The following is a 514,654-nucleotide window of genomic DNA, read 5'->3' as shown; positions in this document are numbered from 1 at the left end:
GATGTGCCCTGAAGAAAGCTGCAGCCCATGGACAGCCCTTGCTGGAGTAGGGTCCTCATAGGACCTGCGGCCCATGGAGAGGACCCCACATTGAAGCAGGGCTTCTGGCAGGACTTGTGACCTCACGGGGCACCTATGTTGGAGTAGTCTATTCCTGAAAGACTGCACCATGTAGAAAGGACCCATGCTGGAGCAGTTCATGAAAAGCTACAGCTCATGGGAAGGATCCATGTTGGAGAAGTTTGTGAAAGACTGTCTCCCATGGGTGGGACCCCATGCTGGAGCAGGGAAAGAGTGTGAGGAGGAAGGAATTGCAGAGGCAATACGTCATGAACTGAATGCAACCCCCATTCCCTATCCCCCTGTGCCACTGGGGTGGGATGAGGTAAAGAAGTATGGATTGAAGCTAAGTCTGGGAAGAAGGGAGGGGTGCGGGAAGGTGTTTTTAGGTTTGTTCTTATTTCTCATTATCCTCCTCCCTTTAATTGGCAATAAATTGCATTAATTTCTCCAAGCCAAGTCTGTTTTGCCCATGATGCTAACTGTAAGTGATCTCCCTGTCTTTATCACAACCCACGAGCCTTTCATCATATTTTCCTGCCTCTGTCCAGTTGAGGAGGCAGAGTGATAGAGCATCTTGACCGGCACCTGGTGGCCAGCCAAGGTCAGCCCACCGTAGTAGGCTCAGATTTCTTGGTGGTTTTTTGTTCAAAGTCAACGTAATTCTCAGTAGCACTGCGGGTCTCTTTAGCTCTGCACCAGGGTGAGAGGAGGAGCAGGAACTGGTTTACAAGTGAGATCAGGCTCACTCTGAAACTGACTTGCTGTCTTCCCAAACAAAAATCCCTGCAATTTATCCGCAGGGAAGATAGTCTCTTTGCACATGTTTGCTCCCTACTGTATTTGTCAACAGTTAAACACTGCGCAGTTGTTGTACATGTATCATGCTGACTCCGTACAATTCCCAGTCACCAGTGTACAGTGGTGGCGCTTTTGCAAAAGCAAGGAGAAACTTCCATGAGTGAACAAGTGTGGATTTTTTTCCAAATAAAATGCAGACCAAAGCAGCAAAACACTGATTTTTACATTCCTACACACCTTTTTTGTTTTGGTACTGATATTTTAAAGGATTACTCTCCCAGCCCCTGCATTACAGGTTAGGGGTTTTTTCAGCCTGTGCCCAGGCAGCAAGAATGGATGGTGTCCACTCCCAGCCTTGAAATGGGAGCAGGGCTTCCCTAGCAGGGGGGCTTAAAGGCAACTGCTTGGGTCGCCACTGCCTGCTCCCAGGTAGCTTCTCCTGGAGTGTGTGCCCTGAAGACCCGGACCTGGTTTATTATTAATTAGTTACAAATTAATTATTTTATACTGCAATAATACTTCACAGTTCCCATAGGGAACTGGGACTGCTATTCATTATGTTCTTAATGCATGCAAATGCAGAAAGCTAGCTGATATTGTAATTATAGTGGTCCTGGATAGATGTGTTGGAGATAAGTAACTTTCTCCTTGTAGAGTGTTGAAGGCAAGTTAAATGTTGTTCTGTAATAGCTGAGAAAAACAAAAAAAAGCCCTCCACACTGCATTGGTATCAATGAGAACTAAAACCTGTTTGACTTTGCAGAGAAAATGAGATATTTTACTTCATAATTGACATTTAGATAATCAAATCCAGCAATTTTGCACCAGCAAAATGGAGTATTTTTTTAAATTGTGTTCTTTTTCTTAAATTGCTTTCCAGAAAACCAACAAACAAACAAACAAAACAACCCCTCCAACTTTTCACCTGTATTTTTTCTTTTGCTGTAAAGGCTCTTCACAGGAAAAGGTAAAGAATGGATCAGTGCCACTTTTGGGTGGAATTGTGATCCCTAATGAGTTAGTAACAGCAAAGCGAAGTACCTGTGCGATGTGCTGAGCAAAGAAGGTAAGTGGGTCTAGTGGTTTAGGGAACTTAAGTCCTGATTTGCAAAAGGTCAGTGAAAGAGGTACAATCCATACGACTATCATATCCTCGAAGGAGACATACCCATGAAGTGTTTAGACACTGCTGCATGGCGAGTTACAAAACCTGAGTGCCAGCTCTCAGCCCAGCTGGAGCTGCACAGGAGGAGCAGGCTGCGGCTGCAGACTTCCTTGGGAGGTACCACCATAATTCATCTAGGGCCTCAAAGATTCTACAAGTGGAGCTGCAGCATTTTATAATCTTCTGGGATTTATCACAGAGGTGATGCTACCAGGGTGTCACACACTCAGCTGCTCCATATGATTCCCTTCACTGGGGAAAGAAACTCCAGCATTCATCATTATTTTTGGCCTGGGCAAGCAGCTTCTGAAATAGCTTTTCAGAACAAAAAAGAAAGACATGGTCTCCATGCTCCAGAAGGGGCTAGATGAAGTGTGATATATTGCCATGAGTGAGGAACGTGAGATGGAAAGCAGAACAACAATGTCAAGAACTTTCTGCATTTGGGCCCTGAAGTGCTTCCACTGCTTTTCAGCAAGGTCTGCCTTTTCATAAGGTATCAGCAGCACTGGCACAAGCACCACTGCCAGTGCCTGCATGGGCCCTTGGGGAGCTTGCAGAAATGAATCTTGCGAGAAGCTTGCTTCTCAAGCATTAAGGAGTTACGGGGGAAGTCAGCAGTATTACCTCCGTTTGATAGGCGCAGTGTTTCAAACCAGGGAAACTCAATGTGCTTGAGACCTGCAATAAGACAACAGCCTCTTCAGGCAGAGCTCACATATTTTGAATGTTTAACGTAACATAATGGTAAAAATATTTGTGCTGGTGGGCACAGGCATTAATGTAGCTGCCATCAGGACCGTGCTGCTAGTAGGTCACTGTTAAATACCATCATAATGACACAGTGAGAAGCTTGAACGTGTTCAAGTTGGTGCATCCTTTCAGTGTTCTGGAGACTGATTCCTTTTATGTCATCAACTCCTAACCCATGGGAATTGCTGCCACTGCATCCTAGGTTATGTGAGTGAAAAACAGCTCGCCAGCTCGTTATGGCCAGGAGGCAATGGTCATCTATACCCTTGGAAGAAAGGACAAATGTCTTTCTTAAACACTGGGTTTGTAGATAAAGTACATTTACTTGGAACCAGGGGACTCAGAGCATGATGATGGCCGCGTCCTTGGCCCTGCTGGCACAGCACAAAGCTAGCCCTTGCTGTGGTGGTGGCAAACCAAGAATTCAAGGATGAATTCAAGGATGAGGGTCCATCTCTAGAAAACCAAGGAAAGCAGCTCTGTGAGTGCAAAACTAGCAACGTGCTCCATAGTGCATGGTATTTCCAGCATTATCCAACAGAAGGGTTTGGTGGGGGAGGGAAGGGGCTATGTTACATTGACCTCCAAAGTAAGCCTAGCAACTGCTCCTACCTAGAACAGCCCAGACGTTGCCCTTCTTTCTGTCACCCTTACTAAAAGGCAAGCAAATCTTTCAGAACAGGTAGCAGGAGATAGTCAAGTCTGCCTTCTGGGCCCAAGATGTGTGCTAGATCTTTATCTAGCTGTATCTAGATTATTCCCAGTGGAGGTCTGCCTAACCTGCTCTTAAAGTCACCCCCTGACAGAGGTCCCACCACGCCTCCTACTGCCTCATTGCTGCAGGAAGGTTTCCCTTCAGGTCTAATCCAAGCTTCATTGCCACAGCTTGAACCCATCACCCCCCCAAGTTGTGAAGAATTATTCTCTTTCCTTCTCCTTCTGAAATATTAGAAACTTGCAGTCATGTTCACCTTGAATCTCTTCTACTCTCAACAGAGATAATCTTCCTCCCAGTCTGCCACTTTCTACATTTCTTATTTCCACTGTTGTGCTGTAGACTGGGAATGATTTCCAAAATGGCACACAGTACTGCTACCATCCAGTGGAGAAGGGAATTGCTTTGGGTGTGTTGTATATGAAAATCCTGTTTGCATATTACGAACTTGCTTTCTTTTTCTTCTTTTCCCCACAGCAGCACACCACTGCTGTCTCCTTCCAGCTTCTGCTTCACAAGGACTTCCTGATTCCTCGGTCCATCAGGTGACAGAAAGCCACCTCCACACTTTGCATGCAAGTCCGTCTGAACTTCAGTGCTTTTCAAAGGGTCCATTTTGAAGTGCAGCAGGGGTGAGTCCAAGCAGGGTGCTGAGCTGCCTTTGCAGCTGCCTACCTAGTTTTATGCTGAACAAGTATGGCTCCACTGGATAAGCAATTGCTTCTCTGTTTCAGTATGACATGCAAAACAGGCAAAAGATGACAACTTTGATTTATTTTTTTTTTAAACCAGGTTAAAAATTACATACATCCCGCTCAGCCTAGCCAGCGAGGAAGTGTGTGTGTGTGCTGATCTGCCATTAACAGCAAACAGAGCTGGACATAGGGTGAATCCCTTGATCTCTAGTATTACTTTTACCACCTGGAAAAAACTACATCAATTTATCTGGCAGATGTGACCTGAGGCCAGCTCACAGTCTCCAGGGAGCCCGCAGGTGGCTTGGGAAATACAATGACCCTGGCCTACTTGATATACCTGCCTTCTGTGTTTTGGAGTTTTTATGGTGCTTCCTGAAATTTCTCATGAATCCATGTGACTCTTGGCTCTAGTGACTTTCAAGAGAGTCCCAGATACCTCAGGTACTGCAAGTAGATACAAAGAAGTTAGCAAAAAAAATGGACCTTCTCCTAACTGTCAGGTGCATTTGAAAGATCTTTAAAACATTTTGGAATACATATGTTTCAGTGCAGTAACATTGTACACCTTTTGCCTCAGTCTAGGCAAGCCTTTAATGTTCCCACGACCCTAGCAGATATTCCACATCTGAGCAGAAAAAGGCCTCAGAAAGCTCCTCACCAACTTGCAGAACCCACTGTCCATATCCCTCATGGAAGAAATTTGCTTCTCTTTCTTAGTTCACTCAGCAAAACCTGAGTATTTACATTAGAAACAGATGCTAAAGAGAGAACGTAAGCTTTAGAAATGAGGGTTGCTGTTGTATGCCTACTCAGTGACTTGATTTTGTTGGGTTTTTCTTAACCACAGACATAAAAATATGCATCACAAAGAAAACAAGACAGAAGGGAGAGAAAGGAGAAGAAAGCTGGTTCTTTATATCTCCTGGGGTACAAAAGTGGTTATTTTTGTTCTGCAACATACTGCAGCGCAGTGCTGACTTCATCTACATGCTGTTGCTCCTGTGTTTTTGTTGCACTCATAGTTTGCCAACCTTTTTTGGTTTGAGTGGTGGGAAAGGTATGTTCCTACTACATACAGTCAGACACTGTGGAAAATGTGATAGCTCACAGAATAGACCTCTGCCAGTGGAAAAAAATGGCAGCGTAAACCCCATATTTTATTCTTTCTTTGACAAACTTACCTTTTAAGTTCTTGCTGCCCACTTTGATGCTTGGTTGAGGCTCCTTTCTCAAGCTTACTTCAAAGCTCTCACTTTGACAGCTTGTGCTAATGTGACCCATCTTTCCCTAATACAGCTGAACTACCCCGATGCAGCATACGAGCAGCAGACATGATGCAAGTATCCCCTGCTGGCACTGGATTAGAAGATTTAAGCATGAAGATAAAACCAAAGAAAAAGTCCAGTCACACTACTTCTGCAACAGTAACATCTCAAACCACAAGTAAGCTCAAGGCTCCACAGTGGCCGTAAGGTAGACAATAAATTCCTTTGTCGCTAGAGGCAATAGAAAGGGTGGCAGACAGTAGCTTACTGGTCTGGATGCAGGGCTGCATAATTAAAAGAACTTATAGTTAAGTACCTTGCTTAGTTTTACACTGGGGGGGGGTGGGGGGGGGGGGGGTGGGCAGGAGGGAGAGGACACAACAAAAAAGAGGCAGAGCCAGGAGCTTATCCTCCCAGGTGATTGCCAGACTCCTGCTCACTTGACCATACAGCTTTTTTCAAAGCCAAGGCCTCCATTTTTCATGTTGGTTTGACCAGCGTCAACCAACAAGATGTGCAATCAAAAAAACACAGAGTCACAGAACAGGCAGAGTTGGAAGGGACCTCTGGACATCATCTAGTCCAACTCCCTGCTAAAGCAGGTGTATCTAGAGCAGGTTGCACTGGAACACATCCATTCAGGTTTTTAATGTCTCCAGAGAAGGAGACTCCACAACCTCTCTGGGCAGCCTGTTCCAGGGCTCTGTCACCCTCAAAGTAAAGAAGTGTTTCCTCATATTCAGATGGAACTTCTTGTGTTTCAGTTTGTGCCCATTGCCCCTTGCCCTGTTACTGGGCACCACTTAAAAAAGCCTGGCCCCATCCCCTTGACACCAGCCCTTAAAGTATTTGTAGACATTGATAAGATCCCCCCTCAGTCTTCCCTTCTCCAGGCTAATCAGGCCCAGCTCTCTCAGCCTTTCCTCACAAGGGAGGTGCTCCAAACCCCTCATCATCTTTGTAGCTCTTCACTGGACCCTCTCCAATTGTCTCTCTTGACCTGGGGAGCCCAGCACTCAACACATGAGGTCCAGATGTGACCTCACCAGGGCAGAGCAGAGGGGAAGGATCATGCTCTTCCTAATGCCCCCCAGGATCCCACTGGCCTTCTTGGCCACCAGGGCACACGTGGGCCTCATGGTCAACTTGCTGTCCACCAGCACTCCCAGGTCCTCCTTCTCCACAGAGCTGCCCCCCTAGCAGGTCACCCCCAGCCTGTGCTGGTGCGTGGGGTTGTTGGTGCCCAGGTGCAGGACCTTACACTTGCCTTTGTGCATGAGGTCCCTCTCCACGCAGCTCTCTGGCCTGTCCAGGTCTCACTGAATGGCAGCGCAGCCTCTTTGTGTGTCAGCCACTGCTCCCAGTTTGTGTCACCAGCAAACTTGCTGAGGGTACACTCGGTCCCTTCATCCAGGTCACTGATGAGTAAGGTGAGCCAAACCGGACCCAGCACTGACCCCTGGGGAACACCCCAAGCTACAGGCCCCCAGCTAGACTCTGCACTGCGGGTCCCAACCCTCTGAGCTCTGCCATTCAGCCAGTTCCCAATCCACCTCACTGTCCACCACCCAACCCACACTGCCTGAGCTTACTTGTAAAAATGTTGCTGGAGACAGTGTCAAAAGCCTTGCTGAGGTCAAGGTAGACAACATCCACTGCTTTCCCCTTGTCTACCCAGCTGGACATTCCATCACAGAAGGTTATCAGGTTGGTCAGGGATGATTTACCCTTGGTGCATGTTGTAGTTTAACCCCAGCTGGCCACCAAGCACCACGCAGCCACTTTCTCACTCCCCCACAGTGGGCTGGGGGAGAGGATAAGAAGGTAAAAAGTGAGAAAACTTGTGGGCTGAAATAAAAACAGTTCAATAGGTAAAGCAAAAGCCACATGCACAAGCAAAGCAAAACAAGGAATTCATTTACCCCTTCCCATGGGCAGGCAGGTGTTCAGCCACCTCCAGGAAAGCAGGGCTTCATCACATGTAACAGTGACTTGGAAGACAAATGCCACCACTCTGAAGTCCCTCCCTTGGTTCTTCTTCCCCCAGCTTATATACTCAGCATGATGTTGTATGGTATGGAATATCCAATTGGCTAGTTTGGATCACCTGTCCTGGCTGTGTTCTCTCCCAGGTTCTTGTGCCCCCCCAGCCCTCTCACTGGTAGGGCCTGAGATAAACATATAACCTCACCCAGCATCAACCAAAACCACCAGTGTGCTGTCAGCGCTGTTCTCACACCAAATCCAAAACACAGTGCTGCACCAGCTACAAAGAAGAGAAATAACTGTCCTTGCTGAAACCAGGACAGTGAATTCATGTTGACTCCTCCTGATAACCTTCTTTTCTTCCACATGCTTAGAGATGATCTCCAGGAGGAGTTGTTCCATCACCTATCAAGGGATGGAGGTCACCCTGACTGTCCTGTACCTCCATCTTGCCCTTTTGAAGAATGGAGTGACATTGACTTTTCTCCAGTCCTCAGGTACCTCTCCTGTTCTCCATGACTTTTCAAAGATGATTGAGAGTGGCTTAGAAGACACACTTGGACATGCTTCAAAGTCATCAAAATATCTGATAGCTGTAAAAGATAAGCCAAAATCCTTGATGAACGCTGCAAGGGCAGGTCTGATTTTGACCTTTGTTATGGAGAAGAAAATCAAAGGTATTTTACCACGAACAGAACGAAATCATTTTGATGCATTAAAATAGGAAAGCACTGATAAAGTTCAGATGATTTCTGCAGCAAAGCACCAAAGACAGAGGACGAAAGGGTGTAATCTGGCATAATCCTGTTTGCTTGCTGGCATAAGCCAGGATCCACAGGGGCACCCTGCTGCCCTGGCCACCAGTTGGAGCTCATAATTTTCTTGCATGGGACTCGTTGATTCACGCCCTCCTGTCTGGAGGCACTTGACAGCCCACCTACAAACAACTACCATATCTGCTCATGCAGAGGCAACACGCTGGCTTGGACCGCTGCAGCTGCTTCCAGCGTGGAGCTGCCTCATGGCTTGATGAAGGCCACTGTCCCAGCCATCCCGCATACCAGCGCAAGGAGCCCTTTGCTTGCTGAGGGGGCTGGGAGGAGTCACCCAGGCTCCATAGGCACAGGGGTCAGGGCCCGCAAGCGACGGTAGGGGGACAGGCTCTGCCGGTACACTTCCCAATCAGCCTTGCCTGGCACTGTGCAAGGGCGCAGCGCTCGCCCCACCGTGACCTCTTCTCCTCACATGGTCTGTGTGGCATGGTGCCAGAGCTCAGGTGCGGTGCTGCTGCACTCCTCAGAGCACTCCAAGATTATTTAAAAAAATACAAAGAAAAAGAAAAAGGAGAAGAAAGGAAGAGGAAGAGGAAGAGGAAGAGGAAGAGGAAGAGGAAGAGGAAGAGGAAGAGGAAAAAGGAGAAGAAGAAGGAAAAGAAAAAGAAAAAGAAAAAGAAAAAGAAAAAGAAAAAGAAAAAGAAAAAGAAAAAGAAAAAGAAAAAGAAAAAGAAAAAGAAAAAGAAAAAGAAAAAAGAAAAAAGAAAAAAGAAAAATAAAAAGAAAAAAGAAAAATAAAAATCAGCTCTCTTTTCCGAGAATGGGATGGTGCCCAGCAGATGCAATGAAAAGAAATTAAATGGTGCTAATTTTTTTATCACTTACACTGCCATGAACATGTCTAATAGCAAATTTATAACCTGATTACACCCCAGCTGACAAATTACAGTGCTTGGAAGAGGAAAACCCCATAAAAATGCTGCCGTGTTATTTAACTGCTTTTTCACTGGTTATGACACACCTCCATGCCTATTTGTACAAGACACCTCTTTTCCTTTTCTGCTCCAGTTTAATGGGTGTCTGGTGCAGGAAAAGGAAAAGGAAATGAGGCAAACCTGGTGGAGGACAGAGGCAAAAAGGTGGGTGGAAGTGGGGCAGAGGGAAACCAAGACATCGTTTGAACAATGCTCAGGGTTGACACTTGAGGGGTTTAACATATGGCAAAGGCTCATCCACAGGAGCAAGGGTGGACCTTCAGGCCTCAGAAGAAAGATGATGTTGCAGGAAGCAGAGAGGAAGAGGCCAGTGTTCTGACTCTTCTATTTGTTCATCAGGCTGGAGGAAGTTAAGATTTCCTCATGTTAAAGGCCAGTAGTAATGAGTCCCCTTAGCAGCAGGGAAAAAGCAGCAGACAGGACTTGTTCCTTTGGTGTATCTCCGGGTATCAGACTGGCTGCTTTGGAGGTCAGGATGACTCCGACATGGTTTCTCTTTGAGGGCTGCAAAGTAAGCAGGCAGAAAGACAAAACCTCAAACCTAGCAACATTGCATCAATGAGGGGACAGCATCACTTTAAAGTTTCCCTTTTATTTTAAAAAGTTGAATATGATCTTTTAATACTACAGTGAATAAAAACAGAATAAGAAAGTGCCTAAATACAGCAAAGGGAATCAGTTACGGGAACTGTCTCAAATAGGGAGGAAAGCTTTTTATTGAACTTCCCACTGGGAGAAGTGGCAAGAGCATTACTCTTTCTTATCTGCATAAGCAATTCCAGCAATCAAATGGGAGGATCAGGAGGAACTCATGATTTCTGCCAGTAAGGATTTGGCTTGCTTGTAAATGGGACAGGAGAACACCAAAATTAATGACCTTCAGGACCAATCAGGGTTAAATACATACATATGTAAGGAGGTGTTGCTAATAGCCTGTAGTAAGAAAAAATGCTGAATTACACTGCCTGGGAGCAGATTGTTAGGGTCGTGAGCTTATTTTATTTTTCTCCACCTTTACTCCAGGGAAAAAAATTATCAGCTTTTTCCCCTATTCTGGTTCCTGCTCATTAGCTCCTTCTCTTCCAAGCTGGCTCCACTGAGCTGCCTGCAGCACTGGTGATCATGAAATCACATTTCTCTCCCCACTTCATCCTACTGTCTACAGAAGTGCCAGGTTCTGGCTGACAGGTTGCTCTGCCTGGGTACTTGTGAAACAGAGAGGCTATGCCAGGGAATAAGCAGTCTGTCTGAAAACTGAGCACACGGATCAGTGTTTGGCCCCAAATAAGGACATGAAATACATTATGATGTGTGAGTGTTAGAGCTGATCCAAGATTTCACATTCTGAAATCCTGAAGGGAATTAGTAATCTAATTTCAAGAAGAAATAAAAAAAAGCGGGAGGAACTGTTCTTCAAAAACGTTAACAATTTCTTACCCCTTTATGTGTACCCTGCTTAGCATGCTGTACAGATAAGGAGACTGGGGTGCTCTGCAAACTTCAGGCTGGGTCTGGATTAGGTGTAGGTGATGAATCTGGTGTTGGACTGAGACCAAAGCAAGACCAAGGGTCATGTTTACAGACACTGAGTTTTACAAGCTGCTCTCAGAAGCAGCTGCTGGCAGGAAGCTCTGAAGGCTGTTTGATCTCGTTAGGTTTTGTCTACCTGGTATGTTGGCAGTTCTGCAAGAGAACACTTTTCTAACCTCTTGGAAGACTTTCGGGAATTTCCACAGGAAAAAAAAGAAAAAACAAACAGGAGGCCAGGCCCCGGAGCTGCACTGCAGCAAAAATGACAGAGGCAAGTTTAGAGGATTCACATCTGGAATTCAGTGAGGTGTCCTGACAGCAGCAGTGCTGGCCTGCAGAGCTGATGTGGCTTTGTCTGCACTGCTCTGCGCAAGCCTTTTCCTCCTTGGGGAAGATGTGCTGGTGTAGGCTGTAAAGGTCTGTGTGTAGGAGCTGTCTCTTCCCAAGTGCTTGTGTAGCAACTGGCACCTGCTCTCGAGTAGCAAGTAGCTCTGTGGTTATTCTAACACCTATAACAAGGCTCTGGGGCAGAGCCCTGTCCTTTCCAGTTAGAGTTTGTTACCTTGTGTTAAGCTGCAGGAAAGAAGCCAAATTCTGGCTGAACTGGAAGGAGAGCTATTGAGGAGTTGCAAACCTAGCTGCTGGGTTTGCAATACCAACAAAAGGTAGACCTACAAGGGTACAAAGCTGAAAAGGGTATTGAGACAGTGGAGAGATCATTAAGACAGCCTCAGTATAAAAAAAAAACTTTCTGGAACTCCACAAAGGGTCCTTTGCCTAAACCTGCTATACTCAGCTGCTTCCGTTTTACAGCCACTGAAATGAAGAAATCCACTGCAAAAATAGCATGGCTAAACATCATGAGGAGGCTCAGGGTGAGGGGCTAGAATGAATTCTTTTGGAGCACAGTACATCCTATGAATGAGTCTCCTACCAAAAATAAGTACAGGACATCCAGTGCATGAGAACATCACCATACTGGGACCTCGGGGCATACGCATATCCCAGGACATTTGTTCCAGCCACTAGTGCCTATAAAGCTGGAAAGGCTCGTTGGTGGCATAGGCCAAGTAACTGTTAGCAACAAAGGAAACTGAAGTATGGTTTACATGGGAGGTGAGACAAAACAAGTCCAGTGGGGTTTTTTTGACATTGGCTTTCCATGGTGTGGATTTCATCAGAAGGTTTTGAGCAACTGTGCCACGATGGCTGAAAGAACAGTTTGAAGCTATCTCTCCTGAGCTGGAAGCTGCCATCTCACATCGAGCAGATGTGTCTGGTGCTCTGATTGCTCCTGCTCTGTGGCAGAGCTAGCTAGGAGTAAAATTCCTGCAAAATCTATATCAGTTGAGTGAGACATCCAGGTATTCACACACTAAGTGTGGCTTTATCAGACACAGCAGGGAATAATTTCTTACTTCAACTTTAGAATTAAGTGGGTAGTGTTTTGTGGAAAAAAGTAAACAAGTAGGAAAAGTAAAGAGTATAGTTAGGTGATCCCATGCTGGCTCATCTACATCCATTCTTTCAAGACTAAGGGGTCAAGACTCCAAAAATCTGAGGCCTGGCAGCTTCTGTTTTGACTTTAAGAAACCATGAGTGCCAGGGTGTAAAGCACAGGTGCTCTGTGTGTGTGCAAGATGGGGAAAGAGAGCTCTTACTAAGCAAGGGAAAGAGGCCTATGCATGGCACCACATTGATAGTTCTATTCCTTAGAGCCCTCTTCGTAGACAAATGGTGTACCAGATGCCTCCTTGTCCTCCCCGAAGAAAAGCATGCAGGAATCAGACACACAATAGCATGAGACCCACCTGGATGCTAAGCAACTCTCTTGTACTCCATCTTTATCCAGACCTTCAACAACTGTAGCTGTCTAAACAGGAGACATCTTTTTTTATGGTAAGCCAACTTTACTACATGCCAAACCAAATCCAGCAAAGATTCTAAAATCATGAAGATTTTCAGAATATGATTCTTTCTTCTTGGTTTTTTTTTTTTTTTTTTTTTTTTTAATGAAGGCTCATGAGATTTTCAACATTGTTCATACAATGGGTATCACACATCTGCTACTCTGCACCAGCTGTCAATATGTGTGCTCTTTCCACGGCATTTCACAGCAAATGAAATTGCTCACTTTTCTTCTGACATAGGGTACTTCGTATTACATTGCATTTACTGCAGGTAAATGGGTCCAAACAGACCATCAACACCATCAGCACAGAGCATGACAACTTGTGACCCTCTGGGAACCGGTGGCCTTGGAGTATTACACCACTGAGTAAATGGAAATTAATCTTAATTCCCTGTCTTAGGACATCTGGCAGGTGAAGCAAGCATTGGGGGTTTTGATTAATATCTCCTTCATGTCTTAGAGAATTTCTCCATAAGTGAAAGGGCTAAAATTTGATTTCTCTGCAGGAGGTTACTGCCCACATTACGGGGGGAGACCACAGCATATGTCTGTGCCTCTGCTGTTCTGTTCTCTGTCAGGGTTTTAGCTTTGCTTGCCATTGACACACTGGGCTGTGAATGGTGGCAGCTGAGAAAAAGACACATACCCCTCCTCCTGCCCCTTCCACAGAAGCAGAAAAACTGGTAGCAGGAGACTGAAAGTAAGCAGCAGCTCATCCCCTACCCGGTAAGGATGGAAAGGAGGCTGCAGTCAGAGCCCCAACAAACAGTTTCTGAATAAGAGACCAGCATCCGGCAAGAACAGCACAGAGGACTAGAGAAGAAATTGCAGGTCTTGGGTTTGATTATCCAGGTACTGCACTCTAAGCAAAGTCTATTGATGACCCATAGAGCCTGCTGACTTCCCCCACAGTGGTTTTGTACTTGTAAAAAGCAGCTGAATCTTCACTCCTGGCTACTGTTCAAGAATTTTTTTGCTCTAAATATACAATCTCTGATGACTATGAAAAGCTCTGCTGAATGTGTTACTTTGACAAATACTGTGAAATATGATTCTATTACCACTGACATGTGGTTACAAGGTACTACTACACAATCTATTCTGGGGTGCTTCAGCTTAATCTGCAGCTACGCTGTGCTAGACAGATGCAACTTCCAGGTTTGCACCTGCAGAAGTGGAACTAGAGTTCTGTCCAAGTCAGTCACTGAAACAGTTGTGCTGTGTAGTTAGACCTGCATTTGCTATCTGGTGAAACCAACATTTCAGTGCATTTCTGGATGCTGCAGAGTATGAAATTCTCCAATTCTAATGGAGAAGGACAGGATCAGATCCCAGAACATGCTATTTGCCCAATGTTGTTCTATTTAAAATATTTTATTATTATTATAGGAAAGAATACAGAATACATAGCAGGCAGAGAAGTCAGCAGGTCTTGGATCAGAATTACCACCAAAACAGCCTGATGTTTAGAAAACCAGTACCACCAGGTAGAAGCAGTTTTTTCTTTTCAGGTTGGGAATTCTGCCCTCTCCAAACTGCACAGCATGTTCAGAGATCTAGATAGGACTGTGTCTAAGATGTCATTACTTTTTGCTATCTGCTCACCTGGATGTCTGGTGGAGTATAAATAGACTTGCTGTCTCTGACGCTGAACAACCTCACTGTTGTGTCTCCCAAGGGGTAAAATGAAAGAAAAACTCCTGTCTGATTCAATGCTACTTCATAAGAAGAGCTGTCTGCCCTGCAGGACAAGACAGAAGCTGAGCTGTACCTAACCCTCATCAGCCTGACAAGAGTCACTGCTCTGTCATCAATGATTTCTAACGCTTCAAGCCATACAACTCTGGGACACTGGAATCAATTTTTACCACGTTGTAATATGTTATATCAGAAGAACAAGAGAATTCCCAATCAAAATGTTGCACCTTTGCTCTGAACTTAATTTCTTCGCTGCTTCATTTGGATGCAAACCACTTTCAACCAGTAAGTCTGGCAAGCGAAATGGCTCAAGTAAACATGCAGAATTTAGACAAGCCTGGAGGAAGTAAAACATTACTAGGGAAGAGGAAACCACAAAAGAAGCCTGCACGTACAGTGCAAATGAAGGATGCTGCCAAGAATTTCAGGTGGTAGGGCCCCTTGTTTTCTGCTGGGGCAGTTCTTTATTGGCTGCATTGATAGGACAATGCCCTCTGAAGGCACCACCTTCAACAGCAGTGTCCACACCCTTGTATACTGCACCAGCTCTGTCATCCAGGACAGGGGTTATCTGCAGGGATGTGCTGAGTCCCATCTTATTCCTGCCTGAAAGTTCATCTTCGTGCAACCTACAGGCCTTGCTTGTACTTCTCTGATGACTAGCTCAAGTAAAATGGGGTGTTGCTAATGAGGTTAGACTTCATATTACACTGTCCTTTGCAGTGCAAGACCACCCCAGCACAGTCCTTGCAACTTCCAACACATACATCTGCTTCTATGACCAGGCAAATAAAACAGCAAAATTACTGCATGGTGTCCTCAGTCCATGTTTGGGGAGATTTCCACTAGAGGTGTGAAATGCTGCTGTCAATCAAGGTATGTGGTGGCATGAACTGGGGCTTCTGCTGGTGGTTCATTTTATTGTCACCTTTATCCTTATGTTGTAGTTTAAGTGAGGAGAGAGAAAACACACACCTTAATTACTACATAGTAACAGGATGCAAATGAAGGAGTTTGAACGTTTATCACTTCAGTGAAACAGTGCTCGACAGTGCAGAGAATGCTACGGAGTTACATGTAGAAAGGCAGTTAATCGCTATGTCCCCATTCCCTGTGGACAGGAGCTGGGATTTACCGGTTGGGAGAAGGAGGATGCTAAACATGGTGTCTTTGGCCGTGTGAGCTTGGTCCCAGGCATCCCTGGAGGTCCTCTACAGCCACGTGTCCCACAAGGCACAGTTGTGATGCCCCCTACTTTGGACAGAGGTGGATTAGGTTCATAAGGAGGAGAGCATCTTCCAGGCTATTGGACTTTTACCAGCCCATGGACTGCTCCAGGCTGTTGCTCATTGATTTGCATAGCAAGACACTGGAAATATCCTCATTAAGTTTAGTTCCATTACTTCTATCAGTTACATCTTTTTTCATCACAGCTGCCCAATTGTCCTTCATCTAATAAAAACCTACATCCCTAACAACAACATAGCAACATATTAAAAGTAAAAATGTGGGCCTCCTTTACCTACCGACTACTTGACCAATGCCAACTCCATTGGCAAGGACACACCAGTATGGAAAGGAATACACAACCTGGTCAGAGGCACTGGCACAAATTTCCATGATTTATCTGTCCAGCTTTGCCTTTCTTGTCTGGGTGTTAACTATAATCTACTAAACAAGATCTCAGACCTCATACATTGCCAGTTTCCAGGAGCACTGAATTTTGCTCTGCTGATTCTTGTCTAGTATATCTGTTAGGGTACACCTTTCTCTTCAGTGTTTACTAGTTGTAATTTATTATGTTCCAGAGTTTTCAAATTCCACACATACTAGGCACTCTGTATGTGTAAAACAGATTTTTCACTGATTGTCTAGGTCATCACATCTGCAGATCTGACCTTTTAGGCTGACCATCTGAGTATTACCCTTCTAGCTCTATCTGATTGTTTCTTTCTAAAAACACTCCTGGGATAAACAAGATTATTTCATACTGGTAAGATGTGACTTTTCTATAACAGCAAAATTAAGAGGTGATATCTGATGAAATACAAGGCCGATATTTGCTACACGAGAACGATAACTATTTTAAATGTCAATTCATAACATCTTTACTATACATCCCTTGGACAACTGCAATGTCTTGGTTTTGTTCCTGTATAAAGGTCAAGGTGTCCAAATGAATAAAAGTCCTCTACAAATAGCGATGCTAATGCTAATACTCTGCATGACTAAATGCCTGATGGAGACAACACATCACTTACAGCAGATCTGGACATAGCAGCAGAGTTTATAAAAATCTTGGATCAGATTTTCTGATATGCCTGTCTGCAGGCAGCACACTTGAGGGGCAGCACAAGCGGCATAAATGACTTTTTCCTATCACCTCACACCATATCTTCCCCAAGGCTTTATCTCAGACCTCATCTTACCCGAAAAACAATAGCAGTTTTGACTTTAAAAGCATGTGCATTTCCATCTCAGTTTAGCCTTCAACTCCAAAATAGTTTTTTTTAAAAAAAAAATAATAGAAAGACTGTTGGATGGTCACACAAATGACAAAACAAAAAGAAAGGCCCTGTTTTGATCCCACATTTGCTTTAAACGTCACAAAATTCATGGTTCAGAAGAGACACAGGGGAAGTCAGAATAAGGATTATTGGGGTGCTCTCTGTTTTATCGCAGTATTTAGAACATTTTTATCAGGAAAGCTGGACAACAAATTCTATTGTAGAAAGCTTCCAAGAGTAACTTTTTGCTTTTAAGACTGTAAAAGGCAAAAATAAACTGCCTTTTTCTGTGTCATCAAAGACCCAGCATAAAAAGTGTCAGGAGGACTTTAAATGCCAGTTCCTGTACTCCCAATGTGCGTATCTTGGACTTCTTCCAGTATGGGAGCAAGATGGTCTTTTATTTTTATTTTCTTTTTAAATGGAAGAAAGCTGCCAAAATACATAAGAGGAAGTATTAGAGCCAGTTGCTTTTTGTTGGTTCTTGGGTGGGAACGTTGCCAGGCAAAGCCGTATGCTGAATTCCCAGGGAATTTCACTCTCAAAAGCCACCTTCTGGATTTCCCTTGTTTGGGAAGCTCTCACTGAAAGGGATATTCATATCTAGGAATCAGCTCAATGAAGAATTGTCATGCTAGCAAATTGGCTGTTGGTTATTCAAATGCTGCTTTGCATAGCAGCCTTTCCTGATTTTTTTTTCTCTAAGTTGGGATGACTGGTGAGCCAGGCATGTTTCAAAAGTAAGATTGCAGAGTACCCTGGATAATCCAAAGCGTACTCTTAAAAAAGCAGGAAGAGAGTGCTGCTCTTGGTATCAATAGCTGCTAACGCTGAATCTGCAGGGTCACTTGCCAAAGCTGAACAGTTGACCACAGACACATTATTTCTGTCTTCTTGAAGCCTGTAACGGTATTGCAGCTGTTCTCCTATAAAGAGACAGAGGGCTATCTCTTGCTACTAATCTACCTTGTGCCAGTCATTCTCACTGCCCTGTATCTCTCCTTTGCTTTGTGGTGGCCACATTAGTGGGGGAGAAAGGAATACTTCTAAAGGAAGCTGCACCTCCTGAAAATCTTCTTGCTGTCTCTGTAAAGAGAAGCAAAGGATGTGAAAAATCAGACAAAAGATGCAATTCTGAGAACTGTTTTGAGATGGCAGTGGTTTCATCAACTCAAAAAATAATCTTGGCAGGAATCACACTTCATATTTTTCATATGCCAAGGAGACATAAGAGATCTTAAGAGATTTCCTTGAGGCTTTGCAATGAAATTCTGTACCGTTGAAAGGCTAGACCCATGATTAAAGTATTAGACAGGGCCTCTGGATTTCTCTTCCCAGAAGTGTAACATATTTTTACATGTCTATGGATCACTCCATGCCTCTATTTTTCTGCTGGTAAAATGGGTGCAATAACACCTATGTACCATGGGTAAATTTCTGAACTGCTTTGAGACATTCAGAGTCTGCAATGACGAGAACAAAAAAAACCCCATAACCAAATCAACAAACAAAAAAAAGTGCTGAAAAATAACCATATATACTACAGAAAATCTAAGAAACGGAAATCTAAGCAACCTGTCAGACATTTCAGTTGGCTTCAGCAGACAGCAGAGAAACAAAGCAAGAGCATACATCATTAGCCAAGCACGAAAGCCACATAATTCACCTTTAACCTACAAACTTCTGTGATTTTGAAATAAATCATTTCTCTGTTCATTAGTACGAGACATTATTTAACTGTGTAATAAAGTCCAAATGTTCTTATTATTGCTGAACCCTCATGCTGAAATTTAGCTTTTTTAAAGTTAGCAGTAATGATTTGCAATACAGTAAGCAGATGGAGACCCCATCACAAATCAATGTCCCATTGTAATAGGTCCTGTGTGTCTAGACAGTCAGAGACAGTCCCAGCCTTTGAAAAGATTACAGCCTGAATAGACAAGAGAAACAAAAAATGTGGAGAAGAAGCCAGCAGACCACAAATGAAGTGTTGTGCTCAGGTTCCCAATGCCGGTCCCTGGCGAAACAGAGATGAGGATATGCCTGGGAGTGCTGCGGCTGAGTGCCTCGCACATTACCTCCCACTTAAGGCCCAAAGTAAGGACTGCAGAAGGGCTCCTGCTGCCAGTGAGAATAACAATGAAAGAAAGATAACAGGATCAGCAAGGGATTCTGTAGCTAAGGAGAGCTAACATGATATTTATCAGCTGTCTGCAGAAGGGAATCATATTTCTTTTGCACCGATGGATGTACGCATAATCAGCTTCTGAAGACACAAAACAAGAGTTTCTGATTCCCACCCAGGTTTACCTAGCTATTACATTAAATCCAAGGAAACTGCATCTGAATAATTATAATTAGCAAAATGAATTAGTGCATGCACACAGAAGTACCTGCAGGTGTAGTGGATCTGCTTTAACTAGGTCTTGTTAGGATTAAGCTTCTGTCAAAACAGTCTGTGTGACCTCCAAAACTGTTTGCCAGTTTCATCCAAACTTGGCAATGGTGTTCCCATAAGATCTGTGAAAATAAGTGCAATGACGGGGAAGACACAAACAGTGTCAGTATCTCTCCAGCTGCACAACTTATCCCACTGGATATTGGAGCTTCCATGCAGGCAAACACAATAGGAATTGGGGTTTCATTTGCCCATGGTATGATTTGTCTGTAAATGCACCCATTGTACCAATGTACCAATGTACAACATTTCAGTGCTTCCTTACTTAGCTTTCTTCTTTTCAAGGTCATTAGGATTAAACACTGGCTAAATCAAATTTGGGTTTTTTAATGTATGTTTTGACTGTAAAGCATTTTTTAATAGATACTGGGTTTTTTCTTAGCATCTTATCCTGAAGCCTTGAGAAAAAACCAAAGTCCAGAAACAGTCCTGGTAAAGTCACTTACGAACCAATCAAAATCAGTAATGATTTGAATGTACATGTATCTGAATGTCTCTGAAAATCTACAGTTTGGGCTTGCCTCACAGCTCCAGGACCTTCACAGTGTAATCATCTTGAGTACAGTCTGAAAAAATCTGTCCTCTGAACTGGGAACATTTCAGGGCAAGGTCCATGCCATTACATGCATGGGCAGTACCTATATGTTGCAGATACCAGAAGAATGATGAATGATAGCATCTTTTTCCTCATTAATCTGAACACAGAAGGTCTTCAATGATTCAGTTTTCTCATAAAGAGGACTTCGGTTTTATGAATCACTGCTTGGCTGTTTTCAATATTAAGGAATGTAGGAGGGACTAATTTCCTTGCACATTATCTATTTGATAGATCAGATCTATGCTCCAGCTGTAAAAGTCACATCAGTGCTGTTGCAAACTGTTCACAAACCAACATCTGCTGAAAGCCTTGCTTAACAGATTGTACTATAGGGACATCATGATTTCTTTTCTAAACAAGAGGTTCAACGATTGACATCCTTTCCTGATGTGCTCAGATGTGCTGGTTCAGACTGTAGATTAATTGTCCACAATATTTCAGTCCAAGACTTAAAAAAAAATATTTGATTTTATAACAGTTTCAACAGCTGAGTTACATAAATATTAAACTAAATACAGCATAGACATATTAGAAAGAGATTATGCTTTTTTTAGTGAGGCTTTTTGAAGGGTAACTTACAAATAGATAACAAATGTCTAAGTTCTGGGAGATTGATTTGGGGAAACAAACATTTCTTAAGAATCTATTTTCCTGAGCATATAACTTTGTTTTAAAGAGTATGCTTCAAGCCAGCTGGATTGTATACTAAGTAAGAGTTTTTTCTTAATTAGGAGAGAAGGCATAGTTCTTATAAGCAAGTTGGTTTTGCACTTGTCTTATTTGTGTGTTTGCATATGTGTGTGCAAAACAACCTGTTAACCAGTCTGCTTATAAGCTCTGATATTAGGGACTCTCTAAGTTATTCTACATCACATTGCAAATTCTGTTCTCATTGTTGTGCATGCTTGTATTCTCTGTGACCTTTCGCCTCCAGATTCAGCTGAAGTCCCCTGGGAGGTGATAGAAAGAAAAAAATCTTTAACTTGGCTAGATATAACAGTGGAGGGTCGTTAAATCCTGGTGATCAGCTATTCAATTACAATCCATTTAATCATACAGCAGCAAAATAATTGGCAACGGCTCAAGGCAAACTAATTGTTCCAACTGAAACTCGGCAGAGTGAGAAGTGAGCTGTAGGTGAGGTGGTAAGGGATTCTGAACATCTAACAGGTCTGATCTGGGAGGCTCCTGACAAGAAGACTACTGACAATCCAGTCTCTCTCCAGTCATGTCAAAACATGAGGAAAGACTGAGGGCAGAAAAACAGTTGCTGGAAGGAGAGAAAAGAGCAGTTTCAGAAGTAAAAGGTGAGAGGAAGAAGGACGGACTATTTAGAAGCCTCTAATCTAAATTTTAGCAATACTTCACAACAAGGGAACAGAGGCAGGCTAATGTGTACAGTTTGCCCTTTTTGTTGGTGGTTTTTCCTCCTCTATTTCTTGCATCAGCCAAAAGGTAATTAGGCTTGCTGGAACTCATGTGTATACTGGGAGAGCTAGGTGGTAAGGTCAGAGAGCTCCTGGGCTTGCAGCTGCAGGGAAGAATTAGCTGGAGCACACTGGGTATCAGCACCGGTCCTGGAGGCTAGCCTGTGCAACTCTTCCACAAAGGTTGTGGCATGTTCAAGAGACCAAGGCAGAGGCTGGAATCACATCAACATTGACTCAGCCCATTGGGACTCAAAACACAGTTGGATGAGTATCTGCAGGCTAGTGACAGCACAGCCCTTTCCCGTCTGGAAAGTAAGCACATTGGTGATGTCAGGTGAGACCACGACCAGCTACAGTATGCCTTAGAGAAGCAAATGTTGTTCACTACTGGAAAAACATAGAAGTTAGTTGGATATTCTTCTGGTTCACGCTGGAAATTCAGATGTTCCTCACTAAGACCTCAAAAGTCAGGAGGCATGCCAAAATGTTTGAGGGAGAGTTTTGAGGACAGAGATCTGGAACTGAGATACAAATGCTTTCCTCGCTCTTTCCATGTGGCAGCACAAAAGCTTTCCAAAATGCAGAGATGGATGTACCAAAACAACAGAGTGATAAAGTAAAAATTATTCAAGTGGGAGCTATGAAGAAGTTATCAGGTCTTGTTCTGTAAGGCATAACCTGGTGAGTAGCTGCAAATACCAGAAATTACAACAAAATTTTATCATTAAGAAAAGGTGTTTTTTCACTGACCCTGAGACAGAAGGCAATAGCTATTGCCAGAAGCCAAAGGCTGAACGTTATGAGCAAATCATTCAGGATAAAAATCTCAGTTGTCTGGGGAATAAAGGTTTCTCTTTACAGCATCTACTGTGGTCTTAGGTGGAGAGGCACAGGACTGGGAGGGATGCAAGAAAAAAGTGAAATAAAGTGTAAGCAGAAGGGACGATTATGTAAGTGTTTTTATTAAAGTGGTCGCTAAAGACGGAGGACAGTTTTGTAATGAGATCACTTGTTTCTCACTCGTTGTAATCCTGCTCCAGAAACCTGAGAGGAAAATAAAAAACAGAAAGGTCCAGGTTGGAAGGGGACTCCAGCCTTCTGTGGAAAGCAGTGCCTTGGACTAGGTTTTTCAGGCTCTTGTTGAACTGAGTCTTAAATACTTTCATCAAGGGAAAGTCTACCACTTTTCTGGTTACCATGACTAATTGCTGTCAGGGTGAATTTGTTTTTTCCTGTATCCAAACAGAATTTCCCCTGAAACTGGGGAAAGTGTTCAGTTTGTGGAGATGGCGCCTGATTCAACTTTCCTCCACAATTTGTCTTGTTTCTCAGTGTAGAGACTTGAAGGCTGATCTCACCCATGATGGCTGAGGCATAGAAGGCACTGAGTACTTTGATGTTTTCTGTGGGCATTTTTAATTAACCCTCCAGCCCCATTCAGCAGCATACCTACAGCTTCCTTGTACTTCCACTTGGTAACATACTGATAAAACCCTTTTTTGCGGTGTTTGTCACCTTTTGCTAGTTTGAGCTCTGGCTTAGTTTTTGCTTTCCTAACTACATTTCTGCTTGCAGGAGAAATATTTCCATATTTCTTCGTGGGATTCTCACCTTTTCCATCTCTCTCGTATTTTTCTTCTTCAGCTGAGCTCCCTCAGTATCTCACTTTTTAACCAGGCTGATTTTTGTTATGACTGTTCCTTTTTCTGATGAAGGCTGTAGACTGTACCTATGCTTTGAAAGGCTCTTTGGAAATCTCCTGGTACTCCTGAGCTCCTTTGTCCCCCAAAGTCTCCCATCTATGTTTCTTGGGTTCAGGTTCTTTCTTCTGCTACTTGTCTTCCTCAGGCTCCTTAGGACCTTACACTACACAAACCTTACAGTCACTGTAGGCAAAGCTGCCAAGAAGTCTTCGTTATTGGTAAAGAGCAGGCCCAAAAGAGCACCACTCCTAGTCAGTGCACACAGCAGTTGCCTTAGGACACGCTATGTCCTCAGCACAGAAATGTAGATTGATTGAGCACCGTTGTGTTGCTTTCCCAGCAAATATGAGGGTAGCTGAAGGATGGATAGCTTCCTGCATGTGCCACTTGAGCGAACTGCTGATAATCATATGAAGCTTCTTTTGACGAAGGGATGGGGATCTTGCAAAAGGCATGAGAACAAAGCCTGTCCTGGATGTCTGTGCAGGATTTGCTATGAGTCTCTATGCTATTTCTGTAGTAAGCTGAGGTAGACAGACAAAGAATGTCAGGTGTTTTTGAGAGCTGATCATTCATACCTAAGATAGACTTAATCCAAATTTACTGCTGCAGGTGAACACCCGAGACTTCAAAATGCACAGGAGAAAAAGATCTTTTTCATTAATAAGTAGGGTAGGAACAGAAGGACTCCAAACTAAAGCTACCAGCTGAAGAAACAGACAAGGCCTTTTAATTGTCATTTACTTTGTACAGCTGATGTTGAAAGAGGCAATGAAAGATGTCCGAACTGAACCCTGCCTTCTAAACTTAGTCATAGCCAAGCTGCACTGCCTCCATGACAAAGAAAGAAGCTGGGGACATCAGTACAATTTGGCTGCAGGCAAGCCTCACCTCTCTTTGACCCTCCCTACCATTTCACTGACTTTGACGATGGCGAAGAAAGAGCCTGCAGCTAAAATGTTCTCGTAAACTCAACTCGCTCTCCTGCAGCAGAATTGGCAATCTGGGTTTTACCACCCTTTATTTTGTAAAAATTGGAGCTTTAGGAGATTCATTTCAGCAGGAATTCTGCTGGAACAATAGAAAGCCCATTGTTATTTGTATTGCAGAAACAACTAAGGGCTCATATGGAACTAGCTGCCCATTCTCAGATGATAAAATCCACATCCCACCATCCAGAGTGAGCAAGCAGACTGTGACAGTGGTGTTGCGGAGTAGCTGCTCTACCACAGGGGCTCAAATACTTGGAGCTCTGAGAAGGTTTCAGACAGACCAGTGGCCCTGATCTGGGCTGCCTACAGTGAATGCAAGTGGTGAGACCTTGCCCAGCAGCCTGAACCAAAACCTGATTTTGATGGATGTCCCCCACCTGTCGATCCTTCTTTTTCAGAACTGCATGTTGTTCTGAGAATAAACCCTGGCTTCCAGTAGCAAACTACTAAGCCAGTCACATGATCACTTAAGCTGGTGATTTTCAGTAGTTACCAAATATTTGACAAGCAGCATTTCACATTGTTTTCTACAGATGTTTCATTTACCTCAACATTCTCAATGAAATTAAAAAGTCTGTTAAACGAGTGATTAAAAAATTTAAAATATTTTAGAAGTGTCTGGTGATAACAATGAGTATTATTTGTCTTTCTGGAAAAGATATGCAAATACACAACTATGTAAATATACATTAAAAGAATATTATTATCACCTGACATTATTTATTTGCTAAGAACATGACAAATTCTGTCATACTATATATTGAAAAAAACCCTATTGTCAACCAGCATGGGTAATCTCAGTGAAACAGAATTAGGCATAGAGAATTAGAATAAATATAAACAGTAGAGTTAAGAATGAACAATCACAGAGGAAGAAAGACACTTGAAGAATGTGCTGCATAACCTCTGCCCAAAACTTAAGCAATACTTCAAGAAATGCTTAACAAAATATGTTGATCAGAATGCATGCCACTGAGGGATATAAGTTGTTGATCCAGATGTTGAAGTTTTATGAACATCAGTAGACAGATTTATAATGGATAAACAAAGAACAGGCAAAAATGACTGTTTCAGTGTTGTTCCTTCAGACCAGCCCACAGGGTTTCACATTGCAATGAACTCCGTCCCATGCCTCTGCTCCGGCTTGGGCTTATCCACAGACAGCAGTCCCTTAGGGGTGCACCTGCTCCTAGTGGAGCCTCAGCTATAAACCACAGTCTCTCCAGGGGTATCCCTGCTGTGGCATAGACTCATCCACAGCCACAGTCACTTTCCTGTTCCAACATGGCCTTATCCATGGGCCATGACCATAGACCTGCTCCAGTGTCCCTTTAGAAGTAAATCTTTTCCAGCATGGCCTTATCCCTGGCTGAAATCCTTCCAGGGGTGTACCTGTTCTATCATGGGCTTATCCATGACCACACACTCCGAAGTGCGCCAGGATGACCTCATGCACAGCACAGATGCTTTGAGGTGTACCAGCTGCAGCATGGAATTATCCACAGCCACAGATGTTTCAAGGTGTACCTTCTCCAGCATGGTCTCGTCCTTGAGCCACAGTTGCTTCAGAGGTGTATCTGCTGCAGCATGGACATAACCATGGCCACAGATGCTCCAAGATATACCTATTTGGGCATGGACTTATTCACAGCCACAGGTGCTTTGGAGTGTCCTGCTCCCACATGGACTCATCCACAGGTCACAGTCCCTCTGACTCGAGTTCACACTGGAGTTCCAGCCTGTCCAGCACAGGTACATCACCATTGCTGTTACCAAAATGTTCCTGGGCATGGTACAGTGAGATGATAGGCAGTACTGCTGTACAGCAATCAGCAAAAGCACAAAGCAGCCACTAACAAGCGCTAGGCTCTAATACACAGCAAGGGAAGCAAGCCCCATGGCAAGCACAGAAACCTGCCCCTTAAGAGCTAAACAGCCATAACAGCTATACATTTGAACTAGCACATTCCAGTCAAATTCATCGTTATCTCCAAGCCTTCATGCCCCACAGTGGATGCCAAAAAGGGCTGTTGTGGTTTAACCCCAGCTGGCCACCAAGCACCATGCAGCTGCTCACTTACTCCTCCCACAGCGGGGTGGGGGAGAGAATCAGAAGATAAAAAGTGAGAAGACTTGTGGGTTGAGATAAAAACAGTTCAACAGGTAAAGCAAAAGCTGCGCACACAAGCAAAGCAAAACAAGGAATTCATTTACCACTTCCCATGGGCAGGCAGGTGTTCAGCCATCTCCAGGAGAACAGGGCTCCATCATGCCTAAGAGTGACTTGGGAAGATGAATGCCATCACTCTGAATGTCTCCCTCTTCCTTTTTCTTCCCCCAGCTTATATACTCAGCATGATGTTGTGTCACGTGGAATATCCCTTCGGCTAGTTCAGGTCAGCTGTCCTGGCTGTGTCCTCTCCCAGCTTCTTGTGCCCCTCCAGCCCTCTCACTGGCAGGGCCCAAGAAACTGAGAAGTCCTTGACTAAGTATAAACCTCACCCAGCAACAACCAAACCCATCAGTGTGCTGTCAGCGTCGTTCTCACACCAGGTTCAAAACACAGCACTGCACCAGCTACTGAGAAGAAAATTAACTCTGTCCCAGCTGACACCAGGGCAAACGTCTAGGTACTGCTTGAGCAACCTATGGTTAAGAAAGTCAGGTAAAATCCTGCTGCCAGAAAAAGTAGCTTGCTATCTTATTTATGGGGAAAATGGACTTCACTTAAACTTCTATTATCTACTTAATTGTTCATTGTTACTGTCAGGATGACATAAAAAGATATTTGAGCACCACAGACTTGTTTAAATAGCATGGGTGATTCAACATTAAGGTTGCCTCAAATCAAAGCGGAGCATATTTTACCTTTGAGTCTTCAGATTTGAAATTAAGGGATGAGCTATAATTGCCTATCAATGATTTAATCAGTACATGAGGATAAATAACTCAACACTCTTTTACTAAAGGAATATTTGAATTGCATATGCCAGGGTTCAGATAAAAATCCTCTACAAGACATTACTTCCATTGAACTTGAAATAATTATTTTGACCCTCCTCAAATGTAATTTTATATTCCTGTGGTTGGCAGCGTTACAATCATTTTGTTAAAAAGAACAACAGGAAAAAACACTAATTTAGTACTCTTTCTTGTTGCCTTGGCACCCATTAGAAGTGTTTGCTAGGAAAGAAACTGGAACAAGAGACTTACTATAAAGACTAGCATATGTGGGATTAGACACAGATAGCCAGCTGTCTATTGCCATCCTGGAAATGAAAGAGCAAGTGGGTTATACCTTACTTCTTCTAAGAACTGAAGCGATAATTACAAACTCCTTTCTCCTAACAAAGTATAGAAATTGGAATGAACTAAATAAATGTATGACTGTGCAACTGAATTTATTAGACCTCATATAGTTATAATAGGTTTTTGTATTAGCTTTTTTATTAATGCATGTAAGCAGTAGTTTTGAACTGAGTATTCATAAGTTATTGAATGCTCTACGTAAACTGGGCCACCAATGTGAAATCAAATTTAGAAGTAATATTATTTCAATGCATTTGATTAACATTTGCTATGTTAACTATGTCAGCATTTACAATAGCCAGAACACAGCATATATTTCAAGTACAAACATTAGTTTAATAATGAACTTGAGAAATCAGATTTAACTGGAAAAATAAAGCATAACCTCACTCGAAAGCAGTATGAGATAAACTCTTCCTAAATTTTCTGTAAGTACGCTGAAGAAGAAAATTAAAATTTTCCAGACTGTTAGGCATCAGGAGAAGATCAAAAACTTTAAAAAATATATACATATACTACCATCATAAGGTTTCGAAGTTAATATCAAACTAAATTGAGGTCTTCTAAAATAATCCCGTCGGCATCATTATCTTTTAAATCGAAAACCTCAAAGAATCTCTGCAGGACCCAACGAGTTGACAAAAGGATAAACTTTTCTAGAGCTCCGATGCCATCTGCTGGACGGGTAAAAGAATGCAACGAGCTTGGCACATCTACGTGGTACCTCTTCCACATGGAAATCTGAGGATAGTCTGTCCCCAGAACTGCTGATACGTAGCAAGGTAACTTCAGAATTAGGAAACAAATCCTTCTTGGGACTGGGCAGCTTTCCAGGGAACGGAAGAAAGATAAAAAAAAGATGTAAACCAGTAAACTGACATCTTGATTCCATGCAAAGAGGGAATAGCCATTTCAGGAAAAACGAAAGTGGACATCAACTTCACAGTTTCTGAAAAAGTTTCTCCAGCAAGGGTTCTTTCAAGACAATAACATCTCAGTTTGGGCCCTAAACTTAGCACTTGAATCTAGCTTTGTGCAAGAGAACTTACTCTTCAAAGATGAGAGGCTTAAGAAGAAACTATAACAAAGCTACAAGGACAGATGGTTTAAGATTTACATCTTAGTTGTAAACCACATATGACTGACAAATCAAATTCCAGGAATAAAAGATTCATGAAGGACTTAATGCCCTTTGAAGACTCACACAAATGCGATTTTTAGTCTATTTATCTGGACTCCTGATTTCTGCTCCGCAAGAAATCTTTTACACTTACAAGCTTTAAATACTGTAACATGTGCAAAACAGTAAGCCTTCTGGGATTCTCCCATTTCAGAAAGCAAATGGCAAATTCACTTGGGAGAGAAAAATAAGACAGTGTAGTAAGTGAGCAGTAAGATTTGGGAACCCTCTCCCTGAAGCAGCAACCATATGCTTGAGGAATATATATGTTGAGGCTGACCTAACTATTTCTCCAAACCCAATACAGTCAATATTTGTATATTAAGATTGATAAAATCATCACTACCATATTAAAATGACATTCTTACTGTAGGGATGATCAACATTGACTTTTATCATTGTTTTCAGTGGGGAATGCAGACATGTACCTTCTAGCTAAGCCAATGCATCTTCATTGCAGTCTTGGTTGTGGTGCTTTCTGGGTTTTTTGGATGGTCCTTTGCTCTCTCCTTTTTTTGCCAGCTGGAAATTAAGAGTGTCTTCTGCACTGCTGGAAGTCTCTGATGAGACCACAGTGTTGCTTGAGCCATGGTAACCAGCTGCAGCTATCATACATGGCTGCTGTGCCAAATAGCTGTGGCTAAAAATGGTTGGGCTTCCATGCACAGGGCACGTACTTTTCTCAGAAGGTGTAAGTGATTTGCTGCATCTTGAGTGCCTTGGGCAGCATGTATGCATGCAAAAGTGTGTAATTCATGTGAACTGTCTGTCTCTGGTGCCTCAGCTGGAAACATGAAAGCCCTGTCTCTCATAAGAAACAGCACACTGCTGAGGTTTACATTCAATTTTACTCTTCTGCCTTTCCATGTGAAATGCTATCGATCATGTATGAGTACCGCTCCACTATCAGCTTCACTGTGTTTACCCATACCACCCTTCCACTGCTCCTTTTTATAAGTGTGCACATCTACAGAAGCAGAATCCTTTCAGTCTCTCCTCTTACAGCAGCCACGCAACAGCAGTGAGCAGGAGAAAAAATAATTCATAACTCCCGTAATTTTCTTTTCAGTGCAGATTAACTCAGACAGCATGACCTCTCCGTTGCATCGCACAGAAGCTTGCTTAAAGTCTGCTTCCTTTGCCTGATTTGATGTTTGCCCTTTATGCTCAACTTGTATGAGTTTATGCTCACCTTTGCAGTTTTAAAGTCATTCTCATCTCAAACAAATTATCCCTTTCAGTCCTTTTGCATTCCTAACAATCTTACTTGTATGTGACAATTGTAGCAGAGATTGTTACCATAATCATCAACATTTGCAACCAGACGTGCAAGTGAATGCTGTATAGAACCTGAAATGGAATTGCTGCTTGTTTGGTCCTCTCCTTGATCTCAGAAAACACCATTTAGCCAAGAAAGTATGAAGACAAACCCAGCAATACCTATCTAATTTGATTTTCCCCTTCGCTGAACCTGTCTTCTGACAAACAATTTGTGGATGACTGTTATTCCTTGTTCTCACTGCTGGTAATTTCATTTGCTTCTTCATTTGAATTAAAAAAAAATATATATATTAAGCTAATTTTTAAGTCATTCCACTTTGCAGATCTATGAGTCCTCCCCACAGTGAGGACAGAAATGCATACAGCTAAAATCAAAATCATTAGATGATCAGTTACTTTGGGTAGGATTGGTAGGCATGCCTCCTTACACCCAGTCAGGCAGCCTACTCACTGCTCTGAACTACCTCTTAAACCTGCAGCTGCAAGCCTAGGAACACAGTGGTAAAGGAAAAAACAATTAGTTGGGAGTAAAGAAGCAAAATCATGCTATTAAATCCCAAGAAATTCAGGTCGCCATTTGGTGAAATCACACCAAACGTGGTATCCTCACATGTGTCACAATCCTTCACTACAGCAAATACAGAGCCAGAAAAGCTGTAATGGAAAGGGACATATGAATTAAGGGTGATATATCCCTGCTTCAGTTAGTACCAGAAAAGGTTTTAGCTGAGGTGTTCAGCAGTGACCCAACCCTAAATGTGAAGTAGACAGTTGAACTGGCAAGTCAATCAATAGACTTGATGGACACTGCAGAGTTCATTTTGGTAACAGCACCCTCAGACATGGTATTTTGCAAGCACCTCGTATTTGCAATAGCTACTGTGAGCACAGGAGTTCCAATAAGCTGGATATCAGAAATAGACAGCACGCACACTGAAGATTTGACACTGAAGTTTGCAGTGCAATCTCTTCCACTGGACTGTCATTCATGCCTTTGGGAGGGAGGGAAGGTCCCTTTGAGCTAAGAGAGTTTGCCATTATCTAGAAGCTGCATTTTTTCCCCCAAGCCTGGCAGGTGGAGGAAACAATCTGTTCAACATTTTACATTTCAGCCTTTCACAACTCTGTAATTATTCCTTGCACCCTAGTTGAATTGATTGCTGAACCTTGAAATTTGGATGGTAAGTACTGCTCAACTGGAATGTGTATTATAGCCAGCTAAGAATCTGTACAGATCTCTTCTAAAAGATAGCAGTCAGCATGGTTGTCAGTCACCTAATGAAGCAAGGCACCTTCCCAGTGAGCCTGCTGCCTCATTAGCATTCAAACACCTGCTGTGGCAGTCTCTGTGTGAGTAGCTGTGAATGCCTTGCTAAAAAATGACAATGAAAATCTACAAGGGAAGGTAGAAGAACAGACCAAGGGTGTATGTATGTCTCTCTGTGTGTGTACCCATGTGTGTGTTAGGGATTATCAAGAGACAACAGTGTAATTCATCCCAAGTCATCTCAAAAGCAATCTAAAACCTGTGCTTGCTAGCACGGTCTAGGCTGTACCACCTTCCATTATAGACATGCAAGAATAGCCCTGAGTGCCAAGACGCATTACAAAAATATTTGAATGTTCTGTTGACCCCTTTTGAACTGCAGAAATCTTGTCCCATACAAGTCCATCGGCCCTGATGGGATCTGTTGGAGGGTGTTGAGTGAGCTGGCTGATGTCACTGTGAGGCTGGTGTCCCTCACCTCTGAAAGGTCGTGGAGCCTGGGGAAGGCATCCAGGTCTAGAGTGCACCAAATGTGGCACACCATCTTTAAAAAAGATAAAAGGACGATCTAAGGAACTCCAAGAGAGTCATCCTTGCTTCTGTACCTGTGGAAATATGGAATTCTCTTGGTAGCCATTTCTGGGTGCTTGAGAAAGTAACATGGGGGCCAGGGGTTTCTCCAACATCAAACACACTGCTAGAAATGCCAGGACTATTTCTGCAGCTTTCATATATTTATTGTGCTATTTGATTATCAGAGCTAGACTAACCATGACAGTCTCGCATTCTACTTGGGGGCTGGTGGGTGCCCCAGCTGCTGGCCCGGCCCGGCTTTTGGCAGCTCCTGGGACCGGGCTCTAGCGCTGCCGCTGGTGTGGCCTCTTGCGGGGCTGGGAAGAGTCCTGGCAGCTGCCGGCCCTCCTCTTTGGGGCTCGCCGTGGCCCCCCAGAGGAGCGGACTCTGTCCCGGCTGGGAGCAGAGGGTCCTGCCACAGCCTGCCCCGGCTCCTCGTGCGGCTCTTCCAGCTCCCCATGGGTGGTAACGGGGGCATTGCGGGGGCTGCCGGGACCCCCGCGAAGAGCCGCACCTGAGGTGCTGGGGAGCTCCTCTTGGTCAGAACCCGCAGGACTGCTGGAGGGGGCTGGGCCAGGGGCAGGAGACCCCCCTCCAGAGGCAGCAGGCTCAGCAGCATGGCTGTCCTCGAGCTCCGGTGGGCCTCCCCGCTGCACTGTTGCATGGTGATGTGAATGAGGCGCTTCACAAACAGCCTTGCGGCCGTGCTCTCCACGTGCTGCGGTGGGCTGGGGCGAGCCGGGGATGGTGAGCAGCTCCCTCTCACTGGCGCTGCAGCAGCGGGTGTCACGCTAGAAAGGGAAGAGAGGCCACGGTCACTGGCTGGCCCGGGGAGGGGTGGAAGACATGCCCAGGCCCCCCCAGAAGGAAAGCCTCCCCGCTCCCCAGGGCGAGGTGTCCCCCGCCAGCTCACCTCTGCTGCTGCGAGCGCCCCTCCTGGGTGCCCCGGCTGCCTGAACCTGGCAGGGCCGGGGGAAACCCTCCGACGGCTCTGGGTCGGGCACCAAGAGCTGCACGGAACAGCTCCCTGAGCACGACACCAGCACCAAAGCCTCGCTCAGCACTCCACACCTCGCCAGCTCGCTCAGCTGGAGTCTGGGCATGAGCCGGCTGGGTGAGCCTCGGTGCCCACTTATAAGCAGCGAGGAAAGTGTGGTTGCAATGCATTGCTCGGGGATGTCATAGTCCAGGTGACATCACGTTCCATAGCCATGGTGCTCCTGCCTTGGCAGGGTACAACGCTAGGGTGATGCAGAGAGCAGCTCCACGTCATGACCCTGCATGGGATTTGATCCACTTTGAGAAACATACCATAAAAATGGTGTTTCATGGCATCAGTGGTCTGACAGAAAATCATTCACTGAAAGCTAGATTGTTCTTCTGACGCATGGTCTCAATCCATCACTCGGGGACATCCCAAAGGGTGATCCTCGTCCGCAGTGCTCGCCCCGCTACACGCGTCTGGGGTTACCGCAGCACCAGTGCCCCCTCCATCCCACCATCTCTTGTCTTGTGCTTGGCATGGCTGTTTCACACTAGGTACTGAGGCCTCGGCTGTGTCTTCCCAAAGCCCCATCAGGTCGCACTGGCTGAGGCAGGCACCTCCAGGCACAGGTGGCAAGAGGGTACCGCCTCGGTAACACCTCGTGCCTCCCTGGGCGGCTACAGGGCCAGGTCCCACAGGCTCTCCCCACACCCCAGCACTGCTGGCCAGCCCTCTGGGCTCCTCTGATTTCTCCCATGGGGTGTCATAGGCAGCACTTGGCTTAATCTCAGCGAGTTTCTCCTATTTTCTCACCTACTCTGGGTTGGGGGGAGATGGGCAGGGGTGATCCCCTCCGCTCAGCACCCCTGAGCCCTCATCCGGGAACTACGTCCTGTTTGGAGTCCCAGACAGGATTTACACTGACAACCCGAAATGGCTCAGGGAAGGCCACCGAGACTGTGCGACTGAATTACTCGCTCTGAGATGAGGGTCTGTGAGGCCACAGTGGCTCCACATGGAGTAGAGGAGGGTTTGGGGAACCTCACAGTACAACCCAGTGCCTATCAGAATGGGATCAAGTTGATGGGGATAGGGTCTTCCCAGCCGTCCCTGGCAGGAGGGCAACAGGCAGTGACATTAGCTGAAACTAGAGAGGTTCAGCATAGTAAGAAGGTGTAAAAAAAAAAGGAGGATAATTAAGCACTGTAGCAGGAGCCAGAGGGGCTGTGGGATCTCTGTCCTTGGAGGTTTTCAAAGTCTGAGCAGCAGGGTACGAATTCATTCTTGATCCCACTCTAAGTCTGGACTAGAAGCTATCCACTTCCCTTGCAAATTAGAATGCTTCTGTGGTCTCTGTGACCTAGGAGTTAGTATTGTTTTACACATGGCTTTACATGGACAGAGTAGCTGCATATACAAGTGAATTCCTGATGAATCCAGAGGACTCACACTCTCCAGCTGTCAGGTTACACATATGCTAGGAAAGGAATGTACTGCAGCAGCTACATTACTCCACAGCAGATGGCCTGTACAAGCTATGAACACTGTGACAAAAGCCTCAGAGCACAGCATATTGTTCTCTTTTATCTGGCAGTCAGGATAAAAAGCAAAGTGTTGGAAAATGCATGCTCCAAATCAGGTAACGCATAAATTCACAGTCAGGTCTCTACAGAAAGATCTGTTTAATTCCTCATATCACACTGGAAAAGATTAGTCTGTGTGGGGCAGTACAACCGAGACCAAATTTGTTTAAATGCATTTTAACTGCATTTTGATTAAATTAGAATACTTTCAGATAACCACAGCGATGACTGTAATATGATTAACGACTCATACAAAAATAAACTGATCTAATTTATTCATAGTAGGTCCAGTTAGACCTGTAGGATTTGATTCATTATTTTCCAGATAAATATTATTCTTGGAATCAATATTCCAGATTAATTGCTGCCAATTTCTGATGTAATTTCCCTAGGAGCTTTTCACAGTACACGCAGCAATCTATTCTGCAACTGCTCAGTCCAGCCCTGAAGTTGGGAAGACCCTTACTGTAACACTGTCAAATTGAAGAAATAGCAATGGGCTTCTCTGGCTGACCACATTATTTGCCATTTTAATGTGTCATGCAATAATTGGCCACGCTTTGGAAATATTCAGATGCCTGGCCTTTCCATAGCAGCTCTGCAGAACTACAGAAGGCCAATATGCAGCTTGCAGCTTACATTTGTGCTTGTTGTTATAGCACAGACAGGGCCAAAGAGAAGACAGAAGCTCGAACAAAGCCTATATATTAAAATAGTTGGCAAAGACTCTGCACTCTGAAACCCTGTAAAATCCCCCTGCATCAACAACAGCCCCTACTGCTAAAAGATCCAGCCATCAGATAACTGCCTTCAGAGATACACATTGGCAATTGTCAAATACAAATAATTTTTATTCCCTTCACTTTCAACTTCCCAGCACTCCAAAGAAACCAGAGATTAAATAATAAAACTTTTAATGGATAAAAATACTTGTGCATTTTAAAATAAACTCTCTTGAATTATACAGAACTCAGTACCTTTCTCTTGTCACTGACATGCAGTCTTCATGCATATATAGATTTAAGAGTTTAATTCTGATACCAAGTCAATAGCCTCTTCCAGGCATTGACATGGATGGGCTAAGCTTCCAGAGTCACTAGCTGTGACTGTCACAAGCCTGGAAGATAACATCTGCTTTAAAATACTTTGGGCAACATGCACTATGCAGCCTGGTATTCAACTGCAAGATCCCATACGGCCTTCCTTGGCAAACCTTATATCCCGAGGCAGCAAAATGACACTGATATGACAGCAAGAGAGCCTATAAACAAACAAACGAAAATACATATGAAGGGGTTAGATTCTAACTGCAGGTCCAACACTGGCATGAAGCTGGACTGTCAAAATCAATGCTCTAGAAATAGCTCTCAGTGGCAGCATGCCTTGCAGCCACTCCCTCAGCAGAGATTCCTCTCCCCACCCCTTGTCCCTTGCTTCCATAATAAACAGGGTAAAATGAATTATGACTTCAAATTAGAAAGTTCATATACTTACTATAGTTACTGACATAAATCTCTGTATAGGTGAAAAGAATGTAAAGTCAAAGGTTTTGCTACTGAATGAGAAAATTTTTGATACTTTTAAAGAAAATTTGCACATCAGAGTCAGCTGAGAAATCTTTTGTGTGTTTCCCCATGCCTGGTACTGATTTTACAGATGGGAAATATCATATAGATATTCCTAATGCAATTAATCCACCCACATAATTAGTGTAATAAATACATAAGCCTGTCACTATGATAGTCTAATGCACTTGCCACGCTGTTATGTTGTAGCGAGTTCCCGGTATTCTTGGCAGCTGTTTGAATGCCAATCAAGCTAAAAGATTAACAAAAAAAGCGCAATTGCTCTCAAAACAGAAGACCCCAACTGTGAATCCCTACTTAAAATATAATTTTGGTCCCCTTTTAGCACTAAAGGCTAAATTTTGATTTATTTCATTTTGATCTCATACAAACTTTTTGTCAGCGTGTATGAACTACAGGTGCTTCTGTACAGACCCCAGTGCTGACATCCGTCATGTCCAAGTGCTGATGGAAACTCTAATGGGAATGTCCACGCTTCTGGGTGTGGTGCTGGAAATACACACAATGATTTCCCTCATCCAAGGGAGTACCACTGCTTTCCACTGCTTTGGAGCAGGATTTCTCCAAGTCTGATGGCTCCAGTCCCTTTTGATGACATTTGTTCAGACCTTGAGGCATGCAGACCTAAGGGGTCACTGGTAAAGCCAATAAAAAGTAACATCCAGACCCTCTTCTGCCTGCAGCTGGTAGTGTCTGAAGTAGTTACAATTACCTTGCTGCACATTACTGCTTCTCCACGGTCACAGCCTAATACCTCATGGTCTAATAAGCTGATTAACCCGAGCAGCTGATCTTTGACAGATAGTGTGAAGCTGCTTCAGTTTTGTCTCGCACAGCAAATGAGAATGACTGTGGAAGGCTGGTAGCGGTTTCATACCTCAAGTAAACCTCTGAATTATTCCTATAGTGAAAGAAACAGTGCTGCCAATGGGAGACAAATAAACCTCCTGAGTGCACTGAGAATTAGATTAAGGGTGAATTAATTTACACTGTATCAATTACTGCAAACTGGAATCTAAGTACCTGTTTCACCTACTCTAGAGACATGCTTGCAGCTGGTTCAGCCTTCCTGAAAGGTGCACTTGTGTTCTCTGCTAATATATGTTACAGAGAAAGTGAATGGGAGCACTGCACAAAGGCATGTGGAACTGAGACCAGTCAACTCAATGGAAAATCTCACCCTAAAGGAAAGAAACCCACAACATCCTAGGACACCTCACACTAATTCATACCCATTTTATGTTAGCAGCCAGTGGAAAATGCCTGCTTTCAAAATTTTTCTGGGATAGGTCACTCGAGAAAGGTATAAATGCTGCCTTTCATTAAGGGTAAGGAGGGAGCTCTTCATGTTATCACCTGCCAGTCGGTCTGCTGCTTTCCCTCACCTCTCCGTTAGCAGTGTGTGTGTGTGCTTCATTTGATCCAAAGCTCCTCCAGAGCGTGCTGCCCTTCTGGAGCCCTTCTACCTGTCTGCCTAAGCAACAGCTCTTTGTAACCACCATCACAAGCTCAAAATCTTGCCTCTTCCTCCTGTATCTCTGCTGCTCATCTGCTGGTATCCAGCCTCACTCCAGCACCTTGGAGTGCTGCCCTCTGCATACCTCCCCCTGGTTCAACATAGCCAATACAAGACGCTTTCTCCACCTTCAGGGCCTTGGGCAGGCCACGCTAATGTTCCCGTCACTTCTCACTTGGTTTTGAAAAGTGAGCATTCACCTCCAAAAGGTCTGAAACATAACTTCTGCTAAGAATATGCTGCTTTCAGGCAAGAACCATTTAATTCCTTGCTTCCTTAGATTGTCAGTTCTTTGGGGTGAGAACCACCTTCATATTCTTTGTCTGCCATTGGTCCTAATATCTAGGTAGGAATTGTTATGGTTATGCTAATAACGATCGGCAGCCTTAATAACATACAGGTATGTAAGACAGTGGGATGACCCAGGCAACAGGGCGTAGGCACTAACTGCAAGTTAGTGTAGAGACTGAATGCAGTGACTTACCATGAGCACTGACTGATGCAAGTATTTCCCTTGATGTTTTCTAGAAAAATTGCAGAGCCTTTTATCAAGAGTTACTAGTCAAGCTGTAGTAACATACAATAGCGATTTCTGGGGGTTTGAAGAGGTGAAACACACATAATCTGAGGTGAGAACACACAGCCATGTACGCACTGATCTTGTTATGCACAGCCCTGGGCAATGCTGTTGGGTCTAAGGGTCAGTAACAGTCATGGTCCTTGCAGCCAGGAGTATGCTCACAGCTTTGAACCAGTATGTGTAGTGAGAAAATTTACTCTGTGGTGAGACCTTATCCTAAGATGTTTGACTCTCTAACCAGGGTCTTAGCCTCAGGTCTCTGCCTGATGGACTTCATGTATTGCAAGGCCTGAAGGTGTTACTTTCCCAGGTTGTCAGGCAACCTGTCTGTTATCCTGTCACTGAACATTTTTCTTGCTTAACTTCTTCCTCTTTTTTTCCATTTATGACACAGTTTTCTCAGGTTCCAAGGCTGTACTTCTTCCATGACCAGTAACTGACTACTAGTAAACTTTTTAGAGCCTTGGGGATGGTCTTGTAGCCCACACCCATGTTTTCATGGTATTTGCTATTACCTTATACTTCAGCTGCACATCATAACATGAGACACTGTTACAAGGCTTCTTTTCACAAAGTAAGCTCTCACAACATATCAACAAACAGAATAGACCCTGGTCATCTGGCCTCACAAAATTAGCATAAGGACTGTGATGTATTACCAACATCAATAAAACTGGTTTTACTGGGCCACCAGCAGCCGAGAGAATCAGGTCCTTGCACATTTGCTGTAAATAAGCAGGCTTCCATCAGACCTGTTCACTCTCAGCTGTCAGATCCTCCTTCCATTAAATGTAACATTACCAAGAGAGACTCCAGCAGCTAGCTACTGTGGGCTCCACAGGATGTATATACACACTGAGGATGTATATACACACTGATAAACTACCAGCAAGACCCTAAGTTTTGGACAACTCTTCCAGTCAGAAAGGGAACAGCACTGATTCATGTCCCTATCTCTTTATGGTTTAAATGTGCACATCTTTCCAACTTCCAGAAGCACTGATGTTATGTAAAGAAACATGGCTGCAGGGAAAGGTGCACCAGAGGCACAAGTACTTCCAAATTACCTTACCTACCATGTTTTACTTTCACTGTATTTTCCTCCCCCTCTGCAAAAGCCAGCTGTAATTAATGGCTTTGGCTAGTAACTTGTAAGACATGAAAACATACACCTGTATTTGGAAGACAGCAGTCACTGGGGAATCATGGACAATCAGAAAGAGCTGAGCAGGACAAAGCCATGGTGGTATGAAGTTGGAATAAGTGCATCAGAGATATCAAGTTACTTGGAAACAAAAATCTAGGCATCCTGAAAACCGAAAGTAATCACTGCAAGCATTTGCTGTAAAAATGTCTTTCTAACATTTGGGCTTCATTTCACATCTCTTTTCAAATGAATGTAAGTTTTTCTTTTTGCATAGAAGAGGTTTTTGTGCTCACTGAGTCAGCGTACAAACTGTAAGTACAAAAGTAAGTGTGATACCTCAGTCTGAACACAGGGCGATTTCCCAAAGTACTTCAGACACAAAATGAAAAAAAACCCCAAGCACTGGCTGTCAAGGAAAGCACTATGAAACTAAAAGATAAGAGTACTTTGGGAAAAAAAACCCAAAGCAATCCCCAATTCTGCAACTGCTGGGAAGCAGCCTCCAGAAAGACCTGGAGAGTCAAGCTCTGCCACAACCAATCTTATGGACCAGAAGAGGCTGAGCTACAGGAAACACCAAGAACGGGTTTCCTTAATTTAGACACCATATAGTGAGTCACCTTAAGCTGCTGTACCACTCAGCTGGGGGGTGAGGGGGAGGTGGGGGTGGAAATCACAGCTTTTCTTTCTTATTCTATTTGCTCAGAGTTCAAATAAATGGCCAGGAAAACTTCATCTATAGCAGTTCACAGCTTTTGGAGATGATTCCCAGTTATGATGAGGCTTTTACAAGCCCTCACAATAGGGCTAAACTGCCACCAAGTAAACGAACCCTCACCCCACCACAAACGTGGTATAACTGTTTCGTACTATAACCAGCAACCACAAAAATCAGAACACGTGTTTTACATTTAATACATTCTAAGCAGAAAAGAGTAGAGAAACTGACACAACCCTGCAGCACAAGGTACTTTCATTTGCATGTGAAACTCAGCACCTACATTATGCTGGACTACTGAATGAAAAGTTTAAAAAACCATCCTTTTATCTGTGAAGTACAGAATTAGAATTAGTACCAGGCAATGGTTAAAGTGAATAAGCAGCATATTTTAACTTTTAACCACCCATGTAAAAAATAGCAAGTGATATTTTATCTCACGCCTCTCTCTTATTTTTTTTTTTTTAATGGCTCTCAACACAATGCAAACAAGTTATTCTGTGCTGCCAAGGATGCTGGATTCCTGCTAGCAACAGTCAGCAGCTTCTTTTTGGTTGCAAAAGCCCTAAGAGGCTTTTGCTGTCTAGCAGCTGTGTGTCAGAGCCTGAGGTGGATGATGACAGAAGCAGCACCACCAGCTGCGCGTGCAACATGTACACATTTGTACACTCCTGCAGGAAGAGGTGTCTCCCACTTTCCCTTTGTATTGCAACACAGCTTGCTGGCCCCTGCTGCACTGAGCTGCCGGTAAGAAATTGTTATGAAGCCACCTTTACTGTAATAATGAGATAAAAGATGTTTTTTTGTTACAAACACTATGTTGACAATGTGGATGAGTAGAACTTCTCAAGGCATTGCACAACACTAAGACATTTAGGGTATAATTTCATTACAGTATTAAGTTAGCCTAACATTAGCATCCTCTTTTGCAGAAAGACAGCCTTGGTTACAAAGAATACGTATGCATTGGGAGATCCCACACCCGCTGATGGAGGAGGTTATAAGGAGCTGTAGCAGGGATCTCTTAGCAGCATAGCTGGCTCAACTTTAAAGGTTATTTGTAGCAGGGCTGTCTCTTCACTGCCAAAGGAGTATGAGGGGAAACAGAGGTTAGTAACTCATGAAAGCTAAGTGCTGTTGAAAGCAGCACTGATGAAATTGGGACACATTGTCCCATCCACTGCACCAGCTTCTGTGGTAAGCAAGTAGCCTCCTGGGGTGTCCATTTGTATGCACAGGATCGAAATGAAGTGGAAATGGTAACGCAGAAAAGATGATACAGACTTTAGGAAAAGCAGACACCTTATAAAAGTTAAGTTATAAAGTTTGGGATTACTACCACAGAGAACTAGTCTAAACTTCCACAGCATGTGCATCTTAAGGCTTGTCATGATCTAGAAGACATTTGGCCTTCATGCAGTTTGTCCTACATGTAACAATACATCATTTTTTAACAACTTGGGGGAAATCTTTCGCTGTGCTTAACTGGAGATTTGCTCTGGTGACAGGAAAACCTCCTCTCCTGACATGTCATCTGAGTTCTCCCCGCATCAGCCAACACCAGTAGCAAACTGCACCCATGTCATGTCGAATGGGCCCACCGCCTCACAGCATCGTGGCCTTCAGGCCCCCGCGCCCCCTATAAATTCATGTGTACGTACGAACAAAGGGTTAACAGCAACATACACGTTTATGTAACTTATATACCGTGTGTACGTACGAACAAAGGTGTTAACCGTAAACTTATACTTGTATATAACTTATAGAACAGTAACTTATACACACAGTCACACCCCCCCCCTTCCCGGGAACTGCCCGCTCCGCCTCGCTCAGACCCACCCCGCCCCACACCGTGCCTGCGCGGTGAGTCCGGCACCGGCCGCGCCGCTCCCCGCGCCTGCGCGTTACGGGCGTCTCGGTCGGGGCGAAGGCGGGGCGGAGGCGGGGCCGAGGCGGGGCGGCGGCGGGGCCGAGGCGGGGCGGCGGCGGAGCGGAGGCGGGGCGGAGGTGCGCACCCGCCTCTGCTCCGCCTACCGCCGCGCCGTGAGTGTGACTGGCAGCCCGGGGCCGCGCGGTACTGGTCGAGCTGTTGCTCCGCCTCCTCTGCCGCTTCTTCTTCAGCGCCTTCCCCGGTCACTGCCCCCCCCGCCGTTCTCTTCCGTCGCTTCTCGTAGCTGACCCGTCCAGCTGCGCCGCGGGGGCCGGAGGGGCAAGCAGCTGCAGCCGCCATGAAGATCATACTGAAAACGCTGCAGCAGCAGACCTTCCAAATCGACATCGACGTCGAGGAGACGGTGTGGGCCCGCGCAGGGGCGGCAGGCGGTGGGGGGCCGCGCTCCTTCCCCACCGGGCCCAAGCCTTCCCCCTTCCCAGAGGAGGCAGAGCGGTCCGGGCCCTGGTGCTGGGAGCTTTGCCCTGCCCAGGGGCAATGGGCGAGAGGGGAAAGGGTGGGGGGGGGGGGGCGCTTGCGCTGGGGAAAGGGCGGGCAGCCTGTGCCGGGGGGAGCGGTCGTTGGACCCTCATGTGAGGGCCGGTGTTTTGAGGGCGTGATGTAGTGGTCGCCCAGGAAGAGTTTGGGAGGGGAGTGGGGCCGGCTGGGCGTTGGGAGCTCCGCCGTGGGGGAGAGGGCCGGGGCCCCTCGGCGGGGGAGGGGCGGACCCCTTTCGGAGGGCCCGACCTGTCGTGGGGTGACCCCTCTTAGTGGGAGCGCAGAGGGTCTTCTGCTGGTTGAGAGCGACCTTTCACAGCCGGAGGAGAGGGGCCGTTGTGGCCTGTCCCCCGACGAATGGAGATCCCTCCTTCTGGGGAAGGATGACCAGAGGGGGGAAGGGAGGGTAACTCACGTTGTGCGCTGGAGCAGAGGAGCAAGAGGATTGTAGAGCAATAAAATTTTTCTTTCGGAAAGATACGTGCCCGCCGCACCCATGGTTTAGTGGGTAACGGGATAAAGCAGTAATCTGTGCTGTTTTAAATGGGGAGTCCTGGGAGTGGGTCATGTCCTCTTGGGGGGGGGGGGGGGGGGGGGGCGTGCAGCAGAAGGAAAATGTGGTGCTTGCTCCCTACAGATTCCCCCCGAGGAAGGAACTGTCGGGAGGGTTGCACGGCTCTTCTCTGCAGGAGCGTGTAGCGGAGAGGAGCTGGCGAGCGTTTGCTCTTACATGCGCGTCTGTGTACACTTAGGGAGGCGTATACTGTTGTGTGATGAAGGTGGGTGATTTTGGGAAGACTGTTGTTTTGCCTACAGTGTGAGCTGCAGTGATTAATCTGTGCTTACGAGGTGAGGGAGTGCATGTGAGATTTTTGGTAGCGGCTGCAGGGTGAATGAATGTTGGTGTCTCCTGCAGAGCAGGTGTTCGGGTGTGTGGTGAGGTTTATGAGAGTTAGTCTGCCTTACTGCCAGGTCGCAGTGTCTGTGTGTCTCTGTACTTCTGAGACAGGGAGGGGACATATTTTGGTTGTGGGTGAATGTTTTCTGTTCGGCACGTTAGAGTCTGCTGGAAAATCCTCAGGGAAAGAGAGTGTTCTGAGATGGGAGGAAGGGCCTTAAGTGAGTTTGCAGGTTAGAAGTTCCCTTGTCTCTTGCTTGAAGATAGATGGTTGCCTCTGATAGCCAAGTCCAAACATCCTTGTGGCTTTATTTTGAAAGATTTGAGGACTTCAGTGTCTGAAGGTATGTCTGCAGCATACATACTTTCACTGGCCAGATGTCATGTGAAACTTCTGGGAACTAGGGAACATTGCATCTGCTTTTATAAAGTCTGTTGGTTTACCCTCTTCCACTTCCATCTTAAGAAAAGTAAAGGATGACAGGTAAAAGTCAGACTAAGGGTCCGTTTGGTTGAACGGTATGGCAGAGGGAGATGGCAAATTTGTAGCAGAAGCATGTGTTAGAAACCTTGCAAGTATTTAAAACTTTGGTCTTGTTACTGAGAAAAGCCCTGTTTCCATCTTTTTTTCCAGTTCTTATTACTCAGTAAGGTCCTGGGAAATAAAATCAAGGAGAGGACTGAAGGAATGTTGCCAGTCAAAAACACCCCCTTAGCAGCTTTTGAAGACAGCAAAATACATTACCTAGGAATTGAATTATGGGAAATTAGACTGCACTTTCTGTTTATAAATGTAGTTGCTACAGTAGTGGCTCAGTAACTGAAACAAGAATGCTTCTCACGAGCATAATCCTTCAGTTCTTATCTAGGAATGGGTGGTAAGATAGAGGAAATGTGGGTAGGACTTGAGGAAGCTGTTTTAAAGTGAGCAGGGTGAAGCCTTGAATTTATTAGCTGTAGAGGTGTGGAGGTGAAGAATGTATTTAAATGTCCTTGGTCTATTTAGACCAAAATAATTTTTAGAAAATTATTAAGAAGTCCTTGTTGAAAGTTATAAATTGTAGAACTTAATAAGGAGAATACTTGAGCCTTCAGTTAGAAACCAAATTGGTCAAAATTGGAAAATGCTTGAAAATGTAATCTGTTAAGTGTTTCACAAGTATATGTTTGAAAGATCTCAGTATGATTTTTAAAAATCTTAATTTTAGCTAAATAAGCATTGGTTTCTTAGGTTAATTTCCTAACATCTTGAAACAAATGTGTTTGTTCTGCAAAGTTCAGTAAACACTGCTTTTTAGTCTTTGTGCTATATCTGTGTATGTGTGTGTTTCTCTGCTAGAGGTAGGCTTGTTTACTTGGATCTGTGCCCTGTACTGTGACAAGGCCAAAAAATATCTAGTTGTGATAGGCCCAGGAAACTTGTTCTAAAATTGTTTTCTGGTTCTAGCACTTTCTCCCCTTATTCTCAATAGGAAACTGAATCTGAAGAGACTTGATGTTATAGTGCAAGGTAGTATTCTAACAACAGTTCAAGCTTGTAACTGAAAGCTGTCATTAATGGTAAAGAATATTTAAACCTTCCAGTGAGAATTTGAAGTAACGTACTTTGTGACAAGTAGTTAGACTTGTTACAGCTTTTACACAAGCGACTGATTCTTTTTTTGCTGCTTAATCAGACAGTTAAAGTTCAGAACATGCTTTTAATAATGTGACTTCAGTTTTAGTTTAGTTGTGGTTTAAAGTAATGGCCATCTGGGTATTGTGACTGAATGAAAATTAGACTTGAAGCATTAGTAGTCTTGCTTGTGGAAGTCCTAGGTGAAGACTGTGAAATGTTTTGGCTGACTTAAGAAAAGATTTAGCTTCAGGCCCTATTATTTGAGAAAGCTTATTATCAAATGAAGAAATCTTTGCAGGCATGGCTGTCTTAAGTTCTGGGGAAAAATACCTCTGGAGTGCATGGGAATGAAGTGTCGTGCTCATCATGCTCTGTAGAGGAGTGGATTTACTCATGTCTAGTGTTCTGAGCTGTGAGTGAGGCAGTTCTGTACTTGAGCATTCAGACTTCCCCAGGATAAATGAAAGCATGCATTTATATGCACAACCTGTTTCTTGTGTTTGTTGGCTGACTGTGAGAGAGTAAATATATTAGACATTGTGTTAGGAGCAAATAATGAGCTCTGTCTGAAATTGATGCAGACCTGTGTAGCCACATCTGTCTGAGGTGGTGGTGACACTGTAAGCTTCTAAATCTAGTGCTTCTGTTGTAGTTATCACTATGTACATGTGAAATAAGCTTTTAAAAAATCTCAACAGCCATTCTTCATTTTCTTTGGGAGTGAAATACCAGTTGAAAGTAAGTCTGTCTTGTTCCATTTTCAGCTTCCCTGTGCTGATAACCTAAAAACCTAATTGTCGAGAGGCAGAGAAGTGCAAGGAATATTCAGGATGTCAGTAGCCTTTTGGCTGCAGTCTGTGTGTCACCTAATACAGTCTTCCACATTCCTCTATGTCACTACGACTTTGAACACCCAGGAAAGGCCTGCTTGTTTAACACCCTGTCAACAGGACACTTAGTTGTGAAAGTTTGAACTTGTGTATGTTCTGGTACATCCTTAATATGTTTATACTTTATTGTTAAATGTGTGTATGGGGATTTTTGAATGCTAACGTTATGCCCCTTTGGTACTGGAAGCTCCTGAGTTTTAAGCTTAGACATTTAGGCTAGATACTTGCTGAAGCTGTATTAAGTGTGTGGGGAGTATGCTTCAGCAAAAATGAAACAGGATCCAAAGGGTATGTAGTAAAGAAAAAATAATTCATGTTTCCACATAAAACAGGTATACTGCAGGGAAAAAGAGGTGCTACTTATCATTTTTCAAAAGACAATGTCTTAGAAAAGAACTTGTATTTTCTGATATGTAAGAGGTATAAAAAATATTCTGACTTTGTAACAACAAGGAGGTGGTACATGTAAGGGAGGCACTTTTTAATATTTACGTGGGTGCATCAGATAAAATGACAAGCTGCTCTCATTCTCTTCAGGGAGTGCAGTGATAAAATTCTCAATGAGGGTAGACTGTTGTCTGAATGGGCAGAGTATGTTTTATGAACCCATATGAAAGCAAATACTGTTTGTGAACCCACAAATTTTTAATTGGTTACGTTTGTATCTGTTGGGTATATTGACAGCTATACTAAATCAGCTAATACAAAAAGGAGATTAGTATTGAAAGCCTATGGAATTTTAAAGCATACTTTGCATTATCAAGTGTTATTCTGACTGAGGCTAGGGAAGATACATGGAAACAAATAATGGGTTGTTGTAAAAAGTATCCAATATATTTCTCAGAGCTCTCCTAGGAAACTGGGCTTCTGTTAGAAAAACACCCGATCTAGAAGTGTGAGTGAAGAATAAGGTTTTAACACAATCCAATATGTAAGTGAATGAATTGTAAGTAGCAGTACATGTATCTCATTAGAAAGTGTGTTTTTCTTTTTTTGTGAAGATACAAATATCACAGATTTAGTTTTGGTCATTGTAGTTTTGCTCAATGTGTACTTTCTTGCATTTGTTAGAAGAATTAACTTAAAACAATCCTGTAAGAGCTAGATGACCTCCTTCCTACATGTGTTTCAGTGTAGATTAATCCTGCAGCACTTGCTGCTAAAAAGATTGTTTTTACATTTCTCTGAGAGTTTATAATCTTAGTGTTTAGAGAAGTGCCCTCATGATCCTGTTCAAAATCCAGAAATAGCCTTCTAGTTGTCTTTATGTCTAAAGTCCTGATATTTTTCTCTAATTCTTCTTTGGTTTTACAGCAGGTGTCTTACTGTTCTTCTAGAGCATTCTTATGTTGCTCTTGTATCTCCTAGGATTTTACTGGCGTGTATATGTGCTTTTGCAGTCATAGGAGGTGTGAATTTGAAGGGCCTGTACTTTCTGCTTGAGGATTGATAGATGACTGCAAAAATTGTAGCTTCGGAGACTACCAGACTAAGAGTGTCAGGGAGTATTTACATTGTTTTTTCATTATTTTTATACTTCGCAGACTGTAGCATTTTCAGGTTATGTTCTGTGAAAATTCATGTTTATTTTATTAACTGTCGGGGGGGGGAGGTTAATAGTGCTTTTCTTCTGTAGCTATTCTTTTTCCCTGTTTACTGGCTAGAGTTAGAATTTTCAAGCATGGGAGGTTCTAATTCTTGCCTGAACAAGGAATATTCAGGAATATTTTCCTTAAATCTTAGTGAGTGTTCTAACATAAATTGCAAAGGACTTTGGGGGGGTGACACATATTCATTAAAATTTAATAAAAGAAAGGTTAATACAGTATAAATTATGAATACAAATAATTTTATTCATATTGGAATTTTACGGGTTAGCCATTTCTCAAATGCATTGGCTCTTTGACCATCATTTCAGAAGTGTTTTATTCGGAATGTTCTTATCCAGTTTATCTGTTGGCAAAAGTTAAATTTGTACTCCTAATAATTTATCAGTATTATAATTGTATTATGAGATTATATTTCTCAACAATCCAAACTTCCCTGGACCACCATTCCCAAGGTGGCCAGTAAACTGAGCAGTGTATTGGTTGTATGCACTTATGGATAGCTCTGTACATAATTGTGTCTTACATTTAAAGTCTGTTTTGCAGGTATGATTGGTGAGTGAAGATATCTGTCTTTGATATGGATAACAACAACAGACTGGAAGGTGATCCCTTTGGAACTTAAGGAGAACAGAGAGTGCATGATGAATAAAGCAGAGTATGAGCAGATGACCATGCTACTGTCTGCAGTCTCATTACTCTTCTTGTGTGTACAAGGGTGTATGTACTGGCAAACCTTCTGAAAGTATTTTCCCTGTATTTCTGAAACACAGGAAAATACTTTCCTGAAGGTACATTTATAGGGCTATGTAAACTTATAGGTATGGAGGAAATGGCTGCCAGTGTCTTCTTCCACCAAGATTTGTATCTTTGACCACTGTTCCAGGCAGGATACGTGGATGGAGTAGACTCACCGAGACAAATTACCTTTTATTTTACAGGATATAGTCAGGTGCAGCATGTCTTATCTGGGCCTGTAAGGGCCAGACAGGAGGCCTCAGTGGCTCTCCTCTGCATGTTACCCTACAGGGAACGCCAAATAAGCATTAAAAGAAGAGGAAAGGGCTTGTGACTGCTGTAAGCATACTGAGTTGGAATATGGTCTACAGGCTAACTGACTCTAGTTCTCCCTGTCTCTGTTGTTCCCTCTGGTTTTGTACCAGAGGCATGTTAAGATCAGGGAAGGGAAGAACTGGGGCTGAAATTCTTACCCCCATCCCCCCAGCTTGAATATCTGTGTTTCACACCTTGTATTTCTAACTTGTTTTTTATTTTGTTATCTAAGTGAAAGGCACTAATGCATATCAAAATAAAACTTGTTCTACCCCTCCAACTGGTCTGTCAGTAAGCAGTATTGGGGAAGGTTTTTTATGTGTCTTTTTGCAATTACAGAAAATGTCTTGTCAAGTTTGTTAATACTCAAACCACTATATTGCTTTTACACTTACTATAAATCAGTGGAGTGTATCTGTGTTGTAAAAATGGTATGCTTAGAGGTACTGGAGGGTTGTTTATGCTAATCAACATGACGATGCAAGAGTCACCACTCAGAGAATGTAGGCTTGCTCCTTAAAACAAACCCTTGTGGGTTCATAGGGAGCACTCAAAACTGTCAATAGCTGCATCTTTCTGCCTTTTTTTTTTTTTTTGAAAGGCGCAGGTAGCTGAGGGGTTTTTTTTCCTGTTGCTTAAAGCTCTGCTTTATGTTGAAATCTGTGTTCATGTAGTTAGTAAAAAGCAGTGTGCGTGCTGCTCTTTTAGTCACTATTTAGCATCAGAAACTGGCCCTGGTGTATCCTGTTTTAAACAGGGCTTAGATCAATTTTGAAATGAAGGGTAGAAATGTTTAGAGGCCAACTTTGAGATCAGAAACAAATTGCCCAGAGATCAACAAAATGAATAACAGCAACAACTAGACTGATAAACTTCACCTAAGTGTAGATGAGCTCAGGTTTGGAGAGGAAATTAGAAAGGCAGAGGTAATTGCTCAGGAAGTAAATGTCAGAGCTAAATCTGGATTTGTACCTTGCCAGTTCCAGACTACCTTCCAAGCAATGCTGCTGCTTTATGTGTATACAAACTTCAGCAGAGTAATTGCAAATAGTAAATATAGAAGTTTATGAATACTTTATACTGTCTGTGAGGCTGTTTTCAAATATTGGAATAATTTTAAATGCCTTGTTCATTTGAGTAAAAATGTTTATTTTTCCAGTCACACACTAATGTCGTAAACCTGACTGGTTCTTCACAATTGTGGCATCTGTCCTGCCTTTGGGACACAAAGTAGGGCAGCTGTCTCTTCATGCAACCACCGTGGTGGGCTTTTGACTAAATATGAGCATCTTGTTTAGGAAGACAGTGTAAGAGATTACTGTTAAGTGTAGGTTTGTGCCAGCAAAATCTGCTTTTATTATTTGTAGGGAGAAGTAGCTAGAACCAAATGTGTTCTTATCGCTAAAGCTACTATAAAGCATTTACTTAGGAGTCAAGTAGTTTATTATCCTTTGGACATTTCAGTAGCAGGCACAACATGTGCCATTAATCTGTTGCTGATCATGGGATTCGACTAAGGGTAATAAAGACTGTTGCACTAGTCAGTTTGTTGCTTCATTAGCTGGTTTATTGTTGGATACAACTCATTGGTCTCACGTGATTTTGAGCAATGTCTTGTGTGGCAGTTACTATACCACGTTATTGTGTGGTAAATATGTTTTCAAAGGCATTGGGAGGGAAAACTCAGGAATGAAAACTTCCATCTTTGTCTAAATGATGACTTTCCCCAGAGTGAGGGAGAAACCTATTTAGTCTGTTAAAGAAAAGACGGGGATTGGTGGAGAATTACAAGATTTAAAAACCCTTCTGCTCAGTTTCTTCTCAAAGAGAAACAGTAATTTTCATAGTCCTTTTATTAATTTGATGATTTAGAGTAAAAGTCGGTAGAAACATGATGGAATTGAAGAACACAAAGCTTAATGTTTGGACTCAGCTGCCTGATTGACAGTCTGTCTTTTGGCGCTGGGTGTCAAATGAGCAGCATAGATTAATGAGTTGAATTCACTAAAAAATGGAACCCTGGAGCTCATAGATCCTGGAACTTCGAGTAAGAGTGGTAATGCTGCTCTACTATGTATGCTGGCCACCTACCTGTTCCCAAGGGAAATGACTTTCCACCAGAGCAGGTGGAGGAAAGAGGTGCTAGTAGGGTAAGGAAGACTGAAGAGAAAGATTTAATAAGCTGTATAAATATTTTATAGCGTTAAGCACCATGGGAGGTGGGAAGGCTATTCATGCTTGAATTATACTCATTTCTTCTTATGCTGATGTTATTAATAGTCTGTGTATTAATTTGGTCTGGAAATTGGGAAAAGGCTTCCAAGATCAGAATAAACTTTGTAGGAGCCTTGCGGTAGAAGTAACAGCAAATGATCATACTTGTTTTTAGGTACAGGTGAATTGGATTCCTCATGAAGACAGATTGTGGTGTTGAAGGCGGAAATGTGGCTTGATGTTGAAAGCAGCCCTTCTTAGTTTTATATTTATTTTCTGTAGAGACCTCAAATTCAGAAATTTATCTTGCCTGTGTAATTACAAATTAAAATTGATTGGAAGTATAGTGTTCACTTTAGTAGGAATTATAAAATATATCTTTGAATCAACTGACACTTTTTCTTTTCTGTTTTAGCTTAGTATATAAGGTAGGAGGAATGGAAATTGATCTGTGAGAGGGAAGGGAAGGAGTTTGCTCAATGTACTGAGCTATGGGAGCTACTTGCCTAGATGGAACCCAGCATGCCCTGTTTGGCTGGCTTCAGTAACTGTAGGGAACAACTAGGCAACTTAGCACTACAAGTTCACGTAACATGTTTCTAGGATGCCCAGCTGGGATGCAGTTAGGGACTGGTATCTCTCTGGAAGACCTCATTTTTACCACTTAGGAGTCAGTGAGCTCTGACTCTCTTAAAGAAATGTCAGGGCATCTATTCTTGAGGACACTGTGTTCAGTACAATCTCTGAACAGTAAAAAGTTTCACATCTAAATGGATAGGGGGCAGAAGAAAATTGTCTTAAGTTAGCCTCTGTGGCATAAGTGTGCTGTTTCTGAATATTTAAGGTCTTTGGAGATTAATCGATGCTCATTCTTAAAGGTGGTGTCATAAAGTGTGGGTTCCCTTTATTCTGCTGCAAAATTTATTAGGGCAGAAGAAGAATAGGTTTCTTTGAGGACTGAAATATGTTTTGAACTCTGATGAGGTAGAATAAAGCTAAGTAGCCTGGAGGTGTGGTTTATGGATTTGTATTTTTGAGAAAAATATCATAATGTTATGGATGCCAAGGTTGACTATCTTAAACCTGCTTTCTAAGTTTGACAGATAACGTGCTGGATGTGCTTTCCCAAAATTAATTTTCACTTACTAACCTTGAACTGATGGTGATGCTGATGTCTAGATTCTGAGTGACCTAATTTGCTAGAGGCAAAGTTTAGACTGTTGTTCTTTTCAGCAGCTCACTGTACCACTAGCTGTGCGATGCAACTGGCTTTCTGAAGAGCAGTGAGAGGGCTTCTGCCTTCCTGAAAAAGCAGCATTTCCAGTTTCAGTCTAAACGAAGGTGTTTCAGGCTACTGTGTTTGACATACAGATTGTGTAGGGAACTTGGTCTTTTGTTTTGGCAGAACTGAAGGCATGAGTATCTTTTCGTTAGTGGGTGCTGAGTCATCAGTCATTCTAGTTAGAAGTACAGGAAGAAATTTTATGCCACTAGCATGTTACTGTAAAATTGGATGTATTTGCTGTTATCTATTCCTTTTTTTATTATGAGAGTTAGTGTTGTATCCTCTGCAAATGAAGTGTTTCTGGCCACTTAGGCTAGGCAGTGATGAAAGCCAAAAGAAGAGGCAGGCACTATTTATAAAAACTTATTTTAGCCTAAGTGTTTCTTGAATTTCTGCCTGAAACAGGAAAATGCTGACATCTGCAGCTGACTGCATTCTCTTGCAGATTCAAGTGGTTAAGAGCTGCCTTAAGTACAAGTCCATTCATTTGTTCCTTTCAATGGGTATGACCACTTAGGTGAATTCATTTGAGTTATGACAGATTCGCTTATGTAAATTACTATTCTGTATAAACAGCTAAAAAATGTTCTGAAATGTATTTTCTGGAATTGACTGTTTTGTACACTTCCTCTTTTACAGGAATAATCTGAACTATGTTACAGAATTTTTAGTTATTTGGAATTTCTTATGTGTTAAGTTACTGTCAGTCTCCATAGCACAGTAGATACCTTTTGAATGGCAAAAGTTTACAGAGTGAACGTCCATTTAAAGGAGGCCTATGTTAGTAATCTTTGCCTTTGCAAATGGCAGTGTGTTTATGGATGTAGTTAGCAAAATACTGTAAGTCAGCCGAGCTATGTTAAGCCTAAACTTAGTTTAGATTTTTGTAAACTGTCACCTGGAGATATGTGTAGGAACTGAAGTAGTTTGTGTTTGAATTTAGTATATGATCTCATAAACTGATAGACATATATTGCAGAACCTGAGGGTTCATGCAATGAAAGCATAGCTCTAGACAGAAGGTTTTGGAAGAGGGCAGCGTGCCAGGTCACTTGCAGTACATCAATCACACTGTAGTATGGGGAAGCACCACATGTGAGGTGCACAGCAAAGGCAAATGAATAGCTGTAACTTGCTGTCAGTATTTTACTATAGTAAATATCTTCTTTGCATGTATCCAGTTACTGTATAGTAATTAACATGTGTGTTTAATGTGTGCTCACCTGCACTATGACATTTAGCTGTTCAGACATTCTTGAGAGAACAGATTTTGGTTTTGTCCCTTGTAGGAAATACTAGTCCAGAATAAAACTCAAACAATAAAACATGAGGAGAACAAAGTAGATGTTTGAAACCAGTAGCTTGAGTGCAGTGGACATGAAAGAAGCCTGAGATTTTTTCCCTCAAAATAATTATACCTGCTGTGACAAATAAGGTGACTGTGAAGGAAAGAAGAAGCTTAGAAACATCTTCAAGTGATTAATACAGGGGCATAAAATATTAATAGGTAAGCAGTGTGCTAAAAGGTAGGTGTTGGAAAACAGAACAGGCTTTTAGCATGATTTAGGGTTAATTTGCCCTAGTGGGTACAGGACGCTTAACTGGAGTTGCCAGAGGTATCTGATGCTTTAAAGGTCAGGAAAAACTGCTTAATGGCTTATCCATGACCTAAAGAGACTGTTCTGTTGTCAGGTGAGTGACTTCCAGCCTTAAATAATAATTGGGGCAGGAATTAACAAATTTTATATTTTTTTTTAGTTTTCAAGAGAATTTCAAGGAAATACTCTTTTAAAATAAATGTAAATCCAGAGATGGAACAGAACAAACTCTTGTAAGTGCATAAAAATGATGATGCCATCAGCAAATTATTATTAAAATGTGTAATAGTTCGACCCTGCCTGTGACAGTGAGCTGTGGTTAATTTTGCTGTGGAAGAGCAGCTGGCTGGCTGGGGACTGATCCTATAGCTTTTGACATGTGCTGGGGTGGCATGTGTAACAATCATTCCAAAAGCATCCTTCCTCCATCTGCTGAGGAAAGGAGTTGGCTTCCTATTTTAGTGTAGTCTTATAAGGGGGAAGGCATATGTTGTGTTCTGTATCCTTGTGGCTAGTGATATAAACACCTAAGGTGTAAGTTTAGAGAAGGGGGTTGATTCTGCAGGTCTCCTTTGTGGGGTCACGAAGCTCGATAAAACAAATGCTCTGTTTTATGTGTACTGCTGAGAAGATGCAGCTTCATTGTGAGTGTTAGTTTGGTTTGTTCCTTTTGGACCAGACATCCAAATTGAAAGGATTAGCCTGGTAAAGAGGCTGATGGGGAGAAGAAGCAAGGGGACCAATGAAGGAAAAGGAGAGAGGTAACACAAAGGTCTAAGACTATGTTAACAGAATAACAACGTGAAGCCAGGAAACACGACTGGCATGTGAAAGAGATGACAGATTTTAATTATACTGAGAATCACAAAGCTCAGCTTCTCAAAGTATTTCTGTTTAGCACCAGAAAATATGTTTCAGTGTATTTAGTACTCAGGCAACCCTAGTAGTGAGCTACAGCTTTAAAAATTAACAAAAAGTGGAAATACTACAGCTACCTGTGACACACATAGTTGCCAGTCTGTTAACTGTTAAGCTAAACATATTTTCACATGCTCAGTTGCTTAAATAGCTAGGTATATGCATCTCAATTACCAGGTTTCATAAAAAAAGCTTATGAATATTCAGAGAAGAAAAAAGACACTTCAGAAGATGGAGTTAGTTTGTAGTAACAAGTTCATGACAGATTGGTTGTCTTTGTTTTAAATATACTTGGAGTGTCTGTCAGGAAGCAAGAAGTATGAATGTATACTAGCAGTTTGTCTTAAAACATGATTTCACATGTATTGGTACAGAAGTGCTTCTACAGGAACATTGTTTATCTCCTCGGGATAGCATTATTTAGTCTTTCTGGAGAATACAGGCATTCTAATATGTGACAACTAACATCTTGTGAGCTAGTGTATGTGTTGCTCTGAAAGTGTGGACTGTGGCAGTGGTTTGTCTAAGTAAACAAGACAAAATGGTTTCTTATGTAGGCTTAAAATTGCTATGTAAAGCTCCAGAAATTTTGGGGGAGGGGAAAGAGTTACCTTACCAAAGAAATAGGCATTCTGTGAAGAGTCATCATGATGTAGTAAGCCATGAGCTGTGCGTAGAATGTGTGCCCCCAGCACTGAGGGCAAGAACAGGAGGGGGTAATGGGTCAGTAGATAAAAGCATTTTTTTTGTGCAGACTTCTCAATTTTTCACTCCATTAGAAACTTGGACTTAAGTAACATCTCCATGAGAAATCTTTTATCTAATTTGATTAAGCACAAGAGATTATTTGGTAAGGGAACATGTTGCTCTGCAAGTGGTTACAATGACATCTTTGGAAGACTGATGTACTTGACATAATCAAGATATGACTGAAAACTCCCTTTTGGTGTTTAAAACTTAGAATCAAGTGTACTTAATTAGGTTTGTACTGTGATTTTTTTTATTTTTTTTTAATGAAGACTGTTTCTGTCCTTCAGGTGAAGGCACTGAAAGAGAAGATTGAATCAGAAAAGGGGAAAGATGCTTTTCCAGTGGCTGGCCAAAAACTAATTTATGGAGGTAATGGATATTCTGATGATACTGTATGTGAATCTACCTTATTTTTCATGTTCTTTGATGTGAATGTTAAATCTTCTAAAGATTTTAAGTACTGAAATGCAAACAGGTTAAAAAAACCCCAATAGACCAAGCCAACAACAAACGTTGTCAAAGGGAATTCTTAATTTTGAATGAGAATTTGTCAGATTTATTTAATGTATGTGTGTCTGTTATCTTTGCTCTTTTGGTAAAAAATGCTAACAGCTTCAGGCCTGGGTGGGATATCCTAGGTGAAGAAGAAGAAACGCTGTTGTTAAAAGAAATCAGAATTTAAGCAGATAATGCTTCATATTATGGGTTAACATAAATTTGTTCAGTTTATGCTGTATATAGCTGAAGTGTTCCTGTGTATACCTCAGAGGATTAAAAATCAGATTATTTATTTTTGTATTAACAAAAGAAACCTACCACCAAATTCTTGCTATACAAAGATACTTTCAATACTTTTGAGCTCTGTCATTAGAGACATGTATTATGTGCTAACAAAAAGCAGACTAATGTCAGATAAAGACATGAAGTTACTTTATGTGAGCTGGCGTAGTTGGCATTTTTTTTGCCAATATTTAGGAGTTTTCTACCTGGCTGCTCCATTCTGGCACTAATACACAGGTCCTTTTTTTGTTTGTTTGTTCTCGTTTCATGTCAGAAGTTAAAAGTTTTATTCCAGTACTGCCTCTCAGGCATTTCCACCTCCAACTGTGCTTGAAAGAAACTTTGGTCTTACTGCTTCGGTGTACTGCTTTGTAAACAGTATTGGATTTCCACTTCTAGTAAGCTAAAGCCACTGATGACAATAGAAAGATGCCAATGGAAGAGAAACTGGGAGTCTTTTGTGTTTGTACAGGCTCCTCAGGACTATGTTTCTTATCAAGTTTTATGTCCCTTGTACTTAGTGAAGGGAATGCACATCAAGGACATGCAAGTCAAAGTTGCATGTATAATAAAGGAAGATGGGCAAGGCAGAAGGCCTTGTGCAATATACATATAATTGCATGACACAATATTATACTGCAGTGATTAAAAGAAATCAGGGGTTATATAAGAAGATATGATGGGACTTGAGTATTTTTCAGAAGTCAGAATTCATTGGTGGCATTGTACAATCCTCACAAGGAGCAGGAAATGTAGGAAATAAGTTTTAGAATAGAAGACAGTCTAAAGATTGATTGTAATTTTTTTACCTGGATGAGAGATACAAGGGTGTTTTGATGACATTTTTTACATTAAAATGAGCTTTTAAAATTTTCATAGTTTGGTAAAACAGGGTGGTATCCTAACTGAACCGATTATAACATTTGTTATTAAAAATACTTTGAAATTAAAAAAAAAGTTTTGCTAATTAGTGGTGTTAGATCCGTTATGTTGTCATCTGTATTAGGGTAAAGTCTAGAAACCCTGGAAAGGTGTGTCCTGAGAAGATAGGGCATCTGCATTTATACACTGTGCAAGCACCTTCTCCAAAGTGCCTATAAATCAGAAAATTGTAAGTAAACCTGTGCAGGTTCTGAGTAGATGCTGCAGTTATCTGTTACAGGTATTACTACTGCTACTACAGTACATATAACATGGTCTTCAGTATTTGACCTGCAAGACTGGAACCAGTAGAAAATAGAACACAAATGAGGTGGTACTGTCGTAAGTGCCATAATGCATATGCATTGCTTGACTTCCTTGCAATCATCAGGATAACTCATTAGCAGGACATATCCTTAAGTGGTGTATTCCACTAGCATTATGAAAATGTGTTTTTCCTTTAGTCCTTGGCACATCTTTGGAAAGTGAATAAATTCAAATAATGAAATATTTCCTGAAAATTCTGTAGTAGGAAGAGGTGCTATAAAACTCACTGGAATACAAACTTAATTTTGTGATTTGTGATACTGCCTCTAAATCAGCTTATCCTAAAAAAAAGTCTGTAGTTGAATATATTTCTGAGTTCTTGTCGCGTGAGGCAAATCTACTTTGCCACAGTACCATCTCTGCTTATGAAACATCCAAAGCAGTAGTATGGTGCACATTTCTAGCTTTGATCCTCCTTTTTTTTAATCCTCCTGTCAAGGCAGCAGGGTATGGAATGGTTCTAGCTTTTTCTAATGTTCAGCATTCTTTTAAGAACAAATTTTTAAAGTTGCGAAGTCGCTTACCTAATGCAGATAAATTTGGTCTGTGGGAGAGAGCTGTAGATGTCTGACTGCATCTGAAGGGCAGACAAAACATAAGCAGGCAGGAATTTTCTTGTTGTGTCTAGAGTGTGTCACGTAGGTCTAAGTTATTCGGTTAAGCTTATCGTATGCTAAAGCCTTTCCTCTATATTACTTGTATCTGTGCAAAAGGTGGTCCAATTAATCTTTTTCTAGATTTAGTGGTGCTGTTTTAAATGATCTGAAGCATCTTCAACACTGCTGGCAACAGCCTTCAAGCTAAGAAGTACTGTGGACATCATAGGAGGAAAATTACTGATAGCTGTACTGCCAAAGCTTAAGTGCTGAAACACTTTTTCCTGGGTTATTAATGGTTATATATTTGCATAAAACATGCTTTTATGGTTGCTTTGGGAACTGTGTTTATGTGAGGGAATCCCAAGATCTTCTAATGATCTGTTAAATAACTTAATTTATATCTGCTTAATTTGCCAGGTAAAATTCTTGATGATGACACTGCTCTTAAAGAATACAAAATAGATGAGAAGAGCTTTGTGGTTGTTATGGTGACAAAAGTGAGTAGTCATTATTTTTGAGAAGGAAACTGCATTCACTTCATTATTTTTCTCATTGTCATGACAGACTGTATATGCCTAACCTTAAAACCAGTGGAATGCGATCATGTGGAAGTTTTGATGGACAGTAAAAATAAATTATTGTGTGCATAGGTAGGAATTATTGATTTGCAGCCCTATTTTGCCTATGCTGAGTGTTTACATTCAGAGAAAAAACTTGTGAGTGGCTGATTTTACTGTTTCTTCATTTTCCCAGTGATACTGTTAAAAGGAACCTGGATAGTCTGTTGTTAAATCCTCTGTACAGAACCGTTCAGGTTTGCGATGTTGTTTTTCTGAACTCATGGTTGTTTATTTTGTCATGCTCAACAGCATAAATGGTAGAGAAAATATACACATTTCAATCAAACAAACCTATGAGTTTTGAATGACTGCAGTGGCAAATTAAAGGGGGTGATAGACATTTATTTGAAATACCTCTCCTCTTAAGCAGTTGCTTGATTGCTTCCAGGAATGAAGTCACTGATTTTCTAGGCATTCCAGACTGTTGGGGTATGAATAAAACTGGCTTCATCTCTGTCTTGAGATAATGAAGTTGGTTTTGTAGTTAGAGATCCGTCTTCTGACAAAGAAAACCTATATTCAGTTGGCCTCTGCTTCTGTCTGGTATTGGCTCACTAAATTCTCTGTTTGAATGTAACTGTTCCTTCTGAACAAACAGCATTCCAGCCTGTGGCTTGTGTGGAGGAGAGGTGTTTTTCTGTACAAGAAAACAGGTGCAGGTATGACTTCAGAGTACAGCTTTCATTTTGTTTATAGCAGAAGAAACACAGACCTTCATGAAGAACTGCTAGATGCAGTACTTTATATTAAAAGACCTGTGTTTTGGGATTGGGCATATCTTCAGTGTTAAGGTCTTTTTGCTAAGTCTGTAAGCTCAGTTTTTTGCTTCATCTTCTGGATCAGACATGCCTTGTCATGTAGGCACAACTGCTAACTTTGTCTGAAGCTCAGGCGTGTTGCAGTGAGGTTTTTTTTCTTTGAGTGATTCTTAAAATGTTCTTTATTGTGCCTGTGAAGTTGGCAGCTATTAATTCTCAACCGCCTGTCCTTTCAGACAAAAGGAGGAGGAAATATCCCCCCCTCCCCCAGTTCAAGCAAACTTGTCAAAAGTGATTTGCTTTGAATGAGTAGTTGGGTTTTGTTAAAGTTCAGCTATTTATCTGTGTAAGGCAGAGATGGTGGTCAGCCTTACCGATATTTGCAGGTAAGGGACAGCAGTAATTACAGCTTTCAAAAATGTAATTCTTTACCTTAGCAAGAAGTTACATGCATTCTGAAAAGTGTAATTTCTGTATAATGGGATTAATGGATTAGTATTGCATTCAATCCAAATTAATGTTTTGAATAGACTTGTAAAGATTAAATCAAAATTATATGCAAATATTAAGTACCCTTAAGTTTGTTGCTGCAGATATGGTAGTCCCTGATTCTGCTGGAGTTTTGGTACTCACTACAGAACTCAAGTTATGTGAAATACGTAATGCTTTGAATGTAAAGAGTGCATAAGTAAACCTTGTTGTGGGTTAAGTTTAAATTTTAGCATCTCATTTTCCAGCAAATAACATTCATAATGAAATGTGATTTCTGTCTTTATCACTATTCCAAATTTGAGTGGTGAGAAAAACTTACGCTTGTTGTGTTTGTCAGATGTCTTTTGACAACTGTTTTAGTTTCTTCTGAAAAATGTGCTTTTGTAAAACACAGGATTGTTTTCATGTTTAGAGTGTTGTGGTGTATAAATACTCTAGATCTTACCTTTGTATTTCACTTGTAACTCAAATAGTGTGACTGCTTAGGTGTATAAGTACTTTAGTGACACGATCAGTGGCCTGCTTAAACATAGTAAAAGGCATTATAGATTTAATGTTTTGAAATGCTTTAATGTTGTGCTTGATGTTGGGGCACTGGTGTCCTAACAGAACTTAATTAATAGAAAGCATGGGTTTAGGAGCTTTGTGCCGTGTCTGAATTTTGTTCTCTTACAGCCCAAAGCAGCAACTGGGGTGACTGGGCAGTTGAGTACTGTGGCTGATGCTTGTGTGGCAACAGAAATGCCCATACCAGTCACTGCACTGGTACCTGCTGCTGCCTCCGTGCTGGCTCCTGTCTCTCCTCCACTACCACATACAGTTGCTTCTGAATCTGCACTTGTGAGTGCTCCTGAAGAAGAGCAGCCAGAAGGAAAACCACCTGAGGTGCCAGCTGCTGCCAACCCACTGCTAACTGAAAGGTATGAATGAGCCTCCATAAACTGCTTCCTTGTCCGTTTCTGTTGCTTCTAGTTTTGATTTTTAATTGGAATTTTCCATCACAGTGTTAGTTCAATCATTTTCTTGGTCCTACATAAGTTTTCTTCTTAACTGTAATTTCAGTCTCTGGCTTGGGTATAACATTACTATTGTAAGAAGTGCCCCTCCTTGCTGCACCTTATCCTGTGGGAAGTGTGGTTTTGGGACTAGAACTATGGAGTGGAGAGTGAGATGACAGGATTGGTGCTTCCATATTAAGCATTTCAGAGTTACTGTGGCACAAGTTTGTTTTCAGACTAAGGATATTCACCTGTGTATGGATCTGCTGTCAACAAAGCTCTTAAAGACTTGGGAGCTTGTGTTCCTGTCCTGTTCATAGACCTCTGATGGTGTTTTGAATCATGCTGGTTAAGTTTGAACCGTAAGTTCTTTACTGCTGTGAGAATCTATTAATTTCTGGAAAGAGTTTTTTCTTCCAAAATGTAGGCTATTAATCTTAATTGTATAATGTCTTAAAGCTACAAGCTTATTTGTTCTAAATGTTCCTTGATCCATCTGCAGGTGGCTGTGGGAGTTGGGATAGCTTTTAACCTCAATTCTCTACTTCTAAGAAAATCAAATGCCAGTTAGAGGTTTCATCCCTGTTGTACACTGGCGTGATTTTGCTTGCTTTAAGTTGCTTAAGTATTGCATGGGATAAATGTGTTGCTAACTGATTTAATGGCCCTTGAAGTGCCGCATAGCATCAAGTCCTTGTTTTTTTATATGCTAGTTTTCAATATTTTGTGTTAAGTCAATACTGGTGCACAAGATACTAATTTTTGAAATGGTTGTATTTAAACACTGTCCAGTTCTGATTTGATGAGAAGGAAGCAACTTACAATTGTCTGATATCCTGAACATGTAATCAGAAATTTCTTGCGTTAACTGATGATGTAATTTTGGATTCTGAGAAATGAACATCTTTTTAAAATGAAATACAAGTGAAGCTTTATTTATCAGTCAAATAATTCAGGTCTTTTTTTAATGTTAAGGGGGGGGGGGTTTGCTGCTGTGTTTGTCCAGTAGGTGTAAAGACTAGATTGACTTTGATATTGAAACAGTGCTTTTCAGGTTTTTGATGTAGAGACTGCAGTTCTATACACTGAGGCTCCCTTACTGTATTTGTACATACTTAAGAGGAAGCAAGAGAATAATTTAACAATACATTGTAGTTACCACCTGCCTTGATTTCAGTGAGTACTGTTTGTTTCTGATTTGCTTTAGAAGTTAAATTACTAAGGCTGGTGAAGATTTATTGAGCTGTGGACAGGCAAGCTGGTATCCTGTTTCGCCTTTGATCTTTTTTAGTTGTAAATCTTACTGGTGATAAAGTGAGACATTCTTGTTGGAAATATATATATTTTTTTTTGCATTAAAAAAATGCATCTCTGTAAACACCTTGTTAGGTTATTCTTGGCATCTCCTGAAAACTGATTCAGATTAATCTGATCATCTTTCACTTCCTGATAGGAGTTGCAACTCTGGTAGCCTGATAGATGCAAGACTGCTGCAGCCCCATCTCTCCAGGTCTATCAAGCATCAAGATTGAACTGTATTCCCAGTACATACACAGAATATGTATATACCTATGTATATAGCTGGCCACGTAGCTTAACACAGGCAGGAAAACACCGGCACTCAAGCAACAATAAAACACCAGCAGTCACATCTGGCTTCCCCCTGGCTACTTGGTGCAAAACCCACTAGCGCAAAATATGTATGTACAGACATACAAACAATATGAAATTTCTCCAGTAGCTGGCCTCAGATAGTCTTTTGATAGTTTGCTCCCAGACCTCCCAGTCTCTTAAGTTTTTGATACCTGGGTGTGTGACTGCCTGAGCCCTGCTGGTACTCGGATTCCCTTTGCTTGCACATGCACACACAGGGGATCCATCCAGGAACTGGCTGTAGACATGCACTGAACCTGGTAGCTAGTGCCTAGATTGCCTGGCCTCCTAGTTGCCTCATTCATGGACACGTGAACAGATCTCCTCACTAGCTGGTTGAGGCCTATAATCTTACCAGTAGCTGACACCAAATGTTACAGTCTTCCCAGCAACTCCTATCTCAGACCCTCCGAGCTCTGCAGCAGCTGACTCTGTCTTGCAGCCATTCGATACCTGACTCTCAAGCGTCTTACCCTACTGACTGTAGTCAAGCTTGATGTTTGCTGGTGATTACACACATGCCAGTGTATGCATCCATACAGATTATGCATACACTATAGTCTCTTCAGTTGCTGACACCCCAGGCACATGGACCCCTTGTGGCCCCTTCTCCAGTTGCTGGCACCGAGACTTCCACAGTGTCTGGTTTCTGCAGTTGCTGGCTCCACAGATGTGTGGATCCTTCTGACCCATGGTTCCCTGTACAGTTGTGAGTGCTTAGACTTCCATACACACATGTGCATGTAGATTAGAGAGACACTTCCACCCCAGCACGAAGAATAGTTAGAAACATAATTTAATTAGAAGGCAGGATGGACTGGTGATGAGGTACAGGGCCTGGCCAGGCTAATGCTGTTCACATGTGACTGGCCCTTTTTCTCCTCTCTTTACCCATGGTTTTCATCTGCAGGGTGAACTGATGCTTCCCTTTCCCTGCCTTTGGTTGTTCCCCTAGATATCTCATAAGTCTTGTACAATCCCCAAACACTTTTTCCTGATGCCCCATGTTGAGCTGTACCACCCTGTAGGCAGTAATGCCTCTGATCTGTAAGGAGACCTACCTGGAGACCTGCTCCCATCCCTATCAGGGGTGTCACCCTGAGACCAAAGGGCTGATGCTTTGAGTTGCAGCCCTTGGAGGAGCCAGGAAAGGGGCATCCTTGGCTTTAAATTAATTCGGTGTTCATGGAGGTGAGCCTTTAATCCTGTAATTTAACAACTTTGATAATTTGAGGTGGAGTAATTGCAAATGCTAGCAGTTTATATTCCTGGGAAAGTAGGATACTGAGATTTTAATAAGTGCTTGCCACTGACTTCATTGGGTCCTCATTGAAGTCAAACTGGTGACTGTGGGGAAGAAGTTAGTGAGACTGCTGTGTACTTCTGAAAATTCACCTTGTTCTCCCACCCTTTAAAGCAATCAAGCAAGTAAACGGCTAATCCCTGAGCAGATGGGCAAGAGTCAAATGACTGGGGGGTAGGGGGGAACATTGGCCTTATGTTAAAAATGGTAGTATTGTAAGTTTGTAAAATCTGATCTCACCATAAGACCAAAAGAGAGCTCTTCAGAAAGCTTTGTTGGTTTTTTTAGAAACAAAAGGGGCTATTAGAGTTACAGCTGCTGCTGCTTTTTTGAAAAACAGGAAGTTTTCCAAAGTTTTGTAATTACCATTGCACTTGTCTTCATCTTACAGTACAACAGGTGATACATCTCGATCAAATCTTTTTGAGGATGCTATAAGTGCACTTGGTAAGTGGAGTGTTTTTTTAATGTAGACGTTATTTTGGTGCAGCAGAAACATGACGGATTAGCAGATGCTGACACTCTCTTCTGTATCTGTCATTGTTAAGGTAATAATCAAAGTACTCTTCTCTAAGACCTAAAGTTGGTATCTTAGAATCAGCATCAAGAACTTCTTTACTGAAGAATATTTCACTTCATATATTTTTATTGTGTAAAAGGAAGATCTTTGTCATTCCTGTTTTTTCCCCATTTGCCTTAATTTCTTTTCTAACTACTCAATTTGAAGTGGCTTGAATAGAAGACTGGACATAAACATGTATACTCTTTTCTTTTCACCTTTACTTCTCACTATGCAGGTCTGATAAAATGGCTGCCTTAATATTCACTTGTTCTAGCTTTGACAGTACTGTCTTTTGACACATTTAGATAAATTCAGCAGATCTGCTGCACTCTGCTGGCTCCATATACTTACAGTCAATTCACTTTTCTTTTGACAGTTTAAATATCTTTGTCTCCTAGTGGAATAAACAGGGTAAAAACAGTAGTAAGTTCTTCCCCTCACTTATGCAGATTCTGGTAGCTGGGAAATCACTAGGCAAACCCACAACTCCTTACTCCTACTTAATTTTTTTGGAGGTTTTTTTTTAGTGTAGCAAACAAAGACACAGAAATAAGGGAGAGGTGGGGGTTTTATTTTGTCTTATATCTGTAAAAATTAAGCTGCCGCTTGCTTCAAAAGTTAAACTAATTGAAGACTTTGATTTACATTTTTGTGTAGGGGTGTGTGGATATACTGGAGGCAGATCTTGTGATTAAGCAGTCCAAGGTGATTTAGGAGCAGTAGTAATGTTTTACATGTATCGGTGGTAGCCACCAGGTTTAGTCTATCTAACTGCAGCTTAGGTCTTAAGACGATCTGATTTTGACTGAAGAAATGTAGTAGCTACTGTTGGAGACAACCCATCAATTTCTGTTACTCTTTTAAAGTGACTGCTGCTACCAACGGTGCTGCAGGCTGCATTAACCATTAATTATACCTTAGTGGCAGAGATATGGTCATCACAAATACTCACGTTAACAATAATGATCAACAAGTTTAATTAAGCTGGTGGACTTGATTCAGTTATCTTTTAATTGGGGAGGAAAAAAAAACTTTCAGTGTAGCAGGAGAGCACCACCTCACTATTTTATGTGAAAGTTGTTGTATTGGTATGTGATATAGTAAACCCACACATCCCTAACAGTTCGGAAATAACAGGCATGGAGTGTAATTTCCTGGGTAAGCATACTGCAAGGTTTGTTATGCCAGCAGATTTTCAAGGACAGTTGGTATGAACTCTGTGGTTCTTATTCTTTAGAAACCGTTTTAAAAGGAATTTGCTTGCACAAATATATGTAGGCTGGTTTTACATTCTAAGAAGGATCCTAGGCGTGTTTCTACTGTGGTTTCTTGATTACGTTGTCTGAAGGTAATTGACTTCACATTAAAAACAGAGATTGGTTTCTACTGATTTACTTTTGTTTTCAGTTAGACATTCTGACTGAAAAACTATGTGGCTTTGTGTGCCACAGGAAGATATATATCCACATCTTGCAGTTCCTGTGCAACCATATCTTTCACTGGAGCAGCCTAAGCTTTCTTTTTAGGGCACGGGACAGGAATTAGTGTGGGGAGTGTGAACTGGATTTGAAAGCCAATCCAGCTTTTAATATGTTGTTTGAAAAATGGAAGCAAAGAGCAGAATCAGTTCAGCATTGACATCACAAATATTCCCAGTAGCTCTATGTAGAAATAAGCATGACTGTATCATTACATTGTGGCGTGGAATTCCTGAATTACTATTCTTGGTCTGCCTTCTTCACAACTTTGGTAAGTAGACTGTATATGGAGTACACAGAATCATAGAATCACTTAGGTTGGAAAAGACTTTTGAGATCATAAAGTCCAACTGTTAACCTAGAACTGCTATGTCCACTAAACCATGCCTCTGAGCACCATATCTACAAGTTGGGTTTTTTTAACTCTTCCAAGGGATGGTGATTCTACCATGTCCCTGGGCAGCCTGTTCCAATGTGTGACCACCCTTTCAGTGAAGTAGTTTTTCTTAATACCTAATCTAAACCTCCCCTGTCACAACTTGAGGCAGTTTCCTCTTGTCCTATTGCTTCTTATCTGGGAGAGGAGACCTACCCCCACCTGTCTATAACCTCCTCTCAGGTAGTTGTACATGTGCCTAAATTTGCAGTAATTCTCTTTCCTCCTTTGGCTTTTAATTATGACTTATGTAGTGGTCTGTCCAGAGCAAGTTGACTTTCTTGCATCTTTTTTTTCTGTACCAAATCTCTCATACTGTTCTAGTCTCTACTTAGCTTATATTGAAAGAGCACTACAGAAATGTTGTAGTAACTAATTAATAGATCAAAAGGTGTTCTGTCTGCTGTTTACCTTTCCTATTGCTAACAATCTATAGAGGTAAAGTAATGCTGTGTTAAGAACAAGCATGAGCAGTGAGTTTAACAAAATCACTATATTGGGACAATTGTTGGCTTGGCTTTCTTGCATCTCTGAAGATACATACAGACGTGTATCTTTAGAACAAAGTTTAGGTGATTTTTTTTTGTCTTTGAGAAAACTGAGGTATATGTAAAATGTTTGATCTAGTAGTTTTATATGAAGATGTGAACTTAGCATTCCTTAAACTCAGGTTGGCACTATTATTTTGAAGTCTGAGCAATAAATACTCAAATTAACCAAGGGTTGTAAATCTTTATTTATCTTTACAGATAACGCATAAGTATCCTTGGGCTAGGGTTTTTTTACTTGTTCTTGAGTATATTGCCCTTGGTTGTGCATTTACTGATTATTTAGAAGCATTCTTTAAAAATCAGGAAATATGATTGTGGTAATGTTAACTTGAGTTAAACACCTTCTCCCTAGGGGAATAAAACTTGATATTTTCTTTGACTCCTCTGATTGTGACTTGCTTGTCTTAACAGAGGAGCTCCAGCAGTATTTGTTTCCTCTACTTTTTTAATTTGTCGTTTATGGTGACTGTTAATAATTTAATTCTCTTGCCACTAATTTGCTATTGTTACAGAGTTGGTAAGGTTCCACTGGGATGAGTAATACCTTTATCCAAGGAAGGAAATGGTATTTTAATGTCTGGATTTAGGTTTTTTTTTCTGTCTTTGCATAAAAATCTTTAAGGAGTTGCTTAGTTACAATTTATAATAGAACAGTTAATTTTTTAATTAAGCCTGCTCTCTGCTTTTATGGAAGATAAATAAAACATATTATGAAAAGAAATAATAATTTTTCCCTACACTACCATTAGTGTAGTGAACAGTTGTCCTTAAATTGCTCGATATGTAGTATATGTTTTTGTCCTGATGGCTGCAGGTGTGGGCCAGTTTTAGTTCATTTCTTTTGTAAGAGGTGAGGGGATTTGATATGGTAGATGTCCAGTCAAATATACCTAAACTAAACGAGAACTTGTTCTCCTGAATCCTCATTGAAATCTTGAGTGACTTTCCTAGATGTAACTTTTACGTCTTCTGCCTGACTTGGGTTGGTTGATGTGAAGTTGATTAAATGACTTTGATCATCATCACCAGCATGTAGCAATATACAGTTGTAATGTGGTCATGGCTATTTGTCACCTGTTTAACCACATTATAGTATAAAATCTTTATTTGGAGAAACCTTAGTGGCTAACAGCAGACTTCTGCCTAGAAAGCTTAATTTCCAAACTTGCACTGCAGGAGATGTTTCTTGATTACATCAGGAATTAAATATTAGCTGTGAGGATGCCCTTGACCTTAGATGAAAGCATAGAGGGAATATTACTGCAATTATGAGTATAGAAGTATCATGAGTGCTGCTTTTTTCAATAGAAGTTTGCATTATGTTCATTACCCTCTACTATTCCAATTAAATACATAATGAAACCATCAGAATATATTTGGAATTAAAGCAACAGAACCATGGCAAGTTTAATATGAGCTATTCTTTACTCTTCAATTAATAACTCAAATTTGGGTAGAAATTAAATTTGTCCATTGAAACTTCTTTCTGCTTTTTTGCCTTATTCCCTTAAAATGGTGATCATGTTACCTCTAGTGACAGGTCAGTCCTATGAGAATATGGTGACTGAGATGATGTTAATGGGCTATGAACAAGACGAAGTAATTATGGCGCTGAGGGCCAGCTTCAACAATCCTGACAGAGCAGTGGAATACCTTTTAATGGTGAGCAGTTCATGTTACTACATCTTATTCTTTCACTTTTTATTTTGTCCTCACTAAAGACTAATTTTAATTTACTTGTGTTTTTGAATGTTATCCAGCCAGTGAGTAATGCACATCTGTAGGGAGAACAGTATCTAAGCAGGGCATCTGGAAGGCTGAGACTGGGGTTTTGAGGGTCATAGTGTGTTATAGGCAATACTGAAGTAATCTCTTAACTACCTCTATCACTACTTTGCTTTTATTCTTAGTTGAATTGCATGAGGATGTATGTAAAGTATGTCCAGTTACAGTGATAGTTTTAACTGCCAGTGGCTGGCTTAAGGAATGATTTTTGTGTCACACAGCAGTGACAGCATTACCTGTATTTTCGTATTGGTTTCTATAACAGCATAAAGACATTTTTTTTTAAGTTCCAGTTCATTGTTTTTACTAATTACAGACAGTGTTCTTAATATACTTTCCAAACAGAAAGTTTTGAGAGTTATTTGTGTTTAACTTAACTGGTGTGTTGTGGTGTTTCTTTCTTTTTATAAAGAAACAATTTCTCATTTGATAAATATGATTTGAAGGGTGACATTAACGTCACTGGTGTGAGAGGAAATAGAGTAGCTTCACTTTAATTGATCTTGTGAGTTGTTTCAGGAGCTTTTTGGGTTAGTTCTCATTGTATATCTTAATCTGACAGGTGAATTGTAAGCACCAGAGAATCTGTCTGGGGGCTTGTTGCTTAGTCAGTATTTCCGGTGCATTTAGTTTTCACTCTAGCATACCATTTTTTTTCAGTATGGTTTGTCCTTATTCTAAACTGAACTTTATTAAAATCTTGAAGCTAGATATCTTGAACCAGTCCTTGCAAAATAGAGATTGAATTTTTGACAGATTGATAAGAAAACTGTCATTTTCATCTCTAGTTACAAGACTTTTCTTTTGTTAATGAAGTTTTTCTTCAGTAGTTACAAGTCACTGGCATGCTTGCTGTTTATGTTAATGATCCCAAGACTTTAACCTGCAGTTTTTAAACAGACAACACGTGTTTTGAGTATGTGAATGTAAGACGTTTGGGTAGTATTAGGCCAACAAAAGGTAATAAATATTGTATTGCCCTAAGGGTGAACGCAGTAGCTCCTGTCTATCAGCCATAAGTCTGGAATCTCAAATGCATGGCATCTCAAAATGTTTGTTTTTCATGCCTTAAATGTTGTTTTTACTGTTCATTTAGTCTGTCCATACACCATAAATCCAGTGTGTCCTGCTAAGTGTTGGGCTTGTCATGCATGTGCCAGTCACGTAGAGTGCTTGTACGCTCAGTCTGGTATTTCCCTGCTCTTACATCTGTTCAGGAAGTCCTGAATAGAAATAGAACATGGCTACAATACAGTCTGACAAGTCTGAGCAGTTCATTTTTACTCCTTCAGTAGGTCCTGTGTTTAAAATGACTTCTTCTGTTATATAAGGTGGTCCCTTTCTGTCTTGTGTTGTTACCTCTTACTGAGAGTATCTTTTCTTTGTTGTTCCTCTTCCTGCTGGAAAAGGGAGTAGGGAGGATCAGTCTTGCTCTTAGAGACCATATTAGCTGGCAGACTTCTCTTGTCCTTCTAGAAGAATCCTGTTGCTGCAAATGATCTAACTGTTCTTGATCTGCTGAGGTCTAAACATGTTCCTTGCCATCCTGCTGCATCAAGAAAGCTTCTCTTTAGTTAATAGTGGTCCACTGATGACACTGTTCTCTGACCCTCTACTTCACTTGCCTCCAAATGATCAATGTTATTTTATGTATGCTGCAGGGTAGGATTAGGATGTTGAGAGCTCTTAAGTGTATACCACTGTCCTGGTTTAAAGAATCAGTACGCCAAAGGTACTTGTAAAGTGTTGAAAAAAATTTTGAGAGAGTGTCTACACTTAAAGCATAGCTGTTGCTTAAATAAACCCTGAAGATTCCACTTGTCCATGGTTCAGATGACAAGCTTTTTGGTTTTCATATCGTTGTGGCTGAGCTTCTAGATGTAGTCCTGTATCCTTGAGCTGTGGTTGTGAAAGGAGGTCTCCATTCCAGAAGGCAACTGTTTCTTTTTCTATGCTCCAGACTCATCTTTCAAGGAATTCAGATTCAGATTTCTTTTTGACCCAAGATTTTCTAACTCCTAATTAAGGAGTCCTGCCTCTTTCCTCCAACAACCAGACCACTGGTTGAAGCCTCTTTAGTTTGGAAATGTTTAGGAAACATTTCTTACTGTGAGGGTAGTCAAACACTGAACAGGCTTCCTAGAGAGGTCTTCAATGCCCTGTGCCTGTTGGTATTTGAGGCATTTGGATAATGCTCTTAATAATAGGCTTTAACTTCTGATCAGCACTGTAGTGGTCAGGCAGTTGGACTAGATGATCATTGTAGGTCCATTCCAACTGGAACTATTTTGTTATAGATGTGCATGTTCCTTGCACTGGACCTAATGTGATTATTACCCTGTGGAGGGCAATGTCAGCTAAAAACTGCCCTGGGGTTCAATTAAATATAAACAATTGTTTATTCCCCCTTAAGGCACAAACGGCCTTTTGCTGTCCGACCAATGTTTACATTCAAAATCAATTGCATGTGAATTGATATGCTTTATTCTGTTGGATAGCTGCATGAATGAGGTGCACGCACTTCACTAGTCTCATCTGATTACAATTGTACAGTCTAGTTTACTCAGAGTGATAACTTCAACTTATATTAAAGACTTCAGATGATCTTCAAGATGGCAAATGGTATCTTAAGTAAATTCCGTTGAACTAATTCCCATAGTCTTTCTATTCAATAGCAAACTTGAGGTTTAAACAAGCATATGGTGTTTGATTTGGGCACAGATTGCAGTAACAAAATAAGTCTATGAATAGGTGAAATCAACCGGTTATTTCATGAGATTTATCAAAGTTCCTACATCATACTTGGATTCCCAGAAATGACTGATCTAATGGGAAAAAGGTATTTAAGCAGTGCTCTGTAAGGCCCTAATCGGAGAGTTACTTCAGGGTTATGTCATGAATGGAATTTTCTTCTCCCTCTGTGGAGGGAGGGATGTATAGCAAGCTGACCAAGCCATATAATGGTAATGAAATACATGACAAGAAAAACTTGCATTAATTCCTGAGTGGCTTAAATATGGACTTGATTAGGTGATTTATACCTTTTTGTGCTGTTTTTCACAGGTGAGGAGGTGAAGTTTTGCCTGGAGTACTATCCAGTTCTCCATTTCTAGATGTGGCCTTTATATTGTGTATTTCTCCTTTTTATTCAGTTATAGTGATGAATGTACCACGTGAAGAACATGTTATAGTAGGATTTTTAACCTACATAACCATAGAAAATCACTGGTAGGTAGGTTTGCCAGACTTTTTCATTATCCAGTTACACTGAAGTTCTGTGATTACTTCCACCCACACTGCTTCTCATGTTTTGTGGTTCCCAAACTGAAGAGTGCCTTCTTCATTTGAGGCAGGTGAAATATGTTAGAGCCTTCTCAGACTTCTCTGGACTGAATGTGCTGTATGAATGACTGTAGAAAAACAGATATTTTTTTTTTTTTTTTGATGCCCTGGAAACTGAGTGTTGTGAGGTAGAGGATCTTATATAGTCTTGTCCCTTTGGGGTTGGGTTTAACATGGCTCCCCCCACTATTTCTCTTGTGTTTCAAGAGGTCTGCTGCTCTGAGTCTGCCTCTTGGGTTCCAGTTGGGCAACTTCCCTTGCCTATACCATCAAGGCTTGTAGTCCTACAGGAGCCTTTTTTGGTGTCTGCACCATGGCAAGCTGCCTAACTTTCTAGGCTCCATGGAGGAGGATGGAAAGGACAAACTTAGTGCAGGAGTTCAGTGACAGTAGGGGAAGCATGATTAGGGTGGGAAGTTTGAAGGATTCTCATGCAGGAGAAAGGTAATGTGGTAAGGTTTGTCTCTGTTGTATAACCCACATTCTAATTTAGATTTTTTCTTTAGATTGTTCTTTAGATTTTTTCATTTCATCCTCCTGAGCAATTAATTTCCTATGAAGTTGTTTGCACGTTAAAAATAAACGAAGTGCAAGTTAACTGTTTTTTTAACTGCTAAAATTTGGTAACATACAGCCCTCTTCACACTGCTCAATGTGACAGCACTACAACAGTCATTTACTGTATCTGAAAAGAGGTCCAAAGAGCCACGTTCTTATATCTCAATTTCTTGCCAGACTATATGGCATCTATAATCTTACTGTCAGCATTGTTTGCTACAATTGTGTTGCCGTAATGTAACTTCATTTGCATAACAGTATAACATATTGTAACAGTGTATTTAGTTTGACTCACGCATATCAGATATCTTAGGATTCAAAGCAAGTGTGTGTTTATGGAGTAAAATGTATTTTAAACTCATGCAGTGCATGCTTTATACCTCACTATACAAACCATATTTTTTGTGTCATAAAATTAAGCTTTTCACAGTGTTCTTTTCCAGTTGTAAATGTGGAAGCATTAGTGTTTTTTCCTTAGTTTTGCAAACTAAGTAATATACGCGTTAAGCAACCTTTTAGCATTCCGTAGGTAATTATGTGAACTGTGGCTTTAGGGTATACCTGGAGATGATCAGGCTGTGACTGAACCCCCTCAAGCAGCAAGTATTGGTGCCTCTCAGACTTCAGCAGAAGTGCCAGTAGAAACTACACTTACAACTAGTTCATTAAGAGGTAAGAAAGGTTGTATTTGAGAGCATGTGGTAAACTCACTTAAACGTTCTCTTCTTCAGTGAATTTTTAAGTTCTTGGTGCTTGTGAACTGATCAAAGTGAATTGCATAAGAGCTGTAACATGGAAATTCCAGGTGTGGTACTTGAAACAAATGGCTTGTTGGATATGACCATATCTGGAAAAAAGTATGAAATTCCTAAAAATGCTGGGAACTTGAACAATTCCTTTGATTCAGTGTTCTGGATTTAAATGTAAGACCACAAATGTTGAGAGGGTTGTGTTTTCTCTCAGTTAAAACAATGGTTTCCTACTTGTGCTAACTGCACTTTGACTGACTGTACTAATGCATTTACTACTTGGAAGTTGGAATATCAAGGAAGAAGCCTGCAATTACCTGCAATAAGGTAATAAAGTATAGCACCTGAGACCTTCCATGACTCCTCACTCAGCACTGCGGCACGTGGACGGTGTGATTGGTGCCTGCTGAAGAGAACTTTGTCTTAAAGGAAATAAATACACAAAAGAAGCATATCCAAGAAGTAGTAAAGGTCTGTCTTAAGCTGTGGCAGAGATGGTGTTCAAGACGTAAGCCTTAATAGAGGCCAGAGTGTTAAACATACAGGTAGTAGTGACAGGCATACATGACATCATCCATAAAGAAGGAATGGGGGGAATGGGACATTTCAGAGCGCTTCAGACAGTGCTATGTTCAAGGCAGTACCTGACAGTATAGGACAGGGGTCCTCACACTTTTTAACCAGGGGGCCGGCGGGGATGCAGTGGCAGGCAGCCATCTGCGGCTGCTTGGTTCCCCCCCAGCCCCGGCAGGGGGGTCCGTAAATACCGGGGGCCGGATTGAGGACCCTGGGGGGCCGTATCCAGCCCGCGGGCCGTAGTTTGAGGATAGGATAAAAATAGGAAGGCAAGACTCACTTAAGGACAGAACTGACCTATTGAAGGAGGTAGAGAACTCTTCTGTGGCCATAGAAAGAAGACAGAAGGCTCAGTAGGTGTCTCTGAATGAGGTTACTTGGAGACAAAGAGAAAAGTGCTGGAGATCAAGGACAGAAGGTGATTTTCTCTTCCCCCAGCCTTCTCTTAAGATCCAATGCATTGTTTAACCTTAGTGTAAAGAATTCTTGCTTAAAGCTAAGTAAACTAGTGTGAAGAAGCAAGCTCTTCAGTGAGGAGTGTGTTGCCACTTTTATGTCCTTTTTCTATCAACAGTTACAGTGTAGGTGTGTGTCTTGTTAAGAATCTTGGTAAATATTTAAAAAAACAGGTTATCACATTGTTTTTCAGGACATCCACTTGAGTTTTTACGAAATCAGCCTCAGTTCCAGCAGATGAGACAAATTATTCTGCAAAATCCTTCTCTGTTACCACCATTGCTACAGCAGATTGGACGGGAAAACCCTCAACTACTACAGGTGAACCTTAACAACAATAAAATAATGCTGCTAATTTTGACTTAGCTTTACAAGAAAGGGATGTGTTGATGTTAACTTCTATTGTTGGCTTTTCAGTAGTTGTTGCTGTACAAAATATATTTTCTATGACAGAAGTGAGTCCGAGTCTCTTTGTAAGAGATGTAAAGGGCATCAAGAAAAGGGAAGGGTCACTGCAATTGAACTGAAACATGAAAATGCATTTCTTACGGTTAGATTTAATAACTTTTCTCTATATACTATCTACACATTCTTTTTGCCTACTTAATTGACTGAAAATAAATATTCTTATTTGCCTGTTGGCAGGCTTAAACATGCTCTATTTCAATGTATTTCTTTATTCTCCTTTGTGTCACAGCAAATAAGTCAATATCAGGAGCAATTTGTTGTTATGTTGAATGAGCCATTTGTAGAGTCCTGCCAAGGTTCAAGTGACATTGATGATGATCCCATCATTGGAGCAGAAGGTGGAAGTGATCATACGAGCTACATTCAAGTAACACCTCAGGAAAAAGAAGCTATAGAAAGGGTGAGCCGTTCTTTGAAGTGTTGCTTTGATGTTCCTGGTGTTGACTCATGTGCATGCCTAAGACATGTCTTAACTTAAACTTTGTTTAGGCTCAGTACTTATGCGTAACTTCTGATATTTTATATTTGATACTTCATAGCTGCTGTAGTCTTTCAAATCACGCTCTTGCTTTATAGCAGTTGAGTCTAAAATCTTTTGAATCTTTCCTACTGAGAAGATGCAGTCTCTTAAGTGATCAGAGGTCATCTGTAATAACTGATGATTGAATGGGTTTTCCTGAGGAATGGGAACTTGGCAAAAGCTTCAGTACTGTTCCAGATCATGCTAAGATAGGTTTCTAGGTACAAAGGTGTGTCTGCATGAGCACTGTTTGCAAAGGACTTGGATAGTAAGAGCTCTCATAGTTAAGTAGGTTAGTTGAAGTTGCTACTTAACCTACTTATTTGGCTATCCATGAGAATTAGTTAATTTTAGCTTTCTAAAAATACGGGTAAGGTAAAGATATCTATAAAAATATATTTGAGGGTGGTACGTTGCATTCATAAATGTGTGTAACGCTGACTAAATACGTATTTGCATAGATGGCCGTGCCTCTGAGATTTTTTCTTAGAACAAATTGCAAAGACTTATCATACTGTGGTAGGGCTATTGTATATCAAAGACAGTGGTTTTTTTCAACTGGCAAAGCAAAAGGTTACATAAGGATCACCAGAAAAGAACAATTTTAATGTGTCAATTCTATAGATCTCAAAGAAACTTCTAATTTTTAAAACTGCTGGAGTAAAACTGCTTGTCCATTTACTTCACTGATTATCCTCTTTAGTCTGCTACATTTCCTTGTAAAACTATTTTATGCAGTAGAACATTACCTCCACAACATGTTCCAAAACCCAACAGATACTTGTATGCTTCTTCCCCTTTCCATGGAACACACACCTCAAAATTTAGGTGTCCTAGTAGTACACCTGACATGTTCGTGCTGTTTGTAAGCATGAAATTAAATCTAAAAGTGGTTGATAAGGGATAATAGGACATAGTTTCTTGCAGAGATTTGATCTGCCCTGTGTGTAAAATGCCTTGCAGGTGCTGTGAGGATTTTAAGAGAATATCCAAATAGTTGTATGTACTTGCCTTTGGCTAAAACAAAAATTGGTTTGCCAAATGTATTTTAAGTGAGGTGCAGGCTAAATGCATTTCCCTTGGCATGGTAATAAGCTATTCTCTAGTATCCTTATCCCCGTTGTTGTTTTGTCCCAGGCATTAATTAATTCCTTGACTTCTGAAAAACATTGCTCTCAACTTGTCACGGCTGCAATATGTAGTCATTTTCTCACTTTTTAAAAATAACTGAACGTATGGCTTAATGTGATGTGTTGGGTTACCTACTAGTGATCACTCTGGGAGCTGTTGTTCCAGGCAACTTTTGTTAAAAATTCTGAGTTCAGTATGATTAATTGTTTGAAATGGGCATTGCTTGAAGGTGTTTATTTTTTCTGCAGCAGTGCAATGTGCTGTTGCTTCCTGACACTACTGTCACCCAGGTCTGTTTTAGTGACTTACTGTGGCCGTGAAAGAAAAGTGACATGTTTTATGGTGCTTCATTACTTATTCATATCACTTTCTCAAGTGAGAATTCTGTTTACTAAAGACAGAGGCAACACCACCTTTGCTTGCTAAAGTCTGTATTGAGCTAGGCAGCAATGCTTGTTTCTGGAAGACAGTTAATTGTTTAAGTGGCATCTCAAGATCCTAGACATATAAAGAAGTTTAATATACAAAATGTACTTTCTAAATGTGTTTCTCTTCTTCAGTTAAAGGCATTGGGATTTCCTGAAGGACTTGTGATACAGGCGTATTTTGCTTGTGACAAGAATGAAAACTTGGCTGCCAACTTTCTTCTACAACAGAATTTTGATGAAGATTGAGAGACTCTTTTCGGTTTTGGTTTTTTTTGTTGTTTTTTTTTCCCCCCACACCTTGCACCAGTGCATTACACTAACTTTGTTCACTGGGTTGTTTGGGATATTTGAGCTTATATTCATAACACTTGGTGTATGGTATATGGAGGGGGTGGGTGGAGAAGAGAATGTAAGAAACAAAGCAAAGCAATCCAGCAAGTATGTCTGTTTAAAATTATCACACAGTGTAAAATAAAACGCAACCAAAAATCAGCTTCTGCAGATAATTTGTTCCTTCTGTAAACTGTAGGTTAACTTCTTCTGGGGTTTCACTCAACTCTGCTAGTTCCAGAAATGTGTAATGCCCTGCTTCATGTTCCTTTCTACTTAGTATTTGTATTGGAAGTAGCCTGTGCTACTTAGATTCTACAGTCAGTATTTCGTGGTAACAGGGGATAGCAGCTTTGTGAACCTTAAAAGATCTGAGGAAGTGTAAACCTGAATGCCAAAATATGGGTAGTTATTTTGCTTTTTCAGATGTGTTAAAGTAGTGCAAGGACACAGTATTTTGTTGCACTTTACTTCAAGAATGCACATGAAAATACACGTAAAAAAACAATAAGGTGGGAATGAAGAAAGAACATCTTAGTAACATTTTTGGTTTTTCTTTCTTGCCTAGTTTTGGACACCAACAAAGTGTTAAACACACGATCTTTTGAAAACATCAGTTTGAAACTTCAGTTACATGGTTATGAATCCACAAATTATAAAACTGACTTCACTTAACTATGCAGAAAAGTGGTCTTTCCACCTGTGATGAAACAATGTATGGGAATAATTTAACTGTTAGACTTCCACAAAATACATGACTGATCAGCATTGCTTAAGTTTGGAATTTATGGCTGCAAGCTGTAGCTGCTGCTGCTGATTTCTAATTGTAAAGTGCCTATGCTGTATTTATATATTTCCTCGTAGAATATATGACCTGTGAGGGGGGGAAAAAGGGATGTCAACCATCTTCATTGTTGTTAGCACTCAGCTTCTTTCCTCCATCCTGATAGTGAGAAATGCTCATTGCCTGGGCAAAAAAACCCCAACAAAACAACCACACAACTTAACTCCCCTTCTAATCAAAGCACTCTGGCATTTCCTGTCGAGACTGTAGTGAAATTAAGAGACACGTGCATATTGTTCAGTAATAGTAGTAGTACGGAAAACTAGTAGTAGACTCTGAAGATACTTAGCCCTACTTCATCCTTTTGCTTTGGCATTTTCCTCAGTGAACTTTTTTGTTGTTTTAATTTAAAAAAACACAACTGTATCCACTATATGCTTTCATTTGCTGAAAATCTAGTGCTGAAATAGTACTGAAGTGAAGGTTTTGTGTAGACCTATGCAGCTGCGCCTAGAGACCTAGAACGAAAAATTACTTTTGCTTTCAAAATTGGTACCTTTTTATTTTGATATGGCTCAGCACATTAATGCTAGTACTGTGTGCTACAGAGGACAGGGAGCAACATCCGTGAAATTCTTGCCTGAGATAGTGGATTTTATATGCGATACACTAGGAGTAACCAGATATTCCAGCAATCAGCTCTTTCATCCCAGGGGAAGAATTCACTGCTGTCCTTGTAACATGAAGCATTTGACTCTAAATGCACAGCAACCAAAGACCAAAAAAATGGCACAGTGTTTTCCGAGTGCCTGTGTGGATGTATCTGTAGAATTGGTCAAAATCTTGTAAGTTCAGGTACATATTTTTAATTATATATTTGAAATAAGCATGAACCTTCCCTCCCCCAACCTCTTGTCTTTAGTCTAAATCTCCTGTATTTTTTCTTTCTGTCTTACTGTTGGAGAAAGTATGGAAGCTGCAAAAGGTGTGCTATCAGCTCCTGTTAGAGAATAGAACAACAAGGTTTCAGAGGCAGAATTAGTGCTGTCGAATAAGGAAATGGTCAGTCTTCTGGATGGGTTATGGAATAAACTGTGAGTGCTGAGAGTGTGGGATAGAGACTTCCTCTGTAGAAAGGTTAGGTTGAAGTGAGGAATCTCCACCTGGAAGAAGCAGTGGTGTTTGTGAAAAGTCATGCCTGAAGGAGTTAAACAGTATGTTAAAGGCTGAGAGGAATGGAGTGGTATGGCAGGACTGAATAGAGTGAGCTAATGAGCAAACTTTTGGTGGGACTTTGCATGTATAAGTAAGAATTGAATTGATTGAAGCCTCCTTGAATACAGATGTTCATCTTGTTCCTAACTTCTCAAAGACAAAGAAATGATGGGTTCCTTTTCAGCCAATAGCTCTTTGTGTAGGACTTTCCTTCCAAAACCAGCTTTAACTGCAATAAAAAGAAACAAACCAGTTTGTACCTTGGCATAAATCTCACAGACTTGAGATTTATGTAGTCTTGGGTAGTCTAACCACGCTGTGGTGCCCCTGCTTTAAAGGTGGAGAAAAAATGTCATTTTTATTTCTAACTACATGTTACACTGTTAAGACCTGATCTGCTCTTTTGAGTCTTTTCGGGAACCTTTGTTTTTTTGAAGTGAGAGAAATGAGTGATCCACCTAAACTGTGCTTTTCATAGTAATACTGCTGTTTGTTTGTGGTGGGTTGATCCTGGCTGGGCACCAGGTGCCCACCAAAGCTGCTCTGTCACTCCCATCCTCAGCTGGACAGGGGAGGGAAAATACAAGGAGTTCATGGGTTGAGATATGGACAGGAGGATCACTTGGCAGTTACAGTCATGGGCAAAGTAGATTCTGCTTTGGGAAATCAGCTTATTACTATTCAGATTGGGGTAGGATAATGAGAAATAAAACCAACACTTAAAAACACTTTCCCCCTACCCCTCCTTTCTTCCTGGGATTAACTTCACTCCTGATTTCTCTACCTTCTCCTTCCCCAGTGGTGCACGGGGATGGGGAGTTGGGGTTGTGGTCAGTTCATCGCATGTTGTCTCTGCTGCTCCTTCCTCCTTTGGGGGAGGACTCCTTCCCCTGCTCCAGCATGAGGTCCTTCCCATGGGTGACGGTCTTCCATGAACTTCTCCAATGTGAGTTCCTCCCACAGGCTGTTCTTCACAAAATGTTCAAGCTTGGGTCCCTTCCATAGGGAACAGACCTTCAGGAACAGACTGCTCCAGCATAGGTCCACCACACGGTCACAAGTCTGGCCTGAAGACCTGCTCCAGTGTGGGCCCCTCTCTCCACAGGTCCTGTGAGGAGCCTGTTTCAGTGTGGGCTTCCCATGGGGTCACGGCCTCCTTCAGGCACCCACCTGCTCCAGCATGGGGTCCTCCACAGGCTGCAGGTGGGTATCTGCTCCACTGTTAACTGCCATGGGCTGCAGGGGAACAGCCTGCCTCACCACAGGCTGCAGTGGAATCTCTGCCTCAGCATCTGGAGCACCTCTTCTTCTTCACTGACCTCTGTGTCTGCAGAGTTGTACCTCTTAGGTACTCTTACTTCTTTCCCTGGATGGATGGCATCTTGGAGCCAGCTGGCATTTGCTTTATTGGATGTAGGGGCAGCTTCTCACAGAAGCCACTCCTGTAGCACCCCAATACCGAAACCTTGCCATGCATACCAAATACGTTGCTTTATTTGTATTTCCATGTAAAATACAATGGTTTGAATTATGCAGTGTACCAGTGGAGCAATGCTGCAAAGTTCATTTGGGACAACTTCTAATGGGATTATGCCTCTTGAGTGTGAACGTAATTCATGATCCATGAGTATGTATCTGAATTATAAACTGTAACCTGTTGGAAGCTGCCACAGCAAGTGGCAATACTCATCAATCTCAGAGAAGCAGCAAGGTTAAGATGAGCTCTCAATATATGAAATACAGCTATAAATCAACAGAGCCATTTTTTTCCCAGCTGCATTAAAAAATGAAATTGTGGTTAAATGAGTATATAGCTGTATTGTTTGTCACATTTCTCAAATATGAACTATCTAGCTCATTGGTACACAAATACTGAGGCGGTAGAATACACAAAAGACCATTTTCTGTACCTGATTAAAGCATGCACGCAGTGCCTAGTTCACTGTTCAAAACTGGTGGCAAATTAATGTTCCTAAAAACACTGAACCTTAGTTTGCTGTGAACAGAAGTGATGATTTTGTTTGTATGCAGGATAGCAGAATGGAGAGCTGTTATTGCTGAATACAACTGTTTGGCATGATCATCTGTGGGAGAGGCATGTAAATAGCATTTAATAATGGCTCTGTTGGCTGCTGCTAGCAATGAGGTTAGCCTTGTGTTCTGAGTTCAGTTCAAGAATTTTCTTTCCTTCAGAGTTGTTGGAAAGGATCTGTTGCTTTGCAAGCTTGTTAGAGAGTCAACTTTGTCATTTGTGAATTGTATATCCTACACTGCTTAGAGAGGAGGCTAGTTGAAAGCTAGGAATGCAAGTGAAAAACAGAAAGTCACTTTTCAAGCATTAAGACCTTAGCCTTTTTTGGGGAAGAGTCACATTACTTAAGCATGTTGATGCAAAGTGAGGCTGAAGTTGAAGTCATGCATCTGATGCGTTGTATCTGGTGTTCATGACATCAAGCAGAGACAAAGTGGTGTTTTTAATGAGAGAGAAATGCCCTGTTGAAAGCTATTGTGGCAAGGAAAGTAAGTTTGATGGGGTTGCTTCTAGTGCTTAGGCAGAATTCTGCCATCTGTTATTTAGATCTTGAAATTGAGGACACTGATGCTGCAGTTCCTTCTCATTGCTGCACTCACTGCTGGAGTTTGCGGTGTCTTTAGAATGCTGTATTATGCCTTAATAGGCCTTAACGTGCCTTAATAATACCTTTTGAATATCTTGTATCTAAATGATTAAGCCTGTGCTTACATAAGTAGGTGTCTTGGTGGTAAGATGTTATTTGCGTGATTGTGGTTTGTAAGTGGAGAAACTGCAAGCTTGTCATCATATTACCCATTCCAGGTGAAAAAATTGTCTCTGCTTGGCTGTCACATTATCGTAATAGCCTGCATGGAACGATTAGTGTATATGACAAGTGTCTAGAAGATTGGGGTTTGTCCCTCTTATGTAGCTTCTCCTTGGAGTTTCACTTTACGGCAAGAAGAAAGCAAGTAATTTAGAACACTCAGACAAATGATATAGTTTTCTCTGCACTTACCTTTTACAAGATTCTGCTCATCTCCTCCAGTTTTCTGTGTTTGTAGACATTCCAGTGCCCTGAAAAGGTCTGCAGTTTTTTTCTTTAATAGAAACACTAGCAGGGTCATCATTATACAGTGACCTTAATCAGATGGAAGTGTATGTTGCTTAACTTTAATCTTGATCTCCCTTCACCTCTCACCGAAGCCATAGTTTCTTGTCTTCATGTTAATGCTTAGATTTTGTAATTGTTGATTGAACTACGCTTGGGAAATGAAAGTGAAGAATGAACAGTTCAGCTGTGGAATTAAATTAGCAGCTACAGAAGTGTAGACAGAGGTCACACGATGCTGACCAGACACCTTGTACAGCTGGCTTAAAGGGTAGCTGTGAGGGGAGGGGAGAAAGGGACAAGTTGATTGATTTTGCATTTGGGGCAGGAGAAGGGAAACTTACTGGTTTCTATATGGTTACTATATCAGTCTGTATGTTTTGCTGGGACTATAGAGTTTTAAGTCCTAGGTTAGAGTCTTAACAGGCTGATGATGTAGCTAGAGAGGGTAGATACCTGAAGACACCTGTCTTGCTAATGAGAGCGTTTTTATAGACATATAATAGTCTATGCAGCTTGCAGTATCAGGGTTGGACTTAAGTTGTTATTTCTACTTAAAATTGCATCACTTTTGTCATGCGAACTGGGTGTAACCTCACAATGCCAGACTGTGTGCTGCTGCTTAATGGAGTCTGCTATCCCAAATCTGAATATGTAAGTCTGAGAGCAAATGAAACTTCAGAGAGCTTGAGTGCAGAGGTGGGAAACAGTCGTTTGAGTTTGTCTGAGAGAATAGACTAGAGTTTGGTCCTGTGCTTAACCGGAATACTAAATAAAGAGGCTATCTGGCAGATCTGAGCAGCTTAAATAGTATAAAGGACTAACAATTACACTTAGGAAAAGTAATGATAATGAAGGAGGCGGTTTTGGAAATATTTGCAATTCTGGGACTTTTTAGAAAGCTAATTTCGCTAACTGAAACTGATTTACATCCTCTAAGATCCTCTGATCAGTTTGTTTTCTAACTTTCTGGCTTTAGGCAATCTGGAAGGAAACTTTTGGTGCTTGGTGTCTGGTTTTGACTACCTTTTGTAGATAAAGAACTCTGCTGTTTTGGAAAATAATACTGGGAGTAAGAGGAATGCATAGGTTTTTTTCAAATTCATTTCACGGAGCAGAGGTACTAGATATCTAGTTGTTCTTGGAAGTGGTCTTACCCCTCCACCGCCATCTATGTGCTTGGAGCTGGAAAGAGGAAAACTAATGAGGGTTTTTTCTTTGGCTTTCAATGTTTGATGCCCAGGCAGAGTTTCTGTGATGCAGGAAGTCTGAAGTCTTGGCTATATCTATCCTGCCTGTGTCAATAAATTTGAAAGCTTGTACATAACTGTTTATGGACAGACCAGAAACGTCAACATGCTATCTGACCTATTCTGAATATGTTGATTTTACCATTCATGCACAGGCCACTTGTTTGTTGTAGGCATGGAAAGGTGGCTGTTCTTGACTGCTGTGAGAAGTCTGAGCACTTGAAATTTTTAGGCTTGAAGTCTGGACAGGACCAGTGGAGAGGAAGAGAGCAGCAGGAGTCAGGCTTTGGTTAAAAGAAGCAGAGTTTGAGCCACTTGAACTAAACCCAAAGTGAACGAGCCTATACTGTGCTGCTACAAGAACTTTCATTTGCAAGTATTTAAAACTTGAGCTCTCCATTGATGGCATTTTTATTAATTTCATTTTTTTCATCACTTTTTTTCTTCTTGCTTACATATTACTTTGAGATGTTCCATTTATGTTTGGCAGCACTTTGTGTGCCTGCTTGCAGATACTGTGCAGATCACAGGATGCAAGTCACAAAGCTATGGCGCATTCAGCTCTGGAAATGAGTCCTAAGAACCTGGAGCATTGCCTGTTGTCTGCTGTCAGCAAGTATCTGTGAAGGCTACTAACAGAATTGCTGTCATCTTGTTCTCGTTGCTATTCTGCTTGAAGGATAATATCCTATAACAGTTATAAGCTGCTGGTTTAGATGAAGTGGAAAGGCTGTGTAGTTTTGACCACCATCTGTGAACCACAAAGGGATGGAATTTCAGTCAGTTTTACATATGGATAACCTTATTTTATGGTCAGGTTGGCAGATGGACATGCTGTTGACACAGGATCATTTGTGTGTAAGATTATTAGAATGATGGAGCACACTGTTCTTAGTATAATAAGTAAGGTTCAAGTCAAAGGTTGGAACAGGTTGCCTGTACTAGTTGTATTGTCTCTGTCTTTGGAGATTTCCAAGCTCAGACTGGTTGAAGCCTTGACCATTCTGGTATGATCCTGTGGCTGACCCTGTTTTGAGCAGGAGGTTGAGCTAAGAATCTCCTGAGGTCCCTGACTGATCCAGTGTCTCAAATGTAAGAACTTTTGTCATGCAACCTTACCATTCTGGTGGGGATATAACTTACATGAAGGCTTATCCTCAGTTTCCGTATCTTGTCCTTTCTTTTGTTTGTTTTTGGTTTTTTTTTAAGTGTAGAGGCTGTCTAAAGAGCATTTGAATGCGCAGTTCTGCCACCTTCATCGTGGTCTCTTAATGTTTAAAGCAGACCTGTAGAAATTAACAAAGCAAGCTTGGCTGAGAGTGTTAGTTCTTTAAAAATTCATCAGTGATGTCAACACAAGTTAGCCTTAAATTTCTTAGGTTCTGATGTGTGAGGAAAACAAGTTGCAGAATCAGATAGACTTAGCTAACAGTTCCTGTCTGATGATGTGTGACATTACCATAAACTGGAAAAAGGATTTTGAATGGCATATAATATAAATGCTCTATGCATCTCGTATTATTTACTGTAAAATTGTCTGTCCTCCTTCACCTAGTATGGAAGCAACTGCCCATCTGTTTATTTTTAAAATCGTTGCTTCCACAGTGGTATTACTTTCCAATCTCTCTTCCTCTAGCTAAAAGCATGTTAGCGTTTGTGAAAAATCTTCTTTTCAAGAGGAAAAAGCCTTCCCCAGAAGCTTAATTATGTGGGTTTTTTTTTTAAAACAGATCATCCAGATGAGCAAGAATATGAATTTTCTAAAAGTGTGGACTGAAGTAATTTTAGAAAACGTTACTAAACTATTTTCAGATCAGTCATCGGTCTTGTTCACTCTGCCTAGGTTTGGAAGTAATTAGTAGAATAAATCATAAATATCATACAGATTTCAGTGACCTAGACTTCCAGGTTTTCCTTGAGGAGAAAACCAGTTGAATCCCTTGAGTTGGTTGTCAGAAGGCGGGAGAAATCGCATAGCAGAGTCCCTGTAGGCTGTGACAAGGAGTGCTTTAGAGACTGTGCCAGGGTTGTTCGGCTGGAAGGAAGAGGGTACTCTTTCACAGCGTGCCAGAGCTGGGTTTTCAGACCATTCTGGTGAGCATGGAACAAAGCAGATGCACAAGCCAGTGCTTGCTGTTTCTGTTTTCTGCTCTGGGTTGGTGTCTAGCTAGTTGTCATTTCCTTCGATATTCTCTGACTGTGGCACTGCCATGAGGGATTGCCAAGATGGGTACATTTGTTGGGATATCTTTAAGTTCAGCCAGTAGCATTGGTGATTAAGGGGGAAGTAGCACAGTGGCATTTCTAAACAGAATGAATTTTCTTTATCAACAAATCACTGCTTTGGGTGGAAGCTGGGGAGAGGTAGAAATCTGGCCTACTTCTTGTAACAGCTCATACTGAAAATTCACAATGAAAACCAGTTTGTCACCGTTTACCATTGTGCAGTGACTGCCTCTGTCATGTCTTCTCAGGTTTTTATGCTTTGTAACTTGCACATTCCAGCTGTCTACAATGGAAAATGAAGGCCTTGTTATACTGTCAGTCCATGAAGTGTGTTATGGTGTAAGTACTTTCAGGAGTCAGAAGGTCAAAGCTCCCTTTCATCCATGAAAGTAATGTGTTTGGTTCTGGGGAGATGCTTGCTAAAATGTCTCCTAATCCTTCAAGGTTGGAGTGCTTTGGTCTCCATGCCACTGAAGCACTTTGTTCAATAAAAGTGTCAATATGAAAAGGAACATCCATGTGGAAGGTTCTCAGAGGATTTGTCACCTGATGATCTCTGAACAATTAAGAGCAGATTGGGGCGGGAGGAGGAATTCCTGTTCTGGAATGACAGGGCATCAAATGAGGTGCTGTAACTGGCTGCCTACTATTTCACTTCAAAGGACCCCCCCTCATTATCAGTCCTGCAGTTACCTTGCGCCTTTCTAGCTGTGAGAAAATGGAGCAGAAGAAAGCATTTGCTTCTCAAGCCTACCTCTCTTGCTAATGCACACAGTCTGAGCTATCTCAAGCCTATAAATTCTCAAGCTTGTTCCTGCGTTCTAAAAGTGTCTTGACAAACCAATGAACAAGACTTTTAGCCATGGATGTGGAAAGAAATACTCGGGTTAAGTGAGTACTCTGCTGAATGAAGCTCTGCATTTTGAGTGCCAGCTTGCCCAGCCACTGTGAGAGGCTGGGGAGGAGGCAGCAACTGCAAGAAACCAGATGTACACTGGGTGGGTACTCAGTGCAAACAAAATAGCCATCTGTTGACCAGGCTGTATCATGTTGTATAGGGTTTTCTGACAGAAAACAAAGTGGTACGGTTGTTGTTTGAGAACAGTGTGCTTGTTGCTGTGAAGGATACCAGATAAACTCTGACAGTATAGGAATAAATCTTTCCTACCATAAGGTTACTACTTGATGCCAATCTGAGACCCTGAAAATAGTCTTGTCTGCTTTTTAGACTTTTAGACACTTACAAAGCAATGGCTTGTTTGCATGGCACCTGTTTTCTTTGTATCTCTTTGATTGCGTTAGCAAATTAAAAAAACTTGTAACTGCTTTCCCTTTTTTCTATCCTTTCTGGACCCAATGTTGGAGAGAACACCCGTGGAGCAATCACTCTGACGCTAAATGGAAACTCTGTGGTCTTGAAGGTGTACCTGTTGTAATGAGGGAAGAAGGAAGTTTTTCTCAACCTCCCTGTCCAAAATAACCCTGATGCCCCCCAAAATCACCTCTCTGTTGCATCTTGGTCTTGCCTTACAGAAAAGATGGTGGTGGCTAAATAAACACGGAAGGATGTTTTACATCAGTTAGCCCAAGGCTATAGTGCTACAGTATATGGTAAAGGACCCTGTTATTTTAGATCTTCTCTTGTCCCTGCAAGTCTCCCGTGATCATTGTGGAAATCTTGCTTACATCAGAGGCGAGGTGATCCATAGGTGATCCAGCCTTGTTTATGGCGGTTGTCAATCTAAGAGAGGATTACCTGTGTGATACCAAGCTAGGTGGGGCTCTGTATTAGGCAATGAAATTACACCTCAGCTTGAATGTAAGTTTATGGTTCATAGAAAGTGGAGGGATTTCAGTGCCCAAATGACAGCTCAGCCTTCGTGGCAATTTGGTAGGAGTTTGGTTTCTTCAGAAAGACTTCAGTTTCCTGGAAAGCTTTATTGAAAGTTTACTACATTTTTGGCAGCTGTGTCATTTGTCATCGCCTCAGCACCAGTGACTTCCATCATTCATGGCAAAAAGAAAAGTTAGAAAAAGTGTAATTAAAAATTAGCCTTATGGGAGACTTGGTAAGTAGAGCAAAGGACAAGATCATTTGTAAAGAACAGGTCAACTGACATGTAGCCCAATCTGTACTCCTGTAACTATGTTAGCCTGCATCATCATCTCTGCTTTCAGCTGAAGCACCTGGCAGTGCTGAAGTTGAGTGCTAGCCTGCTTTAGATTGGATGTAGGCTGATAATTACCCTTCTCAGAAGACACTACGGCCTGTTTTGAGACTGTTACGTGAATTTGAATGTGTCTGGTCTTCAAAAAGTTGGGCTGTCTTGTGATCTGGTAAGTTGCAGTAAAATAGTGAACTGAGGAGATAGATTTTACTTGTCCAAATAACAAAAAACAGAACAACCCGAACCAAGTAGTCCTTTCCCAGAAATAAAGCTTGGTTACATGTGGGTTTGTGGCTCTTGATATAAATTGAGCCATCATAGAACTCCTCCTTACGTTGAGATGTTTATAATTTTTCCTTTTGTGAATATTGCACATAGATGAGTTTGCGTGACAGTCTGGTTTTCCATAGCATGATGAGTTTGTCTTTGGCTGCATAACCTCCTAGGGATGCAAACCTCTGTCCCAGTCAGATTTGTTGAATAGGTTTGGGGGAGGATTGGAGATGCCTAAATGGACGGGTAATGACCACAAACAACACACTTGAATACATCAGTGTCATTGATACAACTTGGGAAACAAGGTTCTTTTCAGAAACCTGGCAAAATCCCCAAACCCTAGAAATAAACACTATATCCTTAGTGGCATATGAACTTGTCACCATCATTTCCCTGTGCGCTATTTTAGATATTTTCCTCCACATTGAATGCCTGAGCCCATCCAAAATTTTTGGATGAGCAGCCATTATTGGGCTGTTCTTTTATTTGCTGATGGATATCTCAGCTACTCCAGTTTTCCCAACTGCCCTTCCAAGTAGGGTTTTTTTAAGAGGCCTTTATTTTTGAAGTGACTAATAAAGATGCAGTGACCTTCAAGCTAAAGTATGGAATGATTTGTGTTGCATAATTACATGTCAGATTTTATTTTCGACTTTTCCAGGTCTTCCATTAATCCCTCTACAGGTTTTGTCAGCACCCCATAAAAGCACTATGTTACAAATGTTCCAGTCTTCTTCATAGCAGCATGCTGGCTGCTGTGTGAGTTTCAAATGATGCTGGTATTTTTCCAGACCCTTTGTAGAACAGAAGGAACTGAAACAAAGACTGTGAGGTTCCTTCCTGAACATTCCACTTCTCTTGGAGGCCTCTTTCCAAAGCCAGAGCGCTGTAAGGAAGGCTATGTGTAAATAAGAATCAGACACTGTTTAAGAGTGCAGAGGGCTGACAGAGCCATTTATTTATTTTTGCAGTAGGGCAACAAATGATAATTTGCTGATGTATGTTATTGTGGTTTTACTGGTCCGGGGATTCATATTCCTTCATCCCAGCTGGGAGTGTGTCACTGGGAGATCGTATGGTGATCTACACCGTCAACGTTGAGGGAGGCAAAAAAGCAACATTAAAAAAAGCAATCTGCTTGGGTCAATACATGGGGCATTAAAGGCCTACTTTAAAGCAAAGTGGAAGAAGCCTACACTTAATTTGGAAATGGGGTTCTAGTGACTGTTCATACAAGTAGTGTGATTGTATGGAGAGGTGGGTTTTGTTCATAAGCACTGGCTTTACAGGTGAAGTAATGCTAAGAAAGTGCTAATTAGTACCCTGCTCTTGCAAATGCTCAGGTATTCATATAAGTAGATCTTTAAACTTCAGAGGGGTTACTCACATGAGCAAAATGAAATGCAGAATGGTTATGTTTTCATTCTTTCTTCTAGGCTGGTGTTTTCTAGTGTAACTTCTGGTGTATCATTCTGAACATCAGGTGAAGGTCCTCTGGAAATTCCCAGTATAGTCTTGTTACCTGCTAATAAACAACTCTCTTATTTTTCTTTCCCTCTCCATTCATTGCTTTCTGGGTATTAATGAAAGGCTGAAATTAATTTCTGGCTGGTGACGCTCTTGCCAGAAAATGCAGTCTGGTCAGTCATCAGTCAAAGCTGCGACAGATGTATCACCTCATTCTGGGATAGACAACTTGTATGTGTGTAGGGGACATTCCTGGTCCCAGACAGTTGTCCGAAGAAGGCCAGGCTAACACAGCCAAGTTTCCAAGGGGCAGCGTGTCTCTCTGCTGCTGAATTTCTTAGGGATCTGCCTTTGCTGGTTTTCTCACAGTGATACTGCAGCACAGTTGCTTGGGGCCGGGTCAGGGGAGTGGAAGGAGGAGAGATCGGTACAATTGTCCCATGTGCTGACAGCTAACCAAACCTGTTTAACACACCTGGTTCTTAGTACGGCACATTTACCGGTGCCTTTTATATTCAGAGGACTCCAGTGACTTGGTTCACTGATAACAGCTCTGAGAGTAGGTACATGTGACCCAGCCAGGGGGCATTATAGCATGGCTAATTCCGCCTAATTAGTCCTGAATGCCCAATTCACTAGATTCCACCAAAGCTGTGAGATCCATGGTGCTTCCATTACTTCTCACTGCAGTTTTGTATGTAGCTATGCTCTGTTGGAGGTGTAGTGTGTTTGGTTTGTTGGTTGTTTTTTGTTTTTTTTTTTTTTTGTAACCAGATTAGAACTCCTGCTCTTGCCCCCTCTACCTGCAGTGAACCCCGCTTAGTTTGATTCTGACAGTTCCCAGGCCTGTCCTCAGGTTTGCGGCCATGCCTCTTGCTTCACAAAGGTAAACAAACAAATCCTTCATCTAACTGCTGTTAAGTCTCTTTTATATAAGAGTCTTTCGACTCACTTCAGTGGCAGTCAGAGTGAGTGGTTGGTTGCTCTGGGTCCCTTTTTGTTCTTGTTCCAGCCTTTGTCCCCATCATGTTTGAGCACCTCAGTCAGCAGTAGATCTGTCTTGTTCTGATAATCTTACTCTTTGCTGCATGGTGGGGCTGGGGTATAATAGTGTCTCCCATCATTTTGCACGTCCCCATCTTTGACTGAGGATAAGTGGCAAAGACGAAAGGCCAGAATTTCAAGATATGAATGATAGTCCGGTGTGATTTTTCAAAGGTATTTAGAAGCTTCAGAAACCACCACTTTGTTCCTGTTTCTCTAAGCCCCTAACTATCCTGAAAAGACCCAGCATTAAACAGTTTGAAAAAGGTCATGGGGAAAGTCTGTTGCAGAGGAACTGGAGAGGCATCAGTTCCACATCTGCTTCTGAAGCATGGACATCTCTCAGCCTTGAGCTTCACCATGCACTGGGTCTACAAGCAAAATGTCAGCAGCAAACACCTGAGAGGAACCCTGTATGGAAAAGCCAATCTTCTGCATTATGTGATATTGGCCATGGCCATATTTTAGCATTTGAGGGCTTCTCTCCCTTTTCTTAGTTGTCAGTTTCAAGGAGCTAGTTGCATGATTGAGAGAGATCTAAACAGACTGTGAGGTTTGAGCCTTGCAAATACCAGTGACCATTATGTGATTAGCAGTAAGCTTTCAGAGGTAAAGAGCAGCCCAGTGACCTGTTCCGTTCATAGAGGAATGATACAGGTGACACAGGAATGTGACAGATGAGAGACCTGCAAAAAACACTCATTCTTAGTCCTGCTCCCTGTTGATGTAAAACAGTGCAACCCTCCAGCTCTCAGCTTGCCTAGGAGATCTTGCCTGGTTTACGGCTGCTCTGAGGTACTCAGATATGTGTGCCATAGCAATTAGTTATGCTAGCAATTAGTTGCACCTCTAAAAATGGAGTCCCTTATTAAAGGCTGGCCCAAGATGTGAAGGTGTCACATTTCACCTGGAATCTTTGAAGTCTGGATATTGAAAGCCTAATAGTAATAATGATTATTATAGATAAACACATAAACAGTTTCCAAGTGTGTCACAACCACATGCAGGACAGACTAAAGCTTGTTGATAAGAATGCAAGAGGCAGCAGAAGTTTGAAGGTGCTGACTGCACATGTTCAAAATAAATGTCACTTTTAATAAAAGAAAAAATTGGTCAAAGGGACACATTTTCTCAGTTACACTGGTACACATTCAAAGGCCTTTGTAGCATAACTGAGTCACTGGGATTACAGAAGGGAGGACTGGTGTTTTTTGAGGTGACCATTTGACTAGTCAGTAGCGATAGCCATCATATGAAAGTGTTGCCGAAAAGTGTGAAAGGTTCATGTATCCTTACAACCTTGGCTGACAGGTAGGAGGAGATCATTAAAATACCTGAATTATGGCAATAACCAAGCTTTACTCCAGAAACTGCTGTGTTAGAGATTGAAGGTTTGAAAAACAGGAACTGCCATCATTGGTTAGGGAAGGCTTGTGGCCCATAAGCCTAAGAATATTTTGAGCCAACAGTATAAATGCTGGGAATCTTGCTTATTGAAAGACCTTTACCAGCTGACAGTGGAGAACTAATTCTTCCTGGGCCTTAATAAAGCCATCTGCAACAGCTTTGTCAAACAATACAGATGTGGCATTGTATAAGTTTTGAGCCTTCTCAAAGGAAACCCTTGGAGGCTACTGATCAGACACCCACAGGGACTGCTGGCTGCCTAATTTACTGTTTTAATAGACCTCTGTTGTGGTTTAATCCCAGACAGCAACTAAGTACCATGCAGTTGCTCACTTGCTCTCTCTGCCTGCCCTCCCCCTCCCCCGCCCCGGTGTGATGGGGGGAAGTAGAAAAAGGTAAAACTTGTGGGTTGAGATAAGAACAGTTTAATAATTGAAATAAAGTGTATATATATATATATTTAAAAACAACAGACAACAAAACCAACAATAACAATTGTAATGAAGTGGAGAGGGAGAGAGGAATAAACTCCATGGGGAAAAAAGCAAATGATCCCTAGTACAATTGCTGACCACCTGCTGACCAATGCCCAGTCAGTTCCTGAGCAGCAAGCAGCCCCTCCTGGCTAGCTTCCCCTGGTTTATATAATGAACATGAAGTTCTGTATGGTATGGAACATCCCCTTGGCTAGTCCAGGTCAGCTATCCTCACTTTTCTTACTGGCAGAGCATGGGAAACCAAAAAGTCCTTAACTTATGCTAAACATTACTTAACAACAACTAAAAACCAGTATGTTATAAAGATTATTCTCACACTAAATCCAAAATACAGCACTGTAACAGTTACTAGGAAGAAAATTCTATCCCAGCTGAAACCAGGACACCCTCTAAGATGGGGGCCATATTGTTGTTGTATAGGGCCAAGACCAAAATGACACTAACAACCTGTGGGAAGTAGCAGGGGCACGATTTTCTTTCTGCGTGCTTCTCGTTTGTTGGATTTGGTGGACAAGGAGGGTAGAGAGGAATGAGGGGAGAATAGGGCCTTGGTGCTAGATAACCAGGTGTTTGAAGAAAGAAAGATCAGAAAAGAGTTTTGATCAAAAAAAGGTTTTTTTCCCCCCACAAGAGCTCAGAAGCTGAGGGAACAAAGCATGCATGTGAACACAGTCTTGGTTGCTGTCTCCTGTGGCTTGTGCAGAGGATGGCAGGGTTCACTTCTGCTTCAGGTGCTGAAGTTGGGTGCTGAGTGCAGGAGCAGAGCACCAGCCTGCACCCTGCCGATGGGAGTCAGGATTAACCCCTCGCATGAACCTCCCTAGCGAGGCAGGCCTGGCGATCCTCACCCCCTCACAGATGTTGCCATACGTGAGATGAAGTGTCTCCATGCACTGATGGATGCTCAGCCCTTGGCTATTCCCTGAACCAGGTAACGAGCAAGACTCCTTTAGCGCATCATTGGAGTTTGAAACTAATCTGAGCATTCTGGCAGACACACAACGTTTGAGGAGCTGTTGGGTTCGGAAGGTAAGGTAACAGTTCAGTGCTGGGAAAGCATCAGTGCTTACCTTCACCTCTTATTTCCTGTGCATTTTGGGGTAAGTCCTTTGCCTTTTTAGCACAAGCACTGATGTTTTGTGCTTCCGAGCCTGGGGTAAATGCTTTTGAAGTGGAAAGCTGTGGTATTTTAGTTTAGTTGTTTGGGTGAGATACAATTCTCAGAAGAGTGAACAGCCCTGTGCTTACTGCCCAATGGCCATTAAGGTCTCAAAATAACGAGAAAACCATGTAGTGCTGAATAGAAAATGAAATCTGTGAGTTGTTTGTGTTCCAGAATTGAACCGATGAGACATTTGCAGGTGGCCTGAGATTTCTTTCCAATAGTCCATGCAATGCAGGGGGCCAGCCTGAGTGGCGTAATGAATTACTCTGACCACAAAAATCTGAGCATCTGTGACCTGTTTTCCACATGGAGGTTTTTGGGAGGATTGCACTTCCTATGGAAGTCTGAAAGCTTCTTTTCCAAAGAAGAGACATCCTAGATACATTAGTTTCCAATCCATAGTTGGGGGTTACAGTTTAAAACATGATGGGAAAAGGGGCAGCATTTTGCATGACGTGGAGTAAAGTCTGTAAGTAAGAATGTAGCGGGCTGCATTTTGAGGAAGGAGCACTGCATTTAGAAAAATTTTTGGATGGAATTTACCAGGAGGTACCAGGCACACTTCTGGAAAATATGAGGCCTTGCGTATTTAACTTCCTGGAAATGATGCACTACCTCTGAAAATTTAAGTCCTTAGGGCTTCTGGCTGTTCTGAATCCCCAGGTTGACCCAACTGTCCTGTCGCTCAGGCTCTGTTGCAAGATCTTCAGAGCTGGAAAACAGGAAAACTGATCAGCATTACAATAAAATACCTCCTGCTCTCCTGCCGAGAGTGTTAGGCTGAACAAAAGTATTACCCTTTTCAGGAGATTAAATTATGCCAAGCACAGAAGATGAAGTTCCAAGGACTTGATTTCTGAGACTTAGCTACATGATTCTTGTTGACAACCTGCAGGTAGTCTATTGCAGAGGTAAAACAGCCTGCCTGCTGTGCCTGTGCCGACCCGACCATCTGTAGGGGAGTAATTTCTACTTCACATTGATAAACAGTCTGAGGGGTTTTTTGTCTTCTCAAAGTGTAGTGGGAGCATGTTTCTTCTCAGCACCAATGTCTGTGCTTCCCCCACCTGAACTTGAGCACTAAACACTTCTTAAAAAATGGGGAGCTGTATGGGGAAAAAAGGAAATCTGTGGTGTTTTTCAGAATTCCAGGGTGAAATAGTCTGGTATTGATAGCTGCCAACATGCAAATCTGTATTCTGTATCTTAAGAATTGCCTAGTTTCAACTGCTAGCTGCATAAGCAGCTATCCTTGTTGGCAAGCATGAGATGTTGTCTAGCATCTGATGCATTTTCCATATGCCGGTATCTGGGCAGAGCTGTGTCTCAGTCGCAGTGGCTCCCAGCTTGCTCTGCACCGTTTTTTCATAATTTTTCTGTTACTCACAGGCCCTATTTGCTTACCTTCATCTTTCAGCCTCCTTGGAGTGGGGATGGACTGTGATTAGCTGTGAGGAGGCACAGGAGAGCATCTCACCCGGTTGGTATGACTTATGCTCTGTGCCCAGAGATGGTACCTAGTTTTTAGCTCTACAAAAATATGTCTTAGTTGCCTTGTGATTATTAACTGGTTGTTTCAGATCATTCTGTAAGGATGACCCATCCTCCTTAGGTTTTACTATCCTGTGGCCTCTTGAGTCATCCACGGAGTTTGCGTGCAAAGATTTGGTATTGTCTAGATAGCGGGTAGTCAGACAAAGTAGTATTGCAGCAAGGATTGTATCTGGAGGTGTTGGTAAAACAGACCCACACATTTCTCATGATCTCATTAGCAACCACAGAACTTGGAAGGCCTGTCACTGGAGAGGGTTTATTCTTATCATGTCTATTCTCAAAACTTCCATAATGCAAGATCTTATGACAGACTGTAAGGTAAATCACCTTTGAGAACTCAAGTACATCAAGTCAACACAGTAGTCTCATTGAAATAAAATGTTTATTTCATAAGGCATGTGGGCTGGTATTAATTACATCAGTTAGACTCTGTCACTGTATCCCAGAAGCAATTACCATTTTGCTCCCTGAAGGAGACATTAGGCTGAAGCTAGTGTACCAGAAATGAGGTGGCGCTTTATGTGCTGGCTGTTTGCAAATTCTTCCAGAACTAGAATATGTTTGTAATTCCTTGCAAGCACAAACAATGCTACACCAGGCACTCCTTTCTGCTGCAGACGTCCTTGGATCAGCTACAGTTAAGTGTGGGGAAAGGGTGTCCTGTTGTTACTCCCTCTGCAAACAGAAGATTCCACAGTCTGTTTGGCTGGAGATCACTGATGCCAGCACTGTATCAGCTCAGTCAGACCTCTTACGGCAGGGGTCCTCAAACTACGGCCCGCGCGCTGGATACGGCCCCCCAGGGTCCTCAATCCGGCCCCCGGTATTTACGGACCCCCCCGCCGGGGTTGGGGGGGAACCAAGCAGCCGCAGATGGCTGCCTGCCACTGCATCCGCGCCGGCCCCCTGGTTAAAAAGTGTGAGGACCCCTGTGACTTACGGCTCAAGCGCTAAGTGCTGCTTTAGTGAGAAGGGAGTTGGCATGTGTGTGCGTGCATGTGTGCGGATGGAGCGCGTAGGGGTATCTGAAAGGCTCTGTGGTTGTGAAGCTCTCCCCCGTGTGTCCTGAGGATGGCGAAGGGGGTGGCTAGGTAGCTGCCGTCTGCAGGCTTCTCACAGCTGGATGGATCTGCGTGTGTGTATGCAAGGTCACAGGAGGTGTTAAACCCTGCTTAATGCTGTCAGTGTTGCCACACTTAAAATTCACAGAACAAACTGACTTCAGGCTCCTCTGCTGCGTGTGTTGGATTGCCTTTGTGCTGCTTTGTTTTCCAGTTTCCTCAAACTGTAATTTTCTCTTGCTAGCTCTACTGTAGGGGGAAAAAGTTGAAATGCAATTCATAGCTAATGCTTACTGAACCTCTTTTAGAGTTCTGTGAGATATGTAAACATGACAAACATCAATTAGCCAAACTACAGAGGGAGAAATCTGCTATGCAATGTAAATGAGCATTTTGTGCAGACTTCCTTTACTCATAATGACCCTGTATCAAGAAGCAGGTGATGTAAAATACATAATTAAGGGCAAAGGTAGGTAGTGATACCTCAGGACTTCCAATATCTTCCTTCTGGCTGATTGCAGAGATCAGCGTTTTGCAGCACCTTGGGTCAAATTCTCCCAGGGGCTTAGCTCTTTGGAAAACCAAAGTACTTATTTAGATGCAAAGTTATTTTAAAACTGATTTCCTAAGGAAATCAGGGATTAGGCATTCCCCCTCCCTGTCCCTCTGTGACCATCTCTGTCTTTGAATGTTTATCCCTGAATAACTTCTGAATCCATTTCCTAACCACAGGTGACCCAGCAGCAAACAGCCTCAGAGCATGTGAACTCCATATCGTAACTGATTTTTCACATGAGGAGGTGGAAAGGCCAGTGAAACAGCCTCTTACCCACTGGCAAGTGAAGCAACATGCATGTTGTGAATCAGCTTCTGTTTGCCTAACCCGAGGCATAAAGGGGTGTACAAAAGGGTGTGGTTTCATAGCAAAGGAAGCTGGAGACAGAGAAAGGATCCAGGGACGCTTGGGGGGCTCAAAAAGGGGACATGAGATAAGTGGTTATGAAGTTGTAGGAAACCACTTCAGTGTGAGTGTTCCCATTGTGGCATCTTTGCTTGGGTTTCTCCTGCTGGGATGGCTCCATGAAGTGTGGTCCTGAGTTAACGTGTACCACAGAAACAGTTGAGCTGAGAGGGATGTTGCAGTAATCTCTTGTACTCCTGTGGGGTCTGGGTGATGAAAGGTGTAAGAAAATGGACTAAAATAGGTGGGGATCTTTTTCTTAGCAGGCACCCTCTTGATATGTACCAGCAGAGCATGTCACCATGGTCAGAAGCTTGCCATGAATACCAGTCCTGCCTCCTGCTGCCATGGCATGGGTGGGTTGCTGTGCTGCTCAAGTGTTTGCACCATCCACATTGCCACCTGAAGCAAGGGGGTGACAAGGTACTAGGATAATGAAGCAAGGACAGTGGTGGTGGCTGTCCTGGCACACGCTTGTTGGGGAGGGATGTCCTTAGGTCCCTGACTTGCTCCTTCTCATTCACAGTTGGGGCAGGAGTGAGCTTTGTCCGCAATGTAGTTTAGGAAGGGAAAATCATTATGTCATCTCAGTCCGCCTCCTCAGTCTGAGAACTGAATCTTTGGTCTGAGGCTAACTTGCTGGTAGGGATTCTTAACACCCTCAGCAGAGAGGAGAAGCTAGAGACACTAGTTTGCAATGGTAAAAGGATGTCTTTGGGACCCTTATATCTTCCCACGTGAAAATGCACATAGATCCTCATGCTGTGACACTGGAGTGTGGCCTGCACTGGGAGGAACACAAGGAAGCTGTATGGCATTGGTCAACACTGCTGCGAAGTCCTGCTCCCTGAAGTGAGATTACTACTGTCCAAAGACCTTAAGCACATATATGGTTAAAGTATGTATTTTAAGTTGAATAAACTTTATCCCACCCATATCTTTGTTACAGAAAGCAAGAATTTGGCCAAAGCTGTAAAAATACAAATTAACCCTTTTTTTGAATATCCAAAAAGCGAAACTGAGGAAAAGAAGATCTGAGTTCTGGTACCACAGCTGGTGCTTATGTGATGTTTTATGTGTTTAGTGGTAATAAGTCCGGAAATCCCCAAGGAGTGTCTTACTGTAACCCAGGCCTAGGATAGTGAGATAGCTTTACTCCAGTCCTCATAACACAGATCTACCATCTCGGCCTCTGCTTATTTCAGTACCATTACATTCCCTCTGCACCTTTCCCAAGCATCTGCTCCCATGTGATCCCAGGAGCACGCAGGGGACCAAATATGGTCACACAAAGGAAAGCCATCTGATGTCAGGGCCAGAGGGAATGTTGAAGGAAAGCTGTCCGAGCAGACGGATATGTTGGCTTGGAGACAATCGTAGTAGGTAATGTTTGGTGGCTGTGCCTGGGTCCGTGCCAGGGCACCCAGCTCACATCCCAGCAGCTCTGTCTGCATCTCCTCATCAGTACGGCCCACAGCCAGGTGCTTCCAGCAACCTCCAGCATTTGGCTGGATCATTGGTGAGCTGTAGGCTAAGTGCTCCCCCCGGGATGCAGCTTCTTCAGCCTTTGGCTCTGGCGGGTACAGCACATCCCAAACTGATGGTGTACTGTCAGCCTGCTTGTTCCCAAATTGAATGTGCCTGTCTGTACATGCTGGCTATTGAAAAGGCCAGCATAAATGTCAGTAATGCCGGGTGCGAGGGGGGCGTAAACCCTATGCGTAAAATCAAGGGCATTTTTAATGTCTCCTGAGGGGCAGGCTGCTTGTGCAGCGGGCTTGGGAATGTTGTGACGTGAGCAGGCAGTCTGCTCTACCTGCTGTACAAATAGCATCGCTTTAAATATTTTGCCACAAAAGAGCATTTCTTGACCCTATACTTTCTATGTGCTATCACAGATTCTGTCCCTGTGTCCCCACGCCAGCTTGAGTACTCCATCACTGACTTCCTTTGGAGTTGTGGCATGTGTGATCAATAGTAATATAAAGGTTGCCTTACTTGGCATCCCTGACAGAATCCCGGAACACTGCAAATGGGTTGGGACCTCTACAGGTCTCTAGTCCAACCTCCTATAATGGGCTCCATGTTCATGAAGAGTAATTTAGAAAAAAATACATATACATCTTCCTAGCATTCTATAGCAGCAATGCTACGACACAAACAGTACTCACTGGGGTAATAGGAAATAAAACTGCTGCTTTTTGGAGCCTTTAATTATGCTGAGGCTTTAATATAAGAGGAAGATTGAAAAGAAACACAGTAGAGGAAGAAGTTTATGATAAAGGGACAAAAGTTATATCTTTCAGGTCATTCACCCAAACAACGGGCCTGAGCAAGCTGTATTTCAAGCTGGGTGACCTTACGCTAGCAAGTGTGCACAGTGGTGGAAAAGGCAGCCCCCACTGTGTGCAGCTGTGAGTCTGAAATCACAGGGCTACCAGGGGAACTGGACAATGTGATTTGCACAAGTCACCTCACAGCCTTAATTGCAGTTTCAGTACAGGAGTTGTTCTCTTACCTCTGCAATGCCTCCGTCAGGTCTGCAGCCAAGTCAGAAATAGAGCCCCACCATTTGTGCTTTCCTCAATTTCAGCTGAGGTTGTGTGGTTAATGCCACCTTGCTCAGTGGTGGTGCATCTCACATCTGATCAACGATGTGTCTAGGATGAACATCATGTCATTAAATTATTGCTTGTGGCATTCAACTGCATCATGCTCCTTTCCAAAAAAAGCAACACAAAGGAAAAAAGAGGTCTTCAAAGCTCCTGTGTCAAAAAGCTACAGAACAGACTGCTGTATGCACTCATGGTTCATTGCTTCCTCTGTGGATGTCCTGTCAGGTGGGGTTTATGGTCTCATGCGTCACCTAAGCAGTCACCTAAGGCAGATGCTGGGAAATGATTGTTTCAAATCTTGCTGAAAAGTATATGTAGCAAATATGTTGCCTTTCTCTGTACTGATTTGCTTTTGCATGTCAGCTTGGTTTGCTAGATATTTGGGCTATGAAGAAAAGTCAGACTTCTCTGACAGTGCCTGACTGGGGAATATATCTCTTTTATGGCTTCACAAGGGACTTTCGCACTGAGGAGTTAACAGAGCGAAAGAACAAAGCCAAAGGAATAAATTCCTGTGTGGGACAAAAATTAAATGTCACAGCAGCCAGTTGTGCCTTTGCATGGTCGTAACAGCTGGAAGCATGATCCAAGAACTTGGTCCTGGTGGCGGCTGTCCCATTACTGATGTCTATGAAGGATCTGGACTAATTTTCTTCATAAATATGTGAGAGGCAAAAGGATATCCCCCCTGAGAAAGGATAGTGGAATTATTCTGTTGTTTCAATGCCAACAGACTGTTCTACTTCAATTAAGCTTCATATACCAGGATCACCAAGTGTGCACGCTCCAGTTCAGACTGCCAAATAGGGATCGTTGGTGGGAACACCTTACTTTACAGTGCTTGGGTCTGGGGGTGAACTGCACATCAGCGAGTTTTCCCTGTGCCATGCATAACCCAAGTGTTTCAAGGGGTTCTAAAATGTCTGCCCTGGATACATAAGTCCCACCTGCCTCCTAAAGACCACTAAGCCCAGCTCATCCAGTGACAGTGCTCACGCCTGTGAGCTGGTGGAGATCTCAGAAAAGTTTACTTTCTTCAACCGCACCATTAAAACTAGTGACAAAGTACACAGTTAGATGACACATTCTCACTGTCCACTTCACAAATGAGATTGCATGACAGCCAGCATGTTAGGACCTCCTAGCTTTCTGCTATACAGCTCTCCTGTGCTAGGCTGAGTTGCCACATGCAGTCTGTGCAGCTCTGGGGACAGGCACAGAAATCCTCACCCTGAGCTGCCTTGGAGACACACCGTACCTTCTGCACTGATGTGCACTGGTTTGCTGGCACTTAACACTCTTCATGCTTTGTCCAAGAGGGAAATAAAATTCAGGAAGTCTGTGATGAGAATCACACAGTTCTGGTGGGAATGGACCTCAGCACTCCTGAGGGCAGAGCTCATCCTGAGTCTCTGTTGAGGGAACAATGTTATGCGCAGGTCGAAGCAGTGGCATGTGCCACACACCACTCCCAGACCTTCTGAAGGCATGCCTGCTTCCTTTTCATGGACCATATGCACTACAAAAATCCCCAGTGCATTATATAGTTTGAGGATCCAAGTGAAAGGTAAACAGAAAAAGTAAGGAGGAAAGAGAGAGGATGTGCATTGAACAGAGACAACCATTTCACTGAATTTGAAACAGAGAACCAGCAGGTCTTCTGGTCCTGATCTTCATCACCAGCTATTATACAGCTGCCTATACGCTAAGATCAATAACTAGTTTTGACTTGCACACATCTTCCTAGCCTGACATAATGTGAAAGTGTCAAGGGGCAGTGACTTTCTGGCTTCCCTCTGCTGTTCGTAACAGCATCATCCAGCCTTCTCATTGAAAGTATAGCCCTCATTCCTAGTTTGAATTTGTCCACTTCCAGCTTTCAGCTCCTCTATACTTCCTCTTAAACCTTGCTTTGTTAGATGTTACAACCTGTATGATGTGTCATGCCCTTGTTTAAGAAATGAACTATTTCTGCATTGTGCTGTAGTGCAGAGATACCCAAAGACTCTAAATGAACAAAGTCAGGTTTCAGATAAGTCTCAATATAGCAACATATGCCTTTTTTTTTTAAGCAGATGGTGTTGGTCACAGTGGAAGGAAGCACATGGGGAATGACATGCGCTTTTGGGTTATTTATTCTTGTGTTGCTGGGTTGGCTCTTCCAATCACTGCCATGCAATGCAATTAATTAGTACTTTTCTCTGCCTCAGTGTCCTGCCTGTAGAGCTGGATTCAGTGATTTTACCTCAAAACACAGGAATGATGGGTCATCTCAGTGACATCCTTAACCCCTTTTGCTCTGTATTTCCAAAAATGTAACATAAAATGCTGTAGCTTGCCATCACAGCAGTGATCACCCTGAAGTGCTTTGTTGCCTTTCCTTTAAATTATCATTATACAATGTGAAATATATTGCTTGGCTTTCCTCAGATTTGCATGGCCCCGGTTCCCACACCCTGTGCCAGTTTTGAGGTGCTGTGACTCCATCACTGCTGTGGAGCTGATGTTACACATTGGGAGAACAAGCCTTGTTTCTGTCTGGCCCACTAGTGAAGTGCTGTCCATGAGAGTGTCTCTCCAGCTTTGTGTCCTGCACTGCAAAATAGAGCCTCCACGTCCCCTAAGAAATTTTTCTTATCTCCTGTTGCATTTGTGTGGTCTATACTCTGCAGCCTCTTGATGGCTTCCTGTACCATCCATACTGAGTATTTTGGTGATTGGGTCCTCTTGAAGATTTCCCACTCCTTCCAGGCATTGGATGGGTACAATATTTGTAGGAATTTAATTCAAGTCTGTGTGAAATTGCCTCTTTCAGTGAAGGGGGATCTACACAGAAACAGACACTCAGACATCTTCTAGTGGGCTGAGACTTGGGAAAATCAGCTTGGGCCATTTTCTTCTGCTATACTGGGGTGTCACGAACAAGCTCATCCCTGCAGCTTGGCCTCTAAGAGGGTGTAGGCACCACCTCTCTGTTAACTGTGGCTATGTCAGGGAGTGACGGCTTTACAGTAGCTTTGCATTAGGCCACAGCAGCAGTCCAGATCCACTGAGAGAGGCAAGTTTGAAGACAAACAAGACAGAAGCCCAGTGCTGCATCTCTTCCAAGCCAGAAGAGGAACAGAGAGTGTTACCAGCCCTGCTGGCCAGGTGGCCTTCCTTGGGGCTTGTGGCAGCACAGTCTTGACATCCAGGGAGGATGGAGGGGATAAGCCTGGTGAGCAGTTGCTCTGAGCTCCCTCTACAGTGACATTTCCCTCTAACCGCAAGCTGGAAGGGTGGGTGATCCAAGCCTGGGAAAATCAAGAGTTAATTCTATATAAATAAAACAGTTGTTTTAAAAAGCACATAAGAAACAAGTTCCTCTCCTCTTCCACTCAGCTTTCATAAGATGGATTAGAAGCAAAGCATGGTGTGCCACCCCTGTGAAGACTTAAAACACTGAATGCGATTTCAGTTCCGTGTGTCTGCATAGGCTTCCTTGAGCGGACTGGTATGTGTGAGGATATAATCAGTGTATGAATAACCACAGAACAAAGAACAGCAGTCAGCAGGGCTCCCTGCTCACCACTTAATGGTTATCTGCTTGCGTTTATCTATACCCGCACGCTGCATATCGCTGAGTCTCAACATACGTTAGCTTTGCTGCTCACGCTGGTTTAACACCCATCTGCCAGCCCTTACATGAGGGCAGCACTAGCAGCCCAAGCTCACATGGTCATATGCCATATTTATTGTGAAACACTCAGCTTTTTTGTTTATAGATCCTAGATACACATTTCAGATAAGTATGATGAAATAGTGGGTATGTTCTGTTTTGTTGTTCTTTTCCCATATGCTAAATACCACACTGAAACATGCTCAAACACCTACTAAAATGGAGCCATCTGGGAGGTATTTAGTTTCACAGCCAAATATGGACCTTTGTTGAGGCAAATTCTAGGATGCAGACATTTGGGATCAAATCTAGATCCAGAAGTTGAATTTCAAACTTTTGTAAGGTACATAGAAAGCAAAGAGCTGAAACCATTCACCACAATCATTGAGGAGTAATCCTTTAAAATTTCTGGGTTTTTTTGCAGAGCAGACAAAAGTCAGCCTGACTTAGGGCGATGCGTCCCATCTTTCCTGTCCTTGTCACACACAGCCATATTGCACTCAGAACAGAAAACACTGTGGCAGCAGCATGAGCATCCTGCTAAAGGAAGTGCTGGGGATCAGCAGCCAAGATGTAGTGCTGCTGGACTGTGCCTTGCAAAGAGCCTGGTAACAGGGCTGGGATCTGTTCCCAACCCTGTCATTAGTTTGGCAGGCACCCTGGGTGAGCTGCTCCATGTTCCATCCTTGGTCTTTTCTCTGTAAGTTCTTTAGATCAGCAGCAGAGTCTCCAAGCAGTGCTACGCACAGGGAAAGGTATCTCTGAGGCCACTTGGCCACAAGTCAGTTAGCGTGACAGTATGACACAGTGTTTATGTTTTACAGAGTTTCATCACGTCTTGATGTACCACACTGTGCAGCTGAGCGCACTCACCTGCCGGCCAGAGCTAACTGGCCCGCAGCTGGTCATCTTTGGGAGTGCACCTCATGCTAGGAATGCCCTTTGGGACGCCAGGAATGCCTTGGGTGTACACATGCTGCACTTCTGCTGTTAGACAGCACACGACTCAGACCAGCACTGCTGGAGGATGGGGTTTTCACTTGTTTCAGGGTGGAAGAACTGCTTCCCATCCACACTGCAAGGCAGAGAATGTCCTTCATGGCCCTAAATCGGTTTTTAATTTGTACTGAAATGGGAGACACCAGATGTGAGCACAAATCCTGTGCTGTGACACAGGATGCAGCAGAGGCAGGTGAGTGCATGTGCCAGGCTAATGTCAAAGTCATTCATCTGGGCCTTTGAGCCACAAACCGCTTCCAGTGCAAAGAGCAGTAGCATTTCAGGTGTTTCACATCTGGTGACTGCGATTTGGTGGTTGGTTGGGTTTTTCTTTTTCAAAGTGACAAATTGTGATTTGGTGGTTGGTTGGGTTTTTCTTTTTCAAAGTGACGAATTTGTTGCTGCATGAGACACATGCTGTAGCGGATGCCTTATGAAGCATATGTCTGCTTGCTTTCATCAGCATGTGCTACAGCCTCAACACTTGTTATTACTTAAGGGAGGGAAAGATTTGTGTGTAAACAAAGGTTTATGACGTGCATCAAAAAATATGTCACACGCAGTGTGAAGCACAAACCTCCTTGTAAATGCGGCAGTGCAACCCCAGATATTCTAAGCAGGGTTTCCACACTGACACTTCGGTTTTGGTTTGGCTGTAGTCTGGAGAGAAGAATTTATCTTTCAGCTCTGGTGTGTCATGTGCATTTCTAAGAGAGGGAGGATAAAAGGAGTATAAAATGGTTTAGCTGTTCTAGGAGGGGGCAGGAGCATTTATGTTTGGGGTCTCCTCTGGCTGGTATAAATAGAAAGGAAACTGTATAAAAGCAAAGACTGTTGGGAACAACAATCTGTAATGGCATTTTTCATTCGTACAAGGTGTGAATCTTCTTCCCATCATTTGAAGCAAAGCAGTAAAAGCAACAAGCTTACTCTTAAGGGAGGGTAAGTCACAGCTGCACAGCTGTTTTTCGCCTTCCTAGAACAAGCAGGGGTAGGAAGCTGGAAGGCAGAGGGTTCTTAGGTATCTCTCTCCTGGTTCGGTAGCTCAGCTAGTCATGCTGGTAATGAGAAGTATCAGACTGTCTTGTCCAGCAGCTAAGAAACTGAAGACACCTAAAATTATCTCTAAGTTGATGGACATTTATTCCTTGCACCAGAATATAAAAGCTGTTGATTCAAACAGCATGCGATTTGGAAATTTTGTTTGCTTGATCTTCTTGAAGCATCTCTTAAGAAGCAAGTGTAAGATTTGCTGATCTTTGCCACTCACCATGCTCTCACTGCTGCTGGCTGGGTGTCTGTTCCACATGCCAGAGAAGCATTTTCCAAAAGAGATGAAACTTCCAGGACATTTAGGCTCAGCAACTCTTCCTGGCATGCTTTTTGCCAAACGCATTTGCAAACCTCACCAGGGTCCTGGCAAGCCTGCCTGGATCAGGCATGTCCAATTATGCACACACAGCAGCATCCAAAACAGGCCACCCCTCCTGGCATGTGGCTCCGCAGCACCAAACGCACGCTGGAGCCGCTCCACTGCAGCCAGCAGACTAGCACTGATTTACTTTGATTAACAGCCCTCCTGTGGTTTTCCAACAGAAGTCTCTGCAGCAAGCAGGCATGAGGCGGTAATTTGGTGCAAGACCTCTGCTCTGGGCCATATTATGCATTAGCCTAACAGCTCTTTTGTAGAAGTGCTTTTGGATCACTGGATGATGCTTACAGTACATCATTTCTTGGCCAGCAGGTCTGTCCATGTTCCTGGAATAGCAAAGCATGCTCTGAAACAGCCACATTTCTAGCAGGGCTGCTGCTTTGAGGCCAGCTGCAAGGTGCCTGAGCCATTCCTGTCCTCCTGCACCTGCTGCTCCTGCACCCATCAACAGGTTATCACACTTTGATGAGAAGGTGCATTTTGCCTTCAAACCGGGTGGAGGTTCCCCAAGCAGGTGAGGTAACCCACCTATGGCTGGTTGCCTCCTTCAGAGCAGACGTGCCAGCTTGGCAGCTCTCTTGTCACTGAGGCTGTGATTTAACTAAGCTAGCAAGGCAAAGCAAAATGCGGATGCTTTCTCCTCATTAATTCCCTGTGTAATTATGACAGGCGGTGGCTAAGGCTCCTCCACTGCCCCAGAAGCCCCAATGCAATAAGAGGTTTTAGTGGTACCACCTGTACGGCTGACCAGGACACCGCTGTACACCGAGGTGCTGGTGATCCATGCAGCAGCTCTCTGGAGGAGGCGAAGGCCCGAGGTGGGCTGTGGGGCTGCAGGTGCAGCGTGGCCGTCTGGCTCTGCTGTGCTGCAGGCATCCCTCAGCCGTGGGGCAGCCTGCCAGCTCACTGGGATGGGGGAGCCTGTGGGCAGCTGCCGCTCGGTACCAGCAATTACACCAACTGCATGGCCTTGCCTTTACCTAAAAGTGCAGCAAGAAGATCTCATTTGAACATTGCCTTTGTTTGACAGTAGGAATGATCGACAGAGTTGTTTTCTTTTAAGGAAATCTATAATGTAGGCCAACCCTCCTGTAGGCTGGATCTGCACAGCATGCTGCACGTGGGGTTGGATCATTAAATACTGTACAGCTCAAGGTTGCCAGCATCTGAAGGGAGGTAACATTATCCACAGTTCTTTTTCTTTATAGTGTTAGCTTCAGTAAAAAGCATGTAAAATAATACTTAAAAAAATCAGAGTGGCTTCCTTGCAGGGAACACCACGGACCAGCACCTCCTGGTGCAAAAGCACCACCATGCAGGCAAGAGTTTATCACTGTAAACAAGTAAGAGATAGCTGGTCAGGATATGGAAGTTCATGTTGAAAACTGAACTCTGCAAAAAGGAAGCCAATTATGCTGAGGTGAGACTGTGCTGGACTATTTTAGATTAGGGTTTTTTTCATGATTGGCTCTAAATACCCTGTGGAAAGCCCAGACCCTTCAAACAAAATTCATGCATTTACAGGCAAACAAACAAACAAAAAAGGAATTAAAAAAACATCCCTAAATCATATCTGAAAGTGAATTTGAACACAAAGATATAATGATCAAAAGAGATCTGCTGTGGTTGGCATGGGTCTAAAGACAGCCTGTCTCAGAAGAAGTATTAGCAGCAGCCTCGGGTGTTTTGATTTCAGCTCTTGCAGTCAGACTGCTCATGTGCATTTCCAGATGCTCTACCACCAACTCTCTGAAGGTGGTAGTGTTCTCTTCTCCAAACTTGCCGCTCTCACTCCAAATGAAAAAGTTAAATGCCTGTCTGCTGCAGGGACCAGGAAGAGCCAAGTGGGTGGGAGAAAAGAAAGTCAACAGGGGGAAGCCCTTGCAGAAGTTAATCTGCACTGTCCTGGTGAGGTGAAAACTGTCCTGTTCATCTCAGTGAAGAAGGATCTGTGCAGTGCTGAGGGCTCTTTCTCTCAGGATGTTAATTCATTTGTCCCATTTTGGAGCAAGGTGAGGGAGGGACACAAAGATGTGCAGGACACTGGTCACTGGCTCATTCTGTTGCTCCAAGGAGCAGTGAAGAGAAGGAGACCCTTCTGCTTTGGCCTGACCGTGTTCCAGGGAGGGGAAACTGGAGAATAAAAGATGCAGTGGAAAGGTATTTAGACCTTATGCACTCTGTTCCCATTATAGTGACTTATGTAGGGACAGAAACACCATATTTTGTAGAGGGAATTGGAATGCATTCCACTTCTCTCTGCATTTGCAAATGCCAGGTCTTGTTCAGAATAATCTCTGCTGGATACAGTAGTATCCCACCAGCTGAGATGTGGCAACCCACGGTTATGAGTTCTGCAGTCTGCCTTGTCCCTTTAGTGTATTGGATGCAATTTAAAAAGAAAAAACAGACCAAAGAAAAAAAAACCCAGACTTTACTTGCAGGCCTATAGATAAGTAGGAAACCAACGGACTTAGGGAATCAAAGGTCCTAGTTTGTGGCAAGGCAGTACTTAAACTTGGCTTTCTTGGCTTTTGAGAATCTCAGTTTTTTATGTATCCTGTCAAACAGGAGGAAAATTTTTTGTGAGTTTTTAATACCCTGTGTGCAGTATTCTGTTGAGAAACATCCACAGTGACACTTGAAGGCCGTTTACCATGTTATGAAAACTAGCTTGTGATGTGTATGGCATGAGAGACTGTATCCATGCAGCAGCTGACCTGGGGTAACTCATAAAAAAGAATGAGGCACAGGACAGCTAAAGCCTTTAAATACCTGCTTGGTGGTTTGTGTCCGTAACTAGTCATGAAGCCACAAACAGGACCAGATCCATAATGCAGGCAGTAGTATGTGCTCCATGGTTGACGAACGCCTGGATACTCATGTTCTATGCTAATATTGGCAGAAAAAGTACTTAAAAGAGGAAGACTTTTCCAGATCTAACTTCTGCTTCTTCATCTGCACAGAATTTTCCTTAAACTTTCCTTCTGTTGCACAGCACATGAAGCTACTCCTTAGGCTTTACTAACAAGCCTCCCACTGTGCGTACTGGTCCTTGTTATCAACAGCTGGTCAGAGACATGGCGACAGCAACATCCCTTCAAAGCACATGGTTCTGTGGATACCAAGATGGCTAGTAAAAGCTGGGCTGCTGTCACTTGTGTTTTGAAGGAAGCAACAGGGCAGGAACAAAGTAACTTAATACTAAAGTCCTTCAAGCTACTTCAGATGGGGCAAGCATGGCTAAAGATATTTTGAAAACCCCTGCCCTTGTGATGAGATGTGGTCTGAAAGTTTACCAGTTGGAGTTTCCACTGCTAATTTTCCACCATTAAAGTACATTGGTTTGTCAAAGCACAGCAAGCATTGCAAGAAGAGGATATACTTTACTAACAATTATTCCCTTGTCATCTTAAATAAAAGAAGACAAAATACAAAATTTAGCTGGGACATGGGTTGTTGGGATAAGTCTAAGATATGACAGATATAAAACAGGTTTTTATGTCTTTGCTTACCAGCTCAGCCATTGATCTGAAACCTTGTGATGCTGGCCTCTTAAGTGCCTCTCCAGGAAGCAACCTGAGATGGAGACAGGCATTTAACTTAATCATAATCAAAAAAACAAAGAAGCAGAAATTACAGCATCACTGGAGTCACTGAAGTATTTTGAGCTGCCTTCTCAGAGTCTTAATAAAAGATGGATAAACAGGTTCCAAAAATATGTGAAACCACCACACCTAAAACCTAGCCCATTCCTAGCATTAAAATGTTAAATTAAACAAAATGTTTTCAAAGGCTTTGAAATGTTTGGTGGTTATTTATATGATGGCAGTGCCTTCAAACCCAGACAAAATCAAGGCCCAACTGACCATGCACAGCTTTTGCCACTTAAGCAGTCCAGGGCTGCCCTTCCAAAAAATACCGGTGTATTCCATCTTTTAAAACTGGGCTGCTGGCTGCAGTGACTTGAGAAAGCCTCAGAGGACCATCCTTAAGATGCTGACAGACTTTTAACTCTTTCCCCCATATTCTTCCATAACTCTTTCCCCCATATTCCCCACCCTGCTTTCTTTCTAAATGCATTTTTTCCTTAAGTTAAACGTGTTTCCAGGCCTGTGGTGGCACGGCAGGAGAGGGAGCAGTAGCGTGGGCTCTACTGCTTGGTCCTTTCTGTGGCTGCCAGCACTGCTGAGGTTCTGACACTGCTTCAGTGCCAAGGACAGCCTGGGGGTCATTTTGGCAGGTCCCTGGAGACTCTCCACTTCTAAGAACCACCCGTGATTACAGATAAAGATGGGTTATGTCTCCAGAGGCTGCAAGACCTCTGATCTGTTTCTAAAAAGCAAGCTATCACCATGTTCCCAAGACCTAGAAACCAAGGCTGAATTTTTTGCATGCTTATCCGAGCGCGCTGGGCTTGAAACCGAGTTTGACCCCCCTACAAGTGCTATCTGAAAGATAGTTTTCAGTTCATGCACCTCTGTCATCCATTTGTTGTGGGCTGCCTGTGAATTACCATGTTGCCAGGCTTTGCTAGCATGTTTACATGTAAAATGCTGTTGTCTGTGGGGGAAGGGAGTTGCACACATGCCGGAGTACCAGCTGATGAAATTTCAAGCTGTGCACTTCTGTGAGATGGTTCACGTAGGGATTTGCCAAGGTGGAGGAAGGCTGTTGCTGTTCTGCTTTGCGTGCCGTTCCGCAGTGGTCCCTCCCATGGCTGGCTGGCTACGGCAGCTACACAGGAGCAGAAGTGTGGCCCTGGCATCTCTATTGCCCCACAGCCAACAAATGCTGTGCTTTTTAAACCTCTACACATCATCTACCTGTCTGACTTTCTCCATGAAGATAACCTTGAAACCATATTAAATAACTAGTCCATGGGGAAATTTTGTGCATTCCCAGAAGTTTTCTAGATGCAGTAAGGGCAAAATAAATTGACTGATTAGATTCATTTTGCCCACTTAGCTCGAGTGTGGGGGCAAAGGTTATTTTACCACAAGTGTTTATCTTGCTGGTTATGACTCAGCTTGCCAACTGTTGCCATATGACGAGGACAAATTTATTCTCATAACTAGAGAAGCATTAATAACAATTTTATCAGTCAAATGTCTAAAAAAATCTCATTTGCTGTTCTAATGCATGTCCCCAGCATGGAGGATTGCTGAATTGAATGCCCTGTTTGCTTTCTGCTTCCCCTGTGGACTTTTTAGCTTCCTCTTCAGGAGAGCTAAGCAAACTGCTTGATGCATTTAATGCTGAAATCAAAAAACTAGTTCGGAGGGTGAGTAGTTTCCTAGATGTCCCAGAGGGCCTCAGTCATGCTCATCGTTAATGTTGGCTGTAACCGTCAGGTTGGAGCCATGCATATGTACTTGAGGCTTAAATAACCCAAGTCTCACCGAGGTTGTCTTTGATTACTGCTTTGCATATTCAGGTTGTAAGTGGAGGCAGCTCAGAAGTTGCTGCTGTGTGCCTGGCCGAGCCAAGCCACCACTGGCGCTGAACCAACCGTCCGGGCAAAAGGAGAACCAGGACCTGGAGGAAGGACTACAAATGCCTGACTTCAATCCAGTGCTCCTCATGGCAGCCTGTGGAGGTCTGGCCCTGCTGCCGGCACCTCGGCATACATCAGCCCTGGCACAAGTATCCTAGCGTGTCAGCATGAGCCAAGATCTATTTTCATGTCAAACAGTCCCAAGAAGTAAATAAATAAAACTTGAAAGAAAATGTCATCAGAAACCATCCTGAAACAGACAGTGAAAAGTTTTCTTCCTGATGCATGCAAAGTCAATTATCGTGTTCCTAATTACATGCCAGGAGACATCATCATAATAGGAACAATCAGGTCATTTGAATAGCCAAATATGCTTTTATGCTGTATTTGTTTACCTTGTAGAGCATATCCGCGATATGCACGTAAATGCCAAAGTCTATTCCTTGTTAAGTGTAGCAAACCCTCCTCCCCTCAGCTATCAGTGTGGTTCCTTGTTTGTACCTGTTAAGGGTTGCTGAAACTTACAACTGTTGGTTTAAGCAAATGCACAGTCCTTCACTAACAGGAATTTCCTGTTCCTAAGGTGCCAGTTATATAAACTTAGCTGTACACTGTCACAACAGACCACTCCATCAAAAAATAAAGAGGCATTACAAGTAAGGGAACTCCTTTCTAGAAACCTAACAATTTGTCTAGGCAGAAACACTGATTTTTCTCTGTCAGCGTGAACTGCGAATGATTAATTCCCAGTTACAGGCTGACAGTAGAAAAAGCCTCTCAGTGTGAAAGGCTGGTAAGGTATGACAGCATGCGAGCACAAATGAAGGCAGCCAAGTGTGAGGCCTCTGACAAGTAAGGTTCTCACCTGAGCTGCAGTTTATCAGGGGGACAGACCAGCACATAAGCATGGTCCCAGTCATTACACTCCGTCCTACGCCAGACTTCAGCCTAAGCATGCAAAGTGAGTGGGAACAGGGAAGCGATCTTTGTTGCTCTTCTAGGTGTAGGAAGCTGAAGCGCAGGCAAGTTCTGGCACTAATTCAGCAAGGTGCTTAAGCCTGTATTTAATTTTTAAGCTCTGAAGTGTGTGGGTGGGAGCTGGCTCCATCAAGTCAAAGGCAAAACTCACATGAAGTAGGATTTTGCCATCTTGACTATGAAAGTGTTTTGGGAGGGAAATAGCTGGCCTCAGGTCACACTCGGAGTCTGTGGCAGAGCTGGGAATTTATGCCAGGCCTCTGGAGTCCCAGACTAGTGCCTTAACCTGTTTTTAACTTACTGCATGCTTCCTCCCATAACATCATTGGATGTACTTGGTTGATACACCAGATATCCCTGACAATAAGCCTGTCACCTTTTTTTGGCCAGCTTTGGAGGGTAAGATGAAAAATACAGCTTTTAAGTCACCCTCTGAGTGATGTTTAAATAAGATACAAACAAACATGAATGCATGCTCACGGAGGACTTTGCTATGTGACGTACATTACTGCAGAATCTCTGCTTTTATGTCTCAGTGAAGTATACAGCTAAAAGCCAAGAACTATGGCATGGCATTGGCTTAGGTAACCTGTTGCTGTATTGGTCTTCTCCCCTAAGTACCTAAAGCTGAAGGCATGGCTGTGCTGGGGATGCTCTGAGATTTCCTCTAGCACTAGTTGCACCACTCAGCCAGTTCCATGCGTTGGGTTATTTGCTCAGATGGTTGGTCCTGACCTGAAGCGATGCTGCCAGCCTGCATGGCTGGCAAAGCTCCCCGCTCAAATAACCAGGCTGTGGTCAGCTGGGGCTGACGGTGCCAGCATCGGCAAAGGGAAAGGTGGAGATCCTCGTGTCAGTCTCCCAAATAATGAGAGGAAACTCCCTCAAGTTGTGCCAGGGGAGGTTTAGATGGGATATTAGGAAAAATTTCTTCACCAAAACAGTTGTCAAGCATTGGAAGAGGTTGCCCAGGGAAGTGGTTGAGTCACCAGCCCTAGAGGTAATTAAAAGATGTGTAGACGTGGCGCTTAGGGACACGGTTTAGTGTTGGACTTGGCAGTGTTAGGTTGAGGGCTGGACTCGATGATCTTAAGGCTCTTTTCCAACCTAAATGATCCGGTGACTCTGCCATTCTGTAAGGTGCTTTGGCATGGCCACCAGAGCTCTGTCTGGCCGCGGGGCTGCTGGTGGCGCTTGGGCAGGGGAGCAGAGCTCACGCCACCACGAAAACACACAGGCCGGGCCATCCCACCAGGAGCTACCGCTGGACAAGCGGCCCGAGCCCGCTCTGCGGGTGCGGGTGGGGCCCAGGGCCTGCCCCCGCAGCACGCCGCGGCCCCGCCGCCACCCGGCCGCCGCGGCTGGAGGGCCGGGCTCTGCCCTGCGGCGCGGACCGGCGGCCCCCGGCCAGCCCCCGCCCCGGCGCTGGACTGGAGCTGTCGCCTCCTGCCACCCCCGGCGCCTCCTGGCTGCCGCCTCGGCGTGAGCCACCGCCGCCCGCCGCCCCGGCAGCCCTCACGGGGGCACTAGAGAACAATTAATGCCGGGGGCAGCGGGGGGCCGCCGGGCCTCGCCCACGCTGCCTCTGCCCGCAGCCCCTGCCTCTGCCTCTGCCCCTGCCCCTGCCCCTGCCCCTGCCCCTGCCCCTTCCCCTGCCCCTGCCTCTGCCCCTGCCCCTGCCCCTGCCCCTGCCCCTGCCCCTGCCCTTGCCTCTGCCCCTGCCCCTGCCCCTGCCCCTGCCCCTTCCCCTGCCCCTGCCTCTGCCCCTGCCCCTGCCCCTGCCCTTGCCTCTGCCCCTGCCCCTGCCCCTTCCCCTGCCCCTGCCCCTTCCCCTGCCCCTGCCCCTGCCCCTGCCCCTGCCCCTGCCCCTGCCCCTGCCCCTGCCTCTGCCTCTGCCTCTGCCCCTGCCTCTGCCCCTGCCCCTGCCCCTGCCTCTGCCCCTGCCTCTGCCCCTGCCCCTGCCCTTGCCTCTGCCTCTGCCCCTGCCCCTGCCTCTGCCCCTGCCTCTGCCCGCAGCCCCTGCCCCTGCCTCTGCCCCTGCCCCTGCCTCTGCCCCTGCCCCTGCCCCTGCCTCTGCCTCTGCCCCTGCCCCTGCCCCTGCCCTTGCCTCTGCCTCTGCCTCTGCCCCTGCCCCTGCCCCTGCCCCTGCCCCTGCCCCTGCCCTTGCCTCTGCCCCTGCCCCTGCCCCTGCCTCTGCCTCTGCCCCTGCCCCTGCCCCTTCCCCTGCCCCTGCCTCTGCCTCTGCCCCTGCCCCTGCCCCTTCCCCTGCCCCTGCCTCTGCCTCTGCCCCTGCCCCTGCCCCTGCCCTTGCCTCTGCCCCTGCCCCTGCCCCTGCCTCTGCCTCTGCCTCTGCCCCTGCCTCTGCCCCTGCCCCTGCCCCTGCCTCTGCCCCTGCCTCTGCCCCTGCCCCTGCCCTTGCCTCTGCCTCTGCCCCTGCCCCTGCCTCTGCCCCTGCCCCTGCCCCTGCCCTTGCCTCTGCCCCTGCCCCTGCCCCTGCCCCTGCCCCTGCCTCTGCCTCTGCCTCTGCCCCTGCCTCTGCCCCTGCCCCTGCCCCTGCCCCTGCCCCTGCCTCTGCCCGCAGCCCCTGCCTCTGCCTCTGCCCCTGCCCCTGCCCCTTCCCCTGCCCCTGCCTCTGCCCCTGCCCCTGCCCCTGCCCCTGCCTCTGCCTCTGCCCCTGCCTCTGCCCCTGCCCCTGCCCCTGCCTCTGCCCCTGCCTCTGCCCCTGCCCCTGCCCTTGCCTCTGCCCCTGCCCCTGCCCCTGCCTCTGCCCCTGCCCCTGCCCCTGCCCTTGCCTCTGCCCCTGCCTCTGCCCCTGCCCCTGCCCCTGCCCCTGCCCCTGCCCCTGCCCCTGCCCCTGCCCTTGCCTCTGCCTCTGCCCCTGCCCCTGCCCCTTCCCCTGCCCCTGCCCCTGCCCCTGCCCCTGCCTCTGCCTCTGCCTCTGCCCCTGCCTCTGCCCCTGCCCCTGCCCCTGCCTCTGCCCCTGCCTCTGCCCCTGCCCCTGCCCCTGCCCCTGCCCCTGCCCTTGCCTCTGCCTCTGCCCCTGCCCCTGCCCCTTCCCCTGCCCCTGCCCCTGCCCCTGCCCCTGCCCCTGCCCCTGCCCTTGCCTCTGCCCCTGCCCCTGCCCCTGCCCCTGCCCCTGCCTCTGCCTCTGCCTCTGCCCCTGCCTCTGCCCCTGCCTCTGCCCCTGCCTCTGCCCCTGCCCCTGCCCTTGCCTCTGCCTCTGCCCCTGCCCGCAGCCCCTGCCCCTGCCCCTGCCTCTGCCCCTGCCCCTGCCCCTGCCTCTGCCCCTGCCCCTGCCCCTGCCCCTGCCTCTGCCCCTGCCCCTGCCCGCAGCCCCTGCCCCTGCCCCTGCCTCTGCCTCTGCCTCTGCCCCTGCCTCTGCCCCTGCCCCTGCCCCTGCCTCTGCCCCTGCCCCTGCCCCTGCCCCTGCCCCTGCCTCTGCCCCTGCCCCTGCCCGCAGCCCCTGCCCCTGCCCCTGCCTCTGCCTCTGCCCCTGCCCCTGCCTCTGCCCCTGCCCCTGCCCCTGCCTCTGCCCCTGCCCCTGCCCCTGCCCGCAGCCCCTGCCCCTGCCCCTGCCCCTGCCCCTGCCCCTGCCTCTGCCCCTGCCCCTGCCCCTGCCCCTGCCCCTGCCCCTGCCTCAGCCCCTGCCTCTGCCCATGGTCTCTGCCCCTGCCTCTGCCCACAGCCAGAGGCTTCGGGGGCAGCCTGCACGGCATCACACCCCACGCACACTTTGGAAATTCTTGCTGTTTCTAAGAAGCCAGACAGATGTGAATGCTGCCTGCTCTGTTAATGCATGTGAAAGGGCTTTCCTCCAGCCTGCAAGCACCTGGAAGTGGCGCCTCGCCTGGTATTAATGCCTTCTGTCTTGTTCTAGCAGCAATACTTACTTCACCTTGTTTGCCCCACATAAAACACTAGCATAAAAAGGTAAGAAAAAAAGCCAACAGCACACAGCCCAACAACTCAAGCATGGAAATGTGATTATTCTCAGCATTCAATTAGTATTGTGGTTATTCACCCCTGAAAATCAGCATATGCATTTTCCCACCTAGGAGAAAGGCAGTAACTGCCCGTTTGCTGCTGGGGCCTCAGCCCAGCCCAGTTCTGCTCACATGGCACTTAGAAACCTGGGACAGCTATGTCTCTGTAGGGCCTGATGCAGCCAGGTAATGAAACATGTGAGCGGCACCTGAGGGGTGACAGACCAACCCTGGGTGACATATGTGCCTGCCAAAAACAGTGTGAGGAGGAACACAAACACATCCAAAGGTTTTGACAAGTGACTAAGGCTGTTGGATGTCCTGGAGACTGAGGATGCTGCTGAGGAGGTGTGTGCAGTATGTGCGGTTATGAGGGCGGCTGATTGCCTTTGGGGATCCGGGGCTCTTTACGTCATGATCTTCAAACGTCAAAGCAGTGCAGCTATCGTTTCTTTCTGAAATGGGAAAAATGAACTGCTCACAAAAGGGAAAGGGCCAGATTTATTTCCTCCATGGGGAACATGTAACGTGTTCATCTTGGCTGCAGCTGGTGCTGCTGTGGGACTCCGACCACCACACATCCTCCAAATTCCTGCCTAAAAGGTAGACCAGTGGCTAGTCACCCATCAGCCCTGGGCAGGAGGCTGACTTCTCAGCTGAAGGGAGGCAGCCTTCAAGAGCCAGCTCTTGTTTCTAAACACCATCCCCATCTGAGTATGAATATGGCCTTGCAAGTACTGCCATGCAGGCACCACTGCGCTGGAAGTGCAGGTGCACTGAGCCAGGAAGCATCAGCAGGACCGGCATCTCAGCTGGTGCACAGTCTGCTCAGATCCGTTTGTGTATTTATATGAAACCAGAGTTTTCCTCACCTGTGCTTTGGAAGGCACCTGTGCCAGCCTGAGCCCTGTCAAATTCAGGCTCCCACTGGGACAGAGCTGACTGGTGTAGCTGGCAGACCTTTGCTCCTACTTCCAGCATAAATCTGTGCTTGGCCCATTGTCAGCTTGTCCTCACAGTCCTTCAGAGCAGCTCTGCAGGACACCCACAACCATAGTGCCAGATACCAGAAGGACATTTCACTGTGAAGTACTCCACAGACAAGAAAGGTAGACACCTTCCTTTAGAGGATGGGACACAAGTCACACAGGGAGGGGAGGTGACCAGACACAGCTCATGCTGCTGGTGCCTCAGACTGTCCCCAGCACTTGCTGCTTCTCCTTCTGCAAACCCTGGGCTGAAGGGATATGCTGGCCTTTCTAGGAGCCCTGGCCACAAAGATATAATAAAAATAGCAAGCTGACCTCTCTAGAAGACTCTCATGGGGACTCTGTACTTCCCCATTTGGGGTGTGTGTGGGGTGTTGTTAGTGCCCTTTCAGCCTACTGCTAGTTATGCAGGCAGTGCCTGGATGAGTGACAAACGCTGAAGCGTGCCTTGGTGTCCCTAGTCAGATGCCGATTCCAATCACCCCAAAAGTGCCCACTTCCCTGCCACCCATGCACTAGGCTGCGAGTCAGGTGCTGTGGCCCCACACACCAGGGAGCATATAGCCTTAACAAGACTGTGTATTTCCCCACTCACGTGTACATGGAAAGATACAGCATTGCAAAAGCAGTGTTTAATTGCAGGGCACAAATCCTTTCCAAAAGCAGAGCTTAACATTTTTTTTTTTCCTCTGCCAAGAACATATGTATTTTGTATAGATTTAATTACACGATACAAGAAAGGAAAGAAGATTTGCCCAGATACTATGGTGATGAGTGCCATAGAAATGCCTATAAATAAATAAAAACACTGAGCAAGACCAGACATCTGCAACAGTGTATGGGAAAAAAAACCCCAAACCCAAACCTAAACCAACCAACCACCCAACCAACCACCCAACCAACTAATAAAAACTGCCTGGGGTTTTCTGCACAGTCCCGCATTTTAAAGAAAAAAAAGCTCACCGCCGCATCTTTTGGACATAGGATGCAATGCTCATTTAGACTCACGCCTGTCACCTTCAAGAATCACAAGGTGGGCACATCTTTATTTGCATTCACCAGTCTCTCCTTCCTGCTGCTGCTGTGAATCCTCATCACCTGAGAACATGTTTGTGCGTACTAAATAATGAGGATCCGGAGTGCTGGGAACCTTGTGAACTTTTATGTCATTTGAATTTGAAGAAAAAATTGAGCTTTCACACACTCCCAAGTTGAAAATCCTGTCTGTGTTATAAGTTTTCTTCATTGCAACAAAGGAAATAAGATGAAGCCCTACAGGGACTTGAATGGTGATGTGTGGCTTGCTTTTTTATTGCATCCAATGCCAAGCTCTTGAGTAAGCGAGACCCCCTTGCCACTTGATTTCCGATTCCTTCCTTCCGATCCGAAGGTTTTGAGCCTTTCATCTCCATTCCTCTGTCCAGCAGTGTGTTTTGTCATTTCACTTAAGCCATGGGACTTCAAGGGCTGGGTGTCTGTGAACAGCACTGAGCCATGAAGTCAGAGCTCTGTCTCTCAAACTAAATGATTAGTTTGCCTCCACAGTACAGTAGCAAATTCTGCAGCACTAAATGAGTAAGGTTAAATGCTGTCATTGCAAAGCACAGAGTGAGGTGGTGGAGAGAGAGAAACAGGAAGAGAGAGAGGAAGAGAAGAAGAAAGAAAAAGAAAGAAAAAGGATGGAAGGAAGGAAGGAAGGGAGGAAGGGAGGGAGGGAAGAGAAAAAAAAAGAAAGAAAGAAAACAATGGAAGAAAGAAAGAAAGAAAGAAAGAAAGAAAACAATGGAAGAAATAAATAAAGAAAGAAAGAAAGAAAGGAAAAGAAGGAAGGAAAGAACGAATGAACAGAGAAGAGAGCTGGAACAACGGCAGACCTAGTGTACCTCAAAAAATTATCATCTGCTCCAGCTCAAACCAGCTTTGGTTTTGATTCATTTATATATGAAGGGGGAGGAAATCAGAACAGTTGTTCACTCTGTTAGTCCCTCTAGCATCGTTGATCCATTTCAGCTGTCTGAAAATTTTCTCCTACCAACCTCTTTCCTATTTTCACATCCCTGCCTCAGGAGTCATGCAGACAGCAGCGGAGAGCACCCAGAGTCCTGCCATGTCTCCAGCCACAAGCACCTTGCTGAGTGCTCACTGTCAGTCCTGCCTGGGCAAGGAGAGGCACCAGCACCCATGCAGCATGACTGCAATTTCTTCTGGGAGGGAGGTTTGTCTTCCTGCTGTCACCCTGCTCCCAGCAGCCAGCCAGTGCAAAGCAGCAGGCAGTGAAAGACTGAAAAATCTGCAGAGGGACTTCCCTGGGCTAGAGGAAATCATCAGGTTTTATATACAATGTGCATCTGCAGAGGAAGGATTTTTTGTGTCTTGTGCTCCCCAGTGGGATGCATTCATGGACAGCCAATATTTATTTAAATTACCAACCTGGGCAGAGCTATTAAATGTAGACTCTGGCACCTTAAATTTAGCACAACATAAAATGCTGGGAGAAGCCAGTCAGAGAAAACCTCTTAATTACCCCGTGGTTTGGGCAATACTTAAATTGCTCCTCTGCTCCATATTCTCCCATACCTCCACCCCCCCACCCCCCACCCCCTCCGCCTCCTTTGCCTCATTCACACACAGCTTCCAGTCCTGGACCCTGAAGATTCAGATCTTAAACTTTTTCAAAGTGCTACCTATTTTTATAATGCTTTGGATTTGCCTATGTGGTTCATTTGTGTAGCCCCAAATCAGCATAAACCCTAACCTCATTTTACCAAGGGGATTTACCTGTACCATCTGAATTTGGTTTGCTAATGAAGTAGTCAGATTCCCAGACAGCTAAGATGCACCTTGATCACTTCTTAGAAAGCAAATTCTCTCACCTGGAATGAATTTCAGTACCCAGTACAAAGGGACACTGTTTTTTTTAACACTTGCTCTTCAAAACCTGGGATACAACAACAGGGAAAGACGTGCAGAAAAAGTGTTTTGAAAGCGTAATCAAAGAGAAAAAGCTGGAGTTAATCTCTAAAAGGTTAGATATGGACCAATAAATAGTGCTGTAGTCAGTTTCCCTTTCCATGTAACAATAAACATAACAATAACAAATATGCAAACCATTAACAATGCCTTAGTAATAAATGTGTATGAATAAATAATGAGTAATTTCAACCCATGTGGAGTTTAGGTACATGAGGCAGAAAACATTTTAATCAACAGCGTTACATCTTGCTAAGATTCATGAATCTAAAGAAAATTCTGAAAAGTAGGGTTTTTTCTGTTTTGAGTAATAATGTGAAGGAACAACCATCCTTAAAAAAAACCCACTTTGATGGGTGAGGGCTTCTTCGATGTTATGGTGATTAAAAAAAACAGTAAGCCAAAACACCAATTCAATATTGACTGAAATGTCATACTATGCTATAATCTCCTGGCATTCTTCCAGTATACAGTAGACTAGATGAACTCATCCATATATTAAAAACGCACATATGTAAAAAGCTCGTATTTACTTTCTCTTCCCAAACTCATTAAAAACATACAGCCGAAGTTGAATTTTTCCAGCCTTTGGCAGTAAACAACAAAATCAAGGCTGATCTAGAGCTGGAGGTTAGATGCTTCCCTTCTCTGCAGCATGTAGGAAAGAGGAAACGGCAGGAATCTGGAAGGCAGCAGCCTCAGAAACTACAGAAAGGAAATACTTTCTTCTACTCTCCCCCCCTCTCTATTTTTAGGCAAGTTCATAATTAACCACGGAACTTCTTGCTCTGAAGCCAAAAGCTCAGAAAGGCACCAAAGAGGATCAAATGTTTATTGAGTAAGTAGAATCTGCAGAGCTACAGTGTAAAATAAACACAGGTTGGAAAGGCATCTGGGCTTCTTAAGCTTCTCAGCTTGAACAAACCTGTAATCATCAGGGCTTGGACGGGAGTTTTCCAGGGATGGTGAGGTGGAATCACTCCAGAGATGCCCATCACAGGGCTACTTGTGCCTTACAGTTATGTTTACAGTCAGTGGCTGAAGCAGAATACTGGTGGTCAGACTAAACTGGCCACCACTCTGCCCTGTGCTCCTCTGCTCCTCCATAGCAGAGTGAAAGGAAACTCAGTTGCCCCAACCATAACAAGTTGGTCTCTTTGCATATGAAGCCTTGCCAGTAAGTTTTACATTGTGAACATGGGAACTCTGTCAAAGCAAATGCTGGTTAGAAAGTGTTTACAGAAGGAAGGTAGCCAAACATCTTGTACAGGTGACAGCAGCATTATAATATTCTCTAAGGCTGAAGAGAGCACGAACAGTTACTAGGGAGGCAGGAAGGCTGAACGCAATGAAATATTTTGCTTTCCGCTGGAGAGCATTTTGATATTTTGAAATACAAATAATAATCTGTTGCACAGCCAACAAATTTAGCCATGCCTTGTCAGGCAGGGCAGCCTGTTGCTGACATAGTATGATGCAGGAATTGAGAAAGGACAGCCAAGCCTAGTACATCCCAGCACAAAGACAAACGTGTCCCTTTGGGTAGCCTCCTTGAGTAACCAACAGCATTATTGACTCAGTATGTTTGGAGCCTAAACACAGAATAAAACCTCCAGAGCTTAGAAAGTAAATTCCAGCATGCTTCAGTAATCACCGTTAATGTTGCCCCTAGTAGTTTATCAACATATTAATGTACAACATTCATTTTTATCAGAAAAGAGGAACATAACCATGATGGATGCTAAGCCCCCAGGGAGATCCCTCATGCTGGAAGACTCCAGCTGAGATCTGGACATCAAACATTGCTGACGCCATGGTGCCTTCCCAGAGGCCTGATGTGCAAATCAAGCTCATGCAGGAACCTTGAGAAACAGTTTTTTGTATGTGTGAGCAAAGCTCTCCCCGTAGTATTTGTACATGGCAGGAAGCACATGGTGGACTGAGGGAGGCCAGTGGCAAAAGCCTGGAGAGTCAAGTTTTTCCATGTGGCAACTGCAAGCTTGCTTCCCCAGGCCAGCAAAATCAGATAGCCTTCCCACACCTTTCTAGAGGGGGGAGGAAAAAGCAGACATGACACTTTGCTCCTGCCAGCCATGAAGGCACTGACACCAGGATGAGCACAGATGCTGAACACCGTTGAAGAGGCTCCCTGTAAATAAACGCCTGTATGCTGGTGATGCAATGTTGCCTGTCAGACCATTTCTAACTGCTGTGGCAGCAGGGGAAATATTTCTGAATAACTGTGGGATATCTGTTTCCAAAATTAAGGGTCTTCAGCCAACCAATACAGGGAAGCTGTATCATTTTGTTGAATAAAGCCTGGAAGTTTAATAGCAGAGAACTTGAATGGCAAGATTTAAGCAAGCCTTAGCTTGTGCTTGATAAACAAGCATGCTGTACCCAAAGCAAAACCATGCAAAACTTCACAGAGTTGCATCAAGATGGCTGCAGCGATAGCAGCACGTTATTGCCCTTCTGCTCCACCAAGCTTCAGAGTGAAAGGAGCTTGGCACATTCCCTAAAACTTCTTGTTAATAAGAGTGACACAACGCTGACCCCAAACAGACCAGGTCCATGTGAAAATCACCATATCTGTTAGAAAAGGAGTCACAGCTCCAAGAGTCCAAAAAGCATCACCGAAGGGAAAAGGTCCAGCTGCCTAATACCTCTTGTGAGCAGCTGCTAAGGCCACATGTCTTCTGCAAAAACTCTGGGCACATGCTCTAAATATAGAATAAACATTAATAAAGCATAAGCCACTTTTTCCCCTCCTGTGTTTCACACCATTAAGGTTCTAGCTTTGAGGGCTCACAGGTAAGCAACCAAAGTGAAAAGGAGACCAACAGATACCTATGTGCAGCCAGGCTGCAGAACCACCACCACCACCCGATTCCATGACAGAGTCAACTTCTGCACTTGGTGGCAATGCCCTCCACAGTAACGAAAACGTCTCCCGGTACGTCACAGCAGGAGCGAAGGGCAGACAAAACGTGAGTCATCCAGGCGTACAGCAGACACGGGAATGTGGGTGTGTCACCCTGTGGCTCCAAACTGATGTGACCTCAATTAAATTTCGGTGAATGATGGGTCTTCCCCTCTTTTATGTACATACTCATCTCCTTGGTCTCCAAAGATAAATCCATTGAGCCTACACACAGCTATTTAATCTGGGGAGCTCTCCTGGCAAGCACGAGTCTGTGTGCTGGTTTCCCTCTTCCTCTCTGTGTGACTTTTTCTCACTGTACCTTGGGTTTAATTCCTACCACTGACACTCCTACCACATCCAGACCTTTGCCAGAGCCCTATGGTGTAACTACTGGTCTGCCTGTCCACATTTGCAACCCATTCCTGTTCTCCTGCTGCCTTAGGGCACACAACCCTGTCACACTCAGGAAGGACAAAAGCCCAGGGAGGAACACAGCTTGCAACTGGGTTAATTTGGCAATTCTTGCACTTGAATGCCATTAAAGTGTTTGCCAGGGTCTTCAGTGGAAGCAGGCTAGCTCTAACATCTAGCATACTCCCATAGGAAACCTGTGTAAACTAATTTGATTGAACCGTTAGCACTCAGGTGATTAACCGCAGGAGTCTCTGATCTCCCCTTATTAAAGAGCAGAATGAAGTTCACTGATTCATATCAGCTTAATATAGATCCTTGTGAGATTCACAGCTGACTTCAGTAGTGGCAGGATTTGGTAACCTCCACAGAGAAGCGCAACTCTCTTGCAAGTACACCTTCATGTGACAGGGGGAAGCTCAAACTACGTGTACTGGATTACATCAACAACCAAGTCTGAAACGTGCAAAATTCCAGCCTGTGGTGCACAGCAGACGAGTGCAGAGAAGCACTGTGGCTCTGAGAAGATTTTTATTCCAATGCCACTTTTGAATACTTGGCACTTGGTAGGCAGACATGTGCCATCTTGTTTTAAACAGCTCCATCTTCACATGCTAAGTGTTCTCGAGAGAGATTTGGGCTAGGGGTGAGCAGGATTAAGGGTGGCTGCGGTTTGACTGCAGAGATCATTCTCTACCACGAGAGCTTTTCCCTTCAGTAGCTAAAATAGTGCTCTGGGGCAGATCTGGAAGGGCTCACCCCATGTCAGAGAGGCCACCCCTAATAACATCAAACTGTTTTTAGATCCCCCAGCCTGAGGAAAGTAGCACATCAATATAGCTTTAGCAACGCTAAACAAATCTTGTTTTTCAAGACACCCTTACAAGATTGCTTGGTGTTTTACATATGTTTTACGAGATACGCTTTTTGATACATGTATTGCTCCAACTGCATCTGTGTACGATCTTGCACTGAAGTGCAACTCCAGGACACTAGAGACAATGAAACAGGTGGCAAACACAAGGCGCTGTTTTTAGCCCTACCTAACTTACCAGAGTGCAACTGGTGCAACTGCTTATTTCAGTATTTCCCCCTAGTGACCTCCTTAAGAGCAAGGACTGCCTCTCACCGGCTGCATGCTGTATGGCAGAAACTGAACATGTGCTCCTGCCCCAAAACTATAGGGGTAGTGTTCTGGAAATGGTTCAAAGAACAGCAGCATCTCTTTTTAAATACCAAGCTACAACTGTACCCATTTAGGTCTCAAAGAAAGTCACACATGTGGACAGCTTGGTTAGGATTGGGGGCGGAAAAAAATAATCAAGTAGGAGAAGAGAAAAAAACCCTGTTTCAAGAATGCCATTGTTTGTGCAAGCAACTATAAACCTAGGGTCTATAAAAACCATCAAGCAGAAACTGAAGTTGGCTGAAGCAGATAATGCATTACTAAATGACAGCACATCTTATAAAATCCTTAAGGCTGTGTAATAACAGAGCGCTTGAAAAGCAAAAGAAACAAGTTTCTCAGATGAAATCTTCACATTTCCATACCTACAGATGTGTCAGGACACAGCCCTTGCACAGATGTAAAAGGTTCTGAATGGCAGCCACACAGAGAGGTGACGCTGCAGCTACCCAAGCATGCTCCAGTATTACCGAGATGGGACAGGCACACAATACATGCCAGTTGTAACATCGACCTTGGATCTCTCATCCAGAATCCACAGGCAGAGCAACAGAGGAGGTAAAAAAATGACTGGTTTAATTATAAAGTTTTCACATGAAAAAACCTTCAGATAAAGGATGACTCATAACTTTAATTTAGCTTTAAATACCTGCTATTTGCAAACCAAATAAGACATACCCTATTCCCCATGTTACCTATAAACCAAACTAACAAAGATAGCTTTCAGCTGAACAAAGCATGCCTAGGAGATAAGGGGTGAGAAATACTTTCTGCATAATTATGTTACTCACAGAGAGTTAAAAGGGGCACCAAGTCACTGCACAAAGTAAAATGTGAAATTTAATAGCATTCCTAAGACACATTTGGGAACAAAAAGTTGATATTGCCACTCTTGTTTTAACTACTGCAAAAACTGTGAATGGCTCTTGCCTGTAATTTGTTTTCCATGCTCAGCTTCATTCAATGTTACATATATCCAAATTCCCAGCTGACTGACATTTTAAACCAGTGGAAGAGTAACTTCTCTTTACAAAGAGTAGTGAGAAAAGGTCCCATTCATCAAGCATTCATGTTGAAATCATCTTATTGCTGCACATTTGTAAAGAAACTAGAGCAATGAGGTCCCCAAGGACAAATACAACAAAACCGGTAATGACCTCAGGCATGCAGCAGGCTCACTGCATTAACTGCAGCAGAACGAGCACAACCGAAGCTACACTGTGGACCTTGCAGCAAAGCATCTTGAATGTACAGCTATATGGTCTGTAGACTGCATGGTCAGCCTTCCCATGTTATGTATGCATACCAGATTCCTACAGGAATTTTGACACTTCAGATATGCCAATTTACTGAATTCCCAGGACAGAGCAGGCTTTTAAAAGAAACTCCATGTAGTCTATGCGTTTTATGCATGCACTCTTGATTCCTTGAATCAAGTTTATTCTTTGTGTTATTACTCAGTAGATTTTCCTTCATCAACATGAATGTGGTTATACTAGCTTATCTGAGAAGCCCAAGATGAAGCTAGAAAATTTAAGCTGAAAAGACCACAACAGAAAAAATTCAGGAGTTCATTATCCTTCAATATGCAAATTCTCATGTCCCCAACAGATGTTTCCTTTAACAAATAATCCAAACTGAATTACCTTAAAAATGGTAAATCACGGTTTCATTGTGCAAGTAAGGTAAGTGGCAATTAGACATTCACAGCAAAAATTTTCAGTACATCTTCTTCCCTAAAAGGACATGGTCACATCAGCATTTGACTTATACAGTAGTATCTTTCAGCATCTTGTGACTACAAGCTTACACACACACACACCCTTTGCCTTGGAAAACTCAACCACTAACAAAGACCTAATAAACTTTCTTTGGATATATCCATACACAGAAGAAAATAACGAGCAGCCATCCAGATAAAATATTATAGGTTTATTAAAACTTATTTTCCACTTGAATATGCAAAATACAAATTCCAACAAAATGCTCCTTTTTACTTCGTAGTTTACAAATATACAAAATAGAAGTTTGCTTAAATTTATATTACATATTTATTATGTAAAGAACTATATAGAAAACATTTGTTCTGCTTAAGGCATATTTGGGAACAAACCATTGTACAAACTATTGCACATTGAAACCACAGTGCATTACAGACTGTCTGCATAAAGTTATTGTCTTTAAAAAAGATAAACCAGGTTTATTACCTGATTTAGGTCATAACTGGTGATCGGAAGACAAAAATATTTCCTTGTCAGATATGCAGCAGTTTGAGAACTTTGGCTTCCTGGTTTTGGTACCTCTAGAACCAACAGTCACTAAGCACCATGAAATAGGCTTTTAAAATAGAATTCTGTACCTGAATTTTTCCTCCTCTTTTTACATCATAATGGCTTTTAGAAGGAAAAAAAAAGTAAAGTACAAGATGACATTTACATCTAATATTGCATTGAAAGAAAATTAAGGGAATGCCATTTCCCTGTGTAATATCCCCACCCTCCGAACTACACACAGTCTGTTTAACCCTGATATCCGTGACTTCCAGTCACTCCTTGGCATTTTGTAGTCCGGAAATAATTCAAGTTGGATTTACAAATGGAATGATAGAAGATCCAGTCATTTACCCCAACGTTTTTGGTTTCTTTTAAATGTATATATATATATAAGTTGCAATGTCTGTATGCAATTATCCCTCTTTTCCACTCTTTGCAAGACTTCACCTCGATTATCTGTAGTGCTTAAACTGTGTTCTCCCCATCTTGCAGAAGACAGTCCTTGTGCTGTAAATACTGAATCTCTACGGCAGTTGGGGAAACATCCACTGCTTCCAATTAAAAGTGCCTCTTCATGTGTAAGGCAAGGTGGTCTGACCTTGAAAATGCTCTGTCACACCGCTGGCACTGGAAAGGGCGGTGGCCTGTGTGTTTTCTGTAGTGACGAGTAAGTTCATCGGATCGGGCAAACTTCCATCCACAGCCTTCCCAGTCACAGTGATAAGGTTTCTCACCTTTAAAAAAACAAAACAAAACAGAAAATTAAACACATCAGGTTGGGTTTTTTTGTGGCTACCACTTCTAACATCTTTCCTTCAAGAAGCACTAACGCACGTTGTCCTGTGTAAGAAAAAGGGTGATGTCAAAGAAAATGCAACTAACTTCTTGAAGCAGCTGCAAGCAAACTACAAAGACGGCAGAGTAAGCCTGCCTTTTCAAGATGTACAGGTACTATAAAATGTTGGAGTCACTGAAATCTTCAGTAAAATGCACATTTCCACTGTTTGTCTTGCATACAAGGCTTCAGACAATACAAATAATAAAGTGTGGTTTTGCTGGCTAATCTTATACAATCAAATAGGAAACAGAAATAGCTCAGACATAATGTATTTAGATAACTGTAGGTCTCAAAAAATAAAAAAACAGCTGGAAACTGTTTTCATTAGCTCAACCTGATTAACACCACAGTATGGTTGAGTAAGAACTCAACCTTACTGTGTTCACTGTAACAAAACCACTGTTGACAGCAAGACTAGTTTCCCTGACAATTACAAACTCCTGGTCTACACATACCAGAGACAGTGTTAACCAGCTCGAAGCAAATGGGAAGTACAAGAGCTTGACCAATCTTTTGCTCCTGAAGATGCAGCCTAACTACCATACTATGAGCAGTTTCTCCCTTTCCTGTCTCCTCTTCAGGAGAAAGTTCTGAATCAAGTTCACAATGCAGGGATTAAATTATGCAAATTCCCAGGTTATTTAATCACTGTTATGGAATGCCTGCACCAGCGAAACCGTGCACGATGTACCTGATTTCACAAGCTCAGTTACTGCAACACCACATTCAGCTGCAAGCTTTAAGTTTGAACTCAGGCTCGGGTACATACTTTGGCACATTTCACCTCAAATTCTAACAGCAGCTAATCAGCTGTTAAACTCTGCCTCTTTGGTGCTACTACAGGGGAAGATGTGTCCCCACAGATGGGCAAGGCAGCCCATCTGTACTACCAAAACAGCTGAGAGCTCCACTTGCAAAAGGCCCATCGTAATTTTCTTAGATAGCGAACAGCAGCTTGCAGAGGTGCACAATCTCTTACATTAGAGCAAGTCAAGACAAGACGAGTATGTGCACAAAGCATTTAACCACAAGCAACGAAAGCAGTATCTTAAAGAAAGGTCTGCTCCCTTCTCAAAAGTGGGCCAACACCATCCAGAGCAACAAATCCCAGGTGACTTCCAACTACCTGCTAATTAGCTGGCCACATAGCAAGAGAAGAGCAACAAACTTTGCCTTGGCAAGAAACCCACCCGCTCCCATATCTGAGTCATTCTGAACCACTAAGCAAAACATCCAGCCAATAAGCAAAGACTGCACAAGACTTCATGCAGCCAAGGGTGGAGGTAAGAAAAGGAAAAAAAAAGGCGTCCGGAAACTGACCAGAGTTACCCCTTACTACTTTTAGCCCTCCTCCTGTGCTCCTGCCTTTTCACTGTCCAAGGGGGCTCACCCCATGCCCCTCTGGCCAGGGCATTCCACTGACCCCACGCTGGGACCAACCTGTGTGGGTTCTCAGATGTGCCTTGAGATGAGAGCTCTTGGTGTAGGTTTTGCCACAGCCTGCATAGTCACAGGTATGTGTGGCTGTCCTTTTCCTAGGCCATGACCGGCGTCCCCTCTTGGGCTTGGTCTCCTCAGGCAGGCAGCTCCCTGGTGGCATCAGTTCTAAAGGCAGAGAGGGAGGAGTGAGCATTGCCACAGGCAGCACCAAAGCAGACGCACCCACTGCCGAAGCACAGGGACTCACCTTGGTACTGGAGTGTGCTGGGCGGCAGCTGCTCAGGCAGAAAGGTGGGGTAACTGGGGGCCGGAGGGTACCCGGGGGGCAGCGGCAGTGGTGGGTGGCTCAGCCCCGGAGCAGTGGGGAGACAGTCTGCACCGCTCAGCATCTCCTCGGGCCCCACTGAAGGTGTAGTCCGGGCAGGCAGCGGGCGGCTCAGAGAGAAATCATGCTGGGGGGCTCCTCGGGGGCCGCTCCCATGTGGTGGCGGCAGTGGGGCCAGGGTGCACGGTGGCGCTGCCTCTTGCTTGATTTTGGGGCACATCCGCGGCAGGGGGCTGTAAGGGGCCCCGGGGCCCTCGGTGCCAGGCGGTGCGGCGGCAGCCGGGGGGCCGCTCTTGGGGCTGAGCCCCGGGTGGCTGTACTCGCCCACGGCCTTCACCACGAACTTGCCCTGCAGGCTGCCCAGGGGTGGCAGCGCCGCCGGTGCCGGGAGGTACACCGGGTCCAGGTCGGGCCGCATGAGCTCAGCCACAAAGCCTCCCGAAGGGGACACGTCGGTGATGTCGGCCAAGTTGAAGGGCGCGGCAGGGCTGGTAGCGGGGGCCCCGTCGCGGCTGCCGCCACCGCCGTAGAGAAGGCCGGCGGGCTCCGGCCGGGGCAGCGGGTAGGCGAAAGGCCCGGCAGAGCAGGGGCTGGCCGTGGGGGCTGGGGCGGCTGCGGGGGCCACCACCACGGCGGCGGCGGGCTCCTGGTGCATGAGGGAGTTGGAGAGGATGAAGTCGAAGTCCAGCAGCTCGTTGAACTCCTCAGCGTCACGGCGGGGCCCCAGGGCGGCGGCGGCCTCCAGCTCCGACGGCGGCGCCTCCACAGGCCGCGCTGCCAGCGCCGGCGGCGGCCGCTTCAGCTGCGACAGCTCCTCCCGCCACCGCTGCGGGGAGACGGGCACGGCTCAGACCACGGCCCGCCGCCGCGGCGCACCCGCCCCGGTCGGCCCCCGCCGCCCCCGTCCCGTCCCGTCCGGCCCGCGCCGCCGCGATGCCGCTACTCACGTTGCCGGGGCCCGCGGGCCGCGCCGCTTTCTCGCGGCCCGCGGCGCCCGCCGCGAAGGTGGCGATGGAGGGGAGGAGCGTGCCGCTGAGCGCCATCTCGCACTCGCCGGGGGGCTGCCTGCGGGTGGGGAGAGCACAGCGGCGTCAGGCGGCGGCGGCGGCGAGGGAGGGCGGGCCGGGGGCCGCGCCCGGCACCCACCGCATCCGCGCCGGGGCGTCACGCCGAGCTGCTGCCGCCGCCGTCGTCCCGAGCGCCGCCGAGGAGAAAAGAGAGGGGAGGTGGCACGGACGCGCTGTCCAGCCGCAGAGAGCCGGCCCAGAGCCGCCGAGGTGGCGCCGCGGGAGCGCCCTTCCTCGGCGCTTTACCGGAGACGAAGGTGAGCGGGACGCGGGACGCTAGCGGCGCCGCGGGGAGGCGACGGACGCCTGGTAGCGGGGCTTCACCACCGGCAGGGTGGCGGCGCGAGGTGCTTCCCAGGGAGCCGCAGCCATGGGGGAGCCGGGCGGGACGGACGGGGCGCGGTGGTGCCAGTGGGGAGGGAGGGGCCGGGCGGGCCCGCGCTCTGCTGGTGCTGCTGCCGGTGCTGCCCCCGCTCCTCCTCCTCCTCCGCCGCCGCCGCCGCGCCCCGCTCGGCACTGCCTGTCGCCCGCCGCCGCCGCCCTTCTTATAACCTCACCTCGCAACCGCCCCGCCCACCGTCGCCAGGGCGACGGCGAAAACAAACTGACACGTGGGGAGAGGGGGCGGTGCGCGCGCGCGACCGGTGGGGACGGGCGGGGGGGGGACGGGAAAGGGGGGGTGGTGCGCTCCCGCCCCGCCGCGCCCAGCCGCGCCTCGCCTCGCCCCGCCCCGCCCGCGCGATTCTTACGGCCGCGCGCCCCGCGTGACGCAGGAGGGTGCTGACGCCAGCGGGCGCGGGGGGAGGCGGGGCCGGGGGACCGGGACTGTCCGCGGCGGCCGGTGGCAGCCGTTGGCCGCCGGTGCGGGGCAAAGCGCGCTGGGGCGGCCTGAAACACACCGGCCCGGAGCCCCCCATCGGCTGGTGTCTCCTCTCCTCTCTTCTCGTCTCTTCTGCAGTTTTCTGTAATTGTTTGGCTTTTCTTGCTCTTTGCCCTTTTTTCTCCCTTTTCTTGGGAGCGCACCCCGACGGCGGGGCCTTGCCGCGCCTCGGTCTGTGCCGCTGACGGGCTGTCGGTGCTGAAGGGGCCTCCCCGTCGCGGGGAGACCGCCGGCCGGCCGGGGCGGTGGGGCGAGCGGCGGAAGGCGCCCGTGGGCCGGCGGCGCGGGGCCGGGGCTGCCGCCGGGTGCCGGCCGGACCCCTCAGGGGACGCGGCGGATGCGGGGGGAGGGGCTGCGCAGCGCTGCGGGCGCGGTGCTGGAAACCCGCCGGAAAAAAACTGGAGGAGCTGAAGAGAATGAAAAAAACCCGAGCCGAAAGCCAAGCAAAGCCCCGCAGAAACCGCAAGGAAAGGCCGGCGCTGGCCGGCGGGAGCGGCGGCGCGGCTCCTCCAGAGGGCAATGGCGAGCCGGCGCCACCCGGCCCGCGGGCAGAGCCAGCGGCTGTCCCCCGGTCCCCCGTGGCCGCCCCGCCAGCGAGCTGCCGCCGGCCGCCCCGGGGCCGGGCCGGGCCGGGCCGGGGGAGGGGAAGTCGTTGCCCTGCGGAACTGGCAAACACCACCCCGAGTAACTTACGATGACTAAATTAAACCCTCAAAAAAATAATAAAATGCCTGGCTTTATTTTAGCAAACTGGTTTTACAAGTTCAGTGTTACAAATGTTAATTATTAATAACTTTGGCACTAGAAAATGGTGTTGGGGTTTTGATTTTTTCCCCTGCGCAAGGTCCACGTCCTGACGAGATGTGCTGGAAGCCACTGGTACAAAAGGGGGCTAGTGTGGAGAGATGAAGGTGCAATACCAGGAGGATGCCTAAAGACTTCTTGTAAAGGAAAGGGAGGCACCTTCCCTACTCAGGTGCAGGGCTGGTGGTCTGAGCAGCTTCCTCACAGCCATGCTCACAACAGGCTGCCAGTTCCCAGATGTGTTTTTTATCCAGGGTTTATGCTTGGAGTCTCTTTGACAACCACTTCAGGAACTGGCATCCAAACCCAACAGCAATGGGTTTAGGTTTAAACCTCCTTTGTAGCTCTGGTCTTGGGAGAAAGCCCCCGATGTGGAAACTTGCAGGTCTCTGGACAGTTTTTCCACATGAGTTGTTTTCCTTTTGTTTCCTCACAAATGGTGTAAATGTTAATTTATGGATCTCCTAAGCAATGCAGTGTTTTCCAGGTCCAAATTTCAAGCTCAGAATTATTCGAGGCCAACATCTAAATTAAAATTGCATCCCTTATTAGGAATAGGAGAACAAGAAAGCTTCAAAAGAGGGTAAGTGATCTGATCTCTTTGAAATAAATTCCAGAACTTCACCAGTTCCAGGAAGAGAAGGGCTGAGTAACATGGGCGAAAATAATACAGGTTGCTTTCGCAATCTTTCATTAAAATAGACTTGGTTGCAGTGTTTCTGGGTAATTCAGAGGGACACATGCAAGGTATGTCTAAGTTCATGTTAAAAAGATGTGGTCCACATTCAGCTGAGTCTTGATTTTGAATTGTGTAAATGTTGGCAGGGTGCTTAAAAAAGTGTATGCAGGCGTCTGTAAGTTCAGTGCCACCTGCTTTTGAACATCCCACAAAAAGGTCAACACGTTCTTTTTCACTAGTTAAGTGCAAGGCAAAAGGTTTTATTTTCCTCCCTTAAATGAAAGGGAATGTGATTTAATGGTCATGAGTGTGGAAATTAAATGCATTACATTTGCAGCTGCTCACAGTCAATGTTTTCCCAGCCTACATAACAACCTAAACATTGTTTTCTTAAGACAGATTTGCTTTAATATGCCTTCTCTCGCCAGCCGACCGTTTCTCCAAGTCTCACTTTTCTCCAAATTTCCCAATTTTCTCTAAAACTTTCCTTCCACTAACTCAGAACACAGCATGTTTCTGTGCTGTTCAAAGCTGACTTTAGGGATTGCTTAATTCAGACACAAAATTGCACAGAATTTGTGTCCCTCTTGCCTTGGGATGTGCAATGACATTCTTCCAGATTATGCTGTGCTTGGACAGAAAGAAATCTGCTGCAGCGCTTGGTGTGCTGGACTGCTGTGGCCTCTGTGTGTTTCTCTCCTTCCCTGGGCAGAAGAAGGAGGTTTCTGCCCTATCTATCATTATCTTATTGCAACGGCAGGTTCGCCCTAGCCTTGCCATGGGTGCTGTTCATGGGAGAAGAAGAAGTCTTGCCCAATACTGACACTCATATCAATGGCCAAAGATGATTGCTTAATAGAGCTGATAATGAAGAAGCCTTAGTGGTTAGCCTAGGCCAGTGCTAAACTGATCACCTGGGAGTATAACCCCCAAAAGACCAAAAAAAAATAAATAAAGCCAAGGTGATGAAAAAGCACAGGTTTTTAGAGCAGAGGCAGTCATCAGGAAATGGCATTCCACATGAAAAACATTAATGTCAACAAGAAGAAAAAAACAGTGGAGCTGTTGGTGCCTGAAACAAAGACCAACCTGTTTATCTTGATATGTTTATTTTAAAACCTAAGTTTGGAACTCGATTTTCAACAAACTGCCTCTCAGGAACCACAGTGTGCAGTTTATCCCCTTTGATTTGGTTGTCTGTGACAGCAGCTGATGGAATCAGGGACTGCAGACTCTGGGAAAGATTGTGTCACAGCATGGTTGAGGTCTGACAAGAAGATGCTTTTCTGGCATTTTTGGGATTACACTTTGTTATCTTTGCAGCATGCTGCAGCAGATAGCCTGCAGGGCCAGGAGCTGCTTGGCTCCCTGCTCTGGTGCTGGCATAAAATAACAACAGGAGAACTGGGAAGAAACCCATAATGCTTGGTTATATCTAATAGCATCCTTGTTGCTACTTAAAATCAAAAGCAGTTATTCCATAATCCTTGGTGCTGTGCTGGGTTTTACCCTAACAGGGTTGCTGGAGAGCAGGTGGAGGCAGGTAGGCTCATAAAAGGAGACTTGGCATCTGGAGGGTTTCTTATGTCCCATGCAACCTGAATTATCTGACCTCAGCTGCGCCGTGGCCGAGAGTGGGGGGAAGCAGGAGAGGTCTTACAAGTGCCTGCTGTGCAAGGCGTGCTCTGGAGAGCTGCGATGCCACACTGAGGGTTCATCCTCCTGCTGCAGGACCTCTGCACACTCAGGAGGGTGAGACAGCCCAGAGCTACAGCCACCAAACTGCCAGGAAGACCTGCTTTTTGGGGATCTGCTTTCTACCATGTATTGTATTCTTAAAGTGCCGCTGAGCTCAAGTTCTACTTACCTGTCCTTGCGTGGGGTACTTTATTTTTGTTAAACCAAAGTAAACCCCCACTCAGTTGGTGGATATACTTGTGGATTATTAGTACAGTGCCAAGGATAGAAGTCTGAAGATGGCGGGCAATTCCAGGCAGGTTTCAAGTAGTAGCAAGCGCATACATACACAGATGGCACATGCAGACTTAAGGTCATAAGATGTTCATGCTGAGAATGTCAGCAGTGCCTGTGGCCAAATTTGTATTCACCTGCTTTTTGAAAGCTCGACAATATCCTGATGATAATTATTTTACCTTCCTACATGAGCAAGGTCAGAAAGACCCAGCGTTACATATTGTCACCATTCAAAAGCCTTGGAGTGGTTTAGGTCAAACACCTCATAGTGAGGTGCTGTGTGTCCTTTGGAGGAAGAGGTGTTGCTGAGGTTGTTATCAGTGGTGATGCCAGGAGGTTTCTGGACCACAAGCTGTTTTTTCTGCTGGGCAGCCAGCATGCTTTCACAGCCCCAAGGAAAGGGATCTGTGTGTGTGGGAGAGCCCTGGTGATGACTTTCACTGTACTTACAGCACATCAGCCCAATGTTTCTTCCTTGGGAGCCTGTAACTAAGCAGGGCTCAACCTCAGGGGTCTGATTCTCAACAAGAGTTCATGTTGTTGATTCCCACTGAATTTTCCCTGTGGCAGAAAACTGCAGCCTGAGATTCATGCACCTATTTCCAGACATGCTTGCTGATCCTCCTGTTGAGTACCATTCACTCAGGCTCAGCAGCCCCTGGCAGAGGCAGCCAGCATCTTCGCACAATTTAGCACCACCCAGGATGTCGTGCATGTAGCAGCTCTTCTACTTTCAAGCAACCCAAAAGTTGTTGTGTTTCTCTAAGAGGCAAAATACCTTGAATTGCTTATGGAAAGAGCTTTATACTTTTTTGTCAAGCTTAGGCATCCTTGCTTTAATGGGTTTGCCCCATCCATCATTGTTTTAATGGGTTTGCCCCATCTTTGAATTCAGATGTTCCCCAAACTTTAACAATGATTTATATAAGTGGATCCCACAGTGGAACTGGTGCAAACAAGAACTCCACAATAAGCATCCTTAAGCATCCTTTTTAAAGTCTTGCATGTAATGTGGGGACACTTGCACACAGTGAAGAGGATGAATTCTTGTTTGGTTTTTGTTTGTGATTTTTTGCATTCATAGGGCTGATTTATTGTATTTTTCCAGAGCCAGTGGAGGAGTTGCAGCAAAAATAGAGGAAACTTGAAAAATTACCCTCTTTTAGCTAACCAGAGGATGGTCTCCATTGATGGGTGATAGATTTGGTATATCCTGGAAGATGAAGGTAGATGTATGGGTGAGAAGACCAGGCTGCTCTGTGGACCTGGCTCTGAAGAAGCGGCCACGTGCTGGGATTACTATTAATTCACCTTCCTGCACCCTCCTCCTCCTTATCTGTGTTAAAACACTTAAGGCACTGCTGTCCAATAGCCTCTGGAAGGGAAAAGACATCTAAGTTCTCTGCCTTCCTGGAAGACTCTCTTTTCTGTTGCAAGAAGGGGTTTTATTCCATCTCCTGACCCCCTCAGTCACTGTGGAAAAAATATGTGGAAGACATCTCCCCTGTCGTCCCTATCTCAGGCTCTTCTTTTTCAGTTTTCTTTACAGTTTAATTAGTAATCTTTAACTAATAATCTTTGTTAATAAAAATTAAGCATCTTACTAAAGATTCAGCTTCCCAGAACATTCCCAAACAGTGTCAATGTGAAATCAATTTATTCCTCTCTTGTCTGCTGAATTCTGAAATGGAGAAATCTTAATAAGTGCCCTTGCTCATTTCGATTTTCTGATGGTTGCTGAAGCTGATGGCAGCACTGAGACTTTGGCAGGCCTGCCTGCAGACTCGGGAAGATGACACGTTGGCACCATTGTTTGGTATTTCTTTTGCATGTATAAGAGCTGGCAATATTTTGCTCATAAGGAAGCTCTAATACTGCAGCAATTCTTAACTAGGTCTCAACACCCACCAAGGAGAAGTCAGCTTTTACTGCTGGAGGATTTTTCAAGCCCTTTCTCCCTGGTTAAGCTCTGAGTTTCTTTTGTTTGAGTAGAAGTGGTGCTTCTAAGGAATGTAATCTGAACTGATAACATGCTTCCTAAAAAAACATACATTAAGGTGTAAGATATGAGAAAACTAGAAAATGCAAGGTAGCTGCTTCTAGTGTGCAATGCATTTGAATTTGCATGAGGGGAGAGCAAGAGTCAGTTTAGCAGTAAATCGCTCCTGACCTTAACCAGCAGTGTTTGAAATTAAATTTGTGCTAATGAGCTAGGTAATCACAGGACAGTAAACAACACCTCTGCCATCTTTCCATGGTGCCTCCCACGCAGTGTTGTGGATAAACTGAACTGAATAGCCGATTCACCCAAGATGTCTTTCTAAACTATTTGCCACGCTGAAGTCAAGAACATCTGCCTGCTCTGAGAATAAATACCAGGCTTCCACATTGTTTCCATAAATGTCTCCAGCTCTGCTTCAACATTAATGGACCAGCAGGAGCCCATTACTCTATGATAACAGCCCCCTGCTCTCTTAATGAGAGCAATATGGCAGCTGCTCTCAGATTTTTGACATAGGTGGTACGTAATGATGCTCCAATGGTATTGCTGAAGGCCAGTTTTGGTGGTTCTGTGGCTTCCAGGAAAGCCTTGCCACACACAGCAGGACAGCCAGGACTCTGCCTGGCAAGGGGCGCATGGACGGCTGGTGGCACAAAATGTTAGCTGCCCTAGGAAACACCTCACCATGGATGCCCCACACCAGCACAACAGTTTAGCTGCAATCATTGGTGAACAGGAGATCCACTTCACAGGCTGCTATGGAGCACATTGTGTTTGCAGGGCACTGAGATGTGTGGATGAGGAGTGCCATAGGAAATCAGTAATGAGGAAACATGAGGAAATTAATAATGCTGCATTCTGAGCAGGGATTGAATAGCATGCAGTAATTGAGGCCCGGGGCCACACTCTGCACAATGAGGAAGAAACAAAATAAGGAATAGCTGCTCATTAGGCTCCAGATTCAGCTGGTCTAAATTCCACCTAAGTCTTTGAGCCAAGTGTTTCCTACTGGCAGACGCAGGGCCTTCAGGGATGCTGAGCCAATGGGAAGCCCTAGGTGGAATTTAAATTAGGGCTACATCTGTCTGCCGATGAGCAACGTCTACCTTGGGTGACTGGTGAGGCAGAGCTGCTCTAGGAAGTAGCTTGTGATCTTATAATGTGAGAAAGGGGCCAAAAAATGACCACACAGGCAACTTTAACTCTGGCACATCCAGTTTGTGTTAGCACACAATGTTGTGTGCCTGATTTTGCAACATTAATGTTTTCACAACTTTTTTCTTTCTTTTTTTTTCTTTTCTTTTTTTTTTTTTTTTTAATGGGAGGCATAATACCATCCATTTGTGAAGAAATGATACAACTAAACTTTAAAAAAGAAGTGTTTCTTTCTGAACTCCTTTAAAGTTTCTTTGAGCAAGTTAGCTAAACTATTTGTAGCATGTAGCTTAGAAGTAGCAATGCAGCCAAGGTTATGAATAAATGCAGAAGTAACTAAGATATAGCAGGGCATTTATACCAGTTAATAATTTTGGATGCTGGCATCCTATGAGCAAAGACACAGTCATTGTAAGCTGAATCTGTGATTTTACCCTCAGAAGTCTGATTGCCAAGAAGTGTTTCTGTTCATAAAATCTACATTGCTTTATGATCCGTTGCCTTACACAATAGGAGGTAAAGTCTCAGTGGAGGACACCTGGGCTACCAGCTGAGTTAGGAGTGTAGATCTCTCTCGGAAGGGAGACCTATTTAAAGCAGTAGATCACCTCTGGGTTCAGACACCGTAGGGTGCGCTTAAGGAGGCCGGTGGGTTCAGGTGGGGACTAGAACAGTTTGCATGGCCATTCCCCAAACGGGAACTGGCCTGTGCTGCAGAGTGTATCACAGTACTGGTATCGCTGATCTTCAGTGTCAAGAAGTAATTTTAAAAGGTAAGCTAGATGTTGCTATGACTCTTCTCAAACAGACAGCAACACCTTCTCTGTGCCCAAATCCATGTGTACATAGCTGTGGCTCCATGTTTTGTCACCTAAAAAGGGGCTGGTCCTGCTCCGTATTTTTCTGTAACTTTGGCCATTGCAAAGGATGTCTGGTAAGTCCTGTGGCCCCTCCTATGAATGCTCACATTTTTGTCACAGAGATACAGTGAGATCCTAAAACTCCCACTCTGCTTTGCTCATGAACAAAGGGAGTATCATGAGGTGAATTTACTGTCAGGGAAAGGAGACATCTTTTAATATGATGGAGTCTTAATTCACTTGGTGAGGTCCTAGCAAGACCCATCATCTGGAAGTAAGAGCTATGTAAATTCAAATCAGATTTCTTTTTCTGAAGGTGAATAATCAGCTGTTGGACCTGCCGTGACGTCTGGGCAGTTCTCCATCACTGCAAGCCTGAGCAGAGATGGTGTGCCTAGGTGGGAAGCAGCAGGTGGGGGGCTTGTAGTGCAGGTCTGGGCCTCTCCGAGGCAGGAGATCAGACCTTCTGGGTGGTAGAGGTCCTTTGCAAGGTTTTGAAAGACTACAGTTCCTGGCTGCCTTTTTTTAAATGGGCGTGAGGTGCTGGCAAGTGGAGATCTCTTGGAAGTTAGTGTATGCAATGTATTTGTTATTAGAGAGACAAGAGATAAACTTAATCCCAGAGCCCCATCTTTAGGACCTTCCTCTGTAGGTAAGTGCTGCCAAATTGCAGAAACTTCATCATTGCAAATCTGTTACACACAATATTTACACTTTGTCTCTGAGGTTTTTCTCCAGGCTGCTTTCTTGGGCCTCTGAGCCTCCTGTGTACTGCAGATATTACTGACATTGTTTTCACTCTCCCAGCTTGTCCCAGGTCCACATTTTCTTTACTTCCCTGCTCCCCCCCTTACTTCCCTGCTCCCCCCCTCCCCTGTTTTGCTCCAGTTTCTTCCTCTTTTCGTAACCAAACATATGTATTTGAAGAAAGTGCTTCCTCTCCTGTATCTCAAAGCCTTCATACTTTGGGTGAGAGAAGCCTCCTTGACTGTCTGTTGAAGCTGTCGGTTGGGCAGAGGCCTGATGCCCTAACAAGTTACTCTGCCAAGTAATGCTGACTGAATTCACTCACATTTCCTTCCCTTTGGAAAAGACTGCTTTGACTCTCAGCCATCAGATTACCATGCACAGAAAATGAGTGGTAACATCATCTGTGCCCAAGTGTTTGGAAGCCAGGAGAAGTCCTACAGTATGACTACCAAGACAGACCAGGTGTGTTTCATGCATCCAGAAGGGTGCATGTGGTGTTTCTTAAGAGCAGCCTTGAGCACCATTGCATAGTCAGCTGTATTCTTGGTTATGGTGGAAGTGTGACTTGCAAAAAGACTGCAGAATAAAGAGGAGAGCATATGGGCCTCCCGATCCCAGTCCTTGGGTCTGTCTGCTTTACAGTGACTCGAAAGCTGTGGGTTGCTAGAATTTCCTTCAGCCTAATAAAGGACATGACAAAGAGGTGTATCCAGACAGTTATTCTGAACTCTTCTTGACTCAGTTTCTCCCTGCTGCTGTGTTATGTCTTTTGCACTGTTCCAGCCTACTCCTTTGTTATGGTTTTTGTTTTCACAGCCATCTGGCTGCTGCAGGTGTTTATCACAGCAGTTCTGTTACTGCTCGTTAGCATGACTACTCTGCCTCTGCTCATCACTGATGACCAGCTGCCATCAAAGGGACACAGACACAGGGCCCTACCAGGGTTGTGGAGCACCAGACCGCTATCAAAGTCTTTTAACTCATTTCTCTCCTAAGCAGCAGTGTTTCACAGAAGGTCTCAACCATCTGAGACTCGCTTCTGCACAGTCCACGTCAATATGGAAGATACCTAACTTATGCATCCCACAGCAAACACATGATCCTGAAGAACACATGTTTAGTTTTCTGGTCAGATACTTGGCAGCTGTCAAGGCCCCAGTGTGCTGGAAGCACCTGCAGCAGACAGCCTCAATATTTCACAACATCACACAGAAAATGTAAATAACGTGGCTGAAATATTTAACTTTTTATTTTATTTAAGGCAAGGGCTAGGTTAGTAATGTTTGGAAACAGTGGATGATTTTAGTTCTGCTACATTGGTTAAAATGTGGCTTGTATCAGTTCAGTACTAACTAATTTTGCTTGTTTTGTTAGTTTATGCCAAACTTGTGATAAGTTTGCTAGTACAAAAAGCATTTATTTAGCCATCAGGATCAGCCTATGTGCTGCTGGCGGGTTTATTCATCATCAATCTCTTTGTTTCAGGCCTGTGGTGCACAAGAGAGAGCAGCAAATCAGAGAAAACTGTCCAGTTTCTGCAGCTCTGTATGGTCCTTCCTGTCAGCTGCACAGGGAAGACTAGTTCCCATGTGCATTTACCGCTGTCCTGTGTTACAAAATGTCTGCTGATCTACCGCAATCTGCATTATTGTTCTGTTGTGGTCTTGAACTAAGTTTCCATGAAGGTGTTTTCTTTTTCCCTTTCGTGGTTAAGGCACACTGAAGACCACCATCTTAGCATGGCTTGATAGACAGGTGGTCCTTTACCAGCCTTTGGTGGGCTTGTTACTTCAGACATCATTTCTAAATCTTAATTTTCCCAGGACATGTTGTGCTAGCTGTAGTATTGTGAGGACAAGAAGCAAGCTTTCACTGTTGTGGGAAAGTGATTGCATGGCCCTGTCCAGAGCAATTTTAAATGTGAATAGACACAAGAGTGAAATAGACAACAAAGAATGCCTTACCTATGATGTGAATAAGTATTTTTCAGTTTAATCTGGAGGAAACTTTCCAGCATATCATGCAGCAGTCAAATCAGTGTTGAACCTGTGAGTCATAGTCATCTCTGTGTCAATAGGTGATGGAGCGAGCACGGACCTATGACTTCACTCCCAGGACTGAGCCGTTTGGGGAAGGGGGGAGCAAGCTTGCTCAGACGCCAGCTTCCAAAAGGGGCAGGGAAAGGCTAAGAAATGGGCTGTGAAGAAGGTCCAACTTCTTTCTTCACCCACACATATCCTGTCTTGGAAAGTCTTGTCAACATCCTATTCACAGCCTTACTCTCTCTTTTTTATTGGAGCTGTGTAGGAAATCCACAGGAACAGGGTTCAGCAAAAGAGATGGAAATGGGATGGTGCTTTACCTGGTGGATCTTTGGCTGAGATAATCTGAAATCAGTCAAGCTGTACCAATTAGCAAGAGATGGTCAGGCTGCTTGACACTGACTTGAATCATAGTGCTGTTTTTCTGCTGAGGACAGGGCAATGAAAAACAAGAAGAGCAGTTGCTTTTCCTTTCCTGCACCCTGCAGGAATCCTGCAAGTTCTGTCAGCCTTACCCCCATTCTGTGATAGACCTCCCTGCTCCCTCTGGGGATTGGCAGTGTGTGAAAACTGATGCTAGCGTGGGGCTTGTAATGTTTTGATTTCACACCTTACCCCTTCCAATGGAGTAACCAGTGCAAGAGTGAGTGTGAAGAGGTTATGTAATTAGGACTATACAGGAACAGAACTGTTACTCTGGTGGATGCTCCACTGCAATAATTTCTTAATGTTTATGGGGGACTGAGTAATGCATGTAAAATAAATGACATTGTAAGTGTTAAGTTTCAAAGAAATCTGAGTAGACTTTACAGTACAATTTCTAGATCTTGACTAGTAGGTAGTGTAGTTCACATGTGTGAGCTTCTTGATAGGTGAATTTTCCAACAACAGAAAACTGTGGAGCTGAAAGTGAATGGTAATGAAGTCTGGAGGAACAGAAGTCTAAACTGGACACTGTCCTTGTTTCACAGGGTGACTTCCTATGAAGTGCTTGTGCCTAGCAATTCCTCCCTCTTAAAAGGGGTTGTTGGTACTCAGGTACCTCCTAGTCCTCCTAGGGGCTGTTGCTTTGCGATGCAGTCTGTAGGTATCAGTAGGGCAACATTTTGTGCCAAATCTGGGTGGGAAACAGGCTGGAGATGCAAGCCCTGTGCAGAATCAAGAGCCACAGGATGTGTCAGTTCTGGGGTTGCCCCCCTGCCCTTCCCTTTCCCCTTCCCCTTCCCTCAAAGACTAACTTTGAAAGCTGGAATTTGGTTTTATGTTTCCTCAAAGTTGAAGCATGTTTTAAGCAGTGCCCTTTTTTGTTAATTTGCTACTGTATCTAATTATAAACCTTGAAAATAAGGCATCCTTCTAAATTCAACGCCTTGGCAATGCCCTCCTGAAATTGCTATAGCCAAGTTGGAATTTCTAGCCCATTACAGTGCAGTTGACCAAACAGATGGTCTCTGCTTTACAATTCTTCCCTGCCCCGCGCCCCACCCCCACCCCCACCCCCCCCCCCCAAGTTCTCTTACCAGCAGGCAGCTGAAAGCTTCTTTGTGGCTATTTGCTGTCTGAGAGAAAGAGGTCAACCCTCTTCCCTGTGTCTATAGGTGCTGCAGTACTTGGGGACATTGCAGCCATGCTTCAGTTACATCTGAATTATTTCTCACACCTTTCCCACTGAGATATTATTTTAACCCAGTTTAACAATGTGGTGTAACTCGCATAGAGTAAGAACATACTTTTTTTTTTCTTGGTTTGTTTTTTTTTACAGTAAATTGACTTTTCCCAGCCATTCATAGGATAGGTGTTTGCAAGATGAAGACCCTTTACTTGATGAAAAAGACACACCATACAAGTCTGATAATTTTTCAAGAACAGATAGTTCAGCCCTCATTAAATAAACTTTCCTGGCAGAGCATTTGTAGTCTTTTATTGAAAACTGATCAGCAAGCCAAGTTTCAGTTGTTAAATATCAGTGTGGATTGTTCAAGGATAAAAGAAAGTAATACTTTTTCTTGGCATGTGAGTGTTTCAGAAATATTCATCCTAAATGTAATCAGACATGAAACAAAGAGGGGGGGTGTGTGCGGAAATGAGCCTGCAGAAAAAAACAGACTTCCCTCACTTGAAGAAGAAACACAGCAAGTTCTGCCATCAAGGAATTAGCAGTTCCAAGTTTGTTAAAAATTAAAATAGTAGAAATGCTAATTCCAGGTGAAAGTTCTTGTGTTATTTTTAACTCTGCCATAAGCAGACTGATGTAGGATATGTTTAGTTAGGCTAGAGCCCTATTAAAATCAAAGTATTTGATGGGTAGCTGGGAGAGGCATTTCTTACTGTTTCGAAGAGCCTCTTCTGTGTTCACGCTTTGGTGGTTCCATATTGAGGTGTTAGCGAAAGAAATAAGGGCAACATGAACTTTTTTTTCCTTTCAATAGGCAGAGAGCTGCCTAAGTCTGGGGAACTCTGAAAGCAGCCTGTGGACACCTGCCCTCTGCTTCATGTTTCAGTTTGTTCCCAGGGCTTTGGATTCCCCTAGCAGACAGCAACACATGAGCACGCATCAGTCTCTGCAAGAAGATGGGCAGCCCAGCAGGACCATGATCATCCCCAGACCCACCACAGCAGTAAGAAAGGCAACTCACACAATTTGCTTCTCTGGCATTTAAGCTGAACTTCTCAATTCCTCGTGTTTACTTGCTGTGCTTTTGTTTTCCAGTCTTTGTGCCTATTCGTGCATTTAGCTGTGTTGGGATCAAATAAAAAATGTAGCTCCAAGTGCAGTTTTGCACCCTGAAAGTCCATAGCAGGCCACAGCAGATACAAAGCAAGACTGTAGAAACTGTCCTTTGATGCAGTTCCTCCAGGATTTTTTTGTAATTTCTTTACCTTGCATAAAATGGGACTGCTACAGCAGGCTATGAAGCCTTATACCTTGCATTAGAGCAGGGGTTTGCTTAACTCTTCACATTTAGCTTGGTTGTGGCTGGGTGTTTGTATCAGCCTGAGCTCCTCAGGTAGACACATGAATCAGTAACTAGCCTGTGGCTTTGACAGTGCAGCCCACCCAGGTTTCATCCAGACATTACCTCCCTTGCAGGACAAACACCTGGCACTGGTTTTGCTTCCTTGTGGACACACATGTTTGGCATTGCTGCCCATGTGTGGGCAGCAGTGCTGTTAATGGGTGATGTGTGTCCCTTGAGCCCAGGACAGATCTTAATGTGGACGCAGGGCTCCTGGTTATCTAGCTCTTATTTTGGCTTCTGTACCTGGCTTTTCTTCTTGTGGTAAACACAGGCACAACGTGTAAGGTGTGAGCCTGGTCTGGCCCTGCCACACAGTCAGGAGGCAGCTGGGGTTGTGCCTGGGAGCAGGGAAGCTGTTTAAACACAGATACCGTATCACTGCTAAATGCAAAGTCAATCTGTACAGCTTTACCCTCATGGCTGCCCATGTCCTGGAGATCAGGAGAAGCTGGTTGAAATTTCCCTCAGACAACAAAACCACAACCTGGTGTCTTTAAATGAGTAGGAGTGAGATGCTGAGGTGAGAAATGAGTTGTTTTTCTTGCTTGGCTGTAAATCTTTACAAATGCCAGCCAGACTTAGTTTTCTAATGTCTCCAGATTTCTCCTGCCAGACATGAGTATGCTGCTGTTTGGTACAGTAATGATCCTGTCTGGTATCTAGTGAACCATCATTAAAAAAACAAAAAGTAATAGTTTGGTGAAAGTGCAGAGTCGATAGTGCTGAGTAATGTATTTGCATACTGGCATACGCACTGTGGAAGTAAATAAGATTATGTCAAACTCATCTGGCAGAGAGTTAATTTAACATCCTGGCTGAAGTTATGCAGCCAGAGAGAGGCGGGAGTGCAGGGGGGTGGATGTAATAGACTGGATGATGAAGCCTGGGGGACAAAATGTCCTAGTGGAAATTGTATGTAGCACAAAAGAATGTAATATAAGAACCCAGCAAAACAGCACTGATTCAAGGCTGCTTATACACACACACAACTGTTTTTCTGTTAGTTTTGGGAATGCAGAGGACGAGAAAAGAAAAAAAAAAAAGTATCTGCAAGACAGATTAGCTGTCTCATTCGTACTGAGGTCTAAGTTGCTTCTTGGTCCTGATTCAGAAAAGCCCCTGCAGGACACACCAGGGCGTGAGCGTGCTTCAGTGCATTTGATGGATAAAGGCCAGTCTGTATTTTAAAGTGCAGGACTGAACAAATGCTCGGATTCTGTTTCCAAAAACTGACAGTGTTGCTACAGATGATCCCCCACCAAACATACCATGGGTTGAAAAGCTGCAGGATTTCAGGGGTGTTTGAATGTGGACCCAACCTTCACATTTGAGCTGTGATTTTTAAGAGTTTCTTTTAGGTTCTTGTTTTGAATGACTCCAAATTTTTTAGGCAGCTTTACTCTGGACTCTCCACAGAAACTTTGTGTAGTTCATGTTTATCTCTCATTATTATAGGCTTGGAGCTAACTTTGCTGTTGAGAAATGAATGTGTTTCTTGCAATAAGCAAAGCTGGAAATGACGATCAAACCCTTCCTTCTAGAGGTCTTTGCATGAGCTATTGCAGATCATAGCAGACAAAACTCTTTTCGTCTGTGCTGATAGTCACATGTCTCTAAATTAAATCTGACCCTGGACTCCTTACTAAGGAGTAAGTTAGTAAAGGCTGGAGTTTGAGAACAATTTCTCTTCCAAGAAAATCTAAGCATAAGCTTATCAATATATCAAAATTTGTGGACAGCTAGAGCAATGATACTATATCACAACATGGTGATGAAAGCATTTTTGTGCTGTTTGATTCATGTGCTGCATCAAACTACATGCACTGAAGGAAGCAACATCTTCAAGTGCAATTACAGTGCCAGGATTTGAACGTTTAGAATACAGGTAATGTTTACAGTAAGGCTGCCTTGGGCCTCACAGTGAGTATTGGTGGCAAATCTACCTCCAAGAACAATGGGCACAAGAAACTTGATGCTGTTTACTGATGTCACAAAATGCTCCTGCACGGTTAATTTTTTTGCATGTAATTGGGCAGAGGGCTCAGAAGCTTCCCGGTCTAAATCTTTACTCAGAAGCTCTGCAAAGGCTCTGAGCCTGCTTCTCAAGCTTTGGTGTAAGCAGTTGTTCCTGCAGGTATGTAACCATGTCAGTGCCAGATCTGGTTGAGGGGGAAAAAACAGAGTTGGCCTGTGCTCCAGGGGCAGATATTTGCATCTTCTTGCTCTGGGTTAGGCAGATTTGGGGGGCTTGCAGTCAACAGGGGAGACATGCTTCCAGGCAGTAGTGTAGACTTAATCCTTTTCACTGACTTCTCAGGGGGACCAGACTTAAAGTGTCAGCATCTGTCAGGCAGAAGGGAAATTAAGTTAAAGATTGTGGGAAACTTGCAAAACTGGAGGAACCCCAGGAGGAAAAAAGGCACATCACTATGAGGAAATGTAGCTGCAGCCAAGCTCAACAGAAAGGTAGCTGGAAGCACACATCTCAGGACTCAATTTTAAAGGTATGTACCAAAGAAAGTGGCAGACTCCTGTGAGGAATGGTACTAGGATGGCACATCTTTTGTGTTGTGAGGTTTGATTATGACTGAATTACCTCTTCCTGGGAGCAAGCTTTACCTTTTTGATGTGAGTTGTGTGCCGTCAGCTTTGGGACTTCAGTAACACTCTCCTGTCATTTATCTGGCACATGAAGCTTGAAGCCTGAAGGAAAGATAAAGATTTGGAGGACAAACTAGAGAAAATATATAATGTCCAGGGACATTTAACCAGACCTGAAACAGAAGTCTCTTGAGTCTGGAACAGGAATGCAACAGCAGCTGATGGAAGAGCTGGAGTCAATGCTAGGAAGGAGGGAACACCCACCTCAGCAGATGGGCACAATAAATAAAATAAAGCAGCATCTCCTTGAGGAAGGTTTCCACTTAAAAAAATGACCAGTTTGGACTGGACCAACACGTGGAATTCAAAGACCTGTGAGACTTCAGCCCAAAGACTGCATATCTGGGAATGCCTCTTACTCACTTTTTACTTCAGCTATTGGTGCCCAGATCCTTGTGCTTCTTTGGAGGCCCAGCAGTGGTTCTCTGTGAGGTGCTCAGCACTCTCCCCTGACGTCATGGCCTTCAGCCTTCTCTGTCCATCTTCTGTCCCCTTGTCCTCTGTCCTTGCATTCTCACAGGGTAGCCCTGAAACAATGAGAAACAGAGCAGCTTTGAGTGAAAAAGCTGCCTAGAAAATGACAAGTGAAGAATAAGAAATATATTCTGCTGGAGTATAATGTTTTTCCTGAGATTTTTTTGCAAATTCTCGCTAGTTTCTGAGAGTGTCTTGGATAGAGGCTGAAGCTGTTCTTTGATAAACTTTGTGAGCATTTTAATTACGTGACACCTAAAAGTCTCCAGCTGAATATTAACTGTGGAAGAAAATAGCCTCCAAGAAAAGAGGAGTCCTTTAGCGAACATAAGGTACTTCTGCATATTTCGCTGGTTACAAATGTGTTTCAGTTTGCTGATATCAATTTAAGCAGTTTGGGGATGCTGAGGTGCCCTGCTACTGTGCCCTGTTCTGTGCCTGCAACTGCACGGCTGGTTGTTCATGGTAGTGCAGGTGGTGACGCTTATGTCAGTATCATGGATGCCAGGTCATAGTAGCTTGTGACTAAACTTCCCCTTGTAACATGTCCCCACCACCTGCCCCTTCATCACTCGGTTCCCATGCGGGCTGCCTGTGCATTAGGCAGGTAGGCATTTATCTTCCTGAAATACTTCTGGGGTGAAAAAAACACTTCCCTCTGTACACATTCCTTACAGGGGGGGAAAGGGACGGAACAGATAGTTGGTTAAGCATCTAAGTCACAATTGCTTTAGGGGTAACGAGACATCTCAGTCACTCACTCATTAACCATGGTCAATGAATTTGTCCAGCTTCTGGAAGAAGCAGGAACTGAACTCGTATCTCCCCAATCTTTGTTCATTTCCTGAAGCAAGAACCAGCCTATCTGCCTTGTTGGTTTTTTTTTCCCCTCCTGACACAGCACCATATACACTTCCCTCAGCTATTTTTTCTTCCTAAACCAACACCCTTCTTTGGCTGCATCTATTTCCTGATTGTTTCTCTTTCTCTTTTGCCTCATTCTTTTTTGTTTTGTTTTACTTTCTCATCCTATTTTCTCTTTTGCCTGTTACTTTTTTCCCCCCACTTCTATATGGGCCCAAACAACCTGATCTCTAAGGGGAAAGCCATGAGACAAGCAGTGTAGTTGCACTGACAGATCTGTGCTGGGCCTGTTTGTCTTTTACAGAAAAGATTTTCAAATCCAGCTGTAACAGCCTTCAGTGCATTGGGCAATGCTGTTGCCTTTATGTGTTATTGTGGTCAGCAAGCCACAGGTCACTTAACTAAAAGCTTAGCAGTCTGTTAGGAAGGCCCTTAAGGACACACTTACTGTCAGGCACATGCTTAAGTCATGTTGACTTTGTGTGTCTATCCATTTTGATTCAGAAGAGTGCTTTTCTCACACAGGAAAAAGGATTCTTAAGCTTTACACTTGCAACTGCTGTGTGTGGCAAATTTGTAGTCAAAGGTTTAAAGGCTGGAAGAGACCATTGTGATAACCTTGAAAATCACCTGGAATGCCAGAGGGCAAAGAACCCCATTTCTTATTTGGTAGCCTTTTAACTGCTAGTGGAGACACAGTTAACTTTATTGTTGCCACTATCTTATCACCACTATATAAAATGCTCCCAGACCGGTGCATGTCTGTAATTATCTACCTGGCATATAAATAATATTTTCACAATGGCATGCTTGCTGCCATCATGGTATTCAGTTACAGGCATCATTTCGGTTAGTAATTGTGCTGTTGTCTTTACTGCAGCACTGTGCATGCGCTGATATTAGAGGACTGCAGGCATCTCTGCTCTGCATGGTCATCATCCTCCTGGTTGCAACAGGAGGAACAGCGGCACAGTGGCAGTGAAATGAGAGCTGGATCAAGGAAAGGAAGAGGCACTGCACTCACAGCTAGACCAGTGCTATAATGTCAGAGGCAGTGTGGCTTCATTTTATGGCACCCTTGAAGGAAGCTCAGCAGATTCTTATGCCATGGCTTACATAGGCTTAATTTCTGTGTTGCTCTGCTGTATGTATTTCCTATAATACTTAGAGGTAGAATGCTAGAGCTGCTGCTAAAGCTGTTTGAAGATGGCCTTAGTTCCTGCAATAGCTAGCTGAAGTCTGTATTTCTAATCCTGAATACAAGGTTGGCTGGGATTTTCAAAGGAGTCTCCAAGGTGACAGACCCTACTTCTCAGTGTCCTGGGTTTTTTTGACTGTGTTTTATCTAGATTCTCCTTTATTCTTTATACTCTCTGTTTTCCAGCAACGGAAATTTGAAATTGGAAGTCTTCCTTGCTCTGCCTTTGTCTCAATCAGTAAAGCAGATAATCAAGCTTCTGTGCTGCAAACTCTCATTCACTCTGGGGCAGCTTCCACATTTTTCTGCTAAAGCAAATGAAAAAATCACCTGCAGTCTTCATGGAAAGTCCTTCAGTGAGCTCTGGATCAAGCCAAGGGGATAGTTATTTTGCAAGTGCCAGCCTCACCCCCATTGCCAGCACCGTACCCTCTCATTCCTGATGCCCTCCAAGGATAGCTGAGGACCTCAGACACCAGGGAAAGGCAGCCCCTTAGCTCTTCTTTGGTGCTGAAGGCAGAGAGGGGAGTGCAAAATAGCTTTGTACCATAATCTGAACTACATGTACGTAGAGCAAGTGCCAGAGCAGCAACTTTTCATCCTGCCAAAAGACAAAAGAGTTGGTTTCCCTTTTGTCCCCAGTCTACAGTAGGGCTGATCATGACAGGACCACCTGAAGAGAAGGCAGAAGACCTTCCCCTTGGCTGCATAGTAGGTTGCCTGCCTCTTGAATTGGCAGTTCTCAGGCTCCCCAGCAGGTTTTTTCAGCCTTGTGTGTGGTGTTGCCCTGAGGTAGCCCTCCAGCCTCTGGTACTGAATTGTACCCCTGGCTGGAGCTGCACAGCACTAAGCAGCATTGCTGCAGACTGAATCTACTCTACTATTCAGTTTCCTGGGACACCATCTCCATTTACTACTGCAGCAAAACTAAAGTATTTTGAAAACTGGTCTTTGTCATAATTTTCTAGATTTCCATGTTGTGTTGAGGAAAAAAATACACATTATCTGCACGTGAGCCAGGCAGCACTGTGTGCATGCCAGATGCTGGAATGGTGATAGGAGGCCTGAAATCCAGGCAGAAATGCACTAGGTTCAGTGTATATATCTATGCTCAAATTGTGCATAGCACAGCAGAGAGATAGTCTAGCTTGCAGAGGAAAGTGTCTCTGTACGAGCTCTGAAAGCATAGATGTACTGAAGCTGTGAGCTGGCAGTCAGGTTTTTCATTTGATAGGATGCCAGTACCTGGTGTTTTGAAAAATCCTTGACTGGGCGATTTAGTGAGCAGCATAAACTTGCTGATGTGTGAACTTACCCTCCTTATGCCAATGCAGAGGGTTGGCTCGTCTGCCTGATCTTGGCTTTCACAGACATCCAGCTATCCTTGTACGCTTAGCAAAAGACTGTGTGCTCCTTCCATAATGCACTGACACATGGTCTTCTCTGCCTTAGTTACTAAGCAGTGTTATGACAGTTTATTACGTCTCGTGGTGGGTAGGCTTCAAAATGCTTGGCAATTCAGTGAATCACCTGAACCCTTTGATCCAAAATGATTCCTGGATAAGGAACTGTTATCTGAGCTGCTCTTGCAAAAACCTTGAGTGGTCTCCACTTGAAAAAAGAAGGCAAAATGTAAAATACACTATGAGTGCAGAGTTGGTATTCAGAAGCTTCTGCTGAATGCAGGGTCCTGCAATGCTAGGTGGTGGTCAAACATCTAGAAAAGGATTCTTCCTTCCCCAAAATGCCTGCCATATGGACAAAATAGGCAATCAATTGTGAGGATGCTTGTGGTGCACTGAGTTTGAGCCTCTCTTAGGCTAGAAGACCCCCCCATTATGGTCCAACCTATATCTTGTCTAACTTGCATAGATGTAGCAACAGCTCAAAATGAATTCAGTGAAGAAGGTGGCACCATGCATTAGTTACAGCAAGTATTTTATACCAGGGTAGAATTAGCTCTGACCAATGGTAAGTATCTGTATGTCTTGTTAATGTAAAAATGTAAACTCAGAACTCTTTTGAGGAAGAAACTAGGGTGAGGTCTGTTCAGTTCTTCCACTGGAGTCTCTGGTCCTGGGCCAGTTTGGCCCTGCTATGAGTTTGGCCCCAGTTAAACTCTCAGGTTGTGCTTCAGTGAGATGGACCGATCTACTGGAATTGCAAAGCACATGCATGTGTCATTCCCTGGAAAGTGTTAGGCACATATGCTTAATAAGACATACACGCCTTTGGTTTATTTGTTATAATGATTAAGTCCTTACTAATTACTCTCTGATAATTAATGGGTAGCCTAAAAATTAGTATTTCCCATGTTTTAAAATAAAAGAGTCATGTTTTGAAATGAAATTTTGAGGTACAAGGTAAATGGCAAATTATGTGTTTAGTTACATGTGGTAAGGCTGGCAAGATACATTTTCAAAAGCAGGAGTCTAAAATTAGGTCTTAAAGACACAGTTAAAAAGCTAAAGAAACAACTGGGCTTTTTTAGAGGCTGAACACCCATGAACTGCCTGGTGAGAGCACCAAATACAGATTGCAACATTTTGTATTGTTATTGAAAGACAGTACCAAATTACCTTGATTTTCCTCCCACCAAGAGTCTTAGCCTGAGCGTCCATGTTCACACAGCCAGGTACCACCAGGGTCTCTGAGTGCTGGCAAGGCTCTGCTGAAAGTGCAGAGCCAGTCTGATGGACAGAGGAGGCACTGGGACTCACGCAGGCTGGAAGCTGTATGCGTTTAGGCTAGGGAAACATATGTTTCTGCTCCTCATTTTAAAATCTTAATGCATTTAGATTTATTCTATAAGCAGTGCAATTTATAGCATCATTAGGGATTCACATGTTTGTTTTCACTTAAAGAGTTGGCCGTTGTTGGTGATGTTATCAGTAAGGAGCACGTTTGTTAGCTCATCCCCACACCAGTTACCCATTGGTGCTTGGGAATCAGTTTGCTGATCCAGGAACAGTGGATGAAGCTGGGGCTTTATGTTTATGCACTTTCTCTTTTTCCCACTGAAACACATGTGCGCCCCCACGTACGTGTATTCCTTCACTTCCAGGGCAGCCCTTCTCCTGCTTGCCAAGTCCATCATCTCAGTTCCCCTAGAGGAGGGTAGGATACTGATGCAAGATGCTGTATTAGATGGCCGTTCCCCTCCCTTGAACTGGAGTCTGATGACATGTCTGCTAAAATGCGTCAGATGGATGGGGAAAGAGAGAGTGAGAGTGACAGAGAGGGAAGTCTGGGTGGAGGGATTTGGTTTTAATTAAAACAAGTAAATCTGTGTTTTCCAAGCCCCAGATTGCATTCAAGTCTGGCAGAAGATGCTAGGCAAAAGTGAATTTTCAGGTGGCTTGGTTGTTTTCCAAGGGATGTTTGCGGGAAAGTCATGAGGACACATTTGGCCTGGGACTGGTGGGATGATCAGGCTGGAGGAGAGCACTGGAGGGGTCTGAGGTGGGACCAGACAGGGACTCAAAGCTTACAGCCCCAGAATGTTTCAGCTGCAAAGCAGAAAGGGTGTTTCCCTGGTTGGAAATGTGTTTTTTTCACTCCCTTTGGTCAAAAGGGTGAACACATAGGTCTGTTCCCTAGTCCTCACCAGCCCCTGGGAGGCCCTGAGAAGGTCCTATTTCTGCCACTGGCCATGTGGCAACATGTTTTCCTCCCCTGTGTGTCTCTTGTCCCTCCTACCCATGGACATGCCAGTAGAGAATTCAAGTTCCCCAGGCCAAAAACTTTCTCTTTGTGCATGTTTATGTGGTGTGTAGCACGGAGGGTCACCATCTCGTCGGAGCCCTCAGGCACTACCACGTTGTGTGAGTAAAACAGTAGATGTTACAGAGACTCCTGCGATCACCAACAGCTTTTTCTTCTCCTCATCCCTTCCCCAGCAGTAGCATGTTCCTCTTGCACAAGAGCTTGTATTGGGTGTGAGAGAAAGCTAGGAGGTTCAAATGGCTGTCTAAACCTGGTGGCTGAAGCTTTGCCTGCATGGGAAAATGCCAGTTTTGTGTCCAGGACCCTGTTTTTATTTAGAAGTGGGATCTGTGTATGAGACAGTGGTCCCCTTCTCAGGCATGCCCACATCTTCCTTGCTGGGTTACTTTCTCCCCGCCATCATTCTGGAGTTGCTGGAGATGGACAGTGCCATAAATTTGCCTTATGAGTCATAATCCTCATTGTGCTGTATAGTGCTCTGGAAGCCAACTCAAACCCTGTGGAGAAATTCTTACAGTACTCCAGTTCATCCACACCGGAAAAAACCTTCAGCTACCTCTAGAAAAAATACAAACAAACAAACAAACCAAACTGGGGAGCTTTTTGGCATTAGTTCCCAAAGATGCTTCAGGAAGAATGAAGAAAAGACCACTTTGAAACTTAGTTTTGCAGGATGGTGTCTGGAACCTTCTGAATCCCACGTTGTTGTGTCAGTGCCTGGTGTGGACCTGCATTTCTGGATTGGCTTTATATGAAGTGGCCAGATGAGGACGGGAGATAACTGTCACAGGCTGTTTCCACTGCTAAACATGGTAATAGGGCTGAACTTCTCTTAGTGGATGTGGGGTTTGATGCGGGAAATTAATGAAGCTGATTTCTTAAGATGTAGCATATTTTCTTGCTTTGTTTTTGCTTTGGTCAGAGATGCTGCAGCAGCGGCATCATTTAGGGACAAGGGGGAGTATCCTCCCTCTGTCCATTCATCAAGTCCGTTTGAAATCGGTCAGCTCATCTTTGCTTTTCTCCCTTGTCTCCTTGCAAAGTCCTGACATGATGTCCTGTGTCACATAGCCTGATTCATGTGTGTAAGGACTTGCTTGAAGGCCTTTACTGAGAACTTCTTCTTGGAGAAACTGTTGATTCACTGCAGATGGACCCAGGCTGTCTTTCAGAATCCAGGTTATGCTGGCAAGAAAAGGAGAAACCTTGCTGCCTATACTCTGAGCCTCAGTTTCCCAACTTCAGAGGGAAGATAGTACCAAGTCCACACCCCTGCAGGGGGATGTTGGAGGGATGACTGTCAGCAGTTGCGGTGGCACACGTGTCATGGACAGGCAGACTTGTGCTGCTCCCTCGTGCAGATGCCTTGAGCATGATGATGTTCCCATCCTGCCAACCACAGTGAAAACCCAACCCCCATGTGAAGAACAAACAATCATTTGTTTCCTTTTCCTTCAGTGCATGCCTGTCATTTGCCAGGGGGATTTAATGCACTGTTTAGATAAGATGGAGAACCGTTGCTTGAGCCAAGCCAAACATGCTCTTTCAAACAAAAGGAGGGATTTCAGCAAAGGGAGCTAATGGTGCAGGTCCAGGGAACTTTTCCAGTTGGAGCTTTTACAGTGAGGAGAGGCTCAAAGGTGCTTTTCCCTTGGGGAGAGTCCTGGAGAAAATGCGTGGGACCAGCTGATTCCCTTGGGTGCTGTGTCTCTCTGTCCCCAGGTGACCAGTGCACGTGATCTGCAGAGAAGCTGCAGAGAGCCGAGGCTCAGTTGGGCTGAGGGATGTTTCCCTGGGCAGGGTGGCCCTGGGCTTTACAGCTGCGGAAAAGCAAAGTGTTCCCTCTGGTTGTGTAATGCTTCTTCCTCATGCAGACCTCCTGAGGAGGCTGGGCCTCTCGTTGCCTGCCTCATCCCTGCCTTCCCTCTCTCTTGTTTCTTCTTGGCAGTTGGACAGCAAGGGAACTCCTTCATTAGCTCACCAAAGGCCCGGAGGTAAACTCCCTGCCGCACAGAAACCAGCACCAAGCTCATTACCTACCACACACAAAGCTTTCTCACATATGCAGAGCTACCTCTGTGATACGCACCGCGTGCACGTGTGCAAGTTAGTTAACACCAGCAAATCCCTGTTAATCTCCTGACTAGCTGCTGGTTTGTGTGCTGACATTTTCCTTGGGAATGATGTTACTAAAACACCAGTTTTCCTTCTTGGTTAGTATCACACTGCTGTTTATCTTAGAAAATCTCTATATGTTCTACTTGGTCTAGACCCGGTTCTTACAGAAATTAAAAACTTGTTTTTTTTTTCCTAGTCTAATGATTTTTGCACCTGCCAAGAAGCAACTTCGAAGTATGTTATGAAAGTATAGCTTTTCAAAGCTAATGGGAAGGGTATTTCAAGGGTCCACATGCCGTTTTCTCTCCTCATGTTCCGTACTGCCCATTTTCAGAAAGGAGATAAGGATCTAGGTGGATCCTGGGTCTGACCCACTTCTCATTTTCCATGCTCTTCTGTCTATTGCAGATGAAAAGATTATAGTACTTGCCAAAATGTCTTTGAATAAAGAGTAATTCCTTGTACTTACTGAAAAATACTCATTAGATCAGCTAGCTGACTATTTACCAGAGGAAAACCATTAGGACTATTAGGTGCCAAAGCATAAAGCCAAATTACAAAAGCTGGCCCAGGGAGTCTTAAGCCTACAAAATGAAGTGGTTCGTGGGCAGAGGAGTCAAAATGCCATTAATTGAACTTCACAGTACTGGCAGTTCCATGTTTGTAACACAACGTTCAAACAGAAACAGGGCTGAACATGATTTGCCCTTTGTACTCACGGTTAGGTTGGGGCTAGTTTAGCTAAATGGCTTGCTGACATCTACGCTATGTGAAATGACTTAGCTTTTCATGTTTAGCGCCTGCGCAGGAGAGGATAATGGTGGACTTTAATGCTCCCCTGCTAAGTGCCATAAAAAAGCCCAGTTCACCTTTTCAAGAGACAGTTTCTTGTGCAAAACTTCGTACTTTCTCCAACTACTGTGATATCTGAGCTTTCTCAGTGCAAAGCTTTTGTGGGAAATTCCACATCATTTGAGTCTTTAACATGCCAATTACTGTCAAGAGCTTTAGAAGTATTTTTTAGAAAAAGGATTATCTTTCAGATGGAGCAGAAGAGCCTAGATACAGAATAGATACAGAAATTCACCGTGTCTTTTTCCCCTTCTGGCACTACATCAACTTTGCCTACACTAATCTGAGTGTGTCCATGCTGCAGTTGTATGGAACAGCTATTAACCTGCCCTTCTAGTCAGCTGAGCTGGTGACCTCTTGCTGCCACTGTGACAGAGTAGTTTGAGATCATGGTTTACAAAGCAAAAGTTATGACTGAGCTCTAGCACATGAATGGTGATCAGTGAACTAAGAGTAACCCTGTGGTTAGACAGGCACAGCAGCAGCAGCAATTCTTCCTTGCAAACCTTCAAGCTGTACAACTGTCGAGAGATACCACCAAGATGGGGTCCCACAGCTTCCTTATTGATATAAGCCAGCTCTATTTCTATGGAGCAATGTATTTCTAACCTCTGAAGATTCAACCTTCAAGAGGAAAAACATATGAGGACGCTGGTATGACACCTCTTACAAGGTAGATCTTGTTTCTCTACTGCTGTACTCTGTAACATTAGTGCGAAGGGAGCCAGCTTACTCTCTTCACACACCTAAGTGCTGGGGTCAGACTCTTGAAAATCCATCTGAACATATGCTATCCTGACTGATTAATTCAACCTTGCTTGTATGACCTATGGGGATGTAGCAAAAGCTCTTTTTCCACTTATGCCGGGGTATAGACATATTAAATTCAACCCAATTCCCTCCTAGTCAGTGGGATGAGGGCAGATAGGGTTTGGGTCATACCTTGGAGTCAAAGTAAAAGCTGTTGCTCTGTCCTTAAGTCACCTTACTGCTGCTGGTTTATTACTGAAGGCTCACAGCTGAAGTCAAATGCTGAATGGTTGCCAAGTACAGCATGTCATTTTGAATATATGAAATTATGGGAGAACAACATTGCAAGCCTGTTCCTGCAGTTTTCCTTACACAAAACTTGGGAAGTCTCACAACAGTGAAAATCTCCGCCTCTGAGCTTGGTGGGTAGCACTCACAGCATGGCCAGTGGGACTAAAAGGCTAGAAACGCTGTCAATTTTCTTTGAAGATTGATTAAAACAGAGGCTTCCAAAGTGAAATATTGTAAATATTTTGTAAATTGTAAATGTAAAACCGCCTTTTTTTTTTTTTTTTTTTGGGGGGGAATAAACTAATTTAACTAATTTGCTTCTGCAGGGCTGTTCTTGAGTATAGCTACAGTGTTTCATAGAGAATGGCCTATCCTTAAGGCAGGGACTATTGTTTCTGAAATCTCCCTCCCCTCAGAAATAAAAGGGATTTTATTAACCAGTGTGTCATGACACCTTCTATGCCTACACTGTATTTCAGGTCCTCTCCCTGTGACCTTAATTTATGAATTAACTTTCATATTTCCAGAATTTTAGGTAGTGTGTAAATTAGCAGATCAACTCCTGTCATAAATGGAATATAGGTTACTGTGTATGCTAAAGTTATGTTTTCAAGAGGTGGTAATGTAAATGGGTTTAGGACATGGTGATAAAGAGTGCATTCATCTGCAGCAATGTAAAAGAATTGATTAATCTTGTAATAAAGACTTACTTTAATTTATTGTCTCTCCATAAATCAGAAACATGGCAGAGTTTGGTGCCGCTTTATATTGATACTAGAGGAAAATGAGGAAACAGAAATGTTAAAAAAGATTTGTGGTGTCATGTCCTTCATCTCAGGATGGGATGAAATGTCAGGACTGTATCTTTCTGGGTCAGATCCCAGTTTCAAACATGGTAAAGGCTGTGGGTAACATTTTAGAAAGAGGAAAGGTACCTTCATAATGAGATTGTTATTTTTCTTTTTTCCTCCTTTTTTCTTTTTCTTTTTATGGGGACTCAGGTGAGGGGAGAATTTGAGTTGAAATTGTTGCGTCAGGACTTGAAGCTCTTAGAGCCCTGGACCCAAATGGTAGACAGCATCTTCCTCACTGATAGCCCCGGTCAATCCTGGGCTTCCACTGGTGGGATGTACAAGCCGGAAGAGACCTGATGGTTTCTGTGGGGAACCCAAACTTTTCTGGGTTAGGAGGAAAGGTGGAATTCACATTGAACTTCTCTTATTTTAATCCATCTCCAGAACCAAAACTGATGCTGAGCCACACAGAGCACCCATCAATGACACCTATTGTGCAGGAGCCTGCCAGAGCTTATAGGGTCCATATAGACACCTGGTCTGTGGATAACTCAGCTTGACTGGTAAAGACCTGTTGCTGTATGCTTTTGTCACCACACTGTCTCCCCAACATCTAAGTTGCCAGGGTGCAGGCAAGTTAGGACTCCAGTGACTTCCCTGAGGTGCAAAGATTTTTATGATTTATCTGGAGGGATTTAAAAGTATGCTGCTGCAAATCCCTCAAGAGCATGTACTTCTTTAGTTCAGCCCTTGGATTCAATCTATATATTTGCTTCCTTGGGCCAAACCATTTTATTTGAAGATAAAAGAAATTTAAGTGTGCTTCCCAGAGGGGAGTTATGTGAGTAGAAGCGGGTTAAATGAGTTAAAATTGAGCAGCTCTTCTCTTGCCTATTCTTCTTACCCAAAAAATCATCATTCACATTGACAGCTTTTAATTCAGCTTGTCCTGTGTGCTTTTAATCTCTTGAGAAACCACAGACTGGTACTAATCCACATAACAGCCTAGAAATCAGTGATTTATGATCAAAACAATGCTGCTTCTTATGTAACAAAAAAATGGGGGAAAAGATTGAAAGTATGAAATTTTCTTCCACCCACCCCTGATTTGATTTGTCTCTCAATAACTGAAATAAGCGTCCAGGTGAAAAATACAGTATTCTTTTCCTTGGCATGCATACCTGATTCTTCTGCACCATACTGCTTGTTCTTTAGAGAGAAATCTTGGTGATGCTTTTCCTGTACTACAAAGGCTCTGACCTCGCCTACCACATAAAACAGGGCAATAAAAGTTGGGAACAAAATGTTTGAATAAACAACAGGCAATGCTATCCCCTGAGAAACCAAGGTTGGGCTGCAGCCGGCTGGGAACGCTACTGTATGTGGAGTCCTGTTCCCTCATTTGAAGGGAAAGTCTTCTCAGGATCATCCAGAAAAGCAGGCAGAGGGAGAGGCTGCTGGAACTGTGCATCCCTCTTGTCTTTGGAAACAGCGTATTTGTGAGAGAGTGGAACTGCTCTAAACACTGCCAGTCCTGGCCAGGAGGTAGGAGTAGCCAGGTTTCATGCAGCCTCTCCAACTGTTATGGCTTCTCTAGATGTCCATTTACAAAGCTAATAGTGATAAACTGGCCTCAGAAGACTGATAATAATCAAGGTGGTGAAGCAACAGCTGGCTAAATTGTTTCATTATTCATTATCCACAGCATGGCTAGGAGCCTTGGCATGGCTGGAAGCACAGCACCTGCCAGCATTGTAAGAGGAGCATGAGTCAATGTGAGAGACCTGCCTTACCCACCTCCGGCACAAGCAGAGCTGGTCTTTCACATCCAAGAAGGTAACATTGCCACATTTGGAAGTGTGGATGCCATGTTGCAATTCGTCCCGCTGTTTTTGCATGTCACAGTATTGGTATGGTCTCTGCCATTGCTCCTAGAAGCTCCTGTGTTGTGCCACATCTGTCTGCAACAAGTGGGAGCTCCTTATTCATTTCCGTGGGGGAAAATGAAAATGAGACCTGTTATTTTCAGTCTGAAGAGCCAGATGGTACATTGGTCTTTGGAAAACCTAACATCACATGCTGAAAATGGAAAGGTTCATTACAATGAGGATGTGTTAGCAGAAACATTCAGTGATGTTAGTTAGTTAGTTAGTTAGAAGACTGCTGTGAGAGGCTGTTAAACTTGTCACTTGGAGTTGCAATAAAATGCTTGACAAGAAGCCAACATTAGAGAAAGCAAGTTCAGCTCTGCCCCACTTTTCAGCCAGTGTAAACCAGTGCAGAATTGAAAGAGGTGACAGGAAAACAGTTTTTGCCTGTCTGATACTGGTGTAAGTCACAAGGCAAAACAAACATATGCAGACTCCTGCTTACAACTCATTTTATAGCAATAAGCATGCAGCTGCCTGGGAATGAGAAATGAACTCAGTCACCCCTGGGCAACTGTGCCGCACTGCTGAACGGAACAGGCTGGGAGTGCTCTCCTGCACCAAGACCAAGTGGTGACAATAGGCTGGTGCCTGCTGAGGGCTGCAGGGGTGATAAACAGGTGGAGTTCAGCTGTTTGAGAAGAGATGTCTGGCATCATTTGAGATACCTTAGGGTGTCCCATCTGGTCTCTAGGCTGCTTCTTCAGAAGGGGCTGTGTCTCCTTCACCCTGCATTCCCTGTGCCTGCATCCAGCCTGCAGAGTCTAAAACAACTCAAGAAACCATCCACTGAATGGCTTTTATTTCCACATTACATAGTGCTTGTGCCTAGCTTTCCTTCGGGCCCCATGTGATGCCCCATCTGCCCTGAGAGGCAGTCATCCTTTGGTGAGTGTTCCCTTGGCTTAGAAGTGTCTGAAGTAGTGAGAAGAGCCCATCAAAGTAGTGTTGTACAGCCTAGATATTGTACAGACACTGTTGCATGCTTAAGGGAACAATGGAAAGATAAGTAGCAAGGAAACACACAGGCTTCTTTCAGACTAAGACACTTTTCAGTAAAAGCACAAGTCTTGCATTATTTCAAAAGAAGTAACTTGGGTTATAGCTATGCGAGTCTAAGGCTGTAAATGAGGTGAGGTTTGTGGTGAGAGAATCCATTTTATTGGACTAAATTAGATGGAAAACTAGAAAAAAAATCAGATGCAGAAGCTGCTCTACAGGGCTGAAGCAGCAGAGTTCAGACTAAGTATGAGCTGATAACAGTAGTTCCAGATTTAATTCAATTACGGTAACTAGTTAGGCAATCAAGGGGAAGAGTGAGTTACTGCTTGTAAAGCAGAGGGGGATATCTGCAAGAGGAGAAATGATAAGGCATTTAGCTCCTGTAAGACAGAGAAATGTAATTATAAAGAATACATATTAAATTAATAAAAGCAGCTCTGAGGCAGGTTTTGATGCAGCAAATTCAGCTCCTTCCATTTCCTAGTATCAGATCAAAAGTGCTGGGGTTGTGTAATACAGTGTGTTGATCCAGCATAAACTGGATCATAAATCTGGATCAGATCTGTTGGGAAGGGTTGGTGGGTTGATGTTGTAGGCAGAGGCTTAAGGTAAGGTCTTTCCCATTGCACCAGATGCAGAACTATCAAAAAAGTTCAGGCTGGAGTTAAGTTTTCTGCTGGGTACATTGGCTACGTAGAGGCGTGACTGAGTGCAATGAAGTCTGATCCAGACTTACTTTGTGGTACTTGTTATCTGGTACTGATGACTATGGAACTATGGACTGGCCTTCTGGGCAACTTACAGATACATCTCACCACCAGGGAGTTAAAATTAACTTAAAGATGGGTCCTTTGAGGAAATTGCTGCTGGGCTTTTTTTTTCAGACTTGATAAAACTGATCTGTTTTATGACTGTTGCATTTTCACCAAACTCTTTTTGTTAAACTATACTTATTAGAAGATGCATTTATGTGGATGAACTTTGTTGTAAAACTACTTTTATGAATATAATTTAAGGTAATATCAAAGTCAAAAGACAGAGACATTTTCTTTTGGGTTAAGGGACAAGGGTGATAACTGAAACAAAAAGATGACAGCAAATTGGCTAATGTGCAGGTAGAAGAAAGGTCCTAACTTTGATCTAAGACAGCCAGCAGTCTAGCAGTAGCTTTGCTCAAGGCAGTCTATGTTCTTACTGAGAAGTCTTGGAATTTTTTCTTCCACTGAGCAAACATCACTAAGTGCCCTGTTAATCCGGGTGAGAACACACCACTGTCTTATACAGCCTGTAAAAAGAAACAGAGCGCTAGAGGCTGTAGGGTAATGATGCTACGAGATGGGTTACCTCTTCCCTGGGAGGGAAAAAACAGTATTTGGCTTCAGAAAAAAGGCTGGGAGTTTGCCTTAGTACAAGGTAGCACTATTACTGCAAGGTAGCTGGAATGTTTTCAGTCATCTCTGCTTGCAGCCAAGAAACACCTGCTTTTGAAATACTCCACACACAACCTGTGCTAGATATCTCTGCTTTGTGACTGTTTCTATGAAGAGTGCAGATGCCAGTCTGAAAGACACCAGGCAGGCTAACAGTATTGAGTATCCTGTTCACTTTCCTGGCATTTTTATGTCCCTGTGGAGATGCCATCTGGGAACTAGTAGGCAAGGGAATAACAACACTGACATCTCCCAACTCTGCAGGCATTGGAGGGACTCAAACATAAACACCTGTTGCCACAAACCATGCTTTACAGCCTCAGACCTGGTGCCACGGCCGATGAGCAATCAGTGCCAGTGCTGTAGCCAGGACTACATCCTGCCCCATGGTAAAGCCGTCTCCAGTCTAAGGATGTTCCTCAGGGTATCTACTTTGTGTCTTAGCTCCCTTGCACTAGCAAGCCCTGCATATTTTTTCAATAGGTGGAGGAATGACTGGAAAAAACTTATCAAAGACAAATGAACTTGCAGAACCCTGATCCATACATGTTCCCTGGGTAAAACTGGGCAAGCATTGCAAACCAGCTGCAGGATTTGCCTCCTAATGGCCCTGAGTAAAGACACCTTCCTGCCTCGCCCCAGGTGTACCCACTGGGATGCAGGCACCACAGCTCCACCGTGCTGGCTGAGAAGCTGCTGCTGGGAATGGAAGCAGGAGAGAGAGAGAAAAGGCTGTGTTTGCACAGTTTTGTCTCCAGAATGATTCACCTGCCTCCCATCCATGCCTGAGTACCTGTCTGACACAGGGAATTGACTGTCTGCATCTCTCTTGGGTGAGATAGACTGTGAGGAGCATCTTCCAACTTATGCCCGTACAAATGAACTCTTGATACAGTGTCATTGACAGTGCTGTTTTGGCAACAGCAGGTGCCAGAGCCCATTGATGTAATTTTACTGCTTTTCCCTTGCTCTCTCCCCAGCCACCACTGCTTTAACAGCAGAGGCAGTGAACAGTCTGAGTAGTTGCCCAGAGTCCTTACAAGCCAGAGGGAGAAGAGACCTCCCCTGATAAAATCCGCTAGTAGTCCTTTAGGACGGGAAGGGAGAAAGGAAGGACCTGGATTCAGGTCAAGCTTCAGAGCTGAGCAAATTGTTACCTGGGCTGTGGGTTGCTTGCATTGCCAAAGGATGCTCTTTCTACTGCCTTTACTCGTTTCAGGCTGCTTATGAAGTCTGCAGTCAAGGGATGTGGTGTAGAGAGGGGTGAAATATTGCAGCTGAGTGGAGATGAGCTTCATGAAAGTATCCATTTCTTCCCATACGCCATCACCTTTCTGGTTGCAGTGGGAGCATGTGCGGTCAGTCTTGAACAACAAGATTGGAGTTTGCTTACGCTGCTGAGAGACCCATAGCTGGCTCTGCTCAGCTCAGCTCCTTAGGTAGTTCCCAGAACTTTCTCACTTCAGTGCTGGGTTTTTTCTTGGCTATAATGGTGGTGAGAAAATAGTCATTCCCTGGGCACTGTTTGAATTATACTGGTGCCCATCAGGGGTAAGCAAGAGAAAGGCTAATCTTGTGTCAGGCTTGGGCACTTGAAAATAGTGTCAGGTCACATAACAAGACACAGGACACACAGTAAAGGTATATCCCCTATTTAGGGTTTTGTGCCCCGATTCAGAGATCAGAGCTGCCTGCCCTTGTGCAGTGGAAATGTGGAAACTCCGAGCCTGGGGCTCCTCCCAGGACCTGGTGATGCTTTGAAAATTCAGTGTCCCAGAGAAAGCCTGGGACAGTATCTGGGAGGCCAGAAAGGTCCTCTACCCCCATGACAATGGGACAGAGGGAGTGAAATAAGATGGCATGTTGCCACACTGATACAACTTAGTCAAACTCCTCTGTGCTTTCCAGCAGGGCTTCCTGCAGGAATTCCCCTGTAGGAATCTGGCTTCAGGAAGAGGTGGGAGGAAGCAGAGAAACCACCCATTTTCTGAGGAGGCGGTGAATTTTTTGAGGGGCCCAGCACAACTGGAGGAGAAAACTGGGGCATCACACACCTCAGAAGCCACTCATGTCCCCAGGCAGAGAGGCACACTCGTCCTGCCAGCTTGTTGCTGATTGCAGCTGGGTGAGCAAGAGAAGGGTCCATGCAGCAGCACCACTGCGTGCTGGCACTTACGCATCAGCAGTACTTCAGAGAGAGGCTGGGCAGTTTACAGCAGTCATTTGTAGGTTCGGTGTTGTCACTGGGGACTGGAGAAGGAGGCTTTCCACTGCACCAGCAGTCCAGTCCTGCCAGTGTGTTGGGGTGAGCCCAGCTGGCTGTCGGACACTGTGTGTCTTGGCAGTGACACACTTTCTAATTAGACTTAAAGGGCAAGGCTGTAAGGCTGTAATACTGTTAATGATACTGAGTTAATTTTTTTCCCTTCTTGCCATCTGGCACTAGGGATATAATACTAAAAGAAAATGTTTACTAAGCAAGGAAGCAAGGCAGGTAAGTTTAACCTGAGATCAGTGATGCATTTTAGGACACATGTGGACCGGTGGTGTTAAAGCTACTGAACAACTGCATGACAGGAGGTTGATCCTTTGGAGAGATCTCTGCATATGTCTTGGGATGGCGTCTGGGCAGGTATCCGACCCCACTGAAGTCAGTGATCAGAGGAAATCTGTGTGTGGGAGAGCAGTTGCTGATTTACACAAGCAGCTCCGACTGTATAAAAAAGGCTTTTAATGCCAGGGCAGGACTTGGGAGGAAAAGCGATGCCCCAGTCCAGCACTTGCTGCTAAAACTTTACCTTACTCTGCTGCTACCTGATTCTGAAGGCACCAACTCTCAGCGCATGCAGTGAAGGTTTTACCTCTGCTGTACCTAGAAGCACCCTCTCCTGAGCTGTAGGGAACTTGAATCAGGAAGACTTCGAAGATCTGAAAATCTCTATGTTCATCCCTCAAAGGTCTCAGACTGACCTGTATGTAGTCTTTTGCTGTAGCTAGCAAAGCCCTTAAGCTTGTGCCTAGGTCTTGCTTGACTTACTAGCACAGGTATGACATAAAAATGAGGTGCTGGTGGCTGGCTGTCCATGCAGCTCTGAATCCACCATGCTTCTGGAAGCAGCTGGTTATCCCACCCCTCTGTTGGCATTGCCCTCCAGCTGCTTTCCCAGTGCTTGGGGAAGGGGCTTTTCACCCGCTCTGCTCTGCAGTGACTGGCAAAATGAGGTGACACTGCAGGACACAGGGCGGAGAAAGTTTCCTCTGCTTATGGCAACATCTTAAAAGAAAAAAAGAAAAAAATTTTTTGCTGATCTCTAATGAGGGGAAATAAAATCTATATTGAGTCTCAATTCTTATTTTTAACAACTGAATTGTAGTTTCTTAATAACCTGTTGTTTCCTATCCTTAGGTACATTCTTAGGTTTCAAGTGAACCTCACCCCTTCCTTTAAGCTGCATATTTTCCATTTTAAGATTTCCTGTTCAAGCAAAAGGGCAAAGATCTTTTAAATATCAGCATGAAGCTGGGATTACTTGCAGTGTGTAAAAGGTAGCAGACTCCCAGCTCTTGGTCTGGCTGTTGCACTTTCTCCTTATCAGAGAAACTGAGGTCCCAAGTTCAATGTCTTTGACTTTCTAACTGATGTGTTGAACTGAAGTCCTGACCATGTGGGCAGCCGGGATGGAGACAGCACAGTAATCTGTGTCTGTGCTTGATGGCCATTGTTGTCATAATGATTGGCAGCATACACACAGACTTCTGTCTTCAGGGTGTTTCCTTTCTTTACTCTCTCTTTTATTTGCATGCATCCACTTAGCTTATTTTCTCTCTGACATCTACAACTGGGCATGAATGAGAGGAGGGACAGGGCAGCACTGAGGGGGAAGGAGAACATGCTGGCTTCATCCTCGTGTGTCTGCTTGTGTGGAAGCAGCACTCAAACCTTCATCTGTGCCCCAAATGTTGCAAAAGACCCAACCAAACAACCAAAATCGTAAGCCCGTGCCTCAAGTGGTGGTATTTGGCAGCAGCCATTCAATGACAGCTTCTCTGTTTGGCATTTGCTGGGGGCCTGGATGGATGTTGGCCAGGTAGGCAGGGGCAGCTGCTGCCTGATGCCAGTCACAGAGGCTCTGGCTGCAGGTCCAGGGCAAGCAGGAGCTGGGTGCCAGGGAAGGCAGGGCACGCCCCAGCCAGCCTCTGTGCGCAGCCAATGCTCTGCGGAGTGATGGACCCTCTTCCTCCCCTTCTCTTCCTTGCCCTGCCCTGCCATCAGGATGGTCCCCAGCACCAGCATCTGCCCAGAGCTGGGCCGCCAGCTCCAGGTTCAGCTGGATCCCAGGTGGGTGCCATGGTGGCTTCTGCACCAAGGGGCATCTCCCACCTTCCTCCCTGCGCAAGGGCTCAGCAAAGGCTCTCCTCCCCCTGAGCTCAGGCACCAGTTGTTCTCCTTGGGGTCTCTCTGGGCTTACCCTTACAAACAGCTGCCCCTAACCAGGTTAGGATTACATTCAGTGAAGCCAAATACGTGGGGGGAGGTGGGCAGTCTGTGGGGAGTTAATCCTGGAACAGGCAATGCTGCTACTGATACATGTCTGGCAAATATGGCTAAAAATACTGTGAGATGGGGAAGAAGATACTGAGATAAACATGGGTCACAGCTGGTGTAAACTGTTGACAGAAAGTGAAATTTTTCCTGTAACTGAAATTTCTTTTGGAGTACTTTCTCTTTTTTAAAAAGAAGTAAAATCCCTGTCCCTCTCCCAGTTAAAACTTATTTCAGCCATTACTGTTTTCTCTGTAGAAAGGTGAGAAAGAAGATGTGAGAGGAGAAGAAATCATGGGAAGAAGACAGAGAATTCCCTTCCAGTCTGCTCTCTGACCATCACCCGTCCTTGTGTACTTCTTGTGGTGCCAAGCACAGATGGAAGAAATCTGCAGGTACCACCAAAACATGGATAAAGCAAAGACAGAGTTATTACAAGCAGTAGCTGACTGGAAAAAGGCTTTTCTTTTCAACACAGACTTTCATGGGTGCCAGTGAACTGCTTATGCCTGTCTGGCTATAAAAAAGGCACTCTGCGTGCAGCCAAATTACAAGGAGCTGGGGCTCCTACAGCTGAAGAGGTGTAAACACCTAACCCTCCTCAGGTGTTACAGGATGCTGAAATGCCTGGGAAAATGTGACCTTGCAGCCTGCGATGTGTGCTGCTCCCTGTATCCAGAACTTGCTGTTCCCACTGCTTTCTGCGAAGGACAGATATTGCTGGACACAAAAGGAATCTTTTGGAATTCGGGGAGACACAGCTCAGCACTTTCTCTTCCCAGGCAGAGGGTGGGGAGGTGCAGGTGATCACAAATTTTGGAAGGATGGATTCCCACCTTGCCAGCCACTCTGGGCTTCACGTGGGGTTTGCTGGTTGAAATCCCTTATTGGTTTCTTGCTGGGAGCCAGACCCAGCAAATGCAGCTGTCTCCCCTGCTCCTGAGCTCTGGCGATTTACTGCCTTGTGCCTGGGACACCCAGACCATCTCCCCAGCTCTGACCCCAGCCTGGTGATGGAGACCTTACTCATAAAAGCAAAGCCAGGAGGCCCATGGGACCAGCGGAGAATAAGGGGCAGATGCTGCACTTACAGTGACTCAGTGTGTGATTCTGGGAAAAGCCTCACTGAAATCTGTGGGGCTCTTGGGGGTACAGTGTGTTTTGACATGGATGGGGTTTTGACATGGATGCGGGAGAAGGGCTTTGAGCCCTGCGTGAGTAAGCCTGCCATCTGCAGTGACTGCAGACACCCAGAATCTGTTCTTAGAATTTCTGGTTATCGTGGATATCCCCACGGAAGATAAACAACCCTGTCAGAGGGTTGTGCAATGCCTAAACAAGTGTAAGGTACATCACACAGCTGTGCCGGCAAGGTAAAGCAGATGTTCCAGACTACCAGCAACACTGTGGTGACTGAACACACAGTTGACTAGGGTTTTTAATTACTGCGTTGTTTCAGAAAGCTCCTTCTTCTCCTTTCTGACAAATTTTTCTTCTAAGGAAGGTACAGGACTTTTTTTTCTCTTTCTTGGTTTGTCATTTAGAAAGCAAGCACCTCTCTTCCTGATGCCTCTCTTTTAAAATTCCCATGCAGGTCTTCATGATCTCACATTTATGATTATTAATAGGGCTAACAGAAAAGGCTGGGTCATTTTTTGTTTCTCTTGAAATAAGAATATTTTTTAAATGTCTTGATTATAAGCCACTTCTTCCCTGGAAAAAGAAAGAAAAAAAATTCATTCTGGAAAATTTCCACAGGTATGCTTTTTAATTTTGAACATATTTTCTGAATTGTGATAGCAGTTGTTAGAATTAGCCTTTCTCAGGAAACTACAAAATAAGTTTTCCCCAATTCCAAATAAAATGAAAGCACATATCAAATACTTGAACCTCCAATATATTAGGAAGCCCATGTTTAGTTTAGCACAAGTTGCCAAGGAAATACAAGGGCTGTTCTTTCCCCCAATAATTGGTTTCAACAACTACCTGTCTGTCAAGGAGAAATAATTGCTCTATCTTGATAGGAAAAGCGGCCCCCTACGTCCTCTGGCTTGACTTCAAACACGTGCAAGCTGGAGGTCTAAAGCTCGTCCCATCCTGTCCCAGCAGTTTCCTTTTTGCGGTGGGTTTTCCCATTGCACTAGTGTTCCCTGACCAACTGCAGATGCTTGTGGCAGGATCAGCAGAGTTAGGGCCAGTGTGAGCATGTAAAGAGATTTTGGGTGACTCCTTGTACACCCCTGAGTTCCCAAGCCGTAAGTGCGAAGAGATGGGGCTTTTCCCAGGCGCTGCCCAGCAGACGTGGGGACCTGACTGATGAAACTCCCCCAGGACTGCTTCTTGGGAATGCAAACAAATGCTGGAGTGATTGAAAATGGAGGTAAGGCTGCAGCTCAGGAGGCAACAAGCAGAGAGAGATGGTTTTCTATGCTGGCCATGCTCTGCTAGGTATTGCAGAGCTAAAGCTGTCATCTGAAAATCAAGGTAAGGTCGGTGCAATGGCTGGAAATCCTGCAGTATGCTGTAAGCGTGGCAAAAGGAGCCTGTGGAAGGACAACAGACTTCCCTGATGCTGAGTATGCTAGAGGAAATAGATATGCAGAGGTAAATTGAGTTCTTTAGCAGACGCTAGGGAGGTGATAAGAAATGTCAGTAGATCATTTATTTTCATTTATGGCTCAAGTCTATCTAAGAGTGCTGATAAGGTCATTGTTTCCCTTGAGTCATTGTCGCCAAGCTATATTTGTACATTTATGCAGTGGAATCTGACTTTATCTTAATTTGTATTTTTATGGTTGTGTCTTCCTTGTATTTGTCTCTCTCTCTCTCTGTGCCCAGGAAACAGGGGAGCTGAAAGCTCTGATCAGCACTGTGATGACATCCTTAAGTGATTTACTCCAGGGCACACATGGAAACCTGCTGCAGAACCAGGATTTGAACAGACATATCCCAAATGCTAGCCTGGTGCTAAAAGGACAAAATCATTATTCCACCTCCTGACTGGTTAAAAAGATGCAGACATCCCACTTTCTCTTAAGATTTGACTTGCGCATGATTAGTGCATGATTAATGGACGTCATCAGCATATGACAGACATGCGTCTGGCTGTCTTGTACGGTTGCCTTGTGGAATGTTTTCTAGATGACTGTGTCAGGGCCATAAACATTTATTAGTCTGATGGAGTCCAGAACAATCAATTTTAGTCTTTATTAAAATCATTCATAAGAGGATTCTCCACGTAAAGCAGGACCAGCAAAGACTTGTCTTTCTCACCACCCCTGTCCACCTCTACCAATTGAGAGACTCTATTTCTGCATGCTTGGGCAAGCTGCTCTGAGTAATACTGTGGTTCTGGGTAAAGTTTGTCACTAATACCCTCTTACACATGTGGGAATAATGTGCATCTCCTGTGGTTTGGTTTGGTTTGGTTTGGTTTGGTTTGGTTTGGTTTGGTTTGGTTGTTCCCCCCTGCCCTCCCTTCCCCCCCCCCCCCCCCCCCCCTTTTTTTTTTTTTTCTGTTCTGTGAGTTTGGACTGGAACCAGTGATTTTTTTACAAGCTTTCTACTTTTGTTCATAACAGGTTCACATCAAAGAGGACTTTCCTCCTGGCATGGCTCAGTGAGGCAGCTCTGGTGATAACAGAGTAAACAAGTAAAATGACGTGACACTTTTTCTAAGTTACAGGACTGCTGAAGTTGTACGTAGGGCTCCCAGCTTGGGTAACAGTGAGGATAAAGGGTAATTTCAGTCTACCTGAGAACTGATGGCCAGATGGACTTTTTGCACGGTGCCTAAGACACATTGCCTTTTTGGCAGGGCACTGCTACTTACTGCCCCAGCAGCCGTTCCCATGCACATGCTGTAGCTCCCATTCCCTGGAGAAGGTGCTGTGATGAGCAGCAAGGCTGGGCTGCAGAGAGGAACAGTGGCTGGCCAGGATCTCCAGGACCTGTCCCCCTTCAGGTCACACCCCTTGCCCCCTAAAAGTATCTGCACTGCAGTGCAGATAGGAGGGCACCATGATCATCGGTTCAGAGGTGGCTGGGTAACTTCTTCTTCTTCTTACATGGCTGGGAATGTCAGGGTACACGGGGACATCCTGCTTCACCTGCTAAACCTCTCTGGTCCATGATGCTGCAGCAGTTTTGCCCTTTAATTTTGCGAGGAGGCAGAAAGGCAGACTCCTTAGAGTTAAGTTCACTTCATAAGCTGAGCGCTTGGGATGCAGCGGCTGCCAAAGGATTCCCTTCCTCTAGGATGTGGAGCCGAAAGCCAACAATTTGCTTGGAGCGCCTTTAGACCAAATCTTTGGGGCTAATTCAGACATCCAAGCTGATCTTACTCCACTTCTTCCCTTTATGTAAGTACTACAGTTTTTATTAGACAGTATTAGATAATCTGGTCTTGGGACCAGGTCTGCCTCAGGAAAAAGCCTCCTCAGCTGCTCATTGCTGGAACTTCTCTGTATGCAGCTTTTGGTGTCCTTTGAGATTTGCATCCTGATAGGTATTCTCCATCCTATCTTGAATCTGGGGAATGTTTCCTATACACATAACTGACCTTTATGAGGTGAGCAGTTACGAAAGTAGGCTTCAAAGAAACAGAGCTGAATAAAACCCAAGGGTTGTGGTTTGCCTTGTCACCAGGTCAGAGTTGTAGACAGAGGAGAGCTTGGTCTAATGACCTCTCTTCCCTACTCCTCCCACGCAGGCAGAAGTTTTGTTTTGTTTGTTTTCTCTAAAGTAATTTCATCTAGTAAATGAGGCGATTAAAAAAACGGCTGGGGAATGTTTCCTGGTAGAAACTAACAGAAAAAAGCGTGCCATTTTTAGTCAGCCTAGAGTGTTTTTAAGGATACAAGTGATTTTCAGCTAGGTCTACCAGGAAGGTTGTGGTGGTGGACTGAGGCAGGAGGCCACATAGGCGTCATGGGGTGAGAACCACCTGCAGGTCCCTGCTTTGCCCAGATGCAGTATTTCCCACCTCAGGTAATGGCACCATCAGGAGGAGCAGGGGTTCGATGCTAGGTCCCTCATCTGGGTGTAACTCCTGCGGAGCAAGCTGGAGGGGCTTCCCACCTCCCTGTACCCCATAGCATCTACTTTTCCTCATGCAAGCTTTTGGGTTTCATAGGGTGCCAAGAACATTCCCAGGGATGAGAATGGAACATAACATTCATGCACTGGGAGATTGTGGGCAGGACTATGATCACAAGGGCTGCTCTTCTCGTTGGGAAACACCAGCAAACACCCCCTTTCTGGGCACCCAGCCACCTGCGGGCGCCCAGGGCACCTCTTGGTGGGGGAAGCCCTAATGCCAGCCCTGGCCCTGGAGGAGTCTCGCTCCTCAGCGGAGCAGGGAGTTATTGTTTGGTACCTGCTGATTGCTAATTGCCAGCTTAATCCTGTGTTTGTGTCACTGCTGGGAGAGGGCCAACTGACACAGTGTTGCAAAAGAGACAGTGGTGTGTTTAACCGACTTAATGACTGTGTAATTACAAGTCTCCCTAAACGCTCTTCCACAATTAGAGCTCATCACGTCCTCACGACCTGACAGGATTTTAAAAATGTAATTAGAGGCTGGCAGCACCACTGGTGTTGATATTGAGGCAGGGGGGAGGAGGAGGTGAAATTGCTGTGGGCAGTGGGTGTCTAGCTCTTAGAAGTGTCTTATTAACCTCTCTGCAAACAGATCTGTGCAAAGGCTCTGGCTCTCACAACCGGGCTGCTCTGCCTGCCCGGGCTTCCCTGCTGCCGCCCTGTGCAAGCCAGGCACTGTGGCTGCAGGAAATCCCTCCTTGCCTGTCTTCAGCCTATAAGTCTGGCTGTCAAACACACCACACCAGGACCCAGTTTCTCCAGGGCAGTCTGTTTTCACTGGTGGATTCAGCCTTGCAGGTGCAGCAAAGCCTGTCCCTGTGCCCCGGTCGGATGCTTACAAGCAGCAACGCCATGAAATGGATTGACTTCTAGATGATAAACTCCTCATGAATAAAAGATTCTGCTTATGCTCATATATAATAAATAAATAAATAAATATTTTTATTTGATATATGCACACACATACATATATATATATTTCTGGTTGTTTCTGGTGGCTAAAAAATGTTTCATAAGTAACAGCTTGAATCATACATTCTCTTCTTCTGTTTTATTCATACTCCAACTTCCCTAGCTCTGTTTCAATGCTTTTTTCACTTACCTTTTCTTTTCCCTCAAATTCAGATTCATTTAATGATGGAATCACTTAAGCCTGTGAGTGTTACCCTCGTCCTTTCACTGGAGACATGTACAGCCACCACTCCCAACCTCATACAAGTAGTACTGCCTCACTGCTATCCAAAACAGTTTACTCCCATGGTGGAAAATTGTGAAACTCTTCACTAGAATTTTTCCTTTCAGGAGACCTGGGAGCTGCAGTCGCTCGTTACAGTTTACCATGCCTTTCAACTAGTTGTTCATCAATACCCAGCACAATACCACAGCACTGCCTATTGCTAATAGTTCCATATTTCTTCCTGCTCCTCTCTAACACAGCTCTTCCTTTTTTAACGTGGCAGGAAATTTCCAGTTGCTGTTAAAGGATCAGTTTCACCTTGGAAGCCCTGTGAGAGTCCTGTGTGTGAGATGATGTTACATCTAATTAAATGTCTGGGGGAAGTCAGCTATATATTTTTTTTTTTCCTCTCTCACATGCACAGGTATATGCCACAACTCTGGTATATTTATTATGCTTACTTAAAATGTGTAGCATTCACTGTATTTCTCATTCTTTTCATAATTGGATTGGGCATATGCTTATGTGGTATCCAGATAAGCAGGAAGTTAGGAAGCAACCACATTAAGTTAAATTCAGTGTAAATAAAATGCATCAGCACCTAATTTAGAACGATGCAAAGGTCCAGCAAGCATAGGCTGAACTTGAAGGGTACCTGCAGGTAGAGCTGGCTGAGTCGTTATTTTGGTGTTCATGGCTTGGCTGTAAACCAGCCCATGTGAGGTTGCATCAGAGGCATTATCCCTTGCTACCTCCTCCTCCTCAGCAGTTTTTGGACATCAGAGGCAGCTGCCTTAATGCTGCAAAGCTAGTGCGGGTGGAAGAAGCTATCCTCATTCTTAGCAACCTGTCAGCAGACCGTGTTTCCTAAGTATGGTATCAGTCCTTAACTGGAGGAAATCTGACTAAAGAGTGAAGAGGATGAGTGTCAAACAAGGTGCCTGTCGTCCCCCCATCCGCTGTTCCGTCCCGTCCATGTGTTGTCCTGTCCCCTCCTCCCCCTCCCACCTATTTTGCAGGTTTGAAACTGCATGAGAGTGAGAATCGCACCTGCAAGGGTACTTAATCATCTGAATACCATTGAGGTGCCTAATTCCCAGAGATTTCCACAGGAGATTGGGACCAGGGCACTCAGGAGGATGTTGCCCTGGGGGACGCTTTAAAGGTCACTGTGGAGCCTGTATTGGAGCTGGCTGATGAAGCCAAATCCCTGGAGGTACCATTCAGTGCTTAATTAAATAAGATCTCACTTGATCTGACCAACTCTTTGAGTCTGTCACCCAAGCCTACTAGAGAGTTGGGTGTTCTCTAGAAAGCAGGGTGTTCTTAATGCCCACGTCTTCACCAAAGCACAGCTCAGGGTAGGAGCAGCAACGATGGGAAAGGTCTAAAGCCTTAAGGCTGCTGGCGCCAGCAGAAAACCACTTGAAGCAGTTACCTCCACAGCAGCAGGGCTGCCAGGACAGCGGAGCTGAAAACAGGTTTGAGGAGGTCAGAAATCCCATGCTATGGATTTTGGTGTGGCTGTGGTAAGGAATTTTCCTTGGGGCTCTGGCAGCTGGTGCAGCGCCAAATGGCACTGCTGCCCTGGACTGCCACCTGCCTGGGCGAGCAACCTGGCTTTGCTGAGACCAACTCATACTTTCCATAAGGCATTTCCAAAAGGGGCTTTCCTTCCAGTCCACCCTCACCCTGGCCCCAAAGACTGTCCAGGGCATGTGGAGCCTCTCACAGGCAGGAAAGGAGCTTTCTGGAGGGCATGTGGCAGGGGTATTTCCCTTCCTAATTAGGCTCCTTGCAAGCTTCTCTCTCAGCACGGTTCCTCTCACACTGAATGGCATGGGTGAAACCTGTGAAGTCTTCTTCACCTTCAGCATATGCCCATGTGCCACTTGCAGGGAAGTTGTTTGCCTCCCATCTCATTTACTGCAGAAGGAGTCAGTGGTAAATGCCCTGCATTCAGTCAGCACAGTGTGAAACTGCACAAGGGATGGGAACACAGGGCGCTTAATGCTGATCCTGCATTTACTCCCACTGCATAAATTAAGCAAGTGAGAAACCCCTTCCAGGGCATTTTAGAGTAAACGCCAATTTCTAGCAACCCTGTCTGCATGCACAGGTGCTTTGGCAGTGCCTGGAGCTGGGATTAAAAAAAGCCTAGTGCATGCCAGCAAACAAACATTGGTCAAAATTCTACCGTTGTAGCCATATAGTATTGCTTGGGGAAAGAACCCCTACTGTTTAACTTAAAACCCTTTCTTGGCAATTTTAAGTACACATGAGGTAAACACTCTGGGTTATCCACCTTTGTAGTGTAAGAGGAAATGCACTTGAATATGTAAAAAATACTGTGACACAAAACTCATTCGAAATTTTGGGAATGGCAATCCGTTGCAAGAGGGAGCAAATGTGATCTGACATCATTATTGGTGCTGTTGAGACGATGGGCTTTGGCAGAGGTTGGCAATGTCACTGCTGTAACTCAGAGTGATCCCAGGGCTGCTCTAATACATGTCAGGCTTTTCTGAAACACAGTGCTCTCAGATGACCCCTGGCATGGACTGCTGCTCACCCTAAAGAAAGCTAAGGAGTCCCATTCCTGCACTGGGAAAATTTGTTACTTAACCCTTGTTAAATGAGCATTGGATATACCTTTGAAGGAACTACAAGGGTTGGACTGAGCATTGGGGAATGGGAACCCAAACCTAGTCTCTGCAGTTACAAAGGACAAGATTCCCTTTGTTCCTTTCTCCTTGGGAAGCAGGAACGTGGCTTTGCTCAATCTTACCCATGCCTTAACACTGCTGAACTGTTCCCTGTCCATTTTTATTGCTGAAACAAAACCTGGCTGGTCCCTTCAGGACGAGGAAGCCTTCTCCACAGCAACAAAGTCTTTTTCCCCAACCTCTGCTCCTCACCGTATCAGCCACTTGCTACATGGTTGCCAGGAATGTAAGTAATCAGCCATATTCTATAGCAGTAAGGGTCTTTTCAGTGTGACGAGGTGCTGGGCTCAGCTGTGAAAGGACCTGATAAAACAGAGGCTGACGTTTCTCCAAATCCTGCCCAGGGCTGTAAAAATAAAGCTTGTTCTAAGATTTCAGTAAAATTCCTCACTTCCTTACTTCTAGAAGTCTTGTTTGGGGCATACCTGGGCTGTGAAAATCCCTTGTTTACCCCTGCAGAAATCTACTAACAGCGGAGTCACGTTTAAGGTGACTAACTAGGAATTAGGCTTGTCTCTTTCATTTGCTGCTTTTTGTTGTATAATGAGAGCCTGACATCATAGTCGTCATCATCATTAGAATTAGGGTTTTTCTGCTTGCTTTGTTTATTTATTTATTTTTTTTAATCTTTAAGACATTAGGGACTGAAGGCTGACCTCCCCCTCCTCACACACACACACACTTTGTTGAAGGATCTTTGGAAGGTCTGAGGAATAATTACTGTGAGCTCTTAATGCTGTAATTGAAGGTGTTGAATCTTCCACAAAGCCTCATTTTATTAAACTTGTGAATTAGCCCTGATGTTAAATAGTTGTTAACAACAAACAAAAAGAGCTTCTTAAGTTTTTTTTAATTTTCGTTTATCTTTTTTTTTTTTCTTTTTTTTTTTTTCCTTGTTGTGTGAATCTGCTTACTCTCAAATGGCTTGGCCACTGCTCCTCTGCCTGGATCTGTGCTCTTCTGATTGCACACCAGCCAGCTCCAGGGCTGAGGAGAAGTGGCTGGGGGTAGTGGGGGTAGGGAGGGGGTGGGAATCAAAGGAAAGAAAAAAACCACAAGGGAAAGAAAGCCTCTCTCCCGGTCCCTTGGAAGCGGGACAGGGGCACTGTGCTGGAGAGAAGGTGCTGTCTGTGGAGATCTGTGTTGGTTGCTGGCGTAGCTACAGCTTCCTGTGTGAAGCTGAGCCACCGCTGCCGGGGAGTGTCTGTGCAGATGGCTCGAGGTGTGTGGCCAGGCTCCCGGTGCCAGCCCAGGGTGGCCAGCTCCAGAAACCATGTAGTCGTGTTGGATGCAAAGCTAATAGATCCAACTGAGAGATTTATTGTGTGTTGCAGGGAGAAAAGGTTTGGCTTGGCTCCCCTGTCTCCTGCCTTGCAGGGTCATGCCTGGGCCGTTGGGCTGGGTAGCCTTCCAAACTCACCTTGCCAGCTCCGAGGGGCATGGAGAAACCCTGGGACGCATGGTGGCACGCACATGCCTTCCACAGCATGTGGGCATAACGTATGGTTGGGCTGATGTGTCCGGACTGCCCGCCTGTGGTGATACGGTGGGGCCTGGAGAACAAAGTCTTTCTGGTCATTCCTGAGATTTCTGCCTGCAAGTGGCACAGAGACACTACTCCTGCCTCAGAGGAGAGAGGAAGCGTGTTACTGGGGCTACAGCAAAATTTAGGGAAAAAAAATAAAAATCAACAACAAAAAAGCCCCAACAACCCAACCCAGCTACATATTTAAAGAAGTCTTTGGGAGATGAATTTTAGTTCCAAAAATTAGACCTCTGCAGCTGGCTACTCCAGAATGTGAAACCTATGTCTGTTTTCAGCCTACGAGTGCACAAGCTTAAATGTTTTCCTCTTTTTAGTTTTTATTTATAAAATCCAGTTCATAACAAGATTCATCTGTTCCATCAGGCTTTTTTAGTAGCCAGAAGGGTTTTTTATTGTTGGCGAGCATGGTTTTACAAGGGTGGAGAATCATCTGGTTTTGTGGCCAGCTGTTGGCCATTGTTAGGGACTAGAAAAAATCTTTGTACATGTGCCCAAATATGTGTTTGAGGAGCATGCCATTAATCAGCTTCTAACTACAGGAATAATGATGAGATATCTAAGGAAGATTTTTCAAAATTATTAAAATAGCATTCAGGTGGGGAAAGTCATTCATTCTCCTGCATGGTGCCTCACAAGTCTCCAGAAATGATGTACTAACCAACTCCCCTGTCATCAACACTCATCCTAGTTCCATAACACATGATATTTTCCTTTTAAAAGTGTTAGCTGTGCATCATCTGTTGCAGCTCAGTTTCCTTGGGACTTCGGCTTCATGAGCTATCACGACTTGGCAGAGAATGGCGTGTCAGCAGAGCATGGTCTTAGATCTCCACAAAATTAGCTTGGTCTTTATGAAAGTATTTAGGTAACATCCTTCACCTCTCATTTGCTTCAGAGTATATGTGTGCATGCAGTCAACTGGAATGGAGTAGCTGGCTGAGATGCCGTAGCTTGGTTGCATAGCTAAACAATGAAGAAACACTGTTTTGTTGATTCTTCACCTATTCACATAGCCATTTCCTCTTCAAACGTATAGTGGACTCCACTGACTGGTTTTAGCATGGAGGTCCTCTGGCACCTGGCAAAGGCTTTCCCCTCATCTGCAAGGGTGATAGGTACTGTTTCTGGGAGGTACCACACTGGAGAAGTCCTCAAAGAGCATGTAACCTCTGAGATGTTTCTGCTTGCTGCCTGTCCTGGCTTTCAGCAGCAATTGGGATCTCCAGGAAGGGCCCAATTTACGTTTAGCAATAGAAGTCCTCCCACCACAACATACACTTCACTCTGACTCTGGCTGGTGTAAGCTTCCTTTAAGCCATGAAGAAGGCGCCCAGCTTCTACCGGAATTATCTTTTCTGCCACCAGCAGAGCGGCTTAAGTAGATCTGTGCTAGTGGTATCTGAATGAAATGTGTTAAAAAGCAAGTTCTCAGCAAATTCCAAGTTCCAGAACATGAGAGTGTTTCCAAAGTATGTTAAAAAATAAGGAGGTCAAGGGGGACACTTCCATGGCTGTGCTGCACGTTGTGAGATAGAAGTGACTGCACATGCCTTAGTGAATTCAGGTTGGAAATTGAAAACCCTAGGAACTGACTGGGTTAGAAATTGTCTGTAAAGCAGATCCAAAGAGGCTAGAAGATGGCATGAGAGCAGCAGCTGTGACCTCATGCATTTTGGCTTGCTGTGTTCAATGGTCATATCAAAACCCATGTTTACACTGGAGACTCTAAATGATGAGAACAGGTATTTTCACTATGGATTGCAGAGATGCTTTCTGAGCTGTTGAAGCTAGCCACACAAATAATGTGTAATTTGGGACTGTGCTAAAAGCTGGCATGCAGAATGAACAAAATTACTTTGAATGGGCTATGATGGTCTTATACTTTCACAAGTGACAGGAAAAGTACTCGTCTGCTGCACAGTAATATCTCCCAAGAGTCTGAAAGACTATCGGGTCATGTTATATGAACATAAGCAAAGGTCTCCTCCTGATTCTGCTTTAATGTTGTCAGCCCTGGGCTTTTAAAACTTACTAGTCAGGCTATCCTCAAAAAACATAAGATTGAGAAATCATGAGGTTTAAAAAAATGATAAATTGTGTGTTCTTTTTCTCAGCCTTGAGGGTTTATGTTCTCAGTCTTTTCGCTGCAACAATGCCAGCTAGAAACTTAGTTTTAAAACAGTGGAAGTAGGGAATGTTTGTGTAATCACATGACTCCAGGAACTGGGACCTTAGGAGGAAAAAACCAAAACAAACCCAGAACTGAAAAGTTGTGATAAAATCTCCAGGAGACTGTGATAAAATCTTCTGGAGATGAATTGTATAGATGAACAAAAATAAAACTTAAGCTGATAAAAAAAGCAGCTGTGTATTCCTATTTTCCATATTTGAATAGAAGTCATGTTCAGATTTTAACAAAAATAACAAGTGAGGAAAATACTCATATATAAGAATAAACACACAGACTTTACAATGTTTTGCCCTAAGCTGCCCATTTTTAACCCTGGCCATGCTTTTAAGCATTTTTGTTCCCCTGAAATGGAAGAAGGGAAATATTAAACTCTATGGCTAGACATTTATAAGGTGTAAATCAGTGCAGTTGCGTGGCAGTCAAGGACTTGGGTCACTGGACGGCCCAGTTTCATGAGCTGTTCCCTTTGGTTTTGTTCCTTTTCATTTCAGCTGCCACTGGGCAGACGGCGGCGTGAGCCCAGCGTCTGCAAGCTGTCCTCAGATGAACTCACAGAGCATCTTAGTAGCTGTTCGTGTCACCTACTCCAGATGTCCTCACCAACCAAGAGGCTGTCAAAGAAAATATCTTTATAGCTTGCACGGTCAGCAGAACCCAGCCCTTGTAGAGACTCTCCCGAAGAACAGAGGGGAGGCACGATTTTCCCCTTTATATTCAAATGCACGCTATTGTTCTGCCGTTACATAAGCCAGCCAGTCAGCGGGCAGGGGCAGCGTCATATGACTTATGTAACCGGCCGTTGCCCAATCCTGCAATGAGAGCTGTGTGGCCGGGCCCCCCCCATGCAAAGCCCCATTGAAGTCCAGACAAAGATCACTCCAGGGTTGGAACCCAACTTGGTAGAATTTATGACTATTTGCAACAAGCCACTCACGAACAAAACTGAGAATTAATCCCTGAAGAAACGGGTGAATCATTTTTTTTTTTTTTTTTTTTTTGATGAACAAATACATTCTATTCTGTTTGTAACAGCTTTGTGGATAATTCAAGATTCAGAAAAGAGGCAAAATCCATCAAAGCAAATAGACATTAATTTCTAATTATATATCCGGTTCTTCAAGAAGGGCCAATATCCTTGGGCAAAACAAAAAGAGGAGTCTGGAGAAAACAGTCTTCTGAGAAACAATTTTTTGGTTCTTGATAACTCAAAAATTAATCTGAGGTGCAACCACTGGTTGAAATGATGGAATTCAGCAAGCGTGTCCCCAGAAATCAGATGCTCTGGTCTGTGGTCAGATGCTTCCACAGCCCACAAATGGAGGTTTGTTTTAGTTTTCTGGTTCGCTGCACCCTGTCCTGTCTCAAATGCAAACAGTGAGAACTCTTTGTTGCTGTTGAAAAAACTTCATAGGACGCTGGAAAAATCCTGAATTACAGTCTTCTGAGGAGGATGAGAATAAACTGGATGGAAGACGGAAACATTGACAGGAATTATGAAACTGGGCAAAAGCCAAATCCCTTCTTGCCTTGTTTTCTGTTCTTGACCACAGCCCAAACCAGGCTCTTCCAAGGAAGAAGCCCCCAAACAGCGGATCCACATCACTGTACCCCTCACCTTCTTGAAGTTTAGTAGAAGACTGTCTAAACCTCTAGAATTCCTCCAGTGATGGGGGATTCTATAAAATGATTCAGATGCCACGCTGGTTGTGATGACCAGCTGGAAGCTTGCCTGGCCCTCCTAAAGCCTGCCTTTCATTGAAGAGGCTGACTGCCATTGTATGCCTGGATGCAGGTAGAAGTTAGGTTGGGGGTTAGACTGGGGTTAGGCTGCATGGAGCATAAAGTAATGTGGCAATGCAGCCACCAGACTGCAGCAAGTGGGACCTGCTCACGGGAAAAGCTACTTCTCAGCATGGTCCTTCAGCCTCCACAACCAGTCCCAGTGAGTGTGCAGTAGCTGCTAGCAATTCAGGGAGGTCTGCTGCTCCCTCTTGCCCTGCCTTCCTACGTCATTTCAGACCACCGTATGTAGAGTCGGTGTGCTTACTGCCACAGGACAACAAGATGCAGCCAGCCCTTGAGCTGAGTTGAACCGAACAGCTGAAGAGTTGGGATGAGGAATTATGATACATAAACACAATTCTTTCTATAGGGAATGTTATTCCAAACCTTTCAGAAGGCATCAATAACTGTATTGTATGTGTAAAGAGGCTTTTGACTTAAATGCTGTGCTTGGAAGATGCGGGAACAGCCAAAATACTGTACACAGATTTGCTTTCTACTCTGTGCTTAGCAAAATATTGGCAAGAAGCTTAAACATCTAATTAGCCCCTTTTATTACCTTGGCATCTGCTTGATTTGCATTTTAGGGTGAAGATCTGTTGCTTTTGAACTCAGTGGTGTTACTTTTGCAGATTATATTCTATATAAGACGTATTTGTCTACAGCCATTGCCCTTTGCCAAATATAACAGATAACTGGATAGTCTGGCTATCAGAAAAATACATGTGGTGGCTAGCATGTGATTTTTTCCCTGTAGGAAGTATGTAGAAATTGTTTTTTCATAATCTACTAATACAAGATCTACGGAGAGGCCATCCAGTTGAGACCAGTCCAGATGCCACAGTATCGTTGCCTACAATTCAGCAGTAGCCATGATCCTGAAACACAGCAGTTGAAAATAAACTCATTTAAGCCATCCTCACAGCTGTCTGGCCGACTTTGGTAACCAACGAACAGCAGTGCATATTTGCGGCCTCTCCAGATGACAGTGTTTTCCCTTGTTGATGGGGTGAATGAGAAGAAAACCTGCTATCAGTTGCCATGGCTCAAAGTTGCCTGTCTCTGAAAGCCCAGCACAGAAAAGCCTGACTGTAGTTGTGGGCCCCATCAACACACGTGCAAGACCATACACTCCTTATGTGAGGAGGAGGGCCAACCAAGCTGGTTGGCACTGGACACCTGCGCATGTGGCCAGGCGTCTGCAGCCACTGCTCATGGCTTCTTCGAAGGCAGTTTGGATCACTGCTGCACTGGAGCCAGCAGTTGTAACTCTCCCCCGTGATTTTGGGGGATGTACTTACCACGCGGTCTGGGATGGCAGCAAGGAGATAAGGCAGTGGTCCTACAAAGGATCATGTTTCTCATATGACATGTTTCTCAGCTTTGTTTTTTCATCAAGGAGATAACTCACAGTGCTCTTAGGCAGGCTGTGTCTACTCCATCTTTACTGTAGAAAGGCAATGCTTCCCTTCTTAGTATCTGCTGCTGGCAGGATCTTGTAAAGGACCAGTGTATTTGGTCCATTTGTTTACAGTTATTTCCACATCTCCACCATCATCCACATGTAAGACATTAATTCATCTAACTGTTTTTTTCCCCAATAGCTCTTAAAAGCCTGGTTCCTACAGAAAATGTGCCACTCAGCTTGCCTCTCCACAGCAAGATGGGAAAATGCTGGCTTGGACTGGGACCTACATGCCTAACACGGCTCACAAGAGGCGGGGTTTGGGGATCTTTTGGCAGTCAGCTGCCTCTTTCTATGTACTGTTCCCCACTGACCAAAAAGCACCATTGCCTCAGGCTAAAAAAGTGCTTGAAACAGGTATACAAGCAAGCCAGGAAGAAGCAGCTGAACCATGGAAGAATCTGCCTCCAGTTGCTTCCGCTTGTGAACTCCTCCCTAGCACCAGGGAGTAGAGGCAGGGGTAAAATTACTCATGTACGGTGGGCAGGATCAGACCATCTTAATAAATAGGCTATGGTAAGCTTGAAAGTCCCCAGCACACTGAAAGTTAGCATAAACGAGGCATCTGACTGATTGAACTGGGGAAGTTTTCCCAATTAAAAGCCAGAGGAACACTCAGGACCCCTCTGCAGAGCTACATGGTTCTTCCAGCATGGACACCACTCCTGCCTTCAGCCCAGCTTCTGCCTTCATCACATGGATTTCTTTATAGAAAAAGTTTTCAGTAATATCTGCCCCAACAAGTGCCTTTAAAAAAAAAAAAAAAGTTCTTCAGAATGAAATGGAGGTAGGTCCCAGTCCTGCTCACTCTCCATCACTCGTTTGCTCTCCATGCAAGGAGCTCATCACTGTCACTGGAGCTGGGAAATGATGGAAGAGTTTTCTGAAGGCCCCCAGTGCTGTCTGAGCTTTGTCCCAGTGAAATCGGTTTTAGGGCATAGAAGAACAGATGTGAACATCCCACCCAAAAAGGGACTGGTTTTTGTGGATCCGGATGACCCACCGCAACTGAATCTCGCCTGCAGATCTGCAGAAGCATTGTTTTTCTTGAGCAGTGAATGTTAACCTTAGAGAAAAGAGCCACAGACTTACCAAAGACACTGCCTGCAAATACATTTTTCTCCTTGTGTGTTCTGGGTCTGATCCTTTTCCCATGGAAAGGCTGCTTGCAGCTGGTGCTGCTGCATCTGTCTATACCAGTAAACCCAACGGAGCCCCAGCATGGGCTCGAGCACTTGTCGTGATCATCTATATTACTTAATTGCCAGCACATGTCCTGGCACGGTGTGGGCTTGCTGCCAGCTAGCCCTCTCCAGACAATGTCTGGGCACAGTTAGTCTGGAGGGGGCTTTCTGAGGGATGCAGGGATGAGGACGGTGTTGTGACTGGATATGTGGATGCGAGCTGTGGCTGGAGGGAAGGTCCCGGCCTCGCTAATTTACCACCACAGAGCTGGCAGTCAGGAGCAGGTTAAGATGTCTGAAGAAGCTGAACTATGAAACCTGTTCTGGCAGCAGGCTTGAGATGCGCAGCCCTCATAAATTTCAGGAAGAGGGGTGGATTAAAATCCCACCCACTCCCTGTTAGCATTCAGAAGCTCCATCACATATCCTGCCCTGGGGTTTTTGCTTGCCGAAATATTTGTTTCATCCCTGTTCCTTACTCCTGTTGCTGAAGTTCAGATTATCCCAGACCTCTGGCTGACAAGTGTTTGCAGCACAGCTTTTCCTCTGGCTTGCTGAGGAAAACAATCTCAAGTACTTTTTTTTTTTTTTTTTAAGTATCAGATGTGATCCACTACCCCCTTTTGAAAGCAATTGATCCTCCCTTGGATGTTTTCTTGTAGGGATCAAGCTTCTTCTGTCAGTACTGTCAGAAGCAAGTTTGCTTCGATGCCTAACCTGGGCTAGAGTTAAAATGTACGAACACTCAGGACCAATTGTAGTTCCTGTCCTGAAGACCCTTTGTTCTAATTACAAAAACTCCAGGAGGCTACAGCAGATCTGTCAGCTGAGGCTGGGAATACAAACTTTTTTTCTTTTTTTTTTTTTCCCTTCTTTCTCCTCCCCTCCCCCATTCTTCTCTAATAATCAGGGAGGTGGGGAGGTGGCAATCTCAGCAGGAACAGATTGAATACATTAAAATTTGGTTGGTTTTGTATTGTTCTTTAGTGAGACCGCAACTTATGAGGCTGTTTTAATAAATGTCTGGTCAGGGGCCAATCAAAAGCTGCCAAAATGGGTGTAGGGAAGCCTGTTTCCCACACAGTCTGCTCTTTCCCACCCTAATCACTGGAAATAAGGCGGCCTAATAACTAAATGCCTTCTTTTCCCTATTTACCTCCTCACTCTTGGGGATTTTGCAGCCCATCATTCCTAGACATGAGCAAACCTAACTCTCCCCTCCAACAGCTCCTCCCCCAAGGCAAACTGAGACCATCTTGTCGAACCGTAATGTAACATATGTTCAGGGCAGATGCTCATCTGGTGGAAATTATCCTAGCTCTGTCCAACTCTATGGAGCTCCAGTAATTGAGATCAGCTGAAGACCGTACCTTTGTTTTAGTTACGGTGATTGGAGGTAGGTCCTTATAGGCTACGGATGTGCAAGGGCTGGGAGTTTTCTCTGCTTGCTTGCCACCTTTTGGGGGGAACATTGAAATGGCTAGAAGTGTTGTCAGTCCGCCTTCAGCTGGAAAGTATTATGGGACACTGAGCACAGCAGCTCTTTTTCGTGCCAAAGAACATTTATTTCTCTAAAGGTGAGGTGCTAAGGAGGCTGGGCTCTGCCTTGAAGCATGAAGGGAGCAATAAAGGGAGAAATCACAGTGGTGTCAGTAGGGTAAACCAAACCTGGCTTCTCCAGGGTGCAGCTTCTTTGAAAAAGGCTGAGGGGGACCAGGGACTTACCCACTCTGTAACAAGGTGTGCTCCCTTATTCTGTCGGGCAGCCAACCTCAGAGCCAAACCATGGTGGCCAGCTGTGGCAACAGGAGGCCTGACATGGGATTTGACTCTCCTGTGGCAGCGCACAGCCAGAGTGAAAGAGACCATGAAGGAAGCCTGTCCCACAGAGTCTTCAGCCTGGATATGGTTGCAAACAAGGCCAAAGGCAAATCACAGAAGTTAAGTGTTATGAGTAAGGCCACACAGGTGATCAGTTGCACAGAAGCCAGGTATCCTGATTTTTACCACATCAGGGTAAATCAGGGTAAAAAGAAATGAGGAACCTGTTACACTGCCATTCACATTCGTATGTTTCAACAGCATCTGCTTTCATCTTTCAGCAGCAGACCAGGACACGTGATGAGAAGAAGAGAGGCCTGTCAACCTCCAGATAGGTGACTTTGATTTGCACTAGGCTGTAGCGCCTACTGGATGAAAAACAATGCCAGAAAAAGAAAACAATTTCATAGACTTGAGATTTAAAATCTGATTATAAAAACATGGCAAGCTGCATGTGAAAGAGAAGAGAAATGCCGTAAGAATTGGTGTTGGAGTTCGTGTTCACTTCGTAAAGGTGTGATGGGAGCACCAACTGGAAAATGTATCAGTGGGAAACAGTCAATGAGAAATAGGCTCTTTTTGAGCTGTTATAACTACTTACTAGTGTTAAAAATCTGGGGCCAATTAAGTTTGTGTGAAACTTTTGTTCCGAAACTCCAAAGCATGTGAAACTTGCCAGATTGTGTTTGCTGCAGAGGAGATTTGGCTGCATGACAGCACCCAAACACACATCCCTGCCTGCCATCCTCTTTGCAGGGCCATGGCAGCTCAGGACGAAACTGTTTCATGCTGAGTGGACCCATGTGCTGATACCATGGTAGGTGGGTTGTCCAAACAGCAGCAGATGGAAGTGTGCAGTGGCTCAAGGGCTGGGTGCCTCCTGATTTCTTTGTGCAGTACACTGTCACCTGCATGGACCCTGGGACAGGTAGATGCCATCTGCTGAATCTGCTGGGGCAATCTGGAATCCTCCAGGAAGGCTGAAACTTTTCAGTTCGTGAGTGGATGACTGCGAGGTGTGGGGATGCATACTACACTTTGTGCAGTTCCTGTCACCCTTGTGGCAGCAAGAAGGGAGGGGGCTTGGGGCTGGTGACAACTTAACTGTCTAAAGGAAGACTCACCAGGGGTTGTCTGCTAGACCGGAGGAGGATGACAGTGGTCCTAGTGGGCTAATGAGCTGGTGTTACATGGCCAGCCTTACTGCTCCTGCCCACCAGGGAAGCCAAGGAGTCATGGATTTCCCTGGCCATGTGTCCCGCTCCCCTGCAACCAACATCTGACGTGGCTGGAAGGAGCAAGCCCAAAGCATGGCTGTGGTCCCCAATAAGTCCCTGAATCCTTGGTGTTACTCCATGTGGTTGGACAAATCCAGATGTTTAACCAGTTTCCAGAAAAGCTGGGAATTGCTTCAGGATGTGGATGCCAGGGCAGGCATCCATAAATCCAGGTGGCTGCACTTGGCAGGTTGAATTACCCAGCTGCCTTCCATGGATTCTCCTAGCTGAAGAACAATTCAACCTGCTTCTCATGGAGGAAGAGTTGATACTGCTGTTGCGACTCCCCTCTAGGCAAATCAACAAGGAAGGAAGGAAGGAAGGAAGGAAAGAAGGAAGGAAGGAATCGGCTCCCATCCAGCAGATTTGTACTCAAGACATGTGAAAGTGACTCATGAGATGCTCCTCCAGTGCTGGGGAGGAGACTGACATGCAGCAGGGTAGGGCAATACCCTGGCTCTGCCACTTACACCCAGACATGTCAAAACAAAATTATTTTCCCAGTGAAACTGGAGAGACTTTAAGTGGATAATTGGGTATTGAGCCTTTGCTCTTCCTCCTGTGCAGCTCCATATTTAAATAAAGTGGGGATGATATTTCGCAGTGTAATGAAGGGTTTCTAAGATCAAAGTCCATTTGGCCTGAGAGGTTCTCAAATACTGTGTTGTTAAATATGAATGATTATGGAAGTATCTGCATAGGAGGGCTGCTTGTGAGGCTGAAAACCAAGGTTTTAACCATTCCTCTCTATAGTCTTTTTCTGTCTGGATTCAGTATTTCACTGAACTTGAAAGAATAAACCTAGAGCATACAACAGTAAAACCATGAGCACTTGCAAAACCAAACAGAAAGTCCAGGCAGGTGTAGTCCCTTACAAATGCCCTTACAAATGTCCCTCCCCCTGCCCTCCTTAATTCCTTGAAATAAACCCACATGATTGCATAAGCAATAAACAAAGCTTAAGTTTGTGCCCAGCAATTGTCACAACTTCTCTAAACTGGATTCTCGTTACACCGGGTCCTACAGATTGTGGAAGAGGAAATTCCAAGGTAAATCAAAGATAGTTGGTTTATTCTCTGGCTGACAGACCTCCACAGCAGAAACAGTCTCAGGACTGCCCCTCATTGAGGTTGACAACTGATTTCCCTCCATAAGAGAAAAGAAGGCCACTCATAATTTCAGGAAGGAACCATGAAACCTTGCATTTTATTATTAGAAGGTTCCCTGTGTATGCCAAGAAAACAGATTGCTCCTGTATTTTCTGTCTGCCCTGAATGGGTAGTTTCCCGGCCCTCGGGCAGAGTTTGCAGCAGGGCTGTGAGCCTCTGTGTTGCAGTGGGCGGGTAGCAGAGGCCATTTGGGCAAGCAAGTCCTTAGCAGCACACGAAGGAAGAATGGGGACTGGAAGGCACACAAGCTGCTAGACCCCCTTTGTTCCCAGCTGGTTAACCAGATGCTGTGCTCTTCCTTTTAAGTAGGAGCAGCTTTTGAAAAGCCATGGGGCTGTGTACCTGTGCCCGTGAAAATGCATGGGCTCCCCAAAGACCTCAACTCACAGCAGGTGAAACGGAAGCTGCTGGGACTGCTGTCATGTCCTCTGTTTTGCCCCAGTGCAGGGCGGCACTATGGGAAAAGTGTCCTCACTTTCTCTCTCTTTTCAGGCCCTTGTGACAATGCTGACTGAAGGAGAGGATAGATGTGATGTGTGCTGGTGTGGTGAGGAGGTTGTCCTCCAAAATACAGGAGTAACCAGACCATCAATGGTATGTTCTGCTTCTCACTTGCACTGTCTTTTGCTTCGGTGGGCAAAGGAAAGCTAACGCTGCACTGGTTTGCATGTCAGACTAGTTATAAAGAAGGGCTGGGACTGCCGTCCTTGCAATGTCAGCCTCTTCTCATCGCTGCAATTGAGGCAGACACTGTCCAGTATTACTCTTTGGGAAGTCTGGAGGTAGGGTATAGTGTGAAAACAAGTTTAACAGATAGGAAAAAAAATCACCTCCAAAGATTTCTGACAATTGTGACTCCCAAAAGAACCAAATATAAAACAGGCTGCCATTTCTGCTTGAGCCTTGTGGGCTGGCTGCTGTTTTAATTTAATTACTTTTAAGCAACAGACAAGATACGCGTTGTACTCAGCCACACTTGTGATTTGGAGAAAAGGCCCTGATAAGACTGCAGGAGAACATGGTGCTGTCCAAGCTTCTCCCCCTTTGGCGCTGAGTGTAGTTTCCTGCTGCTACCCACTACAAAACCCCGGGACAAAGGTGCGTTACATGGGCTTACACCCGAAACCGAGCAAGCCCCACAGAAGCCAGCCTGCTGAGGGTCGTGTACTCTCTATGGAAGCCCTCGCCCCTGTAGCAAGCACATGAAATACTGGGTGTAGCCACTGGCTTTATGAAAAATACCTGCTGTGCTAGAAACAGTGTGTTAAAAGAGAGGAAAAAGCTCTCCAGTTCTCGCCCTTTTATTTTTTTCTTTTTCTTTTCATTTTTTTCCCCTCTTCTGGGCCTCCCCAGGGTCTAACTGTTTCAGTGCTGCTGCCAGGCATATATTTGCAGTTGCATCATATGTAGCACATTACTCTGGTGCGCGTGTGCGCCCGCAGCCGAGCCGGTGGTGCTCAGCGGCTGACCAGGCTCACTCTGCCTGCGCTGGGATTCCACAGCCAGCCTTAAATATCCCGGTTATTTTTATCCTCCTACGTAATGCCATGAGAGGCCGTCCCACTGGTGGCAGGGCAACAGCTACACAATGTTTCCCTTTAGTTGAGAAGGGAAATGGAAAGAGGCCAGGCTTCCGGATCACATGGTGCCTGAAGTCAGTGCAGAAAATTAGGGGAAAAAAACCCTTCTCCCTCCCACTTTTTTTTTCTTTTTTCTTTTTTTTCTTTTTTCTTTTTCTTCTTTTGTAACAAGCTGGTCCAGCTTAACCCTTGGCACAAAACACATCTAAGAGAGAGCAGCCTGTTGGGACACAAGCCAGGAAAGCATTCGGGGGGTGGGTGGGTGGGGGAGTGGGGGTGGGGGGAAAAGCACAAAACCAGAACATAAACACAAGATTGCTGCAGTAATTGGTGGCTCTGAAAAACACTAAGGAAATGTGAGGCTTGTATGAAACATCAGCAGACAAGAAGCAGGGTGATGTCAGACGGCCTTCCAGGATTAGAAACCCTTAAAAGCTCCAGAGCTGCCTGCGAAAAACATAGCAGCTCTTTGGTGTGGAGGGAGCTGAGAGGGGTGCGTTTTGTTTAAAAAAGTAACTTAATGACTCCAGGTTCTCTGGTGGGAGAAGAAAAGAAAGTGGGGTAAAAAAACCACAAAACCTGTCCTTTAATTACATGATAGAATAATTTTTTCTTTTCCTCTAGCAATCATTTAAGAAGTTGAAACACCCAAAAAAGTGAAAGCATGCACAATCTGTACAGATTAGGGCGGCAGATTTTCAGCTGGCCTATGTCCACGTTGCTTCTCTGGCTAGTGAGCTTTCTGACAATCAGTTTTCTGTGTTTCCCAAAGTTCTGCATCTCTCTGTGAAATGCTTACAGAGAGATGAAGCATATAAATGCCTTGCTATTTATTAAACAGTAAGGATTGAGGAAACCATGTCCACTCTTCGAAGTAAAAATCTCTTGAAGCTACAGCACTATTCTGCACTCTCTTGTGTGGGGTGCAGGTTGGTGGGGTGCTAGGAAGGTTTGTTAGTTCCCCCCCTTTCCCCACACCAGATTTCTGGAAAAATGAAGAGATAAGATTACATTTTATTTTGTGAGATTAATGTGTGACTAATACAACTTGCTTTTGCTGCCTTGGGACAAGCTAATTTCAGAGAAAGGGGCTAAAGACCAGGTACTTTTGCTGGCTTAGGAAAAGCTCAAGTCCTTGTTGTCAGGTTATCATCTAACAGCAGCATACGGAGAGGCTGAGATGCATCTCACTTCGGCACCCCTCTGGGGAAAAAGCACTTTCCCAACCAGGGAAGCCCTGAGGCTGGGAAGGCAGTGAGCATGCAGAGTTGTTGCTTCAGTGTTTGCCAGCTAGCCTCAGCAGAAAACTCTGCTCCCAACTGTTTCTGATGCAGGATGGAAGCAGGTGAGCTCCTACCACCCCAGAGCCATTCTCCAGGGATTAGACTGCAGATGAGTGGGGATGCTGGGTTGCTTCTTTCCTCCCCTCCCTGGAACACCTCTTGGGCAGAGAGGTTCCCCAGAGCAGCAGCAGCATGGGTGTGCCTCCACCAGGACACAGCCCAGGGGGTTCAGCGCTCAGGGGATCCCCACTTGGGACCCCTCGGCCCCTCTGGTTCCAGTGGGGCACCTCCGGCAGGCTGAATGGGGGCTGCTGCTGTGTGTTTGCTGACAGGTAGGCTGTGTTTGCAGGAAGGCTGAAATACACGATCTGAAAATCATCTCTGGCACAGCCTCTGGGCACAAAGTGGCCTCTGCCATATTTGCCTCAAGCAAGAGAGAAAGGAAAAGATAACGCTTCACTTTTAATTTTTGAACAGATGGAGTATTTTTCCTTAGCAATCTCTCATCCATGGTTGGAAACCACATACCATAATAGTTTAAAAACATGTGGGAATCTGGGACAAGCAAGATGAATTTGCCACTAATAACAACAGCAATCAAAAAGTCTCCCCACTGCATGTTTTTTACCCCTCTCCCAAATAAATAGGTGGCTCTGTGCCAAGATGTCTGATGAGAGTACTTCACAAGGCAAACATGCTTCACAGCTAGTGTTTTCCCAGAGATGTCTCCTTAATTGCTACAGATGATTTGCTTAATTCTGTGGTAGGTTTTTTCAGAAGAATTAAGGGGGGAGGAGGGGAAGAAAAAGAGAGGAAGATAAAGAAAGGAAGTGGAAGAAAGGAAGGGAAAGAAGGAAAGAAGGAAGGAAATCAGGGGAAAGAGAAAAAAGAAAGGGAGTAAAAGAGAAGAAAAAAGAAATAATAAGAAAGAAGGAAAATCAAAGGAAAAGAATGAAAGGACAAAAAAGAAAAAAGAAAAGAAAAAATAATGTGAAAAGAGTAAGCATGACAGAATGACAGAAGAAAAGCAGCTCTTTTAGGATGCAAATATGAAAATATCAAGGGGTTCAACACAAACAAGCTCATTACTCTAAATTAAATCAATACATCTATAATAGAAAAAGAGATCAGAGAGAAGGGAATTGTAGTCGCAATAATGCTGGAGCCAAACAGAAAGAGGCTTTGAACAGAGGTACAAAACAAAACAAAACAAACAAAAAAAAGAAAAGAAAAGAAAAACACTCTCCCACACATTATTTGTTGTTCCTACTTCTTTTGGCTTCTTTCCTCGGGGGAAAATAGAAATACAATACCAGACGTGATATAGTTATTAAAAAAAAAAAAAAAAAAAAAAAAAAAAAGCAGGAGAGTTTTCTAGCAACTCCCTTAAAAAACAAATGGTGAGCGCAAGCACTACCCAGAGAAAACACAGTTTCTGAAGCAGCGCCGGGAGTGGACGGTGGGGCAGCGGGCTGCGGTAGGCACGGCCGCTCGGGGGCCTGCCGCCGTCGGGCGGCCGCGGCCGCAGGGAGGCAGCGGCCGGGGCCGGGGCTGGGGCCGGGGCTGGGGCCGGGGCCGGGGGCACCTGGCCGTGCTGCGGCGTGCAGGGACGTGCGGGCGGCGGGAGGGAGCGGGCGGCCGCCGGGCTGACAGCCCGCCGCACGCCCCGGCCGTCGCAGGGTATCAGGACGCTTCGCATGCATTAGTTGCATAAGCTTCCTAACTCCCCTGCGATGTAAATATTATTTCAACTGGAATAACAAAGGCGTGGAGCGGCTAAGTGACTGCGCCTGAAATTGCCCGGCGAATCGGTGTCGGAGCAGGAGTGAGAATATGGGTCTCCTAACTGCTCCAGACAGCGCTCTAACCGCAGAGCCGGTCCGCATTGTCCTCTGGGCTGTCTCTCGTCTCCTTTGGCTGGAATGCTGCAGATGTTTCCAAACGGCTTGCAAAAGCAAAACAGATGTCCCATGTCTCTGTCATTGCCCATCCTTGCGGGAGAGGCTCCCCAGATGTGGTGTCTGCCCAGTACATGGCCCTGCGTGCACGCAGGTGGAGGGAGGGCAGTGCAAAGCCTGCAGTGAGAACCGCCGACAGTACCCGGCACGGAGGCAAGGTTGCAGCGTCAAGCAGTTTAGGCCAGCGCAACGTGGGATGATGCTGGGAAGTCCTTCTTCTCTCTCCTCACAGGAGCATGTGCCTCCGCATCCCATATGGATGTCCCGCTTCTAGGAGCAGGTGAGACTGCAGTTGCACCAGGGAGACAGGTAAACTGTTCCTGAAGTGCAAGCCTGTAAGCCCACTTTCTTACTGAGTCCCTGGTGAGAGGAACAAGGGTATGAACAGGAGGGGAGGGGCAGAAATTGCACTGCAACCAGGACTGAAGAACCTACACGTATGGGTAGAGCTGGAGCCTAGGTGATTTGTGCAGGTCTTCCAGGGACAAGCTGGGGTTTGCCCAGGTGACAATGCCCTGGGCTAACACTGTGCCCATTTTTTCTCAGCGTTTTCCAGAGGAGGATTGCTCTTTGGGTTCTGCTGGCCTGGTGTTCTGCACCAGTGTGGAGGAAAAGCAGGTTCAAAAGAAAAACCAGCATAAGCTGCCTTTCACCCAGCCGTTGTGTGGGATAAATCTGTTTGCTGGGCACCAGTGGTTCAGTGAAGTTTCGTTGGTTCCTTTGTCTTCTGATCAGTTGTCTGCATTCAGCTGCGATGTGTCAGCAGCTATCCCTTAATATGCTTCAAACCCCCTAGCTCATCTGTTCCTTCATCCACTGAAGCTGGTGGGAATTTCAAATGCTGTTGTGAGGAGGTAACTAAACCAACATGGGGCAAACTGGGCATAAGAGCTGTGCTTCTTGTGGAGGCAGATACCAAAGCTCAGATGATTGCAGCGTAAGGAGGAAGGATGAGAAATTTAGCTCCACCTGTGATCATCTTAATGCTTAGCCTAAAGTCTGTGCCACAGGATGGTCACAGGAAGCTCTCAGTGCAGTTCTGTCAGTGTTTGGGGCAGCTGCCAGCAAGTCAGAGAATCCGTCCATTGCTGCCAATGAGAGATGGATTGAGCCCTCAGCAGAGTTAGTGAAATCTTGTCAAGAGTCTGCTGCCTGAAAACACACGCTGTGAGCTGATGCTGGAAAAGGAACTGCGCAATAGCTGTTCCAAGTTCAACTAACTCAAAGGCAGATATTTCAAAGAACAGCTCAGTGCTGGGCTCTGCTCCATTTGTCATCCAGGGAGAGATTTTGACACTTCCAGAGGACAACGTGGCCCACCCACAGTCTGAGGCAGTCTGAGAGCTGCATCCCTTTCTGCAGGCTGTAGAGCAACAGTCTTCAGTAAAATGGAACATACCTGCATGTTGCTGCTTTTTTACAAACCTGTACGAGGGAGCTATGCTGACACTGAGTGCCTCTGAAAGATCTACCCCAAGTTTCACAGCAAAATTTTGCAGTCAGCAAGACCGCTTTTACTTTTTTTTTTGCTGCTCTGAGAATCGTTCAAGGGCATGGAAGTAATAACTGCCGAAAGGCTACAGAAGACTGTTTCTACAATCTTTCCAAACTAATAGTGGCATAAAATTAAACATCTTTTGATGCTATCTTACAGTCTGCCAACAACCATCCATACTATAAGCAGGCCACCCAATTAAAATGAAAAGTAAATCCCTTCATGTGCTTTTATATGTATATATAAATTTTATGCATCCAGATGACCATTTTTATGCTGCTGTTACATTAGTTGAGGTTTTTACTTATATTTATCTGTGGCCTCTTCTTGTTATTGTTGCAATAAATATAGTAATTGAAGTCAGAGAGGTAGATAATTTCTTGTACCACAACACTGCCTTATAGTCAAGCCACTTTATGCCATGGCAAGGCTTGCCTGGCCACTTCCACAGGGAGCTACACCATTCCTTGTGCCTATCTTTCAGAGGAAGTATTGCTGATCTGATTTTTTTTTAAAAGGATGGTCAGGAACAGAGTGTATGTCCCAGTGGCAGGCATACTGCCCTCATCCTTCTCTGTATGGCTCCTTGGGCCAGGATGGTATGCTTATTCCTCCAGGAACCTGTCAGGGTGGAAAAGTCGCTCTTACAGTTCTATAAAACATCCCAGTAGCTTTGGAGGCATATGTTGTACCACATTTCTCACTCTGTGGGGACCGCCTTATGTAGTTCCAAATGTGTAGGGTAGCACTCAAATGTCTGGGTTTGGAGGGCCCAAGGAACCTATCTGCCCTTAAACCGATGACTGTAACACCATGATGATGTCTGACACAAGCCTCACTCACTGAAGTGGCTGTCCTCTGATTGATTTCGGCTGGCTTTGGTTCACCTCCAGATGCCAAAGGGGTTTTCCATGATGGAAGAGACTCATTTTTTTCATTCTTGTTTTGTCATACCTCATACTAAATTTATCTTTGGAAATGACCTCAGACTTCTGAATGGTATTCTCTTTGGCTTTCTAAACAACGTCTTCATTTTGCCAAAGGGAAAGAGACTTTTTGAACCAGCAGACTATCTCAGATAGATCTGAACTAATCATAAGTCAGCCCATCTAGTCACATCGACATCATTGTCTCTGATGCTGATCAATGGATCAGAGCTAACTTTAAACTGACACTTCCTGGTTTGCTTTTAAAGTCCTGTTTTAAATGGCTGCTATATTGCAGTTTCAACATGTCCCACTTATGAGAAGACTGAACCAAGGGGTGTTTTGGAAGCAGAGAGCTGGCTGCAAGCCTGTTATACCACACCAGCAGCTGAAGAGCTGGCCTGAAACTGCATTTGATCACCTGAAAGGGCTTCCACAGCACAGCCAATAGCAAAGTACGGTGAAGGAGTCAAAAAAATGAAATAAAAAAAAAAAATCACAGTGGATGTCATAATGACCCGGGTTTGTTTATGTAACGTAGGGGGCTGAATCATATCTCAGCCTTTCATCACCCAGCCCTGGAACAGTAGTACTTTAATAACATCTAATGACAAAAATATGGAAAAAATTAGAAGCCAGAGCAAATGAGGAGGAGTTTTTCTCTGATGCAGATTAAGTTCCCTAAATGCCAGTCATTGTTTATTTTTGTCCAAAGTTCCCCTTTCTTATTTATTTAACAGCTCAGACTCTTATTTCTCTTTACGGTTTGCAGTTTGAGAGGCCAATTTTTATTTTTTTATATATATATATAAAGGACATTTAATATTTTGCAATCGCTACATTTTTTTTGGCAGATAACTCTGGAGGAGTTCTTTCCAGTATACCTGCTGCTTTATTAAAACCATGGCTGGAACATGGTCATTAAAGTGCTCATTGCTCTCCTTTGAATACAGTGTGCCTCTCAGACCTCCCACCTAGACACCAACTCATTAGGAACATACAAGATCAAGAGCTTTAGAAACAAAATTGGTTGTTGAATACTGGTGGGATGTGACATTTCAAAGTCCTCTTTTGGCCCTGAAAAGGCAGAATTTTGTTTTCATGGATAATATTCCTGCAAGTTGGCTTCTTATGCCCACAGAACATCTGAGTCTATCAAAAGTGGAAGGACATTCTCGTTTATGTTCAGGGGGATGTGGATTCCCAGCAATTCTGAGTGACCCAGTCTTGCTTATGTCTTTGAGGATGTACCTTGCTGCAATATGACTGTGAAGCAGCTGGATGTGGATCATGAGGGCTGGGTGCTGTAAAGACATTTTCTAAGCATCATAGTGGCACAAGGCTTCTGGGTAGCCTGGCATCCATAAATCCTGGACATGATCATTGCATTTTAACCCAGAACATGAAAGTAGGCTTTTTGCATCCAGAGGTCTAGCTCTCCTGAATAACTGTTTGGATCATGCCTCCATCCTGATAGCCAACTGGAGGAAAGAAGGTGTGAGGAGGCTGGCTGAAAATGGTGAGCAACGGTCAGAGCTGGGCACAGGAGAACACAGCCTTCATTTCTGGTGACTTGTTCAGTGTCAGGCAAAGCAGTTGTAGCTCCTCTTTATAGGTGCAGAGCTGCAAGAGGAATCTTGCTCTGGCTGCGTTTTGAATGCTGCCCTCACAAGATTGGTACCTGTTACGCCGGGCTGTGATAATCTATCTGGACATGTGGTCAGAAAAGAGAAAGTACAGCTGGAAGGGACCTACAGAGGCCCAAAGATCCAACACAGGATCAGCTCTATGTGCATGTTTGTCTGCTCTCTTCTTCATGCCCTCCACTGATGGAAACTCCCTGATGATCTGTTCTACCCTGTGAGTACCCTTACCCATGAGAAAGATCCTTCAAGGCATGTTCCTTTTTGCAGTTTAAACCATAGGATCTCATAAAACTTACCACGGATATGGGGAATGCATTACTAAGTACCTCTCTGAATTTCTTTGGGAATGGTTGCTGTCCTACCCTCTTTGGAATCAGTATCCTGTGGCAGTGTCCACACTGCAGGAGGGATGTACTCTGTGTCCCTGACATGCACCCTGGTTTCATCCTGGGTTTCTCTTGAAAGAAACCCAAGAAAGGGATGTGGACAGAGAGCTTTCCAATAGATCTGTCACCATGGGTGCTCAAATGGACCAGACCTAAAAGCATAGCTACCCCGTGCAAATAATCTGAATGCAAAAGTATCCTTACATGCCCATGGCTTCAAGAGCTGGCATGCCCTAATCATGACACTGTGATGATTTTCTAGGCTACATTTATGAAAGCAAAGGGAAGAATGGCAGACCTCATGCCTGGACACAAGAGCTCAGTTACCCATGGTGTGAAGCTGGTGTGACTATCCAAGTCCCAGAATGACAAGCACTGAACTGTTTGTGTGCTTGATACAGGGTTTGGCCCAGGCCAGGGAGCTTAACGAGCAAGCAGCTTGGATTTGCAGAGAAGTCAGTATGTATATGTGATTAAAGGGTGCCAGTTGTCCTCAGGGCTGGAGAGCAGACCTGCTCGTTTCCATTGTATAAATGTACCCTTAGATTTTGGCAACCACTGCCTTTATATATCTAGTATCTTTATATATCTACTATTGATAGGACTGTCTGTGCTTGGGACAGTAGCACAAATGTGGTGTTACCACATTACCTCTTCTCCGTTTTACTTCCAGACTGCAATGCTGCTTTGGAAATGGGACTTTTTACAGCAGCAGCTGTGACACAGAAGAACATGAAGCATAGCCTGGTGCACCTGCAGGAGGTCAAGCAAAATTTGTGGGCCAATTTCAGTGTGTGGGGCTGGTATGGTGGAAACCAGAGAATGGTTAGGACACACATCTAGAAACTGACAGGTCTGTTTGTGAAACTGAGAATGAGTTTCCCTCCTGGGGACTGCTGCCAGCACGGAACTTTTCCAGGGTCACCAGCAAGCCAGAGACAGTGACCTCCTCAGAACCACATGCTTCTTCAAACATGCATTTGAATTTAAAAAAAAAGAAGAAGAAAAAAAAAAGATTTGTTTTTTTCCAATCAGGGCAATTTATTAAGTATGTTCAGGTCATGCAGAATATGACCTTGAGAAACCACCAGAGCTATAATCTTAATGGACAGTTGGCCTTTGTGTCTCCCAGTCACAGATGAAAACACTGTAGTGTTGCCAGTCTTGAAATGCTGGTGAGGCTTACAAATGACATGGAAATACAATATAAATATGAAGTTCTATTTGCTTGTCTGGTTCTGGAGCCCTGGGCCATGTTTTCAGGCTTTTCTTTGCAACTCTGAGAGCAAGAGAATTATTTCATATTGAAAAGAAACCCCCCAAAAAAACCCTTTGATACTGTTTTGTAACTGCTAGCTGACAGGAATTGGAGCTTTAAACCAAACATCAGATATTATGAAGCTTGAGATAAAAAGCTGTAAGAGCCTGCAGCTCTACACTGGAGCTCCACTTCCAGCACTGACTATTCCCTGCGGCAAGGAGCAGATTTCACAATGCCAAAGAAAAAAGAAACTGGTCAATGGCCAGAAGACAGAGTCTGTAAACATCGCTAACAAGCAAACCCCTCTCTGCTGCAACAAGTACTTCAGACACAGAGTGCTGTGGGGCTGAGGCAGAGAAAACCATTGCAGTGGCTGCTCCCAAAGGCAGCAGGTGCTTGAAGGTGAGGTTGTTGGTGGTAGTGGATTCCACCCTGGGACAATTTGTGCTTGAGTTGTCTTGGCCCCAACCAAATGGCCAACCTGATGAACCAAAGCCAATCATTAGTGCTGCTTCATGTTCTTGAGGGCTGTATACATATTAATACCACTTTGGTTGTTATCCTTTCCTTCTCACACAGGTGCCTAGCTCATCCACCTTGTCCAGCACAGGTGCCTGCACCACCCAGCTACCTGTTTCTCAGCAGGCATCTCACTGCAGCAGAGTTGCTGCAGCCCTGAGCCAGGTGCCATGGCAGATGGACCCAACATGTCCTGAGAGCCAATGCAGTGCCACAGAGAGGACTAGGGAAGGAGCAAGGGAGGAGATACGAAGGAGCTCTCTGGTTTTTGGGTCCTGCTATGGCATTTGCCTGTCAAAAGTATGCCTTGGTTGTAGCAGTAAGGGACTAGAGAGCTGGAGCAGAGCAGCTTGCAGGGTAGGGAAGCTAAGCAATTACCTGCTGTTCTTGGTCCTCCCACATCTCCATTGAGAAATGGGATGGTAGGGCAGGAAAACCTGCTAGGTTGCAGGTGCTTGTGTCCCCTTCACCCTCTTGAGGGTGGGCAGCCTGTCTGTCCCCTGGGGAAACAGCAGAATAATTCCCCAGAAGCCTTTCATATTCAGAGGGGATAACCCCAGTGCAGAGAAGGAAAGAACAAATGATTGGGGGTGGGGGGTGTGCGGTGGAGCGGGGAAGGACTTTTCACTTTGGGCAATGGAAATGAAACTTGTGACTTGGTTTCTGAGAGGCCATCTGCCAGAACAGCTGTGCCTGTTGCACAACCTGCTACTGTTAGCAGATAACTCACTCACCACAGCTAGACAGCACGTGGGACAGACCTAACCCTTTCCTCCAGGAGCTAGATATGGTCTTCAGGCAATCAAGCCATTTATATTTTCTCATTTGCTGGCTGTCTTTAGCAGCCAGATCTGCAAGTGGCTGCAGCCAGCCAGACACAACTGGTAACTGCCGGACAAGGCAGCAGCTGCGGCAGCTTACAATAATGGAAAGGAGCGGTTACTAGCCAGTTGCAGCAAAGCATAAGCAAACACTGCTGACTGTTACGGGAGGCTACTCATGATGTGATAAGGAAGTGTCCTTGGCCATAGTATTTTAATAAAGATTTTGTGAGCAATTGTTATTAAAAACTTCAAAGAGATTCCTCCATGAGTTATAAAAGGAAAAGGCTTCTGCAATATGTATGCACTATATGTGTGTGCATATGTAAATGTGACCATAGTCTCTTCCCTCGACTCTCTTTTCTCCCTCAGTCTAAAGCTAAGTAGTCTTGATTAACGAGCACAAGCAACGAGCTCCATCCCCTCCTGCTGAGGACGAAGCCCCATGCTCTTAAAAAATAGGAGTAATTTATTCTACTAGATCTCTAAGTCCTCAGCCTTTGTACCTGACTGAACACAAGCTGCCAGAAACATTATCTTTCCCAGCCCTTGACTGCTGTGGATGAACTGCCTCACCAGACAGGTTGCGCTCACTCTGTTCATTTTGCAGCTGGCTGGATTAACTGCATCATGCCATGATTTCCCAGGAACAAGGTGAATTCAACAACAAACAGTCTGATGTATGCACATTTCTTATTCCTTCTCCAAACTGTGAATTGCACTTTCCCAGTCTAGAGAAGCTTCCTTCCATTTCCAAAAAGTGTAGAACTGGTCCAAGCAGTATTTACAAAAACAGCTGCTTGCGCTTTTGGCACTCAAGTTCTGGGTCAAAGCTGTCGACACAGGTCTGTGTAGGGGTGGATATTCAGCCATGGAGAACAGTTAGGTTCATGTGTAGCAGAGACACCACTATGTGATTTCTTTTCATGAAGGCTCCATCCCCTGGCTCAGCAACAGGCAGGATTTATTCATCTCCCTCCTCCATCAGCTAAGCAACCTTCTCAATTTCACCCATCACCAGAAAGGTCTTGGTATCACAGAACAATTTTTATGACTCCTCAAATATTTCTGTGTCTTCAGATCTACCCTTAGACATCTGTGGGGAAATGTGGGCTTAAGTTCCTTTAGCAGAGGCTCCATTCTTTATTGATGAGCAAGGCAATTCATTGAGAGTTGTAAGGAGCAGAACTCCTTGGCACACCTGCATTCCCTTGAGTTTTGAGGGCTGGTATAAGACACAGCAATGGCTCTAGTATTTAGGTCCAGATTAGTTTTCCCTAGATGCTGGAGCATGTAGTTGTCTTAAGTGACTGCTCGGGAGATGCAGCTGGTGTAATAAATGTACAGTTTTTAGATAGGTCTTGCTTAGGTAGCCCTTGTCAGATGTCCTAGCTTGCTTGAAAGACAAAAGTCATTGGCATGCGGCTTGTCTTGCATTTCAAAAGAGGCTGAACATTTTCTGCCGTGTGAGTATCAGCATATTCTTCTGTCTGGACGTGTAAGATTCAGGGAATGGATCAGGTCTCTCCAATTCCCAGAGACTAATACTGGTGGAGCATCAGGTCTGACACCAAGGACAGTAAAAGCTACGGGGTGCTTGGATAACACTTGCCATTAAGAGATAAAGATGCAGCCTGTCTACAGGCTTGGGCACATACTGCGGCATTTGATGCATGTTCACGTTTTACTTTGCTACAACAGAGACAAGAAAATTTAAAAGGAAGAAAAAGAAAACAAAACCAAAATCATAGTTCCCATTAAGTTTGCAAGCTTATCCGTGATATTTCTTACTGAAGTCAGCCCAGATTTGGAATGATTTTGACTTTTTCTTCATAGAAGGTAGCACATTCGGTTCAGCTCCTGATGAAGTTCCAACTTGGGTAATTCAATTCTGTTGCTCAAAATTCCTCTTGCAGTTTCAATTAGATGCAATCATTTAATTTTCATTTCCTTTTCTGAACTGTTGAGTAATACTAGTGTGCATTGTTCAAACAGTTGCTCTCCATCATCACAGAGATGCTTGCCTTGTCCTGGTGGATAATGCAATGTGATCCTTGCGTATGGCTTGCATATCACTTTGCTGAATCTATGAAGTGTTTGGGGATAGTTGAATTGCATTTTGACAAGAATTATGTATAAATCCTTTATTATCAGGGTGGTACCCTATAGCAGTCAAAATCAATATACCTTCCAAAAAGTTAAAAAAAGTAAGAACGGAGTTTAGATCTCAGTCTGTGCAAAAATCCCACAGGCCTACAATACTGAAAAACTTGGCATATTCATTTGGTTTGGGAGATAAAAATGTATTGCATACTGTCACACAGAAAAATTATTTTTGGAGCCAGATGGGTGATCTTAAGCCCATTCATTGGTTTGTAGGTCATGACAGGTCCTCATTTCACACCTTGAGGTTTTCTCTGTTTTGAAGCGTGGGCCAGGTTTATGAGTACTGGTGAAGAATTTAGTTCCTCCTGTGGCAGTGTGAAAGATGGGGTTCTTCCTAAAAGAAGGCAGGTTTTTAAATTCAGGTATGAGTAACTGTGGGCCTTTGTGAACGTAAGTAGAAGTGGAAGATAATCAAGCAGAACTGAAAATTACAGGGTATAATAATCGTAAGGCCTTTACTTTACTGGACCTGTACAACAAGGTTTATTTTTTAGTTTTCAAACTATTTAGGGGAATTTTATCTTCTTTCATTCTGCTTACACATCTTCATTTCCAAAGTTGCTTGAGAGAATCAGTGGTAAATTTCCCAGACATGCAACTATATCAACTTGTTTATAGATTTCTTCGGTGAACAATCTTTGATGATTACTTTGTAAACAACCTTTTGTAGGCTTCTGTGATTTCAGTGATGGCACAGAGTGGCAGAACTTACTTCATTTGATAACTTACAGGAGCAACATGAAAAAGTTCTCTGTCCATGTGTCTTTGAGGCCAAAACTGCATTTTGGCCATTCTGTGCAGCCATACTTCATACTATAGTCCTATTTAAAGATGATTTTATAAGGGCCAATATACAGCCAATAGATGTCATTAGCCCATTAGAGACAGGATTTATAAGCACAGGAACAATAAAAACTTCCTGCAGTTCGTGTGAATAACTATTATTCTCTCCATGTAACACCCTATAAGTACTGAGCTGTTGAAACAGCCACAAACTCCTTACAACCTGCGATGCACCCAGTGACTAGTTTAACTAGAGGTCTGACTTGGTGGGGCTGTTAGGCACTGTGCTCTGAAAATGTCATTTTTTAAACAGGAATTTACCTGTCCATTCAGATGACTGCTCTTTTTTTCCTGTTTGCTCAGCTTTGACCAGGGCACTGGAGCTGTACTGTGTGGTTCTGTAACAGGCTCCAGTAGTAGCCTCAGCCTGAACTGTGAACTAGATTGGTTTTGTGGTGATACAAAGTAAGGATACCTCTGAATTCTTTCGGGATACTACCTTTGCCCTATCCTTTCTGATGGAGACTCAAGTCTAGAAAGGTGATGAAGGGTGCTCCATTACCTCCTGCAGTAGTGCCTTGGGAAAGCATGCTTCACCACGTAAAGCCAAGAGGCAAAAACTTATCTTACTCTGTGGAACAATGTTATCCTGATGAAAGCAGATCTTAGTTCCTCACTGTGAGTGCAGCTGTACAAACATACCTCTCCTCTACTGCCTGTTGGGGACAAAGGGTTTGCCCAAGACACTGTAATGGACCAGCAGCAAGGCAAAGATCAGATCAGAGCTCCTAATGCCTAAACTAACAGCTTACTCTCTTCTCCTGCCCCAGCCATTCAAAAGCACACCTGCAGTTCTTAAACATAGATTTTTTCCTTTGAGTGTATTGCTGGGCCAAGGTTTGAATAGAGAAGAACTAAATACATAATGCAAGGTAAATAACCTGGAGGTAAATAATGTGTTGCATAAATAATAGGCAACGTGTGCTTCCTGACATTTGCACCATTGGCACCTATTACAAAACATGCAAATGGTCTGGCGAGGGGGTGATTTTTCTGGATATGAATGGAAAACAAACAAGACATGAAAGGGGAAGAGAGGCAAATAGGCTGATAGATGATGCTCTTGCCTGAGAAACCCCTCATGAATGGTATCGTCTGCCAAAGAACTAAACCTTGTGTGAAGAGTGCAGTGACTTGCTGGCTCTAAAAAGAGGCAGGGAATAGGATAGGGACCAACAGACAAGAAAGGGAAAGAGATTTTCATGCGGGTGAGGAACCACTGGAGACCATCTGTCAACTCTATTTATCAGGGTTCTTTCAAACCTGGTAGAGGAGCCAGCTTTTGCTTTGTCTGTGATGCAAGTTTGGCAGTTTTCCCTCTTCTCTTTTCCTCCTGTCATGTGCTAGGATAACAGCATAACCAGACTGCCTCCGGGCACTGTAAAACATTAACACTTTCCCTTCTGCCCTTCACCTGTGAAAGCTCTGCCTCTGTCATTCTCCCAAGGCTTGGCTGACTATGAGGGCACATTTAGCTGGTATGGCAGCAGTGATGGGAGGCGGTGAAAGACCAGGAGTGGCATGTGGTCAAGTCCTCCACTGTTGCTGTTTTGTCCCACGTCATTTTCATCTTGGCTTGGACTCTCCAATTTGATCTGTCAGCACAAACACTGCTAACAACAGAGCCATGTTGAGGTGGGATTCCACCCCAGGCTTGTACAGGCACTGTGGCCTTGGGGTTTGAGGGTGTAAATCTCATGAGGAACTGGCTTTCTCTGCACAAATCCCCCAGCATACTTCATGTTGGGCTCTAGGACCTGGAATTGAGTTTGATCTTTGTTCCCAGTCCTCCACCACCTGTCCTGCTGCTTCTGGAAAGCCAGTGACCAGATGTGTGGATGAGAAGTGATCTGGATGAGCAGTGAGTGATTTTTTCCCCTTTTGTCATTTTCAGAGTTTCACCAAAAGATGAAGGTGGCCTTTGTGCCTGGCCTTCCTGATCTGGAGGGCTGCTGCAGTCACCTTCTGGGCCTGAAGTGCAGCTTGTGGCCACTGAGCTGTGCCGTGAAATTTTCTGCTGTGAATCCTTCCCTATGCAAAGTAATATAAAGCATACAGGAAACAGCTACGCCCAGTTAAGATGCCTAATGCTGTTTGCTGCTGTCATGTGCTGCTCAGACCACAGGTTCGAATTCTATCTCTTCATCCTGATTCATCCTTGTTTCTGAGCAACTGCAAAGTCTTTTAGCAGTTTAGACAAGAACAGCATCCCGTTCTGCATGAGTAGTGGTACTCAGACAAAGAAGTTTCTTTCAGCCTTAGACCTGGGCTTATAATGAAAGCCCAACACTAAGGGTTTGCAGTGGTTAGAGGAGAGGAAAGGGAGAAGTGACTTACTGCTGTGGTGAGAGAAAAGGAGGAAACTTGCAGCATATGAAGTAGCATTTGGCAGAGCTTTGGATAAGAAGTCCATAAAGCATCTCTGCAGCAAAGTGAATCGACTCATCTTGGTAGAAGGCTCTTTTGTTAAACCCTCTCCTCTGCACAATTCAGTGAGCTGTTAACCACCGGAGCATACGTTTTGCTTTCTTAGGCAGCAGGCTGCAACTAATTCCATACAGCTTTCTTCAGCTATATACTTAAGACAGACTCTTCTGGGTATATCCTCAGTTCACAGTCCTCACTGCATATGAACACCATCCCATAAAGATTATACACATGGACAGCACTCCCATCCTTATAGTTACTCCCATCCTTATAGTATACTTATAGTATAGTATTCACATCTTGCTGCCGGAGTGAGAGTATTAAACTTGGCTGAGGTACGTGGCTGCCTGTAGAAGGGGCAAAAAGTGGAGCCCAGCTTTCCTGAGAGCAAGTTTCTGCTCACCTTATATCTAGCACATGCTAGCAATCCAAGAGGATTTTGCAATTTCCCAGCTATTTTGCCAGGATGCACCACAGCTGAACCATGAGGTCCTGCCCTGAACTGTCTTCCTTCCCATGGGCAAGGACAGAGACTCTCTCCTGTTCCTGGGCACTGTTCACCAGCCGAGCTCTGCAACAGACCCTCAGTCTCCAAAGCAGGCCGTCAGGGAGTGGTGGATGAAGACATTTTACAAGAAATTATTAAGGCTAGTTCCAGGCAGTTGGCCCACAGAGCCTTTATTTTTAAGCTTTGTCTTTGCTATGTCTAGTTTGCTGCTTTTGGCAAAGCTGCAGGGCAACCAAGTACTGCTTAATTTGTGTTTCAGAATTTGATTCTAGGAAAACAACCTGCTTTGCCACATGGTAGCTCTGCCTGGCAAAACACTTATTGCAGGACTTGGCGATCCAGCCTGCTTTTAAGGAGAAGGTATTCTCCTGAAAGCTGCAGTGACTCTGAATTCAGTGTGCTGCGCTCAATACAGCTGTGTTGGTGCTACAGCGGTGGAAGGTGGCACTTCAATCCTTGCAGGAGAATACAGTCACAGAGGCTGCATTGCATCTTCTCCTCTTCCTCCACAAATACTGTCATGAAGGTCAGAGAGTGACACTGCACAGTCCAGTGGTTAATGATGGATGCAGTCATGCAAGGCAAGGCATGGACAAAACCAGCTAAGACACTAAAGATGTAGCAGTGATCCATAAAGGATGGGAAGGATGGTGTAAGGAACTCAGCCACCAGTGAAGGTATCAGCCTGGTCCTTTGTTGGAGGGACATATGCTTAGCTGTCACCTCCAACACCTCCATGATCACAAGTTCACCATTGCTTGTGAATGTAGGAATGGGGTCAGGAAAGCCAAAGCTCATGAGCAGTTCAAACCAGCAGGGAAGGTGAAGGATGACAGTGTCTTTGCACAAGAACATTGGCAGCAAAAGGAAGGTTAAGACTGTGGGCTCACTGCTTAGTGGGACAGAGACCTAGTGACGGGGGCATAGTAAAGGCATGGGTATTCAGTGCTGGTTTCACTGGTTCCAGATTCACTGGGACAGCTTCCTCTGCAGTCTGATCTAGTTAGATCCACTTTGAGCAGAAAGTAGGACAAGGTGACCTCTGGAACTCCCTTCTGACCTAAATTTGTCTGTGATTCTGTGACAAGAAACTCAGAACCTGTGTCTGGTTTTGGGTCTGACTTCCTCTGTGTAGCTGAAGATATTACTGGTGAAGCAAAAAACTTCTGGATACTCAGCTTCATGATTAAGCTTTCTACTCCGACTTTTTACCTGGGCCTGGAAAGGACAGCTAGACAACTAAGCAAATCTTCAGTCTTACACGTCTAGTGGAGCTATAATATCAAAAGGCCAAGTTTCTTCATGATTATTTTGTTGTAGTCATGAGAGATATATTGCACTGGTGTCCTGCATTAGAAACGTATCAAATTGCTTGTTGCGATCTCTGACTTCTGTCAAGCCATCAGTGAGGCATGGGGTCATTCTTCATCTGGGTGAAAGGATAAGGCAGCCCTGTGTCCTAAGGTAACTTAAGCAGCCAGTCAAGCTGCACCCTCATGATTGCTAGGCAGGCTAATTTTTTTAACATGGAACTTGTTTAAGTACTTATATTACGGTCAGTTTCCTTAGCGGTGGAGAAAGGTGGGTGTGTGGGAAGTGAGCTTTGAAACTGTATTGAAATTATTGAAATTGAAATCAAAATTGTAAGGTATGGCACCAGTTTCAGAAATGTAAAAAGCTTGGAATGAAGCCAGCACTCAAACTCACCTTTCCCAAACTCCAGGCCTCGGTCTCAGCTTTGCAGTTGACTTTTTTCTGCTGTATCTTCCTCTTCCTAGGTTAAAAAGTTCATGCCATAAGGCAATGTGTTTGCATACATTTGAGTTGCTTAGTATGTGTAATTTTTACATTCAGAGTTGTAAAGGTCCAGGCTAGTATAGCATGAGAAAGCCTGGCTTATCAACGTAGAAGCCAGGTCATTTTCAGCTTGGGTCAGATCTATCAGAGGGAGCACAGCTTGAGTTTATAACTCTGATTTTCTTTTCTTACTAAAAGAAAAGAGAACTAGTGCATTACATAGTATTGTTTATGCTGAGAAAAATTTCACTGTACCCAGGGTGTATTGCTGTTTCATTCCCTTTCATTTCAGTATAGCACTATTCATTCTGTCCAAGTTGCCATCAAACACATACTTATTTTCTCAGGGGTACCCAAATATTTCCAAGGTGGAGTGAGAAACAGAGAGTTTCACAGCTGATATGTGTTTCCCTCTTGGAATGACATCACTGTTTAATTCTTCCAGATATTTTGCTCTTTATACCATTTTGACAGAAGGAGAAAGCAATTGCTCTTTACATTAAGGCAGAGAGTTTTAAAGTGGCTGAAATTGAAGTGAATTAAGATCTTGATGCAAGAAATTAATCTCTGAACATAAAAACTGTGATTTATAATCTAACACATCAAGTAACATTCTTATTTATGGTAATTCCAGGAACTTCAGCAGAATCCCAGAAGAAAGAATTTTCATTCTTGGTCTTTTTAACACATGGAGAGGTGTTTGTGCCTAAGGGTCAGTTTTAACTGAATTTAAGTTTTAATTGCCTTAGTAATTGAACTTAATCCTAAATATACTCTTTCATGAAAAGTGAAAAAGGTGCAGTTTGTAAAAAAACAAAACAAAACAAAACAAACCCCAAAAGTTTTGTGTTCTCTTTTTCTACAATCACCATATGGCTGTAGAGACAGAAACTTATACAAAATGAATACAAAATGACTTATACAAAACGAGTACAACAAAAAGCCACCATACAGAACAGCAGCAAGTGTTGCTATTTCATGTAATGATGTCTTTCTTAACCAGTTATCATAGTTTTCAACTCATGAAAGAAAGGTCAGTGGTAGTGACACAGCAGAGATCTGTCCCCTTTAGTACAGTAACTCCAAAAGTCTGCATTGCAAAGCAAATAAAGAAGACCTTTTCCTGTGGGTAGTTAGAGATGAATCCCACTACAGGCAGAAAGTTTTGGCTACACCCCAGATCCTATCCATATTTGAAAATATAATCCATAAGGGAATTTAGGGTTGTTTCTGTGGATTAGATGGGGTGGAGCAGAAGCAGACCCTCCACTTGACCTGACTTAAGAGTTTCCCCCTGAAAGGTCTTGCAAATGCCTATCAGGGGCAGTTGGAAAAGAACTTTCTTCACTTCTGCATAAAATATAGCAGTGATCAATCATTTTCATTTTCAGTAAAACATTTTTCTTTTGCTAAAAACCCCCACATTTCCCCCAGTTTTTGGCTTTCACATGAAATATCACAATGATCTGAAGGAAGCACGCTGCAAAAAAAAAACCATTGATTGAATTCAATACCTAATTTTCCCATCCAAAAAGAAAAATAAAAATTTCCTTTCCAATAAGCCCTTGAATTTGTTATATCCCTTCTTTTTCCCTGAGTGGAATCAGGATATGAGTTAGAGATTAGTAGAAAATATAAGTAGAAGAACACCAACCAGGTTCAGCTAGCAAACTGATAGAAACTGATTTACAGAAGAAGAGACAGTGGTCGGAGCTCTTGAAGTCAATGGCAAACAAGTGCTTGACTTCCAGACAGGAGCAGGTTAGTAGAAATTCAGCAACAGCATGTATTAGGCGTGTGGTCCATGCAGGTCCAAGAAAGCATGGAAGAAAGAGATAGTCTGCACCTGAGGAAAACAAAACCATCCATATAGCTTTTTGTTGAATGAGTGAATCAACAAGTCAGCCAGCATCTGCCCTGCTCATTTTCTTGGCAAGAGTCATTGTGCCAAAAATGTCATATAAACTTTTCTTTGGAGAGACTTTGAATCAGCTAATTAGAAAAAAAGCTTAAAACAGTAAGTGCAGAAGAAGGGAAAAAACACATATGGCCCAGGATTTAGATTTTCAGTCAGACAGCCTATATAATGGAATAAGCAACAGAACATCCCCATAAGATTACTGCTTAAGTGATTCCCCAAGATGTTTATAAACACATCTACAAAATTCGTCTTTACCCATTATCGGGGATGGTGTCGGATACATTCCTCGAGGCACTTGTCATACTTTATGAACATTATGTGTCTTTAAATCATATGTCTGCTCTTATTAAACTCAAATGTCTTTCTTTGGCTTTCATTTTTACATTTCATTTAGGCTTCTCTTGTCTTGAAATGTTGTTAAAACTCTATAGCTACTTCAAGAGGCACAGGCATACTTCCTGATGCTCCTCTAGTTTTGGGTAGCATTTGTAAGGGCAACAAGCCTTGAGTTCATCACCTCTGGCAACAGCTGGTGATTTCAGGTGCCTGATCTGAAGCATATAAAAGGGCGAGATTTTCACACACAAGCAATCAATCGTTTGAAAATCACCAGATGTTTGCAAAGCTTGAATAAATGGTAAGGAGCATTACAGTAATAGTATGTGATTGTCTTCACAAGCCAGCCCATGCTCATGAGTGGTGGGCATCTCTGAAGGAAAAGAGGTGCAAAATCATGGTCAAAGAAATTTGAAAAGATGGTAGAGATAGGCGAATAATGTGGCTAACAGCGCAACATCTAAGCCATTTCTCCATGCTTTAGCAAAGATTCTGAGCACTGTATTTATTGTTCAGTGTGGATCCACTCCTGTTTGGAGGAAAGAATGGGCTGATCTGCCCTTTATGCCATTTCACCAGTTTCTACATCCTTTTGTGGTTGTGGTAGCTCTGGGTTAAGAAAGTGAGTGAAGCTTTAAAGTGTATGAATCTAACTTTTCAGTGGCATCACTTAGGAGAATAATCAACCTTGCTTTTGGAGCTCTGTGTCTGGTAATTCTGGGCATGGTAGCATCTCTCCTGTTCTGTCTGCCTTTCCCTTGCATTTAGGCTTCCTTAAAGGTGAGTCCAGGAAGGCAGAGGTGCTAGTAAGTGCTCCAAGAACATTGCCAATCACCTCCCAGCTTTTGCAATCTCCTTCTTTCTGGATTTTCCAAAAAGTGACAGTTCCCTCCATCAAAACTGCATTTCAATGCCAAAGAGCATTTTTCTTTCAGTGGGAAGCTGCACCTCATTTTAAAATGTCTGTAGAAGTAAAAATATTGACATGGGCATTTCCATAAAACTTCAGAAGATGTTTGCCTACAAGGAAAAGCAGACCCTTTAAAAATAAATAAATAAATTCTGCTTTTGAACTAGGTAAAATTGGTGACCTCCCTCTCCCTCCCCACCACCGCAGTCACATAAGCTTGTGTGTTGCTTTTTACTTCACAACATGAAAATTAACATAAAGTCTGTTATCTCTTATAACGCCCCAGCAGTTCATGGCACATCTGCACTGGATCAGCAACCAGAGAGGATAAGCAGAATCTAGTGTGGCACTGGGAGATGGTATTTGCTTAACAGAGGAACCTTGTGCAGGAGTGTGGCAGTTCAACATAGCCAGTGTTTCTGCTTGTTGTGGTTCCTGGGGAAAAGGGCACACACATATCTCTAACCAGCAATCCAGGGAATTAAAGTGGTTAATAGGCAGAAGTGTAGAGGTAGCATGTGAAGTATGAAGGAGACAGTGTCCCCTGCCTTCACGCACACACAAAAACAAGGCTGAGGTGTTCACAGAGTTGCATGCATATTTTTCGGTCTGTCAGACACTCCCTGTGTGTGGGCTATTGTTTGACTGCAAGTTCTAATAAATAAGAGCTGACATTCAATAGAAACCTCTTATTCCCCAGCTGCACAGGATGACACACCAACAGGGCCAAATTCCTGGAGGCGGTACGATGCCATGGTCTGGGGACTTCACCACAGCATAGGTGACAGCTTATTGTTTGTGGGGAATGTGTTGGCCACGCTCTGGTGTGTATCTGAGCAGCCCTTCACATCACATAGCTAAATGACAGAGGCAATTAGAAGCAGAGAAATGAAGACTTGCAGCCTTCAGAGGAGGGAGGTCTGGAACAGTTTGTGCTGAGAGGGAAATCTGGAGCCATGGGCAGCTCTTTGGTGGTGGAAAACCAAGACGGAGCTAAGAGCTGTCAGAGGAAGGAAGGTGGTTTTCTGGGAGAAAGGAGATGGTGTGTTCGGGGCACCGCTCCAGCTTCACTCCTTGTTTAGTGGGAGGCAGGCAACGCTAATGATTATGGGTCTCTAATGAAAAACATAGGTTATTCAACTTGTTGAAGAAATCAAGTGCAGAAATATAAAATATTCAAAAATCCTGCCTTTGGAGATTTATTGACAACAAAAAAATAAAAAAGAAAGGTCAACTGCATTTAGTATCATGTGGTATACTTGTATTAATAGCCTCTGTGAAAACCTAAGTGGAACACCCTTTCAAAGCTTTTCCTCTTTGTCCATTCTGTGGAGTTTTTTGGCTTTATATTTGTAAAAGATCAGCTATCCCCATTTTATAGGGCATATTCTCCCACCCTACACAACAAAACAGAAACCCCTACAAGCAGAAAACAAGACAAAACACATTCTTCCTGAAAATGCACCCCTTGTGCACCTGCCTCACAATTGTTTTTTTCAGCTGGGAAAGGATAAATTTGTGGCATTGTATAGTATTTTGAAATTGAATGAGGCCTATATGGAGCCTTGAGGATTTGGGGACTGGGCTTCCTTTGAGCGTTTGATTCCCATGGGTGCTATAGTCTCAGAGGGACAGGTCCCCTATCTGTGTCCTTCACCCCAGAGACTTCATGGAGGTGAGGTGAGGTAAGCAGGACAGAGTGACTGACCTGATGTCCTGAGCAGAGTGAGGAGGGGTTTCTCCCAGTCCCAGGCCAGTACACTGTGCCCACCACCTTCCCACAGTAGCCAGCAAAGAGGGTGTTAGAATACAGGCACTGCAGGGTCTTGGCACTTTTGGCTCTTGGTCTTTGACAGCCTACAGTTAGTTGTCAGCAGGGACCTGCATTCCCACCAGAACTGGGAAAGCAGCATCTGACATGCTGTTGGCAAGGGACCAAACGGGAGGCAGTGAGCATTAGCTGTCACAGGTTCATTCATGGCTAATGCCCAGGCACCGCTGGTGAGGTGGGAAGGAAGAGCAAAGATGTCTGAAAACCCCCTTCTGTCACCACAGTTAACACTATGTGCTGTGCCCAGTTTTCCTTTTTATCACCCAACCCTGGCTTAAGACCGCGCTGATCACAAGGTAGACAAACACACACAAACCTGTCTTCTGTGTGTAATGTTTAATGGCTACTCCACTCTTCTGAAGATTTTCATACTCCTAGCCCCCAGCTTCCAAGGGTGCTTAAAGATACATCTGAAGCAAAGCTCCACGTTCTTGAAGTGTTAGAGCAGGGGTATCTCCTTCCAGGCATTTTATCCAAAGACTGGTCTCACCGCTTCTGCATCATACTACTTCTAGGAAACTGATAGTGAGAGTGTCACAGTATCTCCTGCTGGAGAGACAAACAGGCTAAAACAAATGTGTGTGTGTCCCTCCAGGCTTTATCTACTTTTCAACACTGCCAGCTGACACTAAAGGTAAGAACAACAAACGTACCTCCCGCTCTGAGCATCCAGCTCTGCTCTTCATGGCTCCATGGGACTGTTGCTGCACATACATTGCAGAAGAAAGAGGCCCTCTGATCATCACGTACAAAATGGGGGCCAGAAATCTGAAAAAGCTGAAAAGTAATGTTTTCTTTTCCTGTAAAATTACCCGCTTTCCATAAAGTTTCTTCATTTTCTTATAATAAATCCCTGTCATAAAGAAAAGAGAAACAGATATCCCACGAGTGCCTACACCATCTTTCTGCCACAGGGCAATTCCCTTAAAGACTCTTTCAGGGAAAAGTATTTTTTTTTCCTGGTCCATTTTGCACTGCTGGAGAAAACTAGGAGAGCTTGGGTGGAGGTTCTGGCTCTCATATGAGTAATAGCCTTTAGCTTACTTAAAGTTTCCTCTGCTGCACATGCTGTTTTGCTTCCCTCCCTTCCTTAAATCCATGTGTTGTGGTGCTATACACTTCTAAATAGCAGCTGTGCTGTACCTCAGGAGAGACAAGGCATCTCTCAAGGATGAAAATGAACATGATTAGCCAACCCTTTTCTCACTGGTGCAGCCTGCATGTAGCAGACTGCTCAGCCCAACTGCATCTGACCCTGGTCCTACAGTTTCTCAGCAGGAGTTTTGGTGTGCATCATGTCTGTTTCAAATGAAGTGGGAGAAGGACATCTTTCTGCTGAGTCCCGTGGTCATTGTTGCAGTCCCTAGCAAGGGTTTTGCTGCAGTCCTCCTTTCAAGATGTGTGCGAGTCCTAGGAATGCCAACTGCAGTGCATCATAGCCTAGGTTCAATGGGATCATTTTTAAGCAGAGATGAAAAAATGCAGAGCAAACTGCATTCCATACTGACATGGGCTGTCAAGTCAGCTGTTTTATGGAACAGGCTGGAATAATAGGCTTGTGCTACCCTGAGGTTGGATAGATTTCTCTTTTGCATACTGTTAAGCCTTTTTGTTGCCCTCAGTTCAAGAGGCCATGCATGCTATTTCTAGAGGTTAAACATTATCTGGTGGAACAGAAGATGGGACAAAATGATAGTAAAACTAGCAGAATTGGGAGGCAGACGATGTTGGGGGTTTTTTTGTGTGTGTGTTTTTTTTTTTTTTTTTTTTTTTTTTTAATGGGACCTTCTTCCTTGTTGTGGAGGAGTTAGAGAAATTCTGCCTAGAAATATCCTCCTGAAGCTGGGAGTGGTACAGAGATATGTCAGGAAAAAAGCCTTGGCCAAAGAGACCTTTTCTTCCTTCTGTTCCTCTGTGCACAGGTCAAATGGACAGAAACACAGGCTGTGAGAAATCAGAAATGCAAAGAAGGAAAGTGACTTTCCAAAGGTGACTCCTAGGTCAGTGGCAGAGACAATTCTCAGTTTAGAGCTTAATTGATGTTTCTGCTTTGGTGGTTAATTTTGTTCTTATTCTTCAGCCTGTGCAGCCCCCACACATGTTGGAAGCACCCCAGGCAAGGCTCTTTTTCTCTCTTATCACTTGGTATGCTGTGAGAACCTCACTATCTCAGGACCTGGTTTTCTTCCTTTCTCTTGCTCTGTAAAGTCTGCAATTTCTTAAAATGCTGCCTGCATTTATGAGTGATTTCTCACTCCTCACAACTGGAGAGAGGGGAGATAATTGAAACCAAATGTTTCATTTGTGTTAATAATGAGTGTCATTTTATTTTATGTCATGCTGTTTCATGCAAGAGCACTTCAAAGTGCAGAGAAGAATAGAGGAGAAGAACATCATAAAAGCACTGGAGGCCACATAATGAGAACCGATCACAAAAGGATAAGCACTCTCAATCCAAACCTTGACCACAGCCTCACTAGAGGAAAGGATTTGAGGAGAGGAAAACACCATGCTGCAGGGCTGTACCTTTCAACAAGAGGGGCCATTGAGGTGCTCTGACATGCCCTGAAGCCTGACACCTTCAGGGTTGAGATAAAGAGCAAACATTCAGGCTTAGTCTCCATGGGATGACAATTCCTCCCTCCTGGCTACATAAAAGACCTTTCTTGGCATACCCTTGTTGGTATGGGCCAGGGAAATCAATCAGTGTGATGCTGATGAGGTTTGTACTCCAGGAGGGTGCTGTCCTCTCTCCCACCTTTAAGTGTGGGTGGAAATTACCCAGTACCTCCCTTGGGGGGTCGAAGGCATCTGTTATCTCCCTGTAAACACCGTCTCTGTGCATGCACGGATGAAGAGCCCGCTCCTTCAAAAGGGCCCTGGGCTGGGAAGCTGGAGGAGCTCAGGATAGGAAGCAAGCCAGCAGCAGCACAGCAGACCCAGCCTCAGGGCTCCCAGGCTTGGGTCACAGCTCCTGGGCAGATAGTGGTGGGTTATTTTTGCCTCCTGGTGCTCTGTGGCAGGTTGCTTATTGCTTGACTTCCTGCAGCTGGATTAAAAACACTCAGCAGTCATGCACTTCATCATCATGATTACCAGCTGCCCCTATAAAAGTTCAGTTGGGTAGCCATGCCTAATCCTGATCCATTTGCTGTGGTGGAAAGGGTAGTATGAAGGCCTGGTATTAACTGGCTGATGAACCACTGTCTGTAGTTTGGGCCAGCCTTAACTTAATATCATATCTTCATTTCAACACAGTTTTAATTACAAGTTTGTACTCTTCTGTGGGAAACTTAGTTGATTTTGTACATGGGACCATCTGCACTCATTTAATGAGACATTATCCAAACTTTTCTCCTCTTTACAGAGGGGAAACACGCCTCGTGCCATATTTATAGCACACAAACACCATCCAAAGAAGTGGTGCAAGTTTCCTCCATTTCCTGCTGCCCATGATTCATCGCAGCATCTGAGAATATCACATCTGGGTCTGTCCCCTCACTACAAGTGAAGAGCGGAGGAAGATACTATTGACAGAAAAGCACACCCAAGCTTTAAGTGTCAGGTCAGATGGGCAGGACTTGTTCTTTTCATCACCCTAAGCATTTGATAGCACAGCATGGAGTCAAAATATGTGGTACTGTGGAGTCTTCATTCCAACATCCGATGTGAGGGACAAAATAAGGACAGTGAATGAAGGAGGAGTGAGTTTTGCAGCCTCAGGCAGGCACTCAGTGGCAAAGGGCTCCTACAGCCACCTCCTTCATGACATTGAGGTTCTTCAGTCATGATATCCTATTAATGCGACCTGATTTTTTCCCTGCACACCCTCCAACAAAGGAAATGGAGCTGTGCATGCCATTTGACACTGTCATTCATTGCAATATTTGCATTTCATCTAGGTTTACTGCAGCTGATGACTGTTACAGCCTTCTTGCTATGTGCTTCTGCTCTTACATTCAGATAATAGAATCATAGAATCACTTAGATTGAAAAAGACCTTTAAGGTCATCAAGTCCAACCAACAACCTAGTGCTGCCAAATCCACTGCTACAGCAGTCCTGAGATTTATAGGACAAAATCTTGGCTCCACAAAATCTAATGGCAAAAGCTGACAGGTTTGCACTGTGTAGTATAGTGCAGCCCCGTTCTCTTCTTCATCGTAGCTATCAAACTATCAGCCACCCAGATTATCAGAGAAAAAGCTTCATCAACTGGAGCATTGCTGGAAAGCAGAACCCATAGTAAAATAATGTAACAGTACTTTTATTTATGCAGCTCGCCCAAAGCCAAGACACTATATAATGTAATGAAACACTTACACTGAAAAACAGAAGACCCCAAAGAATAAGACTCATAAATTCATTCTCCTGGATATTTTTTGCCTTTGGGCTAGGTTACACAGCCACAGCTCATGTTGATTGAAACCTGCTCAAAGAAGGAGCTGAATTCAAGAAGCCTTCAAAATGCCTCTTGTTAAAGGTGGGCAGGGGGGCCCTGTGGGTCATGCTTGCATGCAGCAAGAGCCTGCATTCAGACTGCTGCAAGCTGCTGTTTGGTTGTAGTGAGGTCATGTTTCCTCTGTGCAGGAAAACTGGAGCACAGGCTTTGCTTCACCAGCAGCATGTTTGAGGCTATGTGTGTCTGCAGCTGTACAGCAGAAGTCTGGTGGAGGCTGCCTTTAAAATAAAAGGACTCAGCTTTTTAAAGCCTTGGGTGGGAATTCTTCCCCACAAGCCAATGGGACTACGAAATTAGAAGTTGGTGTGCTGATATTGATGGAAGCTCTGAGTTCAGGTGCTATGAATGGTGAATGTTCCACCCGCCCTCCCTTTCCTGACCAGGGCCTGATGAACCATGCTTTGCAACTGGAGCAAAGCGTGTAAAATGTGGGGTGCCTGAGGGGCTCCCGTTGATCCCCACTTCCTTGTAGTCCAGCCCCAGGTGGCTCAGTCCATGTCTGCTCTGCTTGGTCTGCCTTCATCCCTTGCATCTTCCCAGCTGAAGGGCTCTCCTTTCTGGCCCAACACCAGAAAGAGCTGGCAAGTGCATAGAGGGGATGAGGGACACCAGATCCATCTCATGGGAAAGCCCAAGTGCTTCTTTCCACCCTGCCCACTGCTGTTTTCCCACAGCTCTCCCTGCCCTCCAAAGTCACCCCAGAGTCTAGTGGTGCCCAGGGGAAGCCTTCCCACAGGCAGTGTTGCAGGGTCCCCCCAGACATGGGGAGATAGCTCTGCCTTGGGAGATGCAAAGGCTCAGGAGCAAGAACTTTGTCAGGGTTGGGTGATGCAGCATTTCTGAACACATAGTATCCATTTATCTGGTATCTTTGAAGTGTCACTCTTCTCTCCCAGAGATTCTTACAGGTAGGCCCTTCAGAAAAAGGTGTTTTATTTTCAGCATGCCTCAGTGAAGAGGTTTGTTAAAAAGCCTTAGATACTGGAGCCAAAATTTGGTCTGCTAGTACCATTTACATTGCTATCCTAAGGGTTAATGATCAAACGGGAGTTTAACATCCTGCTTCCCTCTCAGATGGGTTCACATTAATTGAGCTGCCTTGCTATTATAAAATTTAATATCCCCTCTAAACAAAATTCTTCTACGTTATAACCCTTCCTACCTGAGATCTTGGCAATTGCTTTTTTCTTTTTTTTTTCTTTCTTTTTTTTTTTTTTTTTTTAAATCTCTCAAACTAACAGCACAGGTCTGGGGGATTTGCTGTCTACACCCTCCCAGGTCTTTCTGTTTTTGGTTCAGTGTGTTATGTGGACATAGACTGCAAGCCTGCAGGATCTGGTCTACAGCCTGTGTGTGTTGACGGGAAGTTTGCCATGAATTTTGAAGGGGCTTGGGGTCTGGCTGGTGGAGAAAGGAAGCACAGATGGGGAGATCAAGTGAGGGTGTATGCAGGTAGCCCCGTATTTTGCACATGTCCAAATCGCCGCATGGTGTATGGTGATTCCAGTTTGCTGCAGTTCTCATCACCCTGAATTTAGAGAAGCAACAAAGGTACATCATTACCACCACCTCAGCAGAACCTTCTCTAGCCAAAATATTTCTTCAGGAGCATTATTTCTTGGCTTAGAAAAATTCTCTTTTTTTGTGTTGTTTTGTTTTGAACAAGTGTTTCCCAAAAGTATTTCCCAACTGGATCATAAAAAATTATAAAAAATCTACTTTGCACTGAAAAGAATAATCAGTCCCTGCTGTTAAGCTCTTATATTCTGAAAGCAGAGTTAATGAAATGAATATTGTCTAATTAAAGAGACCTTCATAAATGTAGGATCAAACCTTCATATGGAAGTCATCAAGCTGTAATAGCATGAAGCTGTCAGCTCAGGCTGGATCTAACTGTCGAACCTGCATTCCCAAGAAAGACACTGGGGTCAGGAGACAGCTTTTTAATAAGAAACCCTAGCCTGACACTTGAGAAAACTGCTGGGCTGTGGAAACTCTTTGTCCTTAACAGGACTAAGAGCCGGCTGAAGTCTTGCCAAGCTCTTCACCATCTCCCCCTCCCACCAGTTGCAACATCTCTGCCTTCGGAGCACCACGATTGACAGCAGGCTCGATCACAGTTTAGAGCTGCCCTTTTGAAGCTTCGGCCGGCAGGCGCTGCGACTCTGACACTCTGCAGCCCTGGTTTTGCCAGAATGTAGAGGTATGGGCGGCCGTACCTGTGCTCCTTGGCTCCCTCACCTCCATGTCCTGCCACAAAGCCACTGTGAACCCATCTTAAGCAGTCAGCCTCTAAGCCAAGTTGATATCTACACCAATCGGAATAAAACCAGGAATCTTCCACAGTCTTTCACAAGTACAGAGTTTGCACTCTGGTATTTAACTCCATACAAATGTATAATTTTTAAAATTATTACTGCTATTGGATATTGGATAACATTAAAGGTTTTATTAAATGTGACCCACCAAATGTGAAGGAAAGGCATTTTCATCCCTCAGCAGGAGAAGAAGCACCACTAAGCCCTTGAAGAGAAGCCTGGCAACATTGTGAGACAAAAAGATTTTCCTACAGGATACTCTGTAGAAAGACACTGATTAAACTAAAGTCAGTGTTTTGCAGAAAAATGCTGGCTTCTTTAAATTCTGTAAGGAAGTTACTGTTTGAAAGGGTTAGAATGGCTAAAAATTAGCTGAACATCTCTAAAATTACATTTCACAAAAACTGTACTGAGTTGATGCTGATTTGGGAAAGGACTTTGGAAAAATAAATGGAAATCCAGGGAAAGAGAAATTCTGCTTTATAACCATCTGTAACCTCGATGTAGACAAAGCACTGTCTTAAAATAAATAATATATCTTCCTGACTTGAAGAAAAAAATTGTCTGAGACACATTCAGTACTCAGACGGCAGTGAAGATTTGTTTAAGCAGGGAGTATAGCATTCAGTTTCTACAATCTGAACAATAATAATTTTAGAGCTTAGAATATGTAGTTAACAAGCATTTGGAGGGCTGTTTTACTTTTTAAATATAAGCCCTCAATTGCTCAAGCAAAAATACACATTTTTATATGCAAGTGGTTAGTCAAGTGCCTATGCAATTCTGCAAGAATGAATTGCATGACATAAATAGTAATTTCATATTCAAAATCTGGATAATATATTTGTACTTACTATAGCACATGTGTAGCTCATGCTTGATGTGCAATTCACAACTCTTTCTTTAAAGAAAAGATGAATGATTGAATCTGAGCATTCTTAACAAACACAGAAGTGAGTATCTCTTTTGGGAAAAATGTCAGATCTGTGCTGGCTTTTCCTGTTTTGCCAGCACACAAAGGAGAAAAAGAAAAACTGAATTCTTGTCACTGAAGCATTTAAGAAATTGACGTCTATCTTTCATCAAATAATAATTTTTATTTGAATATTAGCACAGCTAATCAAAATAAAAATACATGTACACACAAAGAAGAAAGCATTACCAGTGTATGAAACACGGACAACTAGAAAAATTTGAACAATCCCAAATTAATAATTTCATTTTCCTGCAAGAACAAAACCTAGGTAAAAATGAAAGCAAAGAAATAAATACCTTCACTCCACATTTGCTGCATAGCCACAACCCCATTTTTTTCACAGCTGTGTCAGGACCAGGGCTCTTGCCTAAGCCACACGGACCTCCATGTGCATGGAGGAAGACCTTTTGCCAGGATAGGGATTACCAGCTGTGGTGTGGTGAGTTAACGTTGGCTGGCTGCCAGACCCCTACCAAGCTGCTCTCTCACCCCCCTACTCCAACAGGACAGGAGGATAAAATAAGACGAAAAATCTCACAGAGCCAATACACCTGCTGTCCTCAGACAAGCTGAATGCCTCCTGCTTTAAAAAGTTGGCAACGCTGGAGCGGTAAGCATGAAAAGTGAAAAAAGAAAGGACAGAGCAAAATCCTAACAGTCAAATGTTAACTTCCATGAGGGACACATAGAAATTACGTGGTGGTACTGGGCTCCCTAATGGCACTGGCTGAGGCGGGTGGTTAGGTCTCTGATATGTTTCTTAAGGAATGAGTTGAGGGAGCTGAAGTTAGGCTCCTGAAGGCATAAGTAGTCCCACAGGAGAGCTTTGTGTGGCATTGTTCTGAAACTTCTCTAGGAGTCTTTGCTCTGAAATGTTATCTGACACTTTTTTCAGCTGTCCACAGCAATAAGACAACCTTTCAGATCTGCAGAATAACTGTGGAGATCATGCTAATGGGCTCCCTGATGACATTGAGCAAGTTCTAGCCTGGGGCAAGTCACATCACAGCCACATAGTTTAGCATAGGTGTTAGGGGATTTGAGGGTGGGGAAAAGTTCTTCCACAAGGAGGATCATGGGTTAGGGCTACTCTTTGTGTCTTCTGTACATTACTAGAGATTGTCCTGTGGCATAGAGTTGGACTGTTTCTTGAATTCAGTGCTTTCCCTTCAACAGCTGAAGGGTTGAGCAACTCATTCAACAACTAGTGAAATCACTTTCCTCACTTTCCATCCTACTTTTTACTTCAAATGTTGGCTTTATAGGGGGATTAGAAAGTTTAAACCCCAATTCTGCCCTTTATAGCAGCACAGCTGTCTCTGAACCCATGGAAAGTTGTACTTGACCTATCTGAGTGTAGCATTTGACCAAGGGTTTTTATTCAGCCATTTCCAAGGAAGGCCAGTCACTGCCAAACATATGCCCTGCAGGAGAAGATGCTAGAATGTCAGTTGTTCTCTGTGAACCTGCTGGAAACCAGCAAGGACTACAGGGGTACAACCATGCTGTGGCAGAAATCATCCTGTGAGGGTTGCATTTTGGGCATGGCCATCAGGCTGGAATTGTTTCAGATGACCACAGCTGATGTGAGGGCTGCTTGGTGATCTGGACTGTAAGCTCTGAAAGGAACTGAGTCAGCAGGGGCAGAAGAAATTCACTGCTGGGTCACCCTGGGGCACAAGTGCCTATCCAGCCAGCCCAGCCCTTCTCCCTCATCCCTCTGGGAAGCCCATTGTAATGCCCTATCTGGGAATGACTCCCAGCTTGCTTCTGGCCCCTTGGCTTTCTGAAGTACAAGGTATATGTTTTGCAGCTCTTTACCATATGAAGGTTTCATGATTTGGCTCAAGATGGTCAGTATGGCCACCCCTCATAGCCTGAGAATGGTACTTTGAGGCTGGGGGCCCATTCGTTAGCTTGTGCAACAGCCAGCAGAGCTGCCTTGGAGATTTGATTAGACAGTCAATGGCTGGTACCCAAATTTGAGACACAAACCTTGCACTAGAACAGGCTGGATTCCTTGCAGTCAACAGCCTGATGAAAAAGCAACTCCCCTCTGAGAACATGCAAGCAGCCGCATTTCTACAGAAGTTCTTTTGTTACTGAAATTGGTTCTACAGATAGCTCATGTGGAAGTTGGGTGGGGAGGTCCAGTCACACCAGTTTCATGGATTGGTCTAGTGAAAGTTCTTCAGATTTTGGCTGGGGGTGGGGAGTGGGACGTGGGAAGAAGTGGATTCTCTCTTGTTGATGCTAAACTGGTCCATTGAAAAGGTGACATTTTCCCAGAGAAAAAAATGGAGGCATTTCTGATGTGGATAGAAGTACAGCTATTTTTATTGCAAACTTAATTTTTGCCTATTTCAGTGTCTCGGTGACTGTAGAAAGCAAATGGTACTACACCCAGCTTTATCCATATTTTCCTATGGTCCCTATCCAGAGTATCTTGTAAGTCTGGAAAAGAAATAAAGATCTTGAAGATGATCTTATCCCACTTCCTGGACACTCATGGACAACTATTGCCTTTCTAGCATGAACAGTGTGTTGCTGGGAATAGCAGGCGAGGAAGGGTTCCGATATTGAGTGCCCTGGGGATGCTGGCAGGTAAGCAAACATTTCCAATAGCAGGGATCGTGTGTGAGACATAGCTGTGTAGTCCGATTGGTCTCTTCCTGATGACTCCTTCCAAGACCCCAGTGGGTCACTGCCAGAGCTACTACTAACAAGCAACAAACCAAATCTGACCATCTCCCTGCCTCCCTGGTCAGGGATTCACATTGAAACTGCTCGTAATAAGAACTACACGAATGAAACCTGAATGATCCTTTCCCTGATGCACACCATTAGTGTCTCGAAGGATTGCCTCCTTGTTTTCCCTTCCCAGCGCTACTGATATTTATTGACAAGAGCTGACTCCATATGTCATGCGGGGCATTTTGAATCTGTTTGCTGTTTGGCAAAGTCCAAGCTGTAGCATAATAAGATGCAGCGGATTCCTAAATGTAGTTAGTGAAAGGTCCGACTTCATGTACTTCATGTATTTCAAGCCAGTAAATGCAGGCTGATTCATAAAACCACTCTGAACAAACAACTTGTTACCACTTGTGCAGTCCTAGAGGACACTGGAAAAAAGAAGGACAATTAAAAGGGGAAAGGTGCACTCTCTTGTGAAGCCTCATTGCTTGGAGATGCAATGAAGGAACACAGAGTCAGCAGTACTTTGGGTTAGGTGTTACGTGTTTTGCTCCCTTCCTTCCTTCCCTTTCTCCTCTGGGAGTTGCTCTGCATCACTGGACTTCTCCTGGGGCTTTTGGGATAAACTAGTTGTGACTGCATCGACAAAAACATGCTGAGCCTTGGGTGTCACCATGAAAGAGACTGACTTCCCAAAAGAGGTGGATAAGCTCTCATTATCTGTGTGAGGGTTCCAATCAAGATTAGAGTGTATTATTTATGTGGGAAGCATGTGGGGAAGACATGCTGAAGACACTGAATAACAGATGTTCAAAGGTATTTATAAACTTATTGGAGCTTAAATGTCTTTTGAAATTTGGAATAGGGAGATAAATAATGAAAGAATTGCCTAAAATCCCCATATGGAGGAGAATTAAGGAGCTAGTTGGGTATGTGACATACATGAAGTACCAAGGATCTAAAACCAGAGAGACAGTTTTAAAGATTTTTTTTAAAACCAGGAAAGTCCCACTGTGCTGAAAAGTACCTTGCAGTTTCTAGTTTGTAGTCTCCTGCCCCTGTGTGTACCTACATAATTAGAAAATCAGATAGTATTTCCACTTATGGAAATGCAGTTTAGGGTCCAAGTGATTTCTGAGTCTAAATGAGATGTTCAATATTATGGCAGAGTTTTGTGGGAGACAAGGCTGTGCATTAAACTGACCTCTTTCACTTCTCAGCTCAGTGGTTAAATGAGAACTTGCTGATTGTGAGTGGTATGAGCAGCAGTCACTCAAGACCAAGGCAACTGAAAACTCAAATTGAGTAGTACAGGTATTGACAAGATGTTATACTGGTGTAGCCCTCGGCCCTGGGACAAGCTGTGTCTGTTGCAGCCTTTGATGCAGAATTCCCTGGGAAGTGACAGTGGTATTCCTCAAGTCTTTCAATTAAGTAGGCAAATATCTAAGGAAAAAAAATAGGGAGAGGATAAACAGAGGGCAAAAATACATAGACATTTGTAATATGATAAATTTTTGGCTAGCTTTGTACTTAAGAAAATCGAAATCCAGGTTAATTGAAAGATATGATTTATCATTGATGATGTTTCCAGTATTGGGAGTGGCTGGAACATGAGTGTTTTCAAAGCTGCTTTGCCTCATACCATTGATGGTGCCTGCAAAGATTTTGCATATATGAGTTTTCATTTCTCTGTAGCTGCAGTTGGCTCTGACACTGGAACAGCACATTGCAGAATGTCATCCTGTAGGGATGCTGGGTGTGCAGGGCCTTCACGGTCCATCCTCTCCTCTCCTCTGAATGCATGCTGTCACTTCTCAGGTGGACGACTGGTTGAATTGCTGGTTTTCTCCACAGAAAAAGCCAGAGGCATGGAGGGAAGGGGAGGAGAAGCATAATCCAGCTCAAGGTGTCTTCTGCCAAATGAACTGCAGAGAGGTCAGGCACAGGATGTTGTCTCCAAAGAGGGCCTCTGCAAAATCCCTGACAAAATCCTTGTTGTATGGTAAATCCCCTGATGGAGTATCAAGTCTGATGCTCCTGTTCAGGATGAGTAATAACCTGCTTAGCCAGCACCAGCAATGTTCAAGAGCAAGCCCTGGCCAGCCCAGACTCCCACCATCTCCCTCGGGGCTGCGGCCAGGAGGAGCATCAGTGCAGCAGCGTGGGCAGACATCACTGGCCTGAGGATGCCTGGTTGGGTTTGCAGGCTGCTGGCAGCCTGGGGAGGTTCCAGTCTGGTGAGGAGGGAGCTTGGCTGGGAAGAAGGGTGCCTGCAGGACAACACTGTAGCTCCAGTGAAACTGGTGAGGAAATTCTCCTGCCTCTGCCTCTGCCTCCATAAAATGTGTTCCCACCTTTGCTGCCCCATACACACAAATCTCCTGCTTCCCCATCCCTGCTGATAAAAAGGTATCTGGGGCTGTTAAGACCTTTTATTTCTGTAACAGAAGCTGGCTAGTGAGCACAAATTTGGGCATGCCTCTGAGCAGTGCTGGGAACAGGTCGCCCAAGGGTCTGCTTGATCCAGCCTTGTCTGGAGGCTGTGCTGCAGGTCAGTATGCCTCGCACCAGGGTGACCCCATTCCTGTGGGATCCCATCCAGGCAGCCTGAAGTCCCTGAGGTGGTGACAGACAGCCCATGCCACTTTGTGCTGAAATGGGTGAGGGCAGTGTGGCCTTTGAGCTGCCATCGTGGCAGCACTCGGCCCTCTGTAATGCCCATACCTCAGTTTCCCTTGTGCAACGCAGGAGCATTGGCACTGACTCTTACTTAGAAAAGGGAGAAAAAAATCACATTTTGCATGCATTGAGGAGCTCGAGGTGTAAAGCTTTCCATTTAATAACATGTGGCAGTAAGAGGTTTCAAAACAAAATCAGGGAAAGGGAGGGAAGGGAAAAGTTTTGTCTATCAGCAGTTTGGATCTGTTTTGATATTCATGATCTGGACTTGCTTTTTCTTTCTTATTATCACTGGCATTATTTACTTCTATCTGATTTAATTAATGATGACCCTGTTGGCTCCTTATTGAAGCAGGTGTTCTGAGTCCTTCCCCTTGGCAGGCAGTACCTGTGCTCAGCTCCAGGCACAATGGCAGCCTCTTGGCCAACATTTTGTGAGGGTAATTAAGGGGTGCTGGGACTTCCTCTACTTCCCTGCAGGTGCACAGGCTGGCATATGGTTTCTGACCAGCTATATCCATTGCATATGTGTGGAGAAAAGGCACTATAGCAGTGAAAGGCACTGCAGGGGCAATGGTACCACTGTGTGAACAGCTGCTTTCTAATTCAGCTTTGTGAGGGATGCTTAGCTTCATGGCTGTTGCCTGACACTGTGGTTTCTTCCTGGCCATGAGCTGCGCCTTCTGCCCCATCCCAACAGCCTCCCAGGACCTTCCCCAGAGCAACTTCGCACAGCTCAGTGCCCATACTGGGGAGCTCTGAGAAAATGCTGCTGTTTTCTTAGGATTTTAAATCACAAGGAATTAACTTGATATTAAGGAAACACAGGGAAGAGAGGCAACCCCACCTCACCAACCCCCAGCCCACCTCAAAACCATGAAAGCATCTGTGAGGATATTGCACAAACCAGTGGCATTCACTCTGCGTGCAGCTGATCCTGCCAGGGAGCTGAAGGGAATAGCATATGGATTTCTGTTGGCTTTGGCAATGATGGCACAGACAGCAAGTGTTCAGACCTGTTCAGGAGCAGCGTGGAGATCCCACAAGTCTAGTGCATTGGCCAAAAGCATCTCTCAGAAATATTGGAAGGTATTTCCAAGAAGTGCTGTGTCTTGGGATGGTAGGACTTTGTGCAGCACATAAGTGTGTAGCTGCTGTGACCATGAGATGTGTACCCAAACAGCCAGGGGAATTTCAGAGGATTGAGGAAAAAAGGTAGAAATGGACAGTGGGACAAGACCACAGCAGATATGGATGAGAAACACAAGAGTGGAACGAGAATGAACATTTGCTAGGGTCTTATTGCTCTGTCAGCCAATACATGCACCTCATGGATGAGGAAGAATTCACTGAGGACATATTTCTGTAGTACAGGGAGAGGGGAACTGGTCTGAGGGCTCCTAGCTCACAAGCAAGGTACCTCTGATACTCACAGCATGACAAAGTTTTACAAATGCTACTGACAGCCATTGCCATTGTGCTCAGCTTTGCCCCATACCCCAAAACAGATGTACCTGCTGAGACCCCACAGCATTTACAAGCCTTTGTTTACATACTCCAGGCTTTAAGCACTTGCAATTTTGTGGCTTGCCCCACACACCCTAAAAACTTGTCTTTAACAGTTATCTCTGGATTTGAAACTCCTGTAAAAACAAAAACAACTGGTTTTGGCTGCTCTGCCAAAGAGTCTCTCTCCATAAAAAGGAGACTGATTTTTCTCTCTGGGTAAAGTAAAAGGTTACAACAATATTTAGTTTGAACTTTCTTGAGATCAGCCATTTATTTTCGCTCATTCTCTCAGCGTGTGTGTGTGTGTGTGTGTGTACATGGAAAGTACCTTGGAGTGAGTCAGCATTACTCAAAGTGAATCATTGGTCGCTGCTTCTCTGGGACGTTCATTCAGTGCCGCATGCAATTTTTCTCTGCCTTCCAAGCCAGGATGGGATTATTTGTGCTGCTTCCAGCCTGCCATAGGCATTAAGGCACTGGATTAGAACCAAACAAGGGACTATCTCATACCCACTGGTATCTTGAGGGAAGGCTTGATAATGGGCAACTACTGCAATAGTAGCGAGAGAAATGTTGTTTTAATCCCCTCCCCAAAACAAAAGGCTTGCCTCCATCTGGTTTAGTCTACAGTATCACTGAAAAGTGTGCTGCCTCGTGAAGCAGCAGTGTCTCTGCACAGAAGCAGCAGAAGTGTCAGAGCCCTTACCTCTCTTCCTGTCATTAGACCAGGCACTCTTTCAACTCCCAGGGCAATGTAGATTCTGAAGTGAATTTGGAGGGCACCTAAGAAACATAGAGCAAAGAGAAAGATCTGCATAGCAAGGGCTTTGGAGAAGCAGGTTTAATTTCTTATCTGCTGTATACTTCAGTTTCAATTCTCAGGGCATATCCCGGCAGGCAAGGATAAATTTCTGATACCATGGATAAATTGTCCTTGTCAGGAATGATTTCAAAGCATATATTTACTCTATAAGTTGCTTCACTGTATTCATTCCATGGACACAGGAGTTATTAGCCCTTTTTAACAACTGTCTGTAACACTGTGGGGAAGCTTTTTCTTCCCATTTCAAGAAGCTATCGCCTTTTCCTTCAATTAGATACCAGCTCCCACAATAACCTCCTGGTGAGGATCTTTGTCTCCTTTTTAGCAGTCTCCTCCCTCTCCAGCAAAGAGCGATGATATTGACCTGTCCCAGGCTTGCAAGAAGCAATGCCCCAGCATCCCTTCATCAGCCATTGTAGCCCCACTGCAACAGCCACGCTGTCCCTGCCAGCGCTACTTGAATGGGTGACGCCTTGGTGCTTTCCAGAGGAGGCCCAGCAAGATGCTTTGAGCATGGGAAAAGAAGGACACCATGTCTTGCCTCACCCATGAGGGTCCTGGCCCTCACAGGACCTGGCCTAAGTGGCAATTGCTCCCTGATGTTGATTCTCTGGTTCCTCATGACAGACTCCAACCCTTCTTCAGCTAATCTGTATTTCCTGCATGCATCAGATAATAACCAGTATTGTAATCTGCCTCCTCTGGATTTAGAGGGCATTCGTGATGGGAATGCTGGTCTTGGAGTGAGACTGTCTGGTACCCCCCACTATTTCCACTAAAACTGAAGTACAGAAGAAAACCCAAATTTGATTTACGTTGTCAGAAAAAAGGGACCCTATTTCATGGAGATCAGGTTAAAAGTATGAGCTTTTGTGTGTTTTTGATTTGTTCAAGCAGTTCCATATTCAATATGAATGCAAGAAAACACATTTATGGTCAATATATGCTGAGGGACAGAGATGTGTGTGGAACTGCTGGTCCAGGGAGCCAAGGCTGGTGCTGGGACAGAGGCCATGGGGTGTTTCATCCTGCTTGGTTCAGCCTCACTGTCTCCACAGCACTGCCCATCACTCCAAGATGCATGGGATAGATGGGCAATTCTAGCAGGGGGCAGGCTCCCAGATGGTGCCCCTCAGGAACCCTGAGCATTCCACTCCAATCACGTTCAGTCACTCACGTGGTTTTGAATCCTTCAAAAGATGGGTGCAGCTGAAGATGGAGCTGGCGGTTGAGAGGAGCATTTAGGAGTGAGGCCAGCTGAACCTGGCTGCGGGTGGGGAGGGGGGATCTCCCTTGCTAGCTGAGTTGTTTCTTTCCTCTCAGCCTCATGGGAGCTCACTCAGGAGCTGGAGGGCTGGAGTGGCTCCTGGTGCGATGTGCCTGTGGGAGAAGGAAAGGCACGGAAACCACTGGAGCTCAGTGGCATTGGCTGGAGGGAGGGTGACGAAAAGCCCTGATGGTGAGTGCTTGGGGAAAAAAAAGATGGGGTGGGGGTGGGGAAGTTAAAATAGGGACCAAAACGCTGGCATTTATGAATGACTTGGCATAGCTTCTGCTCTTGGACGTGGTAACTGACACAGAGTTTCCAGTGGCACGTGTCCGAGGGAGAGCGGCTAATATGCCCAAGATGCCTGTAGCTTTAGTCACCTCAGTTCTGGAGAAACGCTGCGGGGGATGGGGGGGGAACCATCCTTGACATAGATTTTTGATGTGTTTTTTTTAAAGAAATCAATTCTGTGTGGGCTGTGAAGAGACTACATTTACAGTAGTGATGTTCGAACAGCCTGTGTGTGTTGTATGGAGAAAGGCAGGGGGTGGAATGGAGCTTGTAGTCTTTAACCTTTGGAAATTTAGCATATGGCTGAGTTGCTGAAAAACAGGTATGCTGGATTTTGGAAGTGAGGCACTATCAGGCACTGTTTACTCTCTTACTTTACCAGGGATGAAGCCTGCTTTGTGCTTGTAAAACAGCTGAAAGCAACAGCAACCTCATCATAATGGGATCATCCTGGATATTATGTTTTCATATAATGAAATTGCATGGAATTTTTTCTTCAGCACACTGACTGCAAAATTCCTTGGATGCAAAGGCAGCCACAAACCTAAGAGTCAAGAGGCTTTGTCAGCTGAGGTTGTGAAAGCAGGAAAAGGCAGAAATTCAGGGGATCTTTAAAGACGGAGGCAGTGTGGGAGGAAACATAAGAAAGCCTCTGCTTGGTCCACCTGGGAATGGGTTTAAATTAAATTGAAGCACAACCCTGTAAGTAAACCTGAAAGCCAGGTACCTAAAACTCGTTTTCAATTAGGTTTTCTGATGACTGGGAAAGAGAGAGTAAGTGAAGGTAACCACAGAACCACAGCTTTTGGTGACCTTGGCTATGAAGAGGGCAAGGACTTAAGGGGAGAAAAAAAGAATGTTTCTGTTTCTTTTGGGTGTGTTGTGGCTGGCTGGGATTTATTCAAGCAAGACAGGTCTTGCAGGATGGGATGGGCAGATCAGGGGATGTAGAAGGACATCACTAAAAGTAGAATTAAGGTCAAACGCAGGACTACAAATGCTTGTGAGTCTCTTAAAGGAAAAGGTGAGGAGGGGATATTAATATTTCTGAGATACTCTGTACAACAAGCAAATAAATTCTGCCCAATCCAAAATGAAATTCTTCATTAAGAAATTTTATGCGGCTGCATTCTTCTCGGGGAGAAAGTTTTATAAACAGCTTGTAAAAGGGCCTTTTGATGTTTCAGTATCTTTACAATATGCCACCATAACAGACTGCTGTGCTAGTGACCCTGCATAGTTTTTCTAACCACATACCAAAGAATGGTAATTACATATCTCAATACCCCTTGAAACGGTGTTTTTCTTTTTCACATCCAGAATGTTGGGACCATAAAAAATAGTGACCTAACACATTTTTTCATGAGTAGCAGTATGAGTTCTCTATCTGAAGTGCCTATACTAAATTGAGTCAAGCATCCCAAATCTTTGTGGCACAAGATCCCATGTGGTCCTTGTCAGCCACCCAGGTTTGTACTATTTGAGGAGATGGGTTCAGAATTTAAAGTATATTAGACCCCCTACTGAAGGATACAGCTTTTTGCACATGTGAAATCCTGTAAAAAGTTAACTTACTGCTTTCTTGTCAACCTTTTTGATGATATACCATTAGATAAATTAAAAAATTATTTCAATTTTTAGCCAATAGTAGTGGCTAAACCATTTTTTTTACATTATCTTGCAGGTTTCATCCAGTAGCTAGAAAACAAGACAGACACTTGACCACGGACATTTTTTGCTACAAAATGTTACCAAATGGGGCTGCCAGATCACAAATCTTTATGTTCCTAAGTTCATCCTCACAAGGTCACACAACAATGGACCACCATTATGTTCTCCAGTGTTGCCACAATCCGTTTTTAAATGCAGTGAAAGCAATGAAATTCACACTCTCTCTCCTTAGGAGATCTCCCACAAGACTAATACATCATCAGAATGCTTTTTTTGATTGCTGTGGAGATGTATTTTTGTATTTGGGTATTGTATTTGAAGATTCTGATTGGGAATGCATATCTGGAACCGATGACAAATGTGGTTTGCTTTGCTTGGCACTGTTTCTGACTCTGTTTTTCCGGCTTCTCTCCAAAACCTTAATCCTACAGTATATGTGTTTTTCAGTTATGTTCAGAATGCAAAGCATTGGTGATACTGAGAAAGAACCAGCTGACTAAATGTTTTTTTCCATTGGACAAAAATATTGAAAACATTTTAAGCTTTCTCAAGATGATTATTTTCTTTTCCTCTCTTTCCTAATTTTGTATTTGAAAACAAACAAAAGAAAAAAGATTACATTCATTTTGTGCATGTTTCTGACAACTTAAAATCTTTGGAAATTTAGATAGAATCAACAAGTGTTACTGAAACACTTCTGGTTCTAGATGTCCTGCATACAGCACTAGGAAGAGGTAAGTGTTACTTTACCTTTTAAAAGGAAATTTTCTTGTAGACTTACATTTCCAGCGGGCCTGTTCAGATGGGTATAGGGTAGTACTGCAGTTGCCCAGCCAACAAAGTTCAAACACAACTACGAAATGCACATGGTATTAAGGTATGGGCAAACCACAGATTTACAGAGCAGCATAGCAATGTTATCTGTTTTGGTCCACATTCTTTCCTAGCAGTTCTTAATATTTGGTTTGTGTTTTTGGCTGCTGCCAAGCACTGAGCTGACAGTTTCATGAAACTACCTATCATTGCACCCAGGCCTCACTGTAATTCTTCACTGTTTTTCTTACTGCCTGGAGAAACTTTGTACTGCCAAGAATACTTTCTTGCTCACATCCCGTTTTCCAGGTCACTTATGAACATGTGGAAAAGCATGGGTCGCAGAGCACAGCTGTTGGTGGGTGACCTCCTTCCTGCAGGAACTGACTGTTACCCCAGGTCTTCTGGGTGGTTTTTTTTATGAACTCTGCATACCTGTCAAGGATATCCCTGCTGTACCGTGGATGCTTAGTGTCCTTAGAGGCCTCAGGTGAAGGGATCTGTCAAAAGCCGTAAGAAATCCAAGTAGACTATATCATGTAAATGACCCTTATGCAAATGTTTGTTCATCCCTTCAAAGACTTCTGAGAGGCTTGTAAGAAGGGACTTTACAGAAGCCATGCTAAAACTTTTCAATTAGATTTTATTTAACCAGGTGCCCTCTGGCTCTGCACTTCATTGTAGTCCTGCTTTTTGGTATTGTTAGACTAACAGGCTTGTAGTTTCCTGCAGTCTTTAAGGAAAAAAAAAAAAAATCTACCTTCAGTCCTCCAGTACTGAAGGTGTTTGGAATGAGAGATTACATATGCTGTTAATAATTCAGCTATGCCATTCTTTGGTTTGCTTGGTGAATGCACTCTGCTTTGTTGATTCATTACTGTTCGTTGTGTGAACCTGTATTGTAATTTCTTCTGCAGCACTTCAGTCTTGGAAAGGTGCTCTGGTGAGTTGCTCCTTGTATTCCTTCCTTTTTCCCCAAAAGAAAGAGTTCTTTTGTGGGCATCACCCCAGTTTCTCTGCAGCTCATGCTGGGGCACTGCATTCATTTAATCTCCCTGCCAACATTCTCCCCTACTCTCAGCCCTCCTCCCACACCCTGGTGTGCATTAAAACTCCCGACTCTGCTGAGCTTTTTTTGCTCTTCATGATGCAGAAAAATGATCTAATAAATAGGTTGAGTCCTTTTGCTGGCTCCTCCTCTTTTTCACCTGCATTTATGAATTTAATGCCACAGTTAATTTCCCCTTTACATGCTTTGCCTGGAAACAACTTCAGCTTTTTGGAATTCTTCATTTTTCTGTTTAACCATATTGGCTTCCTTAATCTCTTTAGTCTTCCAGAGGAATTCAGGTACAGCTGAATAAACCGATAAATGTGACTTGAGTCACACTGAAAGGGACTGGAACAAGCTCAGTCAGATAGGAGGAGGCTTGAAGGTAAGACATAAATGCCTGCTTATCTTTTGTTCTGCTTTCCCTTTACTTCCCCACTTCCCATCAAAAATAAACAAAAAAAGTTCTTTTTACCAGAAAAAATCATTTACAAGTATGGTGACCTCATTTCAACCAGATGCATTTCTGTACTTCAGCAGACAGGTGTCGGCTAAGGAGGAAAGGCCAGCCACAGCAAAGTGATGCTGATACGACAGGGTTGGAGACCTCCCCTTGAATTCTTCTCTGCTTTATGAATCTCACGTGTTTCTTGACTCTGATTCAGTGCTTCCCTTTTCTTCCATTTCCCCACTCCTTTCCCATAGTTTAACACACCGTAGGGTGTGAGCTGTGTGGCTTGCTCGGCAGCTGCTGCATGTCACTGATTGTCCTTACACAGGACTGCAGAGCCATTATGGTTTCTACTCATGCTGCCTGCATACATTTAAGCTGTGGCTGCTACTGTAAGAGGTGGAGAGATATGTGTATTCCTTCCTCCTCCTCACCCCCAGATCTGCATTATTTGCCAGAAGTCCTGTTCTCCATTAGATAGAAATTCTCTAAATCAAAGAACGACCTGAATAGCTTAATTGACTTTGGAGATGTGTTTACAATGGAAATGAGGGTGGTGAGAGAGGTACATAAGGATTTCTGCTTGAACAGAACAATTTTAAGGTTAAAATGCTAGCTGACAAAGAATATTGGACACCTAATTTTTTCATATACTTAATCTGCCATAAATACTCTTTTACTTTAGCTATCTCCACCGTGCTGATAAACTCCAGATTTCCTTCACTTACACATTGTCACTGTCTTTTTTTAATGGATGCATAAAAAATGCCTAATAAAAATGTAATTGCTATCCCAAAGCAATTTCCCACAGGAAAAAAAACAACTTAGCAAAATATATATTTTTTGTCATTTTTTTTTCTTTTTTATAGAGAAGTGGATTTATACCCCTTCTCTCCAAGTTTTTAAAACAAGATTTTTGAAAAAATCTGAAGTAAGTCATTATTTCTTTCCTTTTCCCCTTTAACTGCCTTTTTTTCCTTCAAAATTTTCTTTCCTTTTCCAGTAATATCCAGAAGGAGACAGGAAAGTTAGTTACAAAGAAATACCAAATTTAGTTTTCTTCCTGGAACTGTGAACGCAAGGTCACTAAACTCCTAAAGTCCTCATTTGGAGGGTATTTGTGGAATCTGTAGGGAAAATACTTCTCAGTTCTTGATCAGTACTTTAAATAAACGTTCATGCTGACTTTTTGCTGCCTAGGAAGATTGCAACTCAAAATGCACCTAGCTTTGCATCAGGTGGGTCTTGTTTTATCCCTTCAGCTTGGTTTCCTTTATGTTGGAGTATGGGCCTGTTGTTCTAGCAAAAGACCACTTGCCACGTAAGCTGCTGTCACTTTTTTTGTTCCTTTCTTTTTCTGTGAGTCTTTCCTCATGAAAGGTTGAATCCAGTGACACCTGTGGAGAAAGGCAATTATTTGATTATATTCACAGCATCATAGGCATTGAGGATGCTCATGGAAGAGAAGATGGATGCACAGCGGCAGTGAAAATCTAACTGTTCTTTAGGGCTGTGCTAGTGATATATAACCCATCCCAAATGGAGATACTAATACGTTCACATGCTACCTGTGTCCATTTCCCCATAGTGCAGGCAGTGGAGGTACCCTGGAGGAGGTCAGCCGTCACCTGGAAGGCATGAAGAGAGCAAAGTGACTCAAGATGCACTATGCAGTGGTGCAGGATGAGGATTCTCTGCCACAGACAGGTGAGACTTGAGATGCTTGGAGCTGAAAAGAGATGCTTGGTGCTCAGGACAGACTGTTCACCTTGGAGAGATGGTGGTGGTGTTTGGGTGATGCTGGGAGGGCCATGAAAACCATGAAAGCATCTCTCTGCATGGAGAGCAATGGAGGTGGTGGGTCTCTAGGAGAAGCCCTGTGCTGGCCAGGGTACTGACCCAAACCATCCTGTGGGCACTGAGATCAACAAACATTTTGTGGATTTACCCCAAGGCATGAGCCCCTTCACCCTTGGCACAAAGTACCCTGGTGTGACAGGTCCACTCCTGCCGGGTTAGAGGGACTGGAGGTCCCCAAAAGGCTGAGACATGTCCTGCTGCTGTCAGCAGGCTTGGCTCCCTGGAACGCCAGGCAGAGCTCTGCAGCACCAGGGACAATTGCTGCCACGTGACATCAGCTCCACCCTCACATTGCTGCTTAAACAACGGAGCTGGTTGGACCTGCCTTGATGAAGTGCAATATAGAGAAGAACTGGCCTCCTGCCCAGACCAAGACAATGCAGATTGAATCACTCTCACATTCCTCCCTGGCTTGACTTTGCATGTGCAAAACCACCCACCACAGGGGCTTAGCTATGTGCTCATGCCAAAACAGAGACCCCATGGATGAGCAAGACTCCTGAAATCTCCTGCATGTCTTGTGGTCAGGTCAGCTGTGGAGCTCTCTGTTGGCTACCAAAAACAGGTTCAGGAATGAATTTTTGTCACATTGTCTTTGAGTGGTGTGGGTGTGCTTTCTACATCACTGCGAGAAAAATTCCTCTTGGTTATGTGGTTGTCTGTCAGCTCCGTGGGCCTGCCCTCTGTCTAAGTCTTGCAGGTATCCTTTGTTCTACCAATTGTTTCTTGATCAATGAGCTATTTTGTAAGTAAGGACACTTTTGTACCACTTTCACATGATCTGCCTCAGGGGCCTGGACATTAGGACTGTCAGGTGCAACTGTGGTACGAAGAGCCAGGATGGGGTCTGTCTTCTGTTTTCTGGCCATTTGAAAGTGTCCAGCTAATGCATTATAAAGTCTATGGGTTTGCACTGGATAAGAAAAAGCAAATGCATTCAGAGAGTTTTTCTTATTTTGCCAATATTTTTGGCGAAGAGCTGTCTGTAGGACTTAGCTTCTGCATCAAGAGATAAGAGGTTTCCATAACCTCTGATGGTATTTTCTTCTATGAAATATCTCTGTCCCCCCCCTCCTTCATCTATTGTTTGAGGCTTTAAAAAGAAATGCAGTCTTTTTTATTTTCCCTTTTCATTATGAAAAGCCAAAGTCCAAATCTTCTCGTGACTTTGGCAGCTACATTGTTGTACAACGTGAGCAAAATGAAATGTAACAAAAGATAGTATAAAAGGTTTTGTTGAAAGGTGATGGAAGGGGAAACCTATGTGCAAGAGCAGGAAGTAATGACCTCTTGAATGAGGTTGTAAATCAGCAGTTAATTGCAGGTAGAGATTTTATAGGGACTGGGAGAGTCATGCTGCCCTCTGATAAACCTGAAACAAGTGATCAAGTCTGAGAGTCCTGCTTTTGCAAGAAATGTGTGCTGTGAAATGCATGCAGATTAATACTTCCATTGTTTGCAGCTGGCTCAGGACAGTGTTTGCAAGCAGGGCAGCATAGCCTAGCTCTAGCCGAAATGTGGGTGCACTTCAGACACTGTTTCTCATTCTGCACTGGGTGTAGGTTTCAGTTTGTTACATCTTCTGTACAACTGCCTGTATGGAAAATATCCTATGCCTTCAAAGCATTAAAAGACAGAATAAAATAATAATAATAATACAGACTCTCAGGTCATTTATTTGGAGAGCTATTCATAAACTAGATCAAATGTATTTTGTAGATTCCTCAAATTAAAAGGAATACTTAAGGGTGATCTAGGATGTCTGAAGTCTCCTAAGACCCACTTTGGTTCTGCTATTAATTTAACTTTTTTCCTCATTGAATTAAGATAAGCCCAAAGCAGAGGTCCAGCCATGTCATGCTAAAATTGTAAAGATATAAGGCAATACATTCCTGTGTAGAGCTTCAGCTGAACAGATGAGAGAGGAAAAACTAGGAAGGAAAGGGAGCAAGAAGTGAGAGAAGTTAAACGGGTCAGCAGCAGGATTTTTGCTCTTAGGTTTTGGGCTGCAGGCTGCTTTCCAGTTATATGGCCTGGACACAGTAAGTGTCAAATGAAGACTTCTTGTCTTTGTTCTGCTACACCCTGCTTATTAGTTATCAGGTTCTGGGGTCCCTAGATGTCACAGGGAAGCCAGTGATGATGATGCTTTAGTGTATCCATGATCTACAGTTACTCTTGGGGACCAGCAAGGCATGTGCTCTCTAAAAAGGAAAGTTGTCTTGGCCTGTCATTGGTGGTGGAGACCTTATTTCAAGGCATCGTTCGGATCGGAAAATGCTATATTTTGGAGGAGGAGGGGGAGATGGGGCAGTTCCTTAATTTTATTGTGGAGCTACAAGATACAGGTTTTGGCAGGTCGGTGCTGCTGCTGTTATACAGGACTGACCTCCTTTTTTTTTTCTTCCCCTCCTTCTTTTTCATCTTTTTTTTTTTAAAATGTTTTCTGTAAACTATTCAAAGTTTACATCAGAGCTTGTATCATCTTTCCCTGACTTGGCTGAGTCTGAAGCCCCTGTCATCTCTTAATTAAATTATTTTACAAGGGGGGGAGGGGGGTGGTGGGAGAACACATGGCACCACTGAAGCAGAGAAAATGTGTTGTGATTACTTGTCTCACTGATTCCTAGCGAGTTTTGTTTCTGATTTTTCTCTCTTTTCTCCCTAGTGTCTGCTAGAATCTACAGAGGGCAGCAGGTGCTGAGGGCCAAGCTGTGCTTGACGAAACAGCTCCACAGCACTTTTCCGTCTAGGAGAGGGTTTGGTTTCCATTTTCAGCTTCTCCAGTTCAGGTAGGCAGTGTGCAGCCTTGGGAGGAGCAGGGATGAGGGGGAGCCTCTCCAGTTCATGGTGGCAGTCTGACCCTGCTCTGATTTCATGCATGGCGCACAGCATACTGAACAGCCCTCTGTCTTTCTGACACACCTCCAAAGCCCTCTTCATTGCTGGGTGTTCAGTGTCGTCATCCTCCCAGCATGCCTGTAAAGCCAGTGCAAGCACATGCTTTAGTACCACTAACAATGGATTATCTTTGTGAACAATTATTTTTGTCAGCACTTGATGGAAGCTGGGCACTTCTCACGATTTGAGAAGAACATGTTTCAGCACCTGCACCTTTCCAACATCCATAACCTTTACCATTTTCTGCATGCTACTATATACTTTTCGGAACAGTTGGCTCTTCTTTATGATCAAAGTCCTTTTTATTATGTAATCACAAAGTTAGCTGACAATGAAAATCCCTGTTACATTAGGGTTGGTAGAAATGTGAATTAAGAAATGGTCCCTACCTTCTAGATGTTACAATTCCATCTGCAAGGATCCACTCAGAGGGACAATGAATTCCAGAGAGGCTGGCAGGTGGGGTCTGTGTGAGCGGGTGATCATGGACGTGCTTGGGTGCCCTGCTCGTGAGGAAGTAAGTACTGAGAAAGCTGTAGGAAACAGCACGCTCACAAGAGTTTATTGCTGCAGCGCTGGAGGAGTAAATCACATTGCTGAATGTGAATTTGTCCTAGTTGGTTTTTAAGGCAGAATACTTTCAAAGAATTGTAACACTTTCCCATAAATATGGGGCTGTAAATCCTTCACTTGAAAAGGGTTCCCATACCCATATTTCAACCCCAGGGGTGACGTTTTCTATGATATAAAGCTTTTCCTCCTCTATTGAGGTTCCCCATATGTCCCATTTGTTGCAAGTGGGATCACAGATCCCACTTGTTCACAGAGGATGCTTATGGCATTGTGGAAAGAAACTTTTCCCTGGGAATCATCCCTACTAACAGCAAAGGCTGTTCTGTGTTTGAATCTGCCTACCCTTGTAAGATGTGTCTGCCAAAGAGGAGATTTTATATGTGTAGAGGGAGCATTGGAGTTGTAACTTCCTGGCATTCAGCTTTGCAGGCAGTTCTAAGAAAACACATCCGTGTGCTTTCACATCGTGAAAGTGATGTGGAAAAACTTTGCAATCAATTTGGGTGTACAGAGAAAATGATTGTGATGGGAAAGTTGAAAAGCAGCAACCCCAGATGATCAGAAATGCTAAGTGGATATAGATAGAGGACTCATGGCCTGTTTCAGTTTTTGTCCGTTTTTTGTTTGTTTGTTTTTGGGTTTGGGTTTTTCTTTCTCTTTGAAGGGGCTGGAGGGGTTTATGCTTCTGGCAAAGAGAAAAATAGTATCATAAGGTTTGAATTATTTTGTGCACTTGGAAAAAAGGTTGTTCTTTTAGAGTTAGGGAAAGATATGAAGTGCAAGCAAATCTCTGCCTGTATTTACATATTTTGAAAACTAGAGCCAACTTTGATTAAGAGTCTGAATGAAACAGAACACTTGTCAGACTTTTTCTTTCTGCTGGGATTGAAAGTAGAAGGATAAGTGATTTGTTTCGAGATAATCAGGGCAATGTAATCAGAGATACAGTAGCACTGGGAGTCAAAGTGAAGATCAGGGTGTTTAAGATACTTTAGGAAGGCTCATCAAGATGGTCTTTGCACCAGGGAATGTGCAAAGGTGTGCACAGGATCTGGGGGAAGGATGAAGTTTTTACTATTTTAACTCCTCATTTCTTGTCAGAAGAGGCAATCTCTCTGCTAGTGGAGAAAAGAAAGCTCTGGTCGATCATCTGTCTAAGGACTGATAAAAGGTGGTGAGGAGAAAGGAGTCATCATAAAGACATAGTTCTTTATGCAAAAGTGAAAGACGCAAGCTCCTGTGAGTGCAGTGTCTGCCATTCCTGCGGACAGGGACTGCCCTTGCATGTTATGGCCATATTGCTGGTCTGGTCCTCTTTGTGTCAGAAGGGCCATTGTACTAAGAGGAGCCAACCTGCTTCTTCTCCCTGTGGAACAGCAAAGGACAGGCCCCTGCAGCTGTTTATCCAATTTATGCAGGAAATCACCTTTTTTTTTACAGGATTCCACTCCCCTTTAGTTTCCAATTGATGAAGTTTGGTACTGATTTCCCCTATGAATCCAGTGGTCCCTGATTTTTAATGGGAACTGAGCTAATGGCAGAATCAGCTGTTAATAAATGTCTGCTTTTCAGTTCAAATATTTGCATAAGCAGCAGATTTTACAATGCCATTCTTTGAGATGTTCTTTTTTCTGCATGGGTTAAGCAATCAACTTTTTGCTCTAGGCAAGCTGGAAATGCATGTACAATATATGCTCATCATACAGACAATTGATCTGCAATAATTTTAGAGGAATCTTCCACAGTTCTTGAAGGCAGCAGATATATTTCACAACACTTGTATTGTAATCATTAATTCACTTTACTAATATCTTGTTGTCTGCAAATGAAATTTCCAACAGGAGGCTAGACTATGTTTGGGTTGGCTCATTCAGAGGTCCAGCTTTTGCATCCAGTTGCAAGAGGAAGAGGCTTTAGTTACCTTTGCTTTTTGGGTGAAAAATGCCTTGTTGAGGGCCAGCTGCTAACCTGTTGTAAAATGACCTGACTCTGCTTTGAGCTTGGAGCAATGTAATAATATTTTTTTGTTGTTGTTTTCCACTCAGTAATGTTCTCCTGCTATCTTTTGCCAACCCAACCATCAGTAAAACAGTTGAACAGTGTCTTCTGGTGACTATAGGAAATTCTGTGTGATTATTATGTGGACAGATATGATTTACATGTGTGTGCACCTGTCTTGTTCAGAAAGAGGAGAAGTAAGGAGGAAGTTTCTGCTTAGGTTGAGCCTGTGACATCATCTTTTGGTGTGAGTATTTTTCCTTGCTTCTGGTATTAAAACACTGGAGAGAAAATGCATTGCATCCTTTCTTCTGAGGTTGGACAGCAAAAGGAGGACAGAAAATGACATGTTTTCATGACAAAAATAGTTTTGAATGATCTCATCCACTCTTATCCCAGAGACCAGTCCAATGGCATCAAGAAATGGTTGTTTAAAAATGAATTCCAACTGAAATGGAAACATGTGATGTACAATCAGGTCTTTATTTCTTAGCCACCCAGGAGGCATTAAAAGAATTATAAAACAGGTGACTTATTTCTGCCGCTGCCTTTGCTAGGGACAGGTGCAAGCTTTCTTGCTGCACTTGCAGGCCTTGCTTGGAAAACCAAAACCTGTTATTTTGCAGACCTGCCTTTCTGTGGTACCCTGTCTGTTGTCGTGGAAACAATGAAGGTGTTAAGGCAGTCCCTTACTCCACCTACATCACCAGGCTGCAATAAGGGTCAGATTGCATTGCAAATTGCGTGTGAAATGTGTTAAAGTGACTAAAAGCAAACACCCACAGAAATGCTGCCCTTTACATTGAAAAGATCAGATCAAAATTTCTCCCTTTAAAGGGCTTACAGAATGATGTATTTGTCACTGAGCTATAAACAGGCTTTGCTCTCCCTGCAAACAACATCTGTGAGCAATATAACCCCAAAAACCTGAATCTTATTTACATCAAGGACTTGCCCTTATCCAAGGCATTGCTGGTATTGTTAAATCTGCCAGGCCCCTTTAAGTGTGGATGAAACAATACTGGCGTAAAAACCCAAGGGTCGATGTAGTAAATCCTAATTTAGAAGACAAAAAACTTTCTTATCTGTGAAGGACACATTTTTATTGGCATCTGTCCAAGGATTGTTTTCTGTCATGACTGTTTAAGCAAAATGTGCCTTCCTATTTTCCCAGCCCCACTGATAAAGTTATAGTGGTACAACTTTAAATTTAGATCCTTCCTGTGGGCCACATATAACAATTCCCCTTTTTTAGGTTCCTCTGTGATGAAAGTGGTGCTAGGAGGGTTTCATGTCAAAGCATATCAATGCCAATCTTTTCAAGATCCAATTGCATTGACTATCTTTTCGTTTGTTTCCCTGCAGGAAGTTTTACCTGCCAAGGTACCTGACCTGTGAGCAGTGAGTTGTCAGCAGAAGAGATCTCAGGAGCTGATATGCCATGGTGGGAGTGGGAGGATCCCTTCTGAAGGATGCTACTGGGAGGGTTGCAGAAACTTTGAAAGGATCTCTAAAGCAAGAAGACACATTCCTTTTGGAAAGGGCAAGTAAGAAAAACAGATGAGCCTCAAGCTGCACAAGTGAATTAAACAGCAGCTGCAGAGAACAGAATGCCAAGGGCTTACACTGTGAGGTCCTACCTTACATGTCCCAGTGCCCAGATGCTTAGATTCATCTTAGTTCCCAGCACATATTTTTGCATAGGAGTGAACAAACAAGCCACTTGAAGGAAACTTAAGGGCATATTTGTAATTATTTTCCAATGCATGTGAAGCAAGTACAAATAAAGACAGTTGTTTTGTTTTTTTAACTCAACTATGAAGAAGAAATTTGCTATAAGAATCATGTTGTAGCTTTTATATTTAGCCCTAATTGTGGCCCCATATATAGAAAAATCATGAAACCACAGCACATCTTCCAAGTAATATAAATCATGAAATACAGGCTCCTGCTTGGTGCACTTTGAAGATTTTCTATTTTGTGTACGTATCTTCCACTTTCTGCTAAAAACAGCAAAATAGATGTCTATAAGTCAGATAAATCCTTAAAGTGAAGTTCAGGCTTCTATATTTTATTTAGATATCACCATTTGGGGTTGCATTTGTTTGCATCTGTGGAATAATTTATAGCAACAGTCCATCTTTAACACAATCCTGCCTAGTAGCATTGTGGTCATGGTTAATGATTTCAGTGCTCTGTGGAAAAGTTTTGGGGTAGTGGTGTTTGAAGCTTTCAGAGAAACCTGCCCAAATTACTTAGGATCCTGACACACAGAGAATTTTACACGGACTTGTTAAAAGGCAGATCATTCAAAAGCATGGAAGAGATGTAGGGAGCTAAGCGTAGTCACACTGATGATGTCCTTGCTTGTGTAATGCTGCCCTTGAGATCTGAAAGCTTTTCTGACTTCATGAAACTGACATTGTATTTTTGGATGTGTTGAAATAAAAGCTCCCTGAAGTAAAGATAAATCTAAAAATGTTACAAATAGTCTTAGCATAGCCCAGACTTGTATCATACTCAAACAGAGGACCTAAGTCTTTGCATAAAGGTGAACATATTTCATTAATATAGACCCCTGACTCCTTCTGATTGCAGCAACAGTGACCAAACTACAGACCTATGGGATTAATTTTTTTTCTTCCTAGAAGTTTAAAAATGCATGGAGAGTTTGTGTCAAGGTCCCCTGACTGATTTGTTAATATTTTTTCATTCTAAATATATAGTGGCCTTTTTTTTTTTTTTTCTTGCAAAGTTCCCAGCCATGTTATCCTCTTGGTCTTGTTCACTTTCTTTCCCTTTCTGCTTCAGCTTTGGAGCTCCAAGGCTTTCTTTTGGGTTTTATCAAATTACACACTAAAGAAAGGCATACATTTAAAAAACAGATGGATTTAATGTGCATGAAAATACATGCCTTTTAAAGAAACTAAATTAGTAGTTCCACTTCTACCCCTTTTTATTGAAGACAGAGCTCTGAAGAGATCTCTGGTCTAAAGCATAACTTTACAGACATCAGCAAAATGAGATTTATTTGCATGGAAATATAACAGAACATCAGAGAAACCATCAGCAACACCAAACCTGACAGTTCCTAGTAGACATGAAGGGAGCTGGGACAGTACTAATAAAAATATATTTTAAAAAAGGCTTCAATAATCCATAACCAGCAGACATTTCAAGACTTTTATTCACCATATATATTGAGTTCTTCTGCAGATTCACAGGCGCCCATGTCTGTAAACGTTTGTCTTACAATAAAATTAACTGGGAACAAGACGTTTCTTTTAGTGGCAAATTAGTGTTTATTCCCTTTTAAGGTGCGGTGTCCCTACTTATGAACCGAGAACCAAAAGTAAGAACAGATTTTTTTTGAAAGCACCTGGTTCCCACAGAAATGCATTACACAAAAAGGTGAAGCACAACATCTGCTCTGCTGCCCAGCCGTGTTTCACCAAGCGTTGCCTTTGCCTCGGTGCAGGGGGGCTGCTCTGTGCTCTGCCTGGGCTTGCAGTGCTGGATTTGAAAAGAGATGGGTAAAATTGCCATGGGAGGATGGGACAGAGGGAATTGTGAACATTTCCCATGGGACAGTGCATAGGACAAGTCCAAGTCTCCTGTAGACGTGACTGCTTAACTGTGTGGTTGTGTCTTAATCTGGAGACAAAACACTCTGTTGATAAAACTCTGAGTGACCTGACTGCAGGGTTCTTCGTGGTGTTTCTGGACCAGGCAAAGAAGGCAAAGGCAATATGCCAATAATGCTTTACATGTGCCCTCCCCTGGCCCTGCCCCTGCTGGATTGACCAGAGATTATTTAGACACTTGATTATCTCTACGATTCAGCAAGGCACTTAATTATATTCCTGACCATTAACATATCATCAAGTCCACTCTTTTTCTGCCTGCTTAAGTCTTTCCATGAACAGGATTCAATGGCTGAACAGGCTTGGAGCTGAACATATGCTTTGGGACTTTGCTGAGTCCGTGCCCAGCTAGTTGGGTTTGCAGAAGTGCTCAGCACCTCCCTGCTCCCTCTTTCCTGGAGGCTCTGATTTAGAAAGGAATTCTTTAAAGGAAGCACTTAGGTACATGGTTATGAGTTTCCCTGACCAATACCACATGGAGATTTGCCCAGAATTGTGCTTTATCAAAATAAGCTGCCTCCTCAATGGGAGATTTAAATCAGAGCATCAAAGAAGAAAAAAATAGTTGACATAAACATTAATTTTTTGTTACAGAAAGCAAATGTTTTCTCTTAGAAGTACGAGCTCTGTTAGCAATTGATGATCACCAAGCATGCGACATGTCAGTTCTAACCAGCAGCAAAAATCATGTGCTCAGCTGCGTTGTCTGATTTCCCTGATGCAGCAAAACTGGATGTATCACAAGAGTTAGTTTTCTTTGCCAATCCCTCTGCCAGTAAATGGCAATATTCCAAAAACTCATAGGCACAACCCCCAAGTTGAAATTAAATGCTAATTTACATTATGTTTTAGAGCCTTAATAAAGTTTTTTAGATCATCAGCTAATCTTCAAACTGAAAAGATTTTTTTAAAGTTGTCCTGAATTGGATCATCTGTCTCTGATATGTATTCCAATGATCTCAAGGACTGCCTGAATTCGGGGCCTTTTTTTTAATACTTCCTCTCTCAACTTGTGATTAGATGATTCAGTATTTTGAATGAATGCAGCTAATCCAGCCACATTTTACTACATGAAAGTGCAGAACTAGCAGTAATTTGCATTCTTTAATTTTACACAATGTTTTAAATAGAATATAGCTGAGAATTAATTGTTCCGGGTTTTGTTTGCAGCTATTACAACTCCACACTTCTCCCCCTTCAGGTCCACCATATGTGGTTCTGCAGTTTACCCCGGAATACATCAGAATCAGAGTGTTGACCTGCTGAAGGTGTCAGGGAATTTTTGTGATTCCTGGGCTGAAGACCAGAGTCCCAAAAGACTGGAAAAAAATTGTCACGATGAACCATGAACCAGTTACGTCCTCATTATAACCATAAATTTTGTTTAACTCTCTGTCAAATAACCTGGTTATCCATTACTTTACTGGTCCCAGACCCCTGGTGACTAATATAAACTTAATGTAAGCATACTCTTAGGCTCTTTTTTTTTTTAAATGAACCAACTAGTTCCTTTTGAGAGGTAAGCTGGGTGTGGAGTGGTGCATGATAGAGAGCGTTCATTGTAGCTATTACTAAGACACAGTGGATTTATCTCTCTTCGTTCCTGTGGTGCTTTGTTGTTAGCCCAGAGGGCTTTGTGCCACCTAACATATGCGTGCCCGTGGTATGCTATTAAAAATATTGTGGTGGGGCGAGATCTCCATAGTTAAACACGTTTGAGACTTAAAGATCATAAGGAAAGTATTATCTTAGTGCTGTGGGGGGAGGATGACGGTGAAATCTGTTGAGCTCCTCTGGGACAGGTAGAGATCCTGGTGCACTCTGCATGCTCACTTCTGGAGTACTGTGTGCTTTCACAGGGGAAGGGCTAAACACCACGGGAATGCTATACAAATTTACCAGGAGGAAGGCAAACAAAGAAGTCAAGAAATGTACATAGGTGATAACAAGGTAAATATTAGAAAAGTTGGCCTGTATTATACTAATATAATAGGATATCAGTAAGGAACAAATAGTTAGACATCCATGGCTGGTTAGGCTGAGAACAGTACCAGCCTGGCCTGATAACACTCCAGCTTGCTGTTGGTACAACTTGGACTGAAAGTGGGGCATTTAAAAACATATAGGATGTATAAGATGTCAAGATCTCTACAGTTCTTGCTTTCTCGGCTTGCGTGGGACAGATTTGACATTCATGGAGGAAAGGAGTGTGGCAGCAAGGGTGTTGTGTCAGCGCAAAGGCAAAGACCTCTCCATTTTCCCCTTTCCCATTAATTTAGAGAGCCTTCACCTTGAGGACATCACAGCTTAGTGAGCCAGGAAGCTACCAGGGTTGCATCACATATCTTTTACTTGTTCAGTGAAAAATCTGGCTTTCCTCATACCTGAGCTACGGTTGTTAATGGGCGTATCCACCAATTTCAATAAAATACATACTGGGCTCTGCTGTCGAAGTGGCCTAATTTTTGATATTTTATTCATAAATCACACTGCCTCATTCTCTTCTGCTCTGAAAGGGAAGCTGCTTTCAATCTCCATTCCCCTCAAATCTCTTTCGCCCCTGGATCAGTCTCTCATGTTGTGAACAAATATTGTCTTGCAGCCTTCCTTTCTGAACATCATATGATGACAAATTACATGAGACAGACATCCTTTTCCTGTGTTTTTCCTATGAACAATAACACACTTGAACGCCATGTCCAAGAGTAATAATTCGTCACTATTTTACACAGTAATGGATAATACTGTCTTTAAAATGTTATATTCCTAAACACATTATAGGAACAGAGCAGTTTAGCAGAACTGAAGGAAAAAACTAGGAAAGTGGCTGAAACATTGAATTATCAAGTAGTTTCCTTTGGGTGCCCATGCACTACGCATGTCGTGGCAAATCCCAGCATCGTACAGTGCCAGCACAGACAGCAGCTTTCCAGCTGCAAGACTGCAGCCTGAACTGGTGGGATGCAGTGTGTGGACATGGAACGCAGGCCTTAACAACATGAAGTGACATACCTAAGATGGTTTTCTTACTCGGTGCCTAAGCTGCAAATTCAGATCAGGGAGAAGTCCTACCTCTGTTGAAGTTAGTGAGGTGTTCGCTGTTGACTTCATCCTGCAATTCCAGAATCTCAGAAGAGTTGAAATTCCCTTGCCTTAAGTTGTCTTGGGTGCTCACTCGTATTTCAATGGAAAGAAAGCAGATACGTTTTAATAAACCTGTTTCACAAACCTTATGAAGATTAAAGTGTTGTTTTAAAATGTCGTACACTTCTGGAGTAAAAAAGTCTCCTTTAAAGTAAATATTACAGACAATTTTAATGTCACATTCCAAATAGTTCTCTTTACTTTTGCATTTTTTTCACTAATGAATATATTGCATGAGGACTGTAGAGGGGAGTTGATAAAATATTTTTGGACCAGATTGTGGATAATCTGCGTGGATTGGATTTCCTAGTTCTGTGTGCAGTATGATCAGTTTTATTTTGCTAACAAGACCAAGTGAGAAAATCAGATGATAATCTGCTTCCTGTTTGTGTTCCCATCTTAATGTGGACAAAAGAAATTATTTTTCTTAAAAATTTTGTAAGCGATTATATTTGTTCGAGTTTGTGTATTTTTGTGCATGTTTAACTACTTGATGAAAAGTGGGGGTTGTCTGTGCAGTTCCTGTATAATAGATGGCGATTTATCTTGTTTCCCCAAGATTTTATCTTGTAAGACCCCAAAGTCTTAAATATTTTTCTGCTGTGTTATACACTTCTGCACCAGATTTTTACAATATAAATTACTCTGGCTTTAGGGACAAGAGCTTTTCCTGGAGATGCAGAAGAATTCTACCTTGCACTATAGTGGCCTGTCTGTTAGACCTGTCTTTCCATTGATGGAAAGACAACATCTGCCTGTCTTGTAGAAGTCTAAGCTGCAGAGATGTGCAGAGTTAAATGTAGAAAGGAACCGGAGCAAGGGATAAATTCTGGTTCTGCAATGAGAGACGCGGAAGTGTTTCAGAGGCACATATGTAATTTCTTCTGTAGTTCATCCCGTGTTTATAAAGCGTTCATATGTCCCTCTTTTGTGAAGGGCTGACATATGGTGGCCTCTTAGTCCAGATTGCCCTGTGTCAACTAGAAGTCACTTTTTTTTTTGTTTTTTTTTTTTTTTTTTAATATAAAGTCAAAAAGCAAATCAGGCTATTCCCTGTTCTCTCTCAGAGCAGTTTATGAAGGACCAAGTCCCAGCATAAACCAAGAACAGAGATCCAGGAGAGATCCAGGTTTTCCCTTCAGAACTGGCATTTTTAAATGTTAGTGAACTCCTTGATCTTAATAAAGGTAGAAAATGGTTGTGGCTCAAGACCACTATAAAAAGTTATAGTAAGCTTGTTAGGGTTTTTTTTGTTTACTTTATATATATATTTATTTCTATATTTATTTATTTATTTATTAAATTTGTTTTTGGGACATAGTTGTTCTTGTTTGCTGGAACAGCAACTTTGAACAGCAAACGCTTCACAGAAAGTCTAACAGGAGCAGCTTTATCTTGCCTTTCCTGTTATGAAGCTAACTATCCAAACTGAATGTAATGTGAGATATCATCTTGCTTTTTCACTTGATAAGCAGCTTTGGAAAAAATGTGACCCTGTACTCTCTGTGCTTCAGCTTGTTTATCTGAGAAATCACCCATAAATGTAGAAAAAACTGTACCTCAGAGAAGCTGTGAGAAGCAAGTTTGCAAAGTGCCATGAAATGCTGGAGCGAAGCAAGCATGCTCAGGGAATACTGGTGCTCTTGAGCAACTCTTTTCAGGCTGCTAAGCGTGATGCTACCAAAAGGGAACAAGCTGTTTCTTTTGCTGTTTTGATAGCAACAATTGACATTAAGTAATGATTTTCTATTAGCAGCCATTCATTTGTTGTCTGAAACCCTTACTAACTCTAAGCAGTGTAAGTCTGCTTTGGATACTTCTGTGCTAGTATCCACACGCTTTTTTGACCAAACTCTACAAAAGATACTCTTTCATACCTACCTCATGTTCCTGTGGAGTGTAACAAATTCTGGGGATGAGGAAGCCAGAATTTTACAATCTTGAAATGGCAAGCAGGAAGAAAACTAAAGTAGACACATTACACAGAAAACATACTTTTTTTTTTTTATGACATATGACGAGATTTTTGTTAAGGAAATCAATTCAGTGAAATTTTCTGTAGCTGCAGCATTTGAGTGAAATATATGATTCAGATTGGGAAACTGCTTAAATTGACATGAAGCCTCAGTTAGCATGCAACACCTGGAATGGGAATATTTTTAATTCTTATTTAAAAAGAAGGCAGCAAAAAAGACAAGGGTAACTTTTATATTTTCCCCATCCTTCTGTATTCTTTCTGTGTTCCTTAGTGGAAACACAGGGAAACTAAAAATGTTTCAAACCACTTGAAAAACACTGAGTTGGAAAAATATATAAAATATGCAAAAATACAGAAAATATGTAACCTCAAATCTGAAGAATGATAGTTTCATCCATTTAATATGCTCAAAAAGCATTATGGTAATAGTTTGTTGTTGTTGATTTAATATTCCTTTTTCTTTCCAAAGGAAGAAAATGTGGCAGGTGAAATTGCCTGAAGTTTGGTTATGCCATTCTTGCTTGCGTTAGATATTTTTTCATTCTGGCAATATGAAATTTCTTAAAAGCTTATCACACAGCAGAATTTGTAGCTGACATAAATAACTACAAGGGTTTCTTTAACCCTTTATTGAGAATGATTTTCCAGAGAAAAGTGAAGACTAGAGGTCAGTGGGTATGTGCACAATGTCAGATAAGGTAAATCGAGAACTTTGAGTTTGCAACAGATATGTCTACAATAATGTACATGTAAAGCTGTGTTCTTGCTAAAGTAACTTTTTCTAAAGTAATCTTACTTTGCGCTATGGAAGTTCTGTATTTTTCACTGTTTTTCAGTAGCCAGAGAAATGAGATCCAAATTTTTCCCTTTGTGATGGTGTGATATGAGAGCACCAAAGCATTGGTTGTACATCAAAGGACTGTGGTTCAGTTTCTTTGTGTTCTGCCCCTCCTCATGGCCTGGACCCCCAGCCAGGCTGCCTCTGATCAGCTCAGCTGCCCAGGGCATCGTGAGGTCCCGAGGGATGGTGGTGGAGTTATTCAGCTGATGAAGGTGGCCTTATGGTCTTTTTCAAGGCACAAACTGCCTGAACTTTCTTCTGTTGAAATCCTGATCCAAAATTAGTTGCACTGTTGTGCTGAGTGCTCTGTTCTGGGATGGCAAATGGCAGTCTGGGAAGGAAGGGTGGGACACAAGTGTGGAGATTTTCAAACACACCTGGAAGTCAGTGGAAACTGGGTTTCAGAGTACCTTAAGTACTTTAAAAATCCCACCCGAATTGCAGTTGCAGTCTCTGGAGGTTGTATGCTTTTCTGTTACTAGGAGCAACATCTTTTATGTACAAAGCAATGACTAGTCCAAAAATGTCTTTTCACAATTACAGTGATTTCTTTTACATTTCATTTTCTTTACAAGCTTAATTCATTTCACTTCTGTGACCTGCTGAACCTGAATTCTTTAAAACTGGGAATTTCCCAGTGCACTGATACATTTGTAATGATGTAGATTTCCTACAGCAAAAGGGATATACAGAATCCTTTTTTGATTTCATTACCTTTCTGAATGTGTCAAACGTTCATGGAGCCATAAGACCAGGAAGGGCCTTTATAACTGCATAACAACGTGCTGTAAAACTTCCTCCAGTTCAGCTCTGTGATTTGAAATTGAACAAAGCTGAGCAAATTGAACTGTGCATGTATTTTTGACAGACAGCCCATTCTGATTTGGGGGCACTGGTGGCTGGACAATTATTTGCAATGTTGGATTACAGGCTGAGGACAATGACTTTCCCAACCACAGTACCCTGCCTTGCAGCCTTTTTCCTTTTGGTGTGTTTCTGGTGTCATTTACACCAACAGTGTTAGAGCTTAGCTATGCCTGGGAAATGGCTGATGGCATTTGCAAATGTCCATATGGCTGGTTCGGGCTCTAGAGGGCTGGTTCTGGGGGTCTTGCTGCATTTGTTAATGTATCATGTATTTGAGGCACAAACTGTATCTGGGCCTCAGCCCCTGTATGAGCAAGGTTTGTTTGCAGTAAGGCTACAGTACAACTGTACCATATACCTGGCTTTAAGGCTCCAAGAACATTGTTAGAAGTACTGTGATCCCAAGAGACACAGTCACTTGTTCTTTTGTATAAACTCACTCTTCTGGATTGAGGTGGAACAAACTGCTTTGACAGGCTGACTTTGTACCAGCAAGCTTTAGACCAGATGAGATATCATCTGTTACTCTGCAAGCTTTATGCCTAATCACTCCTAATGTCTCTTTTCATGGTCATCTTGAGGACAGCAAGACCTGTATGTTATGTACTGAGCTTATCCATCTGAAATGCGGTGTTCTTGTCCTTGCTGTTGGGTGAGGCTACAACAGGCGGAGGTAGTAAACCCATGCACCTGTGGGATCATTGCTTACAGGGCTGTGTTGGAAAGGTGGTAGGGCAGAGTCATACACTGCTTCATCTCTGTGGCAAAGTGTGTGTCTTGATCAGAACACTGGGACAGAAAACAGTTAACTAATGTCTAAAACTGCCATAGCTACTTCTTCCCTGAATGTGGCAGGTGATCCTACCTGTGGCTTTGGGAGATGCACAATACTGACCCATCCAAATTGGATTACATGTACTGTGTACACTTGTACAGAGCTTTGATTCACTCTTCTGTGATGTTTGACAATGAGCAGTCAATGCAAGAGGAGCAGCAGGACTGCTGAAGTTATGAAGCAGCGCTGTGGTGTTGCTCTGTTTCTGCAGAGTGGAAGTCTACAGAGAAGTAATTGACTTCTGGATAGGAAGTTCTGCCCTGTATGCTTTGCAGGTCTTTTGTTGCATGAACTGAAGATGTGAAAAGCTTAGAGAATGATAATTAGATTTTATCAATAGAACCAAAGTATAGATTCAACATCAAGGAGGTTTCACAGAGCAGCTGAGGTAGAAAAAAGCAATGTGTGACTGTAGAGAGAGACAACTCATGTCCCAACAAAATGAAGAGGAGTAGAGGAACAGGGAACAAGCAGCATAAACCACCTTATCCTTGTGTCTTCTGTTAACTAGCCATTTGATTCACTGATTCACGGTATGCCCTGGTGCTCAGGCTTCACATTTTATCTGTGAGAAAATGAGGACCTTTCCAGTCAGCACAACATGCCATCATAGGAGCAATTTTAAGAGTCATTATAAGTCTGAGAGATAAATTTGGAGAACAAATAAAGGAAAGAGGGAGCAGACAGGAGTCAAAGAAGTTTTCTATCTACAAAGTGTGCAAGAGCGGTTGGCTCGGTAGGAAAGTCATATCCTTTCAGTTCACCTCATATGGCATGTGACCACTTGATTTGTCACCTTGCTGTTGCTGAACAAAGCTTGGATGTCTGTCTTGAGACACTTGGAATTGCTGTTGGTTTTCAGCTAAGGGAAAGATCCTTCTGTCCCTCTTCAGGATATCTGATTACTTGTGCTGTGAATGCAGACGTTAGTTTATCATCTGTGTAGGTGGGCTGGCTCCTTAGGCAAGGGTCTGACCAATTGCAGTGTGTCCATGAGAATCAAGAAGTGTTACACTTTGAACCAAGGGTGAAAATATCTACAGACTCAGGTTTACATACATAAGTGTGTGTTGAAGGGTATGAGGAGTAAGTAGAAGATACTGCTTGAACGTTATGCAAAACTGTATTAAGGAAGCAATCCTTTCAGTTCAGTGGTTTTCTTTAGGGGGAACTTCTGAACATCCTCACAAAGGAAGTGTGAATTCAAAGAATTTCTCTGTACTGACACACTAATGTGTATTTAATTCATAAGGTAAATTAAATTCTTCTTTAAACTATTCTACCAAAAAACTTGGAAAACATACATGAAAATAATCTGGTTTTAATTCCCAGTGGACTGCAAATTCATAAGTACTTAATGCTTTAAGTTTCTTCTTATTTGTTAATCTATTGGGCCAACTCAGTCTAGTCCAATTTGTACCAAGAACACTGAAATGTAAAATTTTGGCATGGGTTTGCTATGACTTTTCCTTGAAACACAGTGGTTTTGACCAGGATGCCAAAGAAATTGAATTAATTCAAGTTTTGGAAGACTTAGTGGTGAAAAGAAAAACTAATAGAAAATATTTGCAAAGATTGGCCTTTCCCTCCTCTCCTTCTTGCCCACCAAAGAACTGTGAATCCCAGCTAGCCCTTTCAAAAGTGAACCGGCAGGACAAAATACCCCAAGCTAAATACCAGGCACTGCCACGTCCTTGCTTTCTGCCTGTAATAGAGCTCCAGTAAAGGAAGCTCTGAGTTTTCATACCATTTCCTCTTTTAAAATAAAACCAAGCATGCTAGATGGTTTCAAGGCCTCCCAGTGCCCCAAAATGATCACCCTATCTGATTCCTTCCAGTCCCCAAACTTCTGGTTTTTATTTTTAGAATGTGCTTACTTAATGACCTTCACACCCATCTTTCCCCTCCTGTCCTCCAGTTTGCTCTCAGAAAGTACTGTCTGGGCACTAAATCCAGCTACTGCAAATGGCTGGCAAGCTCCTATTTGGTGCCAGTCAGAGTGTGGATTGGTGCCATGGTGTGCCCAGGGCATATAGACAGGGGTTATCCTGCTTGGCAGCTCCATATTGCCTTTTCTAGATGAGAGCACAATGTACTTCTGGAGGTAGCAGTGAAAAGAGCTCACTGCAGAAACAGTATCGTATTGCTTTTTTCTAGCCAGCTGAAACAGGAGTTCCTATCATCTGCGTGTGGATGGAGAAGTGCTGAGGCTTACTGAGCATGTAGGAGGTTGTCTTTCCCCTTGGCTGTTGGTACCTGGTGGCGGCTCTCCGGCCATCCTGAAGAGAAGCAGGAATGTTTTCCAGCTTTTTGCATTTTAATAAGGGCTTTTTAGTAGAAAGACAGGGTGGAAAGGAAAAGCAGACTAAACCCATGACTCTGCAGAATCTTATGTGGGCTGTGGTGCTCCAGTGATTTTCTTGCTCTAACACTTCCTTTCCCTCCTGATGAAAAACATTGCAAAACCAGGATATGTGTGACAGAAAGCTTATCTTAAGCTGAAACAGGTAGTGCCTGGATCCAAATAATGAAAACACACCAGGGGGATATTGAAGTCAGTTGTGACTTTCTATGTTTGGATAACAGGCATGCAAGCATAAAAATAATTCCTGGGACTATTAAAGGAACTACGAAGTGGAGGTGAGCTGCATGGGAATCCAGCACCACTGTTGTGTGAGATGCTAATTAGCAGCACGCCTTAGGATGCTATGGGAGGTCCTTCTGTTGCCAGCTAGAATGAAGGTTGGTTGGAGAGAACAAAGGGCATTCTGGCAGTTAAAGCAAAGCGGGGGCTGAACCGTGGAGATCTATCTGGCTTTGATTCCTAGCACATTCACAGGTTTTCTGTGTGGCCTTAAATTGTGTAATTTCTTGGAATGTCAGCTCTCCATAAAAAATGACATTTTTTGCTGCTACCTACTGCCTGTACTGTCGGCTTAGAGTACAAATGCTTTGCGGTTGAGACCATTTTCCAAGCACACAGTGATATGTAGGCATCTCATGCCAGGGATCCCCTCAGGAGCTGATGCTGGCAAGAGAGCTGGGCAGCTAAAGGGATTTTTATTTCTGTGTTTGGGATCTGTCACAGAGCAGTTAACATCACTCTTGAAACTGCTACCTGATGAAAATGCTTTCTTGTCTAGAGCAAACCTTACTGTCAGTCAAAATATAAAGATCTGAACTATGCCTTACAGACCAAATCTTGAGGTCACCAGCTTCCAGGAGTTTTCTTTCTTTTTCATTTGTTCTTTCTTTCTGCTTGAGTGCCTTTTTGCCTTTTTTTTTGTACATTGGCAGAGTTCTGACTGTGCGGTAAATGCCAGAATTAATGACACAGTTTGATGATCCGCCCAGCTGGGTAAAACATGTTGGCTGAAACATACCATAAATGTGGTTTGGGTTTTTTTTTGTTGTTGTTTGTTTGTTTTGGGGTTGGTTTTTTTTTTTTGTTTGTTTGTTCAAAGACATTTTTTTGTAATTCCCAGCATGAAGGTTTGAAAACTGCAAGATCAAGAAGCCATAAACACGTCTTTGCTTAAACTTTCTATAGTGTGAGAAGGTACCCTGGCATTAAATTGGTTTTACATTCAGATTCAGAAATGGGCTAGCTCGCCTATCAGGAAATAAATTGCTCCCTTTTTAATTGCATTATCTTTCATGTAACTTTTAAAATGGCATAATTCTAGACTTAAGTAGTTTTATTCCTCATTTGCCAACAAAGTACGTGAGAGAAAGCTTAGGTTCAAGATGTTCCTGAGGAAATTTCACCTTATCGGTTCAACACGATACCTTGATTTCAAATGTAGTACAGCATTTTCCTGACTGCAATTCACATATTCTTAAAAGTATTGTTCCTGTCCTCAGACGACCCTTTGCAAGGGGGTGGGGGGAAAGAAGGTAGGGCTGCAGGAGAGATTTGCCACTAGACTAAAGTTTTCCCTTGGCATTTACTATCCTTTGTATTACTGGGACACAAATTTGTCTACACTGAAAGGTTTTGCTCCTTTCAGCCCCTCAGTAAGTTACAAATTGAGGTTATAGTGTTCTGGACTCAAAAAGGGTAAACTTTACACAGTCTTCTATATGCCCATGGCCTAAAGGAACCAAATGCTAGTCTATTGCCCTTAGGTCCAAAAACTACTTTGAGAAACAGATTCAACTTGGGCACAGCTGGGTGGCAAATGAAGCCTTTTGTATGCCATTCTTGTATGGAAGACCTTAAGAAAAAACATGTTGGCCTGCCCATACTGTTAAGGAAAATAGAAGTGGTGACTGACTTTCTGCACTAGGAAAGGAAAGGCCATGTTTCACAGTGGGGATGTAATGAAACATGGCCTGATGATGTTTGTGATAACAGAAGCTCTGGGAGTCTGGCCTGTGGCTTTGAGCAGTTTAACACCATGCACAATTGAAATTATACTAGTGTGGTTTAGACTATGTGCTCTTCATGTGGGGGTTCCTTTGTTTGCATGGTGTCAGAAGCCCTTACTGTACAACAAAAATCCTGTACTCTGCTTCCACTCCTTTTCTTTCAGATTTCAGGGCTTCAAGATTCAAGGCTTTTATGGGTATCTTTTTCCTTATAAATATTTATGAAACAGACAGTACTTTAAATGCCATTAAGACAAAATTGTTTGATCACACTGCCTATTAATTTTTTCATCTCCTCTTGTCCTTGGCTGAGGCCTCACTCTTTTGTCTGTATGCCCAGGTTCAGGGTGGGACAAGATTACTGTGAAATCAACACTGACATTTCAGGGCTGCTAAAGTGAATGTATTACAGACATCTGGCAGACATGGTAATGGTAGTTGGATTATTACTAATAATTTAAACCAGGTAGTCACATCTGCCAGCAGACCAAGTATAGCCTTATGATTTTTGATTTTTTTTTTTTTTAATTTGCTTCACCAAAGTAAAATACGAGGATTTCTAAGTTAAAACCTCATCCTTGCTTGACTGTGAGTCTAATGCTATACTGTGATAAGGACAGGTTAATATTGTTTCTGAGTAGCTTTAATGACTTTCCTCAAATGTCACTGAATCCAAAACAGTTTGGCACCAACTCTGCTTAGGAGCTAGTGAAATTCTACCTAAGTCTTCTGAAGTAAATATGCTTGAGAAAGCTTGCGTTTACCTAGTTAGAAGGAAAGAAGAGTTGTGGCTTGACACTTGCATAAAGCATGGTGACCTAGTTTTACAAGAGGACTGGGAGGCACGACTTCTGTCTGGCACCCTACAGATACATACTGCCCAGGAGGCAAATTAAAACCCCAAGGGTCCACACTGCTTGAAACGATACATGATTTGACTTGCAGATGCTTGATTTTCAGGAACACTAGGGTGGGTAACCTGGATGACGAGTCCCCAGAGACTTGTATGGGACATGTTGAAGGACTTATGAATACTTTTCAGGCTTTGGACCTGTCTTCTCCTTATTGTGTCATGTGAACACAAGGAAATTAGTTGGCTCTGACAGCACGTGATAGCAGTCCTGTGTTAATTTCTCTGTCTCCAAAGTTTTACATCCACAATGATTCTTCATCATAAGGAGCCTGCAACAAACCATAACCAGTGGGTGCTTCCATAGTCCCCAGTGATTTCACAAGCAGCATGAACAGCCTGGGAATGTACAGTGATAGCTCTCGACCGCTTTAGGATCCAGTTTCTGTCTCCAAGCTTATCTTCAGTACTGGTAAACATATTGCATATGTGTGCTTTCTTGGAGAGAAAACAAGCTGAAAATGTAGTTTTCCCATGGAGTATATTCACCAAGGTCAAGTTTTACTTAGATTCTGGGTTCTTCATTTCTCTGTTTTTATAAAACAGCTTTTTTAGCAGTCAAGACAAGCCTTTACATGCATAATCACCTCTTGCATGGGAGCTCGTTATGCTACTACTAACTATAGGTTGGAGCAACAGGCTGGGGTGAGCTCAGGACAGCACAGCAGGAGCTTGAGCCTGGAATGGCTTTTTTCTGCCAGGTTACAGTGGGAAATTACAGTAGGCTTCTGAGCATAAATCTATTGCTGCAGTTAATAGGGTGTTAATCGGGTTAGTGGAGCAGGAAGACAAGAACAGGGAGGTGGTATGTGGGAACTACTGAAGTTCATCTGTGTTCTGACCCACAGAAAACAACTTGAACGTATTTCTTGGAAGTCTGCACATTTATACTAATGACCTTTGGTTTTGATCATAATGAGAATTGGCTTTAACTTTTAAATCTTGCTCTTAGTTTGAAGTGGCATGTTTTCATTGCTCCTCACACCTATGGGGTCACGTTGTAGGTGTACTTGGTAAAGCAATATGGTAATTTCTTCTGGCATTACTGGTAAAATAAGCTATGTTAAATTTATAAAAGCACAGGTCCTGGAGTCCTGTGCCAATATATAGTGTGAGTGGTTTATTTTGAGAGGAAGTAATAACAATAATAAAAGCCTAGTGCTTGTTGTTTCAGCACCCTTGTTAAAACTATCCTTAAGGATGGTTTTTTAACTCATCTCTTTCTGAACCAGCATGTGCTACCACGACCTTCTCAGGCCTGTAACTAGCCAGAACTGGTCAGCTGCTCACATTGTTTAAACAGCACTTCTGCACAATAATCCAAAATAAAACAAACTGATGTGACAGAATAGAAGCATGCTGTAGCCATGAGCTGACTGTGAAGCAGACAATAGAGCAGGTGCAGCTGCATGAGCCTAGCCTGATCAGGAGTCTGGGTGGAGTCTGCAAGGAAGAGGTCTGGGATATGTGCATGGCAAGCTGGTTTCACCCTGGGAAAAAACCCACACCTGGGAGAACTAGAACAATGCAACATAAGTAAGGGAAAATTATGTAAAATTGGTTATTTTTACATGATAAAACACTAAAATACTGTCCACACTCAGAGTTGTATCAGTATTGCTCTACTCCAATAGAGAAGTAAGACAACCACCTGCCCATAGACACACACCCTAGATCTGAAGATATTACAGCAGGGGAAGAAAATTGTTTATACATAACCTGCAGGCATTTTTATTCTACTCTGGAGGTACAGAGTGTCTTCACATTGGGAGAAAAGGTAATTGATGCCCTCACAAGGCCATTTTTATTCCTTTAAAATGAATCAAGAAAGATCCTTAATTAGAAGACAGAAATGGACTTGCAATGCACACCAGCGCAGGACAAGTTTTGCACTCAAGAGCTTCCTGGCGGTGTTGGAGGGATAGGACTCTGGGCAGTCTTTCACACTAACTAAACAGCATTTCTGTGCGTATTGTTTGCATCTCATTTTTTATTTGGGAATAAAGTAATGGCATCATAACCTTGCAAGAACTTTTGGCAACAAAACCAAAGCTATTTAGTGTGTTAGTGTATCTGAGTATTCAGTATGGGGTTTGATGGGAAAGGAGTGCTGAAGAGGAGTGATCTCAGTTGTGCTCCTAAGCAGCAAGCTTCAGGGGCAAAAAGCTTACAAGCCTGCTAAGAAGATCCCTTGCATTCTAATTACCTTCGTTTTAAGCAGACTTATGGCCCTGAATGTCAAGTTTTTCTTGATCAGAATGGATACAATTTGGATGATCCATGCATAACCTCAAATTGATGCTGTGCTATTCCTGCCCCAGGTGTAAATGGCTATGCAGTGTTCAACCTCTGGCATCCTCTGCCTCAGCTGTGGCAGATATGTTTTCTCTGTGATCAGTAAGGATATTATTGCATGGCTCCATGTGTCAAAAATGGTAACTGGGAACCAGAAGTGCTATACTGGAAAACTATGTAATTATGAGTGCACTATAGAAGGGCCTGTCTAGAGAAACAGCTGTGATTTCCATATGCCCTACCAAGCCACACAGCTGGAACATGAGCCAAAATAATCCACATGTAGTCCCAGATAAAAAAAAAAAAAAGAAAGGCAGAGGCACATGAAATTGAATGAGATTAGAGGGGAAAGTCTCTCCAAACAGGTCTGAGCTTCAAAAAATGAAATAGAGGTTAAAAAGCTTCTGGGCCAAATTTGTTTGCATACTGGCTAAGAAGAATTGGTTGTGTTCTCATGCTTCCCTTGAAAATCACCTCCTGCTGTTATTGTCAGTGACTTTTTTGGCGTTTTGCAGGCCTTCAGTCTGTCATGCATGTTTCTTCAATGAGTCAGAAGGGCCATGTTCCACCCAAGCGAGGCTGAGACTTTCAGGTTGACATCAGACTTTTCAAAGTCCTTCAGCTTTTGTCATCTTGTAATAGTTTAATGCAAGAAGAAAAAAAAAAAAGAAAAAAGAAAGAAAATTGCAAGAATTTTCATAATACCTGGATATTCATCCAGAATGGACAGACAGACAGAAATGCATTCAAACAAGCTGACAGAGATACAATATCTGTGCATTATTAAGCAGTCTGAATATTTTTAGGAAGTAAAAGAGGAAGATGAGGTGAAAAAACTGTGAAAAAATTGAGTTTCTAGGCCGGCCTACATTACAGTTTCTCACTTCTTTCAGAGACAAGGTTTAAATATTATCATTCACAGGGAAATAAGAGTTTTTAATATAGAAACAGATAAATGTTTCTTTCTGGGAAGGCATTCTCATTCACAGAGCAAGTTTTTAACTGGACACCTCGATATTTTGCAGAAATTAATCCACTGTTTGAAAGTAGAATTAGACTCACTTCAGACAGGGAATATTGTATCATTTATTTGTTGGGGTTTGTATGCAGAGCTGGCGGTGGGATTTCTGGCTAACTAGAGGTAACTGTACCTATCACAGCTTCCTTTCAGCTGGCTTTCTGACCTGACCTCAAACCAGCTGGAAACATTAAGTGTAATCAAACTTCAGGCATTCTGTCTCATTTTTGTAATTAGTTGTTGGGTTAAACCATCTGTGGGTAAGGTTTCAAGCACTTCTGTTAAGGCATTGGGGTGTAGTGCCACTGCCTTTGGGTACTGCATTGGGTATTTACAGACAGGCCTATCTACGTCCATCAATGTTACTGGTTTTACCTCATAGAGCAGTAGCTGTAGCCATTACGCAAAGTAATGAAATACCCAACAAATAATAGTAACAGCCTTTTCCCTTTAATGCAAGACAGCGTCTATGAAGCTAGTCCTCAAATACAATGGGGGATTAATAATTTTAAAGGAAACGGATAAAAGAAAGATATTACATATTCTTTCAATGCTTTTACCAAAGAGGTTTAGGGTCTAGAGGCATGTTGAAAGTAAAGGTTTGAAAATAGGGAATTTTTTAGAAGGATGTCAGATGCTGAGCAAGTGTAAATTAGAAAAGCTGTATGTCTTTCAGCATGACTGTGCTCCTTTACACTCTTTTCACATATGCCTCCAAAAATTTCCAGAAGAAAAGCACTGGTCTCAGAGACATGCGCTTAATTTCAGTGACTTTTGCTTAACCTTAAACACTTCTCAAGTGTTGTCTTGTTTAGGAATGCTTTTTTCCCCAAAGTGAAGCTGCATTTTGTAAGGAAGATTTTGATGGTGGTACATTTCTATAATGTCAAATAAAACAAGCTTAAAAAAACCTGGAGATGTCAAACAGATATAACTGATACTTGATGTACTTAGAGCAAAGACCAATATTTTGACTCTGAATTTCAATTGAATCCTAAGTCAATGCTACCTTGTTTGCAGGGAATATTTCTTGGCAGGACATCTGATGCACCCATCACAGACGATAAGAGCAGATCTTTTGAACATCAGCACACCTGTGCTGCTCTCTGTTCTGCTGCTTAGCAGGGTTGTAAAGCATTTTGTTTTAACAATGAAATGCAAAGACAAAAAACATTCTTAGTATGAAATGCATGTGTGAAACACCAAAATATATTTAAAAGACAAAACTCCACAAATTAACATGGATGGAAGGCAACGCTTGACCTGATCAAGCTGGAAGATAGAAAAGACTTCTGAAGACAGGTAAAATCACAAAAAGTTGCTTGGTGAAAAGGGAATATTAAAGACAGAGTTTCCAGCAACAAGATAATTTTTCTCCCCCTCCTTCCTTTTTTCTTTGCTTTTTGATTACTCAGATCTTTGGAAAGCTTCAAGCTTTGGGCAGTTAGTTCATTTCAGCAGAGTAAGGATAATAGTGGAGCAGACGGAAGAGCTATCAACAAGGAGCTGGATGAGTGACAGTGCCCCTCCCCATCTCTGGATCAGGCAGAGATATTTCCATGGATTGCTTTTTCCAATAATAAGAATACTTTGCACTTCTGAGGGCCTTCTATTAGCTAACTGCCAAGGGTTCATGAATTCCCCAATTTGCCTTTGTGAATTCATATGGGGCTTTGTAAATGGGGCAGAAATGAGGGAAGATTAATTTTGGGATGGGGTGTGTGTGTGCTAATTCCTCCAGAACATCTTTGTCTATCTAACATAGCCCCTCCTCACAAAACCCTAGCTTCCCCATAAACTAAATTGTCAGAGCCCTTTATCACAACATACCTAAGAAGTGCAGACTTGTGCCCTTTGTTTTATTCATCACCCTTACCTGCAGACAGGCGAAGGGAAGGGAGGGGTGAGTGGACACCTGAGAAAGGGGCTTCCTTGCCAGTCAGTGCAGCTTTCTTGGTTGGGGAAGGGCTGAAACAGATCCTGCACGACACCTTCTTTTCTCCTGCTGGCTCAGGCTGGGCTATCACAGGACATTAGTCCTGCAGAGTCCTATTTTTGTTGCGAGGGTATTGCCAGAGAGCAAGCACAGTGCTCTGGCTGTGAGCCTGGCACTTCTCTGCTCAGACAAGTGGTGGGAGGGCAGGAAGGGAAGATGTGGAGATGGCTTGCAACCGAGGACCCCACCCACCATGGGGGCATCTGTCTGTCTGTGGCTCTCAAGCGAGGTTCCTGCAAGCTGTGCTGTAGCAGAGCTGCTCCAAGCATCTGGAGGGAGGAGGGCATGAGCCTGGGTTCCTGCCTCTGAGATTCATGTAGCAGTATTTGCACAATAGCACAAAGGCAGTGATTTGCGGCCACCACTGTATGTACCAGGGTCTGCTCTGAGACCTGGTCTCAGTAAACTCACCCTGCATTCCGCTCCCTCTGTGAAGAACCTTCAAAACCTTTACAGACCTCTCAAGGTCTTAAGAACACTTGTTTCAGGGGGCCAAGTGTCCCTCATTTGCACTGTGTGTCATCTGCACTGCTTTCACTGGCGCTAAGCCAGGCCTGAGGCAGGACAGGATTGATCTTTTAGTCAAAGGGAGATAAAAATAATCACATCTCCTAATCTGAAATTAAGAGGGTCAATAATAGGAGGTACTCTGTTGTCCTCCAGAGACTTTCCACCAAGCTGTGGATCTGAACTATCTGTTTCCAGAGTAAAAATGCTTGTTTCTCCAGTGTCAGATTTCCTTGAAAAATGAAAGATAAATGAGTTGTGGTCTCATTACGTGTGGCTCTGGAAATCAAAGAGGATTTCCACATGGCTAGGGCGAGGGAAAAGAGCTCAAAGATAAGCTGCAAGGCAGAGTAGTGGCCTGTTACAGCTCTTTAAATAAATCATCCTGTATAATTCCTACCACCCATCAGTTTGCTGAGATTAAAGAAGAGAGATATTGACAGTATGTTTAGAATAAGAGTCTCAGTGTCCAATAACGGATAACATTGCATACCCTGGTTGAAGCCAACTCTTTGTAAGCAGGACAAAAGTTATGCTTTGCACTTTTGTTTTAACATTTAGCTCTGGTTTTGGCTCCTTTTCTGATGGACGGTTCCATTGTCACATAGCTAATCTTACGATTTTTTATTCCCTTTTTTCTGCTAGAGTGAGTATCAGTCATTTCTAATCTGAACTCTCTGAAAGCAATGATCTCTGCTGCCTTTGATGGGTTTTGGACCAGGCTGACCAAAATGACCAGAATGTAACATAAGTATATACTCCCAAGAGTGTGTGTATCTAAGGCTAAAATCAAGCCCAATGTTTGTAGGTTCTCTAGGGAAAGTTTTAGACCTTTATGTTCAGTACACATAAGTTTTTGTGGGTAATTAGAGATGGGAGAATTCAGCGTAGTTTTGTGTTTCACTAACTCTTTTGAGTCTCTTAAAACAAAAAGTCCCAGACAAACAATTTTATTTTTTTTTTTTTTTTTTTGTCATGGAAAATCACCATTTAGATGAATGCAATAAATATGTTTTTCTGTTTTCTCTTATTAAAAAGAAGTCTGTAATATAGTTTCTGACAGTTGAAGGTAGTAACTTGCTTTCAAATATTAAAGCGTGCTCCAGCTGCTTTATGCAAAGAATTTTTTTAACCTTTTGTAGGGTCTCTTTTCTCAGCCTTGACTTCCCAGCAAAGACACTTTCACACATTCAAGATACTGCAGTAGGTTTGGTTTGGAGAACAGCTCTGTGTTCTATTTCCAGCTCCTGTTCTTGAGTCACTGTATTACCTTAGCATGGTGCTTAATCTCTAGATTTTCCTTCTTCAGACATTTATTGTGCTGTCAGTGTAAACTGTCTGCTGTAAACTCTGCAGTAAAAGGGCCATCCGTTAGCCTGTGGATGCAGACAGCCACACACAGTAGGGCTTCACTCTCAATCTCAGCTCCCCTTAGTGTAATACTAGTAGTAAATAGCACCATGATTCTGTCTGGTTGTGTACACTTTGTGGAAGACTAGATTTCAAAATGTATGCATTTTGCAACCATCTATTTATCCCAGTACTCTAGTGACATATAGTAACAAAATTTACTATGCTAATGTCAGCATCATAAATACAAGTTAGCTAATGTGCAAAGGACTTCCAGAGAAATGGAAGTATGGATGTGATCTCAAACACAGTTTACTCTGCCTTCCTGTGGGCTTCATAATGTGTCAAAAACAAGCAAAGAATCTGTGGCTATTAGAGGGCGTACCTTAGCCCCATCAATAGCTTTTAGTTGGTAATATGTATACCCATAGACATTGGATACGTTTACAGCTGTGTAATCTTGATATCACGCATAAACGAAGTGCCAGGAGTTACACACGCTGCACGTTTCCTGGGATGTCTGATTCCCACTTCACAGCCCACTGCTAGAGGAAGCTGCTTTTTTTTATTGCTTTTACTCCTGCAGAATAAAATTACATCCTTTTGTGTAGGCTGCTTCACTTACTACTTCAAGTTTGATATTGCAGCTTGTTTCACTTGCTCCTGCTCTTTCTGAGTGATAGAAATTATATGATACAATCTGGGTGGGGTGAGCTGGGTACGTTTCCCAGAGGAGCCAAGAGAATTCCCAAACAAGCGAGGTTACCCCAAGCTGACATGCCTTCACCAGAAACATGACGAAGAAACAAGAATTTTCACTTGTGGCTTACAGATCTCCAGGGCAGCGTTGGCTCATTCAGCAGGTGGAATCGCCTGCTCGCTTCCTGCCTGGAGCATGGCTGGAAAACTCTGCCACTCAGAAGCTACGTTCACAGACACAGTTTTTCTTTCCTTGTTCAGCTTTTTGAGTGGATCACTCTCAGTGGCCTATTCATGAAGCACTGCCTCCTAGGCACGGGTTTCTTCCTTTAGAACAGGATGATAAGAATGAAAAGCTTCCAGCATTTCCTGAACAGGTTTGGAAAAGGTGTTCCTCATGAACTATACAACGTTTTTATTTACTCCCTCCCCATTCCCCATTCTTTACTTTGATTAGTATTTGCTTGGTTGTTTCTACCCTTTGTTATTTCTACCACTGCTGCCTTCACCTGTTCCTCTTTTTTGATTTTTCTTCCTCTCAGAATGAAATGGAAAGAGACAGGAGTTAGAAAAGATGAGGGAAGGAAAACAAATTAAATACTTTTTTTTTTTTTTTTTGTCTTAATAAGTTTTCCTCTTTCCTTGAGCACCTGGAGGATTTCCCTTAATCTGTTTAGTGAAACTACTGTTAAAAAATAATTGCAAGGTGGCTTATGTGACCTCAGGCCTTTCTGAATGCACTGTTTATACTGCCTTTGCACCTCGGGCTCTTCTGTGGGGACTGGCTGAGGTAGGTGTGGTAGACCCACAAATGCCATGATCATGATCTTACTGAACTCCACTCCATTTGACTTTGATGTCATATAAAGACACCTTCACATGAGACAGTGAGTGAAATGCATTCATCCTGCTGAGGACCAACTCCATCACAGAACTTCCTCCCTTTGGGTTGAAGATGGAGTGGCGCGAAGGAATGCTTACTGGACAAATGCCTTATTTTGAAAACAAATCTTTGTGGGGGTGGATTGGTGTTGACAAGACTATTTTCACATCAAGAGTGGAATTCCTTGTCAGAAACGAAGCACAGCCTCCCCGGCTCTTGGAAACCCTTCATGGAACTTCATCTTGTCTTGTGCTAGAAGCCTGATTTTGAGCTAAATAAGCTTCACGTTCCTAATATTTAGCAAAGGGAACTAGGTGATTCAGAAGCAGGCAGCTGTCCTACAAGGATGTTGTCCCCCAGTAGTTCCTTCTTGGGTACCTGTGGATCGCCCAAGTCCAGGTGAACGTTTTTGTCACTTGATGCCTCATGGAAATGTCTGAAGGGTCTTAGGTTTGTTCTAATATGGAATGTGTTATTTCTAAGGGATAGGGAATTTTCCGAAATATAGAAAGTGACCTAATTCCATTGTGCCAAGACAAAAATAACAGTGTGACACAACAGGACAGGCAGTGAGGGTGTAAAAATAGGGGTAGCCTCCATTTGCAGCTGGGAAAATGAGGATTAGCAAGGGTTAGCAGGGACTGAAACCAGCAGGAAATGGGCAAGCAGTCTGGCATAAGCCAAAGCATAAGCACGGTATTCAACGGGGACTGCACCTTAGTATAGTCCTACAGAAATTCTGCCACAGCAGAGAGCTGAAATTGGCCAATAGCATGCATCTCCCCCACTTTGTACATTCAAAGCCACAGTTTTGGTTGTTGTGTTTTTGTTTTTTTTTTTTTTTTTTTTTTTAAATAATTGTTTTTAATTATCCAAAAGATTTGTTTGGGGTTTTTTTCCTAATTCGTTGCCTAGTTCTACCACAGAAATTTTGTTGCCATGCATCTATAAAAGTAATTGTTTCTAGGGATGGGTTTATCAGTTCTCAGTTGCTTTTGTGGTTAATCTGCAATTTTCCTGTAAAGCACACTTTAAATCTCACCTCTGGGAGATATTGCTCTGTGAAAATAAATACTTTAGAAACAGCAGGGAAACATTATTAAACATGCTGCACAGTTGATAAGAATGTGCCTCTGCTCTGGGAAGTGGCATAAAAATCTCTGTGAGGAATAGGGAAGAGAGAAGAGGGAAAAACTCCAGAAGACAGTGGTCACTAACAGGATGACTAAGTAGCTTTTCAGAGGTTTGCCACATGCTTTTTGTAAAACCCTAAAAAATGGCTTTGTGGTAAGGCTGGCTTGCAATCTAGTCAAAAAATAAAAGTGGTCACTCTTTCAAGGCTCTGTGTAACTCCAGCAGCTGCAGACAAACTTAAAACCAGACAGCAAAGAAGGGAAAAAATGTCCACTTCTTGTCCAGACTTTCTATATTTGGTTGAAGTTTTCCAACAAGGGACTTGGCAGATGGTGCATGTTCCACGAGCTTCCTGAGAGAGGCTGGGGAAAGGGAAGAGGCTCATTATGTTCATGCTGTCTGCCACGAACATGAGGAAAGATCACTAAGGCTTTCAAGTGTAAAGACAATCTTCAGAGCTAAGCATGAATGGAGAAAGGCCCATCAGGGCAACCTAACCTAGACGAAGCTGGAGGGTGCAAATCTGATGTATTAGTATTTGGAACGGGCTTCACCTGCTCCTGTAGTTTATTTGCAGGTGAATTTTTCACATATTGCATGCTCCATGGAAGTAGTTTACCACCTCAGCCCTCCTCCAGACCTTTTAGCCTGGTTTTGTACAATGTGGAAGAAATTAGGCATCGTTCAAAGAAAAGGTGGGATTCAGTGTCAGCTGTGATCCAGCTATGTCTACATCACTGTCAAACACAGCTGGTGGTCTGGACCTGGTCGAGTTTGGCCTGTCATTTGCTAAATGAATGGTCGACACTGGATGAATGATGATCTTCCTCTAGACACCTACTGTGGTCCTGTCTTCCTGAAAAGATTTATGCCATGTGCATCAATTAGTATCTATATGCCTGGTTGCCAAGGAGAGTTTTAAGAGAGTTCTGGGGACCAGTGGTGAGGGGCAGTCCCTCAGGAGGCTGGGACAAACTCATTCAACTCAGATGGCTGGAGGAAAATCTCTGCCTGCTAGACTGATGGAGGTTATTTCTTTTCTCATTAAGCCTCCTTCCCAAGCTGAATGTGTATTGCACCGTAGGGAAGGTATGCTGCATTTGGCTTCAGTTACATCCCCTGAGTTTCACAGCAAGTGGTGCTTTGTTTTTGCTTTGTTTTATTCTGTTATGCAGTACTGTTTTGTCATACACACACAGAGGAGAAGAGTGCATTCAGTGTGACAAAGCATAGCACATTAATGGAGTGTGCACTCATGCTATGGTGTTGGATATGGTATAAAAAATTTTATTCAGAATGAGTAAGCTTAAATTGTGTCTTTTCCTGAGTAGTTTTCATCTCCAAAATGCTTGGACTTTAAATATTCTGTTCATGAACCTGCTGAAGTCAGCATCAGCAATGAAATTGTCATTTACTTCAGGAACAGTGAAACCTGTCCAAGAGCACAACTGTCTGCAAGAATAATCTTACACCTGGATTTACAAGAATACTGAGCTGTGCTTTGAGACATTTCCTGTTATGGACACAAAGAGTATCAAGGTGAGTTGAAACAGTGAACAACATCATGGTGCCCCGTGAAAACTTAACAAGGACTGCATCTGGGCAAACCATTTTGGGGTTTCCCTGAGGGATATGCCCAGATATGTGTTTTTGGGAATGACAGGAGAGAAGGAACAGGGCTGTGATCACCTGCCATGAGAAGCAGACAGACAGTGATTTCTCATGTTAGATGGTATCCTTTATTTAGGACTGTATCATTTGTTTGGGATTGTCTTGCGACTGTATTATCTCAGATACGCTTTGTCCCATATTTCAGGCAAAGCTGTATGAATGACCCTGACCTTTGAATTGGGTGTTAGGGCTTATATCACACCACACTGGGAACAGACAGCTGTGAGTGAGTTATTCCCCTGAGCACTGGATGCTTTGCAGACCACCATGCTTTGTGCCCTGTTGCAATGGATATGGTTTATTGTGGTAGGATACTCGATATTTGCAGGATGACAGCAGTCCAGAGTCAACATGGGCAGGCCATTTTACGTTTATGGTTCCATGTTTGCAAAAATAATTTCACTTGTGTATGATTACACCATTAATTTCCATCATCAGTGGAAGAAGGTTGTTGTTTTTTTCAACATGGCTGACAAGTTCATGTTGTACATGTGTATTTTCCAGATTCCTTGTCAGCATGAAGGTGGGTGGGGAGAAAGAAGATGGCAACCATTTACCTCTTTGTACTGCTGTCTCTGAGACTCAGCTCTCTGTAGGTATACTACTAGAGAGTGCTTTAAAAAAGCACATAAACCTTTGGGCCAAATATTCAACCATGTGATCAAGGTCCTGACTGTTAAAAACTCATGTACATCCTGGACAAACCAAGTCCTGTGCTATATTTGAAAGGGAGAATATATATATATATATATATATATATATATTTGTTTTCTGCAGACCCAGATGCTTTAATTTACATGAAAAGTGTCTATTTCCAATTTCAAATCAAAGGTCTGTGTGGCTGACAGGTATTGAATCTGCAGCTGAAAACAGGAGCTTCTTAAGTCATCATTTGGCATTGCTTACAGCCAACAGCAGGACATGCTGTTCTTCAGCGTCCTAGATGATGCGATGGAAAATGAAAATGAAAAACTACTTCTGGAAGAGGTAGAATGGTGTGTTCGTGACCAATATGAATTCTTCTGTGGTAAAATAGGCAATTCCAAGCTGATTACTTTAGAAAATGCTTGGTATTCTCTTTAGGGAAAAAATAAGATGATGGTACTGACCTTAGCCTGTTGTACAAACCTTGCTTCTCCAGAAGTCAGATGAACAGGCTGACACTTGGAAATGATCTGAATTAACTGCTATCTGAACATTTAATTATCAGCACTATCGTGTGCTTTTGCACATGGTAATTAGAATGTGAAATCATAATTTTTTCCTCATAATTTAATTTCTATTATTTAAGTATATTTTCCAGGCTGACATTTAGTATACACAGATTTTCTGTCTGCATCTGTAATGTAGTGATATAAGACTGGATTACAGACAGACCTTATCCTATTGCCTACAATGCAGAAAATCCTTGAGACATAAAATGCGTGCTAGCAAATTGCCAAAAAGTATTGGGGAGATTAAGTATATGCCTAAATTTCTGCAGCACTAGATACAACCAAGTGATCTTTTCAACTTGAGTTTTCTCCTTAGGCATCCTTCCCAAACCCTTGGACAATATTGCTGCAATAATTTACTGTGACTAGGTCATCAAAAGGCAACTGTGTAGGGCAAGTTTACTTGCAAAGCTTTACCTTTTTGTTTTTAAAATAATAATTTTCAGAAAATGATTCTTATATGGTAATTTTGAGCAGCTCATTAAAGTGGCAAGTATTGTGAATGTCTTATATTTTCTTTGTACTGAAGAAAAATTGTGAAATTTGACTGATTAGTCAGTTCCTGGTTTCATTTTCCATAAGTCTATTATTTCAATTTCTTCTTCGAGGCTTTGTATGAATTGTATACATGTGCGTGCACACACACACACACACACACAGGTTTACGAACTGTTCATATTGAAATAGCCACCTCAAGTTGTCAGTCTGTGTCTGAAAATCTTGACAAGAAAACTCTGGTACTTTTTAAACCTGGATGTAGGGTGTTCAACCCACAGTCTGCCCTGGAGATCACTTCTGCTGCCTAAGGGTAAGACTGCAGAGCCCTCTCAGTAGCATACTTGTCCTCAGAGATAGCCGTTTGAGAGCAAACAAGTGACCTTAGGAGGGAAAGTCATCTTGGTGAGTGCCAACCAGCAAAAAGCTCACATAATCATTGGAAGCAACCTCCATCCACCATGGCCTGCTTTGATGCACACCCTAGTATCTGCACATAAGCAAAACTCTACAAAAGACACAGATAATGCGACTAGCCTGTCAGACCTTGCAAGCCTGAATTTTTCAGTCATGAGCTGTGGAACTGGTTTCTTCACGCAGGTGTTGCTTTTGAAGTCCAAGTTTGTCAAGATCTGGTACCCCACAGAATTTAGAAACACTGAACTCCAGGAAGCAAAACACATGAAAACTACATATGAACATTAGGCTTTTTATAGTGCTGCTTGCTGTGTGTCTGGGAGGGGAAAGCCTTCCTATGCACATATTCAAATATTTACCTTCACATGAGGCAATTAGTCATTGTTCAAGAAGCGGAAAAATATTGGTACATGCTGTAGATAAACAACTGTAGATATTTAAACTAAATCCTATGAAGGAGAAGCCTGGAATAGCTGTGCAGATAAGCTGCAAACAGGGCTTTGCCATGCTGACTCCAAGTTAGATTAGGACTGTCCAAACAGTCCAATTCAAATACACAGTCTCAGATGGCACTTTCTTTTCTTTTTGCTTTTATTTTTACTTTGGTTTTACTTTAGCATTGGTTGGAAACATCCCAGTTAGTCATATCTGAGTATCAGGTTTTTTATTAAAATCACTGCACAATGTATGCAGATTTCCAGCTTTGTCAGGGTGCAGAAAAGAAGAGGAAAATGGTTTTAATCAGAAAGGAAGGATGTGTTGCCTTAAAGCACTGCATGAGGCAATCTGGGTACAAGAAGACATCTCTGGCTGTCCCATCTGGTTGTGGCCAAACTGTGCAGTATCTTCTCTACAAAATCTGTATTATCTGACCTGGAGGATTAATTCAATTTTATTTATTTTATGGCTTGAGCCATCTGCATCCATGCTATCTGAGAAGCAGGGCTGGAGCTGAAATTACATCCTCCACTTGAAAAATATAATAAGTGGATCTAACACTTCCCTTGCCCTCTCCCAACTATCCAATTTCTTCTCATTTCAGTAGAGTTACTCCAAGTCTTGAGGTTTCTTCTCTGTCACTGCTGCATGATTCTTCATTCCCTGGATGAGTTCTCAGTTCCCTGTAGTTACTGGAAGTGCAATGTCTGGGCAAGCTTTTCTTGTGTCACTATGCTCCAGAGCTGAGAAGTTGGAATTTTGGGAGAAAGACACTTGGGTAGAATTACTTTTTGGTTAAGTGTCTCTCCAGCTAGCAAGAGCAGTGGGTATTTCCTGGCCATTTTGAGAGGTAGATCCTCTGTCCCTGCTGTTTCCCTCACTACACCCACACTGCCTCTGTTAGTCCATACCCCACGGTCTGAGAAAAGGCAGCAGTCATCTTAGTTCAAATGTCAATGCAACCTCATTTTTCCTAAATTGGCAGGGTGAGAAATGCAGCACAGGTCTCAGAAACTGCATCCAGAAGACAGATTTTTCAGCAGTGTCATGAAAAGAAGCATGACAGAAAACCTTTCCTGTGAAAGATGGAAAAGTCAAAATGTGTGGTGGAAGTTGTGCAAGAAAGAACTTTGAGAACCAAGCAAAAATATGTGTCCTAAACTAGACAGCTGCATAGACCAGAGAAGCAGACCCTGGGGCACAGACACCCACTTCAGGTGAAGAAGGTGGTGACAAGAGTGGAGTGAGAGGATGCCGAAGTCCATTTAGTTCAGCATCATGGGAGGCTGCTCCACTTCAGCTGCTACAGCTGTATGCTACTGGGCAGAGACCATCAGCTTGCTCTCAAACTGTGTCAGGCTTCTCCACCTCTGGGAAGGACATGATTCTGAATCACAGATCCCACGCTCGGGAGAGCCCTTGCTTCCACCTCTGCTAGACACAACTTAGCTGGGGTGGCTCTCTCTCAGTACATTCATATACACAGCAGCTTTTATAAATTCCACCCCCAAACATGTTCCATCAGGCAGTTGTTGGGCTTTGGGACCACAGTCCACCTTGATAAAAGTGACCATGCTTATAGCCAGCGGCAGTGAGGTGAGGCAGGGAGGGTCAGTGGGAGTTGTGGCTTTGGAAGCATGGAGCACCAGGCAAGATACAGCTCAGCAAAAGCATCCTGGGGTAAGCAGTGCAACAGGCCAGCTCAGGGCACAGACAAACGTGTGCTGAGTACGCTACAGACACACATGACGTTGCCAATGCTTGCAGCACAGTGACTAGCACTGTGCCTCGAGAGACAGTTGGAAGAGTCTGCTCAAAAAAAAACCTGATGGCAAACATCCCACTGTTGTGAGCCTGGGCCATGGAGCTGCCTGTAGACACGCCCCTTCAGCGTGAAGGGAAAGGCCCTTTATTTTGTCAAAGGCAGTACGAGATACCAGCACTCCTGTGAGAAATGCTGGGCAGGCTTTTCCAGGACACGGGCTTCCTGACCACTCACTGTGCACTGCGCATCTTCTTTCACAGAAAAGAAAAAGTAGGCGGGGTCATTGGGTTGCCTGCCACTCTGGAGCATGACATCTTTTGTCCTGGTAGGTTGGACACCTGGTACCTGGGGTGAAAAGTGTGAGTGTCTGACTGAGTGGCTAATGGTCTATAAGCTTTTCTTTGCAGTTGGTGGAAAGGAAGCATGTGTCATGAGACATCATAGGGGGGCTGCTCTCGCTGTGTCCCTCCCCTCAGCTGGGCTGTAAGAGTGTCAGCACTGTGACACAGGAGTTCAACATCAAATACAGCACCCAGAAAGGTCTAAAGGTGCCTCAGTCTTCCTACCTGAGGATATATCAGCAAGGTCTTTTGCAGGCAGATGGTTTTGCTCTGTTTGTGCTCAGGACAGGGACACAAGCCAGCATGCCCCTGCAGAGTATTTAATGCCACAGAACAGCATCCCACTAAGCACAGGCATATGGCTTCTGGTTCTGGCTTACTTCTGGCTAGCTCAGTTGTGTTGACAGTGTGTGCTTGTGCCTGTATGTGACATACTTTTAAGAATTAAGCTGTCACCCCAGTGAAGTGGTGATAAGGTGGAAGTCATCTCTCCTCTGTGGGCCGTGATATTGCTGAGGATGGAGGGACATGCACCAGCTCTCCCTTCTGCTTTGTGGGTAAAATCTGGCCTTCAAATTGTGCTCGTCCCAAACCTGTTAATGAAAAAGCTGATTGTCATCATGTGGCGTGTTGGTGAGGCCACAGAAACCAGGGCAGGGTGCTACCAAAGCTCACTCCCTTGCTGTCTGCACCGACAGTCATTAGCTCAGACCTGAGTCCAGGAGCAATGTTGCACTAGTGGGAAATCCCTGGTGAGTCATTCTCACAGGATAAATACTGTGATGCATCTATCTGTTCATGCAAGGGGTGAGTTACAGAAGAAACCTGTCCCCCCTTCATTTGACTTCTTGTGGATGGACAGAATGGCATGCAATTGCTTTTGGGCTGCCAGCTTTTCTTCCAGTCCTAGGATTCCACATAGAACAACCATTGCTGTTTGGAGGTAGGTGAAAGGAACAAAATACTTGTCTGCTTCATGCTTTTTAGCTGCTTGTTTCCAAGTCACATGAGGAGAGTAACGAATTTGTTCCTTAGCTGGTCTTTCCTCTAGTGTTATCTGGGTTGCTTACTGTTTGCAGTCCTCTGTGTGTGGAGAGGAGACGTAAACCTTGCTTGCTATTAACAGCCTGCCTTGTGCAATGGAAGGACATCACAAAGGTGCCCGAGAAAACTACTTCAGCCACTCTGGGTACTACAGCAGCATGCCATCTTGTGAGCAGCCTGTGCTGTCCTCAGGGCCACTCATGGGGAGTTTCTGGTGCTGACAAACCATACTTCTTCTCTCCATGATGCCCTTGGTGCTTGCCTGGTTTAGCGTGGAGAGATTCATAAGTCAAATGGAGCTGCACTTGCTTTAGGGCTCTGTCTTGTATCTCTACTGTCACTGGCATTTCCAGAATTCAGAACAATTCCTTGTGTGGACTTAAAAAATGTTTTATCCTGATCAGCCTGAGCCCAGTTTTGGTGTGCAAGTCTCCTGTGGGGGGATCTGAAGGGCGAATGTTGGAGAGATTTGAGGTGATCAGCATGGCTAGTGGAGAGCTAGTCCCCAGAAAGGTAGTGTATTCTGGCTCACCCTGCCTGTGTTGCCTTTTTTCTTCAGCGGTCTCATGCAAGGTTTTGTGTTCTGGAAACTACGTGACATCCCTCCCACACAATCACACCATGTTCCCTGCCTAATCCCTCAGCAAAATCATGGGCTTGATTTAAGTAACGAAGCAATTTTCAGGTACCCTTTTCTTGGGACTTTGCTTATGGTTCTTGACTTGGCCCCTCTCATTTCTGCAAGGAAAGCATAAACTGATAGAATTAGTTAACTAACAGGTTAAAGAGATAACCACAGTGATCCCACTGGACAGCAACAAAAAGAAGATGCTTCAGAAAGTCTCACTGCTTGACCTACTACCCTGGGTGCTGGTAGTTGAACCCAGATGAATTGAATGCTGTGGGCACTGAACACCCAGAAAATGCCCTGAAAAAAGCAAATGGCATTACAGACCGGAGAGTTATCTGAATCCTGGTTTTACTGTGACCTTTTTCTGCAACCAGTTAAGTATCACTACAAAGGAGGAAAGGTAATAAGAAATTGAAAAATAGATGTGAAAGTGGAGAGCAGAAGAGAATTCCTGCCCCAGGTTACATCTGAAATGGATGTAAAAGATTGGCAGGAAAAGCAATATCTGACAGCATGACAGGAAATAGAATTCCTATCACATGGAGGATTCTAATACGGGGTTTTTTTTGGTTTGTTTTATGAAAGAAATTACTTCCAAATTTAATGGTGCTTTGTTTTTTTCATTATCAAAATACTTTGTTTTGTCAAAACTGAAGCAGTGTTACTTTAGCCCATGTTACAGCATTTCAAAGCTAAACAGGGTAGTCAAAACTACTTGTAGTTGTGGAGCAAGGCGTGGAAAGATAAAGATGGAAAAATAAAAATACTTGTGTTGTTCTTTGAATCATTTCAAGGTTTTCTGACAGAAATTTACATGCATCAGTGAACTGCTTGACTCGTGCTGAAGCAGCATTAACTGACAGGCGTTCTGCTGAAAATTTTTCACCCAGGTTCAAAGTATGTTGCTTTGGCAAATGCAACTAGAGGCACAATAAGATTAAGATCTTTATTGGCCTAGCCTTGCTGTATTTATGATCTTGATTCAAGGCTTTAATAGTCACTTAATGTAACTTAAAGACACTGTGGCAGATTTAGCAAATTAGTGCAGATTCACTGTGTCTTAGTGCTCACAGCTACAAGACCAGGTCTACGTCCTGTTGCCCAGGCTTTTCCTCTTAATTTTCCCTAGCATCTTACCTCTTCTGCATCTGTTAATAACTTCTTTACTGTGATATATTGGTACAGCTGAGTATGAAACATGAGATTGGTAACAAGCTGTTGTGGTTTAACCGCAGCTGGTAACTAAGTACCACGCAACTGCTCACTCCACCCACCCACCTCTAGTGGGATGGGGAGGAGTATCAGAAAAAGGTGATACGGGTGTGTTTAAGATAAGAACAGTTTAATAATTGAAATAAAGTTAAATATTATAATAACAATAACAATAATGGTAGTAGAAATAGTAAATGTAATAGTTGCAATAATTGTAATGAAAACAAAAAAGAGAGAGAGGAATAAAACCCAAGAATAATGGTAGTAGAAATAGTAAATGTAATAGTTGTAATAATTGTAATGAAAACAAAAAAGAGAGAGAGGAATAAAACCCAAGAGATGCTCAATACAATTGCTTACTACCTGCTGACCAATCAGCCAGTCCCCAACAGGTGGCTCCCAGCCAACGGCCCCTAGTTTGCACACTAAGCACGATGTTTTGCAGTATGGAATATGCCTTTTATCTGTTCAGGTCAGATGTCAGCTGTCCTGGCCTTGTTCCCTCCCAGCTTCTTGTGCACCTTCTCAATGGCAGAGCATGGGAAACTGGAAAGTCTTTAACTTGGGGTAAGCCATACTTAGCAACAAGTAAAACATTGGCTTTAGTGTTACCAGCATTATTGTCATACTAAATCCAAAACACAACACTGTGGCTACTAGGAAGAAAATTAACTCCACCCCAGCTGAAATCAGGACACAAGCAAGAAGATGAAAAAATCCAGAAATGCAGGATCAAAAAAGTAATAAGCCTCTGAAATAAGAATAGGTGGGGGCAGCTGCTGTTTCTTAACTGAACTGCTGCTTTTTTCCAAGAGCAAAAAATCTTGAATACTGTGCATTTCTGTTCAGCTACATTACTTTTCACTTCTAAGGGTGGATGGGTGGCCTAACATAGCCTTCGTGGGAATGTTGTGGCTGGAGAAACCTGAAGCGTAGCCATCTGCCACATTTTCTATAATAGGCTTCTCATTTATATAGGTGATGGGACAATCATCTGCAAGGGCAAGTACCAGCAAATAAATATTTGGCAGTCCCTGAGATTTCAGAATTCCTACGTACACAGAGTTTCTCCACAGACTTAAAGGAGAGAAGGGTGGAGTGAGAAATGATCTCATTTCTTAGAGAACAGGCTAATGTTTTTCAGTGAATAAAATTTGGGCAGTGATGGCTGTTCCCTACCAGGATTTGTTCCCTACCCAGGTGACTTACTTTACCTTCTTATTTTTTCCGTTGTCTCTGTGTAGACTGTGGCATAAAAATGTTAAAAACACTGACCATTTGCAGGTTTAGGTATATTATTGAACAAGTAGGCAGCTGTAGATGTGCATAGTAACAACAGATACTTTCACTGGCAGTGAAAGTACCAGCCTAGTTAATGGACTCTTTCTTATGCTTTCTGGAGAAATGCTCCTGAACGAGTTAGTGTAAGTAAGTGTGCATGTCCTCGCATGTGTGTGCACATGTATACATGTTTAGGAATGTGCTTTTTCACCTAAAGAAATATTTCCTTTATCAGAAGTTTTTTCCATTTCTTTGAATATTGTGTGAGTCACCCCAGGTTTAGTTGATGGTATTTCCATTCATAGGGAAGCAAAACTTATAATAAGAATAATAACCGGCAGAAATGAAAGAAGCACTCAGGCACTATGAACTTGTGGAATGTAGTTGTTATTTAACTGTCTTTCAATAATCACTGAAAACTACTTCTGTCATGAGAAGATGTTTGTAGAAGGTGATTGGATGTCTCTCTGTGTTTGAGTAAGCAGACAGTCTTTTCTGAAGTCATATATAACTATGTGGCTTATGCAGTTTTGTAGGTATTAATCCATGGTAGCTAGAAATGTGGTAGTTTTACCATCAAAGAGCTGTTTATACAACCCCATCATAAAGACACATTACAACAAGCACAGCTTCCAGTGTACTGATAGGGAGCACCTGTGTATTGATATAGTTGATCTCCACTTCAGGCATTACTACTTGAATGACAGTGAAAATGTTCTGAGTGCAAACACAGCTTAATGAGGATCCTTGCAAAATACTTGATTTCTACCTACCAGATGCACTGCAAACCAAAGGTATAATTTACTCCAGTGCTCAAAGCCATTGTGAGTCCCACACATATATGAATGCTTGAAACTAGATTTTTAGCAGTGACTAAGGTAAGCTGCTCACAAACAGCATTTTGCTGTTATGAATCGTTACTGTATGTAAGAAAAACATGGAGGAAGGGGGAAGAAAGATGACATGGAGGAAATACACTTTTCCTTCAGTTCCAAAAAGCAAAACAAAGCAAAAATAAAAGCAGAAATGTCCTTGAAAGTCTAGTGAAGTATTTCACCTTAGAAAAATACTAAAAGGTTTATCGACACAAAAGTCCCATGAGATTGCTTTAATACATGCAAAGGATAAAGGTTGCAGCCTGTGGGTGAATTTCACTCTAAGTACTTGGAATACAGGCTGAATGTCTCAGAAGTACAAGAGAACTAGTATTAAACTATTTAACATATGATGGCTACCTGGAAAGGTTTCAAGAGCAAATCCATGTCTTATCAAGAAGAAGATGCTGCAAGGTGACCTAATTCTGGTTTACAAATACCTGAAAAAATCCCGTGAGGGTCTAGTTAGGAATTTCTGGGATTTATGCCACAGAAGCCAGACCTTAGGGCATGATCTTGGATTAATGAATGAGATGTTTGACTTGCACACACATGCATCAGTTGGCTTAGCAACAGGATGTGGGTTGACTTCCCAGTATGAACCACATGGAATGGAATGGCAGTAGGCTCTAGTGGAAAGCTATTCTTTATAGAGGAATAGGGAGAAGGCAGAGGTCCCACCTTCGTGTCTCTGAGGCTAGTTGTCCAGGGCAAATCTATTAATAGCTGTCTTTGTGCCTTAGTTCCCAGTGCACACTAACAGGGTTTCATGGGGATCAATTGCTTTATTTTTTGGCATATCCTCAGATACTACATGGCTAGGTGTGATGAGCTGGTTTAAAGGGTCTAGTGTATGCTATTATCCTGATGATATACTTCAGATAATTTAACCTTTTCACATGAGGAATGCCATACTAAATCAGACCAAGTTTTTTTCGGAGTTTGGATCTTTGTGTCCAGAAGCTATCAGTACCAGAAACTTAATGGAAACTCCCATGAAAAAAACATGAAGACATCCCGTTTCTGCTATGCTTTATCTTCTGTTGCGTTTAAGACATCAGAACCTGATATTACTGCCAGTTTGCCAGAGTTAATTGCCATTGATAAACTTATTCCTCATGAATTCGCATATTTCCTTTTGAATCATTTAAGATTTTTGGCCAGGGGCTTGAAACCAGCTACCTGAGAACTTTTTTCATTCATTCATTCATTCATGCATTCATTCATTCCTCCTTTTTAATGAAGTGGTAACTGGTTTATTCTGATTTACCCTCCTTTGGTGATTTTGTAGATCTCTATTTTAACAGTCTAGACAACAAAGACTTCAGACCAATGCAAAACTGGCATTTTGTAAATATCTCCCCAGATGGCATGTAAATTTATTAATCTAATCTGAAGGCAAAACCCTCTACACTCACATTGGAGTTAATGCAATTGTCAAGAGTGTTGCTTGTGGGGAAAGAGGAGCAGGATGCTCTCTTGAAAGCCATGTTGTCAACCATAAAGCTAATTCATATAATCACTGGAACTGAATGTACTGTTTTATAACATGTAGCTCTCTCATCCGGATACACTATGGCTATTTTGGCTATTTGCTCTATGACTGGCACTCCAAAACCAACTGAAATCATTAGCTGATGAATGCGGAGTAAGCTGTACTTGTTTCAAACATGGAAAAGTGATAAGCCCTTGTGAAAAATGTCTGGCACAGAAGTGATTCCTACACATGCCATCTTTGAGGCTTGGTGTGGGGAATATGAGATACATTTTTCTTTCCTAGTCAAGAACAACAGGAAATGTACAGTACAGCACAACTGAATTAGCTGGTCCCTGCAACTGTCAGTTTTGCAGTAATTAATTTAATGTTGCTGCAGTTGTAGGCTAATGTCTTTAGGTCCTAAAGTCAGCAAAGGCTTATACACATGCTGACTTCAAAGCATGTAAATCACTGCACTTTTGTTCTCAAAGGCTGAAATCAAGCAAGTGCTTAAATCAGTGGTGGATGAAGGCCTAGTTGGGTGCATTTTGATGAAGATGGATGCAGCAAAAAAATAGACTTGCATTTCTTTCAGTATGCTCAAGAGATGGAGTTTTCAGTCAAGGGCTGTATGGAGGATGTGGGAAAAGGAAGGAAATGGAAGATAGGAAGTGGGATTACTTTCACCAATTACAGGATTTATCAGTTTCTTAGCTTGGTGGGAAGTAATTTCTCTACTCAGCAGCACATGACTGACAGCCCTAAGCCCTTCCATGGGAGATGGAGAGGAAACCCTGAAAGGTCTCTTGTGATCCCTGGAGCCCCAGCTTACTGGGGTCACCTGTGTTGTTCCATGTTCTCATCATGGAAGGCAACAATCTGAATTTCTGAACCACAGAATGACTGTTGCCCAACACAAGGGACCTTGTCATTGCTCCATTGCTGTCCACACCCTTGGATGTCCACCTGCCAGTAACTGGAGCCATATCTAATGTTTATTGTTTGATTGAAACTGATAATTGCTGCCCAGTGGTACAGTCAACAGAACTACACCAAATGTGATGGGCATGCTTTTTAAGCTCTAAATCCAACAGTAATTCGCAATCTCTTCCATCTGCCTGGAGATGGATATTGGAGTTCAAAAGTGCTTAGATTTTAAAACTGGGAAGGAGAAAGGAAATGCAGCTTTGAAACAAACAAACAGTCAAAAATCTTCTGTGACGGGGATGAAATAAGTTTTAAAATCTTTTGTCTTCCACATTCCTGTAACTTTCCTCTCTTTGCATATTTCTAACTTTGGCATCTTTTCAACTGAAAGCAGAGGGCCACGGCACACGTGTGCTAGAAAATGGCAGTTCTGTGCACCTGACTGGTTTGCACATACACACACACAGAGGAAGCCTATGGTGGGCAGAGAAATGAGATGACGTTGCAAAGTGCTGTGTCTGTACTGTTCCACAAAGGCTCAGCCCTCTGTCATGCTGAGCTCTCCCCTGAAGCCCTGGGAGCCAGTTTGGGTGCAGCCTCAGATCCTTCAGCAGCACTGCACTGTGGTGCCTCCAGGGAACATGTAGCTTCACAGTGGTGTGACCTGAAATGAGCAGAAACTTGCCTTGTGCCATGACACCAGCATGAGCTGCCCTGTGTGATGGGCATCTGTTCCAGTTGGGCAGTCCTACATGTAAATCTAGCTTTCTGGGCATGCCATTGCTCTGGGAGCCTGTAGAAGTGTGGGAAGCTGCAGGGAACCTGGTGTCTCTGGTATGCCTAAATACAGGTGGGTCTGGGGCAGAAGAGAAAGGATAAGACAATTTTTAAGGTAAATGGTTAAAGAACCAGGCATGGGAAGTTTCAGCCAATGTGATTAGTCAGAGGACATCTGCAGGGGGATTTCATCCATTTAAATGCTTAGATTTGTCCTTTTCTGCAGGTTTGCTCAGTTTGGTGCCTGAGGCAGAGACTGAAGCTTCCTATTTTGAGACGTGTGCCTTTGGTTAGCTGCTGGGCTAGTCTCTCCACTGATGTAACTCCACTGAGGCTCACTGATTTGCAAAGCATTTGGCGTCCTGCTGCTGGTTTTCCTTTCTCCCTCTTGCCTCTCTGGCACTCCTTCTTTTCCTCTGGAGGGTGTAACCTGGCAAACCTCAGCTGTGCTTCCTTGATGAGGCTCTGGCCCTGAATTGCTCTGAATTCAACTGACCTTTCCAAACAGGTCTTTGGGGGCTTTGCTTTGTGCTTGTGTTTTTCATAGCCCATTTTTTCTGCATGAAGCACACATTGTTTTCTGCTTTCAATTCCAAAAAATTATTCTGCTTGTCTTTCTGTTATCCCACCTTGGATGGAGCTGGACCTCTACCTGGGCCTGGCACTTTGCCTTCCATCAGTCCTGATTCTCTGTTGTCACACTACTCCCTCCTTCCACCCCTAAGAGTTATGGACCTGAACCACAATAAGGTATGGGGATACTCTGGAAGCTGGCACTGAAGTAGCATATAATCAGATTAAAAAAAATTACAGCGAGGGAGATACATACGCAAACTTACACATTCTTTGGTGAGGATGATAACTCTGCTATGTGTTGACTATGCTCTTTTTGAATGTTTTCTCTATTCTTCTTGTTATATCTGATTTCCCTCCAGCCTGCTGGGGTCAAACAGTTTGGCTGGCAGTTGTGGGGAGAAGGGCGGAGAAGACAACCCTCCATGTCAATCTGTTATAAAAATGTGACTGATTTCACAGATATATTTTCAGTTTAATGAGTTAATAAAAGCATCAAGGGTAAAATTAAATGCTAGCTGAGCCAGAAGATAAATTCTTTAGTGTTTGGAAGGGCAATGGAGGGAAAAAAGAAGTGGATTGGTTTGGCTTAATTTGGATACGGTGTGATGCTGAAAGAAATAGCTATTTAGTACTGTTCCAAACCAGCATCTTCCATTTAAAAGCAGCCCAAATTGAAACAAAAATGCTAAATCAAAGTTCTCAAATTTGTTTAAAAATGTCCAAGAGTCATGGTATGGTTTTAGCAGATATTAATAACTGTCAAACAGTTATAAACCATTTGCCTCATTCCCACCTTGCCTCTGTCCCCAGTGCTGCTATGCTAATGTAGGCTGATAGGCTGAACTTATAGTACACGGACCCAGAATACACAGCTGTAGGACTCTAAAGATGTCTTCATTTCTTCTATTGTTTTACAGAGCCTCTCTCACAAAAAAAAAAAAAAAAAAACAAAAAAACAAAAAAACAAAAACAAACACCAAACCCCAAAAAAACACAAAACAAAAAAAAAAAACACAAAAAAACCCAACCACTCCTAGGTTTTAAGGCTATTGACTAATTTTGGGGGGAAGAGGAAGAGAGGGACACAAATCTGTTTTTTTTGGGACATGTAGACTTTGCAATGGAGCAAAGATTGCATCAAAGACCTGAATTACTCTTCAATCAAAAGAATGTTCTCATAAAGCCAACCACAGACCCATTCTTTGGAAAATCAGGCAGGCTCCTAAACATGAGTGAGGAACCTACAATTCATTGCCTTTATTTCTTTCTCAGTTCATGATTGCTGGGTTCATCTGGAGGCAGACTGAGCCACTTCCAGCCTGGTCTTGCAGATGGTGCAGGGGAAGGAGCTGGAAAATGCCTTCTAATGTGGAGGTAAGACTTGATGTCTTGGCTGGTCAGCAGCTCCCGAGTCCTGCTGAATTTTCATCTCACGTGTTCACTCTCTAATGTGGGAGATGTCAGCATGGCTTGGTGCGCTATTTGTGAAAGGTCACTGCCCTCTGTGGCTACATCATTCTACACAACACTCAAAACCTACTCATGCTCCTCCCTCTCCCCTTAGATGACTTGATTTTTGCAGTTTACATCTTAGTTTATAACTTGTAGCCACAAACATCTGAACAGACATGCTCTTAGTCAGATAGTTTTGTGGAGGGGCTTACTACAAGCTTGTAGTAGGTCCTGTTGGTCATGAGGCAGAGGGAACCTTATACTACAATTTCCCTGACTGTGGATAAACTTGAGAAAAAAAACTCAGATCAAGCCACTCCTTTTTTCTGCACATTTGCTGCTCATGCTGTGTCGAACCTGATTATTATCATTATCTCAGTTCTGTCACACTCTATAAATACATGTCTAAATAAACCACAAGTATGGCAATTTTTGTCAAGGGGGAAGTGTGAGGAAGGATCTCATTAGGGCTCTGCTGAGAATGTTTTGCAGAAACGGGGAGCAAGATAAGACCTCAGAGCCTCAGGTCTTACTATAGATTAAGAGATGTCTCCTGAGAGTAGCACCTCCTAGTAGAATGGTTTTCAGCTTGGCTTGGGGCAAGAGGAGAGAGGTCGCAGGTCTTACCTCCCCCAGATAAGTAGGATTTCTAACTCTGTCTGGATAGGATGAGATTGAATGAAAGCTCCAAGATAAAAGTCAGGCAAACAGTATATAACAGTGATTCTTAAACGACAGAAGTCCAGACTTTCAAAACCTTGCTCTAGCCTCGGGGTAATAACCCCATTGAAGCTGCATACAAAAGAGCTTGGATGAAAAAACACAAAGTGTTACTGAAACAAGCTACAGGCAAAGGAATTACTGTGTGTATGTAAAAGGAAACACAAGAGGGATATTTTAACCTACACCTTCAAGCTCCTCACTGTGGACTGGATCCAATGCCTACAAAAGTCAGTGGAAAGACTCTCATTGACTTCATGAGAACTGGATTGTGTCCCATGTGAGTTACACCTATTTTGGCTCCCTGCCATAGGTGGAGGTAGTCCTAAAAGAGAGAATGAGTGAAGGGAGTTTAATTTACATGATCTTCCAGTTCACTCTCAATTTACAGCTGCACATTCAGTCAAAAAGACACATCTCCAGCTTTGAGGAAGAGGAAAGTATAGTGTAGTCTGGACAGGTATTTTTTCATCTAATTTGTAAGGTAAGTCACTTGCAAACTTAAAGACTTTTTTGACACTTTGAAAATTGTACCTAAAACATTTTCAGACAACTTTTCCAAAGGTATCTGTGATTCTGAAGGCTTCTGTCCTCTTGCTTATGCAGTTGGTACACCATCTGCTCCAGCCAGCTTAAAGGGGAAATGGATCCAGGTTTTCTGAAAGTCAGGAAGCAAAGGATTTCTACTCCAGCAGCCAAAACAACACAGGCAGCCAAAATAAGAGATCGCATGAAGGAGATGGTCTAAACATGCCAGCTGCAAAGTGTGGCGACTCTAACATGTAATACCTGTTTTAAATTAGATAACGAATTACCTAATACAGAGTGAAATGACAGAGTGGAATTAAAAAACAAAAAAACGAACCACAATTTAAAACCTGTTGGTTGCCCCTGGCATGATTTAATTTTGTTTCTGCTCCCTTGGTTATTCACTGAGAGACTTACTAATACCTCATGGAAAACCTCACCAGTCTTTCCATGTTGAAGCATTTAGAGGAAATACGTTGTATCATGTAGTTTTGTGATCTGTTTCCTCCTTCCCCACCTTCTCCCACTGCAGAGATTTGCCTTAAAGTCAGAAACTGGGTTTCTGGCAGCTGTGAACAGGCCTATAAACAGGCACTATAGTGACTTTATTAATTAACTTCAGTAAAGGTGAGACCTCATAGCCATCCTGAACTGTAACTTTTCTTTGCATGTCAGTGCTTGTAAAACATCCTTGACTAATATGCCTCAAACAGATGACCTTGTTTCCAGGTTGATGAGACCTATTTCTTCATTGAGAGCTTCTTCCATGATACCTTGAAGCAAACGTCCTGCCAGCACACCCACATACAGCGTAATGTGCTCCATCTCCAAGGAACCTGCATCTCTGTACTCACCTGACCCTTTGCCTCCACACTGAAAGAAATATTAGGTGCGCTTTACAATACAAATCTGTTTAGGCAACAAGCTTAAGACTGTCCCACCTGTCCCCCATCTGCTAGTTTACTTCCTCGCTCTCTTTTGGGATGCCCCAGCTGAGTCCAGTGCAGGCACAAGGTTAGGATCCCTTTGCTTTATAAGGGTCTCATAATACCATTCCTGAAAGACTTATAACAACTCAAAAAACCTTTACATCAAAACTCATGTTATGCACACCCTTATAATTTGCTAGAAAAACACCACACCAGAGGGATGTAACCTGTCTCACATTGTTTCGGACTGTTTGAGCAGACAGAAGAGAAATGATACAAGTTATGCCAAGTGACAGCAAAAATGGCTGGGATCCAGAGGAGACCAAGTCTTGTGTAGTATGGCTATAGTCAGGTTTGCTGCAGAGGGAGGTGGCCCTGAAGCATGTGCATGTGACTTCACCTGTGGTACTTGTCCAGTCTTTTATTTAATGACACTGCTGTGCTCCCTTTATCTGTCAATTTGACTAGATGTAGGCTTCCCAAAGATGGGTAATAGACTTAGTGCAGTGCTTGGTGGGCTTGTGTCTGTTCAGGTTTGGACTAGTGAATTTAGACAGCCTAACCATGCTTAAATGTTACAAGCATCTAGTTACACAAAAATACAATGGAGTAAAAAATAAGTAATGAGCCAGTGTTTCTGCCATCATCCATCTCAAATCCCAGTATGGCTACAAGCTTTCCTTCTAAGGAAAAGCTATCCAGTGTGCACTGTGATAACACAATGAAGATATCCAGCATACATTGTTAAGAACTGTTGGTTTTGGTTGTAATCAAGTCTGGGATTCAGCCTTCCGGTGGGTGTTTTATTATCCTCTCTGGTGATAAATATCCTTGTGTGCATGGTGTAAGTTCTGTGGAAGTCACTTGCCAGGGGAAGGATGATCCTGTAGGAAAATTATTGGAATATTGGCTTGGACAATGGTGTTCTGGCTTCACTGCAGCTTTTCTATATAACTGGAGGCAAATAATTTGATTTTCTCCTTTTGTTCAGATTCTGCACTCTCTGTTCACACAATGAAAGCCTGACAGTCCTGTCTCAATTGCATGTAAGTGGAACAGGTGCAGGTTCTTACTGCCAGATATGCAGGACTTTTTCTGGTGTCTACATGGTTCTCTTCAGCTCTGCTGCGGAGCAGTTATGTAGGAAGTCATGTATGCATATGTCCTTAGAAGTATTATAATACATATCAAAAGTCAAAACTGTAGCAATTCCTGGTGTCAGATAATCAGCATAGAGCTCTGTCAGGAAGTGGTCACCTCCATGTTAAAATGACTGTGGAAAATAAAGTGATATAAATAGAATGATAGAATTATAGATTCATTTAGGCTAGAAAAGACCTTTGAGATCACCAAGTCCAACTGTTAACCCAGGACTGCCAAGTCCATCACATAGTAAAGCAGGGCACTATTCATACAAACTGAAGAACAAGAAATAATTTCTTCTTCGAACCAAGTCACAAAGAAGTGACTTGTCCATGGCTTGTGTTTCTGCTTACAAAGTTACAGCACCCACCTTAACACCCCTTAGTGACTGGAAGGGGCAGTACAGCTCCTGAGCTGATACCGTCAGCCCACTGAGAAGCACTAGTAGAAGTGCTAGCTCGCAATAAGCAGTCACCATGCCAGCACCTGCCAGGTTGAGTTGGCCTTCCCCAGTGCAAGACATACTGCTTAAGTACTGCACATGGGAAGGATTTATTGCTCCTAATATGCAAATCATGGACTCACTGAACTTTGTTCCTGGGGAGAGTAGCATCTTGATGGGGGTGACAGGTGAAAATGCATCAAGTGTATCTCTGAACATGAAATGCAAACTGAACCCTTGCTCATTTGCATGCCTGTGGCATAAAGCTGCTCAGGGTATTTTTGGAGCAAAAGCCACAGCTCAGCCACAGAAATGTTTTCCCATTGCTGCCTATTTGTCTTTTTAAGCATTATGCAACCTAGGGTGCATAAACGAACAGGAGACTGAACAACATAAGACTGAAATATGCCTCCAGGTCCTCAGGTCTGTCAGGAAGTCTTTTTTTGCCTGGCCTGAAACAGGTGTGATGGAAGTTCTGGAGTTGTTCTGAATGTCCTTGAAGCTTTACATGTGTAAGAAGCAAATGTTAGTTACAGGGAGGGGCTTAGTCTGGCTAAACAGGCTCTCTTCACTGTAGCAATGAAATCACCAGAATGAATGTTGAAGAGCAATGAAGAAAGCTGAGGACAGGAACACTGAGACCATTCCAGACTTTCTAGTCTAACCTCTGGAAACATGAGGGCCCATGAGGGCACAGAGTTTAGGGGCTCATAAATAACAACAAATTTGGCCATTACTGCTTCAGTACCTAGCCTTTTCAGCTTGTGTGGCATTGAGTGATGCGGTCTTTTCAGCTTATCTTCAGGCAAAATGGGATCTCTGCCCATTCTCCACTGGGCTGCATGGAGATGCCCTTCAAAAATAATACATCCATTTCTGAGTGAAAATTTTAATGAAGTCAGTGGGACTCCACAGTCAAAGCTCAAGTTGTTAATGGTGGTTAGGTCCCATTCCAGTTGGTGTTGTGAGCTTTGTGTTGCTTAGACTATTTCTGTTGCCAGAAACCTGGAAGCCTTTGACATCTTTCAATGAGAGTATGGGCCTTATATTATTAAAGACACGGGGGGGAGGGGAAGAGAAAAGGTGTGCAACTACATAGTAGCTCACACTCCCTGTTCATCCCATCTCTAGGTTTCTGGAAGGAATTTTGTGCATGGTAGTGAATTCATAAACAAGAGCAATGTCTATTGAGCAGGATATTGATGGATGCTTAGTTATAAGAATAAAATCGTAATGGTAACATCAAGCCAGTACCCTGTTTCTCTTTGCCTTTTCTGAGCTCAGGCACTTCTGTACCAAAGGTCCCAAAAGAAACACACAGCTCAAAAATAGAGCTGAATCAAGTGCAGGCAGCTGCAAGAGTGAACCCCACTGACTCATAGCTCAAAGCCAGAAATTACTTGGTAGGTTATCTGCAACTAGGTAAAGCTTGTAATTTGTGTGTTGCTGTAGTCAGATTTTGGGACAAACAGCTGCTCTATGCTACATATAGATTGGAATTTTGTGGCTTTTACAGAACTTGCCATTCAGTGGTAGAAAGGGAGATGTAAAAGAGAGGGAAGGAGTGGGACTCTGAACTCAAGGTCTATGGGCAAGCTCCTCTTCAGGATAAACCAGTATCTGATCTGCTGCCTTTTTAAGGATGGATTTGTAAAAAGAAGGAGTTATGTGGCTCTTCTGTTAGAGCAGAAGTAAAAACTTGCAGCACTTCTTAGACTTGGTGATGAGTCTGCAGCTTCCTCTTTTTCTCAGTGGCTTTCTCCAGCTACAGTTGAATGTGACAAAAATAGGAGAGATGTGAAACAAAGGAGAACTTCACAGCTAGAATGATAAAAACTCAAGAAAATGGTAAATGATTGTCCTCTTCCTCTTGTCACTCTGCAGCACTTTGCAACCTATTTGACAACTGATGAAGATATTTTTAAAGACTAGCTTTGAAAATAAGGAAGAGAACCTGGTAATGATATACTCTAATGATACAGCCTACAGTGGGGAGGATTATTGGAGAAGGAGTTAGATAGATTGCAAAATCTATGAGCAAGATTTCTCTGTTGAAATATTCTACATTTCTGATGTTTCCAATTTCAAAGCTTCAATTTAAAGAGCTGTATATTTCCACAAGGGAAAATATTCTGACCAGCTCTTGTACTAAAGAATATGCTTGATTTTCTACACGTTCTATAAGGGACAGGGTGAGAGTTTGTCAGCTTTACATTCTGAATTGCTTTATTTCCCTACTTTAGCCATATGCTTCCAGAAAAAGCTCATTGAGAATGGAAGTTTTGGCTACGTGGAGGGAAATGCCAGAGGGAAGTGCTAAAATTCACTCTTCCACAACATCTCTAGCTACTCAATAAAATCATCTCTATACCACTCTCCAGAAATACTACATGTAGCTTTGCCCAATTTTAGGTCCTGCAGATAGATCTCTACAATAATTTGACTAGATTACAGTTTAATTTCTGGAAGAATAACTAGACACTCACAGATTTCTGGAGTTTAAAACAAAACAAACCAAAACAATTACAGGAGAGCATATAAGTTTGATTCCTATAGTTCCATACTATTTAATTAACTTATCCCAAAGCCGAGTGCAGTAATTAGCATCAGAATAAGCCATACACCCAAGAAAATCATTCAGTCTCGATGTCTGCTTAGAAATGACAACAGGAGATGGCTGAGCCATTGCTGCTCTGACGGGACTGCACCAACTGCATCAGTGGTGTTGCTTCATTCTTCCATGATCTCACACCCTGGCGTCTTGTGTTCTCGTTCAAAGGTCACATCTTCTCCCAGTGAAATGAACGTTCAAGGAGGGAAAATATAAGTGTATTTCAATGGTTTAGGATCAAATCCTTGTCACAAAAGGACAGCAAGATTACCCTAAGTAGGTATGATGACACTGTGAAGAGTATTTATCCTGCTGTTTGTACATAAGTTCATAGTGCAACATTTCTCCCAGGCTGAAGCATTAGTTTTTGCCTTGATACTAGGGAAACTGTAGGCTGAAGGATATAAGGACATTTAGGTTCAATATGGTCCATGATTATTATCAGGCAGTGGGACCCGTCTTTTCAAGTCCTCGTGTGTGTGTTGGAGGTGAGAGGCATATCCCATTGCACAGTTGTGACTCAAGCATAGTGTCTGCCTCAGGTTTGTATGCATGTTAATTTCTAAATAAGAGCAATTTTGTGAAATAATGAAGAAGATTGGACTTGAGTGATGAAAAAAATGGACCATTAAGAAAGCAAATTTTTTAGAAAGGCCTGGCAGGAAGTGAGGTCTTACGTCCTAGTGCAAATCATCAGGATTTGGACATCTCATATCAAAATCAAATCAAAAAAGATTTATTGATCAGTAAGGAGGGACTACCCTCCTTCTTAATAAATGTTTGAGGGTTTCTGTGGTTGGTTATGCTGTGTAGAGTGAGAAGAAGGATTTTCTCTTCCTGACCTTACAGCTTTTCAGCAGTGAAGGCTGTAGCTAATCAGGGTATCCCTACAAGGCAGATATAAAAACCAGATTCCTTCCACAGTTTCTACTTTAGCAGATCTAATGCCCTTCGATGGATACAGATGAGGGGGAACTGGCAATATCTTATACCCAGTCTATCATGTTGATGCCTCTGCTGTAATCGTTGTGCTACTTTAATAACCCATCAGGCAGAAGATACAGAATAATGTTTATAAGCTAAGGCCAGCTGTCCCGCCCGTAACGAATTCCCAGACACTTGGGTTCAGGTTTAAATGGGGAGACAGAGGAGGGAACGGTGATGCTGTCACACTAAGTATAGCTGCCCATGGTATAGCCCACAAAGAATCTTTGCAAATGTACAAATCCTCCTTGAGAGACATGAACATAAAACCTAAAATGTGTTCCATATGTTCCAGTGTCCTGTTTCTGCTCTGATTCCAGCTGAAAGCATAAGACTTAGCAACCTTTGTATTGATGCTAAACACATTGCGTCACTCCTAACACTGATATGTTTTATGTTAATACAGTTAAACTTGCTTCAACATAATCCTGGTAAGATAAACACCATTGCTGTCATGATAAATATTGCAGCTATGTGTCTTTCAACAGTAAAATGGAAGAAAGACGTGTTATCCAAACCAAGATGAAGAGAATCTCCCTCTGCCATGCTCTGAGAATTTATCTTCTACTGTTTTTGCTGATGAATGTGGTGCAAAGTTGAATGTTGTTGCTCTGCATGCAAAAGCTGTTGCAGCTAATATTGTGTGCCTCCTACACGAAGTAACAATAACAAACTAAAAATCCCCCTCAGACTCCTTTGATAAAAAAAGGATTCTGTGGTTGAAGTATGCTTTCAGATTACACTTGCATCTTGTAAGCTACCTTTACAAATATAGACTGATGCTTTATGAGAAAAAGTCCTTTTCTTCCTAAGCCTGCTAATGTTCAGGGTTTTTTTGTAAAGGACCAGAACTGTGATATTTGAAGGATGAACTCAGATTTGCTGTGACAACTGAATGTTACTATCTTCTTCCAAACACTTCTCCACTTTTTTCACTAGGCGATTAGTGCCCTTAGCAAACAAAACATTGGACTGAAGACTTTCTGATTCACTGGCAAGGTAGCACTATGAGTGGTTGAGGAAAGTGGTTTTGCACATTTTGGGCAAACCAAACTGACATCATCACAGAGAAACAGGTGAGAGTGTGTAGGTAGGGAAAGGCTGGCTGAGAGGCAGCAGTATCTTAACAGTCTGCTCACTTGTGTGATAATTTCTGTTTCATGTCTAACGCCCTTTCAAGAGTCTGGTGGAGACATTTTTACAGTGGCTTGATCAGAGCATTTCAAGCTATATAAAAGCAAGATCTAATCACTTTCACAAAAAAACTGAGACAAAGCTGTACTTCAGCTATGTTCAACCTTTGTGTTCAAATGGGATAGAAAAGGATGAGCAAAGTGATGGACCAGCTCTGGCTCCAAATGTTTCCAACCAGCTACTAAAGTTCCTGTTGCCAAAACAGGGAAGCAGGAATGCAGGAGAAAGCAATCTGGCAGCCAGAAAGAATGTCTAGTAATGGGCACTAAGTTCCACTGACTACTTTATAACATTGAGGTCATGTGGCAACATGAAGAAACAAGATGATGGCATCCCAGCAGACCCAAAGAATGCTAACATATGTAGTATTTCTCACTGAAAGGTAGAAAATATCCTGTGTGAAGGAGTTAGGAGTAGAATTTACTCATAGTGAGATTGAGATCTGGACCAGGATTCACTTGGGTAACTATGGTCTAACACCCTGGAAAGGCACCAAACTATGGTGTCCCTCACAGACTGCTTTTGTGATCCTGAGCAAATGCTGCCAGGCACTTTGGTTCCCCACCTGTGATGTGGGGTACCACTATCCTTTAGAGCAGGAAGTCTTGCCACTGAGTATAAGTAAAGGAAAAGCTGGTGGGCAAGATTTTACCTGACATCCAAAACTGTCTATCTAAAATAGAGAAGAATTTATATTTTTGGTTAATAAGTAAATAGAGTTGGTAAGTCATGCCTACAGCATGAATAGGTCCCCATACTTTGAGTCCTGACAACTGGTTGTCAGGCACTGTGGTTCACTCTCATTGTGTTCAACCATGATTACTAAGAGTGCCACCCAGTGAAGCTTTACACTTCCAGAGCTCAGAAAAAAACAATAAACCTATTTACATAATTTGGCACTAATGGGTCTTTCGGGGTGTCTTACCAGCTTCAGATCTTTTGCTTTGTCTTTTTTTCAGAAGACCTTACCTGCAGCATTTCAGGAGTTAGAAGTCCAAAGCAACAGCCTGTCTTTTAAAAGGGTGGATGGCCATAAACAAATTGACAATGATTGTTTCCTCTGACTGGGAGAATCAAAGGAGTGGTTTTCAGTGTTTACATTATGAGGTGTGGGACTTTTAATTACAGGTTTACAGAGTGAACCCCCTCTCCCAGTCCTCACTGCTCCTTATGGTTATCTCTCTCAGATCTCACGCCTTCTGTGCAAAGCTCACCTGCCTGCCTCAGGTCTCTGAGTTTACCACGCTGGCAATTTGTAAGTCTTACCACTGGGGCCTCACACTGTCACCAGGTCTTTACCCTCATGGTTGCCTACTAGATCCTTGATCTGCTGAAGAGGTTTCCTGTGAGGCTGAGGCCCTGCGCTGGTTTTGCCTGGGGCAGAGTTAATTTTCTTCATGGAAGCTGGTATGGGGCTGTGTTTCAGATTTGTGCCGGAAACATGCTGATAACACAGGGATGTTCAGTCACTGCTGAGCAGCGCTTACACAGAGTCAGGGCCTTTTCTGCCCCTCGCCCCACCCCACCAGCGAGTGGGCTGGGGGTGCACAGGAACCTGGGAGGGGACACAGCCGGGACAGCTGACCCCAACTGACCAAGGGGGTAGTCCATACTGTATGGTGTCATGCTCAGCGTATAAATCTGGGGGAAGAAGAAGGAAGGGGGTGGACATTCAAAGTGATGGCATTTATCTTCCCAAGTCACTGTTACATGTGATGGAGCCCTGCTCTCCTGGCGATGGCTGAACACCTGCCTGCCGATGGGAAGTGGTGAATTAATTCCTTGCTTTGCTTTGCTTGTGCATGTGGCTTTTGCTTTACCTATTGAACTGTCTTTACCTCAACACATGAGTTTTATCACTTTTTCTCTTCCGATTCTTTCCCCCATCCCACTGGGGGGGGGAGTGAGAGAGTGGCTATGGGGTGTTATCCGTGGGTGGGGATTAAGCCACCACAGGAAGGAAGGAGGGTACAGCCACAGCCTGAGGATGCGCATCCCTCTCCAGCTGCACACCCTGCCATAGACTCCTCGCTGCCATGGATCCCAGGGGAAGAGGGGTTACTCCTGTGTTTCCCCAGCCTGGGTGGCATACTTATAACCATAGTTTTGCAGGACTCGTAGTCAGAGTAAATAGGCATCGAGCTAATTTCACTGGAGTTTTATGGGCTGCCTTGGGAAGCCAGGCCTTGGGCAGAGATCTTGTTACAACAGTGCATTACATTAATTGCCAAAATTTAAAAAAAAATCGGGCAGCAATTCATATGCTTATTACATGTGTTGTGGGCTTCTCATATAAGCTGATTCCTAGGTATTTACCCTTCTGGAAATACAGTTTAGAGACTTCTTTAATAAGCACTTTGAAAATTTGGATCTGTCTCCAAATGGTGGTATAGCATCTCTCTGTAACAAAGGCCTTCTCAAGAATTGTGCCGTTATTTTTATACAAGTAATTGTGAGCTTACAGAAGGTGTAAATAATTGCTTAGGTCACAACAGACCCTACCAGTCTTGCTGATGATAATTTGCTGGCTTGCACCTGCCACTTCTTGGGGATGCTGCACTCTGAGAAGCTCTGCTAGGAAAGGAGCTGCCCAGCAGCAAGTGGTGGTCCTCCCCTGTGACTGTTCCCTTCCTCTCCATGGTCACAAGCAGAGCTACCTTAGACACCAGTAGTGAAGAAAACTGGGATGTGGTTGACATCTCCAGGCCATCTCCTACAGCAAGCTCACCTGGACCATAGGGAAATGCACTGGAAGCAGAGGCTGCATTATGCACTCTTCTGACAGGTATGTCTCCATCCTTTATTGGGGTCTTTTGAAGTAGCAGGACCACGTTCCCAGGGACATCACAAGGCAGCAGGAGGAGCATGGGACACCTGCATTACATTCACATTTCCTGAACAAAAGCTGTCTTCACGAAGAGGCAAGGTAGACATGTGAGGTCTTGGGGAAGCTTTTGTTTTGGAAGGAGTAAGGTGAGATGTTGAGAAATCTCACTGAGGAAGATGTCTTCCTTCTTTGTACATTTCTTCCTTCTTTACACTTACACTGGAACAGAGTGAGAGGAAGGCACTGTGTATTTAAAACATCTTCAGCTGCACATAGTTAGCTCCAAAGGTTCAATAAACCCTTCCAAATCAGTACTGAGATGACCAGGATCCCCTTGCTCGCTCCAGGACAAGCTACTTGTCTTGTCTTGACAGGGTCTGGTTGCTCCCATTTGTGAAGTGGGGTTAACATTATTAATCTTCTTTCTTGCGTGATCAGAGACTAAGAGCACCAAGAGTCAAGTGGTCGTATTACAGTTCCTCACACAAATAAGAAGCTCACTGTCACCACTGATGTGGTTTTAGAGCCACAAGCTGGAGAAAATGCAACATGCCAACTCAGATGCATTTGAGTTCCTGTTCTGCCACTCCTCTGCCAAACAGCAACACATTTGCAATGTGTGACCATCTGATCCATTGACTGCCGAGGTGGTAATTGCCTTGGCCACCCAGCATGAAGCTGCATTGCACGAGCAAGTACAGCATGAGACTTATGTTCAGTGTCCCTCTCACCAACTTGTTACCCAAACTGAAATAATAACACAGGGTCTGGGTTGTGGGAAGCTCCTGTGGTGTTACTTTTTACCGAGTGGGATCCTGGAGGAGAGACATCTGTAGAGAGAAGTTTTGCCCCAGGTGAATGGTTTCAGTGCAAGGAGACACTGCCAGAGGGATGAGCCTTATCTTAGGAACCGGGCCCCAGTGCTAACAAGCTGCAAATATGTCTCGTCAGCTCTTCCCTGAGCAAATGAGAGAGAAGACTGGGAACAGGTCCAGACACAGGCAGATAAAAAGGTGTGTTACGGCTTTGTCTTCTTGTATCCATTTTCCAAATCTAGTAATTAGTTTCTTAACTTTGTCTTGTAGCTGGCTAAAACTTGTTTTACTTTTCACCCAATTCTTGCCTGCTGTGCAGACAGATTTCAGGGTGATACGGCAACTTTGGAGGTGCTCTGCTCTCCAGGGAGTAACGAGTGATGCACTTTAGGGTGGCCAACACCCAAGCCATGGATGGAAGTCTCCCAGGAGCATGTATGAGACAGGGCAGACACAGAGGGTGGTATGGAGAAGGTGCTGAGAGACAGCCTGGGGCATGGGGCTTGGGTCTTCCTAATCTCTCACTGTTCTCTGCAAAAGAGTTCTTGACAAACTGCCTCCTTAACTGTCCTTTCACACGTGTGCCTTTACTAAAGGGTTGATGGTAAAAATCAATGTACCTGTTTATAATTTGCCACATCCTCCCATAGTAATCTAGGTGCATGTTTCTTTCTAGTCTGTATGAAGAGCCTTGGGCAATTTTCTCAGAGATAGCTGTGTTGACATAGCTATAGGAATCCCACCATGCTATCACCTGACTAGCCTATGCCCTGTTTATCACAGTGGGGTTTTGTGTTCCAGGTCATAGAATCACAGGATATCTCAAGTTGGAAGGCACCCATAGGTGCCATCAAGTCCAACTCCCTGCTACTTGCAGAACTACCTGAAAATAAACCATATGCCTAAGAGCACCATCCAGATGCTCCCTGAGCTCTGAAAGCCTTGGTGCCATGGCCACTTCCACGGGGACCCTGTTCCAGTGACTGACCACACTCTTGGTGAAGAAAGGTTGAGCAGGTACAAAGGACACTTCAGTCTCCAGTGTCCCTTGCAGGACACCAAGGGTCCTTCAGCTTTGACTTGAGGCTCTGATTATGGAGAGTGAAGAGATGATGAAGTGTTCACTGCGGGGGTCTGAGACCCACAGGTGCAGGGAAGATGTAATCAAGGTTTACAGACCTCTCCCTGGTGAATGAAATAAACCACTACTTAGTAACAGACTAGCCAGAGGGACAAAGTAAGGTTCTGTGCAGGAGAAAAACCAAAGATGTTTTGTTGTCTATACACAGGCAACCTCTGGCACATCAGTATTACGTGATAAAATTCCTTTAAGATACTCATTACTTGACACCTGCAATATGATAGCCCTTAGAGAGGGACAAGGATGGAAATACACAAAATTTAAACACAGAGACACTGTTAGACAATAACATTACTGTAGCAGTGATGGTCTAACTCTGAAAAGGTGGCAAGGTCATGTTGTTAGTTATTTAATCAGACAGATGATGATACTGCCATGTGTAATGGTCAGGGGACTGCAGGTGCTAGTTCCTGTGACACAGACATAACGGCTCAGTGTGACTTCTCTAACCTTCTTGACTCCATATTCTGTCTTCATCACAAATGCTTGATGCCTTCCATTTGCCTGTAAGGCTGCCAGGATTAGTGTGATGATCAATCCTATGAATCCCCTTTGATTTCTGTTGGGAATGATGTCATCTTTTCATAGACCAATGGTTACGTGTTGATAGAATTATCTCTAACTATTAATTCACATCTGTAGAATGGTTGGGCTAATGGGCCTCAGTCTTTAGCACTACCCCAGTGAATGTAGTGATAATCAACAGTTGCTTCTTTCAGTCTGATAAATTCAACGGCCATGGACACATTCAGGTTTGGATGATTTTTTCTTACTGCTATCTGTGCTGCCTTAGGTAGAAAACCTGAACAAGGTGAAAAAAAAAAAAAAAAGAACTACAGCACTCCCTCCTTGGCATCCAAGCCTAAAATAACAGCAAAATGGGTCTTTTTCTTGTGGCACCTCATCCCAGAGCAATTTTTTTTTTAAAAAATATTTCTTCCCATTCCTGTTCCAAGCCAGGAAGTAAAGGGGTGTGTCAAAATGAAGCAATTACAGACAGGTTAACCAATACCTCTACCCTCCCTTTCCCCTCCACCACAAGCACAATGTGTGCAGTGGTATGCAGATCAAGCCAGAAGGGCCCCTGGCTGCTTTTTCCTGGACAGCTCAACATTGCTGGCTGAAGAAGAAGGCTCTTGGTTGCTTTCTAAGTGGTGTAAAGAGTCACCTTCTGTGCTGTTAAACCAAACAGGGCAGCATAATACAGCAATGTGAGCTGCTGACAAGGTGGATGAAATTCTGGGTTACTCTGCTTGATTTCAGGACTAATTCAAGAGACGTTCTTGTAAATGATAAATCCAGTGTTAATTTGGATTTTTTCACCTTCTTCAAGCATATGCTCTTGTATATGTGTCTGTGGTGTTGTCATGATTTAACCCCAGCCGGCAACGAAGCCCCACGCAACCACTTGCTCACTCCCCACTCGCCCAAGGGAATGGGGAGGAAAATCAGAAAGGAATGTAAAACTCGAGGGTTGAGATAAGAACAGTTTAATAGGTAAAGCAAAAGCTGTGCACGCAAGCAAAGCAAAACAAAGCAAGGAATTCACTCACTACTTCACACCGGCAGGCAGGGGTTCAGCCATCCCCAGGAAAGCAGGGGTCTAGCACGCATAACAGTTACTCAGGAAGACAAACGCCATAATGCCAAGTATCTCCACCTTCCTTCTTCCCCCAGTTTATATACTCAGCATGACATGCTGAGTATGGAATACTTCTTCAGCTACTTCAGGTCAGCTGTCCTGGCTGTGTCCTCTCCCAGTTTCTTTTGCCCCTCCAGCTCTCTCACTGGCAGGGCCCAAGGAACTGAGAAGTCCTTGACTGAGTATAAACCTCACCCAACAACAACCAAACCCATCAGTGTGCTGCCAGCGTTGTTCTCACACCAGATCCAAAACACAGCGCTGCACCAGCTACTAAAGAAGAAAATCAGCTCTATCCTAGCTGAAACCAGGACAGTTGTCTTACAGAAAGCAAGTACAATCTCTGTGTATATCTACAAATGTACAACCACTTGTCTGGCCTTCTTGGCAAAATAAAACTTTTATCCATTAAGAAGTGTAACCACAAAAGTAAGACTGATGAACAAAATTAACTCTTTTTACCATGATGCACAGTTAAGGTTGGAGCTCCTGCTACTAGACACTGGAAAGTCAGTAAAAAATGAGTTCAAAAAGGAATTAGAAAAAAATTCATGGAGGACAGATGCACTGATGTGCATTTAACATGGTATTGTGTATGCAGAAAGAATCCATAAGCCACAGTGGAAGCTAGAAGCATGAATTACAAAATATTTGTCTTGGTTTTTGTACAGACTTCCTGAACATGTGCCTCTGACCACTGCTGAGATGACCCTCTGGTTTAATCAAATACCAGAGTGTCTTACAAGCTTTACCAAATTTACACATACACAGCTTATCTGCTGCACCCTCTGCGTTCCTCTGATCGATATTAAACAGAATGCACTGTGAACCCAGACTATTAGGACTTTTGCTATCTTTGTATCCAGCTGAAATGAAATGCAAGGTTTCAGAGTAAAGTTATGCGTACTTTCTATTGAGCTCTTAACCAAGGAGTCAGCTCTTTGGAGAGTTTATAACTTCCCTTTACTATGAGACTATTTCTTTGCTTTTGCTTTCAGAACTTCTGTTTCTTCCCTTAGGCCAATTGAAGATGCTCCCAGGAGTGCCTCAAACACAGGCCAACAGAAATTAAGATGCACATGCATAGGGACAGATTCAGGAAAAAAGCTAGTAAGACTTTTAAAATGTTATGTGTATTACATGTCAGGAGACCTAGTCTCTGATTTCATCTCTGTAGCTTGGACCAGTACTTTACACTCTCTTGCCTTTTCAATATTTTGACTACAATCTGTGTAAATGGATTTTTTAAATGGTGGTATTTGTCTGTATAGACAGTAGCTCTTCAGTGATTTTTGTTGGCTGAAAATTATATCAGCACTTTGTAATTAAGAATAGACACAAACATCCTTCAGAGACCAGCCTCTGCAGAAAAGGAGGAATTTTCTCTTAAGTACAGCTCTTTTTCCTTACTGATTTTTACTGATTACTGTGGCAGCTTCCCCTGCTGAATCTGAGCATGAAATCCTTTCATAGTTCTGTTCTTTTAAAAAATCACACTCTTGTTGATGTTAAATTGTCTCTTTAGTCCTAGGTATTTGGTATTTCTAGTTTACAGTGCAGGTGAGATCATGGAAAGCATTTAAATTACCTTCTGCTGATTCAACGAAAGTAAGTAATTAGGGAATTACCCAGTCTTAAAATCAAATTGGAGGAATCAAACTAGTCCAGTTAATAAATGTGCTTTCTCTAGGAAAAGCATTGAATAACATCTGCTATTGTTTGTCTTATGAAGATATCTAGATGTCCAGCCCTAGATCCAGACTGTCATGCACAACAAGCTATACAAGGAGAGAACAAAAGTGTCAGTCCAGTTCCAAGCAGTTTAAACAGCATAGCTTACCTCTCTTTTGCTCTCCTTGCATGTGGCCTCCTCCATGAAGTGCTCCTGCTTGTTAAATGGGAACGTTTTAATGCCAGATTTGCAGACCCTTCATCTTTCCAATGAGATCTGCTATGGTTGAGGAGATCATCACTATAGCACCTTGACTAGGTTGTTGCTGAATCATGATAAAGCTACAGACCTTTCCTCTTGTGTGTTGCAAATAGAGATGGACACTCAGTTTTCAGCCTCGGGCTCTCAGAGGATAATGGCAAATCACGCAAACCTTCTGAGCGACACTGACAGGTTTGCCCTTTTCTGGGAAAAGATGAGGACTAGCAAATACAAACCAAAGACAGGGATTCACCTAGCAGGAGAGAGTTATAGCAATAGCAGGGGAAAGGAAGAAAACCACAGAAAGCATTAAATTTTGGGCTACCCAGCTGAGATATTGCAACAGCTGCCTAGAAGAATTATTGCCCGTCGAAGATTACTTCATGGTTTGTGGTGCCAATTCAAAACCTCCTATAGAAAATGGGTGCTAGGGGAGAGGAGCTGGGAAATTTTTCCAGTGATTGACAGGGTTTTTGACGTGGGTCTGATATGTCAGTATTGACAGTCACTATTTTGCAGAACAGGCTTGAGGGGATGTTAATCCATTTAACCTGTCACTTAAAGACTGTACAGTAATCTTAGTGTCTAAACATGACTAGCGTGTTTAGTCTCCAGCGCTGACAATGAAACAGAGACTGTTGCAATCCTTTCTCATATGAGAATTTCACAGAACAGTAGAGGTGTTGGTCTGGAGGTCTCAAGTCCAAACCACCTCTGGAAACAGGACTATAAACAATACTAGCTCAGGGCATCCCAGCTTTGTCTGAGTCTGGAAAGCCTTCTGGGACAGAGGTTTTACAGCTTTCCTGGATAAGCTGTTCCTGTGCTGCACCTTCTGCCTGGTGGAAAAGATCAGCTTTTGTCATGCAGATGATACGGCATCAGTTACAGATTGGGGGGTCGGGGGCACGTTTTCAGCCATAAACTGTTTCTGGCATTCTTACAAAAAATATAAAAAATCTTAAATTGAAATTTTATAGTTAAGCTTAACTTTATAGAGAAAAAAGTATATGTTGCCAAACATATTTATTGTAGTTTCCCATCACAGTAAGAAGCATTTCTAGACGCTCACAGATCTGCAGCACTTCTTGCCTGAACTAAGGGATCTGGGGGGATCTCTCTGCTCTGACAAGTTTAAATTTGAAATAACTTTGAAATAACCTTGGAACATGGATATACAGCTAGAAATCCATTTAGAGATGCAGTGATATAATCCCAATGATAAATCTCACTATATTATGTACAACACAAGGTCTGTCTCTGTTATCCACACAGAAGATCTCTACGGGATACATTACAACATTTATGATGGCAATAACTATTCTTCCAGAGCTTTCTGAAACTCCCCTGCATGGCTATGGAAATATTACAACCAGAGGAACAAAGATGAGGACAAAGCGCTGAAGCAAGTCAGACGTACAGACAGGAATAGAAAATTAATTTACATGGGCTCTGTGTGATTTCCATTGTAATAATGTGCCTATAGTTATTAGAAGTCCAGTTCTTATTTGCTCAATTATATTCAGCAGCTTCAACTCCATTGAACAAAGCTGGCAGCAATGTAAAGCCTCAGTGACTTTTCGCATCAGGTGAACGTTATTCCCATTTCAGTCTGAGAAAAAGGGAAGTTCTTACAGGATCCCAAATCTGGATGTATCTACCTTTTGTTTGTCTTGCGCCTTTAGCCAGGCTGTATCTCAGTACTTTTTCCCAGTTTTCTAATGGTCACTGGGCACCACCACAGATGTCCTTGCTCATGATGCACCCTGAGGATGCAAGCTAGTTGAAGAGTGCAGCTTATAAGCAAAAATGAGAACATAAGAATTCTGAATTACTATTTGCACTGAGCTGTGGAACAATGTTTTGTTGTGTCATTTTGGATGGAAGTGTTTCCAATTTTCAGCAAAAAGTAATAGATACACTTTCTTTCTTGACAAAATATCAGTGGTTTCCATGAAAAAGCATATAGTTTACAAAAACACATAGACTTGTGCCTTAAAAAAAATATTACTAAATATCCTGTTAAATATGTTGCAGTGTAGTATACCAGCCTGTACTTTTGCATAGTAAATCCATATACAAGTCTCTGGGTTACCTGGCCAGGCTTCTGGAGGGTGTGGAAGTCTGTTTCTGCTGATAATGCTTCCAAAAGCAATTGGTTCTTCAAAACTTCTGCAAATAAAACCAGTTTTATTTAGATATCTATAGTGAAATGGGTATAAGATATCACTTTTTAACACCCTAATGTGTGTGTTTTGTTCAATGGTTTTTAGAATGAACTTGCAAAACAGTACTGCTTGAGTCCAGAAAGGAAACAAAAGGAGGGAATAATCCAATATAAGTACACTGAGAAAAGAAAAGAAAAAAAAAAAAAAAAGAAAAAAGCTAAATAAACTAAAAAAACCCAAACCACAACAAACAAGAAAAAAACCCACCCTCAGAAAAAGAAATATATCTCTAGCATATCTCTAGCATAACCTTTTATCTGTCAGTTGAAATGCAAGTATGACCAAAGCCTAAATCGGAAGTCTTGAGCAGTGGAAGACATTTCAAAGCAATGATGCATTAGAACTCTCTCTGGAATAGCCAGACAGCCAAGAATTCCCCTCCTTTAGGAAACACCCTCATTCCAAAGCTTCAGACAACTATTTTGAATACATATAATTTATTGCCCCATCATCGTAATAACATTATTATTTATTTACCTAAGATGATAACAGTGAGTAAGGCCCTAGTTAGAATCAGAACTTGATTATACTTTACAGATATAAAATGGAAGATAATGCTTGTTTTAAAAAGTGTTTGGTGGGAAATAACAATAGCCTTAGTTACACCCAGCAATGGAAACAGATCAACAGCAAAGGTCTGGGTGGAAGACATGATTCCCCTGCAAGATCAAGAGAAAGAAAAAGTAATCATGCTCTTTAATCCATCAACATATCAGATGCGTATGTGCCTTGTTAGGTTGAGAAGTTGGAGTAACACTTTGGTGGAGGTGTTATTTTCTCGAATTAGAAAGTATCAGTGTCCTTAATATCAAGCAGAGATACAGACACATTGAGGCCTTTAGTTGAGCAACTTTTTTTTAAAGAACGTATGAAATACCATAACACGTAATGCAAAAATAGTTCTTTGAAGTTATTAAAGAAAGTTAATTTTGTGAATGAGCACAAAATCATAGCTCAGATCTGCAATACACGTACTATGCTCATGAGAGGAAAGAAATTTCCTCACGACCTACATTTTTACTGAAAATGTGTTGTGTGAGGTATAGCTACTAGAACATAACTGCTCATTTTTGAAGGGGCAGAATATTACCTGGTTTTTTACTTCTTCACTGAATTAAAGAGTAGCATATAGTTGTTTGTTGCATGTGTAAGGTCTGGGACCAATTCCCAACTCTATCGCCTGCTTTCATTGTGGACCTAAATACAAAACAAATTAACAGCAAATGGAGCACGTGAAAGGTCTACTCAGCCTGATATCCTGCCTGTCAGCCTAGGGGGGTGTGAAAGAAGCAGGTGATCATTTTCCAGGTGTCTATCAGTGAGTTCTTTTTTACAGAATAGGTAACTATCTATTTATATGAAAGAAATAGCTGTGCCTCTGGTGTTGTTTCAGTTCTTGGTGATTTCTCTCTTCTTCCACTAATTTAAGGCCCGCCCCCCCCCCCCAACAGTTTCAGATTTCAGTGTCTACACTACTTAGTGGCAAAGATTTCAGCAGTTTACTTTGAGGTTTTGTGGCAGAAATATCTCCCATTTGTCTTTGCAATGATGCCTACAAATGACAACTTTCAATGTTACCTACAAACATCATGTGGCCTCTCCAGCTGTTTGGGGAGAAAGGACAATCAGTCAGTTTCTAGGTATTCTTTCCACATCACTGGTGTTTTCTTACACCTGCTAGTTGCTTTTTTATGGGCTGAAGAATAAGCTTGTTGATCCGTTCAATAGGTGTCATTCTAAACCTTTGAACAAGACATTTGGGACTGATTAAAACTTCTTCTTCTCCCACATCACAGTGGCTGAAGTGGCTCTCTGACTCCAGTAACGCTTTCTACCACTGTGTGGTAGCCTTTCCAGGACTGCACATCCCTGTAACCTGTAAAGGCAGCAGGGTGGGAGAGGGAGGGAGCACCCAGAGCTCATGCAAGTATGCAGGAATTGCTTCTGATTTCATCTGCCCAACTTGGATCAAACCCCTTTCAGCAGAGACAGGCCTGGTGGGGTGGCAGGAGCTGTGACCACTCTTTCTTCTGCTGGTAGATCTAATGATGCTGGGTCCTCATGTGACCTGATCTGTAAAACAAGGAGGACAGTGCTTTGCCTGTGGTAAGAGTAGGCTCACTGTAGACTTTGAGGTGATTAGATTGCTACTATGCCAGCACCAGTTACCAAAGCAGATGTGTGCTTTGCAGCTGTGTCTGTAGCTTCAACTTACTGAAGGTGCATTCCAACACTGCTGGCACCATGCAGCATGGAGCTTTGGTGCAGGCAGCAAAACCTGCCTGCCAGCCTGCCTGCACATGTTGGGAGCTCATGCATGTTTCTTTCCCTGCTGCATAGCAGTGGCTGCTAGGAATATCCAACAGCCTGTAGTATCTTTGGTATATTGCTGCATGGTTGGTATATGACCATCAAAGAAGCAGGTGACACCCACTGCTCTTCTACAAAATTGTGTGAACTGAACACCTCAGGCTGCAAAAGACTTTCCTCTTCTCAGCCTACTTATGTTTTAATAAAGATATGCCATCAAGTTACTGAGTACCTATCTGTTTAACTGTCTTGATTTATACTGAGGGAACTTCTACCAGGATTGCAACCTAGGGGTTTTACTTCTAGCCAAACTCTTCCTCTGTTTTGATTTCCTGGAACAAGATTATGATGGTAGAGCAATATCTATAGATATAGTAGGCCCAAAATGAATTAGTTCTCTCAAAGTCACAAGGATTGAGACTTAACAAGATAAATGGCCCTCTGTTTTCTGACACTTTTTCATCTGTTCTCTCTTAAGCCAAATTGCAGCGGCTGTATGACATTTCTGTACTTGTTTACATTACAATTTTACTCCTCAAGGAATGGGTTTTAGTTCCTCAGTATAAACAGACTTTGCTTAGAGTATCCAGTCTTCACCTTTTCTGAAAGCTGTATTTCATTACCTGACAATAGCAACAGTTATTGTTGAATACCCTTTCTTGCAGCCAAAAATCAAGCCTTGGGGGCAGCTCTGAAGTTTGATGCTTAAAACCACCTCTGGTCTGATAACTGATTTGTCTTCTCTGCAGAGCCAGGGGTCAATCTTCAGTAAGATTCACTGGGACCAAATCCCTCCAGGAGTGTGTTGTGTGCTATTTTGGTGAGCTGTCCTTTCATCAAAGATCTGGGCATAAACCAATCAATCTCCCGCGTTGAGGGAGCTTGACTCAGAGATGGGACCTCTAAAGTGCTTGGTGTTGGTGTTGCAACACAAAGATAAGTGGTGCCACCCAAAATTTCCAGGCTCCAGAACCAATCTTCCTGTTATGGGTGTAAAGGGGAATCGCACAGGAACAGTGTCCAGAAAAAAGTGGTTTTCCACTGCTTCTGTAATGCACAAAGAAAATGGTGTGCTTCATTCCAGCCTAAAAAACTGTAACAAGTAGCAACAATCCATTTGCATTTTACTCAGTGTGCTAAATTCACAAAATAGAAACCCAATGTGCCTAGAGGGTAACCTAGAGGATTGTGAGATCATTCATATTTTTCTCTTTCAGGCAGTGTGTGAGTGACAGGAGATGGTATGGATGAAGCATGGATCTGCTTAGATAAGTTCACATTCGGCCTGTACCACTGGCCCTTTGATGCTGAGCTTTTAGACTGTTTTGTGTAGTAGCTGGGAATCTTAAGCAAACAAATGATTCTAAAGATACAGATGAACACTGCTGTCACAGTGAGAGATGGAAACGATGACTCAAGAAGTGCTGTAGACTGAGACTTGGCTTTGTACAGGTATTTGAAACTATATGCATTTCACCAGGTTTCTGTAACTATATGCATTTCACCAGGTTTCTGTAACTATATGCATTTCACCAGGTTTCTCTTTTCACTGCTGAGGTTTTGTTCAGCTCTGGCCTGCTGCTCCAGACAGGAGCTGTATCATTGTGCTGTTACAATGGGATCCATCATTGGATTGCAACAAAAAAGTTTTTTATCTCCATCCCCTTCACTTTTTTGTAGGCTAGCCAAACCGAGAAAAAAATGTTATGTTCTATTTGGTCTTTTAGAAACATGTATTGTTTGGAGCTCTGGTGGTGGTAACATGGCATTTCTGACTGTTCCAGCTTTTACCTCTGGGCAGGATTATTCATGTTTCTGCTTTTTTAGGAACAACCTTTATCCTCCACTCCGGGAAGATGTTCTGCTCCTTAATGAGCTGCTGATACGTGGCTTCAGATCTGCACTCTCAGTTCCTGGTCAAGAGGGAGTTTTGATTTACCATGGCTTTAGCTTTGGAAGTTCCTGTAAGTAGTACATGCTATAAAGATTCATAAGCCAAATAAATGTACTTTGCTTGGCTTGCTTGCTTCAAATTTTGTGAGCAGCTAATGGAAAATACAGAAACAAAATAGCTTTTTTAGTTGCTGTAGGGAGGGGAAGCTTTTTAATGATGGGGTACTTTAAGTATTGAGGATGTTTGTTTAAGACTGAATAGAAATGTTTGCCTACAGACCAAATTCCCATGGAGGAAACTCAGTTCTGGTAGGGTTTTTCAAATTGAGTTCTGCATCTGGGGATTGGGTGGTGAAGAAACCAGAAGGGAGAAGAGAAAGAGAAAGTGAAAAGGAGTCTAATTAAATAATTATTTCAATGAGGCCAGCATGGTAATGAGCTTCAGATGTTTGGGATTCCACGGACAGTCTCTGAACTGGAGAAGCAATGGTGGGTGTATATATGTTTGTTTACTTCTCCCACCCTAAGCCTGACTACTGCTTTCTTTACAAGCCAATGAAGAACAGGCCTCTCCTAAAATACTGCTTGGACTTCCCCCCTCTTCATGCCAGATTTTGATCTGAGTTTCTCTAGGCCAATGTAACCCACGAAGGCAGTGGCAATAATCCAGGTGTATTATGGCATAATTGAAAACACAGCTTGGCCCTCACCCTGCAAATAGCCTGTTCACAATGAAACAACAAAGGAGCTCATGAGCCTGTACTCACAGCTAGCTGCGGCCAGATTCTGATCTCTGAGTCGCTGTGGAACAGGTGAAAAACTGAAGCAGAACAAGGACATAGGGAAAATTATAGCGGATGTATCCCTCACTGACTAACAGATTTACTCAAGATGGACAACCATATGAATAACAAAGAAGTATGGCTTTGTACCTGACTATTTTTAAATTGCCCAGTTTAGAAATAAATACCTTCTGTAGCACCTCTGTGTCTGCTTTGATGACAGCCTTTGTAGGGTGTAGTCTGTTTAGATCTCTACCTTCCATTCTGCTACTTCAAGGGGACAAAAACCCCTGGGAGCTGTTAGTGGCTTATACAGAGTGAGAGAGGTAGTTCTAAATGCCATACTTCTCTCTTGGAAAACACCACTCTGTTGGGGGCAAAGTACTGTTGAAGAGAAGAACCTTTGAGAGCAGTGTCAGTATATCCAGATCTTCTTTTTAATTATTACTACTTTTCATGATTAAATGCTTAAACTCTGTTGTTTTATCTTTAGCACTAGAACAAATCACTTTGAGTGACAAGAAAAGTCTAATTTTTGTGAAGTTTCTTTTTTTGTGTGTTTGTTGTTGCTTTGGCCTGCAAAAAGCTCTCCTGCACTCCCTGCCTACAGTGGAATTTCCTTTGAAGCACAGTGATTTGTGCTGCCTTCTTTGGAAAACATTTTGTGTCAGTGGGTTTGTGGAGACTGGTAGCAATGTCGCTCTTGTGCAGCACCAAAACTTATTAAATACTCTGAGCTGCACTCAGTCTCACACAATGTTGTCTCTAAATCTCTACCATCTGGTTTCCAAGAAGCTGAATATCGTACACATTACATGACACTGGGCATCTATAATACCAGGCACATTTCTCATACTATATTGTTAACCTCAGTTCCTTTTAGGTACTTCCAGATGTTTCAGTAAGGGGAGAAAACAAAGTGGGAGACGTGATATGTGTGATTTGTCAAGCCACAAGGACAGTAAGCGATTAAGAGTATGAAACTGAGATTTCAGGCAGTAATTTAGCCACATCATAATGACAGCGTCCTCTGTGGACTTCTCCGGTTCTGGGTGTCATTTGGTTCTGTGGTTTTAGCCTTACTTTCTTTCCCCTGCTCCCACAACCTGCAAGAATGAAAGTGGTCCCTCTCTGACCAGCAGAAGGGTCCAGGCCCAAGAGTGTGACAGGCCGGAGGAGAGATAAACACCAACAATGTTTATTCCTGATGATATGCAGCCTGGAAGCCCTCCAAAATACCTCTGAAGCTAGTTGTCGTTTGCTAAGCTGAATACCAAGGAAAGGTGGCATAAACACCAACATTGCCAGCTGAACTGTGCTGTGCAATGATTCAACCCATTATTGCTTGATGCCTATTATTATTAGCATTGTCTGTGATGCAGCCAATGAATCCAGCCAAAAGGATGCACTGAAGGAAGCATTACTGCACTGTCAGGTGGAAAGACTAGTTTACTTTTTTCTCATCTTGAAATCATATGATTCTTTATCACCTTCCCCTTGGCCTCATTCAGGGTTTATGAGAGAGAATTTGGCCAGAGGTCTGTGAGTCTTTGCTGCTCTCAGCATTGCTGTCTACATCTATTTTCTAATCCTTTGCTGTTGCTGTGTAAATTAAGCACAAATTTATCCCATGCTAGAGGAAACTGCAATGAAAATTCTTTTTCCCTTTTCCTCTTTGTCCTGGCCATAATATGACCAAAAATATTTAGGATCTTAAATTCTTCCCCTTTTACTGTCTTACCGTGAAAGTAATTAAAAATAAAATGTATTTGGAAAATGCATTCACAGTACTATCTAAAAGGGCACAGGCAAGTCAGATCTTCATGGAGTATGCATTGTCATGGTTTCCACTATCATGGAAATACCAGCAGTCTACACCTGGAAATACTTTTCCTTCTTGTTGCTCCACTGTTCAAGTCACTGCACCTCTCCCTGCTTCTCCTGCTTTTGTTGTTATTCACTTACAAAAGAGAGTTTTTGTGGAAAAATGTGTTTTCTTCCTTTGAATTTGTGTAGAGGACTTTGGATTCAGTTAGGGTCTCTGGACACTGACTTATGTTGGCTATGTGCTTGTTATACTATGTTTGGGTAAGGAGATTTCCACCAGGAAGAGTCTTAGCCAGAAAATGTAGCTGCATGGCCTTGTCCTTTCTATTTCCCCAAACAGGCACCTGGACAGATGTATGCTTCCCCAGAGAAATGATACATGACCTGGGGACCCTGCAAGAGAAAAATTCTGAGGTGCCCTTCAGTGCTGAAGGTGTCAACAAGTCCCACAAATGGCAAAATGTGTGGTTTTTTTCTTCTTGATTTCAGCATGTTGTGGCCATCTCCCTGGAGCTGATGCCTTTCTCAGGCAGAAAATGGAGAAAGAAAAAACAAGCTTAGCAGAATGTTATATTTCTCATTTTGGGATTATCTTTTGTTAAAGTTTTAGTGGAAGAATGCAGATCTGTTGACTACTGCCTGTCTCATGGTCAGCAGATGGTTCCACTTGTGAGGCTGTCAAATGTGAAAAGGCAGGCATGGGCTTGTTATTATGTGCTGGAGATTTCCCAGGCTTATACTACTGCTATAAAGAATTTTACAAGAATGAGCTGGTAGCCCATGGTATCACTTTCTGGACATGGATTTTCCTTACATTAAGTCCGCTTCTCAGCAAGTTTTAGGTGCAGGTTATCAAGGTCCTAAGGACAGCAGGATGTGCCTCTAACTGGCTTTGGCTAGGTGAACCAATGTGCTTACTTTGCTTATGTCGAGAGGTTAACTGCTACCTCTATAAAGTAGTATAGGAGGCTGCAGTTGGCTGGAAAGTTCAGGTGGCTCTCCAGAGCTCTGCCAAGGTTCTGAGACTAGTCTTGCATCTAGGGGAAGAGACAAAAGACATCTTCTCACCTCGCTCTCCCGTTTTTGTGGCAGGGATCTGAGAGGATGGTGCACATGAAGGACAGTGGCAATGGGAAAAGAGAGGATTGAGAGGGTGGTAGGACAGGAGACACAACTCTTCCAAAACCCAACAGATTGCTCTCAACCCTCTCATGTCTTCTAGCTTTTCTCCTCTCCCTCACCCTTTCTACTCTTCCCTCATATCCCTAAACCTTCAGCTCCACTGAGCTGTCAAGCCCACTTGTCAGCCTTCCCACTTATCCCTTTGTCTCCACAGCCGATGCTTGCCTTTACTGTCATGCCGTTAGAGGTCTCAGTCCAGGGCTGTATGAGCTGTTTGCTCACAGAGCACTGTGCATCGATACGAGTTGGCTCTGGGGAGCTAAATAGCCATGTAAGCATGGCACCATGCCCGGGGTAATTAGCGCTGTATCTCAGGACTAACTGGGTTGGGTTATTAACTGGCGAGAGAAAGGTGAATGACTTCCATTACCCAGCACTTCGGTCTCTCTTCCCTTGCCTGTGCTGCAGATCCCCACTCCCTGTGGAGGCTGTTTAGAAAACTCACCTGATGTCAACAGAGAAGAAACCAGCAACAGTACTAGCTGCCCATAGCTATTTTTATCGTTGCAGAGCAAACACTTTTGAAAAATATAAACAGTAGAAGGTGTGAAGTAAGCAGTCGTGGTTTATTTTAGCTTGGCCTCAGAAACTTTTCAGAGGAAAGGCCTGGAAAGGAGAGGCAAGGCAACAGAAGAGTGGATGTCACAGAAGGGCAGACAGCCTCCTGCCCGGTTTTAGCACTGCTCCAAGGGTTTTACAAACAGGCTTTGAAAACAAGTAGGAGGGTGCTGCAGGCAAGATGCATTCATGGAAGTTATGAGAGAATTTGAAGGGAAGTAGATATACTTTGCGTTTATGTGAAAGAGCAAGTAGAAGGAGAAGGAATAGCTCGGAGTGGTCCCTAAGTGCTGGTAAGTTCACAGTGGTTTTCCTCAGGTGGAAAAGCAGAAGGCTTTATCCTGCCTTGGCTGTGTTCCTCAAGGCAAGGCCTGGTCTAGCTCCACTTGAAGTCAATGGAGAGAATCTCATTTACGTCACTGGGACTTGGGTTTGGGCCATAATTACTGGAAAGACCCACAGTCTAAATGGAGAAATGTCTGCAGCCATACATAGCTCCATTCCAGGTTAAAAATAAAAATGAAGACTATTTCCAAGTTTAACATCCCCATCACTCTAAATAGATGCCTCTTTCCCCTATCACAGATGCAGCACTGTTCAGATTGACTGTGGGTATCTTAGGCAGCCAAATGGCTTGAGTTTCTCCCCAAGGCATAGAAATAAACATGAATACTTCATAAAAAACAAAATAGAAGGGGGGGGGGGGGGGGGGGAGGGGGGGAGAAGAAGAAAACAAAGAAGAAGAAAACAAGAAAAAGAAACCCTTGTAACAAATGTTCCTGCTGCCCAGACAGCAAATTTACTGGAGTATTTCATGAGCCCTGGGCTTCAGAAAAACACAAAAACAAATACATCCTTTGTCTGTGAGAGATAGAAGTTTATTTCACGTTGGTTTTTTGAGAGCAAACAGCTGAAGGAGTAGCTGCTCATGGTCTGTACTCCTCCAAATGTAACATCTAAGAGGCAAGGGGCTGCAGCCCTTGCTCCCAAACCTTTCTTTGGCTCTTTCATGAAGCTAAGAACATCTAAAACCAGCAAGTGAGGATCAGCTCTTCTGTGTGCTGCTGTCTTGACAAGTGCTGCATGCCAACAGCCAGACCGTCAGCTGGGGCAAGTCACTAGCATTTCTGCACTCCTCCACTGTGCCTCTCCTCCTCACAGTTCCCCTACCAGACTTACACAGGCTCTTTCACCTGCTACCACTGGAAAACAAAAAACACTGCAGGTGCTGTCTCTTGATACATGAAGAATGTGGGCCCCAAATGAGAGACAGTAACCTTACATCATCCCATACCTTGTACTGAGGCAGGCCACGGAGTGATCTGAGTGAACAGACATAAATGGGAAGCTGCTGGGTTATACACGCTTACACTGAGCTGTCCCACGGGGAAAGCCCTGCCCTGCAATCACATCCTGGAAGGATATTTGCTGATGAAGCTAGCAAGTGGCTTCACATGGATTTGCTTGGGTTGCCTGGTGTCATTTTATTATGAAAAAGCAGGGATTAATGGCAAGATTGCTGCTGCTGCTTGAAGCCAGGGTCTGTTTGTTTTGGTTTGTAGCTCCATTCACTTGGCCAAACAGCTTGATCTGCTGATGCCTGTGGAGCTGTTTTGAATGTGTAACCACTAGTGTAACATCCTCTGGTTATTGTGAAACATCTGTGAAAACCGCTTTTATTAAACCATTTCTTAACAGGGAAACTGAAACACTCTTACTAATCATCTCATGGTCTCCTTTCCGACTGTCTGTGGAATATGTCTCCTGCAATTTCCTATCTAGCATGAACTCATCATGAGCCCCCTTGAAAGCGAAGGAGTTTTTCCTGTTGATTTTAGTAGGTTTAGGATCAGCCCCCCTGAGAACAATTCTGACATTTAAGCCTGGCAGGAAAAGTCAAAGAAAAAAGAAAGCAGGGTTTTTCTCTCTGTGCTGATTATTGGTGCATGTAGGCTGACGTCCATGTCAGACCTCAGAGGAAACTATAAGTACATGGGGCCAAATTCTTCCTTGCTCCACAGCCTGGGATATACCTTTTCTGCATGGTGCAAAGTGGATGTAAACGTAGTGCTGAATAAGAACAGCTTGCACACTGACCATAGTGGTGCTGATAGAATTGCCACACCTGTAGGTCTGGGGACAGTCACACTGAGGAAACGTGAATTATAAAAAAGCAACTTACTGCTGCCAATGCTTATTTCTGCTTGGTGCCTGCTTCCTTCCCAGACTTGCTCAGCTGGATAAGATAGAATGTCTGTCTTTTACAGGAAAGCTCTTGTTCTATTTCATATGAATACACTACATGATCCTTTCCCTGTGGATGCAGTAATCTTCCAGTTAGCGGTCTGGGGGCTTACCAAACCTGGAAATCTCTGGACCACCCCTGGAAATAATTTCTATGCACCTGTAAAAATCCTTTTTGAAATAATTTATCTTTTGAGTGTCTAATACATTGCATGGGAATGAATTCCACATTTCCTACCTTACAAGAGATAGGTAAGAACACATTTTCTGTTTTGGTCATTATTTTAAAATTGCAGTGGTGTACACTTTGTGGACTGCTTGAAGCCACTGTATGTCTTGCAATTCCTCCACTGTGTTATAGAGCAAATCCTTACCCTTTTAGCTTCATGCATTATCCATTATTTTATAGGTGTCTATCACGTCTCCTCTAAGTTCATGCTTTTCCAAGCTGTCCTACTCAGAATCTAAGTATATTTCAGGCTCTGAAACATCCTTTTGATTAGCCCTTTTAAGTCAGTTTCCACCTTCACAAAATAAAAATTGCATTAATTTTTCCACTGAAGGATGTCAGAGTGCTTAACAAACTCGGAAAAATCTGAATAGGTCTGATAAAGTAATCTTGTATGTGCTTTTATTAGTGTGGTTCCTGAGAAACTGCTATTACAACTGGATATGCATTGTTACTGACCCAATGGATGCCGGAATAGTGATTTGGAAATTTTCTGTCTGAGAAAAACTGAGGAATTTCTCTTATTCTTTCTCTCAGGCTTTATTTTAAGAAGCAATCAAAGTGCTCCCAGCTGGGTGGATCTCTTGTTTCCATCTTCCCTCTAATGCTAGGCTATTTTAGTTATGACTGTGTCCTGATAAAAGTTTTAAACTCATAAATTTTAGATAGCTTAGGAAAATCATGGTCATAACATTTGGACATACCTGGTTTGACCTAGTGGGACAAAGTTAATTTGAGAGAAACATCCAAAGTGCAGCTAGTTAGAGATGCTTTTAATACAGGAGAATGTGGGAAAGACATGATAGAAGTCAGTAGCTACAAATGAAAATTCAAGGAATATATGAATTTTGGAAATCAATTAGTCACGTGAAGCTTTATCTATTTCTTCACCATAGTGAGAAACAAACTTTTGTATTCCACCTCAGAAATTTGTAAAGTCAATAACTGCAAAACGAATGGCATCATTTAAAGCACTTCCCCTCTCCTCTGAGAAAACCAAAGGGGTTAACCGCACAGCTGATTTTGTTAAGTATTTTGTAATTGCACACTGGATTTGTGTCAAAAGAGCTCAACTTCTGTTAAAGCCCCCCCAAAAGGCAAACATTTCCTCATTTTGAAGAAGTCTTCTTTTTTGTGCTCTGTTTGATTTTGAAACCCTGGCTGTGCAGCCTAGCTGGAGCCTGTGGATACGGACTACTTTGAAATCCCAGCTCCTGACTCCCTGGGTTCCACCCTCCCCAAAGTCACAGCATTGAATGTTATAGCAGTAGATCCATCAGGACCTGGGAGACTCTGCTGTCAGGGAGACAGATTATGAAAAGTCAGTTCCTGAGAAGAATTATAAAATCACACCTTCCCTTTAGATCCTGGCAGGGCTTTTTTTTGTTTGTTTTTTGTTTTCTCCTTTGGTACCCACACACCTCATTTATCCAAACACCTCTGTTTATACAACAGCAGGATTTTTCCAATAGCTTTTGACCTATTTCTCTTTCCTCATCTGACACCATAGTTCCAAGGAAGTTACTTGGAAAGGATATATTTGAGGCTGACACAAGTCACGGTGACTCAGTATATTGAAAGGTCAGTGTCATTAAATCAGTTCTGTTTTCACTTAGCTGGGTATTACAGCACCTTCTGCAAACATATCCTAGCTTAAAAGTTATATGTATCAGAAAAAAAATGTACTAAAATCTGCATCTAATATGTATACTGTGATGTACTAGTACATGTATCTAATATCCTGATGGGACACACCCAGGGGTGCTAAGAGAGCTGGACAATGTAACTGCGACACCACTTGCAGTTATCATCAAAAGGTCTTGGCAACTGGGGCAGGTTCCTGAGGACGGAAAGAAAGTGAATGTCACCCAAGTCTTCAAGAGGGCCTAGAAGGAGAATCTGAGGAACTACAGGCTGGTCAGTCTTATACAGTTGAGGGAACAATCTTGGAAGCCTTTCCCAAACATATTAAGGACAAGAAGATGATGGAGAATAGTCACCGTCAATGTGTAGATTTACAAAGGGGAAACAATGCCTGAAGATTGCCTTCTAGGATGAGATGATTGGCTTGATGGATGAGGGAGAGCCACGATTGTTGTTTATCTTGACTTTGGCAAGACTTACAGCACTGCTTCAAGTAGCATCGTCATTGATGTGTGGGTGAAGTGTGGGTTAGACAAGTAGACAATGAGGTGGACTGAAAACACCAGGTTCACCAGCTGAATCTCAGTAAACTAGTAGCTTGATCTGTGTCTTACTGCTGTTCCTAAGTGCCTGGGATTTTGGCCCAGGGAGTGCTGCCCAGGGAAATCATTTGATAACAGAGCCTTTGAGAGCAGGATAGGGGATAGTAGAGCAGCTCTTTAGGCCACACTTGCTGGCTGAGCCTCCCACTGAAAACTACCTTCCTGAGGCTCCTTACCTGTCTAGCACTGATCCTCCTTCTCCCTATTCATCCACTCAGGCTTTGACTACAAAGTCCCAGACTCCATATGGCCTCTATGTCCCTCCCCTAGTTTTTGGACCCAGTGACAGTTGATGACATTTCATCTGCTGACAGACCAATCCTATAGCTGCACCATGGTAGTAAGTATGTGGTCTCTCTTCAGGGAAAGAACAACTTCACAAATGGGGGGAAATGTGACTGTGACAGCCTGACATCTTCCCTAGGACTACCCATCAGCTTCTGCCAGCAAAGACAACTGAGGATGAGACTCTTTGTGAGAGGAAAATTCAGGAGTGGAGATAAACACTCAGGTAACCCCACAAATCTATATCAGATCCTGAAGACCTTCAAGTGGAAACTGGGAAGTCCTGTGATAACACCATGAAAAAAACTGAAATCAGTTGTCTTCGTTAAAGAACCTCCATTGTTATAAATCCACCAGTTTCTTCTTCCCTTTAATTTGTTTTAAACACCACTGTCTCATGTGTTGTCACAAGAAACAAACAAACAAACAAACAAACAAACCAAAACATTAAAAACTTAGGCATCCGAAGTCACAAACATTGTTACAAAGAAGAAATTGCATGTTAACTATCTTTCTTTCAGAGGTTTTTTAATCCTTTCTCTCTTAGTTTTTTCCATCTACTTCTGTGCTACAGCTTCGTGCTTTCTCTTTCAGAGGTATTTAGATACCAGAAATCCAGAATGAAAAAAGACATAGAGACTTCACAGCGGTACCGTGCTGCAAGACATCTTCTCAGTTTTGTTATTAATGGATGTACACTGATTTCTGTTGTTCTTTCAATGAAAACCAGTAGTTGTGCTGAAAACAGTTCTATCTAGTCTTTGCTTTGAAGTCTAGAGACAAGGTAAGACCAGGGTTACAGTGGAAACAAAAGGCAATATAAATGTTTCTGAAACGTAATGAAGAAAACTGGCCATAGAACTCCTGTGAAATCTTAGTTGCCTGTTATTTTAGTTGTTGGGCAAAATCTTTTAAATGCATGAGTAAGACAGCAATGAAAACCATTACATCAGAACAAACTTCAGTCTGCAGACATTAAATAATAAATCATTGCAGAGGATGATAGCACTATATCACTGTCTGCGCTGGGCTCTCATTACTCATCCAGGATATACAAGAAGTGTTACTTTGGTTTTAATGTTCCAAGGTTACTCTGTTTTAGTTCATTCATCCATTGTTTTCAGCTTCCTCACTCCTTTGTGGGATACCAGAAAGAGGCAGCACATGTTCCATAGCACAGCAAAAAGTACAGTGTTAGCCTGTCTATACAATGAGATGCTGACACATATGCACGGCTAGACAGGAAGTTCTGAGGTGATAAGAATAAAACAGTGCTTAGTCTTCATAAAATCCCAACTCCCAAGTGGATCAGCAAGGTATGATTTCAGTCACCTGTCCCCCTTCCACCAGGGATGGCAGTCAGCACCTCCAAGACTGAGGTGAGTTGGACTCTGGTGTCGGACAGCTTGGAGCTGAGTGCTGACAGTGCCCGTCGCGTGGGATTGTCAATTACATCCTAACTACTGGTTGTGGAAGAGCTGAACAGAAAGAGAGGGGCAGCTGCTGCCTCTGGGTGCTGATGTCTCCACCTTGGTACAGGAGAGCAGCTGAACAGGGCTTGGGAGGGAGGGAGGGTCTGGTTTGACCAGAAGCTGAGTACAGCTTTGACTTAAGGCTTGAAAGCAGTTTCTTCTGGAGTCAAAGCGAGAGCTAGAGGAGTTAAATAAACAAAAGGGGTTGTAGTGTGTGCCCAGGTCCCCCTGGGCGTAGACCCAGTGTACTGTACTAGAAAGAATGATACCTTGATACCTGAATTGAGGTAACTGAATTGGATGCCCAGCTCACTGACTCACTCTCCATTAGCTCATCCTATAATCATGTGCCTTTCATGCCAAAGGTGGATAGTGATGGGAAAACACCCTCGTACCTCCATAGGAGTGTCAGGAAGGTCATCCCCGCTCCCATATTGGAGACACATGATGAAAACTGTGCACATGTGTAAATCTACCCCAGGGACTGTTTTCCTCAGCATAGATGTAGTGTCTGCTTTAGCAGCCTGGACACCATTGATCAAATCAGCCTCCTCACAGCATAAAGCACTTCAGGGTTTCTGTTAATCCTTCCCACACCTCCTCTCTGGGAGCCTGTGTAATTCCATGCACAGTTTAAACTGGCATCACTGCTGAAGGATGCCATTCCAGCTGTTTGTGTGCCGATGTGGTAAGCCAAACCAGGGAGTTAATGCTGCTCAAAATGAAATGTTTTTGTCATTGTTTTTGCTAGGTCAACTGACGGCCAGTGTGGGGCAACTTGCGGTGGAAGCAAGTGGGTTAGGGCACGAGGAGGGCCTGCCTCTTGCAAGAACAATGCTGGCTCCATCTCCAGTGGAACATAGCCTGATGTTTTATTCCGACTGCTGTAGTTGCAATTTTTTCTTCTGTTATGTATCATGTTACTTGTACAGCACTTTGCTCTTGTTCTATATTTAATCTGCATAAGGAATTTTTAGATGGAAAAATTGCCATGTGTGTATCTTCCTGGAGGTGCCTTTCTCTTGAGCCAGTATAAATGAAATTCGTTTCTAGGATAGGCCTCTTTTCCTCAAGTGTATTGTAGCTCTCTAAGAAATGCCAACTCCCTTCTCCTTGGCACAAACTTCTGCTTGTTACTCTCAGCATTATGCAGCCCTGTTTTTCCATAGAGCACTGAGCAAGAGTTACTGTGCAAGATCTGAAAACATCAAGGCTTAGGATCTGCCTGTATCTAATATCTGTAAAATACAGCTATTTATTCCAGAGAGTAACACTATATCATTGTTACTGCTCTGCCTCTGATGAAAGAGAAGAGAAACCAATAGTAATGAACTCACACAATCATCTTTGGTTTGGCAAGTGTCACTGTTTGAGATTTGATCAACTGTAATATTTATTCAACTCTCCCTTTTGAAATCACGGAAGGAAAAAATGAAAGAAATAATTTTTTTTTTCCCCCAGTAAAGCAGGGATCCCACCATGCTGGTCATAAAGTGCTACCCACCTGGGACCCAACCTCTGTACGAGCTTTTCTGCATACAACATTCCTTCACAGACAAAAGAGTTGGTTTTGGTCTTGTAATTGATTTAGTTTCATGAGTAAATATGATCTGGCATAACGTTTTGCAGATGGCCATTCTGACACAGGTTTTGGATGGTACTAGCTTATTGTGCCTCTTAAAAAATACAAAACACCTCACATCTGACTTATCTATCAGATAGAAAACAGAATAATACTCCCATTTACTTCTTTCTTCTGTCATTGTTGGAAGTGCAACGCTACACTTGCACAGTGGCAATTGCACAAGGATTCCCACGAGAGATGGGAGATGGCTTTATCTTCTCTCAGGAGGCTGATTTGGACATCAGCACCCAGACCATCAAAGCAGATTCTTTGTAAAGAATCAACATGCAGAAGATCCTTTTCCTGCCTCCTCTGTGGATATGACAGTGTCCTTTCTCCCCGCACTCCCCATTCAGCACAAATAGAGCCTGGCCATAACATGGGCTTACAGACATGGAGATAAGGAGTAGGAGGCTGGACTGAGCTGCCAAAATGTAGACAACTAGTGCTATTTTGGCCTTTCAAGGGATCAAAGACAGCCTCAAATGTCTGGTAGGTGTGATAGGCAAGGCTTTCCTGGATGGACAGCTGGAAGGCAGAGTAACATAACACAATCAAATGCCAGGTGTTGGATCCCTATCTTCACACCTCTGAATTTCATCCATGCAATCACATTAATTTCCAGCTTATGACACTGTAGGCAAATGATTTCCCACCTTTGCTTCTTGGCTCACCCTAACATGGGTTGAACATGTTAAATTGGAAAATATAGATTTGTCATAGCAGAACTCTCAAGACTGTCATCTGAGCTGGTGGCCTCTCATCTTTTCCAGCTAGACAGGGTATCAGTTACTTCAACTAACTTCCTTCCCACTGTGTGGAAGTGAAGTGTTTTGGTCTTAGATGGACAGAGCAGAGAACTAAAAAAAATATAGTTACAGGGGCTTTATGCTGTAAGCTCATTTGTTATGTCAAGACTTGTAAGTTACTGGTCTGGGTAATTAAATGCTGTTTATGTAAAGGTCCTACTTATAAAGGGGTTATGCCCATCTTGTTGAGCCCAAAAGCCAAAGTTTAGAGGGAAGACAAACAATGCCCTAACTAGTGGAAAACTGAGGAAATGTGAGGTAGATTGCCTTGAGTTTTGCACTGGACCTCCCACACTCCAGAATCAGCTGAAATTGCCCTCGCTTTCCTTCTCTACCTTCCCTTGGTGAAAAAGCAGAGGAACAGGGAAGTGGACACCCCTTTATCAGCTTGCACACACTGCTCCCTGAAGACCCAAGAGGAAACTGTCTCTGGCAGCACCCTGCCATGAGCAATGAGTTTCAAACTGTCTTCTTCAGAAGTCATAGTGCCGATTTGTTTCATTCAGACTCACAAGTAGCTGTTACTTCTGAGGCCAAGGAGGTGAGCTGTGGCCACAGAGATACCACATCTGGCATTTTTGTCCTAGGCAGCTGCCCTGTGTCCCTTGCAGAACCCACACAGTATACACCGGGGATTTTCAGACAACTACTTTACAATTACCGCTGCTCCCTTATGGAAGCATCACCCTCAAGCTAACAAGTGGGGAAGGGCACTTGGTCTCCTGACATTAGCCCTCTGCATTTCACCGCTTTGTTTTCCAAAGCATAAGTACAGCAAAGCAGTCTCTGCCTCAACCCAGAGACAGACAGCAGACAGTACAGCCAGGTCACTTGTTTATAAATAACCAAGTATCACCAGGAATAAAATTTCTCAGGGACTTTGAGCTCATGATGCAATCCTTTGCAAGGGCCATTGATGTGAGCATGATGGGATGTGAAGCCCTCATAAATAAATAATGTTAAACAGCAATTAGCAAATTCCTCACCCTTGTTTATTTATGCACAGAACACGTATTTTCTGTGTAGATGAGTGCTGCAATCATCCTTAAACCTGTTCAGTTTTGGTTTCTTTATTCCAAACAGTTTCCAGGGTGGGACTGATGCCCAACAGCACTTATTTGCAGGAGTGTGGGGCTGGTTCTTCTGAAGACTGCCGCAAACAACTTACAGCTTAGGCCTGCAGTATGGCAAAGCATAAGCTGTGGTTAGGAGTGAGGAAAGCAAGAACCCATGGTCTGGCAATCAGTGGAAAGCTAAAGGAGCTACAGTCAGGAATTTCTCAGTCAGGAACGAAGGTGAGAACATATGTGGACAATCTGGCCCTGTGATATGAATACTTGCATGTTTGCTTCATACATGTTTAGCACTGAGCTAAGTTCTCTTGGCCTCTGGGTTGAAACCCACAGCTTGTGTCCATATGGGTTGATGATGAGCAAACATAGGACAATGTGGACCTGTTCATGTGAGCAGGATTTCTGCTTTTACTGCTTGCACTGGTTTGACTCCCCCTGCTCCAGCCTTCACTTCAGGGGAATTATGCCTGAAAACAGATTGCATCCTTGCAGGAGGAAGGCCAGTTTGGGGGAATGAGGACATGTAGGATCTTGTTTAGTAATTACATCTAGCAGATCAAAACTGTTGCTCTAAAGTAAACCTATTTTGCAAGAGATAAATGTTAGTATTATTAATAATAATTAAGACAGTGCAGTTACCATTTAATAACATAATTGTGCCCTTTGATGGAACTGTATATCCAGGGATATGAAAGGGTTAGTGGTAATGAAGTTGGTGTTGCTGAACTCCAGGGACAAATGCAGAAACAGGCACAGGAAGTTTCTCAGTTCATCCTGACATATAGAGTGCGAAAGCCAGTAACAGGCAGACAGCCCATAGTTTTTTTGCCTCTGCACCTTCTGCCTTGAGCCACTGGTTGGGAATGTAAATGAGAGGAAAGGCTTCACTCTGTACTTCTCAGGGTGTCTGGACTTTCAGATGCACACAGGATGTTGGATTATGCTCATTTCTTTTCAAGGAGCTTACAAAGGGTTTCTGTGCCATAGATGTGCCTTGAGTGGTGCAGCCACAGGTTAAAAAAGATACAAGAAAACAAAATACTAACCTGAGTCTCATCTACAGATAATTGTTTCTTATTTATTGCACTATCACTGCTTATTACAATCATTCCCTGAAGCACCTGTGGAGGAAAAAGGACACTCCTTCTCCCAGGGTAACCCTGCCCCTTCATCTTACCCCTGGCACATAGTGTCTACTTCATCATAAATTGGTTTAACCCTAGATGATAACTAGTGTGTGTGACAAACAGCCATATGTCAGTGTGATCATTCTCTGCATGGAAGAGATTGAGAAAGGAGTTAGCAAGCAGTCTAAGTGCATATTGAATCAGATTTTTTTCCTGAACAGCTAAAGAGGTCTGTTTCAGGTCAAAGCTGGGGTCACTGACAGACCAGCCAAAATCAAGTTCCTGATGCAAAAACTCTTCATTCAGGGTATTGTCATCTCATTTCCTCCTTCTTTTATGTCCCATGGAGATACAGTCACCTTCCAGCCATAGAGTGAAAACCAACAGAAGCCAGAGGAGCAGTCTGCCTTCTGAAGCTACTTCACTCTTCTGGTTTGTTTCTGTTTCCTCCCCCACTCTTCAAAAGTTGCTCCTGCACAAGACAGAGCATTCATGCTCTGAATGAAATGAACTGTCCCAAGGACAATTTCATTCTCCTGCAACAGCTATTTCTCAAGTGACCTCATGAAAAGGTATTGCAGTGCCAAAATAAACAATATATTCTGATGATCAGTATCACTACTAGAGATCTAGAGCGAATTGGCCCTTTTTATTATTGTTTGTCTCTCTCTTTCTTAACCCCTCTATAAGGCTAGCAAAGCAGTTGCCTTCCTGAAAGTGTTTGGATCACCATGACTCACGGGTGAACTCAGTGCCTGAGTTGCGCCCACTGGGGCTGATGGAAGGGGCTGTCTGAGGAGGCAGAGGGCGTTCCGCTTGCTCAGACACTGATGCTCTGTGGTCAGTTGTTAACAGCATCCCCAAAATATTATATTAACCTGATGATGGGTTTCTTACTTGTTGGGGCTGAGACTCATGCTTCTAGCATCCTCACCCTGAGTTTTGTCACAATACCAAATATAGACACCACCTTAACATTTTGCCAGGGTGTTACCCATACTCTTTGTACAGCAAGTGTCACCTGCAGCCTCTGTTAGAGGTAAACATGAGAAATATCTTTGGGAATTTTTATTATCTTTTGTGGAGAAGGTGGGGCAACATCACTAGAAAGTAAAGTGAAAAATCTAGCAATGAGACCCAGCAGTTCTCAAGTATTCCCCATGGGTGCCTCTGGATGTGAATGGGAGGCATGTAGTGTGGACAGGGTTACCAAAAAACTGTATTTCTGATTCCTCCAAATCGCTGAGCCCGCAGAAGAACCAGGTGGGAGCAGGTGGAGCAGGCCACGAGGCTGAGGATTGACTAGCTCTCCCAGTCATTGGTGGATGGGATGACACTACTCAGACTGAAAAAAAGACCCTTCCACTTTGTATCTTGCATCCAACAATGGGTGCAGAGGGAAGAATATACATGGTAACACCCTGAATGTGCCACACCCATGGCCTGTTTGCAGCTCAGGATCTTCATGACCTGCCTGGTTTGGTTTCTTTGTGTTTAATAATCCTGAAAATCTTCTTTGTCTTCTAGGAGCCTGCCCAAATAGCCATGAACATTCTGTGGTGGAAGAAGACTGGGGAAGAAATCTGTAATGTAGAGGCAGGATTGTTACAGGCTAAAGCTTGCTGTTCCTAAGGTCCTCTGGGAAGGGAGCAAATGGTAGCTATGGGGGAGTGGTTCCTGACAGGTGGTGAGCAGCAGTGCTATTAAAGGAAGGCAACCTGCCAAGTCTCATCCTTCAGGGCTGGGATGGAGGGCAAAGAGATAAATACATAAACTATGGCAGAGCATCAAACTGTTCTTACAAATGCCTCTTCTTCCTTCTATCACTCCCCTTCATAACAAACTGGGTGGAGAAAGTAAACAACAATAATCTGAGACCTAGTATTGTGGGCGCTGACCAGAAATCAGAGGACAGTTTGTTCACATCTGGCAGACTACGAAAATGTTTATTATCAGGCTTATCTGAACCTCACAGCAATCGATTGGAGAAGTCTGCATGACGGACTGCAGCAAGACCAGTGCTTTACTACTTTGTGCTCTGGAACTGCTTGCAGTATCCTAAATATTTATTTACTGTGTTTATAATATTTTAATTTTTTTTTGTATGCATCCATTGTTTTGGTATGAAACTATTTGATATCTTCTCTTTGAATGCTGAAGCAATAAACAGCTAGTTATCAAGTTTTATGTGCACTGGTCTGAAGGTTTAACTCTGCAAATTCTCCCCAAAATGTTTAGGAGACATGAATTTTTGCGCTCTGGCAAAGGGTTTCTGTTAAGTTCAGAAAGAAACAGAGCACTCTGTATTATAGTTCCAGCATTACTCTTCCATCTATCACAGGTAGACTTTAGCCAGATTTGAAGCAGACTGTGGATTTTCACTGGCACTGTATTCCCTGTAGTCTTGAAGGGAAGTGTCCAACACTGTTGGTAGCCCATGTTCGACATACCAGCTTTGTCCTTAGAGAATGATTTTCAGAAAGCAGCAAACAAGAAAATAAAACCAGGCAGTAATTTGGCATGTTCCTACATTTGCTGCAATGAATTTCTGCTCTGAAACTGCCTCCAGGGCCCATGCTGTTCCAGTTACTGCCATCGCACAACACTTGCACAGCTTCAGTTTCACAACAGTCAGCAGGTGCAGTGACACAGAGCGCACTGCACTGTCAGCAAATCACATTTAAATGAAGTCTTAGTCCTGGAGTTAAAAGTAAAAAAACTCCAAACAGAGAAAAAAAACCACCCACCAGTAGTGGGAACGAATTTCTATGGCTCATTTTGCTCTTTAAGCCAAATTGTGCTCACCACACTTAAAGCACAGTCCTTTTTATTCCCGCTTTACCATGCTCCTTGGGTAATCACTTCATGTAGCAGCTTTTTTCATTTCCCTGACAGCATTTTTATGCTACAGTGAAGGGACCTTCAGGCACCTGTACCATTGTTTTACAGTAATAAGACCATAATAAAAAAGGTGGTATCTTTTTATTGGTGAAATTGCCTTTTAGTGGTGAAGAAGATGATAGAGGAAATGTGGCCTGATGGACACCACCTTTGAAAAGAAACTCGTGACAAGCTACATGGGATTGAGCTCTACCAGATGGCAAAGGTGAGCAAGATGAATCCCTTTCCATTTCACTATGAGGTGTGAGGAGAAGGTTGCATAGAATACTTCTAAAAACAAATAAAGAAGCAATCCCTGCCTACAGCCACCTGCTACACATAGGGTTCTCCAGATCCTCCACAGTCCTTTACAGACCTGAGGTGAGCCCTGGGATGGATAGGGCTGTTATTTCCAGCTTTGGAACATGTTAACTGGTTGTGCTTTCTGGACATTAATTCCTTAAAACCTCCCAAAGCTGCTAAAGAACTTTTTTTTTTTTTTTTTTTTTTTTCCTTGGAAATAGTGATGTGTGTTCGCTTCCAGCTTGCAAAAAGTAATAGCAGTGTCACAAGTCTCTTTAGACAGCAAAACCCAGTGAGTCCCAGGGACATTTCCTAGTGTTTTCAGGAACCACGCTCCTTTTCCTCCGCCCCCCCCCCCCCCCAAGGGAAGCACAAGGGTTGCCAAAGAACTGCGGAACCAGAACAGAAACTCGTGTGCTGGGTGCTGCCTGCTCAAGCCAGGGGTACAGGGGCTGGATGGGGAGGTGCAGGGAAAGGGCAGCACAGCTGGCTGCAGGGTGACCCTGTGGTCCTGACTGCAAGACTGGAGAGGGAGCCAGGAGACACCTGCTGCAGCCAAAAACTTTTTATTTCTTCTGTTGTGCCTGGGTGTAACTGAATGATCTCTGTTTGCTTGGCTCACTTGGTTGGTAGGGGCTCTCAGCTTCAGGTGTTCCTGGAGAATAAGGAAGTGTAAGAGCAGTGTGGCTTCCGAAGAGTAACGGGGCTGGGATAAATAGATAAATAAGGGATGTTTATGCACCTGTGAGGGAAATAGGGTTTTTTTTCTCAAAGGGGGCCTTTAAAACCTTGATGATTTAATACAATTAATAACAATGTCATACAAGGTAGCAGACTTCCTCCTGTTTTCCACATGCCTGGAAGCACTTTTTTAATGGATAATCTTTTCCAGAGCAGCTTAAACTTTCTCTCAGGTGGGTGTCAGGGACACAGATGTGGGGCTGAAGAGTCTGCAGCACTCAGCAGTGACTACAGTGACCACAGGTTCCTGACACACACATTTTATTCTTTAAAGCTTTGTGTTTTGTGTTCTCTGGGATTTACTGTATACATGGGGTGAAAAGCTATACCTCTGACTGTACATAGCCTGTTTTACTGGGGTAAAGTCCTCCTTGCAATCACCAGCTCTCAACAAGATGCAAAACTTGTTTTCCTTCTCTTTCTGTATGACATCACTGTAAACATGAAGTTGAATAGCTGTGAAACAGAAATGTGGACTGCTTCATGTCCTGTCTCTCCCTTTGTAATATTTTTCTTTTTCTTTTTTCCTTTGCTTGACTGCTTTGAATTACCTTTACTTTGGTCCTTGTCCTTAAAGACACATGATGCATAGTTTTGTTCAGTGGATCATCTGGTGTGAGAGCCCTCAGGACTACATGCTGGTGCCCCTGTTGTACTGGATGCACCACTATGCTCTGTGCTGCCCTTGCTGCCAAGTGATGCCACATTGCTGCAGTGCTAATAAGTGAGTCTGTCTTGCTCGAATTTGGAGATCCATGGTACAGCCACTCCAGCACAACAGCTATGTGGCTTTTCCTTTCACTGATGAAGAACCATGCAGTATGAAAGGCACAGCTTGGTTTTCAACTCGGCCTGTAGACACTGACCTTTACCTCTAGATAAGAAATGCTGTTCAGGACACTAAGACAAGGTCTACAGCCCTCCTGTGGTACTTTGCAATGCTGGGGCTCTTTAGCAATACCAGCAGCAACACCTTCACTCACCTGTTATCCCTTATTCTTCTCACAGCTGTTGTTTCCTTCTCTCTTTCCTCCTGTAGCTTTGACTTTTTATTTCTGTTTAAGTTTACAGCACTGAGGACAATGAGACCCACTGTTTCATGCTAGTAGTCTGTGTAAATGGAATAATAGCTTCTGAAGACATGTGGGCCAAATGAAGCTCTCAAAACCTCTCTGGGCAGAAGCAATGATCCTGTAGATTCTTGTATTCCAGGGTAAAGAAAGGCTCTTCTCTGGGGTGCTTTCTAATCAGTTATTTCCTATTTCTGTCACTACTAAAGACACCAGGGGAATTAATGCAGCCAAACACATTGTAACAAATTGAGGCTGGGCTGTCTTGGTCTGGCAAGAGGAACTGGATAGAAAAATTCCTGTGCATGTGAATTTGCTCCTGGCTCAAGCCCTGTTCGGTAAAGAGCTGATGCACGTGTGTGGTCCTGTTCCTGCTCTGCAGTGCCAGCTAAAGGTAAGCTATTGCATAATGGGGCGCTAGGTGCTGCACAAAAAACCATTAGCCCTGAAATGGCTAAACTTAGCTTACCTGGTTTTGTATCTGATGAAAGGAATGAGATGATAACTTTCTAGTTCATGAAGGTGTCAGGGGGGTAGGGTACCACTTGGCTTCAAATGGCTGTGAATATGTGTCACAGCATAAGGAATGATTTGGTTGGTGCCTGAGTGTCAGGATGCAGATTCTATTTCTCGCTGCAGTGTGTTAGCATTTCTGGAATAGCTGGAAGACTGGACAAGGTTTGATTCCTGTTGAACTAAGACAACTAGGTTTTTTGGTCCCTAATTTTCAATCTGTATAAGTAACCATGCAGCAAGCTTTAGTCAATCATGTATGGATGATTGAGTAAGTGCATGCATGTGATATGTTTTTTTAACAGTCCAAAGTCTGGCAGGTTTTTATTTTTACTGGAGATGAGACTTCTGGGGTCACATGTAACAAATATGAAACCTTGAACTCTCACAAATGAGTTCAGATACTAATTTTTTCCTGTACCTAGCTAATTGAAAGCTCTTGCTAGACAGGCTGCATTTATTACAATGAGTACAATTAAGGTGTTGTAATGTTCCCAGCTGTGCGCTCATGATCCAGCTTTTATAAAACCAGCATAATGAGCTTGGCAGTGGATTTTCAGTACTGTTAAAAAGTTGTGAAGGAGTTGCAGAAATGAAGGTGATAAAATGACACACTCCTTTATGCACTCTGAGGCTTAGTCTTGTCCCTTTGAACTAATTATGACTCAGGCCCTTAATGGACCACATACATTTTGGCTGCAAATATGTTATTCTTTCAACATGCTTGCGTATACATTTGTGGAGAGCCGTTTACTTCAGCAAGTACTACCAGAGGAGAAGCTTTTGTGTCTGGTGGGTCAATCTCACCGAAGCCAAAGGAGTCAGCCTAATTCTGAGATATCATTGTGCCTCTGCAAGTTGGTAGATAATGCATGGTCTAAAGCTGGGAACCCTAACAGGTGCATTCCCACACTCCTGGGTTAAATGGTTGGACTTGATGATCTTAAAGGACTTATCCAACATAAAAGATTCTATGATAGGCCAGTTCTTCAACTGCAGCAATTCAGCATAGTGTCAGTGATGCTGATTATACCCAAAATCTCAGTCTTAGATTTTGGCTGTTCAAAAAATATGAGGGACTCTTTTATCTGTTTTTCAAATGCTTCAATTCAATAACTAATTTTCAGTCTTCAATTATTTATTTATAAATAAAAGCCATGATTATGTATTTCATACTTTTGTTTACACCTAATAATCAATTTCTTTAATAATGGTCCCAACTCCAGTTTTGTTTTACTTTGCTGAAATGAAAGCGGCTATACACCCACCACACTTACATATAGGCTTTGTGTTGTCTTGAAAAGATGGAAGTCAGTAGAGATCTCCCATTGACCTCACTGTGGTCAGAATCAGCTCTAAAGCTCAGTCAAATAATTATTATCATTCTATAATGAAGGTTGTTAAGTGATTCCTTTGTGTTTTTGCCCCTGCCTTCTCTGTTTTCTCAGCACCACAGCCTTCAGGGAGGCTGACGGGCACACAGTTTGTGGCTATTATTCACAGGGACTCCAGGATTTGTGATTTCAGTGATAATTACGATGCTGTTCCCAGTTCAATCCCCAAATATGCAAAATGGGATCTCAGAAGAGTTCCTCCAGCTTGTGAAGCTGTCATGCTCATTTGTGTAAGAAAGGGAGTTGCAGGCCAAAAGCCATCATTAAAATATTAAGGACCAGAAATTGCCCTCAAGCACCTAAGTCTTCATAAGCAGAGATTCTATTCACCCCCTTCAAGTGTCACACAATCTTTCAGTTGGCAGGAGAATATTTCATGTCCAAAATTCCATGTAAGGAAATAAGATACTTCCTGCTGTAAGTGGAGAAATAAACAATGGAAATCAAGTTCACAGAGCTCCAAAGAGCTAGGGGTCTTGTTAAGCTCTGTCCTTTGGGGCCAGTTTTCAAATTCAGTATCTTACTGCTTACCAAAATCTCTGGCTTTTGTGTCTTGCTTTTCGCTGCAATGTTGGTAAAGTGTTTGAGTACAGGAATCATTTCACACATTGATAATACACAGCTGGAATGAAAAGTTTTGAGGTCTTCCCTCAAAGGGAAGTTGACATATGGATGTCAGCTGTGTGTCGTCTTTCACCTTTTTTTTCAGAGTAGACCACATAATGCTTTTGTGTATTTCTCTCAGTAGAAACTTTGATAGTAGACCATTTTGTTGAAATTATGGGCAGATTTTTAGTGGTTATAAACTGCTTTTCATTCAGATCATTCGTACAATTGCTATATGGCAATTTATGCCAGCTGAAGTTCTGTGCTTCAGTCTATGAGACCACATCAGCACACAATTTTCCTTAGTCATCTGATCCACGAGATGCAAGTGGAAACCTCTCTTTACAATAAAAGGATATTTGAGAGTCTTCTACTTCCATCAGCAAAATACTTGGTATAAGCTTAACTTACTGTTTGTGATCAGTGTAATAACAGCTGCTTCAGTGCTGTGCTGAATCAGTTCCTTCCTTCTTCTTTCAGCCCATCTTTCTCTTTGAAATGCAAACACTATCAGAGATTAAACTGCAGTAATGCAGATAGGCTTGTAAGATTTATTCAGCACAAATCATGCAAATGTTTTTGTAGTATTTGCCCAGATCTGGAGTTCATTTGCCTTCTCCAGTTGTGAAGCAATGGTAATTTCCAGTGATCCCTGCATTGTCCAGTTCCACTGGCAGCAGCTGCAGCTGCTCTGTGCTCTGCACTGTCATGTCAGGCATGATACAGTTTATGCAGGATGAGGATGCTGTTTATCACACCAGAAAGACAGGCTGCCACAAAACCACTGTGCAGAACCCTAACACAGGGACAATTAGATGAGTCAAGCAGAGATCTGACCACACTTTTCTCAACCAGGTTTCCACATGTGTTTCAGCTAATTTGAGACTGTGATGAATGAAGATTAAATGTAAGCTCCACAGCCAGTGCATATTACTTCCAGAGGACTCATTCTTCAAGAAGGAATGGTTCAGGCAAAGGTCTGCATGACCCAGAAAGGAATTTGATTAACATTTCCAAAAATTTCCCAATCTTTCTTGTCTCATGCTTTCCTGAAGTTCTGACCTCTGACTGATAATTGGTTGTTTTCACACTTTGTTTTGTTCTTCATCCTGTGGCTCAGCAAAGTCTGTGTGAAAACCACTTACTAAACTCAGCCACGAGAAGTGAAAAGATGTGTTGTGCTAAATTAGCAAGGTGCAATACTATGTAATTTTTGTAGCCATCATTAACTTTTATCATCAGCTATCCAATATTCCCAGAAAACTGCGCATCACCTTGTATTGGAAAACACAAACAATCTCACATTTCTCTCCCACACATACAAAGCTCAGTTAATTCAAATAAGAATCTTCATACAATCAGCCCTGAAGGACAGTCGCTGTGTGTACAGGCAATATTGCATCTTGCAAAGCACTGTTAGGGAAAACGAAGACAGATAGTTCTAGTTAATTTCCTAAGTCCTTTTTTAATTTTACAACGACCTGTTTTGTCAAGCTTAGTTCAGCTCCATTTCTTTCTGCTTGGATGTATCTCTTGTTGCAATACTACAATGAAACAATTAGCAGAAATGCACTTACACTTAGGAAGAATAAGATCTGATATGCTAGGTATTCATACCACACCAGCCAAGTAAAATACAGTTAAACTTTGTTAGGACTCTAGACAGGCACAGGCCAGGGACTGCTCTAAATAAAATATTAATTGCTTCCTACATGGCTGCTTAAGAAATATGTGCAAGCAACAAATAACTGTCACACTAATGTGCAGTGATTTAGATGCATGATGTTGCTGCTACAGTGCTTGGGACTTCCAGACTCTGAGGTAAAAAAAACATAATACTTTTGGAAATGAAGGGGAGCAGTTTTGCACTGACTTTAGCAAAGACAAACCTGGTGCAAGAACTTTTTTAGCATAATATAGAGTTGAATAGGCTTCTGCCTCTTTAACTTCATGGCTTTGAAAGACAGAGGAAGACCCATGGCTGTCAGAATAACAGCCAGGAGTTTTCACTTTGTAGCTGGATGGAAAAATAAGGGATTTTTTTCCCTGATGTCACAAATCAGTTGGATTTGCTCTGAATTCCATTTCTCTCTTATGCTTGTTTGCCTGCTGACACAGTGAAATCAATACTTTGAGGAGCCTGGCACAACAAAATCTTTAATTTCAGAAATGAGCAGAAGACAACAGGACCTGGAAACAATGCAATATTCTAGGAAAAAGCTTTTGTGAGTCCTCATTACAGCTAGGTAAGGTAGTACGGACATTGTAACAAACAGCTTCAGACTTTTCCAAATCTGCACTGAGTCCTTTTCAGAAGATCATTAATAACCCAATTTGTATTTTTTACAAAAATCATGCTAACAGAAAAAGATCTTTTTTACTTATGGCAGAGATGCCGGTTTAAAAGTTTGAAGGGCTTTCTCCTTCTTCGGTATCTTATCAAAACTAAACAAGTTTTGACTCAGTACTGCCAAATGGGACATTCTGTTCAAAATCAGCATTTCAAAGAGTCACAAACATTTTCTTGTTGTTGTTGGGTTTTTTGTTTGTTTGTTTGTTTTTTAATTAGATGTTTGCTTTGATTTTGAAGTAGTTGATTTTTAATGCTTCCTCTTGGAGATCTCAGGTGTCTTTTCTTTTTTCTTTCTGATTCCTCTCAGAACTTGCAGTCTAGTTTGAGAAATAGTTTAGCCCCTTTATGACGCTGTTGCGAGAAGCATGGGTGGCTGCATTTCATTTCAGGTTGAGTTTCCTCACTAGCACCTGACTGACTCAACCTGTGGTTTCAGTGCACACTGAACTCTCAGCCTCTGTTTATTGTTTTGCAATAAAGGAAGGGCTATGGCTGTTTCTAGAAGGCAAGGAAATCCCTTTCAAGCTAAGTAAAACAGTGGAGCTGGTACACACCCAGTATCACTAACACTTTTACCAATCACACCATACTCCTGTGGCTTGCACTACGCCAGGGAGTTGGCAACTTAGTGAGGAGTCACCTCCCTCTGCAACTGCTCACCGTGGTGGCTTTGCTTTCTGCCCCTCCAGCTGTGGAGGAGTCCTGCCTTGACTGTTTTCATAGAAAATGTCTTTGATAACCTCAAGATCATGCCCTTGAGTAGTCAAGGGGTGAGCACAAGTCTCACAGTAAGGGTTTATTTCAGTCACTTATTACATGAAGGAGTACAAGTGATTACAGCATTGTTCCAGATAAGGTCCTCTATAACTAGAGAAAGTAACAATGTGGATATTGCTAAATAGATATATATATCTAACTGGTCTGTGCCGGTCCACCATCTTCAATGGACTGAAAAGTTCATGGACAATATAAGGAATCAAGGGAATGAAAGCAGGGTACACAGATAAAACATCTGTTCAGCACAGTCTGTTGCAGTTCCTGCAGCTGTTTCTTTTCTTTCTTTCTTTTTCCTTTTCTTTTTCTTCTTTTTTTTTTTTTTTTGGTCATTTTCAGCACAGCTCTTTGCCATTTATCACTTGAAGTTTGTTTCTTCACACGGTTGTTTGGTTTTGTTTTTTTTCTTCAGGTTTCAAAGGGTATTTCAGTTAGACTTTGCAGGAGGCAATTTTGCAAACAAAATTTTGGGATTTCTATCCTCACTCTTGCTTTCCATGTTCCACTATGTAGAAGTGGCAGAAAAATAAAAGTGGAGAGGAAATTTTTTTCCATGGGGTGTTTAGATCAAGAAACTAAATCAATGACTTTGAATTGCCTCTGACAAGAATTCCTCCAACTCTTGTTTTTTGTACAGAGAGCTGGCATCTTAGTGGCAGCTGTGACTGATCACTAGGAATATCTTTCCCTCCCCCTCCTTTCGTTACAACTCAGAATGACATTTTTGTTTCAGGCTTTACACAACGCTCTCCAATTGTGCTTTTTTCTCCTTTCTTCTTCTATACCTTCTGAGAAACTCTAAGGGCTCCTGTCCCCATATTTTCATTTATTCTCTTCCTGATTTTTCTTTCTGCAGCTTTTCCAGAATTAGCAAATTTTGGGATCACACAACGGAAAATTTTCTGAAAGAAAGGCATGAACCCAAAAAGCTGAAAGCATTAGCTTTTTTCACTTCATTGTGAAGTAACATATCCCTTATCAACACTCCAGACAGGAAACACGTTAGTGAAGGAAAATGAAAGAGGGGAAGGATTGGCACGCAAAGCAGAGCTACTTATTATCTAAGCATCCAGTCCCTCTCCCCTACTAGACTAAATGAAACCTTTGATACTTTTTGGGGTTTGATCTCCATTAAAATGGACCCAATAGTGAAATGGAAGGGTTGTGAGTGCTGTGGTAGCTTATTTACCTGTCCAAATTCCCTCCCCTGCTCCGTTTAATCAGGAGGGAGGCAGTGGAAGAGAAGGTGAGCAGAAGAGGGAGGGAGCCCAGTGAGCTATGGAGGAAATGGAGCAATGGTCAGAGAGCAGAGGGAGAGGCAGGCGCAGGGTAGTGGCAGTGAGGCTCAGAGAGAGACACTGTGAAGAGGCAGCTCATCCAAGTCAAGCCAAGCATCACCTGGTCAAAGCTGTGGTCAACACCACTGATCACAAGCTTCCACCTCCTCTTTGCATTTACCACTGAAGTCAGCTAGAGGCTGGGCTGCAATGCACGACCAGTGCCTTGCAGGGGCTGGTCTCAGGGATGGGCCATGCTGGCGGGGACTCACGAGGAGCCAGGGCCACCCAGCCTGACCCTCCGCTCTGCTTGCTCACTCGCCTGGGCCACAGGGAGGGGCTCAGGGACTCTCTTCAAGCATCCCCTGAGCCTCTTGCCTTTTCCTCTTTTTCCCCTTCCTTTTTCTCTTTCTTTCTTTTTTTTTTTTTTTTTTTTTTTTTTGTTTTGTTTTTTTTTTTGTTTTTTTAATTCCAGGTTTCTTAAAGTTTAGCAAAACTGATGAAAAATGTAAACCTTTTTGGTTTTCCGCTTCTCCTAACCTTTGGCTTCTGAGGCTTAGACTGCGTTTTTGTAACCTTCCAACTGACGCTTACACTGATCTGTTTTCAGTGTCTGATGCTTTAAATATAATTGATTTTTCAGCCAAAACTGAATTATTAATTTTAATGAGACACTGAAATTCAGAGAAAATTCACCCAGCAGATGAACTCAAGGTGTGCTCACAAAGACCTTTCCAAGCCACCAGGACTTAAGTGGGTGCTTACACTGCAGGATTCATTCATTGGAGACGCAGCAGTGTCTCCAAGTCATTATGTTTCCATTGTACCATGTACTGTAAAATACAGGGGAAATAAAAGACCATCCCTAGGCAAAAATATTTTACAGACTACTTATATGACATGTACAGCATGCCTGAAGTCAGCACTGCTTATGAAACAGAGTTGCAAGTGAGATAAAGCCACTTAGACCTATTTACCATGGCATTTTCTTCTGTTCTGTGCTGTTCTTTGCACAAAATACCTTCCCTGCAGGTCACTGCACAATAGTTCATCTCACAGTGAATATTTCTGCACAGTGGTTATGGCCCATAACCCAGCTTGGATCTGTATCCCACAGGAGGGACTGTTCTTCATTGTTTTCTGCACTGCTTTTCTGCTCTTGATTGGAACAAGCTGCTGTCCCTGGGGTAATCCTTGGTCTGCTGCCCATCACTGTGAGTGATGTCAACACATTTTTGAATGTGTGGCTATTAGAACTCTTTCCAAACAGGTTTCAAAAAAACCTTCTTGCACTATATTGTGATTTGTTTGGTAGACGTTCCCTCTTCCTTGCCCCCCTTGCTATTGGACAGAGTGACTGAATTTTTTTGTAATTTAAACAAGCAAGCTATGTAAATTATTGCTTGCTGACCCCAATTAAGGCTTACAGCTGTTTGGAAGACCAGACAGTGCACTCCATTCTACTTAGTCAATAGCAGCAATTAGATGAAGATTTGCATGAAAGTCTAGATTTCCTCTTCAAGTGAAGGGTGGGTCTTGGTGGAGGGAGGCACGACAGATACATGCGCTGCTCCTTCTTGTGCTACCACAAGTGTAAGGTACTGCCAGAGTTGAGGGACTGCAAATTTCACCTTGGGAATTAAGTCATTGAATGAAGAAGGAAGAGTGGTTTGGCCCACTCTATGGGAAGACAGAGGATACTGGAGACCAGGCTCTGTTTACAGCGCCCCTTTGAGCCACTTCTTGATTTGGGGATTAGATAGCAACCGCCTCCGCTTTGGAAACTGGCCATAAAGACAGAGTGATGCCCTGTGGGTGTGCACGGGATGCCATCTCCCCTCCACTAACTTGGCTCCTCTGCCGAGGCAGCTGGGGGGAGCCGAGGGTACATTGCACTCCAGTAAGCACTGTGCAGCTGCGGTGTGGGGGCACTGGGTGTGGTGGAGGAGCAGTGCATAGCACCCCTGAAAAGTCAGGGAGCTGGGGAAGGTGAGAAAGGTGGTGGAAGAAATCACAAGCTAGGACTGCCTGCAACTGAATCCTCCTGGGGACTGAATGACATGAGCCAGCCCTGCTATCAGCAGAAACCTGCAAGAGACAACTGTTGCACTGTTCGGCATGATTGGCCTGCAAGGGTGGGGAGGCTTAATCAAGATTAAGCAACCTGCTTTAGAGTTGAAGGTGCTGTGCAAGTATAAAGTCAGTTCCCGTACTCTTTCCCATGTTCTCCTGTTCCATGCATGTGAATTGTGGAATAAATCAACCTCTGTTCTGTGTTTTACAGCTCCAAGTAGAGCTACAAAAGCCAGTTCAGACCAGTCCTACCTCCAAGTTTGTCACATACCTTACATTCTCACCTACTCAGTCCTGTACATACCCATGCATAGACATTTTTATTTGTGTATATACCCTTAATTAAGTGCTGAAACAAAATTCTGAAAGCTTTGGCAGTAAACTCCATAATTCTGCAGTAGCTGGATGATATTCTGTCACTTTTTAGGAATTTCTGATGGTGATAGCAATCATATATGCATTTTTATAGCACTTCAAACAAGATTTTAAGAATCACTTAGCTGGGCAACTGTTTGCTCAAGATAGAAGGTACATTTGGAAATGTGATCCCAAAGCACCAAACAATTCTCTAGTCATGAGTACTTACTGTGGAATAAACATGTTAGAGTATGCATGCTGCTGCTTCAAGAAGATAGAGCTAAGGCCAAGACATGAAATTGTTTCAGGTAAAAAATGTCAGCAAAAGTTTCCGGCAGACATAAAGGCCCAGGTTCTGAAATCTGGGCCTTGATGGTGTTCTGGTTTTACCTATCTGAGCCAGTCTGGTAAAATCTTGCCTCGAGTGTGTTTATGCACACACTAATCTTGCCTTCTGGTGTCAGTGGAGAGGAAGTCTCTGAAATTATTTTAAATGGTTTGGAGGAATGCTTTGCAAATAAGGAAAATACGTCTTCAGCTGAAATGGGGTTTGAATTCTGACTAGCTTACTTCTCTGCAAGTACCACCAGATCACCATGAACATCACCATATCTGAATGCCCACAACTAGCCGTGGCAGGTCTCCCACAGGGGAGGTTATGGTATGCAGTTGGAAGAAGAATAGATATTAGGGAAAAGGACAAAGAAATTGAAAGAAGCCATAAACTAGGTACATGTTGCCTTTTGAAATGGTTGGTGAGTTAAGGAAACATAAATTATGAACAATCCTGGATAGATTAATTCATACTTGTTAGCTTTCTTAGATATGTAACCGAGAGAGAGCAGCTGTCCAGCCACTCCATTCCTATGAAGCTTTCAGCTAGTCCCGGAGTCTGAGTGCAAACAAGGAACTTCTAACAAAAACTCTGCCGCTTTGAGTACTCTGACCATATACCAAATAGTGGTGTTCCCTAAAATATTTTTGCACAACAAAATAGAGATGTGAGTAAAATCTGAATAAAACCACTACTGTTAGTTTTAATCAAGCTGGTACAGGTGAAATAACTTCCAGTATAAGTTCTGGAGTTTGCCAATAACCAGTCCCAAACTGGAGCCCACAGGGACATTAATAGTCATGTTGTCAACAGATTATTACTGTCACACTTAGTAACAGTGGCTAAAAGAAATCACAGCTAGGTATGCCTGCCAGTAACATGGTCACACAGTTGTGTTGCCATATTCCTGGTGCAGCAGCATTTTTCCAAGCCCAAACAGAGTCATATCCACATGACAAACCAGTGTGTAAGCCCTCATGCTCTTACGCGAGGAAATGATGATGTAAGATTGTGGGAATGGCCATTCTTTTCACAACTACCAGTAATGTATCTATCTTCCCATCTCCTGTCTATCTACTATCTCACATAAAATGATGGTAGAACACGGTATAAGGTAAATTATGGCAGAAGGTTTGAACATTTTTATACCCTCTTGCAACCTTCCAACTTGAAATTTGATTTTCCTTAAAAATACTCAGAATCATTGAAATGGTACTTTTCATGCCATTTTTATAGTAGGTTTGTCCAAAGGAGCTATTACTTTGTCTCCATCTGTAAACACAGCATGAAGAAATAGGAACAGGTTAGAGTTAGCCATAAATGTAACTGGCAAAAGTAAGATTGTAAGATATTATGCTTCATTTTATGGAAGTTTTTCAAGATACTGTGTAAGAAAGTAAGAACTTTATGTAAGCTTCAGCTGAGATTTTTGGAGGAAAATTAATGTTTAAAAAGCATTTTTGTTTCTGTTTATTTAGGTTAACATTAATTGTAAGTTATCATCCATCATTAATTTCACAATTTGTACCATGGTGCTTAGCAAGTCACCTTCTTACAGGTTCCAATTCTAGAGATGGCAAAGTTATGAAAATAAAACCTTTGCTATGTGTTGTGCATACGACAACAATTCTGCTTCAAAAGAAAGCAGCAGATGTATGTTGCAACTTCCCTTATCTCTGATAGAGCGAGATTAGATACATCTGTCACTGTGCCTGTTATTTTTGAAGTTTTCCAGGTTGCTTTCCATCTTTCTACTGAACTAAAGTACATTCAGCTGTTCAAAGTATATGGAATGAACCTTTGCACTGGACTTCATTCTATTTTCCTGTATTTCAGTACAGGTATTGTTTCTTGCCATGTAGAGCTTTCAACATTGTCTTCAATTTGCTCAGAGCTGCATAAAAATGATTCATTAATATTTCACATAAGTCAAAATGGCACCTGAACTTTTTAAAAGAGTTAAAAAAAATAAAGATTTCTACTGATAAAGCAAAAACTCACTTCTAAAGAAATTTGTAAGGATGTTCTGATATTTGTCACTGTCTTTCTGTTATTTGAAACTCCGTGTACTTCCTTGCTATCAATTTAATTGTTAGGTCCTGTCTTTGTATTTTCCTTTCATACATAAATCTTAGCTAGGTGACATATAGAAGATTAATTTTTTAATAGTATGCAAAGAACTATTCCTATATGAAGAACATCTAAAGAAAGACTTTCAACAGACTTCTCTGTAGGTTTTGTCTTTGAGGAGTTTAGGTTAGAAGGCTCCTTTAATTTCATTGTTAGAGTCTTTTGGAAGAAAGGGAAGGGAAGGGATAGTGTTCTCCCAGTTATTGTAGGTACATTATTGTGTTTTTGTTATGCATGGTTTTAAGTATGATTAAGCATGATTAGTAGCTTTGGGGGAATTATGTTAGAGGAAGGGACTAAAAAATATGTGGATTAGTGCAGGCAATGAAAACGAACTTGAATTAGATTAGTGTCATTAAATTTTACATGAAGTTTTTCCAGGACAACTTGTATCCTTCCAGAAAACTGTTTTGTGAAAGGCTCAATGTTGAAGCATTATAAGGGATAAACACCTCTGATTTGAGGCACATATTTTACCCTTAGTGATTTAATGCACAAAAATTATTATAAGTCCATTAATTTTTGGAAGTCTAGAGTTTCATCAGCTTTCACAGAAAAAGGATGACTTTGTAAACAATCCACTGTTTCTCTTGGATAGTGCTCAAATACTTCATATAGTCATTGAAAAATAGGGCTGGAAAGGACTTCTAGATGTAAAGTAGTCCAGCTCCTATGCCAAAGTAAAATCGTCTATAACTGTGTCATTTCAGAAAGATATTTATTTAATCTGTTTTTTAAGATCTCAGGGGATGGAGATTGCATACATTACCTAGGAGATGCATTTTCTTGTTTCCTGAAAGGAGATCCTTATGTATGCTTTCTCATAACTCCCTCTTAATTTCTCTCTTTAGGCTAAACAACACCAGCTTTTGAATCTTTCCCTGTAGTTTTTGTTCCCTTTAGTTTTCTCTTTGTTTTTCATTCCTATTGCCCTCTTCTGCATTTTTAACAATTAATATACAGATTTCTTGAAATGCATACTGGTTAGGTATGTGTTGGGTAAAACAGAGGGTATGTTATTTTTCAGGCCTTGTGGGACAAAATTACACTCAGATTTTTCAGTGCTTTTTTTTTACCCTGGAGCTGTGACATTACTGGTTTGTGTTCGGCTTTTGAAAACACCCAACTCTGGTACGCAGGTTAAGAAAAGCTGCTGTGCCACTTGCTCCCCATCTTTCAACTCTGATTATCCCTGCCTGAGGAAAGAATATCACACTTCTTTTCATTAAACTTAGACCATTTTCAGAACCTTTTCTATGCTTTTTTCAAGGTTGTTTTGGTTCCTCTCTGCTTTGTCACCTACAGATTTTATAAACAAACTTCCTGGTTTTCCATCCTAGCTGTTTCTGGAGACATTGGGCAGGACCAGGCATAAAGTGGACATGTAAGGAGTGTTTTCACATCCTTTCTCTCATTCTGGCAATGAACTGTGCCTAACGGATTTCTGAGTGCTTTTTCCAAGCAGTTTTGCCCCCATTCCACAGTTCATGTTACTTTGCTGGGGAATGCCCAGAATGTAGCACAAAACTGTGTCAGAAGCCTTCTTTGGGTACAAGATACTTCATAACTATTACTTCTGCTCAATGCATCAAAGCCATTATTTTATCAAAAGAAAATTGATTATCTACAATGATTTCCACTTGACAAATGCATCTGTGTTATTTACTCATTTTATTTGGTTTCTTCTAGGCACTTATACATAACTTCATTATTTGTCCCAGAATTTTTTTGGAGATTGAAGTTAAATTTCATGGGCCCTGCATCCAAATAAATTCTCATTCCCCTCCTGACAGTATTTTGAGATGAGATTTTGTGTTCAACTTCCAGTCCTTTTGCTCTTGTTTTGATGGAGAAGAAAACAAGGAATGAAGACTAAGATGTTCTTGCACCCTGAATGAAGTGGTCAAAGGAACTTGGAAGGCAGTATGGAACAAGCACTTCATATACAGTTTAAGAGCCCGAGACTGCTTCAACCATTTATGCTACCAGGCTGAAGAGTACCAGAGGTTGCACCTAGGTGGTAGAACAATGTTATCTATACAGGTAAACCATGCAAGAATTTCACTCCATAGGTTTAGTCTGCACCAACTCCCAAACCATTTCTAGACATGCTTACAGAGTTAAGGCAAGACAATCAGTAGGTTCCAGGTGGCTGCCCAATTTTGGAAGATATGACAGTTTAGTATTATACTTGCTGTCAAATGACATGAGATAGTCCAGAAAATAAACTCTTGCACTTTCTAGTTTTCTTGTATAGAAGTAGATTTCTGTCTTGGAATGCAATTTATTAGTCCAGTCTGTCTGAGGCCTTTCCATACCAAGGATTTAACTCTTGGTGCTGATATGATGTTAAGTAGCTCTTCATATCTGATCTTTCATGAAACATTATGCAATAAAGGCATTAATTAAACACTTTGGTCTCTCCCTGACTCATAAAATTTGCAACCAGTTCCTTTTCATTGGGAAGAAATAGAACTAGAAGAGCTTCCCTCCAGATGCTTTCTCTGCATCAAAAACAAACAAAAAATATGAGCAATTTTTGAAGACTTAGTTGGACTGCCTTGCTACAAGAGATTATTTTCAGTGGTAAATGCGCACATGTGCTAGGTAACAAATTTGGTGACTTCTAAATGGATAAACAATATGTTCTTTTAGCATGCTGTGTGTGCTGCTAGCTGCAAGCTTTACTTTTAGAAATGTGCAGCCTAAACAGGTTTCCAGTGTGGTTTGTGATTTTTCTCCCTATAGAGGACTGATTTGATTCAACTCAGATTTCAAGCACTCTGAAATTCTGCTTGCTTTATGATCTAGTTCAGTGCAACAATATTTGTACCTTGAAATCTTAACATTCTTGCCTTTGCCTTTTTCCTTCACATTTTTGTTCCAAACTTTTTAATAGTCTTTTCAGTCCTTTTCAACATTTTGTGCCTTTAATGACACATCCTTACAAACTAACACCATATTTTTGATTGTTGTTCCATCATGTTCCATCTGGACTGACATTATACTGTTCCCTGCTGACCAATTAAATAGCACAGTGTTGCAATAAACCCAGAATACTAAATGCAAACCATCAAGAGCATAAATACCCACTGAAAGAAAAATATCAAAAGTAAAATGTATAGACACAATAAAGAACTTGGAGAGTATCTATCTTTGTCTTCATTGAAAACTCAAAATGATCAACCTTAATTATTTTTGTTCAATTTTTTTATCCAATATTCAACTATTTTTGTTCAATAAATATTGAATAAGTTGAAGTTAAATAGGAATGGTTAATATAATGAAGTAATATGTTAATGGATAAACATTTATTTTGTGCATGTGTGTTTATTTGTGTCCCACACTGCAAAAATAAAACAAAAGCATCACTAGAACAATCATTTTCCCATGACTTGAGATATGGTAACAGACTTTCTGGTCCACCTGAAAAGAAATATCATAGAGATGGAGTTGACAATGGCCAAACACAGAAGATAAAGTTCTCCCACTTTACTACTGGTACTGATAAAACAAATAGAGGCTTTTGTAAGTGAAGGACATGGTAAATGCCATTGGACCAGCTAGATCTTTCTACACGTAACAGTTTATTTCTGCGTTTGAGAATGACATTTCTTAGGTGGACTAAATCACCTTATGCCCAAGTGAAAAGAACTGTCTATCTCAGTTTGAATGAAACATGGTAGCTAAAAGCAAATTTGTGTGCATGTTTTAGTGTGGTTCCTTCACACATTTACCACAGATATGACTTTAATGAAAATTTGTGGCAGAATTGGTTTCCCTAAATGAAGTGTCCAAGTCCAGTTGTTTGATGTCTATGCAGGTAACCAGCAGTTATCTGGGACCAAACAAAAGATGATACAAAACATAAGTATACATCCTTTATTTAAATCCACAGGGAAACAGTGTTGTACTTAGATGTTTGTGGTTTATGATGCTAAGCCCATCGAGTCGTTCTGCCTTTGTTGACATTCAGGGTCAAAAAGTCCCATTAACATGCAAGTTATTGGTTTATATATTTAGAATTAAGCTGAGGTTTCAGTACTTAGATGGAGTGAGGTCTATTTTTATAATTTTTTCCTTTTGTGTGTTTCTTTTTCTCCTGTTCAACTCTCTTCTAAATACACTGAAGTCTGACCCAGCAGTGCCTCAGCTGAAGGGAAGCCCTCAAAGCTAAGTCATTCTAATGGTGAGGGAGGTATTCCCATTTCTTCCCCTGTGTGTGGGTGTTTGCGTAGTTGGGTGGAACAGGGAAACATTATTGTATAAGCCCTGTGACTTCCTTCATTGGTGTCTTTTTTTAGCTGAAACTAAGCACTTTCTCTGTGTTTTAGGGTTAATGTTCTTTCAATGCTCATGGTCTTTTAGGAAAAGCTCTAGTAAAAGTGGAATGATGACATGTTGGCTGTGAGGCAACACCGATCTATAGGTATGTGAAATAATAAATATTCCTAACATTTACTGGCTTCAAATGACGTACATACATGATAACTGCCTAATCCTGTCTCTGTCACGGGAGCTGCAACAAAAGCAACACTAGATATAATTGCTTGTGCATTCCTCACTAGACTGTCATTGGACTTGGCAGTTCTTATGTTTTTATTTGCATTTGCTCTTCCTGTCAATGGACATAGCCTTTCACACAATCAGTGTCTGAAGATGAGCATGTGCATAGGTCTTATGCAGGATCCAGACTCAAATTATTTATATCTTTTCATGCCCTCTCCATTTGTTCCAGCTCAGGAACTAGTTGAGATGCTCATTCGTCCTGTAAGCTGCACCTGGCAGGCAAGCCTCTGCTGCTCATTAGATCTGGAGGCATCTCCATGAGTCATTCCATTACCAAATGGTGATTCTGAGCTGTTTTGACAAAGTATGAAAGAATCCGGGACTAATACTGACAAAGACAAGAGCTCTTTGCTCCTAATGACTTTTCAGCTGGAATTCTGATAATTCACATAGGTATGATTCAGTGTATCAGAAAGGCATTTTTATGGCAAGCATGTGTAAGCATTAACAATCCTTCTGCTGGTGCTAATCCATACAGGGCAATCATCTTCTCCTGCTCTCAGCCAGACTGTTTAACCCTTCATTTCACACTGTGACAACCACTTGAAGGGAACTAAGACAGCTAAACCCTGTGATCAATTACTTTCCCTTCCCTTCCCTTCCCTTCCCTTCCCTTCCCTTCCCTTCCCTTCCCTTCCCTTCCCTTCCCTTCCCTTCCCTTCCCTTCCCTTCCCTTCCCTTCCCTTCCCTTCCCTTCCCTTCCCTTCCCTTCCCTTCCCTTCCCTTCCCTTCCCTTCCCTTCCCTTCCCTTCCCTTCCCTTCCCTTCCCTTCCCTTCCCTTCCCTTCCCTTCCCTTCCCTTCCCTTCCCTTCCCTTCCCTTCCCTTCCCTTCCCTTCCCTTCCCTTCCCTTCCCTTCCCTTCCCTTCTCGTGATTTTGCACAAAAATCAGATGAAGCATCACTGAGGGGAGGGCAGGTAAGAGGTCCTTCCTGCAAAGCTCCCCTTCTAGTGCTGCATTGACTCCTCTAATTTCTAGACCGTGTCTCTAAAGCCCGTACCAAGCCACACAAAACAGTGTTTTCTGCTCTTAGCAGATCAGATATGCTCTCAGGTTTCTCCAGTTTAGCTTTTAAATGCAATCTCATTCCATTTCAGATAAAAAACTGTTCCCTCTTTTTTCTGGTGTAGGCACTACTGGAGCACATTTCTCAAATCCATCTTATGTGGATGAGGCAAAGACACATGTGTCACCTCAGCCCACAGAAGAGAGAGGGCAGACACTTCTTCAGTTCAACAGGTTTATAACAGTCTCCAGAGGCTTTGCATGGAAATGCAAAAGTACTATTGGAATTTTCTCCCAGAACACAAAGTCTTAAATTTAGCCTAGAGAGGAAGAATGACCCAGGGTTCAGAGACTGAGTCCAGCACCCAGGAGAATCCCGATCTCTTTCTGGTTGTATTCTAACCATACTTTGAGAATCTTGGTAAATTCTGGAAGGTATTTTTACACCAAAGTATCTGTTGCGTAGTGTAGGGACATCAGCCAAAATGAGTTAGTCCAGATATTAGCAATCAGCTCCATTTGGTATCATAGAGCTCAGGAAAAAACAGATATCATTCAGGCTGAATAAAGGCAGCCATTTGCTTATGTGAGTCTGGGCACAACCATGTGTTCAAATACAACAGGCACTAACAGCTAGTGAGGCAGCTGAACTGGGGCAGGGGATTGGAAAAGAAAAAAAAGGAAAATACTGAAACGTACGAACACTTTCAGCCACAAAAAATGGGAAAATATTGCTCACTCTGTTCAGTAGGTGTACGATGCTTTGCCATGGTTAGTGAAGTTCAAGTAGAAGTGTGGAACAATCAGAAACAACCCAGGGAGAGCAGTGAGAAGTCACTTTAGCAAACACAGCTAATGAAGAAAACTTAGGAAGATTGAAGGCACTTAACCTAAGGAAGAAAACCCCTGTAGGGGAGGAAGAAGGCAGTGTTACTGCATACCTTAAAATGTGCAAAAGGCAAAGGAACAAATATAATACATTAAGTAATGATGCCTTTAATGATTTTTAAATCAGGATAAAACCAATAAAATATTTTATCTGTAACATCACATTATGACTCAATGGAAGTATACATGTATGAAGTGTATATACAGGTAAGTATATACACACACACACAAACACAAATACATATTTAAATATTATTTTATGTGCTATTTACTATCTCTGTGTGTAAACAAATAACAAATACTGTTAAAGTTGGGGGAAAAAATTTCAAAATTATGTTGCCATACACACTTTTTGTAAAAAAATACTTTTTGTTTCATTATATTTGCATGCTCATTTCCCATTTGAAATCACTAAAATTTAGAAAAAATATTTGCATCTTCAAAGTATTTCTAAGGCAAAAATTTGGCTAAACTTTTTGAAAAGTTTGTTTAGCTATGTCTATGGATTTAAGTGCAGCATTGAGAAAATACTGCTTTGTGGTACAGCTTGCATAAATACGTGACATATTCCCACTGCTACTGATGAGGCTTGGTGATTGATTTATGGGAGTGTAAAGTTATGGATGAATGCTGGATTAAAATCATTGTTTTGCAAGCTGTTTGGCTGGACAGCTGCAAGAAAGTATGCTAGTTCCCCCTCTTGCCATTTGCCAGCCAGCCAGCCACACTTTTTCCTTATCTGTAACATCAGTCCATCTTAGAATGAAATTGTGTTGATGTCTGTTTCCTGGGAAACACTGGGTTGCATTCATCTTTGGACTCTGTTGGCTTCTGTGGTCTGGCACAGGCCACAGCACAATTGTCAAATCCTCTGACAGAAGAGCAGATGATGCTTGAAACTGTTTTATCTCAAGGATCGTGTGCCCAGCCAGCTCTTCCTCAAACATAAGTGATGCCATCTTCCTTCAGATATTTGTGACATGCCTAATCTTCACACCTGTACAGGACCCATCATCTTGCTTTTAAGTCAGATCACTGTTTACATAAACATGCTGAAACAACATTGTTAAATAAAATGAAATTGAGTTCAGCATCCAGTGTTTTATCCAAGACTCTGGCTCATTCTTGTTCCATCAAAATGATGCACTAGGATTTGAGTTACTTTATCAGAAGCAAACCAAAGGGCTGATTTCTCTCCCACCTAAATTAAAGGCAAGATTTCTTTGATAAGGAATTACAGGAGGAAACCAGGGTATTTCTGTATGTACTGGGTGGTGGCTGGCTTCTGGCTTTCTGGCTTATATTCCATTCACATAAAAGGTTGCCAATGATCTTTCAACATTCACCATGTTTATTAGCATCATACATGGGTAACTTCCATGCGGACATGTCTGCATGCAGTCTGGATTTAACTCATATATTTTCTGCCTTAAGAGACATACCAGCACTCACTAATGAAGATCTCAAACCTGAAGAAATGGAAAGGTATTTAGACAGTGTAATGGTTTGAATTACAGGGATGGGATGACCATCTGCTATTGCACAGGGTAAAATGAGGTGGTAAGACCTTGTTTTTTATGACAGAGAAGAATCATAAAGAGAAATAGCTGAAACAAGGTGGGTGTGTGAACAGTGAGTACAGCACATTAATTAACACCTAATCGAATTAACCATAATGAAAATGCATCCATTAAGAATATTGGATAAGGATAAACATGTGTTTAATCTTAGTGTATTATTTTATTTCATTCAAAGTGCATAAGATAACATGTAACATTATAAATGTATAACATTTCTGACGGCTGAGTTTGGAAGGCATTGTCTCAATAGGGCTGAATGGAGACATCATCTGAGATCTCTGCTCTGACTTCAGTGGTATTTTACTGCTTGGTTCTTGGAATGGGCATAAGGAACTGCAGAGAGATGTCACTAGAGCAGGAGAGGGAAGCATGTGCCACCAGATTACACCTAAAACTGAGTTGTAGGTAAAGGGAGAATATTGTGTGCTGCTAAGTGTGGTGTCTTGTTCATTTGACAAAGCAGATCCGTGGACTGGAAGGTCTGGAGTTTATTTCTAGTTCTTTCTCTGACTTGGAACATAACTTTTTGTAGGTTATTTGAGTTTGCCCTAGTGTACTTTGTCCTTTTTCTCAGTGCATGGACATTCTCCATTTTACTTCCCCCCAAACAAACAAAAATTTAATACCTTTAAGAGATGGATCAGTTCACTTAGTCAGGACATATCCCACTAAGCCAGAAAACATTACAGTAGTAAAAATCTTTCTGTCTTTATGAGAACAACAGTAGAAAACCTCTGCTCCAACTGCACTATCCAAAAGGAGCTGTAAGAGTCCCTTTGGTTCAGGTTAGAATGAAGAAGCAAATCATCTGTGTAGCTTCGCACTTCTCCAGTGTGATTTGAGGGTATAATTTCAAAATAGATGTATTTGGGGAAAAAATCTTTTCTTCATAAGCAAATGAGTGTTTACAAGCACCCCTGAAGCCATTATTTTATGGAATTTTTTCTTGCTTTAATCACACTGTCGGAGAGAGAGATGATAGAATTTATTGCTTCTGATTTCATAAATATTTGAACAGAATTAAGCTTGGTTTTTTGTTCTTTTTTTACTAGAGGTTCACATTTTATATGCCACTTCTTTTCTCCAAACACTTCAAGACTGCTATTTTAAAATATCTGCTTTATCTTATATATTGCAAATGGTGCCAGAGACATTAAGTGTCCTTACTGAGACTTCAGACACAGTCTCCAGGGTCTGGAATATTTAAAGTAGTAAATAAATATTTTTATTTAAAATTAATTTATTTTATTATTTCATTTATTGAATTAATTAATTAATTTAAAATATTAAGTAAATAAATATAAATAAATTAAATATTAGATATTAAAGTATTTCAAAACTCCGCATGTCTGAAAATAAAATTCCTTTTTTAAACAACAAAAAAGTAACTACTAAAGCTATACTATGATTTCATTTTATGAAATATATTTGAGTAAAAAATGAAGGTATTTGTGCCTGTATATCTACACACATATATATGTATGCATGAAAACATGAATGTACATACATATACATAAAAACCATACAACATATAGCTTAATGTTTGCTTTGTACAGCAATGTCCAACAAGGTCTCTTTTAAATCTTGGCCTATTCTAATTTTAAGGATGCTCGTGTGATTAATTTTCCAGTACTCACTTTTCTTTCAAATGATGAAGAAAAAAATATCTTTGATTTTCCAGTTGCAGTTTCTTCATTATTTTCATTTCCCACCTAGCCTTTTGCTTCACAGTTTTACAGATGAGCTGGGCCTGTTGGGTTCTTTGTTAGTAAAGGGATTCTCACCCATGTTCATGTTTAAATAATCAAATATTGTAATGTGTTTTGAAAGTATACCCTAATTTATTACTCAGTCATCTGTGACAAGCTGTAACTACATGTGAGAAGAGGTATACGATGAACTGAAGATTTTCAGTAGCTGGCTTGATAATTCCCACACAGGCCACATTCTGTAACATCTTGAAGTACATTTTGAGAGTGCTGGTGCACAACAAAATATTAGGTCAAAATGGGATGGTGCCCTATCTGGTGATACGGATGGTGATGCAAGTTTTTACTCCTGGCCTGTGGGAACAGGCAGAGGTAAATTTAGAGCAGAACAGGGATGTGAAAAATGTACAGACGAACAGGAGAGGGAAGCAGTCTTCCCTAGCACAGCCTGGGTGGCAGTCAGCATCCTACAAGCTTGGAGTATTCCAGGTATCCAGCTGCAGTGGTCTTCCAAGCAGGAAGGCCGCACCTCCGGTTTCTTGACAAATTCCATTGCGGAGCGTGTAACACCTTTTTCCAAGAAGGCTATACAATTGATTTCTTAGACTTTTCTACAGATGGTCTGTGTTCAAAACTTTCCTCCTACTTTGGTGTGCATGACCACCCTAAAAAGTAGCTCCATGAAGAAAGGTTTGTATTGGTTATTTTTCAGTCATTTTCCATATGGTCATCTCGCAAACAAAGCTACACAGGGTTTGTAATTGCTCTGGTTTCCAAGCCAACTATTCAACAAGCCTTTCCTAGCTTCAGAAAGATTGTTTCAGTAGTAAAAATGGGAAAAAATGTTACTGAGACCCAGTAAGCATGTATTAAATTACAATCATAGCATCCACCAAATTTTCTCCTGCTTTGCTATGATCTGCTTTTCTTCTTCTTGCCGCACAGGTTTTTGCAAGTCACTAAGTACTGTTTCTCTGTATTTCTGTAGTGATTTCTGTTCAGCCAGTCATCTGTCAGGAGCATTATTTTAGGGTGCGAGCAAGAGTGGATGCTGCAGTTTGAGACCAGCATAACTAGTATTTCTCACTCTTCAATAGACCCATTGCACAGGAATTCTTGCCTGACAACTGCTAAGCACTACGAAGTAGCAAAGCTTTTCACGAGTGGGCATGTGTTAGTTGTCTTCACTGCCTCTTGCACACTGGAGAAACAGTTTCAATTACTACCTGCAATAAGACAGGATTATCCCACATTGCTGCATTTTCACCTGAAGGACATTGAGCACCCACATCCTCAGATGGCCCAGATCTGGGACTTGAAATCTTCTCTGCCAATGCCATTTGGGAGATGAGGAACTAAAGCCTTGAAGTCAGGATATCTCTTGGGGGAAAAACTTCTTCCATTGAAGTCAGTGTCCCAGGGAAGGCCAGTGGCACCTTAGGATGACAAACAGTGATGATTTTTGTGAATTAAATGTTCTCCTGCTACTTTTTATGAGGGATAGTTCAAGGTGGCAGAGGGGTTGTAGTGTCTTGTTGAAGGTCTAGTGGGGTGGAGTTCAGTCTTAACTCCAAAATCAGCAATATGAGAAAAAGCAGTGGTAAAGTCAGTGTGCTAGAACTCTCATTGTTACTGTCAGTAAATGTAGATACTAAGCACAAAGATAAGCTAGAAAGAGGTTTAGAGGTTTTAAATATGTGGCATTAAAATTGTAAACTAGGATTAGAACTGTTTTTCAAACATACGTTCTCATGCTCACAAGCCTACTCAGCAGTCCTGCTGTGGTCGGAAGACAGGAAAAAGCAAGATCAATGCTTCTTTCTCAGATCTTGTCCATATCATCTATTTTGGTTTTAGTCTGGCAAAAATTTTGAACTCATCTAGAACAAAAAATGTGATAATATCTGATAAAGTACCGGTGTATCTTTAAACAACAACTGAAGAATTAATGGGGGGAAAAAAAGAAAAGGAAAAAAAGGATAGAAACTTTTATTAAATATGACATTTTCCCTTAAATTTGCTTTTGACTCTGTTCCTTGTTTACAGGTGCTAGGAACAAATATGACAAGGAAATGCATATTTAACAGAAAATAAATGTTGGTGATTAATGTTGTTAGATCACAACAGCAACAAAAATTAAAAGCAAAATAAATCCTTCAAAAACCCTTAATGTGACAAGGAATTCTGGTGAGGAGAATTTAGCTGTGAAGGTCCACCTGACTTCTTTGGATTGACACACCCTTATGGTCAGTGCATATTTCCACACAGTCGAATGCAAGGACAAAAAATTGAAGAAAGAGTGGTATGTGGAATTTTAACATGGGCTGCTGAAACCTGGAAGTGAGTAACTACGAAAAATGCTGAGGTGTGGTGAGTAACACATATGAACGAGCATTCCCAGAATGATGCTGTAGTTGAGACAGCACATATGGTCTTTACTGACCATCAAATAAGCATGAAGATTTGGAATTAGGAGTGTAAGAGTAGGACCAGAGTATTGTGTTTAATCATGCAGTCCACCTCTACAATGGATTTTGGAAAATCCGAGTGGGTACAGAAAAGAGTTTCAAGGATGGTTTGAGGCTGGGAAAAATCTGCCTTACAGTGAGAAATTTTAAGAACCTAAATCTAGTTACTTCATCCAGAAACATTAAGACCTGATGTAATTATAACATACAAGTACCTACATGGGGAAGAGATTTCTGATACGAAACAGTCAAACAAGTAAATGGCAGAATGCAAGCCAACACTTGGAAGCCGGAGCTAGCCAGATTTAGACAAGTTATAAGGGTGTGTTTTTTTCATGTGTGTGTGTTTTGTGTTTTGGGGGTTTTGGGGGGGGGTTTGTTTTGGTTTGGGTTTTTTGGTGGGTTTTTTTTGGTTTTTTTTTAATGAAGGATAATTACCTATTAGAATAACTTACCTTAGGGGCATGGGGAATTCTCCAATCTTTAAACCAAGATTAATATCTTTTAAAATAAGATACAGTATAGCTCACACAGAAGTTCTATGCTCATGTAGAAATGGTTGGGTGAGGTTCTTGGCAAGATGATCTTGGACATCTCTTCTGACCTTGTTAAAAATATTAATGTTTGCATGCAGTGAACATATATCCTGCTGTATAGTACTAATTTCTAAGAAGCTGATGATTGTTCTCACTTTATAGTGTACTAATACAAACCTCAGAGCATTATGAAAACAGCACTCTTTGGATCACATTCTTAAATGTTGTGCTTATTTTGAACATCTTGACTTATTTTGGTTTGAAAATAATTGCCAAAGGAAGTTAATATAGTTAACCTAGGCTTAGTTAACCTAGGATGAGCCTCAGGAGTCCCTTCTCCGAGTTAGCTGTGAACACCATACATGCAGCAAAAGGACGTATTTCTGGTCCTTATTGCTTTGGGTATAGGGCAGAATTAAGGAGAAGTGGCTAAAGTGTACTTGTGCAAGAAGCAGCAAAGATAATACCCATCTTGTGTGTTTCAGATTGTTCCCTCACAAACCTTATTTTCCTTATGGTTCTCTTCAGAGAACAATACTTTCACTGGTTAGTACCTGAGAGGTGTCTTGAGCTCCAGAGCTGTAATTGTAGAGAGCAGAGGAACTACTGTGGGGCAGCACCTCACCTAGACTACCTGTTTATGAGAAACTGCATATGTGGGAAGGGAAATCTTGTCACATCAGGCAAAGAAGTAATAAAATGGCAAGTTCTTTCACAGGACAGTTTTATTTGTAAAGCCGTCAGGTCTTGGCATTTGATGGAGAGGTGGTGGTGCCGATAATTTAAAGAAGGATTCTGACACAAGGCATTCTCCAGGGCTGGAAGCCCTTTCTTTGGTCCTGTCGACAGATATGAAAGAAGCAGAAGGGAGGTATGAAAGTTTTATCCTGATTTCTCTAAGGGAGGCTGTGTCTTTCTGTTATCTTCTTCGACCTCTGTATTTGATAGTCAACCTGTCAACATGTCCTGCCAAGTTCACAGGGAGTACAGATTTTTTGTGACCCAGCAAGAGATAGAGGCTTATACCTGATGTTTTGTTGCTTACTTTACACTTCCAGCTAGGAAAACAAATAGTGTGTTTATTTGAAAACCAGGATCTAGGCAATGGTGTTAACCAGTGCTGACAGAACACAGTGGTTTTGTTCTTGTGGATTTGTAGATGTGTGCATTTTGTATACCTATGGGCCTCAAAAGCTGTTTCAGTGGTGTTCACGTTACCACACGGCTCCAAGCAGTGTCAGTCTGCTAGCTTTGGGAGACGCTCAGGAGCAGCAGGCTCATCATACAACTCTCATCTCTGCTGCAGAAACAAGCCCAGTAGGAGATGGGGTGGGAACTCGGTCCAGATTGTAGTGGTGCCAGCAATGATTGATGGCATCTGCTTTCAGGACAACTGGATTATGAGGAAGCCAGGTAAAAAAAATTAAAAAAAAATACATAAATAAAAAGGTTAGCTTAATTCTTTGTTATGAGATTGGACTGGAGTATTGCTGCAACAAGGCTTGACCATCGGTCAGATCAGATTCTACTGTCTTCCTGCTCCACCTGAGAGAGAGAGAGAGAGAGAGAGAATCAACCCACTGCCTTCATTCCTCTACAGAATATGAGTGGTCTTTCTTGAGGCTTGCCATCACAGCTTGTCAGGGTTTTGAGAAGCAGAAGAGCAGAAAGCCATGCACACAGCTAACCCTCCTGTGGGTGCCAGGCTGTGCATCTGTTTCTCAGCACACGGCTGGAGAGATGCTTTGCTTCTTCTCCTCCTTTGCAGCATGAAGGAACAGGGTAGGAGCAGGCCAACATATAACTGTATTCCCTCATTGAGCTTTTACTGTTCACCCTGCTGAGCTCGATGAAAAGCATGCTGTCTCATACTGCTTCACAGCAGCTATTGCCTCTGCAGTAATTAGATTCATGCTATTTGCTAAATGAGTATCAAGCTCTGGTGACTCATGATTGCTGGGACCTTGCTTGACCTCCCCTCCTCTCTGCTTTGCCTTCCCCCTTCCCACCCCCCCACCCCCACCCCCCCACCCCCCACCCCCCCAAATCTATAAAGCTGGAAAAAGGAGCCAGCAAGTGGTTTATGAACCCAGCCAGTTCTGAGTGGTCGAGCTCCTTCCTCTGCTACAGTTCTGCAGCTTTATCACCTCTGAGTGGGAAATCTTATCCCTGTGCCATGGCAGCAGGACACATTAGGCAGCAGGGTCTGCTTTGCTGTTTTTCACTAAGTTAGCATCATGGTGCTGCTTCAGGTGTCAGTGGAGCAACAAACATCCTTCATGCAAGCATTGAGACTTCTTGCATGATGAGATGCTGCTCTGCAGGAGGAAGGGAGACAGGACCTGTTCCCTGCTGGCTTTGTTTGTAATGGTGCTGGAAAGCCACTGCATTCCTACTCCACTACACTGAACAGTAACCAGTACAGGCACCACAAGCAAAATTTATCTAATGTTTAGACATGCTTTGGTATGGAAACATTATGGTGATTCACCAACCCTGCTGCTCAACCTGCCCCCTATTCCTGTCCAAGTCTGTTTTTCTCCCAGTACATGCTCGTTTTGTGACATGATCTTTCCTTCTGTTTCTTTGTGTGATGTGGTGTCAGCCCCTAGAGCCTGTGATTAAGACTATATTCCTGTCCTAGCAGGTGTTGCCATAGATGCAGGGGTTCCCACCTGGGAAACTCTGGACAGGCATGCAGTGGCAAGGGAAAACTGACACGCCTGTGGCAAAGGTGAGAGGCCAGCTCTTACAGTACGACCGAGAGGACTACAGCTTTGCTTTGGAGCCAGTGTTCAAACTGTCGGTACTGTGGGTCTGAGCCTTTCTGCTGATTCAGTCAGGGAAAGCTGGAAGCTAGGGAGGCAACTGCTTTCCTACTTTCTCTGCTGCTGAGGGACAGATTTAATTTGGCTGTGGTTTCTTCTTTCGGGTGCTAGCACTGCTCCACCTTCTGGTGGGAATCCAAGTCCACGCTGCTTACTCAGGCCACCCCATCACTCACAGTTTCCATTTCCAGTTCAGGTACTCCTGATTGCTCATTGCAGCAGCCCACCGGGAGGTGGGAGGAAAGTGGTGGTGGAGAAGCTGAGTTATGCTGGCCTCATGACCAGCCATGCAGAGTCCTCTGCAGAAGACTGGTACAGACTCAAGTGCCTTGGAGCACATCTCTTTAGTTCTCCATGGTGTGAAGGCTAACCAAATGTCCCATTGAGTACAGACCCTCTTTCCCCTTGGGAACTGGCAAGAACATCTGCAGATGAGAGGGGCTGGGTTTTGGGAGTACACAAAGACTGGCCAGCTCTGGCAAATCGCTCAGCAGCTCTCTGCCATGGGAGGAACTGACCCTGTGTTTGCGCTGTGTCGGCTAGCACCTCTGCCCTTGTTCTCCTCCTGCAAAGACTTTCCACTGAGGCAAGCTAGCTTGATGGGCTTGAAGCAATGTTTACCCAGCTTGTGGGAGCCACTTTCACCGAGTCCACTGTATTAGATGTTTGTGCACAAGAAGAGCGCTTGGGAAAGCTGGGGGCTCACTGCTGACCATCAGTAAAGCCATCAGTAAAGGTCTCAGGCTGGTGAGGAAACAGCTCTGCAAGCTTCTGAAGGTGAGCAGTGTTACTCGTGCTCAGAGCAGCATCCAGATATTTCCAAAGCATTGGATACCTTCCACTGCTGTTTAAGTCACTTTCACAATGAATGCGGTGGAGGAAATCAGCCCACTACCACTAAATGTTTTGAAAATTTCTCTTTTTGGTCTTTTATTACTCTGAGGTGTGTGAAATAGCAGAGGGAAGTCCTCATTCCACCTGATACTCTCCATCAGTGAAAGCACTTGCTTGTGGCTGTAGCCTAGGTTTTCAGCTGTTTTCCAAACACAGCTAAATTAGTAGTACTGAAGGTGAGAAGGTTTAAGCTGAAAAAGAACAAACACAACTGAATTCCAGAAAGATCAAGATCCCAGGTTTGACTCTTACCCTAAAATCTTGCTGATGCTTTACAGCACACTACACTGTTCCATGACTAGTGCTACAAATCCAGGGTTTATGATCATGCAGAGTTTACAGTCCTAGACAAGGCCAAACCCTTGCCGAACACCAAAGTTGACAGACATTCCTGAGCAAAGCCGTACACGTGTCCCAGCCAATTCCAGCCAGTGAAACCCTGTGCTCAGTTTGGTGGCTTGGTTTTTTTTTTCATTTCTGGATCTTTACTTAAAGTTTCCACATCTCCCATGGGAGTTCAGAGCAGCTCTGTGAGATGTTGCGACAAAATTCCAAAGCATTGAAATGGTCCAGTGACACTTCTCAGAATGTTTCTGGCTTTGATCAGTAGCATGTGCATCCTTACTGTGAACACGAGGAGTCCGGTACTATATATCTATGACTTGGATGAAATACAAGTCTGGGTTTTCTATTCATACCCAACCTCACTACCATTTTGAGGTCTTTTTCACTGCAAAAACTACAGTCCTCAAAATGAAAGTGGATGCCTGTTACATAATTTTCACAGGCTCTAGTTTGTTTCTTAGAAGCAAAAGTAGTTACTTTCATTCTTCAGATACTAACAAAACTGCTGATGATATATTGGAGATTGGGTCACGTTGAGCTGTTTTATCTGCTATGATTCAGTCCCACAATCTTGTTCTGTGCTTTAGCAGAGATCGTGGCAGAATCACATTTGTCATCATGACAACAGTGTTACAGGAAATAAAGGGAGAAAAATTATAGATAGATTGGGTAGCTGATGACGTTTTTGGATTTGCATATTTCTAAATATTTATTTTAAAAGTCTGTTTCTAATTCTTTCAGAACTTTCAACTGGATGCACTCACTATTTGAACTAATATAAATGCCAATTTGGCAACATTCAGCATGATATAAATCTGCAAAGACGACCTAAGCAATACAATTTAAGTGAAAACATACTCTTTTTTTTTTTTTTTTTTTTTTTTTTTTCTGATCAGATATTTGCTGTCCATTTGGATGTACAAAATTTGATTCAAACAGATTTTGTCAGAACTGGCAAAATGAGCAACAAATGTTTCCAACTCCAGATGCCAAAGAGCCTGATCCAGTGCTTAGTGATGTCATTTGGAGTCGTTAGGTTGACTTCAAGAGACTTTGGAGAAACATCTTGATGTTAATTTTCTGTTAAGTAGCATTCATGGGCAGTGCAGAATATGACTGGGTGGGTTCAAAAGATATTGTAGAGCTATGCAAATCTGTTACTAATTGCCTTGTCCCTCTTTCCTTCCCATACCTTCCTTCTTATTCTCCAAAACTACAATTTCCTAGTAATAACATTTATGACATTGGATGAAACCAAGAGAAGTGTTTGGGTGTGGAGGGTTTGTGTGGGAGTAAGGTTAATCAGGAAAATCAAAATGTTTTCTTTGATACTTCTGTGATAAAACTCTGTAGGTTTGTGGGAAGGTTTTGTTGTGGGTTTTTTAACTTCGAAGAGAGTGAGGCTAGATTTGCCAAATGCAATTTTTTATTTCCTGGAATTTAACAAAATGTTTATTAGGTAAAGAATGTTTTTGGCAGGTTTTCATTTGAAGGAAAGAATTTATTTATTTTTTTAATTTGGATCAAGCTGATCTTTGTTTTTATGCTCTTTTTTCTCTGGACACTGAACTGGAAAAAAGAACTCCTCATGGAGCACTATTTTTTAATACTCTGAGCAAAGGAAAACTTGAATTTTGTAAAAAACCCAACCGATTAAAAAAGACCTTGGTTTTTAATGAACATTTCAGTTTTTAAAATAAAATATTATTTTCAAAATACTTCAGTCTAGGAACAAATTAATTTGACAGACAAGTAAATTGGTTCTTGGAAGGTTATGAGAGTGCCTCATGGGATTTATGGCAGGAGTACTTCATCATCCTAGTTTCTCTTCTTGGCTGAATTGTATACCCCATCATGCACTGTATATCCCATTATGGACCACGATCTTCCCTTTTAAAAAAAGAAAGCTATGTTGCCTCAAAGAGGATAAAATCTGTTTGGAAAGACAGACAGATTTCTGTTTATGGAAAGTAACATTGGTATGTAGCAGATTCAAAAGACTATAGCATTGTGCTGCAGTTTTTCAACATGCAAACTGAACAAAAACAGCTTTATAAAAACTCATCTTTCTATCAAAAGCAGTTTTGATGGAAACCTATTGGTTTTGGAAGGGTTGGTCGTGTCCATTGCTGCTTCCACGATAACACTCGGGCAACCTATTTCACACTGTATGGACATCTCTTCTTAGAGGAATGATCTTCATGTTCCTACTTTTTTTTTATGGAAGTCTTGCTCCTCTGTTGAGTATGGAAACAGAAATACCTTGTGACCAGTTAATATCAGGAATGACTGAAGAAGAGTGGAAAACAGGTGAAACAAATAGTTTGCATATAGGGCACCAAATGAATCTCATCTTTGAAAAAGTTCATAATGATTAATGTATCTATTAAAATTGAAGTTGTCTTGACTGTCCTATTCACAGAAGAAAACAAACGGCTTAATTAGCAGATAAATTACTGACTGCAAGGAACTACTTACCTTCCACACTGACTTAATTGTGTTCAGAAAAGATGTTAAGTTAGTTCAGAAACTAGAGTTAGCATTTAATTTCCAAGTGCCACCAATTCATAAAGGTTAAGGAAACCTTTCTCTCTTGCTATGTATTCCATGACATGGATGAGTTTTGCAGGTGTGGTTTAAGGGCATATAGTTTGCCAGTTCTGAGAGAGGACACTCATAAAATGATGCCCAAATAGAGGTAAAGCATAGTGAGCACATTTTGCTCCTTTCAAACAAATAGTACTTGAGGTATTAACATGTTTTAGCATCCGTTTTTCCAGCAGAAAGTTGTGGGCAACAAGAGAAGAATCATGTTCTATCATCCGCTGAGAATTTTTGGGCTTTGGCAGTCTCAAAATTATCCTTTATTTACTTATTTATGTTTAACTGCAGAAGAGTTCTAGAACAAGGTTTCTTTTTTTAGCTGAAAATTCTGTTTTTAAAACCCAATTAGTCATAAGTCAAAGTATTTGATTTTTAAATTTGCAGATGGCTTTTTTATGCTCAGAATAGTTCTGAAGCTGTAATTTTTTTGTTTCATTTTACCGTAATTTTCTGAATGATTCAAAATGTTGGTGCCTATATGAAGTTGCCATCTTGAGCTCAGTGTCAGAGGAAACACAATTTTCTAAACAGTGTAAAATAATTTCACACCAAAGAAGAATGCTGGCTATGCCATCTTTTCTTATGAGGAAAATTAAAAAGAAATATCAGTCCTGTAATAGTGAACAATATTTTTTGTGTGGCTTCCTGGGAGTCCAAAAGCTGAAAAATGGGTTAATGAAGGGTGAATACTATACATCTGAGAAGCAGAGAAGGAGCTTACTACTAGTTCCTTGAGAAGTCATGTACAAACAATGCTGAAGAACTGGGTTTGGCTGTATGCTATGGAGGTTTCTCTTCACTTGGTTGATAATTTTCCCAGCAGAAGAAACCTCTGTGTGCAAAATGTGAGTTGACTTTTAGGTAGAACCAGAAATTACAATACTTATTTGTTCCAGCTTGTGTGGACTGAGAAGAGGAGGTGGAAAGATCCTTTTGGTGCATCTAGTGTTTGGAAGGTTTACTCTGGCTTTTGGAATGAAGTGAAGCCTGGAGCCTCTAGCTGTGTTTCACACTCATTAGAATTAAGTGGGGGATGATTATGTCTTCAGCATGAAGAATGTAGAGGAAAACAAGTGTGCCTTCATTTTTCCTTCCAACATATTTTTTTGCTAACCAAATCACTTCTGATCTTAATTTTTAGAAATTTAAATATATTTATGAAAATCTTTCCTGCAGAAAACGTTTTCTCCCATCAGGGAAACTATCCAGAAGTTTGACTAACTCTCTTTATAGTGTGGTTGAATCGATTAAGATATATTTCAAACCAACCTAGTCAGAATGTGAGAGGGTCTCAGCTCATTCCTGAGCAACATTTTGCCATTCATCAGTAACATTTATAAAACTCACTGTTTAAATGGTAAATGAGGTAGTATATGAGGTAGTTCCTGAGAGCCTCGGACAAATGCATTTTCTTAATTCTAGTAATAGTTTCTACTCCCAGGAATCTTCTTTGATGTGTATTGTTTCTTGTAATTAAGCCCCACATAGGTAAACAAAAAAGCATCTTACCTATTTTCCTTTTATTGCAAACTCTTACTGGATTTCAGGCAATTTTACATAAGTAAGTGTATTCGTACATGTGTGTGTATATATGTGTTTTAAACACCATATTACGCTGATAGAAAATAGTGGCAAGATCTTAGCCTGAAGGTAAGATCCCAGAATAGCAAACCAGGTGTTTCTATATGTTTCTGGCAATAACTGTGTGTAAGAGAGATTGATTGCAGTGATCAAACATATTGTACTTTCAGTTTTACAGGGCTTGTATAAAATATGAGTGAAAAGGGATTTTTAAAGTTATGAAAGCTATTTTGCCTGCATCTTATCAAAGTAAAGGGAATGGTAACATCCAAAGAAACATGTGTAAATGCTTCCACAACATTTATTTCAATTGTTATGCAATGAAATAACTCTTCCACAATATCATTTGCTCTCCATGCCAACATGCTGCATTTCAAGGCAAAAGATTTATAATCTCACAGGTATTCTGTTTTAACTAAGTGCTATACAGAGCTCATTTTATGGCCTAATATTCTGAGTTAAACTTGGATAACCACCTTTTCTTGGCTTTGAATGTTCTTTGCCTGAATATTACTCTTCAGTATTATAGGCTCAATACTCAAGCTGTTGAGTTCAGGCCTTTTCAGATCCAGCACCTGGCACAGAGCCACCCCTCAATGCAAATTAGAATAGCTACAGGGCTGCTTTATCTTGTGCCAGTTGGAAGTGCTCCTGCAGGACAGCTCGTACAGTACTGGCTTCTCAGCATGCAGCACATCTTGCCACGGCTCTGCTTGCTTTGGAGTCTCCTCTTCGGCTGAGGTAGGGAGAGCTCTGTGCTCACCAGCACACCAACAGATGCTAATTCAGGCAACTCTAAATCCATGTGGCACCACCGAGGTGCCCCAAAACAACACTTAGGGTCAGGCTTTGATCTGGCACTGGGTTTTCCGTGCTGTGCACTGCAACGACACGATCTCTCCTGATGAGAGATGCCATTGAGTGTAACTGTTTGTGGCACTCAAGAAAATTGTACTCTTATCTCAGCATCGTGGAATCTTGGTTTTCATTTACTCTCTAGTGCAACAAGTTGATGCTGCTGTTAATCTTTTAATGAAACATCAAGGTTCATAATTCTCATTGCATCCTCAGGCAACATGGAAACTGAATAAGGTACAGATCAAATCTTACAGACATTTTCCTTTTTGAATGCTGTGGGCCCCTGACCAAGGCAAAAAATAATGTTGATGCTATACTGTTTTTGTTCTGGATGAATTTAATTTTTGTTTTCATCTTCATGAAAATTCAATTCTGTAAAATTTTGGCTGAAGTCTTCAGAGCAGGAAATATTACTGGGATACCTCACAGGAACTGCAGTAGGACCAGACTACCTGGTTGGGCTGCATCTCTGAAAACAGGGACACTTTGCCTTGATTTTTTTTTCCTTCTATGCAAAGCTCAGATCTTTAGAAGGTTTAAACTGGAATCTTTCAGGTAGGGTCAGTAAAGCTAGGTCAGTTTAGAACTGCAGGCCTATCTGACAAATTGCATCCTACTGTAACTTTTTCAGTTCTGTGGGGGTAGATAATTACTTTTAATAGAAACCTAAGCTTAACAGTGAAAAGCAAATAATTCACTTGTTTATTTGGTGCACGGAAGTCTTCAGGCAGCAACGGCTTCATTTCTTACATCTCTTGCGTGATGCAGTTACCCACATTTTTTTCCTGTTCTAAACATTAATGAAAATGTCTGACTTCAGTAATGAATAAGCTCTTACCAGTGGGTCTAAAAAGCTTTTTCATCATACAGTTGCATTACTATTATAATGCTGCAAATTATAGGTTGCTTAAAGCTGTTGTGACTTGTATATATCCCAGTAGACTGTGTTCTGCAACATAATTACGAAGGCACCAGAAAACTACATGATCAGGAATTTCAGACGGCCTTCCCAAGCTTTATGTCCCACTGCTGCTTAAACTGTGTCTATATCCTCCATGTTCTTCTTGACAAAGGCCAAAAAATAATGCCAGTGTAGTCCTTATCTCTTGCCTTTGCTGTAATTTCTTTGGTTTTATGCACAAACGTTCCTCCTTCTTGTTTGCTTTTTCATTCACCACATACACCATCCCTGCAATTTTTACTGGCTGCATAGAGAAACTCATATGGTTCCCATTTTTGCAAAATATTACTTTACTTTAAAACATTTTGCAAATGAGTAGATGGGGGAGAGACTGATGTCAAATCTAAATGGCAAATTGTAAAACAATTTATGCCAGCGGTACAGCTGGACAGGGGTATAGTTTTAAAATAGGAAGGTGCTGCTGGAAGGACAAATCAAAATAATTAGTATAAAGTTGGTTTTAGTTTCTATAATGCTGATAGGAAAGCAAGTTAGTAGACTATAAAGATTCAGGATACTTGGGTTTAACAGGCCATTTCACTTTCTTGTGACTCTACTGTGAAGGTGAAACAACATTTCAGTGTGGAAAGGAAGCATTTATAGGAGAATAAACAGTATAGGATGACTGTACGTTAAAAAGCAGACTGTTACGTCCACATCTAAATAAAGTCATAGCATCTTTATATGACTATGGACTTCATTACAGAAATAAAATTTCTCCTTCCTTTAATGCTCAAGAAAGTAGCTAGTTCAGTTATTAAAATCATTTATTTACCTGTGCAACAGGCATATCATGCCACAAACAAGTAAACATGCTTCGGTTGCCTTAAAAATACACATCATTATGACCTCCTGGGGACCATTTGGAAGAGTCATGAAAACTCAGATTTAAATTTATTTCAGTTTCAAACAATTACAACAGGTTTCCTCTTCTTACAGGCAGATAATTCTGTGTCTTTAGAAAAGAATACAAAACCACAGATTCAGTGCTGCAATGTTTGTGTGGAGCCTGTTGTGACACCTAAAAATCTGCACTCAGATTTCTAAAAATATTTTGCCCCAGGTAACTATCCTTAGTCCAAGGCCCTGGGCAGGAAACCTTCTGTAATGAGACCTTCACATGACCACTGGTACAGTGGGGTTTTCTTGCTCGATGCGTCGATGGCTGGACACAGTGGTAGATTCAGCCTAAGAAGCACAGAGAAAAATATTCTGCGGCTAGCAGGAGAAGGAAGAGGAGATACAACTGCTCCTTTGGATCTTATCTTGCTGGATCTTTGGCTTTGGCTTCAACATTGCAAGTGTTCACTGTGTATAATGTCTGAGTGGAGAGTTTGTTGCCTGCAAGTCCCCCAGACAGGCAGAACTGTCCTCTGCAGATGCAAAAGAAATCCTGGAAGAAATTTAATAGCCCTGTTGGTAGAGGAAGGTGAGCAATAGCAGCAAAATCTTGCCTTAGGCAAGAGGTTCTTCAGAGGCAACAGATTTTGTTGCGCCAGCATAAACCAGGTGCTCCTCTGATGACACTGAGACTGGTCTCTCTTCTTACTGAGGGACTGGAGTTCAAGCCAACTGTTCCTGCTTTGCTGATGGTGAAATAATTGCACCACCACATGTGGGGAGGTTGCTGCGAGCTCCATCTCCATGACAGCCCAGCAGGACTTGCTTCAAAAGGTTTTCCAGCATGCTCGGTGCAGGTTTCACACCTCTCCTAGCCTCCTTTCCAAACAGGCAGTATTAGGATGACAGCTATAATCCTAGTCACCTTTGATATCCTAGGCATCTTTTCCACTTCATTCACAGAGAAACAAAGATGAACTATGTTTTCCTCACTCTTGCACTAAGGAGTTGCTCAAGATTTAGTCCATATTTAGCTGCATAAAGATGGAACTTTCTTTATGCATAAATACTACTTTCTCTGTGTGTGTGTGTGTGTGTGTGTGTGTGTGTATGCACATAATATGGGAGAAGGTTTTTTTTACTAGTGCCAGGAGATGTAAACCAAGACATTTTACACATGGGCTGGTATAGATGAAAGCAGAAGAGAGAAGTTATGGACTTCCATGTAGAAAGCATATCACAGATAGAGATTACCAATGACTAGTTTTGATCTAAGCAGTAGAATTAAGATTCAGATTTCAAGCCCTCAACCTTTTAGTGCAATTGTGATGTGTTGTTGTTTTTGTTGTTGTTGTTTTTGTTTTTGTTTTTAATTTAGATGCGGGGACTGCAGCATCACTGAAGAGTGGTTTGGTTTGACCTACCTCCTTGTAGATACATTACCTGTGCAAAATCAGCAGAAAGTAATGTCAAAGGCAACTAGAAAGCTGTAGAAACACAGATTTAAATGATCCCTTCTTATCCTTCTGTGTTCTGGAGAAATTACTCCTCAAAGGTATGTCAGTGTAGTGCATGACAAACATACCTGTGGACAACATAATTACATTTGATGGTAGTTAAATCAATGAGCATTCTCTAAAGAATGCAAAGGATTAGTGGCATCATTTAGTGCTTCCAGAAAGACAAGCGCACATCACAGGAGCTTTCACCACTGCACAGATTAAAGAAATAAGATTTCATTGCTTCTTGTTAATTGTTTTTCTATAACAAACAATGTCATATTTGGGAGTTGGGTTAGGAAGGCTGTTGCAGTCTGTTTTCTGCATTTGCTTACACATCACGATTCTGAGGAAAGCAAGGCAGCTCTTAAAATAAATCACCACTTACTGATATTTCGTAAAATTAAATGAAAGCAGATTAACTAATGGAAGGGAAGCTTATTAAAGATTTACTGCAACTGCTATGACTGTGGAGACTAAACTGTGACCACTGAATCGCACGCTTTCTTTCTTCATGTCTTTCATTAGCCAAGAAATATCCTTATCTAGTGTAAATCAAAAATAGCACTTACAGCTTCACTGAAGCCTCCACTGCCATTTCACATTGATATGATCTAGTAGTCTCTTCAAAGCTCAAATGATGCACTGAACTGCAAGCCCACTATGTGAAATACTGAAATTCATAGACATGAAACTCATAGACATGAAATACATAGACAATTAATTTCCTTGGTCAGCTTTTTTTGCATAAAGAAAAATATTTTTGGAAGCAGCCTCAGAACTGACAAAGGAGTCACTTAGGTTGTCCTCTTACAACTCACCACATTAGTTCAGTGGTGAAAAAGAGTTCTATCCCTAGTCTCCACCTCATAGCATGTCTATCCTCTATGCCAGTCCCACATTATTGTAGCTGTAATGGGTCTACATGTCTCCTTTGGTCTCAGCTGTACATCTGGTACCCAATTACAATACCAGCTGGTACACGCTTACTGCACTGCCAGCATGCTTTTTGCTTGGGTGCCCTGAATGTGAAGAGGTAACTCTGGTAGACCTTCATGTGGGATGCTGCTCATGGGCTCTCCGAGTTGTGTCATCTTTCTTTGCTGAGTCAGTTAGAACCCTAAAGGCAGCTGCTACACCCAAATTCATATGGGGAGCCACTGTCTGGAATTAACTAAGTGTTTTTATTAACACATTGCCTGTTGAAAGAACAGCAGCCCTTGTAGAAATTAATTTCTGTTATCTGTGCTGAGAGGTACAGCCTGTAGGTTTAGAAGAGTATCTTTCCTGTTTTTGCTGGCTACCTCATAGCCACAGTCAATGTCCTGGATTTCAGAGGGTAGGTTTGCTTTTGGATTTGTTTCGAATGTGTTTTTACTTGCTCCAGTGTATTTGTTTTAGCCCAGCTCAGGAACGGGAACATTCTGAACATAGTCTTGTTTGCTCTTCTGCTCCCTGAGGACTCTGGAGAGGCTGACTCAAAACCAAGTGAGATAATGTTCTTCTTTTTTCTGGTCTCTCTTTTGGGTTTGGTTTTGTTTTCCTCAAAAATGATTGCTCTGGAAAAGAGACAGGTTGAAAAAAGCATGAACTGAAGCCTTCTGTTTATGGAATTGGTAGAGTATGATGAGAAAACCTTCTCTTCCTGAGACCCTTTTGAGATCTAGAGACTGCTGATGACTGCAGGACCTTATAGCACCATGTCTATCTGATGTGTGGGCACCATGCCATGTATTTAGATAAGGGAACTACATTTGAAGAATTTAATGGAAGCTACAAAATGGCAAAATATACATCAAGAAGATTGATCTTGACTTCCTTAGACCAGCAGAGCCAGACTTGTGGCTGGTGCACACCAGTCTGCCTCCAAAGGAAAAACAGCAGAGCAGAGCAGAAACAGCATTTCCACTTTTCAGGCTCATTATGGGAAGATTATGTCTGCAGCTGGAAACCATGGAGTAGTGACATGTAAAGCTAAGGTCTCAAGGATTTCAGCCTCCCCTGAGAAAATACATTGTAATTAGTTGCCTAGCCTTTTTATCATGTTCTGTTGCTGGAGATGGAGACTGAAGCTTTCACATATCTCCATTAACCTAATGCCACATGAAGGAAGAGATGAGGAAAGCATTAAGAGACAGCATTTTAAGAGGCAGCATTTTCCCTTGCTGCAACAGTTGTGCTGCAAGGGTCCCACTCACAGATGTATGCTCTAACTCACAAAACGCAGGGAAACGAGATAAGGGGGCAGACAGTCTGGTGGTTTGAGTGGACAAGGATCAAATTGCAGATGGAGATGGAGATGCAGGATAATTGGTACACACAGCTGGGGGGAAGCTGGGCACATGAGATTGAGGAGTTAAGCATTGCTATGCAAGCAATAGGTTGTTGCAAGAGATGGCAATTTATCAGATTTTTCCATAGAAGAGAAAGGCATGGGTAACATTTGAGGGTGATGTCAAAACCAATATGTTGAATTTGTCGTTAGAGTAAGCAAAAACCACTGCAATACTTGCACATGCCAGGCTCTCTTGGATGCACAGGAATGCAGTGGCGCTAGGGTGTAGCAACATAAAAAGCTATAAAGAGACAGGAAACAAAGCATGTCATCCAAAAGGTTCAAGCTCTGACTCTTGGGGGTCTTTTGCTCTCTTCAGGGTACTTAACTGGTGCTTTCAGGCCCCTAGAGTGACACTTGGCAGAGCCATCCCACTGAAAAGCCATCTCCATGTCCCAAGTAACCCACCTCGTTTTCCCTTCAGTGACAGTGCCACCATCAGGCTCCAGCACTGTTCCACCAAACTGCAAAGCAAATGCCGTGCAAAAAACCAGAATCTTGGGAAATAAGAAGGGACAATAAATATAAATACAACAATCAGGGCAAGTCTGAGGAAATAGTTGTCCAGAAAAGCCATTGAATCCTGTGGAAACCAAACATGCATGTAGAGCTTTCTTCTGGAAAGACAGGGGTTGAAAACAAACAAACCAACAATCAGAAAGCTGACTTTAGCATCATTCAAAGCAAGTGTGGAGGTGTGTTGGGTTAAATGTTTTTACCTCATCTAAATGTCTGACTTTAAAAAAAAAAAATATTCCACAATAAGTGCAGAGCATATTGCACCTGTTAGGCTCTCAATGCTTTGCATTTCACTAATTTAACCTCTAGATTTGTTAAACAGAAAGCAAGCCATGAAAATCATAAAATCATGGGAGTTTTTCTCAGCTGACCAGAAAAGGCTGTCCTCACAGGAGAGAGAACAGCATAACAGCTCTTAGTTGCAACTGACAAATGAAAAAGGCTACTTCTTCCTCAGGTTTTGTTAATTATTGTTTTTCATCTGAGATGTCTTGTTCCTGCATCAGATTCCAGAAAAGGAAATTAGATCAGAAAAGGCATGGAAAAATTTACAAGGAAATTAGTTCAATCTAAATGAACATAAAGCTTAAGTTAATTTCATAATTTTTTTTTAAGAAATCACATGATTATTCATTAAACACATTGTTTTCCATTTCTAATTGTGGTGGAATATACAGGTTGTTTCCATTGGTGCTTGAAGCTGGAGGGGGAGGTGGTGAATTAAGTCTGAATTCGCCCCTGGATGCTAACTTCATCATAAAGACTTGTTGAATTTGATCTGCTATATATGCCATGGTATTGTTTTTAAGGCTGCGTAATTTCTTTTACTTCACACTGTCATCCCAGAGATCAGAATGGGACTCAGCTCCTTCATGTTTGCTAATTCAAAAGATGGCATTAATTGCTTAATTTTCTGTCCCTCAGCTGTTGTGAACACGACACAGAGTTCATCAGATGTGATTTTCCAGTACTGCACACTCAGTATTGTCAGTTACACCTGTGCAGAACAGGCATAAAATCCTAGGACTACAGAGTTAAAATCACATCACACCAGTTGAAATGACAAGGTTATTCTGAGGCTGGAAAATTAACTTTGGAAAAGATTTTCAGATTTTAATTTAAAAAAACAAACAAAAACACTGTAAAAGTTCAGGAATTCTCAGAAATGGCTGAAAACTGGGGTTAAACATAATACCCAGAAACTTAGGCTTGTAAAACACTTCTTATATTTAAATAGTTTAAGTGATACTGTCACACAGTGCAGGTCAGATACCCAGCACAACTCTGGCATTGGTGAACTTGGGCTTTTTTCCAAAGACATAGACGTACAGATGGCAAGTACAGAGAGCAGGAACCCTGAACTGCAACTGCAAATACCTTGAACGAACATTTCCTTTGCTAATTTAGGTTGAATAAGGAACCGAAGGGCAGGGTGTACAATAACTCTTTTGCCAGTGCCATGTGATACTTCTAAGGCATGGTGCTGTTTTTGGCAGGTATCTATAGCAATGTGCTTCCCACCCACACCCACCGACTCAAAAAAGAAAGAGAGGGAGAAGGATATGCAGAAGAAAGGTACTGTCTCTTTGCACCCAAAGAAATGCCAAAAAAAAAAAAAAAAAAAAAAAAAGACCACTCATCCTGTGGTTCGCAGCAGCATACCTCTGAGTGATTAATGATTTTTTTTCAGCATAACAGCCAGAACAAAATAGTTGGGAGGTTGTGGCTTGCCTTGACTCACAGCTGAATATGATTTATTTTTTTTTGGCAAAACAACAAAAAATGTTTTGTGTTGACTCAAAACATTACATCAAATTGAAATGAAAGTCCTGCCCTCTCCATTTCTCTTGCAGTGTAAAAAGTGATGAGACTAATTTGAAATGCATCTTGTTTATGAAGACACTAAACCCAAAGTATGCCTGGCTGTTAAAAAACCTCAGTGGCAGACACAGAACTAAAAATTAAATTTTATGCATCTGAGCTCCAAGCCAAGGGACTGGGCAAGTTTCAATAGCTCCTCATCAACTAAATTTTAAAGTACTGTAGCAAATATGAAACATTACAGAGAAGTTACTTTTATTACCCCCTTCAATTTTTCTATGAAAACAGTAAAACAATCTAATAAAGTTTGGAAGGGCTTGATTTTGAAGGGGAAAAGCAGACTGAGTGCTCTACTAATTCTTACATCCACTTTTTCTACCCTCTGCAGCAACACAGCCAGATATCTGGACCAATCTCTCTTTACTTTGTCAAACACATGAAAAAAAAAATAAATTAAAAATCCTGTAATATATACGCTAGCCACCTTGCAAGGAAAAAGACAGGGATTTGCTCTTCTGTGTAAGATTGTTACAGCCTGTGTTACCTAATCAGTCCACAGGGCTATATGGACTTCAGATGCTGATGGTGTTAGGTCATTTCCAGCTGAGAAGCACGAAACAGTTTTATTTCCTCGGGATCAAAGTGGTTTTGTTTAGACACACGCACACACACCCCCACACACCGCAGTGATAGACAGGAGGGAAAGACAGATGGTGAAAAATTATTTTCAACTAATTTGAAGGAGCTGTGGAAAACAATAGCACTTGATGAATCTAAAGAGTGCAGGTGAGGTGTTTCATTTGCTTTTTCTTACTTTCTAGCTGCTCTCATTTCAGTGCCAATTTCAGTTCTTGCAGTGATAATCATGATTAGAGGACTGGATAATCTCTGTGGACCAATGCATGTTTTAGAGACATTGTGAAAGGAAAACTATGTTCTACCAGGAATAACAGGGTTGACTACACCTGGGCATAATATTTATTTTTCTTAAAGCTATGGAATAGTATTCTTTTTTCTATTTTATTAAGAACTTCAGATTTCTGAAATAACTGTATTTTTACTGCCCTAAATATATTCTATCTCAATTATACAAGATATCATTTGGCATTTATTTAAAAAAATAAATAAATCTTTTACCCACACCCAGCTTTTACTTATAATCCATATATATATATATATATATATATATATCTTTACTATTAATCCTATAAGTATTTAAGTGTCATCTACAGAGGAAAAAAATCTCAACTTTAAAAACAGAAAGAAGCCAAATGCCCCATTTTGGATGCTTTCAGATTGTATTTTAGACACAGCATCCAGACTTTATCATGACCTGTTTTGATGTCACTCAGTCTTCTATTTCTGGAAATAAAAGTTTTTGCTTAAAAACTTAAGTCCTGGTCAACTTTGAGTATTTCATAGAATTGCATCATTGAACAGTTTCATTGGAAGGAATCTTAAAGATCATCTAGATTCAACCCCCCTGCCATGGGTAGGGACACCTTCCACTAGACCAGGCTGCTCAAAGCCCCATCCAACCTGACCTTGAACACTTCTAGGGATGGGGAAGCCACAGCTGCTCTGGGCAACCTGTTCTGGTGTCTCACCAGCCTCGTAGTGAAGAATTTCTTCTTAATATCTGATCTAAATATACACTCTTTCAGTTTAAAACCATTCTCCCTTGTCCTATCATTACATGCCCTTGTAAAAAGTCCTTCTCCAATTTTTTGGTAGAATGTTTTAGTCTCTGCATGTAAACTCTTCAGAAATTGTCCTGTGTTTCTTTCTGTCAGTGTATAGATCAAGCTTAAGTATTCTTTCTGAAGTTTGAAACACAAGGAACGTGGCTCCTGCTGTGCAATGTGACAAGGAAGCCAACTCTGTTGCAAGTTGGAGCTTGAAAGCAAAGTGATGGGCAAGAAGCCAGAGCCTTCTCCATTGCAAACTGCTTTTGTGTGCATGCACATGAGCATATCCATGCTGTAGTGGTCACTTCTAGCTCTGCACACTTGTAGCTGAGTGTTTGTCATTCCTCAAAGCAGGCTGGTTTTCTTAGAAGCAGTAAGCTCTTGCCTGCTGTAAAACATGTCCCTTTGTGCTGCCTAAGTTTATGCACCCAAAGCTGAGATTTTAGCCTTCCCTGCTATTCACCTTAGAATACTTTGGCCCAAATCCTTGCACCTAGGAAGTTCCCATAGAACAAGGCAGGCACAGTGGCACCGGAGGAGGTAAATTGCCAAGTGGAATTGCATTGCTTTGACAGTCAGATGGGCAGTCCCTGAGGAACTGTAACGTTTCTTGCTAATGGGCCATTCCCAAAATATGGATGATATTGGGAAGCATCAGTTTTATGATGTACCAGAGGAGCTGAAGAGGCAGTGTTTCATTCTGGGTCAAATTTTCAAAAGCAATCAGAAATTGCTTAATTCTACTCCAACTGATACTTTTCTGGAATGCAATAACTGTTCTGACAACAGCACAAATTCAGAAGTGAATGCTTCTGAAAAATCTCATACACTTTTCTTTAATAAGACACAAATTCTGCATCACTGGAGAAGTAGCAAACAAAACAGGAAATGTTAAAGTAACAGATGTGTTCATTCTTCTCAAAACATATGTGTTCTCAAGCCTGAACCAGGAAAAATGTACACCACTTTCTACAGTATAATAATGAATATTATTTTTGATAATAAGCCAATCAGCATAAAATAAGTATATTGGGCCAGTTGGTTGATCTTACAAAGAGAAGATCTTATCTGTTTAACAGTATATAACAATTCCTCTGATACGTGGTAATTTGTTCTGTAAAACTGCAGATGGCTTACTGAAAATAAGACAAATCCTGTGTGTGGTTTCTTCCTAAATTAATTTGTGAAATGCATGATTCTCACCATATCTTCTGTAAAAGCTGGTATAAGAAAATTGTCTCTTGGGCTTGGTTGGTTGTTTTTTTTATTATTTTAAGCTATGGAAATATGTTCTCCATAAAACCTGTTAACTAAAAGGAAAAAGAAAAAACAAACAACTATTGTGGATGTATGTTAAAAACAAGTCAGTTCTGAGCAAACACCTGCTTGTTTTAAACTGAGCCCAGTTTGGCTGGGAGCTGCATATGCCATGTGTTGGATGTGTTTTGCAAAATATGGATGTAAAGTCAGATGAAACACAGAAGTGTCAATTAAATTCTAGATACTTCTCATTTTAAATGCATATACTTGTGGTCTGCAGACTACCATTGGTATCCACGGACACAGTCAACATAACAACACTGGCTTCTTACTGCTTTTAATTAATATTTGACTGGAAGTATGAGGGTTGTTCAGTGAGCACCCTGCTGGGTGACAGTGGTTTGTGGTGCCGGAAGTTTGAGGACTGCTAGTTTAATTCCGTATCTTTTGACTGTTTATTCGTAATGAAGTCAACACATCTTTGTGATGCCAAAGACTAAGCAGAGTTTTGGCATGAATGCTGGAGAGGAAAACAGTTGTTAGTGTTGCTAAGTTTGGCTTCCAACAGGCAAAAAAAATACAAAGATGTGGAGATGGTGAAGGCAAATACAATTAACAACAGCATAATTTAGAGAGGAGAAATCTGGGTTTGGGAGGTGGTCTGTGTTCACTCTTTCATACAAGTCATTAACCTCAGCCTCAGACCAGAAATTTTCCAGTTGTGATTTTGCAAACTTGTACTGCAAGATCAAAACAGTAAAAAATAGGAGCTTCAGAATTTTTAGGGGCATCACACATGATTTACTCACAGTTGTAGACCAAAGAAAGAGAAAAGAGCAGCTGTGGGACCTAGACACAGCCTCTTCCAGATAGCTGGGGCTGATAAAATCAAGCATTTAAAACCGAGCCTATGGACCTAGCACAAAGTCTTTTGTTGTGGTGGCTTACTGCACAATGCTATGGAAAAAAATGTGTGATTATGTGCACAAGGCCAAGTATCAGATTTACCGCTACCAAAGCCTTTCTAGTTAAATACAGGAGCAAACTGTAGTTTCTCCAGTATTGGAGACCCTGCAGATCAGGGTAGGAAAACAACTGTGTGCTTAGCTATAGCTGATTCTGCCTCTGGGCAGGGCAAGTAAAGAGGTCACCTGTGATGTTACAGCTTGGCTGTTCACTGTTCTAACAATTTTTGATAGGTCTGAATCAGGCTTTTTCTGTGGAAGACCTCTTAGGAAAATAAAAACCAAAACTAGCCAGACAGGGAGAGGAAGGGAAAACATTTTCTTCACTTTTTTTTTTTCTTTTCTTTTTTTTTTTTAAATTTTTGTGGGGAGGAAAAATAAGGTAAATGTAAAAGAAAGAAAAATAGACTTGGAGAAAACCAAATCTCTTAAGAGCAAATCCTCTGCCAGAACTGTGCTTTAAAACACCTGGACCATCTTTATTTTCCCAATATGATTACATGATTTTTTTTCATTTCCAGTTAACTCTGACAGTGGATATACCTTGGTGAAGTCAGATGGACTGCCACAGGATGTTCCTCATCATTCCTATGATAAAGACCCCTCCGTTTCTGTCACACACTGTTTGAATTGGCAGCTGGCTATACCCACATAAACCAATCCGCAGGGGTATTCTAACATGTGCATGACACTGTTCATAGTGAATAAGATAAAATCCCCAGCATGAAAGACTTTGCCAGAAACACGATGATAAAAACCATGTGTTTTCTCAAGTGTTACTTCAGTGAGCGTACTTACCAAAAGCATTGAATATTCCTTCTCTGATAGAGGTGTATTGAATGGTGCAATGAGGGATTTTGTGTCTTGGTGGAGATATAAGTAAACTAATACATGTTATAATGTGCACAAGAACCTGGTGGGAAGGTGTAAAGAAGACAGAGCCAGATCCTCCTCAGTGATGTCTGGCGAAGGATAAGGAGCAATGGGCACAAATCAAAATACAGAAAATTCCACTTAAATATAAAAAAGCCTCACCATCCATTTGGACACTGGAACAGTTTGCCCAGAGAGGTCATGGAGCCTCTGTTCATGGAGATACTGAAAAGCCAATCAAACATGACAGAGCAGCTTGCTGTACTGACACTGCTTGGGCAGGTGTGTTGGACTAGATGATCTCCAGAGGTCCGTTCCAGTCTCATCCATGCACTGGTTCTCTGAAATATGCAGCTAGGATAACATTTTCAAAAGCTTTGAGTGCTCTGCAGGTTTCTTTGAAAACAACAGAAACTGTTCCCAGCTTGGTTTTAAATCTGGTTCTGAGAGTTCTGGATGTAAAATCAACATCTCTGAAATAGAGCTGTAATGGTCAGTTTCTTTTCTGTTTTTAAACTACTTGTCTTTAGATTTCAGATTATTCCAGATGCTTTCATTGCCAGAATCAAGCACTGCCCCACCAGATATTCTGTTTACATTCTTCTTCCTTTCTGAAAACATCAAGACTTAACAGCACAGGCACAGTAATCATATCTGTGGAATGCATTACTATTAGTATTTTATCAAGCACACTGCTTAACAGTAGTATTCTTCTGTAGTCTTCCCCTCTTTTTTGTTTAGAGGCAGGTTATAAAGGAATGCCACAGAAATACATATATCATTTGTTAGACAGGGAAAAAATTCAAATGTCAGTATACCATTGCAATTGTTTTTTGGACAGTATTCCATTTTCATATAAGTATCTGTTATTAAAAAAGGCAGTAAATACCAGTTTAAAATGTGTATTAATAATCTGAACGTGGTTATAGGTTCTTCCATTAATATCAGCTATTTAGAACAGTAAAAGCTTACCAAAGGTGAGGACATAACACCAGTCAGCATGAAGTTAGGTCTGAGTAACTAGAAGCCTGATTCTGTTACCTGATTTCTCCTTTTTTCCCCTTTTTTTTCTATTTCTACCAAGTTTTATGATTTTGGAGAGGTACATCTGCAGAGGTACTGGCAGAAAACCCAGCTTCCAAATGTTTGAAACCTGTAAATAACATCTGAAAAAATGGCTTGTTATCTCAGATGAACCTACACACATTTTTGAGGCTAAGACAACACCTATCAACTGTAAGGAAGTGTTTTGGCAGGCACTGAAGCCTGTTTCATGAACCGTGAAATAATTTCAACATGAACAGGTATTTACTAGATTTCATGTGCTAAGGAAGGTTTTCTCATTCAGAGCAATAGATTTTCTTTAGCAGTTTACCTCGTTGCTACATTTCTCAAGCTGACTTCATATTTTCAAGCCAACAGCTCTCACCAGCTATTTCACATAAAGTCAAGCTTTCCAGCAAGCATAGCATCCTACCGGTTTAAAAATGTTTCAAGACAAACTGACCCACTCACAAAGATACTGGTGCCAAGGCAGCCTTGGACCTCTGAACAGTCTGGATGACCCCCACATGTATCCAAGTGAGCTGACAGGTGCATTCCCCACGCAAACAGTACAAAACGGGAAGATATGACTAATCCCATCCTTGCCTTGGCACTGGTGGCCTTCCATGGGAACAATCATACGATTACAGCTGCTAGAAAAAAAAACTAATTCTTTTATGTCCGCTGGAAATTAAGCTGCAAATTTGTGGGGTTTTTGTATTATTTCCTATAGGGCAGCGTGTAAAGACTGCTAAGAATTTTTTCTTTGCTAGAAGATTCAAGTCAGCTTTATCACAGAGTGCAAAACAGAAATCATTATGATTTCAGCTGGACTGAAAGTTTTTTTGGATACTAATATTCTAAAATGTCTAAATCTAACATGATTTATTGCTGGGTAGTGGTTCAGGTACTCTTTGTTTGAGAATCTCCATAAGAAACAAAGGAACTAAAGTTTTGATACTAGCCCGGGAATATGCAACTCCCAGGCTGTAATGCTGGGCACATTAGGAAGTCACTGCTTTCTGGCAAGTCATTTATTAGCTTTTTGGCAAATTTCTCATAGGCGTGCATTGCAGGCAAACTAGAGGTCTGGTCTATGGGAGCAGGAGAGTTAATTCATGACTACCTTCCATTCACTTTGTGAGGAGCAGAACTTGCCCCAGGCTGAAGAGTTAGCAGCCAGTTGCTCATTTTTGAGTCTCCTCAATAGCAATGGAAAGCAGACCAATTACAGACATAAGACATCAAGACACGTTACTAGTGTTACTCATTTTGCCCAGTGCTATGGTGATGTAAATCACTCTGTTGATGTAAATTATTATTTATTCTTCAAATAATTTGTTGCTTATGAATAACTAATACTATGTTCATCAATCTGATTTCAACAATTTCTCTTGCTATTCCCTCTACCTCCTTCACAAATCCCAGCCAAAGTGTGCACACTGCTTTCTTATTTACATGGTACTTCTCTGGCTAGGACCTCTTGTGTCCTACAGCTGCATAACAGAAGGATTCAATACTGGCCACAGAGTTGTGCTCTAGCATGTAACCTTTCTTATAAAAGTTACTATACAAAATCAAATGCTTTCCTTCCTTGGCTAAAAAAAAGAAGCTGGCGGAGCATAACCTAAACTTAAACATGCAATGTGGTTTTCACTGAATGTGTGAAGAACCTCTCTTTTAAGAAATCACAGATGAGAGAGAAGACTGGATTAATTTCCATTTCTTCTAGTGAGATTCTTATAATTGTTAAATATGAGACAACAGTGTGACTACTTGCTTTTCAGTATTATGGCAGCTGGCTTGTGCACCCTTGGCAGAAAATTTTGCCTGAGTCACCTGACATAGAGAAACCTCTGAAGCTTTCCTGGAACCCTAACACACAACCAAACAGCCTGCCTCCATCTCTCCCTTTTATCGTTTCCCTCTTTCCTGCCCTGCATCCCTCCCCATGCACACTCCCCACCCCACCCCCCACCTCCCTCTACACTCCAGCTGTGAATCACATACAGATTCTGTTTTCCAAGTAGGTTTTGATACATGTTGCATAACGTAGTTGACAAAGTAATAGGTATGGTAATTGAATTATGAGATGGATGGTGGATGACATCTGAGATTACCACATCCAGTGACATCACCTGTCTGGATTAGGTGGAGCCTTAGACTTGCTCTTACAAAATATTGTGATTATCTGATTTGTGACACAAGGTAAATAACTGGAGTACAAACAGTAGTAACTAGCAGACCTAGAAAAGAAATCATGCTGAAACAGTCTTCTGAGACAGGGTTTCATTTTAGATTTCAGACTGAACACACTTTTTACAAAAAAAGGGTTTTTTCCATTGTTGTTTCTTCTCTCTTGTAAGAAACATCAAAATCATGCCCACAAACAAGGAAATTTTCCTTCCAGGTTTGGGGGTTTGGGATGTGTATATATGTGTGCTGGGTTTTTTTCTGTTTTGGACATTTTTGGCCAAAACAAAGACCTTGATTACTTAAATAAAATAAGCTATTTTTGCCCTTGGTCCTGCTGCCATGCCTTACTCGTTGCCTGCTTTCCTACAGGCCTGCCACTTTCCCTCAGGGCTGGGCTCCCCCACTGGGCTTTGTGTAGAGAGCTTTGTGGTAGGTGCTGGAGGCCAAGATGCCTGTGAAGGACCTTGAAGGCTAAAGAAGAAAGAAAGTAACATAAGGTTGGCTGAATGCCTGGAAGAAAAACGGGATATGAAGCGAGGCTGGAGAGGATGTGTGATGCCACATCGGAGCTGGCTGAGAACATGAAACTCACAGAGCTAAGAAAGAAGAGAGGAAAAAAAGTGCAAGATGTTCAGTGTGTTTGTAGCTTAGTATTTAACCAATTATATGTACCCAAGAAGTGTGTGAACAGTATTGATTAACCAATGATATTTCAGTACGTTGCACGTGAACAACAAACGAGGACATATAAGCATGGGTTTTAGACTAAGAAAGGGTCTTCTGGCCAAATTCAGGAGTCTGTGCCTCAATCTCCTCAGCTTTGCTTTCCAGATGTGCTGTAGCAAGAGCATGAAGTGAGTGACACCCTCATCTCTCACCAGCAGACTGTACCATGGAGGTCCTCACCCCAGCCTGCAGCCTGGAGGGGAGAGGGGAGCCGAAGGAGGCTGGGTACAGCTCTCAGGAGACATCACAGCCACATTCTCAGCCAAAATATTTCTGCATTGGCCAAAACAGTCGTGCTCTGGGCTGCTCTGCAGCAAGTCAGAGACTTTCTAGGCAGAGAATCAGCAGCCCGGATGCAACCTCACTGTTACATGTGTGCTTCACTTTATGCACAACAGCATGTCCATAAACCTAAGGGGTTGAAATTAATTATGTGCAAACTTGTTTGTATTTGGGAGGATTTAGATTGTCATGATGGGAAAAATTAACTGTAGATAGCAGAAGCCTTAGAAACTTCCAGATCCACCCATATGGTAACAAATCACAGACATTAGCTATGAATTTTCAATGTCATTACAGCAATAAGAGAAGACGTTGTTCAGATTGTGGTCACTCAATAAATCATGCCAGAGCTTTCAATAATGCTAAGTGTCTGTCCAGAGACTATCATTACGGTAAACAGTACAAAACTGGACAGCTACAACCCTTCATTCCTTTCCTATGTCACAGTCACTTAGTCCTTGCCAATGAATGTGTTTTCTTTTTTCATAATCCTATATTGCTTAGCCTCGAACTGGAAGCCTCTTCTCCACATTATTTCAGCATGTAGAATTTATATCATCAGATAATTCCATGAGCTGGCCAAGCCTGATGCATTTCAGGTATTGCAAAGCCTGATGGGCCCTCGGGGAGAAAGAATAGCTTGCCAGGTATCAGAGAGAGTCAAGAGACAGAGGGAAGGAAAAGCTCCTAAAAGGAGGGGCTAGCTTTTGCAGACCTGTTAAATCACCCAATGTCACTTCACCTATCTCCATACTTCCTGGTCCTTGCCAGGTTAAGAAACAAGAAGCACAAAAATTCCTCCCACCTTTGTTTCCTGTGTTTTGGGATCAAAGCAACATTCTGAATCAATTGTGTCTCTTGAGTGAGGAAGACTCCTGGTCTACTCAGATTAAAGGAGAGGACCTGAGTTCAGTTCTCAGTCAAAAGTAGTTTCCTCAATCTTTTTAGTTCCTCTTTAACTCCAAAATGAGCTGAGATTTTCATCAGTGAGGCAGTGCTGACTATTGATGAAATGAAAAAAAAAAAAAAAAAGAAAACAAAACCAAACTCAAAACTTAAAGCACTTGCACATTTTCATAAAAAGTGACAGCACTTTGTTTGCTGCCACATGCTGCCTCGTCCTGTCCTCCATTTCCCGCTGCTAGAGGAGCTGTTCTTCACAGCCTTGAAAGGCTATGCTAACACCTTTCATAACTTCCACTTAACTTTGGAAGTGGAAGAAAAATGGTTAGTTATCTGATCCACTGAGGAAACAGCTATTTGAATCTTCCCCATGTGATCAGTTACATGTCAACAATGACAAATATCAAATAAATTAGGTGCAAGGCCCAAAATCTAGTGCTAGGTTGAAAGTGTTCATCCAAATACGGAACTGAATTTGAAGTATTGAGTCAAGGTACTTGTAGTCAATATCTTTAAAATATAGGATTCAATCTGAAAAAGGAGCTATCTATGGAGCACAGAAACAGGTGCAATCATTTTCTTTCTCAGTTGATATAAGAGAAAAAAATTATCTTCATTGAAAGAGGTGAAAAATCAGCAAAGCATAGAGAACAGATAGATTAGCTGCAACGAGTTTGTCTTGCAGTGGATTGATGATTTCAACAAGGACTGAACTTGCTAATGATTATTTTGTGTAAGGGATAATCCCTCATATTTTAATTCCATGATTCTTTGCGGTGCAAGGTCTGTTTAATCTCACACTTGCTGTTATCAGGACAAAACTTAAAAGACTTGGAGATAAAGATATGAAAAGTTTTGCCAGAACAGAGGAAGAAGGACATATTCATCAAATATGTGCATGAAACTTAAACATCTGTAGGTGTATATAGATATAGTAAAGTCACACACACTGGGCTTGATCCACGCTCCTTTGTTTTCTATACATTTGCATTTAATGCATAGGTTCTTCACTAAGTAAATCAGAACATAATGTTATCCACTAGAAAGCAACAATAAAGCTGCTAGTAATTTTAGTACTTCAAAACCATGGATGCAATTTTGCTGTATGTATAAAAGCTAAAAACCTTTTGCATTAATTGCCTGTCCAAATGAGCTTCTCTGACTCTTTGTGTGTGTTAGGTCAGAGCCACAGTCTTGAAGCTAAGGGGGGGGATTCCCAAATTTATTTCATGTCATCCTTTACAGGGCAGAGCTCTGGGCTTGCACCTTCAGCCTCACTAAACCAAGGAAACTAAACTCTCCCAAGAGGATGCTAGTGCAGCTGTTCTGCTATTGCCAGATACTGACACCCAGCTGGCAAGGCCAGCCTCTGCCGGATCTGACTCTGCTTCTGTTTGCAGCTTCAGGCGTTCAAGGCTCACAGAGCATCACCAGCAGAAGTGAGTGAATCCATAAATGCACCAGGGGAATGTGACTTTGTCTTCCACCTCTGCAAAATCCCAGAGGAGAACATAATTCTACCTATGCATTGCTTGTAGTAAAGACTTGGAAAACATTTCCAATATTTCTCCTTTTTCTGGCAGGATTAATTTACAAGACAAAATGCAATCTTTTTCCCTCCATTGTGATCAACCAGTCATGGCTGATGGCATTGTCTTTCTGTGCAAGGTGCAAACCTAACAGGCCTGGGTTGAGGAAAGCAATTATCAAATTGAAGGGTCAGATTTTTCCAATGTCCAGCAATTTTTGCAGTTATCAATGAAACCACAATATGGGGCAAAGTCATGACTAATTCTTTTGAGTATTATTTTCATGCAGTCTGAATGTGCTTGTATTTCTGTCAGCAATATCTTAGCAAGTAATGATAGCAGTTAGCAGAGATCTTTGCAAAGCAGCAATTTCTATTTCACAGAAGATCCATGGTTGTGAGGAAAAATAGTGGGATATTGAATATACTAAGAAAAATTACTTCCCAAGTTTTATTTTTAGGAAGATCCCAGTTTCAAAAAAAAAAAAAAAAAAAAAAAAAAAGTTACAAATGGTCACAACAATCTCTCTAGAAATATAATTACAAAATTATTAAATGTGTCTGGAAATGAAATAGAATTTCTAAGGCTGAGAGTGAAATATTTCTAGAAACCAACAATATCTATGTAAAATGAGTTTAACCGAGGTGAAAACCAGTATGTCATCAGGATCTATTTTTAGGTATTATTAAACTGCATGCAGGCTTAAGTGTGACCTTATAAAAACTTCCATGCCTTCTGCAACTGCAAAGCTAATCTGCATGAGTGTATATGGAAAGTGAACACCCAAGGCACATGAAAAATGACAAAGTAAATTTTCTGGGAAGAATATAAATAAGAAATAGTGTCCTATTAAATTTCTTGATCAGGGAAATTAAGAGAAGTTTTGGTAATTTCTGTCAATTTTGTGTATTTTCATGGCTGAAAATCCAAAGACTGGTATAAAGGAGTGAATGACTGTATCTTGACAGTCATATTTTAGTGGTCAGAATTGTTCTTGGTTTCTTTTTCAAGGTCTTTCAAAGATTCAAGTAGAGTAACTGTGATGCCGGGAAAAGTCGACACAGGTAAATTACAGTGCACTTTAATCACATCATCACTATAACAAATTGAATCTGACAGGTCATGATCACACAAGACTGAAGTCCTTCCTTTCCTTTAAATGCAGCTGAACTCACCCCTGCAGAAGTTTTGAAGGAGCAATAAATCTGCACTGCTTACTGTGCCATGTCCCAGACGCATCCCCGTTCCACAGTGTGGTTAATCCTCCCCAGCACTGGCACGCTGCACTGGCTTGGCAATGGAGGCAGGACGGGAGATGGCTGTGTGAGGCGGGGGGGCTGACTGTTCACCTGTCAAGGGTATTTTCATTTCATAATCCTTGAGTTATGCAGAGAGGAGGACTTCCCTGAAAAACCTGCCACTGCCAGCATAGACGCAATGCAAACTGGTCCTGACCGATACGATCAAAGAGAATTGAAAGAAAACTGAACCTGACAACTCAAGCAAGTGCCTGGGTACCCCAGCAATGCAACATCCAATAAGGGGTGATTAATAATTACACTGGCTGGGAATTATTTATTTTTTTTAACATTTGAATGAAAATTGAATAAACCCCTTAAACCTTCTGAAAAAGAAACCAGTGGTCTCTTCAAGCAAATTGTTTCCACATTGCTTTCCCCTCTTTTGAAAGTCTGTATGGACAGATAAACTAAGAATAGAACAACCACATCTAACTTAAAGCCCAACATACAAATTATTACCACTGCGATCATCTCATTTCCCCTGGACTAGTATTAGGCCAGGAGCCAGACACTTTGAAAACTCCGTTTAAGTTACAGACTGAACCTGGTCAGAGAAGAAACCAACCCTGGAATGCTGTGTGTCTGAAATAGTAAATATAGGGGTATATATAAACTTCCAATTCATGACGTCTTGGGCACTGTTAGTGTTTAGATTTTGCTGTGGCTTGAGGTCTGGAATAAAATCAAGTCCTCATATTATTGCATACAGAGCATGAAAAGATTGATAGCTGTTTCTTGTCTGGAGAACAAGTGAATTCAATAAAGAATGAGCAGGAAGGGAAAAAAACTGACTTTCCTCAAGGACATGTTGATGGTGTTGGGAAAGTAAGCCATGTGGCATGCATCCTGGCACCTGAGCAGCAGAAATCTTCTGGAATACAGCCTAAAAGCTTTTTTCTTTGGCCTTTTTCATGCAGACAAGAAGAAATTTGGCTGGAGGACTTCTGTGTACTGCCTGTAGCTTTGGAGAGCGCACAGACCAAGCCTGTTATGGAGGCTGGGGTTCAGGAACCCAAGAGAAGGGATGAAAGAGCATTTTAGATGGGAAGCTTCAAATGTAGCAGGACTCCCAGTCACAGGAGGAATTAATCTCTCAGGATCTCTAGTAATGCTTCCTCTCCAATGCAAACATATCTCTGCAGTAAAGGCAAGGACAAATGCTAAGTATATATGAGAAGAAGGTAAAAAATACTGGGAGGAAACTGAGATGTTCCAAGAAATAAAGCAAATGCATTTATTTCACCTGAAAGTAATTGCATACCTCTGTATCTCTCTGCTTCACTGTAAACTTCTCCTCCACCTGTTTTTAGTGTTAAATCCATAAAGATAACAAAGGCCAGACTTTCAGCTCTTCCATACCACAGGACCACACACAACCACAGGACTTCATTAGCTGATGAACTATTTTATCTTTCTGAAACAGTTTAGTTTTGGTTTGTGGAAGCAGCCATGTGACTACTGTCATCACCTTTGAGAGGGAATGAGTCCTTTGGAGGGTACCATGTAAAATATAACCCAAAGTTAGGATTTATCAACGAGAAAAGTTGTCAACTCATAAGGATTTCTGCACAGGCCACAGACCAAATCAGGGATTTTTGTAGCACATGATCTCAAGAAGTAGAGGTATTTTTTATTAAATTGTTATCCTGATATCTATATCAATTTTGTAGAAAGAAGGAACAACCTTAGTTTTTTTACAATGTGTGGAATATAGTTTAATAAATAATAATAATAAAAAAAAGAATAAAAAAAATAACACTAGAAAGAAGTAAGAATAAGTGAAGGCAGTCAAATCCTCATCCTCTGTTAGGTCCAATTGCTGTGAGAAAAATCAGTTGCTTGTTGTAGCTGATTATAACAGCTTGTGAATACACTGCTTGCTTGTTTTGGCAAAGAGTCTGTGAGTGCAGACTTCAGAGTGCAGTTATTCTCTTGTCCTTTGAGAAGCTGCAATGAGACAGGCTCCTGACATAAGATCCAAGGCTGCAAAGGAGGGGGTGGGGGGTGGGGTGGGGGGGAAAGAGCTAAAGCAAGTGATGTGTTCTTATCATCCTCAGGTGAATATTTCTCTAGAAAGCTGTAGCTAGAAGAACTCTATCTTTTCATTTGTTTTCAAAAGGTCATGTATTTCATTCAAACAACTTTTCCTTTTTTGGGTTTGGAATTTATTTGTAAACTGTCCTGATATTTAATATCTAGCCTGTACCGTGTGAGTTGCTTTGATGGAAATATGTATAATCACATGATATATATCTGTTCTGAAATGAGCTGAGGCAGGCTCCCAGAATCTGCTTTCTCAGAAGAGTGTTTCTGGATGTGGACTGGAACCTGGTGTTTTGCTGAAACTCCACACAACTGGCTTTGAATTTGACATTGGGGTCGATGCTCCTGTCAGCAATGCTGCTCAGTGAAAGATTCACAGAAAGACAAACTAAAAGGGTGTGAACATACAGAAAGCACACTCATTTGAAAGTGTGAATGGGTATTAACAAACCCTGAGGCAGCCTTTCCACAGATCTCTGAGCCTGCAGACCAGGATGGACTTCCACTTTCACACTGTCGCTACCTTAAAAGCACGTTGTATTCCCTTTGAAAACATGCAAACCCCAGCAAAATACATGCTACTTCCATTTCTGCTAAAATTCCAGTGGTCAGCATTCAGGAAACTTCTTTTCTGGCCTAGCCCAGTTCCAGATTTTTATTCATTATACATTTATCACTGCAGACAAGTCTGAAACAGTTACCCAATGCAATAATAATTCAATTTTTTTCCATAAGAAATTAAAGGATATTAATCTTTGCTCATAAAATAAATATTTCTGAAGCCTCTTGTTGAGAAACATTCCTTTTCCTGAACAACCCCATCTGTTGTTCATTTCTGTTGTCCTGCCTGTTTGGGATCGCCCCTGACTTGTGCTAGCAGAGCAGATGTGCTCCAAGGGTTGTGAAATCGGTTGCTGCAAATTGAAACGCCAACCACCCTTGCAAAGCCCAGGCTTGACAGTCAGCGACTGTGAGCACACCCCAGAGCGTGTGGGGGCTGGCACCTGCAGAGCATGCACAGTCGGTGCAAAAACAGCATCCGCAGGGATGTTGGGGATTGCCACTCTCCAGGAAGGTGTCAGGAGGTGTGCACACATACTGCTCTGCTGGGGAGGGATTGGCTACAGCTAACAAATCGTTACTTACCTTTAATAACGAGCCTGCTTAATTTGCTTAAAGGGCTTTGGAGGCTTCCCTCTCACAAAGGCATTGGACATTGGAGAAGGGACTTTAGAAAGGCTAATTAATACCTTCTGAAGGGATACCTCCTGGCTTTTAAAGATATCCCAGGTAGCTCTGGAAAGACTTGTGTTAATTATACAGCAATAATTCACCAGCTCTCTGCCTCTCTGAATATCATGCCTTAACCTCTGTGCAAAGCTTCCTTCCAGCTCCTGTGCAATTACGATTGTTGCTGCGCAGGTAGTTGCTGCGTAGATTGCATCAGTCAAAATGCTCCATCTATATCTAATTATTCTTCTTCCTTATCACCAATCAGGAATGCCAATTAGTATAAGGGGTAGAAAATGAAGAGATAAGATCTCTGAGTGAGCAGTTTCCCAGCAATTAATAGCAGGCAAATTGCCATCTGTCAAGCACCTGTTTGTTTCCTGGTAATAATTTAAGGAATATCTGATACGTGGCAAAGGAACAGAGAAATAAAACGGTAAAACAGAGGGAATATGCATGTGGGTCATGTCCCAACATGGAAGAGAGTTTTAAGGGGCAAAATGAAATTAACTTTTCAGGCCTGGAACCTGGGGAGTTCCAGAAAGCTCTGGGTAGTTTGGCCTGACACATAGGTTTTCTTGTTTTCATGCACTGCATGAATTTGAAATGATTGAGCCTGTGTCAAAGGTTTGGATTATTTGGATTAAACTTGTACTTACCCATGTACAGGCAAGGCTGGTATCACAGATGGGACCTGTCATATTGCTGAATCACAGTGTCCAACAAAAATATTTACTTCGCAAAGGAGGCATTTATAGATGTATTCTGGCATTTCATCAGGGCCTGCTGCTGTCAAACCAAAAGGTTTGCCAATGAGCAGTAACAAGACAGCCAAGCGATTCAGACCCACTGCTATCTGCCCTTCAAAAAAGCCCATACCCCAGTGATCGTTTAACCGAAAATGTGTTGCCTTTGACTCTTGAGCTCAGCAGGCCAGGTATGGAACAGAGCATCAGTTTGCCTTTTTTGCCTGACTTTGTCCTTGAGGGACCACCTGGCCCATGATGGCTACCATAGTAAGATAAGGTAAGACTACCCTATGTTTGGCAGCTATGAACTGAGGGATCAGCCCTTACAGCAAGACAAGAGGGTGAAGGTTATGTGGGCTTATCCTTGTTACCTTTGTTTGCTTTTTTTGTTAGGGTTGGTTGTTGGTTTGGTTTTTTTTTTGCTTTCTTTCAAGTTCTCTCTCAGCCACCAGTGACTGGAGAAAACTGCTGGTGACTTCACTCACCCACCTTAACCACTTATCCTGTATGTATCTTTTTGACACTGCTTTTGAGGTGCTTTCTCATTAGGAACTTGTCCAACATTTCCCTAACCCAGCTATGGCTCTCTTTTAAGCAAGCATAAGTCAGTTTCTGACAATAAGTTACTGCCTGACTCTGGCTGCACTCAGAATTGACTAGGGATCTTGTGTGGGGTATGAAGCAGGAGTATCTCACATTCATATGCTCATAGATAGACAGCAAAATGCTCCTGGCCAGTGATTGATGAGTACTCTGAGCTAAGGTCTGTAGCTCCGGTGGGTGACTCTTTAACATAACACTGACTCAGCTATCAATCACATAGTGATTGATATCAATCACAAGTGCTTGTGAAGGAGGGGCAGGTATCTGTGCCCTTCTTTGAGGACTCATCTATCCACTTTAGCAACACCAAGGCTTAACCAGAACATGTGAAACAGGTCTCACTTTACAACCCAAGCCTCTTAAAGAAATACTTACTGCTAAAAGGTGATTCACTACATTCTGCTCTAGAAATTGCTGAATAATGATCACAAATAGCTCTCACTGCACTGGCAAAAATGAAGCGTAAGTACTTGAAAGATAGGTATTATCCAAACGAAGCAGGCAAAGTTACAGAGCCATTGTAAACAACAGGTTAACAGCAGCAACAGTTTCCAACCAACTGGGAAAGCCCATTTGACTTTCTTTTGCCCAGCACTTTTTGTATATCAGGTGTCAAACATCATTGGTCTGCATTAAGGAGGCAGCAACACCCAGACTTGTCTTTGTTTGCTGAGATACTACAGCCAGCAGTAGCTTCTGGTCGTGTGGTAGGCCGCAGATGAAAAAGAGGGGATATGCCTCCATCTGCTCCTCACACCACAATCCTCTGCTAAACTCAGACCATGAAACTGCATCAGCATTTCCTGGCTATGAGAAACTGTCCATCTGTTCCACACATTTTCCCTTCTACCTTGGGAATCTACTTAACACCCCTCCTCCCCTCTGCCTCATCTTCTTGCTTATCAGCTAATATTTCTTGTCCTAGAGCCTAATTAGGAGGTAAGCAATGAAAAGTGCCCCAAATGGTCCACTCAAAGCTGTAGAGGAATGCTTGCTTGAAGTCTGTTGCTATGCTTCACAAAAATTTAAGCTAGTGGATAAAAAATAGTCTCCTGCCTTTCCTAGAAACTCGTGTCTTTTCAAAGGTAGCAAATACTGTCACTTCTCGGGGTTTTACTACTCTTCCTATAAAAACACTTTCTGATAAAATAAATCCTTTATGAATTGGTTTTCTAACCGTAAGCTACATGGATACCATATTGAGTGGGAGGTAAGGTCTTGTTTCAGCCAGATTTTGTAATAAGTTGTTACTTTCCCTCACTCTGATGCAAGCTACTAATTACTAAACTTGTACTTGTTTTCCTTGTGATAGGGAGCTGCAGTAGCAAGCTACTATGAAATTTGTTAAGCTTGTGTAGCTGTAAGAACTATAAAAAGATGAAAAGGAAATAGATACAGAATAAAGATGAGCTAAAAGGTGAATGACAATTCACATGGAGATAGAGATAAGCAAAGTTGAAAAGGAAATTTGTCTCCCCACCTTATGCAAATTCACAAGATTTTGAAACATATATTTTTCACCATTCCAAAGACTGGAATCAAAATCTCAAAAACATTTGCAAGTTGCAAATCAGCAGAAGTTATTATCTACACCAAATCAGTTTAATTTATGTGATACAAAATTTACTAAAGCAATTATCTAAATCAACATACATTTTTGCACAAAAACCTTTGCATATCTGTAACAAATTTTCTATGAGTACCCAAGCATGTTTCTCAACATGCATTTCATCCAAGTAGTAAACATAAGCTATTGCCTTTATTTTACAGAAAAGAAAACTTCAGTACTGGAAAACTTTTCAGTGCGCATACCTGAAATGACATTTTTTGTACCATATGTGGCCTTATAAATCATAGAATCATAGAGGCTGGAAAAGACTCTTGAGATCATCAAGCCCCACCATTAACCCAGTACTGCCAAGTCCATCATTAAACCATGTCTCTAAGCACTGCATCTACGTGTTTTTTAAATACCTCCAGGGATGGTGATTCCACCGCCTCTCTGGGCAACCTCTTCTGATGCTTAAACACCCTTTCAGTGAAGAAATTTTTCCTGATATCCAATATAAATCTCCCCAAGCATAACTTGAGGCCATTTCTTCTTGTCCTTTTACTTGTTATCTGGAAGAAGAGACCGACCCCCACCTGCCTACAATGTCCTTTCAGGCAGTTGCAGAGAGCAATAAGGTCTCCCCTGAGCCTTCTCCAGACAAAATAGCCCCAGTTCTCTCAGCTGCTTATCAGAAGACTTGTTCTCTAGACCCTTCACCAGCTTCGTTGCCCGTCTCTGGACACGCTCCGGCACCTCTACATCCCTCTTGACAAGAGTGACCCAAAACTGAACACAGTAAAAGTGAGAAATCTCTGGATGTTCCCATTACTTCAGCATACTGAAAATTCAATGTTATGGACCCATTATGATCAGTTTTCCCCTAGGCTAGTTCCCTTGAAGGAGGTAATAACACAGTGAAATAAATTAATCACATGGACTTCAGGGACTGAAGTCAGCTATCAAGCTATAGTGCTATTCTAGGCAGCAAGAAGTTTGGCTAAGAACCTAGGAGTTAATACCTCTTTCCTCAGTATTAATCATCTCAGCCTGGTAGTTTTCCAAGTACTTCATCCAGTACTTGCACACATTTGTTCATCAGATGAGGTGGCTGGGCAGGATTATGTCTACCCTCATTTTTTTAAAAAGAAATATCCAGATTTTAGCAAAGTGCAATATACTAACATGTGAGTTTCTGTAATAATTTTGAATGCCTTTGGATTTTTGGCTGTATAAAACCATACTGATTTTGAGTAAACAGCCTGTTAGTTAAAATACAGATTTAGCTAGATTTGTAGCTAGTTACCTTTTCAGGGGTTGAACCACTTGGGATGTAGGTGACAAAAGTACAACAGCAGATACAAGCTATGGCAATGACACAATAAAAGGACTTTTAAGGCAGCGGAATTGATTCGAGAGACAGGATAGGAAAAAATTACAATGTACATTTTTTTGCTCAAGTGACCAGAGTTATTTGTACATATTGATATAGATGTTGTCTTTCCTTATGTTTGTGATACATCACAAATGTGAAACCTGTGACTTTTTAACATTGAAAAATAATGTGCTAACATCTTAAGCCTTTTATAAAACTGACTCACAGAGGCTTGGTGACATCAAGGGACTGTGAAAGTGGCAAAACTTCTCAGTGCAGGATTTTTGCTGCAGGAGATATGGCCAGGGAAGAAAAGGGACATGGCAAAGCTCCATTGGATTTGGGAAATGGACCTCATGTTCACTTTGAAGTCCTGGGAGATAGGGGGGTGGAAGATCAAGCACTAAAACTTCCGACACTCAGTTTCACCTGAGACTTGGAATCTTCAGTGATAATTTAATCAGAGAGGAATGTTAATTAAGGCTTCAGGCCCTACTTATAGATGCTAATTAATTACATGTGTTGATTAGCATTTTGCTGTATTGAACATGGAACAGCCTGGTTAAATCTTACCTGGAAAAGCCACGTGTAAGATAATTTGGGTCTGTTGTATGCAGGGCTGTGGATGGGCATTACAGCGGCTCTGATTTAAATAAGCTGGTTCTGCTCCCTAGGAGCCAGACCCGGATGAGCACACTTATTCCTGGCACATGTGCTGCACGCTAGGAAACAGGGTTGGCAGATAAAAAGAAAGTAAGCCCACAGGAGGGTGAAAGGAACAGTTGGATTCTAACTGTCCCTTAGCAAAGAACACAAGTTGGTTTTCACTTCTTGGCAGGTGTAGTTAAAACTCTCCCTGTGGGTATTTTTGTGGTTGAAAGATGGAGCTAAAGCTACCTAAAGGTCTGATATTGCTGAAAATCGTGCTCCTGTGCCCTGCCTGCCCCTGACTATGTGCTTATATCGTGTCCTGCCAGCCACTGTTGGTCCTAGTGCCAGGAGGGCCATCAGCAGCAAATGACACCCTTCTTTCTTTAGGACTCAAGTTCTGCCGACTTAGTGTTTCAAGACACCTTGCAGCTGCATGAGACAACATGTCCACATCAGCCCATGGGTAAGTGGGCAAAAGAAGGAGCTCTGGCCATTTTGGAGGCAGCCAGCTGCTGGATTGGCTGCATTGTCCATCTGCACTCGTACATTTACCCTGACCTGCTACTGTGTGTATGTTGGTAGATTCATCACAATTTAATTAACTGTTCAAGTATTGGGTGGAGACTGGTGAGAACAGAGATTAAGTTGTGATTCCCAGCTCTGGATGTAGCAGCTGCCACACTGCAGCTAGTTTGTTTTGTTGGGGATACATCCGTTTTTTTCCTGGAGAGGTAAGAGGTTCTAGGGACAATGTCTGTCTTCTTAACATTGTCTTGCAGAAGAGTATCATAACCACCAATTTCTTGGCTCTTAATAAAATCATTTGGCTTCTTAAGGTGTATCAGGAATAAGTCTTGCCAAGATTCAGACACACTAACATTGCTGTTGACTTCCAGGGAATTACTGAAGTGTAGGAACTTCAAAGTGCTCTCAGGAACCGGCAGCGTTTACAACTGAACTAAAGATATCAAAGCTCAATTCTCTAAAAACCTTTACCAAAGCCATAAAGAAACACAAAAGCTTGCCTAAAGTGAACTAAAGTTGAATCATTAATTTCAGGAGAAATAAAAGTCACCATGGATCCTTTCCTCCAGTATCAAACAAATAATAAGCCTGTGACATTAGAGAAATCTGGTTATGTTTATGATTAGTTTATGTCAGTCCCATGGGCCACAACCTATTAACAGTTTGGGAAACCATCAGAAGGAACATAACATTAATAAACACCTCTAGCACTCCCTTTGTGAATTACAACAATTAAATAAAACAAACTAGTCTAATGATAGTATTTCTTGTGCTTGATTAAAAAAGCACTAGTAATGCCATGAACATCAGTGATCCCATGACCTTCCCAATCTTATGACAAAACCAGGGGAGTTCAGCCGTAGAAGAGCTGACAAACTTCCAGATGGTCAGTGCAAGCCAGTTTGTAAGATCTTGGGATTTCCTTGTTGTTGATTGAAGCCACTAGTAGATTCTTTAGCTGCAAACAGATTATCTGCATTTCTCAAGTTTGCCTATAGCAAGGGTTGGTTTTTTACCACCCACACATTGCTTTGCTTACGTGAAACAAAAATCTGACAAGCTTTCAAAAGGCTCCACCTCTGATTCTCTTGCTGTTAATCTCGTCATTGTTAACACAAAACGGCTGCTTGCCGAAGCCAACAACTTTCTGTATTTCACTTTGTTCTGGGCCACACCTGCTTAACCACTAGTAAAACAACTAGTTAAAAAATAATAAAAAGCTATTAAGTACATGTTTCATATGTGGTGATAGATACAGAAGGACAGGTTCACCTTTTTTTCCCCATTCCCGTTTCTGAAAGGTGAAAATTTCAACATTTTATTTGCAAATGTTGTCATACGTAAAATTTCACATCTCTGTTTTTTTCCAGTTCAATTTTTTTTTTTCCAGTGGAAATGTGGATTGATTGAGAGTTTTAGGGGGAAACTGACCACAAATAAGTCATTAAAGTGTATGGAGCTACATGAAGGAGAACTTCCAGAAATTTCTTACATGAAAATATGAATCAAGATTATCTTCCTGTCTGTGGACCACCATTAGTACTCAATATCCATTCCTTTACTTTTCCCCACTATTTTATCTGTTAGTCCAGAATTTTGAAGCACCTTCATTACATTTCAACCCCTATGGGAAGTATGTATTTCCACCCTCCTGATGCAGAGTAAAAACTGTGCAGGGATAAAGAAGTACACTATAAGTAGGTAAAAAAACACTCAGACAATACTAGCTATAAAGAACAAGACATTTCTCAAGGCTAGAGGGTGACTTTCATTTCCAGTAAAGTTTAATTGGGTTCTAAGTGAAACACGTCACAGCTTTGAGAAAATGCTGTGTATTCATTTTTCCGTTCCAGAAATGCCAATGTGTGGTATCTGGTGATGATGTAGAGTTCACAACTTGTAAAGGACTTTAGTGGAGTAAATAAAAGTCTTAGCAGTTTTTTACCAGCCAGGCATCAAAATCACCAACATACATGTGTGTCTACTAGTGATCTCATTCAGTTACTAAAACATGTGACTATATGGTAGTTTTTAAAAAAATTTTTAGAAGGGTTCTGACTGGCTTTTTCTGTACTAATTTGCTTCCCTCCTTCCTCCAGCTGTCTACTGCAAAACACAGCTGCTGAATTCCACCTTCATTTCTCCTGGTGCAATTTACAAGTAAGAAAGTTGAAAAGATTTTGGGAGGTGTTGAGGAAATAAGTTGTTGTTTAGTACGTGGAAAATATAGGAGCAGGTAGAGCAAGTGATATGTTCCAGATCAGGCTCATATCTCTGTGGGAACTGAGCTGGCAGATTTTCTGTGCTTATTCCTAGGAACATTATCCAAACACATGCTATAATCCTGCCAAATAGAAAGACTACGTGGAGCTCTCATGTATACGCAGCAAGACAGATGAAGGTTAGCTAACACATTGATATGATGTGGGATTAAGTCATTAGCTGGAAAAGTCTTGTTAATCACTGTCACATAGTCATGCTGCTGAACTGCACAGGCATTGTGCTGGCTGCAGGTCTGTGGGTTTGTCCCTTCCTCCCTCTCCGCCGGTCACTGGAGCTCTGCCGTGCCAGAGGCAGCCGCATGGTGTTAGCTATGCCCTCAGCACATACACACAGTAAGCTAGAGGTTGTGCTTGTCTTCCCCATGCTCAAAGCCAGTAGCAAGAACAGTTTGATGCCCATAGCAGTACTGGTGCCCCTGGAAAGGTAGCATAATATGCTCAGGATTTTTCTGCACTTGAAAAAAGGGCAGTGAGGGACTGAAATAGTTGGCTCACACATCTTGTTGAAGCACCTGATGCACTGGAGAGCAGCCACCCCCTAAAAAAGGTGTCCTTTGGAGTGTTTAAAATGGAAGTTGATGTGGAGGAAAGGAGCAGCTTTAGCATGTAGCCAAGATGCATTTTTCTGGTAAAATAATACACAGAGCTGTAGAAAGCTGAGATGTTAGTGCTCACTTTTAATCATTTCTATCATATTATTGTGAATGGGAGGTCTGAATGGCCTGAAGTTCTTTACTAGCTCACAATCCATCACCAGGACAGACACAACAGAGATGCAGGGAGTGAGGGAATAGGATGTGGTTTGCAAATATCACATAAATTATGGAGGAGAGTTGAGGAAAGAAAGGAGGTTTTAACTGGAGTGGGGAGTATCAATAAACGTTTCTCTAAAAGTATAAATGAGGAGAAACACAGCAGAAAAAAGGCAGTCAGCTATGGAAGGAAGGTTTGAAGGGAATACAGGTCTGGGAGTGGAAGGAACAAGTGGAGAAGGCGGTGTGGAAGGAAAGGAGCCAAATAGGCAAAGGGTAGAGAAAGCCTTATTTGTAGGTTGTAGGTATATTCCCTGTAACTTCAGAGCTGCTCCAAGTCTTCTCCAGGTATTCTGAGCTCTGATTGCTGGGCAAACATTTCCCATTACCTTATACCAGAGAAGCTGAATGGTGTCAAAGACTTTACTAAAGTCTAGGTAGACAACAACCACAGCCTTTTCCTCATTTCCTAAGCAGGTCATCTGTCATAGAAGGAGATCAGGTTAGTCAAGCAGGACCTGCCTTTCATAAACCCATACTGACTGCGTCTGATCACTTGGTTGTACATGCCATGTGATGGCACTCAAGATGACCTGCTCCATAACCTTCCCCATCACTGAGGTTAGGCTGACAGGTCTGTAATTCCCTAGATCTTCCTTCCTGCCCTTCTGATAGCTGGACATTACATTTGCCAACTTCCAGTCCACTGGGACCTCCCTGCTTAGCCAGGACTGCTGATAAATGATGGAAAGGGGCATGGTGAGCACTTCTGCCAGCTCCCTTAGTACCCTCGGGTGGATCCCATCTGGTCCCATAGATTTCTGCGTGTGTCCAAGTGGTGCATCACTCAAAAATGACTTGGGAAGCTACATGTTCACCGTTCAGAATTTGGTGCGCTTTAAAAAATATTCTGTTTGGTAGGTGCTGGAAGTAAAATTAGACAGTTTGGGACTTTTCATTTTTTTGTCAGTTTACATTGCCTGACATGCAGATGGAGGTTGTTACATGATGCAATTTATAGCTGGGTGCAAAGCCAGTGGAAATAAGCTGAAGGCACTGCAGATCGTTGAGTGCCTTGCAGAGGTACAGAGCAGCAACTGACTTTACAACAGCAACTGACTGGAGACTGATGCCCTTAGAAGCCTAAAGGAGTCACTAATTGCACTCTACTGGGGAGACAGTTTAACATGCTAAGCCACTTATCTTTTCTAATTATTCTTGATCTGTTTGCTCATTATAAAAAAAGCATGTCTCTACAAGTGAGTGTTACTTTGCTTCTGTTTCTGCTCCATCTTGTTCAAAAGCATGCAAATGCGTTTGTCCTGTGGGACCTGCAGCCATGGTGTCTGCAGCTATGTTTTTGCTGCAACTCTTGGGCTTTTGTCTATGGCAGCTCAGGGTGCATGCTGCCTCAGGGTGGCAGCTGTCCTTTGGTTAGAGACCGTATCATCACTGTGCACACAAGCTTATCCTCTGTGCTATTCAACAAAAATTTTTATTCTATTCTTTGTCTCTTCCCTTCCTGTAAGGTAAGTCTTTTCAGACCAATTTGGCAACGCTAATTCTTTCTGGATGGAAATACATGGCAACTCATTCTACATATGAGCAAAGTGGTCAGGTAGGAAAGAAGGTATAAAAAGAACTTTCTTCAAAGCATTTCTTGGGAGACAGAGGCTATTTGCAGACTGCACATTTCATTGAAAAGAAGGGCAAGTTTATATGAGATTTGCAACCTAAAGAGTGTAGTTCAGCTATGTGACTCAGCCTTTTGAATACTTCTTCAAATTGAACCAGCTCTGAGTCACCTATATTAGTGCTGTACACATGTTCGGCAGGCCCAGATCATTTGTAGTAGTTGAGGACACAGTTCATGGGATCTGTAAGGAGCTGGGTGCACAGATGTTTCCAGACCTATTTCCTGCCTCTGCCTATGACAGCGTGAAAGACTCCCAGCAGAGCTGGTAAAACTTTGCTTTCCCCCTACATCCCCCCAAATACTGTTATCTGATGGAAACACTATGTTTATAAGAAGATGTAGCATGAGTAATGTCTGGTTTGGTGAAATTTTAAGATTTTTTCAAACCTAAAAATAGTGTATTTTAAACTAATACTTGTGTTTAGGGCTATCTAACTACTCTCAATGTAGATTTTTTCCGTAGAAGTAAACAACCAAAAGAATCATTCTACATTTCATTCTATTAATAAAGCTGCTTCTTGGATGTACTTTCAAATCAATGATTGTAGTTGGCTCAAAGGTGTAACCTGATTGTTTATGGAGTGAAAAGCATACAGCTCATGAGTACCTTATCAGCAGCAACTGCAGCCTCTTGAAGATGATGTAATGTAGTCTATGGAAAAAGTTTGCAAACAATTTTTTTAGTGGAAGCCAAAGCTATTGTGCTATGTGAAGTTTTGAGATGTTTCAGCACATTTGTGAAGGAGTTTTATGGTAGCCTTATTGCTGCGAGATTATAGACGAGTTCTTCCATCTGAACACATGAGGTTATTTAGGGTATTGACCGTCTTTCCATTTCAGATTGTACAGTATAACCTCATCTTTAAAATCTTCTCTTTCTTTCTCATTATGAAGTTCATCTGACAAAAACTAAATTCAAAAGTTAGGGGAAAAATATATGGAATAAACGCCAAAACAATAAAATACACTTCTAACATTTTAATAGTTGAGGAAAAATTTAGTTAGTACTTCAGTGTGCTTTTTACTACCGATTACTATGGGCTTCCAAAATAAAAAATGTTGCAATTATATTTTAGATCTTTATTGTCTCGGAAAAGAAAGGCCTTGGTTGAAAATTTAAAATCCTTTTACACATTTTTTTGACATTTTAGAACATGAAATTATGATAGAAACACTTTTAATACTTGCTACCTTCTTTTAAATCAAGACATATACATAATGTAAAATTATGCAAGACTAGTCAAGATGAATAGCAGAGACTTTTCGTTGAAATGAATCTATTTTTTTAGAAGATGCTCATTGGTAGAGTATTACAGTGAACTGAGGTATTCTCTGTGAATGCATACATTTTTTTAATGTAAATCTAGCCAGCTGCTATTAGGTGCTCATTATTTGATCTAAACCACCACTGCAAATGGCAGTAAATCAACCATTAACAGGAGAAAGCAAATATAAACAAAAATAATCAGAGCTCTGGCCTTTGCAAGGGAGCCTTCAAAATAAGTCGGTATGAAAACTGGTTTCTGTTTTCCACTGTCTATACCAAAAGCCTCAGGTTATCAAGGTATTAAGCATGAGGTAGCTTGGAGATAAGCAGAACCTTTTCCTTTCCTTGCAAAAATAATGGTTGTAGACTCCAGCAAACAGACAGCGAAGAGCAAAGACGTTGTGCAGAGTGTGGTGGGGAAGAGTGCTGCCCAGCACAGGGCACGCCTGCACAGCCTGGACCGCAACTCTCTGCGAGGCAGGTTCTGGCTCCTGGAGGGAAAGGCAGGGGCTTATTCTGATTTCTGAACTGGAAGCCGGCTGGTTCATGAACTTTGTGTTACATCTAGCTTTAGTGAGTTGGGCAGATGCTCAGCGCTCACTGCTTTTTAACCTCTATCCTGCACATTCTCAAAAGGCACATATCTGGCTCATTAAATTCCCTGTGAAATGTGGAGTATAGCACGGGGCGTCTGCAGACAGGAAAGTGTCCCCCACTCCTGCTGCAGAAATGAGCAAAAAGGGCTTCAGTGATTCTGAGAATAAATTATTGTGCTTTTCTTTTTATGACATTTTCTTTCTTTTTGACATGTCATAAGCAGCAGGAGAAAGTAAAGCATTTTTTCCACTTTTTTTTTTTTTTCGTTTCACATAAAATTGCTTGGTCTCAGCTTTCTGCATATATTCATATCTGAATTTTCAGGAGGAAAATACAAAAGAAAATCAGTGTAGGAAAGGAGAGAAAAAAAAGAAGAAAGGAGAAGAAAAACAGACACCCTCAAACCAACTCCACATATAGCCGTAACAGAATAATATTAACAATCATCTCTGCTGTAAGATGGGAAATCAGCTCTGGCATTAACACAGTTGTCTTTGAAGGAAGTCTCGGACTGTGATTCTGTGAAGTGGCACTGGGGAGGGAGACACTGGGAACTCAATGTGGCAGGTCTGCAGCAGAGCTCTGCTGAGAGCCAGGTGCCACAAGGGGAGATGTTATCACATATGGCTCCAAGAAGCTGCTGTACATTGCATGGAGGCCACAGGGACTGCCTAGTTTTTCTCTGGAGACACTGCGTTTGAAGGAGCAGTTATGTGGTGTACAGCATGCTTTCGCTGCAGATCTCTTGAATTGTTTGGTGCTACACCAACAGGAATGATCCTGGCTTCTTCCAACAGACATTGATGCACTAGTCTTATTTGCTTGTACATATCTAAACCAAAACAAAACACCCTCCCACACCCCCCCAAAAAATCCCCAAGCAGCTGCTTTACAAAACAACTTACTTTTTTAATCTGTGCCTCTAAAGGAGAATTGGCAGAAATATTGCTGTCTTTCATTGCTTGTAAGATTTTTGGCTAAGTAAGATACAAATTTGGGCATCTAAATCCTTACTAAAATACCCAAATAAACAGACAATTTTCCTAACGGTGTTAAGTAATCAGTGATGATGACTACAGGTCAGCAGGGATAACCAGCTGCTTATCAGCACACATTTGAAATCAGGTTAAAGTCTTTTGAAGCTTGAAGTTGAGAAACTGTTAATATCTTCTGAGGAGGAAGACATTCTGAGTAATGACAAGATTAAAGAAATAAAAACTGCAATAATAATTAGCCAGTAATTGCAAGCTTTGACCAAATTCTTCCTCCACTTGGTCAGAGAAGATAAAAGACGTGTTTTGAATTCTACAACTATAATTACACTTCTGGCTTGGACATGGTTGCTCATGGGAAGCAAATCCACGAGTGGTAGCTATGGGGGAATGCTCACTGATGGTGAAAAAAGCTCAATTGAGCTGAGTCAAGTAAAGCTGCACCTAGAAAGTACTGTATTTATTGAAAGTTGGAAAATCTCCAGCGATGACCCAAGAAACTGTTAAGTTTTCCTCCATTACACACAGTAAACATTTCTGTTGTGTTTAATAAGTTTGACTGATTAGGTAAAACAATGTCCATTTGCAGAATCATTGCTCCCAGATGGAGACTTTCTGTGTTTACTTCATAAACCTTTTTATTAATCGTTTTTCCACAAAGATTTATAACTAAATTATAAAATCAATTTGGGAAGAATTTTGGTTGATTGATTTTTGGCCCCAGCAAAAAATAACACAGGATTTACTATTATCAGCTGCAGTATGCACTTTCCAATAGATTGAAATGATATCCCCTTGGAATCACAGACAATCCACATGAGATAAAGAGGATGTTAAAGTAATAGTTCTTCATGTCACTTCCATTGCCAATGCAGGATTATTCCCTGCAGTTTATATTTAAGAAAATGAAATTTAAGAAACAATTAGAAGGGGAGGATAAGTTAGTGGTCTAATCATCATAGTCAAAATATTTAGATTCCACCACTTGACTGTCTTGACAAGGTTATGTCAAGCTGTAACCTATCTTAGATAGATAAACAGACTGCAACACATATTGAATTTGGTCAGCTGGTGAAAGTCCACAGAATTCACAATCTGGTCTTCTACCATTTTTTTGGAGTGAATTTAAAATAGTGTACTAGGCTGGTAAGGTGGTTGTGGTCTGAAAATTATTCTGGTGATACTGAGGATAAAAACAGTCTACATATCACCGGTATATAGCAGTTTCTCTCTTTTCATCGCTTAAAAATGTAGTTCAAGGCATGTTGTATGTTAAGCAAAATAAACTTCTAAAATATATTGTTACTGTGGTCTGACAACCTTTTTTAAAAAATCAAACAATGTCTGAGATGTAGTTAAAAACCTATTTATGTATGGTGATCATACTGATTTTATTGTGTGCATTAATGATACAAGACAGAGAGGAATCCTTACTTCATGTTACAAGTAGTTAACACACAGAAAGCTTGCTTCCCCAAGAAAAACAAATGCACAGTCGCTTGGACTGAACAAAGTTTGCTGCAGCTGGGATGTTTTTTACTCCTCAGCCTTAAATAGTAAGTAGATTTCTCCAAGGACACTATCTTTATTGATGGGAGACATCTGGGAATGTTTAGTTAAAGTTGGTATATGGGGAACAAAGTGATATATTCACTTATATTCACTGATTCTTGCAAGTTCACTCCTGTCACATGCATGGCATGAGCATATACAGATATTAAGTGCCATCTCAGTTTCTTCCTTCACTTCCCCTTCTGCTGAGCATTCAGCAGTCAGGATCAGAATTCACCAACAGTAGAGCCAACAACAGCTCAGATATAAGGACAAAAGAGGGCTTGAGCAGGAAGGAAAGAAATAGTGTGGAAGCTGCTTTGACTATGTTGCACCAAGGAGTTAATTAGGAGATCAGCACCCAGGCTTGAGTGCATGTTTCAGTCTACTGGCAGTACCCCTGTTGCTGTTTCTATACTCATCCGTGAGTCTGGAGCCCTTACTGGGCTACCATGAAAACAACCTGTGCAGCTCTGCAGCAAAAATCTCTGTTTACTTCAGGGTAAGAAGACAGGATGGAGCAATTGCACTCAGAGACTGAGTGGCTGAAGCACAGCTGTGGCTTCTCTTATAGTATAAGCATGAGAAGAGAGCTCTGTCAAAAGCAAATTTTTGGTCCAGGTTATAATCCCTCCCTCATGAAATTGGCTGTTGTTCCTCCTGAAGGAAATGCTTGGCATGTAATCGCTATAACACAAATTACCCTGAATGGCGTGACCTAGATAGCATCCCTGAAAACTGCAGAGCCTCTTGTGGCACCTCTTGCAACCTGTAGATTTAGTAATAAGAAGGAAAAATTGGAGGACAGAGGTAAGGTTAGGCTGGATCTCATTGCTTCTTACTTGCCCAATCTAGAAGAAGGTAGTGCAGCTTTAGGCAAATTTGTGGCCAGCTTCTTTATGATATGTACACCCAAACTTTCACAGGGCAAGAACCCCTGTCCCAAAACGTATACCTCAGTGTCTTTTCTAGGGATCTGACATATTCTGTGTAAAATAAGTGAATAGACAATTGGAAAAGGCATGGGCATGCTGCTGGAGCTTCGTTTGTGCTCCTTTAGCACTTCCCCTCACAGCTGCAGTTCAGATTACCAGGGAGCTTTTGCCCTAGCCCAGCCCTGTGGTGGAGATGGCCTCAGAATGGAAACCACAGCTGAGCTGCTCATGAGCCCCAGGCATTTCAGGTTGCTGTACGGTTGCTGCCGTTGCTGTTAGTGCAGCACGTCCCTCCCAGAGCCCTGACCCGCGGAGCGCAGCCTGTCGGGCCGTATTCCTGCCAATGGGGCTGAGAAGGCACAAGGGTCATGGCGTCATGTGGGGCCTAGGGTGGAGGGACCAGCTCATTGAGCTTAAAATAAGAGCTTGCACAGAGCTGACCAAGAAAGAAAAGTGAAAGAGGGAATGTGGAAATCCATTTTTAGAAGTGACTTTACCACAGTTTATAATGAGCATCCTGGGTTTTCCTCTGAGTCATGGAGTCGTCAAAAGACACTTTATGCAGTGTGTGTCATCAGCAGTCTCCGTGGAGCTTCTCTTGGCTTCAGACAGTTAAATCAGATCTCGGCACAGCATGTGTAGTGCATTCTTGTGGTCATCTCTGCATTCACTTATTGCCACAAAATATTTAACAGAGGTGCCAGCTGTCTACTGGAGGGTGCTGTAACTGTGTGTATCCACCTGCTGGGATTTGAAGCTGACACAGATGATCATCATACAGACACCAGTCTCCAGTGAACAGCTCTGGTTTTCCACCTACTGAATGTTTTCTCTGCAGAGATGAAACGATCCTTTTCAACAGGGCTCTCTTTGGCTTACAATGAAGAACAGTTTAAAGTTAGGGTATGATTCTTCTTTTAGTTTATTTTTTTTCTTTACCAGGATATAACAGCATCTTAATGTTTAAACTGGTATTAAAAATAAATAAAAAAAGGATAGGAGTCCTAAATTTTTTTTTTATTTATTTAAATAAAAGCAGCGTGCACTAAGTGGCAAGGTTCCATTGTTAATAAACCTAATTCTGTTTATTAATGTATGTGGCTCACAAATATAAAAGTCACTGCTCTTCGACTGGCCGTGCTGCTAAACTAAGCACTTGAAGAGCCCTCCACCACAGTGATAAATGATAATGATCAAGACTGAAGGTGATATCTCTGTAACTGGGCACAAACAGCCTGTGTGCTCTGTGGCATCTGTCTGGGTGACAGGCTTTTTTCAGTTTGTCATGGAAGGGGGTAGGCAGTCTGCTGCATCCAAGGAATCACAGCACACAGAAATAGGAGCAGATTTTCACGTGGAACAACTAAGGTCATATGCAAAGCTCAGTGAAGGATGTTTCTTTAGCTTTCTCTTGTGTGTCATGCCTTGGAAGAGAAGTAACTTGTTAAATCCCAGCTGAACACATAACCCCTTTGAAAAGAATCCTGTGGTTTTATTGTCCTCCATCCTCTGAGCTTCATAAAAGGTGACCTTTTTCACCTTTAGGTATGCTTTTGGTGAGAAGGTACCTGAAAATATATGTGGGATGACACTGTGGAGGTGAGCAGCATATTCAGTGGAAGTAGAGGCTAAGCCTGGGACAGGCTCAGCTACATTTTCAGTAGCTCTACCTTCCTCCAAGTTATGTCATTCTTGAAAAGAGCTACCGAGGCCTCCTTGCAGGCTTTGGTGTCTCTGATGAAATCGGAGCCTCTGTATAGCAGCATTTGTGTTCCTAAGTTTTTGAAAACTGGGAAACAATTGCTTTTTATGCACTGAGATGACTCCAGCTTCAGGGCAGAGGAAACTAAACTGAACCACCTACCATACAACCCCTCTGGCTTCAGATCTGAATCAGGAGTACTGGATTTTCATCAAAACAGGTGTCAGCAGGTGAATACTTCTGCTGGGGAGAAAACCAGGCCTTGTGCACGTGGGTTGTAAGTGATTAGCTCGTATACTTTTAGCAGTTGCTCTAAATGGTTTCTCCCATAAACGATATTATGATAAGGCACAGTGGCAAACAGGGTTTCTGTTTACAGTTCTCTAAAGAGAGGACCAGTGTTGCAGTGTAAATTTGAGAAAGTAAGGTTGTGTTTATATTGCCTTACTGCTTATATATTTGGTGGCATATATAATAAAATGTTTTCCTACAGCTGTGAAGCTTGATTTGTATATTTGAACCTTTGGGAAATTTCTAACATAATTCCTCAAAATTGTACAAGTGTGTTCTGAAGACCATGACACCCTTGATTGGCAGAAATTTTCAGAGTTCAAGCAGGAAGAAATCAAATCTGTTTTGCAATCCCATACTATAAGGATTCCTTTGCTGCATTGCTGGGGGGGCGGGGGGGGGGGGGGGGGGGGGCGGGGTACGTGATTGAACACAAGAATAATGGACATTCAGGAAACAGCTTTTCTCTAGAGGTAATGTTTTCTTAAAAGTTGTGTAATTTCTCATCAAAAGTTCGTAGGACTGAGATCAATGTTTAAGTGTCCTGTAACACAGCATTCATTCAGGTGTAGAGGGAAGAAACTGGTTTAAAAATAGCATCTAGTATCTTTGGAAGCTCTCCATGATCTGACCCTGAGGTGTTTGTATGTTTGTAAAGAACAACAAGTTTCTTCAAATGAAGAATCAGAGCAAGTGCATCTGGGTTGAGGTTTTATTTTACTTGTTAAAATTATTTCTTTTGCTGAGTCTCATTTTGGTTTTGTGTTTTGATTTGGATGACCTCTACAACTTTGAATCCCTGAGGTGTTCTTGTGTGGCACAGAAGGATCTGGACACAGGCAAGGTGTGGAAGAACATCATTCATTGAGTGATATTCATGCTAGGTCTAGGCATTTCTGTAGTTAACTGTGGAGACCGGTGGGCTCCACTGACCCTCTAGGGAGCCAAAGGAGGCACCCAGTGTTCACTGATGTGTGTACAAATGCACACATCCTGGGCAGAATCAACAGTGCCCTGTATGTTTGCAAGCTAGCATGAAGGAAACTAAATTCCCAGGGTAGAAGATCACTGCCCATTCCTCTTACCCAATACGGGGAGACAGTGAGAACAACATCGTGTAGAAGGATTAAAGTGGGAATTGGACCTCTGCTATAGCTTCTTGTGGAAAGACTTCCAAAAACTGTGTGAAGTTGTGATGCCAATCAAGCATGCAGAAGCACCAGAAAGAACCTGCACACATGCTGGGAAAGAGAATGAATTATCCCACCTGAGGCTTTGTGCTAAGGCAAATGCTCTGCTCCCTGAGCTAGGTAAGAGTAAGACACTCCAGGAAAGCCCAGGCACTAAACCAGTAAAAAATAAAATCTTCACCCAATGATTTGCACAGCATCAACAGCTGTGGATAAATGAAACAGAAGGCTAACATAGTTTTGGGGTTTTTCTTTGCATTCCTCGTTTTCAATGGTCATATGTTTGTTGGGTTTTTTTAACTTTTCACTTTGTTGGCAATTTTTCTTGTTATTTCAGTCTTACCTGGAACACTACCCGTTTTCTGAAATCTGAAACCTTCTGAAATCAAGAGGAAACTGATCAGAAAACCGTCTGAGCCTTTTCAGAAAAGTCAGCACTTTTTTTAAACAAAAATTCTAGCAAGTGTCTATTTTTTCAACTTACAAACTTTTTCTGAAATCTTACCAATTTTAGTTTTCTTAGTGGATTCATTTATTTAATTTCTTCATTCCATTCAAAATAATAGAATGTAAATATATATCTATATTTAAAATTATATGAAACCTTACAAAAACAAAGGAGATTGTCATGTTGTTGAAGAGAAGCTGTTTTCATATGCCTTAATGAAAGAAACACATTAAAACAGGAGTTTGTTGAAATTACTGTCTTTTTCCTTAATATATTTTGGTTTTAAAAATGAAATACTTTTATGGAAAAGATTTTCCCTCCAAAACATGACATTCCTGCTGAGAGTTACGTGAAAACATTAAACCAAGAAGGGATGCCAAACATGGATTTCTATTGCCAGCGGGGTTTATTCTGCCTTTAGATTCACATTTTAATAACGTGTTGAGTTGTTAAATTAAATCAGTGTGAAGATAACTTACCTAATAGTAAAATTAAAACAAAAGGACTAATTAATTCCAATAGCAACAGAAAGCTATATTGCATGAAGGCATACCAGTATGTGTGTGTGTGTGTGTTTGTGTGTATATATACACACATACATATATATGTCTGGAGAAAATGGTCTGATTGGTTTTAATAACTATTTCATTGCTCATTGCAACAGTTTGGCAAAGACTGTTAGACCTGAAGTTACCTACTGCTTATTACTTAGAATCTTAGAATAATTTCTGTTGGAAAAGACCTTTAAGATCATCAAGTCCAACTGTTAACATAGCACTGCCAAATCCACCACTAAACCATGTCCACAAGTGCCACATCTACACATCTTTTAGGTGTATGGTGACTCCACCACTTCCCTGGGCAGCCTTTTCCAATAGTTGGCAAACCTTTCAGTGAGGAAATTTTTCCTAATATCCAACCTAAACCACCCCGGTGCAACCTGAGGCCGTTTCTTCTCTTCATATCACTCATTACTTGGGAGAATGGATGGACACCCACCTTGCTACAACCTCCTTTCAGGTAGTTGTAGAAAGCGGTAAGGTATACCCTCAGCCTCCTTTTACCTTGAAAGGACAAGAGTCTCCTTGAGAGATACAACTGCAACATACCAGCTAGGTAAGGATGATGTGCCAGTTTATCAGGCTGACACAGTGTGATGTGTAGGTGAATGTTGTTATATTATAGCTATTACCTCCCAGAACTGGGATCAGGTATACTGCAAGGGACAATGCTGGTGGGGAACTACTCCTTTGTCTTATCTCATCTTCAAACCCACTGCAGAGACCCCAGGTGAATAGGGTGCTCCTAGAAATCACACTACCCTGAGCAGAAACCTGCTTGCACTTAGAATGTGATCTGCTGTCTGCTGAAGGAAGACTTCTGTAGGTTTTACCAGGCTTTAAGTCAGGCTATTGAACGTGGTTTGCAGAACAAGAAAAAGGAAAATTCTAGAGTGTTTTTCAAACTGTTGGCCACAACAAGCTAAAATCATTGACCAATCTGTAGCCAAATCTTTGGTCATTAACTTAAGCTCCGTTATGAGTTTCAGCTTCAAAGGAGTTTCTCCACCCCTAACGAGGCTAGTGGATGAAGCTGGTATTGCATCCGTCTACTGGAGGAAGATCACTATTGAGAAACCTTCTTTACCTGAAAGGAAGGAATTTCTGAGAGCACAACAAAATGTGTAGAAATACTGCATCATGAGCAGCTCATAGGAGTGTAGTTCCTCTCATTTTTTCTGGCCATGGCTTGAGTTTTGCATGAAAAGAACACTTAATCTTGTTGGAAAGGGACTAGAAGAGTTGCAATACCCAGTTAAGGCTTTCATTGTGTGAAAGAAAACTTGCTCTAGGGCAAAAAAAAAAATAAAGGAGAATAAAATCAGATAAAGTTTGTGGTGTTAACCAGACCTAAAATGCTGTAAGAAAGAGTAAGAATTACTAGTGTGTGCTTTTCATCCTTTCCTATGAAAAGTCTACCCTATTCTCTTTATGTGGAGGGCTAAATACCCCATAAATGCCTTATGAAGCAATTTCCTATTCTCTTCTAAGTGTCAGTCAGCCTGAGTCCCTGTTGCACAGAGCACGGCTCACCTCACTCTGCACATGTAAGGGGTGCTTGTGAGCAGAAGTACCTGTAGGTAGGCTGCATTTCCAGGACGGTGTTAATGTAATAGCGATGTGATAGTGAATGGGGCCAGGTGGCCTCAGAAGTACTGAGCGTTCGAATAACTCTGAAATGTATCTCATTTCCTTCCTGACACCTGCTGAAGTCTGATGTTGCTATTTTTTTCCTTACAGTTTTATTACTATCAAATAACAGAAGTCACGTAGGCCTTCTAGGGAGCTTTTATAACAGAATAAATCAGAAAGAGAGGAAAACTCCACATACTAGAGAGGAGGAGGGGGAAATGTAGCCCAGGTCCTTTTCTTGCTGTTGGAAACACACAGATATTATCTCCAAGTATGCAGAATGTGTCACATTAAATGAAGTTCCAGCATACTGGTGTGTTCACAAGTTCATATACCTTTTGACATTACCAATCCTCAACTAATATACCTTCATGAGAAACATCTGGCTGGGTTACCTAATGCCAATATTGATTCTGACCTCACCCTGCCTGCATAGAATGGAGGAATTTCATATGCCATTTGTTTCTTTTTTATGAACACAGTAGCGTACATATTTGCTTTCTTTCCCCGCTCCCCTCCACCATCCAAGCGTGCGAAGCAACCAGTGAACCATGTTTCTTTCTTTCCCTTTCTCTTACTGTAGGCATGTTTGTCCATAGTAGCTGCAACGTTAGCTCTCACTGACCCATGCCAGTAGGTTAAACACAGAAGAAAAATGAGACAAGAGAAAACCAAAACCCCAAACACCTTTGGCCCATTTGAGCATTTGGGCAGGAGGGAGGGAGTATTGATTCTGAGTTCCTTTAATTCAAAGAACACGTACTGTCAGCTTCAGTAAAGCCAGGGTAGCTGAATGACATGATCTGTATTTTAAGAGAGGGGGAGACAGATGGGAAAAAGAGAAAAGGAAGCATGGCTGAGTCACTGGGGTGATCAAGACAAATGCAGGTTGCTAGCACAGGTTTTCCCAAAGCTTCAGGAAGGAAGCACACGACACTGCTGCACTTGGAGGTCCATCCCACAGCTATCCCAGTCGAACCAGAACAGCTCCCCTGGCTCAGTGACCAGTCCAGTCCCTGAGCTCTTGTTTCATGCAACAGGGACTGAGCTCACAGTCTGGCACAGGGGAAGTCTGCTCTTGTTGTGAAACAGTGTGCAACCTCAAATGTCAAATGATGAGGTAATTCTCATTCACAGTTGTTTATTTTACCTTTGAAGGGAGGAGGGGAGGAAGACATTAAATAACTCCTATAAAAAATGACATATATGTAGCAAAAGCTTTCACCACTCTCTTCTTTCCTAACGCTATTAACTTTTTAAAAACATTTTACAATCATCTCAAAAGAAAAGCAATTTTATGTCATTAAAATCTCAAGGTAATGAGTTGTTTATTATAAACCTGAAATATCTTCTGGTAAGTACTTCATATTCACATTCATCATCAAATCTCTGCTATATTGTTCAAGCAGTACAAAGAGATGTTACAGCTTTTCTTTGGGACCAGCCGGGGGCGACGGGAAAAAAAAAAAACAAAGAAGGCGGCTTTTATGTAAGCACAAATTGCTTGTGAAAAGGAATTGATATTATTTTCTAGAACTAACAGTGCCATTGTTGAATGGTATAAAATACCCACTCAGAAAGTTCCCATTTTCCAGCTACCAGAAAGCTTTTACACTTTCTTGTATGACCCAGATATATTATTTTGTGAAATAACAAGTCCGAGACAGCACCTGGCATGACTTTATCAATGCTTTTAAAAAAGAAAATAAATTTTCTTAAAAATTTTAGAAGATGCCTAAAAAAGTTTTTTGTTTGTTCCCAAACTAAGGAACCTGAAATATCCTCAGGAATGAAGACATGACAGGAGGAAAAAGATATGCATAATAAAAATAGCTAGAACATAAATATGAAATAGCTGTCTTCCCCAGCCTACACTAAGGATTGGACTGGGGACCTCAGAATTAAAAACTTAATGGGATATTGCTTGTGTGGGATATTGCTTGTGAGTGAGATCCTTTAGTCAGGCTGTCACAGACTCCTACTCTCTGTAGGTCAGGCAAAGTGTGAACCTATAGAGCACTCACTGGTGCACAAGGGCACATGTTAATTTATTCTTAGTCTGGTAAAACCATGCGAAGATGTGGAAATGAAATTACAATGAGTTTGGGAAACAAGGACAGTGAGCTTAGGGACAAAAGACAGCCCTCCTATGTCAAGTGAAGAAAAAGAATCACCTGTCTACAGCATCAGATAAATGAGTTTGGAGAGATTCAGAGACCTGCCAAGGCATTGCATGGTGATGCTAGGAAATAGAATGGGTTTTCATGTTTAACAATTTAACCATCTTAACCACAAACCTCATTTTCAGCCCAGAATGAAGGCAAGGTCTGCAGACAGGGAGCCAGAATATGCCAGAAACACAACTGATAAGTAAAGCTGATAAAGTTTAAGATAAATGTATCTCCATTTAAAGTTTTACAATAATATATATACACACTCATACATACACATATATATACACACACTATATGTACACACACACTTAATTCAGAGGTGTGGGTTTTAAAAACAGGGTATTAGAAATGTCTCACATCACTTTTTGGAAAAACATGACTGTTTAATTAAGAAATGGAACTGATTTAAAACAAAGTATACTTCATTTGGTACCCAGAGGAGCAGCACTGCTGACCATTCTCAAGCACTCGGTTTATATGAAAGGAAGGTTTCACAGCACTGTCTTCACTGTTACTTGACACAACAACTCAGGTAATTTGTGGAAGTAATGAATGACAGATATCTCTTATGTTTCTGAACTGTTATAAATCTCAGTAGGCTTACAGGGCCAGTAAAACTGACCAAGCTTTTGGAGGGAAAGTTGTCTTTTAAATTTGGCAGGGGCAGGCAAACCAAGTAAAACTGCTGTAATCTTTACTGCAACTCAACCTACCTGGTGTTCTTCTGTAGAAACTTTAAATTTTCAATTTGTACATACATCATTCTTGGTTATTCCAGGCATATATAGCCCCTGGCTGTGCTGAGGAGCTGATGCCAAAGAACCAGAGCTAGCAACAGTGACAGAGCACATAGGTGGACAGAAATCCCAGTTTAAACTGTCAGATTCCCCAAACCTCCTGTCTTCTGTTTGCATGAAGCACCCACCTTCCAACCTACTACAAAAAGGGAAATAATAATTAAAATAAATCCTTCTCTTGCCTCTAAAGATCAGACTCTCATTCTCTTGTGGAGGTTTGCCTCTTTTTTAGCTGGCCCCCTCCCATATGGGACATCATACTCGTCATACCATTAACAGGGACATCAAACCATCCTTTGCATTCACTGCAACACTGCACGGTCAAAAGGAGTTTTGTACCTAGGAGGGGTGGACTGGTGACACATTTGGAACTGATGATGAACTTCCGTATGGAAATATATTACAGGATAATTCAGAACCTCCCATCTGGATCTGTTTTCAAAATACCTCTTCATCTACCACACTAGCACTGACCATTTTAAACAAGATTGCTATACTTGCCCCTCCAAAAACTTGAATTTATGGATGAATCATTCCAGATTCCTTAGTTAGAAAGAGGGATCTTCCCTTTTAGATCAGGGAATGTTTTTATTTCCATAAGCAGTTGTAATTACTCCCCAGTTTTCTAAGACTAAAAAAACAAGTCTAAATGCAGGCATTTTTGTTCAACCTCATTGTTATAAACCTGTAATTGTTATATTATGCAAGCAAATTCCTTTAAATTCCAAAAGTCAGGCTGTTAATCAGTGTAAGGCACATGTGAATTACTTTTTTTCTCCTCAATTGCTGAGACCTTGGATTTCATCCTGACAGATCCAGCTGGAAGGAGGATATCTTCAGGGATATGTTATCTCCCTGCAATAATTCAAATGATTATTAGAACAATCACTGATACAAATGAGATTACTTCCAAGTAAGACCATTAGCATAAATCAGGAGAGATGCCATAACTGCAATCTGTCCAAAATCTATACAGCAAAACTAGGAACACAGAGCCATAATGTGCTCTTGAATAGAAGAAACAAACAAGATATATAAAAATGTATGGCTTTCACCCATTGTACTGAAATTTCTGTGTGCTCTGTGCACAAATGTTTTCAAATTCACCTGTTTTCCTCTTTTTCCTTAGATTCTCCAGCACTACTCCCGTATCATACCTGAAGCCAAAGTCTGTGGAGCAAATCGGAGGAGTAAATCTAATATAATGCTAACACGTAGTGAAAGTAGGACATTAAATTACATCTTTTAAAACTTGTGAAGTTTCATCACTTATTTTTCCTTATTGTTTAGTTTCATCTATCTCCTTTTTTATTATTGTTTAATATAACTGATTTTCAGAAACTATTTGGGTGATAAAAATATTTACAGGTAGTAATTGAAGCACTTGAAATAAAACTTGCATATGTTCAAAAATCCTTTAATAGTGGGGAGAGATGTAACCATGGCCATGTTCAAAAAAGACCACAGCCCTGTGTTTTCAACACCACAGAAAATTATGCACAGCAGGCAGAAAACAACATAGGCTTTCTTTGACTTCTTACAAGGAGTAATTACTATAGGAAACAAAATTGCATATATGGAAATGTACACATACATAATTGAACAAGCCTATGTGGAAACTAGAAAAATTGTGTCTACATTGTTTAACAAGAAAGTGCTTTCTAGAGGGTAGCTTTAGCAGAATTGTTTGTAGCACTGAAGGAGTGTAAGTTTATAAATTCTCCTTAAATGTAATATTAAATTAAAAGGCTTTGTGGAAGCTCAGGATAGTTCATATAGGGCAGGGGTCCTCAAACTTTTTAACCAGGGGCCGGCGCGGATGCAGTGGCAGGCAGCCATCTGCGGCTGCTTGGTTCCCCCCCACAACCCCTGGCGGGGGGTCTCTAAATACCGGGGGCCGGATTGAGGACCCTGGGGGGCCGTATCCGGCCCGTGGGCCATAGTTTGAGGACCCCTGATATACGGTTTGTGATTATGCTGGTGCCCATGGTTTTTAATTCAGAAGATGCGTATATTGAAAGGTGTATCAACAGGGAACCACTGAAGAACAGACACGCGGCTCTTTCAGAACAGAATACCATGACTATCTTGCTCTATGTTTTCCTTCCAACACAAAATTCAATCACATTTCTCCATGTGTTTGCATAGGCAATAGACAAAGTATGTTGATATTGCTAAGACAGTATGGGATCTAAGGCATGTCTTAAGCTACTAACCTTATTAACAGAGAGGATAACATTATACAGTGCTGCTGTTTGTGTTTCTGTAGCCAGCCAAACATGATGAGAACACTGCCAGCTATGAGCGTGGTGGGACATTTTATCAGCAGATAGGACAGAAAGGACCAGAAAAATAAATGCAGTCAGTGGTCTCAGGGAAAAAAAAAAAAAAACAAAAGCAAAAAAAAAAGAGCTGAATGTTCTTTCCAAGTGTTATTTATTTCTTACTGTTTAAAAACAGGTACAAACGTTGGCACAGCATTAGCTCTATCTTTAAACACTTCCTTGTCTACTTCAGGAACTTCTACATTGTTCTTCAAATTTGAAAATATTAGGCAGCAAAGTCTGGGTGTGTTTGAAAGGCAAAGCAGAACCAGTTCAAACACTACTTCATCTATAGGCCACCATGACTTAGACGGATTACAACAAAACCCTTTTTGCACTTGCTTCTGAGCGGTAGCATAGCTGCATCTAAATCAAATTATCTTAATTTTAAACTATCCTACCTCCAAGTGAAAACATACACATTTACTCCCTGTTTGGCATAGCTCCAACCCACTGTTTAGTATGTATCTTATTCCAGTGCATGTTTTTCCCAATGTTGGTGACTCACATGAAGGTGTCCACTAGTCTCTTCATTTTACCTTTCTCAGCCTCCTGACTGCATGGCCAGTTCACTGACATTTATTAGTTTTCACCTAAATATACACATTTCTTAATTACCTAGGTATCCTGGAAATGGTTCTTTATTCGATAGTGTGCAACTTGCAGGTATTGTTGAAAGGGTGGAGCGGCCTGTCAGCGAAGAGAGCATAAAAAAGCTCTGCTTGCTCCTGTTATACTGGTCTGGATTTTATTATGTACCGGCTCCCACTTAGGCAGGAAAAGGAAAAGGAAAGGGAAAAATAAAAGGAAAGGGAAAAGGAAAAGGAAAAGGAAAAAAGGAGAAAAAAAGGGACTGTGAAGTCTGTACCAGCCAGCAATTTGATACAGATTTTTTTTGGCTTAAAAAGCAAGGATCTTCTAATATCTTGCTTTTAGAAACAAAGACAAGAGGCAGCATAAGCATGTGAAGAAGGCTGCTAAAGGGCATCAGACTATCAGCTTTCTGAAACATGAAACTTTCAGCACTCTGCAGAGAGACAGCATTTTGAGGACTGGACAGAGGTTTCCATTCTCTAGTAAGGAAAAACGATCTTTCTCAAGCCAGGCAGGCAAATAAACATACCTGTTTCCTCAGTTGTATGACATTTTCTTAACAGTTTTAATGAAATTGCTGTTAATTTGAGAAAACACGCTATTCATACTCACCTCCCCCCATAAAAACCCATGCTAAACCACAAAAAAGACACACTGAGAAATGGTGAAATCAATTAATAAAACCTGAAAAACTAATAATAATTTTTTTTCACTCTTACTATAGGGATTTAAAGAAGCAAATCAGTCCCAGGACATAATAGGAAGATAAGACAATAAACTCTCCATGCTCAGTATCAAGAGAGTGAGAGGTTTAACTAGTGGGCTGTTTATTTAAAAAGCTGAATTCCACCTATTGCTTTTTTTTCATTGCTTTGTGGGTTTTTCTCCCATGAATAATTTTATAGGTGTTTCCAAAGCACATGCAATGTGCAGCAAAGAATGACCTGTCAATTTTATATGGAATATTATTTCTTACCATCTTATTGTATAGGGTAGACAGCCAAAGGAAGCAGGCCTTATTCATCTGCAACTCCACGTCTCTGTTGGCATGTGAGTGCACATGTTCTTGTTTACAACACCCTCATTAAGATTCCCCCCCTGCACTGGAAACTATGAAATTCTTGATTTTTTTATGCAGGTAATTTTGTGGCAATAAAGCCATGAATCTGGATGTCAGCAGAGGATGAGAAGGTGTACAAGATTTTAATTTTGAGGTTACTATATGGAGACAAAAGGAGAAGAAATACTTCCAATTAACTCTTTGTTTGTGGAATAGATATCAGTGAAAAAAATATTGCTCAATGTATGTGTAAAGGAGTGTATGTGTGTGTTAACTGTCCACAAACTAATTCTACTATTTATTTGCTTTTTATTGGGAAGACTTTAATGGTTGGTTTGTTAGGATGATAGTAAAGTGAATTGTAGCTTATTATTCATTATATTCTGTTGGTTAGCTGCTTTTATGGATGTTACATTTGAGACAAGCAGACAGTATTTTTTATGTTTCTTGATACAGAGGTTTGGATTTCATAAATCACTTTTCCTAACAAACTTCATGAAAATTTTGCCTTACCTAGAGATCTGAAATTTACTTTAAGAAAATATAGGCTCTTCCTTAGGAAGTTGTTGTCATCAGATGGTCATCTTAAGATCAGTTAACCAACTTGTTCTTAAAGACAAACATGTGCTCAGACACTTTACTGGCTCCTGAGGGACTGATAAATACTTTTATTTTGTGTTCACAAAATAAAACTACCAAAGGAAACAAATAGACTAATGTGAAGTTCCTTCAGTGACTCTGAGGATGAAAAGCTGTGCTCTTCTCCATGATGTTCCCAAATGGCATAAGCCCATCTCAGTGACCTTGGCATTATTTGGCATTTCACTACTAATGTGATGATGGGGCCTTGACATCAAGGATAGACAGCAAGGTCTTCCAGAGACATACCTGGCCCAGACTAAATTCTCCACTGAATGCATTTTGCTCCTGCTTAATTCATTCAAGCCTGTGTTTTCTGAAAAGTTATCTTCTAATTCAAACTCAGATTGCTGGGATGGATTCCAAGGGCCTGAGCTGGGCCAGAGAACAGTGCCTTCTGCTACATGCTTTAGCACCCCTTCCCTTTCCATCCCCTAAAGAAAAGAATAGAAAAAGAAAAGAATCTCTGAAATTGTTAACATATGAAAGATAACAACCCTGAGCCAAACCCTCAATCTAGTTCTTCCTTTGTTAATTATAAAACAACAGAATAGCTGGCACAAATATCTTGGCTAAACATGCAAGCTGTAACTCCTTTGACAGATGATGTTCTTATACTAGCCAATACACTCATATTGCCTGTTTCCTTCCTTCTAGGTCTGCCTTTTTGCAATAAGCATGTCCTTTACCCAAAGTGTATTGTTAATATTAAACATATCTTTATGATATCCACATGACCAAGAATAATTAGCACTGTATCCCAAGGGGGTAAATGCTAGAATTTAATTTATTTCTTTCATTATATCACTACTTTTTTACAGCTGTTTTGTCATTGCCAAGTATAATTTGTTTAAAAATATTTAGGGATGTTCTGGGTGACTGTTGCAATCAACACAAGCCAACATCATGGAAGCAAATAATTTGCTTGCTTCAAAGAATGAGAGATTAGCTTTCCCAGACTTGGATCTTTCTGGGTTATGGTTTGTAAATTTTTATTTTTTTTCCTCTAGCCATCATTGACCAGAAAAAGAGTGCATGAAAAGCAGCAGCATTCCTGAGAAATCCCATCTGCATTATTGCTGTACTAGCACTTGGAAAAGTGAGCTTTTATGTTCCGTGGTTGGAATCAGCCACAGGCATCATTTTGGGGTATGACAATTTATGAGTATTTCTGAAAGAGTGGAATGCCATAAAAATAAACAAAACCAAAAAAAAAAAAAAAAAAAAAAAAAAAAAAAAAGGCCCAGAAGTTGAATTTTATCATTGTATGAAATAACACTTGAAGCTCTGTTTTGTGTTTTGTGCAGGACTGCCTTTTTCAGAGCTCTCTAGGCTGAGCTATAGTTGATGAGATATAGGCAGCCTGCTTTGAATATCAGATGAAAGAACAAACCATGCTTCACTTGCTCCTTGTCTGTGCTGGAGTTAGGATTTAGAGTCTCATTCAGTCATTGATTTGTTTGGAAGTGAGGGAAGTAGAAATGAGTCTAGGCTATTAAATACCTTTGAAAATTAGTTAAAGCTCTTTTTTGACAGATAATCTGAATCAGTGTGGTGCTCTGACAGCCTGCTCTTCAGTGTAACTCACAGGTTTTACATTACTGATCCCATGCCTCTGTTTTGTACACTATTATAAACCCCGCTGACCTCTCTTCCATTAACAACTGTGTCTTTCCTTCTGAGCAGAGATGACATTTTACTGTCCCCTGATTTGTTATGTGACACAGTCCCAACCTATTCCATGAATGCACAGTGTCAGACCCTTAATGGTACGACCTTTGTGAATGACATAAATTTTGTTATGCTGGAGGTTGCCATTAAGCATGGGACTACTCTCACTAGGCTTTCATGTGAGCTTTAAGTAGTGGACCTAGCCAGCAGAGGAGCTGCTACTTCTCAGGAAGTTCATCCTTGTGATTTGGGAAGGAGTGTCAACAGTAGAGAAATGAGGAGCATAGCTCCATATTAATCTTCTTTTTTTTTTCTTTCAAGAGCCAGAGCAGCCCCTGTTGTGTCTTAGAGCTCCATACATTCCAACACCAATAGGAATGAATGGATGGTCTAAACTTAATGCAATCTGGCCACACTAACTCCTGGCACCTGTATTGCCCTTTTTCCCCCATTCTTTTACTCATGGCAGAAATTCTACATGTAAAGAGGAACCAACAGCTTTGAGTGGCAAACCTATTTCTTAATACTTAATGCATAGGAATAAGAAAAGTGGATAGAAGCACATACAAGCTCATGTGTGGGAAATAGGCCCCAGAGAAACCCTTCAACCCATCTATTTCAGTCCATATTTCTGCCTACTGCTCTGACACAAAGAATTCACGTTGTGCTTCAGAAAAGCTGTAAACTATCCGTGGGTGGGCTATGCCTTATCCACTCTACTCATTTGTGAAAATGAAAGTTCAGGCTTTGACTGAGATATCTAGACGCTTGAGTTCACATAGTTCACAGAGCTATGGAGTTGGCCCTAATTCATATACACATGCCTGCCAGACAGATGAAAGAATATTGAGTTTGTGAAGGGGCTCACACCTGGGTGGAAAAAAAAGAAAAAAGAAAAAAAAAAAAGGATGGTGGCATATCTTTGTCATTACTGGTTTAGATCCATAAGGAACACATCTCATGTTAAAAAAAACAACTTAAAAAAAAAAGACAAAAAAGCCCAAACAACAGAGAGGAAGCTCTTGTTATTGGAGAGAAGCTGATGAGTATATTCTGGCTTCATTTTGCAGCGCAGACATAAAGGAAGGGCTGCATAATTGGAAGATGACAGAGGTCCCTCTGGTGTGGCAGAAAAAGCCACATGGAAAATTTTCTTTCTTCAGTGCTTTAAATGAAACTACTCTATTTTCTGAAACAATGGTAAGTGCTTAGCAGGTTCTGAGGATATTTACGGTGTATATATGAAGTTCACACCCATGCAGGTTGTTTTGAACTAGATTAAATTGTCTGCAAAAACATACATGAAAATAAAGCCCTCCTGGGTGCCACCAAGACTGTCTACATCCCTAGAAAACATATGTTTGAATTGGATGGGAAGTCAGAAGAAATATCTAAAATCTGAAGGGAATAATCTTTCAGATCTGTAACAGAGGACTACATTCAGATTGAGAACTACAGCCTCAGCCATCTTTTCTTTTGAAAGAGTTAGAGCTAAAAAGTCATCAAAAGCATTTACAGGGCTGGAAAGCAGAGTACAAACTTAACCCTAGCCTTTGTGGAAGTCATAAGGCTCTGTTCTTGTGGCAGCGCTTGGAAGCTGGGATGTAACTGAATTGCTTGAAACGTCCAGAGTTGAGAGAGGAATTCGTGTAGCATGAAGGTAAGAAAACAGGAACCTTCACCCCTGCTGTTGAGGGTAGTATCAAGGGATCAGCACCTGAAAGAACAAAGAGTCAAAGAGTTCCAGAGGTGAATAAGAATTGAAGCATTGAAATGTTCAAATAAAAATAATTTACATTTGTTTTATTGGCATTTTATCTTTGATTGCTGCCCATAGATTTTAAGGAAAAACAGTGGGCCCTTCCAGTCAGCATGCAGAAAGTAGAGCTGGATAGGAAATCAAGATCTGTAATAGTACAGAGTTTCATTAGGGGTTTTAAGGACATGGGAACTCCAGGGAGGGTGGGGCATGGATTGGCCAGACTTAAAGGCTAATGTGCACCAGACAAAGGCTGCCACAATTGCTGGAATGACAGTCAAAAATGGTGCCAGATGAAGCTGAGTATCTGGTGTCATAGCAAAATGAGAGAACACAGTCAACTGGTGAGTCATCCTTTTAGGGACACAGCTGTAACCAGGTTGAACAGTGGGCTCTACCAAACTTTGTTGCTCAGGATCTGCTCACACTGTCCACATCAACTCAATTTTTTAATGAGGCTCTATTATATGTTACAATAAAGTGACTAGAAACTTACAGTGCTCCCACAGAGTTCCATTTATTACTGTGGTGATGATCTATCTTAATAAGATACAAGTGCAGAATACCACCCACATGGCATTGTTGCTTTTATAAAATACTACAAGTGATTGTATGAATTCCAGGAGGGAAAACATCCATTCAGGTTCCTCTTTGGTTGCTATGAAGAATAATTCTACTGTTGCAAGGCAGATTGCATGAAGAAAAGATCGTGAGGACCTCTCCATAGGGAAAGACTACACTGTGCTACAGTGACAGTACAGCTCTGTACAATAGAGGTTGGGTTGGATCTCCATGAATTTAGTCAGGGACTGATATAACAGACTGTGACAAAAGAAGTGACCCTGCAGTTCCTTTTGCTATCTCTTTCCTTTTAAGAACAAAGAATCAGTATATAGCCCACGGAACTTCTATCACCTCTATTCTTGCATTGTAACAATGATAAGGGTTTACTTCAGTATTTAGGCTTCTCTTCTAGTGTGCTGGTTCTTTAAATGGAGAATTTAATCCACAAAGCAGTTCTATCATCTCTGGAAAAGATAGGCTTACAAAGGGTTAATTTCAACAATGGCAGAAGTCTGAAAATGAGATAGCTTGCAAAGAAGTTGCACATACTTCTAACAGTATGAAGATCTGGCTGGCTGATGTGCCACTTTAGGAAAACTTTCTTGGAGTCTTTAGAAAAGGGCTCTGTTAAGGCAAGTCTATGTTATTCGTTTGAAATACTCCCTTGGAAAGACTAGAACAGTGTTATGTAAACACATCCACATGCATCCAGCAGTGCAGGAAAACCTGGTGAAATGGCTCTGAATAAATACATTGGAGCCAGTTATTGGTATTAGAGTAGAAGCTAAGGATCCCAGTGAGGGTCTGGGCCTTTCTGTCAAGTCTGTTACTTGCACACAAAACTACTTTCCTAATGGTTTTGTGGTCTTCCAAAAAAGCATTCAAGAAGGGATTCTGTGTTAGGCATCACTTTCAGTGCTGACAAATGGTATTAGCTATATCACTTACAGATGGGAGGTGAAAGACCTATGTGAAAATTCATTTGTTTTCTTCCAGTGATGGGAGCTGGCTAGTCGAAGTTACCACCTATTATTGCAGACTTGATGCATTTGATTTGGGTTTTTTTTCTATTCGAAACTGTTACAGCTACAAAGAGTATCACATTTGTGATCCTCATAAAAATGTCTTAGTGTGACAATGTAAAGAGTATTACGAGAAAGGGAGATCATATCACATGAGTAAGGCAAGCCACCACGGCCCAGGAGAATGTCAAACACTGAATCTAAGTTCTTTTTAGTACCATTATATTCCTTTACTGCTTAGATCATTAGGCTTCATGAAGCACTCCAATGAGCTTTAAATATGGTTTCTGATACAAATTAAAGTTTAATGGTACTGTTGCTAAAAACACCTAAAGAACCAAGGTGCTGAAGCTTCAGGAAAACTTAAATGAAAAGGTGTAGAAATGCATTTGAGTGTATTATCTATCAGCAATAAAATATAGACCCAAATCACATACAGTTAACAGCTCAGAAGTCAGTTAACAACAGATCTTGCCCAGTTTCTGAACCAAATCCTATGGGAATTTAATTACTAAAAGGACTAGAAGTTTTAATACAAGTCAGATGTTCCACAAATAGACACACATAACCAACCACAGATGGAGACAACACAGTCTACTTGGGAACACTCATTTTAAGAGCAAAGAGAGAAGAGGTCTAGGCATAATGATGCCGTATTTCTTGTCATGGACAAGCTATTTTGTCTTTCTGTCTTCTCTAAGTACTTCCCTCAAGTAGTCCCTGTTTGGACAGCTAGCTGCAACAACCAGCAAAGGCTGTCTGTTATTCCAGTAGTTTGAGACAACAGAAGGCTGTTGTGGCGGATCTCACAACCTGCAAAATAAGCCACATAGATGTCTGTGACTTCTCCTTCTTTTGAGGCTGGAGCACACCCTTTATGCATGTATCCAGCATGCCTCTCAAACTTCTTGAGGACTCTAACTGGAGACAGGATTTTATGCTGATTCTTCAAATAAGGATTTATCTAACACAGGCATAGCATATGTGCCTCCAATGGTTAAGCACCTTCCTTTAATAATGTAATTAATAATTCTTGTCTGAATCTGCCTAGCTTTGCTTGTTGAATCTTGTTAGGCCTTTATCAGCTAGATTAAAGAACTATCTTGTATTAGAAGTCATGTCCTCTTTCACGTAACTGCTGTTCAAATCATCTCTCAATCTTTCTGTTGAACTACTTGCACCAGAGATCCTCCAACTTTTTATGTAGGCTAATGCGTACACCCCAACTGGAGTTGGGTGATGATATTGGTCTTGCAGTAACAGCTTTTGAAACTGTACATTGTCGAGGCTGTTTGGCCTCTAATCTTGACAGCAGTCTTTAGACAATCCAACCCAGCAATAATGAACAACCTAAATGAATGAGACCTTATTATTACTAAGACCAACAGCTGACAAAAGATATCACACCTTTGTTCAGAGGAAAGTGAGTGCAGATTGACTTTTCAAAGTATGTGTGGTCCATGTTATTCATGTTTTTAAGTTGTGTCAATCTATCCATTTGAGGAGCAATACATCAGATAACTACAGACTTACTTGTTTCTGGCATGTGCTCAGCTCTCTTGTAAAGCACAGCATACAAATTGATTCCCTGTTGGAAGCCCTGGATCGTCCAGCAGGATTATTTATCTTCAAGAAATATAAAAGGTAAGTGCCCAAACACTTCCTTTGGGCATTTTGATGTTTTAGCTTTGAATGAAGGCTTTTGGAAATCTGTTTAGAGACACCAGAACCTGAGATTCTGGACTAAGTCAGAAAGTCTTTGTATGAAGCAAATACAGACTAAAGTATCCTACATAACTCTTATAACATTCCATTTCCTTGTATATCATTCCATTTCCTTTTGCCATATCTTGCTGGTGGAAAAAAGAGTAGAAAAGGATTTGAAACTGTAGCAGATATCCCGGTTCTTGGACTGTCTGCTGGTTTTGGTGCAACTTTTGTGTATGGAAGCATGTAATCAGCAGGTCAGAATGAAGCCAAAGGAATGATGATTGTTCAGATGCAGGAAATAACTTGGTTACTTGAAGTACAGCTAACCACAAAACCCACTTCTAAGTAGTGAAGAGTTCTCTTTTTTTTTCTTTTTTTTTCTTTTTTTTTTTTTTTTTTATTGATAGTTCCTAAAATAAATCCTAAGTTGTAGAATCTTTATATTGTCTTTTCCTAAATCCTGGAATTTCAATAGCCATTGAAGAAGTTGTTTAGGCAGATTCTGGAGTGGCTGACATTGATTTCAGAGCCTAGAAGCCTCACCTGTCCAGCCAAATAGCATTTTTATAGAAGCTGAGGTATGTCAGTAATCAGAGTTTAGAATGAAAAGGAATAGAGAGCAGTTGCAGCTTAGCACAAAGATGTAAGCATAGCTGCCTTATCCAGAAGGAAAAGAACAGTTTGAGATGCTCTGTCTTTCTTCTTGTTCCTCCTTTCCTTAAGAACCATTTTTGTTAAGACTGTTCATTTATGTGTACCAACCACAGATTATTGTATCTGACTCTGTTGTCTCGACTACATTTTCACCACTGCCTGGCTCCATATGCTAAGGAAATGTACAAAGCTGCCCAGTATACAATTCCAAGCTATTGTCACTGTAGCAATGCAATTCTTTTTTCTGCAGGCTCTTACTTAAGCTCAAAATAATCAAAATAGACTTTATTTGTAGCTTTCTTTGTAACTGCTGCCTTGCACTAGCATTCCAACCTGAAGCCAGTGGACAAATTGTCATTTACTATATGTGTCTATCTGTCTTTTTGTGTGTTGGTTTGTGCTTTTATGACTTTCAGGACTCATTGGCCAATTTCAAACCTACTGGACAAAGAGAATAGGAAGCCTTGCAGATACAGAGTACTTACATTTTTTTGTGAAGTTTGGCTGCTGGAGAGAGGAAACAAGTATGATAAATGCTACCTTTAAAGCTTTAGTGAGTAGTTGCATTTCTCAGGTGTCAGAAAAAAAATCACAGAAGACTGTTTCCATACATAACTCCAGGAAAAGCTTTAGTTGTATTCTGCAAGTTTCTAGACATCAGGAGATCAGCTGAGACTTGCAAATCTGGAGGAAGCAAGATTTCATCAGCTCTGCTTAGGAGATGTTACTTCATATTAATTTGTTTTGTTTTAATTTTGATCTTTTCCCCCCATAGGCCTCAAACTGAGATGAAGTATGTATCTTGTCTACAGATTAGTCCAAAGGAGCTGTGTTAGCCCTCAGTTTTGGCAAGGATTCAGAGAATCCCTTATACTTCCTTAAACTTATGGAAAAAAATCAGCTGCTTTGTGGAGCAGGTTTCTTTGAATGAGTTTGGTTTAGATTAGTAGGAGGAACTGTTTGCCATTGAAATATGTCACTGGTTGTCATCATCATCATGTGCTCTCACAGCTTGTTCTAGGCCTGGCATAAATCGATCCTACTAAGGTTGGTAGGCACTTGATGAAGACACTTGAACGGCACCACTTGCACCCTTGTTCCCATTTCCACTGCGGCTTGGTGGTAGAAAACGCATAAGGATGATGATAAGCAGCTAAGTGACTTTTGTTCTATGACAGTAATAGAGAAATCTTGATGCATATTGTCACAGGTCAAACAAGTCTTCAGAGCAGTGAAGCTGTCTGAACATCAAGTCAGCCTGCTCTTTATGGCCTTGTACCTTCCTCCCTGTTTTGCATGTTGTCAGAACTGTTCTGAAGTAAATATACAGATAATACAAAATTATCAATAAATCAAGGTTGTTACATGATTCAGCACACAAGCTGACATTTTCCTCTCTGCATTCATCAAGATGTAGGCTATTTTCAGAAGTTCCTGTTAGAAATGGATCCACGTGTCCTGAATGCCTCACAGAAATCTTTGATATTCCATAATTTATAGTACTCTCCATGGGTCAAAAAAAGCTCAGGCAAGCTCCTGCTAAAAGTTATTTGCAAAATCTCTTTGTATCTGATACATGATAGTTTCTGAGATAGAAAATGAATGGGTTTACCATTCATCTTCTCTCTGATTAGCAGGGGGAAAAATTCTGTGGCTGTTTACACATCTCCCATATGTTTGGTTATGCTCAAACACTGAAACAAAACAAATAAACTTTGTTTCATAAAGTATGTTGGAGATCCATTGGGAAAAACTGATTATTCAAGAGAGTACCATAAGCACGGACAACATCAAGTGAAATACCGCACAGGTTGTGACACTGGCCCTCAGGAATCACAAAAGTGCTTCCACTGAAGAAATGTATCAGAGGCCAAAAAAAAAAAAAAAAAAAAGGCAGTTTGAAAAGTGAGCTCTGAAATCTCCCATGTGCTCCATAAAGCAGGCCCTGGTCTACTGTGCACTCTTCAAGACTGGGAGGTTTGTTTAGCACATACACAACCCAGCACAGTGGCTTTTGGGGTAACCATTGCTGCAGTGTGTGTGCTCAACAGGCACATTAATATACACACACACAAGTACAAAGATCCATTAGCATAATCTAGTACTGTACATCATTATTTTAAGCATGAAGAAGTCTCAGCACCTTGTGGGATCTCTTCCCTTTGTTGTCCCTGAATTGTAACACTTTGCCTCTAAATACTGACGAGAACTGGGCTTCTACAGCCAGCTGCAGCTTCTTGCTTACCCAGATGGCTCTCTGGCAAGCTGTTCAGAGCTACAGCTGTTGGCCAAGGGATTTGGTTTCCTCCAGTCCAGTCCAGAAAGGCAGAGACCTAGGTTTTGAGAACCGAGAGCTGTGTTTGTACTACGGTTTCCCTCTACTTGTATGCAGCAGTGCTCTACCAACTTTTTCTACCAAAATTCCTCTTCCTTGTTCCTTGCTAAAGTTCAAATGAGTGACAGAGCTGAGAAAGCAATGAAGATTAAAAAGTCTCTTATTTTATTGCCAGGATAGCTGACAGATTAACTCTTGCCATTTCATCTACTATGAACACACATTTCTAAAGCAAATTATGTTCTGACCACAAGATTCAATTAGCAAGGAACAGCAAAGCATAGGTTAAAATCTCATCTAGATACATGGGGAAAAGAAAGATGAAAATATAGCTACAAGAAGATAAAAGAACTACTGAAACTTGGGTCAGCATTTTGCAGAAAAAGTGCACTCTATCATTTTGCGGGCAAGTATTCTTAAGTGATACAGTTCTGAAGAAACACTGGTAGTGGAAACAGACTCTTGTAATAACTGAGAATGACAGTCTTTCCTTATGCTGCTTATGGTGAAGGACTTTAAAGATCTGCTTTCCAAGTAAAGTCATTAAAGGCAAATAAGCTGAAAACATTAGTGTAATTTACAGTTAACTGCAAACAAGATCTCCCCTTAAAGAATGAAAAATAAACAGAGTCCACCTGTTACTAGATTAGCCAAAAAGCACAAGTTGCTCACTCTAATTTAAACCAGCTGAATGATAACTCCTCAATCACTCCATTAGCTGATATTCCTGTTAAGCAAGCAAAGATTTTTCCTGTCGCTTAAATTACACTTAACTGGGGAGTATTTGGCTTGGAAAATGGATTTAGCTTCCTTGTCTGCTGAATTCCAGTTTGTTCACACACCTCTTGCTTTGCACAGCACAGTCTTGTCCTCCTCTGGTAGCAGTCTTACTAGATGCCTGTGGCAAAGTGCTCGGAGGCTGAAACATGCTGGTAGTAGACCTGGCTATCAAGCCAGCTTTTCTGTTTCTTTTCTGTTTCTAGCAAGGGATCTCTGCACTAAGCAGCTGAAACATATGCAATGGATGTACTCATCTGACTGCTTTTGTGTTGTTTGTCATGAACATGAAGTCTAACAGAAGCAAAAAAATATTACTAAAATAAAAAGATCAGTAAATTATTCAGTTGCTTAGACTCCCTAAGTACTGGTCTATATTTACTCACTATAAGAACTTCTGTGCCAGCGCAGGCTGACAAAGCAACTGACAAAAAAAAAAAAAGGAAAAAGTTAGAGAATGGATACCATCTAGTGGTACCACCAATAAAATAGTACATTTGGCAGCTGCTTCATTTGCCCATGGCTGTCTTCCTTTCGGAGTTCTAGTTCCTTGATAAACCTCTTGGCCTCATTCACATTTGTCACTACCTTTCTGCAAGGATAGCATTTGAGTTGGCAGCTGCCAGGGAACACACAAGGCATGCTACATTGAGCCTTTAAGCTCCAAAATTGCTGTTACATGTTCATTTCTCAATGCTTGTCTGGAGAAGGTGTACCTTCTCAAGGGAGTGAAAAATGGTGTGGAAGAGTATTAGGGCCTTAGAAGAGAATGCACAGACTTTGTTTTCAGCCAATGATCTGACCTAAGTGATAGGGAGATGTATTTTAGCTAATATATCTCACCTTTCTTCATTCCCACATGCCTGAGCATAGGGCCTTTCTCTCTGACAAGGGATACTAGCTCAACCCAACCCTTTCTGAGGTCAGTGAGGGCTTTTGCTTTGGCTACAAAGAATTAATCTTCAGATCGATCACTGCAGGCTCTGATTCTGAACCACCTGCTCGCTCAGAGGGGTCCTTGCCTTTGCACAAGTGTGCAGTGCCTTTGATGACAAGGTTTTGACCTGATTGATGGGAGGTGATACAATCTGGCCCTACATCAGCAGCTTTAGGCAGTATTTAGACATGTCCAAAGAGGGCAATGAAGCCAGTGAAGGGCCTAGAGAACAAGTCTTATGAGGAGCGGCTGAGGGAATCGTGGTTGTTTAGTCTGAAGAAAAGGAGGTTCAGGGGAGACCTTATCACTCTCTGCAACTACCTGAAGGGAGTTTGTAGCAGGTGGGGGTCGGTCTCTTCTCCCAGGTAACACGTGACAGGACAAGCAGAAATGGCCTCAAGTTGTGCTGTGGAGGTTTAGATTGGATATTAGGAAAAAATTCTTCACCAAAAGGGTTGTCAAGCTCTGCAACAGGCTGCCCAGGGAGGTGGCTGAGTCACCATCACTGAAGGTATCTAAAAGACATGTCGATGTGGCACTTAAAGACACGTTTTAATGGTGAACTTGGCAGAGTTAAGCTAATGGTTGGACTTGATGATCTTTAAAGTCTTTTCCAACATAAATGATTCTATGATTATTATTTTTTTGCTGTCAGACATGGGATTGCAGAACATGCAGACTTAAGCAAATTAGCTCTTATCTAAGTAGATACTAAGAAGTCATAAAAATACTTCACGCTGCTGTGAGTCGCTGGATCTGTGGGATGGGGAAGGTTTCTGCCCTCTCTGCCTCCCTCGTTCACCTTACAGCACTGCATCATGCCTCTCACTCAGTAGTACCATGTATGCTCTGAGTGTGGTCAAACTGAGTGGCAGATCCCCACCCCTGATCTCTGGCTGAAGACTGGGCTACTGGCAAGTTGAAGGAGTTGTGAACACATCTGGTGTTCCTGAGTTCCTGACACTCATAGAATCATAGAATGGTTTGGGTTGGAAGGAGCCTTAGAGATCATCCAGGTCAAACCCCCCTGCCATGGGCAGAGACAACTTCCACTAGACCAGGTTGCTCAAAGTCCCATCCAGCCTGGCCTTGAACACTCCCAGGGATGAGGGACCCACAGCTTCTCTGGGCAACCTGTTCCGGTGTCCCACCATGCTCATAGTGAAGAATTCTTCCTTGTATGTAATCTAAATCTGCCCTCTTTCAGTTTAAAGCCATTAACTCTTGTCCTTTCACTACCTGCCCTTCTGAAATGTCCCTCTCCAGTTTTACTGCAGGCCCCCTTTAGGTAGTGGGAGGCTGCTTTAAGGTGTCCCTGGAGCCTTCTCTTCTCCAGGCTGAACAGCCCAACTCTCTCAGCCTCTTCACTCGCCTTATCCTTTCTCAGTATCTTTCTAAATAGAGGAAGCTGTATTTTAAGCTCAGATTTAATTGTTAAGTTGCTATGTTGGCTTGATCAGAGTTTAGGAAATGGGGGGGGGGGGGTGTGTCTGGTTTTTTTTAAAAGTTAATTTTGATTCTAATATTATGCTTTAGTCCCCTGCCATGTGTGAAGTCTCCGAGTTAGTAGAAGAGCTCATCAAATTTTTCCATATACATTTTTTATTTCTGCCACATATTATGGCTTTTTTTTTTTTTTATCATCAGAAAAACCAAGCTTTTTCAGTAATTTTGTATTGGTTTGGAAACATCACCCGTGCCCATGCCACACAAATACTTACAAAGATGGGATTTTGGTTTGATTTAAAAGATTAATTTTGGGGTTTTGAAAGTTATTGCTTTTATTGCAAAAAAAAGTATGTTCTTATTCTGAGATTGTTTTAGTATTTTTTAAATTCTGATTTAAAAAGCTAAAATAATTTTTTACGATAGTGCAGTAGTAAATTTTTGTATATTCTTTGTTTTCCTGATTATACTTCTGGGAACTACTTTTCCCCTTGTAGCTCTGCTCTTAAGAGCTATATGCCACCCTAGCAATCAGAGCTGTTAATTTGCCATCTCTGAAGTCTGTGCAGACATATATTCAATGTCTGTCTTCCTTGTTCTTTATTTTCCATGCTTAGTAAAGCTTGGCTGGAAGACACTGTCCCAGAAAAGGAACTGTGTTCTTTCATGTTAGAAGAGTTGAGAGAAGGACATGTTCTTCTAGAAGTCAAAATTGCCAGAACTTTTTATAATGCTAAATGAGGATTTTGTTTCCAGTTTAGCCTGCAGCTGAGCTTGAGCATGTCTTCTCATTCATTCAAGGCTGACCCACACTTCTTGGGCCAAACCCTGAAAAGTTTTATTCCTTCAAAAGGCCTTTAAGGTTTAATAACCCTTTTTCCTATTAAAGTGGTTTTAAGTAACAAACTTAGTATTACTGTTTAATTAGAAAATCCCTTTGGTGAAAACAAAAAAGGTTCAAAGACATTGAAGTGAAAGATTTTGTATTCACTTAAATGTGTACCTGTGGATAATTTTCCTGCTGACCTCGAGGCTTTTTGGACACAGTTAAAATCTCATTTTTACCCACATTGTGCTCACTCCCCAGCATGCCCCTGCTGTTTGTAAAGGTGTGGATGTTTGGCTGCTGTTCTTGTCTCATCTTTAACCACCTCAAATGCCTGACATTTGCATCCAGTCCAACTGTGTGCTTTGATTTGGATGTCTGTCAGACAGGTATTTACACCAACCCTACTGATAATCATAATAGGAAAATTATAATTATCATTATTTTATCCTCAAGAAATCTATAATTTGACGCCTCTGCCACATACCCTAGAGTTTATCAATGGAATGGCTCCTTGCCACCTCTCTTCTAGGGCCTTCTAAATGCTGATTCTATGCAGAGATGGTGTATTGGGTCTGGCTGAGATGGAGTTAATTTTCCCTATGGCAGCTCTTATGGTGCTGTGCTTTGTACCGGTAGTGAGAAAGGTGGTAACAGACCAATGTTTTGGCTGCTGGTGAGCAGTGCTCACACAATATCAAGGCTGTCTCTCCAACATTCTCCCCCCTCACCAGTGGGCTGGGGATGAGCAAGATCTTGGGAGGGGATGTAGCCAGGACAGCTGACCCATTGGTATGATATTCCATACCGTATGATGTCTGCTCAGCAGCAAAGCTAAGAGAAAGGAGAAGGAAGCAGGGGCATTCATTATTTATGAAGTTTGTCTTTGGGAACAACCACTATACTACTGAAGCCCTGCTTCCCAGGAAGTGGCCAGATATTGCCTGCTGGTGGGAAGGAGAGAACAACTTCTTTTGTTTTCCTCTGCTTCTGTGCACAGCCTTTGCTTTTGCTTTATTAAACTGCCTTTATCTTGACCTATGAGTTTTTTTCATCTTATTTTCTCCCTGCCTTGTCCTGTTGAGGAGGGGAGTGATAGAGTGGCTTGGTGGGCACCTGGCATCCAGTCTAAGTCAAACCAGCACAGGTGGCCTACACCTCCATCCCATTACGAAATCTTTGTTTCTGTTAACAGGACTCACCCTGATTCTGCAAAAGAGTCAAATCTACACTCAGTGATTGCTCCTTTAACCACCGTCAGTAGGTCAAGAAGACAGAGGTGCACCCAGGCACTGACAGAGTGGGATATTTTCTCTGAATTCTCCAGGACATGGCTTAAGCCTGAAACGGAGCTTACAGAATTAAACCTTTACAGAATTTGAATGTGTTATGATAGCAGTAAGGAGATGCAAAGAAGGCAGTGGGGAGCACTGAAAAAAATAACCAATGGAATATGAGCAAAGTGTTAAGGTAAAAGTTAGAATTTCTCTGTCAGGGTACCTCAGATATTCGGGAGAACACAGAAGAGAAAAATAAACAGGATTTGGAGAACTGTTTAGAAATACGTTCATAATATCTTTTCTGAAAATAAGTCACACATTTTAATTGAAAATGAGTCATAGGATAAAGAAAATATTACTTTGAGAAAAATATCACTTTTTCTTGGGAATAGGAAAAGGGACAAATGACAAAAGAATAAAACAGGAAATTTCTCATGAAAATATTTTACCAGTTATAACAAAAACTGGATGAACATTTACACAGTGTCATACTAACCAGCCACAACATCCATAGTGTCCTGTGCAGATAATGAGCATACATTGTAATGTTCTCTGAAGATACAACATGATGAGATGAAAAATATAATTGATCATGTTTTTACATAAAGTTGTTGAAAGTGAAGACAGCTGAGAAGTGAAAATACCAACTAAGGCATGCTTACCATGTGTAGCCTGTGGATTACTTCAGCAGATACAGAATTTCACCATATGTGTCTTTACAAGAAAATGTTCAGAGTAAAGAAGAAGGAAAAAGTCTCTAGAAATTATCTAAAATTTGAAGTTTTTTTTTTAAAAAGGGACATGAATTTTAGACATTTTGACAATTATTGCTCTAATTGTACCCACTCCGTCTTTTCTAAAAACATTGCATTTAAAAAGCAAGCAACTAAGAACTGTTTATATTCGAAGAAGGTTTCCCTATTTCTCAGTAGAAAAAATCTAAGCCACATGACTATCATGTTACAAGAATGCAAGGTTACTGGGAAGCACTGAAGAATACAAGGTTCCATCTTATTTTCTTGTTTTACCTTTGGTTAACTCCAAGACTTACACAAAGATTAAAGTTTATAAAAGAAACAAAAAAAAACAACTAAGTCAGACCTATTGTAGGGATAGATCTGTTTCTGCATAAAGCAACTGTCGATAGCATCCTTATTGGGTTTATAGTTCCTTCATTTTACTGGGCCAATGAAAGCAGAGGCCAACGCTCCCTTCTCATTTTGAAGATGGAATATCTGGAGCTGCTTGTAGAAACTAAGTAAAAACACCAGAGTTCATTGCAGCTGCTTGACTGTATTTTCAAATACCTGTTTCCCTTTTTCCACTGATATTGCCATGATACTAACATGTGCTGGGAAATATGGCCTACTATAAAGCTTACTGAAGTTAGTGTGAGCCTTTGCTTTGATTTCAGTGGGAATACAACCAGCAGATACTCGCAATTTCCAGAATTTCTGGGTTGGCATCTCTTCGAAGGTCATATTTTACATTACAGTTGTCGCAACCTGTAATGTTGTAAAAACCGCCCTGGCTGGCCACTAGGCACCACACAATGGCTCGCTCACTCCCCCCACAGTGGGATGGGGGAGAGGATCAGAAGATTGAAAGTAAGAGAATTTGTGGGTTGTGATAAAGACAGTTAATAGGTAAAGCAAAAGCCGCTCATGGAAGCCAAGCAAAACAAGGAATTCATTCACTACTTTTCATCAACAGGCAGGAGTTCAGCCATCTCCAGGACAGCAGGGCTTCAGCACACATAATGGTTACTTGGGAAGACAAACACCATAATGCCAAATGTCCCCACTCCTCCTTTCCCCAGCTAATATACTCAGCATTGGATAGTTCAGGTCAGCTGCCCTGGCTGTGTCTGTTCCTAATTCCTTGTGCCCCTTCAGCATCCTCACTGGCAGGGCCTGAGAAACTGAAAAGTCCTTGAATTAGTATACACATCACCCAGCAACAACCAACGCCATCAGTGTGCCATCAATATTGTTCTCACACCAAATCCAAAACACAGCACTGCACCAGCTGCTAAGAAGAAAATTAACTCTGTCTCAGCTGAAACCAGGACAGGAAAGGATTTTTTGTTTGTTTTTCTTTCAACTTCACCTCTGTCTTAGTGCATTTGGAGCAAATGTGGTTTCAAGTTGGGTCTCCAGATATATGCATTTTTTTGTGCTATGTATTTCTGGTCAGTGTACAATTAAAACATTTCTTTTTTCAGATGGAAAGGAATCCTCATTTCAAAATAATGATCTGAAGCAGAAGTGTAGCAAAAAAACACTGAGCACACTTTTTCCCTACTTAAAAAGCAAGCTTGGAAGATTCTTCTGGAATCTGTTGTGTCTAAACACCAAATAAGTGTACCTTTTAAAACTTTGTTTTTAAGTTTTAAAGGCTTAAAGACTGATGAGTCTTAGCTAGAACATGAATGGGTGCAAACCTAGTGTTAATATGAAGAGGTTAATAAATAGCTTGAATAATCTGCAAAAAAAATGGTTTATTTTGTACTCAGAAGATAAATTTTCATTCATCTTGGAAGAATATTTACGCAAAACTACCATCCAAATAAAACAGAATTATTTTAATGTATGTGAAGAGATGATTGTGAGAGCATACAGAGTACATACTGTCATAGCTATAGTGCTGCTGAAGACGTGAAAACGGGAGACAAAATACATCGAAGTAACCATCAGCTAGATTATTGGAGAGATCTAAAAGGCAGCTAAACCTACTTAGTGCGCTGGCAAATGATATCTAGTTCTGTATCTGATTGCTTATGAACAGTAGAAAAGTAGCAATACCAAAGCTTCTCCTTACTCATATTGGATATATATTCCTTGAAAATAGATTCATTACAAGAAAAAAATATTGACTATACAGAATAACTGATTTTATTTTGCCAAATTTAGTAGGGAACAGTGAAAATTGAATTTGCTTTAAGAGTCCAACATTTCTCCTTTAAAACAAATATAAAAAAGAGAATCTTAACATATGCTTTTTACCTACTCTCGCTTTCAGTAGAAAATTACTGTGTGATTCTCCCTGTTGGAACTGGTATGAGGACTAAAGAAAACTTAGTAAGATACTTAATTTTTATATTGTAATAAAATGTGCAACTCTGTTAAAATCAAACTGTGGAAAAGAGTTTTGCTAAAATTTAACTTCAAGTCATAGCTATAATTTCCACATGATGAGTTTAGCTCTTAGCTGCTGGCTTAAATTATTAAAATTTTTTTTAGTTTTGAAATTACTTTTAAAAATCATGTTTTCGTTCTATACACTGGATTGTGGATGCATTTGAATTTTTTTTTAAAAAAGGCTTGATAATGATAGAATAAATTATTCTTTTTCACCATATTCCAAAACATTTCTGTTTCCCACTCCCAAGCCCCTGAGTCCTTGAACTGTTTCCTTGGTTCTTTGAATTTTAAATGCAAATTTTAAATTCTGCTCACACATAATAAACATAAGAAGAGGGGGATGGGGTGGCTGTGAAGCCTAAAAACTGACCATATTACCTCTTAAAAGCTTTCCGTTTCCAGGTAAAAACTTGTGGTTAGTAATTCCTACTTTATAAGTAGTGTTTATTTTTCCAAAGATAAAATTTGGTGCCGACTTTCCAGTTGCTTGAATTCAAAGTTGCATATGAAGGTTTGTTATGTGACAGACAGCTCATTGAAAAGAATGGAATTTATTAGAAGTAGAACAGCCACAGAACAATAGACCACAGTCTAAGCAAGGAAAGGGTTTAAATAATGAGTACCAAGAACTGCCAGTTTGAATGCAAAACTGAAAAACAGTCTGTCTTCCACCCCTGTCCCTCCCTAATTTCTGCTATAGCCAGTTTGCATTCTGCATGGGCAGACTTGTGCAAAACAGCAAAGCAACTTATTGTCCCTATTTACTAGTGCTTTTAAGGATAGTCCCAGATTTCTTTCTTCTCTTCAATTGCCGTTCCAACATTTCCTAACTGATTTCATCGTGCTTGTCCATCCCCCAAGGGGAACACAAAGTTGTATTCTGGCTGGAGGAGGTTAAGTGTAGAGCAAAGTGAAATGACAGGTATGTGCTGTTTAGAACTGGAACCCAAACACTACTTGTAAAGTTATCCTCCAGCCCTTGGAAATGGGACAAATCAAATGTTAGCAAGCCCATGATGTCAATGGAAACTACTTGCAGGACTGGGAGATGCACTCTCATAAACAAAATACAGGCTTTCTGAAATCTACAAATTATCATTAAAAATTACAGAGAAATAGTAAATCATACAGAATTATAATTTCTTTTTGTTAGGACAAAGATTTATTCCTTTTACATTATCTTGTTCATCTACTTTGACAGTTTCCTTTTAATTAAATCTTTTTTGACAATCATTTGAGTCAAATACAGTACAAGAAAACTCATTTTTTTCAAAATACCTCTAAACTGCCATGGCTAAACAGGGAACATTGTCTCGCAAAAATTCAGAGGAAAAACAGTGCTGATGTGTATTTGGTCAGTTAAGTAATACCTTTCTTTATCGTCTGTTTATTGACTAATATTTAAGGTTTTCAACAACAACAAAAAAGATATATAAAATGGTGAGTAAAGTGAATTTCAGCTAAAGTAATCTAATTCTTACATAGTAAAGTATAGGATATTTTGCCAAATCTCTTCAGTGTTGGAACAAAGATGTTACTCACTACTATTGGAATCTATTTGCTCAACTGAAGCCTGGCTAACTTCTAAGTAGTGGGTATTATTCCAAGAAATTGATTAAATCATAATACACCCACTTGAAAACATTCAGGTGAACAGCTACAGGGAGAGGAAGAGGGCTTGCTTTCTTTTGTGTGTCTCATCTTCTGTGACAGACAACTAAAAAGAAGGAAATCTTAACCTTTAATGGTCTGGTTAAACTTCTAGTTTAACTAATAATTTAATTATATTGAAAATCTCCACAGAGAATGTTCACCATTTCTCAGTCATGAAATATAATATCACTTCGTTTACACTGTGGACTTTGGAGGAAAGAGAAATATTGCATTTAAAATTACTTCCTTAATTGGCCCTAGTATTTTCAACCCTCTACCAGCAGCATGAAAGGGACATGCCTGACCATATGCTCTGCAATGAGAAAATGCCAATAGCATTGCTAAAAGAACACACAGAAGGAGGTCTTCCAGCTAGCTGCTTTTCCTGTACTATAGAAGACCACAGCTGTGCAAAGAGAACATAAAAGGTACCACTTTGCAACAGCCCCTCAACTCAAAAAGTTAGGTTTCCTGCAACAGCTGGGTGTACTGGGACTGATCAGTGCTGGGAAGAGGCAGGTGGAAAGGGGGAAATGGAAGAGAAGGGAATGGAAGATCAGTGCAGTGCCCCCGAGGCCGCAGGCGAGGATCTCTCAGGCAGACCATGCGGCTCAGAGAAGTCCTTTAGGACAAGGCTGCTGTATTTCTGCTTCTCTCCCTTAACCATGATGTTTGTGCTGTACCTCACTTCAAATATGGAAACAGTTATTTCTTGAAACACAGTTTCGTAATGGAGATGGAAATAGGGCTTGGCTAAAAAGCTTCTTTTGCTTCAACAGCAATGACAACACGTAGCTATTGCTGACCTGTGAGTTTGTTTTTAATCAGTTCCATTATTTGTGCTTGGGGTAAGACTGACCCAGATAGAAGTTTTGCACATGTAGAGCTGACCTAAATATTTCTGGTTTCTCACTCAGTGGAAACATAAAGCTGTATTAGCATACCAGTGTAATGCTGTATGGAAGCTATTGTTTGTATCTCCATTTTTCATTTTTGTGGGCTTGCTGCAAGATTCTGTTTTCTATAATGCAACATGTTGCTTCCTATATGGCAATCTTGCGCTTTCACTTCAAGCTGTGAAGTGCTATGAAGGAGGTATGATGCTCATGGCTTTACAGAAGATGCATTTTTGCCTGCTAAACAGGGAAGGAGCAGCGTCAGGCATCCAAACATCATGGAGGCAGGGAGAATGAGCAGAATACAATGTAATGTTAAAACGATTTAAGTAATTTGTTAATTTCTATAAATGGCAACTTTCAGTGTAGCAAAGGTAAATATGGATTAGGTGGGTTTTTAAAAAATCTTATGGAGTTTGAAATTTGAAAATATTTGGAATTTTTTTGTATAAAACTTAATAAATTTAAAAAAGACTTTTTCATCCTCAACTAATTTGTGACTAAAAAGTATGTGAAATCTGAGATATTACAGAAACAGCCGTGTGATCTGTACAGAAATTCTACACAGAAAATGCCAGATGGAGAAACTGAATTTTACTTAGTGATACTGCAAATATTTATGGATGCAGGTATGAAGAATTATGTCTCTACAAGTTAGTGTACTCATTCTTTTAGAAACAGCACTGAAAAGTATGTATTTATGAAAGACCATTACCCCCTTGCCAAAATAGTGACTTCAGGCTTCTTCTGGTCATTCTTCCTTAAGAGGAGAGGTCACTGACCTGGAATCTGAGCATCTTCTGTGCTGTTCTTGCATTTCTGAGGTAAGGGACAGTACACAAGCATAATCTGCTGATCAGACACCTAGACTGTGACACAGCACTGACTTTCAGGGGAAATCTCCAGAAATCTCTTTTTAAATACATCGGTAAGACAGAGCTCTGGTCTTGTTGGGTGTAACAGTTTCTCCTATTACAATAAAATCTTCTGGGTTGAAGTTGGCCATCATTGATCTGCTACCTCAACTCTTTTTCCTTTAAAATGAAACAACATTGGAGTGTGCATCTCATGCCATTTTTAATTGAACAAAGTATTAGCATAGCTGAGATTTTTAAAGGAAAGCTGATTCAGAATTGTCAGCAATGTAATAGGGACCCACATTAAGTCTAATTTTTGAGGTTGTAAATGAAGCATGATATAAACCATGCTTGGTAGGGGATGGTATTTGGAGTGAGCTTTTTTGAAATCTTTATGGGATCTTATGATTATTTTGTTAATTTAAAAAAGAGTAATAGAAATTCTGCTTGTTATAATTGAATACATATGTGTTGCTGCTAGCCAAGAAAGAAAATTGTGTTGACTATTTTTGTTCTCCATTGTGACGTGAAGGACAGGGATGGGTGGAAGATGATGATTCTACTTCTGTGATATTTTTCAAGTGCTAAATTTAATTTGTTCTGTTCTGGATCACAGAGGAAGCTTTCCAGGCCTCTTTGTATATTTTAACAAGTTTTCTATTTATGAATTAGATTCAGATCCATAGTCTAGATACGTTCCTGCTGACTGATAAACTAGTTTGATGTATTTAAATAAAATATTTTGGCTTCTACAAAACACATATTTTAACAGAAGAACAATTCACCATATTTCTTCACACTAGCATTGATAGATTTTTGTACTATTTGCTAGAAGAACACAGCACAGATTCTCTTTGGCAGTGGCACAGATTCTCTTTGGCAGTGTTTGTTTTGGTCAAACCTGGCAGCTCATATGTGATTTAGGTTTCAAGATTCAGTGGAGCAGATGCTGTTTGGTAAAATTATAACTAGAACTTGCCAAAATTTATGATTTGGAGACTGTGAGCTTTTTAAAATTATTCCAGTCCCAAATTGGCAAAAATCCCAGTAGTCAGCACTGCTTCAGGATAAAGAATTACCACGTATTCTGGAGCAGATGTGCAAGAGCATACATGTCACACTACTAGGTGTGTGTGTGTGGTATAGAGCCTGTGGGTCCAAGAGGCCCTAACCAAGGTCCTCTGGACTTTCAGACTTTTTCTGGATAAAAGAAGAGCTTTGATATTAAGAGTTCTTACTAATGGGACTTCCCAGAACCACCTGGTTCTCACAGGAGGAAGCCTAACACCTCTGCTAATGTTGCACTTTTTTCCCAGCTTTGCAACAAAGCCCTGGCATGCTCCAGCACTGGAAAGTAAAAAAGCTCTGAGGTATCCATCAGTTTCATGAATCCAGATATGCCTGCTGTTGGGAATCAGATTCCCCTTTGCTGCAAAATCCATTTGATTGGTTTTCCAAGAATATAACTCCAAGTTTTGATACAAATAAGCAGACCAGTTCAAACCATAATCGGGATTTGGTTTGGGGTTTTTTGATTTTCTTGTTCTTAATCTTATTCTTTATCATTCTTAATCTCATTCTTCTATGTAGTCCTATTAAAATTCAATATTTTCACTACTGTTACCACTTAAAACTTGTAATATTACTTGCTTCTGTCAGGAACAGGTTTTTAGCTATCTAAAAAGCCCCACCTTTAGCTATGTAAAAAACCCCATCATCACCACCACAGCCACCACCATTATTGGAGAGCAGAATCTGACTCAAGACAACGTATGTTCCCCAATTCTTAGGTATTTTTTCTGCTGAGCCTGAGAAATAATTTAACAAAAAACATGATTACTGATGTGACTTAACCAAAAATCTTCTCCCTGGTACACTCACAGATGTCACTGAAAAAATAAGTATTTCTTTTCTATTGTGTTAGCTCATTGTATCGGATGTAAAGAGCATTACCAGTGAGGTAACACATCAGCCACTCATGTTTCCAAATGACACGATTTTACTTTATCAGGGAATGACACTTTGGGAAAACTTGAAGAAAGCTGTAAGATTGTGACCTGTTTCCAATACTATTCTCTCTTGAATACCCTTTCTTAGTAACAAGCTTTATCAGTAAACCACTCTGATGAACCTAAAAAGGGTTTGGAAATAAAACAATTACTAAGAGAAAATGTGTGACTTAGTTTGGCTTTCCTTCCTCACAAAGCCTTTCCTTGAGCTTCAGCATCTATTATTTTTAATACCTATTTCTATCCATCCATGCAGGTAGTCTATATAAAATCTGCACAAGCACACTGATTGCTAGAAAAAAGGTGCATTTCAGAGTGACTGCCTACCACCCAGGCATCTCAGTGGGACAACATGACATATGGCAGTGAACAAACTAGCTCTGGGTCAACACCAGGGGCAATAAGATTCTGCTCACCTTAGCATGTTACTGCTTCAAGGTGCAGAGGTGCTACCATACTGACAGATGATTAATTTTGCATTGTGGTCAGTGATTATTATTGCATTTCACCTGCTGCTACCATTGTCATCTGAAAAATGAGAAAGCATCTGAGAAAATCCTTTTTTCTAGCATGATATACTGAAAAGAACTCCTACTTTTTATTAGCATCATCAATAAGTCACTGATATCCATCTATCTTTAATGGGACATAGACATGACATCTCCTGAAGATGCCTCTTGCATTCTCTGGCTGCGGTTCCTATTAGTGCCACTGAAGAAGGCGTAGCAGTGAGCTATGCTGCCAACCCTTCAGGCAAAGAGATAGAAAAAAGAGCCTGCTCCTTCCTCTGTCTGCTGCAGTTGATGCTCTTGTCTACTGAAACAGTCATGCTTTTGTACAGAGTTGACGTGAGCTCCCAGGCATAGCCATTTGTCACACAGTCCTCTGTTGGTAATGACTCTTTCTCTAAGACCTGCATTTAGACAAACAGATCTGGGAGGAAAATAGCTCTCTACACAGAGTTCAACAGATATCACAAAAAAACCAATCTTTTCTGAGCTGAGGAAGGACTTCCTTTCTCTGACTTTGGAATCTACCATATGGCTGGGATGCCTTTTTTTTCAAAGCCCGATCTGTTCAAGTAAGAAACTCCCGTGTTTCCATCCAAGGCTTTCAAGGTTCCAGTTTAATTTATTGAACTATGGGTGTACGTGGTTACATTGAAGAGAGTGGACTGGAAATGGAAATTGGATTTGGAATTGTGGATCTCAGTGTCACACACTCAACAGTAAAATGCAAATATTTATGTTATGTCCCTGTGGTCAAATGAACTGCAATACGTGAAGCTGACTGCAAGAATTTATGTCTTTTGTTAGCTGTGACTTTTTCAGTCCAGATGGATACATGTCAGGTGTATCAAATATTTCTGAAAGACTAAACTATTAAGGGTTTGAAGGAGAAATATAGAACTACCCAGTGTTCTCTGACTGAACTTTCAAGGCCTAGGTCAGGTTCTTCTCTTTATAGCATACTTCTACAAGTGCAGTATAAAAAAACATGAAGGCAGAGAAAAAAATACATTTATAAACAAAGAAACCCAAATATTTTTCAGCTGAACTCTGGCATTTCTATAGCAACAGGCTGGACCTTATAAAAACATTTTTTTAGTAATTAAGACTGATGGCATGGATATTGAAGCACATTTTATACATGTTTTAAGATGCATTTATTGATGCAAATAACTTGGAAAATCAATCTAAGCTAGTAAATATAACATTATAAATAAGAAAACTACTTGGCCAGGCTGGCTGGAAATTAAAGATCATACAATGCTGGGTTTTTTTTCTTAAGAGATGGCATAAAATATGTTATTTGGTGATAAATATAGTCTTCAGCTATATCCATCCTTTGTGATTAGTTTGGCTGTGCTCATCTAAACTAATTTCAAAATATCACTGCAGATTGTATTCCCCATGCATAATAATTCACTTTGACAAGTTTTTTTTTGCCAGAAAACAACCAAGCCATTCACAGCAATTAGGCAGAAAGTATTACTAGGATGCTGACAGATTTTCTCCTCAAAGACTGAAGAATTTCCAACCTGGTCTAAGTGATGTGATTTTAAAAAGTTTCATAAAGATGAAAAAGGCTCATATAGTTTAGCCCCAAAATCTGTCTTGCAGTGGTCAGTAGCAAGTGCCAAGGGAAGGACACTGAATAGAAACAGTATGGAGTGGTATGTCCCAGAACAGCTCGCCTGTAAATTGGAATTCATGGACCAGAGGTAGTTCATGTTCAATAGTTCTCCTGCTAATTTCATGATCCTCCTTTTGAACCTGTGTAATCTCTTGTCTTCTCTAATATACTGCAGCAAAACGTTTCATAGCTTGTGTGTTTTGTTTTAAGCACGTTTTCTGTTTTTGAGACTAACGTACATGTGTTTCATTTGATGTCCTCTAGCTTCACATAAAAAGAAACGAGTCACTGAATGGATTTTATAGACCTCTGACATATACCATATGGTCTCCATCATCTTTTTTTTTAGCTTGATGCATTGTAGAATACAGATCTGCTGCTTTTATTACAGGAAAGGTTGACTCCAGCGTTTCTCAGACCTTTCCATCACCAATCTCCTGCTCTTTTTTCCACTCAATGCTTCTTAACACAGAATCTCTTCATTAATAATAATAGTTCATGGAAAAAAAATTCTGAAAAGTGAACTTCATCTGACCCTTCAGATTCCATTACCTGCCAATAAAGCACAGGCAGACATCACAGGAACTGTTATAAGCATCTTTGTGTTAATCAGGAACTGGTAGATACCCTAGTAATTCTTGGGAAACATGTGAATAGGAAATGGACCAGATTTTGAGAGTTCTGTAGTCTGAAGTTGCATTCCCTCATATGATGTTCCCCACTGAGAGCAGAGAGGAAGGGAAAATCAACATTTCCTTCAGCGAGGAAGCAGCAGTCTCAAGGCAGCAGCCTGAGACTTTAAGTCTTGTTTGTGCTCAGGGCCAGCCACTGGGGTGCCTCTGAACTGCCAGAGATGCTGTAAGGAATCTTGGCACAAGTGACTGTTACATACCTATATATTAAAGCAGAATTTGTTTGGTTTGAAATGTGGCTTGGAATACTGTACTGCCAAGCTGAAGAGCTTTGTGCTTACAGGCAGTTGTAACTGCCTCTGCCTAAAGTATGTACCTCATTACTCAGCTGGTGGGAACAAACCTGCTTCCCTCTGTCCATGAGTCATTTTCAGGGAAAGCAGCTCATATATGAAGTTATAGCTTGAGGAAGGAATTAATGAGCAACATATTACAAGCTGCATTATGCAAGAAACTGCTATAAGTGATCGTAATGAGACTTTCAGATCTTAAAGCTGGTGTGACCTGATATCAGAGGTCTGCTTTTTCTTACTTGATGGATTTATTCTGCTCAAGGTGATAAATTCAGCTGGTTAGCCACGATGCTGTTTTTAGAAAAGCAATGACGTTTTGAAAAAAAATGCTCTCTCACATCTCCAATGAAGCCTCTACTTTGTAGTCCTGGAAATGAGTGCTTTGCATGTAGTGCATGTAAGTAAGTCTGTATGGAGTCCACGAGCATGATGATGGCCTTGTGCTACAAAGGATTTATTGTCATCCATATGAAAAGATTGAAGCTTAGGTGGGTGATGTAATTATATTGCCTTAATTATCACATTACAGCATTACACCTATTGTAGTAAAATTGTTCATAAGGATCAAGAGAAATTTGCAAGTATTTTCCTTCCATTCCCTTTCTCTTTTTCCTTTCCCTTTTACCTGGCTGATACTTGTGCTGTATACTAGGTCCTTACCTGCTCCCAGCAAATGCTGCTGTTTTCTCTGTGTCATTTTGTGCTAGAGACAACTTCCATTTAGCAAAACTATATGCATAAGCCACAGTGGTGAACAGAAGGCAGCAAGCAGGCAAGGCAGGCACATTTCATTTACAAATACCTTCTAAAACCAGATTCACAGAAGGACTGCAAAGCTAGACTTAATCTTTAGATGCCTGCCTCCCCAGCTAGAGTTTGTAGCTTTGAGCTTGACTGGAACCACATTAGCCTCTTTGTAAGGAGACGTGAGTGCCAAAGAATATCCACAGAAACCTGGAGTCTAAGCTGAAATACAGGTGAAATATGAACGGAGGAAGATCTGAGATATCTCATATAGTCTTCAGTGTCCTACTCAAGATCTAGTGAAGCTCTGATTATAAATTCCATATTAAACTTTGTCATAGCAGTAGGTGTGATCTGGGTGTCCTCATTGTAAAACACATCCAGGGAGGGAAAAGGAAATGTCAATATCCAACTCTGCTTAATTTCTTAGTGGCTGCAGCACTCAATGAGGACAACAAATATATGAATACACATAATCTGAATCACATAACTGTGATTGAAAGGTGTGCCCCCAATTTCCTGGCTCTTAGAAATATGTTCATCTATGCTCTTTCTATTTGTCAAGGAAAGATGTAGTTGTTCTGTATAAAGAAGAGCAGCTACCAGTAGAGTGACTGCAAGCTGCCTACCCCTCAAATGCTGAATTCTGTGAGTCAGAAGAGTCATCTGGCAAAGCCAAGCTGAAATTGGTTCAAGCACTGGAATAATCAGAAACTGTGTTGCCCATCCAATTTAATATTCTAACTTGAGACCATGGAGAGATATTTTGGTGTCAGTGGTTTCAAGGGCTGACATTTTGAGAGATCAAGATATAACACAGTGAGAAAGCACAATAGTGCAATCCTACAAGCAGGGTAAATGAGATTCATTTAAGTAGTCAGTGTCAAAGAAATCTAGGTAGCACTGCAAAATCTAAACGGACCTATGACCAGGCTGACTGTTAGCTACAGAAGCCATACATTTAGTGTGCACTTGGATAACTATAGGCTTAAAATCATTTATGAAACTCTCTATTTTAGTGTCACTTCTTATTTACTTTGACTTTACCACATCTTCAAATATGATGCCTTAACAGTATATGAAGAGTGCTCTCAGGACTACAGCTTTTTACAATGGAAATTGTCTTGTTAAGCCAGTCAAATGTTTACTATAAGGAAGAGTAATAAAGGCAGGATAAAGTGATGTGTTTTATAGTGATGCCACGAGGAACAGTGATTATGCCTCTCTTAAAAATAGCCAGAACTATTTTGCTTTGAGGATAAGGATTCAAGATCAGTTTTTCTTCTAAATATCCAAGGCTCACACATTATTTTCAAATTCATGAAGGACTTCTGCTGTTTTGCCTTTAAAATTGCATATATGATATATTTTTTCCTTCTGTTTGTCTTTTTAGGTTTTTACATGTGCCTGAGGCAGAGATATACCGAAGGTGAGGGTAAATATAGTGTTCCAGCTGTGATGACTTGAGATACATGCCACTTTTGCTTTTTGGCATTGATTATACATTCACATAGTTACTCACCAGTACTCCTAAGATCTGATTTTTGGCAAGTGCTGACCTTTACTCTTCCAAAACACACTTGCATAGTACACTTGCTTATATTAACACAGAAGGAAACTAACAGATACATAGTGATAATATACATAAAAAATTTGAGGCTAAAAAGATCATTGTAGAGAGAATACTGGAAACCAACTTTCATGAATATGTTAATAGTAACTGAAAGAAAGATACATCAAGTATCAGTAAGAAAATATTACCAAACAAACTACCAAAATGAGAATTTCCATTTGGACAGTGCTTAGAGCTGTCTGAAAAGTACAGGGGAAAATCTTCCCTGTTCTCTTGACTCTTTCTGTCACTGTTCACTGAAACACACAAACAGTGGAGATAACTTACCCAGGTCTTCCATGTCTCCTTGTGTTTCTCCTGTATCCATGCTCATACTAATCAGAATTTTTTCTGCCAGGAAAGTAAATTCCTGTGCCACTTCTTCAAGTATGTATTTGCTCGAGGTCCCCATCAATGGTGTGATTTTGCAGTTACTTGAAAGCAAGCTGTGAATTTGACAGCCAGCTGATCAGAGAGGAGGAACAAGGCTGTGTGTCTCTGTGACAGGCAGGGAGAGGAGTGAGCTGTGAACAGCAAAGCCTGAAAGCTGGAGTTATGCCTGGCACTTTGCAGGTTCCTGGCAGCTCAGACTCTGACATTTTTAAATAACTGGGTTTATATGTGGATAGCATGTGGTGGCTTAATTCTGTGTACAACAGAAATTCCTCTATAACTCCACAGTTTTCCAAACAGTTTAGTAGTCCTATTATAAACACTTTCTGCCTTTACATTCTTTTCAATTAATGGTCAGTCACATCTGCACCTTGCTGTGCATGGTGTTGGGCAAATGCAAAGAAAGTAATTGTTTTTTCCAATATTCATACGTAAAAGAAGATCTGATAAAATTTCAGAAAACAGGTAAAGCCAGTGGAAGGCAGCAGAGCTGACTGATTTCAGTGTCGCTGTAAAAGTTGTAAGTGGAAATCCTAACCCAGAACCTCTTGATTATAGCTAGATTATTTCATTCAAATGCTGGGTTTTTTTTCTAGAAGACAAATATCAACTGTAAAATGTATTCTTTTGTAAGCATTTTATATTTTCTAATGCTCTTTTGTTATATTTCATACATATACCATGCATTTAATCATCGCCTTTTTGCAATGTGAAATTTCTTTTAAAGTTTATTGAAAGCAGAGTGAGCCTGGAAATTCAAAGGAATTGGTTATGAAATTATTTACAATGAAGTCACAGTTTCAGAATTACTTTCTAGTTAATGTCTTTCACTGTGGCATAGAGGGAACAAAATACATGACATTTTAACAGTACTGTTACACCAAAATTTTGTTGCCATGGAGACAAATACTGTGTAGATTAAGTCATAAATTCTCTAGGAGGTGCTAATAACTGGGTAGTGTTTAATAACTTGTTGAAAAAGTCCACATTCTTGTGACATTTCTGAGGGGGTAACAATAAACCATGACAAATGCCAAAATTCAGAGCATGCTTCAACCATTGCTAATGCTTAGTTTACTCAATTTTCTTTTTTGTGTCTTGTTCCATGTACTTTTTGGTGCCATAGCTGTGTTAGATACAGAGTGTGTCTTGGTATGAAAGTGATAGCTTACCCTGTGGCAGTACCTGCCTGCACATGAAGCCAACGATACCAAAGTAGAGGATGTTTCTGCTTGTTGATAGTAATGTAGAGGATGTTTCTCTGTGGTAAGTACCTTCATGTAAAGAAAATGTACTAACTGAGGAGGAAAGTACTCTGTAGCAAATATGCGTTTTGCATATTTTAGCAAAGCCTGACCCTTTAGCAAAGGGTTCTTTCAGGATACTCAAACCACTAGGAAGTACAACAGGCTGTGAAGAAATTCATACTGTTTGCCCCAAACTCAACATGCCCAAGAAGATGAACTAGTTTTTGAGTCTAATAATATATGTCTTTGAGGTTAATAGTTTCTTTCATTGCTTTTGCTTTGTTCACCTCAGTTTTCTATGGCCTGTCCTTGAGAGAAGAGCAGATGTCTGAATACAGTGTAGCTGGATAGGGCCAGAGCATATCCGAAATCTATCAAACCAGTCCCTGAGATTTCTGACCTACCTTGTCGCACCTTATGGTGCCGTTCTGATCTTGTTAAGTCTGATGGGACTTTTGCAATAAAATTCACCGTGGCCCACATTTCATCAAAATAAAATCTGAAGTGGCTTCCGCTGAGTTCTCTGAGTACTGATCCCTCTGTTCACATCACTGGACTTAAGGTTATTTGTGGCTGGCTGAGACCCTTTCTGATCAGTGAAGGGGATTATCACTGCTCACAAAAAATCTTGCAAGGGATGATTGCACCCTGACAGATTCATGCATCAGAAGGATGCCCACATCTCTGTTGTCCCTCTCATTTCGGGTTGGCTGCCTTTTTTCACAGTAATGGCATACAACAGTCCCCAACACCCTAAAGAAAACAATGAGATGTGTTTGCAAGTAGAACTATGAGTTCACTCTTGCTGCCTATGATTTTAAGAGTGCATTAAAGAAGATAATTGAGTCATCTGTCTCCCATCTAATATCTGACATGGTGTGAAAAATATGTTTTGACTCCATATGAGCTGTGGGAGTGTTCTGTTTTCAGTTTTGAACAGAATGGTTTTCTACAACCCATTAAAAAGCATGGTCTGATTTTAATAACTATTTTCTCTCGTTATTCAAGTTTTCTTTCAAAACTTGTATGTGTATGCCTTCTTTATTTTTTTCAGAAGAAAATACACAGATGGAATCCAAATGCTGATTCAGGCAGTGAACACATTGAAGGAAAAGGTAGCTGGCATTTAAGGTTAGGATTTTGACATTTTTACTTGAAAGCACAAGTCCTAACCTTTATGCAGAAGTTTCATGTATGCAGTTTCTGTATTCAGCAGCATTAAGGAAATGAGTATTATACAAAGGAAAATGGTACTGTTGACATGTGATGAGCCAGACTGCTCCCAGCTAGGCTGTTATTGATGGAAGAAACTCTGAAGAAGCCTCTGGATTTATATTGCCATTACTGGCTGCATCTTGATGATGGCTGCAGAAACACTTCCAAACTGCTTCTGTGTGTGTAGGCTTTGGCCACATCTTAGTGTGAGGTGGGGAGTGGGGGAGCACCTGCCCCAGTCATGTACCCTACACTTTGGTTTTCATGGAAAGAAAAAACTGTGCACTGGGAAGAAACGTGTTTTGCCCAGGCATCTGAGGTGAGAAGCTGAAGGGTGATAACCTCAGGGTTCAGCAGGCCATGTGTTTGCCACTAAGTATACACATATCTCATACGGCTTACGTTCTGACAGACACCTTTGGTCATCAAATGCTTATCTTTGAGCTGGTCTTTCTCCCATTGATGTCAGTGGGAAACAATCACTTCCTTAAATTTGAGTGCTTTGCTGGTTAGAACTGGAATTTAAGTCTAAGTCAAACACTTTTCTGAACTGATGCCTGAAAACAGAATATGACCTTGTAGGATAATAATGTAGGGTGCAATACAAGTTACCATTTTTTACTGCACTCTGGGGAGGGTTTGCTCTAGCACCATGGTGGACCTCCTCCTCCTCCAGCATCTCTGGGAGTTCCTTCTGCTATTTTTTACTCCTAGTTATGCTGCCACTGCCTGCCTAGCCTTTTTCTGCCCTCTCTGACTCTCCTCAGTAGTGCCCCATGAAAGGACAATAGGCCATGGGCACAAACTGAAATACAGGAGACTTGACTTAAACATGAGAAAGCCTTCTTTTTAATTCTGTGGTCTGTCCAACCACTAAAGCAAGTTCTCCAGAGGACTTGTGGATTCTCGATTCTCAGAGACATTCAAAACCTGACTGGACATGGTCCTGTGAAAGCTGTTCTAGCTGACCCTACTCTGAGCAGGTCTGTGTGGGGAGAGTGGAACTAGATGGTTTCCAGAGGGACCTGCCAATGCCAACCATTCGGTGTTTCAGTGCTAGGGCCAATGCTGCTTAACCTCTTCATTAATGACATGGATGATGGGGTGGGATGTGCCCTCAGCAAGTCTGGTGATGATGCAAAACTAGGAGAACTGACACACCAACTGGGTATGCTACCATTCAGAGTGACTTCAACAGGCTGGAGAACTGGCCAGAGAGGAACCTCATCATGATTAACACAGGGAAATGTCCAGTCCTGCCCTTGGGGAAAAATAAACCTATGCACCCATCCAAAATGGGGGCTGACTGACTGGAAAGCATCTTGCCAGAAAAGGAGCTTGGGGTCGTGGTGGACAGCAAGCTAACCATGAGCCAGCAGTGTGCCCATCTGGCAAGGAAAGGCCAACAGCCTCCAGGCTGCATCACCAGCAGGTCAAGGGCAGTGATCCTTCTCCTTTAGCCTGTGGAGAGACATCTGGAGTGCTGTGTCCAGTGTTGAGCTTCACAGAACAAGAGAGAAGGATCTATAAGGAATAAAACAAGCAACTTCCTTACCTCTTTATTTGATTAGAACAGTTCAGAGGGAAAAAAAAACAAACTTAAAAACAAAAAAAACAACTGAAAAACAAACACCGCCCTTTCCCTATCAGTTATTCACTTATTCCTCTATTCAATTCCGTTATCTCGTTATTCCCTTTCTTCCTACCTAATAGGGAAGAAGAAAATTTGTGACATGTGAGAAAAAACTTAAATCCAGCATATGAAGGAGAGTGGATGCAGCCCACGACTCCTGGAGCAATGCTAACCAACATATTGGCAGAGGCCAGTGGGCAGATAAGGTCTGCCTTCAGGCAGCACTGCTGGCCAAGACACTCACAGAATATTTCAAATGCTTGGAATAGGAGGCCCGTAACCTTCAGCTGGGATTTTGGCTCAAAATACGGGGAATATAAAAAAAAGGAAGAAACAATTATTTTTAGTTTACATAAAGTAATATTACTGAAGACCTCAGACTGGACCTTATCCAAATAGATTGAAAAGTCCAGCTAGGCCCACTGACACCAAGCTACAGTTCTTACTGTCACCTCTTCTGTCTTTTTGCCTCACCAGATCTTCCTTAGAAAATAAATAACAAGCTCTACAAAATCCCACAGAAACAGAATCCCACTTCAAGTGGAAGGCAGCCTAAGTGAAACTCAGAACCAGTTAGTTAGGTCAAAGCTGAGGTATTGTCCTCAGCTCATGTGCTTTTCTACTGGGCACACAGTAGTCGCTGGAAACAGCTGAAGAGGCACAGATGATGGTTTGTTGCTAGCAGTGTATTTATATTCCTCTATTTTAAAATATACACTGTGATTATGCAAAGTTTTTTAAAGGACAAGTCAAGTCAGCACAGCTGAGGCTATCTGTGCTACCATAAATGTTTATTTGTTATTACCAGATGATTGTTTCTCTTTACAAAAGCAATTACACCAAACAGCAAGGTGATATGAAGACTTGTTTAGATGGGTATGCTGCAAACACTGATCTCAGAGTTAATTATCTTCTTCCCTTCCTAATCAGTGGGCAATAATAGGATTCCTTTGATACAATTTCAGTGACTTCAGACATCTGTTTTAATATGTTTTGACAGAGGTCCATATTTCTCTCCACTGAAAGAGAGTTTAGGTCACTAAGAGACAGAAAATTGCACTTCTTTGCGTTACGTGAAATTGTATCCACCATTAAAAAACATGCAAAAATGATGACAGTTTTGAAAAGACTCAAAATTTGTATCACAGCTCTCATAAAATTCAGTGTCATTCTGAAAGCGCAAGACTAGAAGGCTATGGTCAGTACAGAAGACTATCAGCTTCCATTTAAAGTGATGAATTTAGTTTTGTGTTTCCTCTCAACCCTACCCCACTTCCCCCCAATATACCATTGGGGTAATGAGCTTTAACATTACCATAAGACATCTAGAAAATAGTTATGCCAAATGGTATGTTTTGCATGCAGTGGGAGCTCAGACTCATGATTTTGGAATGCTTGGGCTTGATACTAAATACAGATCAAAACTAAACTTCTACTAAATGTAAGATTCTGGGGGAAAAAAGGTATCTGAAGCTGCTTTTCCCCCTAGTTTTTGACAGTTCCTAGCAGGCTTTATATAAGTTCTGATTCATAAAATTATTTTAATTCTTTCTGTTTCCTTCATTATGGAGATATTGATTTGTACTCGGGCGCAAAAAGAGCTTTACCTACAGAAAAATAAAATAAATAAAGTTTTTCTTTAAAATCAAAATTGGTGATAGATGGAAGACTCAAATTTCTTGCTTGCAATGGATGTATTTTTCAGGAACCTAAATTAAAAACTGTTTGGTGGAGAAAAAAAACCATTTGAGCTCCTGCATACACAAGTATGTTCCAGGACATCTCTCTGTAAAGTCTGTCTAACAACTGATCTTTGTCCTGTACAGCAGAGATGGAAGACAGCCAACCATCTCCCCTTTCTCTGTTTGCCTTGGCCCAATCCCCTATCCTGTGTTGGCTAGAGCTTTTTGGACACAGCTTCCACAGCTGGTGGTGGTTTCTTGTGAAGTGGCTAAACACTTGCTGAGGTTAATCACCATCCCTTTGACCACTGTGCCAGGGAATGCAGGTAGTAACTTGTGCTTTTTGGTGCAGTGAAAATGGCTGATGAAAATCTGTCCTCTAACACAAACAGCAACTTTTAAGAGAGCCCGATGGACATCCGACTGAAAGCAATGCCTGTATCAATAAGTATACATGCGTGTATGCATATTGAGATTCACAACAGACATGGCAAAGTAGTAATGTAGCGCCTCATGAGTACTACTTCATACTGTCTGATGGTGACATATGTTCCCAACAGTGCACCATGCTTTCTAGCAGGATTTGAAGGGCACCTTGAGTCCATTCAAGAGCATATCCTGCCTGATTACAGCACATATTTGTAGTTGTTCTCTTTGTGGCTGTGGCTGTCTTGGCTGACCCCTGCTTCCACACAGGGCACAGCGTGTTGCCCTCTGGCTTCTGATGCCTGTGGGGGTGGCACAGCTGCCAACAAGAGTTGACAGAGTTGACAAGAGAAATGTTTCATGTTTCTGGACATTCAGATGCCTGCCACTCCATGGAAGTGGCCGGAATGAGGGACCCCATTAAAGGCCCCTCACCTGCAAGTTTCCCACAACAAACGACACAGCGCCATCCTCTGAGCTCTCCTGTTTCTCCACAGGTCCCCCTTCAAAGTTAGAAAGCAACACCTCCGCCTGCGTGGTCGTCTCTCCAACACAGTCCCCCTATCCCCACAACAGCTGCAGCTTGGGAGCCAGGTGTCACTGCAGCCACAGATGGGCCTGGGATAACCCTGAGTCCCACTGCGTTTTGGAGGGGCCCCCTGCCCCGTAAAGAGCATGCCCCGCGCTGGGCCAGGCACGTCTGGGTTGCAGGGACTTCGTGGCTCTGCGCCCTTCCGGGCAGAGAAGAGAGGAACCAGGCAGGAACGTATTTTCCCCGACCTCCTCTCTTCACAGCTACACTCTTGGCCTCTCTGTGTTTCCAATTCAAAACCAAATGTCCAGGAAGAATCTGGAAAAGCCCCTTTTTCCTGCCGAACTGCCACAGATTGGTATGGGGCTGTTTGAAAACACAGGGCACCTAAGCGCCAGCTGGGGAGGAAGCATCTTTCAGTTCCTTCTTTTTGGATGACTAACAATCTGATAGGAAGCTTGGAAAATAGCATTCTTGTGATGTTCTGTTTCAAAGATCAGAATTAATGTGGTAATGCAGGGAATTCTATCGGGGGAGGTTTTAATCAAAGTTTCCAGAAAAGTGATGGACATTTTACTTTTCTTTTCTTTTCTCTCAGGAATGAGCACACCAAGGATGAGCTGTGTAGGTTTTCCTGGGTTGGGAGCAATCCAAGGAGATGGCATTCAAGCTTTCCAACGTGAAGGACAGAAACCACGGGGAGAGATTCACTCCTGTGTGCCCTCAGGAAGTGCCTCTCACCAGCTCCCCAAGTTCAGACAGGAGAAACTGTGGACGTAGCACGTTGTGATGTTGTCACTTGCCAGTGACAGGACTTGCCAGTCCCTGCTGCGTCCCACGCAGATACTCAACTTTCCATAAAGGTTTAGACTTTTTGTCGCAAGCAGGATGCCTTCATAGCTGTCAGATTCACAGTCCCTCTGAAAAGCGCCCTTCCAAAGGTGCACCCGTGCGCTCCGCTACGAGCTCATCCGCACAGAGGAGGGGAGCGTGTTGGCTTTCCTGTGCAGACATTCTGGCGTTGGTCTAATGGAGACGTGGCTCGCTCTCTCTGTCACCAGACTAGTGCCATGGAGGCAGTGGCTAAACCATAACAAGACCTTACTTGTATGTTATTAGTACTAACTGTGTGAAAATGCAAGTTCTCGCGGGAAAAACCGCACTTTCAAAGCACTCTGCTGAATTCAAGCTGTTTTGTTTCTTTATTAAAATAATGATGCTATAATTAGAAGCATAATTATCAAACTCAGTTGTTCTTCTATAGGAAAAATAACACAATTTACAGGATTGAAGTAGGGAACAATTCCACGAACATGAGGCAGCCATGCTCAATCTTCCTTGGTCAAGCCAGCCCACCTGTCTTGTGAAATTCCACAGAAGCTGTGGCATTTGTGTATTTTGAACTGTCCAAAACACTTGAAGAGAAATAATAAATTTGAAGCTGGAAAATAGGGAGAACACAGGCAAAGGCCTTTCCACCTGTGAGGAAATACGTAACGCCACGGTGTCCACTGGTGGAATCTGCCTCCAGAGTGTCTGGGAGATGGCTGCGCTGTGAGCTTGTATGGGGAAAGCTGTCCTGCCGGATCAGACCCACGAGAGGCCTTTTCCAGAAACCTGTTTCTAAAAGAGAAAGGTGGAATTCCGTGTCTTATTCTTCCTGTCCCCAAAATCTTCAAAAACTGTGAAAAAAGAAGTGTTTTCCTTACCCCTGATGGAAGATGGCATAGGCTTTACAGCATGAGCACCTATTAGCTGACGGAAAGGCACTTGGGAAGGGAGTGGTGAAGGGTTTTTTTCAAACCTCTGGCCATTTTATGTTCCTCATCAAATTATCTTGCCCTGTTTTGAAGTATTTGCTGCAGTGAAATCTGGGCTCGAGGAGACCTGCCAGCTGACTGTGGATAGTGCTAACAATTTCTTTTTTACATTTCATTTATCATTTACTTTTATTTTCACAGTGTTATGTTTTTCTTTCCTGTGTGTACCCAGTTTCTGTTTCTTCCTAGCTTCCTTTTTAAAGCTTTTCTGAAGGCTTATTTTATGTGTAATTCAGGCATACATATTGCAGAGATAATTTCTTCTCAGGGACAGTCTGTTCATGTAGTAATGTGTTTGGTGTTATAATTACGCAGGTGCACTTTTGGTAAAGAAGGTAACCAAAGCTGCAAAGTGGCCCAAGAGAAAAGAGGAGCTAAATTTTGTTATTAACTGTACTACTAACAGCAGAACACATTCGGGATGAAACACCTTGTCTAGCTCTGTGCACTGACTTGAATCTGAATTGAGTGAGAGCAGCTGACTTCAAGTGGAAGTCCTCGACAAGTTCTCCTTAGCTGTATGACAAAATACTGTTTGTCTTGGCTTGCCTATCGATTCAATATGCACACTCAGAAGTATCAAGATCAGGAATAAATTTTCCTTTTACATTTTCATTGTGTTCTCTGTTGTATGTTTGCACTGTGCTATGAAAAACCATCTGTCCTCAGGGAAGGATAAGGGCAAAACCGGAATGAATTTCTGTTCTCAGCGTGGCATCAGATAAAGTGCCAAGAGATCAAGTACTGGTTTTTCATACTATTGCTCTCTGATTGCAGGGGAGCTGCTGCCAGGCATGGCCAAGCAGACATGATTTAGGGTAGAAGACCCCACCTTGCAGAGAAACGTCTGTTTCCAAGGAACTGAAGAATTAACATCAGGGCTGGGATCCAGCAGCTCCCAGGCCTCATTGGGAGAGGAGTTTCTAACTCCTTTGGGAACAAATTGTAAGCCCGGTTCCAATAACACCACTATTTCAGAGGAATTTTTGTGAATGAAGGAGGGGAAAAAAAAAAAAAACCCAACAAAGAAACAGAAGAGAAAAAAATGAGGATCAAGTACCTTTTCCTCTCAGCTCACAGGGCCACCAAAGCCACTGTGACCTCAGATCTTCCCTTCTGTGTAACACTTTTCCTGAGCTGCTCTTTTTTTCATGCAGTCTAAGGCATTCCTTTGATTTTGGCAAGAACGCATTAATTCTTGGGGAGTTTTTGCTTAGATTACTGGGTACCAGGGTCTGAAAAAGAGTTGTCATTGAAATTGGTGGTAGTTCTTGCCCTCTCCTTTGTTTGCTTGCTTGTTTTCTTGTCTTTGGTGGTTGTTTTGTGGCCATGTTGCACAAGAAATTGTAAATATATAATGTAATTAGAAGATAGCTTTTGATAATGTAATGCATTCAAGACTTTTTTTATATGCTTGTTGATGACATGAGGCAAATTATATTGAAATGTCTGATGAAAATAAAGAACACATATAAACAGAGTACATGGTCTTCTTTCAGGCTCCCTGTAGCACACTGTACTCTTTTATAAATGGCATGACTTTAATCCCTGAACAGCAATCTGTTCCCCCCCACTTCATCCTAAATAAATCATATGTGAGCAAGGAGAAGGGCCATGAAACATAATATGTAATCTTATCCTTGAATTGTTTAGATCATGTTGCACCATTGGTCTCCAGGCAGAGTTTGCAAGGGTGTCCTGGGGCATTCTGGGCTTTCCAGCCCCAAACCTCTGTTTCAAACTGTCAGCGAATCTCAATAATATTGCAAAATTCAAAGTAAGGAGGAGAGGGAGATTTTTATTTCACCCATTCACATGCATGCTGTCATAGCCACCTGGCTGCAAGCAGCTAATGTATATTCCCACCTAGCCTGGACAGAATTATTTGAGGTGAGGTGAGGACAAGAGGCACAGCCTTTGGAGGCCTTTTCACATCTCCCGGATTGTCCTTGCCTGGGTGTCCTGAGAAGCTGCACATAGATGTGATCTTGAGGAAGTGCTGGTGTGAGTGCCATCAAAATCTGCCATTGTCACAGCCCTTTTTCTGCCAGTCATGAGGCATCCACACACCCCACATTATTTTCTTAAGTGGCCAGAAATGGCTACCAAGAGGATTCCATACTTTCCACAGGTGCAGAAGCAAGGATGACTCTCACGTTTGGTGCTCTCTAGACCTGGATGCCTCCTCCAGGCTCCACGACCTTTCAGAGGTGAGGGACACCAGCCTCACAGTGACATCAGGAGCTCACTCAACACCCTCCAACAGATCCCATCAGGGTCAATGGACTTGTATGGGACAAGATTTCGCAGGAGACCCCTGAGCTGAACATCTTCAGATACTGGCACTCCTCTGCTCCTTGCTCCCTGCCTCTGGGCTAAAACGCCTGGGAACGGTGTCAGTGAAGACTGAGATGAAGGTGGCAGGCACCGAGGACCTCGGTTTTGCCCACGTTTGCACTTACGATATCGCACAAGCCACTTGGCAAGCAGGCACATACTTTCCTTGCCTGATATACTGTTCACGGAGCAGCAGAAGCAGCCCTCTTGTTGCTTGCCATATCCCTTGCAAAGCCTGGCTCAGCTTTGGGTTTCCTGGTCGTATCTCTGCATACCTCAGCAGTGTTTCTATAGCCTCTTTCACGACCTGTCCTGACTCCCACCAACCATCCACATCTTGTTTTGTGTTGCTCTGCCGTGAGTTCCCTTTTTAGCCATGCCAGCCTCCTGATAGATCTGTTGTGCTTTTGTCTTGAGCACCACCATGTACATTTCTTGTGTTTGGAGAAGACCGTCTTTAAAGGCCTGCTAGCCCGTTTGAGCTCCTTTGCCCTTCGCCATTGGCTCCCACAGGAGCTGCCTCCCACCTACCGCTTCCCTGACTAAGCCACAGCTTTCCGTTGTGAGGCCCGGGCCACGTCCCTGCCTGCCCCATCCTGAACTCCTCTGTATCAGGCTGCTATTCACTGCCACAGCCCTGACCAGTTCTTTCTTGTTCTTACGCAGTGCATCCAGGACAGCATGACCCCAGGTTGGTCCATCCAGCATCTCTGCTATCCCTGACACCCTCCAGAAATCTCCCTGATGGCCTTTCCCTTGCAGCAGGTGCCAGGGAGGTTGATGTCCCCCAGGAGAACCAATCCTAGTGATCAGAAACTCAGCCGTGCCAGGAACACTGCAGTTCTGTGCCCACACACGGTGCTCCAGCTCAAACGTGGAGACTCAGAATATAAGACAGGGCCAGCAGATCAAATGGGACTCCTTATTGCCACGGCGAGCCCCAAAGAGGAGGGCCGGCGGCTCCCAAGACTCTTCCCAGCCCCTCAAGAGGCCACACCACCAGCCACACTAAAGCCCGGTCCTAGGAGCTGCCAAACCCGGGGCCGGGCCAGCAGCTGGGGCATGTGCTGGCCCACAAGTCATCCAGGTGGCTTTTGCTAGTCCAGCTCTATCCATGACAATAAATGCATTAAAACTACACAGAGAGTCTCGCTGTTGCTAACAATGCTATTGCCCCTGCTATCCACAGCCGTGCTTTCTCCCCCTTTTCCTCGTGCCACTCCCTCCCTTTCCTCACGCTTGCTGGACTCTACAGGGTCAGTCTGGTGGGAGAGGTGGTGCAGCGTCACAGCCTCTGGCCGAGAGGAGTGGGATGGTATTGCTGACAGGTCCTTCTCCACATGCTAGGTACTATTTCGTGGCTCCCCCTGAAGGGAAGTGCTTCCCCACTCCAGATCTGCATCTCTGCAGCTGGTGCCGGGGCAGATGTTTCCAGCCGGGGGCTCTCCAGGGCCACCCTGTGCCCCATCATCGCTCATCACCCCAGGCCCATCCTCCTCCTCACCGCAGACTCTGCCCCCACGTCCCGCGGCTCTGCTCCCCTACCAGCCTGCACTGCTGGCTGCAGCCTGGCCACGGCGGTGCCCAGATCCCTCCTCCTGCACGGAGTCACCACTTGGTGCTGCCTTCTGGTCAGCCCGGGCTCCCAAGAACCTCAGCAAGGGGAAGCGCCAAGTCCTGCACCATGCACCAGCACATGTGGGGGGTGCCCCACTGGAGAGCAGCCCTGAAAAGTGGCCATGCTGCTGCCCTCAAGCACAGGCTTTCTTTCCTGTCTTCTAGATCCAGCCTTGCCTGTTAAAAAAAATACATTCCTGAATGTTGAATGCCAGTCCACCACTATGGAATCTCATGGGACTTGCCAATACAGTCGTGTATTTGTTGCTGTAAAGCTGAATGAAATTTCACTTTAAAATTTTACACTGACCTGAGCTGAGTTGAGCTGAAGCAGTAGAGTCTTCCAGCCATGACATTCCAGTGGGGAGAGACTAAAAATACTGTGTGAGAACATATGCAGGAAATACGGTGCTGAAGGACATACTTGTGAGCCAGATGTTTGTTTAGCATTTGCTGGTTTTGGCTAGTGCTTGCTGGAAAAGCTGTGCATTTGAGCAATAGGCTTGATGCCACCTGCTCTGTGCGGGGCCTGATTCTCCATAACCTTTTGCTTTAATTGCCATTTAGGCAGTGTGAGGCAGAGTCTTAGATGCTGCCCTTCACAGGCCTGACAACGGGAATGCAACAAGGCTGTGAGTTGGGAAAAAAACAAGCTTGTGGCAAATGATGGCGTTTATTTGAAATGATAAAATGATAAGCAGCAAAGGCTTTTGTACTCACCGTCTGTTTAGCAACTTTTAAAAATACGTTTTTACAGCTGACAGTCTCAGGTTTTAAGGGGAGGGGTTTTTTTCAGCCAAATTGGGTGGCCAGACTCAGAGAGTCAGAAGATTTTTCCAGATCCTGTTGGCAGTGACCCAGAAGCAACTTCAGCAAGCAGCAGCAGGTACATGAAAGTACCATTGCTGCAAGCTTGACATTTTCTTGAGTGTGGCAGAAGGCAGAGAAGGGCTTTCAGGCAAGCACTCTTATGCAAAGGGCCTGTCAGTTTCTACAACATCAATACAAAATGCCTTTTCTTTTTACTTTTATCCTGAGCTTTTTCTTTGAAATCATTTGCAAAGAACATTTGGCAAGTTTTGATATGAGGGGTACTCTCTCTTTATTTCCTTTTTCTGTATTTTCCCCCTCATTCTGCCCATGACTTTGCTTTTCCTTACGGTGTTCTCAGGCGTGTCTGCACCCTGGGAAGGTAAGGAGGCTTTCCAAAAGGCATTTCCACATCCTAATCCTTCTGAGTACAAATGAAATATTGATGTATTTAGGAGAAGTCAGGATTGTAAAAGAGTGTTTACTGAGGAGACAGGCCCCATGACAGCTGTTCAGTGATGGGATTCTGGTGTCACTGCAGTAAATACCCTATGAACAGTGGATACTGAGGAAAATACAACGTGAAAGGGAACTCTGATGCCTGCTGCCAAGCAACACAGAACATGTAACTTGAGATGAGACAAGAACGTACATCTTCTAGCAAGTTTCCCAGATGTCTTGACTTTATAGGCGACATCCGTTTCAGTTTCAGTTTTGTTATTCTCTTCCTCTTTTTGCTTTTTCTGTCCTTACAAACCACAAGTGGTTGTTTAGACGGAAAAGAAGGAAAACATTGAAGTTAGTTGTTATGAGTATTCTTCCAGCGCAAGTGTCTCCTCTGTATGGGATGCAGTTAAACTTTCTTCCGTGTGTGTATTCACCACTTTGTTCTCTCTTCAGGTGATCTATGTTGGTATGTTTTCATCAAGACCTGAAATTTAGGGCAAATCACAAGTTTGACTGGTAACACCTGCTTCTTCTGAACGACAACTGAAAATGTGCTTTGCTCCTTCTGGGATTGGGATTTTGTGCCGCTTTGTCTCCAGAGAAGGTCAGGAGATTTAGGAAGCTTCCTACCTGTGAGTGGGTGGGTTCTGTGTGCGAGTCCTCTGTGCAAGTTTTCCATCTGAGTAATGCTGACCATGCATTTCCTGCCTGCACAAGGAACCAAACATTGCCAAAAGCTGCATCTGCTAAAAGGGCAGCGACGGTGATCTTCCTCGCTAGAAGTGTTACAATGAAGGCCAAGAGACATTTCCTTTTTTTCTCCCCCACCACATTTGTCATTTAGATACATGTCTATGCATTGCTCCACCACAAAAAGGGACAAGGTGTATTTTCTAAAATTAAGCAGAGTTGTGCCTTGTCGCTTGCTTTGGTGATGATGTTGCCTTTTTCTTCTTTGTCAAGAAGGCATTTCTTTGTGGGCTCAAAGAAATGTGAGCCTTTGGAGAAGCTCAGCTCCTGTACCACATGGTGGGGCGGGGAGGGCTTGGAAGGTTTTTCGGTCTGTGCAGGAAGCAGGGGAATTCTCTCCTAGTTTGATGGGCAGAGCAGCCAGTGGTGTTTGCCCCTTTGTTGCGCATTATCGGGACTGCAAAATATTCTTTTATTTCTTCTCCCATAAAACAGACGATAGAGATTTTTATTCTTTCACTGAATTTCTGGAAGACACTCTAACGGGTTGTTCATCAAGAGGGATAGACTGAGGTATTTCTTCCTCCTGCAAGAAAACCAGGAGAAGTACTGGCTTTTCCTTTTGTAATTGCTTTTTTTCTGTCAAAGCATGCATCTGAGAGATAGGTGTGATCCTTCTGGTTAAATCTGTTTCCTTTTGAGGAGGAAGAAGGAAAGGAATGCGGCAACTGAGAAAAAGCACCACCCCCCCACCCCCCCACCCCCCCCAAAACACACAGACTTGCTAAGCAGAAGTCTCTTTACCTTCTCTTTGCAGCAGTTTCATATACTACAGATATGGAACTGGATTAGGAGGCCAGGCAGGACGGCATTTGACAAAGTTTGAAGCATTTGCCCTGTGACTGTCTTCAGTCTCATTCTCTCGCTCACAGCCCTGCCAAGCAGTTTTCCAGCTCGACCTTCACAGGCTGCCTAAACACAGTGCAACCGTGCTGGTAAGCCTGTCGCAGAGCTTTGTACTTGATTTGCAACGTAATAACAATCATTCCTGTTTGATCATCCAGGGCCCCCGAGCTGATGTCCAGCAGTGCCTACGAGGGGATGCTGATGCCTTTTAAAGGGTAAAAAAAATACTCTGCAATAATTCTTTTTTACTAGTTCATTTTAATGAGGAAAATATGATGAAGAAAGGAGAAAATAAATCAAAACATGTTTAGCTTTCCACTTCAGCAACGTATCTGACCTTTTTTTCCCCAGCTGCTGTGGTAAGCATAAAAGTGTGAAGAACCTACAACTGAAAACACGTGGCTGTATGTTATCTAGGAGTAACTACATGTTAAAAGCTGAATGTCTTTCACAACAGCATATGTGTGCTGTCCAGAGAAGGAAGATGGTGTACAAAAAAAAAGGAAGAGATGGCTTCCAGGTCAACAAAGAACTTGTAAATCACAACAAGAGACTTCTTGTAATTACTGTGAAAGCTGTGGTACATGAGTATGGTTAACTGAATCGCACATGAGGATCCTTTCTTGGCAGAAAACACGTGATGTGAATGGCATGTATAGCAACTCTTACCTTTGCTGCATGAGAAGGTCAATAGATAGATCTTGACATACAAGTATTACAAATAACTCAGGGAAGGCTCCTGACACAAAATGCCATGTCCATATGCCTTAGAGTCAGTGCAAGTATGACCTTGAACCCTAGGGAAAGAATCGTATGCCTATTTCTTGCTAGAAGCTCTGTGGGCAGGAAGAATACTGTTCCTTTACTTGCTGGGGCTTCTCTGTTCTCACCTCCCAAAGTCCTCCTTCCTCATTTCCTTCTCCCACTGCTCATGGGTGCCACAAAGCCCAGGTGGGCTTTTCTTCATTCTTCATATGCTGTAAGCCTGATTGTCCTTCACTGTAGCTCCTGAAGGAGCAGGTGAAGGACACATTTAATTAAGACAGGCACATGTTTGATTAAGACTGAAGTCTTCTCAGAGAGATAAGAATTGCGCTCAAATCTCATTTGAGTTAATATTTTCAAGCCTTTGAAGCACGCCGCCTGTGTATCCTAGAGAAGGCAAGGAGGTCTGCCCTGCATTTCTCTTAACCCATGCTACCAGCTGTCATACTGGGGGTCCACGGGACCATCAGGAATTCCCAGTAATGATGGCCTGTACGTTGCACCTGAGCACATGAAGTACAGTTTTCGTTTCACACAAAGAAAGCTACTAGTTTTGCACAGCACAAGTGAAGATGAACACCAAAGTGGAAAACCACTTGAGCCACTCAATCTAATTCTAAACTCCGAGTCCTCAACTCATGAAAGCATGGAGGTGATTGCCAGGTAGTTGAGGTGACAGCTAACACTCTTACTAGTAATTAGAATTTGATGAAAAGGAAATCAAAAGAGCAGGTATCTATAAACACACACACACACGGTGGGCCAAGTAGCATTTCACAATACCCCCAGCTCAGAAAGCCAGGAAACTGTGCTGACTAGAGCCCCATGAACTCTTTGCAAGGAAGCCTTCTCCTTGCTCTCAAAAATTTAAAAGGAAACGTGAAGCAGACAGACTTGCATTTGGCTCTGAACTTCCCACAGAGGCTGGACTGAGGTTATGCTAGACGGGCATCTGAGCCAGGGAAACAGAAAGACTGTCCCTGAGCAGTGCTTGCCATGGGATGAGTCGTTCTGTCTCCTAAAATGTCCCTTTTTGCTTTGAATATCAAAAGTCTTTGCAAGACATCCTTGCCTCCAAAGCCTTGTGTCTGGTTGGCTTCTACGCTTCCAGAAGCCATCTGCTGCAGGGCATGCCTGCTCCCAGTACTGTGCAGGATCTGGGTCTTCCTCCCTTCTGCCTGAGGCATCTCAGAGGAAGCCACAGACCCTGTGTGTCGTGAAGATGTTGACGGGCCTCTACCATTTCCAAACAAGCACGTTGTAAAAGTAAAGGAAACAAGCACAATGTCTTGTAGGGGTCAGAATATCCGTTTGGCAAAAGCAAACCCTTGCAAATGCCGTAAAAGTGGGGCTCAGCCACAGCTTTCCCTATAAATGATGCTGGCATCTATTAGAATATTGCTGTAGCACGCAAGAGGCTCCATCACACACCAGGCTCCATCGTGCTAGGACACTATAAAATACACAGAAAGACAGCTCCTGCTCCAAAAACTGGCTGGCTCTGCAAACAAAAGTTGTTGCGTATTTACCTTATGTGTTTACACTCTTAGAGGATCAAGAAGAATCCATAAAAATGGTGCCTCTTTAAACAGATAAAATGTATTGAGGTGGGAAGCACACTGAAGCCATAGACACAAAGAGTAGAAAAAAGTGCCTGAAAAAGGAAGTCACCTCTAATTTTAGAAATTTGTGGCCATCTTTCTTAAATTAGTTGGTTAAATATATACTTGTCACTGTTATTAACAGAAGACATGATGCTTTTGTAGTTTAGCATTTTTTGTTAAGCAAACAATGCTGCTGCTGTGTATTGTGGTTAGCGTTCCCTCTAGAAGAAAACTTCTCTTGCAAAGGCAGTAGTTCAAGGAGACTTTGTTTCCCTAATCTTCCATGGTTTGAATATCACAAATGACAATTTCAGTATTTTTGTTTTAAGTTTAGAGTCACCTTTCCAATGTTCTTCCTACATGGCATGTATTGTGGACATTCTCAAAACAAAAGTAACCAGCTCAGAGCTGATACAAAATGCAAAGGGTTCTTGCCTTTTCCCATTACAATCTTACCAGAGATGGAGATGGAGAGCCAAGATACACCTGCCCTGCTGCTGACAGATAGATGTCAAAGGGACTGTCAGTGTGATGGCCACTGCTGTCTGCTAACATTAAACCAACGCATCACCAAGTAAAAAGTCCACACATTGTTTGTGTGTACCTGGAATACCTGGGGCATGGAGGCTCCTCCACCTTACAGGAATTTGGTGTTGACCCAGACAGTTACATCACTCGCTGTCCTTACTGACAGGTGCTTAAGGAAACTTTATAGAGAGCTTTTAAGATAATTGTATAAATTCTTCTATAAATATGCTTCTGAAGTTTACAGAGGACCAAATGATCAATGAGTTTTCACTGCCTTCATTAATATCAGCAGCTAGAAATGGAGATGGTAGATAACTTTCACAGGCTTCATTATGGATTACATAAAATACAAGAATTGCATTTCTAAAATCCTTTAACATCCATAATGAAAACACATTGTTGATTTAATTAAAGGTAAGAAGACACCTCCCATCACAAAGTAAAATAAAATGATTGCTTTGCATTTCACAGGAAATCCCATCATGGACTCCACAAAAGCTTATTCATTGCCATTTCAGCTTGTGAAGTTTGCAGAAACTCTTCTGAGTTCAGTGGCACTTATCCAGTTCATACCTGTGAAAGATCTGGCTCTAGTTCTGTGTGATTATGTTTGTAGTAAGTGAAATGCTGTTACTAAGAATACTGAATGAGGAGGAGTTATCAGAAGAAACTCACCTAAGAATGGAAAGTAATGTCCTTTCTCTAACAATGGTTGATAATAGCTTGTCTTGTCATGACAGGTCTCCTATGGAGTCAAAGTAAACATGCTGATTAAATGCCTACTGATTCCTCTCCAGTACAAATACAGAATAACCTGGAAATGTCCTGATCTGGGTCATGATGAGATGTGTTTCACCATAACTCGTGACAGCTTTTGGCTTCTTTCAGGGATCTCAGGCAAATGGAAGGATTTGTCATAAGGACTTTCCTGAGATATGGATTTACAGCAAAGCTGGAGGTGGTTTCTTTTGCAAATGATGCCAATTCACTATTGAAGGACAGAGTTACAAATAGATCAGCTGGAGCCTTTTTCCTTTGAATTTCTTCTGTTTGTCTGGTGCTGGAGTGTGCTCATGTCAGAAGGGACAGAATCCAAATCTAGCACAGGTTTCCCTTGCAGGCAGTCCAACTGATCCCAGCACATTAAAAAAAAAATGATCTACACACTCCCTACTTCACCCCATGTGTGTGAAGGGTTCTTCATATGAGCTCAAGCACCCAAGTGTTATACAAATAGTACACAGAACTGATAGAGATGAAAAGGAGCACCTTTCTGAGACAAGAGCTCTTTCTTTTTTGCTTCTAAAACTAAGGGAGTACTACCTACTCTTTGCAGTCCCTAAAGTCAGAGTTATGGCACAAGGCAAACAGGTAGATTCAGCTTAAGAGGAGTACATGAGAGCATGCACATGTGAGATTTTATGTATATAGGTAAGTGTAATCTCTTCACCATATTTTATGCCAAGAGGTGTTCTCAGTAGTTTAATTCTCACTAAAGGTAGTGTACTGTCTCCCTTCTTTTGCCCCTGGCATCACACAGCTGACTGACAGATGAAACTAAAGGCAGGGACACATGAAACCAAAGTGGAAAGACACCTCTGCATACATTGTAAATGAGTAAGGTAAAGACCTGATTGCAGCAGGGGATTGAATGTGTAGCCAGACATAGCTGCTTTTAGGTCAGTTCAAGTACTGCAGTAACAGAGAATGGGAGGCAAAATCCTGTGATTCAGAGAGCACAACAGTCCAAACTCCATGGCTGTGTGTACTGTATTATCTCTTTTTAATGGGAAGATAGGTGAAATTCACTGAAAATCTGACCCTTCTAGGCTGTTCTTTAAGGTGGCCTCAGCAGTCAGTATAGCATAGAAAAGGAAGATGTTTCTTTGAGACAGACATTTATGAGCTGAAGTTTTCAATGCCGTAAGACAGGCAGCATCTTCTCTCATTTACCTGAACTGCTCAGCCTGGATTCTTTAGTATCTGGTAAAGTGGTGTGAGTGATGATCATTCTTCTCATTACAGTAATATTGGCCAAATCTTCCTTACAGGTACAGACTAAATGTTATTTTAGCATTAAACACTCATTCCTGCTATTTTCAGATTTTGTTCATAGTCCAGGGAACAAAAGGTGCCCCAAACAGCTTGGGGCTAGAACTTCAGTGCAGGATCTGGCTGATGGCTTATGCAACAGCGCTGAATAGAGAAGTACATCGCATGCCAACACATGTAGTAACTAGACTGGGCTTGAAAGGGAGGCACAGGCAAAGTCATATTGCAGCTCTGAATATGGCCTGTGCTCTTGCAGAGTCTTGATTCTCTCCTCCATGAGAGTCACTGAGCACTTTGAGGATCTTGGAAGCAGATGCACAATGGAACCACAGTTGGCTAGTCAGGTGTTGTGTAAGACACACACAAGGCATAGTTAAGCTACAATCCTTCTAAAGTTTCTACAGAGCTATCTGGATGAATGGCCATTTCCAAACATGGAGTTTGTTTTGGAATTCACCCTTTGTTTTGCCTTCAGCTTTATAAAGAAAGGTGAAAATATGTGTTTCAATAACAAAAAGAAAGGTAACATGTAATTTTAGCATTTTATTGCAATATACACTCATGTGCATGAACACGGAACTCACAGTGGAAAAATTAGCTATATAATTATGTACACTCACACTTAATAACTTTTTTAAGTACTTCAGAAACTATGTTCCAGAACTTATAAATAAATACACCACACACTTTCAGCAAAATTTATGGTTTGTCACCAGGAAAGCAACAAATCTATTTTGCCAGAATTTTTGGTGGCAACAAGAATGACTAATTGAAAGTGCAGTCCCATGTAAAGGATGCTGCCATAATTATTATGGTCATCTTGGTTAAAGAGAAATTTTGGTCTGGGTCTCTATGAAATTCAGACTAGGGACTTGTATGCCTGCAAAAATGTTTCTAGAATGTGCTATAGGTTGATAAACCCTTCAGTATTATCATGTCAAAGCCAAAGCATTCAGAGAAGTCAGTTTTCTTCACCTTGAGAGAAAGGACATCTTTCTTTTTCTCCCTTGCAATCACTTAAGCATCTGGTAAAGTCTCCTGGTTGAGCAAGTTGTGTGATTTTTTGAAAGTGCTTAGGAATATGTTACAGCTACACAAATAGACAGTGTATTTATTTGGGGAACCTGCTGTTCTCTCAGTGCAGCTGTGAATTCTACAATGATGTTTTATCATCTGCTATAAGCACTGGGCTTATGATTTTTATTGAAGACACGTAAATTTGCAAGAGAAAGACGACTGTGTTATTGCAGCTACTGAAACAGGTTTTGATTAGATACTGCTGAACCTTTGTGGCTTTCTTTCATTTCTATTTCTGCCTCTTCTGTACAAATTATCCTTGTCTTGAAGGCACTTGGACCTTAAAAACTATATTTGAAATATTTTTAAGCCTTGACTGTGGTAGCTTGAGCCAAAACCACAGGCAATGTTGAAGAGCTGACATCCTAGGTACTTAACAGCCATTTGTAAAACAGTTCTTCACTATGGTCTCTCAGGACCTGCCTACACTACTGAGATCAAAGCAGGAGCAGACCTGTGCTCTTCAAGGTCACAAAGGAGATCTCCTGATATCCTCCTGAATGTGAATCTCACTGGAAAAGTACATGTCATTCCTTTTAACTCCTCCCTCTTTCTGGAAATGTCACTTATTGCCTGACTCTCTGCATTGGAAATTAGCAGGGATGCCTTTATGACAAGGACCAGCAAAGCCACTGAATAAGGCATAAACAAAAACCAAATTTACAGAAACTTTAGTTTACCTTTCTAATACAACTCATTGAAATGTATTAACATCCTTATTCATTGGTCTTTCTCTTCATCTGAAATATTTCCGCTACGTAAATATGACAAAAATAAGCCTTATGCAATATAACCCATGTGATGTATATGTAACCTTTTGCCTTAAATGCATTTATTTGATTGGAAATGGCACAATCAACAGCATTTCTGAAATAGTCATGTCTAGGCTTAAGCTTAGTTAATATCCAAGGCAACAGATCTAACAAAAAAAAGAGATGAGATCCACAATATGCTCCAAAGACACGTATTTGCCTTGCATATATTTATCACCCTTTTCTTTAGATGGTTAATTAAAGAAACATTCTTCTCTTCTTTCACCAGTTCAGTGTGTCCAGTTAAGACCTGCAAGACAGACAGGAAGTCATCCCATTTTGATGTCAAAAATATCCAGAATGTTATGTTTCCTGAACTAGATGCAACCCATATAGCATCTAGTGAAAATCTATTTTGTCAGCTACCAAAAACCCCCTCAAATCATAGAAATAAAAATAAGTGCAGCAACATGCAAACGAAGAGATTAAATCTATATATTATTCAGAGATGGCTGTTGCAGATGTACCTATATTCCTTGGCTCCAAAAGTAGAAGTAGTTAATTTCATCAATTTTCCTGTCTAATGTTTTTAATTTATTTGTGAAGAGAGATTATGTTGACACTGGTGATTTTGTCATAAAAAGAGCAAGCACGTGTTTCTTTTCCAATCTCTCAGTGTTACAAACTTGATAATATAGTGCATTGAGTGGAATGATCAATTGTGTTAGCTCAGGAGGAAAGTATGTTCCTTAGTTCCTTTAGTCATATAGTTCAGTGTGCTTTTGCACAAGAAGCAGCATGAGAGAAAGGGAGAAGCTTCTTCTCACATTTTTGTGCACATTAGGGCTGGATAAAGGTATTGAGCCTAAAAAGGAAGTTTGGGGTGTTCACAAACAAAAATCATAAGCGTTTTTAATCTGCGTTTCACACCAAAGAGACGAGGTACTCTTTAACAAAAGAGTGGTGGTTCGTTTCCATTTTTAAAAAAAATTAAAATTATCTCTGTAGACTAGTGTCGTGGTTTAACCCCAGCTGGTAAATAAGTGCCACACAGGTGCTCACTTCCTCCCCCATTGCTCAGCGGTGTGGGGAGAAGAATGGGAGAGGAACATAAAACTGGGCAGTTGAGGTAAGAACAGTTTAACAACTGAGGTAAAACCAAAAGAACAATACTAATAAAAGCAACAGTTATAATGAAAAGGAGGGAGAAGGGGAGAGGAACAAAATCTAAAGGGAAGGGAGAAAAGAAAACTCATGACGCACGATACAACCGCTCACCACGCGCTGACTGGTGCCCGGCCAGTCCCCCAGTAACAACCGGCAGCCCTGGCCAAGCCCACCATACCCCACCCCACCCTGCTTATATACCAAGCACGACGCCCCATGGTATGGAATATCCCTTTGGCTAGTTCGGGCCAGCTGTCCTGGCTGTGTCCCCTCCCAGCTTTCTGTGCCCCCCAGCCCTTCCACCTGCAAGGCCTGAGAAACCAAGAGGTCCCAACCCCACCGTTCCCACACCAAAGCCAAAACACAGCATGCACTAGCCACCAAGCAGAAAACTAACTCTATCCCAGCTGAAACCAGCATAAGATAGAAATTTCACTGCTTCTGTGGGTAGAAGTCAAGGTGACAAATGAACCATCTCTATTCCCAACCCTCAGCACGGACAAGACCTTCTGCAGATGGGCAGACCAATTTATGTGTGTGGATGAAGACCAGTTTGGGAGCATCTGACATGTGGAAAGGCAAACAGAGAGCCAAGCTTCTCAGTGCAACATGCAAGACTGCCAGGGCTGTCTGCACCAGTGTCAGCATTGGGATGACCAGCTGGCCTTTTCGTTTGTGAAGGTGCTAGGCTGCCTGGAGCTGCAACACTCTGCAAATGCTGCTGGAGTCCCAGCAATCAGCCAGGGGGAACCAGACTGTGGGGAATGAGAAAGGCACCAGTGGCATAAAGCACTGGAAAACTGCTGCCTCTTTTCCATACCAAAGCTTCTCCTGAGATTTTTCTGGGAAGGAAATCCAAGTGGAATTTGGCCAGCCTGAAATTTGCTAGATCCTCTTGGACAGGAAATGCATGGGACTTGGTGCTGTCTAGGAGCAGCTCAGTACAGCATGGAGAAAGGCTGTTGCCTTACTACTTGATCCACAGATGGACCTATAAAAGGAAAACAGAACCCGTCAATTAGTGGTCAGTGAAAGGCTGTTATGGAACAAAAGTTAGCTGATTACTTAATTAAGGGTATTGCCATTGAGCAGGTTTGAGCCTTCCTTGTTCATCCTTGTCCATGTTTGTTCTTGACATTTCATCTCCATCTTCAAGTCATCATTAAGGCTGCACAGAGTACTCATTCACTGGGGAAGTATGTTCATCTTAAATGGAAACCACCTGTGCCTTGTAACTAGAAGATGAGAATCACTGTCCTACTTACTCTTGTTCTGTCTTCTTGCAGTACATATCAGGCATTAAGTAAACTGATTTAATAAGAGTAATCTGTGAAAGATCCAGAGCTACTACAGACTTCTGAAAGGATTATTTAATGCATTCTCAAAAAAATGTTGCCCATTGTTTAAAATGGATGATTAAATTTAATTATTGTTTTATCTTTTGGATTGCATTTATAGTGCTGGTGAGGTTTCTGGTTTGGTTTGGCTTTTTTTTCCAGCCATGGATGGGAAACTTCTATGTCTGTGGGGCATTCAGTCCACCTTCAGCTGGCCAGACTCAATGCTAAGAGTGTTTTGTTCAGGATGTTGGATGTAAAACACCTTTCTCTAAGAACAAAAATGCCACTGTCATTGAAATCTGAGATACTGGAGATGTTTTCAATATTTGTAGCATCTGAAGAAAAAAAAAGCCTGCTGTGGTAAACAAGTTGTTATTTCATGTTTCTGAGGTGGAAGTGTTATATGTGGACCTTGCACTGGTGAAGAAAGCTTCACAGCATGTAAGATGACAGATATGTGCGTTCCATAGGTCACATCTGCAGTGGATTGGAAATCAGAGTGGGGACAGATTCCAGGAGGACTCTGTTCCTACCCACAGGCCACAAAGAAATACTTGGGGTTTTGACAAGAATTAAGAAACTAAAAATTCTGAGACAGAGGGACTGGTGAAGGGGCTAAGAGCACATACAAGTAAAACAATCCAGAAAAGGAGTTTTTTCTAGCAGAAAATTTTTGGTTCCAAACTATTAAGTTTTTTTTGCAGAATTTATGTGTTTAAAATTGCCAAGGAAAAGCAATAAACCCAAAACAACTGAAACTTTTCATTTGGGTCTGAAAAAGTATTGAGTCTATTATTACACCCCTAATTTAAAGTGGAGAGACTTTCCCTTGAAAATTTATTTTTACTTAAATTCTAATTTTCCATCAGAGGAGGAAGTACTGACACAAAACTTATAATTAAGTTGACTGCTACTCATTGGCACTAAAGTTTCTCTCTCCCCATTCACTGGCTTTCAGATGAGAGTTCTGGCACTTTGTGGTCCACCAGCTAGAACATTTGGGACAGGCAGGAATTTTTGATGGGTGTGCTATAGCTCCATTCAAATTTTTGTAGGCTTTTTAAATAATTTTGTCTTTCTGCCTTCCTCTGGAAAACCATAGTTGCACAGCAGGTTTTGATTTCTCTCATAGAAAAGCTGAACAGCTCTCTAAAGAATTGTGACATGTGCCATTTCTTTAGAGGTAACTTGAACAAACTACTGAAATGTATTGAAATTTGAAGGCATACTTTTCTTACTAAATCTATACATTGTTCAAGAGAAAATAGTTGCCAACAAAATAATTGAGATGTTGTGATGAGAAAATGGTATTTTCCCTGGGGCAGCAAACAGCAAGGTTTAAATGTGGCATTTTGAATAAAGGAAGAGTGGAATTTGAATCAGCAAATCAGTTGCTACTGTATTTCAAACTACAGAAAAAAAGAAGTGATAGATGGCTCATTAGCAATTTAAAAAATTATTAGGTATTACCTCTTCTATTTTAAAAACCAGCACATTAGTTTGAAAGTATATGATGGTACAAATTTAAGCATGGAAGAGATCAAAGGTATGATATAGAGGAGCTATATCTGAAAAGTGCTTAATGTCTCTTCATGAGACAAAAAAAATTAATAACAAGAACATGAACAATCAATGTAGTATGTATTTTAAAATAGACCAGTGAACAAAAAATTCTAACTTTCAGGAAGGTTGCACAGGGAATATCTGACTAATGGAGATGAATAGGATGTTTTCTTTGTGATCTGAGTACCTTCATTACTCTCCACAGACTTTTTCACTTGTCTTGGAGGAGCATCGTACCAGTCACCATGTATGAGGTACCAGAGCAGTCAGATCATTCATATGGTCTTGTACTGTGTAACATAAGTATTTGCTGGGTGTTTAGAGTTGTCTTCCTCAATTCCCAAATGAAAAATGATCAGTTGGCCTATTTCCCTTATCTAGCTTTGACAAAAGGCTGGTAGAAGGGAGGAGGAAGAGTTCAAGAGGACACATCACGCTACTTTAAAGGACAGAAAGATTTGAGAAAACAAAGACATGAATCCAATCACTCAAAACCACCTTGACCAGAAGAGAAATCAAATCAAAACATTTTGAGACAAAAATCTTAAGACTGGCCTTAGGCAGATAGCAACCCAGCTCTTCCAGGGTGTCCTGCTGCTCTTAAAGTGGAGCTAAAAATGGATTGCAACATAAGATGCAGCTGCTTCAGGTACATTAATTGAAGCATTGTGCAACAGTAAAAACAAAACTCAGATTTAGATACTGACAGACAGTATAAATAGAATCTGTCCTGACAGTACACAGTGATCTTCAGTACTACAGTCTTTAAAGCAGACCACTGTATAAAAGACAAGGAAAGATAACAAAAGTTATGAGTTATAGTGGAAGAATGCCAAATTCTCTCTGTTCACAAGGTAACAAAACATTCAGAGGTAGCTGTACCCACAGAAACTACTTGTGGAGACCTGTAATGAAGTTATAGCATGAATGTCCAACCAATATTAATATCGCACATGAAGGGAAAAAAAGCCTAAAGTCAGTGTTCCTAACCATATAAACCCACATGAAATACCCTCTAAAAGCAGTCTTATGCTCCTCTGTTAAAGTAATTGCTTAGACGGTGCTCCACCATGACTAAATATGTCATGTCATTAAAATTTAAAGTTCAATACCCAAACAAAAAGACTAACATGCTCCCTGTAAAGACAGGTTTCCACCAGCTGCACATCACTGATGCTTTTTTTGTAGTCCCCCACCTAATTCTGGGAGCTGGGGCCAACCTTTCTCCAGGACAAATAAAACTTTGATTTCAGTCCTGTCTCCCTGTTGTGGCTTCTGTTCACCTGCATTCAGTTTTTTAGCTTGTACTTAAGAACAAATTATTACCCTAACTTGCTACCTAATTTTGTTGCAGGCTTTTGTTTCATTCACTAGGTCTAGCCAATTTATTTCCCAGAGTGAAAAGACAGAATATAATTAAATAAATTCCCATTCTTCTATATTTTCAGTGTATGTGCTGAACAGCACTTGTCAGCTATTCCAGAGTTTTCACTTGAGAGGAATATTATTCATTCAGATGCTTACAGCTACAGTGTACCTACTAGGAAGCATTTTGTGGAGACAGCCACAAAACCCTCAGAAGAGAGTTGATGCAATGCCTGAAGGGGGACGTCCCTGCACAATTTGCTTTTTATCTTTGCCTAATAGGGTCATAGGTCTTCATTCTAACAGCTTCCTTCAGCAAACCCTGGCCTAAAGAACCTACTGACCCTTAGAGGCAATTTATAAAGAACATACAGGCCAAAAATGTATTTTGTGTAATAAGTTAAACTGAAAACACACAAATTGGCATAATCTCCTCCTGCATATGTTGGACTGCCTATTATGATGTTATCAAGAATGACAAGAAAAAAGCCACAAAATAAAAGAGGCCTCAAGGAAAGCTGAAATACCACAGCAGGAACGAACTGTCCCATTTGCCCTTCCCATCTTAGAGAGGAGGACTCCTTATTGTAAAAGTTGCTTAGCTGGTGTGTCCAGTTGTCAACAGTGTCACTCAATACAGCAGAACTAACTTAAAAGCTAACTTGGGCAATTTGTCCCTAAATGACTGCATTCAGTGTTTACTTCATGTTCACGTATGTGCTTAGTTTTCATCTGGTAGAACTGCTCAGTGTAATTCTGGGTCAGGTGAAAAGAAAGGCTGGCAAATTCGCAGTGTGCATATGCTGTGAGATCTGGGTCCTCCATACAAATAACCGAGTTAGTTGCCGACCTATTAAGCACTGCTGTCAGCACCAAGTGGCATGGGAAAATGTCTCTTTCGCTTGGTGCTGATCCTGTGCTGTTGTTCAGTAAGGTACTCAGAGAAGGGAGCTCAAAACTGACTTGTGTGCCTCTCCTTGTGCATATGCAGCTTACAGGTATCTCATATCTCTAGGAAGTGACTCCAAGGAGTAATTCTAGAGCTTACCTACAGTATTTTTTGAGGTACATTTTTGATTAAAATATCTTGCCCTTTGCAGAAATTTTTCCCCTCCAAAAGTTCAAGAATGCTCAGACAAGCAAGTGGAAAGGAAAGGCTACCTCACAATTTTTGACTCTGAATGCTGTTGCAGTACCCTGAAATTTTTTACATTCTCTGTAATGACCCAGATCTTCTTAAGAAGAAAGAGAACTTCTTTTTATTTTTATATATGATTTATATATATATATATTATATTTTATATATATTTTATATATGATTTTATATATGATTCATTGGCACAATTGTTCTTCCAGAAAGCACAGCTACTCCTCAGCTCCAGACATGCCTTGCTCAATCCAGTACATTCTGGTCCCTGTTCAATATTCTCTGAGTATCTGTAAAATTTTCTGACAAACTACATCAAATAGGATTGAGTATTGAGAACTGGTTAAAAGAAATTGAAAAAAGATGGAGTTTCAATCTCAACTTGAAGCAGGGTTGGGTGTTAAAGAAAAGGGAGAACTATCGTATAGTTGAATTGAGAATGGAGATGAAAATAATGTCAGCATCAGAGAAGTCCATCCCAAATAAATTGTTAACATTTCAAAGGTCATTCCTTTTTCCTACTGCTTACTGATACACATTTCATATTCCACAGAACCTGCATTTTTTTAAGACCATATTTAAACTTCGGTGAAAAAGCTTTGTAGCTTGCAGAGATGACTGCTGCTACCTGTGGCAGGAGCATGACCCATGCAAAAGAAGACCTACACTTGACAGTTACATCCATTGATGGGAAAACTTTGAACTTTACCACCAATTTGAGCATAACAGGCAGCTTGTGATGAAGTGAACTGAAGATTTCATACAGAACATTGAATGTCTAAGCTTCTAACTTTCCACAGAATTTAAATCATAGGCTAGTTTTCAGAAATATCTGTCCTTTACCTCTTCCTTCCCCTGCCTTCCTGCTCTAATCTCAGGACACCCAAATACACTGCAAGTGGTAGGTGGTATTTTTTATATTTTTCCACAACACTTACAGGAGAGATCTAAACTAGCAGAGATGCTGATGGTTTTGCTGACTGAAGGCAAAGAATCTTTTACTTTGAGAGATAAGGTGAAGCTGTTTTGTATTATCAAACGTAATGAAAGTGACTGTTCATTTACAAATATTTTCCTTTGCATTGATTGTGAAAGTAAGGAGTTGGTAGGCACTCACAGTTCAAGACTAGATAATCAGAAAAGAAAAATTAGGTAAAATCTTCACCTGGAGTGGTAGAAAAGAGATATACTTGAGTAGTGCAAAAAGTGCAAAGCCATGCTATTAGTTATTAATAATTGGATTCCCTTTATAAAATTAAGTCCTGTCATTTGATGTAAAAAGACAGGAGATCCATACTATATGTCAACAATTTTACTGCTTTGAACTGCTTAAATCATCCCACTGAGAACAAAACCGATGTGACTCCAACTAGACTACATGGAGTGAAACACTAACATGAAAGTGGAGCAATATCCTTATATAAGGCATAGGCCCTGGATCCTGAAGGATTCTGTTCTTGTGTCCTTTAAGACTATAAGCTTGAACTGCAGCAAATGTCAGGCAAGGTTACTCAGATGCTTATAGATGTGCAGTGTCTGTGTTAAAAAACAAATTAGAAAGTGTGGCTTGGTTCAGTCTGCTAAACAGGGGCAATATAGTAGCTTTTTATGAATATGTTCAAGTTGGCTACACATTAAAAGAGGGGGGAAATTATCTTAAACTAGTACTGGCACCACATCAAATAGTTGTAAATTGGTCATATATAAGTTTAGACTGGAATTTAAGAGAAACTTTCTAACCACCCAAATAGTGAAGATCTGGAAAAGTCTTCAAAACAGGGCTAGGAATCCAAGTGGTTATAAGATGGAGCTTGATAAGAAGAATTCTTGGAAGGAAGAATTAAGCTGGTGGCATGAAGACTTGAGTTTCTAAGGTGGTATAAAGGGAAGCTGGGTCACCTTTTATTTACAGAATATTTGTAGTTGTGCATTCCAAGAGGGACTTTCTTCTTTAAGCAAAATATAGCTCCATACACACCCCGTCATTTTTCTGTTCCTCTCCCTCCTGCAGAGGCACTGGAAGATACTGGCAGATCAATTTCTGTTCCCAGCAGCAATAGCTCTGGGAGAGCTGTATGTTTCATATACCCTGCTCACAGCTTCAGCTCCAATGTCAGTTCCCTCAGGTTAGGAGGATCCTGGATTAGTTACAGCAAGATACAGACACATGCATGCAACTGGCTAGCATCCCAGCTGTACTGGCAAGGGCTGTTAGGTGGAGGGAAGTTTTCAAATAGTAGCAAAGACCACTTTCAAAGATCACTAGAGAGTTAAATTTCTTGAAATTGTATTAGAAAGAATATTTGGGATATGAATGGCGTCCTGGCTGTTCCTTCTCTTCCTTGCTCCTCGCTCCCAACCCCCACCCCCTGACCCCACCCCAGTCTGGCAGTTTGCAGTTTACTTCTTCTTTTTCCTTTTCTTTTAAGACTGATATGACATTGATTATGATATATACAAATAGTGGACTATTTATCCACAAAATCTGTGTAGTGTGGTGAACTACAATGTGTTTGCTGTGAGGCTTTCTAAGCCATACTTTAAAGCTACAAAATATGACCAAAATAACATGCAACAGTTCAGGTTGTAGCAGACTCCAGTCTGAAACAAGTATACTTTTGATATCTGGGCATTAATGAAGTAGATTAGTTCTTTTATAGAATAGGAACTGTAGTATTGTTTCACAGATATATTATTTAGGAAATTATTGTTATTATTGTTATTATTTTCATCATCATTGTCATTATTATTACACTTTCATTGCCATTTTCTCATTTAGAAAAAAACAGATTTTTTAAGGCAAGTTGAAACCAACTTTTAGAATCTAGTGGTAAAAATCACCTACTGAGTTTGAATGCATACCATATTTGTGCAAGTGAAGGTGATACACAAATAAAACCTTAACTCAGTTTTGTCACACTATTTCTTTATGACACTATGATACTGTACTCAAACTTCAGATGATAGTATATCTTTAAACTATTTCTTAGCTGCTTAGCCCTTAGGTTGTTTTAGGTTTGCCTTGCCTGTCAACCTGAACAGAAGGATATGTACTAACCCAAGTCATCACAGTCCCAAAGGGTTTAGTGTGGTGAACTGCAAATATGATGAATTACCAAGAAAGCAGACCTTGTTCATGCAAAGACTGTGAATCTCATATGGCTGATAGTCTTTAAAGGCTTTAACCTCTTATTTGGATGGGAAAACTTGGGCAAAGTACAGCCCTTTTCTCTTGCATATACACTGCCTTAAATAAAATACACAGATGAATATTAAATATATGTCAATATATATATATAAAATATTTAACTTAATCCAAGGAAACCATCATATTGCAGTAGTGAAGGATTACCTTGAACATCCACTGCCTACTATTTTCTTTATAGAACCCTGGTATTTCTTTAAAAGACCTCTCAAAGCTTTTCCATTCCTCCACCTGTTATGTTTTACTGCTTTAGGGATCTGAAGCACTCAGTGATTAAGTAACCTGCTGAAGGCCCTTGCATTTTCTATAGCAGATGTGGGATGAGCTCCTGGTCTAACCTCATGGACAGTGCTATAATTGTGAGATTCCTGCATTTCTCTCCATTCACAAGGCATTGGAGATGCACTAACTTCAAGACCCTCTTCCTCATTCAGTGATATCTGGAAAAGAAAACCCAACCCTGCCTCCTTTCCTCTGATAAAAGCTGTGGAACAATAGAGAGCACTGCTTGTATTTTGGAGCATCTTTTTATTTCTCTTGGGTGTAGCTGTTTTAGTACTGTTTACAGCATGGTATGTGTCACCACCATAAATCATGACTACACCCTTGCATTCACATCTGTGGCTAGAGTCCCAGGGTAGTGAAGGCTTCAGAACAGAGAAATGAGACCAAAAATGCATCTACACTTTAGGCAGGCACTAGGTGTAAAAATTACTCTCCCTGGAGCTGAGCCAGAGCTCCAGGCTGAAAAAAGACACGTGGTCGCTAATTGACCACAAATGATTTAACATCTTCTTTTATGGTAGGTCCTGCTGTGAGATGCCTGGCAGTTCCAGCACTGATTCAGAGGGATGTGAGCCTCCCACTGCTGCTGAGTCACTGCCACCATTTCCTATGGCATCTAGTTTCACTTGGGAATGGCCCAGATAAGTGGCTTAGGCCTGTGAGGGCTGCTGAACTGATGGTTGATGGTGCCTGGGAGTAGCCAAATTGGTAATGGGTGCTGATAGTAACACCCCTGTGTTTTCCCACCAGTTTTTTCCAGCCCTGCACAAGGCTCATGCTTCTCCCTTCTCAGCGTCCTGCCTGTGGCTTTCCTCTTCCCTGTGGCATACTTGTGCCTTGGCAAAGCTGCTTTGCAGATGCTCTCCAGGTCTATTAGTCCACAGGCTCAACTCTGTGGATAGGTGAAGCTGTCAATCTCCCAGGCATTTGCCACGGGACAGCAAAGCCACAGAGGAGGAAGCAGGCTTCATCACTACCCTGTAGCTGTAACGGGATTGGTGACACCCCACAGAGCCTTATGCTCCCAGGTAATATGTAGTCAAACACTTGTCTGGCAGCTTGGGAGTGGTGCTGTCCTAACATGGAGAAAACTGGAGATGCCTATTTTTTAGGCATTTTCTGCTCTACCATGTAAGCACCACCACAGGTTCCAGATTCTACTACTCATAAACTAATAAAACTAATAAGTTTTATTTGCACTTATTCAAATATTCTTTGGATAGATTATTTAGGAGGGGGGGAATTCTGGGGATGAATCAAAACAGCCTTGGGCCAAGAGCTTCTCGCTGCTTGCCACTGTAATAACACAGTAAGTTTTGTGTAGTTTTAGGAAATTACTCATATCTATTTGTATAATGTTCTTGGAACCTACTGGAAGCCTGAATCCTTACTTTTGTCTTTCACACTTACTTGTATGTTGGATCCTTTTTTTTTTTTTTCATTCTTACCGCTCAATACCTTCCACTTTTTTTTCGTCTTCAAATCAGGAAGTTGTTTTCTTCTGACCATGTTACCTGTACAACCCAAAGTTATTGAATACAAAGCTAATAAATCTAATCCAAGTGATTTATAAATTATTATTAGCTTCCATGGATTAGTGCTTTACAATTATAACTGCACATACTACTAACTCTTGCTTTGGCACAACCAAATGAATGAGCTTAGCTACTTTGAATTATACTCCAGTAATAATAATACCATGCTATTTTCTTTTCCTTTGAACTTTATACTAGTATATATGTAACCATAAACTTCCTAAATCTATATCTCTCTCAACTTTATACTCGTATTTTATATTTATGTACTTAGCCTCCTTTAATGCAAATTTTATTTGTTGTAGGTTAACCATTTCTTAAGTGACAGTGCATTTGCTTCTTTATTCACTTTTTTATTCGCAAAGAAATACATACATAGGCAATTTTGGATTGTAAGTGTACATATATTTATATAGGTCTCTGCATGTACACACATAACCCAAATTGCCTGTATATAACTTCCTTTGCAAACTGTCAGATTAAACTCATGGACAATCTGCAAGAATGTAATGCAGAGGCAAGAACTGTCTCTTAGGTGCAATGAAATACAATTGCTTGTAAGCACAGACAAAAAAACCCACATAGTTATCTCTAGCAGAACTTTTTCAAGTATTGCAGTGCTATAGAAACAATCTTATAAATGAGATCTCATAAAAATCACTCTGGATGGATGGCAATGTCAAAAAAATCATATTCTCACTGTCTTTCCTATGGAGTTCAGTGCAGATCTTTGGGGTTTTTTTCTGTAGAAAAGCAATTTCTCATTCTAAACTTTTAGCAGAGAGTAATTGTTCCTGTGATAAAATGGCACAGGCATTTCTTCTGCATAACATAAAGATCTTATATGGTGTTTTAACCCAGCCATATGTCCAGATAGATTACTTGAGAAAGAAGTCTTCCCAATAAATATATGTGCCATTCAAGTCAAGGTCTGATATCAGGTATCCCAGGAGAGGAACAAGCACCCACGTGGCATATCCTGTTTGGGAACCTTGAAGGAAAATACTTGGTGATGGTGACTCAAGAGAAGTGGCTTTCTTCCCTCTGAGTCAGGACTGAATCAGCACCCTGGTAAGCAGGGCACACAGCTACGCTGAAGATGCTGTGATCCATGTGAGTCACTAAAAACATCCTTTTCACTTCCTGTGGTCACTGCAGATCCCAGAACACTCTGCATCTCCTCAGACATTCTCCCTGCTATCCTTGCCAAAACTACCACTGGGCAATTCTGCCAAAAGAAATGCCCTCTCCAGTTTCATTAGCTGTTACACTTTCTTCATGTCCTGCCATCAGTGGCCTTGCACTTTCACCTTCCACTAAGCATCTGCAACATAGCTTCTGCAGTACTTCTCACATTTTATTGGGACTGATGCAGTGACTCATTCATGAAGGTCTGATCCTGCAGTCTTGCTGAATCAAAGCGCCTGTTTTAACTTATTTCTGGTTTGTATCTAGCAAGATTTCAGGACTACTCATGTACAGGAGTTTCTAAGAGGTTCTTTATGCCCTCAGTTCCCCATAAAAATCAATTATTGAAGATTCTTGAATCTTTTCTCCATAATGGTCTGGGATGTAAAGTAAAGGTACAGCTGTTATGGAAAGAAGCCTACCTCTGAGAGTTGCAGCTAACACATCTTCTGAAGCCCCAGCTACATGGTAGGGTAAACTACAGAGTGGTCTAGCAAGTAAAAGATGTTTTCACTGCTTTTATTCATTGTAGACCTGATCCCTGTAGAGAAATGGATTTTCCTATTCCCAAGTTCAATATCTTCATTACCTAAACCTAATAATTTCTTTAATGCTTTGCATCCTTTCTGAGTCCAAAGAGAGCAGGCCTTGCACTTTCTTTGAATCTTTTGTGACCAACTTAGTGTTTATAGCAGCACATACTGAGTTCAACAAAATCTTATGCTATTCACCTGCATTTTCAGGCTTGAATTATTGGGAAAATTTCAGAGACATCATTTAACTTAAGAAGAAAGCCTTGAGAGAAGCCGAATTATTTTTTTATGAAAAAAAAACCCACAACACCAAAAAAAAACATTCTCAAACAGTTGTCATGTGTTGTTTTCACATTTTTAACTTTTGTACTGGCAACTGCAAGATGAGATCCAGGAGCTGAGGTGTCTGAGGAGAAACACAGGTTGTGACCAATCATAACCTGAAACTGAATAGATTTGTTACTAGTTAACATGGAACTGCTGTAGTGTAAGTGGCTGCTGTTATATTTTTCCCTTTATTATTTAAGTAAGAGCACTGTAAGAGCAACCAGATCCTTTCATGTTAGGCAGCAACTCACTTCAGAACACTTTCAGTTCAAAGACAAGAAAAGGAGTGGTGATGTGACATGGAACAGAAGAAACACAATGAGGGCAGTTATCCAAGATCACCACACCAGTACATTGGCAGACTTGGGAATGGAGCATCAAGCTGCAGACTCTTTTGTCTTGTGTTTTACAAAAGTAAGTGTGTTATGAAGTATGTGAAATTTACGATACACTCATTTAAAATACTAGGGTTTAATGGCATCTTAATGGAGTGAGATGGTCCAAGAATCCCCAGAAATACTTGGATGCAGTGGCAACAAAGCCTGTAGACTGTCAGCTGTAGAAATATACCATATGTGCGACAGCTATGGTATCCTGAGCTATAGGCTAGCATGGGCAAATAGCACAACTGCACATGCATCCCTTTCTCCCTGATGCATGTCATCAACAGCCACACAAGAAACATGACATGTTTTTTAAAAATCTTCCCAAAGTCCTTTGAAACGCTCTTTCAGAGTGCAGGCAGCTGTTGATCCAGCCTGTCTAGAGGCATCTGCTCTGCTGGCTTATCCAGAGTCAACAATGATACCAGAGCCCAGGGTCTCCAGGGAGGCTGCTGTTTTGGGGGCATCTGATGCACGCTGCAGTTTGTAGAAGATGCTCAAAGCTGGCAGGCCATGCCAGCAGCCTCCTGCAACCTTGATTGAAAGCAAGGGGAAAAAAAACTTTGTATAACAGAGCCAAAGCATGTAAAAATGTGCATCTTTATCAAACATAGGTTGGCTTCAGAGCTACTTGAAATACTGGGATTCAGAGAGTGCTTTCAGTGATGTTAACTGGCCTTGGCCTAAAAGTTAATTGTCTTCAATAATTAACTGAGGGAATGTCTGATGCCCAAGGTCCAAGTGGTGAAGCAAATGGTCACCTTGACATTTTTTTGTAGGGATATTTATGTTCCTTTAATATGTCAGTTCTCAGCAGTGAACTTAATGTTAAAGGTCAGTTTTCAGGAGTTTATAACTCACTTTGACATAGTAAAACAAAACCCCCAAACCAAAACAAATCTCTATTATTGAACTTCAGTGACAGACTCTTTTTTTTTCTTACAAAAAAAATAAATTGGTGTCTATCTCTTGAAAGCTTTTGGAGTGGGAGCACATAACCTGTGAAAGCATAGCAACAATATAATATAACAGTATAATGTCCACACATCCCAGGATTATCAATGTTTTGGAGTTGTTTGACAGCTGTCAAAAAAAAAAGGGGGGTGGCGGTGAGAAAAAGAAGTTAAATTGTCCCTCCTTTTTTGACATAATTGAATATCTGAGAATATGTCCTTCCTACTGGGAAAAGGGGTAAGGAGAGAGAAGGAAAGAAAGGCTTTGGTTTTTTTCATTTAATAGATGTTTATTTATTTACTTTTCTTTATGAACACTCAGCTTCTATGTTTACTTTCTGAATATTTGCAAGCAGTTTCAGATGATCTTTGTAAATTCCTTGTGCTTGTTCTTTAATGAAAGATCATACTTTCTTGATTTTTAAAGTAATAAAATAATTCTTACTCTTTTAGAAACTGCTTGACTTTTCAAGTGTCTCTCCTGGAGAGCACCCACCACCCGTGCAGGAAAAGAGGGCATGAATAACATCAAGAAAAGCATAGGTCTTTTGGTTTCCACTCTCTGCGGGGGAGGTTCTTATTGTTGCCAGGTTTTTTCAGGGTCTGCAAGACATGTAGGAGAAAGTTGACTGATCTGCTTAACTGTATTCATGTTCAAATGTGCATTAGGGGTGTGTTACTTAAGCATGAGATGGGATTTTATTTCTTAAATAGTCTCTGAGTTTTTAGCCTTCTTACTTCAATGTGTATACTTACATGTCTTTACAGTGTTTAGGGAATTAATACAATACTAAATAGTTACGATTGGAAAATCAGTAGAAAACCATTGCTCATTAAAACCAGAGATGATGACGCTTATACAGGAAAACATGAAAGCTATTAAAAACTGATTAAGTTAAGTAATAATTAAATGTTAGCCTTCTCTGGTGTCATCAAATAAGGGTATTGTGGAGAAAAAAAGAAAAACCAAAACCCCCAAACTCTTTTCAGAAATTTTTTTCATAAATAAAATTAGACAAATATAATTATCACTTCCATTACACTTATCTCTCTTTGTGCTAGGACTGTCCTTTGAATGACTGTAGGTTTCTCCCTGCCACACAGGGAAAGCACGACACCTTCATCATGCAAACTATGTTCTCTATTTAAGCTGTATTTCCATGTACTACACCGGTATGCAGAATTTGACTGCAGAGTCTAATTTAGTTCTACCCCAGCTGACGGAAATCTTGTCTTTTACTTCAGCAGGAGGAAGTTCAGGTCTGAAGTTAGTATAATTATTCATTGTAAGTAACATTTACAACAAACACAGCCCTTTATATTATGAGCAGCTTTCTTGCAGTCTTGTCTAATTTCAGTTTTACAATTCTTCTGTCTGGATGGCTTGAGGAGCATTACCTTTGCCATCCTTTTGATTTGATGCTGTGTGTGTGCAGTGTGATCCAAGAGACAAGGTTTCAAACTTAGACTTGGCAGGCATGGATTTCTACCTAGGTATGTGTCTTGGAATGAAGAATTTCATTTGTTTCTTGCCCCCTTCTTTCTCCCTTGTTTATCAGTCATGACTGCCTCTCACAGCCCTTGTGCTCAACACACAATGCCATAGGACCTGGCTCTCTCTGTGGTTGCTCTGCACTCCTGTGATGTGCACCGCCTTGAAGTGATCTGCCTGTGTTTCTGCTTAGACTACCTAAGCAGAGGATAACACTATAGGATATACCAGATTTGATTTTTTTGATCAACAGTCTTGGTCCTAAGCATTTGTACCTAGAGATTTCTTTCAGAAAACAGGGTTGGTTTGTTTGGGGATTTTTTTTAAAAATGTGTGAGTAACACATATTTTCAAATCACAGTATAGGAATCTTGATATTTCCATCTTCTCTGCATTATATTTATTGGGTCTTTTGTGGGGGTTGAACCTTTAGGTCTGTGTGTGTCCTGCTTCACAGTCATCAAAACAGGGATACGTTCAGCCTTAGCCCTGACTGAGACAGCATTAAAGGACACAGTCAGGAACAAAATCAAAGCATCTTCCCAAGTACACATGAAACAGAGCTTAGGATAACAGAAATACTAAGGTAAGCAATCAGCTGAAGCCTAGGGGTGCTTTGTTTAATGTTTCCCTTATATTAGAATTACAAATCTAGAATTAGAGTTTGGATTTTTCAGGCTTTTTGAAGAACATGTTTGTTCAAATACCAAATCCTGCTTACCATGCAAGAGGTTTTATTTACACATATATGCAGAAATTCTGAAAAGTTCATTTTAACAACGTTTATATCCAACTGTAATGCCACTGATAGCATGGTCTGTGGATGAATTTTGCATATTGACTTTCAGAGCTGTTTTTTGTTTAAATCCTGAAATGGTTTCAATATGATTTTCAATTACAGAGTGGCAAGAATAAATATGTAATTTATGACACATTTTAGATCTTTTCTTTTTTTTTTTTTTTTTTTATTGCCAACATTTTTCTCCTTCTTGTCCAATACATGCAATTAAAAAGAAAGATCAGGAGGAGGTTTATCTACAGATGAATTTTAAAACCATCTATGAATATTTATATCTCATCTGCATCATATGATGCTGTCACTGTTTTCTCCTGTTTCTGATCCTGAGCAACTGAAATGTGGACATCACTATGGCAATATTCTTACTATCCATATAGATACACAAAATTGATCTCCTATACTTTTACTGTAGGAATTCAGTCATTCTCCATTCTTTTCTGTGCTTTTGTACTTTGTCAATGGTAGTCACCTTCTGAAGGTCACAGATCTTCAGAGCGTGGTTTCTTCCTTTGCATCACCCATGCACTAGCTTCTTTTTTTGCATTAAATTTAGAGTTTCACTCAAGTGTAGTGGTGATTAGGAAAAAAAATCAATGGGAGAGATTACTTCTCAGTGTTTTGTAATGCAGAAAAGTACCATGAACAGGAGATAGGTAATTTAGGGCTAAATCATGTCCCTTTTGGCCATCAACTCTTTAAAAAAAAAAAATGGTAACATTAGCTTTTATTCTTTTTTTTTAAGAAAAAAGCTAATGTTACCATATTTCCACAAAATAGTAAAGGAATATGTCTCCATGCAAGCCAGTGGAGGTCTTGTTGCAGAAGGACTACATGCACACTGCACATGCACACTGACTGAAATGTTACAAATATACATTGTTTTTTACATCTATTCCTAATACTTGAGGCATGGGTTCTAGGATATGTTCTTAAGGTACATGCTCAGTTTCCCAGGCATGGCTATCTGACTTTCTGGGAAAATGGGCTACCCATTGTAAGGCTTTTTAGAATAAAGTTAAAGGAAGATATGAAATATTGCCTATGTTTGTGATTTATGATTCATGGTTCACTGACTCTGTAAGATATAATCTGGATATATATCACATATTCAGTTAGGAAAAGAACAAGATACATCTGAATGCTATAATTATTAAATACATTGGAAGAACCAGTAGTCAAAAACTATGAAAGGTAGAGTTATTTAGGCAGTGATTTTCTCCCTCTGTCTAAATAACTTTATCAAACCAGGCAAACTAAATAATAATAAAAAAAATTAAATGTTACTGGAAATAGACAGGACAGCACTCAGCCTCCTCTTTATTCTTTCTGTACCTTTAAAACAAAAATGATAGAGTGAATTTTCTTCTTCACTTTTCTTCAGATGGAAATCAAAACTGATGAAACACTGTTTTAAATAGGAACAGCCCTTAGAGCAAAAACCTTTTGGTTTCCCTATGCCTGGATTTACCTATGCCCACTAGTTAAAATCTGATTGTGAGGTTCTTTAAAGAAAATCTACATTGTCCCTATCTTTCAAACAGTGAAAAACTCTTACAAGAAAGATAAAGCTCTGAAGCATGACTTTGCTATGGAATTGCATCAGCTTGCTAAAAATCTCTGTCCATCAGTATGTTATCACATGTCACTGTACCAAAACTTTTTTTTCTCACTTGGACAACTGTATTTGCCAGTTACCCTTTGTGCTACATCTCTGCAAATGGATATGTAACTCAGATTTTACTTCATGATGCCTTGCCCAATCTGGAGGCAACATAAGCCAGGTACTTGATTTAAATACTTGGCACAAGGGACTGGCATTTTATCTACTGGCAAAAGAACCAATTTCAATGAGATCAAGACAACCAGCAGAATTCCCTTTTCCTTCCTTGTGGCCGGTGTACAAAAGAGACTGCCAGGTTAATTATGGAATTTTGGTGAAGGATCTAAGAGCAATTAAAAATGCTGTTGCTGGTGAGTTCAGTTACATCTGTTGCAGGGTCCATATTTTTCAAGTGAGCATGGATGTTTTCATGAAGTTCAGAAAGAAGCCACATGCCGTCATAGCACCTTACAGAAATTGGCACATGTTTTCCAGCAAGGGAAAAAATGACTTGTGGTAGTCCAATGTTTATTTAAATGGATGGTTCAGGAATACATATTCTTAGCTCTATCAGGAAGTCCTTGGCATTGTGAATGTCCTTGCCATTGATTAAAAGCAAGGCTGAATTATGGAAAAGCACTTTTCCCTTTATCTGCTGTCAGCAGTAGCTGCTGATGGAAGGAACTGTAGTCTTCACCCTCTACAGGAGCCTTGTGAGAATGGTTAAGTGAAAGCTCCCCTGTAACTGAGTTGTACTGCTAGTGGGTACAACCAAAATAAAAAATGTCACAAGGAAAGCCACATTTAGGCTCTAGCATTTCCCCTGAGCTGGTGAGAACTGACCAGCCAGAAATACTCTCTTATAATACCGCCAGGCTTATTGGACCCCAAGGCTTCAGAACAAGATTATGCTGCTGTAGCTGAATGTGTGCACTGAAAGAACATTTCTCAATACTATTTACCCCTTCTCGTTTGCTTATCTATAAGGGAAAGAATTTTGCATATAGAAACACCTCTGAAAGATAAAAGCAGTACATGCATTAACACACGTCAGTATCTGTGGGAAAATACCAACTTTTTCCATCCTGCTCTGCCTTGTTTTTCACCACCTTGCACTGCTGTACATATGACAATGCATACTGTGAATTCTCCAGATATCTTATCTGTGGTTACCTGCAGTGCAGTAGATTTCATTTTAGGAGGACCCAGACCAGCTTGAGACATCTATTCTACAAAGCTAGGTGAGACAGTCCTGATCATAGAGAGCTTTTGCATGTAAGCAGGAGGCAGGATGAATGGAAGTGAGAAGCAAAGAACATCAAAGGAATCTCTGAAGGACACAGAAGTGGTATATGGTGAATCTAAGAAAGAACCCATGTGCAATTCCCAGAGCAGCATCTGATTCAGTTCAATAATCTCCTTTTATGTATGTTGTCTAAAGTGGTAAGTTTTTCTGAAGATTACCTTACAGAAATGTGATTTTAGAGAAGGAAAACTACTGCTCCTCCTAGCAAAGTGTCCAAAAATTATCTCATCGTTCTATGGATGGATGCATAAAACATATTTCTTCTAGTAATAAATATCTTACTACTTTTGCATACTGTGAGCTATGACCTTCTATACAGTGTGATAACAGCTCCAGTGGTAATCCTGGATGCATACACATCTACTGGAAAAGAATTTACAAAGCAGAAGTACGAGCATGATATAGCAGCCGTTTCTTGGTTGATTTAAAATGCCTTATTTAATGTTTTATAGGTATGATTTCCTGGAAATATTAAGAGTTGTCAATATGGAGCAAGCATTAAAGAGCATATCTTAACTTTCATTTGGCTTTTTTTTCAGGAAATCTCTAAATTTTTTCACATGTACGTGAAGATTAGTTCAGGCCCAATTTAACAGCCAGGGAAACCATGCTTTTAAACTATGAAAAAGTCATTTCTTTAGGATTTACCAGAAACCAATGAACAAAATGAAATTTAAAACCATTTCTCATGTGTGCCAGTTTGATACTACGAAGACCCAGCCTGGTTGCCTTAATAAAATATGCAAAAGAAATAAAAGGAGTAATCAAATTCCACAGTGTCCTGAAATGTTACGTATATATATATGTGTGTGTGTATGGTTTTGTGAATATTGTACAATTTTGGAAAAATATCATAGAATCACAGAATCGTAGAATGGTTTGCATTGGAAAGGACCTGAAAGATCATCCATGTCAAACCCCCCTGCCATGGGCAAGGACACCTTCCACTAGACCAGGTTGCTCAAAGGCCCATCCAACTTGAGCTTGAATACTTCCCGGGATGGGACATCCACGGCTTCTCTGGGCAGCCTGTTCCGGTGTCTCACCACCCTCAGAGTGAAGAATTTCTTCCTTGTATGTAATCTAAATCTGCCCTCTTTCAATTTAAAGCCATTACCCCTTCTCCTATCACCACTTGCCCTTGTAAAACATCCCTCTCCAGCCTTCCTGTAGGCCCCCTTTTGGTACTAGAAGGCAGCTGTAAGATGTCCCCGGGACTTTCTCTTCTTGAGGCTGAACAACCCCAACTCTCTCAGCCTGCCTTCACAGGAGAGGTGCTCCATTCCTTTGATCATCTTCGTGGCCCTCCTCTGGACTCATTCCAACAGGTCCATGTCTTTCTTATGTTGGGGGCCTCAGAACTGAGTGTAGTACTCCAGCTGGGGTCTCACAAGAATGGAGTAGGAGGAGAATCACCTCCCTTGACCTGCTTGTCACACTTCTTGATGCAGCCCAGGATATGGTTGGCTTTCTGGGCTGCAAATACACATTGCTGGGTCATGTTGAGCTTTTTATCAACTATTCAATATATTGTGGAAGTGATTTTGTTGTGAAAAATCCAGTCCCTGCCACTGACCTTGTATTGAAAAATTTCTCCTCCCTAAGCCTTCATTTTCCCTCGTTCAAAGAGAAGATAATGAAACTGATCTCCTTTATAAAGTCCTTTAGTTTTACTGATGGAAAGTACAAGAGAAGAGCAAGAGAACTTTAATTATTTGATATAATTAAGAACTTCAAGAAACTTAATGCCATGTTGATATAACATTTACATTTTCTTTGGGTTTTCAGTGCTTTCTTTCCAGCTTAGCAAACTGGTGGATAATGGCTGAAAGAATAATCTGTTGCAAAGAAATAAAGAAATGGATTTCTCTGCCTTTCAAAAATTAATAACAGTGTTAAATTATGTAGTCTGAGGTCACAACTCTTGAACTGCTAGAGCTAAACTTTCACTTTCAGCATCGCTTGGCAAACCAAGGTAGAAGAATTGTGGGAATCCATGACAAAAAAATGTAGCTGCAGAAGTTAATGCAGGCCATGTTGTTTCAAACATAAGCAGCATTGGAGAGATTGGAATGAAGGGCAGCGACCTGGACTCCTTACAGGGCTCAGCCCCAGTCTTCAGTGCTGCCAGCAGAGCTTTTGCAGCAGTGCCTCTTCCCATCAACTGAGGGCTATGTCTGCTTCAAAATAAAACTGAAGATTTTCCTGGTTTAAACCAGCAGCTGAGGCCTGAGGGAGAATAAAACTGCAGAGACCTGTGATAAAATCACAAAAGTTGAAACTGCCACTTTAAAACCTGGCTCTCAGTAGGACTTATGAAATCCATTCTCTGCACAAATAAAATTAACCATGCAACTAAGATATCCTGAGATACAGGGTAAATTACCCATTACTAACTTTCTGTTCTTGCCTTTAAGCTGCTAATTTGAGATGAGTTAATATGTTGAAAGTTCATTCAGCTATACCTATATGAAAACACAGCCATGGTAGCAGAGAAATACTGTCAGAGACAGGCAGCGTGCTGTAAAATAACTCATTGGAAGATGCTTGGTCCAGCTCAGTGCTTTTTTACATTACTGGCAGGCGGACTTTGGACTTTCCCAGTCAGTTCCTTAGCATTTCTAGGTCTGCCTTTCTTCAAAGCAGCTGTAAAGGAACTATCTCATTTCAGCCTTGATCACTGTTCATTGCTATACTGCTTGTGTGACACAAAACCTTTATTTCCTCTTTCTGACTTTCCACTGATGTTGATTTGAGGTCTGTCGGCCCTATGTATTTCCACAGTACAAGAAGATGGGGTTACCTAAATCTGCATCCTGCCTAGTCGCACACAGGATGAGCTCGGTGTGAGAAAACCTTCCTGATATATCTAGTACAGTACCAACTCTGTAAGCTAGCAGGGAGGTACTCAGCTAACTTCTTAGCTTATTAGTCCTCACACTGAAATTTTTGACAGAAGTTATTTTTATTCAAAGACAAGATTTTCAATATTATTTCCTAATAACTGGGTTAAGCAAATGAAGGCTTCAGCGAAGCGAAGACTGAAACTTGCAATGTTATTACAAAGAAGGGAAACAAAACACTGTAGAGAAACAGGCTACTTCTGACATCACTACAACTTTGTAATTACTTGCTTACTTATGTTGAATCTACTTTGAGAAGTAATTTCAATTTCAAGATAATTAGAAAGTCCTAGAATTACCCTACCAGGCAAAGGTCACAGTGTCTCAAAGCCCTACAGATACCTTGCAATACAGTCTCATGGGTTTGCAAAAGAGAGTAATTCCTGAAATAGACTGGAATACTTTTGTTCATAGGCAGTATTGTGTGACACTGATTTGGGACCTAATCAATTCACTTCCCTGTGATAGATGATTTCACCATCCTCTGAAACTGAGGCAGAACTTTCTACATGTCATTGCTGTGTCATATTGAAATTGTGGGACAGAAAATTTATTCCCCACCAAATTTCCTGAAGAATAATGCATTGCAAAGAGGAACTGATTACAAGCAGACATGTCTGGTCCCTCTGGGAAAGACAGCTTTTAGCCATGGCCAGAGGCTGTGAAGATATATTGTGACATACAAAGTACTGAGAATACTTGATAGTACTGCAATACATCTTCTGGGCACCTTCAGATCTTTTGCAGGACTTGCCTCTTTGAGGAAAAATAATGTCATTTTAGGGATGATTAAGCTTTCACTTTTCTATTACTGTTTTAAACCTATTAAAACTATTAAGGGACACTTAGCAGCTCTATTCCCAGTTACATAGGGCAAAACCACACAAAGAAACTGTTCCTCTCCAAGTTTCTCACAGCCCAGTTTTCAGGTTTCTGAGTCCATTTCCCCTCTGTGCTGGGATGTTCTAACCATTGCTGCAGCAATTGGACGTGACACCAGTTTCCAGCAGCTGTCTTTTCCAGGTGTTAAAACCTTAGTGGGGAGCGGGATACAGCACATATCTTGGGCTGATTTTGGTCCCCTGATTTTTGCATAAGTTTCAATTCATGTGGTGTGTTTGATGAGGCATTTGGAAGCAGAATGGGAACGTTCAACAGGAAGAAAGCACCACTAAAGTTTTGAGAGTGTTCATAGGCCTCCTATTAATTCAATATTGCTAACTCAAATCAGGGATTAATCCCATCTGAAGCTATGACAGCATTTAATTATGGTTTGTCTATATTGTACTTCCCTTTATTCTTCAAACCTTAAATTTAACCCAAGCTAAATTAAGTAACTGAAAATAATTAGCCAAAGCTTGTATGCTAGCTGAGCTTCAGTAGTGAGATTAATTCTGAAAATAGGTGATCCCGCAAAGATAATAAATGTTTATATGGCTTATGTACAGATTTGCTCTGGGTTTTGCTTACAAGTGTGGTTTCTCTCTCTTCATGCTAGTAACAAAGTAAGAATATGGGGAAGGAATTTTCCACATTGGTTAATTTTGCGCCAACTCAGTTGCCACCAATGTTACACTGTGCAAACTGGGAGCGGAGAAGCTTCATCTGTGTGTGTGGCTTCTGCATCTAGCACTATGGGAGCATCCACACACCCACGACTGCACAGGAGTGCTATGGCTCAGCCATGCAGCAGAGTCTCCTCACCACAGGAGCTGATGAAATCCATCTTTGGAAATAGTTTCTTAAACCTTGAGGGGCTATTTCCAGTTCAGCTCAGTGACTTTTAGTGGAGCTGGTAAGCAGTTGGTTCCCCTTGTCCAGGAATTCTGGCAGAAAGGGGCATTTTTTAGGTGGCAATAAAACAGTTTAAAATCTCTGGAAGTTACTTTACACTAGGAAGTGGGATGGGTTTGGAAGAGATTCTTGGAAGAAGATTGCAACTGGACCTTGCCTCTCTAGGGTATTGGAAGATAGCGATACTCAGGAGTACAGTGCTTCTGCACAAAGTGGTGTCCAACATATCTCCCTGTTTCCAGGGTCGTCACTATTTTCTCCCTTGCCCTCCTCCTCTTCCCCCTATCAAACTGTCCTTCAAAGCAAAGCTACCCAGAGAGGCAAGACATGCAAACTAGACCAATGTTTCCTTAGTTCATTGAAACTTACTATCCAGTTTGGTACTTGGATACTTAAAATGCAAGATACTATCATTCACCCAGAACACAAACCCCTTTCTTTTTGAAATGCTAGTGACAAGTTAGTGATTTTGATTTTATTTCCTTCCAAAATAAACTTCCCAAAGTGGCTAAATTTTGAAGGTGAACAGAATTACCTCAGTTTTCCTTTAGAAACTGTAGGGAAAAAGTATGTGTGCTTGACAGAGCCAGCCTTCAGTCCCACATCTCATGGCAGACTGGAAAAGCTCCTGGGCTCTCAATGGCGGTGTAGTCTCAAAGCTTAAAAATAAGTAGGAAAACATCACCGCTCCTAAGCGAGAGCTTGTATGTACATGACTGCACACACATTATTATAAGATGGCTACTCTGAGAGCCCCTCTGTCATCACGTCCTCCAGCTCTGGTTTTGCCTACATCAATACCATCGGTATTAGTCAGGCTGTTCAGGTCTTATTGGAAACTGGGCCCCAAAAACAGAGCAAAGAATCATGTTTTCAGCCATTTGTGCATGTTGCTTTATTTAAGAAGCAGGTATGCTGCATCTGCCGTCAAGGCCATCTCATTCCTGGTGTTTAAATATAATGTGACCCCATTCCCTGCTTCAGCGATATGACATTTTATTTGCATATTGCTCATGATTTTTGTACTTGTTAATACCAGAATAAAAAAGTTGGGGTTACCCTGCTCAATTTATGTTGCAAGGCTACATTTCAGCTTCTTCCCCAAACAAGTAATAGTGACCCTGTTGCACCGTTTCCCCCTTCCCCACTGCATGAGGTGAATCAAACCTCTGTGAAGGGGTGAATTTCCTGCAGCATGGAGGGGCTGCCTGGGGAGGCCAGTGGCAGCCCTAGACTGGTCCATACTGGTCCCGGTGAGTTCCAACAGCCTCCCCCACTGAGGCCCAAGGAGCCTGCACAGGAGCAGTGACTTCCTGACAGGAATGGTGGCCGTGGGGAGCCTGCCGGAGCAAGGGAAGGTGTGAGGGACGGGGCGGCTGAGAGAAGCTGGCGAGTGCTGCCCAGCGCCCACCGCTGCGGCACCCGGAGGGGCTGCAGGGCTCTGGGGGGAAGGGGGGTGCTGGGCCTGCCGGCCCAGCAGGGAAGGTCCTTTCCTGGATCTGTTTTCCTCGATCATTATGGAGTTATTGAACACCTTCCTATATCAACCCCATGGGAGACAGATTTCTTTGACAAAAGGCATTTTTTTTTTTTGCTTTCTTCTAATTAAGCTGTTTGTCAGCTTCTACGTATCTTGTCCTAGTGGTTCATGGTTTTAATTTTCATGAGGAAAATTAAACTTTTTCTGAAATCTGAATACATTAAAGGGGATGGGAGGGGTGCCTTTTAGGTGTGAATAACTACACATCCATCAAATTCCTTATTTTGTTTTACTTCAGGTTTCTTGTTTTCTTGTCCTATAATAAGTTCAAAATGCACTGTCACTATCTGTAGGTGTTGTAATATGTTTTGATAGTAGTTATACCCAGTGTGAGTGACAGATGTACCTTTTAAGCACAAGCAGTGTTCCTGGCACAGGACGTATCCCTATATTTTTACCATTTTACACGCTCAGCCTCTGTTCTTGGCCATCTTCAGTGGCCACTATCTTCCAGTGGTACTGGAACAAGCAGTCCATTGGTTCAATCCAATTCAATTCATCTAACACTTTTCACACGGCCTTTAGAGGATATATTAATCCCTTCCTCACTTGTTTCCTGGAAACTCTTTCAGAAAGCTGAAACTGCCCTAGCTTTACAAACATTGCTGAAAGACATGACACCAGCTCCCTGTTCCACAGGTACATATGCTTGTAATGTGGCTGCTCATACTGCAAAGATTCATTGTAGGGGGTCTACAGTTTTTCAGCTCTAGAATTCTGTTCCGTACATGATCTGGCACAGAGTTTTTTCTGTTCTTTTTGCTCTTTATAGGATAAATGAAGTCATATTTATCCCAAAATACAACATAGCAGTAGGATATGACTGGAAAGGCAGGGCAGCTTGAAAGAGATGTTGGTGGGAACTCTAGGATCCACTAAAGCAAGTGGAAACCCAAAGCTGAAGTATGTACCTTTACTACAGTTAATGTAAGTAAATCTCAAAAGGGAGACTGTTTAGGAGATATTTTGTATGTTATTGGTGAGGAGTGAGATGAGAATGTTGTTCAGGGCCATTTTGGCATTACAAAATGCATAGTCAGAGAAAGCTGTGATTGCTCTGCTTAGTGTAGATAGAAAGTGCATGAGACTCCAGAAAAGCACTACCTTCAGCGCTTCCTTCAGGTGGTAATGCATCCACAAAGACAAACCAGACTTTCTGCTGGCAATGCTTTACAGATCCCACTGCTGCCTTTACCAAGCACAGACGAGGGTGTAGCAGCAGAAGCAGTCTGACAGAACAAAGAAAAATTGCTGACTGACCCAGTGATGGAGTGAAGGCTTTGGAGGGGGTTGTAGTGATGCAAGCAACCAGCTGAGAGCTAGACACTATGCCTCCCCTGCCCAATGGCTTGGCTTGAGACTACACAGACAGTGTTTTCACCAGTTCAGAATAACCCTTATCTGTATTGAGGGCTTGTATTGGAGCTGCTACAGGTGTTACAGGTGTTCTCGAAATAACTATGTGACTATGCCATTTGCCTCCACTTAGCAATGTGCGTTTGGTGTCATCATGAGGCTCCTGTAAGTGAAACATGTGACAAGGCTGGCAACAGACTGAGCTACAAAAGATTTATTTCTTTCATCTGCAGTTTTGGTGTGTAAATGAGCTGTTCATACAGAGGTAAAGCAATGTTCGGTTGCAGTTTGTTTGCTGGATTCATGAGTATGAGGTTCCACAGTTCATGTCTGCTTACTCCATGATCTAACCTAATTTTTTTCCTGATTTGCATTACCTATCTTTTACATCTGTCCATACCAAATGTCTACTTATTGCTGGCATTCTCATGCTAGTAAGCTCTGAATGTACTCACTACTTGGGTACAGCTTATGCTGTTTTATCCCTTCAAATATACTGTTGTTGTCTGCATTGTTATGACTGCAGGGTTTGTTCCAAAACAATGATTGAATTTTAGAATAATTGAAAACAAGAAACCTATTTTATTCTAACACTAGTTCTGTTGATTTTGTAGGAGTCATGGAATGGACATGCTCTTCCAGTTAGAACTGTTTGTTAGGTCTATTTCTACTACCAGTTTTCTTACAGTTTTTTGTAAGGTTTAATTTAATCTGTAGGATAAATATGTTTGGTTAGTAGCCTGGTGTCACTGATACCACTCAGGGAATAGTGAAAGAACTGATTTTCCAAAATTTCATGGAGTAAGCAGATTATTTAGGAGAAACTGGGGGAATTTGTCCAACTGGGAAAAAAACTCATTGAAGAGCTTCATATGAGACTTTTTAAAAAAAATATGCGTGTGTGTGTGTGTGTTTGTGTGTTTGAAGTGATAAATACCTAAGCCTCAGAGAAGTAACATAGACAGGTGCACAGGGCCCAGGATCACAAGCTTCTCATGCCTGGAGCTTCCATTGAGCACCATCACCCACAAAAGATTTCCAGATTGGGTTAAAGCAATGAGACAGACTTTCTTGTCAGCAGATTATTTGTCCCCTATTGTTTCTGCCCTGCACTGCTTGGGTAATGTCTTTAGTGGAACACGTAACAGTGATGGAAAACATGTTTTTCAACTTTTGTTCTCTCTAGTCTGTCTCTAGAAGGGAGAAATAGTACTCAAGATTTGGGGCAGGCCTCACTTCCTTCAGAGATCTGGGACCTCCCAAGCAGGATATGTTTAAAGTGATTTTTTTTAAAAAAAATAAGAAAATGGGATGTGGGAGAATGACAAAGGGAAAGTAAAAGCTAAAATGGATAATTCAAGAAGGCATATGAAAAGGCAGGAGAGAGATTTTATTAAATTAGAAAAATAAGTAATACATTAAACATAAATAGGTTTACAATCATAGTATCTATCATGCACATTAATTTCTGCAAAAATTTGATCCCCTGTTTGGGGCTTCTTCCCTCAAGCCCCTTCTCTCTGTAGCTGGTGCTGTTCACAGTCTGCATTAAGGATCTGAGCCACCAGAGCCAATTTCAATTCCAAATCCAAATGTAAGCAATGACTTGTGAGCTCGCAATTCCTTTGAGGCTCACCCAACTCCAGTTTTGCTTTATTCCTCCAGGGGAAGCGTTTTCTCTTTGAAGCTACAGTCCAACCCATTGCACTGCAGGATATAGGTTTAGGTTCTCCTTTAGGCTAGCCTATCCTGGGACGTTTTATGCACTGTCCCTTCATATTATACTGATGGAGAAAGAGAGCTCTGGCACGTTGAAACTGTAAGAGATGAGGTGATGTTAGGAGTTTAGAAGGCTGGAAAATATTCACTTCTCCAAGTTGCTCTGTCTAAATTAACATTTAAAATCAAAAGCATTGTGAATTTAATTAGTCCAGATGTTTGAAGGTGCAATATTAATAGTAATTTATCTTCCCCTTTTTTTAACATAATCTTGGAATTATCATAAGAAAGATGGTTACCAGAGGGTTACTGCATGTACTGTTTTCTTGTTGTCATATGCCACAGGCAAGAGCAACACTTTGAAGAGAATTGTTTCTTTCTGAGAACAAAGATAAACTACTGCAAACTAATTGCTAAGCTGCAGCACAGTAGGTAAAGTAATGGAAAAGTACGGCATTAATGAGTTGTATGAAGTCATTTTGTCTGAAAAATGAGCTTGCTTTGAAAGCACTGATGGCCAATTACAAGTACTTTTCATATAGTACACGTGGATCCCACAGTGCTGTATCTTATATAAACGTAAAAGGCTAGCCCGACCTTCTACAGATTGACTTCTAAGTAAGTAATAGAAGTGTGAAAAAAGAGCTAATTCATGTTACTCTCCCAGAGGATATTGGAGAGGTAAACAGGCTATCATTTTATGCAAAGCTGAGTAGGTCAAAGAGGTGTAAGATCAAACAAACACACTGGCACCCAAAGAGCCTAGCCTTAACATTGTCCTGAACAGAAAAATATCCCTGGGATTTAATATGTATGTGAAGCTCCAAGAGCCTTTGTGCCCACAGTACCTCAGTGTTCACCAGGACACGATAATCTTGGTACATGTCTGACTGGGTGAGCCACATAGTTTCTAATTAGTTACAAGTTGTGGCTGAAGGAAGAGAGAACTTGTGTCTTTCTTTTTGTTATGTTCTCTGTCTTCCAGTGGAGCAAGAAATCTATAGTATTCTGTTAAAAGTATTTGGAAAGAAAGATTGTTAGAGTAGATGATCCAATTTAAAACTCCATTTTAAAATCAACTTATATTTTTATGGGTTCAATCCCTGAATTCTCTGATATTTTGTGAACAAATTTTAAGATTTGAAAGTTTCTGTTCTCAGTTTCTTTGACATTGTGAAGTTAAATGCAACAGGTTCAAACTAAAGAGGGATGTGGACAAGGTGTTTCTGCCCTCTGTTTTCCATTCTATTTTGATTACTGTCTTTTCTTGTAAACTTTTTGTAGAGACACATATGGAGAAAACATTGCCTCAATTAAAGCTAAGTGAGAAACATCACTTGAGGTTACTTGAATACACCACAATTCACACTGGACATCTTCAAAAACAGGTAGTGATTTTTGACTGGTTAAAAGCATGACTTTCAAAAACCAAGTGCTGAGTTCCGTGAAGGGAAACTACTTTGTCTTCAGCCTTCAAATTGTCATCACATTTTGGAATGTAACCTGCAATTACTAGTTTCAAGGATATTCTTCCTGTGGATTTTCATCTCATTTCTATTTTTCTGCTTCAAAAAACAATGGACTAATTTGAAATAACTCATTATTTATTTAATTAATTAATTTACTTCTTTAAATCAAATCACAAGTCTTTCATTTTTAGGAGTCTAGAAATATTATTCAAAAGCAAAGCAACTAACCTTTCTGTCCGACCTCCAGTTGTCAAGGGGTTACAATGGTGCCCAAGAATATTTAGGACAAAGTCTCTTGCTGATTCTTTTGCTGCTCAGAGCACCTGGGGAAAATCAAATCATCTGTTTGGTTGTCACTGACCTCCCACTGAAGTGTGTGCTGAGGGCAAAGGTCATACCATTATCTGTTGATATCTTTAGGAACACACAACTGTTCATTGAGTTTTACCAAGACTGGGCTTTATCCCAATTCTAGGCTCCCCAGTTCCACCAGATATAAGCAAACTGCGCTTAACAATAGTATTTCTATACACTGCTTTTCATCCAAAGAAATCAAAGTGTTCAGAAACAAATTAAAGTTTTGTAATATTTGCTGACATATGTTCTGTAAGATTTGTCCTGCTGTAATTACGGCAGCTTTTGATAAATTGTGATCCTTCATCGCCCCCCACAGCTGTGGGGCCCAGATAGTTCCACTAGGGGTTTTTTGGCAAAATCTCACATTGCAGTTATGAAGGTTTTGTCTTAAAACTCTCTTTTTCCTCCTGCTCAACATGCTACTTTATGCAGTATGCTACTTTATGCCACTTCTAGATCAGGCAATAAATGAAAACTACCATCCTTGTTGTCTTGTCTTTGGATGTGGCAATATATTGCCCTCTAAGATTACCCAACTACACAATTACCCCTAAATTTCAAGAGAGAGAGGGAGAGCAAAAAAAGGAAGAATGCAGAGTGGGTTGGAATTGGCTTATAGGAAAGCAGCTGGCATATTAAACATGGACAACTGAAGATGGAACGACATGTGGGTGATGCCTTGCCAAATCCCTACAGGGGGGAAAATGCCAACTGCATTTCAATGAATAAGCAATTAACATTATATTAGATTACTGCAAATAAACAGTGATTTGGTAAGAAGCCAGGCAAATCAGTAATATGAAGAACAGGGGGATCCAGGTGGCGTAATTTGTGAAAGCTCAAACCAAAGCCGTTCTCTCTGGACTGTCAGTTTTACAAAATCAGTACCAGGGTCAGTCAGCATCTGAATGTTGTTGGTCTAAATCCATGTGGCCAGATGTTCCATAGAGGTGAAATTGTAAGTGTTTCAATTAAATTAGTGTAATTAGGCTGATTTCCACCAGCTGATCTGTCTCTAGAGGCTCAATGTTCCTTTTCTTGTTAAATATCTTTGCTAGATAAATTCTAATCACTTTCAAAACTATAGCAATAAAACAAAAAACAAAGGAAATGCAGATGCAACAGAAAGGTGGGCAGCCCAGAGAGCAAGATCATGGGGACAGAAACAAAGCAAATTGATGCATGGTGCCAGGTTATGCCGATACTATGGCCCTGCTTCATCTTAGAGGATCAGGGAATTTGAAGTGAGGTGAATGGGGAAGGGGAATTCAGTGCCAAAGTTCCAGGTTGAATGCATTCCTTTCTCACTTCATATCCCACTCCAAACCTTGTTCCTCACCAGTGTGGGCAGGAAATTCTGTTTTTGATGCTACCAGAAATCTGATGTTGGAAGGTAATTAAACAACTCCAGGGGCCAGTCACTCAGACAGCTATCTACTTTATTGCTGTCCCCATGCCTTGATCCAGCCCTAGGTGAGGAAAGCTATACAAGTGAGAGATGCTAAAGCTGGCTAGCTGGCTGAGCCAGCTCTTCCCCTGGGGAAAACAGGATGCATCATTTGGTGTAGAGAAGACATTTCCTTCCATTTTCTGGGTCTAAAGAGGTTGGCCAGGGAAGCAGCAAAAAAAAAGGCAAGTCCATTTTTTGTCCTGGAATTCTACAGTATCTTGGGCAATTTAATCTGATCCATAAATGGATCTTTCAATTACTGTGATAAAGATTTTATCAGTGCATGACAATTTTAGGTGAAGAACCTGACTTTCATTTTGAGCACACAGTTGAGTTCTGAAATAAGTTCCAAATATAACCTTTGATTTAAAGTCTTTTATTTCATGTTGGGGAGAAATGACACTGAGAATACAGGCTTTTTATGCTAGAAAACACATCTGTGTTTACCTCCAGCAGGGTCTGTGTGTACAATGCTCTTTACATGGGCAATGTTGCTGCCTGTAATGTTGGTGACCGAGAACAGAGGCCATGCTGCGTAACATTTGTTAAATAATATTGCATCAAGATGTCCACTGATTTTGTTTGGGTCCTCTTGAAACAGTATCTCCTACTGTTTCAGCACGAATAATGCTGCATGGATGTACTGAATAGCATTACAGTGGCCTTCAAGCGACCAGATTTAATTTTGCTTTGGCTTTAATTTAGCTGGACTGTTTCATTTAATGTTCCTCCCTTCTTCAGAATGAAGGCTGACTAGAAATGTGGGAAAGAAGGGTGCATCAGCTTAACAAAACTCCTGTGATGAAGTGGTGCAAGTGTTTGCTTAGGCAAGATCCAGATGCGTCAGGCTGGAAATAGGCAAGGAGAAACTGCCAGGGGAAAAAACAAAGAAATTTCATGTGGTTTTCAGAACATTTGCTGAAGTTATTCTAGTAGTCATTGGAATGTTCTCTAGTTTATTACATTGTTTGCTTCCTCCTTCTCCCTACCTTCTCTCAATCACGGAAGTCTTATGCTGGCTTTGCTAGGTCACAGCTGAATAGGTAAGAAAAAGATGCTTGCTGTTTCAAAACTTGCTGCCTGATCAGAGTGGAATTCTGTCCTCTGGCAGAAAGACAGTATTTGGTTACAAATGTGAGAGGTCATGAATTTTTCTGGGAAACATCCCTCTATAGGAAACTTATGTTTCATCAGAACCATAGGGGTTTTTTTCATAAACTGATTCAAATTTATGTTTCACTTCAGAAAAAGAAATGGTAGTAGATCTTCTGAAGATACATACTAACATTTTGCTAAGAACTGTACTCATTTTTGCAAGTAATTAAGCCAAAATTCTGCTAGTGTAACTAGTGTAATATTTGCATTGAACTGTAAAGTTTTGAAATTTTTAAAAAGAAATTGTAGAAGTTGTCCGTTTATCCTGGAGGGGCAGGGGGACGGGGGGGGGGGGGGGGGGGGAGGGAATTTCAGCTGGGGGGAGGGGGGCGGAGACAAGAGAAATAAAGGCCTTTTGTCCTTTTTAATCAACCCGTTGAAATTGAATTATCCTAATACATTAGAAAGCAAGAAAGCTTTGTCCTAGCTGTGATCATATGTGGATATAGGTGAGATGCTGAAAAAAAACAAAGTGAAAACTTATGAGCAAACAAGAAGAAGGGCTTATAATGCTAAAAGCCTCTGGTTTTATGGCAGCAGTATCCGTTGGTTTAAGTTATGATGCCTCCTTATAAGCTTTGTACTATGATATTGTGATAGAGGGTATTGATCGTGCCAGCTCCCCACTTTTTACAGCTTTATTCATCAATAATAACTTCCCTGAAATATATTAGAATGTGTAAAATATATTAAATGCAAATGCTTTTACCACCTATTCAGAAGTAACTGGAGTATCAGGTATTAAACCAGGATCGTGCCTGAACATGAGTTATTTGCTGTGTAGTACTGCCTTTCTAGGTTTGCTACTCACCAAAATTCATGGCCTAAAATGGTTTCTCTTTGAACACCTGATGCTGTTGGATGTTTGTCATATCAATGACAAAGTTTGTTTTCATCTTTGATGTCACTTCGTAGGGTTCATTCAAAGGAAGCAGAAGAGCTACCAAACTGCAAAAACTGCTGAGTTAAGACCAGTCTTAGAGTTAAGCATGACGGAAATGTTGCTTTATGTAGACATATGTCATTACTGTGGCCTGCCAGACAGAAAGTTTGGTATTGTGAAAACACATAGCAGCAGCATGTAGAAGAAAGGAAGAAAAGAATAATGCAAATGAACCTAGGATTCTGGGCCTTCCTAGAATTTAAAATCTGAATGTTGATAAAATCATATTAGTGTAAGAAATTACACCTTCCTTGCCCTTACACACTTGTTGCCATGGCTACATTGTATTACATTTTCAATCTTGGATATTCCTTCTTCTCCTAAAGTTTTAAAATGATGACTGTACTGAATCACAAGAAAAGTCAATCCAGCCCAGTAACTTGCCTCTGGCAAAGGCCCAAAAGGTAGTTCCTAGAGGAGTGGTATTTTCCATCTTTTTCTCGTCTCCAACAGTTTGCAGTTCCTAGACTGGAAGTATATTATATCTTTTCCATAACGCTCAACAGACTTACCTTCTGCAAACTTGTCCTACCCCTCTCCTTGTATCCATGTAAACTTTTGCCATCTTCAGCATCCTCTGACATGGAGTTGTACAGCACAATCACACATGGTGGCTCTTCACATCATCCTCTGTTTGCTCTGAAACTGTCGTCTCCTAGTTTCTTTTCACACCCTATAGTTTTTGTACTATACTGAAGAAGCATTAAAAAAGGATGCGTGGCCTGGTGCCTGGGGCAGGAGAAGTGTGAATTCAAATTCCTGTAATTCCACAGATTTTCTGTATGGTTTTGGGTGGGTGTGTTCAACCTAAAATGAGAAGGAGGGAATCTTAAGAGAGTCTTCAGCTATCAGTTGAATGGATGTAGAGATAACGGAGTATTGTGGTTTAACCGCAGCCAGCAACTAAGCCACACACATTACACGCTCATTTCCCCCCACCCACCAGCTCCCCATTGGAATAAGGTAGAATCAGAAAGATAATAGTGAAAAAACTCACAGGTTGAAATAAAGACAGTTAAATAGGTAAGGCAAAAGCTGTGCACACAAGCAAAGCAAAATAAGGAATTAATTCACTACTTCCCATCAGCAGGCAGGTGTTCAGCCATCTCCAGGACAGCAGGGCTCCATCCTGTGTGTAGTTTAGTTGGGAAGATGACACCATCACTCTGAATGCCCCCCCACTTCTTTCTTTTTCCCCCAGCTTTTATTGCTGAGCATGATGTCACAGTATGGACTACCCCCTTGGTCAGTTGGGGTCAGCTGTCCCGGCTGTGTCCCCTCCCAGGTTCCTGTGCACCCCCAGCCCGCTCGCTGGTGGGGGGGGGCGAGGGGCAGAAAAGGCCCTGACTCTGTGTAAGCGCTGCTCAGCAGTGACTGAACATCCCTGTGTTATCAGCACGTTTCCAGCACAAATCTGAAACACAGCCCCATACCAGCTTCCATGAAGAAAATTAACTCTGCCCCAGGCAAAACCAGCACATGGAGCCATGTTCTCCTGAAAGGTCTACAGCAAAATCGAGGATGGGCACAAGTTTCAAAAATAGAAATTCTCAGTAGATAAAAAGAATATTTCTTTTTACCAAGATGTGATCAAACCCTGGAGTAGGAGCCCAGAGAAGTTATGGGGTGTCTATCCTTGGAGATACTCAAAACTTATCCAGGCCTGGAGCAAACTGAACTGGTTGTCACTGCTTTAAGCAGAAGTTAGACTAGAGCCACCTGAGGTCCCTTCCAACTTAAATTGCTCTGCAGTACAGTGGTTCTAAAGTATTTGATGCCTCTGTGCCTCAGCCTACAAAATAAGGGCACTTCTGTACCACTGCTGAGTGCTATGAAGTATAGTAAGTATATAGTAAGGAGTTCAAACACCCGGCAACAAAGACATGAGGCTGTCACTGATCCAGTGGGTCTCTTAGAAGAGGTCCTGGGCATGAAGTCTCAGAGGGCATTAAGAATCACACTTAATACCTCTCTATGAGGCAAGCTTCCATCCAGTTTCTACTTCCTGTCTATTTAGGTAGAAATTCTGGCTTGGGCTTTCCATGGAGGCTTCCTCTACTGTTGAATTCACACTCACATGAAGTCTTTCCATTCACTTTTTTCCTTCACGGGCCCAAGGGAGACCACTTAGCTCAGCATTACCCTCTACATTCTCATCACAACCACAGTTTTGCTTTAGGACAAACAGAAATTGAGCAGTTTGTGGAGGATTTTTAAGCACGATTTACGTAGCTGTGCTAGTAATGAATATTATGTCTGACTTTTTCATTCTTTTCTCATGTCCATGAACAGCAATGGAGCACCAGCTGGTTAGATCATTGCTTTTAGCTTCTTTTATTACTTCTATAAAGTGTCCTTTCTCACATCTGATAAATAAATGCCTTGCTCAAAACCAAACTGCCTGCTAGCTTCCTGTTTGGAAAGGACCTTTCTTCATAACTTGACAAGGACCTTGACAATTTGGTTCATCTTTTCATGCTAGCTCATAGCCAGGTAACCACTGTGTCTGTCCAGAGGCATCCTGAGGACTGATGCTTATTTCCTGGCTGTAAGCAATGCACATCAGGAGGAAGGTATGTCTGAAGAGTGGTAAACTGTGGTCAACAGGAAGCCAGACTAGATCACTTTAAATCCTTAAACCTTTTGGTCTTATCCTATGAAATGAAGAAAGGTAGGTAAATACGTATTTTCTTCACTTTGAAGAAGTAAAACATGCAAGAATTACTTCCCTATCTCTAATATATGAAAACATAATCAGTGTTACTCTTCAGGGGACAAAGTGTCTGTATTTGTCTCCAGAATAATCTTGAAAAAAACCAAAACAACCCAACCAAACAAAAAAAATCAACTATTGTGCCCTGCTAACTGGTGGCTTTCACACATTGTGGTAAAGCCATATCATTTAAAAAAAAAAAATTCTTTCTGATTAAATGTTTAGTTTTACTGTTGGTCCTGAGATATGATATATTGTTTCACACTTTATTGTATCATACTGAATACTTCATCAGAATAGAATATGTTCCAATTTACAAAACTATATGAGAAAGACAATTAAATAAATAATCATCTGCACAGCTCAGAATCAAAACCCAGACTCATTTCTTGAGTCATAAGAAGCTTCACAGAATGTGGCAAAAGTGCAGGGAAGTACATTTTAAACCCAGATTACCATGAGAATTAGGAAGTCTTCAGTCACTGAGGTGTAGAATTGGGCTGTATTTCTGGTACCTGCATCCTGCCATGAAGATTGAGCTGATTGTATCAGAGCCATCTCAGGAAAAATGACAGCTTTATATTTGCTTTTGATGGTGTTTTTCTCCCATGGCTTTGGTGAAACTTTGGAAAGAAATATGAGGTGTTGTGACATTTCTTGAGTCCACAGGTTACTAGAAAGCACAAAGAAATGTGAAACAACAAGGTTTTGCCAAAGAGGATTGACTACAGCAGAATGCAACTGAGCATGCAGAAATTTGAGCTGACTCCATTCATGGTAATGTCACCATCCAACATGCTGTGTCTGTGAAGCACCATGTCCTGGCCTAGCTGAGATCTAAAAGGATATAGCTTTTATGTGACACTGTGACCCTGCTAATAACTTCAGTGCCACTGGGATTTCCCAGACCAGGCCTGAGTATCATTGTGATTTATTGGGGTGAAGACAGACCGGAGCCTGAAACAGCAGTTTCAGCTTAAGGTAGTTCCTTGCAGACTTAGCCAAAATGGTGAAAATAAGAGTTCAATCTGAGAGACTCTCACCACTTTCACTAAGCTGCTTTAAAATTACAATGGGGCTAAGCACCTGCAGCTTCATGGCCTGGAAGCTGGAACTTTCTTTGAATTACCACATACTGGGGTTTTATACTGCAGGGGAATGAAGGGGGTTGCTATTAAAAAGAAACACTGATAAATAAGGCTCCAATTTTACAGACAGCATGTGGAAGTCTAGAACACATAAATTGAAATTATAGAAATTATTATACAGTCTTACTCCCAATGAAGTGATCTGCATAGATCGGGAGGTACTATTCTTTCCAGTCCTTGCCTCAATTTTGTTTTTTCAAACTCACATGTCCAGCTGTCAATTTCAAGTCAATACATGAGCAAGGTGGATCTGCTTGTGGTGAGATGCTAGATTTATCTTCTTCCCTACCCCCAGCTACAGGTTTCTGTGATCCTGTGCCATGCAGTGTACTCACAGTGGCATGCCCCCATTCATATAACAGTAGTGCCCCTTCCTGGTTATATATGTACAGGCTTATAGCATAGAATCCCTTAGGAACAGTCCCTAAAGTGTATATTTACAAAGCTGTAGGTTAGATATGGGCAGAAAAGGGAAAATTCATCAAACCTTGCTCTCCTCAGGAGGAAGAAAGGCATAAGAAACCCTAAATGTGAGACTTTTCCCCAGCTTCGTGCATAAATATATTATTATTTTCACTCTGATAGAGTTCTGTTGCCTGAGTTAACAACATTTATTTTGCATTCACCCATCTAAACATGAACACCTTCTAGTGTTCATTTTTACCTGAAATGAACGAGTAATGGAAGCAAGTCTAGAAACAAAGGAGTCATGACTGTCAAGAATGCAAATCTAAGTGGCCCTGGTTATAGGTGGGCAATTTGCAGATCTTATAATTTATCATTACTTATTAACCAGAGTGAGAAACAACTAGACAAGAAATACTGTGGTTATAGAAGCTTTAAGGTTGTTGGTGAGGTTTCTTTCATTTATCCTGAGATTGCAATGAAACGTTTGGAACAGTTTCGCTGCCCTTCAGCCAACATACAGCAATTAATTTCCGAGTCAGAAACAGCACCATCTAGGGATGTGTAGTGCTCTGTACCCATGGGAAATTAAGCACTGGTTGATGAAAACGATGTTGCAACCAGATATTATGGCAAATTACTTAATCTACAGATAATTTGAACTTGCATAGCAAAATTAAGGCAACTCTTAATTTTCATAATAATCATTAACTATGAAATTAACTAAATTATTCTGAAAACAGGCAGCTTCTTCACCCCAGCATAGTAGCATCTCTGAAGCCTTTGGAGTCAGAGCATTAAGTGGTAATCTCTCCTAGGCAAAGGTGATGTGGAACCTGGTGGGAGTGAACTGCTGGATTATAAATTAGACTCATAATCTTACATACATTACATCTTACAATCATAAATTACACTTGCTGTTTGTAATGTTAAACAGTGAATTAATCTTTTTTTCACAAAGATGGGAAAAACCTTATTCAAATGTAAGGCAGCTTTTAAATGTGGAAGTGACCTAGAAGCTTAACTGAAAATCTCTTCTGATGAGATTTAAGTTCTTATGACCCTGTTGGACTTTAAATTTAAACCTGTAAAAACTGATTCATCTGATTTTGTCATAGTTCTTTTGGGGTTATTGCTCTTTCTGATCTAATCTTCCCCCCCCCCCCCCCCCCCCCCCCCCCCATGGTTAAGCATCTGCTGCAGTAGGAGAGCTGCAGTAACTGAGGACAGCAACTCTGAAACACTAACAATAGGCAAAGACAAATCTTTGATGAATGAGTATAAAAGTGGCTTACTTCTACCAAAATAAGTTTGAGAAGCTAGCATTCTATGTACCACCACAAAATTTTCATTGTATTTAGTGTAAAGGCTCCTAACGTAATGTAGCCTACTAGACCATTAGAAATGAGAAACATATTTTGTATTACTATGTTAATGATTTCAAGGAATTCAATAGTCAAAGATATGATTTTCTACATTTGACCCATAGAAAGTTATCTCTATTATTTTTTTGGTTTGTCCTGGGAATGATAAGGAGAAATATTTCCTTTTTTTGAGAGAAATTTCACTGCCAGAAATGTAAAAGACACTAGGCTACATGGTAAGTTCAAGAAACAAGTAGAAGACACACTGAGACCAAAAAAAAAAAAGCCCCAAACCAAAACCAATCCATGTATACACAGCAAATGTATTTTTTTAATGAAAAAAAATTGAGAGGGCCAAATTATGGAGAAGTCAAGACAATACAAAGCCAGAGCTTTCTGTGCTTCTTTCTGTTCCTTTTCTTACCATTTTAACTGAGCAAACTTTTGCAGTCATTGATTCCAATCTCCTGGTTTTAAAGTCAATCCTTTTTTTGGCTCACTCTCTTAATCAGCTGGAATGTATTAGCTGAAATCCAAATGTTTCGCAGTAACAGTTCAGCTTCAGCCATATTTATTTTTCCCAAGGAAGAATTTTAAATTCAATTAAAATGGTCACTTTGTTTCAAATTGCTCCTTCTGGCCAAAATAATAAAAAGAAAAATTTAATTAATTTGGGGTTTTGTTTGATCAACTCTAGTTCTGATCCTTTGAATTCAACAACAGTCAGTTATTGTAAAAGCAGTTGTGTAAGTACAGAAATGTTTTGTGATATTCCATTTCTGTGGCACTGCCTTGCTGGGGAGATTGTATAAAATTATGTAGTCTCTTTCAGTATGTGTGTTTGCATCTGTTGAATGGAGATAAGTTATTTACCTCACATTGTGTTTTGTCAATTTACGTTTGAACTAAAACACATATGGAAAATACTGCCGACTCTAGCTGGTATTGTAGCTGGTGTTCTAGCTCCCAAATGTGTTACTAACCCTGTAATTTCTTTGCTACATGAAAATTTTTGTGCTCTGTTCTTGCATCACAGGCTCCTATTACAAAGTAAGATGAAGACGTAGTTGCTCAGAAATTCCTCGGGCAGCCCCAAGGAAAAAGACATGCACTGTGTTCCCCTGCAACATTGGTTTGGAAGCCTCTGCTGTAAACACAGGCTTTAAACTCACAGCCTTAGCACCCTGGGGGCAATTGTTATGTTGTGAGGAAAGGATGGGATTGTGCCCACGGGGCTTGCAGCCAAGGCTGGAGGCTTAGCACCTGCTGGTCCTTCCTGGCATGAGGCAGAAGCCCTGATGAGGCAGGTCAGAGCTCTGGGATGTGCTGTGACACTCCCAGCACTTGGTATGGGCTGCAGTGCATGCTCTAAGGGCAGGTGACTCCAAGTCCCTCACCCCTCAGGCAGCCTCGGAGGTGTGTGGCCCATCTGCACAGTGCAGAAACTTGCCTCCAGTGCTTTTAGGTGTCTTCAGTTTCTGCCTGGAGGAGGCTTCTACCCTAGTGAGTCTAGGCATTGAAGTGTTTCCAGAGCAGTGGGTGGCAGAGCTCCTGTGTGCTTCTTCCATGCACAGGCCGGGGGCTGTGCTCCTGGACAGCCCAGGGAGTTGTACCAGTTTCCGTTCCAAGAAGTGGAAGTAAAATGTTGCCTTCACTGTTTCTCAAGGAAGATCCAGAATTGTAGCATTTATTTTCAAAGCCCTAATTAAAACAAACAAACAAAACCAAAAAAAAAACCCAAACAAACCAAAACAAAGCACAAAAAACCCAACCAACCAACCAACCAAAAAAAAAAAAAAGAAAAAAAACCAACACTACCAGAATTTTCACTGAAGTTCTGGACCCTAATCAACCTCCATTGCTCTTTCTTTTTCATCCTGTCATCTGACTGTCAACTTTAATTCCTCCAATTAAGTTTTTCTTTTTTTTTTTTTAATATAGGAGAACAATTTCAGGTCTTGTGCTTTTAACTGAGCAAGTAAACATAATGTCCAACATAACTGAGCCATGCACATGTCTCCCTCTTCGAAGACTAAATTAGGATGGGAGAAAGTAAGGAAAATAATCAGTGTGGTCTCAGATCTATCTAAATAATAGGTTAAGGAAAGGACAAATTAATAATTAGATGTATTTTTGTTTCACACTCTCTTTACTGGCTTTATAATTTACATTTTACTTTCATTAAAAATAGATGTAGCTGTCAGAGCACAAGCACACACCCTGTACATTCCATACCTGCCCTGAACACACACCCATGTGGGATCACAGTTTTCTTGTCATACATCTAAACCTTTGTGCCAAATTGTATTCTCATACACTACAGTTATAAAACTAGAAGGATCAGTGATCCTTGTCCCACCATCTTTCAGAAAACAGGTACGATTTCAATTGTGACAGCAGGGAACTGAACAATTAAAACTCAGATGGACAGGGTGACCAAAATACCAAGTTTTCTATATATTGTTATATATATAACAGTTATTCACTGTCAAAAGGGGGGATGAAGATATATTATACAAGTTAACTTTTTTGACAGCAATAGGGTCTTAATGATCTTATTGAAAGTCAGCTGAAGTTTTTCATTGTCACTTTACACTCAGTAGCCTCAAGGACGTGCTCAAAGTCCAGGAAGAACAACACTACCAAAATCAGATCCTATTGCTTAGTATTGCTTGACAGGGATAGCTGTTGTTTCTTTGTTATTTAGTGTAAGATATTTTATTCATCACAAAATTATTAGTGGTTGAAAATTAGATTCTCATGATTGTCTAATAATCACCAGCATCAAGAGATGTGTATACCAGTAGCAGTAATGCTTCTAGATTCTTCTCTGCTCAGAAATTCTTTCTGTGCTTATTTCCCCTTTTTTACTTCAGTCCTTTACTGACTTGGCATTCATTCACCCCCACCTTCACTGTCTGCCATTTCTATCTCTGTCTCAAGAAATAAACATTCTTTCGTAGAGTAAAATCATAACATGAAAAATGTATGGTGGTGGTACCAAACATTTCAGCATGCGCTTAACTTTAGGAAGTTCTGGTACTGTTCTTTCTGAGATCTAGACCAGATTTAGAATTGAAAAATGTGAAGACTGAATAAAACCTTCCACAGAATAAAATGGTGGGGTGTAAAAAGACAAAGACCTTTTTTCTTAGTATGCTGTCTTCTGCCCCAGAAAAGAAGACATGAGAGTGGGTTGGAGTTTTATGCTTTTCAGTAGTAGAACAGGCAACTCAGGTAAATCTGTTTATACTAATTGAGCTGGTAGGAGCACATGTTCCTATGCAAACATTCTCTGTTGAAAAAGTGATGCAGAAACAACAAAGTACAGAAAAACACTGGGGAAAAGTCAACTAGTAGAAAACAAAAAAGATTATTTGTGATCCCTGGGCAACTTGTGTCACATTCTAACTCAGTAACTAAATCAGGAAAGCAGCACTTTCCTACCTTTGAAGACAGACACAAAAGACTGAAAGGTGTTCAGGTGCTGCAGTGACAATGTCCTTAAGAGCACTACAGTTTGTGTCAGCTGTGCCAAACTGAGCATGGTTCCTCCCCTCTCTGACATTGATTAGGCAAACATTGAGCTGAAAGTGGTTATTGATTTTTGTCTATGGTCAGGTCTTTTTCATTTTCATCCTTGAAGATCCATCCCAGCTATTTGTCTAATAGTTCTGTGTAAACCCTAAAGAATGTTCTGTGAGTCAAAGCCTGTTTCTTGTATCATGTGTTTAAACAGGCCTGACACAATGGGAGCTAAGGCTTGATTAATTTTTTAGGTGGGACTTTAAATTTTTGCTAAATTAATTATTTCTGCAACAAATTTTTGCTTTTCAGTTTTTTTGATTGGTGGTTTGTTTATTTTTTTCCTTTATTCATGTGACACATTCCTACTTGGAAAAGGGCAAGGGCAGAAGTCCAACAGTTGAAGGAAAAGAAAGAGAGAAAGAGAAAGAGAAAGAGAAAGAGAAAGAGAAAGAGAAAGAGAAAGAGAAAGAGAAAGAGAAAGAGAAAGAGGAGGGAAGGGAGGAAGGGAGGGAGGGAGGAAGGGAGGAAGGAAGGGAGGAAGGAACCCCAATCCTGTACTTCTTTGGCTCCAAATGCCCAAGAGAGAGTCTGTGACATTAAAAATACTTCTGATACTAAGTCAAATTGTACAGCAGGATTGCCTAAAAATGTATTAGAATTTCTGAAATGCTCTGCACATGTTATTTCCTGGAGACACTGCAAGGACAAAAGTGGTTAGCAGGTTTTTCTGAAATTCCAGCAGAGTCAAATAAAATAGGCATTGCATTACCCATAAATGCTGGATGTGCCAGAACTTGAACTGTTCTTTTAAATGTGTACAAAGTTAACAAATGATTTGGAACTACAGAAAGAGATAGCAAGCCAGAAATTCAGCTGGGGTAAATCAGCATTGTTTTAAATTTCTATGGGCTGGATCTTGGAGATCTGATGCCAAAAAGATAGTGAAACAAGGCACAGGGTATATTATTTGGTAGAAACTTCTGTTGTTTCTGTTGAGAGTAAACTCTGACAGGCATGTGAACTTTTTCAGGTTTTTTTTTAAGACTGAAAATACAGAGAAGTGTATAATAGAAAATCACAGACACAGTCTGAAAATTCAGAGCTTTTGCAATCTTTGAGAAGAGAGCAATAAGTTCACAGTGGCAAAGGGGCTGATGGAGGGAATTTTCTTTTCTTTTCTTTTCTAAGGACTTTTGGCTTTTTTCAATCCAAAATTCAAAATCCTTTATCAAGACTGATAAGTACTATAATATGTCTCTAATAAATGCTTTGCCTTTCATATTTGTTGGATATAAATTAGTAACTGGTATTTAACTTCTGAGGTGGCTATCTTCAGCAGCCTGGCAGAAGAGTCAAACACCAAAAGCTAGATCCGGCTAAAGGAATATCATCACTGTACTCTGCAGTGGAGTGATGTTAGTCCCTGATTAGCAACTTCCCCTCCTCAGCCCTGCTTTCATGCAGCACCCGCATAACTATCTCGCTTGGGGCTGTACAGCTAAAGTGATTCTCACTAACACAGATACTACTACACCATGGTCCACTGGGCACTAGAGACACATGTTGGGAGATTTTCCTTTTTTTAAAAAAAAATGTTTTTGTGGAGGGTTAGAGAACAGAGATGAAGGCAGGGGAGTGTCTGGATTACAAAAGTCAACAAACAATTAATTTCATTACTTCATTTTATAAATGGAGATACAAAACCGCTTTGAATTTATTAAAACTGGGATACAAATATATCTTGCCAAGCTTCCTGCATATCAGTCTTTTCTGAGAAGTTTAGGCTGCTGTCTTTGTTAATTTTGAGGAATAGAAATAGATGATGGCCTCTGGAAAGCCTCTAGGAAACATACTTTCAGCAAGTGATTCAGTATGGCTCGTTTGGTTTGTGATTGAAAGCAGGTTTTGCTGCAAAAATTCTAGGTAATAAATGTGTTTGCCAGAATGGCAGCTGACGGCAAAGTTGGACAAATTTTGTAGCTGTAACTAAGAGGCAAAAAAAAAAAAAAAGATTTTTTGCAAGACTTTTGTCAACCTATTCGGTTTTCACTAACTGGTGCAACTAGGTTTGTAGACACGGGAACTAAATGGTGAATCGACTCACTGAATCTTATAGATCATATATAAACAGTAACAGTCTTTGTTTATAGGTTGTTGGAGGTTCCTACCCTGCCACTCCTCCTCATGGAGGACTCTGAGAAAACTACTAAAATTCTTCCCCTCATTAGCATCTAAAATACTTTTTAGGTGTTAACTGATGGGTAATATTGTGTATTTGGCATTTATCTCATTTGTTATTGAGCATGCTCGTGACTCTACAATGTGGCTGTACAACAGCAAGAGGTTTTACACGAGTCTTACAGTATATTGTCCAGACAAAATTTTCAGTCATGAGGTTCATGAATGTTTGTGGTTTAGAAGTCTTGGAGTAGCAGCAGAAAGTGGAGAACACCAGATAGATCATTTATGCACCTTTTTAATGCATTTAATTATGCACCACTTTGTGCTAAATGGGTTATACTGCAAGGTACACTGCCTCACTGAGTAATAGCTCATGAGAATTTATGTTAAATCTTAGGAATTAATACATATACATACACAAGTGCAAATATTCTGTCTGTGTAAAGTCTGGTTGAATGTTTAAGGAGGGAATCAAAAATAAATGTAATCAAATACACTTAAGCAAAGCTGAAAATTGCAGTTTGTTCTGGAAATAATGAACTGCAGCTTGAAAATACTCCCTGGCCTTTCACATTTACAGAGCCCTTGATTTCAATTAAATTACTTGCAAAAGTACTTATATGCTTGTTTAGCTCCACCATGTACAGCCCTGGCCAAGATCTAAAAGTGCCATGACTGTAATCAAAGTATGTAAAATAGGCCTGGATATATGTTATTGTTTTCTTCTTTCTTTGAAGTGCTTTATCTGAACTGAATTACCATAACGGCATGTATTTTTTCATGTATATACCTACCACTCAATATAGTTGTGGAATTTTAATTTATTAGTTTCTTGCTTCTTCCTCCTCTGAGAAGCCGTCTGGATTAGGTCCGTGCACCAGAGTCAGTCTCACATTTCACATCTCACATCTGCAGAGGGGGACATTGCATGCCTCATTGGAAATAGGGGGTAGCATTTCCATCCACACTTTCTGCATAACTTCATTTCCATCCACACTTTCTGCGTAACTTCCATTGTCTTTGCAGTCAGCTGTCCAGTCCCAGTAATGTATGTATGAGTCTTCCTGGAAGAAAAGAGATGGAGCACAGCTACTAACAAGCTCTGAGTGCTTTTCACTGCAACAAGAACTAGCAAGGCTAAGGAAGCCAAAAAACTTCTGCTAGTGCAACCCAGCCCATTTTCACCTACCTCTCAGTTCTCCTGGACTACTCTTCTTGCACTTCAAAAATATGAGCTTTCTCCCTCCTTCATCTTCTTCACAATGTAGATAGCTGATGAAAGGAAAATGAGAAGTATGTCTCCACCCATTTCTACTGCATGGTCAGCCACCTTAGGTTTACCAAGTACAGCTGTCAGATGATTGTCTTGCTAAGACAACCTTCCCCCACATAATGCTTTTCTTCCATTGGTTCTTCGAGTCAGTGTCTTTTAAATCATCAGCATTTACACCAACTGCTAACATACTGGTTGCATACACTTGTGATATTTCAGCTCCTTGTCTGGACGAAAAGTGAGTGCTTCTTCTCCAGGATGGGATGGTAATTTTGATGAAGATGGGCACAGGATTGTCACACAAAGGCAATGTATTGT

General features: G+C 42.2%; 3 protein-coding genes and 1 long non-coding RNA gene across 5 annotated transcripts; 2 read left to right on the top strand and 2 right to left on the bottom strand.

Annotated features, from left to right (window-relative positions):
• Positions 1–41,886: 41,886 nt before the first annotated feature.
• On the top strand, positions 41,887–77,006 carry RAD23B (RAD23 homolog B, nucleotide excision repair protein). Its single transcript, XM_080372406.1, has 10 exons — positions 41,887–42,058; positions 55,311–55,392; positions 58,068–58,147; positions 60,196–60,440; positions 63,866–63,921; positions 68,036–68,163; positions 72,741–72,858; positions 74,161–74,288; positions 74,665–74,835; positions 76,647–77,006. Exons 1-10 carry the CDS (start codon positions 41,993–41,995, stop codon positions 76,758–76,760), a joined length of 1,188 nt encoding a protein of 395 aa, XP_080228532.1. The 5' UTR covers positions 41,887–41,992; the 3' UTR covers positions 76,761–77,006.
• LOC308056682 lies at positions 76,767–506,865 on the bottom strand. Its single transcript, XR_013924915.1, has 2 exons — positions 501,740–506,865; positions 76,767–77,309 (listed from the first exon to the last, which is right to left on the bottom strand). It is a non-coding gene; the product is annotated as an uncharacterized lncRNA (long non-coding RNA).
• On the bottom strand, positions 126,600–131,115 carry KLF4 (KLF transcription factor 4). Its single transcript, XM_080372399.1, is given in 6 exon segments — positions 126,600–127,695; positions 129,240–129,404; positions 129,487–130,390; positions 130,512–130,633; positions 130,636–130,675; positions 130,677–131,115. Coding segments are annotated over 6 exon segments (1,446 nt in total). The 5' UTR covers positions 130,716–131,115; the 3' UTR covers positions 126,600–127,519.
• On the top strand, positions 234,319–265,839 carry LOC308056679 (uncharacterized protein). 2 transcript variants are annotated; one of them, XM_080372417.1, is made up of 4 exons: positions 236,102–236,194; positions 239,016–239,139; positions 239,645–239,765; positions 243,185–243,298. In XM_080372417.1, the coding sequence occupies exons 1-4, from the start codon at positions 236,149–236,151 to the stop codon at positions 243,215–243,217; spliced, it is 324 nt and encodes a 107-aa protein (XP_080228543.1). In that variant the 5' UTR covers positions 236,102–236,148; the 3' UTR covers positions 243,218–243,298. The 2 variants fall into 2 exon arrangements, 1 of the variants encoding a protein (XP_080228543.1); XR_013924912.1 differs by lacking the exons at positions 239,016–239,139; positions 239,645–239,765 and adding an exon at positions 234,319–234,421 and having other exon boundaries at positions 236,076–236,194; positions 243,185–265,839.
• Positions 506,866–514,654: the final 7,789 nt, after the last annotated feature.

This window comes from Falco punctatus (assembly GCF_963210335.1).
Source record: "Falco punctatus genome assembly, chromosome: Z".
NCBI lineage: Eukaryota > Metazoa > Chordata > Aves > Falconiformes > Falconidae > Falco > Falco punctatus.
This window is presented reverse-complemented; position numbering and strand designations above follow the sequence as displayed.

What these genes read in the sequence shown, in the direction of transcription:
- RAD23B (XM_080372406.1), top strand. Translation starts at nt 41,993, where the DNA reads ATGAAGATCATACTGAAAACGCTGCAGCAGCAGACCTTCCAAATCGAC. An exon ending in CCAAAAACTAATTTATGGAG is followed by an intron (nt 55,393 to 58,067) that starts GTAATGGATATT and finishes TTAATTTGCCAG; the next exon opens with GTAAAATTCTTGATGATGAC. An exon ending in TACAACTAGTTCATTAAGAG is followed by an intron (nt 72,859 to 74,160) that starts GTAAGAAAGGTT and finishes ATTGTTTTTCAG; the next exon opens with GACATCCACTTGAGTTTTTA.
- LOC308056679 (XM_080372417.1), top strand. Translation starts at nt 236,149, where the DNA reads ATGCACTATGCAGTGGTGCAGGATGAGGATTCTCTGCCACAGACAG. An exon ending in GGATTCTCTGCCACAGACAG is followed by an intron (nt 236,195 to 239,015) that starts GTGAGACTTGAG and finishes TTTTCTCCCTAG; the next exon opens with TGTCTGCTAGAATCTACAGA. An exon ending in GGTGCCCTGCTCGTGAGGAA is followed by an intron (nt 239,766 to 243,184) that starts GTAAGTACTGAG and finishes GTTTCCCTGCAG; the next exon opens with GAAGTTTTACCTGCCAAGGT.